The 532,738-nt window shown below is 48.4% G+C and overlaps 2 protein-coding genes and 1 long non-coding RNA gene across 49 annotated transcripts; 2 read left to right on the top strand and 1 right to left on the bottom strand.

Annotated features, from left to right (window-relative positions):
• Positions 1 to 66,080: 66,080 nt before the first annotated feature.
• Positions 66,081 to 257,291, top strand: DAB2IP (DAB2 interacting protein). 41 transcript variants are annotated; one of them, XM_072748733.1, is made up of 17 exons: positions 66,081 to 66,668; positions 155,898 to 156,001; positions 174,909 to 175,051; positions 229,509 to 229,662; positions 231,320 to 231,418; positions 232,310 to 232,864; positions 235,935 to 236,079; positions 236,164 to 236,308; positions 238,709 to 238,945; positions 240,576 to 240,777; positions 242,449 to 242,627; positions 244,617 to 245,505; positions 246,209 to 246,361; positions 248,314 to 248,507; positions 253,211 to 253,298; positions 254,182 to 254,252; positions 255,326 to 257,291. In XM_072748733.1, the coding sequence occupies exons 1-17, from the start codon at positions 66,620 to 66,622 to the stop codon at positions 255,333 to 255,335; spliced, it is 3,417 nt and encodes a 1,138-aa protein (XP_072604834.1). In that variant the 5' UTR covers positions 66,081 to 66,619; the 3' UTR covers positions 255,336 to 257,291. The 41 variants fall into 41 exon arrangements, with proteins under 41 accessions (XP_072604834.1, XP_072604844.1, XP_072604860.1 ...); XM_072748738.1 differs by having other exon boundaries at positions 66,175 to 66,668; positions 244,683 to 245,505; XM_072748753.1 differs by having other exon boundaries at positions 66,373 to 66,668; positions 155,898 to 156,115.
• A 2,392-nt stretch (positions 257,292 to 259,683) lies between these two features.
• Positions 259,684 to 264,238, top strand: LOC140597868 (uncharacterized). Its single transcript, XR_011999860.1, has 2 exons — positions 259,684 to 259,986; positions 263,978 to 264,238. It is a non-coding gene; the product is annotated as an uncharacterized lncRNA (long non-coding RNA).
• Positions 264,239 to 278,549: 14,311 nt separating this feature from the next.
• On the bottom strand, positions 278,550 to 521,293 carry TTLL11 (tubulin tyrosine ligase like 11). Of its 7 annotated transcripts, XM_072748715.1 has the most exons (9): positions 520,705 to 521,291; positions 470,341 to 470,437; positions 462,215 to 462,348; positions 419,171 to 419,746; positions 407,094 to 407,189; positions 406,190 to 406,305; positions 324,110 to 324,361; positions 313,780 to 313,886; positions 278,550 to 284,071 (listed from the first exon to the last, which is right to left on the bottom strand). In XM_072748715.1, exons 1-9 carry the CDS (start codon positions 521,146 to 521,148, stop codon positions 283,779 to 283,781), a joined length of 2,115 nt encoding a protein of 704 aa, XP_072604816.1. In that variant the 5' UTR covers positions 521,149 to 521,291; the 3' UTR covers positions 278,550 to 283,778. The 7 variants fall into 7 exon arrangements, with proteins under 7 accessions (XP_072604816.1, XP_072604819.1, XP_072604818.1 ...); XM_072748718.1 differs by lacking the exon at positions 313,780 to 313,886; XM_072748717.1 differs by lacking the exon at positions 324,110 to 324,361.
• Between the last annotated feature and the right edge of the window lie 11,445 nt (positions 521,294 to 532,738).

Genomic DNA, 532,738 nt, shown 5'->3' with positions numbered 1-532,738 from the left:
TGACCAGGGAATTTGGTAAATTTCTTGGCAATATCAGGGTATGTTAGTAAATATCATGTCTATATTTAGAACAAACGTGGTGGACTCCTAACTATCATAATAACAAACAAGATGTTCTTTTTTTTTTTTTTTAATATTTTTTTTTAATTTTTATTTATTTATGATAGGCACACAGTGTGAGAGAGAGAGAGAGGCAGAGACACAGGCAGAGGGAGAAGCAGGCTCCATGCACCGGGAGCCCGACGTGGGACTCGATCCCGGGTCCCCAGGATCGCGCCCCGGGCCAAAGGCAGGCGCCAAACCGCTGCGCCACCCAGGGATCCCCAAACAAGATGTTCTTATAAATATCCTGAGCCCAAACAAGCTATTACCTTCTCTGCGGTTAATATCTCTTCCATAACATTTCTCTACATCTGTGATTTCTGTAAACCTAGTCAGGTAGTCCATGGCCTTGAGATTCATGTGCCCTCTTGGTTTGAGCAGACTATTTAGTGACATATTTCTCGGTAGTCTGGTGAGTTTCTGGGATTACTTAGTAGCCGTTAAAGGGAAATACTCCCTAACATTTTGGAGCTAAGGAGCCAGGTTTATTTTTTTTTGTTTTTGTTTTTACTCTTGTCTCTGTTTTCTTGGGATGGGTAGGAGCCTGACTTTGGAGCCTTTTCCTTATCTTTCCTTGCCTAGCCCTATCTGCCCTTGACTCTTCCTACATCAATAGCAAGGCCTCCCGCATCCTGTGAGTCTTCTTTGGCATACGAAAATCCTTGTGGAACTTCCTTTATCTCTACTGCTCCCAACCCCAAAGTACAGTACGTAACTGGTTGCTCCTCACAAATCCTAGGTCAGCAGCTCTTTCTGTCCATGGGTCCTGTCCCCCTTGCTTTAATAAAACCACCTTTTTGCACCAAAGATGCAAAAAGATTTCTTTTTTGGCCATCAGCTCTGGACCTCACGAACACAAACATTCCAAAAACTACAACAGGTCTAATGGAGTAAAATGGTGGGAGAATTGAATCCTTGACCCCACGCAGCAGCTCAGGATGAGGAGCTCCATGGCAGCAGCACAATGGGTCTTTTACTAGGTCATAAATTGGGCCATTATTGTCTTTGGTGAACACATCTGTAGTCCCTCATCAGTAGTGAGTACCATTGTAAATATACAATGAGCAATGTACTAAGTGCATTATTTCCTATTTTTCGTGTTGCATTTGAGAATGCATTGTTTAAGTTGCTCGGCCCATAAAACTGGATTATAAATGAGTTCTGTTGTGTTGTTATTATTGTTTTAAGAAAACAATGACAGTAACTCTGACAGTGACACCGGAAACTGTCAGTAATGTAAAAACATTACTGCTATTGTTAAACCCAATGTCAGACGTCTGATGTCAGCAACACATCACCAGTCCCGTTCATTAACTGTTGTTAATTTGGATTTTCCTGATTTCATGGTTGTTTTTGTTTCCTTAGAAGATTTGTGTGGGATTTACGGTTTTATAGACCTGGGAACTTGAGTTCATGCTTAATTTAGGTTTATCCCTATGTCAGTAATGATAAGATAAATATAACTTAAGCCAACTCTGCGGGTCTGGAAGTTTTCTTGATCTGCTTTGAGCGGATCCATGTAGTTCTCACAACTTAAGTTCTAACAATATCTGAGCTGGAAAACACCTTGAAGATTCTTCTCACTGGGCTTGGGGTCAGGGGTTCTAGGTTTAAGTCCTCAGATTAGTCATTCTTCCCTTCTGAGATTCATTTGCCTTATATGCAAAATGGGATAAGATGACTAGTTCAAGGGGGAGGCAGAACCAAAATGAGTAATGGTTGGCGACAAGTATTTGGAACCAGGCATCACATCACAGGAGTGTGAGACTGAATTCGTGGACAGGAAGGGGAGTGTCAGGTAGGCACTTAGCTAGCTCTGACCATTTCCCAAGCTTTGCGCCAAACATTCCACCCATACCTGAGCCCACTTAATCAGCATGCCCTAATCACATCTCCGTTTTCCAGAGAAGAAAGCCAAGGCATAGACAAGTGAAGTAACTTTGTTCACCGTCTCCCTAGGTATTGATGTGAGGAACAAAGGCAGGAGAAATTTTATGAAATTTCTTTACTACTTAGAGCCCCTTGACAAGTATTTAAAACAGGCAGAGTGACATTCCTCTAGGAACCCAGCTGCCTCAATGTCACTACTTTGCTAAGGGCAAAAGGCAATCTTAGCCTGATTCCCAGCATCCTATAAATCTACTTTAACATATAAAAATTCCTTTGGAAACTTCCTTTGTCTTACTCCCCCAAGATATGTGTTGGCAATCATCCCCCAAGTGTATGACCCACCGATATACATCTGAAAGGTCTCATGACTAAGGTTTTATTAGACATTCATAAATGACCTTTGCCCAATAATAGCTAGCCCTCTCAAGGTCCTGGAAACCTTGCTTTCAAAATTCCTTAGAAAATTACACTGTCTCTGACCCCTTCCCAACCTGAAAGTATATACTGGGCCACTCCTAATGACCCCAGTGCAGCTCTTTCTGCCCCTCTGGTCCTGTCTCCCTGCTTTAATAAAACCTTTTTTTTTTTTTTTTTCACCAAAGACATCTCAAGAATTCTTTCTGGGCCATCAGCTTCGAACTCTAACTTCTTTCCTGCATCAGTATGGCCAAGGTACTCCAGAACCCAAAGACCTTCTTCTCTTTACCTCCTCCATTCTTGTAATGAATATTTACTGGAACCCTACTATATGTCAGCCTCTCTTCTTCAAGCGAGGCAAACAAGCAAGTCAGCTTCATAGCCCTAGAGGAGTCTGCAGCCCCAACATTAAACTGAGACCCACCTATTTAATGATTTCAGGACAAATGACCAGGGCTCTGAGGGAGAAAGACAGAGCAGACCCTGAGACTGGAAGAAGGAGGACTTTGCTGGGTGAAAGGCTGGGGAGAGGGCCCCACGCAGTCATGTGCAGAAGTCCTGAAGTGGGAAGATAGGGACTCAAATGTATGCTGGGAAGCTTCACCTCTGTAAAGGTAGCAACTTATGCTCTTCAAACCAACCTCTCCATCCAAAACAAAGCTCGACAGAGTTTTTTGTGGAACTTGACAAGCTACTCTCAAAGTTCATGTGGGAGAGCCAAGGGCCAGATTTAACCAAGACAGTTCTGGCAAAACAGTGGGGGGAGGGAGGTGTCAAGCACTTGCTCAACCAGATATCGAGAGATACCATGAAACTCTGACAATGAGCACTGGTATAGGGATGGATTATTAGGCCAATGGAACAAAATAAGTAGCCTAGAGAGAGACCCAAATGTATGGGAAATCAGTTGTCTGACAGAGATGATATTGCAAATCCATGAAGAAAGAAAAGAAGGTGTTGCTGGACCCAAAAGAAGTGAAAACAAGCGCAGACAAAAATCGGTACAGGAATGTTCACAGCATCACTATGTGTAATAACAAAGAAGTGAAAACAACCCACATATGCAACAATTGGATAGACAAAATGTGGCACATCCACACAATGGAGTATTATTTGTCATAAAAAGAAGTGAAATACTGATTCATGTTGTAAAATGGATGAACTTTGTGAAATGCTAAGTGAAAGAAGCAGGATGCAAAAGGCCACATAGTGGATGGTGCAATTTATATGAAATTTACATGCAATTTATATGAAATACCCAAAATAGGCTCCTGGAGCCAGAAAGTAGGTAAATGGTTGCCATGGGCGGGTATGGGGGCAAAGTGGGAGTGACTGCTCAATGGATATATGGTTTCCTTTTGGGCTGACCAATACACTCCAGAACTAGACAGGATGGTGGCACGATTCTGTAAATGCACTAAATGGCACTAAGCTGTGCACTTAAACATAACCATTTTATTTTTTTTAAGGTTTTATTTATTTTCTCATGAGAGACACAGAAGGAGAGAGGCAGAGACAAGCAGAGGGAGAAGCAGGCTCCATGCAGAGAGCTCAGTGTGGGACTCGATCCTGTAACTCTAAGATCACGCCCTGAGCCAAAGGCAGATGCTTAACCGCTGAGCCACCCAGGCGTCCCTATTTATCTATTTTTAAAGATTTTATTTATTGATTGATGAGAGACACACAGAGAGGCAGAGACATAGGCAGAGGGAGAAGCAGGCTCCCTGTGGGAGCCTGATATAGTACTTGATCCCAGGACCACTTCACAACCACTGAGCCAGGTGTCCCATAACTTAACTTTTTTTTTTTTTTTTAAGATTTTATTTATTTATTCATGAGAGACACAGAGAGAGAGAGGCAGAGACACAGGCAGAGGGAGAAGCAGGCTCCATGCAGGGAGCCCGACGTGGGACTCGATTCCGGGACTCCGGGATCATGTACTGGGCAGAAAACAGGCGCTAAACCGCTGAGCCACCCTGGGATCCCCAACTTAACTATTTTAAATGTGAATTTTATGTTATATGAATTTTACCACAATCAAAAGAAGTGTTCCTGGACAATCGGCCATCCATACAAAAAAATAAAATTAGATTCCTAACACACACACACATGCACACACACACTACATAACAGATGGGTAAACCTTAAGAGAAACCTTAAAACTTTCTCCGGAGGGATGCCTGGATAGCTTAGCGGTTGAGTGCCTGCCTTTGGCTCAGGGCGTAATCCCGGAGCTCTGGGATCACGCCCCAGGATCGAGTCCCACATTGGGCTCCCTGCGTGGAACTTGCTTCTCCCTCTGCCTGCGTCTCTGCCTCTCTCTCTCTCTGTCTCTCATGAATAAATAAATAAAACCTTAAAAAAAAAAAATTCACAGGAAAATATCATTATTTTACTTCAATCATTATTACCTCAAAAAAGGCAAGAATTTTTTAAACACGCAGGCACAGCACTGATCATCAAGAAAAATATGGATAATTGCGCAGCCCCGGTGGGGCTTCAACCCAGGGCATGATCCTGGAGACCCGGGATTGAGTCCCGCGTCAGGCTCCCTGCATGGAGCCTGCTTCTCCCTCTGCCTGTGTCTCTGCCTCTGTGTGTGTGTGTGTGTGTGTGTCATGAATAAATAAATAAAATCTTTAAAAAAAAAAAAAAGAAAAATATGGGTAAATTTGACCACATTAAAATGGAAATCACATGGGAAAGATGCCACAGCAGATGAATAGACAAACCACAGTTTGGGAGACGTTTATAATCTAGATAACTAAGAGACAACTGGTATGCAGAAAGTACAAGGAGCTCCCGCAAGTAAACAGGAAAAGACAAATACTCTTCCATCTTCACACCCAACTCGAGTCCTGCAGGAAATGTCACTGGGTCAGAGTCCCTGTGTGTCCCCTTCACAGCATTCCTCACAAGTGTGTGGAATAACCAACCTGTTGTGAGCAGCATGCCCCATAAGTCAACAGCCACGTGCATCCTTCCACATGGGGTCCCCAGCACCTACCTGGCACACGAGACACTTGGCAGGAAATCTGTTGACTGAATGGAACAAGGTGTGCATATACGGAAGAAGATGTAATGAGATTCTAGATGCTGATCTAGGCTTCACCCTTTCATTCTCCTCCTCTCTTGACAAGGTGCCTCCTTCCTCAGATTCTCTCAGTCAGAAACATGGAAGGGGGGTGACCCCTGGCAGGCAGAGTTTAGAATGTAAATCCAGAAGGTTCTTGGCAAGGGCACCTGCATGGCTCAGTAGGTTAAGCATCTGTCTTTGGCTCATGCCATGATCTCAGGGTCTTGGGATCGAGTCCCGCATTGGGCTTGATCAGTGGGGAGCCTGCTTCTCCCTCTCCCTCTCCCTCTCCCTCTGCCCCCCCCCCCCCCGCCCACGCCTGTACTCGCTTACTCTCTCACTCTCTCTCTCAAATAAATAAAACCTTTAAAAAAAAAAAGGAAGGTACTTGACAGGGAAAATTGCCTTGAGGCCTTGGTGGGGATAAGGGAGATGAAAGCAAAATGTCAGTAAGGGTAGGTTTGGGGGGTCAAGACCAAAGTCCCCAAAGTTTGAGGAGACCTTCCCACAGAAATACTAGACCCAGGAAATGGGAAACTTTCACAGAACCAAAACACAAGGCCCCAGAGCCCCTGGAGACAGTCAGTGCAGCTGTTCAATTTATAGATGAGGAAATGAGATGCAGGTGGGGGAGCGATTGCTTCAAAATCACAAACTGGGAATTTTCAGAGCTGGGTTTTATCGTCAATTCGCTCCTGTGCCCTAGATGAGTAGAGAAAGTCCTAGGTCCAGAAGGAAAGGTGATTAACAGCAGCTCCTGGAAGTGATCATGTGAGTCCAGAGAAGCAGAAGGCAAATATAATTGCTAAATCTTGGAGTAAGTAGAGTGGAGCAGGGAGCATCCAGGAGGAGGTGGCAGGGAGAGTGGCATGTGCACAGGCTCAGAAGACAGGACCAGCAGGTCCCCAAGCAGGATGGCACTACTGGGGGAACAGCACCTGGGGCTCGGAGGTCAAGCTGGAGTCCTAGCAGAGAGGCTTTGGAGGGGAAGCCCGGGGAGTCACTTTGTCCTTTCCATAGAAGGAGGCCTTTGGAGGATCCCCAGGAAGGGAGGGTGGCATGATGGAGCTTATGTTTAAAGGATTACTCCCACGTTCCTTATCACCTCTGAAAAATGAAGTCACAAGGGAAGAAAATAGGGGCACCTGGGTGGCTCAGAGGTTGAGCATCTGCCTTCAACTCAGGCTGTGATCTCGGGTTGTCTCTCCCTTTCTCTCTGTATCTCTCATGAATAAATAAATAATATCTCTAAAAAAAAAGAAAAAACAAGGGAAGGAAATAGAGAAAGAAGTAAGGAAGGAGAAAGTGAGAGCCAGGAAGGAAAGAGGGAAAGAAGGAAGAAAGAGAGGAAGGCAGGCAAGAAGGCAGGCAGGAAGGAAGAAAGGGCAGCCTTTCTGACTTGGAACTAGCATTAGATAATTGCTTTCTTCCAGGTTGACGATAAATAAGATGGAAGTGATGAGGGAGCAGAAGGCTGGCTGAGGACAAAGCACAAGCTAACCCCCCACCCACCTGACCCCTGTGTGGGATCTGTGTGACATTCCCCAGGCACCCATGGCTACCTTAAAACTAAGGGGAGGGAAACACAGTGGTTAATAGATAAAGATCCCGACCCTGCAAGCAGAAGTCTCCTCCAGGTTACCAATTCTTAGTGATAAACAAGGAAAAAGCATTCTTATCAATAGCCTTTCAAAGACCCATAACTCCATCTCCTGGAGCCCTAACTCACCTTCCCTCCTACAGGTGATGTGGAAAACAGAGGCATAAGGAAATGTAAACAAAGTTAAGTTTCTTCCTGAGCTTCAGCCAATGGACAAGGGCTTGTAATAGAAAGAGGAAGCTCCCAACTGTCTTAACGTCAATGCCTTACTAGAAAGAAAAACAACCTTTACCTGACAATAGCCAGGCCTCCCGGGTCCTGAGGCTCTTCTTACAAAGTCCTTTAGGACACTTCCTTTTTTCTTTACATCCCCCAACTCCCAAGGATATATAATCAGCCATCCTTACAAGCCCCCAGGGCAACAGATCTTCCTGCCCATGGATCCTGCCCCCTTGCTTTAATAAAATCACCTTTTTGCACCAAAGACCTCTCAGGAATTCTCTCCTGGCCGCGGGCTCTGGACCTCACCAACATTCCAAAAACGACACCAGGAGGAATTGAAGGCTCCAGGAGACAGAAGGCTCACTTGGCTCCTTAGAGGCCCATCCACCCCTCTGTCCTTTATTGCACCAAGGAGATGCTGCTAAAAAATCACCATTTCCATAGAGGGATATATCCTCTTTTTACCTGGTTCTGTATTTGGAAGTCATTTGTTTTCTTATGATATTAAATCCTGCCTCGGACATATATATCTAATTTTAAAAGGCAGAAACAGAGAGAAAGCCAAGTATTTCAATGCTCTTGGGTTCACTTAAAAAAAAAATGTGGGCCTCTCAGGATCCAACAATTCTACCAGGTGAAATAAAACTTGACTTAGGGACCCAAAACTTCCAAAGCTGCCTGCCATTAGTTTTAAAAGCGTATTTTGCAATCCCTATCAAAATACCATGGACTTTCTTCAGAGTTGGAACAAATAATCTTAAGATTTGTGTGGAATCGGAAAAGACCCCGAAAAACCAGGGGAATATTGAAAAAGAAAACCAGAGCCGGGGGCATCAAATGCCAGATTTCCAGTTGTACTACAAAGCTGTGGTCATCAAGACAATGTGGTACTGGCACAAAAACAGACACATAGATCAATGGAACAGAATAGAGAATCCAGAAGTAGACCCTCAACTCTATGGTCAACTAACAGTCGACAAAGTAGGAAAGACTATCCACTGGAAAAAGGACAGTCTCTTCAATAAATGGTGCTGGGAAAATTGGACATCCACATGCAGAAGAATGAAACTAGACCACTCTCTTGCACCATACACAAAGATAAACTAAAAATGGATGAAAGATCTAAATGTGAGACAAGAGTCCATCAAAATCCTAGAGGAGAACACAGGCAACAGCCTTTTTGAACTTGGCCACAGCAACTTCTTGCAAGATACATCTATGAAGGCAAGAGAAACAAAAGCAAAAATGAAGTATTGGGACTTACTCAAGATAAAAATCTTCTGCATAGCAAAAGAAACAGTCAACACAACTAAAAGACAACCTACAGAATGGGAGAAGATAGAAGATAGCCATATCAGATAAAGGGCTAGTATCCAAGATCTATACAGAACTTAGGAAACTCAACAGCAAAGAGACAAACAATCCAATCATGAAATGGGCAAAAGACGTGAACAGAAATCTCACAGAGGAAGACATAGACATGGCCAACACGCACATGAGAAAATGCTCCGCATCACTTGCCATCAGGGAAATACAAATCCAAACCACAATGAGATCCCACCTCACACCACTGAGAATGGTGAAAATTAACAAGACAGGAAACAACTGTTGGAGAGGCTATAGAGAAAAGGGAAGCCTCCGGCACTGTTGGTGGGAATGTGAACTGGTGCAGCCACTCTGGAAAACTGTGTGGAGGTTCCTCAAAGAGTTAAAAGTAGAGCTACCATATGACCCAGCAATTGCACTGCTGCAGATTTACCCCAAAAATACAGATGCATTGAAACGGCAGGACACCTGCACCCCAATGTTTATAGCAGCAATGACCACAATAGCCAAACTGTGGAAGGAGCCTCGGTGTCCATGGAAAGATGATGGATAAAGAAGATGTGGTCTATGTATACAATGGAATATTCCTCAGCCATTAGAAATGACAAGTACCCACCATTTGCTTCAACGTGGATGGAACTGGAGGGTATTATGCTGAGTGAAGTAAGTCAATCCAAGAAGGACAAACATTATATGGTCTCATTCATTCGGGGAATATAAAATATAGTGAAAAGGATTAAAGGGGAAAAGAGAGAAAATGAGTGGGAAATACCAGAGACGGTGACAGAACGTGAGAGACTCCTAACTCTGGGAAACGAACAGGGGGTAGTGGAAGGGGAGGTGGGTGGGAGGAGTGGGGGGAGGTGCGTGGGAGGGTGACTGGGTAAAGGGCACTGAGGAGGGCACTTGATGGGATGAGCACTGTATGTTGGGATATCGAACTCCAATAAAAAAATATACACACACCCCCCACTGAATTAGGGGATTGAAAAATAAATAAATAAATAAATAAATAAATAAATAAATAAACAAAACCGTGTCTTGCTGAACCTTCAAAACAGGTCCTAGAGATGATCCATTTGAGTGGAGGAGAGGTGTGGGTGGGAAGCTTTCACTGTAAACTCATGCTTTTGGCTGTTGTTCTTTGAGACAATATTATCTATGCTTTAATCTAAGTAAATAAATTTTTAAAAACCACAACTAAAAAAAAAGGCTAATATACTGGATCTTCTCAAGAGTTCGAATGCCGGATGCCTGGGTTGCTCAGAGGTTGAGTGTCTGCCTTAGGCTCAGGTCCTAATCCTAGCGTCCTGGGTTGAATCCCACATCAGGCTCCCCACAGGAAGCCTACATCTCCCTCTGCCTGTGTCTCTGCCTCTCTCTCTGTGTCTCTCATGAATAAATAAAATCTTAAAAAAAAAAAAAAGTTCAAACACTATCTTTGGGTGCTTTAAAAATTAAATTGTAGTTGAACAAGCCTGGGAGGACTCTGGGCTCAAGTTCATTTCCTACATTCTACAAGCTGTGTAACCTTGAGGGAAAAAATAAAAAACATTTCTCAGCCTTTCTGAGTCTCAATTATCTAAAATGGGATACTTATCTCTATCTTCCAGGGATCCGTAAAGGTAAAAAATGAGATAACGTGTTCTTGCAAAAGGACTCTGAATAGAATAAGGCACTAAATAAATGGGTGCTTTTATCAACAATTATATGAAGAAATTTCTTTAATTCTCAGTCACTAAACCCGGCAGGAATGGAGTCTTTCTGCCCAACCTGCTGTTCCTTCTGCCTCTAGCTACCCTGTCCTCACCCAGCAGATCTCAACCCGGGCACAACCAGCTTTGGGGGCCCATACCTCCTGCCACCCTCCTCTACCTCCTGGGCTCCAGGCACACTCTCTGTGCTGTCCCTCAGGTCAAGCACACTGCAAACCTGGGCCTTTGTACCTCCTGTTCCAGAAAACTGGGAGGCTCCTGGAATGCTCCCCCACCCCACCCACCACCCCTTCCAAAGTGACTTCTCTACTTATTGTCAGCATGCACTTCTTCTTCTTCTCCTTCTTCTTTTCTTCTTCTTCTTCTTCTTCTTCTTCTTCTTCTTCTTCTTCTTCTTCTTCTTCTTCTTCTTATTTTATTAAAAACAAGCAAAAAACCTTCTTAAATAAGGAAGTCTATTAAAATCTTCCTCCGCAGGTGCTGGTTTTAAGATCTATGGAGCTGTCAAGAAAACATGTGTTGAGAGCCTGTTTTATGTTTCTGCTTTGTAACCATGTCAGGAGGTCCCTGCTAAGAAGCTCTGTGCCTGGGTCTGTATGTCCCCCATTAGGCAGTGTCACTTCTCTGCCTTCTATCTTATCATCTGTGATGCCCAAGGCTCCCATACCTGGTTTGCTGGAGATCCCACAGGAGAGCTCTGAGCCACCCCATTCCTTGAAGTGGAAGTCACAGCCAGGAGGAAGCCAGAGTAACCAACGGCCATCCCAGTAAAAACAGAAAGTCCCAAATTCTTTTTATTTTTTTTAAGATTTCATTTATTTATTCATGAGAGACACAGAAAGAGAGAGGTACAGACACAGGCAGAAGGAGAAGCAGGCTCCATGCAGAGACCCCAATGGGGGACTCGATCTGAGGACCATGGGATCATGCTCTGAGTCAAAGGCAGATGCGCCCAAATGCCGAGCCACCCACACATCCCAGAAAGTACCAAATTCTAACAAACCTGGTCCCCCTTCTTGGTTTGATTATTACTAACTGGGGTTTCGGGCAAGATGCTGCCCTTTTCAGAAAATCAGTCTCTTTTTTTGTGTAACAAGGAATCCTACCCCTGTAGGATCCAATGAGAGGAGGTGTGTGAGGCACTTGGTAATATATGGGAGCTTTGATTATCAGGACACCGAGGAATGAGCCTCAAGGGGTAGAATGTCAGGAACTGGAAGAGGAACTTGGGGATATATGAGGTGGGGGGATAGGCATTCTTGGGCTATCTCCATTGTCACTGTAGGCAACAACCAACTGGTGGTAGCCAGGGATCTGGTCCGGCATGTCTCTTTTACAGAAGGTGGAAGGACAACTTCTGTTTTTTTTTTTTTTTCACTTTTTTTTTTTTAATTTTATTTATTTATTCATAGAGACAGAGAGAGAGAGGCAGAGACACAGGCAGAGGGAGAAGCAGGCTCCATGCAGGGAGCCCGACGTGGGACTCGATCCAGGGTCTCCAGGATCAGGCCCTGGGCTGCAGGCGGCATTAAACCGCTGTGCCACCAGGGCTGCCCACAACTTCTGTTCTTAATGATGACTGTGGGACCTGCTCTCTCCCCACGCTGTTTACTGCATGTGCTGGGGTCCTGGACAAAACTGATCCACTGCCATGACCACAGATCATTTCTAAAGGATGTCGATGTTTTTGCCCATCATAGAGTCAACTATGACTTTCTTCTCTCTGTGGGCACAGAGTGGGCAAAATTCATTTAAGATACTTACTGTATGTTTACTCTATGCCAGACTCTATTCCTAGGATATAGGTTCACACACCTGTGTGCAGTGGGAGGGCAATCTGCATGTTGGCAACATGTTGACCTTTCTTTTTTTTTTAAGTTTTATTTTATTTATTTATTTATTCGAAAGGGGGGTGCAGAGATACAGGCAGAGGGAGAAGCATGCAGGGAGCCTGACATGGGACTCAATCCCGGGTCTCTGGGATCACACCCTGGGTTGAAGGCAGGCGCTAAATCGCTGAGCCACCCAGGCTCCCTGCATTTTGACCTTTCTGAAGCCTTGGTCCTGTTTGTTTTCTGGACAGCGGAGTGGCTGGCACTACTGGAGCCCCTGCTGGGTGCCCAGCTTCGTGGGTGCCCAGCTTCGTGCTATAAGCTTGGCAAGTATATTCGTGTATGTTTTCTGACTGACTCCACCTCCTCAGTGTGAACAAGTCAGACTTAGCCACACCCCTTTCTTTTTTTAGCTTTTTTTTTTTTAATTTTATTTATTTATGATAGTCACAGAGAGAGAGAGAGAGAGGCAGAGACATAGGCAGAGGGAGAAGCAGGCTCCATGCACCGGGAGCCCGACGTGGGATTCGATCCCGGGTCTCCAGGATCGCGCCCTGGGCCAAAGGCAGGCGCCAAACCGCTGCGCCACCCAGGGATCCCAGCTTTTTTTTTTTTTTTTTTTTTTAAGATACTATTTATTCATGAGGCACACACAGAGAGAGAGGCAGAGACACAGGCAGAGGGAGAAGCAGGCCTCCGCAAGGAGCCCGATTCAGGACTCAAATCATGTCCTGAGCTGAAGGCAGTCAACTGCTGAGCCACCCAGGCATCCCACCACATCTCTTTCCATCTTGGAGAGCCTGAGCTTGCTTGAGTATTTGCTTCAGATCTCTCTCTAGAAGAGATCTTGTTACCATCTTACTGTATGACCTGAGCAAGTCCCTTCCCTGGGGTCCAGGTGCCCCATATTTACAGTGATCCAGAAGAGTGGGAGGACCTCCCCAGGTCCTGCCTGCTCTGGCTTCCTGCCTAGCGGGCATCTATGAGTCAGTGCAATGTCTTCTCTGAGCTTGCCAGGCACTATTACTAGTTGTGGGATCTTTAAAAAAAAAAAAAAAAGATTTTATTTATTTATTCACAAGAGACACACACAGAGAGAGAGGCAGAGACACAGGCAGAGGGAGAAGCAGGCTCCAAGCAGGGAGCCTGATGTGGGACTCGATCCTGGATCTCCAGGAACATGCTCTGGGCCAAAGGCAGGCTCTAAACCGCTGAGCCACCCAGGAATCCCTAGTTGTGGGATCTTAAGCTAGTGACACATCACCTCTGCAGGCCTTAGGTGCCTCATCTGAGAGAATCATAATTTACTAGAGTTTAGAACAGAGCCTGGCACAATATGTGAACTGATAGCCTCATCATTACCCTCACAACCATCATCATCACCATTATCATTACCATCATCATCATCATCATCACCATCATTACCAACATCACCATCACCATCATCATCACCATTATCATCACCGTCATCATCATCACCAGCCCACCACCACTGCCACCATCATCTTCATCATCCGGCCCCATTAGACTATTGGTCAGTGTGCCTGGCGTGGAGACAACTGCCTAGAAAGTATGTACAGAAACGCAGATACAAGCCCTTGCTCAAGCAAGTTTCTGCCTCTTTCCTAGCCTCTATCTTTTTTTCTTAAAGTAAGGGGATTGGGCCTGACAGTTGGAGTGAGGGATGCATCCTGTGGCCACAGACTCGATCCTTTTCTTGTCCCTTGAGCTTTCCAACCAAATTCTCCCAACTTTGAGTTCCAGGACAGATTTTATCAGGTCATCAGGTCTGGGACTCCCCTCAGCTAAAATTAGTTGGGTTGATCTGAACAAAAGAAAAAGGGTTGGAACAATGCAAGGGAAGACAGAAACCCAGGCCCACAAGATTTTCAGGTTTGATTTCTTACAAATGTTAACAGCATTGTGGCCCCCTCCCCTGATAGGAGACCAACCAGAGAAACAGGGTTTGCGGGGGCAGGGAGGAGAGGAGACAGTAGGAAAAAGAGAAAGGATGTGGGAGGGGTTGCAGGGAGAGGTAGCCAAGAGGTAGAAACAACACCCCTCTGTCATATTCAATTACATGAGGAATCAGATTGGGTGTATGGACAATTCTATATCAATAAAGCCAGAAAGAAAACCCAGGTGTGAGCCTGGAGAGCAGTCATATTTGTTTTTGATGCTTGTGATTGTGTATGTATGTGTCTGTGTCTCTGGGACTCTGTGTATGCTTGAGTGTGCATCGATGTGCATACAGATACAATTGAGTATGTCTGTGTCCATGTATCTGCACGCCTAGAGAATGCCTGGCACATATTAGGGCTTGATCAATATTTGATAATTTAATAAATATATATGAGAGAGTATGTGTGTGCCTGAGTGAGTTTGTAGAGTTATGCATATGTGTGGCTACTTGTATAGTCCTGTATTTTCATCTAAATATGTCTGTTTGTGCCTTGTGGTAGGACTGAGGCATGGATGCATGTTGGTGTCTGAACATGTGCTGTCTTCATACAGGTGTGTAAGTACATTTGAAGGGTGAGTGCTTGTTCAGTGCGTGTGGCTACATGGCTGAGTATGAGGGAGTGGAGGCTTGTGTGCATTTGTGAGCTTGTCTGCAAGGGTGGTTCATGAGCACACCTCTTTGGTGTGTGCTGTGTGTGCGTGTGTGCATATGTGTAAGCCTGGACACCTGCAGGTGAGCCTGGCAGTTCTGGGCTTCTTGTGCAGGAAGACTGGTGGTTGATACAACTGGTTAGTTTCCCTTTCACATCTATGGGGGCCCAAAGGGTCCCTGACAGCCTCTCTCCCCACTCAGTTATTTTTGCTTCCTTTGTGGGAACCAGAAAGGACTAATTTGCAAGAACTCAGCTAAAGCTGGTTTCCACACCTCAACACTGAGAGTCTGGAAGAATACCAAAGCTCTAGCCCCAAGGAGGGAGCTCCTCCCACCCCACTGGTCCCTCTCCCATGATGCTCTCACCTCCTCTGCTGGGTGGCAGGACTAGGACCTTTCCCAGGCAGGCGAGCCTCGGTACCGGCAGCAGGAATGAACAGGACAAGAGATCTGGAGGCAGACAAGCGGGGTTCAAGTCCTGGTCCCACCCTTGAGTGAAGTGGAAAGCTTCAGACAAGTAGCTGAAGCTCTCTGAGCCTCCACATCCTCACTGGCAAAATGGGGTGCCTAATACCAAGAGTGACCTCCCTGATTCCAGTTAGGTCTGCACTGAGATGCTGAACATGGAGGAGTCGATGCTCCCGGTGCTGCCCACGTCTCCTTGTCTCCCCCCCGAGCCCTGCTCCGCCGCTGGTGCACTCATCTCTAGCCTCTGTGAACATTGACTCTTCAGGTCACAGCTGCCTCCTTCTTGACTTCAGCCAGATGGATACCGTTTGTCTGGGAGGTCCTGTCGCTCCTCTAGGGTGCCCAGCACCCAAGGACTACTGCCTCCAATGGGCTACAGAAAGTTCTCCCTCTTGTCTCAAGAAGGAACTGACTCTACGATATGATTTGCACTCTAGAGCTCCCGTGGGATCAGATTAAGGTGATCACCAGCCAAGACCAGCAAATTGGTTTCACAAGAAGCCCCTCCAAGGCCCTACTTCTAAGAAACCTTGTAGGAAGACTCATCTTACTTTGTACACATGATGACTCCAGGAGCTGGGGTATGAGTTAGCTATTATCATCCCATTTTAAGATGAAGAGATGGAAGTTAGTGGAGGAAAAGAATGAAATAATAAAGAGCAAAATTTTTATAATTGAGTTGACAACTTGGGCTGTTTCATCCCATTTTTCCCATTCCTCTAGCTTCTTGGGATCAAAGGGATCATGAAAGCTCATCTGAAGCACTCATCCTATGGTTCATTTCCGCCCCCCTCCCCACACAGATATTCTTTCCAGGCAAATATCAAGTTGCATTTGAATGCTCCTCTCTGATGGAGGACTCACTCCCTCCAAAGAAACATCTTCTACTTTTGGACAGTGCAATTGTCCATCTTCTCTTGTTCACTGGGCAAATATTGTTAAGAATCTACCAGGCATGATGCTAAAAACTGAAGATGCAGCAGTGAGTGAAAGCTGGCACAGCAGCCCTTGCCCTTGGGGAGCTTACAGACTGTTAGGAGACATAACCAAGGACAAACAACCACAGAAATAGGAATTGCAACCATGAAAAGTGGTGTGAGAGACAGGAGGCCCTTGAGGGCTTTGTGTGGGGGACATCTTGGCTCCTGTAGGAATGGGAAGACTTTCCTGAGGACATGATCATGAAGCTGGCCTCTAAAGGATGAGTCAAGTCAAAGGTAACAAGGGGCTGAGAGAGGGAAAGGCGTTTAAGAAGGAGGGAACAGCAGCTGCAAAGGCCCGAGGTGGGTAGGAGAGAAGGGTACACATGTGGTGTCAAGCGCAAGCTGATGAGGCAGAAACAGGCAAGGGGAGACCTGGTCGGACACGGCTGGGGGGGCGGGGGAGCGGCGTGGGGCTCACACTCATTGTTCTGAGAGCAGTGGAGGCTGAGGGTTTCAGGCACCTTCCCATCCGATCTTCAGAGTCTCACTTTCTAACTCTTCTTCTAATGAAATGACTCCTCTCCAAATGACTGCAACATCACTTTCCTACTGGGATTCCTCTGCATGCTCCAGTAGAGCCCCCTGCATGCTCTCCATGACTCAGGATGAAAGCATTTAAGGATCTCAGAGAGACACACCTAGAAATATCTGTTGTCACCACAAGCTCCATCAATGACCAGGGGCTCATCCACAGCCTGCAGGTGACCAGGGTGGACAGGGCTCTGGGAAAAGAAAGTTTCCAGGAGTCAGGAGAACCCACCTGAGAAGCCCGGGGGTCTCTTCTGGGGTGCCTTGTCTACCTCTCCACCTTCCTGATACAAACACACACTTATACTTCAGACCTGGGTTTTAATTCACCGGCCATGAATGAGGCCGCCCACCCTGACCCTTGTCTGAGGTTTCTGGTTTCTCTGAGCAGGAGGAAGGGGACAGGGCTGCTGAGGCCATGGGGGAACGAGGCCCTTTGGAAGGCTCTATGGAGCGCTGACCAGAGATTCCCCCAACCTCAGCTCCACCTATCATGAGTTTCTCATACTCCCCACTTCCTTTTTTTTTTTATTTTTTTTTTTATTTTTTTTTTTTTTAGTTTTTATTTATTTATGATAGTCACACACAGAGAGAGAGGCAGAGACACAGGCAGAGGGAGAAGCAGGCTCCATGCACCGGGAGCCCGATGTAGGATTCAATCCCGGGTCTCCAGGATCGCGCCCTGGGCCAAAGGCAGGCGCCAAACCGCTGCGCCACCCAGGGATCCCGATACTCCCCACTTCCTGCCTCCCCTCTGCCCAGGTGTAAAATGCAGATGCTTGAGCCACAGAAAGTGATTCCACCCACATCTGCAAGGGGGCCTGTTGCAACAAGGCAGCAGAATACTGGCCACCTAACACATCCACAACTGAACCCCCCAAACCTGAGTATGTCATGTTAAGTGGCAAAGGGAGCTGAGGCCATGGGAGGAATTAAGGTCGTTGGTCAGCTGACCTGAAAAATAAAATGTGAAATTCTGGATTATCTGGGTGAGCCCAAGACAAGAGTCTTTAACAGTGAAAGATGGAGGCAGAAGAATCCAGGAAGGAGCAGAGGTTGGAGTGGTGTGATGCCAGGACTGTCACTCCCCAGTGGCTTTGAGGACGAAGGCAATTCAAGCAGCCTCTGGAACCAGAAAAAGCCAGGAAACAGATGCTCCCCTAGAGCCTCCAGAAAGGAACACAGCCCTGGTGACACCTTGATTTTAGGCCAAGGAGACTGTATCACAGACCTCTGAGCTCAGAACGAGGAGATAATTAACACACTTGTTTTTATAAGCCACCAAGTGTTTGGTGATTGTCACAGTCTCAGTAGGAAATAAACACATCCCGGGGGGCCTGGCAATGGTGGCACACATAGCAGGACGTGTCAGCCTCCCCAGTCCAACCCAGCCTCGGCTGTAGGAATGTGACTCTCCAGCTCTGGCAGAGGCAGGCTGGGGAAAGAGGCCTCTGGTTTGGGGGAGGTACTGCTCTAGGGGCTCTGATGGACACAGGCACTTCCCACGAACACTCACTTTTTATTATGGCACCGTGTACACCAGTTAACGCCGGGAGGTATGGATCACAGCATTGCCCTGAAAGTTCAAGAGACATAGTGATGAAGAAGTGAGGGACACAGGTTTTGAGGAGCTGACGGGCAGGAGGAGAGACAGATGTATGAACAAGTTGAGAATCAAAAACCATTAAGACCCAGAATAATGAAGTCCCAATGGCAGAACATCTGGTAGTAGCCCTGAAGGCACAAGGGAACCTTCCTGGTTCCGTCATAAACCACATGGCCTGCCTTGAAACAGGACAATCTAGAATCCTGGCCTTACATGACCTGAGCAAGCTGCTTCCCTTCCCGGGGCTTAGATTCCCCACATGGAAGGTGGACTCCTCCCCTTCTGTCCTATTCCTTCTGCCTTGAAACGCGGAAGACAAATGGTGTTGTCCTGATAGTTGCTCATCCATGAACATGTCTAGGCACCCAGTACATGCTCACCTCCAGCTGGAGCTGTCACACGCATATTTCCAATTATTCCTCAAACACCCTGAAGCAGTTTCATGAGCTAAGCTAGACATATTGCACAAATACCATCTGATTCCACTTGCATAAGGAACTCTGAGTAGTCACATTCAAAGAGACGGTAAGGAGCAGAGTGAGCAGCTCCGGTAAGGAGCATCGGGGATGATGGAAGGGGGAAATGGGGAGTTATTTAATGGGTACAGAGTTTTGGTTTGGGATGATAAAAGTGTTCTGGAGATGGATGGCTGTGATGGTTGCACAACAGTGTAAATATACTAATATCACTGAGTGGTACACAAGAATAGTTGTAGTGGTAAATTTTCTGTTATATATATATATATATATATATATAATTTTCTAACCACAGTAAACATTTTTTAAAAACTTTTAACCACAGTAAACATTTTAAAAAAATATTCTAAAGTGTAGATGCTTTGACCCATTTTACAGATGAGAAAAGTGAGGCTCAGACAGATTAATTGGCTTGCCCCACATAGCGGTGGCTAGAGAAAAGCGGACTTGGGATCTGAACCCAGGTCTGACTCTCCAGTGAGGGTCATGTTCTCCCAATAGCTTCATTCCATTCTTTCCAAGTATCCTTTGGGAAAATCTGCTCTGGGGGAGACCCCACAATTCCTGCACAGGAAAGACAGAAAAATAAGGCTGAGGCAGCCTCAGAGGAGCATTTACAAGGAAATGAGGAACATGAGGTTGTGTGCCAGCCAAAAGCGGAGCCTGGGGCCTGGCCACCGTCTCACTCCCTCTCCCACGATTTGACTGCTTCTCTGAGCTTCCCTTGACAATCCTCTCTTTCCATGGCAACGGTGAAAGCAGCTGGCCCAGGAGACCAGGGAACCAGAGGCGCCTTTCTAGGGAGGAGAAGCTGTAGACGCTCTTCTGTGGTTTGCAGAGAGTGCGCAGCGCCTCCTGGCAATCCTGCCACCCAGAGGGAAGGAACAGGAGGGGACTCAAAGGGCCCCCAGAGTTAAAGGGCAAACCTGCAGAAGTTTGAGAACTGGCATCCTCCAGGACCCAGCTCTGGGCTGGGCTGTTCCCCTCCGTCCAAGGGAGAAGCCCCAGAGTCAGAGGGTGGCACAAAGAGAAGCCCTGGGAGATCCCATGGGATGGACACATGCTGCCCCCGCCCCAGAAGAGCCTAGAAAATTGAGGGAGAGATGGTTGGAGAGCAAGCAAAGCAGAAGACAGAGGAATCATGGACTGCCAGGGCTGGTGAGGTAAGAGAGAAAGCCACGTGAGTCCTTATCTATTGTCGCTTAACGAATTATACCAATGCTTCGTGGCTTGAAACAACAAACACTAATTATCTCATAGTTTCTGGGGTCAGAAAGCTGGGCGTGGCTTAGGTGGGGTGCCTCTGGCTCTGGTGTCTCCTAATGTTGGCAGCAACCGGTGCTTTCCACCGAAGCCTCCCCTGGGGGAGGACCCATCTCCCAGGTCACTTAGGCAGGGGTTGGCAGGACTCCATTTCTCAGGAGCTGGGGACTAAGGGTCTTAGCGTCCCCCGCCCTTGTTCCTTGAGGCCTTCCTGAGTCCCTCTGCCTCATGGGCCTCTCCACAGAGCAGGCCATACAAGGCAATTGGTTTCCTGCAGAGTCAGAAGGAAGGGAGTGAGAGATAGCCCCTCACATGGAGGGCACACTCGCTCTGAAACTGAGTGCTCCACCATCCGGGGCCCCACAGGACAGTGTGGCTCCCTTGTCATGGGGCAGGCCCAGGACCACCAGGCAGGGAACTCCCGGGTTCCAGGGTATGGTCCAAGAACAGAACAAGGCAATCTCCAGACCCAGGACTCCTCACTGTGCAGAAAGGGCACGGCTGGAGGAACCAAAGTGTAACTCTGGTCTGATAGGTGCACCACAGGGGCCTCCCATCTTCCAGAAGGCCTCTTACAGCGGCCCTCCCCTGGCCACGGGCCGCACTGCCTGCTTCCCTCCTACCACTGCCAGGGTTTCCAAATTCCAGATTGCCTCCACATTTTTCCACATTTTCCACAGCTTTTCCAGCCAGCCGGATGGCCCCTCCCCCAAGCCTGCCCCCACCCCCCAGCTACTGGTCCTCAACTTCCTGTGTTTGCGTAAGTGACAGAATGGCATTCAAACACCCATGTGACACGGGAATGGTGCAAAGGACAGACAAAAGTGGAAGTTCTGGAACACATTGGCCATATGAGCTTCATTTCTGTGTTTACCGTCGATGGAGGTCCCCAAACAGAAAGGATTCTGGATAGAAAACAATGATATAACCGTGAAATCCCCCCCGCCCAATTTTTTTTTAAATAGATGCATTTTTTGGTATAATTCTGTATATGTCCTTTGGTAGTTTTTTAATTTGTATTGCATATTTTATACAGACAAAAATATACGTCATGTTATGAAGTCATAAGGCAAACACCTGCACTTCAGCCACCTGCACCAGACCCCAGAAGTGTCTGATGCTATCAGAGGCACCTGGGTGCTCCCACAGCCTGCCCCTGGCCTCCCCGCAGCTGTAACCACCACCTAGAGCTGTATTTCCAATACCTTCATTTTTCAAAAATAGTTTTGCCACAATTTTGCTTGTCCCTAAGCAATATATTTTTGGTTGTGCTTGATTTTGAACCTTTAATACACACAGTGTGGTGGTATAGCCCTCTGTGATTTGTTTCTTTCCCTTGATATTTTGTTCCTAAGGTTCATCCACAGTGTTGCTTCCAGATGTGATTCTTCCTAGTCACTGCTTCATCATAGCCTGTTGTGGGAACAGAAATTGGAGATGTACATTGTGGTCTATTCTTCTGGGTTTTTTATTTCTTATTCTTGGAATGTGATTGATAAATTCTCTCTTGGGAAGGCTGTAACTATGTTCTCCCTTGTTTGGTGTGAAACTTATGTTGGTACCCAGAATTTTTTTTAAAGTGTAATTTTATTGGTTCATGAGACTGAGAACCTGGAGTCCAATGGTCCTCAGCATCCTGATCCTTCAGCCATCCCACCTCTGCTAGAATCCTGTGAAGCTAGGTGCTCACTCTCTCCTGAAGGCCGTTGGCTCTAGAAAATTCTTTCTCGGGTTGAAGGAGAACATGCCTCCCTATGGCTTTCTCCCATTGGTCCTGCTTCTCTCCTGCTGCCCTGACGCTGTAGATTGTCTGCACTTTCTGCACCAGGACAACCATGCAGAAGACAGCACTAGTTTTCTCTTAACTCCAGCCCTGCCCACCACCCACACCCCCGCTCTCTCCCCAGGCTCTACCAAATCTCATGCCCTTCACTCACACAAGGCCGGATTCCCAGTTCCCCATGCATCCAGTTGCTACCTGGCACCAGCTCCAATCTTATTTTAGTGTAATCCAGTGTTCTCAGGCCTTGCCAACTCTGGAAATGGATCATGTCCTGCTAAACAGTTAATCTTCAATGCTGTTGAGTTGGAGACCTGCTTATGCAGCAGTCCCAATCCCAAGGAGTGTGATACAATTACTCATGAGTTAGTCCTGGCTGCCACTTCCTGTCAGAGCCATCCATGGTCAGTGCTTTCACAGTTAGAAAGTGAGAGATACTGATGGCATCATTGCTGCTGACTGAGCAGAAGTCATCGTCTGGCACAGTCATCTCTCTGCCTCTCTGAGGCTCCACTGCCATCAAGGTTCAGCCTGTAGCATGACCACTCACACTCGCTTGGAGCACTGCCACTGCTTGTCATGTGACTGCAGAAGAGAAGGCTCGCTCCTCTCTGGGCTGCACACAGTCTAGAGACCCCACAGCAAGGCTGTATTAGCATTCAGGGTGGGGGGGGTGGGGGGCCAGCTCCTGTGGTTCCCATGAGGACTACCAGGGTGAGGGCAGGTTCCAACCACAGCCACTAATCCCTGTATCCCCCTTTCTGACCCTGTGGCTGAGTCAGCTATGCCGCAGTATGCTGCTTCCTTCTGGAAGAAAGGCTTGAGTGCCTTGCCTGCTGCCCCCTGCTCTTCCACACACACATGTTTACATCCGAGCCTTGATTGCGGCCACTGGTCTCTTTCCACGGAGGCTCCCTCGCCCTCTTGTAAATCAGTAGGTACAAAGAGCCCAAGGCAGGATGGAGAGCGTCACCTAACAGAGCACATGTACAAAGGTGTCAGAATCTCAGCTCTGACCAGCTGGGACTCCTGGGACACAGAGACAGTGGTCCCCCTGTCCTAGCTCCTGCTAATCACCAGATGCGCCCACACTTTTGAGCATGTGAAGACAGGAGGAGAAAAGACAGTGCTTGAAACTTCTGCTTGTTTAGTATAAGCCCCTAAGAGTTTTCCATCTCCTCCTGATAAAGAGAGATTGAAAAGTAGTCAATTCGAGAAGTTAGGGCTATATACTTACTCAGCCCTGGGTAGGGGAAGTACAGAAGAAATGTTTTAGAAAGTCATATTCCAGCTGAGGAAATGCAGTGTTTTGCCAGCTCTCTTTTTGTGGTTCTGACCATTTTATTTCCTCTGCCTCAGAGTCCTTCCTTGATGTGAGACACTTCACTCATATGTACCTATGAGCCCCTGGAGGGTGGGATCCATGTTTGACCCTCTGCTATCTCTCCCAGAACCCAGGCAGGGGCTTGGCTCATAATAAATACACAACCATAGGAATCAAGAATGTTGGAGAGGGAAAAAACATCTGGGGTCTGACCATGTCACTTCCCTGCTCAAAACTCTTCAATGGCTCCTCATTAATAGCAGGATAAATTGTAAACCCTTGGCCAGACATTCATGGCTTTAAGGTCTGGGCAGAGGAGGGCCAGCCCACCTCTCTATCTTCATTTCCCATCACACACCCCCACTCACACAGGACTCAGGGCATCAGCTAGAGTTCATTTGGAGAAGCAAGACCACTAGGAGTGATAGAGAATGGGAATGTATTATAAGGAGTGGACTTAATGCAATCATAGGAGCATAAGAGCCACATGAGCAGTTCATACACAGCTGTGGCCTCTGCATCCAGTGCCAGGTCTGAGGCCAGCAGGGCAGGGAGAGTAAGGACAAGCTGGAGCCCAGGAAAACAAACTAGAGCCCTCACTGGTCTCTCATTGTATCCAAGGCTCTAGTTTCCAATATGGAATTGACCTACAGGAGAAGCTGGAGACTTTGTTGACAAAATTAGCCCGGAAGATGAAGAGACCAGAAGATCCAGCAGGAGCTGGAGCAGGTAAAAGCTGCTGCCACATCCTTCCCTCTCTCCCTCCCCCTTCACCACACACACACACACACACACACACACACACACACACCTATACACGAAGAGTCAGCCCATCTACGCCAATATGGATGAGCTGCAAGTGCCTCTGCTAATGGCCTGAGCATAAACACTGTGTTCACTTCCACTTTCCAAACCTCATGCACATTTTCTCTTGTGGCCAACTCTAACCCAGAGGAAATTCCAAAAGACGTTCAGCTGGAACAGCTGAGTTCCAGCTCAGCTAAATTTGACCAGACACATACTTCCCCAGTCTGTTTCCTTTACGTAGAATATTCTTCCCCACTCTCCTCCTGCATAACTCCTACTCACCTATCAAGGCTCCAAACAAATGGCTCTTCATCCCACAGGTGTCTCTCAACAACCCTGGGCAGCCTCAATCAGCCCTCCCTATGCCCCCTGGCCTGTCAGTACCAACCTCCTTTAGAACCTTAACACAACCCTTTCAGAGAGCTGCCCTCACCCATGAGGCTGGATCTAGGTCATCTCTGTGACCCAAGGGACTAGATAATACTAAGCATATCTCAGTCACAGCAGAGACCAGGAGGAGAGATCACCTGCTCGGTGTCACACAGACATTTAAGGCGCAGAGGCAGGATTCAACTGACTCCAGAGGCAAAATTCTTTTTTTTTTTTTTTTTTTAATTTTATTTATTCATGAGAGACACAGAGAAAGAGACAGAGAGGCAGAGACACAGGCAGAGGGAGAAGCAGGCTCCATGCAGGGAACCTGACTTGGGACTCGATCCTGGGCCTCCAGGATCACACCCTGGGTTAAGACAGCGAGCGGTAAATTGCTAACCACCGGGGCTGACCTAGAGGCAAAATTCTTAATTACCAAACAACATTGAGGTAGAAAATATTAAAAGTGCAGTGAGTGCAGGGTTACCGATGGTTTCAGTTTGCCTGGAACCAAGGCAGGTTCCTGCAATCCTCGGTTTTCCATTGAAAACTGGGCAAACAAGGATGAGCTGGTCACCCTATGAGAGACTACTCTGGCTGTTCAAAGGTGGGAGAGGCACTGGGAGCCCAGGGATGGGCCATTCTGAAGCCTTGTATTTGAGCCACCCCCCAAGACCAGAATAAGGAGGGAGCTTTTGAATTAGCTTTGTTATCCAATTCTTCCTCTTTCAGAAACTCAGCCCTCCAGGTTGTTTGGAAAGCAATTTTGAATTGCTTTGCAGTTCCATTGTAGCTCCACTGGTTGCTGTCTGCACAGGGACTTTGGTTGGGGGAGATGTGGGTAAGGGGGAGCAGGAACTACAACTCCTTTCCTGCAAAAGGGGGAGTCTGTGGACAGGGAGTCAAAACAGATTCATGGAGCTGGGCAGGGGTTGGGGGTGCTTCCCAGCCTCCTGCCCTTCCAGATAGGGCTAAAGAAGCATCAGCAGGCTCAATGAAGATGGAATTTCAGCCTCCTAGTCCTCAGCGTGGAAGGAACTGCTCAATCCAACTCTGTTAGTTCAGTCCCAGGAACGGATTTATCCCAGGTCAGAGAGTTATCAGGAGCAGAGCTGGAGCTAAGACTCAGACTTCCAGGCTTCTGCCCCCAAAGTGTGGAGACTACCTGGGCAGGGGACAGTGGCCTGGCACGCTGCTAACTTCAGGCAAGTTGCTTCTCCATCTCTGATGCTCATTTTCTTTATCTGCACCACGGGAAGAGCTTCTAGGTCAAATAAGAAATGCACAGCCTAGAACTATGCAGACCACCTGAGAAACAGCAGTGCCCTTCTCCAGCCACACCCAGGCCACAGCTTAGTGTTCTAGAGCCAAGACTCTATGAATTACCAGCTGTTCAATTAAGCAGGTTTTTCCTTCTCTTTAGTATTTTCTTCTTTGTAAAGTGAAGTAGCAATGCCTACCCCTGGAGTTATTAAGGACATGAACAAAGAAAGTTGTCCCAACAGCTGGCACCTTATAACAGCTGGGAACTATCTTTGTTCAGGGAAAACAACTTGATTAGCTTCTTGGTGAGACTTGCCAGGCTGGGTGTGGTAAGGTGGGCACCTCTTCAGCATGACACATGGGAAGGCTCTATTTGGGGCAGGGAAGCCTTGAAAGGGAGAAGAAGAAATAGAGTGGGAGCTGGAGAAAACACTATGGAGGTTCTTCAAAAATTAAAAACAGAAGTACCATAGGATCCAGTCATTCTACTACTGGGTATTTACCCAAAGAAAACAAAAACACTAATTCGAAAAGACACATATGCCCCTATGTTTATTGTAGCACTATTTACAGTAAGTAGCCAAGATATGGAAGCAGCCCAAGTGTCCATCAACAGACAAATGGATGAAGATGAGGGAGATATAGATATAAAATGGCACACTACTCAGCCATAAAAAAATAATGAAATCTTGCCATTTGCAACAACATGGGTGGATTTAAAGAGTATGATGCTGAGTGAAATAAGTCAGGGAAAGACAAAGACCAAATGATGTCATTCAGATGTGGAATTTAAGAAACAAAACAAGCGACACAAAGGGAAAAGGAGACAAACCAAAAAACAATTAGCTATAGATACCAAACTGGTGATTGACAAAGGGGAGGCGGTGGGGTGTGTGTGTGGATGGGTGACATCAGTGACGGGGATTAAAGAGGGTACCTACTGTGATCAGCATGGCATGATGTATGAAAGTGTTAAAGCTCTGTATTGTATGCCTGAATCTTATATAACCTAATATAACATGTAAATTATACTAGACTTAAAAATAAATTTAAAAAATATTTTATTTATTCACGAGAAACACAGAGAGAGAGGCAGAGACAGAGGCAGTGGGAGAAGCAGGCTCTGTGCAGGAAACCTGATGTGGGACTCGATCCCGGGACTCCAGGATCATGCCCTGAGCCAAAGGCAGATGCTCAACCACTGAACCACCCAGATCTCCCTAAAATTTTTTTAAAAGAAGGGGCAAGGAAAGGGTAGGTGGAAGAGCCCACAAGGCTGGGGGACTGAAGGAGAGCCCTGCACCCCTTCCCCATATTCTAACACCAGCCCATCCTTTCTGCATCCCCGATCATCAGGAACATCTGCCAGTCCCACAAGTGCCTATACAGTGTGTGTGTGTGTGTGTGTGTGTGTGTAAATCAAAGAGTGCTAAGTTTCCTGAGTGAAGGCAATGAGAAACAGAGACCACACATAAGGAAGACAGAGCTAAGGATTTGAGAAAGCTGGGTTTGTCAGAGACCACTGGCTCTACATGGGGATCCATCTGCCACTTCTTGGGCTGACAGCTCCCTGTATTCCCCTAGCCTCCCCCAAAGTTGGGAGTGGCCAAACTATGGAGCTGGAGCCAGTGGAATGTGTGTGCAAGTGATGAGTGCCACTTCTAGGCCTGGCCCAGAAAACCTCCCACACCAGTCCCTCCCTGCCTCTCCTTCCTGCCTGTGGGAGGGCCTTGGGAGTCCTGTGTTGACAATGGCAGCATGGAACCTCCTAGATCTTATCAGCAAAGAAAAAATAAACTTCTATTGTGTTAGGTCATTACATTCTGGGTCTAATTGTTAAAGACATTTAACCTACACAAAACAAGAAACTTGCAGAAGGCTTTAGACTTTCCGGGACTCTGAAATAGGTGTGGACTCTGAAATAGGTATGGAGAGTCAGGGTGGATGGTGTTGGACACATTCCAACTATGGATCTCCAGGATGGGTAATGCCACCTGATAGGTAGATTACCTAAGTTAATCTTAGGTTTTGTATGCATTCCACAAGTGAGAGCAATTCTGATTATGATAATGTTCATTAAACGAGTGTGTCTATACCTAAAATGGATCCATAATTCTTGGGGTTCACTTCTTGGGATTGTTTTGGGGGTTTGGGCTATGGATTTTATCATTAGCATGAGGAGCCAGTACAGAGAGAACTTATTAACCTGAGTTTTGTTTTCTCGATGCTATGGGGAAAGTCTCCTTCACTGAGCAGATATGAGCTGATGCCTGATACAGGGAGCACAGATTGTTTGGCTCAGGAAGGAATGAAAGATGTTCTTACCCCTGGGAGGTCTGATCACCCTCCCACTAAGGAGAGTAGACAGGTTTGGAGCATTTCTAAGATCCTGGCGTCCCTGAAAAGTCCCTTGGCCCCACAAAAGAGAAAGGGACAGAACATGCCCTTCATGTGTCTAGAGGGTGAAATGACTAGCACCCTGCCTCTAGGAAGGCTCCTGAGGGTCCTTTCACTGTCGCTCAGGCCTTGTGTGGTGTGGATACCAAGGCTTAGAGGCGCACTGGTGGCTGAGCTTGGCATGGGGGGATGAAGCTGCACCCTCTCTTTGGAAGGGTCATGGTGGCCTGCTGTGAGTCAGCCAAGGCCTACAGATGCGGAGGACCATCACCCAAGCAGCACCACGTAGCAGTGACCTCCACCACACACTGGCAGCACAGGCAAGACTCCTGGCTGCATATCCAAGAGGGTGATCAGACTTCCTGTCAGTTTGGGGTAAGAGGGGGTGCAGCTAGTTTTAACTGAACTTGAAGAACAGAAATGGAATCGGATTTGCTGCTAGAAGTGGCAGAGTCCCTATTTCTTACCAAAACTTAGCAGAAGAGGGGGCCACTGGTCCCTGGTGACTTCTGGGGGATCAAGGGCAGGTTGGGTCCACTGGCTCAAGCCAAGCCCACTTTCCCTGGCCCAGTCCTGCCGCACACTGAATCTCTCAGCATCTCCTGGCATCTCAGGAACCTTAGAGACCTGACTGTCCCTGAGCAAGCAGGAGCTCAGGGCAGCCCAAACAAGTGTTCTGGGCTCTGGAGCAAGACCACAGAGCCGGCAGCAGAGCCACAGGGGAAGGAAATGAACCCAGTTCCATGAAGGCTCAAATGACTTTTTAAGCAAATGTCTCGAGTTGGGAGGGAGGGGTGTGTGTGAATAGCCATCACCAAGATGACCAAGGCTCAAATGTCCACCAAGCCCACTCTGCCTTTGGATAAGCCCATTTCTCTCCACGATAGAGATGAGGAGCAGCATGAAAAGATGTTGAGGGAGACAACTCAAGTTCTGTACACAGAAGCTGGGGATGGAAAATCGGCACCTCTTGGGGTTCATGGTTCCTGGCCTTCCAGAAGGCACAGCCAGCATTCCCAGGGCACTTGGCTCCCATGCCCCATAAGATTTTCTGTCATTGGAAGAACACAGGCTCTGCAGTCAGGCCAGCCAGGGCTGGAGGCCGAGCTTTTTTGCATACCAGCAGGGCTTGTGCAAATCACTTCGCATCTCTGAGTCTCAGTTCTGTATCTGTAAATTGGGGATTGTGATACTTGCCCAGTAGGGCCATTGTGGGGAATCAGCAGAAAGAGAATATGAAAGGGATCTGTCATAATCATTCTCACTGTAACTTAAAGAATGAGCATTTGCTCTGTGCCAGGCCCTCCCCTTGGATTATCTCATTGAATTCTCTCTAAGACCCTGCTTTACAGATGAGACAGCCAGAGCCCAGAGAGTCAGAGTAATTTTCCTAGATTGCTCAGCTTTATTTATTTATTTATTTATTTATTTATTTATTTATTCATTCATTCATTCATTCATTCATGATAGACATAGAGAGAGAGAGAGGCAGAGACACAGGAGGAGGAAAAAGCAGGCTCCATGCCAGGAGCCTGACATGGGACTCGATCCCGGGACTCCAGGATCGCGCCCTGGGCCAAAGGCAGGCGCCAAACCGCTGAGCCACCCAGGGATCCCCAATTGCTCAGCTTTAAAGTGTCCACGCCTGACCTGAAGCACAGAAAACCTGACCCAGGTGTGCAGGCTCCGACGGGTCTATTCCCAGACTTGGGATATAAAGCCAGTGGGTGTTGGTGCTCAGAGTGAGGCTGAAATCTACAGTGGGAGCAGGAAGAAAGGAAGCACTGTCCCGGGAAAAGTTTTTGGAGGGGGCAGGGTTTGAGCTGAAATTTTCCAAGGACAAGTGGAATCTGAGCAGGAGGAAAGAGGTGGAAGGGAGGCACTGCCAAGCTGCTATAGTTGGAGTGAAGGCAGGGGTGTAGAGACATGGAGCAGATAGGGGAGAACGGGTAGATCTGGTGGGGACGTCACAACTGGAGCCTTCTCCTTAGAGAAAGGAGCAGCCATTTTTCTCAGGGACCCCTCTACAAAACCATTGGACTGCAAGCTTCATGAGGGCAAGGACTAGATCAGTAGCCTCCCCTCTGGGTGTCTGGACCCACCATGGCAGGCACCAGACGAACACCTCCTGAATGAACTGGAAGGGGGAGGGCATGTATCCTCATCCATCTTATTTGGCAGAACTGCACCTAGGTGGTCATACAATCCCCTCTCCCCCCACCAAGCAGGTGCACTGTCATGGCTGGGTGGCGAGAGGGAGGCTAGGGGAGGGACATGGATGGAACTCATCTCCACTGATCAGCAGTGATATCTAGATTCTAACTCCAGGGGACAGAGATCATAGCCATCTCCTCTTCCCCACACCTGTTTGCCAGGATTTTGCTGGTAATATCCTGGTAAACAGGATTGTTCTCCATGGGGCTTTCAAGTCTTGTAAGCAGAGCCCCTGACTGCCCCTTGTTCTAAACTATTTTTCCAAGGATGTTTGTATAATGGATGGCCTTGGAATAAGGACCTTTCTCTGGGTCAAAAGGAAGGTATGCTTCCTGCCCATTATAAAAGTTTTGGTTTCTCTCAGCTCAGGGTTCATCTCTTGTATTACAACCAGATGGACATTTTGATACCATTCTTGAGTAGAATCACCTATTCAAATATAGAACATTGGGGAAGGGCAGCTTGGGTGGCTCAGCGGTTTAGCGCCGCCTTCAGCCCAAGACATGATCCTGGAGACCCGGGATCGAGTTCCCCACATCAGGCTCCCTGCATGGAGCCTGCTTCTCCCTCTGCCTGTGTCTCTGCCTCTCTCCCTCTCTGTGTCTCATGAATAAATAAATAAAATCTTAAAAAAAAAACAAATATAGAACATCTAGGGATGCCTGGGTGGCTCAGTTGGGTGAGTGTCTGCCTTCGGCTCAGGTCATGATCTCGGGGTCCTGGGATCAAGTCTTGCATTGGGATCCCTGGGGGGGAGCCTGTCTCTCCCTCTGCCTGTGTCTCTGCCTCTCTCTCTGTGTCTCTCATGAATAAATAAATAAATAGTCTTTAAAAAATTAAAATATAGGACATCAAGTTAAATTTGGATTTCAAATGAACAATGAATACTTTTTAAAATAAAAGTATGTCCCATGTAATATTTGAGACTTACACACAAAAAGCATTCATTGTCTGAAATTCAACTTTTTTTTTTTTTTTTTGAAATTCAACTTTAAATGGGTGCCCTATGTGTTTATTTTGAAGCTAGGCGACTCTACCCCCATGGGACTTGGGGGAAAGAGGAACTGGTCCAAATATGCAGATGATTGTGCCGTGAGTAATAAAGCCCTTTGTCTCTGACTCAGGAGTCCGATGATTTCTGCCAGCATCCAGATTAGTTAGGAAATAGGGCAAAATGTCATACCCCTTCCCAGTTTGTGATAGGTCTCTCCAGCCTCAGCTTGGAACATGGCGTAGAGTTAGCAGCCCCAAATATCTGTGAAATGAATGGTTGTCAATCCTGGAGGAACTGCTGCCAAGTACACAGAATTCCTCTGGGATTTAGAATGGGCTCCCTGTGGTTGGTACATCAGCTTTACATTTCACTAATGCATTGTTGTTACCATGGTTACTGTAACTACATAGGGCTCTGCAGCTTCCAAAGAGCATTTTCATGCATTATCTTTTCAATTTCCCTATGACTCGCTGAAACATGCACGATTATTCTTCCTTTAGGAACTAGAAAACTGAAGTTAGGGGTCAAGAGGTATATTGCACAAGTTCACAAGCCTAGGAAGTAGCATAGCTGGGATTACTCAGCCGGAGAGCTTGAAGACCTACTATGTGCCTGGCACTAGGTTAACCTCATTACATACTTTATCTAGGCTAGGTCTTGTAGTTTCCTTAGGATGTAGGCACAGTGAACCCCAAAAGGCGTCTTATCACTCACCCAGATTCACATGGTGGGGGAGTAGCAGATTCAGAAGGAGAACCCACTTCTGTTTAGTGCTAAAGCCTGAGCAAAAGTGGTGGGGGGTTGCAGGGGATGGTGAGGGGGCGATGGGTGGCAGAGAACATCGCACCAGGGCTCAGCAACCACACATCCTGAGACTTCAGCAAATCCTCAGTTCATTCCAGCCCCCACAGGCTGGTGGGCTGGGCCATGCCAGGGTCCCAACAGTCTCTGGGATGGAACGTGATTACGCTGAGAGGGACAGGACAGGGACAAAGATGTTTTCTACACATGGTTGGGGAAAGCTGGCTTTTTGGAGGGGAAACACACTCTTTCGTGACAGGGTTTCTCAAAGTATGTTTTCTGAATTATTTAGTTTCCAAAAAAGAGGGAAAGGAAATTCTATAATGAAAATAAGTTTGAGAAACAGTCACAGCTCATTTTTGCCCCTTTGGTCTACAGGATCTTCAGTGTATTAAAGGCTCTGACTGGGCAGCCCGGTGGCTCAGTGGTTTAGCGCTGCCTTCAGTCCAGGGCATGATCCTGGAGACCCGGGATCGAGTCCCACGTCGGGCTCCCTGCGTGGAGTCCGCTTCTCCCTCTGCCTGTGTCTCTGCCTCTCTCTCTCCTCTCTGTGTTTCTCATAAATAAATAAATAAAAGGTTAAAAAAAAAAGTTTATAAAGGCTCTGACAAGTCCTATAGCAGAGGAAGTTCCTAAAGTTTACTTAACCTGGAATTTCCTGAAAATATCTGATTGGGACATTTCTTTTGCATTTTTAAAAATAATTTTTTGGGGGTAATAGCTCTTATTAAGACATTTCAGGAAATGGTGGAATTTCAAGAATTTGGAGGCAGAATGTTGCTTGAAATTCGCCCTCTGCCTTATTTTCAGCAGAACAAAGTCTTAATTTTTGGCTCAGGACTGGACACAATTTCAGGAGACTGGGCTAGTGAGGGCTCCAGGGAAGCAGCATTTTTAGTATTTCATGTATTCTATGAACAGTGCCTCTTGGAATTGTGGGAGGTAGCAGCCCTGGGCAGCATTTCTCATCAAAAAGAGGTGTTCTTATAGAACTTCCTTATCTTTGGGGCTTTTGGTATGGTTCTCATAATGCCAAGTGGGGGACATTTTCTGATTGCCTGCAAACCAGAGCAAATTCCCCCACGCCACATAAAAGGGGAAAGAGCATCATCTTGCCTCTCGAACCAGAATCAGCCACAGGAAACAAAAGAAGCATCATTGCCTGCCTTTTGCATTCAGGGGGCCAGGAAGGTCCTGATGCCTTTATCTGCTCTGCTGGCAGCTCTTCCAGGGCCTGACATCCCCACTGCCAGAGTCACCGTTTTGGCCCATGGATGGTTTCCAGGCTGCAAACCTCCTAGGAACATGTAATTACCCCCACAAAGACAGACCATCTGGGTCACATTGTCCCTGAAAATTCAAGGGCAATATTAAGATATGGCCCAAAGAACTAATACATGGGACGTTAGCAGATGATGAAAGGAAAAACAGTTTTGTGCTTGCATAAATTTGAGCAACTTGGCATCCTGCAGATACTCTGTGGAAAGTCACAGAGTACACAGCAGTGCTGAAGTCCTCAGGGAGAGAAGCTTTGACTAATTTGAGCATAAAACAGCTATTTATATTCAGCAGAGATGGGAAATGCTGGACATAGGAGAGGTGGTCAACAATCCATTAATGGCCAGGTTCACGGAAATGAGCCAGGGGAGCAGGAGAAAGTTGTGCTCAGTGCATAACCATGTGGACTCAGATGTCAGACACATCTGAGTTTTCATCTTGCTCCACAATTAAGAACCACACAGGCTTGGGCAAGCAACTGAACTTCCCAGACTCAATTCTTCATCCACAAAGTAGGAATGATAAAAGACTGCAGGGCAGGTGGTTTTTGTGAGGATGAAATGAAGTAATGCACACAGCAAGCAATTGGTAAATAGTCTTGGTCATTACTCTCTTTGCTGTTGGTTTATTATTGTTTGTGGAAAGGGAATGGAGTGGTAGACAGCAAGAGGTGGGATGAATCCTGAGAGGTATGCTGCCTTGGCCGTGTGTCCTCCAACATCAGAGCTGGAAGAGCCATACCTTGCTCATAAAGTTAAGACAGCTGAAGTTCAGAGAGATGAAGAGATTTTCCCCAGATCACCTCTTGAGTGAGTCTTAAGCCAAGAATTCATTGATTCCTCAGCTATTTATTGAGCACCTACTCTGCTAGGTGGAAGCAATTTGCATAATCTAAGAAATGAATGCAGTGCACACCAGAAATCTCATGCTTGGAATTTCCCTAAAAGAAATGTTTGCTGGGACGCCTGGGTGGCTCAGTGGTTGAGTGTCTGCCTTTGGCTCAGGGCGGAATCCCAGAATCCAGGATTGAGTCCCACATCAGGCTCCCTGTGAAAAGCTGGCTTCTCCCTCTGCCTCTGTCTCTGCCCCTGTGTGTGTGTGTGTGTCTCTCATGAATAAATAAATAAAATCTTAAAAAAAGAAAGAAAATACACATGCATCTACTCATTTGAGCAGCAAAAGAAACACAGTAAGGATAAACCAGCGCTAATGGGATTGGTTATCTGCAGGGTGTAGGTGAGGGCAGGGTGGAAAGAAGGGGGAATAGAAACAAGATGGGAGCAAAAGGACGAGTGGCATTTCTCTGTATCTACTTTTCTGTAGCTCTGCCTCTGAGAGCCATGGTAACATTTCACAATCCCCCAAATTAACTGACTAGATAGAAGCAACCAGGATGTAGGGGGAGCCCCAGATGTACAGACAGTAACAGATGAACATGACAGTAGGACAAATGAATAACATCACCAGACTGAAAGCCACGGGGAGAAAAAGAATCAACTTCAGCAACTTTGGAAAAAAGTTATTTTGACTGAATAGAGACAAAACATTTGGGAAGTGAAAGACAACTGTACACCAGGATTGTATTCCAGTTAGTAAATCTATTTCTCACAGCAGTATGGGTTGGCCATTCTGAAACTGCTTTATGCTCAGACTATAATTGAGCACATAAGGCCATCCACTGCAGGGCCAGGCTTCACGGCGTTGGAGAGAAAGGTCAGAAAACAGATGAGGAGGAAGGTTGGTGTGATGTTGGATTGAAATCAGAGGCAGTGGTGTGTGTGTGTGTTGTGTGTGTGTATAAATATATATATTTGTGTCGTATTAAAGTATCTCCCCACAAGACACTTATTAATCACAATTGATAAGACAATTTTTTATGGAGGAGAAGCACGGCAGATCCCTCCTGAGCCAAGTAAACAAAGTTAATATCACCAGGAATACAGATCATGAACCTTTTTTTTTTTTTTTAAGATTTTATTTATTTATTCATGAGAGATACAGAGAGAGGCAGAGACACAGGCAGAGGGAGAAGCAGGCTCCATGCAGGGAGCCCCACGTGGGACTCCATCCCAGGTCTCCAGGATCACGCCCTGGGCGGAAGGTGGCGCTAACCCGCTGGGCCCCAGGGCTGCCCAGATCATGAACTTTCTGTTATGAGTCACCAAGAAGGGACACAATATCACTCCTGTGGTATTCTTGCCCAAAACACACAATTTAATCATGACAGAACAGCCATAAACACACAGGGAGATATATTCTACTAAATCATTGGCTAAAACTCTGCCAAGGTGTTGAGGTCAAGAAAAAGACTGAGGCATTGCCAGGGAGTGGAGGGGGCTGAGGAGGCATGCCTACATGTCAGTGGAACCCAGGGTCGGATCCCACCACAGAGAGAACATTGATGGGGAAACCGTGGGCGGCTAGCATGTGTGTGAGGTTAATTTCCTAATTTTGGTAACTGGGCTGCGATCGTGCAAGATGTCAACATTAGGGGAAGCTCCAAAGGGAGTGGACTATTTTTTTGGCAACTTCTCTGTAAGTTTACACTTATTTCGAAAGAATGAGGTTTTTTTTTTTTTTTTTTTTTTTTTTTTTTTTTTAAGAATGAGTTTTTAAAAAGATAAAGAAGAAAACAAAAACAAAAACAAAGATGAAGAATTTTTTTTTTAAGATTTTATTTATTCACTCATGAGAGACACAGAGAGAGAGAGAGGCAGAGACATAGGCAGAGGGAGAAGCAGGCTCCATGCAGGGAGCCCGACATGGGACTCCATCCCGGGGCTCCAGGATCACACCCTGGACCGAAGGCGGTGCTAAACCGCTGAGCCACCCCACCCGGGCTGCCCAAAGAATGTTCTTTGCAGCCCTGAGAAACCATAAACAAGAAGAGAACTCACCGGTAAGAGATAGCTACTTATGTGCATCAAGTTCTCCACACCTCAAGAAAGGATCACAAGAAACTAAGAGTGGAAGAAATATTGTTGGGGAGAGAGCCTTGGCTTTCATTCTACTGCTTTCTGTACAGTTTGCATTTTCTAATCTGATTTTTTAAATATAATTTCAACATCTATTGGAGATAGGATGATGGGCAATTTTAAGTTTTTTCTTTATATTTCTTTGTATGTAATACACACATACACACAAATATATAACTTAAGATCTCCTTTTTAGGGGCACCTGGGTGGCTCGGTTAGTTAAGTGTCTGCCTTCTGCTGAGGTCATGATCTCAGGGTCCTGGGATCAAGTCCTGCATTGGGCTCTCCATTCACCGGCAAGTCTGCTTCTCCCTCTCCCTCTTTGATCTCTCTGGCTCTCACTCCTCTCAAATAAATAAAGTACTATTTGGGGAAGATTTTACTTATTTATTCATGAAAGACAGAGAGAGAGAGATAGATAGAGATAGAGATAGAGATAGAGATAGAGATAGAGATGAGAGAGAGAGAGAGAGAGAGAGAGAAAGCAGAGACACAAGAAAAGGGAGAATCAGGCTCTCCATAAGGAGCTTGATGTGGTACTTGATCCCGGATCCTGGGATCTCACCTTGAGCCGAAGGCAGATGTTGAGCTACCCAGATGTCCCTATATAAAGTCATAAAACAAACAACAACAACAACAACAACAACAAAAACCCTTCCCCTCTTTATCTGACTTCTCTGGTTTTAATTGAGCATTTAATATGCTTCCATTATCAATCTTTTCTTAGCATATCGATTATGCTTTAAAAAAAAACTGCTTTGGTGGTTACCCTAGAGTTTGCAATATACAATCACAACGAATCTAAATCAAATTTCAAATAACACAGAGTGGTGAAGTCACCCTACAACACTATAATTCAGAGTCCCGGCTCCTCCTCATCCATAAGCCCCAGGAGACAATATCCCTCTGCTTTAATCATCCCTGGGCCAGGTGGCCGGCAGCTAGAGGTCACCCCTGTGGCCCAAAGCCTCCCTCCTCCCAAATTATTCAAACTAGGCAATCATAAGCTGTTCATTCTGCACCATGGAACCCCCTGAATGAAAGCCATAGGCTAAGCACTGCCCTCCTGACCACCCTGGTGCCCTTCCCAAGGGGCACTGCATGCATATGCTCTGTGCCTCCCACCTCTAGGGCCTGGGAGTGACCTCTCCTGTGTCTCCTCTTGTAGCCACACCTGACTGATTCCATAAAAGATGACAGAACACCTTCTCTGATGTTCTTTCTTCATGCAGATTTGAGTTTCCTGGGGATCCCTGGGTGGCTCAGCGGTTTGGCGCCTGCCTTTGGCTCAGGCCGTGATCCTGGAGACCCGGGATCGAGTCCCACATCCGGCTCCCTGCATGGAGCCTGCTTCTCCCTCTGCCTCTCTCTCTGTGTGTCTTTCATATGAATAAATAAATAAAATCTTAAAAAAAAAAGATTTGAGTTTCCCACTTGTATCATTTCTCTTCTTTCTGAAGAACTTCTGTTACCATTTTTTTTTTAAAAAAAGATCTTATTTATTTATTTAAGAGAGAGAAACTGAACAAGGGAGGAGGGAGAGGGAGAAGCAGACTTCCTGCTGAGCCAGGAGCCTGAGGCAGACCAGATCCCAGGACTCAGGGATCATGACCTGAGCCAAAGACAGACACTTAACTGACTGAGCCACCCAGGTACCCCATTGTCTTTTTAAGATTTTTTTCAAAATTGTATTTATTTGAGAGACAGAGAGAGAGAGTGAGAGTACATGAGCAGGGAGAAGGGCAGAGGGAGAAGTAGAATCCCCTCTGAGCAGGGAGCCTGATGCAGGGCTCTATCCCAGGATGCCAGGATCATGATCGGAGCTGAAGGCAGATGTTCAATGGGCTGAGCCACCCAGGTGCCCAATCAGGCTTTTAGTGCGAGCTCTGTGTTAACCCAGCTCCGGAGTAGGACTGTCGTTCATGTTTGTTGTAGCTGTAGGTGCCAGAGGCTCTGGTTTTTTTTTTCTAGTTCCTTGCTATTTTCTCTCTAGTTGTCTTTGGTATTTCCTAAGAAGTTTAAAGATCTTATTTTTAAGTAATCTCTATGCCCAATGGGGGTCTCGAACCCACAACCCCAAGATCAAGCGTGAGCCAGCCAGGTGCCCTCCCTAATCTTAATCTTTCTTCATTTTTTAAAAAAAGATTTTATGTATTTATTCATGAGAGACACACAGAGAGAGGCAGAGACAGGCAGAGGGAGAAGCAGGCTCCTTGCAGGCTTTCTACATTGTAATCTACTGTTATTATACCTGTTGATATGTTGGTGAGATTTCTGGAAGGCGAAGCCTTCTATAATCTTATGATTAAATCTCAATTGTTTCTTTGTTTTGCTTTGTTTTGTTTTAGCAGGCCTGAGACCCCACAGAGTGACTGGAGTGACTGCGACTTTCAGAGGCATTTCTTGCCACACCCCCTACCCTTGTGAGACCGGAAGGCTGGAAGAGGCTGGAGCTGTCTAATGCCTTTTGCCCAGATCAGATAAGATGCTGCTAAAGCAGTTTTCCTGGGGGCAAGCCTTTGTTACCGAAACCATCTGGGTGGATTTCTCAAAATGGTTTTTCTTTTGCTGCCCCTGGAAGCAGGAGGGGATTTCTCCACGGTCTTCGCAGTCTTCTGTGTGAGCCCCTGTGGGGTCCTGGAGATAAAACCACAAAGGCCTGAAGACTGGGCCCCTTGGAGTTTTTAACTCTACTTAGTCTACATGGAGCATCCAGCCTGTTACTATCCCAAGTGCTCCTGCCAGTTACGGCTCCGGCTTCTCCAGTGGTTTCTGTCCCCAAGGAGGCGAATCTGCGGGTGATTCTCTGTGTTCCCTGTCTCTCCAGTTTTCAGGGTTTGGCCCTGTGATCCCAAATCTCTGATGGATCTGCGATTTGCAGTTTGTTTTTGCTTTTTCTTATTGTGAGGATGGAAGGGATGATTTCTGAGCTCTTTATGTGTTGGAATTGAAACTGGAAGTCTGTGTAGGTGTGTGCATATGTTTTTAAACATTTAGTCAGTGTCATCCTAAACATTTTTGGCTATTGTTATGTACAAGCTGACAGACTCCTGCCCTTTGCATTTGGAGGGGCAGGCAGCGAGAGATTGTCATGAATTTTGGAAAATTCTCAGCCATTATTACCTCTACAATTTCTTCTGCTCCTTTCTCTTTCTCCTCCTTCTTGTTGTTCCCATGACACATATGTTGCACCTTTAAATTGTCCCTCTGTTTTTGATATGTTGTTCCTTTCTTTACTTTTTTTCTTTTTAAATTCATGAGAGACACAGAGAGAAAGGCAGAGACACAGGCAGAGGGAGAAGCAGGCTCCCCTCAGGGATCCGGAGGAGGGACTCCATCCCAGGACCCTGGGATCACGACCCAAGCTGAAGGCAGATGCTCAACCACTGAGCCACTCAGGTGCCCCTGTTCCTTTCTTTCATTCTTGATCTCTCCGCCTTTCAGTCTGGAACATAAATCATGGTGCCAGTAAGTAAAGGATCTAAATGGTGAGGATATCTGGGAAATGCCCCCTGCCCCGGCCCCCCGGCCCTGGGAATGTCTATGAGGGACCCTGACCACTCCGGTTGAGGCTGGGCCACAAACGGGTCCTGCAGCTGTGCAGGGGTGTTCAGCTGGGGTCTGAAGGGTGGCTGGGGCAGAAAGAGGCAGGAGGCGACTGTCTGGAGGAGGCAGCAGGCCCAGCGTTTCCAACTCCACGCCCAGGGCTCAGTCCCCTGTCTAGCTGCCCCTACTCACACATCTTGCCTTCAGCTGGCTCCATCAGGCCTTTTGAGTTCACCTGGGCTGTTGATTTGGGGACGGTTTTGCCAGCGGAGCTGCTTTCTAGAACCTGTGCGGGGGTCTGATGATGCTCCTCCCTTCTTCTCTGAATAAAGCTGTGTGGGGTGGATGGGTTAGTGATTCTGGGAGAAGAACCCTACCAGGAGAGCTCTGGTCTTGGGTCCTGTTACCAGCAGCTTCGAGAAAGGCAAGTGAAGGTCGGAGCTAGCATACTCTTTGTTGTTATATGTCCTGGTTATGTGTTAGGTACTCTTCTTTGACAGCATATCCTGTGAGGTAAGCATTATTGTATCCATTTTACAGACAAGGAAACTAAGGCTCGTTTACCCCATCTCCAGGCAGCTAGAAAGACGCTAGACCTGGGATTCACACTCAAGTGTCCTGATTTCAGGGCTAAGCTCCCTCCTGTCCACCCTTGCAAAGGGCCCAGGCATACCCAGTGTGAGAGAGCCATGGCCTCGGCTGCAAGCATCCATCCCCAGATCTACATAGGCAGATGATGTGGGGGATTTAACGCAGGCCCATTGGAAGTTTGGCTTGGAGCCTCCATTGTCTCAGCATGTTGTAATCTGGCCCTGGGCAGGGAGCTAGGGGTGGAGGCCACTTTTCATGGGAACTCAGGCAAGCAGGGAGTGTGAACCATCAGGCTGGGATCTAGGCCAAGAGAGCGAGAAGAGAGCTGAGGCTTGGCCAAGGTTCTGGGCCTCCAGGGAGCATCCAGCTGGATGAGGGTGGCCAAGCCAGCCAGGCCAGATGCGGGCCGGGAAAGGTTCCTGGCGACTCCTTGTCTGCCGCGGAGGGAGCCAAAGAGCAAACTGAATGATAATCCAGGGTACCAGTAAAGTGCTGCTAACTAGGGAAGCACAGGGGCCTCTGGGCACCCGGGAAAGGAGTCCAATCCATTATCAAGGAGCTCAGAGGCTCGCTGGAGGAGGGGGCCCCAGTGTGCCGAGACCCAAGAGATGAGCACAGGTTGGCCAGGACAAGAAGGGGACGTCGCCCTTCCGGTGGAGGGAACAGCAGGTAAGAGGAGCCTATTGTTCATTTTTAAGCAGTTCACCCTCTCCTCAGAGTCAGATGCGAGATACAGAGTAGCAAGAAGCGAAGTCCTTAGGTGTATGGCAAGGGTCCAGATGGGAAATATTGCTCAGTACACACACACACACACACACACACACGCACACACACACACCGAGTCATTGTTTATTTGAAATTCAAATTTAACTAGACATCCTGCATTTTTATTTGCTAAATCTGGCAACTCCAGCCTTGCAGCAATTTGGATTTAATCCTAGATAGTGGAGAGCCATCAGAGACTTTTCAGGAAAGGAGGACATGATACAATTTGCATTTTAACAGGAGAGGGGCAGCATGGGGACTGACCAGGGCTAGATTGAAGGCAGGGGGGCCAGCCAAGAGAGAGGCGGGCAGGATGAAGAGGGGGTAGGCAGACAGGGATTTATCACAGAGGTCAAGGCAATGGGCCTTGGTGACCAACTGAGTGTGGAAATTGAGAAAATGGGGTGGTCCAGGTTGGCATCCACATTTCAGGGCAACTAGACAGATGGTGGTGACCTTTCCCTGAGCAAGGAGCGAAGGAGGAGGGGCAGGATTGGGAGGAGCCAGGGGCCAAGTCCAGCTTTGGACATGAAGAGACTTCTAGAAGAGTTGTCCAGGAGACCATTGGAGTTGGAGGTCTGGAATTCAGGTGAGGGGCCAGTGCAGGAGGTTAGCATAGAGCATCTTTTGGAGTGAAACCACTGAGACCATAGCAAGGGAGGAGCATGCTCAGGGAAACCCTCCAAGGTGAGAAGAGAGGGAAACGGAGGCTGGAACCCTGGGAAACATAACTGTTCAGAGGACATGGAAGGAAAGGAAGCTGGCAGATTAGACCCAGAGGCCAATGCCAGGGGTTGGAGAAACAGGATGGGGGCTTCAGGACACTGTGTGGCCCTTGACGCTAAGGCAGGAGAGAGTCAGAAGGAGAGCCTAGTTGAGAAGTGTGAGATGCTACCCACACATCCAGTCAAGAGAGAGCAAAAGTAGTTGGGGGATTTGGCTACCAGTGACCTGATGAGGAATGTTTCAGTGGAGTAGTGGGGGCAGAAGCCAGGTGGGGGTGTTCAGGAGACACAGGGAGGCAGAGGCAACTCTTTTCTGGACTTTGGCTGTGAGCCACTTGGATGTGGTGGATTGGTCACCACCATGGATGCCTGGTCCCACTCAGACCCAATTAAACCACAAGTGAAGGAACAAAGCAGGTATAACTCACCCATAATGGCAAAGAATTTGGATGGGAAGCAGCAGCAGAAACAAGATTTCAACAAACTTTCAACATTGGAAGAGGGGAGGCTAATGGAGAAGTGGTGAGTACATTTGTGACTACAGCCTAAAGACCCTGCAAAGGAGATGCTGAAAGTGACCGAGCCAGTTTGTCCAGAAGAATCTGAAAGGCTAGGGTCATGGAGGGACCAGGTGTGGTTGGAAGTCTGGACTCAGAGCTGTTGTTCCCAGGGTTCATAGATGGCTATACACACAGGTATTAGGGCATCTATGTCTCCTTGGAAGAGTTGAGCCACAAAGACTTGCAAATATCAGGCATGGCAGAGAGTAATCCTGCATCCTGAGTGATGGGACTTCTGGGCTTCTTTCCCCTTCCCAGCTCCCAGAATGCCAACAACCAGAAGTATGCCCACTATGCTCTACCCCAGCCAAGAGGTTGAAAGAATTGTCTTTTAAGGAACTAGGTCCCGAAGGATGGACCTCTACTGGTGACAATGACTAGAGGCCAGAAGGCCAGTGGGAAGAGGCTGATATGAGGTCCAGGCCCCAGGGCATGGGGTCCGCAGGGGAGCCTGGAGATATTGGAGATATTTAGGAGGCAAACTGTGTGAGGATGCGGTGGCAGGATGACTGAGAGAGAGAGAGGGGGGGGGGGATTTGTGAGGACTGAGGGGCCATTTCCCAGCACAGAAAACAGCACAGGGGAATAGCCTGAGAAAGAATTCTTCAGCGACAAGGGGTTTGGTTCCAAGTTTGGGGGCAGAGGTGAGAGCAGAGGGTGGAGCTAAGCTGCCCAGAGGGACCCCAAGGAGAACTGAACTTGGTTGAGAAGCCCTACTCCTGGAGACTGGCTGAAAAGGGTGTCCCTCATCCTGGGGAGCGGGAGGTCAGAGCCAGGAGCAGCAAGAGGTGGTGACATGGCAACAGAAACGGAGGACCATGATGCCCTCCCAGGGTCAGCACAGAGGAGGACTGTGCCTCAATCAGGCAGCCTCTCCTGTTGTAAATGACACAAAACCCAGACTGGCTTACACAAAAAATGGCTCACATCTTGTACATGTCCGGCCGCAGCATAAGTGGATTAAGGACAATATCCCCAACGTGGCTGACCCCTAACTCCTTTACCGGAGTTGGGTCCATTTTCCAGCTCTGTGAGGTGACCCCCAGCAGCTCCCGTGACAGCAGCATAGAGTCTGGTGGAAGGGACAGTGCTCTTCCTCCTTATCTCAAACCAGAGTCCTGGGAAAGAGCCCTGTTGGTCCTGATCGGCCTGCCTCTAGGTCATGGGTCCATCCCTGAACTGATCATCATGGCCAGAATCATGAACAGCGCTGATGGGTTTAGCTTACACCATGTATTCTACCCCAAGGATGGGAAATGGAGTTTGCTGCTATGGAGCACATGGGCTGGGGCACCAGGTCCCCCAAAGGCAAATCAAGGAGCCAGAAGAAAGAAAATGCTGAGCAGCAAACGTAACTGATGACTCTACCCATCACTGGGTCCTAATTCTGGGAACCCCTGAATTCTGGGTAACCCCTAGTTCTAGGCACTCAGTACATATGTATGGGATGAGTGAATGGATGGATAGACAGACAGACAGACAGATGGGTGGGTGAAGGCATCTTTCCAGCTCCCAGGGAGGATAAATTATTTCCCTCTCTGTCTCTCTGTATTTACTTACATTAGCTGAGCACAAAATCATCTTTGTCTTGTGCTCTGTAGGATCCCTAGCACCCAGCTCAGGGCCTGGCATAGAGTCAGGGCTCAGAAAACATTTGACTTAAATAAACTCATCTACAGACAGAGCCTCCAGTTTGGCCACTTGCCCTGAGTACGTTTCCCCATCCGCAGGGGGTGCTACCCTGGGCATCCAACAGCCATGGCAACATGTACAATGGCTCCGTGAACATGATGTGTATTGTGGATGTCCCCAGTCCCAGCAGAATCAGCCTCTCACACTGGCCACCAGCTCTGCAGGACAACCCCAGGCCTGGCATGGAAGCAGTTAACTGCCCTCCAAGCCACAGGAATGCTTCAGCTGTATCTCACCCATTCGCTTGCTTGCCAGATCCAGAATCTAATTTTGCAAAGGCTGGGGGACTAATCCATTTAGCAGAAGTCATGGGGAAGGGAAGTGAGGGGTTAGTGATGGCCCCCAGAGATCAAGGTTTGGAATACATTCAACTCTTGGCTAGAAGATGACTGGGTGATAAATCCCAGCCCTACCAAAAGAAGGGCATTGTCATGGCCAGAGCTTAACAGAGATCAAAGAGGCAGAGCTTCCTCAGAAGTGGTGAGCCTTCCATCACTGGAAGCATTCAAGCATAGGGCACACACTTAGAGGGGACATTTACTAAGAGTTAGAAAGAGTACTTTCTTCAATGCCCAATTCATTCTTAGGTTCCCAGTCCAGCCACAGTGACAGGGTATCTTCTGGGTCCTGGTCTCTATCCAGAGGGCAGACACATTTTGGCTCCCTTCATTCTCCCAACAAGCCAGGGAAGGAGTTACCTGTAGCCCCATTTTTCAAATAGGGAAACTGGGGCTCCCCTGGACCAAAGGGCTTGTCCCAGGTCACTCCTCGAAAGGTAGCCACAGTGTTAGGCAGCATTGATTGGGACAGGAGCTCAGGTGCCAGGCTGAGCACCCTACTCACATTCATTCATGGAATCAATACAGTGATTCTTCTCTCTGTTTTACAGATGAGGAAACTGAGGCTGGGGGTGGAGGGTGGGTAGGTATTTGCCCCAGGTCAGAAAGTCCCCAAGCAGCAACATCCAGAAGCCAGCTCCTCTTTGAGCTCTGATGGACCCCGAAGTCCAGGCTTTTAACCGGAGCAGTGGTTGTAAACTTAAGTTTTCAAATTCTATCAGTTCTTTCCCTTGAGGCTCATTGCTGGGGATGCCCGGCTGCCGACAAGGCGCCCCTCCCGCTGGTTTCCTCTTCTGGGAGAAGAAGCAGGAGGACAAGGGGAGGTGGGGCAAGCTGCTGCTGTTCTTACCACCTCTCTCCATCCCCTGAATTTCACCGTGGAAGGGAGGGTCTGTCTCAGGGAGAGAGGGCCTCCCATCACCAAGGGACAAATACGGGGTGGTGGCATGGTCCCGGGGTTGGGCCCCAGACACTGGTCCTCTAAGGAGCAAAGCTACCCATTCCTCCAGGACCTCATGAACACTTCCTGAGGATCTACTGTGTGCCAGACACTGAGCACATCCCATCTATTCCTTCTTTCCATCACTCCTGACATTGACCTGGAAGAGCATCCCAGCCTGCAGGATGCCAATTGATGCTGCTGTTTCTCAGCTGTCTTCTGGCCCAGCCTCTTCCCTCTAACAGCCCCTTTCCAAGGCCACCAGGGTCTACTCAATACCTGGGGTCACTGGGGCCCTGGCACTGGTATGACGTTTGGGAGCATCCTAGTGCCACCTTCTGGCTAGTGCCAGAAGAGCAAGGAGCCCGGCCCAGGAGCAGCCCCTTAGGAGGAAGGCCGGCTTGCTGGATTTGCTTTCTGCCTTGGGGCAGAAAAGATCTCGGGCAATTTCCAAGGATGCATTAATGCACTACCAGAGCAGAAAATCAGGGTGTGGGAAAGAAGAATGAAACACAAGAATGGGAACACGGAGGAGGCAGGGATGAAGTTAAAATACAGACCATAAGGATCTACTGTTCTGGAAATAAGATCACAGGCTCAGAAAATTGGAAGGTGGCTTTCGTCATCTGTTGGAGACAGAGAAATGCGGGAAGCATCCACCAGCCATGGCCAGGTGATAACTCATCTTTGTTCTTATCCCATCCATTTATAGGTTCTTTACACCAGGGTACAGTATACAATTTCATGCACAGAATGAACACACATACACATTCACCACCTCTTTCCAGAAATCCTATTGGGATGCAGAAGGGAGAGAGGCCCTTATAATGTAGGATTTGAAAAGTGATACATTTTGAAAACAAGGAGAGTTACGGTAAACAAAATAAGATATTCACGTGAAAAAGATCCAGACATATATTTGAAAAGGCAGTGTTCTTAAAAAAATTAACAAGGGGAGTATTGTTTTGAAAGAATAAGTGTTAAAGAGATTTCTGTTAGTTGAGTTTTTCCCTCTCAAGCTACATGGCGTGAAGTTCTTTTGCTGTGAGGGATCTGGGTTCCCCCACCGCTATACTCTTGCTGTGGAGGACCACCCCCTGGTTCTAAGCTTCTAGCACGTGGCACAAAGGGAGTCTGTCATAGCCACTCACTCAATCTCAAAGTCCATGCATGGAGACAAACCAATTGCTCAGGAAAAACACAACTTTGGGGCTAAATGGAAATGAGTTTCTCTTGGGCTGGGGTGGGGGGTTCCAGGGTGGGTGGGTGGGGGTCCTAGGGGAAGAAGACAGAGTGAAGATGACTGATGTTCTCTGGGACAGCCTCCCTGTGAGCCACTTCATGGAGCATCATGCCCAATCCAATCTGGGTTTTCATCACAGCTCACTTATTAGCTGAGGGACATGGGAGCCTCTACCTCACGTGTCTGAATCTCAGTGTCCTCCCTTGTGAACCAGGGCCGGTGGCAGGGCCAGGCCCCGGGGAGGTGTGCCAGAGCTCCATGAAATGAGGTGTGAAGAATACTTAGCCCAAGCTGCTGTGGAAACCAGTCTGGTGGTTCCTCACAAAGGTAAAGAGAGTCACCATATGACCCAGAAATTCCACTCAGAGGGATATATCCCAAAGAATTGCAAACAGGGACAGATATCTGGACACCAATGTTCATAGTAGCATTTTTCATAATAGCCAGAAGTTGAGGGGATCCCTGGGTGGTGCAGCGGTTTGGCGCCTGCCTTTGGCCCAGGGCGCGATCCTGGAGACCCGGGATCGAATCCCACGTCGGGCTCCCGGTGCATGGAGCCTGCTTCTCTCTCTGCCTCTCTCTCTCTCTCTCTGTGACTATCATAAAAAAAAAAAAAAAAATAGCCAGAAGTTGGAAATAACCCAGGTGTCCCCCAGTGGATGAATGCATAGTCCAAATGCAGCTTGTCTGTGCAAAGGGATATTATTTAGCCTTAATTAACATGAAATAAAATTTGGATACATGACCACATGAGTGAACCTTAGAACCCTGCTGCTAACCTGACACAAGAGGACAACATTGTGTCCTTAGAATAAGCAAGTTCATTAAGACTGAATGTAGAGCAGAGATTCCTGGGGGCAGAGGGGAGAGAGAGCCGTGGGGAGTTACCATGGAAGGAGTACAGAGTTTTTTTAAAAAATATTTTATTTACTTAAGCACTTTTTTAAAAAAGATTTTATTTATTTATTCACGACACACACACAGGCAGAGGGAGAAGCAGGCTCCACGCAGGGAGCCCCGTGTGGGACTCGATCCCGGGACTCCAGGACCGCGCCCTGGGCCGAGGGCAGGCGCCGACCGCTGAGCCGCGCAGGCGTCCCAGTACAGAGTTCTTGATTGAGATGGTGAGAAGTTCTGGAGATGGGCAGTGGCGACGGCTGTGCAACACTGTGAATATACTCAGTGCCTCTGTATCGTACATTTTTAAATGGTTAAAATGGTAAATCAAAAAACGATCTTTAAGTAAAAAAAATCTGTACTTAGCAAAGAGGCCGGCGCCCATTCACTGTCCGCCCGCCCGTGTCCTCCGCTTCAAGCCTCCTGGGCCGCGTGGGGGCTCCCACTAGGGGGCGCACGCGCCCCTCGCAAAGCCCTCGCGGGGCCAGAGGGAAGGGGGGGCCGCAGCCGCCCCGCAGCGGCCGGGGATGCGCAAGGTGGGTGGGCAGGTGGGGGGGCAGAGGTGAGTCGGTGCGGCCCAAAGTCCCAGCGCTGCCTTGCAGGCCCCTCCTGGTCTGCGACGGGCCGCGGGGTTCCCGACCACGCTTCTCCTCCAGCTAAGGGGCGTGTGAACCCCTGGGAGTCACCCTAAGAGGCGGAGTCTGGATGCGGGTGTCGGGGTGGGGCCTGGGAAGCTGCATGTCTAACAAGCTCGTGGCTGGTGTCCATGCTGCTGGCTCGCGGTCTGTCTCCAAGAGAGCGTCAGCTCTGATGACAGGTTTTGTTTGTCTTGATTCTGAGTGGGCTTCCTGCCCGCGTGGGCCTCGGACTCATGACCCTGAGACGGAGTCCCTTGCTCTACTGTTTTGAGCCCGCCAGGGGCCCTGACAATTTTTTTTTTTAATTTTATATTTAAACATTCTCTACACCCAATGTAGAGATTGTTAAACTGGGGACCCCAAGCTCAAGGGTCGCAGGCTGCACCCCCTGAGCCAGCCAGGCGCCCAGCCATCTGCTTTTTTGAGCTGAGCAGGGAGGATGCACCAGTGTTCCAGACCCTTCCAGAAGTGACTGTTTATGCGCCCGTTCACTCCTTCCTTCACTCATCCAGCGAGTGCTTTCTGGGTCCAGCCCTACAGTTGAGGAACTCATGGACATCAGAACCAGAGTATGACCAGGGCCAGGGGAGAAGGAAACCCAGGGTGGGGGTTGTGGGAGCACCAGAAGGGAGAGGGGGTCAGTGAAGGCCTCCCAAAGGAGGAGATCCCTTCACCTATTCTTTTATTTTATTTTATTTTATTTTATTAAAAAAATATTTTTATTTATTTATGAGGGACAGAGAGACAGAGAGAGAGAGAGAGAGAGGCAGAGACACAGATAGAGGGAGAAGCAGGCTCCATGCAGGGAGCCGGACGTGGGACTTGATCCCAGGTCTCCAGGATCATGCCCTGGGCTGAAGGCGGCGCTAAACTGCTGAGCCACCCAGGCTGCCCTTATTTTTTATTTTTTATTTTTTATTATTCTTATTGGAGTTCAATTTGCCAACATACAGCATAACATCCAGTGCTCATCCCGCCAAGTACCCCCCTCAGTGCCTATCACCCAGTCATCCCAACCCCCCACCCACTTCCCCTTCCACTACCCCTTGTTTGTTTCCCAGAGTTAGGTGTCTCTCATGTTCTGTCACCCTCACTGATATGTTCACTCATTTTCTCTCCTTTCCCCTTTATTCCCCCTCACCTATTCTTAATGAGCGAGCAAGAGAGCACCAGTTAAAGATGAGGCTGGGGGGAGGGAAAGCATCTTCCAGGCAGAGGAATGGCATTGTGCAAAGGCCCAGAGAAGAAAGAGCCCTGCTTACTGAAGTAATGTGTGTAGTGAGGAGCCACACAGATGGACAGAGCAAACATGCAAACACAACAGCCGGCACACACACTGTTGGGGTACAGATGTGTGTAAGAAGCAGCATCCTAAAAAAAATGAGAAGTCTCTTCTTTTTTCTTTTCTTTTTCTTTTTCTTAAGTATGCTGTACATTCAACATGAGGCTTGGACTTAAGACCCCGGGATCAAGAGTTGCATGCTCTACTGTCTGAGCCAGCCAGGCGCCCCAAGATGACAATTCTTATTCAGGGAAACTCCTTGAGCTCCAAGTGGAGTGGGTTGTTGTGGGATGGTTTCCATAGCAACCCTCTACTTTCCTCCCCAAAAGATTCTGCAAGGATGCTTCAAAGGGCTTCTTTGGCTCCATGGCCAAGGCTCCCTCAGCTGGAGAGGGAGTCTACTTCCATCCCTTCCCACCCCCTCCCCACCCTTCTCTGGGTCCTTAGACCCCCACCTCCAGAACCTGACCCCAGGGAGTATGCTGTTCCACACAGGGCCCATACTCACCCCCACCCTTTTCTGCTCCAGCAGAACTGCCTGCTAACCCTCACAACTTTGAGAGGCAGTTCTGGCTACCCCCTTAAAAGGTGATCAAAGCTGAGAGAGAGACAGACATTTACTGAGGTTTGAATTCTTTCCACCTGGGGTGTGGGGTGTGGGGTGTGGGTGCAGTCTACCAAAGGTCAAGGTCTCGGAACACCCCTCTCCTGACTTCCACCCCAAGGCTGGAGCATTCAGTCATCCATCCCATCCACTCATACCTACTGAGCATCTACTATTGTGCTGCTGACCCCAGCCAGGCCCTCCAGATGCAGACCCAGACCCATGAGCTCATCATCTAGTGGGAAGAATGACTTGGAACAAAAAAGTAAATGAGCATCAACACCCTTTGGGTATCACGAGCGTATGGGCTCTCCCCACTTTTGGCTCCACTGAGGAAGATAGAGAAGGATGGGAGATCTGGGGGAGGAGGTCTGAGAACCCAGGCCTGGGAGGGGCCTAAACCCCCATTGCTCTGGAAAAAAATGCTTGTGTCTCCCTTGCTCAGCCTTGGATCACTTGTTCTGGAAGAGCCAGCTGCCGTGCCCAAGCAGCCCTATGGAGAAGTGTGCGTGGTACTAAACCTGAGCCCTCCTGCCAACAGCCTAAACCAACTTGAAGTTTTTACTAACTTTTTATCGGCTTCTTCTATCAATTACTGAAAGAGGGATTGTGGGGTGAGTAAGCCATCTCAGAAACAAATCCTCCAGCCCCAGACTTCAGCCTGGCTGACACTTGATTACAAGTCATGCGAGACCCCAGCTAAGCTGCTTCCAAATTCCTGACCCACAGGAGCAGTGCAATAAGAAGTGGTTTTTGTTGTTTTAAGTCACAATTTTTTTGGAGATTTTGTTATACAACAACAGATAGCTAATATCCGGGTATTGATCAAATACATAAGGGGAAGCAAAGGTATTACAAAATAATGGAAGCCAGATTTCTCACCATTGGAGAAAGGAATTTTGAATATGGAAAGGGAGAAAATTCAAATGACCTTGTGGTGCTGGATAGAAATTAGAGTTCTTGGCTGTCCGTATCTATACAAAGATATTGAACAGATATAGCTGTGAATGAGCAGGGAGCCTGCTTCTCTCTCTCCCTCTGCCCCCCCCCATGCTCTCTCTCTCTCTCAAGTAAATAAATAAAATCTAACAAATAAATAAGATAAACTAATTAAAAATATCATTCTCCATTAAAAAGAATCAAAGTTCTTGGGGGAAATGACTGATTTCAGGGCAGAGAAAATGAGCCTGAAATGTCATATTACACCCAAAAGTAAGCAAGCATACAAAGAATGGGGGGACAAATCAAAAGGAGTGCCCCCTGGCCACATCTGAAAATATCTGAGCATCAAAAAACTGGGCGATGGACGTTAAGGAGGGATGTGATATAACAAGCACTGGGTATTATATAAAACTGATGAATCACTGAACTCTACCTCTGAAACGAATAATACATTATATGTTAATTAATTGAATTTAAATAAAATAGAAAAATATTGACAGTAATAAACCAGTATTGGTCATATTGATACAACCTACTGAGTAAAACCGGAATCCATGAGTCTACACTGAGTCAATAAATAAATGAGCAAATTAAGTTTGATAAAAAGCTGGATATTTATATATTTCAAAGTACCTCCCCACAAAATGCTCATGAATAACAGGTGGGAAAAGAGTAACTTTACAGTGGGGAAGCCTAGTAGATACCATCTTAATCAAGCTATCAGAAATGAGACCAGTGAAAATCCTGAACCACCTGATAGAATGCAATAAAAAGAATGCAGTATCATTTCTTTAATATTCCTGTAGATATCTAAAGTTTTCCCTCATTTTTTATTTGCTTGGGCTATTGATTACTGAAAGAGGGATTGTGGATTTGTCTATTTATCCTTTGAGTTCTCTTGAATTCTGCTATATATATATATATATATATATATATATATATATATAATTTTAAAAAGATTTTATTTATTTATTCATGAAAGACACACAGAGAGAGAGGCGAAGACACAGCCCGATGTGGGATTCGATCCCAGGACTCCAGGATCACGCCCTAAGCCAAAGGGGGACACTCAACCACTGAGCCACCCAGGCATCCCTGCTTTATATATTTTGAGGCTACCTTATTATTTGCATGCAAGTTTAGAATTTTTCTATCTGCCTGATAAATTGGACATATTTTTTCTCACCATGAATAGCTCTTTATCTTCAGCATTGCTTTTTTTTTCTTAACCTTAAACTCTACTTTTGCTGATCTTAATGTAACTATACCAGTTTACTTTGAGTTAAAATTTTATGATTTAACTTTTTCCAACCTTTTCCTCCTTATTTTCGTATCCTTATATTGGGACATGTCTATCTTTTAAGCAGCATATATTGGTTTTTATTCATTTTTTTTTACCCAAAGTGTTCATGCTTATCTTTCAAATGATGTATTTAATCTGCTTACATTTAATATAATGCTGACATATTTGGCTTTATGTCTCCCATCTTCTGTTTGTTTTCTGTTTGTCTCATTTCTTCTCTGTTACTTTTCTCTCCTTCCTTGCTCTCTCTTGCCAACCCGAAAGTACATACCCAGCTAAAAATACCCTTTGAAAATGGAAATGAAGCAGAGGTATTCCAGGCAAATAAAAACTGTAATAATTTGCCACCAGCTCACCCTTATCAAAGGAATTAGGAAAAGATGGTTTTCAGACAGGAGAAAATGGATGCCAGACAGAAACTTGAAGATGCAGGAAGAAATGAAGGCCAATGGAGAGAGAGAAAATATGTGGTTAATCTAAACCAATATTGTCTGCGTGACCAATAATAATATCCTCTTGTGGAGTTTGAAATATATAAAGAGTTAAAATACTTGATGGCACCAGATGACAATAGCATATAAGTCAGAAGGGGGCAAATGGAGTTTTAAGTAGCCTAAGATTCCTGCATTTCCCTGCAAGTGGTAAGAGTACGAATGTATACCAGACTTTAACTGTCATCTCCAGGAGAAGCACTACAAGAATGGGAAACTGGTAAGGTAATAAAAAAAAAAAAATGTATTAGTAAAATAAATATCAAATCAGTCCAGAGGTGAGAAGGGAGAGAAAATAAATGCATATATTTAAGCTTTTATTTATCTGTTTGAGAGAGAGAGAGAGCATGCACAAGTTGGGGGCGGGGAGAGGGGTGGAGGGAGAGGGAGAAGCAGGCTCCCTTGCAAGCAGAGAGCCCAAAGCAGGGCTTGATCCCAGGACCCTGAGATCCTGCCTGAGCTGAAGGCAGAGGCTTAACCAACTGAGCCACCCACGTGTCCCATAAATGTATTTTTTAACTGAAAAATAAAGTAATACATAGAAGAAACTTCAAAGATAATAAAAATCTTCTTAAATTGGGTAGGGGGCATATAGTGTTTACCTGATACACGTACTTTACATATATTAGATAAATATGGGGCAGCCCAGGTGGCTCAGCGGTTCGGCGCCGCCTGCAGCCCCGGGCGCGATCCTAGAGACGCGGGATCGAGTCCCACGTCGGGCTCCCTGCACGGAGCCTGTGTCTCTGCCTCTCTCTGTCTGTCTGTCATGAATAAATAAATAAAAACCTTTAAAAGAAAAGATAAATATCGTTTTTGTCTCTATGCTATAGTCAATAAAAATAAAATCTAAAAACAAAGCAACTGGCGGAACACTAGGCGCAGATCATAGGATCTCATTTGTATACCTATACATAGGGCAAGATAAAGACAAGGGGACAGAAAACAGGTGGGACACACAGAAATCTCTTCATGCATTTCTTCCTGTAGAGGAAAACCTCGAGGCCCACTGGGCAAAGCGCAATCCTTTGGTGTCCGGGGATGCGGCCCGAATGCTGGGGGGACCTGCCAATTGCTGCCTCGTACGGTGCGTGGCGTCGGCACATCTTTCTCAGTAAGCATATGCTACTCGAAAAGTCATAAACAGTCTGCAAACCTGCTTGCACTTTGAAAAAGAAATTTCGAAAGTGCGGTGGGACTAGGACCCGCTGTGCCTCGCGCTCCCTCCCGGGCCGGCCGACGTCCTGTCGTGAGCCAGGCCGGCCACACGGTGGCGCCGCGGGGCACCCCCGTTTCTCCCGCGTCCCGCCAGCAGCCTCAGCAGGCGGCGTCCGCGGAGCATCCCTGAGCATCCCTGCGCCATCCGCCAGCCGCCGGCCGCCCCGCTGCGACCTGGGTGCCCTCCCGCGTGGCGTGTCAGGCCTGGATCCCCAGCGCAGGCTGTTGGGTGACCGTGAGGCCTGCCCCAGGGGCGGACTCGAGGTGCTGTGAGGCGTGCAGGCCACACTGACCCTCCTTACGTCGAGGGAGCTACAGGAGGGTGGAGGGGCCTTGCCTCCGATGAGACGGCCCTGGGTTTCCCGGGGCTGAGGTTGGGTGTTTCTGATCTCTGCTGCTGAATTGTCGCACACGTAAATCTGACCATGTCATTGCCTGCTTAGGACACTGCATACCTCCCCGCTGCCCTCAGGAGAAAGTCTACGCTCCTAAGCCTGACTGCTGAGGTCCTGTACCTCCACCACACCCCCAACCACTGCCACCTGGAGGCACCCCATGCTCCATCACACGGAACCCTTTCATTCCCTCCCACCTGGCATGCTCTCTCATCTCTGAGCCTCCAGCGTGCGTTCCCACTCACTCAAATACTTTTGCACCCTCCAGTTTTTCCTTGTCTGACTGACTCAACATCCTTCAGATCTATAGTTTAAGCGTTGCTTCCTCCTAGAAGCACCTCTGATCCCTGCTGGCCCCCACGCTTATCTCTCTGAATACCACACTGGACTTTAATCATACATTTATTGTTCGCCCCCCCAGTGGAGGATGGGCCTCTTGAGGACAGAAGCCCGGCCACCAGTGTCATCCCTGCTCTTCCGCAGCCAGAACGGCATCTCCTGGGTGGTCCATAAATCAGCGTCCCTTGGATGTTGGAAAGTGTACATGGAGTGGTGGGGCCCCCTTCTTTTTGTGGTGCCTGAGGGACTTGGCAAAGGCACTCTGGGCTGCCGACAGGAGGAGCACGGAGACAGGAGGGAAAAGGCACGGTTACAACAGTTCATTCAGAGGAACCGCTGGCCCCCCCTTGGGCTCCTGCTACCTGGCCAGCCCGATAAGCCACAATGTCTAGAAGCTGCGGGGACCCTGCCCCAGCACAGCATGCAGCAGGTGGCTGGACGCAGGCTGGCCTTACGCTGCGCCAAAGAAAGAGGCAGGCAAGTGGCTCAGCTCCACGTAGCCCTGCCCAGCGTCTTCCCAGTACATATGGTCCCTCCAAGACTCAGAGGTCCAGTCCATGTGTCACATTGACATTGGACATCTCCCCCTGAGCACCCTCAGCACCCTAAACTCTTCAAATTTATCACCTTTCTCCAAACTGCTTCTCCTCCTGACTCCCCACTCCTAACACTGCACCCCTAACACTCACCTATCCCCCAAACTTGGTCTCTGGTTAAGGACCCCACCATCTACTTTGCCAAGCTCTCCAGGGTCCTGTGAGGACAGTACTCCCTCTCCATCTGCCCCTCACCCCTCTTGCATTCCGCATTACAGCCAGACTTTCTGATTTTCAGGTCCCCAAACGAGCTGGCTGCTCTCTCCTCTTGACGCTGTGCTGACCCCTCAGCCTGGACACCCCTTTTCTGCATGGCAAAAGTGTCTGCATCCCTCAGGTTCTGCTTAGACACCCCCTCCTCCAGGAAGCCCTCCCAGGTCAAGTACTCTTCCTTAGGACTCCCATGGTTGCTTGGGCTTTCTCATCTCTGCCTGGATCACACTGTGTTGCCAAAGCCAGTAGTTAGTGTTGTGTCCCCAGCTCACTTGGCTGCTCAGCACCTCCTGACCCAGTTTGCAGAAATCCCTTCTCCCCTTGGCTTCCAGGTCCCTGCTGTCTGGGCCTTCCTCCTCATAGAGGCTGTTCCTTCTTTCAAGCTCTTCCTCATCTCCCTGTGCCCTGATGCAGGCACATCCCAGGACTGGGCTCCCAGCCCTACTCTGTCCTCTCCCGCCACTCCTTTGGTGCTGGCATCCAGGCACAGGACTTGAAATTCCACCTGTACCTGGCGGTCCCCAGGTCTGTCTCCACTCTCTGCCCTGGATGACTGGTGCCCACCTCTAGCTGGGCAAGTACAATCAGGGCCTCAGCTCAAACTCCCTTCCTCTGACCTCCTCCGCTTCTAGCTTCATTCTCCTGGCTCATGAAGCCCTAAACCTTTCTGTCATCCTTTCCTCTCTTTATCACCCCATGTCAGTCCATCAGGAAGGCTCGTGGCTACCTTCCAAGCACACTCAAGTCCCACCCTCTCACCACCTTCACCCAACCACCTAGTCCGGTCTCTCTTGTTGGGTCAAGTTCAGTGGCCTCCTGACCCATCTCCCCATGTCAGTCCTGGCCCCCTTTGGTCTATTTCTAACCCAGCAGCTAGCTGTGAGTCAGGTCACTCCCTACTGCCCAGAGCTTCCACAGATCCCCTCCTCACTCAGAGTAACAGCCAAGCCCTTCCTTTCCAAGGAGACCTGCGGGAGATGACCTGCTTTTCCTCCACCTCAGTGTCATTCCCTGAACATCCCCACCTTTTGGCCTTTGCACTGGCTGTTCCCTCTGCCCATCATATCTGCACAGCTCCCCTCTCTTTGCTGTCATATTTCTGCTCAGAGAGCAGGGCCTGACTCCCAGCGCTTCCTGGGCCCTTCATTCTACCTTACCACCACCCAACATATCATGTGTGTTTACTATGTCTCCACTGGAATGTAAATCTAGGAAGGCGGGGATTTTTTGTCTTGTGTTCCTGGCTATATTCTCAGTATCTGGCATGTGGATACTCCTTCACTAGATGGTGAAGACTGAGTGGGTGGGTAGGTGGAGGAAGGAAGGGATGGATGGATGGATGAGTAGGTGGATGGGTGGGTGGGTGGGTGAAAGGGAATGTGGGTAACTGGGTGGAGGGAGGGATAGATGGATGGGTAGGTGGATGGGCGGGTGGATAAATGGGTGGCTGAGGGCATGAGGGGATGGAGGGATAGATGGATGGGTAGGTGGATGGACAGGTGGATGGGTAGATATGTAGAAAGGTATGTGGGCAGGTGGAAGGATGGATGGATAAGTAGGTGGATGGGTATGTGGGTGGATGGGGGTGATGGATGGATGTGTGGACAGGTAGGTAGAGGGATAGATGAAGGTATTGACAGGCAATTGTTGTCTCTGGCAAGAGGCAAGAGGAGGCAACCCTGTTCATCCAGAACCCAGAGTCATTTAAGAGTCCTTGAGATGCTGAGGTCCCAGATCCTGACTGGCCTTCCGGGACTCCCCAGATCCCAGAGGATTTGCAATGCTTATTCCAAGCAGCAAGGAGAAAGTGCTCCAGAATGCCACACTGATCCAAATTTTAAGTTCTAGCGCCTTTTGACACAGCATATCTGCTCCTGAGAATCTGTCCAACAGAAATGCTAGCACTGGTACATAGAAATAGGTATGTGTGCCGAGAGGGCCGGCAGCACTGCTTGGAATCAATCATATGAGACAGGGACCAGCCTTGTTGTCCCTCAGTGGAAAGCTGCTGGTGAAGGGTAGCACAGCCCACCGCACTGTGTTCAGTGGCCAGTATAAGGGTCAAAGGGGATGCATCCATGTGCTTAGGAGGCAAGATTCAGGGTTGAGTTGCTAAGTGATAAAAGAACAATTATATAGAATGTGCTATGTGTGGTGTGAGTAAACACATACTCTGTGTGTGTGTGTGTGTGTGTGTGTGTGTGTGTGTGTCTGTGTCTGTGTACGTGCCCATGCATCCAGGAAAGAGGTTGGGCTCACATTCACCCACCTCCTAACCATGGTCACCCCTGGACACACACTGTGATTGGAAGGGAAATTTACTTATTAGTCTCTATTCTTAACCAACTTTTCTTTTTTTTTTTTTTTAAAGATTTTATTTATTCACGAGAGACACACAGATAGAGAGAGGCAGAGACACAGGCAGAGGGAGAAGCAGGCTCCATGCAGGGAGCCCGATGTGGGACTCGATCCCGGGTCTCCAGGATCACACCCCATGCCGAAGGCGGTGCTAAACTGCTGAGCCACCGGGGCTGCCCCCAACTTTTCTTTTTAACAACAAGCTTGTATTCCTATGTCATTGGACACACATTTTAAAAGAAATTATCCCACTGTACATTTCAGGACTTGATTTGATGGCAGTTGGGTTGGGTGGGAGGGTGGATAGTTGGGTGACGAGTTCACCCAGAGCAGGATCCGTAACCAAGCACTGACCAAACCAACCTCGAAATCCTTACTCTGGCATTCAAGGCTCACTTCTACCTAACTTTTGAGCACAATCTCCCAGTACTCCCAAACATATAGAGCAGGGGTGTGTGGGGGCCCAGCAAACTATGGCCTGAAGGTCAGATCCAGCCCATCACCTGTTTTTGTGTAGCCTGTGGGCCGAGAATGTTTTTCAGATTTTTAAATGGCTGGGAAGTAATCCCAAGAATGCCATTTCATGACACAAGAAAATTATGTGACACTCAAATTTCAGTGTCGACAAATAAAATTATGTTGCAATACAGTCACACCCCCTTTGTTAAGTGTCCTCTGTGTTTCTGAGCTCCAACAGTAGAGCTGAGAAAATAGAGTGGAGGCTGAATTGCCTGCAGTACCCCAAGTATTTACTGTCTGGTCCTTTACAGGTAAGGTGTGCTGATTCCTGATATCTTCTGTCCCAAGCAAATCAGTTGGCTAGGTGGCCCCACTACTTGGCCTCTGTTCTCAGGTCCTTGCACCCTGTGTGCTCTCTCTCTCTGCCACCTCCCCTTGTCTATGTGCTGGAAAACTAGCTATCCTGAAAGCCGGCTGTTATAAACCCCACTGTGACCAGCGGGGAGAGCTCCCTCTGCTGGTCCCCACTTCTGGCCGAAGTCTGGGTCCACCTGCCACTCCAACCTCCCACCCCTATCCTAGTGGGGATCCTCATGGGCAGGGACTCATTCAATTCTGGGTCTTATGCTCCTGACATGCTCTTTGGCTAAAGTCAGCTGAATTGCGTGGATAGCTATCATTGTTTTTGTCGATAAAGTGCTTCTAGCTTCTTGATTTTTTTCCCCTTGACTCACCATAAAACCTGAAAACTAGCCAGGAAGCATGGGGTGGAAGTGGGGGATGAGGTTCAGGTGGAGGCTCAGGCTCTCTGCAGAGAGCTGAGCTCATGTGTGTGTATGTGTGTGGGGGGGGTTCTGATTATCACAGGGGCTTCTCCCAGGGCAGAATCACTCTGCATGACCATGGTGAGCAAAGCTGGGCTAATGTGGAGCGGCAGCAGGAGGACACAGCATGACTCCATTGAGTCCTTACTTTGGAGTCAGAGGAATTGACTGCCTGACAGGAAGTGAGTTCCCCATCCTGGGAGGTAATCAAACAGAAGTTGGATCAAGAACGTAAGGGAGAGATTTCTGCCCTCTCAGGGGGCTGCACTGAATGAGCCTCCAGCCTGGGACTCTTGGAAGCTAGGGGTTCTCTCAGGGCAATGGCCAGGCACTTTGGTGCCAGCACAGGGCCGAGATCTTGGGGTTTGGGGATAGGACAAAGAGCACTATCCTTGCCGGCTGTTGAAGATCCCCCTCACTTCATGCCAGCCTGTCTCAAGCCTGCTGCCCACACTCAGAACGTGCCAACATCCCCAGGGCTCCCCAGATGGAACACGAGGCAATACCTTGGGATGCAGCAGCCAGGATTGCTCCATGGAGCCCCATTGCTCATGAAGAAATCAATGATTTCACTGAACCATGGGGACCATGACCACCGTCCCCGTCCTCTCAACCCTGGCGATCCATGAACACCCACCATCTGCTAAGCGCTTGCTTCCTTCTGAGAAAGTTCTGAGGTTCTCTCTTTTTAAAGATTTTATTTATTTATGAGAGAGAGAGAGAGAGAGAGAGAGAGAGAGACAGGCAGAGGGAGAAGCAGGCTCCATGCAGAGATCCCGATGTGGGACTTGATCTCAGGACTCCAAGATCACTCCCTGGGCCAAAGGCAGGCGCTAAACCACGGAACCACCCAGGGATCCCCGTTCTGAGGTTCTCTAATAGAATTGGGCCACACATTTGTGCAGCATGAAGAAGCTACAGCACATTTTAGTTGAGAGTCCAGGCCCTGGAGCCTGCTGTGGTCATGGGGGCAAGTTACCAACCTTCCCAACGGGGCCATGGAGGACTTGGATTTCTCACCTGGCCCCAGATCTGGGGCCCTGCTCCTGCCACTTCTTGACCAGGAGGTTGATGAGTATTTCTGGCCCTTGAGTCCTGCTTTCTTTGGGACTGGTCAGGGTTCTCAGAGGGCACATGGGATCTCTTACAAGGGCCCATGCACACACGGAGCTGCTGTCATTAGAAGGAGCCGGGCCCCAACTCGCCCTGTGGCGCCAATGACATGGCTAGCCCATGATGTGCTTCATGCCCCACTGGCTGGCTCACAACTTGTGAAGAGTTGCCAACCCTCAGTTTTGAGGCACTTAAATGAGCCACAAAAGCAGAGCCACCCCTCTCCTTAAACACAGGAGATGGTGAAGGATGGTTGCTCAGAGGGGCCCAGGATGTCAAGTAGAGCCACCAAAGGCTGGTCCTGTCCCATCTCCAAGCCTCCCTGCCATCCACACCAAGACACTCCCTAGGAGGCACCACTGGGTACTACTGTGGGGCAAGTGAGGCCTTCCAATCAGGTCGACATGGGCCTCAAGCCCCACTGCTGCCACTGCTCTGAGACTTGCTGTAGCCTCTCAGTGTTCCCATCTGTGAAGTGGGACTCAGAAAACCTTTGTTGGAAAGTTGGTAAGTGAAATGCATAGAGAATGCCAGGTTCACAGTACCCACACCGCCCCCAGTAGAAGACCCTCTGGTCTCCCGGCTGGGACCCAGCTTTTTAATGGGAAGAGAGGATCAGTTCAACCAGATATGCACTAGACACAGGGAGACACACAGAGGAATCTGGAAGTGAGATGCCCGGGTGCTCAGTGCGAGCTCCCAGATTGTGTGCTTGTAGATCAAGGCAGGAAGCAGTGGGGAAACACAACCATTATAACTGATGCTCAGTTCTTCCACAAATATTCTGTTCCACACTTACTTACTGGGGGTCCGCTGTCCCGGGCACTGCTCTAGGTGCCGGGGGCACAGCATGGAGCTTGCAGGAAGCCAGGGCTAGCAGACACTACACAAATATATAATATAATGTCACATGGTGTGCTGAGTGCCAGAAAGAAAACTCAAATGTCGGGGGGCAGCGGTGGCTAGAGAGTGATGAGAGGGACAGGGCAGAGGGGATGACATCTTAGAGAGGGTGTCAGAGAAGTGACATTTGACCAGAGACCTTACTGTGGAGAGAGTAAGGCTCTTGGGGATCTGGGTCCAAGCCTCTGGAGGAAATGATCAAGCCTCAGCAGGACAGTGGAGGAGACAGCAAGAAAAGCCAGACAGGTGCAAGCTGTACTAGGGGAAGGAGAAAGGGAGGGAGGGATCGAGGAGGAGGGAAGGGAGAGGGAGAGGAGGAGGAGGGAAGAAAGGGGAAGGGGAGAGGAGAGGAGGAGGTTGCACTGCTCCCCCTGTCCCTGTTCTAAGTTCTACCTCAAGTAACTCATTCATTCTCCTGCCAGCCCTCCGGGAACTGTCCTTACCCTACAACGACACACAAGGAAACTGAAGCTCTGAGAAGTGGAATTACTTGCCCATGGTTGTCCAGCTGGTAAACTGAGAGCTGGGATTTGGACCAGGCCGGCTTACCTGTCCTTGCCGGAGAAACCCAGCCAGGATGCTCTGGGTTGGCCTCTAGCCCACTAGAGGGGCTATGTGTTCTGGAGAGGGGCTATGAGGATCAGCTCTGAGACCAGGGAGGAGCAGCACTGTGGGCTCCCCCATGGGCTCCATCTGGGCCTGACAAGCAGGATTTAGCTAGAAAACCAGGACTCAGAGCCGAAAAGGACTTGAAAACTCTCATGGCCCAGAATATTGGCTGTTCTACGTGATAGCATTGCCTGCCCTTGCTCCTTGCATCTGCCTGGCGAACTCTTCTTCATCCCTCCCCTTCCAGTTGGGCTGGCCTCTCTTCTGCAAAGGCTTTCTTGATTCTGCTGACCAGGGGGCTCCTGGGACGTACACTCTTCCAGCCCTCTCATCCCTGGGTTTCGATTCTTCCTTTAAGTCTCTGGCTCCTCGGCTCAATCCAGCCTAGGGTGTGGCAGGGAGGGAGAGAGTGAGGGGTACAGAGAGAGCAGCATCCCCATGCCAGCCTCGCCACCCCAGCAGGAAGGCAGTGAGCTAGCTGACCAAGTGGAGTGCACTGTCGGGCTCCCCTTCCTGCTCCTTGCTGCTGACTTCTCTCCATGGAGAGACCTTGGGGCCAGCTGCCATCAATGACTCCTTAGTTCCTTTCTTTACAAAGAGTGACCAATTTCATCTGGAACCAGAGGACTCCCCTGCCGCTGGAGCAAAGCTGGGCAGTGGGCTGCTGCACTGGGCTGTGTCTGGACCTGTAGCTCCCAGATCTAGACGCGCCACTCCATCCAGCCCCACCCAACTCCACCCCGCAGTCAGGGTCTCCTAGACATCTCCACATGTCTGTGTGGATTTCCCACAACATAGCTTGGGATCCCCATCCTCAAACCCTCTCCTCCCGAGTCTCCCCCAGCTCCATAAACCAAATCTGAAAGCCTTGGAGTCCTCCTGGACAGGTGTCTTGTCCCTCTCTCCACGTCTGATTGTCCAGCAGCACCCAGGGCCCTACAGGCATGTGAATGCTCTGCCTTTGTTCCTGCCACTCCCTGCATCCACTCTGCAGCAGCTTTCATGTCAGTCTCCTGCTTCAGCCTGCAGTGGCTCCCACACTCCCCTGGCCCTCCACGAAGTGGCCTCTGTGCCCTTTCTCTTCTCTCAGACTGTTCCCTGCCTGTCTACCCCACCTCAGCCACACTGATTATTGTTTTGTCCTTCCTGCTCACTGAGCTCACTCCCATCTCAGGACCTTTTCGCCCACTGCTGGTTGCTTTACCCAAACCTGCTGGTCAGGTCACTGTGTCTTCCCTGACCACTGGGCTGCAAGAAGTTCTCTGTCATGCTCTGTCATCTGGCCCTGTCTGACTCTCTGTTGAGCCCTCCTCTCTGATATTGTATGTGTCTCCCCTGAGCTAGAACGTAATTGCCACAAGAGCAGGGACAGGGCCATCCCAGTCCCTAACACAGAGCCAGGCACCAAATCAGCACTTCATAACCATTGGTAGAAGGGGCCAAAGAACCAGATGATGCTAGAATGCCCTTGGTTGCCGCTCCAGGAATGAACAAATGCTGCCGCTTTTCGACCCAGAAAGTTCCTGCCTAGGGCTTTACCCTAGGGAGGTCATAAGACAGATGTGCACAGAGTATGTTCAAGATACTCATCACAGCGTTGTTTCTCATCCTGAATGACTGGCAATAACCTAGGTGTCCATCAATGGGGCAACGGCTCAAAGCAGGTGTGGCACAGCTCCTTGCAGCTCCTAAATAGGAGGAGATAGATCTGTTTTGCATTGTTGTGTCACCAAGGGAAGCTATGGAGACCAGTGCTCAGACATATCTTTTGTAAACGAACCCCTCAGCTCAGGGCTCTGGTTGCACAGAAACATACCTAATTCATAGAAACAGAAGAAATTAATTGGGAAGCTGTGGGAGCCACCAGGCTTATCCAGCTCTGACCTTGACCTGTGAGAAAGCACTGGCAAGGGAAGTAAATGCCTGGCCCTGGCCCACAGCACTGCTTGGGGGCACAGCCAGACCTGGAACCCAGGTTCCCTTCCCACTGAGCCCCACCTCCTGCCTCATCGGTCCTGGGGCATAGCCTAGGGAGGGGTGTGTCTTGAGCCCATCTGAGACTCTCAAGGCAAGTCCCTTCTTTCAAAGCTTCAGCTTTCCAGACTGTACGATGGGCTCATATTCTCCCCCACTGCCTTACCCCTCCCCTAGGCTGGCAGGATGCTAAAAGTTTGGTTAAGAATGAGCATCACCCTTTACTGAGTACCTCAGACATGCCTGGCCTGGCCCTACCCTACAGCTCAGACCATTGTGTGAGGAAGCGCTATGAGGAGCCCCATTCTACCAATGAGACTCCCAAGGGTGCTAGTTCATGCCCCCCCCATTAGTAAGTGACAGAGTCTGCATATAAACCTAGAGGGTCTATTTCAGCAACTCCCCAACTCTATCTAGAAAGTGTCCCTGGAAGCCCCAGAAGCACAAGGGCTCCAGAGAGCGGACAGGACAGCTGTACCTGAGCTCACTGCTTGACTGGTGGTCCCAGGGCCTGACCCTCACTCCTAGATCCCTCCCCACGTGGCAGCCTAGCCCCCACACCCACTAAGTGGGAGAGCCAGCAAGCCTGGTGCCTGTAGCTGCCTGGGTAGGGCCCAGCCTCCCTGTAATTAAGGCAGGGGGAGGGTGGAGGCTGGGATCTCTGGCAGCCAAGGGTGGAGGGAGGGGTGGAGGGTGACCTAAGGCTGGGCTGACCATGTCAGCAGCCATGCACAAGGTGGCTGGGAGGGGCTCAGGTGGGTGTTTATTCCCTGCCACCCCTGGCCGGGGTCTTCCTGCCAGCCGCCCAGCCTGTCCTCCTGCTCCCCCGGCTCCCTTCTCTGCATTTCCCTTTGCCTGGGCCCCAGAACCAAAGTTGGTCACATTAGAAGGTGCAGCTTCTAAAGTCCTCACAGTGGGCTGTGGGGCAGGAAGCTTTCTCCTGCTTTAAGTGCAGAGCACCACAGAGACTGGGAAGGGGCTGCTAGTGGGAACACACAGGCATTCCTCAGAAAGGCCATTCTCTGGGATGCCTTCTGAGGCTGCCTGAAGCCAGCTCCAAGACCGTATTGCCAGGTCCTCCTCACTGAAGCCCCAGCCAGCCCATCTCCCTGACCTTCTCCCAGTGACTTGTCACTCCCACCGCACACTACCTTCCTGCTTCCCAGCCTCTGCTAGTGCCTTTCCCTCTGTCTAGGATGCCCTCATCTTCCCCTGCTCCTCCCATCCAAATCCAGCTCTTCTGCTATCCCGTTCACATGCCTCCCCCAGGTAGCCTTCCCTGATTGGGCCAAAGTGATGCACTTCTCCCACAAGCCTATGGCCTTGGTCTGTACTCTGGGTTAAACGCAGATTGGATGAATCACTGCATCTTTGCCCTCCCCTCTGCCCCACCCCGCCATTCCTGCCCCAACACCAAGGCTGTAACTTCTCTGGGGCCCAGGCCTGCCCTGGAGGCCACCCGCAGCCTTGGACAAGTCATTTGCCCTGTACAAGCTGCACTGTCCTCATTCTGTAAAACAGGATTGCCAGCCTTTTCTGCCAGAGGGAATCCCTGAGCGGTGCATGAGCCCATGCAGATGAACGCTCAGAGCAGGACCCTGAGCGGTGGCGGCCGCTCTCTGAGTGGCGCCTGGGTTGTAGCGGGTCCTGTTGTTATAGGGGCCAGGGAGGCCTTACAAAAGACAGCATGGAACGGGTCACTCCCACAGACCATCCCCAGGGTCGAGCCTGAGAAGCTCTCCATGAGACGTGCCCAGTCTTCTCTTATTTCCCTCCCTGGTTCTGTCTCTGCATTACTTCCCCCTTCAGCCACTATTTCAACCACCTGGGGCTTATCTGGGGGCACTGGACGCCTCATGTACCCTGTCAGCTCAAGGCTCTGTGATCTGGCATACCTTTCCCCCTCGCTCCCTCCTTCACCTGATGCATCCTACTCATCCTTAGGTGCTCCTGTCTCCAGGAAGCCTTCCCTGACCACCTCCCACAGCCGGGGGGACATCTCTGCTCTCTGTTGCTGCGGTGTTTACCCCACACACTGCACGGCAATGACTTGCTTACCTGTGAGCTCCAGGAGGCGAGACGCCGCACCTTGCTCCCCGCTGTAAACCCAGCACCTGGCACGTTGTCTGGCGTGGAGTAGATGCTCAGAAAAAAGTTAATGACTAACTGAATGGATGGATGAGTCAGTTCTGCATCCCCCACACTGCAGGAAATGTCTGTAGAACAGATCTGAGTGGGAGGTTCCAGCAGGGCCCGGGAGAAGCCCCTGGGGTTTGGGTGTTGGGTTGTGAACAGAGCTGACCCCCAGCCCCTCCCACGGGTGGATCAGCCTGCCCCCCTCCCCACAGACTGGGGTCCCCAGAGCGAGCTTCCAGAGGCTAAGCCCCAGCTCAGCCTTACCTCTTAGCTGTTCCATCTGCACAGCCCAGCCAGATCCCCGCAGCCAGCATTGCCGGCAGCCAGGCCAATTGTCCCGGCGTCTTCCTATTTTAGACATCTCTCTGCCTCGGTCCCTTCTAATGTTTCCAGCCCGGCTGCGGGGGGAGGAAAAAGAGGTTACTGCTACTTTAAATGTACTGTATGAAGGCGAGGGCTGGAGAGGGGCCTGCTTGCAGGAATACCCAGTCATCTAGTTGGAAAAGCCGCCAGATGGAATACAAAAGGAGAAACCCAGACGCTCATGGAGACAGCCTTGGTTCATAAATCAGGTGGGGCCAGGGGCTGGGGGCCTGTTCGCCATGGAGCCGGACTCCCTCCTGGACCAAGACGACTCCTACGACTCCTACGGTAAGAGGGCCCTGGCCTCTGCCAAGTGGCAGAGTTGGGGATTCAGCCGCTGGTTGCTCAGCGGACTTTTCTCTGCTTGCTGCAGGAAACTGAGTTGATGGGGGAGGCCGTCAGGCGGCTGGGCACTGTCTGATCTTAGGGCCTATGTGTCGTCATGGGTGCCTAGGCTTAGGGAGCACAGGGGAAGGGTGCCCCTCCACCCCGGTGCAGAGCCGGGGGCAGCCCCTTGGAATCTGGACTTGAGTAGGGTCAGGGGAGGGAGAGGGAGTTTAGGCTGCCTCTGTTTTGCTCTTGGCCAAGAAGGAAAGGAAGGAAGTTCTCAGCCTCCTGCCTGTCTGCCTCCCTCCCGTCCCCAAGCCTGCTGGGTGCTGTGGAGAATTTAATTAGTGAGATCCTGCAGATAAATATAGATGGACCAGGCATCAAGAATGTACCCTGTAATTAAAGCCAGGCTGAAAACACACCCCGCTTTGCAGGGCCCTGGGGGCTACCACCAGGGAGCTGCCCCCACCGCCCCTGCCGCAGCCCCCAGGGTAGCTGGAAACCATGGAGAAGATTTTGGGGGGCAGTTGCCAGGGATAGGAGCTCTCACTGAGAGCCTGGGACAGGACTTGGAGGACTAAGGATGGCCTGGAAGGGGCAGGTTCTGTGGGCTTGGAGCTCCAGGGGCACAGGTAAATGAAGCCCCTACTGCTCAGCCTGGCCAGGGAGCTTCATCTTGGCTGGCACGCCAGTGCATTCTGGCTGTCTCTGGGCAACGTGCACGTGAGAAAAGCAGGAGGCGAGGGTGCCTGAGGGACTGAGGCATGGTGTGAGGGGTCACAGATTTTAGGGTGCAGCAGGGAGAAGGCCAAAAAGGGGGTAGTTGAGCCAAAAAGGGGGTAGTTGAGAGACAGCCTCACTCCAGCTTAGAGCAGACTTTTGGGGGCTCAGGTCCTCCCGGGACCATAGTTTCTGCAAAGAAGGCTGAATTCTCCCTCTGATCCCCACTCCCACCCCCCGAGCCTCCAGCCAGGCCTGGCCTCTGAGACAGGTTCTAGGCCAAATTTCCTTCCTCCTGCAGCAGCTTGGCTCTTTCCAGGGAGAGGGGACCTTTGTCACGTTGGGAGCTGCAATCCTGCAGGGAGTTTGGCAAGGCCCAACCCACAAGCCTGGCACCTTTGGGCAGTTGGGTGGCCAGTGGATGCATGCCATGTGACCCCTACGTGCCCAGCTGTGTGCCAGGGTAGAGGTTCAGAAACAAACAGCTCAAGCTTAAGAAGTAGTTTATGCTTGTTGAATGGAGGGAGGAAAAAGAGAAAGAGGGAGGAAGGCAGGGAGGGAGAGGCCAGGTTGATGAGAGGCCTCTTCCCTGGAAGAGCTCCCAGCCTCAGATGGGAGACAGACAAATGATATGAGGCTGGGGTGAGTGACGAGTTCTCCAGGGAAGGGGCGGCAGACAATCTGAGATGTGGGACGGGCCCGCTTACCCCCTAGAAGCACTCACCTGAAACTTGGCACGGCAATGCCTGGGTGATACTCCGCAGAGGGCACGGACCCTTCTCTGGGAGACCAGCCCATGGCCAGGTGAGGCTCCAGATCCCCCAGGACTGCATCTCCCCGCCTGGAACCCAGGGCCCTGACTTGCTATTTCCTGCTTTGCTAGCAGCCAACCCAGGGCAGGGCAAAGCTTGTACCCAGGGAACTGAGGCCATTCACTGTGGAGTCAGCACCTTGTCTTTGCCTGTGGCTGGTCTTCTGGAAGCTTGTCAGGCAGTATTGTGCCTAGGAGCCAAGAGGAAGAGGCAAAGGGATGGAGGGGGCCTTAGGAAGGGGTCAGGCAGGAATGGAGGCTAGCCCAGGCTCTCCATGTGAATCCCAGCTGCAGCCCAGAGGGGTCTGGCTCCAGCATGCCTGGGAAGTCCAGAGCTGAAGGGGCTCTGGAACCAGGCCAGTGAGGAAAACTATGGACACAGAGTCAATTCCTTTCTGTGTTCATTCATTTCACCAAAGCTACTTTCAGGTCCTGTACTAAGTTTTGGGGTTGGGAAGATAAGTGCAATCTTGTCTCTACCTTCGTGTAGAGGCTAGGCTGGGAGAGAGCAAAGCACTCTGATGGGGGAGGCCAAGGCACCATGGAACCTCTAACCCCACACATGAAGTCCAGGAAGGCTTCCTGGGGGAGATGACTCCTCCACTAAAGAAGTTGATGACTTCACGAAACCCTTTCTTCATCTGTCTTCTGGGATAGGCGACTTTCCTGATTTTTTCCTGCCTATTTCTTAGTCTTTTCTTCAGTTCCTTCTCTTAGATACTTTCTTTTTCCTGCTATCCACATGGTCCCTTGACAAGGTCTGTTGCTTCTGCCTCCCTGCATGACCTGACTCTTTCTCCCTCCTTCCCTCACTCTGTAGGCTCCAGTCCTACGGATCTGAACTTCCTCACACTCACCAAACTAGTTATCAGCCCAGGGCCTTTTCACATGCTGTTTCCTTTGCTTGGAACACTCTTTCTTCCTCTTATTCATCACTAAGCTAACTCATCCTCCTCTTCCTCCAGTTCCCAAACTCAACTGAAAAGTCATCTCCTCAGAGGAGCCTTCCCTGGACCATGATCCTTCGATCCATCAAATGAGATCTCATTCGTAATTTCTCTTTTCCTTTATGGAGCCTGTTCCTATAGCACTGGACATTATTGTGTGTGTGTGTGTGTGTGTGTGTGTGTGTGCTTAAACTCTGCATGTCCCCCAGTTTCTGAGCTCTCAGACAGCTGTTATCCCCAGAGCATAGCTCTCTGCCTAGCGCAGAGTAAGCATCCAGTACATACTTGTTGAATGAGTGAGTGAACAAATACCCGTTGGCCCAGGCAAAGAGGTGAGGAAAGGCATTCCAGGAGATAGGACAGCAGGTGCAAAGGCTGGAGAAACTTCTGATGGTTCTCCAACACTTCCAAGGAGAGTGGTGCTCTAGGTCAGGGTTGACAAGCTGAGCTCCTTGAGGGACTTGGGAAGTTCAGTGGGTACAGGGTTGGGAGAGACACAGCTGGGAGTGGGGCTGTGGGCCCCAAGGGCCTCAAGGCAAGCAAGATTCTCTTCTTCCATCTGAGCTTTGAGTCCATTCACCTGGTGCTTAGGGGCGGAAAGGAGTTTGACCACATCCCAACCACTGACACGAATGTTCTGGAAGCCTGAGCCATATTGAGGGTGTCTTTGCAGACAGGGCTGAGCAGTGCCCTATCGGGTGGTCCTGAAGTGAGAGACCCTTCCAGTAAGGCCAGTGAGGGCTGACACAACTGGGGGAGTGGCAAACACAGGAGCAGGGGTTTCTTTACTCAACAATCAGAAGTAGGAAGGCGAAGAGAAGCAGGCCCTTCATGGATGGGCCTCAGTTTCCCCGTGTATAAATTGGGGCAAGGGTCAGACAAGATCTGACTGACCCCCTCTGGAGAGGGCCCCTCAGCTGCATGAAAAGTCCAGCTCAGAGAAGCACTTCCTTCCCAATTGCCATCAACTGAGGAAGAAAACAGAAGGGAGAGCTGACTGTGGGCTGACCAGGAAGCAAATACCCTGTAGAACATTCTCTCTTCAGATTCTCTCATCGTCTTGCCACGCCCCCACTTTGCAGATGTGGCCTCCCACCCATCATGGCAGTACATCTTGGTGCTCCTCAACAGGGACATGTTTTTGTTGCCTGGTCACTAATCTGACTCCCATTTAAAACCAAGAAATCCTTGAGAGCAAGGGCTGTGTCTAGCGTACTGTACTCACTGTATGAATGAATGAATGAATGAATGAATGAATGAACAAGTGAATGGCACCAGTTGGATCCTGCCCTTGCCTTGCTCCGTGCCCTCAGGCATCATCCTCCCCGTCTCTGGGCTTACTTATTTCCCTAGCCACTATTTATACTCCGCACCCCTGGATGTTCCAGCTCTGACCTTCTAAGGTTCTAAATCAGACTCAGCACTTGGCACCCACTGCCCGCCCTGTGGCCTGAGCCTCATTCTGACTCCCTTTGCCATCAGATGCCAGGACCAGGCCTCTGCTCTTCGCTCAGGCTCCACTTCTTTGTCTGACAAATGGGCAGACTCAGCTGTCCCTGGTTACCTCCCTGGCTATCTCGGGGCTCAGAGGGGTGACAAGGCAGAGTGTCATGAGACCAGACGCCTGTTGGGGGGCCGGTGATTCACAGAGGGAGCTGGGCCTGGGCACACAACCAGGGGTGCTCCGGAAGGGGCTGGTTGCTCTGGAGATCCTGAGGGCAGAACGGGCAGCTCAGAAGCTTCAGTTTCTTCCCGATGACAACCCGCAAGGACATCTGCCCCTGTTGGGGGGCCCCAGTAGGCAGGCAGATGGGGACAACTTTAAAAAAATATTTTATTTGTTCATGAGATACACAGAGAGAGAGAGAGAGAGGCAGAGACACAGGCAGAGGGAGAAGCAGACTCCACGCAGGGAGCCTGACGCTGGACTCGATCCCGAATCTCCAGGATCATGCCCTGGGTTGAAGGCAGGCGCCAAACCGCTGCACAACCCAGGCGTCCCACATAGGGGGTGATTTTATAAATCTCCCAGTGCTGCAGGCACAACGACCAGCCTTATTCATTGAGTCCTTTCCCAAGGGAGATTCCATTCAAGGTCCTGTATGGACTTTGTCTTCAAATCCTCATGACAGATATGGTAGGTTGCTGTTAGCACCATTTTCCAGATGAGGAAACTAAGGCTGAGTTAAGTGATGGCCAAGGTCACACAGGGAGGTGGGTGACTTGAACTCAGCTTGCTCCAGAGCCCAGGAGTTTGATTTTGTGGCACAGTCTGAGAGCCGCGTCACTATGCCAGAGCTGCCACCTGGAGGCCCCTTCACTTGCCCAGGGAAAATCCTGCCTCCTCCTGGGAGGGTCTGTTGGCACCGCTCTAGGGACGAGCCCAATGCAGCAGGAGCCACAACCCAGGGTGATAGTAGCTCAGCTGGGAATGGCAAGCAGAAACAGCTGCAGTGGGACAGGGTCAATGTAAAGAGAAAGCTATTTTGGGCTAGAAGCTGTCAGGGGTCTGATATTACCACTCCCTGGCCCTTCCCATGAGAGGAGGAACTGAAGATGTTTGCCTCAGCTGGTCACAGATAGACAAGAACCATAAAAGAACAGCCGTATGCCTGGCCATGCACCTCACTTTCATCCTCTGGCTTCCCCTTCCCAGCACCCTGTGGGGTTGATGTTAGCATTCTCATGTTAGAGATGGGGAAATAAGTTCAGAAAGGCTGAGTGACTCACCCGAAGTCACACAGCCAGTGAATGGCAGAGCCAAGAGTCATGTAGGTTTGTCCCACCCTAGAGCACATGCTTTTAACCAATGCCCACTAGGGCCTCCTCTGAGGCCGTGTCTGTGTGGGTGGATCATTGGGGAGGGTGCTCAGGCCTGGCCTACCTCTCAGGGACAAGAACCTGGGCTTCTTCCTGGCTCTGCCACTCAAGTAACTCAACAGGAGCTGGGTATAGTCCTGGGCCCTCAGCAAGCTGTAGTTTCCCTGTCTGTGGAATGGAGCTCATGATGCCAGCCTGGCCTACATGGGCTGGGGAAAGAATGCTGAACCCAGATTCCTTCCATCTTGTTCTGGGGCTCTGCCCTGGGCCTGCTGGCCACCCAAGGTACAGGAGAAGCCACACTCCTACCTATGGCCCTTTCACAGGTGAGCCAATGAGACCAGAGAGGCAGAGGAGGGGGACCCCGTTCACTTTGTATGTACCAGCTCTGTGCTGTTTCCACATGGAGTCATTGGCTCCTCACAGAGGGAGGAACAATCCCACCACTTGCACGAGAAATCGAGGCTTAGAGGGGCTCCAAGCCACAAGCTCTGGTGGGCGGGGGGCACTCAAAATTCAAACCCTGGACTCCAAGACTCCTGTGCTTTTGTACACCACTCTGGGCTGTTCCTTGGGGACTTTGGCCTCAAATGCAAAGCCCTTCCCGTGCCCTGGAATGTTTCCGTTCTGCTGGCCAGCCATGCCTGGGGCTCTGACCTTGCCCAGCTGGGCGGGTACATGAGGGATGGAGCCCTCCCCTTCTTGCCCCGCTGCCCCACGGGACTCTGGGAAGAGGCTAAATCAGGAGGAATAGTCAATAAAGAAGAACAATGAGGATGGACAGGAGGGGCTTAAATCATTTATGCGCCCAAGCCTGACCAGGTAGCCACACAAGTAAGCTAGGATGTGGGGCCTGGGGAGGGGGCCACGGAGAACAGCCTCATGTCTAGAGTGGGCCAGGCAGAGCCAGGAGAAAGCTCAGGAGAAAGGAGCTGGTGTCCCCCAGTGAGAGAGGCTCCTGGTGGGAGGAGGGAGGAGCTCCTTCAGGAGTTCCTATTGTTTAGAAAGCGAAGACATGATTCCCTGCCCTCTCCCTCCTGAATTGCACTAGGCATGCATGGACAAGGCCTTGGCTTCTGTTCTGGACTACTTGGCCCTCTGGGTCCTTATCTCCTCATCAGAGGGGTAGCGACAGTAGTAGCCACCTCCCACAGTTCCCACTCTTGAGAGGACCACACCAGTAGTCATTCCTTGTTAGGGTGCCCTGGATGACTACTGCCTCCCGCTGGCCCTCCTGCTGGGAGCTGGTGTGGAGTCTCCTTCTGCTGGATGCAAATGTCCAGCTGACATCACCCCGGGCTTTCTGAAGCCATGCCCTCCACACCCCAGCTAGGGCTCCTCCCAGAACGTCACTTCCAGAAGCCCCAGGAGGCTGAAGCAGGCAGGACATGGCCCCAAGGGAGAGCGTCTTTGTGGGGGCCTCCTGTTCATCCCCCATTACATGATGGTAAGATGAGGGCCCTGAGAGAGAACGAACTGGGAACAACTCAAGGTCCATTCCACCTCCTAAGTAGGTCCTGAGATCTGCCCTAGCTCCGGCCCACAGCCCCACCTCAGGCCAGGCCCACCTTGGACTCCTAGAGGGCTGTCTCACCCCCTCCTGGGTCTCCCCATCTCAGTCCGTGCCCCAAACTCATCCTCTGTGGAAAGCCAAAGGGACCCCCTCAGTGCAGCAGGATAAAGTACAAACTCACTTACACAGCTTCTAGGAAGTCCACCATCTGACCCCAGGATGGGGCCTCTGCCCTTGTCTCCAGCCACACCCCTTTCTTTCTCCCCACCCCACCTCCATGAATTCATCTCTGCCACAGATGTGCTGTCCTTCTTCTCCCCCCTTACCTTTGCCCCCTGCCTGGATCACTCTTGTAACATAGCTCTCCCTACTACTTCTCCCCCAAACTGGTCACTCCTGCTCATCCTGAGATCTCAGCTCAGGTGTCACTTCACTTCAGGAAGCCTTCCCTGACTACCTTGTTGGAGCTCACAGACACCCTGAGCTTCCCGCTATCCTGTTACACAGTGATGGGTACAGTTCATTTGCTTTCCTGCTTGTCTTCACCTCTGGGCCATGAGCTGTTTCATGAGCCAGACTGAAAACTTGGAGGCTGAGAGGGGAAGGGTGAAGAAAGAAGTCAGGATGACTTTGCCTTTGGCCTGTGTGGCAGGAGCGTTTGTGTCCACACTGAGCAGGGGACATGAGTGGAAGAGTAGATTCCGAGTGGGACTGATGTCCTGGGCTTGCTGTGTCTGAAAATCCTGTGGAACCATCTGGGAGTTTTCTGTAGAAAAGTCTATGGTGGTCCTTCCAGATGTAACCTCTGGAGAGGCCCCAGCTCTAGAATGGAGGACAGGAGTGTCTGGGGTCTTCCCCGCTGTGTAAGTGCCACTCCCTGTCCTAGGCTCTTTGCAACCTTACTCACTGGCCAGCCAAGGTCCTGCCACCTCCCCCAGGATGCCAGCCCTGGTCAGCCTAGCTGAAGCTGCCCTGTTTTCTCCTTGATTGTACCTTCTCGGCCATTACCTCATCTAGTCCTAAGGCATTCCACGAGCTATGCCTTTGAAGTCCTCAAGGTAGGGGTCTCATCCCTCTGTCTCTTGTAGCCTCTACAATGTCCTGCACAGGGACCCACACACACACAGAAAAAAAGCCACGTGGCCCAAGAACGCTGCCCCTCCCTGGACAGGGTTGGTTCCCAGCAGCCTCTGCCAGTGGGATTCTAGGGAAAACCAAACAGAAGCCAGGGAGGCTTCGGGTCAGACTGACGCAGGGGAGCTGAGGGGAGAGGCAGGAAGAGGGAGGGGTGCATTTCTGTCCAATCTGGAAGCGTGGGCGGATGGCTGGATCCTTATAACCCCCGGCTGGAGGCACACCAGCCAGTGACCTACATCCCAGTGTGCCTGAGTGTGTGTGCACACACACATGAATGCATGCGGAGGCATGAGCACGTGTGAGTAGGAGAGTGCCCTCGAGGGGGTCTGTCTTCGCTGGCTATGGGGGTCCCACCTGCCTACCCTGAGGTTGCACCGACTCTGCATCAGAACAAGTGGGTGTGTGCTCCAGAAAAGCCAGCTCAGGGTCACACAGTCCCTGAAATGGCAGCTGGGGGTGCCTGTCCCTGGGGTCCCACCCCACTTCTGCCCTAGACTCTCTCTCTCTTGACCCAGATATCCACTAAAGGGCCTCACTTGCCTTTGCTAGTGATGGACTGGGGGGCTGCTGCTAGTATCAGTGCAGTGGAGGGAGGGAACCCCTGCATGAGGCTGAACCAGAAGGTGGCCAGAGAGGTCGGGAGGGTGGGTAGGTGGGTTCTGGCTTCCGGAGCTGATGCTGAAGCAGGGGTGGGGGGGTGGTTTGCATTCAGGGTCCTACTCAGGAGCTGTCTGGGGCCTGGCCCAGGTCTGTCCTTGCTTTCCCTCCAGGTAGCCTCCCAGAGATAGGGGGCAGAGGATAGAGAGGTGAGGCCCCTCTTTGACCCAATCAATGGCTGTGCCGTGCCGGCTCCATGGCCCAGAAGCTGGTGTGCCTGAGAAAGTGTCTGCTTGGAGAGCCTTTAGTCTTTTCTCTGGCCAGCTCTGTGGTGGGCGAGGAGGGGTGGTTGTGCTCTCTCTTCTGGGGCTCTTCCCCCAGCCTGGGCCTCAGGTAGCTTGGAGGGGATGGACGGGGCCCCCCTCAGTCTCTCTCTCTCTTTCTCCATATCTCTCTCTCTCTAGCTGAAGTTGATGTACAATGTTATATTGGTTTCAGGTGTATAACATAGCAATTCAACAATTACACACATTACAAAATGCTCGCCATGAGAAGTGTACCTACCATCTGTCACGGAGCAAAACAATCACGACATTCTTGACTATATTCTCCACATTACACTTTTCGTCCCGTGACTTGTGTATTTAGTAACTGGGAGTCTGCACCTCTGAGGATCCCTCACCTCTTTCACTTCTCCCCTCAGACTCCCTAAAACCACCAGTTTGTTCTCTGTGCTTATGAGTCTGCTTCTGTGCTGTCTCCCCAGAATTCCCAAGACCCCCAAAATACACCTCTGCTCAGCACAGTGCCCCCTTTCCTGTGCCACTTCACCCAAGTCCGGGTGGCTGCCCACCTGTGGGAGGTCAGAGTCTCTGCTGCCAGAGAAGCTGAGCCTAGACAGGGACTGGGAAGCTGAGAGGGGAGGCCAACAAGGCCAGGAGCCAAGAGGGCGGTCACACTCCTGGGCTGGCCCTTCAGTCAGGCCCGCTCAGCCTCTGGTTCCCAGTGCTATGGCTTCAGAGGGCTCCATTCCCTAAAGTCCTTGGCAGCCCAATCAAGCTCAGCTTCTAGGGGGAAGTAGGAGGGCAACTCGTTCTCCTCCTCTTGGCTACAAGGGTAGATGGCTTTGCAGGCGCACCTTGATGGGATAAACCAGGCAGACAGGGAGCAGGGAGAGGGACGGACACTGCACAGCACATGGAACTCTAGGGAGAATTCATTTTACAATGGAGGAAACTGAGGCACAGACATGTTTGGTGATTTTAATTTATATATATATATATATAATATTAATATATTTATTTGTTTATTGGGGTTCAATTTGCCAATATATAGTATAACACCCAGTGGTCATCCTGTCAAGTGCCCCCCTTAGTGCCCGTCACCCAGTCATCCCATCCCTCCATCCACCTCCCCTTCCACTACCCACCTCGTCCCAGTGCAATGCCCCCAAACTGGACTAACTCCTACACATGCATTGGTGGCCTGTGCTGACCACAGCCTCCAGGAGGCATTCCCAGCCTCCAGGAGTCAGTGCCTGGTGACTGCGAGCACATTGCTCCAGGACACATCTGTGGAGTCTGTGTCCTGCGGTGGCACCCCTGCAGCCTATAACAGGAAGCCAAGCATTTTAGAAAGAAGGAGAAAGAGGGAAGGATTAACAAAACTATGTTTTTAGAGAAAGGAGAAGAAGAGAGAGAAAACAAGTTGGCAGCAGTGGGAAGGGGGTAGCTTCTCCTCACGGTGCCCAGTGAGTGTGCTTGGATGAGCTAGACCCGTAGGCCTGTGCAGAGAGGCAGATATCATTTCTCCGTGGGCACGCTCCTGGGCAGCTCATCCCTTCCCAAGGCAGGGCCTTGGGCATAACCTGGCCTTGCTGACATGCCCCTCCTGGATTTGGCTCTTGATTCCCCTAACCAGGCAGGGCAGGTATTCTGGAGAAGGGGGCACCCAGGCAGGCATTTAGCGGCGTACCCTGCACCTCAGGTATCACCAGCTATCAGTGGAGCTCAGATTCCTTGGCCCTATGAACTCTAAGAGTCAGCAGACTCTGTCCAGGCCAGTGGTTTCCCAACTGTTGGAAGAGTCCTAGGGTCCCACAGAGATGCCAAAAGGTTGCCAAATAAGAAAGACTCCCTGCCCTTGGCCTAACCTAGCTCTACCCAGAGCAGCTTGCTTGCATCTAAATATTTTTCATTTGAAACAAGGGTTCTGTAGCTCCATTCACTTAAAAAAGAACCCACCTCCTGGAATAGACAGGAAGGCCAAGGCCTAGAGAGGAGTGGGATGGTGGAGCCACATTCCGCCCTTCCTGTTGGAACACACGGGCCCCCTGCTGAAAGCTGAAATGTGAGCGTATGACTAGGAATCTGAAAGTAGGTTTTATTTGGTGTAATGCTGAGTGACAGCAAAGGACCCTTGGTTTCTGGGGTGCCGGGTGGGGATGTGAAAGAGGAAGAGCTCTAGAGTGGAAATGGAAGAGCAGAGCTGAGTGGCCTATCACTGTGCACTTAGTTTAATTGCATTTGACCCAGCCCGTTTCCAAAGCTGTTCAGAGACACTGCATGGACTTCCTGGCTTCAGCCAAAGCAGCGGTAGGTATAGAATCAGAGTCTCAGGGGTGACGCCTCAGCTTCTCTACTGACTCACTTGACCTTGACCAAATTAACCACCTCTTGAGACTCAGTGTCTTCCTCAATAAAATGGCACCAGAGTTGTGAGGGGTGCACGAGAACCCAGTTAACAATTCCTGGTGGGCTCAGAATTTTTCCTTATTGTATATGAACTTGAGGAAGTTCACAGTCTAAGGTTCAAAACCCAGCGATGCCCCTTACTCACTGTGTGACTTCAGGCAAGTTTCTTAACCTTTCTGCCTCGGCTTTCCCATCTGTAAAATGGGGATAGTAGTTGTACCCCCTCCCTCTCCGTCTCACAGGAAGTAATGTTAATATGCATGAAGTACCCAGAACAGGGCTGTGTAGTGTTTGCTATCAATATTTGTATTCAAATAACAGCAAAGACCAGGTCTTGCAGGGGAGAGAGACCAGAAATGGAATAAAAGAATGAATGCAAGAAAAATTAGGGTTCTCCCAGGGAATGCCTTGCGGTCCTCACCCATTAGTGGTAGCCTCCAATTGTTGCTCTTGGCTGGGACCTCCCTGCCACCCACTCCCTGTGGCTTGACTCTCCCTGCATTTTTCTGCGAACATGTAGAGGTAGGATTCCATTTTGCCCCTAGATGACTTTGGGTGATAAAGAAGTAACTTCAGCCTCTTTGTATTGAATCTTCTCTCCAGAACATGTAACAAAGCTGGAAATTGGAATTTCCTTGGAGCTGATTATTCTGGGAGGCCACCTCCTGGTATTAAAACTAAATTAGATCAAGGTACCTCTGTTATTAGCAAAATAATTCCCTACGATTACAGAATGCAGCCATGAATCCCGACGGCAGATGAACTTCAGGTGACTTACTTGAGACAAATAACTGTGCAGAAATCACAGGCTCATCTAATCACTTCTTTATAGCATTGCAGTCAGGTAATTATGCTAATGGTTATAAGAAATCACCTTTTGTGGTCTGGGATTTGGAGGGCTTGAGACAGAAGTGTGTGTGTGGTGGATATTTTACCAGGTTTACCTCTCTCTGAGCCAGAGAGGCCCCATGCCGTGTTTGGTGCTGAAATGGGCCATTTCTGGGGAGCTGGTTTGGTCTGTTGTCAACTGTTGGAAAATCCTGTTATGCAATCGGAATTGCAATGGCTTCATTATTTATCTCTTTTCAGATCATCTTAATATAGGAAATTAAATTTGTTTAAGTTCCACTGTTGGGGATGGCAATTCCAAGAAGCAAATTAAACTATAAAAGCTCAGGACTTTGAGTCAGTTCCATTCAGCTAATGTGTATTTGTGCTTGTTGGATGTCAGGCACCGATCTAGGCACGAGCCTGGGTGGATGTGCCAAAGTTTGAGAGTGTGTCTGGTCCTTTCTGAACATGGTCTGTCATACTCTCGGCAGCCTGGCAGAGATGATATCATCACCATTTCAGAGACAAGGAAACGGAGGCTCAGAAATGTGAAATAACTTGCCCAAGGTGCTGCTGCTACTAATCAGTGGAGATGATTACTTCTGTCCTCCCAGGGAAATCTGGGAGGCCTCCTAGAGGAGTGGACATGGGGAGGGTAGAGTAGGGAGGCAGAGGTAAAACACTCAGAGGCAGAGATTAAAGGGGGTTTTTAAGGATGAGGAGATGGGGTTGGAAGAGTGGCCGAGGATTGGACACTATAGGACCTCCAATGACAGCTGAAGGTTTGGATAATGGGAGGGATAACATGGAATCTGAGCAGCACCTGGGCTGCAGTCTGGGGGACCCACTAGTGGGCTTCTGGCAGGAACAGGGTCAGAAGGTGACGAAGTAAGTAACAGATGATTGTTTGGGATAAGTGTGTGCCAAATATTGCATAAAATAGACTTATACTAAAAAATTATTCATCATTTATATGAAATTCACATTTCATTGGACATCTTGGATTTCATCTGGCGATCCTAGCCCAGCTGGGTTCTGGGCACCAGCTGTTTCCTCTGCCTGGTATGACTTTCTCTTACGGGCACGCCTCCTGGCAAACTCCCCTCTACCCTTTGAAGTCCTGTACTTCTTACTACTGCTGTGGCAACATTTATCACGCAGTCTGGTCATTAATTTCCTATGTAATTCTAGTATCTATCTAACATCTAATATCGATCCCTCCTCTGAGCAGCCAACCTCACTTCTAGCTGCATGAGAAAAAGAAAAGTGAGGGTCATGACTCACTCTATTTCCTGACCCCATCCCCGCCCCCAATTGCCTCCAATTGCTGCTCTGTCTCAGGATGAGCCTTTCTGCCCCTCCTGAGAGCCTGACTGCTTCCATATCACTCACCTCTTTCACTAGCTTCTGCAAAGTCTCACCCTCTCCTAGGGCTCCTCCTTCCCACCACAGGGACACAGAGCAAGTGCTTCCTGAGCTCCTGTCACAGGTTGGCTTTCCCAGGCAGCTGGCTCAGAGATATGCTAGGGCCCAGGAGGTCGTCAGGGCCTGCTCTGGGGCTCAACATCTGTGGACAGGAAGGGCGGGAAGCCAGACGGGGCAGAAGGAGAAGCTGAACTGCCATGCAGTCACAGTGCTGGCGTCCGCCCATCCTGCGTGGGGTCTGGGGAGGGCTTGGCCCTTCAGACTTGTCCTGAGTTGTGTCAAGTGGCTCAGCCCTGGGGTGATCCATCACTGATGTGGGACACCCTGGGGAAGGTGTCCCTCGGATGCAGTGGTTTACTCCAGCAGAGGCCATCCCCAGAGAGCACTGACAGCTGAGGGCCATTTTGCAGCAGCCTCTGACACCAGGGGGAGTGAGTCCTTCATTCTGGAAGCGGGGATCTGGGCTGCGTGTCACAGCATCCACCACTCCCCCCCCCCCAAACATTACAAACTCCTGGGCATGGCACTCAGGGACCCCGACCCCCAGTCCCTAGCCCAGACTCCTTTTCCTACTGCCTGTCTCACAGCTGCTTGTTTGGAATTCCCGGAGCAGGCTGGGCAGGCGCCTTAACACAGCCATGCTTTTGCCTGGGTCATCCCCTCTTCACCTGGCTAACGTCTCTCTCTGCTCCTTTAAGACATGCTTGGAGGTCATCTCCTTAAACCATTTCCTAGAGCCACCACTGCAGCCCACCAACCCCAGTGAGTCAGGCCCCCCAAAACCATCCAACTCCCTTCATTGTGAGCACTCTGGGAGCTCCTCACCTGTGGGCCCTGGGGTCCATGAACAGGGGGGCACCCTGGGCCCTAGTGGTGGTGTTGACTTCTCTTCCCCTGCATCTGGGAGCCGCTGGATGCTCTGTTTATCTGTGTTCCTGGCTCCAAGCACAGAGCCTGGCCCAGCCCCCGTGCCTGGACACACCGGAGAATTCACAGACGGCAGAGGGGGTGTGAGAGAAACCACAGAGCTGGAACCACAGCGTCCAGGCTGACGACATCAGGCAGGGCTGTGCCCCTTGGAACGGGGCTGCCCTGGGAATCAGAGCCAGTGTCCCCTTCAGCATCACTGACTTTCCTCCATTCACAGAGGCCGACTCCAGCTGCATTCTCAGGCAGTATTTAATTCACAAATGCCCCAGAGCTGGGGTGAGGTTTGCACATCTCTGCAGTTTATCCTCTGTGACCCTCAATGCCCCCCCCACACACTGCAGCAGAGCACCTCCTTGTGCTGTCCTCTTTTTCCATTCATGGCACCCCTGTCCTAGGTGTCTGTGGGCCTGGGTCTTCATCACATGACGCATCTGTTGATGTGGTTTTGAATCTCGCTACCATCATCAGGTGCAATGAAGTCAGAGAACTGTCCTTCTGTGTTAGCAACAAGGAGGCCATGGATGATCTCCCTGAGAAGCGTCAAGATGGCAGGCCTTAAGCCGGGCAGGGTTCCCACCTTAAGTGGCCATTTGCATGGGACAAAGTGCCAACAGCAGCTAATGTCCGTGTCACCGGGATAATGTGACATTGTCCAGTGTGATCTGGATCAGCACATTAGTTCAAACAATCTCATCTGAGCCCATGAAGCACACAGCACTGTTCTTTTCCAGTGACCAGAGAGCCTGGTCGACTTTACGTGTTTGCTCCTACCACATGTGACACTGGTCAATTCATCTTCCAGAGTATGGACCATAAGCAACTTGCCATCCTGTATGTCGCCTTGATGGAAGCTCCTGGCAAGTGGACATATGTGGATTTTGCATATACAGTGCAGATGATGCATTTGGTAAAGCACCTCAGATGTGTCCCTGGGGAGGGTGCCGCAGGCTCCGTTGCCCCTACAGATGGAAGCTGGCAAGGAAAAGACAAGTCCAGATTGAGATCCCTGGGCTATGTACGAGAACAGATTGGAGGGGGCCAGAGCAGCCGTGGAGAGACAGGGAGGAGGGCCTCTGGTTCTGAGATGCCAGGCAGCCCCTCACCCAGGACTAGCACAAAGGACAGGAGGAGGGAGTCTGAGAAGCGCTAACATGGAGTACACTTTTGCCTGCCCCTCCCACCTCCTGGGCCAACTTGCAGTCGCTTGCTGTTGTGCAGAGTTGGAGAACACTCCCTGGCATTTTTTTTTCCCAGCCTCCTTCTATCATGGTAACCCAATTGGGTCTCTTCCACCTTCCCCCACAAATATCTTCCTCTCGGCCAATATTTGCATAATTGCTACCCTTTCCCAAAAATGGGGGCATGCATTTTGTCTCTATTACTTCACTGTATCTTCATACAAGGGTATCTTCATACCCTTGCAATAAGCCCTAGTCACATCCTGGCTGTGCAGACAGAGAAACTGGGGCTCAGAGGGATGTAGCAGTATGCCCTATGCCACACAGCTGGCAAATGGCTCAGCCTAGATGTGAACCCAGGTCTGTCTGACCCCAAAGGTCATATTACCTCCCATGAACATCTGATGAGTCCAGGCAATCTGTATAATGGGATTGGTTTCCTTTTGAGAGTTTGGCATGACCCTTTCTTGTCTCGGAGTATTTGGGTCCTCTCACTCCTCTATTCATTCATCTGACCTTCCTGAGGCCCAGCATTACGTGGCTAGTAAGGCTACAATGGTGGCTCAGACAAGGTTCGTGGGCTGGAGGAGCTCCCGGCCTGCTCAGGGAGGAGACAGATCCATAACCAGGTGCAACAATCCACAAGGTGATAGACCCAGAGAGTGGGATGGGAGGATGCTGTGAGAGCTCTCTGCCTGGGAGAGTGGCTGAGGACCTCCCAGGGGCTTTCCGTGGGCTGAAATGCCAGTGTTGGATAACAGAAGAGGGGGAAAATGAATACTCTAGGGAGACTAAACAGTTTGTGCAAAGGCATGAAGACATGACGGAGGTTGGGGGGCTGGGGAGATTCAGTTGCACAGAGTGGGGGAATCTCAGCTGGCTGGGACCAGGGTATGAAGGATCCCAGGGGTGACTGAGGAGCAGGCTATTCATGTTCTCAAGTTTTACTGAGCACTTCACCATGAGTCACACTTTGTGCTGAGCACTTCGTAGACATGATGGTCATATTATTTAAATAAGGACACTGAAGTTCAGAGCAGGACTGCATTTTATGGGGATTTTATATTTTATACTACCCTGCTTGCTCTGTATCTTTAAAAGAGGTTCTGAAATGTTAAACAAACACCTGGGACCTTGATCCAGGGCAAGAAATAAAACCTTACCAGTATCGATGAAGCCCCTTCCTGGCATCCTTCACCTGTCCCCACCAGAGGCAAACACTTCATTAAATGGTATTATTTATCATTCTTCTGAATTTCTTCAGACTTTTACCAAACATGTGCATTCCTTTATGCCTTCTGCTGAAGGACATGGAAGCTGCTTCAGATTTTTCTTAAAGATTTTATTTATTTATTCATGAGAGAGGCAGAGACATAGGCAGAGGAGGGAGAGGCAGGCTCCTCATGGGGAGCCCAATGTGGGACTTGATCTGGGGACTCCAAGATCATGCCCTGAGCCAAAGGCACAAGCTCAACCGCTGAGCCATCATCCAGGCATCCCTGCTTCAGATTCTTTACAAGGACAAATGCTGTGGCAATGAGTGAGCCCCAGGTTTATCCCAGAAGCCGAGTTCTCTGGGTCACTGGGCTGTGTAATGCATTCTCAACATTTCTAGATACTGTCAGATTCTTCTCCGGAGTGGTGGCACCCATTTTGCCTTCCCCCAGCAGTGTATGAGAGCTCCTCATGTGCTACATCTTCATCAACACCCTGCCCTCCTCTTTGCTTTTTGCTAATCTCACAGGTGTGCAATAGCACTTCACTGGGGTTTTATTTTGTGTTTCCCTGATTAAGAGTGTGGCTGAATGTTTTTTCATGATTTCCCTTCCTCAAATTGCCTGTTCCTAACCAATTTTCTCTTGAAAATTGATTGGTAGGAGATCTTTGTATGTTTTGGATATTGTGTTCCAAGTATCTTCTTTTGATAGAACTTTTATTTTTTAAATTTAAACAATTTTTAAAGTTTTTTAAAAACTTTCTTCATTTGAGAGAGAGAGAGAGAGCACGAGCAAGAGCACAAGCAAGGGAGAGTGGGAGGCAGAGGGAGAGGGAGAGACAGGCTCCCAGCTGAGCAGGGAGAGTGATTTGGGACTTGATCCTACGACTCTGGGATCATGACCTGAGCTGAAGGCAGATGCTTAACTGACTGAGCCACCCAGGCATCTGACAGACAGGAATTTTATACTTTTTAAAAAAGATTATATTTATTCATGAGAGACACACAGAGAGAGAGACACAGGCGGAGAGAGAAGCAGGCTCCCTGCAGTGTTGAGGGAGGCCTCCAATTAGGGACTCTATCCCAGGACCCTGGGATCATGATCAGAGCCAAAGGCAGATGCTCAACCACTGAGCCACTCAGGCGTCCCAATCTTATACTTTTTAAAAAAAGATTTTATTTATTCATTTACTTAGAGTGCATAAGTAGAGGGGAAGAGCAAAGGGAGAAGGAGAGAATTCCAAGCAGACTCAGCGCTGAGTGTGAGCCCATTATGGGGCTTGATCTCAGGACTCTGAGATCAAACCTAAGTGCCCTGAGTTTTATACGTTAATTAAGTGTATCAATCTTTTCCTTAATAGTTTGTGCTTTGGGGATGTTTAAGAAATCTTTCCCTATTACACAAGTTCTTTGTGTTTAAATATTTAACCCTACTAGAAGCAAATTTTTTTTAATTTAAAGATTTATTTATTTATTTATTTATGATAGACATAGACATAGAGAGAGAGAGAGAGAGGCAGAGACACAGGAGGAGGGAGAAGCAGGCTCCATGCCGGGAGCCCGACGTGGGACTCGATCCCAGGACTCCAGGATCGCTAAACCGCTGAGCCACCCAGGGATCCCCTAGAATCAATTTTTTTAATGCAAGGTGTGAGGTAGGGATTCCATCTCATTTTTCCCCAACGTGGACATCCAATAACTCTTAAAAAAAAAAAAGCACTGTTTATAGAAAAGTCCACCCTTGGGGAGACAGAACATGGAAGACCCCTAACTCTGGGAAACAAACTAGGGGTGGTGGAAGGGGAGGTGGGTAGGAGGTGGGGGTGACTGGGTGATGGGCACTGAGGGGGGCACTTGACGGGATGAGCACTGGGTGTTATATTGTATGTTGGCAAATTGAACACCAGTAAGAAATAAATTCATTATTAAAAAAAAGAAAAAAAAGAAAAGTCCACCCTTGGGACGCCTGAGTGGCTCAGTGGTTGAGCATCTGCCTTCGGCTCAGGGCATGATCCAGGACCATGGGATCAAGTCCCACATTGGGCTTTCTGCATGGAGCCTGCTTCTCCTCCATCTGCCTAGGACTCTGCCTCTCTCTGTCTTATGAATAAATAAATAAAATCTTAAAAATAAAGAAAAGAAAAGTCCACCCTTTTCCCAGTGACTTGCAGCACCACTTTTGCCACTTACCAAGTTTCCAGACACGTGTGGTCTCTTTTTGCAGCCTCTGTTCTAGTCTACTGACCTATTCATCTATCCTTGGGCTAGTATCATACAGTGTAGCTGGATCTCTTTAGGCCCTTAGCACCTCTTTCCTTGAATTAGAGGAGCTAGTGGTTTCCTGAGCATCGTCTTCATCTTTGCATTCCTTCATCACTCATGACACAAACATGTCCATCAGGCTTTTTTGTGTGTGTGTGTGAAGGTTTTCTCACATGCTATCTCTTGGGCTTCTCAGATTCCCTTCTGCAGAAAGGAAACTGAGGCAAGGGGTGAGAAGGCTTGCCAAGGTCACACAGTGAGAAGGTGCTGGGTTAGGGGTTCTGCAAGATTTTGAAGCCACCCTGTCCATCCATCCCACATTACCCAGGCTCCGAAGACCTCTACTTGACCCTCTGGCTCATCCGATACAGGATTTTCACTCTTCCTTCTTTCAACAAGTAGCTTCTGAATCATGGGAGGGTGCCAGCTTCTGTCGGTGCTGGGCCCAGATCCCATTTCTGGAGGCCTCTTCTCAGTGCTGGAGACCAGTAGGAAGGGTGGGCATTTTCTGGGAAGCTGGCTGAAGCCTCGGGTCAGCCAGAGGGGAGCAGGTGGAGTTTCAGCGGCAGTTTAAAGAGCCCCATGCTGGGCGTGCACTTGGGGCCCAGGGCTGCCTTCAGAAAGGACGCCGGCTTCCCAGGGATTGGAGGCGTCCTCCCGCCCTCCCGCCTTGAAAGGCAGGAATGCAAAGGATCAGCTTTCAGCAGAGCTGTGGCTGCCTTTCCGGGGAGCTCCGGGTGCAGGCCCTTCCCGAGAGGCCAAATTAACTGGTTCTGTCTGTCCAACTGGGAGAACCGCTCCAGCTAAAAATAGCGCCCTGCCCGGCGTTGGTCGCCTGGAGCCCGGGCCGCGACAGTCCCGGGAGCTCGGGGAGCCCCGGACACCCCACCCCGGGGCCTGGCCGAGTCCCGGCCCCACCCCCGAGGCGGCGGCGGAGGCCGGCGGCGCCGCGCTGTCCCCACAGGTGGCGCGGAGGGTGGGAGGCCAGGGGGCCGGGGCGCGGGCGAGGCCGTCCGGGATGGGAGCCGGAGGGGCGGCCTCCCGCGCGCTCGCCTGGGTGTCCCTGCCCCTGCTGGGGCCTCCGACCGGCGCGCTCTGCAACGACACGCTTTGCTGCCGAGGTAAGGCAGGGCAGGCGGCACCGACTAGGGCCTCGTCCTCGGTCCCCACCCCAGGGCCGCCGCAGGGCTAGGGGCGGGAGTGGGGTGCGGGTGCCGAGCGAGGGAGAACCTGGGGATCGGGCTCAGGGGGTGGAGCCAGGCACGCTCCGCAAACTCACCTTTGGTTTGGAAAAGTCGCAGTCTCCCCTGCACGACTGAGAAGCGTTCGCCTCCCTTTGGCCTCTCAGTCTTCCTTTCTGGAAAATGGGACAATAAAATCGTCAAGCTTTAGTATCTGTGGTGACTTCAAGAGACGTTGGGGAGCCCGCTGCAGCGGCCTGCAAGCGTTCCGGCGCCGTTTGCCCAAAACCAGATGGGGTTCCGGAGGGTTTATGTCGGTGGGAGGGCTGGAGGTGCCCTCCCCGTGACCCGCCCTCACCCTGCCGTCCTGTCGCAGGGCTCTGCACCTAGCATCAGCCCGCATCGGGGATCAGAGGTCCGGCAGGCTCACCGCGAAGTGGAAGGGGCCGGAGGGCGCCCGAAAATGCTTGTCGGGGAGGAAGGTGTAGAGTAGAAGAGGGTGTGCCAGGCAGAGGGGCAGTCGACTCCTCCGACTCATACCCCATAGCCCCCAGGGTAAAGTCGGGCTTTGGTCTTTGACACCCTAGGGGCTGGGGCAGGAGCTCAGTGGCCCTCCGCAGCCTGGCGGGGACAGCGGCGCGCGCGACCCGGCTGGGTCCGGGACGGGGAAGGAGGCACGTGGCGGGGCCCACACCCCGGGCCCCCCTCAGAGCGGCAGTCTGCGGGGCCGAGGTGGTAGTAGTGCGGCCGACTGGCCAAACAGGTGCGCCCCTGCCCTCCCCCCCTCCCCTCCGCTCCCCTCCCCTCCCCTCCCCGCCTCCGCGCAGTCCCGGACCGCGGGCGGAGCTGCGGGTGGCCGGGCCTGCGATTGGCCGGGCGGGGCCTGCCGGTGGCCGGAGGAGCCCCGCAGCCAGAGCCCCGCCGCCCCGGGGAGGCGCGGAGCCGGCGGGAGCGCCCTCTGCCCCGCCCGCCGCCGGCTCGGCCCGCTCCGCCAGGCTGGCGCTGCGCAAACTTTGCTGCGCGCCCGGCACCCGGCGCCCCCGCCACGGCGTGACTCTGGGTGGGCGCGGCTCGGGCCCCCGCGCCTTTGCGATGGCAGTGCCCGGCGGCCCGGCTGGCGCTTAGAGGTAAGAGCCCGGGCCCCCGAGCCGGTCGGAGCGGGTCCCCGGGCTTGCGGGCGTCCCAGAGGGACCTGAGGTTGGAAGGAATCTGAGGGCCTGCCAGGTGTCAGGGTACCAGACTGAGGAGTTTGCTTTACTTGTCTCTTCTACCCTACAGCCCCCCGCGCTTCAGAAGGTCTTTCCGAGGTGCAGTCGTGCATTCGTGCAAACTGCCCACTGTGCCCTGCCTAGATCGTTGGGTCCTTGGGGGAGAACCCGCGGGGTCTCACGAGGGAGGCTCCCCAGCTGGGGCTTGCAGCCCACAGGGATTGGGGTGGGGGTTTTCTCCAGCTTCCCATCCCCACGCTCCCAGTGGTCTTCCCAGATTTAGGACCCTCTTCCGCCCACCCTGGGATTGATAGTTGAACAGCCACTCCTCTCAATCCAGAGCCAGGCACCCTGGGGCACCCAAGTTTGAAATGTTGTTTTGTTCAACTGGTAACCACCCCTCAGTGTTGAGGGGGCGGGGTCACTGAAGAGAGGTCTGGTTTTGGTTTTCTGGGCTGCCCTCACCGGTCAGCTAAGCAGGGTAGGAATAGAGACGGAAGCCATCTAGGTTCCAGTTCCCAGCCTGGCGGGAATGATTGCATTTTCTGATTTCCAAATGCTGCATTCTTTTAAGCTGTCTGACTTGAGTCATAGGGAAACTGAGCCCCCATTCTATTCTGCTATTTAGGGGAGAAATTAATTTTAATTTTAATTTAATTTTAATTGAGAGTAGATGAGTAGGTAGCTTGTCACCTATGAGGATCATCATCTTTAACATTTTTTTCCCCAGTGTCAAAGCCAAACATCTTTCTGTGTTTTCTTGACCTAAGACAGTACAGCCAAGAATGAAAACCAAAGCAAACACCAGCTCTGAGGCCCAGAGAACTTGGGTGTAAACCCCAGCTCTGCCACTCACTAGCTTTGTGTTCTTGGGAAGTGTGTTTAACCTCTCTGAGCTCAGTCTTACCCCAGGAGGATGTAGTGAGGCTTTTGAAGGTAACGCGCCAAAAGCACCTGGCTCATAGGACAACAGTCTTGGGCTCCAGGCTGTATCCTAGAGCTTGGGCCCTCTTGCAGCCTGAGTGACCCAGCCCCACCTCGTGCCTCAGTTTCCCCTTCACTCAAAGGTTGATATGAACCAGCCCCTCTTAACTAGCCCTTTCGAGGAAAGTGCACAGATGCACATATCCTTCAAGGCATACAATTTCAGTGTGTTTGTAGGCCTCAGATTTAAGACAGCCCCATCCATTCCCTTCCTTACCATGAAATGCTCAGAAGACACAAGCCTTTCTGTCTACCACTGGCCTCTCCGCATCCCTTTTGGATTTGTGGAGGTGAAGGTTGTAAATATCAGGACAGTACAAATGACAAATTAACCAGCATTATAACCAGGGAGAGACACTGACCTGGATAACCTAACTCAATATCACCTTCAAAAGTGCTATGCCACCCCTTCTCTTCTTCCTTCCCTGATGTGGCATCTCCAACATCAAATCTTTTTAGCTGGGATCCTCTAGCAACAGCTAACTAGGCACCTGGCTTCGTGATTGGGCAACTCCGGTCTGATACGAAAACTCTTTCTGTTTGGGGTGGAAATCTGTGTTCCTGTTACTTCTACCCACTGGTTCTGGTACAACCCTTCAGGCAGGCATCTCTTACTGGCTCAGTTATGCGCTGTGGTCCCCTGGTACCTGATGTTCTGTTCCTCCCCTTAGGCATTCAGCATACTGAACTGAGTTTGGCAACGGTGGTAGCACCATTTTTTGAGTGTTTATGATGTGCTAGGTCCTGTGCTGAGAGCTTTATACATAGTTCCTTGCATCCTTAAGACATTGGGACCTCAAGGCTGATTCTTTTTTGACCCTCATTTAGGGTTAGAGAGATCGCGAGATTTACCCAAGGTCGTACAGCCCATAAGGACCTGAGCTGCATCTCAAACCTGGCATCTGCCTTTAAAGCCTGTGCTTCTAATTGTCATTTTTGTCCTGTGCTGTCATTTTGTCCTGTCCTGTCATGTGTGCCCATGAGCATGTGCACATGTGTGTTCACCTGGGCTTGTGGTGTGTGGGCTGGCAGTGCCTTCTCACAGCCACCTGGGGAACCTATTAAAATGCAGATTTTTCACCTCCACTCCAGACCTAGGAATCTGCACTTTTAAGAACTCCCCAGGCCATCCTCACACACATCACAGCCTGGGGACTGTGGCTTCAGAAGAGAGTGTGGCATATGGATTCCAAGTGATCTAGGTTTAAGCCTTGGCTCCACTCTCTGCAGGTGGTCAGTTTTCCTTTCTGGTGCTTTCTCCCAGATGTAAAGTGGACAGGATGCTATACCCACTGGTGGGGTGACTGCTGTCCATGGAAGTCTCCTGGGTGGATGTTAGGCAAGATAGGGAGGCCCTTGGCAGACTAAGGCCCCTCTTGCCACGAGTGGATGAGCATGGCAGCCAGCCTATGGCTCCCAGGAGGCCCTGCTCCCCCCATCTCCCTCCCCTAAAGGCCTGTGACCTCTGCTTTCTAGAAGGATTAGTGCATCTTGGATGAGTATGTTGTGCTCAGATTTCTCAGCTGGGGTGGAATGGGCAGGACCACAATCCCCGACCCCTTCCTCCTGCATGGCCCCATGATGACCTCTGTCAGGAGGTGCTGGGGAACCTCTGGCAGGGGGAGAGGGGCGGGTCTGCCACATGTGTAAATGTTGTAAATCCAGCAGAAATCCACCCCTTCCCCTGGAGGGCTGCTCCACTGGCCCCTGGGCAGCTCTGGGGGAGCTGTCTGATTTAGGGCTGGCTGGGCTGCACTGGCTTCTGGGAAGGGTGAAGGTGAAGCAGTCATCTGCACAGACCTCAGCAGTATCCTGGTCCTGACCCCCTACTCTGCTGCACACACCCTTGATTCTGTTTGATCCTGCTGCACGCACAGAATTATTAAACACCCATTTTATGGAAAAGGTCGCTGGAGTCTGGGAAGCTGCAACAACATGTCCAAAGCTCTAATGTCTGTGTGCGTGGGGAATGTGGTAGAGTCAGAACTTGAACTCAGACCCCTTGACAACGAGCACAGGCCTCTTTTGCACTGTATCCCACCTGGTCCCGGCTTCAGTGCCGGAGCCCTCCTGGCAGCTTGAAGATCTGAGCTCCGGCTGGGCTGCCAGTGGTCTGTGTGATCCTGGGCAGGGCTAGTCATCTCTCAAAATTTTAGTTTCCTCGTCTGTGAATGTGGGAGCCGTTCAATTAGCTTGCTGAGGTTCCTTCCAAAGTTAACATTCACAAGTTATACTTCTTTTTCTGCCATTCTGGGGAGGAGGGTTCCCTGATGGGCTTAGGGCACAGGTGAGTTGTTGGGTTGGGTTGGAGGGCAACACTGGCTTGTTGTGAGACCACTCAGCAAGGGTTTGTGGGCTCAGTGTCCAGGGGGCTCAGGGAGCTGAGGGCAGAAGGTGCAGGCAGCAGGAAGGAGCCACAGGCAGGGTCAGGATGCTCATCTCTGGAATTAAAAGGTAATCTGCACTCTGAATACTGCAGGAGGGTGATGATGGCTGGGCTTCTGAGAGGGAGACGAGGGGAGAGTGGGGCTCTGAGACCAGCCCAGCTCCATCTTCGCTAAGCCCTTCACAGCCTTGGCCCAGAGGCCAGGAGGGTGTGTGGCAGTCTTTTGCCTCCCTTGACTCACCACATGTCTCTCCCCTGGGCATCCCCAGCATTCCTTGAGGCCGGCCTTTCCCTGCTGGGGTCTGTGCCAGCGTGGCGATAGGCTCTCCCTGGACCAGAGCAGCCGGGTCCAGTTGCCGGTTCTCCATGCCCAGGATGAGCCCCTGGCAGCCCGGCTTCCTAAAGTGGAGTCTCCTTAGCCAGAGCCTCCACCAGCATCCTGTCCTCAATGTACCTGCCTCCCTCCCTTCCCTTACCCACCAGCAGGATCAAACCCACGCTGCATGCCTGCGACAGCTCTCCTCCCTGCCTGTTCTCCCTTTGCTTTTCAGGCCACCCATTTCCTGGTCTCTCCTGTGACTCCTAAATATCCATCTCGTGCAGCCACTGCTTCATTGCACACATTCTTCTACCCCTCTGGGTCTTGCACAAATGTCACCTCCAATCAGTCTCATCACTCCACTGAGGGTAAGCTGTGCCCCCATGCACTCCTGGCTTGTAGCTCCTATCAACCGCCTCAGTTTTGTACTTTGTCATCAGCTTGCCTGTCTTCCAAGACCGACTCTGAGCTTCTCAAGGGCAGGGCTTGGGCCTTACTCATCCAGTGCCCACAGAACAACTGGGGTCCCACAAGGGCCTTCCTGGGTCTAGTGAATGCTCATGGACCGGCTTGTCACCAAACTTGGTTTCTCTGTCCCTGGCTCAGAGCATTTTGCCGGCCCCCTGCTTGCCAGCTCAGAGAGTCTGGGTCCTCTTAGTGTGCGCTGCACCCAGCTGCCTGCAGCTGAGGGACAGACAGAGAGAGGGCATTTGGTTTGTAGAGAGACTTCCCTGCCTCCTCTGGATTGTTCTTGATCTGCTTTTTTAACAAGTGTCTACTGCATTGTGGCATCAAAGAGAGAAGCCCGGAGGAAGGTCTGGAAAGGGCACATTATTCCCACCCCACCACCCCCAGCCTGCAGGCTGAACTTCAGGTCTTGAAGGAGCATTGTCAAGATTTCCATTGCTTAGAATTCTCCAGAGAGTGTGTAAAATACTTACCGAGGATCTGTAGGGTCACTGGTACGGTACTGGGGGGCTCACAGACGTGGCCCCAGAGGCACCAAGGGGTCACATGACTTTTCTAGGGTTGTATGGTTATTTGCGGTTAGAACTTTCAGGGAAACTGTCCCTGAGGTCACCAAGGGTTGCCCAGCCAGGAGAAAGCTGCCCACATTAAAGGCTCCCCATTGGGAATGAGGCTTTTTTTCTTTGAAACTTGTGTGTTGGGGTCATTTTCTCTCTCTGCTGGTATCATTTGATGATGGCGAGCTTAGGCAGCGGCAAGTGGTCGAGGTGGGACCGGGGAGAATGAGCAACGTCCTCATGAACATGATCAATACCCACACAGATGGACCAGTGATTGGATAGGAGTTCTCTGTCCCAAAATAGGAAGCTTCCATCCTCCTGTAAGTCGCAGTGGCAGATAAGCTTTTAAAGACCCATCTTGGAGGGAGGTCCGAGGGATGCCAGGGGTGCCTTTGGGAGGGGAGAGGAGCTAGATTGGTAATGGTCTGGTTTTAGGTTTGGAGGCTGCCAAGCCCCTTGCTCGTTGGATGCTGGCAGAGGCTTTGAAGTCCTGTGGCCTCCCACAGTGCCTTTCTTACTAAACAGCCTACTCGTGTCTACTTTATTGGTTTCCCAGCCTCCAGCCCTGCTTCTGCCCCTAGACTGAGCCTCCCAGCACAGGTGCCTCAAGGTTGACCTTCTGGGTGATGCTAGTGCCAGTTCCAGCTCCTCAGAGGCACAGGAGGGAATGGATGTGTGTGTGGATAAGTAAATGAATGAATAACCCCCCTCCGCATTGTTGGTGACCCTGTCAGTGGCTGGAGAATATGTGACAAGCGCGTCCACCAGGAAATGGCTGTGTGACAAGGGCATTGAGGATCCTGCCAGACATAATGGAAGCCGGCCCCAGCTGGAGCAGGGCGCTGCCGGCCTTTCCCAGCAGAGGGAAAGCCATCAGGACTGGCTTTGCTTCCTGGAGGAGGCGATTCCCCGAAGACTCTGCCTGCCCCCCTGATAGGGATCTGCAGGGTGTGTGAGGGATTTGTTTTTCAGCCAGGATATGGGGAGTTAAAAATAGACATCCTAATCCCTGGAGTTCGTGTCACACTTAAGGCTGTACAGAGCCCTTTGCCTCCACGATCTTCCTGGCAGGGCTCAGCAGCCATGGACACGGGCAGAGGTCACACCGTGACCTTGTCAGTGGGCACGAGGTGGCAGGGTCCCAGTTCTGTGCTTGAGCCTGTACCCGAAATTTGGTGTTGGAACTTCGGACTGTTTTATATTCTTTAGTCTCCTGAGGAACCTGATTAAAGTCTAAGAGTCAACAGACCACAAGAGGTATGGTCCTACCTGGTCAAAGCAACAGGGACAAATGATGATGATGATTTAATTTAAATGCAATTAATTGGAGCACCTGGGCAGTCAGCCGTTGAGCGTCTGTCTTTTGCTCAGGGCATGATCCCAGATTCCCAGAATCGAGTCCCACGTCGGGCTTCCTACATAGAGCCTGCCTCTCCCTCTGCCTATATCTCTGCCTCTCTCTCTCTGTGTCTCTCATGAACAAATAAATAAAATATTTAAAAAAATAATAAATTCAATTAATTAACCTATTCTGTATTATTAGTTTCAGGGGTAGAGTTTAGGGATTCATCAGTGGCATAGACCACACAGGGCTCACTCCATCCCTTGCCTTCCTTAGTGCCCATCACCCAGTAACCCTTTCCTCCCACCCCCCTGCCCTCCAGCGACCCTTAGTTTGTTTCCCAGAGTTAAGAGTCTCTTATGGTTTACTGAGGGGCAGATTATTAGGCGAAACAGCAAGGGCAGCAGGAAGACCGAGGGCAGATCAAGACCCCACAGGGCAAAGGCTCATGATGGAGATATGGAACTGGAGGGTAGATGAGGCTGGAGCAGGGGTGTAGGGGAAAGAGACACAGTGATAGGAGTGAAGAAGTCTCCTTGGGATACCAAATAGAACACCTTGAATGCCATAATGAGTCTGGACAGGCAGCCGCAGGCAAAGTGGAGCCTTTGAGGCTTCCAGAACTCAGCAGTCACCTGCTTCATCAACAGCACAGTGCAATGCTGTGCCCTCCTGGCTTTGCTGCAGGTGGCATATTATGGTGTGTGGTAGAGCGGATTTCATAGAAGCCCTGGGAAGGCACCATGTCCATCCCCACCTCTCCTGGAACCTTGCACCCTGGAAGAGGGAGGATCTCATTTCTTGCTGCCTCTGGGTTCTGGGAGGGGCCAGCTCCAGAGCAAAGTCTGTATCTGGGTTTTTTGGCTTTTTTCCTAGTTTTAATCTAGGTTCTCCTGATTGTCTGTCTTCACCATGGTGGTAGGAATTAAGTGAGAAGGAGGAGGCAGTGGCTGACGTTCTGGGGGAAAGCTCTCCTCCTCTCCTGGCCTCCTCTCACTGGGATCTTTTACAGGTTGCTCTGGTGCTCCTGGCACTGTGCTTCTCCGCCTGGACAAACCTGCAGACCACGAGTATTGGTTTTCTCTTCCTCCCCACCCCAATCCTCCGTTAGGATTCCCCCTTGCCATACTCCACCACCCTCTCCCCCAATCAGGCCCTGTTTCTCCTGGTGGCCTGTACCATCCACTCCAGCAGCACTGGCTTCTCCTTTCACATACTGTCCTGCCCACTGTCCTCTAACCTGTCCCTTTATTGGTTCTTTACTCCTTCCCCAGCTAGGCCGGCAGCCCCTGGTGGGCAAGAAAGGAGTGAAACCAGAGCTGAGCTGGACAGACCACTGGAAACCTATAATCCACTCATTTTAGGGTTGGGCAGACAGAGGCCTGGGTTTACTTATTAAAACCTCATGGGCGGGGATCCCTGGGTGGCTCAGCAGTTTAGCACATGCCTTTGGTCCAGGGCGCAATCCTAGAGTCCCGGGATCGAGTCCCACGTCAGGCTCCTGGCATGGAGCCTACTTCTCCCTCCTCCTGTGTCTCTGCCTCTCTCTCTCTCTCTCTATGTTTATCAAAAATAAATAAATAAATCTTAAAAAAAAAAAAAAAAACCTCATGGGCAGGGACGCCTGGGTGGCTCAGTGATGGAGCATCTGCCTTTGGCTCAGGGTGTGATCCTGGGGTCCTGGGATTGAGTCCTACATCAGGCTCCACAGGGAGCCTGCTTCTCCCTCTGCCTGTGTCTCTACCTCTCTTTCTGTGTCTCTCATGAATAAATAAGTAAAATCTTAAAAATAAAACAAATCCCCATGGGCAGTTCATGGTAAAGCTGTGAGTGCAACCCAGACCTCCTGCCTGTCCCATCCTGGTCTTTGGCTGTAATACCACCCAACTTTTCAAAGCCACTCTGGTTCTCAGCTCCTAGAGCAGGGATTCCCAGCTCTGTGCAAATCCCAGTTTCGCAGCCTTGGCTCCTTCTGGGGTTGGAGCCAGCAGTGCCAAGCCCAAGGGTTCCCAGAGAGGGCTCTTGGCGTCGGTGTTGGCTTAGTCACAAGGATGAGATCACTGCTCACCTCTGGATGGAGGATGATGCTAAGGTTTAGGAGCTTTTACTCTGAGCTACTTGTCGATTTTGTATGAGAGAGAGAGAGAGAGAGAGTGTGTGTGTGTGTGTGTGTGTAGAAAAACAAACCTTTTGGTTGGGACTTTGTGCTGAGCCCATGAGTTGCAGACATGGAGAGGCCACTGGGCCATGGGAAACCCTGGGCTGGGCCATCTCACATTCCTGTGTGGCTGTGTCGGGAAAGAGCTTGAACCAGGAGCGAGAACCTGGTGTTAGTGTTTGCTCTGCCTCACACTGGCTCTGTGCAAGGTGCAGGACCTGTTTGGGGTGTAATAATAATTCCTGGCAGCCCACACTTTCTGAGTACTACTCTGGGCCAGGCACTGGGCTCAGGACTTCCCAGTATTAGTGAATCTGTTCTCACAGCAGTCCCATGAGGTCCTGCTATCATTTCTGTTTTGCAGATGAGGAAACTGAGGCCCAGAGTGGGGGAAGTGACTTGGTTAAGGTCACCTAGCAGGGAAGGGTCAGACCTAGAGTTTGAATGAAAGTCTTCTCCACCCGCAGCTCGAGGTGTCAGGCGCCTTGCCTCTCTGCCCTCTAGCTCCAGTGAAAGAAATTAGATGTGATTAAGATGGTGAGGAGCAAAAAAGGGGTGAATGAGGGAGGACTCTTTTAGTTTGGCGTCATCCCCCATGTTCTCCCTCTAACACTGGCCTTGAGCAATCAGAGAGAGCAGAGGTGAGCAGGTATGGCTGTATCCAGGCTCTATGAAGGAAGGGTGCACGAGCCATGCTCTCATAGACAGCCTGTCCTGGGCCTGTTTCTTTCCATTCCCTATAGCTCTTGGGTTTTTTGAGGTTGCTATTAATTCCATTCTCCTGGGATCCCTGGGTGGCTCAGCGGTTTAGTGCCTGCCTTTGGCCCAGGGCGTGATCCTGGAGTCCCGGGATCGAATCCCACATCGGACTCCTTGCATGGAGCCTGCTTCTCCCTCTGACTGTGTCTCTGCTTCTCTCCCTCTCTTTGTGTTTCTCATGAATAAATAAATAAAATCTTAAAAAAAAAATTCCATTCTCTCTATCCCCAGAAAGTGCCTTTAAGGCAGGGCAGTTGCTACGGCCATTTCCCTTTGAGTGGAATGACCAACAAGGTGTTGATTGATTCAGATTTGGAACAGGGTTGTTGGCTACTGAGTCCTGGGCTTGGGATGGGAGGTTGGGGTAGAGTCAAGCAGCTTGTTCCCACCCCAGAAAGGCCTGGTCTTGCAGAGAGGCGAAGGGTGAGAAGTGAGCTGGGGCCCATGAAACTGGAGTCCTGGCTGGCTCGCCTCCCAGCTGTGTAACTACTCACTTCTCAGATCCTCAGTATTTCCATCTGTAAATTGGGAATAACAATACCTGTCTCTTAAGGTTGTCATTAGGTTAAAATTAGGCATGGAGCTGAGAGCCCAGTCCAGTGTCTGCACATTGTGAGTGAGTTATTGCTCGCCATTATTTGTGCTGCTATTACTGAGGGCCTTCTCTGTCACCTTCATATTGGTCTTGGGATACTCTGGCCAGTGTTCCTTTCCAGAACTTACTGCCTTTGGTAAAGGCAGTTCAGGGTGTGGAAGACTATATGAGGGATGCCCAGGTAGCTCAGTGGTTGAGCATCTGCCTTCAGCTCAGGTTGTGATCCCAGGATCCTGGGATCGAGTTCCGCATCGGGTTCCCTGCCGGGAGCCTGCTTCTCCCTCTGCCTGTGTCTCTGCCTCTCTCTGTATCTCATGAATAAGTAAATAAAATCTTTTAAAAAAAGAGACTATATGAATTGCTTATTTATTTCTCTTATAAAGATACACAGCGACTTAAATTGCCCTAACAAAAAGGTTTTCGAATATGGGTTTTTAAGTGAGCTGCAGTGGTAAATAGAGATGGGATAATAGAGGAAAAGATTTCTTTGAGGTGGTTGAAGTTTATCTTTTTCATGGCATTCACATTCCACTAGAGCTTGTTTCTGCCGTTGAAACCACTGGGGTAAGTGTTTGTTGGAATAGACCTGTCTGGTGAAGGTGGAGGGGACTCAAACCAGTGTGAGGTTGTGCTTCTCCTTCCGTCTCAAGAGCCTCTGGTGTTCGATCCTAGAGAGAAAGCATGCCCAGTCTTTGGAAAGCCCACAGGCTGGTATGTGGGAAGGGTGAGAAATCAAGGAGACTTCCTGGAGGAAGTGAGGCTGGAGCGGGCCCCAGGAGGGCAGCTGTCTAGGTTTCTGCAAACAGGACTACAAAATCACTTCTCCAAGCCTCCTTCTTCTCTGTGGCAGCCCTCCAGCCAGGTTAGCTGGGAGGCCCTGGGCCAGGCAGTCAAGACACTTGGGGAGGAGGGAACGGGGTGGGTGCGTGGGGGTCCAATCCTGCCTCAGTTTCCTCGTTGAGACCAGATTTTGGGCCTTTGGAGAGGGAGTGGAGGGCTATGGCTAAATATGTGGGTTTGAGGGGCACTTGGGCTCAGGACATCTTGGGCACTTGGGTTGAGCGTCTGCCTTTGGCTCAGGGCGTGATCCCGGGGTCCTGGGATCGAGTCCCACATCGGGCTCCCTGCATGGAGCCTGTTTCTCCCTCTGCCTGTGTCTCTGCCTCTCTCTCTACTCTGTCTCTCAGAATAAATAAATAAAATCCTAAAAAAAAAAAAAAAAAGAAAAGAAAAAGAAAAGATGTAGGTTTGAAATCAGACCTGAGTTTGTCACTTCTACTTTGCTGCCTGTACCTCAGTCTCCTCATCTGTCAAATGAAGGTAATAGTGACACCTGCGTCATTCAGTTGTTTTGAGGCCTAAGTGAGGCTGGTAAAGTGCTTATCACAGAGCTGGCCCGGGGCAAGCGCCTGTCATTATAAACTGCCCACTGTTGTTTTTAGCTCAAGACACACCTCTCCGCCCTCGCCTCTCCCCTCCTGCCATGGTTCCTGTTGTTGACATCCTCACCAACTAGTGCAGGGATTTCAAGTATTTATATCTGTGCTGGAATTTCTCTCTGCATTGTCTAGTTAATTACCTAATTGAATCAAGGCAAACAATTTCGCTTCCCGTCCCGCGCAAGGGCAGGAAGTGGCCTGGTGCCTTCTTTACTGTGATGGAGATGATTATCAAAATATTTGATGACGATGATGCCTCCCTCCGTTAAGAGGTCTGCTCCCCCTCAGGATGGCTCCACAGGCCCCAAAAATCAAGCACCAGCCACGTGTTTGGGAAACATAAATCTTGTTGAGGATGTGGATGGGTTCGGTCACATGTATCTCTGTTGGTGCCAAGTGGTATTCTGGCACCTTCTTGCCCACTGCCAGAAGGATGGTTGGAAAGACTTCCTTTGAATATTTAGAACTAGTGACCTGTGTACATATTTAGGGAGCACTAGCCAATGGGATATAAGTCAGAACCCAAGGCATAGGGACAAGGCTCCCTAGGGCGAGGAATAGTCGGCTGTTCTCCACACCTTGGTGGTGCTGCTGGCACTGGGTTCTACCCTGCCCCTTGCAGCTTTAGGGTGGGGAAACACAGTGGTAAGGGCATGGGTTCTATGAGGTACTGGGGGCTTCAGATCCCTGTCCACCACTCAGTAGCTACATGAACTGGGGTAGCCACTTAACTTGTCCTTGGCTCTAAAGTAATAGATGTCCTAGAACCTGCTTCATAGGAGCATAGTCAGAATTGCACCTCATACTGTGCTGCATGTGGTAGCCACTCATATGAGCAAGCCATTATTTACTGAAGGACTTTAAAAAAGAAAACCCAAGACCCTCCCCACTCCACATTTCCAAACTTTCCTCCTCCTCTCCAGGTAACAGTTAGGGCAAACAGTTGGACCCAGCCTGCCCAGGGCTCTCCCACCCCCAGGGTGCTGTTTGGGCAGTCTCTTCTACAGGGGATGTCCCCTCCCTGTCTTTGCCCTGCCTTTATCCTTTAGGACATATCTCAAGCTCCGCACCTTCCATGAATTTTCTTATAGCTCCCTAACCAGTCCCCTTTAAATGCCTTATTACAGCCTCGTTATGCCTTATGTCTGCAATCACTGCTGGCCCTGGTGTGTTCCATGGAACAGCCATCTGGGGACATACTTAGTAGAAAAAGAGTTTTGGAAAAGGCTGCATACTTTATACCCATTCATACAGGACCAGTCCGCGTTAGCAATTTTGAAGGCCCTGTTAAGTTCTGCAGTGAAGGAAGCAATGGAACTTTGTTTACCCCTGGACTCCCCAAACCTCTAACTATAGGACACTTTTTTCTTCTTGGAATACTTACAGGCAGGGCTTTGTGATATTCTTGGGGCTGTGGTGTTGTAGACGTCTATATTAGAATTCGGTGTGCTATTTGTCCATTTTACAATGAAGGAAACCAAGTAACTGGCCTCAGGAAAACCTGTGCACCCCTCCATCACCTCCTGGATCAGTGGACAGGTCCTTTGTGTGGGCATCTGGGGTTGGGTGGCAAGGAGAGGCTGGTCACGTCAGCCAAGGACCTGCTGTCTAAAAGCTTCTGTCATTGTTGAGGGGATGAGCTGGAATGTGGACTAGAGAGAGATTAACTGCCACATCATATATCCCTGGGCCTGTGTGTAATGGGAGCCCTGGCTCTGTCCATGTCCCTGCTCAAGGAAGGACATGAGAGTCAAATGTCCTCTGAGAACACAGCACTGTTCCCTGGGCCCAGGACCCTGGAACCTGCCCACTCACTTACCATCCCCACCCCGTGGGTTTCTGAGACCCCACGGTTTGGTCTTTGCAGGGGCACAGCCAAGGAAAGCGAGAGAAGGCAGAAGGAAGAGAATCACCTGTTTGTCCATCATAGTCTCCCTTCCTTTCTGGGGGAAAATTCTGTCTTTTCTATTCCTCTTTTATTATCTGAAATTCTCTGGGGAGAATTACCTGACGGTAGGAACTATCTGTCGTCTTATTCTAATTCCTGTCTGCCTAAGTTTCTTCTTGGAGTAATTGATTTTCGTAATTCCAAGCCTCCATTGAAGGCTGTTTGAGGGGAGGATGCTGGTGCAGAGGCAGGAAGATGCCTGAAAAGGCATTTGCAGAGGCACCTGTGGCCAGCGGCAACAGGTGATGCTGGGGGTGATGATGGTGGTGGTGGGGCAGCGCCTGCCGACCTCAACCTCGTGTGTGTTGTATTACTTACCTCTGAATTTGTCCCCTTTCATGGGCTGGGGATGTGTGGGTCGCATGGGGCACACCTGACTGTGGATCCAGGGCAGGCTTATTGTAGGAAAATGAGAGGCAGGAAGGCAGGTGTCAGCTCTAATGGGCCTGGTCATCCTCACCACAGGCAGTTGGGTCCTGGCCATTGGCCTTGACCTGACCCTGACCCTGGCCCTCACCCTCTGGCCTCCTGGAGGGCAAAGGAGGCCGCTGCGACTCCCCGGAGAGCCCTCAGGGAGGGCAGCCACTGTGAATTGGTCTGACCTGTCCCCTGCACAGACAGTGCAGGTGCTGCCCAGGGGAGCGGGAAGTGGGGTGGGGGTGGGGCAGGGGAGGGAGGGCGCCTCGGTGTGGGGAGCCCTGATGAGCCTGGCAGATTTATCTGCTCTGTGGATGGAAGGCGGTGTGATATCCCCTGCAAATGCCCAGAAAAGGCTGGATTTCAGATGAGTGAATGCTCAGGACGTGGGAGAAAACACTGGGACTGGAAAGTTCCTCAGGTCCCTCTCCCCTGGAGCTTGCATGGAGGAGGCAGCCCAGTGCAGGGTGGTGGGTGTGGGGGCTACAGGGGAGTCTCTCTCCTCCTGCTCCACCCTCGTCTCTCCCTCTCCAAGAGAAAAGGACCTCCAGACCTAGAGTAGGCTGCCGTAACCGCCACCCTCCCCTGGGAGACCACGCTGTGACTCCCTTCTCTGGCCCGCAGCCCAGGCGTCATGTGGCATATCCACCTCCATTTTGCTGATGAGAAAACCAAGGCTCAGGGTGATCTGTCCAAGTAGCCACAGAGAGTTCACAGTGGGGCTGGGCCTCACAGCCTTCTCCTGACTCCCAGTCCAGGACCTTGGGGAGCCGTAGTGGGGGGTAGGGGGCACTCATCAGCTCTAAAGCATCAGGTGATTCTTCTGGTTCCATCACACTTCTTAGCTGGAACTTGGGCTGGGACTGGTTACTTGGGTCTGTCCAACCACCTACTAAACTGGGAAGCTCCTGAAGGGCAGGGACTCTTTGTGTCTTGGGATCACCCCCCAGGGCCCAGTGCCAGGCTCCCACAGGGCAGGGGAGGGACAACTGTGCTCTTTCAGCACAGGAAACAAAGCCCCCTTGCCCCCCCACTAGCCCACATTAGAGGCAATTTTATGAGCTCATGTATATAAAGAACCCAAGGAGGCCCAATGAATCCTAACTAAATGAATTAGTTTGGATGTTGTATCTGTCCCCTCCTCTCCTTCCAGCTCTAAGTTTCTCCACTGAAGTGGGAGTAGGAGGAGGGGGATTCCCAAAGAAATTGGGGTGCTGGCCCTGGCGAAGGGGGAGCAAACACAGGCAAAAACAACAAAGACCCATAAATACTATGCATGGGTCATGAGTAGTCAGTAAATTCATTGGACTTTTGTAGAAACTCTTTTTTTTTCTTTAAAGATTCTACTTATGGGCAGCCCTGGTGGCATAGCGCTTTAGTGCCGCCTGCAGCCAGGTGTGATCCTGGAGACCCGGGATCGAGTCCCAACATCAGGCTTCCTGTATGGAGCCTGCTTCTCCCTCTGCCTGTGTCTCTGCCCCTCTCTCTCTCTGTCTCTATGAATAAATAAAATCTTTAAAAAAAATAAAAGATTCTACTTATTTATTCATGAGACACAGAGAAAGGCAGAGACCTAGGCAGAGGGAGAAGCAGGCTCCCAGTGGGGAGCCCAATGCAGGACTCCATCCCAGGACCCTGGGATCACAACCTGAGGCGAAGGCAGATGCTCCACCACTGAGCCACCCAGGTGTCCTGTAAACACTTTTTTTTTCTTTTCAGAGAATGAATTTACATTGGAGATACAATATCCATGTGGTCTGCACATCATCTCCCACAAGGGAAACAAAACAAACCTTGGGCACTGAGAGGATCTGAAGCCAGATGCCACAGTCACGTAGCAATACGTGCCCAAGCTCTGGCAGCGCAGGTGGGGAGGCTGTGTGTGCTGTGTTGGCCAGCCCTAGTCTGATCTGAGTTTTGGTGTTGCAGAAGTGCTTTCAAGGACTGAAAACAATTGGGTTGAACCTAAATAATTTTGAAAGTTTCCTCCAAACTTTAAAATGTCAAATATGGGACGCCTGGGTGGCAGCGATGGAGCCTTCAGCCCAGGGCGTGATCCTGGAATCCCGGGATCGAGTCCCACATCAGGCTCTCTGCACGGAGCCTGCTTCTCCCTCTGCCTGTGTCTCTGCCCCTCTCTATGTCTCATGAATAAATAAATAAAATCTTTAAAAAATAAAATAAAATAAATAAAATAAAATGTCAAATATATGTGCTTTCTGGCCAGATATGATACTCTCCTATATAACTGATGGATATGTTATAATGTGATGGAACCTGATTATGGGGTGATTGTTGGGGCTGTGTGGCTTCTGGCACTCTGAGGCTCCAGGGAGGCCTTCTCATCCCTGGACTGTGACAACAGTGAGCTACATAGCTCTTGCCTGGAGGAGCACATATTTATTGAAGGCCTGCCATGTGCCAGGCACTGTTTCAGTGCAGGTTGACAACTGGTATGATTTCAGAAACTCCCATGAACCAGCTCTGGTGCCTGAAATTCCACCATTAGTGACTGATTCCTTTGGGTGGAGCATGGTACGCTTTAGCTTAGGTGTTAAGTACTCAGGAGATACCGAATGGGGATCTCGTTCATCTCTAAAGCCTTCCTTGGGTTAGAAGTTATGATGTGGAAGTGTGGAAATAGAAGAGTTAAACAGGGGACCAGGATACAACATGGGGTTGGGGGCGGAAGTCAAGGTTTGCGCCTTAGACGTCATTGTGTCTACCCCACCCTGAGTGCTAAACTTAGCAACAGTCAGAAATTTTAGTCATCACATCACTTTTAGCGGCCATTGTTTTCCAAGTTTGGATTCTAAAGGCAGAACGAGAACTAAAGGTCCTTCCCGGCTCTGGCCCCCTGCTGCAGCCTTCCAGATCCTTCCGTTCTGAGGGGCAGCTCCTACTCCAGCCATCTGGGGCCAGCTGCTGGAGGAAGTTGCTAGAGCTACTGTCCCACTCTGCCCAGCTGGAAGGACAGTTGTCTGCTTCTAGCTGGTCACCTTCTGGCCCTCTGAGAACCCCTTCCCCCATGAAACTATCCGACGCTGACTAGTCAGCAAACGCTGCCCCCCTCCCCCCTTACAGTGGTTGAAAGGATGTGCAGGCAGGCTTTGGAGTCCAACTGGGTTCAGGCTGGGGGACTGAGCCACTCTCTGCCAACTTTCTTCTCTTTAAAAGGGGATAACAGTACTAGCTCCAGGGGGGTTGGGAGGTGTCTGTGAGGTCAATGATGCATGTCAGGGCCCAAGTTCAAGGCCTAGCATGGAAGAGGAACTCAATATGTAGGATCTTCAGTCATTATAATCTCACTACTGCTCAGGGCTTTGGCCACCCTTCCTGGGGTCGGTACGGGGTCTCCAGCTGCTTGACTTTGCCTTCCCAGACACTGCGGCCTCCAGGCTCCTCACAGATGCTCCCAGTCCCACCTGCATGTGCTTCTCTTTCTCCCTGCTAGCTCTCACCTGGGAGCCCCGTTCATCCCAGGGGTGTCAGTGACTCCTGTACCTGGATTCTTCCCATTCTCGATTGTAAATCTCCTACCATGATCCTCTTTCCTGAGTTCCAGATGCAGAAGTGATTTTCACCAGATGCTCTAAGGGCACATTGATGATTGTCCAACAGGGAAGTCTTTTTCTTTCTGCTGAAACTACTTCCTCTCACCCTAATCGACCTTGCCCCTCCCCAGCTTCCTTCTTTCTCAGATGAGGTTGCACTCAGGGCCAGGGACTCCCAGGCTGGTGGTTTCCCTCCCTTCCCTCCTTCCTCCTTCGTGCCAGACTCGTGGCTCCCCTTGGCCCTGGCTCCTGCCTCGGTCCCTGCCCCACTGTCCACTGGGGATAACCAGCCTGCAGGCTCCTGTCACATGGCCTGCTTCCCCATCCCTGATCCTCCTCCACTCGGCTTCCAGGGGAGCTTTTTAAACCTTGTTCAGACCACTCTCTCCTCTGCTCAGGGGTCTTGAGGGTCTCTCTATTGTCTCTGAGATCTCTCCATACTTCTGAGGTCGATTTTCAGGGACCTCCAAACTCTCGTAGGAGCCTGCGTGCCCATGCCGCCTTTCTCTGCACCCGGGAGCTTAGCCAGCTGAATACTCCATGGCCTCCTATCTGTCCTGTTGCTATGACTTTGTTCTCAAGGTCTCCCTGCCTGGAATGCTGTCCCTCAGCCTCATGCCTACCTGTCCAGATCCTACCCTTGTCTGATCCGATTCACAAAGCCAGAATGGGGTGCAGGTCCCCCTGCCTCCAACCAGAATAGCATGGCTATGTGTACTTTTTACCTTTCCCTTGACTCCGCGGGAATGTTCCTCCTATAGAATCTATAGCATTTGCAGCTTGACTGATTGGGGCAAATCTCTGGTATCTATCAGAGAAAGGCCTGGCCTGGCTAGGAGGACCACCTCTCCAGAGGCAGTGGGTGCCTATGGAAGTGCAGGACTTGAAGGGGGCCAGGATGGGGACTCCCAGTACCCGATACAGACCTAGTTGTACTTCTTACGATTCAGGATCTGGAAGTTCACGTGGGTTTGTTAGATGCTGAGGGCCCAGGGACTGTGAGCCCTACCCCTGCTTGTGCAAGGGGCCTCTGCCTCCCCATCTCTCTGCTGAGAGGTGACATGTCTACTTCTCAGGGCCAATGCTGCCGGTGGATTGAGCAATGGTGTCGGTGAAAGAAAAACAGAGGTGGACAAAGTAATAATTAACAGATGTCAATTGTTAATAGCTTAAAAATACCACCAGCACTCCACCCTCACCCTGGGGGGGAGGAGACCACACGGTCACTTGGCCTCTTGGAGGGGATTGATTCACAGCCAGCTTGAAACAGGTTTGGGAGAGAGAGAGACAGAGAGACAGAGACAGGTACTGTGGGGTGTGTGGGGCAGCATGGCGGGAATAAGTGCCACTGGCCAGGCTGCTGAGCTCTGACTTACTTTGATTCCTGGGGGATTTCTTGAGGTGAAGACAGTGTCTGCTGAGTTAAAGGGCGAGATCAGAGGGATGCTTGGAGAGCATACAGATCTGTCCTGTCCAGGCTGGCCCGTTTCATGGGGTCCTGGCTGCGGTCCATCCTGCTTGGCTGCAGGCTGCTGTTGCTAGGGCTCACTCCTGTTTGCTCTGCTCTGCTCTTTACTAAGTAGCCAGTAGCCAGTGCATGTGTGCTGTTCAAATTTCCTGGAGGCTGGTTCCTGTTGTTCCCGATTCCCACTGCCCCTAGAGTCACAGCTAACCTGGTCTGGGCCCCTGATCTTGATCCACCTGGTTTCCCTCACCTCCCTGTCCTCATCTCTCTTCACCCACCCAGGCTCTCCTTACTTCTTCTCTTGCCTGTGAGTCCTGTCCTCTTCTGGACTTTGCCTGGGCTGCTCCTCTGGTCTGGACCCCTCTCCTCCTTGGAATGTCCTGATTCAGTTCTCACCTTAAGTATTCCTCCTTTGGGACCATGTGTCTGATAAAGGGAGACCCCTCTCCCCATCAGCCATGACACTTCTTTTTCCTTTTAGAGCATACATCATAGTTTTATAGATATGTGTACGTGGTTGTGTATTTATAGTTTCTTAATGCTGGCTATCATGTCTTCCCAATGGACTGAAAGCCCTTGAGGGCTGAGAGGCTCCCTGTCTGGCTTTTTGCCATTGGTGCTTGACATGGCTTCTGGTTCATAGTAGGACCTTAGCGAGCCTTTGTCAGATACATGCATGAATGAGTACATGAAGGCCTCTGGAGAGGTCCATAGGGTGACCTGCGTCTCGGTTTGCCTAGGACTAAGGGGGTCCCAGGGTATGGGTTTTAGTTTTAAAACCGAAAAGGTTTTAAAACTAGGACAGGGGGTGCCTGGGTGGCTCAGTCAATTAAGCATCTGCCTTCGGCTCAGGTCATGATCTCAGGGACCTGGGATCGAGCCCCACATCAGGATCCCTGCTTGGAGGGGAGTCTGTTTCTCCCTCTCCCTCTGCTTGTGCTGTCTCGATCTCTCTCTCTCTGTCAAAAAAATAAATAAAATCTTTAAAAAAAAGAATAATAATAATAAACAAATAAAACCAGGACAGTGGCAGGGAAACTGGGATGAGCTGACATGCCGCCCTTGACTCAAGTGTCCATCCCTAGAGGACTGGGTTTTTTGAGGTTCAGATACTTTTTGATGTTAGAACCTAGGCTGCTGGAGGGGTTCTTAAGGGCTAATGGGGGTGTGCCCAGGGGTGTGGGCATGGGGATACGGGCCAGGTGGGCTGCGACTCCCCACCTGCTGCTATGCACTGAATTCCAGCCTTGTGCCATCCCTGTTAAGTGAGTGCCCAGCATTCCTGACCCCCAGATGGCAAGTGGGATTAGCTTGACTCGCCCAAGTTCAGCTCCAGATGGCAGAGCCAGGATCCTTGCTCTGACAGAATTGCTAGTCCCCGCATATATTAGTCTGCGAGGGTTGCCATGAAAATTAGCACAGACTGGGTGGCTTAAACAGTAGACATTTATTTATCTATTTATTTATTTATTTATTTATTTATTTTTTATTTTATTTTTTTTATTTATTATTTTTTAAAAGATTTATTTATTTATTCATGTGAGAGAGAGAGAGAGAGAGAGGCAGAGACATAGGCAGAGGAAGAAGCAGGTTCTTCACAGGAGCCGTACGCGGGACTCGATCCCAGATCCCGGGATCATGACCTGAACCAAAGGCAGCCGCCCAACTGCTGAGCCACCCAGGTGTCCCAACAGTAGACATTTATTTTCTCACAGTTCTGGAGTCTGGAAGCCCAAGATCATGGGGGCAGCTGGGCTGGTTCCAATGAGGACTCTGTCCTTGTCTGTCCTTGACTTGGAGAGGGCTACCCTCTCACATCTTCATATGGCTGTCCTCTGGGCACCTGGGACCCTGGTGTCCTTTCAGAGTGTCCAATTTCCAAGGAAGGAAAGGATACCAGTCAGATTAGATGAAAGCCTAATGGCTTTATTTTACCTTTGTCACCTCTTTAATTTTTTTTTTTAAATTTATTTATGATAGTCACACAGAGAGAAAGAGAGAGAGGCAGAAACACAGGCAGAGGGAGAAGCAGGCTCCATGCACCGGGAGCCCGACGTGTCACCTCTTTAAAGACCTTATTTCAAATGCAGTTTCATTTTGAGGTACTGGGAATTGGAATGCCAATCCAAGGTGGATTTTAAGGGAACACATTTCACTCTAGGCCATTTCTGCCCCCAACCAGAGCCGGCACCCAAGGAGGTGATGGTGCCAAGGCAGCAGAGCTTTCCCCAGGCAAGAGGCTTCCTCTTCTCGGGGGCTGGGGCCCCCCTAAAAGTAGGTTTTCTGCTTTTTAGGTTTTATCAGTTTTCAAACGTTTCTCCAAAACGTTTGGCTTTTTCATTTTTCTTCCACATTTGCATATGCTTCCAAAAGCGAAGTCATCTCTCTGTTCTCTCACCTGCCTCGGGTCAAGCCCAGTCAGTTTTGTCTGGACTGCAGTTCCAGGCCTTGGGTTCGCTCCTGGTGCAACCAGACCATAGTGCACCTCTCCCCTCTTCCTCACTGCGTGGCCCTGGCTGGGGGCTTGCTCCGTCATCCCTGAAGCAGCTCCTCCAGGCACAGTCCATGGTTGCCTGCCCCTGTGCCCCGGACTGCCCAGAGCAGGAGCAGGTCTTGCTCCCGGTAGTCCCCAGACCGGGTCAGCATTGGCACAGTGTGGGAATCACAAAGATTCATGGAAAGGAGGCTGGAAGGAACCTGAGCAGCAGGTTGGGGTGCTTGCTAAGAGAGTTGGGATAGACTGTGGACAGCCAAATCCAGGCTGTACCACTGACCAGATGCCTTGTACAAGTCAGGCCACTTTTCTGGGTCTCAGTTTGTTCATCTGTAAAATGGGGAGGTGATAATAACTACCATCTGGGATTGTTGAGAAAACGAAACGATAGGAACTTATTGGAAGCATTTACTATGGTGCCAGGTAAGTACTAAGTGCTCCATAAGTGCTAATTTCTGTTATTTGGGGATGTAGTGGTTTTGGAGAAGAGCATGCATCTGTGAAAGGCCTTCCTGGGCAACTCTGAGGCTAATCATTCCTTCCTTCATCAAGGCCACGGCCAGGGGGCCAAAGGAGAGGGGGCTCCCTTCCTGTGCCACCCAGCCCCTCTGTGATGTGGCTGTGTCCCTTGCCTCCTCTCAGCTAGCTGTCCCTGTTTGTTATGGCGAGGAAGAAAGAATCCCTACAGACTATGGCCCTTTCCTAGGTCCTAGGTCCTCTCTCTCAGAACCATCGGCATTCATACAATTCCCCTGGGAGACAGGTACTATTATTATTCTCTGCCTCCATTCTGCAAGGGAGAAAACAGAGAGGTAAGGCTATTTGCCCAGATCACACAGCCTGCCTCCAGAATGGCTGGTGTCCAAGTCCCAGGTGGTGCTGAGGCTGCGTGTGGGCTCCAGGGATGTTTGGGCCAGTGGGACAGCAGGCTAAAGGAGAGTTTCTTGCCTTTTTTCTTCTTTTTAAATTATGGCTGCTCTGAATTCTGAATTGTTGCTCCCTGAGGCTACCAGAGGTAGGGTGGCTAGACAGATTCTGGATTCTGGCCTATAGCCCTATTGGTTATGAATTGTATGGTGTGTGTTTTTGGATGTGAATTAGTTGCCTACATTTAAGTCTGGAGGAGTTTTTTTGGTTTGTTTTTTGTTTTTAAAGTTTTATTTATTTATGTAATCTCTACACCCAACGTGGGGCTCGAACTCAGAACCCTGAGATCCAGAACCACGTGTTCTTCTGCCTGAGCCATCCAGGTGGCCCTAAGTCAGGAGTTTTACATTAAAATCCAGTAGCTGCTTTTGAAACTGGATCATCTGTCCATCCTGGACCTGCCTTCCAGTAGCACCACCATGGGCTGCCATGTGCCTGCTCCATCTAGGCTGGCCTCGCCTGCTTGGCTCCTTTGCTCCCCTTCCTGGCTTATGCTGGCATTTGCTTTCCTAATTCCTGAGCTTGGGGAGCTACAGGGCCCGGGCTCGCATTGGGGTGTGGGCCCAGGAGCCCCTCTGAGGAGCTCAGTGCTGCTAAGGGTTGGCGGAATCATAATTTAAGGCAAAATGAGTGGCCCCAGAGAGATGTGCAGACAGAGCTTTGGGGCTGTTAGAAATGTTAATGTGTTCAGTAGGGCATCCATGGAATTGGCACATGTTGAATGAGCTCTTGCCCTATGCCAGGCACTGGCCAATGCTGGCGGCTACAGAGAGATATTTAGGACATAGAGTGTCCTCAGAGAGTCTGTGTTTCAGAGGGTGAGGGTACCTGGAATGTGCTGTCAGAGAGGATGGTGTCTGAACAGTGGAGGTGCAGGGACATACCAATCAGACGGGAGGGTGTGAGCGGAGGCTTAGGGCTGGGATATCAGCAGGGCTCCCCAGTGGCATGAGCTGCAGCCCGGTGGCCCCCACTTTCTGCACCTTGCCACTGAGAGTAGGCTTGGACCTAGGACTCACCCAAAAGTGATGAAGGCACAGGGAAGTTCACCAGGAGTGGTGCGGACTTTGGGGGTGCTGCAATTTTTCATTTCCAAAGGTATTTACTCCGTTCTCCTTTCTTTCTCCCTCTCTCTCCTTTTTAATGGATTTTATTTCTGAGAGCAGTTTTAGGTTCCCAGCAAAAGTGAGTGGGAAGTACAGAGCTTTCCCATAGACTCCCCCTTCCCTGCCAAACGCAGCCTCCTCTGCCATCAACATCCTTACGCACCAGGATCTGCATTATAATATATAAAAACAGCACACTCTGTGACTTAACACGAAAGCAGTGTGGAAAGATATAGAATGAAGACTAAGCCTCTCCCCTTTCTTGCCCCCTCCAACACACGCGTACACACACACTCCCCAGAATAAGTACTGTTTTTTTTTTTTTGAAGAATATGCAAAAACCTGTTCTCTTGCATGCTTCTACCAGCCTGCTGTCCAGGGGGTGTCCCACATACCCTCCATCCTTGTATCACAGAGCATCAGTCCACACGTGTCCACCTCACGCTGCAGAACAGTCACGTGGGATCCCATTTCAGAAGGAACTGTGATTCAGCCAGGTCCTCGGTGATGGACATGGATGCTGTTTATGTTGTTTTTTTTCCTGCCACAAACGGGTGCAGAAACATCCCCATACATCTGTTCTCACATGCTTGTGAGAGCTAATCTGAGGGATGGGATGTAGAAGGAAAATATATAAATTTAAAATGGACATTTTGTGGATCTTCACTTTTGATACACTTTGCTGAACTGCCCTCCACAAAGGTTGTGGCGGTTCGGAATCCTGCCTACCGTGTGGGTGAAAGTTGGTTTGCCCATCATCTTCTCGGGCATCAAGAGCTGGGGTAGAGTTTGGGTGTGTTCCTTGGGGTGGGACCCAGGCAGGAGCTGGGGTGGGGGTCTTCGGAGTATTCTCTTCCATGCTCTCACATACACATGTGTATCCATAGCAAATATGTGATGCCGTTGGACCATTTTTAGACGATCATCTATCATTTTGCAACTTGTTTTTCTCGCTGAGATATCTTCGGAAGGTTTTCCTAGTCAGAACACGGACCTCCACCCCCCGTTTCTCTCTGCCACATGAGATTTCTGCAGGCTGTCAGGCTCGAGTGCCCTCTGTCTGGGGTAAGCACATTTCCTAGCAAAGTGCTTGTTGCCGGGAATGGCACTGCTGTTAGAGCTTGGAGCAGAAGTCGTGGTTCTGCCTTGGCTTTGAAAACAGGTCTGGCTCTTCAGTGGATTCTTTGAGAATGACGTGTGGGTCCAGCGCATCGGCTGACTTTGTTTCTCCAGCCCAAGGCTCTCCTCTGCTCAGAGTGGCTACAAAGTTAGCTCCTAGCCCCCCTTCACCGTCCTGGTTGGCAGTCTGCTGGGCCCCATTCCGATGGTCCTAGAGAGCAGCTGCCCCCTGCCTGCCTATGAACCGACCTACCTCTGGTGGAAGGTTGGCATGAGCCATGGCTCACTCATTCATCTGCCAGGATGGTTTTCCTCATTTTTCCTCCTGGAAGAGCCCCTGTTGGGTGTCTGTGTTTGGCTGAGGGTGTGGTGATAGAGGTGACAAAGAAAAAGACTCATTTAGCCCTACCCACAGTCAGTGCTAGTGGCCATCCCTTGGCAGCTTCTGTAAGCCCCGTGAGGCACTGGAAGACTTTCACAGAGAGTGGGTAGTCAGGGAAGCCTTCCTGGAGGAAGTGAGACCAGGACCAGTCAGATTTGGAGACAAGTCTTTGAGGGAGCCCTGAGCAGAGCCGGGAAAGGGAGGGAGGGGCCTTAAAAACCTCCTTTAGAGAGACTCTCTGGACACCTGTGGTTGCAGAGGGGACCACATGGAGGCTGAAAAGCTGCTAATGGGGAGATTTGGAGCCAGTCTGGTCTCAAACCTTGGCTCTGTCAGTTTCTAGCTGTGCTCCTTAGGCTAATCACTTAACCTCTCTGAGCCTCAGTTACCATGTCTATAAATGGGATACTGACAGGGCTGACCTCTTGCCTGGACAGTTGTTGGCACAGACTTGCACGAAGTACTTGGTAGGGGCTACCCTGCAGGTGACTCAATCTCCTGGGAATGGGGTAATGACTAGAGTTGGCAGTGGGGTCTAGGTGAGGCCAGAGACACCTCCCTAGTGGAGTCCATAGGACTTGGTGAGGGACTTCTGCTGGTGAAGGCAACAGAGGTGACAGGTTGACTTCCTTTCCCTCTTGGGTCCCACCCCCACTTGGGGAGCACTAATTGGGGGCCCTGTCTACAAAAAGCAATCTATTCATGGACAGTGGATAGGTCAGGGGTCTCTGGGGGCAAGACCCAGGTTAAAAGGTGGCCCTGGGAGGGGGGTGGTCCCAGAAGGAGGAGATCCCAGCTTGCCGGTGACAGAGGGCAGGGAGGGGTTGACAGTCGGCCCCTAGGCTTGGCGCTACACTCAGAAAATATGGCCAGAGATGATTTCTGAGCAGCCTTTGGGCGCATCCTCACGGTGCCCTTTTTTCCTGGGTAATTAATGGTGCTTTTATCCTTTCTGAGAGGGTGGTGGTGGGTAGCAGCGTGGATGGGTAGGCGCCGGGCAGACAGTGTGAGCCCACTCCAGCCTTCCTTGGAGATTTATCACCTGTCAGCCCTGGTCTTTTGAGACATTAAACAAATTTCCTGGGAGGCAGCCAGGGGCCTTGAGGGCCTGAGCTGGGCTGTCTGGGGCACAGCAGCTCCAAGGGGCCTCTGCGAAGCCTAACGCCCTAAAGGGATTTGGGATAAGCCCTAACAACTAGGCCATGGGTATGGGCCCTGGTTCCTCCATGGTCATACCGAGGCAGGTGGGTGGAGATGGGGCTCTGAGAAGGTCAGGGACATGCCAGGCAGCACACAGCCAGAATCTGGGCTCCAGGACAAACCCTATTGTTTCCCCTCTAAGCCAGGGGTTCTTAACCAGGAACTCCAGGAGTCTCTGGGTGGAATCCAAGAATGTGGACTGGAAAAAAAAAAAACCCACCGTTATTTTCTCTGACCTCTGTTTACAGTTACAAATTATAATTCTTCCAATTGCAAATGTAGGTGATAAATTACAGGGGTATTAGCCCTTTTGCGATTTCATAGAAATCCTAGAAATCAGAGACACATCACGATCACATCATCGTATAGTTTTGTGGGTGTCTTGAGATAACACATTTGTTCATACTTCAAAATAACAGTAGTAGGCAGCCCCGGTGGCTCAGCGGTTTAGTGCCGCCTGCAGCCCGGGGTGTGATCCTGGAGACCCTGGATCGAGTCCCACGTCGGGTTCCCTGCATGGAGCCTGCTTCTCCCTCTGCCTGTGTCTCTGCCTCTCTCTCGCTCTCTCTGAATGAATAAATAAACAAATCTTAAAAAAAAAATTGTTAAAAAAAACAACAAAATAACAGTAGTTATTAGAACTAGATCTTGTTATTTAAAGCATTAATAAAAATCACATGATGTTATAAATGTTTTTATAATAGTTTGATCAGTATATTACAATGTAATTGGTTTCGTTTGTAATCCTTGGTATTTTACTTCATGCATCTAAAAACATTTTTCCAAGAAGGGAGTCTTAGGCCTTTCTCCACAGGGATCCATGGCCCCCCAAAAGGGCTCATGAACTGGGCACTCAGGGCCCTCTGGCCTCCCCTCACTCACAAGGCCAAGGTGTCATGTTGTCAAGTAGACCACATCTGTACCAAGCCAGCCGAATCCCCATGCCCAGCTGTATGCAGACCTCCCGGGAAAGAGCTTCTAGAGGAAGGAGACCCTGCCCCCCAGGAGCTCCTGGGCTTGTTGGGGGTTGGGGCAGGGGAGGAAAGACTTCCCTGCAAGGAGGGAGCAGCCATTTCTGCTGTAGAGTCCTGATCCTGGGATGGCTTCATGCAGAAAATGGCTTTGGATTTGGGCCTTGAGAGTCTTGGAATAAGAGGTACAGGGAAAGCATGTCAGGCAAAGGGAGCAGCGTGAGCAAAGGCATGGCAATGCGGATGGGAAGGCTGGGGCAAAGGTGGTGGATATGGAGGAGGTGGTGGAAGGGAGCACCGAGGGGGAGGAGGGGAGTGGGAGCTAGGCGAAGAAGCTTGAAGGACTCCTGGGTGGCTCAGCAGTTGAGCATCTGCCTTTGGCTCAGGTTGTGATCCCGAGGTAACGGGATCGAGTCCCACATCGGGTTCCCTGCATGGAGCCTGCTTCTCCCTCTGCCTGTGTCTCTGCCTTTCTCTGTGTGTCTCTTGTGAATAAATAAATAAAATCTTAAAAAAAAAAAAGAAAAAGAAAAAGAAAAAAAGAAGCTCGCACCCTGGGCTGTTGGCCAGGAGACCGGCAAGGGTTTTAGCAGCTGAGTGAAGTGATCAGATCTGGACTCTGGGATAGTTGCTCTGGCTGCTGGGTGGAGGAAGGGCTGGAGAGGATGGGGTGGCAGGCTGGGTAGCCATCGATGAGACTGCGAGACAGGGCAGGTTTCTGGTAGGAGACGGGAAGGCCTACACTGAGCCCAAACTGAGGGGCATTGGGGAGGTAGGAGCAAGAGTTGTCCCAGCTGTGGGATTAGGTGGGGTGGGAGGGCCTTGAGACGTCAGGCACTAGAGCCTGACCACCAGCATTGAATCCTGGTCCTGTAGGTTGTCGGCTGCATGGCCTTGGTATGTGGATTACGCTCTGAAAGTTTCACTCCCTCATCCCAGCCCTGGGATGATAACAGCCTCCCTGGCAGGGTGGCGTGGGTATGACAGAGGATGATGTGTTTAAAGCTCAGCACAGTGCCTAGCACGGAGGAAGTGGTAGACATGCCCTAGCCATGACAGTTCTTTTTTTTTTTTTTTTTTAAGGTTTTATTTATTTATTCATGAGAGACACAGAGAGAGGCAGAGACACAGGCAGAGGGAGAAGCAGGCTCCATGCAGGGAATCCGATGCGGGGCTTGATCTCGGGGCCCCCCGGGACCACGACCTGAGCCAAAGGCAGACACTCAACCGCTGAGCCACCCAGGTGCTGCATCCTGACAGTTTTTATCAGCAGTAATAAAACAGATGGTTCTGAGGACCCATTGGATGGGAGGGCCTTCAGGGAGAGAAGCCAGTCACCAATCTCAGATCAGCACCAGCATCGGAGATCAGACCCTCCCTGCTTGGGCCCTGGGCACTGCTGTCTTCCCCCTGTCCTGAGGGCTGTGGCAGGGCTGTCTCCTCCCTGATGTCACCTCCCCAACCTGGCTTTCTCTCAGCAGGGCTTCCTCTGGCCCCTCAAGTATAGCTACCTCCACTCCACAGAAAGAGTCAAGCAAAACCCATGTCTCTTACCAACACCACTGGCCACATCAGACCCAGGCCTTCCCCTCCAGGAATTCCCAGTACTGGGAGGTGTGGAGAATGAGAGGGTGCCCAGAGAGATGACCTTGGGAGCTCTCTTTGATTCCAAGTCCTAAAGCAGGAAGAGGCTAGACCAGCGTCCTGCACGCAGCGTCCAGGAGCCCTCGTGGAGCCGGGGTGCCGGGGACAAGGTGGGCGAGGGGCCAGGGCAGGGTCTTCCAACATGCATTCTCCTGCATTCCCCCTGGGACCCCTGCCAGGCACTGCCACCCCCGGCAAGGAGGCTTCCCTGCCTCCCCAGGGCAAGGGCTTCCACCCTCAGCTGTGCTGAGTGATTGTCTGCTTAGGGCAGTGGGAGCCCACCGATGCTGGAGAATAAATTTGTTGTGTTTTGTAGTGCATGAAGAAGCATATTTGGGGGGTTTAATCTTCTTAATAAATCGTTCTCAGATTGTACACTATTAAACCCCTGGAAAATTCATGAGCACGCTGGGAATAGAGACCTCATTGGGAAGGTTTGACATGAACAACACAATAAACGTAGCTTCTAAATTGGGTCAGGGAAGCCTCCAAGGCCCAGAGAGGACATTCCTGCTAGCTAGCTCTGTCCTCCCCAGGCCTATAAATTAATCATACACACAAAGGGGGCCTTGTCTGCTCTTGTCAGAGCCAGGGGGTGGGGGTGGTGTCTGTGCCCACTGACCCACCCCCACTCCCACCTCAGATGCAAACAGAGCTCCGGGTGAGGCCTTTTAGCTTCTGTGCTTTGTTACTTCTCTGTCTCCAGAGCAAAGTGGGTGTACATTTCAGCAAGAGAGATGTAGGTTAGATAGGGGGAAGAACTTCCTGGCTGACCATGGGGTGGTGTGAAATCCTGGAATGGGCTACTCAGGGAACTCCAGGAGACTCTTTTCTTTAAGGCTTTTAAGACCTGGCAGGCTCTGTCTCCCGTTGGCACTCTGGGGCTACTGTCCTGTGACGGCAGTGACCAGAACAGACATTGCCCCAGGCTCTGGTGTCAGGAGCCAGGCTGGCAAGTGCCTCTTGCTGGGCCATTTTGGGGCATTTATCACCCTCCTGGCCTGAGAGGCCCAACTGATTGGACACGGGGCCGATATCCTCTAGACCTGAACCCCCACCATGGTCTAACCACGTGGCATTTGGAAAAAGGGAAGTCAAGTTAAGTCTCTGTGTGGTTCCCAAGCTTCTGTGAAGCCTCAAGGGGTCCCCTTCCTTTCCTAATGTCCTCTACCTATTAGAATCCTACTCAAAGTCCTGGCCTAGATGCCACCTCTTCTATGAAGCCTTCCTTGATCTCTGCCTGCCCTGCCAGTCAGGATTATGCTTCTTTCCTTATGCTTCCTCTGCCTTGAGCCCTTGTTGGTGGGTCCCCGTCGGAGTTCGTGTTTCCTACCAGACTGTCGGCTCCCTGAGAACAGGGACTGTTTGCACCCTCTTGGGCTCAGACAGTGTCCCTCACAGGACTGTGCTGGTGTTTGCACGGGTTTTCACATGCTGACTCCTGAGAAGTGCCTCTTATTCCCAATGCCAGCTGTGGGAATCCCAGCCTCTCGACCCAGGAGCAGAGTGGGGGACAGAAGGGCAGGCCCAGGACGGAGTCCCTGGCAGGCCGTGGCTGACCCTGTCTTCATTCATTTGGTTCCGACATTTCACAAGTCTTGATTCGTTTTTCTCTGAGCCTGTGTCAAGACTTCTGATTCTGCAGGTCTTTGGAGGGAAGTGAAATGGCCCTCAAGTGTACACAGGAGCTGCCATGGCCCCAGGCATCCCCTTGCACGTGGAAACCAGCCCTGTCCTAGCACAAGCCTGGGCAGGTGCAGCCTCTGTGAGCGTTTTGGAAGGGGTGACGTGTAGGTCTGAGGCTGGGCAGGCAGTGGGGGTGAAGTTCACTGTCAGCAGGAGAGAAAGGAGGGAGGCCCTGGTGTGGGGGAAGGAGAGACCTTTCTTCCTCTGGGAAGAGCACATTGGGGAGGTGTTCCTGGGTAGCCCACCAGACCATAAAGGGAGGGGGATGGGTCTCGGTGGAACAGGAGAAGGCAATGGACAGCCCAGTGGGTGCCTCTGGCCCCAGCCCCAGCCCCAGCCCCAGTCTCCATGGGCTAGGAGGAAGCTATTCCTCCCCCCTGGCCACCCCCACGTGGCCTGGGCTGCTCCCCGCTGACTCGGGCCTCACAGGTATCCTCAGCCAACATCAGGTGCTGGCTGGGCCACGGCTCCCCGCCCCCCCTCCCTCCCCCGTGTATCAGGAGCCATGTGGGTGTGGGTATGGGGGGGGTGTGGGGGTGTGGGTGTGGGTGTGTATCAGGGAAGCTGGTGGCCCCAGACTCCATGTGGAGCTGGTCTGATGCGGGGAGTCGATCCCTCAGGAGGTCAGCAGGTGGAGAAAGAGAGCCACGAGACCTATGGGGTCAAGGAGGCCTTCAGGCTATTCATTGGATGGCGCCTAAAAATAATCCTGGACTCCCCACTGCACTTCAGAATTTTCCAAGCTCTCTCAGACTTGCAAACTCATTTCAGTCTCCAACAGCCCTGGAGGAAGTGAGTGCCCTTCTTACTTGACCACGGGGAAGATAGAGTCCTAGAGCAAATTTGTGGAGAGCCAGCAGCGGCAGTGGCAGCCAGCCAGTGGTAGAACCCCGGCTGGAGCCCCAGGACTCTGTGGCCTCCTATGGACCTGCTTGGACATGGAGCGAGGAGGACATTGGCTCTGCCTGTGGCAAGGAAGGTCGGGTGGCAGATGAACAAATGCAGTGGAGGAGTGGGGAGTTCTGATGGGGTGGGGGTGGCATCAGTGGGGACCTCCTGCGGGCTACCTTGCAGCCAGGCCTTGGGAAAGGCAGGACGCCACAAAGCAGAGTGTGGGGCAGGGAGATTGGACGCCGTCTGAACACAGGGCATTGGTGGGTGAAGATAAGACAGTGGCGGGCACGTTTGGATCCAGCCAGCTCTCGAAGTCTTGACTCCCCAGCCTGAGCCACTCCTGCAGGACCCGGCAGGCACTCTGAGCAGGAGAATCCCATTGGGAGAAGCTGCCTTGGAGGGCCCTGGGGGCAGTCCCAGGCCTAGGGGTCTTGGGGGGACAGGATGTGGCTGCACCAGCCCCTAGCTGCACCCTAGAGGTCCCTTCTCCGTCCTCATTCTCCTGGCCAGACCTCTTGCCCTAACCGGCTTTTATGCTCCTTTTAGCATAAAGAAGAGAGAGACTTGCCTGTTAAGATGGCAAAGTTATTGAGAGGAAAACAATTGGAGGAAGAGTGGTAGTTGCCACGGAAACTATAAAGCAGGAGTAGAAACTTTCAGGTGCTGGAGCAGAGCAGCAGACCGAGTGGCCGGCCGAAGGCCGCAGGTATGTGGAGAGGGGACCCAGCCCAGGCCAGCCTGGAGGGCCCTCCACTTGATGCCCCACGGGGACCTGTGCACCCAGGAGCAGGAGGGCCGCCTGGTTGCTCCCAAGCCTCGGGGTGAGGTGCCTGGTTCCAGAGTGAGCCTGGGTCTTCTGTCCAGACCCCAGCATGGTTCAGAGCTATCCATCAAAGAGCACAGAGCAGCACAGAGGCTCCCTGCAGGTCTTTGCATGATGTCTTATTTCACTGTTCTAACACGCAGAAATGACCCGGACTGGACAGTTTATAAGGCAGCTTCCAGCATGTTGCCTCATGCAAGTGCTGTGATAATCCTGAGCAGGCAGTATTCATATTCTACAGAGTGGAGAGAGGAGGCCCTAAGAGGTTAAGGGGATTTGCCCTTGGTCCTACAGCCGAGCCCTCCCAGGTGGTGGGATTACAACCCCTAAAGTGCTCAACTCTCCCTGCATCCCTGTCACTTTTTTTTGTTTTTTGTTTTGTTTTGAGTGAGTAGCTCTGCCTTGAGCTGTGTGCTCCCCATAGCCTTTAGACCTTTATCATCCTTCACTTTGGTAGTACTTCCTCTGGATCATTGCCATTTGCTTCCTGTGCAAACCTAGGGAAGTGGCTTCCCTCTGAGGCTTGACTTTGCTATCTGTAAAATGGGCTTATAGTATCTTCAGCCTTTAAAGGTAGTCACGAGAGACACTCTAGCCAAGCACTTGGCACAGTGCCTGGCACAGAGGCTACCCTCAGAAATCTCTGCTGGCTGCACCTGAACCTGGCAAGTACCCAGTGGGGTGAGCAGGGTGGCGCAATCTCCTGTATTTCAGAGAAGTTTCTTCCACTGTGAGAGGGTCTGATGAGTTCCTGCCTTTCTCGGGGAATTAGAGAGGTAGGTTAAGATCATGTCTGTGGAGTGTTTGGAAACCATTGAGGCTGGTTGGGGAAAGCGCTAGATTCTGCAGCCCAGCCTTAAAACTGGCCACCAGGGCCCCAGTGGGCACAGGACAACTCAGTCTACGTTGTCTCTGCCAGGAGTCCCTCCAGAGGGAGGGCAGAAGGGGATTTGGGGACCTGCTTAGCTAGTCCTGTGAGGCTCAGACCTGCTGGAGGTTTGGGTTTGCAATGAGCCCTTGGAATCCCACGTGGCCTCATGGGTCTGCTCCTGAGTTCAAGCCAGGCCTTCGATTTCTCTAGGGAGAGGTCAGTAAGCCAAATGTATTATGAACTGGCAGAAAGGCAGCATGCTGCATATGAAAGATAATGGGGGAAATTTATTGGAGGGCCTATGAATTACAGAATGAAAGCATCAAAACCTGTGCGGAAGAGAAATGAGTAAGTCCTGAGCTGTGACTTGTTTGGGCTGGGAGCAGAGGGCATTTGGCCCCATTCTGCCTCTGGTGCTGAGAGGCCCAGAGGTCTGGGGGCCCCTATGCACTTTCATGTGTGTGGTGTTTCCCAAATTCACAACCATGACACCCTCACCCTCTTGATTGGCAGCAGCCATGTGATAGCACCGGGCCCGGCACTGGGTTTCTGATGTGAGCCAGGCAGGCAGGACCTGATCCTTGGGGAGGGCAGCATGCCAGGAGAGGCAAATGTGAGATGGATCACCAAAATATAGATATCACTGCACAACGCAGAGGGTTCCCTCGAGAAAAGGTGCAGGGGGCCAGGAGAAAACGGTGGGAGGACTTTGTGGGAAAGCAGTGAGATTGGGGCGGCAAGGAAGGGTGAGCAGGAGTGGGCCAGGTGCCTCAAGGGAGTCAGGGTGGAGAAAGGAGCTGGAAAGAGTGGCCAAAGGCAAGGCCAGGGTGGCTGGGACATAGGGCTGCTTTGTGAAAAATCAGCCCGAGGAGGATTTGGGAGGATTTGTCAGTGGCCGTGGGTGTTTCCAAAGCTAGAGTCAGTGGTGACCTGGATTTGAGTAATGAGAGCAGTGAGAGGTGGACGGACTCAAGTCTTTGGAGCTAGTGATAGCCTGCTTCGCAGAGAGGCTCAGAGTCTAGGAAGCCTACCTGTGTCCCCTGCGTGGGAACAGTGGGAGCAGAGACATGAAGGAGAGGAGTGGGGGGTGGGGGCTGGACACCAGTGTAGCTGAGGAAGGGGCAGGTGGAGGCCGTGGCGAGAAGTGAGGTCAGGGGCCAGGGCAGCACCCAGTGACCACCCCTGAGGGCTGGGAGTAGAAGAAGCCAAGCACCCTGCCTCATTGCCACAGAACACCCTTTTATAAAATTATAAAATTACCCAATGACTGGAGAGGGAAACCGTTTGTGGCAGTAGTGGGTCACCATTAGGAGCCAGACTACGTGAGGTCGAGTCCTGTGTCTGCAACAATCACCTTTATGTGCCTGTAAAATGGGAGAATAATAGTGTCTGCCTCTTAAGGGCAGTGTACGGACTCACTGATTTAACACTGCTTGACAGAGAGTAAGCTCTGTTTTGGGGTTAGTAACTGGGTCCCATGTGAACTTGGGCACAGTCCCCTCTCTGGGCCTCGGTTTCTCCGGGCTGGTCTCTGCAAACACTTCAGGTGAAGATTTGCTCTAATCTCTGTGGTGCCGGGCAAGAGTCCAGCTCCTGAGAGTGGCCAGAATACAGCGCCAAGCTGGCAGTGTCGCCTCAGAGGGGACTGTGTACCCCCCAGGCCTGTAAAGGGACATGAGGCCTACTGGAGCTGTAAGGGGATATTTTAATCAGCCCAGGACCTGATGATGTCACAGGCCAGGACAGAGAAGGCCAGTCGGGGAGCTGGGGAGGGAGGTGGAAGCCAGGGGCTTCTCTGAGAGATGAGGACTGTGGGCAAACTTTGCTGTTCTCCATTCTTGAGCCTTCGTTTTTCTCATCTGTACTGTAAGACTCGGAATCCCTGCCCGCTTGCCACACACAAGGTGCCGAGAAAGGGACAGGAGACAGGCTGCAGTTTGGAAAAAGCTTGTGACATTGTTGGGGCCTGGAGTCCCAGAACCCACATAGAGCCAGGGGTAGAGAGAGAGAGAGAGAGAGAGAGAAAATGGAGATGGGCCCAGTGTGCCCAGGGTGGACTCACTCACACCCTGGTTAAGAAGGCAGACTCCTCGGGATCCCTGGGTGGCGCAGCAGTTTGGCGCCTGCTTTTGGCCCAGGGTGTGATCCTGGAGTCCCGGGACCGAGTCCCGCGTCGGGCTCCCCGCATGGAGCCTGCTTCTCCCTCCTCCTGTGTCTCTGCGCCTCTCTCTCTCTCTCTATGTCTATCATAAATAAATAAATAAATAAATAAATAAATAAATAAATAAATCTTAAAAAAAAAAAAAAAAAGAGGGCAGACTCCTGGGCTCTTCCCAGGCTGGCTCAAGCAGACTCATCCTGGCGGGCTTGGGCATCTGCATTTTAACTTGCTCTCCACAGGACTGAAGTGTTCTTGGTTCTGCATAATCCCCTTTGCTCCAGTGGGCACAGGGGCCCAGAGAGGGTGGGATGGCCAGTCCCAGTCACTCAGCAGACTGGCACCCTATGCCATTCAACCCTGGGGATCTTGAGAGGGATATAGCCCTCCCTATGGTGTTATTAGGGCCAAGGACTGTGTCCTATGGTTCTACAGCCCAATAGGGAGCAGCACCATGGCCCCTCCTGAGGGCTCCAGGCTGCTCTGTGGGCCCCGGGGCTGGTGGGACCTGGAAGGAACCTTCTGGGTCAGGGGAGATGTGGGCCTCAGTGGGAAGACAGGTCTGTGTGTGCATGAGAGCCCGTGTTAGGGGGCTGGCTGGGAGAGAGGGACAACAGGGGGATGTAAGAAACACAAGGGTAGAGAAAGCAGGTCTAGAAAGTTCTGAAGCCCTCTTGCAGCTTCTGAGGCAGAGGCTACTGGGAAAAAGAGAGGGGCTGTGGGTCAGACAGGCTGCAGAGGGGCCTTTGTAACCCAGGTCCCCCTCTTCCCAGTGTCCTCTGGGCTTTCTAATAAAGGTCAGCCAGAGGTCAGCCCCCACACCCTAACCTAGGCATTTTAGCCAAGAGGGATGTGGAGGTGGGGCTGGAGTTTGAGCTCTCCTACTGGCTCCTCCTGACTGTGGCTGTAATAGCTTCCTCTGCTCCTGGGAACTGAGGGAGGACCTGGGGACATCCAAGTGACCCTGGGCAAGTCCCAAGCCCTCTTAGCCCTGGGTCATGGGTGGGCTGACCACTGGAACCCTGATGGCCTTCCCCAGTTCCTAGTTGTGGGAAGGCCCTGTCACTTGTTGAGTTTCTTTTTCTTTTATTTTTTTTAAATTTTATTTAAGATAGAATAAGCGAGAGAAGCAGGAACAGAGGGAGAGGAAGAAGCAGGACCCCAGGATCATGACCTGAGCTAAAGGCAGATGCTTAACCGACTGAGCCACTAGGCGTCCCACCTGTAGACTTTCTACAAGTGGAGGGGGCAGTTTGGTAGTGAGCTCCCCATCATCAAAGGTATTCCAGATGAGACTGGGTGGATTTTGCTTCCTTTTGGGTCTTTGCCTGTGGTCTTGGACCATCCCCCTTTCTCACACCATCTGTCTATGTTAATCATTAACAGAGGGGCCAGGACCAGTCAAGGGGACTGCTGATTTCTAGGACGCCCCTGAACTTGTTTTCCTTGGCCCCAAACTTTTAGCTACTTCCTGTTTGAACAGGCACAGAAATTCTAGGGCCCCAGCCCTTCCTCCTCCCTTTGGTGGAATTTCCAGACCAAATGCTGTTCCCAGGGTGGGGGCAGGGCCAGTATTGTTTTGCTCTCAAGGGTTGAGGGGTGACAGGGTACAGAAGCTACACTTAACTCTGACCTGTGTGGCCCCGGGATACCAGCTCTGGGCTGGGTGGGGTCCCTGGGATGCCAGCTCTGGCCTAGCCTGACCCGCCTCTAACGCTGGCTGTGCTTCCCACTTATGTTCCAGGCTGGGCTCAGAAGCTCTGAGTGTCAGTGCCCAAGGGCCCACCTGGACCCACCTGTGTCGACTCTTTTTCACAGGAGGGGAGCTAGGGTGGCCTGGGGGCTACAAGTGGGAGGGGACTTGCTCAGAGACATACTGCAGACAAAAGGCTCTTATTCGTCCATCCATTTATTCTGTGCCAGCTCCAGGGTCGTCAGGACTTACGGCCTGGCCTCTGATGGTTCCGGGTTGCGATCTGAAAGGAGACTCTGTAGCGCGCTGTCTGCATGTCACATGGAGGAGAGCCTGGCCCAGAGAGGTGAAGTGACTTGCCTCTCTGATCCTATAGCTGCCCTTCTTGAGGAAAGAATAGGGGCTTTGAGTCCAGCTCCCTCTATTCACCTCATCCACCCAGCCGTAATGGGACACTGGGCTTCTGTGCAATGGAGACATGGCTGTAACAAGACAAATGAGGCCCCTGCCCTTACTACAGTTTAGGGGAAGACAGCGAGTGAACGAGTGAATACACAGATTTAGTTTTAGGAAGCAAGAGATTGAAGAAAATAAAAGAGGGGGATGGGACAAGTTGTGGGGATTGGGGCAGAGACTCTTGAGATAAGGTGGCCACCTTATCTGAGGGTGTGATACTTGAGCCAGGGCCTGAATGACAGAAGGAGCTGGCCATCTGAAGATCTGGCGTTAGTGTGTGAGCCAGCACAACACATGCAAAGGCCCTGGGGTGGGACCACATTTGGCATGCTCAAGGATTGGAAAGATATCCAAGTGAGTCTATGACTGTTTTATCCAGCGGCTTCCCAAGAAAGCTGCTAGAAAACTCCCAGATGTGTGAGGAAAGAAATAGCCCAGAGGGGCAGGTGTCGGTTTATACACAGGGGTTTGAATCCCTATGCTATTTGATCTTGTATAACCTCACAAAGTGTAAGTACCATTAACCCACTCCAGAGGGGAGGAACTGAACACACGGGGAGATGACAGCACTGATCTAGGGTCACATAGCCAGGAGGTGCTGGTTCCTTACCCCAATCCTGTACTCGTTCAGCACCCCACTTACGTGGGAGCTCCCTAGGAGCTGGCTACTGAGCCTGTTCATCTGTCCTCCTCCGTGGGATCTGCAAGGATTGAGCAAGGCCCTTCCCGACCGGAACCCAGGCCAGTGCCAGCCATGAAGTGGTTCACAGATGACCAGGCAGGCCTGCTGGGAAGGGAGGGGGCTTTCTGACCTCACACTGGGACCATATGCCACCCCCTCTGGTTACCCAGTGGGTGTGGAGCTGTCTGGGCCCGTCAACTGGAAGGGGAGGAAGAAGCCCAGAGACCTGGAGCCTCAGCCCCAGGCCTGGGCCTGGAGAAGGAGGGGCAGGGGCCCACCTGGAGCTTGGCAGCATTTCTGGGTCAGGGCAGGGAGAGGAAGCACAGGGAGAGAGCTGCCTCAGGCCCGACCATCTGGGTTGGAGTGCTGGCTGCTAGGGTGGGGGTGAGGAGGGAGGGCTGGGCCTGGCCAGGGCCGGGCCCAGCCCTGGGATTGGAGCCCTGAGCTTCCGGTGGCAGCCGGTCTGCAGTAAAGCCTGGGGGGACCTGTGGGCAGAAGATGGTGGGTGTTCTGGGGGGGGGGGGGGCGACCCAAGGAGTCAAAGGGGAAAGGGGGTCTTGTCCCTTCTGTCCACATCCTGAGGTGGCTGTGCCCCCAGTACTCGTGTGTGGCATCGCATGAGTCATAACCTGTCTTGGCCTCTCTCTTCTGTCTACGGGGAATGACTCTGCTCTACCCTGGCCATGTGGGGCAATCGGACCCCTGATGATTGGGGAATTGATGTCAGATCGGGGCTTGTGATGAATTAGGCTGCGTCCTCGGGGCAAGTGGGCAAGTGGCTGTACTGTGGGGTTTCGGCTTCTCCGCTTCTATCACCTCCTCTGCAGGGTCCTTCTAGCTCCGACATTCCAGGATTTCCTGACAGACTGTTGACATGTACGAAGGAACTACATCTTCCCTGGGCTTCTGGAAGATGGGAGGGAACACCCAAGACGGGGGGAAATTTCTCCATCCTGATGGAATCCTATGGAGGTGGGCTGGTCTCATCTCTATTTAGCATGTGGGAACCTGAGGCCCAGAGACATCAAGAGGCTTCCTCTAAGTCACACAGCACCCAAAGAAACACAGTGACCCTGCTGACTGGCCTTCTGCCCCTGTTAGGGCCCTAGTGTCTCCCAAGGCTCACTCTCAGTCCACTTCAGGTGATTTTAGTTAGAAACTACGCTCCCCAAGGATCTGTGTGTGTGTGTGTGTGTGTTCAAATATCCACACTTGCCCAGTCCCGCAGGTCCACCTATGTTGAGCGGGGCAGAGCCATCTAAACCTGGGATCAGTATGGCCCTGACGGAGCCACTTTCTGTGAAGGATGTCAATAAGTTTATTGATGACTTTCGGGAGGAAGACTGAGGGGGAGTGGAGGTGGCAGACACCTGGCTGGGCCTCAAGTGTGACCTCGCAGGGCTTGTTTGCACCTTCCACCATGTGGGGAGAGCCCCCACGGTAGGATGAGGTCCTGCTCCTGGTCTAACCTTGCTTCTGGATGCACACTAGATGCTGGAAGCCGTCACAGGCCACCTCTCCAGGCCAAGGCCCAGGACCCTAACCACTGGCGCCCTCCATGGCACCCCCACCCACACCCCTGCCCAGGGCTTCAGCCAATCCAAGGTTGAGGATGGCCTGGGAGGCGGATGTGTGCAGGGCTGCCTGGCTGGGGACTTCCCCTGGTCACAGCTGCCTACTCTGGTCCCGACAGGAAATCTGACAGGTCTGAGCCCTCCAGACACCCATTGTGTGGGGCTGGCATGGGTTCCAGTGTTTCCCCGGTCAGGACTCCTAACCCCCCTCACCTTCTCCTGTTCCTTGTCAAAGCTGGCTTTTCTGGAAAGTTCCAGGCTGTTGCCTCTCCTCCATCTCTGCATTAAGTCCTGCTCAAGCTTAAGATCTTTGCTTTTTCCAGCTTGCCTGGGTTCAAATCCTGATTCCTAGTGCAAGCTGCATAACAGGGAACTTACTTACCCTCTCTGTGCCACCACTGTTTTCTATAAAATGAAGGTGATAACTATCGGCCTCTTAAGATTATTGTGAAATTTAATGGGATACTGCGCATCGCGTGCTGAAGATTGGGTCTAGCACACAGTAAATGCTGGTCACCCAGTGGGTCACCCAGCGTATCATTAATAAATCCAAACTTCATCAGACAAATCTTTCCAGGCCAATCTTATAGCCCGCCTCTGTGGAAAGTCTTGGACTTCTGTGATCCCCTCCGGGTGTGAGCATCTATCTATCCTCCCTGGATGGAATCTAATGCTAGATGAATGCTCCTTGCTCTTGTTTTCCTCTTGCACAAAATGACCCCACAGTAAAGGCCATGCCATTCTGCCTTGTGCTCACCTCTGTCCTAATGCTGGAGGAAAAATTGTCCTTGATGGGCAATTTAAGACTTCTCAGGGGTAATTGTGACAATATGCATTTTGGTTTCTCCCTCACTGACTTTAAACCTAACACCCCAGGAGGCTGGGAGACTGTACCAGGCTGGCCCCCTAACCCTGCACTGGTGCCCCTCCTGACCTATCCCCTGGGGCCCGGCCTGTGCTTTACCTGGATTTACGGTCCAGCTCTAAGGCCTCCCACCCTCTCTTCCCAGCAGGGCGTAATTCTTCTGACACCTACATGCAGATGGTTCTCTGCCTAGGGATAGATTCTTTGGGTCCATTTTTCCTTGGTCTTCTCCTGTGTCCTCATGATACAACTCAACTCCTGGGGTGTGATGGGGGTGGGGAGGGTCTCTCAATGGGGCTCAGATTGCTTTAATGGGGTGATGTTTGTGCTGGGTCCTGAGGGATAAGGAGGAGTTCGCCAGATGCAGAAGGAAGAGCTTCATGACAGCCACCTCACCAACAGGGCAACAAGGTGGGAATGAGCAGGGAGCCTCTGGAGAGCAGACAGATAAGGGGCTGGCCTCAGCAGGGTTGCAAGTGATGTGGCTGCTTTAAGATAGAGTTCCCCCCCCCCCCCAGAACTTTCTGAGTTCACTTTTGGAGGCTTTTAAGGGCAGGTGAAAGTGGTGGGGGGTCAGATGTGATTTAGCCATCCTGTCCCCTACCTGCACTTACTAACCATGCAGATTGCCAGGCCCCATCTGGAACAATGGGATCAAGTGTCTTGGGGGAACTCAGAAATATACGTGTTTAATGGCCTGGGTGATCTGGAGACTCAGGGATGTGTGGAAGCAGCAGCCTTGACCCCAACCCAAAGCTGCAGGTTGGGGAGGTGAGAGCTATTCAGGAGTCCCTCTGCAGTCAAGAGAGAAGTGGAAGAACAGACCACCGGACAGACTGCCAGCCATGTGGGGCCACAGCTCACAGATCACAGATCAGAGTAATGGCAGAGGGCTTCCCCTTGTGGGGAACATCACAGGAAATGGTGGTGGGGAGGGTGTTTTCAAGGGCCCTCCTCTAATCTAGGTGGCCTCCAGAAAGAAGGCTGCTCCTGTTTAAAGGGAGGGAGCCGCAGGGGCAGTGAAGAGGGGGTGAGTGGCTTGCTCCACAGCGGGATTGATTCCAGATGCTCTGCCAGGGTGTGCTCCGAGCAGCCTTTGTCTGCCTGCGGCCCTGGGGGTCCTGGGACAGGAGAAGGAGCAGGGAGCTCAGGGCCCCTGTCTTCTAGCTCCTGCCCTGCACCCCCCACGTGCTATACCCCAGCTGGTTCCTCCTCCGGACCCTCCTGAGGCTTGTGGAAATGTTCAGCTTGGGTATCGGGACCGGTTGGCAATGTCCACCCCATCCCAAGGGTGGGAATGCAGATGCTTCTTCGTCTTCAATAACTGACCCTCCCTCCACAAAGTCGGTAGGTTGGGGTCCATGGCTTCTCCTTGTAGGCAGGGAAACCGAGGCACTTGAAAGAACTTGAGAAGCCCAAGCATAAACAGATAGACTATTCCAGACCTTTGGAGCCCAGCTGTATTTAGGATGAGGTTCTGAGCTCCTGGTTACTTCTCCCTCTACATACATACAACCAAATCCGCTAGTTGGGAGTGCCAGGTCCAGACCACTTGTCTCAGCCACTGACACCTTGTTGGCAGGGAATGTCTCATCCCCTCAAGGGAAGGCCAGAAGCTAGCTTATCCGGGCACTCCTGCTTTGGGCAGGAAACTGGGCCTGATGAACTCCAGGCTCTGGTGACAGGACTGTTGCCCCCACCCTGAGCTGGACTTCCAGGGAGCCTTCTACCCACCAACACTGAAGGGCTAGGCAGCAGGGGCCCACCTGAGAGAGGAGGCTGGGCCAGGCAGGCTACCTGCTGAGAAGGCCCACAGCTGGCCTAGGACTGAGGGACTGGGTCCCCCAGCTTACTCCCCCACCCCTCCAATCCTCTTCCCCCCCTTCCCCTCCCCCCATCCCTCTCTGTACTTGCAGGGGAGGCTCCTGGGCAGTGTTTGCTATTGGGAATGTGCTAGAGCAACAGCTTCACCCAAAGGAGGCTAACAGAGTCCTTGCAGGCCTTATGGTTTTCCATCTGCCCCAGAGACTCACCGGGGGGAGAGGGGCCAGTGGGCTTCTTCCGGACAACCCAGGTCTGGTTTGGAGGCGCAATCCTCCTCTTGCCCCTCCCCACTGGCCTGGGGAAGGCGCCTGGCTTCCAGCTGGGATCCAGGCTTCCCCCAGACCTGGGGGCCCTCCCCCTAGCCAGGGAGCCAGGGAGCCGGGGAGGGGGGCCTCTTTGTGAGGTGCAAAACCCGGGCTGGAGTTCTGCCGAGACTGCTCCGCCCCCCCCCCCCAGGGCCCCACCTTCCCAGCTGTTCTAGAAAACTTCCAGATCATCTTGGCACCCAGAGCGGACTCTCCCTCAAGCACACCTGTAAGGCCCCGCCTGTGTTGGGAGCTGCGGGCTGAGACCACTTGCCTCTGCCATTTCCGTGTGACTGAGGCCAATCAGCATTCCTTGTCAGGGCCTCAGTTTCCCCTAATGTACTTGAGAGAATGAAGCTCAATTGTTTGAATAATTTACAAGATAAATGCTGTTCCAGATCACACAGGAGGAGAGGGAGAGAGCCCACCAGGGCCAGGGTGGTCAGGGAAGGCTAGAGGATCTGGGCCCTAGAAGGATGGCCTTTGGCAGGGCAGACCCTTCTGGGAGTAGGCAAAGAGGAGTGACAAGGAGGGGAGGCAAGTGCGGCTGGAGAACGGTTGGGGCGGAAGGGTCAGAGCCTCAAGTGCCAAGGACCTGCCTGGACATGGGAGCCACGGAAAGTTCCGAGCTGGGGAGTGAGTGACTTTTGCAGCAGGAGGCAGTAGAGGGAGTCAGCCAGTGAGTCGCCTCTCTTCTCTCAGCCTCTGTTCCCGTCTCCTCAGGAGGGTCGGAAATCTTTGGGAGGCGCCCAGGATGTGCTGCGCCTGCCCGGCGGGGACCCCCGGGGACCCCCGGGGACCCCCCCCCCCCCCCCCGCCTCCGGCTCCGGGCGCTGCGCGGGCGGACGCCGGGCTGGGGCCTGGCAGAGCGGGTGGGAGGTGTGGGTGCTGGCTCCCGCCTGCTCTCCGTGCGCTGGCGCCACGGGGCGTGTGTCAAACGGGACACATTCGTCCACTTACCGAGGGGCTCGTTTCTGTATTCGGGAGACACGCGCACGCGCACGCGCACGCAGGGGCGCAGGCGGGGCAGGAGCAGCTGCACGCGGGAGGCGGGAGCCGACGACGACGCGGCCTCGGTCGGGTCTCGGGGTCGCGCCCGGGCTGCAGGCGGCGGCTGCCCTCGGTCCTTGCACCCCGCGGGCGTGGGGCCGGGGCGGCCAGGCCGTGTGCGGACCCGCGCTCCCGCTGGCTGAGGGCAGAGGCGCGCCCGTCGGCGGCCCGCGGGCTCCTGCCGCTGCGCACGTCTACACCCGCCGCAAGCGCCCGGCCCGAGGCCGGCGGACGCGGCCCTCCCCGGGACCCGCGGTCCAGGCCGGGATTTCCCCCGCGCCGACGCTCGGGGCCGCCCAGCCCGGCCTCCCACCCCGGCCCGCGGCGGCTCGCGGAGGGCGGCGGGGAGGAGTCGGGGCGACTTGGCGGGCGGCGGCGCCCACGGGCGGGAGCGGGCAGGGACGCCCGCCGGGCGCGCGGGAGCGGCCGATGGGGCCCGTGTGAGCGCCCGGGCCCGGCCCGGTGCCCGGCGGGCGGCAGCATGTCCGCGGGCGGCAGCGCCAGGAAGAGCACCGGGAGGCCCGCCTACTACTACCGGCTGCTGCGGCGGCCCCGGCTGCAGCGACAGAGGAGCCGCTCCCGCAGCCGGACGCGGCCCGCCAGGGGTAGGCACCACCCGGACCCTGGCCCCGACCCGGGCCCGCTCCTGCCGGCGCCGCCGTCGGGGCCCGGGGCGCCCTCCCCGGCGGCCGCCACCGAGCGGGTTTGCTCCGGCTCGCCCCCCGCCCCCGGCTCGCCCCCCCCAGCTTGCCCCCCCCAGCTTGCCCCCTGCCCCCAGCTCGCCCCCCCAGCTCGCCCCCCCGCCCCCAGCTCGCCCCCCGCGCCCCCAGCTTGCCCCCTCCGCCCCCAGCTCGCCCCCCGCGCCCCCAGCTTGCCCCCCCGCCCCCAGCTCGCCCCCCCCAGCTTGCCCCCCCCCGCCCCCAGCTTGCCCCCCCCCCCCCCCCCCCCCCCCCCCCGCCTCCTCCGGTCCCGGGAATTCGAACCCCAGGCTCCCCCTGTGCCTCTGCAGGGAAAGGGGGACTCGCAGCTCGAGGTTCTCTCTCGTCCCTTCTCAGATGCCACCTTCTCCCCCCCTGTTCCTCAGTTTACTGGGCAGCCTGACAAGGACCAATCCTGAGCGGATCTTGGCTTTTCCTCACGTGGCCTTCGGGGCCTCGACCTCCCAGCTTAGGGTGTGTGTGTACGGGGTCCGCCTCCGAGCCCCCACGCACCTTCTCTCCCCAGGGCCTTCACAGACTTCCTAGCCTCTTGGGTGGAGGGACAGGTGGCTGCACTTCAGAGTGCCCGGTCCCAGGAGTCCTTGGCTCCAGAGGAGCTGGGACCTGGGACCCAGAGCCTGGGACCCCTTCAACAGAGAGCGGGTGGGCCCAACCTCCTTTGAAAAGTTTCTGTCTTTCAAGCCGGGAGGCAGGACAGGGAAGAGGGGAAATGGGAGCAGGGTTTTCTTTTTTCCAGTAACAGGATCCTCAGTTGGAAGCCCATGTGATCCAAGACGCTGCCCTCCGGCTGGTGGCCCGGAGGGGGCCAGGACTTCCGAGGTTGGGTGGAATGGAGTTTAGGGAGGGGGTGCCCTGGGAGGAGGAGCCCAGAAGAAGGGGTCCTGGGGGCCAGGGTCCCTGTCGAAGGCTCAGGACCCCTGAAGTGCTCCTGGGTGCTGGATGAGAGGGAGGAGGGCGGTTGGTAGGGCTCAGCGGGATCTGGGCTGAGTTGATTATTTTGGGAAAAGGGGAAGGCTGGTCCTAGTGCTGAGGTCCCTCAGGCACGGCTTGGATCAGATCTGGGCTTGGAATCAGGCAGACCTGGGGTCCGACCCCCACCTGCCCAGGTGCTTGCTGATTGTGTGGTTTGGGCCTTTTGGCATTGCCCTTGAACCTTAGTTTTATTATCAGCTTGAGGGTAAATCAGGCAGTTCAGAATGGGGAAGACTTTTCCCACAATCAGAGCTGAATAACAATGTACAAAGCTTCCTCAGGAAGTAGTGAGTTCCTGAAGTGGTAAGTTCCCCGTGTGTGTGGACGGTTCAAGCTGAGACTGGAAAGTGTGCACAGGTGTGTGCTGAGAGCTCAGCCCTCAAGGGTCTCTTGAGCCCTGTGGCCCACCTCCCCTTGCCACCTTCCTTGAAGTGGCCTCTGGCTATTCCCCCACACTCTGCCCCCCCATCCAGGTTTGGCCTGAAAGGCCGGGGATCTGGGTTCAAGCACTGAGACTTTGGGCAGGCCACTTCTCTTTTCTGAGCTTCAGTTTCTTGAGCTGTCGAGGGGGCTAGCAGGACTCATAGGACTCATGAGGACATGTGTTCATGCTGTGAGAAATGGGTGTTGTACAGATGCCCAGTAATGCTCAGGGCACCCCGAGGCTTCCACCCCTCCCCTGTCCTTGCAGTTGCCCAGCATGACCTCCTTTGCACCTTGATGCCATTCTGCAGGCACCCCTGCTCCATGTCCTGGCCTTGAAGGAGTTCAAAGCCTGCAGGGCGGGGGGGGGGGGGGGGGGGCAGGGGGGGGAGTGGAGACTGAACAGAAGAAATTACATCTGGGGAAATTAGTGAGGGCTTCACAGAGGAAGTGACATTTGGACAAGGCGTCACAAGGTGGGTACGATTTCCCTCAGCTCAGGGAGTGATTGAGTCAGATGTGTGTTAAAGCCCCAGCTCTGCACTAAACTATCCTTTGGCCAATTACCTCTCTTTGGCCTAGTCTGGTAAGCAGGTGTAGGTGACAGCAGGGTCCTTTGAGAATGAGAGCAAGTACACGGGAAGCTAGAAGCCACTTGGATCACAGTTGAGTGTGAGCTGTTGGTGTTTTTATTCTAGAGAGAGGAACAGCTCATGGGAAGACAGGGAGAAGGAAAATGTCTTGGGTGCTGTGGACAGAGTTGATCCTGGGGTGGAGGAAGAGGAGGGTTTGGGAGGGCGATAGTGGGGAGCAGTAGTTGGGCTGGAGAAAGGGCCTGGAGCGATGGGGAGGCATAGATGGGTGAGGGGTGGAGGCTCGGGGCTCCTTGCCCACCTAGAGCAGCTGTGGACCTTCCCTTCCATGGAACCCCAGGTCCCTGCCTCTGCCCCCAGGGCCACCCCTCCTCCTGAGGCCAGCACCCCAACCCAGGTGGTAACTCATGTGGGGGGAGCTGCCCTGTGGCCCTTGAGCCAGTCCTTTCTGACCTCAGGCTGCACAGTCTCACCATCTTCATGAGGGCTTGTCCCCACAGTGGTGACATCAGACCCCAGAAGATGGGGTGATATCCAGTACCCCAGCCCTGATCACCCATACCCATCACTCCACACCTGTTCTGGCCTCTGCCACTAGCAAGGAAGGATAGTGACTGAGAGCTCCCGGGGGGTGTGTATGTTAAGGAACAGAAAGGTGCAGGGAAGAGTTGGCTGCGGGCAGGTTCACACCTGGCCTGGTCTTGGGAAGGATGGTGGTGGCCAGGCTGCCACCTCTGAGCAAGCCCCCTGCCCACTGTCGCCACTGCCACCTACAGTGGTAGTGGCGAGGAGGGGGGTCTCACTCTGGACTTGAGAGCAGGACTTTGTCCTTGGTGGGCCTACAAGTGACTGACAGTGACCATAGCATGTCCCCCCCCCCCCAGCTTTGAGCAAAGTAGGGCACTCAGTAGAGCTCTTCCTTCTCTAGGCCCTGATCTTCCAATCTGAGGAATGGGCAGAGTGAGACCTGCAGGTGATGGTGAGCAGAGGCAGGGTGGAGACAGGAAACTCTAGATGGCAAGGGTCATCTGGCCATTTCACATTGGGCTTTGTGGCTCTAAGTCCACGGGATGGTTAGGTATGGCACATGGATATGAGGGGGTCCTGTTGCCAGTAGAGTGTCACCAGCCAGGGTGCCTTCCTGCCCTACCCCTTCCATCCCAGGTCAAGAAAAGTTTTGTCTGTGTTTGTGACCTATTTGTCCCCCCAGGGCTGCTGGGGGGAGATATGCAAGTTTTCCCCTCACTCCAGATAAAGTCTGGCCCATCTACCAACTAGCAAACATGTCTGGATCACCTGCTATGTGCTGGACTCCAGCCTGGGTGCCCGGGGATGGATGGTGTGTGCTCCCAGCCCTCAGCAAGCCCCCAGATGGCTGAGGAGGCCAGTTTGTTGAGGTTCACTGGGGCACGGAGCCCTTTTGGAGATCAGAGCAGTGGTTAGTAGAAGACAGGCTCTACCCCCAGCTCAGCAACAAGCTGGTTGTGTGACTCCGGGCACCTCCCAGGGCCTCGGTCTCCCCCTTTGCCAAGCTGGGCTAATCCTGCCCTGCTGCCTGATGTGTTGAGAGACCTGGAATGTTCACGTGCATACTTTTCTTCATGTCTTCATCCGAGTTTTTCCAGGGGCTAACCCTAGACTTGGTGGGTACTTTCTCCTGAGATGGCTAATCCCTGCTCCACATCCATGAGTAGTCTCACTGCATGGCCCTGTATGTTGGCTGCTGTGTGTCTCCCCTCTCCCTGGGCCCCGTTCCTTTCAGGGTGTGCTGGGGTCTGTCCGAGGGGCCTCTGGAGGGGTTTCCCAGGAACACCCCAGCACCCTTGGAGCAACACAGCAAGAGAGCCTCACAGAGGTGCCCAGGAATCCTGGGGCTGACCTCCTGAGGTCATGGCCCCCTTCTGTGCCTAGACCATGGCAGCTGAGTGATCTAACCCCTGGGGTCCAGATGGGGACACTGAGGCACAGAAGTACTTTCATTGAACTAGGTGTGGGACCCAGGGCTGCTGGCTTCCAGGAAGATGGTGACAGGGTTGGGGAGGGCGCTGGTTTGACACAGCTGCTTCCCAGTTGGGAGTGATGGCTGGAGAAGGGCCTGTGTGCCACCGTAGGGCGGGGCAGGGGCTGGACCATTCCATATAGATCCTGGCTTCACTGAGATGCCTCTGCGGATGACGGCTGGTTGTGTCTTTTGTCCTTTCACCCCTTATCTTCAAATGTACCCCCAAGGGCCCAAGGCCCAACTCTCTGCCCCCAACTTGGATACAAATGTAAAATTGTACATTTATCCTTTTCTGCCTCATCTCTTCCTCTGTTTCTCCTGAGTCACAATCCCTCTTTTGGGGCTTGATCCCAGCTTCTGCCCTTACATACTCCAGGAGCTGGAGGCTCACTCCCTTACATGGCATGTAATGAAGTTAAAATAAAATGGCTTTTGTTTGTTGAGTGCTTTCTCAGTGCCCAGCAGGGAGCTTAATTTTGTACTTGCCTCATCTCATTTAATGCTCATAACAACCTTGTGAGATGGATACTGGCATTATCCTCATTTTATGGGGGAGGAACCTGCAGTCCAAAGAGTGGGAGCCTCATCCAGCTTCACACAGTTCAGAAAGGTGGAGCCCAGTTCTGCAAAACTCCAGATCCCAAGCTTATAAATGTACCATGTTGCTATTTTGTTGGCAGGCAGATCTTTCTGAGGTCAGGCCTTGGCTTCAATAAGGCTTCCTCCTTCTTTTGCATAGTCAATGACTCCACCAAACGTTCTTGGTCATCATCTCCCCAGATTCTAGCCATAACTTGGGAGGGGGGTAGAGGAATGACTCTGGCATAGTTGGCATCTATGAGGGAGGGGCTCAGTCTTCCTAGTTGGCTCTTCTGCTTGCCTGGGACCACTCAGATGGTCCTTTAGGTCTGGTCTCACCCCCCAACCCCAGTCCTGTATCCTGCTCTCATTTGTGTTCTGCCAACCATGTGCTTTCCCTGAGAAGGTCACAGGGCACTGCCTCTTCACCAAGTCTCTTTGTGCTAAGGGTTCAGGGCCCTGGTATGAGGTGTCTGAAGATGGGCAGACAGCTTGAGGCCAGAAGTCCCAGGTAATCTGCTGGAATGTCAGCCTCTTAGCCTTTGTGTTCCGGGCTCATCCAGATTACCTCTCATAGCAAGGAAGATAGTGCCCGAATGTGTGCCAGGCCCTGCACCAAGAGCTTTGCCTGAGCATGTCATATCTTATTTTGACTCCTCAACCCTCCTAGGAGGTAGGGGTCCTTACTGTCACTTCCCTTTGCCCAGTTAGGAAACTGAGCTTGCACTTGTGAGGTAATGGGCCATGAGAAGCAAGGTTTGAACCTGGGCCCCTTACACTAGAATGGTGCGTCTCCTCTTTCCTGTGGCTGGTGAGATGTGGAGACACTAGAATGCCCTCTTGAGCACAGCAGGTCAGGCCCGAAGCTCTGTCTCTGCCCTGCTGCAGCCTGTGCTCACCGGAACCTGGTGGCATGGGAGGGCCAGAGCCTGTTGCTCAGCGGTGATTGCTGCCGGGCCAGGCCAGAGGGCCTCTTGTACCACCAGCACCAGGGGCTAGCTGTTCCCCTTGACAGCTGGGGAAACCGAGGCCCGCAGAGCCAAGGCCATTTGCTCAGGGTTATGTAGAGAAGTTAATGAGTGAGCCAGGTCCAGAATCTGGACTCCTGTGTTGTATTTTCAAGTGGGTCTTGTTCGTTGCTTTTCTTAAGGGTAGTGCAGATAGGGAAACTGAGGCAGCCAGGGTCTTCAAGCTGGGTCTTCTGGGGGGGAGTGAACAGGGGGTGGGCTCTTGTGTAACTTGACACTAATGTGCTCACATCCCATATGTGTTTTGCTTAGAGATAACATGAAGCCTTTTGACTGTTCTTTTTTTTTTTTTTTTTTTACTGTTCTTAAGAGCAATGGCTGTGTTACTTCCCTTGCACCTTCCTCTTGAGGCCACTTGTTTTAAATGTCAGGAAAGGGAGAGTATTTCCTGCTCAGGAACATTTGGAGCTTGCCTGCGGGGAGCTGAAGTTTTGTTTTCTGTTGAGTGGGAATTTGGGCAGTGAGTGCCCAGCCCCCCAGCATCCCCCAGCACCCTGTAACCCCCACCGTTCTCCTGGCAAGTTTGTGTTTGACAGTTGCTGGGAGGAGGGATTTGAGAATGAGTGGGCGAGATGCCATGCCAAGTGGCAGGGTGGTTATCGCATGGAGTGGCAGGGTTATTTTTAGCCATCCTGATCCAGCAAAGGCATTTCAGCATTTGTTCAATATTTAATTATCCATCTGAAATTGGCCCACGTGGCCTTGAGTTTGGAAGCGGCTCTCTGTGCTGTGATTTCCTCTGACTGAATAAATAAGGAAGCAAGGGGAATCTCATAGCCCTCCAAATAATGATAATGAGAAAAAAAAAAAAAAAAGCCCAGTAGCCTGTGTACTCAGAAAAGACTGACTTGGTTCTGCCAGCCAGACAGACCCACCTGTACGTTAGTGGAGAAGATGAGCTGCCTGAGGATGCCCATCATGCCTTTGCAAAGGCAGCCGTTCTTGGTCTGTGAATCCCAGATTCCGCAGCTGCCTGGGTTTGATTTGGGATGGGCTTTCCCCACTTTACCCGGTTCCTATGTTGACTTTGACAGCTGCTGGGTAACTGATAGGTGGTTTGGAGATTTTGCTTTTATTTTATTTATTTTAAGATTTTATTTATTCATGAGAGACACAAGGGGGGGGTGGTGAGAGAGAGAGAGAGAGAGAGAGAGAGAGAGAGGCAGAGACACAGGCAGAGGGAGAAGCAGGCTCCATGCAGGGATCCCGACACGGGACTCGATCCCTGGTCTCCAGGATCACGCCCTGGGCTGAAGGCGGCGCTAAACCCCTGAGCCCCCCGGGCTGCCCCATTTTTTAGAAGTCTTGTTAGCTTTTATTTCCCTCCTCTCTTCTCCCTGACAGACAAGAGAGCACTTTCAGCATCTGGGCCATGTTTTTTCTTTTTTCTTGGACCTCAGAGGTGATGAGTTGACATGGCTGTGAAATAAAAAAGGCAGGGAGGATGAGGAGGAAAATCTGGGGCTGTGAAGCTCTGTCCCTTCCCCTAAGCTCCTGATGGATGAGGGAGCAGAGGGGAGAAGAAAGAGACGGGCCAGAGGAGCTGGGCAGCCCAGGACGATGCTCCTTCTTGCTGTCCCTCTTGAAGTGGGGGGGTTTGTAGAGGTTGGTTAGAGATAGTCTTAAGAAAAAAAATGGGTTCCTATCCATTTATACTTCCATTCTGGGGACTGAATCTGGCTTAGGAGTATGGCCAGGGCAGGAGTCCTGACTGCATCATATATATATTTACTTACTTATTTATTTATTTGAGAGAGAGAGAGACAGGCAGAGGGAGAAGCAGGCTCCATGCAGGGAGCCTGACATGGGTTTCTATCCCGGGTCTCCAGGATCCCGCCCTGGGCGGAAGGCGGCGCTAAACCGCTAAGCCACCGGGGCTGCCCCCTGACTGCATCATAAATGCTCTGTGATCTCAGACAAGTCAATGTCTCTGGGCTTAGAAGCACTTCTAGCAAATAGGTGTGACACAGCATAGCGTATTATTATAGGCTGGGTGAATTGTCATTACCTGTTCATTCAAAGTCTGAGGGGTCAATTGCACCTCTCTTAGTGCTGATCTAGAAATAAAATGTGATGCCAATGGGGATTGGAACCATCCATATGGATCTTTGGCATCCCTTCCCCCAGAGGCTGCTACAAGTGTCACTTGTACTTGTTCAGAGTAGCAGAGCTTTAGTGAGCCTCCTACTGTTTGCAAACCTTGTGCCAGGGGCTGCCATGGAGGAAGTCCCTACTCTCAGGGAGCTGATCCTGGAGGAAGGTCTCCTGGAATCAGATTAGCAGATGATGTGACTAGAAAGTTGGTAAGGAGCTTGAATGGTGAGCCAAGAGGTTGGCACTCCCACTAGCAAGCCACAGAGAATCAAAGGAAAGATTTTGTAAATGATGGTAATTCTAACAACAACTTCCACTGTGTCAGGGGCTCTACTAAGTCTTTTAAATGCATCATTTTTTAAAATCCTCATTCTCTCAGTTACTCTGATCTGCTTCATTTTGCAGATGGGAAAGCTGAGTCTGTAATTGGTTAAGTACTTGCTCAGCATTACCCAGCTACTGAGTGTCAGAGTGCAGGATGTTTAACCTTCACTTTGCTTACGAGAGCTGTGATTTGGGAATATGATTCTTAGCAGCCAGCAAGCTAGATTGGTATGGTATAGGGAGAGAGTGGGGGAAGAGTGGGTATCAGTGAACAGAGGTGACTGTGTTGGCCATCCAGAAGCAGGAGGCAATGGGTCCGAGCTGGGAGAGGGGGAGGAGAACCAAACCAGTTTGGGGGAGTGGGGGAGGAGGTTTCCCAAAGGACTCAGATGTGATACAGAGTTTGGAGGCCTAGCAAGGATGCCACACATGCTTCCTGGAGAATCTAGAGGAGGCCAACTGGTATGGGGTCCAGGGAAGCAGAGGGCAGGTTGAGGGAAGCTGACAAAGTTGGAGGAAGTGGTACAGGGGATGCCATCCCCATCTGAAGACCAGTGCTAGACAGACTGCTACATTTGCTCCTCGACCGACAGCAAAATAAGAAAAGTAAGACCGGTGTAGTGAGTTGCCCATGGTATCCATTTCAATGTAATCCATCTTCGTTACATTTCTTTATTCTGAAATGATGGTTTTTGGACTCTTTTGGGGGTTAGAACATTCCTTTTATGAGAGGCAAGATGTTGGTAATTGCTTAACATTGTATTTGGCAAGACAAGAAGTCAGAAGTCCTATTGTTACCTGTTCCCATATTATGCTACCGCGTTGTTTTTATTCATGAAAATCTAATTGGTTCCTGAAATTCCAATGCCAGTGCCAGGGAACCTGGCACTCAGGAGAGAGAAACCCAGCAAGAAGGTGGTGGGATAAGGCCTTTGGAAAGACCTAGGCAAGTGGGAGCACTTGGAGTGGGTTGGGAACCAGCAGAGCTGTGGGCATGGCTGACAAGCCTACTCTGGCTCTTGATGCTTCAGATGGTGGTAGGCATGGGGTGGGGGGCTGGGTGGGAGTTGGGTGGTGGAGTGGTTGCAGATCCACACAGTTGGAAGAGTTGGGTGGGAGTAGAGGTCCAAGAGAAGCTTGGGTTTCCCATGAACTGTCTCTGCAGTCACAAATCACTAGTGTCTAGGAACCTGATCCAAGTGCCCTCCAGCAGCAACAGCAGCAGCAGCAGCCTCTGAGTTGTCCTAGGATGGCACTCTAAGCTTCAGAGAACCCAGGCTATGGCCCCCTGCCCCACCCCCACAGACAGTGCTGGGGCTGGGGGCCCGGGAAGCCCCTCCCAGAGACATTAGGGAAGAAGTTTCTGGGTTACTAGTGGTCTCCAGGGAAGACCTTTTTAAAAAAAGGTCTCCTCCTTTAAAAAAAAAAAAAAAAAAAGAATGTTTGCATCAGTGTTTCTCCTCCTCCCCCAACACCCAGGTTTACAAAAGCAATAAATAACCATATTAGAAGAGAAGAAAATAAAAAATCACCTTTAATCCCAGCACCCAGTGATAAAGTTCTGGGAGCAATTGGGGGTTACTTCCAGGTTTTTTCCTGTTCTTGCATTTTCAAAAAATTTTAAAATATTTGAAAGTATATATAAAAAGCATAGGAAACAAAATTGCAGACAGCCCTGCACTCACTTCTAGGATTTAGCAAATGTTAATATCGTCCTATTTGCTTCTCCCCTTTTCTTTTTCTCTTTCCTCCCTAGAAATGAAATGATTCAGGTACAGGATGGGCCAGCAAAGCACAGGTCATAGGCCAAACCCAGCCCACCACCTGTTTCTGCATGACCTGTGACCTAAGAATAGCTCTTACATTTGTCAGTGGTTTAGACAAAAATCAAAAGAAGAATAATGTTTTATAATGTAAAAATTCTATGAAATTCAAATCTCTGCATCCATAAGTAAAGTTTATTGGAACTCAGCCGTGCTTATTCATTTACATATTGTCTGTGGCTGTTTTCATGCTACTTTGGCAGAAGTTGGATAGTCCTGAGAAACCTAAAATATTTGCTTCCTAGCCCTTTATTTTTTTAAAAGATTTTATTTCTTTTTTTTTTTTTTTTTAAGATTTTATTTATTTATTCATGACAGACACGGAAAGAGAGAGGCAGAGACACAGGAAGAGGGAGAAGCAGGCTCCATGCAGGGACTTGATCCCCTGTCTCCAGGATCACACTCCTGGCTGAAGGCGGCGCTAAACCGCTGGGCTGCCCCTCCCTAGCCCTTTAAAGGACAAATTTGCTGACCTGTGGGGCCTGTCCTCTTCCCAGGGATAGCCAGCACCCTGAAGGCAGGGTGTGTCCGGGCCACCTGTGCTTTTATGCTTTCACTGCATATGCAAGTGTTTCAAACGGGTAAGATGGCATTATCTGAGAAAATGGATGGGTATGGGGGAACTGCATAGAGCAGAGATGAGCAACACATGCCTGCACCCTGGGACCACCTTACTGTCCTGAACAGCAGGAGCACAGAATAAATGGCAGCCCTCTGCCAGCCCTGGGATAGGCCCTGCAGCTACAGAGCAGAGGGCTGGAGAGGGAACTGCGGGAATAGAAATGGAGAAGGTGACACTGCAGACCAAGTTCCTAGGAATCCTTAGAAAGCAAAGTAGGAAAGAGACTTGGGGACAGGAGAAGCCTTTAGGCCAGTTCATGAGTCCTTGGAATGAGCAAGAAATCCAGAGTTTTCTGGAAGGCTGGGAATTCTTTGGAAATGAGGTGCATGTTGGGATGAGGAACGGGAAGCATAAATTGTGCAGGCAATTGTTAAGGGGCTTGAGTAGAGGTGCCTAAGGAAGAGCTGGTGACAGTGTCTACAGATGCTGGGAAGTTTGCAGGACTTACCTTGGATGCTCACAAGGCCAGCCAGGGGCAGGGAGCGGACCCCAGCACTGTGCTTTTGGAAAGGCCCCTCCACGGGATCCCAGGATCTAAGTGAGAGGGACACCTCTCCTTGGCCCTTCCCAACACCTTCCGAGTACCCGCAGCCTGACCCCTTCATGTCCCTCTGGAGAGTTGCTGTGCCCCCCGCTGAATGCTCTGGGTGGGTGGTGATGGGTGCCCTGGACGTGCCCCTCTCCCAGCAGACCCACCCCCAGCAACAGTGGGCAACTTCCTCTGACTCTGAGCCACATCCAGAACTTAAAGACAGCTTGAACTCTGATTCTAATTCCATATGAGAGACAACAGACTGTCACAGTTCCATGGTCTCACAACTCGTACCTTTCCCCCACACCAGCATCATGGGAACGAAATGTACTACCACAGGAGGTCTCCCTCAGCTCTTTCTGCCTTGTTGCCTGGGCTGCAGTGGGACTTGGAAATGGAGAGCCAGGCCAAGGGCAGGAAGGAAACTCAGCTTCCTGGTAGACTTGGGACCTTTTGTCCTCTCACTGCTCTCTGCAGAGGCTCCTTTACCACCACGGGACAACCCTGAGGTTCAGAGATGCTGGGGCCCAAATGCTGCCTTCTGCATTCCTAGGCATGTAGTCAGGGTTCTGAACCTGTGTCTTCCTGTTAAAGTTGGGGTTAATGTTTCCTACTTCGGGAAGCTGTCTTAGGATAAAAATGCACAGATATGGCACAGTCGCCATCCCCAGATCTGTTTCTCCACATTTCCTTGTGGTCCATTTTTTAAAAAGATTTTATTTATTTATTCATGAGAGACAGAGAGAGGCAGAGACATAGGTAGACGGAGAAGCAGGCTCCCTGAAGGGAGCCCAATGTGGGACTCCATCTCAGGACCCCGGGATCAGGCCCTGGGCTGAAGGCACTCAACCGCTGAGCCACCCAGCTGCCCTGGTCAATTTTGATTACATACAGGTTGTTCTAGTGCTATTTGTTTAAAAAGACTATCTTTCACACCGTCAATTTACTTTTGCACTTCTTTCCCAAAATCAATTGACCTTATATGTGTGGTACTGTTTCTGCACGCTCTTCTGTTCCATTGGTCTGTGTCCTAATGCTTATACCACGCTGTCTTGATTGCTTTAGCTATATTTTAAGACTATAAAGTATGTCTTGAAACCAAGTAATGTAAGTCTCCCAACCTGTTTCTTCTTACTCTAGATTGTTTGGCTCTTCTAGGTCTTCTGGTTTGCCATCTAAATTTAAAATTGAGGGCAGCCCGGGTGGCTCAGCAGTTTAGCGCCGCCTTCAGCCGGGGGTGTGATCCTGGAAACCGGGGATCGAGTCCTGTGTCTGGCTCCCTGCATGGAGCCTGCTTCTGTCTGTGTGTCTCTCATGAATAAATAAATAAATACATCTTTTTAAAAAGTAAATAAATTTAAAATTGAGCTGGTCAGTGTCTTCAGGAAGCCTCCTAGGATTTTGATTGGGATTGCACTGAATCTATAGATGGGTTTGGGAGAAATGCCATCTTTTTTTTTTTTTTTTTTAAGATTTTATTTATTTATTTGAGAGTGAGGGAGAGAAAGAATGGAGAGAGTGCAAGAACAGGGAGGAAGGAGAAGCAGACTCCCCACTGAGCAGGAATTTCTCTGTGTTGGCTCCATCCCAGGACATCCTAGGAAGCTGGGACCATGACCAGGCCGAAGGCAGACACTTAACCTACTGAGCCACCCGGGTGCCCTGAGAAATACCATCTTAACAACACAGAGTCTTCCCGCTCCTCAGACATAGTATATCTTCATTTATTTAGATTTTTGAGGCACCTGGCTGGCTCAGTGGTTGAGCATCTGCTTTCAGCTCAGGGTGTGATCCCGGGGTCCTGGGATCAAGTCCCTCATCAAGCTCCCTGCAGGGAGATGCTTCTCCCTCTGCCTGTGTCTCTGCCTCTCTCTGTGTCTCTCATAAATAAATAAATAAGATCTTTAAAAAAAAAAAGACAATACAGTTTTCCCACTCCTCAGACATGGTGTACCTCTTCATGTGTTTAAATTTTTAAGAAAGTTTCTCAGTGATATATTTTTAGTTATTAGTCTTGTATGTCTTTTATTAAATGTATTCCTAAGCTCTTTGTTAATTACCTTGAAAGATGGAGATGTTACCCTACTTGTGAGCTAAGAGCCTAGCCTGGTAGTTTCATGGGTGCTGGCAGGAGCTAGGAGACAAAGGACTCTGTGCACAGCAGGTAGCTAGCTTGAGTTTCATGTTTACATGGGTCCCCTTTCCCCCTGAGTTCCTAGGGTGGTCACAGATGGTCTGTTCTAGAACATAAAATGATCGCTCTGTTGTTTTTCCAAATTACAGCTTCATGTCCCTTACAAGATCTGATATACAATCTAGGGGGTCAGCTGTTCTGCAGGCTAAAAATTACACAAAGAACTGAAATTCTGTTTGCTTTAGCATTAAACCATTAAGTTAGAATCTTGGAGATCATTTAGAATTTGAATTCCAAGTTGCTGAGTACTGAATGGTAAGGTGAGTTTTAAAGTTATAGGTTAAAATCAATATATACATTCATAAAGATTTGTGCCCATTTCAATTTGTTGGGAAAAAAATAAAGGCTGTTATGTCATATAGCCATGTTCAAATCTAATAATGCAGTTTTTAAACAAAAGTACAGAACATTATGTCCTGAGATCAAATTTTGGGGGGAAAAAGAAATAGCTTATATTTTCTGAATGAAATGAAAAATAGGATGAATTTAATCATACATCGAAATATTTAGGTTTGGATAATCATGGTTCCCAGTGGACTTCTATCAGTAGAACTTACATACACCGGAGAAGTATTATTGATGTAAATAATATCTATATTGAGGATAAATACACAGAGTGCTGAGTACGGAAAGATGAGATGTTCTCCAGGCACAGATGTGAAAACATCTCTAAGTTATATTGTGAAATAACCAGCAAATGTACCCTATACTCTTGTGGTTTTCAGGTGTATGTGGTTATCACGTATGTCATTCGATAACAAGCGCATGATAACAAGTGCACTGTAGAGAAAGAAAGAGGCTTACATTATATATGGTGATGAATACCACGTTTCTAGGAAGAAGCTTGTCTCCTTTTTTAAAGCAGCTGTACATTTGGAAGGCGGAAGATGAGAGACCTTGAGCATCCCCTGTCCTGAGTCGGCCAGCAATGTGACAGTGCTATCCCTCTATCTTCACTTTATTTATTAGTATTTTATTTTATTTTATTTATTTATTTTTTAAATAATTTTTATTTATTTATGATAGTCACACAGAGAGAGAGAGGGAGAGAGAGAGGCAGAGAAACAGGCTCCATGCACGGGGAGCCCGACGTGGGATTGGATCCCAGGTCTCCAGGATCGTGCCCTGGGCCAAAGGCAGGCGCCAAACTGCTGCGCCACCCAGGGATCCCTATTTATTAGTATTTTAAAGATTTATTTATTTATTCATGAGACACACACACACACACACACACACACACACAGAGAGAAAGAGGCAGAGACACAGGCAGAGGGAGAAGCAGGCTCCATGCAGGGAGCCCGACAAGGGACTCGATCCAGGGTCTCCAGGATCACGCCCAGGCTGAAGGCAGCGCTAAACCACTGAGCCACTGGGGCTGCCCCTCTATCTTCACTTTAATGTAATTAGAGTAGGTTGCGCCTTTATCAGTGGCCGTTTTGGTTTCCTGTTGCTACTGTAACAAATGACTATAAATTCAGTGTCTTAATGCAACATAGATTATTTTACGGTTCTGAGGGCAGGAGTCTGCAGTGTTTCCCTGGGCTTACAATCAAGGTGTCAGCAGGACAGTATTTCTCCAGGAAGCTCTAGGGGAGCTTCAGTCCCCTGGTCTTCTCCAGCTTCTAGAAGCTGCCTGGTGGGTGGGAGTCTTTGACCAGTGCTCAACCCCCCGCCCTCCCTAACCTCTACTTTCTTCACCACAGAACCAGCTCTTTCTTCTCTGACCCTCCTAGCTCCTTATTGAGATTACACTGGGCTTGCCAGGTAATCCAAGGTAAACTCCCCAACTCAGGATCCTTGACTTAATCACATCTGCAAAATCCCTTTTATTATACAGGTGGCATCTTCACAGATTCTAGGGATCAAGATGTGGGCTCTTTGGGACCCATTATTCTGCCTACCACAGTTGGGTAAGGTTTAGTCATCTCTAAGGAGCACCTGTCTTCCTCCCCCCAAAGACAGGTGACCAAAGGCTGAACTGGAAAAAGTTTGTAGTGGCAGCAGGAGACCTACCTACATATCAATGCAATATTTTGGTAAACTCACTCTTTATTTAGCTGTTATTACCAGATAATAACAGTATGGATGTGCTTCATTAACGCACACAAAGATAGAGAGCCATCATAGTTGGACTGCTGCCTCTGGAACGTTCTAGCAATGTGAAGATTCCGTGGCCTGTTGCCATGGTGATTTTACTTTTGGCTCTTCCTGCTGTTTACCTGGCCACTCTCGTGGCGGGGAGAGCATGGAGGGAACCAATCTTTTGGTACTCCAAGATGGGGAGCTATGTTCCCTCACCCACTGGTTTCTTCCTAGGTCTACTTTTTGGACTTTCCTGATCTACTTTCAGTAACTATTTGGTCCTTTGGGCTGCTGTTTCTGATTTACTGGTTTCTTTTTCTGATTTTTTCTCTTCCTTTCCTGTGTGTTCAGGCGGCACAATTCTTACTGAGTCGTCATACCACCTATTTATATTTTAATTTTACTGTTAGTTTTTGAAAGTCTGAATTATTCTTCATTCAGTAAACGGCACAGTTATCTGTTCCCACCCATACATACCTACCTCATCCCCTTCTTCAAAGAGAATCTCTGATGATAATGTTTTGAGAGCTATTTATTATTTTTTTTCTATATGAGTCTGTGCACATACACAAACAGAAGGTAAAACGTCATATTGGTTTAATCACATGGACAACAAATGTTCTTTAGCCTAAAGAGTCTAGAGTAAGCCTTTGCAGTGAGGTTTCTATTTCTGTGCCTCTTACCTCTAGATCACTGGCTACTCTATTAGGTAACACTGGATAGCAATACATTTCTGCAGTTAGTTTCTTGGGATGGAAAAATCTTAGTTATTTACAGATAGATATGATTCCATGTATTTCAAATGGGCTATTTATTAAGTTTTGATTTTGAAATGATCACAGATGTAGAGGCAGTTGCCAAAAGAGTACAGGGATGTTTCCATGTACCCTTCACCTGGATTCCCTGATGGTTGGTTACATCTCATGTGACTATAGCACAGCATCCTCCAGCATCAGTGCCCTCCAGCCAGAAACCCACTGGGAACACACCTCTAGTTAGACAAGTTGGATTTATTTTTTATTATGGCAGCAAGGGAGAACATACACCACCGGGAGCCACAGGACATCTCATTCCAAATATGGTATAAAAAAACCCTGCTATAGGATTTTTGGGATTTGATTGGGTGCTTTTGGGGAAGTCTAAGAAAGTGGGGTTCACTCTAGCTCAGCTGCTGTCAGAAAGTGGGGCAATTTTATGATGGGGTATCTCAAAATTTATCTTTAGGGAGAGGAGGCAAGCATGAAGATAAAGCTGTCATTGTAAGGAAGCAGCAATTAGCCATTTTAGCCAAGGGAGGAGTGTGTTTGGTATTTTGTGAGTGGCCCAGTGACTTGGCTTTTGTCAGTTGCTTAGACAAAATTATGAAATGGCCTTGTTTTGTCTCACTTTATCTTGGTAAACTTGTCTGAGGCTGGTACCGTAGAAGATTGTTTATGTCCAAAAGGAGAATAACATGGCACGGCTATGAATGCCACGTTGACTTCTAGATATCAGGGGCTGCTTTCATCCGCTTTTTTTCTCTCCTTTTCTGCCACCTGGTACCATGTATATGTATAATTCTGGGTCATTTTTTATTTTTTAATTTTTATTTATTTATTTTTTCTCTTTTTTTTTCTGGCTCATTTTTTAAAAAGACTTTATTTTATATATGAGGGGCACATGGGGGAGGAGCAAAAGGAGAAGGACAAGCAGATATGGGGCTCCATCCCACGACCCTGAGATCATGACCTGAGCTGAAACCAAGAGTCGAACACTTATCCAATTGAGCCACCCAGGCGCCCCAATTCCTTGCCATTTTATCACATGTGTACATTCATGTAACCAGCACCACAATCAAGACACAGGACTATTCTGTCACCGTGAAGATCTCTCGTGGTGGCTCTTTATAGCTACACTCACCTGCCCCCCACCATCCTTAACCCTGGCAACCACTAGTCTGTGTTTCATCTCTAGAACTTTGCCCCTTTAAGAATGCCGTATAAATGGAGTCATACTCTGTGTGGCCTTTTGATATTGGCTCCCCCCACTCCCCGAGGCATAATGCCCTTGAGATCCACCCAGGTTGTGGAAATCTATCAATAGTGCTTTTTTTTTTTTTTTTTTATTGTTGTGTAGCATTTCATGGTATGTATATTTGTTTCCTGTTTCTGCTACCACAAATGAAAAATTAGCAGCCTAGGGCCACTCAGCTGGCTCAATCAGAAGAGCATCCGTTGTTAGTTCAAGCCCCACCATGTAGAGTGTAGAGCTTACTTAAAAAGAAAAATAAACTTAAAAAAAATTTAGCAGCTTAAACAACACAGGTCTGATAGTTATGTAGGTTGGAAGTCCGCTGTGGGTTATGGGTCTTGCAGGGCTAAAACTGAGGTATTAGCAGGTTGATTCCTTTAGAAAGACTCTAGGGAAAAATCCATTTCATTGGCTGAATTCAGTTCCATGTGGTTGTGGGACTGAGGTCCCCTTTCCTTTGTTCAGCATGATCTGATCATGCTGGCTGTCAGTGGAAGGGTGTTCCCAGTTTCAAGGTGGAAGTTACCCACATTTCTTGGCTTTGTGATCCCTTCTTCCGTCGTTCCTCTCATGCTTAGCATGTCTCCTGCCTCTTCCATTATTGCACCCTCCTGCTTCCTCTTCTGCATTTAAGGCTATTTCCCCCTTGATAATGCAGGATAAACTCCCATATACTTAATCCTGATTAAAGAGATTATGTCTGCAAAGTCCCCATGTAAGGTAACATGTTCACAGATTCTGGAGATTAGGAAAAAGTGTGGACTTCTTTGGGCGGGGGCCATTATTCAGCTTCATAGACTGAATGGACCACACTTTAACCATTCATTTACCTGTTAAAGGACATTTTGATTGTTTCTGGTTTTTGACTATTACAATTGTTACAAACATTGTACAAAAATGTGTGTAGGTGGATTGCATTCCATTTCCTTTGGCAACATACTTTTTTCACTCCATGTCATTCTTCTGGCTGTACTTCATGTTGATTTTATAGAACTGGGTGCTTTGCAGTGCCATTATGTCCCATGTGAAGAGCCCCTGAAATTGTACCTTCTTCCTTGCTGTATCATATTCCATCAAATGACTGCCCCGGGGTGGGGTTATACATTCCTCTACTGGTGGACATTTAGGTTGCTCCCAACATTTTGCCACTACAAACAGTGCTGCAGGAGACATCTTTGTGTGGATCTCCATGTGCGAGGATGAAGCATTGTTCTAGATTGGGCAGAGAGGGGAGAATTTCTGGTCCTAGAGCATGTGTGTGTGTGTGTCGATTTCTACTAGCTTTTGTCTAATTGTTTTTCAAAGCCTGTCTGCTCCACCAGCAGTGATGAAAAAGTCCCCTATGTCCCTGGCAACATTCAAGATCACTGTTCTTTTTTATTTTTGCCTATCTGAAAGGTATGAAATGGTATCTGGTAGTTTTAATTTGCATTCTCCTGGTCACTGTTGAGGTCCAACACACACATACCCCTCAGTCTCCTGTCATCTTTTCCTATAGTCGTGCTGACTTCTCTTCTCCTGACACTAATATTAGAGGCTGCTGCCTCTACCTGTTTTTAAGCATTAAGATCTGGGCAGTGCAGCCCGACAACTGAAATTTGGTGTCTTGTCTGAAATTACAGGATGTTCCTCAGGCCTCCTTGTTTCCATGGGAACAAGTAACAGTCATCCTTCATGATTAGGTAGTATCCATGGCGACCAAGCCAGAGCATTTGAATGAAACCAATTTTATTTTATTTATTTTTTGCTAATGCATGAAGGTTAAAATGCATTTCTGTGGCTGTGGCTTCCAGGAATGGAAAGATAGGCTGGTGTTCCTGGTAAAATGGAGATTCTTTTTGACCTTGTAGTGGAAAAGGGGTCCAGTATGCACTTGTCCTGTGCCCTAGTTTTGCGCGTTGGGAGCCCTGAGGTCATGTGGAGGTCACAGAGGGAGTCTGAGCTGAGGGGAAACTCCTGGACCAGTCCAAGGTCTAGGGATGCCTGCCACTTTTCTGCTGCACAGTGTTAGGTCACTTGCCCTGTCTGGGATTCTGCAACCAGCTGTGTTGCTTAGACCTTTGGGGGCGCAAGGCCTGAGCTTCCCAGTGTCTGCTTCCCCAGATTAGAAAAAAAAAAAGTACTGCTAAATCAAAAGGCATAGGCATCTATGTTTTTGTCAAGGACTCAGGCTAAATGCCTGCAGGCAGAATTAGGATTAGAGGGGGAGGGTGGTCAGCCTTCCATATTCTTTGCCTTGTAAAATAGAGTTTGTTTGGTTTTTTTTGTCTTTGCTATGGTTTGGTGGCAGAGAATAGAGATAGTAACTGCTCTGACCCCCCTGACTCGCTGGATGGCTGATAAATCATGAGCTCAGAGACGCAAAGGGCCTGGCCTGGAGGTTGAATCCTGTCTCCTGGTGCAAGTCTTGCACTCCTCCCCTTGCCCCAGGCTCCAGGCACTCTCAGGCTTCTCCTAGGTCCTTAGTGTGGATTTGCGGGGTCAGGCAGTTTAAGGGGCTTCGGCAAGTACTCTTACTTCCTAGCTGGTCGAACCTCAGAGGAAGTCCTTTTTTGCCTCAGAGAACTCCGTTTACTCATCTGGAAAACGGAGCTCACCATAGCTGTCCAAGTTGTCAAGTGGGGATTCTGTTTGAATGGGTCCCAGGACTTGCCTTCTCTGTGGGGGTGATGCTGCCCCAAGTGGGTGAAAAAAAATTGGTGCTTGGAAGGGAGGGGGCAAAAATCTCACTCTTTCTCTTATAGAGCCCCATTACATGTACAATATGTAAAGATACCTACTGGATTGCGATATTAAAGTTTTATGGAGGGGTGACTAGGAAAAAGATGTCTAAAAAGACCCCACAGGGGAAATGATAATGAATAGAAGGTAGAGAGAGATGCTGGTTCAGAATACTGTGATCCACGATGTTACTGTGAACTTTGTGTTTCGAGCCTGTGGCAGGCTTGGGAAAGCTGTTTGGGGTGTCAGATGGGGAGAGAGCCTGGCTCGGCCCTTGAGGACCATGAACACGACACAGCTTCCTTCCTGGCCTGCCTTCCCCATCCCTCTGTAAAGGAGTTATTTCCATTCTGCAAGCAGGGGCCGGGTCTTGGGCAGCTGGGATCCTACCTGGTGGGTCAGTCAGGGTCCAGCAGGAAGCAGATGGTACTTACTAGGATGATTCATGGTGTGGGTGGGGGTGGGAAACCATGAAGAGAAGTGCAGGGCCCCAGAGCTAGCAACCACCGGGGGTCCTGCCTGGGATGATCTACCAAGGCTTAGGGAGGGAGGCAGCCAGCCTAGGCAACTCTCTGTCTCCTCATCTCCTGCCAGGGCTCCCCACTGGCCTAACTCCATGGAAACTGGGGGGCCCAGGAGCTTGGTTGGTGGGGGCTACACAGGTCAGCCCCCTGGAGCAGAAGGCAGAGTGGAGAAGAGTGGAGATGGAACTGGGGCCAGTGGCATCTACCTGGAAAGGTACAAAGGTTCCCCTTCAGTTTCCTATGGGGGGCAAGGCCCTGCCCTGGGAAGGCTCAAGAAGTCAAGGAGAAGAATTGGCTGCTCTTGGGCGGAGGGAGAGCAGACTACTGTCATGTCCTGCGCTGCAGCCCCCTTGCTGCATTTCAACTTTCTGATGTGGATGGGGCATGGTCAGGGCTTCTGAGTTGAAGTTTAAGGCTATTTTGGGAGCACCTGAGAGACCTTGGTACAGACCTGTTGGGTTGGGGGCCAATGGACATGTTCCTTTCCTCTGCTCACAGCTTCATCATCTGTCAAATGGGTGGTTGGATCCAGCAACCCCTGAGAACCTCCTGGCTCAGCCCAGAAGGCAAGAGGCTATAGTATTCTGCACCCGTTGTGAGGAATATCAGTCTTGGTCTCAGAAGAGAGGCAGTCTTGCTGGGCTCCTCATGCCCTACCAAGTGCAAGACACCACATATGTCTGTCTGGAGCCAGGATGGCCCACCTGTTCAGGAAAGGGCAGTGGAGTTGTGGTTCTGTGCGTGTGTGTGTGTGTGTGTGTGTGTGTGTGTATTGGGGGAGAGAGGGGAGTTCTGAGGGGCTTCTGGAGGCTGAGCATAGTGCCTCACACATGGTGGGACACAGTGGTTATGGTGGACACTGAGGTGAAGGTGATGGGGGTGGGATGCTGGGGGTGGGGGGAGAGGTGAAGGCAGCTTGGGGAGCACAGGAAGAGATTTCCCAGGGAAACCTCCAGAAAGAGTGGGTGTCTCCTAGAGTGTGACTAGCAGGGATGGGGAAGGAGGAGGGAGGAAGGTTCTCAGGAGGAAGTACCACAAGCAAGACACCGAGGCAGTCCTAGATCGTGGCCACTGGGCTAAGGAGCAGCTGAGTGGAGGAAGCTTTTCTGTAGGAGATGGCCCAGAGATGGCTAGTGCACAGCAGGACCTGGTATCAGCCTCTGCCCTACGTCTGTCTATAAGTGGTCAGCTATGCCCAAACTGGTCCCCCTGGGTGCCCCATGTCCCCAGGCCCAGCATGGCCTTGGTCCCCCTGGGTGCCCCATGTCCCCAGGCCCAGCGTGGCCTGGCCTGCTTGGCCATTGGCTAGGGCTCAGCACTGGAGCCCGTCCTGGGTGGGGGTGGGAGTGGTGGTGGCAGGTTCAACTCTGTCCTTTGACACTTCTAAAGACCACCGTCCCATTTGGCTGCAAGAGGGAATGGACCGGCGGGTGTAGACCTTGCCCCTAGTAGCCCATTCTGCCTTCTGGGAAAGCCTGTTCCTTGTCATCTAGCCTTTGTGGACATATGGACATGTCTCTGGGGGTGCAGGTGGGAGTGTCTGCATAGAGGTGGATATGCATGTGCATTTGCTGGGCATGTGCCCGACCGCCTGTGTGTGCATGTACCAGGGAAATCTCTGCCCTACCCCTTTTCTTCCTTGAGAGCCAACAGGCCTTTCCAGAGCACTGCCCACGTGCCAGGCTCCACACAGGGCACTGGGGACGTGGAGATGCAGCCAGCTTGGGCATGGGCATTAGGAGTTCCACAGTCAAGCCGAGAGGGACACACACACACACACACACACACACACACACACACACTGGGTGCAAAGTGAGAATGTTGGTAGGAGGCTTGGCCTGGCTGTTACTATAAGAGCCAGAAGGGAGCCAACAGCGTGGGTGGGGAGGAGGGGTCACCATGGGTGTCTTCTGGGGCCTACAGGATGGAATGGATGGAGTCCTCTGTGGGGGGGGCCACAGCCAGAGCACTGGAAAAGAGGCAGCCAGTGCCGAGCATAGTGAGCAAACATTCAGGAAAGCAGCCAGATTGCATTGACCTGGGAGGTTTTGAGCAGACAGGCTCACGTCAGGGCCGTAAGTTTTCAATGAGCTGTCACCATTTAAGAATCAGAATGTTACATATTTTGAAAAGCCCTCAGATTTCCAGCTTCTCTTGAACTGTGGGAAGCTGTGGCTGCACTGGGCGCATCCCCTGGCTACCCTGAATAACCAGCTGGCTGCTACCCTTTATCCTGGAAACTGCCAGGCCTTGTACTTCCATCAGGTTTAAGGCCTCTGAACAAGAAGGTCAGAATTGGGTGTGCCTTGGGGGCTCAGTCAGTTAAGCATCTGCCTTCAGCTCAGGTCATGATCTGGAGTCTTGGAATTGAGCCCCGTGTTAGGCTCCCTGCTAAGTGGGGAGTCTGCTTCTCCCTCTCTTCTGCCTGCAGCTCCCCCTGCTTGTGCTCTGTCAAATAAATTTTTTTTAAATCTTAAAAAAAAAAAAAGAAGGTCCAAATTGAAAGCCAGAGATCACAGATTCCTATGTTTGAAGGGACTACTTTTTATACCTCTGGTGACAGGGGGCTCATTATGTCACAAGATACATGACTTGAAGTGCAGGTTTTGGGATCCTGGTTTTTTTTTTTTTTTTTGATTGGGGGTAAATATATAGATTATACAAAATTTGCTATTTTAATCATTTTTAAGTGTTTGATTTAATGGCTTTAAGTATATTTATAGTATTGTGCCACCATCACCACTGTTTTCCCACTCTTTCCCATCATTCCAAACAGAAACTCTTTATCATTAAGCCATACCTCCCCATCCTGCCCACCCTCAGCCCCTTCTTACCACCAGTCTACTTTCTATCTCTATGAATTTGCCAATTCTAGGTGTTTCCTGTGAGTGGACTCCTATAATACTTGTGTCTAGCTTTTGTTGCTCAGCATGTTTTCAAGGTTTGTCCACATTGTATCCGAACTTTTGTTCCTTTTTATGATGGAATAACATTCTTTGTATAGATCTACCACACACTGTATGCACCCATTCATCTGTGGATGGACACGTGGCTTGCTTCCACCTTTTGGCTCTTCTGAATAATGCTGTGATGCACATTTGGGTATAAGTCTGTGTATGTGTCTGTGTCCCTGTTTTCAGTGCTTTGGGGGGATTACCCAGGAGTGGAATTGCTGGGTCATGCAGTAAATCTGTCTTTAACTTTTTAGGGGAACTGCCAAATCTGTTTTCCACAGTGATTACACTATTTTAGGGGGACCAGTCGTCTATTGTCCTGGCCATGATGGGAATGATGGGAGGGCCTGACTGAGTGGCCTTGATTATCCATCCTCACCTTCTCCCTCTTTCTCTGTTGACAGAGTCACCACAGGAAAGGCCGGGCTCCCGGCGCAGTCTGCCCGGCAGCCTGCCAGAGAAGAGCCCTAGCATGGAGCCCTCGGCCACTACGCCGTTCCGGGTCACGGTAACTATCTCTGCGTCACCATCGCCTCCTGGCCTGGGGTGCTGCTCTGCGACCCCGCGGCCCCCTTCCTGGAGTCTCATGGACCGGGAGAGCATCCAGCCTCCCTTGTTCTAGGTATCCAATCGCTCAGCTGCTCCCCTCTCTGTGGCTCAGTCTGGGGGCCACATGGGGGTCCCATCCTGTGAGGGAGGGGGCAGAGAACAGACAGCCCTGCAGCCATGGGGCCTGCAAGCTGGCCGAGAAAGAGTCTAGTGCTGGGCCAGATAAATACATCCTGACATGCTCACACACACTACGCTTCCTTGACTCTTATGATGCACAGCTTTTGTTTTTACATTTTAGGATCTCTGATGTTACAGCTTGTGGTATGTCATGATTTAATTCCTGTGGTTTTTTTTTTTTTTTCTTTCTTGGAGACACACCAAATAATGCTATAGCTTAAAACTGATGATGTCTTAGAATTGACAAAATACTGTCATACTTATCTATTGATTTTAGGGGTCCCACCAGCATACACATTTTTATTACAAACCTAAACAACTTTACAGAGACAGAACACAGTGGCCCTTAACAACTGGCTCTCTGTGCGAGCATGCACAGTTTTGGTTGCTTTTCTTCCCCATTCAGCATGTTACCACATGCTCCTCTGTCCAGTGTTCTATCAGCCACTGGAGCCACAGAGAAGTAGTGGACAGGGAGAAGTAAGTCTCTTTTCCTGGGAGCTCATGGTCTATAGTGGAGATGGATGTTTGATCATTAGCTCATCCATTCATTCATTCAGCAGTTTTTATGGCATGCCAGCGGTGTGCCAGGCCCATTTTTGGAGGATCTGACCAGGAGAGCACCAGGTGGACAAAGCCCCTGAACTTATGGGGTCACATTCTGATGTTCAGGTTATGTGCTGTGAAGAAAAGCAGGCTGCTGCAATAGAGGAAACCAGGAGGGCTTCCTGGAGGTGATGCGGTTGAGAGGTGATATTTACGTTGAGGCCCAATGGATGAGGAGCCAGCCCTACTATGGGGAGCAGGGAAATGAGGGTTTTGGGTGAAAGGAAAGGAGTGGGCACAGGCCTGGCTGTCACCATGCAGTGTGATATTGGGGCTTCAGGTGAGCTAGGGGTGTCTAGTTGTTCCCTGTGTATTGAGAAGGCTGTCCCCCAGAGGCTGACTTTTGCGCTGGCTCTTAAGGGGTCAGTAGAAATTGGGTAGGTGGGGACAGTGAGAGAGGGATCCCTGTTCCAGGTAAGGGAACAGCAGCTGCAACTATGTAGAGGCACACTAGAGATCGATGTGTTTGTGGAAAGTAAAACGCCTGTGGAACTGGAGTTGAGGGATATGGAGGACAAGGTAGGAGGTGAAGCTGGAAGCTGGGCTGAGTCTGGGTCAGGTGCAGCCTCATGTGCTAGGCTAAGGGGCTGTGTCTTTCCCCAGGGCACCTGATTCTCCCATCTGTCTGTATGTCATGAAGATGCTTGCAAAATAGATTCTTAGGCCCCCTCAAGATCTCAGAGCAGTGGGCCTGGGACAGAACCTGAATATCTGGATTTTAACAAGCTCCCCCACGAGGTGGTTGGGAACTTCAGACTCTGAGTTAGGCTTGGGCAGTGAGGAGGAAAGGGAAGCCCCAAAGTCTGTGCTGAGAGTAGATTCGGGGGTTCTTCCCCTGGGTGTGGCAGGGGGCCCCTGGAAGATGGTCTTCAGCCTGCAAGGAGGGCCAGGACACTGACACCTGGGTGACCCTGACCAGTCAGCTGGAGCTGAGACTGAGTCTAGCCTTCCCCAGACCCAGGGAGGGCCACAGCCACTGGGGACCAAGCTTTCAGGGGCCTGAGGGAACAATGACTAAGAATGATGTAGACACCTGCACTGTGTTTCTGGGTGTACATTCATGATCTTTTTTATTTTTTTATTATTATTTTTTAAGATGTTATTTATTTATTCATGATAGAGAGAGAGAGAGAGAGAGAGAGAGAGAGGCAGAGACACAGGCAGAGGGAGAAGCAGGCTCCATGCAGGGAGCCTGACGTGGGACTTGATCCCGGGTCTCCAGGATCACACCCTGGGCCGAAGATGGCGCTAAACCGCTGAGCCACCCGGGCTGCCCTCGTGATCTTTTTTAATTCTCAAGATAGCCTGAAACTTTGATCACCCCATATCACAGATGAGAAAATTGAGGTTCAGAGATGGGAAGTCCCTCAGCCATGCTCTAAATGCCAACAAATAGTGGAGCCAAGATTGAGACCCAGCCTGTCTGGTACCAGAGTGTGCACTCCTGGTCATGAGCCCCCACACCTTCCCAGAGCCTCTCCGTGTGGCTTTTTACCTGTTTCCCTTTCTTTTGCTGCTCTGATCGATGTATCATCACACCCTGACGTTGCTGTCAGTTGCAGCTCTTTAATTGCCAGGTAGGCTTGGCATCTTTCCGGCAGTGGCACCTTCCCTGTGTTCTGGTGCAGAAACCACACATGGGGCAGAGCCAGCCCCAGCCTCCTGAGCCCCCGACCCTCAGGACTCACAGTCCCGCCTGCATGAGCGGGCTCTGCAAACTAGAAAATGTGTTCACTTGTCATGTTACCCATTTCTCACGGCAACCCCCCAGGGGAGGTATGGTGATTATCTCCATTTCACAGATGAGGGAACTGAGGCTGAGGGACGGGAAGTTGTTTGCCTAATGTCACATGGCTCCAGAGTGATGGAGCCCCGCATAGTTGCCAGGACTGTTGGACACTCACTTTTTGTGTCCCTACCTGGGCACCTTGGTCCTTTTCTTTCATTTTTTTTTAAAGATTTCACTTATTTATTAGTTAATAGAGACTCGGAGAGAAAGGCAGAGACACAGGCAGAGGGAGAAGCAGGCTCTCCGGGAGGAGCCCAATGTGGGACTCGACCCCAGGACCCCGGGATCATGCCCTGAGCTGAAGGCAGATGCTCAACCACTGAGCCACCCAGGTGTCCCACCTTGGTCCTTTTCTGTATGCAACAGTTAAGGAAAGGGATGTGAGGTTTTTTTCCTTTTTTCTTTTTTTTAAGATGTATCTATTTTAGAAAAAGAGAGCGCCTGTGCATAGAAGTAGATGGGAGGCGCAGAGGGAGAGGGAGAGAGAGAGAATCTTAAGCAGACTCTACATTGAACATTGGAGCCTGACATGGGGCTCAATCCCATGACCTGAGTTGAAATCAACAGTTGGACGCTGAACTGACTAAGCCACCCAGGCACCCCAAGGGGTGTGAGTTTCTCTATCCTGGGGTAGTGCTCAGAATTTGGAGGTGCTTGCTGGAGAGCTCAGAGGTGGGGAAGTGGGTTCAAATCCTGACTCTTCTGTGACCTGTGAGACCTCGTTAGTCACTCAGCCTCTCTGAGCCTCGTGGCGGTATCAGGAAAGAATGGAATGTTCATCCTTCTTTGAAGGGCTATGGCGCACCTCCATGAGTCCTGGTGCATATGAGCCCAGGTCTGACCCAAGGTAGACACTTAATACAGAAAATCCACCACTGTCCTTGGGATTGTGTTTCCCTTTTTTTGCTTCAGAACGGTGCATATCTAGGGAGGGTCATGATGGAGAGCAGAGGGCAGGATGTTTGGGGGAAGGTGGGAGGGGCGCCTGGCTTGGGTGTTGGGGACACACTTGCACGCAGTCCCTGTGTGGGACCAGAAGCACACCCTGTTCCCCTGCCCCACCTTACATTTGCTCACATGCACTCCCATAAGCCACATCCTCATGCTCTTGGCTGACTGCTGCTCTGTGTAGCCCCCTGAGGGACCTTGGGGAACATAGTTTTGCCTGGGAGAGGTAAGGGAGACAGTACAGGATATATTTGAATAACTGGTGTCTTTGCTGCCATTTGAAACTTGGGTGACAGGATGTCACCACGTCTCACAGAAGTGCCCTTTGCAACCATGTAGTTTAATGGAGGATCAACATGTTGTGTTCTCTAGGACTCATACTGTCAACCTCCTCCATGAACACTAAAGCCTGGGAGGGGCTGGGCTTGTGCCAGGTCACCATCCAGCTGGGAGCACTTTGGAGTCTGGGCTCTTTGTATCCATACACGGCCCTTACCTTTTGTGATTTGGCCTAGGACCACAGTCACCTCACAGGGCATCAGAGGCTCAGTACTGGTCCCACCTCTGTTTTTTGGAGATCATGTGACCCTGGGAGAACTTCTGTTTACCCTTGTCTAAAATGAGCGGAGTGGACTTTGTTGTTGTTGTTTTTTAAAGATTTTATGTATTTATTCATGAGAGATACACAGAGAGGCCGGGACACAGACAGGGGGAGAAGCAGGCTCCCTGTGAGGAGCCTGAGGTGGGACTCGATCCCCAGACCCAGGATCACACCCTGAGCTGAAGGCAGCCGCTCAACCTCTGAACCACCCAGGCGTCCCAGAGGGGAGTGAGCTTTGTAAGGCAACATGTGGTTTGGGCCTATGGTAGGCACTTAAATATTTGGATGCCATACCTAAAAGCATGAGCTGTAAAGTCAGCAGACCCAGGGCTGAGCCTCATATCAACTCGTGCCCATCTCTGGCCTTCAGCTCTCATCCAAAGAGCTGATGAGGCCAAGATTCAAACCCAGATCTGTCTTCTCTGTGTTAGTAAGGAATCTTGGAAGGGAGAGAGGAGCAGAGATGGAAGGTAGGCAGCAAGCTGGGAATGCTGCATCTGCACAGGCTATCAGGCTGGGTCCATACAGAGGCTCTTCCCAAAGCCCAAGACCCTTATCACAGCAGCATGCTGTCCCCTGTCACCTGCCATTCCTGTTGGGGACTCATGGTTTGATTTGGGGGGAAGCAATGGTGACTGTGGGGTTGCCCCACAGACCCCCCAGCCCATCACCTTCCCCAGGCCCAAGCTCCCCTTGTGTAGGCTGGCTCCTTCCCCTCCCCCTCCACTGTCCCCACCCCTCCCATCGACCTTGAGGAGAGCTGGCAGGGCTGGGGTGTGGGAGGTGGCAGAGGCTCTGGGAAACTTGACAGCCAATTGATTCCTCCTCGGGAAGTTGAAAGTGGAGAATCGTGTTTGAAGGTTTAGCTGAAATTAGGTCTCAGGGCTATTTTTTGCAAGATGGAGAAGGAGAAGTGTCAGGGAGGGGAAGGCCCAGGGGGTTGGTGGAAGCTGCAGATAAACTCAATACCACGTTGATTGCAGATTCTAGAAGGGGGTCTTAGTTCTTTTCAATCACCTACTTTTACTGGATGCTCATTTGTGTACACTCTAGCTGGTCCTGAAGCTGTGATGGAGGTGTGGTTGGGTGCTGTAGAAACCCAGAGCAAGGGTTGGCTAGTAGGGTAGGGAAGAGTTCGTAGAGGAGGCATCTTTGGGGCTGAGCTTTGAGGGATATGTAGGAGCTTGTCAGGAACAAAGGGAGAAGAGTATTCCAGTTGGGGGAGACCTAAGTGCATTGGAGCAAGCCAGTGGCCCTGTGGGATTAGAGTGTTGGGTGAGTCGGAGGCATGAAGTGGGAGAAGGCTGGAGAGGAAAGTGGGTGAAGGCTCTGGGCTTTCCCCTGTGGGACCAGAGGGCCACAGGAGATGCCGGGTGAGAGTAGAACCAGCAGATCTCTGTGGGTGTGGATTCAGGGTTTCCCAGCTACTCGCCATTGTCCACTCCTGCAGCTTCTCTGAACCTTCCCCCCACATTTCAGCTGCCTTCCTGTCGTGCGCAGGGTCACGGGCACATGGACATACACATGCAGGCCCCCTCAACACCACCACTGAAGGCTTTTGGAAATGTTTACAAGGCCTCCCCTGTACAGAGGGAGGACTGCAGCTTAGAGAAGGGAGGATCCTCTCCCAAAGCCACACAGCATATCTGGGACAGGGCCCAGATGTGGCTGCCCAGGTCTCTCTGTCCTCTCATTACCCCCTTCCATGCCCCCTACACTCTGCTCCCTTGGGCCCTCTCTTCCCTGTACTTGGGAACTTCTGTCTGCCTCCATTAGGTTTCGTGGGAGGAGAGGCTGAAGGGAAGGGACATTTGTGGCTCTGAAGGTCCTCAGAGGCCTCTGATGGCTCCTAATCTGCCTGTTTGCCTCCGTTTGGGTCCCTTCTCAGTGACAGTGGCCCTGGTTAGGCACTGGAGTGGTGGACGGAAATGCTGGGCAAGGCTCACACATCAGATGAGCCAACTCTGTCACCAGTCTGTGGCAGAAGTAAGGCCCAAGGAGGGGAGGCTTGCCTGGAACACTGGTCAGGGCTTGTTCTGCTTCACCAGGCTGCTCTGTGCCCACCTTGTACATGCATGTGTGGCCCCCCAAGCCAGTGTGGGGATGCCAGCCGTGCAGTTGTGACTGGCTGTGACAGGGCAGTCATGCTGGAGCCTGGATGGGCCACAGGTGAGCGCCTGCTGCCTCTCCTCACAATAGCCTTCTAAGTGGAGCCTTTCAGCTGGAGTGTCCCAGCCTGGTATCTGGCAGGTCGGTGTTCCCTAGAGGAAGAGGTAGGTGGAGAGAGTCTCCCCGCCCATTGCCATTCCTGGAGCCTAATTATTATGAAACTGTTCAAACTTAAAAGGAAAATTACTATCAATTTTGTCTGTGTCCACATTATGCAGAGAGAGGCTCCTTTCCTGCTCAGGAGATGGGAACAGATGACCTGGGCATGGGGCCAGGATACTCTACGGGTCAGGGATGTGGGGGGAACAGCTATTTGGAGCTTGTAGAACCCGAGTCAGGCCTGGGAGGGTGGGCTGTGGTCTTCGGTAGGGTTGGGAGCCTCCCTGCCCTGTTAATAAGTGAGTGGTATCGTTGCCTCTCTTCCCCACTCTGTAAATGGGCACAGGAGCCCCTTGCTCAGTGAGTGGCTGTGAGGGCCCAGTACCTGGCACAAGGGGGGCATTCAGCCCATGTTCATGCCCTGTGTCCCATTCTGGTGGGTGGGGCTCACTCTTCCCAGACACCTTCCTCAGAGCCCCCGGTGGTCAGGGAGACACCTCCCTTCTGTACCCATCATTTGATGCCCCCATGTGACACTGCCTCTGACACAGCTTCTAGGGCTCAGCCCTGGCACCAGGAGGTGGAGGTGGGTCTAGTGATCCCTGAGGGGCCAGAGACAAAGTTCCCAGGTGGTGAGTGCAGATGGGAGGGAGCTGGAGGCAGCTGCACAGAGCCGTCCCACCAGTTGGGGGCAGCAGAGGGCAGCAAGTGGATGCCTGGACAGCTGCCGCTGCTCCCGGAGGAGAGTTGAAGTCCCAGGGTTCAGTGTGCCCTGGGTTGCAGGGACCCAGGGGAGCTTCACTCCTAGCTGCAAAGCTCACCACTGGGTAGAGGAAACCGTTCAGATTGAGGAGTACCTACGGGCAGCGGGGCCTGGCGCTGAGCTGACTGGCCCCGGGCTGGCCAGAGAGCTGGCGGACTAGGAGAGAGGACCCTAGTTAGGGACACCGGAGTGGGGTGAGGCCTGGGGCCAACACAGCCTTCCGGCAGGAGGGGAGGCATAGCCTGAGGGCCACCAGGCAGCATTGCAGCACTGTGGCCACCAGGCTGGCTGGTAGATACTCCAGCATAACTATTTTTTGACAGTTTGCAGAGGTCTTGTTTCATCCTCACCCGTACTTTGAAAGGGAGCAAGGCAGGTCTTCTGGGAGAGTGGGCTGGTGGTCAGAGCCTGGGCTGAAAGTCCTGCTTACATGGGTTCAAATCCCAGCTCTGCCAGCCCCTGTGTGGTGTTGAAGTTTTTGCAGAACCTGGCCCACAGCACCAGCCCAGGCTCTGCCAACCGGTGCTGTCATCCTCTCCATTTTATAGATGAGAACACTGAGGCTCAGAGAGGGAAGGGGCATTGTCCCAGGCCACACAGCCAATTGAGGACAGAGCTGGCTTTGGAACCTGGGCCGTACTATCTCCTGCCTCCTCTGGTCTCCTCTGCCTCCAGCTAGCAAGGCCCCCGAGGGTCAGAAGGTGTCTGAACAGGGCAGACACTCCTGGCATAGAAGAGAGCTGTTCCCCTCATCCCACCCCATCCTGTGGCCCCTGCCCCTGCCATTTCTGGGTGGGGGGCAGGAGACTGGCTTTGGTGGGGGCAGGGCTCAGAAGCCTTCTTTTCCCAAACCCCTCATGGTATGAGAAAGAAGCAATTGCCTCTGTCACATCAAGTGGCATTTGGGTTGGATTATAGACATAATTATATCTGAGTCTTTGGGTAGGAATGATTTCCAAAGCCAGGAAGCCCTCTTTGGAGGTGGCAGTGATGACATCTGTTTCCAATACAAGACCGTGCATCAGGATGAGTTACTTTTCCAGTAGAATGGCTTAAGAATGCCTGAAACAAGCCCTGGTTGTTAGTGCCCTGCCCTGCTCCAGCATCTGAGATGGCTTCTAGGGGGTGGGATGCAGCTCTCCAGCTGGTGCCCACAAGCCTGCCCAAGCCTCAGGGCCTTCCTTCCTACCGGCTCCTCCTCCCCATTTCCCTGCCTTGAGAGCTTCTTCCCTCCTCTGCCCTCCTCTCACTCCAGCATGCATCCTCTCCTCTAGGCTTCTGAGCACAGGCTGTGACTTAACCATCTCCCAGACGGTGACTTTCTCAAGGGCAGCAACTGCTCTGGTTTATCTGAACCCTGGGCATTGAGATGGGGCCTCCTTTGTGGTGGGCACCTGGATGGGCTTGTGCAGGGAAGGGGTGTGAGAGACATGGAGGCAGAGAATGAATTCAATGAGTGAGTGCATGGTGGGGAGGGGTGGGGAGCAGAGATCTTCTGGCTGCTGAGAGCCCCACTTGGTGTCTCTGGGGCCGAGTGGCCACCATCTTGGGAAGGAAGGTCAGGACAAGTCACCCAGACCACCCCAGAGCCCTGGTAAGGAAGGACACCAGCCCTTGCTGTGGAATTGACCTTGACCCCATCCCATGGGTTCCCATAATCCTTCAAGGGCAGGGCTCCCAGGTGAGCCAGGCCTACAGATGGTAAATCACCCAGGAGGAGAAATAGCCTATAAAATCCTTTCCCAAAATGGTGCGTTTTGTATCCTGTAGTGAAAGAGGCTTTAAAAAGCATTGCTCACTCGGGTGAATTTATAGGGCTGCCACCTGCCTTTTGCTTCTCCCTCCCACTAATGTTTGCTTGTCCCTAGGGCTGGGGCACCGTGGGGTCCTGGTGCTCCTTGGTGGCTCTTAGTATAGCACCCCTTCGCTACCTTGATGCTCCAGGGCTACTCCTGGCCAGTTGGGTACTTGGGGAGGTAGAGGCAGAGGGAAAATCTAACTTCCCAGAAGCTCCCCGTGACCCAGCACAGAGCTGGAGTCCATTAACACCTTCCTTCCTGAAAGCTGTGGTCTCCAGAAGATCCCTCCTATTTGGTGTCACCTGAGAATGGGCCATCAGGGAGGGGAAAGACGGCATGTGCACACTACGAAGGATTTAGACCTCAGCTAGACCAATCCCCTCATTGTCCAGATGGGGAAGGTGAGTCACAGAGAGGCTAAGATACTTGATTCAAGCCTCATGGTGTGGTAATGGGATTATGAAGTGTTTAGGTTCTGGCACAGACTATCTGGATTGACCCCAGCTCTGCCACTTTCTAGCTGTGTGGCCCTTTGAAAGTTGCTTGACCTCTCTGAGCCTCCATTCTCTCATCTGCACGTCGGATTGTGAGAATTAAACAAGGTAAGTCCCATAAATCTCTGGTACAGCCCCTGAAGCTTAGACAGGGCTGCATAAGTACATCTGGTTTTACTCTTACTAGCACATTGGAATAGTCCTCATTATTATTAATAACAGAGCTGGGTTTTGGACTCATATTTCTTGACTCTGAACATGGTTTTCTTGCCACTTAGCCAGGCGGCCTCTGCTGAGAGCGTTCGCTCATGTGGAGTGTGCAGAACACAGGGCCTGGGGAATAATCACCGACATCATTGAGTCACCCCAGGAAGGCTGGCCTGGTGCTGGGACCTCTGGCAAGGCTGGAAGGGTGGCAGAGGGAGAAGGTGGAGATCCTGCTGCAGGGGTGAAGCTCCCTGAGGGAGTCAGCTTCCCTGCAACCACACAGTCCTCAGTGCTGGACTCCCCACCCAGGGTCAGAGCTGGCCAAGGGCTTAAAGGGCTGATGGAGTGTTTGTGGCTGTCCAGACCTCTGGGAAGTCTGATTATGCTAAGGCAAGTGTCAGCTAGCCAGAGGATTTATGGGGCAGTGAGTCACTCCCTGGCTGCTCTGGGTTATCACATCCCTTCCTGAGACCTCAGAAATGCGTGTCTGATTTCTGTTTACTGATGCCCCTCGGTCCTGGGCACTGGCACATGTCAGGAGGGCCTCTCTTGTCCTCATTTCCCCCCTCTCATCTGCACGTGCTCACCCTCTTCCTAAGCAGGTGCCCCCTTCCTCCTTCCTTTCAGACTTCCTTAGGGGGGACCCCTTGACCTGGGTGTCTTCTGCACTGTGCATATGCGAGGGGTTGTGCCCCATGTTATCAGCCTGGGCTCAAGTGGTGGTGTGTAACTGGAGGTCAGAGGGGCCTGTGATCTCTCCATGGGCCTCTGAGGCAGCCAGACTTACAGCTTTCCTACCTCTGTACCATTGCCTCTGCTGTGATTCTGCCTGGAATGCTGCTGTGCGGCTTCCCTACCCCTAAATAATCTCAGCAAGACCACTCACTGCCTCACTTTCAAGTTTCTATTATGCTCTCAAATGCTGCCTCCTCCAGCAAGCCCACCCAAATTGACCACAAATGGAGCCCCTTAAAAAACCTCCCAGAGCATATTCTCATCTTTTTCTTTTTTCTTTTATATCATAAACATTTGTTAATTACTTCAGGAAGTATTTAGGAGTACATGCCAGGTGTCCTGCACTGGAACCCAGGCTGCCATGGACCCCACAGTCCTGTGAGGGAGGAAGGCATGAAATAAACACATGTATAATTAGAACTGTGGTAAGTCTGCAGAGTGACCTGGCATCATCTGAGGGCATCTGATAGGCCTATGAGGAGAGACTGTAGGGTGTGCAGGATCCACTTGGGCCAAGGGGGCCTCCATTCCAGGCAATGGAAACAGCCTGTGCCAAGGCCCTATGGCGGGAGGGGATGGCAATTCTGAAAGTCGCACTGAAGACGCCAGGGTTGGAGCCCAGGGGATGGATCATGAGAGGCCTTAGGGGCCTTACCAAGGAGCTAGGCTTTTATCTCCAAACCCTGGGAGCTATGCAAGGGGGGTGAAGCTGGTCAGTGACAGAGAGGCTAAGATACTTGATTCAAGCCTCATGGTGTGGTAATGGGATTATGGAAGTGTTTAGGTTCTGGCACAGACTATCTGGATTGGCCCCAGCTCTGCCACTTTCCAGCTGTGTGGTTATGCATCTGATCTGCTTTTTCAGGGACCCCTCTGGATGCCCTTGGAGAATGGACAGGGTAAAGGGGGCAAGACTGGAGATAGTACAGCAGCAAAGAGGCTCCTGGGAGTGTCTAGGAAGGGTCAGGGCCGCCTGTCCAGCTAGACTTTCCTTGAGGGTAGAAAGTCCCTTCCAGGACTCAGCTCAGGGGCAGGCTCAGGGAATACACCCTGAATGAGCCTTGACCAGCAGCCTTCCCCATCAGACGAGATTTGGGTCCTACAGTTTGCTTTGATAAACTCCTGCCCTGTTTCCTTCTGGCTAATGTCTGGACTGGCCCTTGGTGATCAAAGTCCAAGCAATAAAAACCATTACAATGACCATATTGATGATAGTAGCTAACGTATAGTGAGTGCTGGGAAATGGGCTCAGTTCTCTTACATGCATGATGTCATTGACTTGTGACAACAACCTCGAGGTGGCATCTGTTGTCCTCATTCTACAGAAATTGAAACAGACTCAGACGGTTAGGTCACTGGCCTCAGGCCCATAGCCATTAAGGGTAGAACCTTTTGCTACCATGCCTCTCGGGGGAGGGGGGATGAAAATTATTTGCATCTCACCCGCACCTTCCTAGAGACTGGGGTAACCCTAGGACCTAGGTGGAGCTTTAGGCATGATGATGGCAGAAGGAGAAATGTTTGGGGCAGGGTTCTCTAGCTGCGGATGGGGTGGGGCCCAGAGGAATAGCATGCCACATTGCAAGACTCCAAGAAACCATGTGTTCAGGGAGCTGAGAAGGCCAGTTTTTAGGGTGTGAGAGAAGCAAATAGAATGTCCCTGAGATTCTGGGATAGAGTGAGGTGCTGCACACAGATCAGGGGAACTATATAGTAGCAGCAGCAGCAGCAGCAGCAGCATTTTCTCCCCTTGGTCCTGAGATCTGGGCTTCTAGATCTTTGAACGTGGCTCTTTGGGTAACTTTCCCTTCCTGCTGTGCTTGTGAACTTGAGTATATATGGGGTGGCGTTTGCCCCATGTATCATTCTGTGTGTGCCTGGTGACAGTTGAGTAGGTACTTGTGATCTTCTTTTGTTGTTTGTGTATCTTTATTTGCACAGTTCCTGAGTGCATGTGTGTATTTGTATGTGTGCTGGTCAACGTGCTTATTGGTTTCTGTGTGTGGTGGTGGTGAGACTTGTATGTTTACACCTGCATTTCTTTGTGGGCACACCCCCTCCTTATGTGTCTTTTTATGCATGCATATCCTTCAATTTGTGTGCATTTCTGGCTGTGTGTATTTCACCATGTGAATGGTTTAAATGTGGTTGTTGGGCAAGGGTGACTGATGTTTAACCAATGAGTGACGAATGAGTGTTGAATGGAAGAGTGATCCTTATGTACCAAGGCCCAGTCCCCTGCTGGCTCTCATGGCTCATGACTGGGTTCCTTTTGTGTGGTCTGAGTTGTCTGGCTGCCTTTTCTGGGTAAGTTGGAGTGTGGAGGTCTTACATTCAAAGGATCAAGCAATTGCAGAGGGTTATGTGCGCATAGGGTGGCCTGCGAATGGGTGGCTACCGGGAAGGCACTAACCTGGCTTAAAATGCCAGTCCTCTTTCACCTGTCATGATCTCTGACCTTTCAGAGACTCATTAGTGAGTCATCCCCCAGCTGGGACCCTCTCTGATGATCCACATCTCCCAAGGAAGGAGGCCAGGGAAGCCTGGCAGCTTCCTGAGGGCAAAGCCCCAGCAACAGGGAAGGAGTGCAGGAAGAACAGTGCATCTGAAGGGTTTGGGCAAAGCCAGAGGAGTCGCTGGTAGGTTGGTGCCCGGCCTGGGAGAGCCCAGATGTGGAAGGCAGCTGCTCTAGCTTCGGCTTTTTAGAATCACCAGGCATCAGTGCTGGAATGGAGCTTGGTGATCACCCAGCCCAGCCCTTATAATAAGAAGGGAAGACTGAAGCCTGGAAAGAGGAAATGTGGGGAGCCTGAGAGGTTCTTGAAGAGTGGGGTACTAGTGTTGCAAAGAGCACTGGGTGAGGAGATAGGATTCCTAGGTTCTTCTGTGCTTCTTCCACTGGCTTGCTCAGTGACTTTGGGCAAGTCCCCCTGCACTCTGGGCCTCGTGTGCCTTGTCTGTACCATGTGGGCATTGGCCTGGCTGCCTGATCTGGGCCCTCTCCGCTCTTGCTGTGACTCTGGAAGCAGGACCTCTCCCCTGGAGCCTTAGCCTGCTGAGGTGTCGGAGCTGCCTGTGGGCCAGGGAGCCCAGCAGATCTCCTCTCCTGGGGCTGAGAGAAGTGGAACTATCTAGATGGGGTCTTCCCCTCCCTTTCTTGGGTTTTTAGGTGTGATTTTGGCATTTGTGCAAAGCTGCGCATAGATACTGAGAGACACACCTGTTAAAAGAGTTTCTTTCCTTGAAGGCTTTCTGGATGCAGGCCTTAAAGATGGCTCCTGGGCCAGGGGAGAGTCCACCAGGTTCTTCCTCCATCCTGGGCACAATCTCAGTGGGAGTCAAAGGCAGGTCAGGCCCGCTCATTGGTCGGTATGTTAGAAGGGGAGAAGGTGATGAAGACAGGATGGCAGATGCAGTACCGATCAGATGATAGCATTGAGGGAGGGGACTCACCCTTCACAGAGCACCTGCTGTATGCCAGGCGCAATGCTCAGCACTTCACACTCAGGTTTGGAGATGGCTTAGAGACCAGTGGTGACATGCTGCCTCTGGGTGCCCAAGGAGTTGTGCTGGAATGCAAACCTGTGGTCCCCTAGGTAACTCATGTGTGAGGCATGTGTGAGGCTGGGCCTGGGCAGGACGTCCCCTCCTGGAGCTGCCAGGTCCTCACCTGTGACAGCACTCTGCTCAGGGAGAGGTTACCTCCCTTCTTTCCTCTGGTCTGGCCTGTGGTCCTGGGAGGTTGGGGCTGAGCTGTCAGTTCCCAGTCTGGCCTTCTGTGCATATGTGTGGGCAACATATGTACCGGGCCCTCACCCTGCCCGCCCCAAGGGCTCGAACCCCCAGCTTGGCCACCGATAGCTCTGCCACTCTCAGCGAGTGGCTTAACTTCTCTGAGCCTCTCGTTCCCCACCTGAAAACCTCAAACGTTCTGCATTCTGCAGCATACATTCTCCCTGCATTCCCAATAACAGGCACTGGACCCTCCTGGGCCTCCCTCTTAGGGCCTGGGAGGGGTTAGGCGAGGACCACGGGCAGTGATTCAGCAGAGCAAAAGCGCCATAACTGGTCATCTCTCCTCATTGGCATCACTTGGAATTGACTGACATGGGGGAATGAACAAATCATGGGCTGGAATTCTTTAAGGCCCTTGAGAAAATGTCTCTGAACATCCCAAGGAAGGGGTAAGCAGGGTTAGGGCCAGATGTCAGGATGGTGGCCTCGTGGCTGGAAAGGGGGTGGGGGAGCTGCCGAGAACTGGGTTCCCTCCAGCCAGAGACCCCACAGGACTCTCTGTCTTCCACTCAGGACTGCCCTGCACGTTAGTCAGTGACAGATGGAAGCTCAGGCGACCCTGGGGATCAGCTGGAATAGGCAGCGGGCTGTCACAGAGTGGGTGGAGGGTACACAGCTGTCCCTACTCAGCCCCACAGGCAGTAGCCTTGGGCACAAGCCCCTGAGACCTTAGCTGACCTAAGTGCTGAAAAGCTACCTACAGAGCACAGGGGAACGTGGCTGTGGGCTCTGATAGTAGAGGCCGAACTCCCCATCTGAGGAGGCAGCAGGCTCCATCCTTGCAGAGGGCACTGGCTGCTCCCTGAGTTTTCCGTCCTGCTCTAGTGAATGAAAGCCGAGGCCTCCCCCTGAGCAGCCCTGGCTGCCCGTGGCTCACACACTTTGTACATTGGGAGTCTCTGTGAGGTTGCTTTAGAAAAAAGTGCTTGTTTTAAAAGCGTTTGAAACTACCAACCTGGATGACATTCTGTAGCTCTGGGATCATTCTGCAAGCACGCTCATTCATCCACTAGGCATGACACCAGCCTGTCCTTGCTGTGAGACAACCTTCAGGCTCCTGGGAGGGCCCAGACAGACTCCCGCCCATGGTGGTTATGTACCTTCTCAGGGCAAAAATCGGTGGCTGCACTATAGCCGACGTCAGTAATGATGATAATAAAGCTGGCAACTATTGTGTTTAGTGGCTTAATTTTACTGGTGATATCTTGCCTTATTTGATCCTTCCCACAACTTTATGCAGTATGTATCGTCATTAGCCTATTTTACAGATAACAACACTGAGGCTTGGAGCTGGCCCGTGGCTGGCAATGCAGAGTGGGGGTCGGAGTGGGGCAGGCAAACCAGGGCTCAGATCCAGCTCCACAGCAGTCCTAGAAATTGGGCCTCCAGAACCCTGCTTTACTGAAGGAAGGGACATGATTTGCCCAATGCCTCTCACTAGGGTTGACTTAGGTTTAGAATGAGATTTTCTGACTTGAATTTGGAGCTGCAGCTGCCTCCAGAAATCATGACCCTGGACCTGCGCATGAAGCTCATCTCCCTTTAGCCAGGCCAGGGCTGGGTGGGAAGCCGCCCTTGGCCCTCTACTACATGAAGGAGGTCAGTAAGCAACCTGTGAGGCTGGGCAGAGTAGGTAACTGGATTCTGGGGTCTTCGATTAACCTTGCTATGCGATTTTGGGAAAGTCCCTTTCCCTCTCTGTGTCTCATTCACCCTCATATACAGTCTCTTGGATCTGAGTCTTCCTCCAGCTGTGGCTTTCTGGGATAGTGAACCTTTTGCTAAGCCTGCTACATGCAGAGCCCTGAGTTGGGTCCTCTGGTGCACTGAAGGTCCTCCAGGGTAGGCATGTATGTATGGTGTGATGGAGTCATGTACCCCATTCCCTGAAGAATCACTCTCCCAACAGATCTGAGCCTCCTGTCCTCTAATTAATCTGCACACTGTTCCCCTCATAGTGTTAATGCTGTCTTGGTTACTGTGTCTAGCACATAGTAGGTTCTCGATAAATGGGAATGAATTAATGAATGTTACAGCATCTGAGACCCCAAGGTCATGGTTGCTGTGGTGGGGGATGGTAGGCTTCAAGGAGGAGGCAGCTTGTCAGAGGAGCATTAAGTCTAGCCTGAAGGGGAGGGGTGGGGAAGAGGAAGTGACACTTGTCCCACTCAACCTCCTAGAAGGAAGAATGCCTTTTTAAAGAAAACCTCAGAAATAGGATAAAGCTGTCAGGATAGCTACATAATGACTACATAAATTGTGAAAAATGCCTCGTGGTTCTTTATGCCACAAGAGTGTAAAAATGTGAAATTTTCCTTAGTGTAGAAAATAAAAACCAAGATAAAGTACAAGCCCGTTGGGGAACTTGCTTGACAACACCTGTGAGAGAAGACCCCATCCAAGTGAGCCAGGTGCATCTTCCCTCCCTGGTGTACCAGGCAAGAAGCCAAGGTTGGGATGCCCAGCGCTTTCAGAGAAGTGCAGATTCCTGCCTCCTTGCCGAGTCTCCTGAAGAGCCTACTGAAGAGCCTGCCACCATTTGTGGTTGCTTTCCATTAGGGGTTTCTCTATGGATGATGGTCCCTCCTGTGGCCTCTTAACACCTAAGAAATACTTGCTGAACTACAGCTGATTAGAATAGTTTCGGTGACACTGAGCTCCCCAATGAGAGGCATTTGGACCCCATTGCCTGGGAAGACCTGGATGAGGTGGTGTTTTGGGTAGGCCCTGGAGGATGTGCAGAGTTCTGGCAGGCGACCGCAGGGATAGGTGTCCCACGGATGCGAGAGACCAAGGGAGAAGAAAGGGTAAGGGGGGGGGGGGGCGGGAAGATGGGGAAAAGGGAAAACCTGAAGAGGGTGGGCAGAGGAGGGGGTCCTGTGCAACAAGCTCTGGCATCAGACCAGCCTGGAAACTGTGTTCTTGGGCAAGTCACCTCACCTCTCTCAGCCAGGTTTCTTCATTTGCAGAAAGGGGTCCTGTTTTTCTGACGTTTTCTCATTTGTGTGGGTGACATGAGATGATGTGTTCACCTCATCGTGACTCGGGTGCTGGGGCCATAGATATGGGCAGATCCATCACAGAGCATGGCCTATAGCAAATGTCCACCTCTGGGTCCTTTATTATTATTATTTTATTATTATTATTATATTTTATTTTTAATAAAAATTTATAAAAGATTTATTTATTTATTTATTTATTTATTTATTTATTCATGATAGACATAGGGAGCGAGAGAGAGAGGCAGAGACACAGGAGGAGGGAGAAGCAGGCTCCCCATGGGGAAACTGATGTGGGACTCCATCCCAGGACCCCGGGATCACGACCTGAGCCAAAGGCAGACACTCCACTGCTGAGCCACCCAGGAGTCCCTCTGGGTCCTTTATTGTGTGAGGAATGAAATGTGGTGATGAGATTGTGTACAACAGTCACTTCAGAGTGAGTTACTATCCCATTGGCTTCTGTCCTTATATTATCTGGAATTGAGGCTGGGGGGGGGGGGGTGAGACCCCAGAACCCCTTGCATTCCCTGCCTCAGGGAATTCTACCTCCAGCCTTCTGTAATTGCAAATCCTGGACACCCCGGGCTGTGGCCCCCTGAGCCCCCACATCTCCCCTCAACTACAAAGGGCGCACTGGTTCAACCTGTCGTGTGTTGAACACTGTCTCTTCCATGGGACCAGGAGCTCCTGGGGTTGGGGTGCAATTCAGCTCTGTCCTGCGAGCAATCACAGCCTGGTCAATGGATAAATGAAATGGCCTGGTGGGGCCCTGCCTCAGAGGTTTGCCATACTCCTCCTGGGCACGGACCCCTACCCTCCGAGGGTCACGAATGGGGCCCTGGAGCAGCCTGTTAGGCGAAGGCCCGTCTTCTCTGAGGCGTGGCTGCCAATCCTGAAGCGTGCAGTGGGCGCACTCAGCAAACCTTCCAGCGTCCGCCTCCTGCCGGGGCCGGGTGCTAGGGACCCCCGGGGCGGTTGTCCCTGCTGGGGTGCCTGCCAAGGTTCCGGACGGGGGCCTCGTTCACCCCGAGGGTCAGCACGGTTGGCTGGAAAGGAACGGCACCCGGGCTCGGGCTCGGGCCGGCGGGCAGGGGCTCAGCAGGGTCGGTCCCGGACCGCCGCCCGCCTGCTCTCCGAGCCTCAGCTGTGACCCGGGGCAGCGGACCCCCACCTCGCGGGGGCAGGACCGTGCGGGCGTGGGTTCCTCCGGGCGGCTGGGGGCGCGCCCTCGCCGCGGGGGGAGGGGAGGGGCGCGCCGAGGCCCCCTGCCCCTGGCCCCGCCCCTGGGCCCTGGCCCCGCCCCCACGCCCGGGGGCTCGGGCGGCCTCGGCCGCGGCCGGCGCCGCTCGGCTCGGCGTCGCCATGGCAACAGCGGCTTAGGGGCGGGGCGCCGCGGCGGGCGGGCGGGGCCGGGCGGCGGCGGCGGCGGCGGGCGGCGGGCGGCGGCGGGCGGGGAGGGCCGGGCCGTAGCCGCTCGGTCTGCGCGCGGGCGGCGCGGGCCGCGAGGAGCTGGGGCCGGGGCGGGGGCCGGGGCCGAGCCCGCGCCCGAGCCCGCGCCCGCCGTCGGCCGCGCGGCCGCCCGAGCCAGGGCGGGGGTCCGGGGCGGGGGTCCCGGGCCGCCGCCGCCGCCGCCGCCGCGCTGACCCCGCCCCCTCTCCCCTCTTGTCGCCCGCGCGCAGGGCTTCCTCAGCCGCCGCCTCAAGGGCTCCATCAAGCGCACCAAGAGCCAGCCCAAGCTGGACCGCAACCACAGCTTCCGCCACATCCTGCCGGGGTTCCGGGGCGCCGCCGCCGCCGCCGCCGCCGCCGCGGACAATGAGAGGTGAGCCCGCCCCGCCCCCCCGCCCCGCCCCCCCCGCCGGCCCCGGAGGGCGCGGGGACAAAGGGCAGCCCGGCCGGGCCGCTGGGAGCTGGAGGGCACCGCACGCCGCCCCCGGCCGCTCGTGGGACGGGCCCGGGAAGCGCGGAGCCCGCGGCCCGCCCCGAGGAGTCCTGCCCCGCGCCGCCGTCGCATTGTTTCCCGGGCGCTGCGGCGGCCAGACCCGGGCCCAAGGGGCGCCAGACCCCCGGGACCCACCCGCCCATCCCCCTGCCGCCGAGCCCCCGGGGTCCCGTACAAAAGGCGCTGTCGGCTGCGCTTTTTCCGAGACCCGGCGGCGAGGAAAAGGGTGAACATCTGGCGGGGAGGAGCGGGGCGGGGGCGCCGAGGGGCACATCTGCCCGAGTAGGGCGCGAGCCCGCCGGGGCCGGGGCCGGGGCCGGGGCCGGGGCCGGGGCCGCGGAGGGGGCGGTGCCTGAGGCCGGGGAGGGAGGGCCGCGTGCCCGCCCGCCGGGGCAGCTGCTTCGCTGCCCACCTCTCGGTTCCCAGGGGTGTCTCCTGTTCCTGGGCAAGCCGGGAGCAGGTGTGGACCTTCCAAGGGGACGTGGCTTGTGGGGCGGAGGAGGAGGCGGAGGCGGAGGCGGCGGCCCGGCCCGCTCCCGTTCGCAGCACCGAGCAGGCTGCGGCTCGCAAGGGCAGGCCCTCCTGTCCTGGCCGTCGGAGCGCGGGGCCTGGGCGGACACGGCGCCTGCCGCCCGGTCTCCCTCCTGCAGCCGCACCAGCCACAGCACCTTTCCGCTTGGGCACAGCCACCGAGACGGATTCCGGTGCCAGTCAGAACGAGCCCCCGCTCAGCTAGGGGAGGTGAAAGAACAGACAGGCACCAAGGAGCCTTTTCAGCATTCAGCCCCGACATCTCAGGCCCCTGGCATCTGCCTTCATAGGGCTGTGCCCCTGTGTATGATTGGCAAGTTGGCACTCCCTGTAGGGGAGGCACAGGTAGAATAAAAATGTCTCTCCTCCCCTTGGGTTCCAGCAGGCAGAGGAGTACAAGTTATAGCCCAACTCCTGCCCAAGGTTGAGTGGCTGTTTAACTGACCCCTGGCATCTTCCTGGAGAGCACCCCTCACCCCCACCCCGGGGAGAATTACTAGACCTTTAACTTCCATCAGCCCAGAGCTGCTCTCACCAGTGCCAGTGCATCCCCACCGCTGCCTGCAGCTGGTTTCCTGCCCCAGCTGCCAAGCCCAGCCTGAGGCAGGACCCTCAACCTTTCTTGGATGGGTATGGTGCCCCAGGGGACCAGGCGTGCCCTGGCAAGAGGATGCCGCCAGGCCAGAGCTCAGCGCTGGGTGCAGCCACTGCGTCTTTGAAAAATCTCGCTTCCCATCTTTGTTATTGTCTGGGCGGCAGGCCACCCGGTTTGCTGCCTTCCTCCCTCCGCCTGGCCCCTGCCTCCAGCTTTCTCCCCCAGGAACATGCCCTTCTCTGCGCTTTCCTTGGCGGGAGTCAGAACCCTCTGCACCCGTATGCGGGGTCTTGTGTATGTACCCCCGTTTTATGTGCATGTGTTGGTTGTCCGGGGAGCGGGAGAGACAGCAGGCAGTCCGACCTCTGAGTGTGTCTGCCCTCCTGGGCACAGACAGCATGCATGCCATGTTTACCTCCTTCCAGCGGGAAGCTTGCACCAAGAAGCTGGCAAGTGCTGGCTGGCTCCCCAGCCTCCTGGCTAGAGGTCTGGGCATGGCCCAGATGACCTCGAGCAGGTCTTGCCCACCCAGCTTGGTCTCAGGTCAGGTCAGCCTTGTCACATGCCTAAGGGGCAAGGCGTGGGGGCGGGGGGGGGGTGGGTGGGTTCAGGAATGAAACTACAAGCCCATTTCTAGAAATGGTGTTAACAGTAGCAGTTGGAGCAGAATGTCACTGGCAGTGGTGTGGAATTGTCTTATTAATTTTCTATAAACAAAATCTGGCTTGGTGGCTTCTCTGGCACAGGAAGGGAGCCCAGATTTCTCGCGGACAGGCAGAGACTGAGTTTGAAATCCCCGGCCAGACCCAGCCTTGGAGCTAAAATAGGCTTTGTCAGGACTGGGATCTCCTGCTTTACTGCTCTGCTTAGAAATAATAGATTTATCAGCTGCTTCGGGGATGGATGGGCAGATATTTCTCTTTGGTAGATACTTCTCTGGGGCAGTTCCTGGAGTCGTCCTGTGGGAGTTGACTGACTAAAACCAACTGTGGTGGACACCCCCCTCATCCCCCCCCCCCCAAAAAAAAAAAACTGCTCATGGTCAAGCCTGGGTGAGAGGAGAGGATCTTCCCTCTCTACTCCTATGTGGTGTAAGTCACACTGTTGAAGGCTGGGGGGACACAATGCACAATGGTTTGCCCTTGGCTTGGCTTGGCTTGGCTTGGCTTGGCATTGAGGAGGGGGTTGGATCCTGGTTGCATGGGACCCCCACTGGGCTGCTGAGCCTTCTGACTGGGGAGGGGGTAAGTGCAGCCTCAGTGAGGGGATAAGCATGGGAAGGAGGGTGGGGCTTCTAGGGTATCAGGTGTGAGCCCTGGTCTCCGAGGCTTCCCCCTGTCTGTAAAGAGCACAGGGCACTCTGGGTGGCCACTTGGGTTCAGACTTTGAATAACGTGGTCTGCTTTAGGGCTGCTGAAGTGGCTTTGTTTTACATGCTATCTGCTGTGCTCTGCAAACTGCTGTGTTGTGCAGGCTATTTTTTGCTCTGGAATTCTCTCATCTGGAGGCTGGAAACCAGTTGTTTCTGTCCTGGGATCTTTTGGCTCCCTGGGAAAGGAGTCTGGCCTAGGTGTGGGGCAGCTGAGCCCAACAGGTTGGGGGAGAGGTCTTATGTCTGGTTGTGGGGCTGGCGTCAGGCTAGCCAGGGTTTGGGTGGGCACAGCTGGGCTCTGGAGGGGTCTCAAGGGCCACAGGACAGGTTTGAGCCTTGTACTTATTCTCCTGAAATGGTTTAGGGGACATTTCCAGCTGGTCTCCAAAATCCCTGGCCCCCTCAGATGCTTATTTCTTCTTTGGAGTCTTTGAAAGTAAGCACCACGGACAGGTAATCATGTCTCCTTGATAACAGAAATGAATGCTGCTCATGAGAAGTGTGCTGGCAGAAGCATTTTTGTTTTGCAGGCTGGAAATGTTGCTGCTTCATTTATGAGGCTGTCTTAATGTTGGTAAAAGCCATCTAGGATGTGGTGGTTCTGTCTTCCCAGAAGATAATTTCCAAGTCACTTGTTTATTAATGTTCTGAGTAGCTAGGAGGGTCAGCTGGCAATATTATACTTCTCTGCCACTGTTGCTGGGTGACTCTGGCCCCCCTTAGGTGCTGAGAGTGTGCACCCTCTGGCTCTCAACCTGTCCCCCTACCCTGTGGTTCCTCTCAAGTGACTGTAACCCCCTTCCCATTCTTCCCAGCTGGCCTAGTGCAGAGCTGATCGTGTAAAGGTGGGCAAGCCAGGTGCAGGTGTGCAGGGCTGCTATGTGCAGAGTTAGAGATTGATGATCCCTTCTCAGGAATATGTGTGTTGCATGGAGTTCCCACACCTGAAGGTTAGCTAATGGTGGGATTCCAAGCAGAGTAAGGCTAGGGAGGGAGATACTTGGAAGTGGGGGTGGGGGCCTTCAAGAACCCTCAACTTGCCCTGGGTAGGTTAGAATCTCTTCTGCTCCTTTGGGTGAGGCAGTCCCTGGAGAGGGGAGAGGAGCTTAATGGGAAATAGGGAAAATAGAAGGTGGGATCTGTTTTCCTGCTCTAGTTGTTGACAGTAGGTGCAAGAGAAGCTGGGCTTCAGAGCTTGGCCTTTCTTGCCTCTCTCCCTCCCCTACCATAGACAGGGAGTGTCTGGTCCTTCCCATGGGTGGTGATGTAGAGATGATTGTGCAGGAATTAGTCTCCAGGAATAATGGGAAGTGTGTGATCTTTGGCTTTGAAGCCACGCATTCTTGGCACAAGTCACAAACTTTCTGAGCCTCAGTTTGCACATCTGCAAAATGGGCGTCATGGTGATAATGTCACCGGAAACATTAATGTTCATATATTCAGCATGTGTTTAATAGAAAGTGTCCGGTTCAGTGCTGTTTCCTAGGCAACTAGCCCCAGGTCTTGCACATTTCTTAAATGTTTCTAAAATAGTATTAAATAAATAACACTTGAAAGAGGCTAGACTAGCATGTTGTAGGTTTTCAGTAGTGAGAGTTACTGTCGGTGGGAAAAGTCACTTCATTTTGATATGCCTCCTTTTGCTCATATACAACGTGGGAATCATACCAGGTAATCATGCTGTGTTCTTCTGAGGTTCAAAAGAGAGATGTTGCTGTACCTGGGAAGGTGAAGAGGGTTGTACAGAGAATCATTACTAGGAAATAGCTGGGCAGAGTGACCCTTGTTCCTGTCTATGCCTGGGAGAAGTAAACTTCTCCTGTGTGTATTTTAAAAGTCCATCATTCCATCTATGTTTGGACCATACGTGTTTTTAATCATTTAAATGTTTAGGTTATGTCTAGTATTTTTGTAATTACTATTATTAAAAATTATGCTGGTATTTAAGTTTTTGAATATTTGTCTTTGTTAATGTCTCTGATTGTTTCCATAGAATAAAGTGTTAGAAAAGGAATTACTAGGGCAAAGGATTTTTGATAAAAATGCCCCCCCCCACTGAAAAGCCTCTAGTAATTTACACTCCCCCAATGATTTTTGAGCATGCTCACCTGTTTCCTCACACCCTTAGAAACATTGTCATCATTAAAATGATCTGTCATTCAAATAGAAAAAAGATATTTCTTTGTTGTTTGAATCTCATTGCTGGTTAGGGTTTGAATAGTGTTTTCTGCAGTTTAATGGCCAGTAGTGCTTCTTCTTTTGAATCTTGTCTAATCCTGTTCTTTGCCTTCTGAACATTCTGACAAGCCTCTTGCAGGATTCTTGGTTGCCCTATGTGGCCTCGCTCAGCTCTGAGAGGCCCCAGGTAGGTGGATCTTTGTTAAATGGGCTTCTGCCTTCCAAGAGGTATGGCAGGGAATTCATTAATTACATGCAAGGAAAGCTCACCCAACCCTCTTCTCTCTTCTCCTCCCCTCCCCTCCATAAGGAAATCAGGTTTAATTCTTAATCTGATAATTGTCATAAGGAGGCCCGGCATATACACAGCACTTTGAGAGGTCTTCTGCCCTGCAAGTTAGGTAGGCAGTGAAAGGGCTGTTAGAGTCACAGAAACAGGCATGCAGCCAAAGGCACAGTGGTGGGACCATCACAGAAGCCAGGCCTGGTGATCAGGTTCGACCTGTCTGCAGCATTGTACTTGGAGCCCCACAGACACTTTTAGGGGCAGGACTGATCAAGGCTTCACACATGAGCACAGGATTCTGAGTCTCATCTCCAGAGAGGAGGGGAAAGCCACAGAACAGGACTTGGACATAGGGAAGAACCAATTTATTTTTTGCTTTCTCATTTTTATCGCCCTCTTTTTAGATCTGTGGCTCCCTTGTGTATTTTCTAGAGATCCGAGTTGGGCAATATTTTTTAGGAATGGTGGAAATTAGCTGGTGGGAATGTGATCAGCCCCACATTTTCAAAGGCTAGAGAGGCCTTTCTTTATACAACCATGTAGCCATGTGTACATCTGTGCATGCATGTTTCTGTATGTCTTGCAAGTATGCACCTGCCCTCCTGTAGGTGTGTATTCATTATATGTAAATGTTCTTGTACATGTCTGTGCTTTTGAAATGACTAATCACATATAACGCATTTGGAACAGTGCCTGGCACTTCATACTGGGTTGGACCATATGAAGTGGTTGTTTTTGTAGGTCGAATATACGCATATAGTTCAATCTAATAAGTGCTTGCTAAGTATTGCCTGCTATCATTGTTGTTGTTTTCAGTAGACACACGTCTGCTGTGTGTAAGTTTGCATACATTGGGTCATGCGGTGTGTATAGTGTGTTCTGTGTTTGAGCTCTCACATGTGTACATCTGTGCACAGTTTCTGTCTGGGTGTATGGCCATTGAGCTGGCCAGTTTTGTGACCAAACTGTCCACCTGCTTCGGGAGAACCTCGGGGCTTGACATATACCTGGCCATCAGGATAGCTGCCTTCTTAATCCCCTTGTGCCTTTAGGTGCCAGCAGAGCCCATGCCTGGGATGCCACCGGGCCTGTAGCATTCTCCACAAGTAACCTACCTATTTCCAGGCCCCATGTCGGAGGATATGCAAATCAACTCTTTAATGGAATTCCTTTAACAAAATATTACTTGGACCAGAAAGTTAATTACCAAGCTTTAATTAATGGCTATTTTAGAAGGCCACAGGAGAGAGTTGGAGATCATAGGGGGACCAGAAAGGCAGGAAGGAAAACGTTCAGTGCCCCTGGCTGGCTTGGTGACTCCTTCCCAGGTGACAAGGCACACTTAGCCCTTTCCCTGCTCTGACCTGCCAACCCACTGCCCTGTGGTGATCAGCTGTGGGTGACTGAAAGAGAGCCCCTTGTATGAAGATACTCTGGTCTTCTGGACATCAGTCCGTCCATCTGTGACGAATGGCCTGGGCCTCATTTCCAGCCTGGGGCTGGGAGGCATGCGAGTGGCTGTGGATAGCTGTGGAGGACCATCCCAAGCCCCTGCCCTCTAAAACCTCTGAGCAGCCCAGTGACATGCCCAGGCTTGATCGGTGGGAGGGACAGTCACTGGCCACTCTGCCTTGAAGGGTAACCCCTTCTCTACTTCTTCAGTGCCTTTGGGCTGCTCCCTGAGTCCCTCACCCCCACCCCTTCCAAGAGCCTAAGATCCTGAGGCAGCTTCCTCCTGCAGGGCCAGAGCTCCACCCCGGGCCAGGGCCCTCCTCTCTGTACTCCTCCTCTGCTCTGGAGTCACCTGGGATCCAGGGGAGATGATTGTGATGGAAATGATGTGGGAGTTACCTCTCTCAGCTGGGAGTGCCAGGAAGGGTAGCCTGTGTTACCAGCCCCTCCTGAGATAGAGGGAATCTCAGTTTTGTGTGGGCATGTGTGGGCGGGAGCTTGTGGGTGGACGCAGTGTCTTACACATAGCGCAGTGCACAGTCTCGGCTGCCTGCCATGCCTTGTCTATAGGCCACACCACATGCCACACCTGGGCACGCACACATAAGAACCTTCCCTGGCATTTGGAAGGCAAACCTTGTGGAAGCCATCACTTGTGTGCCAGAGATCCCCTCTGAGCCAGGTGGTGGGGTGAGGACCAGGGAAGGAGGGAAACAGGATCCCCAGCTGCAAGGTCCTTGGCAGCCTGCCTGGGAATACCCTGGGCATTCTTGGGGAAGGGTAGGAAGGGACCCCAAGGCTAAAGGGCAAGCCTGATCTAGGGGCATGCCAAGCATAGGTCCTCCGCTCCTTCCCCCACTTGTACCTCGTCTGGAAGCCTGCATGCTGACTCCGGGGCTTGTCACCTTGAAGACTTCAGTTGGTCATGGCAGCATGGGGTGGGCTGGTTGGAAGCTCTAACAGAGCACTTTCTGCCCCATGCGGAGGAGGTGCTCTGGATTTGCCCAGTGAATAACTGCATGAGCTTCGGTTTTCTAAGAGGGGAGGGCCAGAGGGCAGCCCTAAAGCCCTATTCCTTAAAGTTTCTCCCAGAGGCAGCCAGAGCAGGGCTTTGCCACCTCCAACCTCCTGCCACCCCTTGTACCTTGACTGCCACAGGTCAGGCTAGGGCAGACAGTGCAGGAGTTATAGGAACATGGCTCCTGGGCCTGGCTCTACTGCTAACTCAGTGTGATCAACCTCAGAAAAGCCACTGGAGCTCCTGTCTCTCAAGTGGAGCTAGTAGGGCAGGAATTGGCCCAGATAGAAGGTGGGTTTCACATTTCTCTGCATCAGAGAAGGTGGGGTGAGTTACTCCTTATCAGGATGATTTCCCCCACTTCCCTTTCCTGGTGGGTGGCTCCTTTGGGGAAGCTGAAGAACCTTCTTGGGCCTCTATCCCAGCCAACTCTGGCCACCTCCCAGTTAACCCTGTACCTGTCATCTGCCTGTTGGCCTGACCTTTCTCACACCCTCAGGGCCCTTGTTTGCAGGCCTGGCCTAATTATAAAAGAACACATTGGGCAAAGATGGAGATGCCATCCCAGCAGTACCGGCCCTAATTTGATGCGACATTGTCGTGGGGAGTTTTCGTACTGAGGGCAGTGAATTAGTGCTGCATCTCCCTGTGCCCACTGACTAAGGGGAAGTTAATTTCATGCCCTGTCTTTTTGACATTTGTAATCAAAGCTTTGTATTGCAGCTGCAGACTGTTAGCACATGAAGGATGTACGAGCTTCAATTATTGTTTCTGGCTAGGGAGGAGATTGATTAATAGATTGTTCATAGCTCCACCCCCTACTCCTTACTCCCCTTCCTGTCTTCTTTCTTCTTTCCCAACTTCCCCACATTTCATCAGGAGACTGGGCCCCACTCCTGAGCACGACAGACCAGCCCACCCTGGGGAGGGCCTATATGAAGAAGAATTGCCTGGGACCTCTGATAAAATGCAGATTCTTGAGCCCTAGTCCAGATCTTCCAGAACTAGACTCTGGTGGAGTAATGTTTCACAGAGTTTGAGAACCACTGCCCAGAGCTTGTTTCTTTTGCATGGGGGCAGGAATTGTGCCCCAGCAGTGTGCCAGTGACTTGTCTAGGCACTGTCTGTACTATATTCTTATTGATTCTTCATAGTAAAAGGGGGTTTTTGTTTCCAAATTTCATAGATGTAGAAAATGAAATTCTAGGAGTGGAGCATAACTAGCCCAGAGTTAACTCATTGGGGGAACCTCATGCCCTGGCAATCCATTCCCTGATTGATGCCTGAAATCCCTGCATTATCATGCCATTCCCCCTTCTTTTTAAACTTATGTTTTGAAATGAACCTTCTTGTGCCAGAGGAGTGCCAATAGCTCCCTCTTGTGCTTGCACAGGGCTGCCCTCTGTAAAACGCTCTTTTCACACCTGTACCCCTCGTCTCCCAGGGGTGCTTAGAACAGTTAGGACCCAGGTGACTGTGATCTGCATTTTACAGCTGAGGTGAGTGAGGCTCAAAGAGGTGAAGGGGCAGAGCTGAAGTTGGAACATATCTTCTAACTCCCAGTCCCATCCTCTGCCTACCTGTGCCACCAAGGCCCATTCGTCTTGCCAGCTTTCCAAGTTACAGGTAGGCAAACTGAGATTCATAGAGGTATAGTCACTTACCAGGATCAAGCAAGTGGCAGTCATGCAATTCGATCCCAAGTCCACTGAGTCAAAGCCCATAGGAAAGGAACAGCCAACATTTTAGGGCTGGACCAAGTGCCTTTGGTCCCCACCTAGGAGTGGAGGCCTTTGATGGCAGCCTGGAGGGCCTCTGCTCAGGGATATGATGGCTGTCCATGCAGAGGCCAGGCCTGTTGGAATGGGTGCCTGCTGGAGGTTACGGAAGAAGGATGGAGAGGAAGAGGGGGCAGGGGGAGTCTGGGCCTGTGGGCGTGGAGTTGGAATTTGAACCCAGGACTGCTGTAAAGCCCCATGTCCTGTGCCACCAATAGCTGAGGAGGTCAGTCGTACTTGCACCTGAGGCAGTCACCCAGAGTCCAGTGCAGGGCCCAGTTCCACCCACTGCTTCTCTCTGAGTATCACTTTGCCCATCTCAGTGCCCAGGATTCTAGGATTCTTGGAAGGAAAGCAGCTAGTGCAGGGTGGCGTGTCATCTTTCCCAGGCTTGGCTGTGCTGCCTTAGGGTTCCGAGGCCCCTGGAGGTGTCGTGGACCAGAGCCATGGAAGCCAGGTGAGACGAGGTGCCTTTCCTCTCTGCACCCTTCATAGCAAGCTTCTCTTGGTGCCGTGCTGCCCTGAGTGGCCACTCAGGATGAGCCAGGCTCCTCACCTGGTGCCTTTGCCTGCATTTTCTCGTTTCATTCTTATAGCAGCACTGTGAAGTATAGGTGCTATTACTCCCCTCATTTTATGGAGAAGAAAAGTGAAGCACAGGAAGACTGAGCAGCCTGCCAAGTCCTACAGCTCATAAGTGATAGAACTGGGATTCAAACCCAGACCGTCTGGCTTTATTATATAGAGCCCCACTGTCAATCACCGTCCACATGCTCTCTGTTCACACTCTCCATTTTACAGACTGAGTGCCCAGTCAATAATGGCATCAGTCAGCTACCTGCCATTTATGAAGCATCTTGCCTCATGCCAGGCATTGTGTGGTGTGTATATGTCATCTGTAATCCTCTTGACTATCCTCATTTTATCGTCCCCCCCATTATATGGGTGACAAAACTGGCCACCGAGGGGTAGAATCACTTATCTGAGGGATTACCCTCGCAAGGGATTTAGAATCTAGGTCTCTTTGGACTCAAAGCCTGTGCCCTGTCTAGTGCACCAGCTGACACAATGGGCTCGTCCTGTGGGCACTTCCCTCATAACAGCCTGTGTGCCACATGCTTGTGTTAACCCAGTTTTACAGTGGGAAGCAGCAGTCGCACGGCTAGAATGTCAGATGCTGGATTTGAACCCAAGTAGTCTGGTGCCCAAGTTTGTGCTCCTACGATGGCCCAGTAGTGCGCTTCTTCCTATTTTACAGACCCAGGCTCTGCCATGCGTCAGACAGCACGTGTGCAGCAGAGGTGGGATTTGCACCTAGATCTATCTGGAGATAGAGATAACACTGAGAGAACGGGAGAGCTGCCTGTGAGGGCTACCAGAGGCTGTTATGGGTGCTCAGGTCCCGAGGCGGTGGTGGCACAGAGGTGGGCCTTCCTCCCGGCCTCATTGTGGTGGGGGTCGGGGGGGTCCTCCAGGATGTAAGGGTAGGGCCCACTCTGTGATTGGGCCCTGCATTTGTACTTAATCAGTAATTATATGTGTCTAGATCCCTGGACCCCTCAGGTTCTGGGGTCCCATATTTCTTTTCCTCTTGCCAGAGCTGATGATCTGTGGCTGCATTTAGATCTATTGATTTGTAATGCTGGGTGAATCGGGCAGGTGGAAGAGGTCAGAGGCAGGCTAACTGGCCTTGTGCAGCACCTCTCTCTTCCCTGGGTCAGCATGTGGAGGTGACTTTCATCATTGCCCAGGAGGGTAAAGGGAAAACGAAGTGGTGATGGAGGGCCGGGACTCCCCAGACCAGCCTTTGTTATGGACCTCTGGGGAGATGGGGCTGCTGATCTTGGCTGGGGCAGCACTCCTGACTGACCTGTGAGGCCGCTGGTCTGAGGTGGTGCTGGGCTGGTGCTGGGCGCTGACCCTTAGGGAGGGAGATGGAAGTAGGTGCGAGGCAGTGGCAGGGCAGGTCAGGTATTCTGCCAGGAGCCCCATGCACCTGCCTAGGTAGTCTTCTCCAGTTGCCCTGGGATGTGAAGTCCACACTTTTTATGCTTGTGGTTTGTAAGAGTGGTGAAAACCCACTCTAAGGGATTTCAGGGAAAAAATAAATAAATAAATAAGGGATTTCAGAGTCTGGGGATGATAGAGCTGGCAGGGGACTTAGTGAGCAATCTGGCTAGAGTTTCTCAAACTCCGTTCCAGAGGTTCCTGGAGGTGAGGCTACATATTTTCCTCCACAGGTGTTGTGGGCATCCTCACTCTAGGGGACTCTTTGATCCAGAACATTGAAGGCCCTGAGAGGCCCTAAAGTAAAGAAACCAGTTTCATCTTGATTAAGCCAGGGCTTCCTGTCCCGGCACCCCACTCCAGGAGCATCTGTGGAGCAGCAGTGTTCCGCCAAACATTCTTTAGTAAACACTAATTCGAGATGTTACCTCTCTTTAGGAGCATACTTGTAAGAGGGATCTTTGGAAGTATTCCATGCCTTTAGGACTGCCAGGAGTAAGCTTTGAGTGATGCTAGCCCAGCAAGGGGTATATGGGGGGTATGTTTTCTTGGGAAAAGGCATTCCCAGGTCTTCAAAATCATCCCTCAGAGCAGCTACCAGCTCTTCTATGTGTAGGATGGGTCTGGTTCTGGTCAGTTTCCTGTGGGCTTGGGGCATGACGGATTTATTCCTCCTTTTGCAGTCTGGATGGCTCCCTTCTTGTACCAAGCAGCTTGGGCTCTGGGAGTCCCCATCCCCCTCTGGACTCCTGTAAAAGGCAGCAGCCAGGCAGAGGCTGCCCACTGATTTGCATAATTGCACCGTCCTCTGAATAATTAATAAAGCTCTGTCCTTGCTGGGAGCAAAGACTGCACCATTATGGATGGGTTTGCCATGGATGGGTTTGCCAGAGCTCTTCCAGGGAACCAATGGTTTCTGGACTCCTTGGCTTTTCCTGGCATGGAGTCCCCCCAGAGAGAAGAGAGGGCACTGGGTTATGGGGGGGGGGGGGGGCTGTCCACGTGATGCCTGTAGCATCATAATGGGCGGAGAGGTGATACATCTGCTGCTTTCTTCCAGGACTGAGAAATGGGATCTCAGGCACACAAATTGTTTGAGATTCTTTATTCTCCTGCTTTCTGTGGTCCCACATACACTTCTTTGAAGTATGATTAACCATTGGAGAGACTTTGCTCCATTTTCAGGTAGCCTGGAGGAACCACTGTTGATTCAGAGGGTAAGGCCAGTGGTAGTGAGTTTGCAGGCAAGAGCAGGGGAAGAGGAGGCATTTATGCTCGCTCAAGGCCTGTTTTCTTTTTCAGTCCCTCTAAATTTCTGGGCTTGTTAAGGTCAGGAGTAGCTTGAGAGTGACTTGTATCTGAGGTTTCTAAGTCCCCTTCTTATGTTGTTTCATGGAAGTGAACTTGCTCTCTGCAGATGTGCTCCTGTCTCCCTGCCATGCTAGAAAGGGAGGTTGAGGGCTGGGTCTATTCCTGACATGTACTTAACATTGGGAAGGCTCCTATACTCTCTCCAAGGCAGGGGTGTCCTTGAAAGGCCTTGGTCTCTTCCCTGCCACCTCTAATCATTGTCTGAAGCTTCCTTGGAGTGTTTTTCAAACTGGTTTCCACAGAACACCAAATTCTTGTAGATCTTGATGCGTGTTTGACTCATTAAGAGATGAGGGGATTCCATAGTTCAGACAGGTCAAGGAAACATCCGTGAAACCAAAGCATATAAGTTTCTTTACTTCTTGAGTCCCGGGAGCCTTCAATATGCTAGCATGCATCTGGGTGTCCAAGAGGGTGTATAGGATGCTCTGCTTCCTGTCTGCACGGACTATTTCAGGGCCTGCTTGCACGTCTCCAGTCATGGGGAGATGTCCACACCACTGCTGGGCAGTGCCAACTCTTGGAAACCTATCCCTTTGTTGAGCTTCCCTAGCCCACATTTATGCAGCACTTCATCATTACCGTTTGGCCCTCTACCAACTAGGGTGGTGGCAGGATTATCCCATTTTACAGATAAGGAAACTGAGACTCAGAGGGTAATTATCTCACCCAAAGGTCCATAGGTGGTGGTAGAGTTGACATTTAAACGCATATCTGCAAACTGGACCTTTAGTTTTTTTCCTTGGGCCACAAAGAAACCATTTGTTCCAAATGAAGGTCAGTATGTTGGCTGGCATTGGTCCTTGGGACATTGGGGACCTGTTCCTCCCACAGCTCCCATCCCAGCTTGGTTGGGGTAAGTTTCCAGGAGTAGGAAGTAGGAGGTGACTTGTTGAAGAGTATCTCAGCTGTGGGCCTATTTTTGGAGCCATATGCAGTTATGAGCATAAATGTACTAGGTGTCCCATTCACCAAGCCATTCCTGACTCTCCTTTCCTGCCCTTTTTATGGGGGGGAGGTTTAGAAATGCCCCACGGGTTAGGTAGGCACCAGGTAGGCTGGTGGTAGGGGGGCAGTTAAGTCCAGCTGCCATCTCTTTTTCTAGATGTTTCTGAGAGCTACTGCCCAGGCCTGGTGGATGGCCAGGGCTAGCCTAGGGTGAACCTGTTTACAGCAACTAGGCTTAGAGGTTGCACTGAGGCTGAGGTGTGACTCCAGGATCTAGGCCAACTGTTTTATGTCTCAAGAGTCTTCTTGGGTCACACTGTGACCGAGGGGTGCCATTGCCTCCCAATTGACATGGCCACTTCATTCCTTTAGAGAGCAAGCTACCACAGGGACACCCTGATGAACTGAATTTTGCTCTGCTGACGCAAGGACCTAGGTGTGGATTTGACTTCCACATTTCCTGTGTAATCTCGGCCAAGTCACCTGATCTCTGAACCTTGATCTCTTCATCTTTAAAATGGGCATAACAATGGTGTCTCCCTCATGTTCTGAGGTCATATGGGATCATGTCTGTCACATGATAATTTTATTAGCTCTTGTATGCCCATGGTCACTCTCACATTTGCACACGCCATGCTTTTTTTTTTTTTTAATTATTTATTGGAGAGAGAGAGCATGGGCAGGGGAGGAGCAAAGGGAAAGGGGGTGAGATAGAGAGTAGCAGACTCCCTGCTGAGTGCAGAGCCCGATGTGGGGCTCAATCCCATGACCCTGAGATCAGGACCTGAGCCAAAATCAAGAGTTAGACGCTTAAGTGACTGAGCCACCCAGGCGCCCCTGCACATACCATGCTTTTTGAGCTTCTGTGTAAGACCCTAGCACCCTGCCAGCATATGCAGCCTGGCTTTTCCAGGGTCTACCCCATCCTGTAGCAGGAGACAGCCCAAGACAGACATGAAAAGATGTTTGTGTGGACATTTCTCCCACTTAGAAAATCAATATTCTGTGGCCTCCGTAATTGTTCTGTTGCTGCTAAATGACTCATTATGGAGGGAGAATAGCAAATGCATTGTGAGATTAATGGGAGAAAATAGTTGGCAAATGACTTTGGTTTGCTTCCTAAACTCTGAGAGGGTGTTACTATGAGAAATCTGGAGAGTCATGTGAGGCTGTCTCAGGAAACAGCTATTAGCATTGTGAGGCTCCAGAGGTGGTAGATAGTCTGAGAGGGTCCTTTTAGGGCAGGGTACTGAGTTGAGTATAGTAGGAGTTGGAATCAGGAGTTACGGGGCCGGGGGGGTGTCAAGTCTGGAGCCTGTGGTGGGACAGGAAGCTCCAATGGCCTGGCCCAAAGGTGAGAGGATACTGTTCAGTTACACTACATTCTAGGTGGTGAGCACCACCAGCCCCAACCCCTCCCTGGGTGGAAGAAAGAGGCTGCAATGAAACTGTCCCACAGGTCAAGGTGTCATTATGGTTGAGGCCTGTGTCCTGAGGGTGGGGAGAGTCTAGAACTAGGGGGTTTGATCTGGCTGGGGTGGTGGGCTCTCTACCACCACCACCTCCCCAAGGAAAGGAGGAATGAGCTGAGCTCTCAGGGAAGAGCCTTCTGGATTGAGGGTGGAACTTGTGCAGATCCCAGTGGGTCTGGGAGCAAGGAGCTAAAAGAGGGCTTGTGTGGCCTTAACCCTCCCAGTGATCCTAGGAAGTGGATACTTCCTCACTTTTTAAGTGAGGAAACTAAAACTAAGGCTGAAGATGCTTGAGAGACTCACCAGAGATCGTGTAGCCTTCCATGGCAGAGTCACATTTGAACCCAGGCCTCTGTAACTAATTGTGTACCTGGCCTGGGAGCTGGTCTTGGCACCTGCTGCCCTGCAGGAGTCTCCACAGCCATTGCCAGGACCTCACTCCTGTAGGGTCAGGGGCCACAGAGTGGCTGCCTGAGAATTTCCTGAGCTGGGGACATATCAGATTTCAGAGAGAGGGAGCCCCATCAGCCCCAGAACCAGGACTCTGCCTTTAGGGCACTTTGCTTCCTCTTAATGGCAACACAACGTAGGTAATTCTCTGTTGATCAAAATGCCAGGTCAACTAATGACTCCTTTTTGAAAAAATTCTCTAACGCACTTCTCTCCCTATGAAGTGAGTTGATTTATTCCCTGCCATTAATCCCTGTTGGTCTGTCATCAGGTGGGAGCTACAGGCTAACTCTAGAAGTAGATGGAGGTGTGTGGTCAGTTCAAGGTGTTTGGGGACCTATGCACTCCCCAGCGTTTTAGGAATGGAGAGTAACCAGGTATTCATTTTGAGCCCTGGGATGGGGCCTTCAGAGGTCATCTCATCTTTTCTTGGTCCCTGGAGACAGCTGATGAACTGAATCATGGTATCAAGGAGTTTGGTAAAAAGATTCTAGAGCCCTACCCGAGAGGGTCAGAATCCCAGGTCTAGAATTGGCCCCAGAATCTTTTCTTGACCAGCCCCAGCATGATTCTGAGACCCACTGAAGTGTTGAGATCTCTGTCTAGTAGCTGTGGATTCTCTCCCCTCTCCAGAAGGGTCCAGTGCCTCTGGGGGATGTTGGTGGTAGGGGTTCCAGGTTATCAGACTGCAGGGTAATCTTGAGGCCACATGTACCACTGCCTGCTCCAGCTTGGGGAGCCAGGCCTCACTGCCCCTAAGGACACTTCAAGCAGGTACATGAAGCAGTGTGGGCAATTGAGTCCCAGAAGAGACAGGAACTTGGCTTTGCTACTGCTTTTGGCTGAAAGCCCACTTTCAGCCCAAACGCAGATTAGATTGACTCTCCTCGCCCCTCTCCAAGTATAAGTGACACCCAGCTGCCTGCCCCTCCTCCCCCACCAGCTGAGTGTTTGGTCTGGTTGAAGAGCCCCAGCTGAGGACTCTTTGTCCTGCTCAGATTCCACTTCCAAAAGAATCCTGGTTAGTTCTGCAGATTAACAGCAGGCCATCTCCTGCGGGGTTCCAGGCAGGAGTGTGGCCAGCCCTGAGGGTGCAGAGGGGATCTAGTCCTGTCCCAGCACCCAGTGTGCTGCCGGAGGGAGTTATTAGTGACCCCCCCAGAGTTGGTGCCCGGAGGTCTTTCTCAGGGAGCCAGTCCCTCGCTAAAAAGACTAGGCAGGCCAGACCTACTTACGGTAGTATTTCAGGGTCCCTGTGCCAGCTCTGACTCTGAGTACCAAATCTTGAGTCCCCTCATAATCAGTCCCTGTTTTTCCATGGTGGCAGACTCAGGCTAAACTGAGCCCAGGCAGATGGGAAGCAGAAGTAGCTGGATCAAGCCTGTCCCACACACTTTCTTCCACCCGGGCCATGGATAGATTCCAGAGTCTTACGTCCTTCAGTTTCTGTTCAGCTTGGGTACTCATGTTCTCCTGCTTGTTTTCATGGTGCTCTGTTATTTGCAGGTAGACAATGGACTGTCCCCTGAGTTTGGTTCCCTGGCTCCCACCACAGTCTTTGATCAACCTGGGGAACCCAGGCTGCTCAGCAGCAAGCCTGGTGATTTGTCACCACACATTTCCGATTGGTCATCCCTGCTTCTGTCCCTCCTAAATCAAGGTGGCCACTTAGCTTTGTTGGGTTCCTTCTGTAAATCTCTGTAAGCCTACAATTGTTAGTGGTGGTGGGACTCTCTCCTTTGCCTCCAGCTACTACCAGGAGAGAGTTTCAGTGGAGGCAAGTCTCCTACAGCACCTTGCCCCGTGCACACACATTTTAGCAAACTCTCAGAAAGACAGCCCGCAACTTTATCCTTCTGCCCCTGGAGGAGCACATTGCACCACAGATTCACTGCCAGGTGATGCCATTGTGTTCTTCTGGCCCAGCATGTTCTCATGCCAGCACCGCGGCACGCACCTCCGTATTGGTTTAGGGGCCAGGGTTTTCCATTGAGTGGTGGGATTCAGATCAAAAGAATTCTGGACTCCCAAGTGGCCACATGCGAAGGGCTGGCTTGCTAAATTCTGAATTTTAGGGCAGGTATAGACAGGATGGTGATGCCCTATGCTTTTTTAATCCAGTCACATTCGAAGCCTCTCATTAATACTAGTGGAAACACATTTCTAAACAAGAGGAAACACTGCATTCTTTTCTGTTGCAGTTGTTAACAGGCTTCCTGTACCCACCCCTAGCATGTGGGGGGTCCTAATGAGGGGTCTGTAAACCTGCCTTTGGATAGAGTCACTTAAGTTTTACACACATATTTTCCTGCTGCCAGCCATTTATCTTAATATGTTTCAGTATGGACCACATTCTACTTAGCAGCACGTGGGCACTCATAATTGAGCACCACATTGCCTTTCCAGGCGTGGTCACCCCTCCCTGCCTGGAGTTATTCTGGCTGCTATGTCCGATCCTGCTGGATGGCAGCTACATACTGGCCACGGAGGGAGTTGGGTGGGGGTGGAGGGCGACTCCTTCCTCCTACCATTTTCCTCTTAGCTCCACCCCCACCCCACCCCAGCGCCTCTCCTTGCCCTGCCCCCCTTGTGGGAGCCCTCATGAGCTGCCTGCTGCCGCAGGTCCAGGCCCTCAGAGGACGGGGAGGCACCACCACTTGTCCTGCTGGGTATCCTACAAGAGGAACTTGGGCTGTTGGAACTCCTGGCTCGGGATCCTCATGCCAGGGTCCCCATTTGGGTTGTGTTGTGACAAGGGACTTGTTTCCAACGTGTGAAGTCTGTCCATTCCCTCTGTCTTGATGGCCTTTCATGCTGGTAGCCCCCCTATAGGGGGCCCCTGACATTTCACATTCAGGTTTTGGAAGGCCGGGCACTCGATGGGGAGCCCCTGGCTGGCCAGGCTGGTGGCTCAGAAGAGACTGTGGGTTCTAAATCACTCTGCCTGCGAAGGCAGAATCTCCGGGCTGCCCTGGCAACAGCTCAGCGCCAGCCTGTCGTGTGGCCGCTGACAGCCGTGGCTCCTGACTGGCTGTACTCGCCCGCACCCTCCCCTGCTCCTCACGCTCCCTCACTCCTTAGCAGCGGCTCTCTCTCGGATCTCCTCTGGATCCTTAGGCGGATAGTGCAAGGGAAGTGCAGGGGTGGGGTCCTTGAGCTCTGTGTGTGGGCTTGCACACCCGTGTGCATGGGTGGGATCACCCTCAAGAGGTTTCATCAACAACATTGGCCTTGTTAGGGTGCCATTCAAGAGCCGTCTGCAAGGAAACAAAGCCCGACTTCCGGGTCTTAACAAGTCTCTTGGAAGTCCCCAGACTGTCATCCTCACTACACACCCACTCCCCCAAGCCTCCCTGCCCCGGTCATCCCTGTTTATTCATGTTACTCAGACACACTCTACAGGTGGATGCCTGGGTTCAAATCCCAGCACCCTGCTTGTCAACTCTGACTTCAGGAAACCTGCTTACCTCTGTAAAATGGGGATGAGGGCAATTCCTATCTCACAGGGATGTCAAGAGGAATGAATAAATGAGATTTGTGGCTAAATGCTTAGCAGAGCACCCTGAGATATACACAGTAACACTTGAGATGCGTGAGCCCTGCTGAACACTTGAGTTCCCTGTCTTGGGCTGCTCCCCTCTCTGGATTGCTTCCTCCTCCTCCCCTGCTCTTTCTACTTGGATCTTGCACATCTGTCTAGTCCTGGCTGCTTCTGCCTTTTGTCCCAGCCTCAGGCAGATTTCACTTTGCACTTTCTGTGCCTGCTTTTTGTGCTTTGTTATGACTGGGTCTGCTCTGCAAGTGGGATCTCCTGAGCTGTCCTTGTCCTGCCCTTCTGGGTAGAATAAGGCAGAGTCTAGCTTCTTCACAATCCCCCAGAATCTTGGTGTGAACTTGGAGACCACCCCCTGCCTCCTGCCTCCAATAGAGCATGTGATCAAGCTCATTCATAAGGCCTTAGAATGAGAAGTTAGCAATTCTGTCACAGATGGGGAAGCCGAGGCCAAGAGTGGGTAAGGAACATTCCCAGGGACACAAGGAGCTAGAGGCCCTGCCTGCTTCTCTCCACACTTCTCTGCTTGGGGGGCCTGCTTGGAAGGAATCAGGGAGTACTTCACAGAAGCAATGGGAGTTGAGGTCTGAAAGAGGAGCAGCTCATCAGATAACAAAGGGAGCAAGGGTGGTTAAGCAGCCTTGAGCAGTGCTCAGAGGTTAGAACTTCCCTGTCCTCTTGGGATGTGAGGCTGCTGTGGGAGGTGAGAAAGGGCTGGGAGCTTAGGGAGTGGGAGGTAAGGAGATGTGGGGAGAGAGAGGTGAGCTGGACTGAGCCCCCTGCCCCACCTGTGTGTGTTGGGTTGAATTAGGTGGAGGATGGGCGTGAGGTTGAGAACTTGCTGTGTGCCAGGTTCTTTATCTCTTAGATGCTCACTGTGACCTGAGAGGTGGGGAAACCAAGTGCCCAGGGGTTTGGTGATTTGACTGAGGCTTTGTGGGCTATGGTAAGGGGCACAGCCGGAATGGAGAGCTGAGCCTCGGGACTCTCCAGGCTCTGCCGACCACTGTGTGCTGGGGATGGGGAAGCCCCACCTCTCTAGGGGCAGGACCCCAGAGTCTGTTATTTTAACTACTCCCCAGGCAGATGTGGGAGCCACTAGGAGGGTTTATGTAGAGGGTGTGGCACAAGGTCTGGTCCATGGAGATGCCGTGTCACCATCAATTGCCCTGCATACATATCCAGGTATGTAAACACAGGGGGTACCTTCAGAGAATGGGGTCACAACTACGCAAGCCTGGCTGCTCTCTCTTTGAGCGAGGCCTCTTGGGAAATGAGCTGAGTGCCAGGCAGCCTACAGCTGGGCAGCCCCAACTCTGGTCTCTGTTGCCCGGCAGGAAAGGTAGGGCTCTTATAAGACCTGGGTCCCTCACTCCCTCCTTGGGATCCCCCTGTAGGTCTCACAGTACTCTGATCTTAATTCCTGGCTGTTCTCAGGGTAGGACAGTTGTCTGTGGGCTGTGCTGAGAGGCAGGCCTCCATTCTGGGCCTCTGGCACCTTGCTCTCGGCCCCCTAGCACAGGCGCCCAGAGAATGCTTACACCACGAATAATACATTGAGCGGCTACCGCACGTGAGTGCTCTACCAGGCGCTGGACAAATTGACTTCGGCATGGCACTTCATGATTCACAAAGCTCCTCTGGGTCCTCTTAGGAGGTCGATTGTCTCGGATCAGATATTCATGTCCCCATTTTCCAAATGAGGAAACCAGAGCTCCCAGAGAAGGGGCAAGCAGCTTGAGGTCACATCATCAGCCCATGAGGGACAGAGCCAGGCTGAGCCCATCATCTGAGTGGATGCCCACCCCCTGGACTGTGAGTGCATCCTGGAGGCTGTCAGCTGTCTCTCTGCCACCAAGCCTCAGGGGAGCACTGGTGCTGTGGACCGGAGATGGTATTCCTAGGCCAGCAGGGGAGCTGGGCCCACAGAGGCTCTGTATCCTATGAGCAGGGCCCCTGGGGGCACAATTCCTATCTGGCTTCTTCTCATTGCTCCACCCCAGCAGGAGCAGGGATCCCCTCTGCCACTGCGGAGCAGCTAGCTGTCAGGGACAGTGACTGTGCTTGGGGTAAGTCAGACACAGGAGAACAAAGAGGGCCCCTTCCTGCCAATGTAACTCTGACCTTGGAAACCCAGAAAAAGGGAAGAACTGGCTTCAGGCTTCAAAGAGGGGCAGGTTTCCTGCAGACAGGCATGAGGAAGCCTTGGCTTTGTCAGTTCTTGCTACCGAATTTCTCCTTTTCAGGTTAACAGGAGTCCTGGGGATCAGTGTCCGTGGGCTGGCCTGGAATCCTGCCACTTTTCCAGAAGGCAGGGAGATACCAGGATCACTGCTCTGTTTTGACGGGGTTCTAGAAGACACAACTTACTGACATGGGAATCTGGACACGGCCCCCAAGGCTTACCCTAATGCCCCATTGTGTGTGTGCCTAGGTGTGGGAGGGGGGACGCTAGGAGTGCTTGGGGTCTTTCAGGGAAGTGGGTAGCTAGCAATCAGGAGATCCTGGGTACAGTGAGGCATTGCATCTTTGTTTGTCATTCCACAAATGATAGTGCTTATGTATGCCAGGTATTAAGCATGTGCCTGTAGAAGTGTGTTGTGGGTCCCTCCCCTGCCCTGCTGGCTATGACAGGAACCACTGGCTGAGGCAGCCCACAGATACAGGGGGGGCACTGTTTAACATGGCAGGTGAGTGCCCCCTGAGGGGGATAGCAGCCTCTGTACCGTGTCACCAGGGCTCTGGATTTATAAGAGAAGCCAGAAATCTAGAGTGTTTTGGGTGACATTTTAAGATTTCACATCTTTAAATGTTGGCAATTGATTCAAAATTTAAAAATGTCAAACGCTGTGTGGGCTTAACAAAACATGAATGTTGACCAAATACAGCCCGTACTCTTTAGTTTAGAGACCTTTATCTAAGTGTCGGGTAGAACCCAGGTGGGCAAAGGGTAGTAGGCAAGCCCTGGAGGAGGGGCCGCATGGACAGGGGTGCAGCAGCTGTGTAAATCTGTACCATCTGGGGACCAGAGTGAAGGGGACCAGAGCCGCTTGTGGGAGGCTGCGCATGCCTTGAGAGGATTTATCCTAATTGGTGCGAAATGCTGCCCTGGAAGAGCAGATATGCGGCAGGCTGACCCAGGCTACCCTAAGCCCGCTATGCCAATGTCGCCTGTCCAGCCAGGTGCTTCTGCCCACATTGTCCCAGTGAATGAGAATCTTTGGTTAGGGGAAAGCTCAGGGAGGAAAGGTCAAAGGTATTTAAGAGAAAGCCCCAGGACACAGTGTCCAGATCTTCAGCAAAGGTATAACTGCTCACCTCTGGGGGATTGTCCCATCTGTCTACGTGTCCATGTGTGCACGTAACCTCCCCTGCCCTTTGCATTTGCTCTCCTGGCTGTGAGGCTCCTTCAGGCACAGGAAGTTCTACACCTTCAGAAGGGGGCTCACTTCTCCCTCCCCCTTCCCCCAGGGGTCCTGCATTCTTCAAAGGATTTGAACTGCTCTGGCCAAAGCCTGTCTGGGTGTCTTCCTGTTGAGGCTTGCAGGCAGAACTTTTGTTTCTCCACCCTGCATGCCACTCCCTCCATAATCCATATTTTAATTTCTTTCTAAATGATCACCTGCTGCAAGGTGTCCTTCAGATTGTCCTGGCAATTTGTCTAGCAAATTTTCATTGAGCACCTGCTGTGTGCAGGGCCTCAGGCCAGAGAAGCATAGGTGATTGAACCCTGGGGACTTGATGTGGCCAGAAGGGATGGAGTAGACAGACCTAACCCACAGACAGTGGTGGGGTCCAGTCCCAGGGTCTGTGTGAAGGACAGTGAGGCAGCAGAACGGGGCAGGGTGGTCAGGGAAGAGGTGAGGTGACCCTGTGATCCCCAGATGCCTGTGTCTGAGGCAGGGGGCTCCTGCCTCCACCCACTAGTGCTCTGTCCTGGGGATGGGGGACAACTGGCAGCAGCTGGCCGGGGTGAAGCAGAAGAAACAAAACGTAAGGAGGCGCCTGGTCTTCTCGGCAGAACGGGTGCCAGTGTTTACCAAATTCCTAACCAGATGCCCTCTTATTCACTTAATTTTACTTTTAAGTCTTTTTAGCACAAAGGTAATTAAAAATACAAGCACAGAGTACCAAATTTCAGCCCTATGGGGAGTATAAAGCAAAAAGTGACATTTTTCCTTCTACACCCCTGTCACCATAGATCCCCACCCCACAAAAGCCACTCCTGACTGTTGGCCGGGGCTTTTTCTGCAGACTTTTTGTGGCAAATAATAAAAAAAAAATATTGTCAGTGTCTATGTGCTTGAGAACATTTCAGCTAGCATAATCCTTGGCCTGTAGAGAGGGGAGGAGGAGAAAGCTGACTGTTCTGGCCCAGAACACAGGCTCCCCCCACCACTTTCACACCCCCCAGCCCAACAGCTCTGGGAGGCGGCTTTCACCTCTCACCTCTCCCCAGTGACACCATGGTGGGGGTCCAAACTCAGGCTGTTAAGTTGGGGGGGGCAGCAGGAGACAGGCTGCATGGCTGTCACAGGGCTTCTGCAGACAGAACTCCCCCGGGGACCCTTGGGGTTGAGTCATTTCTGGTTTTGCTCACCTGTGCCCAGTCCTAGGGACAGGAGGCAGTCCCTGCCTGCCCTGGAGGAGCCCCCAGCCAGGGGTGGAAGAGATGTGTGCAATCTTAGTGAGACTCTAACTGGCCCCAGATGGGCCACCAGGCAGAACTGTGGGAGCCTGGCCCTAAGGGACTGTTTGGGGCTGGGGGACAGCTGTGTTTGCCTGGGCTCAGAGAAGCTTCTGGAGTTGGTGGAATCACCTAAGATTCAAAAGAGCTTTTCTAAACCATAGTCCCTTATCTGCTGGGGCTTGAAGTACCCCCCTCTCAACAAGTGAGAGACTGGATAGGAAAGGACTGGAAGATCTATGAGGCGCGAATGCTGTTGCTGTTGTTCTGTGTGGAGTGTCCTGTTTCCCCCCAGGGAGGCCCTGTATGGACTGGGATGCAGAGCGGGCTGGGGGCTGGGCCCCTGGGTGGGGGAAGGGTGGGTCACATGGAGAAGAGCCCTCTGCTTAGGCTGGAGGGCCCAGTCTGGGCCAGGTGCTGGCCCTGCCTGTCTGCTCTGCAGATGGCGAGCAGGGCACTGGGTGCTTGGTCATCTGTGAAGCTGGGTTGCAGAGGTCTGCCTGGTGATGGCCTTTTTGGCTTTGCACTGGTGTCAGGGTGGGGGAGTGTTGATGGTGATGAGGATAGGGACAAGAAGAGTGAAGTGAGGGCTCACTTTGTGCCAGGACCCAGGGCTAGTCTCCACTCCCAAATTTGTTCCCCTTCAGTGCTGCCCCCCTGACCCCCATGTGACCTATCCCTTTAGACTGGACTCCAGGCTCCTTCCTGTGGTCCATGCATGGGCAGCTCCTGCCTGTCTTTTTGTTTACTCCCTCCACCTATCCCTGTCCCCTGCAGCTCAACTGCCCCAGCCCAGGATCTCTGCCTCTGTTGTTTCCTTCTCCTTGGTCGCTCTGCCCCCATGGTTGCTCTGCCCAGGTGTCTGTGACCTGCTCCCTCACTTCATTCAGCCATGTGTCAGGCAGCCGCCTTCTCTCCTTCTGGCCTGGACCCTAGCCTGTGTTTCTTCCTAGTACTTGAGTTCCCCAGATATTATCATGCAGATTCTTGTGTACTTCTCTCACACTAGACTCTAAGCCCCATGGGAGGGCAGGAAGTTGATGTCTTGTTCCCTGATGTGTCCCCAGCCCCTAGAATAGGGCCTGCCACAAGGTTGGTGAATGAACACATCAGTGTATTTCATGTACTCTTACCCCATGAGGTTGGCACATTGCCGTGTGCTTTTACAGACAAGAGGGTGGAGGGTAAGCTCAGAGAGGGGGACCAATGAGTTCATGGTCCCCACTTGAAACATGACAAAGCCAAGATCTGACCAGATGTCTGTGGCCCTGACTCTTAGCTGGCAGAAGCTCCATGTCCCAGGAATCTAGGCAGGCCTGCCCTCCAGGAGAGGGTGAAAATGGGAGTTCTGATAACTGTGGGTGGGATTGTACCCTGAGAAGAGAGGAGGGGTGGGGCACAGGAGGGAGTGAGGAAAACTGGTGGGAGGAGGCTTGGGGGGGGGGCAGGCCAGGCACTCACTGGGGCTCAGTACAGGGAGCCTCTGCAATGTGGTCTCTGAAGAGGGCAGCTCCAGGGCACTGTGGCTCCCAGAGCCTCCTTGTGCTGGCTCTGGTTCCTGGCATGATTTGTTTCCCAGAGGAGCTCAGGCCTGGCCCAGCTTCCCAGGGCTAGAGAGACTCCAGCCTTGCTGTTTGCGTTGTTGTCACGTCTTCTCAATCAGCCTATTTCTGGGAGCAATGACTTCATCTCCTGTGATTCTTGATACAACCATTGTCAGGCATCCATGGAAAGATGGGCCTGGCACCATCCATATTCCCCTGATGAGCCAGGTTATGAGAGGCAGTTGGCGGGCCCCAACCTGACCTGGGTCAGGGGCTTACCTGGTCAGGCCTGCCTCCAGGAGACTGCCCTTCTAATAGTCACCCTCAGATCTGGCCTTGTTGACCTTGGGGAGCCCCGTGCAGCAAATTCCAGCCAGCCAGCACACACGCTGTGTTGGGGGCAGGGGCAGTCATACCCAGTCTCTGCCCTCAAGGACTCTTCCTGGTTGGAGTAGGCAGATCCTGCATTAGAGGGGCTGTGTGGGACAGGTAAGGGAGTGGGGACCCCACTGGAGCTCAGGGAAGGCTCCACAGTGTTGTTTAGGACACGGAGGAAAGTGAAGGCTGGTAGAAGATCTCGTGTGGAGGGTAGGGGAAGGGCTAGCTGGTGGGTCTGTTGTCTGGGTGTCCTGAGGCACCATAGCTGTGTGTTGGGCTGGGCAGTGCCAGGGGATTGCATGGAAGATGGTGGGAAAGCAGGCAAAGTTTGGACTTGACCTGTAGCTGGAAGGATTTTCAGAGGGGATGGGGCTTGGTCAGGAATCTGTGATTTTATTTTAAGATTTTATTTATTTATTTGAGAGAGAGATCACAAGCTGGTGGGGGCGGGGGTTGTAGAGGGAGAAAGAGACTCCCTGCTGAGCAGCGAACCCTATGTGGTGCCTGACTGGATCCTGGAGTCCCAGGAACATAACCTGAGCAGAAGGCAGACCCTTAACTGACTGAGCCACCCAGGCACCCCTGGATCTGTGATTTTCGAAGCAGCTCCCTGGCTGTGTGTGAGGGTGGGTGTGGGAGGCTGTCTGAGAGGAGAGGGAGGGGAAAGCTGGCAGTTGTTTCCCCTTCATCCTCCTGGGTAGGAGTTCTTCTCTCCTGCCCCTCCCCCACACTGCCTGGAACTCCAGTCCCCAGTCCTGGAATGCTGGTGGACTGGGAACTGGAGACGGTGGGATGTTGGGATTTAGGGTGATCCCCTGAAAAATCTTTTGGCTGGACTTGGGCAGATGTGGAAGGCCTCAGAACCGCAGTCCCAGAAAGCACACTTTTACCCTAGGTTTATTTACAGTTTTGCCTGGAGGCAGAGGGGGGGCCTCAAGGACCCCTGGCAGGATGTGGTGCCAGAACACTCATGCCCCCACCAACTCCCCATCTGGGGCTCCCTGGCCACACCTCGGAGCAGAGCCATTAGTAGTGCGCTGACATTGAATCTCCTTCATCCCAATTCCCTGTTCTGTGGCCTTGAGCAGGCTGCTTGCCCTGTCTGAGCTTCAGGGTCCATATCTGTTAATGGGGACAAGGATTGTACCTGCTTCTCCCAGGATATTTGTGAGGACTATTTGCTTTTAAAGGGGGGGAGGCGGGATCCCTGGGTGGCACAGCGGTTTAGTGCCTGCCTTTGGCCTGGAGCGTGATCCTGGAGACCTGGGATCGAATCCCACGTCGGGCTCTCGGTTCATGGAGCCTGCTTCTCCCTCTGCCTATGTCTCTGCCTCTCTCTCTCTCTCTCTCTCTCTCTCTGTGTGTGACTATCATAAATAAATAAAAATTTTTAAAAAATTTTAAAAAAAAGTAAAGGGGGGAGGAGCCTAGCAGAGCATCCACACAGAGGAGGGGCCCAGTTTGCTTTAGCTGTGGCAGAGGTAGCCATGGGGGGAGAGGCAAGGGGGAAGGAAAGCAATTAATCTCATCGTCCAAGGCTTCCTTAGGCTTCCCAGGGCCAGAAGTAAGGAAGAGTGGTGAGAGAGCCTGGTTGAAGGAGCAAAGAAGTCTGGGTCCCAGTCTCCACTGCCACTGACCTCAGACATGTCTGTCCCAGCCTCAGTTTCTGGGGCCAAGGAAGGAGTAAGGAAAGGATGAATGGTGGCTGGAGCCAGCAGGGGGCTGACAGACCCCTTAAGACTTCTCCGCATTTCCCCAGTACTGAAAGCTAAATGCCTGCCCAGGAAGCAGGCATCATCAAGAAATGCTTTGAAAGGAGCCTTTTCCAAGCTGAGGGTGGCCAGGTGCTCCTGCTCCTTGTTATTTCCCACAGAGAATGGTCTGCTCATGCCCTCACTACCCACCTTCCTTTGCTCGCCTTCACTGTTCCAACTGGTCATCACTGTCTTTTTTGGTAAGAAAACTGGCAAACCAGCCAACACTTCCTGAGCATCTTTTGACTGCTTAGGTCTGTGTGGGGCGCAGAAGATACAGGGGTGGTCAAGATACTGACGCAGCTATGAAGGGTCAGTATTAAGAAGATTGTTGAATTGTCTTGTGTTTAAAGGTTGAATGCAAAAGCCCTACAGCTGGGGCAGGAGACCCTAGGCCCTGGGTTCTTCTGCTTTCTGCCTGTGGACCCTCAGCAAATTACAACACCTTTCTGAACCTCAGTATCTTCAGCTCAAAACCCAGGTCAGTTTCGGATGATCCCTCCCAGCTCAAAGGCTCTGGGGTCAATTTTGGACTATTAACTTACTCTGTCCTCTCCAGGTAGAAGCCTATGCTAAAGTGCACTTTGAGCACAAAGCTAGAAGAGCAAACTCCAAAAGTAGTAGACCAATCCAAGTTGAATCCAGTCCTGCAGCTTACCATTTATATGTTTTTGTTTTTTTGGTGTTTTGTTTTTTTTTTAAGATTTTATTTATTTATTTGAGAGTGTGACAGAGCAAGCATGAACAAGGTGGTGGGGGGATGGGCAGAGGGAGAAGCAGACTCCCCTCTGAGCAGGGAGCCTGATGTGGGGCTTGATCCCAGGACCCAGGGATCGTGACCTGAGCCGAAGGCAGATGCTTAACCATCTGAGCCACCCAGGTGCCCCCATTTATATGTTTTTGGACAAAATCCTTCCTTGAATGTCTTTGAGACTTGTTTTTTTCCAGATGTAAATAGGTATTATGGTATACCTGATACCATATGCCCTGGCTTATAGGAACTCACTGACGGGTCATATTAAAGCTGCTGAATACCTCTCCTCCGTAAACACAGCACCTGCTCCTCACCAGGTACACACTGCCTACACCCCCTCTCCTCTTCCTGGCTCTGCATGTTCTTTAACGGAGCTCTTCCCAGCGGAGTGCTGCTTCCCTGGGGAGGCAGTAACTGGCACTCCCCACCCCCACCCCACAGCTGAGGACTGCAGCTGACTGAGGAGCCCTGGGGTGGGCTCCCACAAACAGTTCTCCTCCAGGGAGTGTCCCGGATCAGGTGGTCAGGGGTTCAAATGGCTTAAAACCTTGGCTTGAATATATACTAGTTTGGAATTCTGTCTTGCTTTATGAAGAAAATGTTTGCTAATGAAATTAATAGTGTAAACAAGATTTAGGGAGAGCGGGCAGGCAGAGGAGAGGGGTTATGTAAACACTTCAAAGAACACCCTTTTCCAGCATCTAAGCCATTCTATTTGCATACGTAATGATTGTGCTAATTATAGGTGGCCTCATCTGTTAACAACAAGTTTGCCTGGTTGTGCTACATTATTATAATCACTCAGTCAAAATTTCTGGTGTGCTTTTCACTAAAGATAACAATAGTGATAACACCTATCATGTTTGATTCCTTGCTATGCGCCAGACATCTTACCAGCCATTTGACAATCATCATCTCAGCCCATCTTCCACAATAAGCTTTATGTCCCGAAGATTCCTACCCTCTGTACACAGGATTAGACTGAGGTACAGAGAGGTTAGGTAATTTTCCTGGGATCACACAACCAAGAGCTCAGGGCATGACCCAAGGTCTTGCTAACTCATGCTCTTTCCACCCTGTTTGTGTTCTGTCTGCTTCTCTGGGGAGACTTGACACATGTGCTCACTTTTTCTCTTGAAGCTTTCCCTTTCTTATTGGGTCTTCAAACTCCATTTTTGCTGCAGAGGAAGCTGAGACCCTAACAGGGGATTGAGGGCAGTACAAGAGGTGCAACCGGAGCCCCTAATTTCTGGGATGAAACCAGTCTCAGCTCACTTATCCACCTTCCCACCCCTCTCTGCCCTTCCCTGGGGTCTTGAGCCTGAGAGGATGGTATCTCTTGCCTCTCACTCAAGCGGTACTGGGCTTGGCCTCACAGCCAAAGAAAATTATAAGGCAATAAACAGGTGGGAGGACACCAAGCACATCATAAATTGCTGTACATTTGTTGTCATTAACTTGGATGTTGCCTGCAGGTGGCTTATGGCCACACGTAGCCCACAGGCAGGTTTCATTGGGTCTGAGAAGGTGCAGAGGTATTTCTTAGTGTTTTTTAAGAAATCAGTTACCAAAAAAAAAAAAAAAAAAAAAAAAAACCTAAAAAAAAAAATAAGTTATCAATACTTAAACACCCATAAAAAATTCACCTGAAAAATCTGGATTTCTGGCTTTTCCTAAACAAACAGATATGGCAGCATTGGGCCTAATTTCCTGTAGGGCAAAGAACTGACCACTGCAGTTCATCCCAGACTCCTTTACTCCTGGAAGGCCTTCAGGTTTGCTTAGTGTGCCTTAGCATTTCCCGATGGCCCTGTGCATGTTGGGCTGGGGTGGGGGTGGGGTGGGGGGTGGGTAATGTTCCCATTTCATAGACCATGAGCCTGGGGCCCAAGGGGACTGCTGGATCCTGCCACAAAGTTGATATTGGTGAGGCCAGGACTTAAACTTTATCCTCACTGCCCCCCAAATGTGTCTGAGCCCCACTGGCCACCATGGAAAGAAGGAAACCCTTCACTGACCTAATGAGTCAAAAATAACCAACAGTGAGCCTGAGGAGCTGTTCCTGTCTCCCCCTCTCCCTTTATACCCTCCCTGAGGCTGGAGGGGACGTGGGAAACCTATTCATTTAAACTCAATTATTTTCTCGAAGACAGACGGAACTGAATTGGGTCAACGGCTATATTTGCTGTGCTCAGCTATTTCCCCTGTAACAGCATTGCCCACCGCGTGTGTTGCTGGGCTCCGTGCCGCCAGGCTCACCAATTATAACTCAGTATGAGTGGCCATCCCTTAGCATTCTTGGCTTGGGAAGAGAGGAACACCCTGTGGGTGTTCACCGAAGCTGGCTACAGGAGCAGGGTCTGGAGTATGTGGTCACCACCTCCTGGACCCAGGCTGTAGGTATGGGGCATTTTGTGTCCAGCCCTCATCTGCAGTAGAGGTGCTTCTGACGCTGGAGTTTCTACAGACAAGGAACCTAAGGTCCAGAGACATTAGGTGCTTTTTGGAAAGGCAGGCCTTGGAATGAGATAGAACTGGGATCTTACTAGCTGTGTGACTTGGAGCAGAGAGCTTGACTGCTGGGCACTCCATCTCTTCATCTGTAAATGAGGCACGAGTACTTGACACACCTCTGGGGGCTGTTGTATTGGAAACGTGATGTGCTGTGTGGACAGTTAACCCACACGTCCACACTCATTCCCTTGTGCTGTGTGCAAGGCACGTCCCACGGTAGGGGACCCAGATCTCAGAAAGTAGATGGGTTGGGATGCCCTCCTCTGTGAAACTGTTCCTGATTCCTTGCATCTGAAATGGAGATGTTTCTGTAGTCATTATAGTTCCCCTGTTGGGCTAGGGTCTGCACTGGATACTCTCTCACGTTCTCCTGGGCCTGTAGCTAGGTCTGCTTTTGTCTGGCACTAATGTTTATATGTGTCCTCCATGCACTGGTCTGCCACTTTCCTGAGGGCAGAGATTGTGGGTCTTGTTCACTTACCTGTACGCAGACGTCACACCCTTTGTAGCTGTGCAGTGTTGGACTGGTGGGCCTATTTCCTTGTCTGTAAAATGGGACAGTGATGTCTCCCTGTGACACGTCTCCAGGAAAGAGGCTAGTAATGTCAGCCGCTGGCAGCTCTGTGCATAGACACCTACAGCAGACTCTTGGAAAACATTTGGAAGAAATCACATCAGATGCTTCTGTTCCACCCTGTTGAAGCTAGTAATATCTAAGATTGGGGCCCTGGGGAATCCTGGAGGGGGGCCCAGAGTGCCATCTTGTTGCAGAGTTGCTGTTTCCTTACGTGGAGAAGTGTGGAAAGGGTGTGGTCTGGTGTGGTCTGTGGGTCTCCCCTTGTCTTCATCTTCTGTGCTGCAGGGGCAAGCTCCGGCTGCTCTGGCCTCACAGAGCAGTACCTCCAGCTGCCCAGTGGTGGGGATGAGATGAATGAGGACCTGGCCAGTCACCGCTGACCTCCAGGAAGGGACTCAGGTCACAGGGCCTGGCATTGGGACTCTTCTTTTGGCAGTGTTGGAACCTGGATTCCTCCAATCCGCTCCCATGATGTTGTTGCTGATCCCAGGGGTGTGGGGGTAGGTAAGGGGACAGTTCAAGGAGGTTCGAATTCCTTGACCTTTTAGGGACTTTGTAAAATCGGAGGACATGTCTGTGAAGTGGGGCATTGGGCCCGGTGTAAACATGCTGTGGTGATGGCTATGAGGGCAGGACCCCACTCTTGTGGGATGGGGACAGGACTTGGGACTGGGTAGCAGGAGACCTAGTCAGACACACAGAAGCTAGACTGGTGGGAGCACAGTGAATGAAACTTGGGCCTCTGTGGGCCAGGTTTAGAGATGAGGGAGCCTGACCACCAGCTGACCCTAGCATACTGCACGGTAGGGGTCTAGCAGCCACAGCCTCCTAAACTAGCCATCCCTCCCCCTGGTCCCTTGGTAGCATTCAGTCCCTGGAACACCATACCACATGTTGCCCAGCACCATGACAATCAAGAAAGAAATGCTGACCGTGTCTCATTGCAAGTTTGAGAGTAAATTTACTCTTTTTTCAGAGGAGGCATCACATGGGCGGGAATTTACCCCTCCTCCCCTCCATGCTTTGATGGAAACATTGCATTTTTTTGAGCGAACATGCATCAGCATCACTGTGGGGAAAAGGTTCCAGGATTCTCTGCCAGCTGAAGTCATTACCACAAGGCACTGGTTGGGGGTCTGGCAGATGATGGTGATACAAACAGGCTGGTGATGGGGGAGGAGATGGCCAAGGGGGGGAGCCTGGCTGGCCTGATGGGAGGTCAGAGGGAATGTGAGCTGGGGGGATACCTGAGCAGGTGGAGAGGAAAGAGGCTGTTGTATACATTAACACCCCTCTCTGCCCCCACCCCCCCCAATCACAAGACAGGCAAGAAGGGAGCACTGAGACAGGGACAGAGAACAGAGGCTCTGGAATGGTGAGCACTGGCAGCTTACACCAGAAAGGCTGGCTGGGGCCAGATTGAGGGGCCTGGAATCCCAGCTCCCACCGCTAACAAACTGTGTGACCTTGGGCAGCTTTTTCAATGTTTCTGTGCTTCAGCTTCATTTTAGTAAAATGTAGCTGTGGATACCCACAGCTTATGACTCCCTGGAGGACTAATTGAGATAATATATGTAAAATGCCTAGCACTGGGCCTGGCACGTAGCAGGTGCCAGAACACATTTGTTGTTTGTTGGTGATGATAAAACCACATAAGCATAGATGTGCTCATGTAAATTAACAGCTGGAGTGCATTGAACCCACTATCCAGAGTTGGCCCTCAGTCTAATACCAAGTTTGTTTCTCACCTTCAGCAAAATACAGCAGTTGTCTCTTCAGAAGCTCTTGTCCATGAACAGCCAGTCCCTGGGGCCGACTTTCCTGCAGGGCATCTGTCTCCAGTCCCATGACTACCTCTGTCCTCCAGTGGAGGCGGTTTTGGGCAGGTCAGAAAGGGCCTTTATCCTCTGCACAGTCTCTAGGAAGAAGAGAGTTGTGGGCACAAGAAACGCCCTCCCTCCTGGGTTGTGAGCATATCTGTCCCAAAAGGAATGTTCCTTGACAATCTTGGGGCTGGCTCTTGCACACCAGGAAATGAAAAGTTCCTTGAAGGAAGATGGTTCCAGAGTTCTCCAGAGAGCTTAGCCCAGTTGGTGTGACATCTTTGTATCTGAAAGATGATGCCACATCTGGGCTCTGAGCTTTTGGGAAAAGACTGGCCTGCAGGTTGTACATGTTCATAGCACATTTGAGTCCCAGGACCTGAGGAACCAGAGATGAATAGATCCCAAGGAGGGCCTGATGAGGCAGGGCGGGAATTCAGGAAGGGGAGGGGGGGAGATTTTGTACTTCCTGTGCCTGGGGACACCGGGAAAGGCTTCCCTGAGGTGGAGGCAGTCAAGCTGGGTCTAGAAAGTTGAATGAGAATGGGAAATAGGGGCAGAAGGGGAGGAGATCCTTGGGAGCAAAGATGTGGCCCGGAGGGAGGGCAGGGCAGGCCTACAGTGGAGTGGAAAAGGAGAGCCTGTGGCTGGCTGCTGTGTGCAGGTGGGTAGGCGCAGTGGGTAGGTGGGGCCTGATGCTCTGGGAGGCCTGGGTCCCCGGAGGGGCTGGAACCAGGCAGGAGTGACTGTATCCTGGCAGCCTCTGGGATTCCCCCAGCTATCTCTGACCAGGGCACTGTGTGCTCCTCAGAGATCACACGGTCCTCTGAGCTAAGGCTGGAAGGATATGGAGGAGGTCACTTATTCAGGATTAAGCAGGTGGTATGTATGGGAGCCTGACTTGGGATGTACATGTTCTGACCCCAAATACAGGCCTGTTTCTTATTTTTATTTTATTATTTTTAACTGAACTATTGTTGGTATACAGTATAATAGTGGTTTCAGGTGTACAACAGAGTGATTGGACAGTTACATGCATTAAGAAGCTTGTTTCTTTTTAGCTTCTGACCACCTTCTTGTGGCAGCTATCATACTGAGAAGCCCCTGTCATAGGGCCTACTTTGTTGTAACAAAATACCAGAACTGGGTGGACCATCTAGTGGGGTGGCTTCCTGCCTGAGGGACATCTGGGAATGCCCCCAGGAGAAAGGGGTGTTAGAATTGGAGAGGGAGACGGAGAGGACGGGATGGGTGGCAGGTGCAAATGGTCGCTTGGGGTGAGGTATATCTACTTTCAGATGAAGCTGGGTCAACCTGTACAAATCAAGTGACCAACTTCTCTGGACTTGATTTCTTCATCTGTAAAGTGGTCACAGTATCTGGCCTTGCCTGTTTGTTGCTAGACTAAGCTCAAGTAGGAGATCTGCATGGGGCCTGCACCCTGGTGGAGGTGCTTGGGAAATGTTCCCTGCCCCTCCTTCCTGTAGCCTTGGCTCCTCTGGGAGCCAAAGGGGCTTCTGCCCTAAGGCCTCTCTCTCTGCCTACAGCGTCACCTCTCCCCTGTTTTGAAAATTTCGCTAAGAAGTTGGATAGACTCAGATGGAGTCTTGGGCTAGGTGCCCTCTGGGCTGTGTGGGTGTGGGCAGATGCAGATGTAGGGGGGTAGGGGGTGTGCCCGCAGGCCTTGTTGGCCTGGGGTCAGGATCACTGGTGCCTAAATGGATCGGAGCCCAAGTGAGGGAGCCCAAGTGAGGGAGCCCAAGTGAGGGAGCCCAAGTGAGGACATGGCAGGGGATGGAGTGAGTTAGAGTTCCCAGCTTGAGGGTTGCTGTGGGGCCACAGTCAGATCTCTTCACCAGCCTTTAGGGCCCCAGCCAGAGGGCTGCCTGCCTGCACATAGTAGGTGCCAGTCTGGCACTTAATAGGAGCTCAGCTGTTTCCTGAGGGACTGCAGCAGGCTGAAACAAGGGTGAACTGAACTGGGGCTGGTGATGCCTCCATATAGAAGCCATGGCGTTGGTAGGACCCCAGGCAAGGGCTCTATTCTCCTACCAGTGTCTCCATCCATATTTATGTGGTGGGATTGGATGTCATTATCCCATTGTATCAGAAAGCTGTGCAGCAGCCCACTCAGTGGAGGCTTCTGGGTGCTGGGCCTCAGCTGGATTAACCCTGTAAGAGAAGGAGGCGTTCCCTGTGTGTGGTAGAGACTCAGTCTGTAGCCATCTCAAATGGAATGGAGAAGGGGGGACTCCAGACAAAAATGTGGGGTTGAAGGTGTGCCCTTCCCAGAGGGATCTGCATTTCTAGGAGTGCCGGTGGGTCAGGTCAGGCCAGGTCTGTCTGCCCCTGTAGTCTGCACACACCTGGGCAGCTGACCTTGCTCACCCCAGCGTCTCCTCCCTCCAGGCAGTAAATCCTACCCCTGTCCTGCTGGCCCCCCCCAGGATGTGGGTTCTTTCCTACTGGGGAGGAACCGGGTGGGAGAGGGAACTTGAACCCAGAACTGCTGCCCGGGAGCCCTGCTTCCCCTCGGCTCAGGTCCCTTCTGCACCGGTGACTTGGGTAAGCAGATCCCCGGCTCTGCGGCTTTGCCTGCACCTCCGCCTTTGTTCACACCTTAAAAATGTTTGATTGGAAGTGCGAGGTGGCAGGGCCGTGGGGCAGCTCCGGGAGGCCGCCCCGAGTCGGGGCCGGGCGTGGCCTCCGCGCCAGCCGGGGGGACCGAAAAGCGGTTGCGGCCGCCGGCAGCTGGCCTCGCTCCGCCCCGCCGCGGGCCGGGAAGGGCGGGAAGGCGGGAAGGCCGGGAAGGGCGGCCCCGGTGGGCGGGAAGGCCGGGAAGGGCGGCCCCGGTGGGCGGGGTGAGCGGGATGGGCGGGATGTGGGCCCCGGGGGGCGGGATGGGCGGGATGAGGGCCCCGGGGGGCGGGATGGGCGGGATGGGCGGGATGAGGGCCCCGGGGGGCGGGGTGAGCGGGATGAGGGCCCCGGGGGGCGGCTCCTGGGCCGGCGGCTTCCGGCCTGGGGGGCGGGGCGGGGCGCGGCGGAGAGGACTGGCCCCCCCCGTGCCCCCCCCCCCCCCCCCCCCCCGTCCCAGCTCCGGCCTGGCACAGACCCCCAGGAAGGCCCTAGAACTAGACATTCAGCACGTGTGCCGCCGCGGGCTCTCGCTAGGCATTGGTCTCACAGCCCTGACTTTCTTAGGGTGGGAAAAGGTCGTGGGACGGTGGCCAACAGGATGACTTCGTCTCAGGGCTACAAGGAGAAGGAAGCCAGGCGATAACTTGGAGTTGGGGTGGGAGTTACTCCTTTAGCTGGAGCGGCCAGGGACAGCCTCTCCCAGGTCATTTGATAGACTTGATAGGAGACTGGAATGAGACTAAACCAGCCTTGCCTGGAGCCAGGGCCACCCAGGGAATGGCAAGTGCAAAGGCCCAGAGGCGGGACCTGGAGGGGATATGACCCAGGGCGGAGTCAGTGCTTCATAGGAAGGAGGAGCCTGCAACGGACCTCTCCTGTTGTGGTTCTAACAGCTTCCTGGACCCAGAGCTTGGCCCCAGGTGTGTACCCTGCCCAGGTGCTTTGGGAGGAACACTTGCCTGTGGCAGGAAGCAACTGTTGGTGTTCAGGAGTTTTTCTAGACTTCTCATACCTGGAGGTTGTGCTGTGTGGTTACCTGTGTGGAAGACTGTAATTTTCCACTTATTCCCCAGAGGACCTGGAAATCTCTAGATGTTCTCACCGCTGTATTTTTTCAAGTCGTTTTTGAGATTTCAACTTGGAAGACAGATTCGGCATGTGCTCTGCGGAAAGGGGAAGCCCGTCTGGACATACATCTTAGATGCTGGCCAGAGTCGAGAGGTCCCCTGATCTGACTGGGAGAGGTACCTAGCTGGACACCATTCTCGGGAATGGGCCTCTGTGGCCTCGGACTCCTTGGTGACAACCTTGGCAAGATTCTGGGCTGGGCAAGAGCACCCAGTCTATGGAGACCTGGCCATCTTGGAAAACCAGATCTGGCTCCCAGGCACCTAGTGCCCAGACCAGGGTCATTTGAGAGGCCTGCGCTTCCATTGCCAAGGTCTGTGGGGGGGCTCCGTGGGAGGAAGGGACACAGGAAACTTCCTCCCTGGTGGGTGGGCATGGATCTGGCTGGAGGGTGTGGGGCTATTTCTCCCAGGAGGCCCAAGCCTGGGACAACCCCCTCCCCCACCCGCCACCTCCATCCAGGGCCTCCTTGGTGTACTGAGGTGGTCTGCAACAGTGACTCTTCCTCTTTTGGGCCCACGGGGACTGGACGGGAGATCCCCTCAGAGGCTTGGGAAGAGTGAAGGTGGTGCTAGGGTTGCTGAGCTGACTCCTCCTTTCTGGTAATCAGGTGCTCTTTAGAGGGAGCCTGAAGTCTCCATGGCAGGGTGGAGAGAGACACAAGAAGGCCAAAGCAGGCAAGGCTGTGGGAGGCCTAGAAGGTGATCTAGGCCCAGGGAACTGGCAGGGGTGGCAGGGTGGGCTGTGAGAAGTGGGCCTTGACCCCATGCTGCCAATGAGGAGCGAATGAGGACTCCAGTCTGCTGTTCCCTTAGCCTGGGGCTCCCAGTGCAAGTGAGCAAAAAGGGCAAACCTCTTGGAGGCACATTTAATAATCTTAGCCTATCTCTCTGGTGGTTAGTATTGCAGGAGAGAAGTATTATTCCTAAAACTTTTATTGATCCAGACATTGATAAAAAGTAAAGGGTTTCTAATGGAGTAAGTTTTTTTTTTTTTCTTTTTTCCTACTAGTGCAAAGAATATCAGAGCCCTAAAACGAAAATATGTTTTCCTTCCTCTCCCTAGATTTGGGGCTATGGGTGGGGTTTGGCCTTGTTCAGATTTCATCTTTTCAACAAGCCTTCCCTGGCCAGTAGGCCTGTAGGCATCCCACTGTTTTCCAACAGTTCACCAAAGCTACCACTTGTGCATCTGGTCTGTTCTCAGAAGGGTTGGGACTGGTTGACAGAATCTGGAGACTCTGAGGGCTGTGAGGGGCACATGCCCTAGGAGATAATGAAGACTTGACTCTTGACTTCTTGGGCTTTCTGGGTTTGGTTCTTTTGCTGCCTTGTTCTTCATTTCATAAATACTTCCTGATCTCGAACACCATGCTGGAGCCTCCCTTAGGATGCAGCAATAGAAGACACAGCCATGGCCTTGCAGAACTTACCTTCTGTCAGGGGAGAGATGATCATAAATAAGCGGAAAAACAAAGTAATTTCAGACTAGGTGAAGTTGCCCTACTGAAATGTAAGTCAGGGATGTTTGTCTGCTCTGTTTGGCACCCAGATTCCTAGTGCCTGAAATAGTGCGTGGCTCATAGTTTACACTAAATAAATATTTGCTGGCTGAATGAGCAAAACACTATGAAAGAAACAAGTGTCTCAGGGGAGAGTAATGGGCAGGACCTGTGATAGCCAAGGCCATCCATCCATTAGGAATAACTGAACTGAGCTCCAGACGCTGGCCTTTCCTGGACAGAGGTGGGATGAGAACTCCCACTGAGGGAGCCGCAAGTACAAAGTCCCCCCGAGGCTGGAGAGCAGAGGCTGCAGGTGGGGGGTTGGGTTTGGTGGTTGAGGTCAGAAGGTAGATACCTGCCTACTTCTTAAGGAGGAGTGTGAATTTATTAGGAGTACTGTAGGGAGTACTGGAAGAGTTTCTAGCCCCAGCGTTAAATAATACGATTTGTATTTCTAAATCGGTCCCTCTGGCTCCCTGGTAGGGGTGGGGTGAGGCTGCGGGTTCAGGTGGGCAAGGGAGACTTTAGAGGTGGTAGCCCTAGGATTTGCTGATGGGTTGGGTTCTGAAGGCCAGGGAAAGAAGAGTTCCTGGCTCCCGAGTCTCCACTTTAGACATTTCGGGCTTGAGGTTCTTTCCATGAGGCATCCAAGAGAAGATGTCAGCCCAGCATGTGACTGTGTGAGTCTGGAGCTCAGAGGAGGGGAGGGCTGGGGATAGGAACTTGGAAGGGGCTTGAGCACACTAGAGTAAATGGAAACAAAGGAGCAGGTGAAATCACCAAAGCAAGGTGTTTTTCTGAACGTGAGTGTCCCCCAAGTCAGAGCCTGAGCAGCTCCAACCACTGCCCCTCCACCCCCTAGGAAAAGGAGTGGGAGAGCCTTGGGTGGTGGCAGGTGTGGAGTGGGAACACCAGAGGGTCTGGTGGCCTGAGTTTCAGGAAGGGTGTGGGCTGTCCTCTATCAGTAAGGAGAGGATGGAAACTGGTTGGCTTTGGTCCCATGAAGGCCCTCGGGGACCATGGGAAGAACCACTGGGATCAAGACAGGTGTGTTGGGTGGAAGAGGAGGAGACAGTGGTGTCAGGGAAGGGCAGGAAGAACCAGCCAATCTGGGAAGCAGGGGAAGATCAGGTGGGGGCTCAGACTGTCTTTCTTTGTTGGGTTTACCCGTGTCTTGCCTACTGGTTTCGACCCTGCATACCTGTCTGAATCCTCTATGCAGAATCCTGATGGCTGATGCAGCAGGCTGAAGGGGCTCTCTGCAGAGCTCACTAACTGCCCCATAGTGGCTCACTTATCTAGTTCGTGGGACCACCTGACCCTGTTTTTCCCCATCTACCTACTTCATCTCTTTCTGAGTCCAAAGCCCCTAGAGAAGAGCATTGTGGAGCTAGGTTTACTTGGAGGTTCTTTCGACCTTTCCCAGAGCACAGCTAGACTTCATTTACACTGATAGCTTTGCTCTGGAATGTTCCTTTGTGTGTTTGGCATCCAGAGAATTTTAAGGTCTTTTTCAGGGTATTTTGGTGGCCAGAACCTTGACCTTCCCCAAAGCTTGGTTGGCTGTTTGGGGAATTTAATGTGTTCGCCTTGAGAGGTGGACAGTGTAGAGTTGGGGACAACCAAAGTTCTAATGGTTCTCAGGTGGGTCGTCAGTATCTGTTGAATGAATGACACTCAGATATTTGTGTCTTTGGGCTCCTGAGTGGTTTGCTTAAATGCTTCCTCTGCAGCTGGTTAACCAGTGTTTTCACATCTGTTATCTGCAGGGGATAGAATATTTCCTCATTTTATACCTGAAGAAACTGAGGCTCAGGAAAGTGAAATGTCTTACTCAGAGGTTACAGTTGCCTAATAACACCACCAGAATCACGCACCGGCCTGCAGACCCCTCAGTGAGGCCACCTTTACTGACTAACCCTGTGGGTGAGGAGGTGATGGTGGGGTGTAGGTCTTTTTGGCCTGGATGCTTCTGGGTGAGGGCAAGCATCTGGGAAGAGCTATTGAGTGGTGTTGTGTGGTAGTCACTGAGGGTTCTAATTGGACCCCTCTCCCTCCTTTTTATAGGAGGAATCTGAGGACCTGAGAAAGAAGTGACATGCTCAGGGTCACTACCTAGGAAGCTGGTTTCCCACTTTGTGTCTCCCAACATATCCTGGGGGCAGCCTCCTTCAATTTAGCTAATGTGGCTGCCTGCTCACTCTGAGCCGGGCTTTGTTCTGTAACTCATCAATTCCTCCTAGCAACCCCCATATGAGGTTAAGTACTATTATTACCCATTTTACAGAGAGATGACTTGTCCACGAACATCCAGGTTGCAAGCGACATGGCTCAAATTTGGTCTGTCTTAACCAGCAACCTACCCAGCTTCAAACTTATTTAATTGCCAGGATCCCTAGAATCAGAAACAGAATGGTCCAACCTCAAAGGACCTAGCCCTCACAGAGTTAGGCCCGAGGACAGTGCCTGGCCTTGGCTGTTCTCGTGGAGGATGGCCAGCCAGCCACTCCAGATGCCAGGAAATGGCTTACCTCTCTCTTGGAGGTAAAGGTACCTGTTAGACCAGGTACCAAGGCCCAGGGAGTCAAGTCTCTCCTTTCCTCACCCCTGCTCACTCCTGTTCTAGCAATTAGGGAGGCCCTGCCCATCCTTGGAGCCTAGGGGCCTCTGGAGAGCCTGCAGCACTGCAGCCCTGCCGCCTCCATTTTCGTGGATAGTGGAAGGGCCTCAGCTGGCTTGCGTGAGCCCTGGGTTTGGAAGGACAGCTCTCCTTACCTGTCCCCTCCTCTGGCCATACAAGCCTTTCCAAAAAGGGATGAGGGTCTGGGTGTCAAGTATGCCACTCCTATGGAGCTGCCGACCCGCTTCTTCTCCCTCCTTTACCTCCTTCTGTCTCTTTTTCCTCTATCTCATCCTTACCTAGCATTTGTCTGTCTCTTGCTGTGCTGTGTCCAGACGTGATTTCCAGTGTTTCCATCTGTAAGAAGGGAAAAAGTAGAAGGGACCTCATAGGGTATTGAGGCCCAGACTGGAAGCCCAGTGGTTGGGCACCTGCAACAAGTGAGTCCCCATCTACCCCCTATCTTCCCCCATGAAGGAAGGATGCTAGTGGGTGTGGAACAGGTGGGGCCTGAGGCTCAGGGTTGGGGGAGAAAGTGGGCCTGGGGCAGGGGGAGGGGGAGCAGGTGGGAGCCAGAAACGTGGCTTGGACTGAGCTCCCCAGCTTTACTGTGGCCTCCTCATCGATGAGTTGGGGTTTAGGGATGTGTGTCTGTGGAGGGTTGTGAGGAATCACGGGGCAGTGCTGTGAAGTGCTAAGCACTGTGTCTGGCACATAGTGCCTAAAAATGGTGCTGTGCCTGCTCTTCGTTCTGCAGGCATAGTCCCATTTGGGGGTTTTTGGGGATTCTTCAGGTGAATTTTGGATTTTTAGTGTTATACATTTTGTTTAGATCTTCCTGAGAAGCCTAAGCCCTCCATTCTGATCATGACTTTGGGAAGTTTTTTGAGTTTTGCTATCTTGTTTCCTGTACTGAAAAAGGGATCTGTGCCTTTAAGTCCCCTGCAGCTCCAAGTGGGGCACCGGCCCTTTAAAAGCACATTACAGAGAGTTGGAACTTAGCCTTTGTTTAACTAGCAGTGATTAGTCCCAGCGGACAGGGCTGGAGTAGTATGTCGACCAGAGCGTAGTTGGACTGGCTAGGCCCGGTGGGGAGACGGTGGGCAGACGGATGGCTGGCCTGGCCCCTCAGTCTCTCTGGCCTGGTGATCCTGGTGGCCTGGTGATCCTGGTGACCGCCCTGAGCGATGGTGAGTTTCCTGACGGTTCTGATCTGCCTGAGCAGAGGTTGGAATGTGGGCAACTGCCAGTTCCTGGACCCCTGACCAGCCTCCTGGACCCAAGGAGACTCCTGTGAGATGAGTGGGAGCAGACTGGTAGAGAGGGGTCGTCGCAGGTACTCAGTCTTGGGAGGGACTCCGTTGTTTGCCAGGGATGGTGTCTCTGCAGACATCTACTGCCCTCCCACAATGTGGAAACAGTTAGGTTACCCCGCCAAAAAGCAAAAAACAGAAGTGTTGCTGCTGGTTTTAGTTTTTAGAGCGATAAAATCCAGTGTCCCATGCTCCTTTCCACAGCCAAGCGATGGCCTTATCCTTTGACAACTGGAAAATGTTAGGAATGGCTGAAAAGTTTTCTGGGCTGAGGATCTTGGCCTTTGCTCTGAGTGGCCCAACCCTGGGCTGGGCTGGGTGGGGCTGTGCTGGGATTTGGGGGCCATGTCATTTCCACCCTGGCTCCCCAGCCACTCAGCAGGGCTCTTTTCTGCTCCCTCCTTATGTCTGTTCCCTGATCCGTGGGGCTGGTGGAAGGCCAGGAAGGCTGCTCTGGGCCTGGAGTGCATGCGTTCTACTCCAGCTTACGTATCTGAAACCATTGTTAGGAGCCAGGTCACTGCGATGTGGCAGTCTTTGCTGCCACAAAGTACCTTTGTCTCCAGTAAAGACAGGGATCCGGCTTGTTAACAAACTGTCTGGTGGAGGGGCTGTGGGAACAAATGAGCCAGTGCTATGAAGTGCCAAGCACCATGTCTGGCTTGTTACAGGTCTGTGTGTGCCTCAGTCTCAGCTACCCTCACTACCGTTTCCAGGGGGACTAGTGGTGGATCTGACTCCTACCAACAAGGTGTCCTTTTCACCATTTTCCAGTCAGGGGAAACGATCTACCCTGGGTCATACAGGAGGTGACAAGGGCAGGGCTCAATGTACAGTTCTGGCCACCCAGAATTTCTGTAAGTTCCTTGAAACTTGGTACGTGTGATCACATGAGTTCTGTAGTTTTAGTGAAAGCCTAAGGCTTTGACAAGCAGTGAAGACAGTTTGGAGCTAGAGCCCAAATATTGGGCCTCCAGCCTTGCGCCCTGGTACCTGGGAACTGTGACCTTGGGCGAGCTGCTGGGCCTCTCCATGCCTCCACTTCCCAGTGTATAAGGAGGTGGGGTGTAAGGGTTAAGCCCTGAGGGAGTTGTCAGTTTTGCTGGGACACATGTCATGGAGATGGGGGTCTTTGAGCCAGGATTACTGGATAAAGTGGACTTACCTGCTGGGAGCATTCCAAGCATTGGTGGGCAGCCCAGTTTTGCTGGGGTGGGACACACCTTGGATATGCTGTATTTAAAAGTGTATGGCATTATTGGTTGGAATCCCATGGGCCAGGTGGCAAATAACAGATTGGGCTAGCTTATCCTAGAGTCAGCTGGGAGTGGGGGTCGGGGGGGGAAGCTGGTGAGCTCTTGAAGTCTGGCATGCTGTCTGGCCTCAGGAAACCCCTTGAGGTCTCGAGCTTCAGTTTCCTTAACTCTAGTCAGGTAGCTGGGTTTGCATGAGTGTCAGAAGCCATTTAGTGGATCCATTGCCTGCCTCATATACTTCCCAGGTGTGGGGTGTCATGAGGTGGCACAGTAGAGCCACAGATGGCTCTGATGCATGGTCGTTAGAAGCAGGAGCAGCTCAGCAACTACACCCCACTTTTCTTTGACATCTTGAGTTCCTGCTTTTGTTGGTGGCCTGGGAACCCATGGGTCACTGGCGGCCACCCTCTCCTGCTATTTTGCTGCTGTTGAATGGCTGGCTGTCTCCTGCTAGGTGTAGTCTGGGAAGCAGAGCTCTTCAGTTCCACTGAAATGGCCAGATACCAGGCTTTGGGAGGAATAGGGGGCCAGGGCCCCATAGTCCCCCAGGCTCAGTGTTGGGATATTGGAGGTACTTAGTAGCTATATACTGGGGCACAGGATTAACTCAAACCAGGAATGGGGTGCATAATGAGGTTCACAAGCAGAAGGAACCTCCAGCAGACTCTGGTAGGAGGTAGGGGCAGCCCATCTGCTAGGTGAAGAAGCTGAGTTATAGGAGATGCCAGCTTGAGATCTTTGCTCCTTTGGCCCAGTACCTGTTCTCATCTTTGACTCTTGTGTCCCTAAGACCACAGAGCCCCTCTGTCCCAAATTGTGGCTGGAATTAGCAGGGATGGAGATGAACACTAGGGCTGGAAGCTAGGGTGCCTGTGTTTGCTTCCAGATGTGTCCATCTTCCCTCAAATGGGGGCTTGGGGTGCCCACTTAAAATGGCAGTTTTTTTCTCTCTGTCCTGCTATTGGGAGTGGTTGGTGGAGTGGCTACAGTTCTCTGGGGGCAGATGGCAGAGAGGCTTTCGAAGAGCCCACATAGAGGGAGGGTGGGGCAGGCCCTGCATACCGGGCTGAATAAGAGGCGTCTTGGAAATATCTGTGTGCCTGGGAGGAAACCAGGAGCATCCAGAGAAGTGCTGCTGGCATGGGAAGGGGCAGAGTGTCCCAGCAGAGCCAGAACCAAGGCAGATCATAGGGCTCACTGCATGTCAGAGGTGGTGTCATCTGCATTTTACAGATGAAAAAATGGAGACATATGGGTTAATTAACATGACCGAAGTCCCAGAGCTTTATTTTCATGTGTATTTATTTTGAAGGAAGGAGACCTCTCTACTTTGACCAGTCATCAGCTGGCATGGTGCCAGGAGCTGGGGCTGTGTTGACAAGTGGTTGGTACTTAATTGAGACAGGAAGGTTGGTGCCCAGAGGTGGGGAAGGACAGTCCACACATTGCTTTGTCACCCTCAACAGAAGGCCACATGGCATGGACATCGGTAGTATTAGGAGGGGAGAAAATGCTGCCTCTGCCCTCACCTTCATATTTCTTGGAGGGGCCAGCTGAGCCTAGGAGGGCTTCTTGGAGGTGGAAAGCTGGGCGGAATTAGATAAGCCAGAGCGGGAAGTGGCTTCCTTGGGGGGATGGAAGTCCTTGGTTTTCAGCTCATTTGTTTTTTTATTTCATCATCTTTTCCTCGTTTGGGTCATGAGTCCCTCGGGGCCTGAGGCAGCTGTTAGAGGTATTTATGGTTGCTGCTGGGGGGTGGCGGTGGGGGGGGAGTTGCTGGGGAACCAGTTAGAAACCAGTCTCATACTCGGTGGTGTGATCTGTGGGACCAAGGGGATGGATGGGTAGATTCATATCTGTGAGGAGGAGAGGGGTGCAGACGGTGCTTGCAGCAGGGGAATACCTCAGTCAGGGCCTTGAACCATTCTCAAGAGTTGTCCAAGTGGAGAAGGTGGGAAGGACACTCAGGCAGAGGGCCAGCTAGTGTGCAGTGGGGTGGCGTCTGGGGTCCTGGGGGAACTGTAGTGAACATGAGGCTGGGGTCAGAGCTCGGAGGGCTTTCCTAGGGGAGGCAGGGGGTGCTCGGGGTTTTGAGGGGTCACCCTCCTTAATCTTTCTGAGCACCCTCGCCAGGGTCAGGGTTTGGAGGGATCACCCTCCTTAATCTTTCTGAGCACCCTGGCCAGGGTCTTGGTAATTTCTCCTGGGACAAGGGAAGAGGCCGGAGAGCTGTCCCCACTCAGAAGCAGGAGGGGCACTTGGCCCTCAACTCACTTTCAATTTGCCCAGATCTCATCCTATTCAATGAGTGTTCCTCAGATTCTCTTCTTTTAAAATTCAGGGCACTTCGCTGTTCTACTGAGGTTTATGAATGTTTAAAAACTGCTTTGCGGTCCCCAAAGTAATTTGACAACTCTGACAGCTATTGATTAAAAACCTGAAATTATTCAGGCTGCAGGATGACTTGGGGGATTAGGTGGAAAGTTTTTTGTTTCTTCTCACTCTGCGTGTCCCCTGCCCCCTCCACCCCACAAAAAGAAATAAGAAGTGAGGTAAATGTGTTCCTGAAAACTCCATTAGACTACAGAATCACACTGGAAAGGGTGAGGATAAAGTATGGTCAGGATGCTGGACCAGAACCAGCAGCCCTCACATCCCTGGTCTCAGCCCAATTGTGGCCCACATCACCAACAGGCAGCAACAGGGTTTCACTCTGAAGGCACTGTAGGTGGTGGTGGGAGGCATTAGTGGTATTTAGTATCTGGTCCATTATGTTCCTGGGTTGTTGACATGTTGGGGTTTCCACGGCGCTCTTGGAAGTAGCCCAGCAAGTGAGGAGACCCCTCCTAGAGAGGAGGGAACTTGTTCAGGGCTGCTCTGCACCAAGTCTGTGGGTCCACAGAAAGGGAGGCCCAGGGTCACAGGCAGGCTAAGGGTTGCCCAGTACAGGAGCCGAGGACCCCCGACCAGGTTTCTTGTCTCCCTCCTGGTGAGGGCCTGAGGACTGGCCAGCTGATGGTGATGAGGGTCTGAGGGTCTCAGCTCTCATTTTTGGACTGTGACCTGGCCAAGCCACTCCGTTCTCTCAGCCTGTTTCCTCTGGTGTCTTCAGGCTTCCTTCATCAGACTCTTTGGATTAACTGGGGGATGTAGGGGAAAGGTGGCCTTGTGCGCTGAGGCTCTTCAAACCTATTTGAGTTCCTGCTCCCCCTTTCTACTAGGGTGATGCTGCCTTTTGTGCGGGACTGTTGGGAGAAGGCCGTGCTATGATTGGATCCACTTTGGTAGAAATACCTGTCACACAGCTGGGCACACAGGAGGTGCTTACTAAGTGGCTATTAAGTCCAGGAGGCCACCGTGTTGATCATTAAATCAGCATCTATGGGACACTTCTAGGAGCCAGGCCTTGGGCTGCACTGTAGCCATACCATATGATGAGCCATCCTGTTCTCCTATCTTGGTGTCCAGAGTGTGGACCCTCCTTTGCCAGGTCAGCTCTGCAGTGTGGAGGGTAAGCACATACTCCCAGGGGTAGGGTGAAGACTGGAGACCAGGCATCACCAGCCCAGGGCTCATTCTGTGTGTGAAGATGGAGTCACACTGGTTCCAGTGATTGCTAGAACCTGCTCCCTTGCCTTGGACTGAGAGAACCCTGGGCCAAGAGGGACCGTGCCTTCAGGCCCTGTCATCCCAGGAAGTCTTCCCAGGCAGGGCAGCCAGTCTCCCTGCCTTTTAAGGACAGGCTCTGTCTCCCCTGGGCCATGGGAGCCTCTAGGCAGCTGCATTCTTCTCCACTCCCCTGGGACAGCAGCTGGGCCAGGAGTGAGCCTCGGCCTTCTCAGCACGGGTTCCCAGGCCGACAGGGCAAGGCTGAGCCTGGGGAGAAATGCCTGTGCTGGATGTGCCGGGTGGGGCGCTGCCCTGTTTGTGTCTTGCCACTCAATTCCCAGAACGTTGGCCACCTCGGCCTGTGTTTCAGTTCTGGGCTCTGTCCACTGTGGGCAGAGGTTTCCAGCACAGCTCACTGGACCACCTGGCTGTAACAGGCAGAAGAGAGCTTGACGTGTTCTGACCTGACTCCAGAGTCCACAAGTCCTGCCAACCCTCAGGTGGTCACCTCCTCCATTGAGATCAACCTTGTCCAGGGTTTCTACCCCTTCCAGGCCTAGTTGTGGCCATGGGCATTGGCAGTGGACCACACAAACAGGAGTGGGAATTGGGTCAGGAGATGCTATGCTCAGGAGTCACAGGCTGAGGGGCTAAAGTGGCCCCCTCATGGGGTTTACTATGCCTGCATGCACAGCCTGTTACCCAACCATCCTCCAGGAGGGCAGTCTTCCCCTCTGCAGTGTATCTAAAGGGGCTCCCAGTTCCTGCTTACATACTCCCGCAGATAGGGTGCTCACTACTTTAAAGCCAAACCAGGGATCCCTGGGTGGCGCAGTGGTTTGGCGCCTGCCTTTCGCCCAGGGCGCGATCCTGGAGACCCAGGATCGAATCCCACGTCGGCTCCCAGTGCATGGAACCTGCTTCTTCCTCTGCCTGTGTCTCTGCCTCTCTCTCTCTGTATGACTATCATAAATTAAAAAAAAAAAAAAAAAAAAAAAAAACAAAAAACCAAACCAGTCTGGCCTATTTGGAGACAGCTGTGCCTGAGTAGTGGTTGGTCTCTCCTGGTCCTGGCTCTACCCTCCGGGGGTGTGCAGGACAACTCCCTCTGCCCCTTTGAGACTTGGAAGGAGATTCTGAACCTCATTTTCCAGGCTATGCAACCTCTCAACTCACCCCACCTGTAGCTGGGAACATATTCCCCATGTCAGATAGGACTGCTTAATTATCACAAGTTTTGTTTTGGGGTCTCCTCCCTCCTTGAAATAATGGGGAATTTGCTAAACTTCTGTGTTAGTGACCTTTGAAGAGAAAAAAGGCTGGAGTTGATAAACAGCTCGTGGGTTGGCTAGAAGGCTATCAGATAAGCCTGTGGCCCAGGAGCTGAGACAATGTCCTCTTGTTCCTGCTCCCTGGCCCTCACAATGAGCTGCTGTTGGCGCTTGGCTGTATCTCCGATGGCAGCTCCACCCGTGCCTGTGCCATGCCCACATTTCCTGGGCAGGGGCTGTCCCACCCTCGCCAGCCCCCCTGGGTCTTCCACCTGGACCCAGAATGAGTGGGTCATGGTGAGCAGGTCAGCTGGCCATGGCCTTTGGCTGCTCAGCCACCTATGGGGTGATGGAAAGGTGGTGGAGGCACTGATAGAGCTGGCCTTAGACTCTGCTAAATGGGGTTGAGATCTCACTCCACTGCTCACCACCCCCATGATCTTGGGTAAGCCACCCGGCCTCTCTGGTGCAGTACCTTAGTCCTGGTGGGTTGTCCTGAGGTTCCAGTGAAGAGACAGGTGGGAGAGCAATATGGCATGGGGCTCGGCCATATGGCCTGGGTGTGAGTTCTCATCTGCCCCCGGGAGACCAGGGCAGCATGGTGGTGGGGGCAGCATTTGGGCTGGGCCTCAACTGAAAAGGAAAGGTTTTGCTAGGCAGAGAAGCACGGGGAGGGGCAGTAGGGCTTCAGGAAGCAGCATGGGCAAAGGGCCCCAGAGGGAGGACCAGGGACCAAGTGGGGAGGAGAGTCTAGGTCACTTGTCAGGGTGTGGTGTAAGGGGTGGTAGAAAAGAGGGCATTTCAGTGAGGGTTTCGACACCAGGTTGAGGCACAATGACTTGATTCTCTTTAGGCTGTGAGGGAACAGCAGAGGGGTGGGAGTGACGCCATGTTGGGTAGGAGGCCCATCCAGTAGGATGGTGTTGCTGTGGTCCAGATGGAGAAGGCTGGTGAAGAGGCCCTGGCCAAGAGAGCTCTCCAGAGCAGGGGAGTCCAGTGCAGGTCTCCCTACCCTATGGCCTTGGCACTCCCATCTCTGACCTGGGAACCATGGTACCATCCCCTTCCCAGGAAGTATGAGGATTCCATGCCATGGAGGTGAAAGGCCTGAGCAAATGGCCTCAGTTGGGGAGGAGACACAGGGCTTCTAGTGTCTGGTCTCTTGAGAGTCTAGAGAATCTGCTGTGTCTAGGACTCAGGGATGTCTCAGAGGAATGCAGCAGTGGTGGGAGGTGCAGCCATGGAGGGTACAAGGAGCCTCCTGGCCTTGGGAGACGTGGACGAAGCCCATAACTGGACAAAGCCAAAGCAGGGACATTTCTTAGAGATTTCTGGGTGAGCACTAGAATGCTGCTCTTGGCACCTGACCTTGAGCAGGCAGCTGCCATGATGACCAATGCTTGGGTCACCTTTGTCCCTTTTTCCAGTCACTTGGGTTGAGGGCTCCAGGAGGATTGCCCTCCTCCCAGCTGAGCTCCTCCTTTCCAGAGCTTAGCTGACCTTGGCTGCTGGGATACTGGGGCTTTGGTCTAGGTGCTTGGGGGCCCTGAATTTTGGTTCTGAGCCAGACCCAGCCCTGTCCACTAGGAGCCCCCAGCCAGGGAGGAAGATGGTCTGTGATAGACCTTCCCAGCATAGCCTCATGACTATCAGGTTGCTGGGACTGCTGGCAAGGTTGCTGTCTCCTGGGAATCTGGGAGGGCTTCGTGGAGGAGGGTGTGCTGATGCTGATGCTGGAGGTTGGATAGGATGAGGGGATGGCATGTGCCGGGAGGCCTGCCTGAGGGAGTTGTGACCCCTGGGGAAGAGCAGCCCAGGGTGAGGTGGAGCAGGCAGATGGACCCCAGCCAGCAGGGCTGATACTGGATCCCGTGTATTCCTGACCAAAAACCCCTCTTCTGGACTCCAAGGCCCGAGAAATGCCTCTCTGAAAATCCTCTTGATAGCACTTTGTCAGTAAATGCTCGTTAACTGTTGATTTTTGCTTGAAACAAGATCCTCCTTTTTCAGATAAGGGAGTTCCCCCGCTCCCTGGGGTTGAGGTCTGGAGGAGGGCTAGGAAGAATGTGAGCCCCAGTGCCTGCCCACTTGGAGCAGGTTTGTTTTCTCCTGGTGAAGTGGAAGTGAGCTCCGTATCTGCCTCTTGGGCTTGTGAGGATTCAGCAAAGGGATATCTGTGACATTTCCTGTGGGCCTGGTGCAGGGGTGCCCCCTCTGCCCCGGTGAGGAGGGCCAGATGCATGGAGCCCATAGGCCTAATGGAGATCTGTACTGGCCAGCGTCTCTGAGCCCAGTGTAGTCCTCTGGTGTCCCTGCCAGGGTGCTTGTGAGATGAGCTCGGACCTGGGCTGCAGCAGTGTAGAGGCCCTTTGGTGTGGTGGCTGTGGTCTCCAGGGACCAAGGAGGTCATCGAGGTAAGCCGTCATCAGATGGCTGGGCACTGGAGGGGGCCATGCAGTGGCAGTGTTGGGTTGCCATGGAATGGCAGGAAGGAACGGACCTGATGCAGGCACTGGGGGACACAGAGACCCTGTGTACAGTGGCATCAAGCCCCAGCCACCCACACCACACAAGGCAGCCATGGGCAGGGCTCCCAGATCAATCCCATTACAGCAGGGCCTTGGGCAGATCCTGTAACTGCTGCTCCCTGAGCCCCTTCACTTTCTGTAAAATGGGTAAATGAATAGTCCTGGTAAAAGAGATGTGAAAGTGAGCAGGTGGGTGCCCTGCACTAAATGGAGGCAGGTGCCTATGGGCAGAACACCTTCTGGGAGTGGGAGCAAGGCAGCATCTGGCACCTGGTCACCTTTTACTGTACTTCCTAGGTAGGGAGACTGAGCTTACTCACTGTCCCCTTGGAGCCTGGGCAGTCTGTGGTGACCTCCACCCTCCTTCCCTGTCTTGTTGGGCTTTTTGCCCAGCCTGTAGATGAGCAAAATGCTGGCCTCAGATGCTGTCCTGGGGCATAGGCAGGGCTGGGTGAAGGGCTGATGCGGCGGGTTGGTGTGGAGTATTAGGGGGTCCTGCAGGCCTGGGACAGGGCTGGCTGGCTTCCTGGAGGAGGTGGTTCTCAGGCCATTTGCTGATCCTGCTGGGTTCAGAAAGTGACCAAGTGACCATTTTTCCTTCCCCAGCCTCAGTCATCTTAGGAGCCACCACCAGGGGCACACTTACCTCTGCGGAAGGTTTTGCCCTGGCAGTGTCACAGCAGAGTAGCTCCCCCTGAGCCTCCTGTGTCCCTTTCTCTCCTGCCAGGAGCCGTTTGGGAAGGAGAGGAACAAGTAGTCTCCAAGTTGAGCAGGAAGGACATATGTCTGTGTGTGAATCAGGGAGCCCAGGCTGCCTGGCTTGGTCATCTACTGTGCAGAAACAGCATGGCAGACCTTGGAGTAGCTAATGGCTGGCCCAGGTGCCGCCTGCCCCCCACTCCTTCTCCCAGTGAGTTTAGGTGGATGAGGGTACAGTCTCTGCTCCAGGTCCCTCAGCCTGGAGAAGCCCATGGGAGTTTGAGAGGGCCACAGCTGCCCAGCTGCAGCCAGGTTGCCTTAACTGAGTTTCCCCATAGCTGTCTCTTCAGCTGGGAACTTTCCCAGGGATTCCTGGGCCAGCTGGGGCATGTTTATGGAGCAGGATGGTGAGGAAGGAAGAGGAGGGTTTTGCAGCTGTAGGCTCTAGGCTCTAGGCTGTGGCTGCCTTGGGGTCTGCTGGACCTGCTGGGCTCCCAGGCTGTAAAACCAGAGCCCCCCTGGCTCTCCCTGGGTAATACCAGTCTATTGAACCAGGACTCCCTCTCCTCTCCCCAGCTACCTCATTCAGACGCCCCAGGCAGGAGGCTGGGGCTCCTCCCTTTGTACTTCCTGGGTCCCCACTCTGCCCTCCCAGCATCCTTACCTGACAGGGGTTTCCAGGCTGGCCTAGAAAGCAGTCTGATCCTGGCCTACCAGCTGGGTTTTCAGTCTTGGACAGCAAGTATAAGGGGCTGTGGGTTCTAGCCCTTGCTAGGCAAAGTGACTTTTCCAGCAGCTGGGGCAGGGGATCTCTTGAACTGACATATGAAGCCCCATTCTGGGAGGGAGGCCTGGAGTTTGCCCCATGGTGTGGGCGGCCCAGGGTGGCATATTGGAGCTGAGGGGCCTACAGGCCCAGCCACAGCCTAGGTCAGTGCTGTGATGGGGGCGGAGAATGGGCCGTTGGAACAGGGCCTGGAAAGCTTGTCAAGGGAAGGTGCCTATTAGCACCCAGAACTGAGTGATGTGGTAGGCCATGGTGTGTACTTGTGACAACTGCCTCCTGGAGAGAGGGTGCTAGAGGAGCAGAGGCAGTGTCACTGTATTTGCCAGTGGACTTGACCTCACTAAGTTCTACAGATGGGTTTGGGGGTTCGGCTTGGCTCTAACTTGATCTCAGTCTGCCTCACAGCCTCCCTCTGGTCTGTGCATTCCCCTGGAGCTCTCTAGGAGGCCTGCCTGAATGCATCAGTTAAGCCCGAGTGATCTGAGCCTTACCTATGCTAGCTTCCTGCTGGGCATTGAGGGAACAGTTGTGGGGAGGCTGACTGGATCTCTTCGTCAGGCTATGGGATTCCCAAGGGTTGGGATCCCAGTTTCAGCTGACTCCCATGGAGTGCCTGGCATGGCGCTAACTCTAACTCCATGTTAGAGAAGACACTTGCATGGACATGTAGAGTCTGGGGTGTGGAGGGTGGCCTATCACAGCTTGCAAGGCTGGCTGGGCAGGCCTCTTGGCTCATCTCTGGATTCCTAAGCCCCCATATAGTGAGCCTCAGCTCCCCCTTACCTCCAGTGGTCATGGAAATGTGGGCTAAAGGGTTGTGCCCTGCCAGAACCTCCTGCCTGAGCTGGGGTCTTTGCTGAGACAGGAAGAGAATGATGGCTTGAGCCTTGGGCCATTGGAGGCCGGGAACTGAAAGGCAAGGGTATTGGGGGAAGGAGGTCTAGGTGGGCTAAGCCCAGGGTGGGTCCTATGCCAGTGCCAGGGGTTTGGGCCATGGACATGAGTAGGGGCAGGGCCTGCCCAGCTTCTGTGCCAGAGGAGTCCTCCATGCCTCAGGTCCCAGCTGTGGGAGGGGCATCAGTGGGGCACTACTGGGTGCCACTGGCTCTGGAAAGGACATTCACCTCTCTGAGAAGGACTCTGCCCAGCACTGGTGCAGGTGCCATATGAGGTGTTTTCCGTATGATATGCTGAGGAAACTAGGGCTCAGAGAGGGGGAGGTGACTTGCCCAGGGCCACACAGTAAGTGAGCAGTGGACCTGGGTGGACCCGGGTTGAAAGCCAGGTGTGGGCTCCATTTGAGCACCAGGTGGCCAACTACCTTTGTTCTTTGTGCGTGCATCGGGCCAACTGACCGTGGCTAGGCCCCCAGCCTCCAGCATCTTGAACCCTGTCTGAGTTTAGGCATCTTGGGTACCATGAAAGGACTACTACATCCTTTCCCAATTGAGCCTCAGGTCCTCATCTGTAAGGGGGTAAGGGGGAGCAGCAGAAGTCCCTTTGGCTGTCCTGCCCTGAGCTGGGCTGGTGCATGGAGTGGGATGCTGTATAAGAAAGGGCTCTGTGGACAGTGACATTCTTAACAAGTGGGTGACTACTTGGTCTGGGAGGGAGACTAGGGCCAAGGAGAAGAGGTGGGAAAGGTTTCTTGGTTCCTATGGGTTTCCAAGGCCAGGACCCTTCCCCGAACTCAGTACTGATGTTCAGCTCCTAAGCAGAGGCCTGATTCTCAGCCATTTGCTCCCTTAGAGGCTGAGCCACTTGCTCAGAGTCCCTCAGTGAAAAAGAGGGCCTGGTGGGTCTCTAACTCCAGCACTGGAATGCCCCTTTCTTGGGAGGAGTGATTGTCTCCACCTGGGAGGTCTGGGCAGGCCTCCTGGAGAAGGGGAAGGGGAAGGGAGTGGCAGTCTGGGTCTGACACAAGAACCCCCCATCCTCAGGTCCCATCTGATGCCCAGGCTGAAGGAGTCTCGCTCCCACGAGTCCCTGCTCAGCCCCAGCAGCGCGGTAGAAGCGCTGGACCTCAGCATGGAGGAGGAGGTGGTCATCAAGCCTGTGCACAGCAGCATCCTGGGCCAGGACTACTGCTTCGAGGTGGGTCCCACAGCAGGGGTGGGGTGGGGTACAGGTATCATGTCCTGGCAAGGCCAGGTTGCATCCAGACACTGTTCTGGAGTGCTCTGTGGCCAGGTTCAGCAGGGGCCAGGTTCTTTGGGGGAAAGGCTGGAATCTACTCCTAGCTTTTGGCTCCTAAGAGACCAGGTGGAGATGGGAGATGGGGGGCTTTATTCCTGCTCTGTGGGTTCCTTGCAGACAGGCCAACACTGTCATCCCTGCCTGCCTAGGAGCACAAGGTCCCCATGGGTGAAGACTGAAAGCCTGGATAGAATTGCTTAAGCCCCAGAGCCTGCTCGCTCCTCCTTAGAAACCCCTTATATTCAGTGTGGGGTAGTAGAGAGTACTCCCTTTTTGGGGCCTGACTTCCCTTCTGCATAATGAGAGCCAGAAACTTTCTTGCGCTGTCTGTGACCTGAAGTTTGAGAGCAGAGAGACAGCTATGCAACCTGTGCAGGGCGGTTACCTGCCCAGTCTCTCACTATAGATGGGGAAGCTGAGGCCCAGAGTGGACAAGAAGTTGTTAGCAGCCACACAGCAAGCCTGAGGCCAAACCAGGACCATGGTAGCTAATGTTGCAGGTGTTCCTGGGAGTTCTTAATTGCTTCTCCAATTATTCATATTTTCTTCCCACTTCTGTTTCCGGGGAAGCTTCCTGCCCTCAGCACTCTTGCATGATTAGGGGAGCTCTCTAATAGAGGAATGAGCCTGGTAATGAAAATCAGCTACTCAGGGATAACCTCCAGGCACCCCTGGCCCTGGGGAAGGAATGGAGTGGGGCCTGGCACCTGCCCCACACGCCATGCCCACTGGTGCCGTTTCTGGTTTAAGACTCCTGGTCCAGCCAGGCTCTGACTTTGCCTGGGACCGACTGAAGATGATACTTGTCCGCTTGTCCACAGACGGGGGTGCTGTGGCTTGTGCAAGCCTTTGAATGGTTGGATAAGGAGTCCACTTTCCCCCTATAGAGCCCTTGGCATGATGCTGGGGATGGCAGGAGCAGAGCAGGAGTTGTGTGGGTCAGGCTCCCTCCTTGGAGGAGACCTAAGGATGAGCAACAGTCAGATGGGGGAGGGTAAGGCTTCCAGGCAGGAGGACCCCAGGGCCCAGCACATGTAGGTAACCCAATTCTCATTTCTCCAGTGTGGTACCCCCCTCCCCCCAAAAAATGTTAAGTTTCTGTGCCCATCACTGTTGTCACTGTTATTTGGCAAAAAATAACTATCAGAAGATGTCAGCTGGGGACTGAAGCAGTCCTTGGTGCTTACCCATGGTTGTCTCCTCTGCCTGTGGTTTTACTGTGGAGGGAGGTTTGGGGTAGGCATTGCCCTCTGACCTGGGCAGGGAGCCCCACACCTTCTCTCCTCCCATCTCTGGGAGTGAGATTGGAACAAGAAAGATACCTTCCTGTGGACAGGGGCGCTGAGGCAGGGGGTGGGGAGCTTGGAACGGCCACCGACTGGTGCAGGTCTGCGCTGTCCTACTGTTGGTGATTTGCTTTGGGACCTCAGGTCGCAGGGCAGCACCTGCAGATATAGTCATTGTGAGCCTTGTTCTGCCCCTTCCTATGGCTGCATCACAGACCTGGTGGCTGAGGTCCCTACCTCTCTGACACCGTCCTGCCTGTCCCTTGCAGGTGACAACGTCGTCAGGAAGCAAGTGCTTCTCCTGCCGATCGGCAGCTGAGCGGGATAAGTGGATGGAGAACCTTCGGCGAGCAGTACACCCCAACAAGGTAAGCCTGTGTCCCCAGTCACCGAGACAGGGAGGACCAAGGCTGGACCCACAGCAGATTCAGACTTTGACAAGAGGGACAGAGGTGGGGACCTGTGGTGTGGGCTACGATGGGGGGTGGAGGCTGCCCCCAAGTGGGCCGTGGCACTGGGCTGTGTAGGAGGAGCTCCAGTGGGCCAAGGTGACTCGGGTTGTAGGTCTCCATCCTTGAAGCCGTGCACTGACAAGGCTGGGCCAGAGGTGTGGGGCCATTAAGGACTTGGGTGCTGGTGTGCCCTGCTGCCTGGAGTTCATGTCCCCCCCTGTCCCTGGGGTGATTCCTTATGCATCCAGTTCCAGCTTGGACCCTTGTCTCCTTCAGAGGGGCACCACTGACCTAGGCTGCTGGGCCCACAGGCTTCTGCCATCAGGTTCACAGATCCCCTACTGTAATTGGCTACTTCCATGGCTGCCTCCATGACTGCCTTCAGGGCCCGGGATGAGTCTTGGTCACTGTGACCTCACTAAAGAAGGGGTCTTAACTGTGGTCACCTTCTAAGTGATTGTCTTAACTGTGGTCACCTTCTAAGTGATTTTACAGACCAGCAAACTACAGAGAACTGCTAAATGGCACAGTCACCTGCTACGTGCCAGGCATTGTGCCAACCTCTTTCTTGATCTATTGCTCTGTTTCATTCCTGTTCCATAGAGAAGGGACCTGAGGCTTAGGTTAAGTCACATACTTAGGGTCAGTAAGCTAGTACAAAGCAGAGCGGAGGCCCAGCCCCTTGTCTGCCAGACTCCAGAACTGTTTCTGCCTCATCCCACTGCCGTGTTGGGGTTGGGCCTGTCCTGGGCCTGAGAGTTCTCCCCAGCCCCCACGGTGACCACGGCCCCCCTTGTGCATGTGCAGGACAACAGCCGGCGTGTGGAACACATTCTAAAGCTGTGGGTGATTGAGGCCAAGGACCTGCCGGCCAAGAAGAAGTACCTGTGTGAACTGTGCCTGGACGACGTGCTCTATGCCCGCACCACAGGCAAGCTCAAGACCGACAATGTCTTCTGGGGCGAGCACTTTGAGTTCCACAACCTGCCACCCCTGCGCACCGTCACCGTGCACCTGTACCGGGAGACTGACAAGAAGAAGAAGAAGGAGCGCAACAGCTACCTGGGCCTGGTGAGCCTGCCAGCCGCCTCCGTAGCCGGGCGGCAGTTTGTGGAGAAGTGGTACCCTGTGGTGACACCCAACCCCAAGGGCACCAAGGGTCCCGGACCCATGATCCGCATCAAGGCACGCTACCAGACCATCACCATTCTGCCCATGGAGATGTACAAGGAATTCGCTGAGCACATCACCAACCACTACCTGGGGCTGTGTGCCGCCCTCGAGCCCATCCTCAGTGCCAAGACCAAGGAGGAGATGGCATCGGCCCTAGTGCACATTCTGCAAAGCACGGGCAAGGTGAAGGTGTGTATGTGGGCACAGGTGTTGTGTGGCCCATGCGAAGCCCCCCCACTGCTGGTCCCCAGGTCTGAGTCACAGATTTCAGCTCTCACAGAGACACCCATCACAGCCAGGTGGGCTCCCTAAACTCAAGAGTTGGTGTCACAGAGTGGGGGGCTCTTCGTGTCCCTCCTTTATGGTTGGAGCTGATCATCCACACACACATAGAGCCGATGGATGGGGTTGTGGCTTCTAGTCAAAGAGTGGGTTTGAGGAGCCTCCCTGCTGCACCTGGGGACCAGGATTCACATGACATCCCTGACAGGTGGCCGCCTATCCTAGCCCCCAACCTCACCCCTCCCACGTCAGACACACAGACTCATGGTACACACACTATCCGTGCCATTCAGCAGTCAGCCAGCTGTGGCGACAGCTGTCCCACAGCCCACAGGATGGGAATTGTTCCAGAGCCATCCAGCAGGCCCTCCTGTAGGCTTGGAGGGCCCCACCTCTGTTTCATCTTCCAGGCCACACTTCAGCCCCTCTCACCTGGTTCTGGGGACAAGTAGGCTCCTTCAGGAAGGTTCCCTGCTATGTACCTGCCCAACACGGTGGAGCATGATTCTGTTGGATTCCCTCTCTTACCCTGCCCCCTCCATTGGTGAGGAGCTACCTGAAATGGTTGCAGTGGGGCAGGACTGGACATTGCAGAAGGCCTTGGGTGCTGGCCTGTCATAGGAGGATAAAATATGAATCTCTTATCTGCCTTTAAGAAAAAAAAGGCGGGGGCGGGGGGATGCCTGGGTGGCTCAGCGGTTAAGCATTTACCTTCAGGGTGTGATCAAGGAGTCCCAGGATCAAGTCCCACATCCGGCTCCCTGCATGGAGCCTGCTTCTCTCTCTGCCTATGTCTCTGCCTCTCTCTCTCTCTCTCTCTCTCTCTCTCTCTCTCTCTGTATCTCTCAAGAATAAATAAAATCTTAAAAAAAAAAAAAAAAAAAAGAGCTGAGCCTCTGCCCTTTGGACATGGTGTAGTTTGAGAGCCAAGTGGCCTGTGATGGAGGTGAGGGACAGCCATGTGTCAGGGTCTTGAGCCCTTATAGTCTGGGTCGGGGAGAGACTCAGGTTGGGGGTCTAGGTGCTTAATTCCTGTCAGGGACCCCTGTTCTCTTCCCTCTTTCCAGAAGTCTGTGGCCCCCTTCAGGCCACCGCTACCTATTTGACTCATGGGGTACGTCCAGGAGAGGGACTTCCTCAGCATGGTCTCCATGTGGGGAGACTGCACTATTTCCTCCTCCTGCCATAGCCTTCAGACTTGACTAGGTTGGATGGACTCTGGCTACCCTGTCCCTGATCTCCTGGTCAGAACAGAGGGGATACTGGGAAACTGAGTGAACTGAGGGAGACCCTGGCCCCCAGAGGGAGTGAGGGAGGCCTCTGCTGCTGCTATGTCTATTTTTTCACTACCCAGCCCCCGAGGGCTGCCCTGGAAAGCCAACTACCACCTGCCTTGACCTTTGATCTTAGGGCTCATGGTGCTCGCCATAGATGGAGTTGGAAGCCAGGCTCCAGCTGCCCCAAGTGGGCCTGGGGAATTAATAGGCAGAAGAATAGGAAGTAACTCGTGCTGGGGTGATGTGCATATCAGATCCCCCTCTCTGAACAATTGGGAACTAATGGAGCATTCTTGGTGAGAGGCAGAGTGTCTGATAAGGGCCCTTTAGTCCCAAGGTAAAGGTTGTGTGAGTGCCTTCCTGCACTCTCCTGGGCCGTGGCTGCAGAGTTCCTGTTCTTGGATTCCAAAGGCTTCTCCCTGCCGTTCCCACTCCAGATCTGGCCCAGGGAGCTGTGTGTGGACTAGGTCAGGGAGCTGTGTGTGGACTAGGTCAGGTCACTTCTCTGTTCTGTACCTGTTTCCCGTGTTGGGATTTAGCTCTCAAGAGCTCCTCCTAATCCCAGCCTAGGCCTAGCACCCAACCCAGGAGTTGTGGAAGACCTGTGAACGTGAGCAGGAGCCCAGTGGAGTTACAAGGCCCGATGCAAGACTTGCCTCTGCTGCTGTGTGTCAGAGAAGGGGGCTCTACAGGTTATCTATAGGGCAGGAAGAGGTCCTCAGGCTATGTGTTGTACCCAGAGGCAATGGCCACTTCCCTTTCTCCCTGTGGCTCCTACTGTTCCTCCATTGGCAGGTCTCCTGCACCCAGAACTCAGTTCTATATTTCAAGGGCCACGTAGGATCTCTAAGGACCCAAAGTTGTGCATAGTGGAGTGAGGCATTTCCAGAGCACCAGAAACCCTGGCCCCTGCTGGGTACCTTGCCACCTCAGTCACCTTCCCTTGGGTCTCTGATTCTGTCTTCCTCTCCCTCAAGTCACAGGGCATGGCTGAGGGAATGAGGAGGCAGGGGCTCCAAGGGAGGCAGGTTCACTGAACCACATCTTTGCAGTCAGGAGGGAGGGCGTGGGCTCAGGCTCCTCCCAGGGTCCTCCGGTGATGCTGGTAGGGGACCCATAGACTCGTTAGCTTCACAGCTGCCTTCCAGAAGTCTGGGACCCACAGCAGTGAGGGTCCTTACCACCTTACCACCCAAGCTGAGGACTGTGTTCTCGCCATCTGAGTCCCAGCCCACTGCCTTCCAGGGGGCATCTGGACAGCTTCCCCCTGTGGGGCTGCGCAGAACAAGTCTGTCTCATGTGGGAGACCCCAGCAGAGTAATGGGTGGGTAGATATTGGCAGCTGCTTGTATGATGGAGGGAGGGTGGCCTGTGTCCTCTCCAGTGCTGTTGGCGATGAGAAAGAGGTTCTGCTCTGGTCCCCTGGCCAGGCCTGGTGCCATGGATCTGACCACGGCATGGTTGGGTAATGGCTCCAGGTGGCATGCTCTTGCCCGGGACTGCCTCCCCCATTGTGTCACCATCTCTAGGTGTCTACCCTCCACAGGCTGCTCTTGCTCACCTCCCAGCAGCCCCCAAAGGTGGGCACCAGCAGCATGGCAGCAGAGCAGCCTCAAGAAGTGAACACTTCTGGCTGCAGAGCGGGTCTGGGATCCTAGGGTCCTGCCTATGTCTGCTCTTCTCACCTCCTGCCTTCCCAGGACTTCCTGACGGACCTAATGATGTCAGAGGTAGACCGCTGCGGGGATAACGAGCACCTTATCTTCCGGGAGAACACGCTGGCTACAAAGGCCATTGAAGAGTACCTCAAGCTGGTGGGCCAGAAGTACCTGCAGGATGCGCTAGGTAGGGCAGGTGCAGGCTAGCAGGTGGGCAGAGTGGGGCCAGGGCCACCAGTCCTTACTTCTTCTTCCTGCCCTCCTGACCCAGGTGAGTTCATCAAAGCACTATACGAGTCAGATGAGAACTGTGAAGTTGACCCAAGCAAATGCTCTGCCGCCGACCTCCCTGAGCACCAGGGCAACCTCAAGATGTGCTGCGAGCTGGCCTTCTGCAAGATCATCAACTCCTACTGGTCAGTATGGGCCCCTTCCCCATGCCCTGCCCCTCCTGTGCCAGGGCACCTGGGGGGTGTTGGGCGAGGCCCTTCAGCTCCATCACCCCCAACTTGTAAACTACAGAGGGGAGTTTTTTGTTTTTTGTTTTTTTTTAAGATTTTTATTTATTTATGAGAGAGAGACACAGAGAGAGAGAGGCAGAGACACAGGCAGAGAGAGAAGCAGGCTCCATGCAAGGAGCCCAATGTGGGACTCGATCCCGGGACTCCAGGATCACACCCTGGGCCAAAGGCAGGCACTCAACCTCTGAGCCACTCAGGCGTCCCCAGAGGGGAGGTTTAACAAGGGCACTGCTGACTCAGCTGCAGCCTCACATAGCTTCCACGTGGTGGCTCTGGGATTTTGGAACCCCCCCTCTGCCTGGCCCCCCTGTCCTGGTCCTTTGTGGGCTCTCAGATGTAAAGGAGTATCCTGGAATATATGCAGGACATGGTGTTGAGAATCTGGACAGGGCAGTGTACCTGTCAGTGTCTTAGCAGACCCTGTCTATGTGCCAGGCACTGTGGTAGGTGCCGGAGCTGCAGCACCAGGGAGCAGGGCAGCAGAGCCCCTGTTCAGGTATCCTCCACTGGGGCAGGGGAATGGCTGCAAGCAAGACCTCTCAGCTGTCCACAGGGGTGGCACCCTGCCTCCTCCTCCATATCTTACTCCTTTCTTTGGCAAGGCCTCCCTCACCCCATACTTTTACCTCCACATACTCCCTCCCTTCCTGCTCTAAGGTCTTAAACCTGCCTCCCCTCTGTGGCCCCCTTCACAGTATCAGACATGGTTGTCTCACCCCTCCCAGGCACCTCTTTCACAACCTCTGCCACAGCCCTAATCCCATCAGAGTGGGGCTATGCCTGTGTCCACATCTGTTTCTCACATGTACCTGGAGCACACTGGAGACACATGAATCCACTAGCTCGGGGTTGGACCTAGGAGGGCCCGGGAATGGTTTGCTGCTCCTAAAAGACAGGCAGAGTTAGGCTGCTAGGTGAGTGATAATAGCCTTGGGAAGGGAGTGGAGGGAACAGCCAGAACCAGTAGAGTGACTGTCCTCCTGCCAGCTCCCTCTGCCCCTGGGCCACACAAGGTAATCACCCTAGGGCCAGTTTGGCCCCTTGGGCTGGGCCAGATGACCCCTGGGCCTGGGGGTGGAGGCATAGCCCTGAACTCTTGGGGAATGTACTTCCCACCTTTGGGCTGGGCTGTGCATTCACCCTCTTCCTCCTGTTCCCAGAGCAGACTGGGTGTGGGACACAGAGAAACATATCCGTGGACAATTTTCCATTTCCTCTTTCTGGTATTTGTCAGAGGCCCAGAGGCACCTTTCTGTTCTGGACAGGGTCACCAACAGATGTTGCTCAGCAGCTGCCCCCTGCCTGGTCTTGTGTAAGGTACTTTGAGGGCCTGGGCTGAAGCCCCTTCCCTTTCCCCCATCTCTCCAGCACACTCCTATTAGTTCAGGCACATGCACTGCACAGAGCCCACTGGGCAGGTGGTGAGCTTGTCAGGCAAAAGCCTTTCGAGTTGATCAAGGCTTCCTGTGGCCTTGAGATGGTCCCGTGAACTTGGCAGGGCACACCCTGTTCTCAATGGAAGAGTGAGGGAACTGAAGTTCAGGGGAGGCCAGGCACTTGCTCAGAGTACCCTGAGCTAGTAACAGAGACAGTATAATGTCCGCAGAGTGCTGGGGCCCAGCATGCCCAAGGGCGGGAGGTGTGTCTTTCAGGGTGAAAAGATAGGAAAACCACTTAAAGATTGGTCAGGGGGCCCTGACTGTGGCAGGCTGCAGATGCCCAGCAGAGAGCCCCCAGCTGGGTGCCTGGAACCCTGCCCACCCTCACTGGGCCCCACTGGGGAGCTCACTGCCTCCCATTTCCCTCCCTGCCTAGAAAATAGAGAGCTGTGTTCTCATCTTATCCCCATCTTGATCATTCTGGTGTCCAGGTCCTGGACATTCAAGCAAAAGGAGTGAGTCTCGCAGCCAGTGATGGCATCCAGGGAGCGGTAGTCTGTTCCAGTTGTGTTGTCCTTTCCCTACCTGGGAAGAGCCTCCTGCCTGGTGTTTGAGGCAAAGGGTGAAGCCCTGTGGCAAGCTCGCTGTTGCCATCGGCTCTGGTTGGGACAGAGACCTGGCTCCTGTGTGCTCTAGCCTCTCTGTGCCTGTGCCTATCCCCTGCCAGCCCCCCTTTGTGGAGAGCCCCCAGTCCAGCCTGGAGCTCCAGTGGCTCTGCTCCTTCCACCAGGTGCTCCTTTTGCCCCCACCATGCTGGGTGGCTCCTCCGCGACCTGGCTCACAGGCTGTGTCCAGGCTCTGAATCCTCTGCCCCAAACCCTGGCCCAATGACCGCCTCCCACCTCTGTTCCTGCAGTGTTTTCCCGCGGGAGCTGAAAGAAGTGTTTGCCTCATGGCGACAGGAGTGCAGCAGCCGCGGGCGGCCAGACATCAGCGAGCGGCTCATCAGTGCCTCCCTGTTTCTGCGCTTCCTCTGCCCAGCCATCATGTCGCCCTCGCTCTTCAACCTGCTGCAAGAGTACCCCGATGACCGCACCGCCCGCACCCTCACCCTCATCGCCAAGGTCACCCAGAACCTGGCCAACTTCGCCAAGTGAGTGTTGGGCCCCCCAGTGGGCAGAGTTCTGGCAGCATCTGGAGCCTCTGGGATGGCCATGGGTCATTGTGCCCTAGAGTTGGGCTGCACAGTGGTTCCCACTTCTGTTCCTGTTATCCTCAGTTCTTCCCTTTCCCGTTTTTCAAAATAAAATCTCCACGCCTCATCCTCCCCCTACAAAAAGTACATGGCATTTGGATATGTTTCCTTAATTTTCAAAGGTGAGAGGAGGAGATATTTTTTCCTTCTGCTTTTTTGAATTAGCATTTTATCATAAGGATTATCCCGTGTACTTAAAATTCATAAGCCTCATTTTGCAATGAAAGAGTAATACACCTTCGAGGGAGAATGACCCATATTTCTTTAACCCGTCCCGTGTGATTGAGCTCTCAGGTTGTTTCAGACTGCCCTTGTTTGATGCTGTGAAAGATGTCTTTGCTCATAAAGCACTTCAGTGTTCTCTGCTGTACCTTGGAGTGAGTGGATGGAAACGGAAGGGCTTGTTCACAGTGTAGATGGAGCCCCACAGCAGGCCTCCCTGAGTCATAGCTGACCCCAGCTTCCGGCCCCATACTTCCACATGGAGAGAGATGTGGAATAAGCAGCAGAGCAGTGAGAGAGAGACACGCAGGCCTCTCAGGAGGCCCAGGCTGGTTGGCCTAGGAGATTTACCCCCTGCTGCAGGTCAGGAGGAGGCAAGCAGGAGCAGAGGAGGGGCAGACCCTGGGAGGGCCGGGTGCTGGCAGGATGAGGCACCCTGCTGGCAGGATGGCCTTCCTGGTTCATCACGTGCCAGGCCAGGAGTGGGAGGTGAGACATAAGTGGTCAGCAGGGCCTGGAAGTGCAGGCAGGGGAGTGGGAGCCACTAGCAGGCTTGAGGCAAGAGGGAGGCTAGCCCTCATCTGTTCTGCGTCCTGAAACTGTCAGCCCGCAAGCCTGGGGCATGAGGGTTGGAGGGAGCACAGGGGGAAGCTGAGAGACAGGATGAGAGAGGGTAGCCGTGGTTCCCTCCCACAAAAGAAACTGAGGTGGAAGTGTTGGGGGTCAAGGGGTGGTGATGCAGGAGCAGTGGCCACAAGGTCAGGGGTGACTGGAAGATAGAGTCAGCAGGTCTTAGCAGCTAGAGAGGGAGAAGCTGGACACCACCAGGCTTTTGGCTCAGCTCTGTTGGGGACGGTGGTATCCTCACTTAGGATAGGAAGCCTGGTGGAGGTGGGCATGGGTTTGGGGTGACAGAGCTGATGCCAGACTTGGCCAGGCCAAATACAGGGGAAGTGCCCATGGGTGTACACATCTGAAAGCTCAGCAGAGAGACCTACCTAGCATGCATTGAAAGTCAGGTATGCACTAAGCCATTGAAACTTGGAGGGAAAAAGGAAGGAGATTGACTGGCAGGGAAAGAGGAGGGAGGTCTTATGAGGAAAGGCCCAGAAAAGGGGTCTCTGGGCTTAACCAGCAACGAGGGCCCTGAGTCAGAACAGACTGGTCAGCTCAGAGAGAGAGAGAGTTGTAAGGGAGGCAGCCACAGTGGGCGAAGAAGGGTGGGAGCTAAGGAGGCAAGGTGCCTCAGAGAAGGGGGCTCCTGGATGGGGCCCCAGGGCACTTACCCAGTCTGCCCTCCATCCAGGTTTGGCAGCAAGGAGGAGTACATGTCGTTCATGAACCAGTTCCTAGAGCACGAGTGGACCAACATGCAACGCTTCCTGTTAGAGATCTCCAACCCCGAGACCATCTCCAACACAGCCGGCTTCGAGGGCTACATCGATTTGGGCCGAGAGCTATCTAGTCTGCACTCGCTGCTCTGGGAGGCTGTCAGCCAGCTAGAGCAGGTGCCTGGTCCCATGGGCTGCGGGAGGTCAGGGGCTGGGCTAGAGGATGCCACAGAGGTGGGGGATGTTCCTCCAGACAGACTGTTGGGGTGGGGGGTAAAGTGTTTGCCCACCCAAGTGCTGGAGCCTGAGGTTCCAACCCAGGCCCTGTCAGCATGCACCGAGGGATCTCTGGGGCCCATTTCCTTGGTGGGGAGTGTCCCGTTCACTCGCCAGCTCCTGCTATGGCGGCCCACTGTGCACAATGGGGCTTTAGCTATGCCTCTGCAAACTCCACATCAAGAGGACAGATTTGGGCATGAAGGCATGCTCTCTACCTGTGAGAAATGCGATCATCTTTAGCTGCTCCTCCAAAAACGTCCTCATTCTAGGTTTTAAGGCCACTGAGGTGAAAAATGTAGATTCTGAAGATGCCGCAGATACCAGGCACAAAGGTGACCTTCCTGGAATTGCCCTTGACCATCAGTTGAAAATCTTACTCTGCTGCAGCCACCCAGCATGCGCCCTCCGTGGCATGGGGTTCCACTGTCGCCCCCGTAGCCCCAGCCCACACAGTGAACAGGTTCTTGTCAGCAAGGGCCAGTCCTGCCAGAATCCACCTCTAGAATATGTGGTGCTTCCCAGGCTTTAAGAGACTACCTTACAAAAGTAGTTACTGCTTAAACAAGGTTGGAAGGTGTCCCTGCTCTTGTCCCATTTCCTAGAGGTGACCACTCAGGGCTCTCTGGTGTGCAGCTTTCCTGATATCTCTGTACGTGTGTTAAGTACACACGCAGGCACTGCATTCTTTTCCCTTTTCACTTGTGTTAAAGTGAAAACTCTTGGGGGCACCACAGCGTGCATTTCTCACTCACTCTGTTGTCACCCTCTCACATCAGCACATACTGCACCACTGCTGTGACCTTTCCAATGGCCGCACATAGGCCCCTGCACTGCTGCTGGACACTCGAGTCAGGCCCAGTGTTTCTCTCTTGCTGTCACTTCTGCTTGCGGATATCTGCTGCCCTTTGGCTGTGAGAGGCACTGGAGGGTGATGGCCATGGCAGTGAGGCCAAGGCTCTCTCTTCCTCCACTGCTGCCAGCACCAGCCACTGCCTACTGAGTCCCCGTGCCGACCTCCAGCCTCCACATCTGTAGGAGCAGGCAAAGGGAAGGTGGCAGGTGCCGCCACAGCTGACGGTGGTGCAGCAAGGATTTCAAATCCAGCTGTTTGCCCCTCAAGTCTGTGCTGTGTTGACTGCGTGAGTTTTCACATTCTTTTGGCACAAAGTCATGGAAGCCAGTGCATAAGCAGAGGACCATTCCAGAAACCTCTCAGATAAGGAGGTGTCACTGTGGCAAATTCTGAGGTTCCACCTGGGCTCCTCTCTCTGGGCACAGAGATAGGACAAACACAGGTTGAAGACTTGGGCTAGGTCACCATTTCTTCCTTTGGGCCTTTTGTGCCCCTCCCCCACCAAATAACTGAGAAGCTTGGAGAAAATATGCATTTGCAGATTCCTGTCCTTTTCAGCCACTTTCCATACCTGCTGGATCTTACAGGTTGGGGAGGGCAGGGCCTGCCTTCCCAAGTTGCTCCTTGGCAATTTTGAACCACAGCAGCTGCAGTGCACTTGGCCTCCCCAAGTGGCTGCCCACAGATCACACCTGACTCTTGCTGTGTATTTACAGAGCATTGTATCCAAACTGGGGCCCCTGCCTCGAATCCTGAGGGATGTCCACACAGCATTGAACACCCCAGGCAGTGGGCAGCTCACAGGGACCAACGACTTGGCCTCCACTCCTGGCTCTGGCAGTAGCAGCATCTCGGCTGGGCTGCAGAAGATGGTGATTGAGAACGATCTCTCTGGGTAAGAGCTGCAAGGCATACTGGGGGTTATGGGGTACACATGCAGACAAGGTGCAAGTGTCTGCAGTCTCAGTTGGGGAGGAGGATGTCTACACAGATGTTTATAAAGTAAGCTGGATGAGACTTGAAATGTTGGGCAGGCTGTAGGCAGGGAGCCTCCATTTGGGAAAAATCAGGGAAGGCTTCTTGGAGAAGTAGTACCATAGTTCTGGGTTACTTAAGAAAAGTAACATTTTTATTGGTGGAAAAGGCATTCTACATAGAGGAACTAGCACAAAGCCTTGGGGAGAGATTTGGAGAAATATGCTCTGTTGCAGAGCCATTACTGATCCCAAATATTTCTAGATTACCCAGGTGTGTGATTAAAATACTCTGTGGTCTTTCCTGGGTCTGATCAGAATCTGCAGAAGTGGCACTACAACGTGTGTGTTTTCAGCAGGAGCCCAGGTGACTGCAAGGCTTTGAGGCTGGGAGCTCGAGAAGCTAAGAGAGGTGTTGAGGCCCATCCTATAGTCTGAGCCCTCAGCCCCAAGCCATAGTGCCCTGTAAATAAAGCATGTAGTGGACAAGGAGGCAGAATGGTCTCAAATTTTAATGTCAAAATGAAGATATACCTTTGAAAGACTTGGTGTTTATAGTGAACCATTTATGCCTCACTCATAGACTCCCTCCCAGGGGCCGGCTGGGGCTTGTGAGGCAGCAGCGACAGCAGGCTTCTATGCGGGCGAGGGCATTGAGATCAAGAACCTAGGGTGTGTGGTACATGGGACTGGAGCCCAGGACGCGGCCAGAGATGCAGAGGCCTAGATGCATCTCCCAGCTCCCTCTGAGTCTTGGGGGGCGGGGGGGGGGGGGGCATTCATACCACCTGCCCCATGAAGCAGAGCAGTTGAGGTGAAAGACACACCTTGGTTAAGAGGTAGCCAGGCACGTGGGTTCCCAGCAGACCTGCCCTGGGTGTGCAGGAGGACAGCCAAAGCCCGTGTCTGGTCTGGCTTTCTCTGGTTACTTCTGCTGGTATCCAGTCCCAGGTGCCTACAGCCTGCCCCACCAAAGGCCCATCAGCTGGGTCTTGGTGCTTCCTCTCTGTCCCAGGCTAGGCCATCTCCAGCTCCCCACTGTTGGATCCCTACCAGCTCAGAGCCCTGTTGACCCCCACGCCCCACAACCTTCCCTCCAAAGCCCACCTGACCTACCACATTGTGCTTTCTAAGGAGCCAGCTTCCAGGGAGGGGCCATGGAGAGGCTGGGAGACTGGGGGAGGGTAGGCCTGCCTCTGCAGGTGCAGACCCTCCCTGCCTGAGTCACATCTTGGATCCTTCTCTGATTCCTTGTTTTTACCAGGAATAGCAGCCCCCGCCTGCCAGTCAGACAGAGGTGGCAACAGGAGGCTGGGCTTGAGGGGGCGGGGCTTCACTAGGTCCCCACTCTGGTTGTCAGTCTGCTGAGGAACAAGAGGGAAGAGGCAGCAGGAGCCCCTGTGGCTTTGAAGTCAGGGTCCTTAGTGCAGGACCCTTGGATAGTAGAGAGCCACTGCATTGCGGGTTTGGGTTTAGCTAAGGGGGATTTTCCGGAACACTCCGGGCTTCAGCACCCGGTGTCCCAAGGTGCAGCTGAGGTGGGAGTGAGCACGCCAGGCAGCCTGGCCTGGAACTCGCAGCGACAGCCCCTGGAAGAGAGGTGCTGTACAGCAGCAGCTCTCCGGCCCCTCAGCCCCTGTGGTGGCTTCTGTGGGGGTGGGGGTGGGGAGTGGGGGCACTGCCAGGGCTGTGGTTTGGTACTGCAGCCAGGCCGCTGGTCCCAAGCTTCGCCCACTTCTGCAACCCACGCACCTCCTCTCCCCTGCCCCCTTTCCCCCTCCCCTCACAGCCCTGGCTCAGGCTGCCAGGCCCTGGCAGGTTGGCAGGGCTCTCGGTCTGGACCCGCCTTAGCCGCATTCACAGTTCTTCTCTTCCCCCTTCTTTCCCTGTGTGTGCTTGTCTCCCTGCAGTCTGATAGATTTCACCCGGTTACCGTCTCCAACCCCCGAAAACAAGGACTTGTTTTTTGTCACAAGGTCCTCCGGGGTCCAGCCCTCACCTGCCCGCAGCTCGAGTTACTCAGAAGCCAACGAACCTGATCTTCAGATGGCCAATGGTGGCAAGAGCCTGTCTATGGTGGACCTCCAAGATGCCCGCACACTGGATGGGGAGGCAGGCTCCCCGGCAGGCCCCGATGCCCTCACTACTGATGGGCAGACGCCAGCATCTCAGCTAGCGGCCGGGTGGCCAGCCCGGACAGCCCCAGCAAGCCTGGCGGGGCTGGCGACAGTACGGCGGGCAGGCCAGACACCGACCACGCCGGGCACCTCCGAGGGCGCCCCTGGCCGGCCCCAGCTGTTGGCTCCACTCTCCTTCCAGAACCCTGTGTACCAGATGGCGGCTGGCCTGCCACTTTCGCCCCGTGGCCTTGGCGACTCTGGCTCTGAGGGCCACAGCTCCTTGAGCTCCCACAGCAACAGTGAGGAGTTGACGGCAGCTGCCAAGCTGGGAAGTTTCAGCAGTGCCGCTGAGGAGCTCTCCCGGCGACCCGGAGATCTGGCCCGGCGGCAGATGTCACTGACTGAGAAGGGCGGGCAGCCCACGGTGCCTCGGCAGAACAGTGCTGGCCCCCAGCGAAGGATTGACCAGCCTCCGCCCCCACCCCCACCACCACCTCCTGCGCCCCGTGGCCGGACGCCACCCACTCTGCTCAGCACACTGCAGTACCCACGGCCCTCCAGTGGAACCCTGGCATCGGCCTCGCCTGATTGGGCTGGCCCTGGAGCCCGGCTTCGGCAGCCGTCATCCTCATCCAAGGGTGACAGCCCAGAGCTGAAACCTCGTGTGGTGCACAAGCAGGTCAGTACTGTTTTCTGAGGGCAGGCTGCACTCACAGGCAGACAGGCGGTCATACCCCACCCATGTTGTGCTGCTCCTCCTAGTCATTTCACCTGTACTCAGCTGCCATCCCATGCTGAATGATGCCACACTTGGCCCTATCCCACCACCTTGCCACACACACCACCTCCCCTCTTCCCCGGAGCCTACTGGCCCCTGTGTGAACCCTTTGAACCAGGGACAGTGTGGCTTCGGGGTCTCTCTGCCACTTCCCCAAGGGCAGCTGGGGACAAGAGCAAAGAGGGAGGGGTCCATCTGTCTTGTTCCAGGCCTATTAAGGCCCCACCCAGGGTAGGAGTTGCCCAGACCCTCAGCACCCCTGCCTTCGTGCTCTGAGCTGGCCTCCAGGTCTTTCATGTCACCCTGGGCCTGCACACAGTATATGGGACAGATGTGCTCTGGGTTGAATGCCTGCCTGCCTGGCTGAGCTCACTTGCTCTCATCGGGTTGGCAGAGAGGGGCACTCAGGCCACCTGGGCTCTGGACTCTGCCCAGGCTGCCATCCGGGGGTGGGAGTTCCTGGGTTGGGGACTCTATCAGTAGCTGCCTGGCCAGCTGGAAGTCCCCTACCCTTGCCATGTCTCTGAGCTGCTTGTCCCAGGTGACTCACCTGGTGCCACTGCCCTGCCTCCCTCCAGCCCCTCACAGCTGTGTTTCATTGTAGGGCCCTTCACCCGTGAGCCCCAATGCCCTGGACCGCACGGCTGCTTGGCTCTTGACCATGAACGCGCAGTTGTTAGAAGACGAGGGCCTGGGCCCAGACCCCCCCCACAGGGATAGGCTAAGGAGTAAGGAGGAGCTCAGCCAAGCAGAAAAGGTAAAGCCAGACCCTGGCAGTTTGGGGCAGGGCGGGGCTGCCTGCCTGTGGCCACCGGCAACATTCTCTCCCTTGGAGCCCCAACTGAGGGGTGCTGCTTGTTCCCTGGGTATGGCCAGTCCCCTGTCAACCCCTGTCCCCCATGAAGACAGCAGCCAGTGGACTGGAAGAAAAGAAGCAAGAGGGATTTAGCTTAGTGCTGAGGATTCTTCTACAGGCTGCACATGAGACTCACCTGGTACTAAATCCAGACTCTTGGGACCTGGTCCTCAAACCTCTGGGAGAGGCCCCTTCCCTGAGTGCCCTGGCCACTAAGCTTCTGAGAGTCTGGGGCTTGAGGACTGGGAGTGCTGAAGAGGCACATGGAGACCGTCATGGGGAGCTTCGTGCCTGAGGAGGCAGAGAGGTGTGGGTTCCCAAGACAGCTGGGAGGGCCGCCCCCAACCAGGCCCCCCACTCTGGCTTTGTGCCTGTCCAGAACCTGGCTCTCACCCACTTCCTGTCTCTTACTCCTAGGGGAAAGATGGTTCTAAAATATCCACATTCCACCCCCACGCACATTTCACATTTAGTGGGGCAGTTGGGGGGCTTCTGTCTTCCCAAATTTTCCTGTTGTTATGGCAGCTGCCCTGGATCCATGGCTGGTTCTCATGTCCTCCTACAGGCCAAAGCCCAGGTAGCTGCAGGACCCAGTGCCAGGCCACCTCAGAATGGCAGCCACTCCTTCCACCCAGATGCCCTCACCTCAGCCCTGGAAAGCCTTTAGCAGCCTCTCAGGCAAGGGTGTGGAGGTTGGGGTGGCAGCTCTCCCTCCTCCTGGCCTGGGGCGAGGTTCATGTCCATGCTGCATTCCGCCACCCTCTGCCATTCCCTTAGTCTGCTGCATCCACCTGCTTTCACCATAATTATGTGGAGGGGATGAGGGGACATGGGGCACAATGCTCCAAGGGCCAGAGTTTGGTTGGACAGCAAGGAGGGCCAGCCTTAGCTCAGGCTCCCTGTGTGAGCGGGGGCACTGGGCTCTGCACCTCTTGGAGGCCCAGAGTCCTATTCATGAACCACAAGGACTGCTCGAATGACTGCAGGCGTCAGGCTGCAGCCAGAGTGCCCTCTTTCTTTGCTGTTCCTTGGATGAATGAGCTGCTTCTCTCATCCTCTCTGCTATTAACTCTCACAGGCAAATCCTGTTATCTCAATCTCTCTGGAGACCTGGTACTGCCTCTGTCAGGGAGGATCGTCCCTGTCTCTGGCCAGCTGAGTGAGACTTGGGATGGGCCAGGATCATCTCTCCCAGAGCCAGGCTCTCCTACGGGTCCAGCTTTGCTTTAGGAGCTTAGCTTGGGTCTGGACCTCTCACCTGTCTCTGGACTTGCAGCCTCCTTTGCTGATGTGAATTAGGCCTCCATTGCCTGAGGCACAAGGAGAGGCTCTTCCTGCCTCCTCAAAATCCCCTATTGTCATGGTACACGGCCCCCAACTGCTTAATTCTAGTGTTGATTCTATCTTGCCTTTAACCTTTCTCTCCCTGTCCCTTCCCCAGCTACCACCCTTGCTTTAGGGTCAGATAGAGGCTGGGAGGCTAGGATCTCACCCCACTGGTCAGTCACTCCATGGGACTGGGTCACCTTGTCTTCTGGGTCTCAGTTTCTCCTTCTGTAGAGCCCGTATCTCTCAGGTCGCTGTCAGATCTTAGTATCATCCAGCAGTGTTTTTAACATTTATTATTAAAAAAAAAAATCTATGTCCTAGTTAAGGCCTTACTTCTTGAGACCTGGGTTTGAGTCTTCATTCCCTCATAGCTGTAAGGTCAGGCTACAGAGGTGGGAGGTTGGAAGGGAGAGAGCCCTGGACGGGGACAGGCTTTGGGTCCCACCCTGTGCTCTTGCTCTGGCTCATGAGGCTGTGCTCTCCGTCATGGGTGCTGTGCTTGTGGCACGCCACCCTCCTGGCAGGACCTGGCAGTACTACAGGACAAGTTGCGAATCTCTACCAAGAAGCTGGAGGAGTATGAGACCCTGTTCAAGTGCCAGGAGGAGACGACGCAGAAGCTGGTACTGGAGTACCAGGCACGGCTGGAGGAGGGTGAGGAGCGGCTGCGGCGGCAGCAGGAGGATAAGGACATCCAGATGAAGGGCATCATCAGCAGGTAGGGCAGCCTTTTCCTGCCTGGGCCAGTTCTGGTCGCCCTACACACACAGCAGGCAGACCTGTGTGCTGCCTTCTTCATCGGAGGAAGGGCTGATCAGCCGCAGGGTGAGCCAGGAAGGAGAGTGCCTCAGGCAACCCATACAGTGTGGCACAGGCCTGGAGGGAGTGTGGGGAGTCCCCCCCCCCCCGGTGTAGTGTGTATTGATGGTAGAATGCAAAGTTGGGCCTGGTGGAAGCGAGGTCACCAAGGCCCGCACACATAGGACCTGTGACCCCTGTAAGGAGTCCTGTTTTCTTGGTGAGCACTCTCAGGGAAGGTAGGATTGGAGGTGCCTGGAAACACAGTGAAGACCCAGTTCAGGGCAGGAAAAGTAGGGGTAAATATGTCCATTACATTCAGTGAGTGAAGGAGGAGGAAACATAATAACCCCCAGATTTCTACCAAGAGCATCTGGGTGTCATGGGACCAGTTGCTGAGATGAGGATCTTTAAGAGAGTAGTTTAGGTGTCCCAGCCATGCCAGTTTGGGATATGTTGAGTTTTAAGGTTCCTGTAGGTTATCCAGGAACAATTTCCAGGGGACCATCAGCTTTGACACTGACTCTCCTCTCTGTTGACAGCTTGTTTATATCACATACCGTGTTGATTTCCTCTCATTTTCTCTTCTTCCGCTGTTTCCACCCATGGGTATGTCTGTAGGACATGCATGCATGCATGTCTGTAGGACATGGGAGTACAGTGAAGGTGTAGCATCCCAGCCATCCATGGCATCCCAATCATGAAGCTCACTTCTTTATGACAGTAATACCGGTTAGAAGAGGACAGTGGGATTTGACAGCTTGTTTGTTTGTGTATTATAAGAGTCAGTCCTTTGGACAGATTTAGCAGATGTCCCATAGCTAGGAAGTTTCCCCACCTGGCCTCATGTTTTATCCACTACAGAAACCCTTTCCAGGTTCTTCCTATTTAGGCTGTTTCTCTGCTCCTAATTATTGTTTCACTTACCTGTGGGTTTGTTCATTGTGGTGAAATGGTTAGCATGAGCAGAGAGCCTATAATCAGGATGACTGGAAATCTGTTCACTTGACCGCCAGCTCTGTTCTTGGCTCACTTTGTGTGTGTGGTTCCAAGGATGGAAACACCTCTCAAACTTACCACCACTTCCTCATGTGTCGTCTCTCTGAGGAATGCATATCCTGAACTCAGTGGCTTACTTAACACATTTATTTCTACTAACCTATCCCAATGTTTTTCCTCCCTAATGGAAATGTCAGTTATCAATTTGGTTGATAACATTGTTTGAATCCCTGTATACTAGTTTTTCTGTCTACTTGTTTACTGTTCTATCACTTACTGAGAAAAGTATATTGAAGTTTCTAATCATAATAATGGGTTTGTGTATTTCTCTTTTGTTTTAGCTTTATGTGCAAAAACTCTGTGCATCCACATCTCAGATTGTTATGTGCTGGTGATGAACTAATATCTTTATTGTTATAAAATCACCTTCTTTATCTCTAATAATATTCTTTGCTCTGAAATCTACTTTTTTTGATGTTGATTATAAGTATCCCAACTTAATTTGACTAGTATTAGCCAGGCATATCCTTTCTTATATTTTTAACCTACCTCTGTCTTTCTTTGTAAATGAATTTCTTTTATAGACATCTTATTGCTGGTTCTTGCTTTTTAATATAATCTGGCAGTTTCTGCCTTTTAATTTGAGTGTTTAGACCATTTACATTTAATGTCATTTTCAGTATGTTTAAATCTCTTATCTTGTTATTTTCTGTTCATACCATTTGTTCTGTTCCCTTTTTTCATGCACTCTTTCGGATTGAGCATTTTTTATGATTGCATTTTATCTCTTACTGGCTTATTAGGCTATATCTCTGTTGTCACTTCAGGGCAGGAGTTGGAAACTTCCCATAAAGCGGCAGATAATAAATATTTTAGGCTTTGCAGGCCATATGGCTTCTGTAAATGTTCAACTCTGCTGTTTTAGCAGAACTATATGTGTGGTGTGGCTATTTACAAAAACAGCCAGTGGACCCCATAGGGCCCTCATTGTCAGGCTATAATAGTAGGAATTCTGTCATTATTTTCTGTTCCTTTGTACTTGAACTCTCATTTCTTTGGCTGTTTTAAATATATATATATTTTAAATCACTGATTACCAATAATTTGATTAGGTTGATCCTTGTCATGGTTTTCTTCATGTTTCTTGGGTTTGAGCTCTTAGATTCTGTAGGTATACTGTCCTGCCTGCCCAGTGTCTTTTCTGGGAATCCCATCACACATACATTAGGCTGCTTTATACTGTCCCACATTGCATTGATACTTTGTTTTTTCCTTGTTTTACTTTTTTCCCCCTGTTAAATCTTAGATGGTTTCTGTTCCTGTGTCTACAAGGTTACTAATCATTTCTTCTTCGGTGTCTAATCTATTAATCCTATCCAGTATTTTTTCATTTCATTTCAGATACTATATTTTTCACTTTCAGACTTTCAGCTTGGTTTAAATTCTGTCCATTTCTCTTCTCATCATGCTTATGCCTTATTCTACTTTCTCAAACATGTGGAATATAGTTACAATAATTGTTTCAGTGTCTACCAATACTGTCACCTATGACATTTCTGAGTCTGTTTTTATTGATTAATTTTCTTCTTGGTTATTACTTATATTTTTCTACGTATCTGTATGTTTGGTGATTTTTGGTTGGATGCCAGACATTGTGATTTTTACATAGGTGTGGGATGTTTTGTGTTCTTTTAAATATTTTTTGGGCTTTGTTCTGGGATACAATGAGGTTATTTGGAATTAGCTTGATTCTTTGGAGGCTTACGTTTAAGCTTTTTTGGGGTGGGTCTGGGCAGCCTTTAATCTGGCCTGATCTGGTTTCTGCTGAGTCAGTTTCCTTCTGGGTATTCTACTTTATGTCCCTGTGTTAGTATGTCTTTCTACTCTGCCAGGTAGATGTGTGAACTCTTCCTGAGGTTGTTTTGTTCTGATATGTCAGTGGTTCCTGCCCCTGCTTGGGTGTGTTTTCACAGGCATGCAGACCAGTCCTCAGCCAAAGACTCCAGGGTCACTCTCAGGAGATATGTGGCATTCTCTCTGTATCTTCCTCTTCTTGGGTACCGCTTCCCTGGGTCTGTTCGACTCCATTGACTCTGTGATGTTACTTCCCTTCTTTTGTTTGGCTTGGACACTCCAGGCAGGGGGCAGGGCTCTGCTTATGTGTTCCCTTCTCTTAGGACACACTGCCTGTTGCTCAGTGTCTGGAAACCATTTTTTCATATATTTCATTTGGTTTTGTAGTACGTTTCTTCTTGTCGTTTGATGGCAGGAGGATAAATCTGGTCCCTGTTATCCAACCCACTGGAAGCATAGTCTTTCTCCCCTAGTGTAATTTGCCTTACTGTTTACACTATCCAATGCCGCTCTTCTCTCCATTCCTTCCTCCTTGCCTCTCTCAGGCTTTACCCAATGTCTGATCCTCCTGTGACAAGGACAACAGCCCTTGGCATGGCTCCTCACCCCTTTGTCCTGATCAGTGCTTCCTGACTACTGATCCTGTTGACTTCTCACAAGAGCCCTGTAGGTTCCTGCCCCAGCACCGTTGACCTCCCCATGCTCTTTCTGTGTCAGGGGCTCAATGCCTACCCAGGGCTTAGGGCACTGCTCTGCTGGCATGGAGAAGTTGTACAAGTAGAGATGGGCATGAATCCTTGGGAGCAGGCGAGCTTGTCTGAGGAGAGTGTGGAGAGCAAGAACAATGGGTCTGGGGCTACCCCCTGTGGAGCCCTGACGTGGAGGGGGTGGGTAGTGGTGGTGTGGGCAGGCAGGACAGGTATCTGCAGAGCAGTGACTTGCCAGTTGGGAGGCAAACCCAGAGAGTGTGGGATCCAGAAACTAACAGAAGAGCATCAGAAGGTGGGTGTGAGCCACTGTGATTGACAGGTGTGTGATGAACCAGCGAGATGAAGCCAGGAAGGGTTTCAGGGAAAGAGCAGCTAGTGGCAGATGCACACATGCCTTAGCTCTGAGCTTCTGCAGATGGTGTTCCTCCCATCTTCCCTGCTCATTACTGCACCTTCAGACCTTGCTTGTACCCCACCCCACTCTCCTGGACAGTTACCTACTTCCTATTCTGTGTTCCCATGGCTTCCAGGGCCTCCCATGCAGGGCATGGCCACTGTCTTCCTGTCTCTCTGTTCCTGCTGCCTTGTGAAGCTTTCGAGTGATGCAGATCTATACTTTATTCATCTCACTACGTCAAGTGCTGGGCACATCTTGGCATAGCCTTGATGATGCCAAGTGGGTGGAGAAAGCCCTAGAGCCCTTCAGGGTTTTCATCTTCCCACCGATGCCATGCGCCTTATGACGTTACATCCTCTGTCTTGCTCTGGGAGGTAGTGAAGATCTAACCCCCACTCCCACCCACCGTGGCTCCTGGAAGAACATCAGGAAATGGACAGCTCCAAGGGTTTCTGGGGGATTTGGGAACAGTCTGGAGCATATAAAGTGTAAGGAAAGGGCAGACCCAACTCATGTTCGTGGTTGGAGGCCAGCCCCTAGGTAGGGGCTCTCCTAGCATGTCCCGTCTGTGCAGGTATGACCACTTCTTCCTACAAGGCCCCACCCCACCTCCTTAGCTGCTCTCTCAAGCACTAGCTTGACTGTTCTTGTATCTGGTCACAGGTTGATGTCAGTGGAGGAGGAGCTGAAGAAGGACCATGCTGAGATGCAAGCAGCTGTAGACTCTAAACAGAAGATCATTGATGCCCAGGTGGGTTCTGGCCCTTTGGTCAGCCATAGGTGTTAAGGGCCTGGGGTCAGCAAGGGGGTGACTCTGGCATTGCTACCTCCTCAGTCATACTCCCGCTGTAAAAGCCAAGGAGGAACAGGAGGCCAGGATCTCTGATCTGAAAAGTCAGGCTTGGAGGTCTCCGTGTACCACAGACTCACTAGGACAGGCTATGAAGGGTGGAACAACTCCTTCTCTACTTGGTGGGTGCCACCTTTCACCAACAGTACCAGCCCAAGAGTAGAAGCTTTTGGGAGGGGATTGGGGATGGCTTGGGGTGACAGCAGGCTGGGCAGATGGAGCAGGGAGGTTCTTTCTCAGAGCTATGGCTTCCCAACTGCACTGAGAGAGGAGACGTGTAAGAGGCTCTGGATTCCATCCTCTTTAACTGCACTCTTTCTCTTCCTCTCACTCACCTGGGAGTGGGGCCAGTCCTTGCTCTGGCAGGAAACAGCACAGACCAGCCAGGGCCTGTGACCTCTACATCACCCACACACACATGCATATGCGTGAGGGCACGCACCCCTGGGCTCCGGCCACCCCTGGGGCTCAGGCAGCTGATGGATGACACCACTAGGGCTGTTCTGTTTGGAGAGAAGCAGCGATGTGTGAGAGACCTAGGAAGGCAGGCTCGGGAGGTTTGGGCCACGGCATTGAGGCTGCGTGCTCTGCAGCCTCCTCCCCCACACACCCATGGCCCCTACCCATGGCCTTGGTACCTTGACCCTGCCCCTTGCACACTGTGTACTCCTGGTCCCCCCACACCTCCTCTCAGCACCCCTGGTGGGCACGCACAGCCCCAGGGACACCCTGTCCCGGTCAGCCCCTCCTGTGCCCCCCCAGCTCATGACCTCTTTGCCCCCAGGAGAAGCGCATCGCCTCACTGGACGCTGCCAACGCCCGCCTCATGAGTGCCCTGACGCAGCTGAAAGAGAGGTACAGCATGCAAGCCCGTAACGGCGTCTCCCCCACCAACCCCACCAAATTGCAGATTACTGAGAACGGCGAGTTCCGAAACAGCAGCCATTGTTAACCTGCCCGAGGAGGGAGGACTGGTGGCCCGGGGCAGGCTTCACTCAGGGCCTGGGGAGGAGCGCCCCTGCAGTCACAGCCCCAGCGTGGGGGCGGGAGGCCCAGGCCCCCCCCACTTCCCTCCACCTGCGGTCCAGGAGGTACCACGGAGGGAGCCTCGACAGACTGACACTACGTGGGCCTGCTCCCCTCTCTTCTGGCCCGAGAAGCGAGTTCGGTGCAGGCCAAAGAGACTGCACGTTGGGGGCACAGGGGGCCTGCCAAAATATGTCTCTGTTGGTTATTGAATTTGGTGTGTGTCACCTTTCTTTCTTGATCTGGCTGAGTGCGTGTAGTCCCTACACCCTCCCTAGGGAGGGAGCACCCGCAGAGGTGGAGGATGAAAGAGGTGGGGGCCCAGGCCCCTGCCTTGGGGGACCTGCCTCTCAGTTCCAGGGGCTGATTGGCTGGTTGGCAGGCAGGGAGAGGGTGGGAAGGATGGAGCCATTGGAGTTCCTGTCCCCTGCAGGGCTCCACCCTGAGCACCTGCCACTGCATGCTGCCTGTCCGGGGACCCTCCCTGGCTGTGAGGAACCAAGGATTCACTCCTATACCTGCTCCCAGATTCCTTGCACCCCCCCACCCCTTCCTTATTTGTTTTGCCAAATAGACCCAGTGAGGATCCTGGCTCTTTTTACTGGGCCCTCGTCTCTGTGGGAAGGATCCAGAGCCTCTCTCACTTGCCACCTGGGCCCAGGCTGATACTCCAGGGCTCCCCAAAGCCAAAGATCTGGGTGGAGTTGGCCCAGATGGCACTGTTCCTGGTCCCTGCCCTTCTCCTGGGGCCAGTGCACCAGGGCACGGTGGCCTACAGCGAGTGACCAGTTGGTGCTCCCCCTGAGAGAAAGGCTGATCTTCCTTGATTGATGGTTAAAAGAAAGTCTAATGCCAGCAGGCCCTGAGAAGGTGGATAATTGTGATTTTTTTTCCTTTCACAGTATGCATTAGAAACAAAAGCCCGCTTGCTCGCTTGCTGGAACACAGGGGCCTTTTAAATTGAGCGTGCGCACTGCATGGGAAATAGCGGCCCTGGAGGATGTTAGACTTGCTCCCTCTCCAAGACAGCAGCGGCCTGCACCAGGCCCCGTGTGTGCGGCCGCCTCCTTCTCACCCTTCTCGGGCCCCAGCCGAGGACCCAGGCGCTGCAGACAGGAGAGGGGCACAGCTGGGGCCGGTTTTCCTCAGCTCTAGGCTGTTCTGTGGCTTCTCAGCCCTCCCTGCACCCCCCCTCCCCTTGCAGGATGTAGATGGGCAGGAGCTGGGGTCTGTCTCGGTCCCTTCCTGTTCCCAGACCCAGCCCTGGGTAATCTCCAGCAAGAGCTGGGTGTTTGCCCCACAGCAGAGCCAGGGCTTTGCGAGCCACAGGAGCCACCCCTCTGCCTCAGCCTCAGGAAGCTGAGGAGACCCTTGGAAAGAGCACTGAGCCTTTCCAGCCCCTAGGGCCAGAGGCACGCCTCTGCCAGGGGCCGAGGTCACCACAGAGCCTACCAGGTTGGGACGTGCAGGAAGGGTGGCCCAGACCACACTGCACCCCATCCTGGCCCGTGCCCTGGGAGGGGCTTCTTAGATGCTCAGTTAGTCCAGAGATTTGCTGGTGAGGAGAGGGCAGGCCCCCAAGGATCACAGACCTCAGGAAGGCAGGCCACAAGAGCAGGGTCTGGCCCTAGTGATGTCCTCTGGTTTGGTCTTCTCCCCCCACTGCCCTGCCAGCCCTCCCCTCCTCCCCCCACCCCTCTCCCATCGATGCCTCAATGCCTCGTAGAGCAACCTCGGACTGAGCGCCTCTTAGCAATACGGGGGAGGTTCCCAGGGCCCCAGGGCTCGGACAGCAGGGTGCAGGAGGCCAGCGTGGGTCTGGTGCTGGCGGCCCTTGGCATGGGTTGTGAGCTCTCAGGCCGAGAGCCTTATTTACTTAGTGCAAAAACTGTAAAAGTGTACAGACTCTCCACAGATTTTTATCTGTATTGCAAGTCTGACAATTTTTGTAAATGTTCTTGGTGTTCGACTGTAATGTAACTATCTCACCTAATGGTTGTACATAATCCTTTAGTCCTGGTGCTGCCGAGGGCTGCCCGGGACCGCTGCTCTCCGATGGTGTGTATTTTATTTTTTAATCTAGAGAACAGTAATTGGGCAGAAGGAAGAAGTTTGGGATCTGGGTGTTGGGGTTTTTCCCCACCCATGGCATTCTCTTGCTGGCTTTGCAGCCTGCAGCCTGGGTGGGGTGCTGGGGACACGTGCCCTGATGGGATCAGCAAAAGGGCCCCAGTTCCCCCGCCCCCCAACAGTTGTGTCCCAGTGTTGGGCCGTACTGGGGGAGGGCCAGAGGGAGGGGGAGTGGGAGAAGGCAGCTTTGCTCTGGGAAGATAAGGCCCTGGGTTCCCAGGGCCCCAGGCCCAGAGTCTGCTGGAGACCGCCCTCCTCCTCCCCTGCTAACACAGAGAGGCCTGACTTTTTTGCTCAACTTCTATGTTTAGGGTGAAGGAAACTGCCAAACTTCCTATAAGTGAAAACTTTTTTTCCGACTGCCCAGAAAGGGGGGTAGGGACCAAGGCCAGAGCTCCACATGCCTCCTCCCTTACGGAACGTCCACCCCGGGGTACGCCTTTCTCCCTGCCACCCGCCCATCTGCGGAAGGCAGGCTGTCCAGGGAAACAGCCCCTCTTTTCTACACCTCCAGCCCAAAGCCGCCCCCAGCCCCACACCACCTCCTTGCTCTCCCTTTTGTAAGTATGTGAAAAAGAAAAAAATGCAAACGTTGGAGTCTTGGCTGGAGCTCCTCCTTCCAGCTGTGACTTTCAACTATGTAATAATGTACAGAGAAAGTTGTTGGTGTTCAGTGTGGCTGTGCAATTTCTGTACATTTGCAATTAGAAATATTAAAGATTTATTTAGCTATTTTAAGCCTGACTCGCCTCCATTCAGCTGCGTCTCAGGAGATCTTCCAGGGGTACCTCTTGAGTTGTGGGCTTCTATTTTCCTTTACCAAGGGGCAGAGGCACTGGGTTCCCCCTGGTGGTAGTTGTGGATTGGGGGAGAGCCCTAGAAGCAGCACAATGGTGTCTGCTTACCTGGTGACCTGGGACAGTCTCCTCCAACAGGCTGGGGTGTCTCTGCTTAGGGAGTGGAGCAGGGCATGCTTCAGGGCCCTTCCTGGACTCTGATAAGCTCCAAAGAGAGTTATTTGCTGGTCTCATGCCTCCAGGGGATGGGGTGGCCTCTGCACTTACTGCAGTATCATCATCTCCTGCCAGGCTCTGCTTCAGATGCCTTCCTTTCACTAAAGTCTGACCCCAGGGTAGGGAGAAAGTTGGTGTATGTCACTAGCAGGTCATGGCAGAGCTGGCTAAGCAAACCAAGCTCCTAAGGCCTGCCAGTCCCCAACTCGTGGGGCTCTCACCGGCCAGACCCATTTGCAAAGCCACACTCAGGGCCCCTGGAACAAGCCAGCCCCCAAATTCCTTTGGCTGCACCCACGCCCATGGACCTTGCAACCCTGGGCCCTGCTCAGCAGGAGTTGCCACCCACTAACCCCTAGGGGTCAACACTATACTTACATGTGGCTAAGAGGAGGCATGCCTCAGGCCTCAGTCCAAATCCTCAAGTGACACAGGGGTCCAGATATCACAGGGCAAAGACATGTCTTGTCAGATCACCTGCACAGGTGTCTCTGGCTCCTGCCAGGGACTTGGACCCTGGCTGTCTAGCATTCCCAGGGAGAACCCCCAGGAGTGCTCCCGCTCCCCAAACCCATGCTCAGCCATTAGGACACATGAACCCCGTCCCCTGCCCACACTGCCCACTTCCCTCCCCACTCTCCACCGGCCACCACCGCTCGACACACACGCACACACACACACACCCCGGCCCCAACTTTGCCCTCCACCCACCAGCAGCCTGGGCCCTCACCGCCCCCCTCCCCCAGGCCTCTGACTCTTAACCTCTGATCTCCTGCGAGGACCCCCTCCCTCTGTCAAGTCCTCCCCCACTGTCCTCTTCAACACCCTGACCTTAGACCCTTTCCCTCCCAGCTTCACCCCTGTGGTCTACCCCTTCAGCACCCCCTTTTGACAATATTCTTTGATCATATCACCCTGAGTCTCACCATGACCTGTGCTCTCTGGGTGGCTGAGCGCAGCAGAAGAAAAACACCCCAGTTCACACCAAGCCCCTGTGGGTTCCTGAGTCCCTCCCCTGATCTCCGCTGTGGGTAAGCCAGACCTGTACCTCTTCTCCCATCTCCCACCTGATGCCCTGTCTGCACGGAGGGCCATCCACCTGCCCTGTGGGGAGAAGACTCCTGCATTGACCCTGTGACTCTTCCCTGGCTCACCCCCAGCCTCCACTGCCTGCAGCCACAAGAAAGGAGGTGACCCTCTTCCTTCCTGAGGCAGCCCCAGCCAGGGCCCTATCTTCACCCTTGCTGCCTTAACCACTCCTAAAACTTCAGCTCCACTGCTCTTCCCCACAGCCTCTGAGGTGCTCACCTGCTCCTGGGTTTTCTGGGTTTTCCTCCGTCCTTCAGCCAACCTTCTTTAAAAGTGTGCCGCCAAGGGGACCCCGTCTCCACCTCCTCACTTCCACCCACTGTCACCCGGCTTCACCTCCCACACCACCACCCTGTCACCAAACCCGTGGGCCCCCTTTGAGTTTCCGTACCCCTGTCCTCAGTCTTCAAGATGAGGGAGCACCATCCCTCTGCTAGGGCAGCACCATGCAAACAACATAGGATGTGAGGAATCAGCTATGAAATGAGACAGAAATCATGTTGACAGCATTTTTAACAAATGGACAAAAGCCCTGCATTAAGGAGCATGAAACAGCAAAAGCTGGAAATGCAAAGGAAAAAAAAATCAACAGAAATATGATTACCACCAGTATTAGTTTATTACAGATCAAGGAGCCAATAAGAACCCCGAGGCTTTTAATAATTTATAATGTTTAATAAGCAGAGATACCTTGCTCTTATCCTAGAGAGAGCACCTTCTTTCTGAGTATGCCAGAAACATTACCCAAAGTTAACTAGGTATTGAGATGTGAAATCCTCAGAAAGTTGCCCAAAGACACAGCTGGGGCTGCATTCTGTGCCTTGAAGCAATAAAACTAGGAATCAATAATAAATGTTTAATCAGGACAGAGGGAAAAAAAAAAGCTACTATCAGGAAGTTTAAAAAAACAAATATTGAATCAATAGAACTAGATTTTTGAAAGAAATTGTGTTCTCATTAAACAAAGCGTATTGACCATATGCATTTATCTGTTTAACTGTCCAAATGCTGCCATCCTGATGGAAAAGGACTGGAAAGATGATCACAAGTGAGTGTTGGAGACATCAGTAAACGGGAGAATATGAAAAGCCTTGGCAGATGGAAGCTGAGGAAGGAGACAGAGGAGCTGGAGGTGCACGCACCCAGCAGCCCCACTCGAGAGGCTCTGGTTGGAGTAGGAGGTCCCAGCATGATGGGTGCTGAGCCAGGGCACCAGGTGGGAAAGAGGAGTCAGACCCCAGCCTCCTCCCCAGTTCTGCACAGCCAGGAAATTTCTTTTCTCATCTCCTTGGAAGGAACTGGATGTTTATTCTCTGGAGGAATCAAACCAGGTATGTTCTAGACCTGGGGGCACCAGGCAGAGCACAGGGCTCTGTGAGGTGTAGGATGTGGGCAGGTGGGAGGGGGTCAGGTGAGCCCCTGCTCTCAGGAGCGCTTGCCCCACAGGCACCTGCACTGCTCTCAGAATGCCAGGAGCCCATCCCCCAGGCAGCTGACCTGAACATTCTTTGGAAAACTGGCTTTGGAGAAGAGGCCTCCCAATGCTACCCGGATACAGAGGCCGCATCCCTGTCCCTGCATCCCATAATGACACTATGCACCTTAGGTGCGTGGGAAAGCAAGGATAGATGGGACCACCCCCAGGCCCACCTCAGATAGTCGAGGAAAGCTTCCAGTGAATAAAAGGAACTAATAGGAATTTCTCTGGGCATTTGCTTCAGTCGCAATAAAGCCCCCTATTTGCAAATACAACAGCTCAAGAAAAAAGGAAGAAAAGAAGGGAGGAAGAGTAAGAAAAGAAAGAAAAAAAGCTTCCAACATCAAAGAGAGACTAAGCCAACCAGCCCAAGAACAGTAACATGAACTAGAAAAAAAATAATAACCCCAAACTATAATATCATCCTGGAGCTAAAATAAGAACACGGTGTCATGAAAAAGAAACCAAGACCAAGAAAGAAGTATCAGATTCTTTACAAAAACAAGCTATCCAGAAGTGATGGAATACAAAGTTGAGGTGTTCTTCCAGAAAGTTCAATAAAATATATAAGCAGAGAATGGGATGAAGAGAAGGGGAAAAAAAAAATCTAGAAGCTCCATCCAGCAGGTCCCAACATCCAACTACTGGGAATTCCTCAGGGAGGGAAAAGAGTAAAAAAAGGAAGGATGAAAATGATCAAAGGAATAACACAGCAGGTTTTCCAGAGCAAAGGGAGAGTTTCCCGGTTGAAAGAACATGGCACGACTGACCGAGATGTCCCCTTGCGGGCGTCACACTGTTTCCGATCACGGCAAGCGTGGTGCCCAGCTGCCCTGGCCTTAGCCTGGAGCCCAAAGGAAGGAAGGGGTGGCTGAGTCCACGGGCCTAAATGAGGAGCCCAGGCTGTTCCTGAGCGGTCAGGATTCGGTGGGAGGGCCCAGTAAGAAATGGTGAGGTTTCAGGGAGGCCTGTGAGCACCATCTGGCCACGGTCAAGACTAGCAAATGCCCTGCAGGGCTCTAAAATCACAGCCGTGGGGCTGCATCCTGACCTGCCCCCACATGGAGTGGACGCAGTGACTTCCCGCACAGCTAGCATACCTAAATAGTAGATGGCAAGTCAGATAAAAATGTATACATACTCCCTAGAGATGGAATAGTCCTGGGCCAGGCGTCTTAAACAGTCCTCCAGGGGCACCTGGGTGGCTTGGTCAGTTGGGCATCTGACTTGATTTGGGCTTAGGTCATGATCTCAGGGCTGGTGTGGAGCCCTGCGGTGGGCTGGTGCTGAGCATGGAGCCTGCTGAGAGTCTTGCCCTCACCCTTGCCCACCACGATCCCTCCCCACACGACCCTCTCAAAAAAAAGAAAGAAAGAAAGAAAAAAGAATAAAACTTAAAAAATAAAACAAAAAACCCCAATACTCTAGGGGACACTGGAATGATAAGCTGGCTTCTTTTGCCTTAATTCCAAAGTTGGATGCCTTTCCTGAATATTCCCTGACAATGCAAAGCTCAAAGCCTCAGTTACCCAACAATGTAAGTGACTGAGTGATGGAAGCAGGCCCACCTGGGATGACTCTCAAAGCATCACGCAGGGCCTGTGGTGAACTGAAAAGCACCTACCCCTCTCTACAGGTGTGACTCCCTGTCAACAGGAATCACAGCCACGGATTTACATCCCCACCACTCTTTTCTCACTGATTCCCAAGTTTTTATACCCAGCTTCCTCTCTCTGAGCCCCACATGCACAGGCCACCTAGCCTCTTAGCACCGCCACTTGGCATCAGGTTCGATGTGTCCAAGATGGAGCTCTTGATTTTTCTGTCCTAAATTCTCTACTGTCCTCCCCATTGCTCGTGCCAGGAGCCAGATGTGACTTCTTGATTTTTGTGCATGAAAAAGAGGATGCGTAGATCTAGAATGATGGTCACGATACGCTGTGTGTGAACAGAGGGAAGTAGATCTGCATACCCCCAGTTCTTTCAAAGAAAACAAATTACTTAGTGATATGGATGAGCCATGTAGAAGCAAATGTGCTGCTTACTAATGATGACTTCCTGTGACCAGTGGGGCTTAGCAGGATGGGACAGAGGGATGTACACCTTCTACTGTCTACTCTTATTATTGTTTCGATATTTTGCAACTGGTTTTCTTTTTTCTTTAAGATTTTTATTTATTTATTCATGAAAGACAGAGAGAGGCAGAGACACAGGCAGAGGGAGAAGCAGGCTCCCTACAGGGAGCCCGATGGGGGACTCCATCCAGGGGCCCTAGGATTATGCCCTGAGCCAAAGGCAGACCCTCAACCACTGAGCCACCCAGGCATTGCTGCAACTGGTTTTCATTGCTTGTTTTGATATGGAGCCATTAAAAACAAGTAAAACAAAACAAACAAAAAATTAAAAATAAAAACAAGTAAAACATATCTATGTAATGAAAAGCTATCGCTATACAGCCATTAAATCTGTAGAAGGACAAGTGACAATGAGAGCTGTTAATACTCTATTTGGTGTAAAAGCTGATAACAGGACCATATGTCCAGGAGGAGTTAAGTCTAGTTCTTAAAATCTATTTGCAAAAGCAAATCTGGACTGAGAGGCAGGGGAGTGTAGGTAAGAGCTTGAGCCTGTGTGTGGAGGGACCCTGGATTTCGGTCTTAATGTCTGTGGGTAAGCCACGCAAGCTTAGGGGAATGGGTAAAGTCCTCTCAGCCTTGACGGCCCCAGTGATAAAGTGGGAATGACGGTCTCTGTAACTGTCTGCCGAGATGTTGCTCATCACTCCTGTACTTCCACCACTACTAATACATAAATCAATGTTACCTACTCTCGGAACAATAACAATCATTCTAATAAAATCTTAAGATAGTAATAACTATTATTAAGGACATACACTGAGGTGTTCACATGGACCAAGGGGTGGTGAGATAACGAAAGACTTGTATTTCTCTCTGTCTGTCTCTCTCCCTCTGCTTATCAGTATTTTCTAGATTTTTTTTCTGAATATAGTTTTGTTTTTATAATAAAAACACATTGAAAAAAAAAAAAGACTGGGCAGCCCGGGTGGCTCAGCAGTTTAGTGCCGCCTTCATCCCAGGGCGTGACCCTGGAGACCCCGGATCGAGTCCCACGTTGGGCTCCCTGCATGGAGCCTGCTTCTCCCTCTGCCTGTGCCTCTGCCTCTCTCTCTGTTTCCTCTCTGTGTATTCTCATGAATAAATAATAAAATTTAAAAAAAGATAGGTACTATTAAAAAAAAAAAAAAGACTATCTCAAGCCAATAGCCAACATCACCCTTAAGAGTAGAACCGGAGACCTTCCCAATGAGGTAAGAAGCAAGACCTTCACATGTCAGTGGCAAAATGCAAGAAATTAACTATAACCATTGGGAGAGAGGAGGCAAATGATGGGGCTGTCTTAAAAATTTCACTGTGAATCAGCCAAAAAATGGTTAGAATTCAGTAAAATGTCTACTTATGCAATAAATATACAAAACTGAAACTCTTCTCCAGATACCAGTTGGTGCCTGTTAACAGAGGGGGCCTGTGCCTTTTGGGAGAGGCAGGTGACAGGGGACCTCACACCTGAACAACCCAGCAAGGCTGTCCTTACAGTCTGGGTGGTGACCAGACCCCTGGCAAGGGGAAGAGCCTGTCTCCAGAGCACACCCCCCAGTGCACCAGATCCTGATCCTATTATCTGATGAATGGTACAATTATGACATACTGTTTATTGAGTTTGTATTAAAACATTCATGTATGCAACATAAATGTTTAAAATTCACTGCTATTTTTGTGACTCTCTTTTGGCATTTCTTTGTTTCTATATATCCTTGAAATGTCCAGGAAACAAATTAACTGAGGACGTCTTGCTCTCTGAGAGACCCAGCCAGTCAGAAGCATAAAAAAGCCCTTTCCCGGGGATCCTGGGTGGCTCAGCAGTTTAGCGTCTGCCTTTGACTCAGGGCGTGATCCTGGAGACCCAGGATCAAGTCCCATGTTGGGCTCCCCGCATGGAGCCTGCTTCTCCCTCTGCCTGTGTCTCTGCCTCTCTCTCTGTGTCTGTCATGAATAAATAAATAAAAATCTTAAAAAACAAAACAAAAAGCCCTTTCCTTGAGGATGATGGTCTGACTTTGGCCACGCCCTCCCTGCCAGCCAATAACTCTAGTACAGTGACAATGAGGGGGCCAGGACCCCCACTCACCTGGGGCACAGGATCCCTGGGGGAGGCTGTGTGGGGTCCCTGGAGGCCCATACTTGGTGGTGTTCATACTTTGCTGGCACATGATGTTGGGGCTTCCTGCACCGCAGTCACAAGTTGGGGATTTCCCCCATAATTCTGATTTAGCTCTTTGGAGAATCTCTGGACTGTTTTTCTTTTAAAATAAGTTTCTAGATTTGGGACACCTGGGTGGCTCAGTAGTTGAGCGTCTGCCTTTGACTCAGGTCATGATCCCGGGGTCCTGGGATGGAGTCCCACATCGGGCTCCCCACAGGGAGCCTGCTTCTCCCTCTGCCTGTGTCTCTGCCTCTCTGTCTTTGTGTCTTTCATGAATAAATAAATAAAATCTAAAAAATAAAATAGGGGATCCCCGGGTGGCTCAGCTGTTTAGAGCCTGCCTTTGGCCCAGGGCATGATCCTGGAGCCCTGGGATCGAGCCCCACGTGGGGCTCCCGGCATGGAGCCTGCTTCTCCCTTCTCCTGTGTGTCTGCCTCTCTCTCTCTCTCTCTCTCTTAAATAAATAAATAAATAAATAAATAAATAAATAAATAAATAAATAAAATGTTTCTAGATTTTAACAAATGCTTGTGTTTAAAAGATAAGTTTTTTTTAAAATGATAAAACCATGACTCTCACACAAATATAAAACGAACATATGTTTAGCATTTTTTGACTCGTTAATTGATGAGGAAACCTGTCAGTTGTCACAACCCGTTCAAAAGAGAATTCAGAGAGCCACATTTATATAGGGAATCACAACTGCTGAACAAATTTTACAATTAGATGCAAAACTAGTCTATCTATAGGGCCATAATCAAGTACATTCCACTGGATGCTATTTGGATTTCTGCAAATAGGGAATAAGAATCATTGGGATGCCTGGGTAGCTCAGCAGTTGAGTGCCTGCCTTTGGCTCAGGTTGTGATCGTGGGGTCCTGGGATTGAGTCCCACATCGGGCTCCCCGCAAGGAGCCTACTTCTCCTTCTGCCTAAGTCTCTGCCTCTCTCTCTCTCTGTCTCTCATGAATAAATACATAAAATCTAAAAAAAAAAAAAAAAAAAGAATCCTATGCATTTTAATCAGAGTTTTGTAATGGAGGGAGCTGTAAAGTAGCTGAAGGACAATGAAAAGCAGTTTATGGGTCCAGGAGTTGTGGGAATCTTTGTTCCTTATTTTGAATTCTTTTCAGGAATTTTCCTGAAAAATAACAACAAACAGAAACATACAAAGTTAAAAGGGATTCCCTCTTTCACGAATCCCTTTCTCTATGGAAATCTTTTGTTAACAGCTGATCAAGGATTCTGATGGACTTTACTCCTGAACATACAAACTAATATTTTTAAGACAAAAAAATGCAATCACACGACACATCAATGGACAGTTTGCTTTTTTCACTTGGCAGAAGATTATGGATTGCAATTCATGACAGATGTAATTATTTTTTTAAGTTATCGCTGTCTCCCTGCTGTCCTTCCTTCTTTCTTTTCTTTCTTTCTTTCTTTTTTGCTTTTTAGTGATTATACTTGCACATAGTCTAAAATTTTAAGCCCTGGGATCAAACAAACAAACAAACAAACAAACAAAAAACCTTCCGATTTGGAACAAATTCACACTTAACAGTGAATTTACTAAAATCAACAGTACAAAGAACACCCAGATTCTCCTATTAACGCTGTTACTCCATTTGCCTTATCATTTGGTCTCTCCTCCCCACTACACCCCTGCAATTTTTTTCTGAACTCTGAAGACAAGTGACATACGTCATGGTCCTTTACCTCTCAGTATTTCAGCATGCATTCACTAAGATTAGAGACATTATCTTGCATAATCACAGGATAGTTATCAACCTCCGTCAGTTTCACATTGGTGCAAACTGTAATCTAACATCATATTCCAATCTTCTCCGTTGAAACGGTAATGTACTTTTATAGTGTTTTTCCCTCCAGCACAGCGTCCAGTTTAGGGTCAGAGACTGCATTTAGGTGTCGCATCTCTTTAAACTGTTAATCCAGAATATTTCTATGACTTTTCTCTATCTTGTGGCATTGAATTTTGGGAGACTGCAACCAACAATTGCCCTCCTCTTTCTTTAATAGAAAAATAATATTGCAATTTGTCTGATATTTCCTTGTGACTAGTTTCTGGTTATTCATTCTGGGCCAAAATACTGCAAGGAGCATACCATGTTCTTCTCGGAGTAACACATCTGGAGATACATGATGCCCATCTGTCATTTACTGATGTTAATTTTTATCATCTGATCGAGGTGTGGTCCTATTTCTCCACAGTGTAATTACTGGGGTTGCGATGAATAAGCAGTCCATGGGGAGACATTTTGAGACCGTGCAAATATCCTGCTATTCATCAAGATGTCCCCTTAGATTTAGCAAGCATTAACGATTCTTGATTGATTCAGCCTTTACTAGGATGGTTGTGAAAGATGATTTTCTAATTCTAGTGCCCATTTTATACTGCCAGTTGACTCTTGGAATTTTGCTGCCAACAACAAAGAAACTCCCTTCTCCTCTGTTTATCTATTATCAGTATGGACACATAAAGTCCTATTTTTCAAAAAGATTTTATTTATTTATTCATGAGAGACACAGAGAGAGAGAGAGAGAGAGAGGCAGAGACACAGGCAAAGAGAGAAGCAGGCTCCACGCAGGAAGCCTGACGTGGGACTCGATCCCGGGTCTCCAGGATCACACCCCAGGCTGAAGGTGACGCTAAACCGCTGGGTCACCGGGGCTGTCCAATAAAGTCCTATTTTTAAGGGCTTATAATTAGTTAATTATTTTGGTGTTCAAACAGTCCCAGGTCTGGCCACAGGAGCTTCTTCACACTGGGACCTACTTCCTGGTGACACCCTCAATGTCGATTCTGAACACTTCCTTATTTCTAGCATCATAAGAGGTGCAGGCTCATCTTGTACCTACTATCCTACCCCAGCTATGGATTAGTCATATACCCGAGCAACTCTGAGAATTGCAATCGCAGGCCAAGATCTGAGAGCTACTAGAACGCCTTTTCTTTTTCAACTTTTCAGCAGGCAGAGCCAGGAATCAAACAAACAAATAAATGTGATTGTATGTGTGTATAAATATGTGTGGATGCATACACATATATGTATAGTACAAATATACATCCATACACATAACACGTGCATGCAAACATACATATTCGACTTTCAAGTACCAGAAATTCGCATGTATGCCTCCAATTCTGTGGAATGTGAAGTTTAGCAGGTGTCCCCATGGCTCCTGCATCAGGCAAGCAAGAAGAGGCAGTGGAGGCTGAGCAGAGGCCAACGACACCTGCAGGAGGGAGGTGGAGCCGCTCCTCATCCCACCCCAGTGGGAGGGTGGCACAGGTGCCCCACTGAGTGGAGGGAATGGCTGAGACCGCCAACCTGGATGGCAGATTCTCAGGGAGATTCCCTTGCAGGCAGTCCTCTCCACCAGGCAAGGGCGAGTCCAACATTGCCACTCACGGGGCAGCAAGCCTTCACATGTCAGGTTTGTGCAAGTGCCTCAGCCATCCTAAATGAATGCTCAGATAACCCAAATAATGCTTCATCAATACACAGGGGCATGGCACCAAGGAGTAGGTGCTGCCTGGAAACAAAAAATTGGAGGTAAATGGTATCATTGCCAAGTGCAAAACCCAGACCGCATGTGCTTGAAAGTCAAAGTCATGCTCCATCCCAGAGTATCAGCTTGAAGTGTTATCCAAGAATATAGCAAAGGATAAATAACTGCCAATTTGAAGAATTAAATAATTATCCCAGCAGAAAAACAGGCAAAGATATGAAATGGCAAGTTGCAAAGAAGGAATACAGATGATAATAAATGAGAATACAGGCATCCATGTTAATGATTCAAGAAAAGCAAATGGTGTGATACAGAAATATTTTTTTTTTTTAGCCCAGAAGTGTTTAGGTAATTAACAAAAACAGGGATCAACCCCAGTAGAGAAGAATATATAAGACATATTAAAGAAAATACAGGTTCTGGCATTCTCTCTGCCATGCATGCATCAAATTGTCCATGTGGATTTGTCTTCTCCATTATTAGGCTCCGGAGCCCAAATTTATTCAACTTTGGGTAATTAGCACCTGACAAAGCACTTGACATAGAGTAGGTACAACAAAGGGAAAGTCCTATTTCTTGACCTCAGAGCAACAAAAGTAGGAATTAATAACAAAGGTTTATGGGGATGTAATGTACAGCGTGGGGAATATAGTCAATAATACTGTAATAACTTTGTATGGTGACAGATGGTAACTAGCCTTATCCAGGGGATCATTTCATATTGTATAAAAATAGAGAATCACTATGATGTACACCCGAGACTAATAGGATATTGTATGTCAATTATCCTTCAATAAAAATAAAAAAATCAGAAATCAAAAAAATGTGTGTAAAAGTGTGTATTTGTGAATGAGTGTGTGAGGGATGTGCTGTGTGTCGGTTTGCCCACCTCCCCAGTCTGCCCTCAATACCCCCCTGCATCCTGAAGGGCCTTCAAAAATAGATTATATATTTATAATTTTATAATTATATTCAAAAATAATTATACATTGTAAATGTATCTTACACACTGGGATAGAGTGGGGATCTATGGGCGTGACTCTGTGTGGTTCTTACTATTTTTTTTAAGATTTTATTTATTTCTTGGGGAGAGAGGGCATGAGCCGGGGGTGGGGCAGAGGCAGAGGGAGAAGCAGGCTCTCCACTGAGCAGGGAGCCCATGATAAGGGACTCGATCCCAGGACCCTGGATCATGGTCTGAGCCCAAGGCAGCCGCTCAACCATTGAGCCGCCTAGGCACCCTTCTGTGTGGTCCCGTCCAGCATTGGCTTTCGTGTCAATGTGGGTGTATGCCCCTTTCTAGTGTGTGCAGGGCTGTGGCTGTTGTGTGTAGTGCGTGCGGAAGGCAGAGGCCCAGGCCCGAGGCCCCAGTAGGTGTGGCAGAGGCACATGCACTGCGCTATGGCCAGAGTGTGAGCTCCAGGGGCTGAGCCCCTGGCTGCCCGGGCCCTACATCCTGATGTAGTTGTGGGCAAGGGCAGGAGAACCCAGGGATGGGGCGGGCAAGCAGACAGACACGGGGCAGCGGATAGACGGCAAGACAGGGGACAGCGCCATGCTTTGAGATCAACACTGCCAGTAGCACCGGAGTTGAGTCCCCAGAACCCAGTACCTGCTCCCACACATGTCATACCCTCTTGCTTTTTTTTTTTTTTTTTTTTTAAGATTTTATTTATTTATTCATGAGAGACACAGAGACAGAGACAGAGACACAGGCAGAGGGAGAAGCAGGCTCCATGGTGAGAGCACGACATGGGACTCGATCCCGGGTCTCTAGGATCAGGCCCTGGGCCGAAGGCGGCACTAAACCTCTGAGCCCCCCTGGGCTGCCCTCCTCTTGTTTTCAAACTGTAGACAAGGAGTGAGTTCAAGACCCTCCCAGTCCTGCTTCTCTGGTGGAGGTTTGGAAAACTGGCCCTGGCAAGAGGAGGGGGTTCATTATGGGAAATAAGCAGCACAGTTACATTCTAATAAATCAGCGCGGATTTCAGAGCAGCACGGGGTCTCCGGGGCTCCGCGGGCCGTGGAATTCAATATGATATGCTTCGGCCTGTCAGCTAATGGGCTGCTGCTGGTTGCCACGTGGCCCAACCTTCCCGGGAACATGAAACGATGCTGAAAAGTGGCTCAGATTTATTTATCTGGACAGTGCATGCTCCTGCCTGTGCGTGTGTGGGGAAGTGGCAGTTTCCTGTGAGCAGGGGTAGGGGCTGGGGTTTTTACACTGCCTGGGGGCCTAAGCCTGGGGCCTCCCTCCTGGCCCTGCGGCCGCCCAGTGTGCCCCAGCCCTGGGTCGTCACTAGCTCCCCCAGGGGACACACCACCTCTCACTTTCCCCATGTGTCAAATCCTTCATTAGTTCAGCATTTCCTCGTGGAGCTGTCGTTCATTCATTCATTCCCAGAACATTCCATCTGCCCTGTACTGAGCTGTGTACTACGACTTGCTGCCAACATGATGGCCCAGGCCCTGCCTTCTCAGAGGAAGCTGAGACAGGGATTAAGCAGCTGCCCTGAGTTTTGCCTCCTACAAGCCTTATGAAGTGTGTGCCCTGTGTCTCCAGAGCCGCTGCCAGGTGACAGCCCCATCATGCACCACCTGCACTGCATAGCCCACACTCCTGCATGCTTAATTTTTTAAAGATTTTATTTATTTATTTGAGAGAGAGAGAGAATGAGAGAGAGAGCAGAAGCAGTGGAGAAGAGCGGAGGGAGAGGGAGAAGTAGGCACGCTGAGCAGGGAGGAAAAGGGGATGATGGATCCCTGGACCCTGAGATCATGACTTGAGCCAAAGGTAGATGCTTAACCGACTGAGCCACCCAGGTGCCCCCGAAGCATGCTTATTTTAAAACACAAGCACCTCTGAACACTCTTTGGTGGCAAGGAAGAAATCTTGACCAGGCCACCAGGGGCTGCGGAGCCTGGCCTTCCTTGCCAGCCTCGCCCTGTCTCCTCCTCATCCCTGCTGCCTCACCTGGGGGACCCGCCCGCCGCCACCGAAGCCCTCTCCACTTCAGTCCTTCCTGTCTGACCCTCAGCAGCAGGCTGGCTGCTGTGTCTGGTTTTGCTGATGTGGCCACCGCCTCACCAGGGCTGGGCTTGTGTCAGCGCACAAAAAGTACTCAGCGGCCACTGAGTAGGGGCAGGAAGGAAAGGGAGCAGAGAGACCTGGGCTCTGCCGCCTGAGCAGACCATAGCCAGGCCAGCAGGGGCTCTGTGGGGCTGCCAGAGGCATAGGTCCCACGAGGTGCAGGGCATGGGTTTGGAGGTGGAGAGGGGCTACAGGTGCCAGGCAGAGATCCCGGCCTTGCTCTGCAGAGCCAGGGAAGCCATGGAGGGAAGCATAGCTGGGACAACTCTTATCCACTTCTAATTTTGAAGGCCCTTCAGGATGCAGTGGGGTATTGAGGGCAGACTGGGGAGGTGGGCAGAGCAGTAGGGGCCCTGCAGGTTCCCCAGGCGGTGATGGAGGTAGAGCCGGGGACACATTGGCCATCTGAGGAGGGACTGGCCAGAGAGGACTGGCCCAGATCAGGGCATCAAGCAGATGTTTGGGGTCTGGGGAGAAGGAGCTGCTCTAGCACCTACCTCCTGTGGTCCCTCCAGACCAGGAAGGGTCCCTGGAGCCCCGCTCCCTCCCCTGAGTGTGCCTAGCCAGTGCCCACCGCATCCTCCTAAGATGCCCCTTTGGAGGAATTAGGGGAGGAAGAACCTGCTTCCTGCATGGACCTTAATTTATTATCTGAAAAGAGGGCAGCCCGGTGGCTCAGCGGTTTAGTGCTGCCTTTAGCCCAGGGCCTGATCCTGGAGACCCGGGATCAAGTCCCACGTCAGGCTCCCTGCATGGAGCCTGCTTCTCCCTCTCTCTGCCTCTCTCTGTGTTTCTCATGAATAAATAAATAAAATCTTAAAAAAAAAAATTATCTGAAAAGAGCAATAGACCTACTAAAAGAAAGGCCTTCACTGCAGACTCACAGGGCAGATGATAATTACCTGGGTAGAACCAGTCTGCTGCATTTTTTAAAAATTTGCATTTCGCCAAGTGTTTGGATAAACACTTGGATATCCATAAACACTTAATATATAAATAAAACTTAAACACTTAATATATAAACACTTAAATATAAATAAAAATAAAAATGGATATTTAAGCAAAAGAACAACCTATTGGGTAGATGCATGACTTTATATCAGGCTGAAGGCTGAGGAGTTCTGGGTCTGCGCCCCGCTTCATGCCCACTGAGTCTGGCAGTTAGAGGCTGCCTTCTCTCATTCATTCACTCATGCATTCGTTTCTTCCACTCAGCACACTTCCTCCTCTGTGCCGGGCCCTTGCTGGATGCAAGATTCAGACAAGAATGAGCACAGCCCTGCCCTAAAGAGAGATCCACCGTGACGTAGGTTCAAGGGGTAACAGGATGGCTGGGGGACCCTGGGGCAGGGTGAACCCATGCAAGCAGAGGAGGTGACCATCAATACCTGGAGGAGGAAGCTCCCCAGACCCCCAAGGGAGGAAAGGCATTAGGGGCAGAAGGAAGAGCATGGATGAAACCAGGTAGGAATGGAAGTGCACTGGAAGTACAGGGATGGCAAAAATTTGGTGAGCGCTGAGATCAGGATTATGGGACCCAGAAGTGGGCCCATGGTTCACCTGTAAGGCGCCCTCACGTCCTTCTTGTGTTCTTGCCCCTGGTGCAGTGTACAACCTTCACAGATGCAAACATGGTGGCCCTGTTGGTCAGGGCTGGGGAAAGCTGGACCCCACATGGAGGCCCCCCAAAGCCAGGTGTGGAGCTTGAGCTGGATCCCAGTGGTGGGAAGCTGCCCTCTATCTTGAGGTAGGAGGGTGACACAATCAGATTTCAGAATGGCCACTCTGGCAGACTGTGGAGAATGTGTTGGAGGCAGAGAGACAGTCGGCTGCCGAAAAACGGCCCGTGTAGAACACATCTTTTACAAAAATATGACAAAAGGTTAATTCTTTTCATCTGCAATGAGATGCTACACATCAACAGGAAAAAGAACAGTAGAAAAATGGGCAAAGAACATGAGCAACAATGTTACTCTTTATTTTCCTAGAATGGGATCCCTGGGAGGCTCAGCAGCTTAGCTCCTGTCTTCAGCCCTGGCTGTGATCCCGGAGTCCCGGGTTCGAGTACCGCCTCGGGCTCCTGGCATGGAGCCTGCTTCTCCCTCTGCCTGTCTGTGTCTCTGCCTCTCTCTCTCTCTCTCTCTCTCGAATAAATAAATAAAATCTTAAAAAAAAAAAAACATGTAAAGAAGAGTCTCAACCTCATTTACAATGCGAGAAACAAAAATTAAGTCTAGAATCAGACGATGCCATGCTTTTCGCCCATCAGCAAAGGTCGGCATTTTGATAATATGCTCTGCTGGGGAGGTAAAGGGGTCTGGCTCTCTCGCACACTGTTGGTGGGGCCGGAAATTGGTCCAGCCTCTTAGGAGGGCGCTTCGACAATTTATCGATTGCAATTGGAAAAGCGTGTCTCCTTTGGCCTGGTAGTTCATCCTCTAGGGTAGGGTTGGACACGTACATAAAGACGCACATACAAGAGCCATCCCTTTATATGGTAACAGAAAACTGGAACCAGACTACACGCCTCACCTGCGGACGAGTCAAGCAAACAAAAGTATTATAAGCAATAGTAGTTCATTGTATAAGGGCTGATGATGCCGTTAGGAACCTGAGACCAGCCTACATGTCCATGTCATTAAATAGTGTCCAAGAAATCCTGTCAAGTGGTAAAAGCAGAGTGCAGGTCAGTGTACGAAAGAGAGGAACCGGGGTAGACACATATATTTAAGAATTCTTGTGTACACACAAATTGTCTTTGAAAGAACATAGAAAATCCAGGAATAATAGTTGTCTCTGGGGACAGACTGAAAAACCGAGGGACAGTGGTAGAGGAAAGTTGCTTGTGACTGTATATCTTTGTGCTGTTTTTATTTGGATTAGCCATATCTATGCATTAATGCCATATGTGCATTTATGTGTGTGTATAAATATATATATTACATATAATATGTACATCTCCATTGTGTATTTTTTAACACCAATGACAACAACATGAAGCCCAGATGGGTTGAGTGTCTTCTCATGCTGTAGGGTCTTCATTTTACCTAGTGTCCATGGGGAATGGATTTTCATGATGGTAAATTTTCCAGATACATTACAGGAATCAAAACTCTTTAAGAACCTTTGCTAAAGGAAGCTTATGTAAAATGTGTAATAGTCTTCCATATTTCTTCGGGTAAAGAATGTGGAATGTGGGTGAACGTTTCCTGGCTGGCTCTCTGCCCCCCGCACTGCAGTCCCTTCTCTGCAAAGGCTCTCGTCCTCTGCCAGGTGCCACCTGACATGCAGTGTGTGAGCCACAGAGATGGGACTGTCATTTCCAGACCTAGTGCGAGGAGCCTCTTCCCAGGCTGTGCAGCTGGGGGAGGGGGGGGTTGGGGGGCAGGTGTTCTGGATGTCATGATGCTATGTGCTCACACGCCAGGGCCCGGCTGGCTGGGACATGGGACATTCGGACCTGTAGGAACAAGGGTAGCTCTTCCCTCTGCCTGCCATCCCGCTGTCCCGCCTCAGAGCCTCTGTGCTGACTTCTGTGGCCTTAGGCAAGGCGGGAAGCTTCTCTGGACCTCCGCTGCCTGGGCTGGAAAAGGAAGGTGCTGCCCCCCACTCACTGGCCCGGCTGCAGTGATTCTGGTGCCTGCGACAGGAGCTGGTCCCCGTTTTGCCCCCCACCTCCGTCCCACCGCCTGGCATATTCCATCCAGACTCAGAGGCTCTCGGTTATCCCGACGTGGCCTCCTTGTGTTCCCCTCTGCTGTTGCTTTGCTGCCAAGCCAGGCGATTCCCAAGGACACCCCGTTCTGCACACTCGGCTGGATGGGGGATAGCATCCAAGAAGCACAGGTCAGTGAGGCCTTCCCTCAAGGATTTCATTCCACACAAGGGCTTTTCAGAGAAACATTTGCCACCACAGTGCTGCTCAAGGCCTCTCCAGAACCTCCCACTCCCACACGTTCTAGGACACCTTCCTTGGCAGGACTCCCCACCATGCAAAGGGGGAGCCCCATGAGACAGCAGCACAGAGGAGAACCATCTGGACTGCCAACTCCTTGAGGCCGGGATCCCATACTGGCTTTGGCATTTACAAACTGTGCCACCTCGGGAAAGCCACCTCATCTCAGTTTTGAACCTCGGTTTCTACAACTGTAAAATGGGGGTGATAATAGGAGTGTCCATTTCCTGAACTCATTTCTCAGATTGATGAACTGACACACGGAGTGTGCCCGGCGTGGTCTGGCCATTGTATGTGCGCAGTGAGTGGAGGACGGAGTCTCCAACCACTACCGGCTACAGGAGGAGCCCTGGTGCCATTCAACTCATCGCACTGAGGTGGCTCCGTGCAGGGCCTCTTCTCCTCAGCAGGCCTGTGGGCAGGGGCAGCAGGAGCTGGATTGGCTGGAACACCTGTCTCCAGGCCAGAGGGCCCCAGGGGCTTGGACTGAGCACCTGCTCCAGCCTGGGAAGGGCTGCACTGTCAGACCCTCAGCCGTTCTTGGAGCACTGCCTGGTCCCCAACTCCCCTCAAGGGGAAACCTCCGGGCTGACCTGCTTTGGACTCGGTTTTCAGGTGATGGGAAAGCTACCCAAGGAGCTTGGAGGCAAGCTGTAGCTAAGCGTCAAGAGCTTGGGACTGGGTTCCTTAGGAGGACATGAGATCCTGTACTGTCCGCAGCCCTGGAGTCTAGCAAACCCATGCCCTCCGTGGTGCTGAGCTTCTCAAAGGGACAGTTAGTGAGGGCAAGTGGGGGTACTCTGGACGGCTCTAAGATGCAACGGCTGTTTTCTTGGGGCAGCAATTTTATTTGAAGATTTAGAGGAAGAAAAACAAGTGTGAATTGCAGCAAAAAAGATACTATGTGCTCATTTTTTCTCCTTGGGTGGACGCAAGAACACATCTCAGAGCTGAAGTCAGCTGCCCCTGAACAACCACCCCCGCAATCCTTCTATCTTCCCTCTTCCCAGAGACACTTTGGAAGCCATCTCTGAGAGGAAAGAGCCCAGGCTGGAAGCAGCCTGAACCCTGTGTGCAGGAGAGTCCTCCTGGATCATGTCAGATTTGCACGTGCAGAGAAAGAACCCTCCATTGGGTTCAATCACTGTGATTTGGGGGATTGGTTGTTACTTCAGCCTCACCAAGCCTACCCTGACCCCAATAAGGATAAAATATGGAGCAGAAGGCAGTATTCATAGGACTTTTTAAAAAATTTATTTATTTATTCATAGACTCAGAGAGAGGGGCAGAAGCAGGCTCCATGCAGGGAGCCCAATGTGGGACTCGATCCCAGGTCTCCAGGATCACACCCCAGGCTACAGGCGGCGCCAAACCGCTGCGCCACAGGGGCTGCCCTTTGTAGGACTTTTAGAGCTAAAGCATGAGGCTTCAAATAAGTGACGGCTTGCAGGTGGCCTTCTTGGGCCACACCTGTGGGCCCTTGACCTGCCAAAGTCTGTACTGTTATTTCACCCCAGTACAGCCAGCAATAGACCCAGTGACCCAGTGATGCCACAGTGGCTGGCTCCAGAAATAGTGCAAAGCAGATTTAAACTACCAGTGAGGAGCTACTAAGGTGGAGTGTTTCAAATCACATCTCAAGTGTCTCATGATTAAAGCCAAGTGAGAAATGAGCTCAGCACCGGCCTCCAGGCCCCTCCCCACCCAAACATTCTATGGTGGGTGGGAGAAGCTGGTTGAATCCGGGGGAGCCTAGAACCTCCCTTGCGTCCTGGTGTGAACCAGCCTAGGGACTGAGGACTGCCGCCAGCATGACACACATATGTTCCAGGTGTCCGAGTGGCTGGGGAAGTGGTAGGGTCACAGCTGGTCAGGGTGGACATGCCACTGTGGATGTAACTCAGGACAAGTTATTTCTCCAAGGTCCCCAGCTTTGTCAAGTATGGAAAATTGGAAGAGACGATGATGGCATTTGAAGCTTTTTCCTCACCTATGAGTTCCACCTGTACAACAGGTTACAGCTGAGAAGCACTATGGACTGTAGGTTAAAGCTCCTGACCTAGAGGCCCCCTGGGCTGGCACTAGCTTCTGCTCTTTATTTTTTAAAATACATTTTATTTATTTATTTATTTATTCATGAGAGGCAGAGAGGCAGAGAGAGAAGCAGGCTCCATGCAGGGAGCCTGACTTGGGACCATCCGGGGTCTCCAGGATCATGCCCTGGGCTAAAGGTGGCGCTAAACCGCTGGGCCACCCGGGCTGCCCTAGCTTCCTTCTACTCTTTAGATTCCCTCCCTGAGAAGGCGTCAGCTCACATGGTTAACTTGCTGGGCATTCTGGGCAAGGCGCTTCCTCTCGCTGGGCTTCCCTCGATTTGGCCTGGTTGCAACATAGCAACCGAGGATACAATCTTATAACGAAGTCCATTATGTATCAGAGATAAAACTGGAGCTGCTAGGGTCAGAGCTGGAGGTGGAGACTGAGCCCTTAGGGGCACCAGCAATGCTCCAGGACTCCCAGGGGCTCCGGGGGAGGCAGATGTGTGGAAAGACCCCTGCAGCCCTGGTGTCCCCACTCATTCCCCCAAAGATGTGTCTGGCGCTGCTGGAGAGGGCCAAGGCTATTGTAGCCTCTCAGGCTGCTGGGCGGCCTCCTGAAGGCTCTGCCACAAGGCTGAGCCACTACCTGCGGACCTGGGAGCGCAGGACCAATGGGGCTGGCCTAGAGTAGGAACACAAGGACCGCCTAGTGTCTGAATGTTTCCTAGAATGGCACAGCCGGGGTCCGAAGAACAAAGGAGTTTCCTGGGGTCAGAGCCTGCCTGCGCAGCCCTGTCACTGAGGCGGGGAGCGTGAGGGGCCTGTGAAATGAACACCTCAGTATCACTGAGTGGATTTTCAGGGGGCAAGGATCCCAGTGTAACCTCAGGCTATCTGCTTTTCACCTTCCATGGGCGGTGCAGTCTGGGAAATGTTCAGAGCAGACAGAGGCTGCTCCCAGGGGAGATGGGGTGCCAGGAAGGGGGAGGACCTATGTTCCCAGGGAAAGAGCCGCCAGGTGAGCCAGCAGTACCAGGAGTCACCTTTCCCATGCAGCTAGAAAGGCTCCGTTCTCCAGGGGGGGGTACCCTCCCTCACCCGCCAGGGGAGAGCTCACCATGCATACCTCCTCAGCCCAGAGCTGCAGGCAGTGTGGCTGCTGCATCCATGTGGTTGGAAGGGCACCCCCCTCCCTCTCAGGGCAGTTGTCCCGCCACATGGTCTCTGACAGGCGGCCGAACTCTGGGAGCATGTCACTCTTTCCCTAGGGGAGACTGTCCTTAGCAGACCAGGGGTGGGGGGGTGTTCAAACCCCTCCCTCCATCTCCCCTAGGCTCTCACACTTTCCTTGAGGCAAAGTTTAGCTTCCTAGGCAAACAGGAACCATTAGGAGAGGAACAAATTAAAAGGAACCCTTTTCTCACCAATTGACCCAAAATGAACAAGCATTGTCCACCCCGGCGGATTTGCTGTGAAAACGCATCACGCGGAAGAAATCGTCAATACTTTGCAGCCGTTTTTACAATGAGCCTGTGTTTAGCAACACTCAGCTTTGTTTTATTATTGCATTTTACAAAGTTACCAAGACAACTGAGGCCAAGTAGCAGAACCTTGATTTTATGTGCCATGAAAATTTAATAAAGAATATTCAAAGGCTTTTAAGAGGCAGGAGCCACAGCCTAGCAGCAAAGCCCTGCCCACCAGCAGGAGGATGGCTCAGGCTCGGGCCTCCCCTGGACCTTGAGGAGCCCCTCTGTCAGGGACACCCAGGTGGGTGCAAGTACTCCCGGGCATCTATCTTGTTCTAGCACATCCAGGCTGGTCCTTCTCTCAATAGACATTTGTTATGGTAGATTCTGGGCTCCAAGTCCCCTGACAGGCCTCTTATATTCATGATGACATGATTGCCACTATAGGGGCCTGAAATAGGCCTGAGAGGTGAAGTGGGGTTGGTGCGCGGTCACACCTCGACAGAGCCACAGGCACAGCAGAAGCAGGTCTTCGTTTCCCAATTGTGATGCAAGAGGGTCTGCAGGGGAAATACCCCTGGCTGGCTTCCTCCATCACATCTGTGGCCTTGCTCCTGCAGTCTGGGGGTGCCCCAGGGAAGCCCCGGTGAGCAGCACCCAATGTCCCCATAGCCCCTACGGTCCTGGTAGGAATCTCTGCAAGCACCTTCATGGCAGAGGAAATGTTTCCCAGGAGACCCTTGGTGTTACCCAGACTGCCCGGAACCCTTTCCCTTTGCTCTCTAAATAAGACTCAGAAGGAAATTGCCAGAAATGGGGGAATCATCAGTGATTTTGCCATTTTATACTAAAAAGCCCGATGGCACTGTGTGTCTGTGTGAGTGCATGTGCGTGCATGCATAAGCATTGTGCTGCCTGGTTTTCCTAGTTATAGAAACGTCAAAACTCTTGGTCACTGGAGATGAAGGTAATGCAGTAGGCTGAGTGTCCCACAAAGCTCCTTTGTCCCTGGGAATGGAAGCAAAATTTGGATTTATTTCACAAGGGAGAAAATCATATGCCATCTGGGAAAACCCCTCTCCAATTCATCACACCAAACAGGAGACTGGAAAAAAATGTCAGTCAAGGCGAGGTGGGTTTCAGGTAATTGACCTCGCTGAGAGAGAGAGGAAAACAGGTCCCGGGCCACCGGGAGCACCAGCTCCCTGGCAAGAGGTCTCATCAATTCTGAGCTTTGAGGGAAGGTGCTCAAATGCCGGCCATTTCAAACCCAGCTTTCAATTATAGGGCCAAGGAGTTTAGGACATTAATCAAGAAGTGAAAAAAAAAAAAAAGATAAAAGAAAAAAAGAAGGAAGCTATTTTGGTGTTACACTCTGCCAATCACAAGGCAAAGTCCAGGTGTTAGAGCCACAGCAGAGGCCGTTCTTCAGCGTACCGGTGTCTTCAAGGTAAGGATAAAGGGCAGCTTGAGAGGGAGAGGAGTGGACTGTTTGGCTTCATTTGTCTTGGTGCATTTGAGAAGGAAAGTTATTTGTTCATCCCTCCACACTGTGTGGAAAACCAGAAGCGGTCTGAAGATAGCACGGCACGAACAGCACTTGGACTTGCAAAACACTTCTGTGCGTATTTGTAGCTTGCTGCACAAGAGGGGGTGCAGATGGGGGTGGGGGGCGGTCCAGACCTGAACCCAGGACAGGAGGATGAAGGACGAAGGAAAGACCGCCCAGGGTTAGAGGAGCTACTGTGTGCTCAGGATCCTGGAACAGCTGCGGTGCCCCGGGGAGCCCAGGAGCCAGCTGAGGGCGTGAGGTGTTCAGTGAATCCCCTTGGCAGAGTCACTTTGGCAAGGTTTCAATGTCCAGGATTCTCCAGGGTACTCACAGGCTCGGAGGGGAAAGAGCACTGTAACGCCGCCTCCCCTGGGACCTGCTGAACATGTGTGTGACTGCAGCGAGCACCTGCTGGCCCCTCAGTCATGTCCAGGGGCCCGCATGGGTCCAGCTCCTGCCTCACCTGCCAGAACTTGGAGTTTGGTGGGAGTTTGCCATACAGCAAACTGGAACTTTCCAGATCCTCACAAGGAGATGGGGGGAACAGTTCATTCTGTATGGGGGATTGAAGTGGGATGTATGAGCTGGACCTTGAAGATAAGTGTCTGTTGGATGGAGGGAGGCGATCCAGGCACAGGGACCAGGAAGCACAAGGGTGGGAGAGCTGGGAGCGGGGCCCCGCCCTGGGCCTCTGCCACGGCAGGACCCAGCATGTTCTCAATAATGGACAGTGAGCGCCCTGGGAGTGTGGTGGCAGGGACAGGGTGGAGGCTGCTCCCTGAGGCGTGGAGGCTAGGCAGAGCTTTAGGATGGGAAGGAAGGAAGGGGCTGGATTACGAGCAGCCTTGAATGTTGGGTTAAGGAGCATGAGCTTTATCTGGACAGAGAGGATGGGTTGATCGAATTAGAGGATCATGTGGTCAGCTCTGGAGTTCTCTGAATTCCTCCGGGGCCACTAGGGATGAAGGATGGAGGACGAGTTGAGGAAGATGAGAGGTAGGAGATGATGAAGTCAAAGCTGGGGAGAGTGAACAGGGACCCCCCAGAAGAAACAAGAGGGCACTTGTTTGGGGCTAGAGGCTTCTGTTTCCAGGACACTCTGCCTTCACATGTGGGGAGGGGCCTGTTAGGGCCCGTGAGTGCGGCCAGCTGCCCTGGATCTAATGCACCTTTATAGGGACCAACCATGGGCTCCATGCTGGCCAGGCTGTGAGGACCAAAATCCTGGCTGTGACAGCCGCAAAGCCAATCACATCTCCTAGGAGGATGGAAGGAGGGGAGCAGGAAAGCCAGTGTGGAAGAGGAGGGGGGCTGAGCAGTACCCTACAAGGAGCAAGACAGGCATGGCAGAAAAGGGTGGGGGGCCCAGTGGTGTACCCCATGCTGAGATGAGCTGAGCTTAATCTCCATTCACTGAACCCACCCTGGAGCCCCCTCCCTTTGGGGTCTCTGGCCAGTGGAACAGTGAGGGGTGGTGTGTGTAAGAATCAGCAGGAGCGGGAAGGAGAGGGACCGGGGCAGAGAAGAGGCCAGGGGTGCATCTTGAGCACTGTGGCCCAGAAATGGGATGACACAGGGCAAAGCACAGGAGGCTCAGCCTCTCATGGGGCATATCTGGACCCTGGCTCCCTGGCTCCCTGGCTCCCTGGCTCCAGTTCCTCTCCTCCAGGAGAAAGGAAATGTACCTGCGACCTACCTGCAAATTTCCAAGGGGCTTAACAAGTGGGAGTTCCTCAGGGCATGGGAAGGTGTCCCAGGCCTTACTCTGATAGGGAGGAGCCTCTAACTCTCCCTGCTCAGTGGCACTGAGAGAAAAGGGCCCATATGTCACTCAGTGGCCTCTTGTAAAGCCTCATTCCACACCTCAGTGTGGGGAGCAGGGCTTAGACCCTGTCTGCAGAAGAGGGGCTCCTTCCTGACAGTGACCCTGGGGGGCAGAGCAGAGCCACCTGCCTGCAGATGACAGGGAGGGTGGGGGACAGGGACAGGACACTCCTCAACGTGAGAATTGACATTTTCAAATCACCCCAAACCATGAGGCTCAAATTCAACCTTTGCACAATGTCTTCCCCAGAACATCCAATGTGTTTGAAAACTGCACTCCATTTTAGCAAGTGAATGCTTTCTGAAAACCAAGTCAGAGCTTGGTTGAAAAGACCCTTTGCAGCTCCCAGCTGGTGACAAATGTGAGAGACATGTTTACGGGGGTCTTTCACTGTGAAGCCATTTGCTCAGCACCAACAGAGATTCAGGAATGGCTGGGGGTGGGGTGGGGGTGGGGGTCTTCCAAGTCGGTTTCCCTCAGGGCAGACCATTCAGGAGCATGGACTGTCCCAGCCCCTACCCCCAGGCTGCAGGAGGGTGGGCAGGGCCCTGAGGGACACGGGTAGCCCCAGAGCAGAGGGATGGGAGCTGGAATCACGCCCCTGTCCGTCCTGGGGACATAAAGGAAATGTGGCTCTGGGGCCAACACACAGAACTGGACCAAGCCTGATGCTACCATGCGACCCCCAGCCCTCTGTTTCCCCATCTGAAAATGGGAACAGCATTCTGAGACTGTGAGGTCTCAAGGACCATCAGCTTGATTCTGTGAGGAATCAAGCTGATGACACCTCTAGAATGTTCCTACGCAAGAGGCACTTGCTGTGCCCCACATTCCTCCTGCCCCTCCCAGCCGTCCCCGCTGTCAGTTTGGGAAAACAAAGTCATTGCAGGCAGCTCTTGTCACCAAACAGCTCAGAGTGGGTTCTGCAGTGCTTGGCTTCCCAAAACACCACCTTCGGCTGCCTCCGAGCCTTCCTTCGCCTGGGGACACAGATGGGGACGGGCAAAGGGTCTCGTGGAAGAGAGAGCATGGCCTTTCCTCTTCCTCACACCATGTCTGCCACCTGAGCTTCTGACATCCTCTCCCGCACACAGCGGCCCTCACCAGGGTCTCGCTGTCCTCCCCTCGGAGCCCCTCCTCCCATCCAGCCCCCTCCCCCCTTTGCTTGCTATCAACCTGCTGCCTCGGTGTGGCCTTCTATCCAAGGACAGTCGGGGTGGGGGTGGGCGTTGACAATCAGAAGCCCGGATGTGGGGCTCCTGCTTTGGGGTCAAGGTCAAACAAAATCAAACAAAATGACCTGCGAGGCTCCTTCAGCGCTGAGACTCTGAAAACTGTACTTAGTTACTTCTTGGTTAATTATTTCTTAATTAATAACAAAGCGAACATTGCAGCAACAGTCAAGCTAAAGAAATAAATGAGGCCAGTCTGTTAACAGCACCCATAGAGCACATGACTGGGACATGATTCGTTGTCACAGCTCGGTGGCAGGAAATAGACATGTCTGGATGGTGGCTCTCGGAGGCCGCCACATCCAGGTCTCAGCTTCCTCCGGCCCTTTCCTTGCCGCGGCCCAGGCCAGGATCGCTGGCGCCCTGTGCCCCCAGTGCAACAGTTTTACCCTGGTGGTTGCTTTCTGGGAGCCCAGAATAGAAGATGCCATCTGTCACGTTTGGGGATGTCATATGTCCACCAGGGACTCAAAAATAGTTGGGCCACCAAGATGGAGGCGGTGGGAGTCGTCAGCCTGGGCAAGCACAGCTGAGCAGGACACGGAGACGAGCAGCAGTGCTCTCCAGCAGGAACCCTCTGCAGCCTGCCCTGTCTCCACAGGCAGAAGCCCAGAAGTTTCTCTTCAGCCCCGAAGGGCTTGCTCTTTACTGGCAGCATCAGCGGCTGTCAGGACAGTGCGTGTCTGGGACGGGAGGACTTGTGGGCACTGTTTGTGCAGCATGGGGGGTGGCCCTCCACCTGCTGGGCTGAGGGGGTGGCCCCCTGGGGAGTGCTCCTGCCGGGGGGCCGGACCCCCGCTGTGCTGCTCCTGCCGCACACCAGGCGCCTTTCATCCAGCAGGGACAGGTGGTACTCACAAAGGTCAATCAGTGAGGCCACCTGCTCATGGAGTGGCAGCATCTTGAACTTCCTCTGGGCCAGGTAAAAGAAAGCCTCGACGAAGGCCTGCAAGCACATGCCTGTGGACCAAGAGATGGGCATTAACGGGGTGTGTATGCCAAAGCTGCCCAGTATGCTGCCCTGGGGAGGCCCTACCGCAGCCACCAGGCTTCTTCCTCACCACTGTTTCCATTCTGGAAACTTTAGCTTCTAGGTTAAACCCCAGAGTGCCTACCTTGTGCCAGGCACCCCCTGGGCATTCAATCCCTAATCAGTCCTATGAGGTGGGCTGAGTTAACTGTCTTATAGATGAGGAAACTAAGTCTCAGACAAGTGGAGGTAGCTGGGCAGTCACATGGGTAGAAAGCGGGGGAGCTGGGATTTAAAGCTAGCCCAAGCCCTTATCCCTCTGTACCACCATCAAACGTTTGCATTACAACCCAGTCCCTGGGATCCCTGGGTGACTCAGCGGTTGAGCATCTGCCTTCAGCTCAGGGTGTGATCCCTCCGTCCCAGGAGTCCCAGGATCGAGTCCCACGTCGGGCTCCCTGCATGGAGCCTGCTTCTCCCTCTGCCTGTGTCTCTGCCTCTCTCTGTGCCTCTCGTGAATAAATAAATAAAATCTTAAAAAAAAAAAAATTAAAACTAGCCCCTAACTTTTGTAACAAGGGAAAAGGTTACTTCCTGAGGAGTCTGATGGCAAGGTTTCAGATCTTGATAGAGGGTATTGGTTGCACAGGTGTGTGCTTCTGTCAAAACTCAGCAAATTGTACCTTAAGATTTGTGTATTTTGCTGTATATAAACTTTTCCTCAAGGAGTAAAATAAACCTGACCCCTCTCTCGACCCAAAATGATATTCTAGGAGGTAATAGGAGTCCCCATTATGTCCCTGAAATGTTCTTCCCTTACTTTGCCTCTTCAGTTCCTACTCATCCTTGGGATCTGAGCTCAAAATCACCTGCTCAGTAAAACCTTCCCTGATCCCCAGATTAGAGAGGGGCCCTGCCATAGGCTTCCTGCATTTTCCTTCGTGGCACTTGTTCAGTGTTTGTGTGGTTGGTTCTTCAACAATCTCTATCTTCCCCACTGGGCTGTAAGCTCCAGCTCGCCACTCTTCCCCCAGCGCCAGACACCCAGTGCTCAATGTAGAATGCTGAATACATGAGGGAGGGAATGGATGAACAAGTGAGCTAGTGCTAGGTACTTTACAGACATTGCCACTAATCCTCACAACACATTTTTCAGATCAGTATTCTCATGTCCCACTTTACAGATGAGGAAACTAACATTCAGAGAGGCTGAGTAACTTCCCTAAGGTCACACAGCCAGAAATTAGTGGCCTAGAAATTCAAACTCTGGCTCTCAATTCTTTTAACTAAGTTGTGCTGCATGAAAAGTTCTAGGTCTTCCCCATGTCCTAGTAAAAATGAACCCCATGATTCAAAGTCATGGGACTCCCTGGGCTCCACAGGGAAGGGGACACTCAGACTGGACAGAATGTCACACAGTCCCTTAAAGGAGGCCAGCGTGGCCTCTGCTCACCCGTACCTTCTCAGTGGCCTTGCTTCCCAGCGCAGGTACATTATTTGCCTGCTGCTGTTTGCAGGGAGATGCCTAGCCTGGGTTTTGTGAATCCGGGATGATATATGGACCCTGGGATCTGAGAGCTCTTTTTGTGTTGGGAACTTGAGCTGAGCAAAGATGTTATTTTTTGTCTTCTTTCAAGCTTTTTTTGCCCATCTTTTCTTGACTCTGGATGCTCTGCCAGCCCCCTGCTCTGTTTGGCTCTGAGGAGAGTTGCTGATAAAGGGACTGGTAACCCTGGTGTAAACCGTTTTACTGCAAACAGAGGCATGGTGCAAACAGACACAGGGCAGGGGGGCCTCTGTCTGCATCAAGATGCAGAGATTTCTGGGGCACCTGTGGGGCTCAGTTAGTTAAGCACCCAACTCTTGATGTCAACTCAGGTCATGATCTCAGGGTCATGAGATGGAGCCCCCCACCCCCACCTCCTGGGCTCTGTGCTCAGCAGGGAGTCTGCTTGAGGTTTACTCTCTCCTATTCCTCCCTCACTGCCCCCTCCATGGATGTTCTCTCTCTCTCTCTCTCTCTCAAATAAATAAATCTTTAAGAAAGAGAGAGAGATGGAGAGACAGAGAGATGAATGTTTCCTGACGATGGGCCAGGGCTCTCCTGGAGTGTGTGCATGGATGCATGCATGTGCATGCGTGTGCATTTGTCACAGCCAGTGGGAGGGGCAGATCCAAGCAGGGTGGAAGAAGCCAGGATCCAAAGTCAGAGAAACTCAGTGCAGTCCCAGCCCCCAACTGCAGAAGTGCATGATCTAAATAGCACTACTCGAAGTGTGGTCAGCAGAGGGTGCCAAGTCCAGGAACTGTGTGTCCCTGGTCTCTGACAAGATAAGGAGTCTGGGCCAGAATATAAATCACTCTTCTCATCAATCACATTGTTTAGTTCAGCTGGCAGTACTTTGCAGCAAGTCTTTCTCTGTAAAGGAAACAGCAGGCATTTACATTCTGGCTCAAGCCTCTTGTCCAGGACTCTAAGGAACAGTTCGTGGATTGCAACTTGGAGAAGCTCTGGTCTGCAACCCTTCTCAGCTTCAAAGTGCATGATCCAGTCGAGCTGCAGATTCTGGGCCTGGGCGGTATGTGTGGGCGGAGAGACTCTGCATTCCTAACAAGTTTCCTGGTGGTGCCCATGCGGAAATAGCAAGCGCTGAGCAGCTTCTACTCAACAAAATATTCGTTTCTTTCCCTTAAACTAATAAGGCTGTGATGAAAGCTGTAATGCACAGGAAAAAAAAAAAAATACAAGGATTTTTTTGGGGGGAGAAGGTATTATGGCTAAATCGTCCCAGAAGAAAACTTTCTAAAATGAGAAATGAGATCTCATATGTTATACTTGGTTTTCTTTTTGCTTGTCTACATTTCCTGATTTTCTATAGTAAACATATACTTATTTTATTTTTTATGTGGAATTAAAAAAAAAAAAAGAACGAACAAAAAGCAGAATCTGCTATATAAATACAGAGAATGAACTGATGATTGCAGGGGTCAGGAGGTAGGTGAACAAGGGTGAAAGGGACAAGGGATTCCTGTCATGGAATCAGTCACGTACCCATTTTGAAAACATGCAATGGGAAACCGTTGCATGTTTTCAAAATGGGTACGTGACTGATTCCTAGAGGGTGGGAAGAGGCAATGCAAGGGTGGCCACCTTTAATCAGGAGCCCTTTGCTACTATTTGTATTTGAAATTACCTGCATGTGCTACTTTAAAGAAAACGCAGTGCAAACTTCCTGCATACATGTTCTACTTTGATAAAGTTTATATACATGCAGGGAAAAACAGAAGCGGAAGTGAAGGTCAATGGGCATTACTGACTTGCAGGAGCCAGGCATGCTGTGTCAGGTACTCAGATCCCCATTACAACTCTCATTGTGCAGATGAGAAAACAGAAATAACTTGCCTGCTGGTCACACAATGGTGAGTGGCAGAGCTGGGGTTTGAACCCAGGCAGCTGATTCTGCATCTTATTCCTGGAATAAGGGATGGGCAAAATGGGTAGGGCTCTGATGGGCAGAGATGAGCTGGGAGTGGGGGGCTGGGCAGAGAACAGGGAGGTAAGGAGTGGGAGGTGGGGCATGTGGCCCAGCAATAATCCAGGGTGCCCACAGCAGGACAGGTGGAGTAGGGCCCAGCTGGACTAGACTGAAAAGGGCTGGAAGGCCAGGAGACAAGAGCCAGGAGCCACTGATCTGGGCAAAGGGAGCTGAAAGCCAGTTGTGGAGTTCCAGCCACGGGGATCCTATTTTATTATTGCCACAGAAATTTTGTGGGCTTTGTTTTATTCCTCAGATGAAATCTCATGAGGTGGGTGGTTGCTCAGAACCTGTCTTCACTTACCTTCCTCACCACAAAGGTCTCATCTAGGGGGACTCTTGGCCTCTTCATACCCAGCCAAGCACAATCCTCTGCCCCACCCAGGGGCTCCCCAAGCCTGGTCTGGCATCTTCATTTTACAGAGGAGGGGAACAGTAAATGAGGCCTAGTGACTGGCAGAGGCAGGACCAGACTCTAGGTCTTCTGACCTCAAACTGCACCACCACCACCACCACCACCACCACCACCAAAATAAGAAAGCAAGCCGAGCCCTAGTGAGCGTGTCTGGGAGCATCTGAAGGTCACTGAGGGTTGGGAAGAGGGACACTCTGCACCGCACACCAAGAGTTTGTAGGTCTCTGGTTCCCACAATGGCCACTCTGAGGGGCTGTGTTTGAGTTTGACAAGACATTGCTCTTGCTCCTCGTTTCATCAAGTGGCCCAGGAAATGGTGGCTGAACCCGGGACAGTTTTCTCTCAAGGCGGCGCTAAACCGCTGAGTCACCCGGGCTGCCTAGAAGACGTGTTTTCACTTAGCTGTAATACACAGGCACTAAGCTTTGTACTTACTGTACTTAAAATGATATTGTAAACATTTTCGTATGTTGCTATGCAGTCTTCATAACATTATTATAATAGCTGCATAGTGGGACACCTGGGTAGCTCAGCGGTTGAGCACCTGCCTTCAGCTCAGGGTGTGATCTCGGAGTTCTGGGATCGAGTCCCACATTGGGTTCCCGGCGAGGAGTCTGCTTCTCCCTCTGCCTGTGTCTCTGCCTCTCTCTGTGTCTCTTATGAATAAATAAATCTTTTTTTAAAAAAGTTGCATAGTATTCCACCAAATCTTGCTTTGCATAGCATTTTGCCATACCCACCACCACTGGATGTTAGACCAGTTACGTTTTCTTCACTATTGAGAAGGCTATCAGAAGCACTTGGTATATCACTGTTTTTTATTTCTGACTCATTCATTCTCTTGCAATAACATCCTAGGAATCTGAGGGGTTGTTTTTTTTTTTAATGTTAAGTCTGGTTTTGGTAATTAATATGATGTGGAAAATACTGAAACCATATAGAGTCCTCCAATGGACAAATCACATGAATGGGTAGTTCACATACATTAGCAAGTAAGAGAGGAAACAGCCAGTCCCACTAAAGCCACGGGGCACTATTGCTCACCCATTAACCAAAATGTAAAATAACAATAATAGCGAGTCGGTAGAAATTGCTGTGGACTTTTGAAGAGCAATTTGGCAAAAGTTTGAAGAGCCATTCAAGTATTTTAAAATGTTCCTTCCAAAAGAGAACGAAATGTACACACTGGTATTCATCATGAGCTTACACTCCAGTGTGGCAGGAGAGTGGTACTAGATTTACAGGGTCTTCTTATATCCTTCTTTCCACTTTTCTCTATCTCCCAAATGAGATAATGCATGTTCATTGTTGATATTAGAAAAAATATGTATATATGTTATATAAAAAGTACCTGCAATCCAGCCTCCAAGGTCTGGAGGTCTGTAATGCTCTCCTTGGCTCACCCCAGGTGAAGTTAATTGCCTTATCTCGGGACTTCCCCTTGTTCTGTACTTGTATTGAGACAAATCCATGGGTATGAGGCTGTCTCCCCAGTGGGACTGTGTCCTCCTGGAGGCAGGGACAGTGCCCCAGTCTTCTCTACATCCCTACTGCCCAGTACAGCCTGGAACACGCAGGCTCTGATGAAGATCCGTTTAATCCACTTGAATGGGCTATGAAGTCTTTAGCAATCTTGTGATGCATCTTCCAGCTGAAGACAGCAGGATAAGCCAAGGGGCAAAGGGAATGACAACCTATGAAAACTCTTCTCTTAGACAAGGTGCAGGTGGTCCAGACCAGAGGCTCAAGAGGTTTAGAGAACCCTGAAGAACTTGTGGAAATACCGGCTTCGGGCCCCAGCCCTGGAGTTCCTGATTCCTGAAGTTCTGTGGATTTGCACTTCTATCACGGTCCCAGGTGGTTATGAGGCCACTGGTCCAGGGACCCCACTTTGAGAAATCATCCTTCCTCCTCTTCCTTCTCCCCACTGCCGAGTCCAGTCTGTACCTACTTCATTCTCTCCACAAAAGGACCTGCCCCTGAACTTTTGAGAAGCTTGTCTTTGGGCTAAAAATGTCTGCATTTTAAGACAATCTGATGGAGTTATTTTTAAATTGAATGATGGAGCTGAAAAGCCATGAAATTGTTCTGGCTTTGCATTTAGTCCTCTCTTGGTTTCTGAGAAACCGCGTATCCCGTTTCTCCCAGCTTTATTGCTGACTGCTAAGTGGGCCAGAACTCCATTGCCCTCTGCAAGGCCCTGACCATTTCTAGCTGTACCAAGGAACATGAGACTGGAAAGGTTCAAAGGCCAGGCCACAGAGGGCCCTGGAGACCATGGTCAGAGCCTGGGTTCCGTGCTGAGGAAGATGGGAGGCCACTAAGGAGACATGAAGTGGCTGGATCAGTGCGGCTGCTGTGCTGAGACCAGGAGGAAGGGGTATATGTGACGAGACAGCAAGGAGGTCCCTTAGTAGCTACTGCACTGGTCCAGGTGAGGGCTGCTGGCAGCGTGGACCAGGGTGGGAATGACGGAGGTGGTGAGGATGATAAGATTCTGCCCAGAGTGTGAGGGCAGTAGCAACAGATCTATGATCTGCTGATGGGTTGAATGTGGATGTGAGGACAAGTCAGGAGCCCTCATGAAGGAGGGCCTCTAACACCAGGGGGAGGACTTCTCCTCAAGACCTGTGGTTTTCTTTTTTTTTTTTTTTAAAGACCTGTGGGTTTCAAACGTTTTACTCATAAAATGGCCTGAAGACCTTGCCAGAAATGCAGGTTCCTGTTCCCATCTCCGGGAGGTTCTGTTCGTGGGCCACGAGGTCCTTGAAATTACAATTGTAACATCAGCGTTGGTGATTCCGCACCCATGCGTGAGCAGGAAACTTTGGAATGAAGATTCCATCTTGGCCATCTCCTTAAAAGTTCTCAAGGCGGCAGTGGAGTAAAGAAGTGAAGAGGATGGTCTCTGTGAAGCCTAGTGCTGGGCGAGCCCTGCTGTGGGCAGTCATGAACCATGGGGGATGCCCAGAACAAGCTCCTCCGCTGAAACCCCACTGTTCACCCCTCCTCAGGATCTTTGTCTGCTTGGACTGCCATAGCGAGTATACCATAGCCTAGGGGCTTTAACAACACAGATTTTTCTCATAGTTTTGGAGGCTGAAAGTCCTAGATCCAGCTGCAGGCAGGGTTGAATTCTGGTGAGAGCTCTCTTTCCGGCCTGCAGACGCCTGCCTTCTCTCTTGTCCTCATATGGCATAGAGAGAGCGAGCCAGCCCTCTGGTGTCTCTTCTTATAAGGACACCAGTCTCTTTGGATCATGGCCCTGTCCTTATGACCTCATTTAGGCTCGGTTATTTCCTTAGATGCTCCAACTCCAAATGCAGTCACGTTGGGGATTAGGGTTTTAACAATTCTATAGCATCCTGACTTCTCGGTTCTGCTCACCCAGCCCTCGGAGACACTCTCCTACCAGCACCCAAGTCTTTGAGGTCACCATTGAGGAGAAATAGAAGAAATCTTCCCTCTCTCCCCTGCTCTCCTGCCAGCTACCTGAACGCCACTCCCACCCCAGCTCTAACTTGGAGTTGGAGGCATCTCTTTGGTAACGTTGCTGTGGTGACCTGTGACAGTAAATGCAATGGTAACAAACAACATTAGTTAATAAGTATGGGGCCCTTATATGGGCCAGGCCCTGAACTAAAGGCTTCACATGCATTATTTAACTTAATCTCACAGAAGCCCTACACAGCAGGTGTCAGGATCAGTCCCATCTTACACTCAGGAGACTTGCCAAAGTCACATAGCTGGATGGTAGGAGACCATAGGAACCATTCTTGAAACTTCTTTACTCCATAGCTGCTTCACAAGCCTTTAAAGCGATGGCCAAGTCAGAATGTTTCTTTGGGTTATTGAAAAGAAAGAAACGAAGGAAGGTATAACACCTGCCTGATGGTGAACGAGGTCCCATCCACTCTGCAGGATGTCTGTAAGGAGGTAGAGAGCCACAAGTCCCTGCAAATAGGCTTAGCCCACCTGCCGCCCATCCCTGAAGATAAGCTGTTGAATATTTTTTGAAACTTTTATTTGGTTGATGGATGTTGCTGGAGAAAGCAGCCTTTGAAACATTCCGGATGTTGCCATATGCAAGTCTCTCACCTGAGACTGTCACTTGAACATGGGGATGCAGCCCCTGACAGACCATGGCCTCATTCTATCAGTCAATGGGCGAAGGTGGGCCCACAGACTCCTTGTGGCCTCAGGAGTCCTTCTGGTCCCCACCCCTGGGGAGGGATGCTTGCATACAGGACTTAGTGACATCTCCAATGATCCCATCATCTATTCCGGGGCTCAAGGACCAAAACAGCCTAACACTTGGCCAATTCACAAAGCATATACGTTTTCTCATCTGGTTCTCCAGGTGAGGCTCAGAAGAGGACGCTATTACAAGCATGAGGAGTGCAGACCCACAGAGGCCAGGTGTTTTGTCCAGTTTACAGGTTACAGGACACATTTGCATATTTGGATATAATTAAATCCAAATCATTGTGGACAGCCAGGGGATATTATCCCAGACTGAATAGGAGATATTTTTTTCCTCTTAAAAATACCTGAGCTTTGGGCAGCCTGGGTGGCTCAGTGGTTTAACGCCTGCCTCCAGCCCAGGGCCTGATTCTGGAGACCCAGGATCGAGTCCCACGTCGGGCTCCCTGCATGGAGCCTGCTCCTCCCTCTGCCTGTGCTTCTGCCTTTCTTTCTCTCTCTCTCTGTGTGTCTCTCATGAATTAAAAAAACAAAAACAAAAACAAAAACAAAACAAAACAAAACACCTGAGCTTCCATGCTCAGCAAAGCATTTTAAGGTGTTGGTGTGCTATGACCCACCTAGAAGACATGTTTCTGTCTCATAGTGAAATTCTAAATGTGTAAGTATGCAGGCTTTCTGTTTGGAATCGTTGGTAGGAAATAAAGCTAAATGATCTTGACTAGAATTAGCTTAGTGATTCTTTTCTGTGCAGTGGAATGTTTCCCACAAGGGTTGCCTGTGAAACCTGTACCAACTCCAAGGTGGTTAATCACCAGAACCTTCCTTCCTTTCTTAGGGAGTCTTGCAGCCTGGCTCCACCTGCTGCTCCCAAACACGAGTGTGGTCTCTCTGGGCCAGGGCTGGGGTCTCAAAGGACTCCGTTTCAAGAGATGGAACCAGGGCATTTCCCATGAGACAGTATCAGGCTCATGGGACAGTGATGGCGGGAGGTCACATGCGCTGCTTTGGGTCTAGCTCTGCCATAAACTAGTGGCCTTGTCTTTAGCAAGTGGTTTCACCTCTCCAGGTCTCTGCTTCTGTATCTGCAAAGTGAGGACATTACACCTCTCCCAGGTGGTTTTTATAAGACACTGCCCAGAGAAAGCCCAACATGGTGCTTAATAACAGCTGTTCAGAAGCCCCGGGCTAGCTCCCACTTGGGTTTCTATGCCCTCACCACATATCCTGCAGTGCTATCATGGCATTGGTTTCATTTGCTTCTTTTGTGGCTGACAGCTGATCGCTTGTCTCCACACTGGACTGTCATGAGGCAAAGGTGTCTTCACTTCTATCTTCAGCAACCACAGAGCAGATGCTCCACACTTGTTTGTAGAATAAAGAGCACATGGGCTGGGATGACAGGGAGGAAGAATTGTGCAGGGGTTCAGGAGAGAATAGTTTCTGTCCCTGTTGGGCCTCGAACTAGTCACCTCCCCTCTTTAGGCCTCAGTTTCTCCTTTTGCACACTGGGTGATTTCTTGAGACTCCAGAAGCATGGGGAGGGATGGTAACTTCTGAATGTTTAAAAAATGGTAGTGACTTATCGGGGGCACCCTGCCCACAGGAATTCACACTGTGTGTTCTTCCTGTGTGCTCATGTCATCTCACAGAAATCCCGAAACATCTTGCCACCTGCCCAAGGTCATGCTGTTGGACAGTGCCCATGCTGGGGTTCCTACCACTGCTCTGCACTGTCTCACTCCAAATCAGATGGCAACTTCCAGAAGGCCCATCTTTTTAGAGAAGAAAGAGCCTCTTCACTCCCACCTCTTCCCACACAGTTCGAGAACACACACCCAGTCATTGTATTTACCCATTACAGCGGTGACAAGTCACCATCACCTTTGTCATTGTCTGGATGGAAAAATTAGTAAGTGTCAGGAATGAATCATAAAAAGACCTTGCAAGAAAATCATTATCGCCAGGAGCCTGTGACACCCAAATAACAAACATAACCAAAGTCGAAAGCAGCTCCTTCATCATTTCGTTAGGCATGGGTCACACTGCTGAACAGCACAAAGTGGCCCAAGGTCCCCCTCCAGTCCCATCCAGCATCACCCGGCTCCATCACCACAGACACAAGCTTCTGAGTCACTGGCGGGGAAGATGGGCTACAGGACCTGTCACCACTTCCTGTAACTCCTTGGAGCAATTCCAGACATTTCTCATGGGATTAATGGCTGTAGCAGAACTTTCTGAGGTTCCACACTTATTCCTCAGCAAGTGGTTAAAACCTCTGGCATGGAAAGGATTTCAAAAATAACACAATCCAGGCCCTTACAGGACAATAACACTCAAAATAATAAGAAATACTATGAGTAGGGCTTAGTATGCACCAGGCACTGTGGCGAACTCTTTAGGGGCACCTCTCATTTAATCCTCAAAATAAAATCTGGGTGGTGGATACACTTATAACCCTTGGGCTGTTCATCAGTGTTTAATGACATAGAAAAACTGCTTTTGTCTTGGGCTCTGTTTGTTAGCTGGGTGCCAGAGGCTTTTAGGGTACACAGAGGTACACCCAGAGGTATTTGGGCAGAGTTCCACAGCCCAGAGGTGGGGTGGGGATTCAAACCCAGGCGCTGTGAATCTGCCCTCTCAGCACACTAGCTGCATCAGGCTTGCTCAGAGAGGCAAGGAGAGAGCCACAGGTTACACGGAGGAACGACCGTTTCTAGTATGGTCTGTTTGCCTGGAGGCCCCCCTGAGATCCCGAGCCATGGCTGCCCTCCCTGGCGTTGCTAACAATGGACATCTGGCCCCTACTTGGTCTTCTCCAGGGGCGGGGTGCTCATCACCTCCCCGAGACCCCTTCCTATCATGTGTCTCTGCCTCTGAGCTGAAATGTGCAAAGTCCCCTCCAGTCTCCCCTTTCATAGAGCAAATCTAACTCTTCGTCCCCATGGCAGCCTGGCTCTTGAGGGTTTGTATGCCAGCATTCCGGGTGATTCAAGTCCACAGACACTGGCTGACACTCACCAGGTGGATACAGAGGTGTGTGAGCCTTCCTTTGTTGGAGCAGAGGGGAAAGTGTGTGTGTGTGTGTGTGTGTGTGAGAGAGAGAGAGAGAGAGAGAGAGAGAGAGCATGTATTGGGGAGTGGATAGGGTCAGAATGCAGAGGAAGCAGCAGAAAATTGCAGAAGAGTCAAGAAAGCCCGCAGACGCCTGTGGGAGGAGAGGTAGGTGGTCTGGAATTCAGGCCTGGGCCCCTAGATCAGCCAAATGGCCCACAGAGATGCTGTGTCCACCCCTCAGGGTGAGCTTCCATCCCCGCCCCCCCGACTGGAACTGCTCCTGCCAAAAGCCTGGCCACCTTCCATTCCCCTTCCCACTCCCTCTGCAGCATTGGTCAGTGGGGAAGCCTCCCTCCTTAAAGTGCATTTTCCTACTTTTCCGATGCCCCACTCTCTGGCTTTTCTCTGTATCCTTCTGGCAACTCCTGGTTCAGGGGCTCCAGTGCTCTACTGACTCTTCTCTTGTTCATGGAGCGTGGGGTCCTGCAGGTCTCTCTGCCTGGGCACTGATGAAGACAGGTCTCTCTCTTCCCATCATTCATTCCCTAGGCTTTAAATATCTTCTATGGATTGATGCTCCAATCCCTCACCCCCGGGCCAGACCGCTTTTTTGCCCCCAGGATATCTCATTAGCATCTCAAAGAGCCTGTTACAAATGGAACTCTGGTTTTCCCCCTCCATCCTGCTTTACCTTAAATCATACCCATTTCAATAAATACTATCGCCACCCACCACACTGTTCAAGCCAGAAATTGGAGAGCCATTTTCGAAACTTCTCTCCCACGGCCCCCCTCCCTCTCTACTATCGCCAACCACCCCCCAAGGCTCCTCTGCCCTCCCAGCAACCTCCTTACTGGTTGCCCCGTTTCTGGCACTGCCCCTTCCAACACAGCTTTCAGAGCAACATCCACTTCCTTAACCTGTTAGGAGCCACAGCAAGATCTAGCACCTCCTGCCTGCCTCTGTAGCAACCCCCCTCCCCCCACTACCCATCACCCTCCCCACCCCCCCACCCCCGCCTTCCAGAACCCCCCTCTCTGCTTGTGTGCCACTCCCCTCACTGCCAGCTTTTGTTCCCCAGACCCTCCTGCACACTCTCCTACCTCAGGGCTTTTGTCACTAACCGTTCCCTCTGCTGGAACATTCTTTCCCTCAGTGTTTACACCCTTGGCCCTTAAGACGTCAGTGACAGTGCTCTGACAGGCTCCCTGAAACTTAGTTATCTCATTGAGCTCATCACATGTAAATACAGGCTTATTTCTGTGTTTTTATGTTTCCTCTCTATCTGCCTCTGCTGCCAGACTGTCAGAGGCATGAGACCTGGGTGTCCTAAGGGTCACTGCACATGTGGTCTCTCACATTAGTAGATGGACTGAATGAAATATCTAGACATAATACACGGCACACAGTAGGTGTTGGGGGAATGTCAACTCTCTCCTCTCCCACTAGTCGGCTGATCCACAGCCACAAGCACCCACACAGGCCTGTGTTCAAATTCAGGGTCTATTATGGGCTGACAGGTGAACTTGGATCATTCCTTTCACTTCTGGGAGCCTCAGCTTCTACCCACCCTACCCTATTCTTGTAAAGTTTCAATGAGAAAATACAGATGGAAGGGGCCTGATGTGTGTCGGGCACATGAGGACACCCCAAAATTTGAGCTTCTTTACTTATTGTCTCTTAGTGATCAGAGGGGCCAGGCCCAGCAGTCTGGTGCCCTGGAGGGCAGACTCAGGCTCTCCATCCACTGTAGTTTTGTTTTTGTTTTTAAAAAAGGGCCATCAGTGGGAAGACAGGCCACTCTGTCCCTGCTGAAGGCAGCCCTTTTCCCTGTGCTCCATGCCTGCCCTCCCGCTAACTGGCTGTAATGTCTGGAATTCACAGAACACCAGAGTCTGGAGCCTTCGGGGTGGAGGGTGCCCATTCTCACCAGGAGGATGGAGCCTGGGTCTCAAGGAGAGACCCCTCTGAGGAGATCTGAGGAGCCAGCCTGTCACTGAGAACGGTGATGGGAGGCAGATCAGTGTCAAAAACAAGATCAAGAAGTGGGTTTCAGCTTGACTCACATTAAAAATGTCACTTTAGAGCACAAATGAGAGAGAAGAGAAATGCTCTTTTATGCGGGAGTTTATTTTTATCACTTTGTCAGAGAGAAACTGCAGCCCCGAGGGCACTCGAGCTGCACAGAATTACCCAAAACATTAACATGCAAATTGCCTTCTTTAGAGAAGGTAATTTTATTAGTGCTTGAAATGTTTCTTTCACTGTACTGCTCAAGAGCAGTGCTGTCTGGGGGCCAGTTGGGGCCACCACAAATGGAGGATTGGGGGAGTCCTGAACTAGGTTCTACTACCTCCTATATTCAGGATCACACCTGGGCCATGCTCCAGTTTTACAGCTGGTTACCATAGGTGCACCTAGTGTAGACAGCAAGTGACTTGTTCAAGATCACACAACATCAGTGGCAGGAAGAAGCAGGGCTGAGGTCACGTGTCCTGTGTCTAGGTAACCAGGTGAGCCACAGGGAATCATGAGGGCTGTAGAAGTGGCCACTCTGAGAATAAGGAGCAGTGACGTTCCATCCACCGGTTTGTTCTTTCATTTATTCACTTACTCATCTTTTCGATTAGCTTTCACTGGGCTAAGCCCTGGGCCCTAGCTGTGAGTCATGCATGGGCTCAGGATCCACTGGGGACAGGTGGAGAGGGATACAGACATCCGCAAACACGATGAAGCAAGGTGAAGCCTACTGGCAGGAGCAGAGGCACGAACGGAAACATGTTTTTCTGTCTCAGAGTAGCCCATGCAGCGGCTCCCTGAAGTGTGGGAGGAGAGTGGAGCTGGAATGAGGGGCTGGGGTTGCAGGGGACGGTGAGGAGGCTGGCCAGGCCAATCTCAAAGGCTAAAGGGCTCAGATTCTATCTTCGGGTGGCAAGCAGTCCCCACGGGGCTGGTTAAGGACAGAACTGCATTCCCCTGGGGCTTCAGGAGGAAGAGGCTTTCCCCAGCCCCAGAGTGCCAAAATGACAGAAGGTTCTATGAGGCTGCGCTTACATAAGGCTTCCTCCTCCTTTCACAGACGTGATCAGTGGGGAAGTGTGGGCAGAGACACCCACCTGCCACCAAGAAGAAAGCACTTCAGTCATGTAAGGTCTCACTCAACAGTTCAGGTACACACAGTTTCTCACCCTGTGTGTATTGGCAGCTGCATCATCTGAGCATGATGGGGCATGGGGACCTGCTCCCCCACCCCTGGGCCCAGTAGCTGTCTTTTAGGGAAGCCAAAGGGAAAATGTGGCTATTTCAAGTAAGCAGAGAGCAATAGTGGAGATCCTGAATAAGCATACTTCATCTCAGGCTTTCTTCACCCTGATACTTTCCAGATTTGGGGCCAAAAAATTCTTTGTTGTGGGGGAATCTGTCCTATATATTGCAGAATGTTAAGAAGCATCCTTGACCTCTGCCCACTGGATGCCAATAGCAACTTCCCTTCTTCCCTAGTTGTGACAACCAAAAATGTCTCCCGATATGACCAAATGTCCTCAGGGGCATGAGGGGAGATACAAAACCAACCCCTGCTTTGAGAACCACTGGTCTACCTAGATCTCAGGGTACACTTATGAAGGCTGACACACCTGACCACTAGAAGTCCCAAGTCTCCCAGTAAGATGCAGGGTACACCCCAGGGGCATGATGTCTGCCTCTTCCCTCCCCCATACGGCAAAGGATGGGGTGGAGTGTAGGTTTTATCACATGCTGTGTATTGGCTATCTCAAAATAAATGGGTAATTTAATTCCTAGAAAGATCTAGGAAAAGGAGCAAGGTAGGAAGTAGGAGGAAGGAGGAAGGAGGAAGGAGGTAGGAAGCCGCTGGATGGCAGGTGGTTCTTCCATTAACTTACCAGGTCTTAGGGTCACTTGGATTCAGAGTCTCATGTGTAAAGCAAAGGTGTTGGAATAGGTGATTTCCCAGGCATTTCATATTTTATTTATTTATTTATTATTATTATTTTTAAGATTTTATTTATTTATTCATGAGAGACACAGACACACAGATTGAGAGAGGCAGAGACACAGGCAGAGAGAGAAGCAGGCTCCATGCAGGGAGCCTGACGTGGGGCTTGATTCTAAGACTCCAGGATCATGTCCTGGGCCGAAGGGAGGTGCTCAACCGCTGAGCCCCCCAAGCGTCCCCATTTCAGGTTTTAAACACTAGGATTCTATGGCAGTAAACACACATTGGAGGATGCTACCAGTGAATACTGAAGTTGGCCATGTATGAGAGATGATGGACTCTGGGCTGGATAAGGCTCTATCTTGGCTAACTCGGCCATTTTATTGGCTACAGAGAGACTGGTCAGGTGGATCATGAGATTCTCATTTCACTCTCTTGATTTCACCAAGAATTCCATAGAAAATCTCTGAAAAAAGCCTATATAGTAAATATTTCTGGAATGCTTAGAATTGATAGTTTCTCAAAGACCATTAGAATTGGAAGACAAAGAATTTTGGCTCTGCCACCCCCTAGCTGGGTGACCTGGGCACATTACCTAACCTTTCTGAGCCTCAGATCTCTTCTCTGAAACCTGGAGTAGAAATGTAAACTGTCCAAGTTGACATGAGAAGTGTAAAATGCACATAGAGGACTTCCAGCTTCAGTACTACATGTAAAGAACTTGGAAGTCATCACTTCAGTCCTCACCACAAGAAAAAAGATAATCAGACTAAAAGCCGATGATTTCCCTTACATCCATCAGAGAATTGAGTTCACAGGGCAGAGTGCCACCCTGAAAACTGGACAGACAAGTGAAAACAGAAAATCATAACCAGGGTTAGTTTACCAGCAGCAGTGGCTGCTGGAGCCAGTTACTGGTAAGAATGCTTCATTGGTGATTGAGGATTTGCCAGAGGCTGAGTATGGAGGAGATTGAGAGTTAGAACACTCCTGGAGCCCAGTTTTAAGGGTCCTCCACATTTTTGTGGGTTTTACCTCCAGAATCCCTTGGTTCTCAAGATGGTGACTGGAGAAAAATCCCATGTACCTCAGGCAGGGGTATAGGCATGGAAGTAATCTTTTTGAAACCTGTTCTGAGTGTTCTCCATAACAAAAGACCACCTTCCAGGAAGGCTAGTTTACCAGAAGTTTATCTGAGCTGAGAGGGAAGGGCAATTAAACTCCAGCCTTTTTGGCCTTCCTATATCACATAAAGGCAGGAAAAAAAGGGCTAAGAGACACTTCTGAACGTCACAGTCAGGGGAATCAAGGCCACTAAGAAATTGAGATTTAATCACAAGATTAGCAAATGCTGTCTCTCCTCAGCACCTTAGCACCACATCAAAAGGGCTCCAATGTAACAGAAGTGGATAACAATTGACAGCTCCAAGACAAAGACTGTTGAAGGAGTTTTTAGGAAAGCCCAAGGACAACAGGGGGAGAAAATGAAACCAATGAAACTGAAGCCTCTGGCACCTCCAGCCCTGGCAAATATTAAATAAAGCCCAGCACCTAATCAGGTTAATATAAAACCTCACACTGAAAACCTGATTACCTCAGTTCCTACTGTTTGGTCTACCATGTCTGGCTTTCAACAAGACATGCTAAAAGACAAGAAAAAAATTTTGTCTGTAGAGACAAAGCAAGCATCACAAGTGGACTCAGTTATGATACAATGTTGGAATCATGCAATGGAGAATTAAAAATATTGATGATTAGTATGTTAAGGGCTCTAATGGAGGAAATTGGCAATACTCTATAACAGATGGGCAATGTAAGGAGAGAGATGGGAAGGAACTCTAAGAAAGCATCAAAAGAAATAGTTAGAAATAAAAACACCATAACAGAAGTGAAGAATGTCCCCAATGTACTCATCTGTAGACTAAACATGGCCAAAGAAAGAATCAGTGAGCCTGAAGACATGTCAATCAAAATGTCACAAACTAAAATGCAAAGGGAAAGAATAAAGAAAAGGAGAATGTCCAGGAACAGTGTCTTTGGATGACATAAAAGAAATGGATACGTTACTTGAAACATACAACTTACCAGGACTGAATCATAATGAAATAGAATTTCTGAGTAGACCAAGTATCAGTAAGGGGATTGGATCTGTCATCAGAAACCTCCCAACAACCAAACTCTAGGACCAGATGGCTTCACTGGTGAATTCTACCAAACATGTAAAGAAGAATTCATAGCAATAATTGTTTTAAATGTGAATGGTTTAAATATGTCAATTAAAAGACAGAGATTGTTAGAGTAGATAAAAAACAAAATCCAACTGTATGTTGTTTACAAGAAATCCTCTTTGAACATAAAGACATAGATAAAAAGGGAAGGGATAGATAACAATATATCACTAACCAAAGTAAGTTGGAGTAGGTAAATTAATTCAGACGAAGCAGGCTGCAGAACAAAGAAACTTATCAGGAATAAAGGTGGGCATTATATGATGATTAAGGGGTCAATTCTCCAAGAAGTCAGAATGATCCTTAACATGTATGTAGCTAAAAACAGAGTGTCAAAATATGTGAGGTAAAACAGATAGAATTGCAAGGGAAAATAGACAAATCTGGTATTAAGTTGGAGATTTTAACACCCCTCTCTCAGTAATTGACAGATTCAGCAGGCAGAAAATTGGTAAGGATATAGTTGAATTGAACAGTACCATCAATCAACTGGATCTAATTGACATGTACAAAATACTTCATCTTACGAGAGTAGAATACACATTCTTTTCAGGTCACATGGAACATTCACCGTAATAGACTACTAATTGGTAATTAACAATTACTAATATCAGAAATGAAAGAGGGATGATCACTACTGATCCTATGGACATTAAAAGGATAATAAAAGAGGGGTGCCCAGGTGGCTCAGTCAGTTAAGTGTCCAACTCTTAATTTTGGCTCAGCTTATGATCCCAGGATTGTGAGATTGAGCCCCATGTTGGGCTCTACACTGCACTGTAAAAAGGTGTGGAGCCTGCTTAAATTCTCCTTCTGTCTCTGTCCCTCTTTCTCTCCCTCCCTCTCTCTCAAAAAAAAGAAAAGGATAATAAAGGAATATTATTAATAATTCTCTGCCTACAAATTTGGTAACTTAGATGAAGTGGACCAGTTCCTTGAGAAACACAATTTACCATAATTCACACAAAGAGAAACAGATAATCTAGATAGGATTATCTCTATTAAAGAAATTGAATCAATAATTAATCATCTTTCAAATTCAAAAAAGAAAACCATAGGCTCTGTTGATTTCACTGGTCAATTCTACCAAACATTTAAGAAAGAAATTATACCAATTCTCTTCCATCTCTTCCAGAATATAAAAGCAGAGGGAACACATTCTAACTCATTTTATGGGGCCAGCATTAGTCGAATAACAGATAATGGCATTATTAGAAAGAAAAACCATAGACCAATAGTTCTCAAGAACATGGATGCAAAAATTCTCAACAAAATTTTACCAAATGGAATTTAATAATGTATAAAAATAATTATACACCATTACCAATGGGGTTTATCCCAGGTGTGCAAATCTACTTTAATACCCAATAATTGATATAATCTATTGTATCAATAAGCTAAAGAAGAAAATCATATTATCATATTGATAGATGCAGGAAAACCATTTGACAAAATCAAATACCCATTCATGATTTTTATTTTTTTTTTTAATTATTTATTTATTTATTCAGAGGGACACACAGAGAGAGAGAGAGAGAGAGAGAGAGAGAGGCAGAGACACAGGCAGAGGGAGAAGCAGGCTTCATTCAGGGAGCCCAACGTGGGACTCGATCCAGGATCTCCAGGATCACGCCCTAGGCTGCAGGCGGCGCTAAACGGCTGCGCCACCGGGGCTGCCCCCCATTCATGATTTTTTCTAAAAAAAACCCTCTAAATAGATTATTTTCACTTGATAAAGAATATCTATTAAAAAAAAAAAAAAAAACCCTACAGTTAACATCATACTTAGTGGTGAGAAACTAGATGCTTTCCCCCTAAGCCTGGGAACAAGGCAAGGATGTTCCCTCTCACCACTCCTTTTCAACGTTTTGGTTAATACAGTAAGACAAAAAAAAAAAAAATAAAATAAAATGTATATAAACTCAACACATTACAAATTAAGATACCAGCAAGTTGTTTTGTGGATATCAACCAAGTTAATCTAAAATTAATATGGGGGGGCGGGGCACCTGGGTAGCTCAGTTGGTTAAGCATCCAACTCAATTTTGGATCAGGTCATGATCTCGGGGTCCAGGGACCAAGCCCCATGTTGGGCTCTGCACCCAGTAGACAGTCTGCTTGGGGATTCTCTCCTCCCTCTGTCCCTCCTGAGTTAGGGACAAACAGGGCTTGGCAGGGCTAGGTAGGGGGCCATGGAATCAGGCTCACAGAATCCCAAAAATGCCAAGATACAAGTAAATCAGAGATAAGTAAACCAGAGATAAGACAGCAAGCCAGACCACCCTGCCCTAGGTGTGGGTGGGGAGGGTGTCTTTTTTATGACAGTCATCTGTGACCAAGAAAGAATAATCAGAGCCCAACAAAGCAGTAAGGCATTAAAGATGTTATCACTAGTCTTTACATAATGGTGACATCAATAGATAATGTTAAAAGGATTTAGGTTCCCTGGTTGGCTTCCAATAAAAGACCAACCCTACAAACCCTCAGTGGCAACCCAGTTGGGACCCCTCTCACTTCTGAGGGCTTTGCCTCTGTATTCTCACTTAATAAACTTCTATCCCCTTCTATCTCATTTGTCTGAGAGATGCATTCTTTGACTCTGTGAGACAAGCATCAAGCTCTCCCGTATCACTCACACCCTCTCTAAAATAAATAAAGAGAGATGAGATGAGGGAGGGCACAGAAGGAGAGAGAGTCTCAAAGCCTCTGCACTGAGTATGCAGCCTGATGTGGGGTTTCATCTCATGATCCTGAGATCACAACCTGAGCTGAAACCAAGAGTCAGACACTAGCTGGCTATGCCACCCAGATGACCCAGTAAATAAATCTTGAAAAACATCAAATAAAATTTATATGGGAAGACAAAAGTCCAGAATAGGCAACACAATACTGAAGTTCCAGAAGAACCAAGCCGGAAGACTAGCACTAGCCAAATTCAATACTTACTATAACGCTATATTAATCAAAACAACATAGCACTAGCAAAAGAACATATAATAGATCAATGGAACAGAATAGAGAGTCCAGAAATAGACTCACACAAGTATAATCAACTAATCTTTGATATAGAAGCAATGGCCATTCAGTGGAGAAAAACTAGTCTTTTCAACAAATGGTACTGGAATTAGACATCCATATAAAAAAACACAATCTAGACCAGACTTTATACCTTTCGCAAAAAAAGTAATTTAAAATAAATCATAGACCTAAATGTAAAATGAAAAACTATAAAACTTCTAGAAGATAACATAGGAGAAAATCTAGGGGGCCTTGGATTTGGATATGCATTTTGAGATACAATACCTTTTGGCAAGGTCCATGAAAGTAAAAAAAATGATGTTAGGCTTTAAGAAAATTAAGGACTGACCTATGAAAGACACTGTTATGAAAATGAAAAGATAAGCCATATTCTTGGAGAAAACCCTTACAAAAGACATATTTGATAAAGGACTTGTATCCAAAATACGCAAAGAACTCTTAAAACTCAACAGTAAGGAAAAAGGCAACCCAATAGCCCAATTAAAATACAGGCAAAAGATCTGAACAGACATCTCACCAAAGAAGACACAGATAGCAAACAAACAAATGAAAAGATACTCAAGGGATTCCCAGGTGGCTCAGCGGTTTAGCACCTGCCTTCGGCTCAGGGCATGATCCTGGAGACTTGGGATTGAGTCCCACATCAGGCTCCCTGCATGGAGCCTGCTTCTCCCTCTGCCCGCCCCCGCCCCCGCCTCATGAATAAATAAACAAAATATTAAAAAAAAAAGAAAAGATACTCAACATCATATGTCTTTAAGGAAGTGCAAATGAAAACAGTGAAATAGGGCAGCCCCGGTGGCGCAGCGGTTTAGCGCCGCCTGCAGCCCAGGGCGTGATCATGGAGACCTGGAATCGAGGCCCACGTCAGGCTCCCTGCATGGAGCCTGCTTCTCCCTCTGCCTGTGTCTCTGCCTGTCTCTCTCTGTGTGTCTCTCATGAATGAATAAAAAATAAAAATAATAAAAATAATAAAAACATCTGCTTTAAAAAAAAGAAAAGAAAAAAGAAAACAGTGAAATACCACTATTCTCCTATTACAATGGCTAAATCCAAAACCTGACAATAAAATGCTGATAAAGTCATGGAGAGACAGGAAATCTCATTAATTGCTGGTGGAAACACTGAAAATGTACAGCCACGTTGAAAGATTGGCCGTTTCTTACAAAGCTAAACATGGTCTTACTATATGACTGAGCAATCACATTCCTAGGTATTTGCCCAAAGCATTGAAAACATGTCCACACAAAGCCTGCACACAAATGTTTGTGACAGCCTTATTCATAATTGCCAAAATTTGGAAGCAACCAAGATATTCTTCAATAGGTGAATGGATTGATAATCCAGGTATATCTTTTCAGTGGAGTATTACTCAGAAATATAAAGAGCTGAGAGATCAAGTCACAAAAAGACATGGAAGACCCTTAAATGCATATTGCTAAGCGAAAGAACCCAGTCTGAAAATGCAGCCACAGTACAATTCCAACCATATGACATTCAGGAAAATGCAGTTATGGAGACAGTAAAAAGGTTGCCAGGGGTTCAGGGTGAGGGAGGATGAATAGATAGGGCACTGGGGATTTTTAGGGTAGTGAGACTATTCTGTATGGTCCTATAAAGTTGGGGAAATTACATTGTGCGCTTATCAAAACACATGGAATGCACAACATCAACTTTAATGTAAACTATGGACTTTAATAATGTATTAATATTTATTCACTAACAAATATACAGTGTGTAATACAAGATATAGTGGACAATGTGAGGGAGATATATGGGAATTCTTGGTACTATCTGCTCAATTTTTCTGTAAATTTTTTGTACTATCTGGGCACCGTTGGAGGTGGCCCCTCATCCAGCTAGTCCTCATTTCCTCAACTCTATGTAGCAGAGCAGTGGGGAGGTTCCAGTGTCATATTTGTGACAGTAACATGTATATGAACATTTTTATAGGACTCCCCTGGCAGGAGGAGGGGCAGGTGAGGGATGCCTGGGAGAGGAGTCCCCTAGATGGGTCTGTCATGGCTAAGACCAGGGACCAGACCTTTGTCTTACAACACAGCTCTGCCCAACACTTAGTGATGCCTCAGTCACTGAATCATGGTCTTGGGCCTGGGGACATTTTGGGATTGGCAGGGCCTTTCCATCTCTGTGTGGTTGTGGCTATTGTCACTTCCCAGGCAGCACAAGGCAGAGGCTCAGGACAGGTTCCTGCTCTGCCCCCGGAATTCCTCTCTACCCAAGCCTTGGTTTCCTCCTCTGAGAACGGGGTCATGGGAATAAGACCCAGCTCACCAGCAGTGTGAGCATTCAGTGCACAGATGGACTGGGAGAGTGCTTTGAAATCTGTAAAGCTCACTAACATCAGGAACCTCCACAGTGCTAAAAGCAAACAAAGGGCCCAGTTTGAGGCAGGCATGTACTTCCTCACTAAGCCTTTACAACAACACAAGGTAGATGTCATTAGCTCCATTTTAAAGGAAACTAAGGCCCCTAGAGCTGAAGTGCCCCCTCTAAAGGGCTGCCAGCCAGGAGGTGAGGAGTGTGGGGGATTGACCAGCAGCCCAAGGTGATTCAGCTGTCCCCACCCGCCCCAACAAACTCCATCCTGCTTGGCTGAGCCTGTAAGATCCCCAGGGGTAAGCAGCAGGTACAAGCCAGAGGTGGGGGGAGGCTGCATAAAGTATCATTCCGCTTTTCCCTTTCTGTGTCTTCTGTGGGTGGGGATGGTCAGGCCAGCTCAATGGACAGAGATCCTGTTCCCTTCCTGCTGGAGGTGACAATGGAGGGGATAATGAACAGGTGCCTCTGACACAGGGGCTCCTGGTGGCCCTCACACAGGAAGAAGTAATTCCAGAACACACAGCCCATGAGGTGGCAGGTCCCGAAGTGTCTGTGTGAGGGAGAGGGCAAGCTGGTGTTTCTGTCGGCTCACTTGCTTTTATTAAGGCTAATTCTGAGGCCGACTATTTTGTTAAGTGTGTAGGGCACACATCCAGAGAGGCCCATCTGACTTTGAGATAATTTCAAGGCTGAAGAGTGTCACTTGTGCCAGACACGTTACAAGAGGCACTGCATGAAACCTGCCTAGTAATCGGCGGCCTCCCATATTTCAGAGGGAGGGGGCCCACCATGTATATGTATAAGCGAGGCCTTGCTAAACATTCCAAGTAAAGATACCTTTAAATATTTCAGTACATCGTTAACCAAATACATTTTAGTTGGTGCTCATTCCAGCTGATGAAAGCATGGGAGGCAGCTGATTTGCATAAGTCGACTGAGGAAATTTGGTGAGAGACAGATTCAGACACCCACAGGCGCTGCAGATCATCAGGGTCTGCTCCTAGCTCGTTCGACACATTTGCAGAGCACCTACTATGTGCCAGGTGCAGCGCTCGGCTTAACAGGGGTTAGTCTAGCTTAAGGGGCAGATGCCACACTCACTCCACAGCGTTTACCTGGCTGGTTATGGTTAGTGTTGCTGAGGAGCAGGGCTGGATGCTCTTGAAGCTGATGGGGAGAGGGTCCTTGAGGAGATGGCCTGGTCAGTAGTATGCAAGGGGAAGAGTTTCCAGCAGAGGCAAGGGGCCAGGTGGAGGACCTCCAAGGTGGTGCCTACCCTGGCTACAGAGAGTGAGTAGGGAGCTAGTGAGGGGAGGGGTGGCTGCAGAGGAGAGGTCCAGTCTTCGAGGCTCTCCTTCCCTCAGACGCTCCACGCTGGCACTGGAGTCTTAGACCAGCAGCTATAGGCAGCAGCTGGTGGGCTCTGCATGGAAATGTGGTGCACAGGGAGGGCTGGAAGCCACCACAGCCACTTCTCTAGTGAGCACCCACTAGGGTGAGAGCAGGTATGTGAAGGAATGGCCAGAGCCCTTCTTCAGAGACTACAGCAGGTACAGAGGGAGACTGGCCTGGGCTTCCAGACCCGGAGACCCTGAGAATGGGAGTGCTGCATTTCCCACTACAGGCCTCCAGGCCTCCTTGGGCTCACAGCACTCACCCTGCTTTCCCTCTTCCCAGCCACACCAGTCTTCAGTCTGGGGCAGGAATATGGGGCCAGTGAATGCAGTCTTGGAGGGAAAGGTGAGGTGGGCCTGCACTGCACTGGGCACAGAGGGAAAATGTGTTGGCACCACATATGTGCCATTCCTCTCCCTCTGTCTGGTCCCAGCACCTACAGGGCAACGGGCAGGAGCAGGTGCGGAGAAGCATTTCCTGAGAAGGGAGCACAGCAAGAGCCACGTGTGTGAGGGCAGCAGAGCAGCCCCTTCCTGAGCAGTGCCCATGGCAGACCCCACTCTGAGCACTTCCTGTGCTCCGTCTCACTTCGTCCAGGGCAATGTGTTCATGAGGTGGGCACCATGATTATCTCCACTTTGCAGATGACGAACACGAGGCTCAGAGGGAGTTATGTAACTTGCAGGGGTGACACCGCTAGCAAGTCACGGAGCCTGGATTCGAGGCCAGATTTGTTAGATCCCAGAGCCTGTGGCTTTGGTTATACTGCCAGTCAGTCTAACAGCCCCAGGAAGGGGAGCATGTACGTAGCTCAGTCATTCTTCAGGCAGCAGAAGACGTGTTTCTTATTTTGGTTAAAGAGGCTGCAGGATGTGTCAGACATTGAACGATGCCACTCCTAGATTTCCCTCTGTAAGCAAGGTATGTGTGCGTGTGCTTGAATGAGTGGAGAGGAGGGGTGGGAAACACTCTTCAATCCATGTGTTCTTGCTTTGCAATCATGTTTCCATTGATTACTGGGAGGGGCCCCAGATGTCAGTTGTGTGTGAGATGGATGAGAGGTCCAGGTGCTGGGCTCCAATGTCCCCTTTGCCTGTGAAATGCTTGCCTCTCATAGATGACGCAGTAATACTATCTTTTATTGCCTAATTTTGATGATGTCCTAGTCTCTAGCACAGAGAAATGAAATTCCACTCTGGGAAGAGTTGGGAGCAAAGTCTCAATGATAAGGAGGTGCTTGTGAGTGCAATTTATATGAAGTGACTGCATCTTCACTGACAAATGTGTTTCTTCATTTGATTCTGGGCAACAACAGGGCTCCCTGACCTCAGTTTTTGCTAAGAAGACCCTCATTTAGATTTCTGTTCTGCTAGCAATTCTAGAATTGCAAATTGAAATCTTTATTTATTTATTTATGTATTTTAATGCCTATTACTTTGGCCAGCCAGCAAGTGTGGGATTGCATTTTACTAAATTCCATCAAGCTCCTAAGTAGTCATTGATATTCTAAAGAGGAAGACAAGACTATCTAGGGACTGATGAGCACAGGATCCAGCTGAGGGTTCTGTGGGTGAGAAGAGGTGGGGAATTGTCTGGTGTTGGGGGAAAGCCATGTGCTGGATGTGGGTTATTGTCAAGTCATAGCTTTTGTTTTGGGTGGTGAGTTCGTGGATGCTTATTACATTATTAAAAGTTGTTAATTCAAAAAGCTGCCTAAATAAAAGCAGGTTGTGCATGGATTGGGATGGAAGGCTCTTATGAACCAAGGATTATGATTAATCCAATTCTAATACATTCGAGCTCCAGAAAAAAAATTTTTTTGAAAACAAGTGTATTTAAAAGGATGGTCTGAGATTTAGATTTCATGATGTACATTCTTTTTTAAAAAAAATATTAGTTTTGATTTTTTTCTCACTAATCTTTCTAAACACCATTTTCCTTCTTCCATTGCAATATTGGGGTATGCATGCAACCCCATGCAGGTTGCAAAAAGATTCATTAAGGTCTCAGGCATCAGGAATCTGGTTAGCCCCTTCGGTGGGTGCTGACATCTCATGAGGGCAGAAGGGAGGTCTTGGCTGGCTTCCCGAAAGGGGATCTTTTGAGGGCAGTGGGACATGGCCAGTGCTGGGTGTGGGGTGATGGTCTTAAACAAACAGGCTGGTGTTTTCTGCTGGATGTTAAGGAGAGGGAAAGGAGACCACCTCTACTGTAGGCCATGGCTCTCACACTCCAAACGCCCTATTTGGGGACGCAGGACATTTTTTAATTGCTATTTGCTCATCAAACATTCACTGGATACTGAGTAAGATGCTATTGCATGCTTTGGGCCCTGTGCTAGCCTTCAGGGATACAGAACTCATAGAGAGTGGCTTTCCTGGGTTGCATATCATGCTAAGGGCTTTGTATATGTTCTTTTTCTTAACCTTCTCAGCACCCTTACTTTAATGCCCAGCACCCATGATCTGAACACCCACACACACACACACACACCTGCCACCCCCGAGTCTGTTATTTCCTTTCAGGAGCCATGGAAACAGGAATTAAAGCTATGAGGATGACGTCAGGGGATACAGGAACTCAGACTGGCAGCCAACCTCCCACTCCAGTTCCGTCTTCCCCATAGGCCCTGTGCTCTATGAACTGAACTTTCGCCTCCCTGCGTCACAAGCCCTACCACCTCCCCTGGTCACTCACATGAGCACCGCTGCTTGGGGTGGCCCTGGACTGGGGACAGCATCCTGGGCCAGGAGGCAGGAGGCTTGACTTCAAATATGGGCATGGCTACTCACTGGCTGTGGGATTTTATTTTATTTTTTTTATTATTTATTTACAATAGTCACAGAGAGAGAGAGAGAGAGAGAGAGAGAGAGGCAGAGACACAGGCAGAGGGAGAAGCAGGCTCCACGCACTGGGAGCCCAATGTGGGATTCGATCCCGGGTCTCCAGGATCGTGCCCTGAGCCAAAGGCAGGCGCCGAACCACTGTGCCACCCAGGGATCCCCTGGCTGTGGAATTTTAGACAAGCCACTTGCTCTTGGAACCTCAGGATCCTCATCTATAAAATGGGATACAATGACCTACTTTGAAGGTCTGGTGTGAGAACTGGCAATGAGACAGGCCCATGGGATGGAATCTCAAAGCCAGTCCCAGCTCACAGATGGATTACCGAGGTGTGGCAACAGGCCTGGGAGATCCCTGCCCTGGATCCGCCTGTCAGTAGGTGCTAAAAGGAAGTATCATTCTTATCTCTCTAGTGTGGTCAGCAGAACAGAGAGATCCTGGCAGACCCCAGAAAACCTCACCCGAGCCTGCACTGTGGATAGCCCCTGTGGATTCCGCTTACAGACAGCAATTTAAGAGGCAAACAAAACATGAACAGCTATTCAGAATTAACAATAGGCCAGATGGTGATGCTAGTTTGAAGCAATAAAACATGATAAATAGCTTCCTGCCGCTACTCCTGATCAATTTCAATATTTAATAATTCCACCACCACCCCACCCCCCCTCCCGGTCCCCTCCACAGGATCCTGCGAGGACTCCCTGCATTCAGCTCACAGAGCAAACACTTCCTCACTTTCTGAGGGCGTCAGCAAAAAGTGCGCTGCTCAGCTGTCACGTGAGCGCCTCGGTCCTGGAGATGATAATTAACCTGCCTGATTCTGCAGCCGCTCCATCTCAGTCCCATCCTGGTTGCCAGGGAAGGCCGTGAGGGCCCTGCACCCCGCTCCCTCCCAGATGCGGTACAATTCACCTTGTTGATTCAGTGAGCACTGATATCCCCTGAGTTTTGCTTTTGAATTACAGAAAGGAGGGCTGTGGGGAGCTGGGTGGTTATCCCACTCCAGGACCGGCTAGGAGGATAGAGCACCCTAGAAGGGACACTGTGGCAGCTTGATGTTAGAGTCGTGTCCACCAGGTATCCTTCTGAGCCTTGGCCTCCTTCTCCCTGCAGTGGAGGCGGTGATTCTACCTGCCTCCAGAACTCCAGGCAGGCCCGTGCATATCTAGTGCCCGCAGAGCGCTCATGCATAGGACTGGCTCAAGTGCTGCCAGCTGTAGCATCTTTATTAAAAGGTGGTGATCCCTGTGGCCAGAAAGCTGTGGCCCAGGCCTGACCACGGGTGTGTGTGTTGGGGGGGGGGGGTAGGATGTGACAGGGAGCACTCCACGCTCACACAGACCCACCCCTAGGAGGCTCCCCAGATGGCACCCACTAATAAGATTTGTCTCTTTGTCCTGCCAGCAAGGGCTGCAAGCATTTTCCTTTCCACTGCCACCGATACCTCAGCGCACCCCAGGGAGCAGGTACTGCTGGCCCCATTTACGGAAGAAGAGTAAGTGGAGAAGAGAGGCAGCATGGTTCTTCAAGATGACATGGGTAGAAAGTGGGAGTCATTTGCATTCTGGATCTCCTAGCCTCTGATTTCTCGTGTCCTCTCCACAGAATCACAGGAGGAAGCTGTGCCCTGGGGCACCCTGTCTGGCCTGTGTCATGTCCCTTTTGCAGGGAGGCGGCCCGGGGGAGGGAAGCCCGGGTGCCAGGTCACCCGAGCTACAGTTTACCATCCATGAAATTCAAAAGCTGATACCCAGTGCACTGGTTCACGGGGGCATTTAATGAAGGACTACGCATGAGAGCATGGTGTAATTTTGTGATGAGCTATACAAATGTCAGGTATGGTTATTAAGCCTTTTTGGAAAAACACACTGTGCGAGGAAAGACATCAGAAATGCATTCACCCTAAAGTAGATCCTTCTAACGGAATCCCTTACTGGCGCTCCTGTAATAGAGAAGATCAAGAGCACACTCTTTTGTGTGGCATTCAAGGCCTTGATGGCTCTTGCAACCCTATCTCTGCCCCTTCCCCTTCCCATTCCCCTTCCTGCTCTAGCCACTCTAAGCTTCTTGGTGTTATCTGAGCCTTCCACTTGTGTTCATGTCTTGGCCAGACCGCACCTGCCAGAGGGGTCCATACTGCCCTGTTCACTGGCTTATCCCAGTCATCCTTCTCCAAGAAGTCTTCCTCGACATGAACTCCTCTGGTGGGCTCCCGACAACCTCTCTGTGCCCTGCTCCTTCCTAGCACACAGCACACCATGCCAGCACTGGGCTCTCATCCACCTCCCTGCTCTACAGCGAGTTCCTTGAAGGTGAGAGCCAAGTGCTATTCACTCCCATTTACCCAGGGCCTGGCCCAGCACACGCTAGTACCTATGTGCTGACGGATGAACACATGAACCATTAAGTGGGTGTTTCCAGTACAAATGGAATCAAAGCCTTCAGCAAAGATAAGCGATTCTAATGGTGGAATTAGAATTTGGGTGAGCATAGCCTTGGTAGCTGAATTCAGAAGAGTGCTCCTGGATTCAAATTCCACTCAATCCTTCCAGCAATGTCTAGAGTTGATGGGATAACCTTCTCTTGCCCCAAACTTGACCTTTAACAAGAAGGAACCCAAAGGTATTGCCCACCCATCTGGACTCCCACTAGACATGGTGGAGGCCAGTCATCAGGAACCTACCTGAGTCCCGCTGGTCCAGGGTCATGGAGTTCCACCTCCTTGTGATGTCAATGTAGAGGATGTCCACAGCTGCCATGGACAAGCTGCTGCTGCTGAGCTTGCAGTTCCTGCCAAAGACCGTAGGGGACACATTACTGCTGGACAAAGCACCTCCTCTATCGGTTCACCTCCATGCCTTTGCCCAGGTTGTGTCCTCCCTTCCCACAGCTGGAACTAGAGAAGAGCACAAGGCGGGGGTGTTGAAGGGGAAGGCTGTAAATGTAAGCTAAGATTAGATCATGTGGGTTTCTGTCATCTGGCCAATTCTGAAGGGCTGGGAAGAGCAAGGACTTGAAGACGGCACGTCTTGAGTTGAATCTGGCCCTGGTGAATCCACCTCCCCTTCCTGAGCCTCAGGCTCCTCCTTCATAAAGCAGTCACTGTGTTTCGGCCTGTTCTGACACATGCCAAAGGAGGTCTCTGCCTGCTCTGAGGGGGAGATGGAAATTCTACATTTCAAAAATATGCCTTATGCGTGTCTTCACCTTCACATCCATTAGTCTTGAGGAGGAGAAAGAAAAGCTGGTCCTGGGTGCTGTGCTGTCTTACCAGTGTCTGGCGGCTGACCCATGCTCAGAGGACCCAATGGAAACAGCATGTCACCAGTTCAGGCTAGAGACAACGCTGCCATCCAGAAGTGAGTCTCCACTGGAATGCTCACCAGATGAGGCCCTGCACCCAAACCTACAGACAGGGGCTTGAGCCTCCTGCAGGTCCATCTAATCTGTGCCCTGAAGATTTCACATGGGCCCCTGAACAGCACAGCGAACCTGAGACTCCCCGTGCCGATGAGTGCAGCTGGCCCATGCCCCCTTGCATGCATGGAGGCACACACCACTGTAGGGCCCCTTCGTGTTCATTCCTGACTTTGGGGAGTCACTGGAAATGGCAGCAGTGGGGGTGGGCTAGCCTCAGAGTTTTAGAGGTCCCCTGATTTATTTCCTCCAGTGCAGAGAGGCCAAGATTACCAGGTTTTCAGGACCACATCAGCTCCCTGTCCAAGCCACAGAGGTGCGCTTGCAATCCTCCTACTCCCCTCTTGGTTTTGTTTTTTGGTTTTGGTAGTCTTTTTGGTCTGGAGATGTGGGGAGGCAGTCTGGCACACTGAAAAAAGCGTGATTTAGGCATCAGACCAGCCAGGATTGAAATGCTGGCTTTGCTGCTTTTTCTAGCTGGGTGACTATGAGCATGTACTTAAATCTTCAGTGCCTTTATTTACTGATACCTAAAATGAAGAGAAGAATATCTGCCCACATGGCGGCGGTGAAGATGAGATGAAGCAGTGCCTGCCAAGGACCCAGCCTGTGCCTGGCACCCAGCTGGCCCACAATTGTTGGTTCTCCTCCCCGTTGATCTCTCTCCCCTTTCTCATTTTCTCTTCCAGAGCTAGAACACAGGATCTTCAACGGCTACTTGGGGGCTACTTGATCTTTCAGCAAGTGGCCCTGTCCATTCTGAAGAAATGGAGCTCGCCAGTCAGACTGGGCACAGAGCTTGCGCTCTCTGTCCAGTCTAAAGGTAGCCCTTGGCTTGTTCAGATGCACCATCTTTCTGAACAGGGGCATGCTGGGAATTCCAATACAGGCTGGATTGGCCCTGGGAATCCTGAAGCTAGACCCCCAGGCCAGCTGCCTGTCAATGCTTCTTTCAGCTCTCCAAACATGTCCTCATCCACTGCCCCAGCTGATGCTAAAGTGGTTCTTTGATTTCCCATTTGTCATCAGCCCTTGTCTGAATAGTTCCCTTAGGAACCCGACAGAAGAGGGGTTGATTGGCAAGCAGGATTTGGGCATCCTAGAGCCCCTCTCCAAACCCATGCACACCCCTGACAGTGGTGGCTGGGACTGTGCCTGGCATGGTGCCCAGACGAGACTGGTGTTCTTTATATGCCAGTGCACCTGCTCACTCCCTCCCTCTCTCTTCCTTCCTTTCTTCCCCACCAGTACTTCTCAGACCATCAATTCACATCCTGCTCCCTCTTGGGCTCCTGCTCCGTATTTTAATCACAAGTCACCAGTGGCGGGTTTCAAACACATCAGCCCACAGTTATTGGGTCCCAGTAACAACATGTCAATGGGTGCAGAGCTTTTCATATTGCCGGTCACCACGATGGCTATCTCTATTGGGTTCCATTGGAGACGGTGCTCCAGGTGCTCCCAAAGTGTTCCAAGAACCTGCACTGCTCATTTTAAAAGCTTCATTAGGAAAGGTCACTGCTTTTCCTTAATTATCATTATCAGTGTCCTCTGGACTACCTATTCCCCCACAGGACTGGAGCTCTGCTTGGCTTGCTCTGTGGGTTAATGGAGTATAAAAAGGGAAACCAAACTGACCACTGGTATATAGTTATTTTTTTCTGACAGGTAGAAAATAGAAGTGTCAAACCTTTAGCAGGGGCTGTAATTTACCAAAGAGAATTCTCCATTTATCCCTTTCCCAAGGTAACTCATCCTCCTGAGTGATGCCTGCAAATATAGTTGATTGCTATATCCGATCCCCGGACAGGGAAAGGTGGGGATCCACACTGGCCGCAGGAGAGGGGAAATGCTTTAAAAGAATTCTGATTCTCTAGGTATTTCTTGGGCACCCATCCTTATGCCAGGTACTTTCCTGTCCATTGGCTCTCTGGATCTTTATAACCACCCTATGAGGGAAGTATTCTTAGTCCCATTTCAATGACACGTAAGCTGAGACCCAAGAGAAGGAACATGACTTGCCCAAGATCACACAGCTGGAATTCACATCCAGTCCTCCTCTGGAGGATAGTAGACTAGGGACCTTTGAGGAGAAGTAGGGAGATGACCCAGCCGAGGGCTGCAGGAAGAACCCAGGACTCAAGGCATCATCTCAGGCAGGGACCAGTAAGGCCAGAGCCTCTAGAGAGGCCCTGTTGGGAAGCTTTGGGATATAAGGCTGGGGGAAGACAACCAAGATCACTTAGGGAAAGAGTCTCCTAGGCTTGTCCCCATTGACCCAAACAGGGAATGTCTCCTTGTAGGGAAGGTCAAGACTTTAGAATTAATTTTTCATCTATCCATTCACTCAATACAGAATTTATTTTGTGTCCACTACATGCAGGTGGTATTCTGAGGCCAGTGAGTGATGCAGTACTGAATCTGTCTTGGATACGACTCTTGGAGGGTGGAAGTGATCTTAGAGTCTGGGATAAAAACGTAAAGCCTTGGTAACTTAATCATTTGAACCATTTCCCCTTATGCTTTTGGATGTAGTTCCTTAGATGACTAAGGAGGGAGGGATATATTCTTCAGTGGAAGAGAGGTCCAAGAAATATGGTATGAGAAGCTAGGAAATCCTTAAGAAAGGATGGGCTGGAAAGGTGTATGGCAAAAAAAAAGAGATCTGAGTCCAATGCACAGGAGTTTGAATCTTGCTATGTGACCTTGAACAAGTCACTGAGGCTCTTTCCTTATCTGTACAATGAGGATAAGGCTACTTACCATACAAAGCCATTTTAAGGATTAGCTTAGTACCTGGCATATATGGGGAAGTAGCAAATGACAGCTCCTAGCCTTCCTTCCTCCATGATGTAGAACCACTTATCATCTCCATTTCCTCTCAACAACTACTGACATCTCATGGGAAATTTAGAAACCACTTTTTTCCAGTCTATAAAATCCTATTTATAGAATCTCTTTTTTTGTTCATCCTTTTCTGTGAAAGAAAAGAAGCTTATTTTTCCTGAAGAGTTTTCTATAAGGTGAAAGTTAACAAATGATCGATATTTGTTAATAAAACAACAACAACAACAAAAAAAAACCCAACACTAAATACCTAGGAGGGAAAAAACCCCAACACTCTGGTTTATAATATACATTTTAAAAAATTTTTTATTTATTCATGATAGTCACACAGAGAGAGAGAGAGAGGCAGAGACACAGGCAGAGGGAGAAGCAGGCTCCATGCCGGGAGCCCGATGTGGGACTCGATCCCGGGACTCCAGGATCGCGCCCTGGGCCAAACCGCTGTGCCACCCAGGGATCCTTATAATATACATTTTTATAAGCTATTTTATATCGCAGACATAAGATCTCACAGTATTGCTGGAAAGAGATCATCATAGAATGGGGGATTTTCAAAGGCATGGAAGAGTTAATGACAGAGGGGAAGACAAGGCCCTTTATACTTCTTTTCCAGAACATTCTAACACACCACGTTGCCTCTCAGAGCATAAAACCCCCCACAGCTACCCATTATGAAACATATTAATATCTCCCTATGAGGAATGGGAGTAGAAGGGGGGGAAAAAAGGAAAAAGAGAAAAACCATTCTCTAATTTAAAAGGAGAGCAGGATCAGAAACCATGAAGGGGCTGAGCGCCACGCTCTCCAAGTGGAATGGCCTCACAGGAAGCAGGAAGCAAACGCTCCAGATGCGGAGGAGCTGCCTCTGTTTCCTCAAAATGAAGCTGGTTTTGGCAAACCCTTTAATCTTCAGGCTGTGGAAAGGGAGGATGGACGTGCAAACTAATGTCTGAATCCAAAGGAGGATACATTTGCCCAACGTGTCCTCAGTGACTTACATAGAACACCCCCCAGATTAGTGATCTAGTGGAGAGAAACTAGCAAAAATGTGTTTCCCTCAAAGAAAGCTGTCAAACTGAGGAATCAGATCATTTCTATTCCTCAGAGAAGAAGTCTCCACGCCCCAGGAATTATTATGACATAAAAAAAAGAGCGAGCGAGCGAGCGAGCGAGAGAGAGAGAAAGTGAGAGAGAGAAAAGAGGCGCTTAATTTACAGTAATATGTGCTACTATTATGCGCCTCCTGAGGAAATGACACAAAAAGCTGGTTCGATGAGTTTGGTCTAGACAAGGGAAAGACAATTCATTATTTCTCATTTCTTGGTAGAAAAGAAAAATAGACTGTGGCCAGACTGGCATTAGCATAATTCACTCCTAAAACTGCTGATCTATGCAGCACATCATGAGAGATGGTCACTGAAAATAAATTCGGTTGGATGTTTATTTTGCTCCCTCTATGTCTCTTTCAGGAACCTGGAGAGAAAGAGTAGGGTCGTCCAGGTGAAAGCCAAGTTCAGCCTCTGCCATTTGCGTAGGGAGATCTGAGAGGAGTACACATCTAAGCCAGCAAATATGTCTTTTGTGTAGTGCTCCAGAGAAGGGCACTTGGCTCAATTTAACATATGGCATAAATATTATTAATTCATAATGAGGCAAAATTTAAACCGAAGTGGAAAGGAGAGAGAGAGAGAGAAAGCGAGAGAGAGAGAATGGTTGTTAGCAAAACACTTGCTGTTAAATTTAGCTGGCAAGACTGAACATACTTAGATAAATCTAAGCGCAGAGAATTTCATCTTTTACCATTAAGATGCTGTTGGGATCTCTTGGTATATTTCAAAAGGAAAAATCTATTAACGTTGTGCGACATTTTCTCCACTTCTTCCCACATCCTTAATTACGCAGGATGTTGGCTGGGTGGGTGCAGAGGGAGGGGAGAGGGCCACTGGGGCCGCCTACTCTCCCACCTGAAGACAGTGTCCTTCTGTGTCACGGTTGCCATTGTCACCATCGCTTCCGTGGACAGGGCTGGTGGCAGACTGGGAATAATGTCTACAGGACCTAATGGCCTCGAACCTCAGGGAAATTGGTTTTACATGCAAATGCCCTTAATTATCACAGGAGAAAAAAAAAGGAAAAAGTCATAAAGCCTATAAGATACAGACAGATTTGTAGCAATTCTTTTGACATTACCCAGGTTCAGTCTGAGAGTGTTTTAGGAAGCGCCTTTGCTAGAACCATTCTCAATTCTGTTTTCTTCTCAAGATCATGTATGGACATGGCAGTCCTCTTCATATGTTCCTTGTCTTCACACCAGCGTTCACATACTGGTGGTCTCTATGGGCAGTCATACTTCAATTGAACCCACGTACTGTTTAAAAATTATTTTCTGAATCGCCAACATCGATATAGATGTATTGAGATTTTACATAACAATCGGCATTTCTTGCTTCTCTTGGAAAATTCAAAAGCTCTGGTGATACCCGCCCAGCAGCAGCCTTTCCTTTATTCAGGGCGTGTGTTCTTCAGGCTGCCATAGCCCTGCCCTCCCCATCCTTCCAGATTGCATCCCCTTGCTGGCTTATGCTTCCGGCCTACCCTGGAGGCAAAAAAGATTGTGATTTTTAGGGTACGTTATTTTTTTCAAATCTTCTCCCTCCCCATCTCTTGTGTTTCAGTAAAATTTTATTAGGAGTTAGAAGGGAGCACCTGACAGAGGCCTTTCACATTTCCTCTCTTCTTTCCTCTTCCTGCCTGGAACTTGACCATGATGGCTGGATCCTGAGCAGTCATCTTGTGACTGTAAGGCAACCCTGAAGCTTGAAAAGCACATGCTTAGGATGGATGAACAGGAGACAGAAAGGAAGTGTGGGGTGTGACCACATTGTGGAGTCATTAACCAGTCCTAGAATCCTCATTGCCAAACTTCCTATTATATGAGAGAAAATTAGTCTCACTATTTTTTTTTTTTGAGAAGGAAGTGCAAGAGCTTTATTACAATCATTATTACCCTTGAGGTTAACAACTGATGAACTCATTCAACAAAATATTTTGCATGTGATGATTTAGGGCCCAGGGATGCATGCCAGAAGTAGCTAGAAGGATGTGAAAACCGTACCTTGGGGACCAGCACGGTGCTCCGGGCTGCAAAACTAAAAAGTAGCAAGGATGCGTCTGAACTTCTGTAGTGGAGGGTACGGTGGTGGCACAGGCCTGACCTAGCTCAGGAGGTAGCAGGGCGGCTGCTGGCTCGCTGTGCTCCAGGGCGTGCTGCCCCCCCACCCCCAGGTCTGCCTCTCTGCAAGCCAGTTACACCAACATCTCAGCGTCTACCAGGTGTGATGACAGGGTGCCTTGAGGGTTAGAGCCTGCATCCCAGCAAATCAGTGAGAAGGGAAACTCAACACTGCCTCTGGAATGTGCAGCAGCGCTGCTCTCCCTCGGGGAAAGGCAAGAGGTGGGTCTCAATAGGTCTGCGTCACTTTTGCGGGTTGGCCTGATTAGGACGTCAGCAAGGCTGGCAGTGTGCACAGCGGCGCTGCCCACCTGCCGCGAGTATGACCACGAGTGTGTGGCGTGTCAGGGCCGTACCTGCTCCAGGAGCATCTGGAGCTCTGGAGGACTGCAGCCTCTGAGCACACCAGCCCTTTGGCTTTTCAGAAAAATAAAACACTCTATAGCCGTGAGCCAGGGAGCAGTCTAGGCAGCTCCGCACAGGAACGACGTGCTGAAGGACAATCTGACGGGCCTAGGTGAACGCAGGCCCAGGCAAACCTGCGCTTGGGCAGAAGGAATTCAGTTGGACTGACAGGTGTTTTCTAGCTCAAATGGAATGTGGTGTTTCTACCTTTCTCTGGGGAGACAACGGGGCAGGTTTTCTTTGCATGCATGCAGTGGCTTGCTATAGTGTCCCAGAACCAGTAAAGCTGGTTCCTCCACTAGTTGCTGGTCACTTCTAGAACTCAAAAGCAGCTCTAGAGAGGATTACAAGAAATGCAGGTTTGTCCGGTCTCCCTGGTGGAGGCTCTCTCTCGTTCAGGAGGCAGATGTCCTTCTGGAGGAGCTCCCTGCAGGCAGACTGCCTAGATTTCTAATTTTCCAGGATATAGCTCCTGCGATTAAAGAGCCAATTTAAAGATGGGAGCTTCTCTTTGGCTTTTCCCAGGAGCACCTGGGGCCCCCCTAGGCAGTGACCTCCCCCCACACAAGGGGAGGGGAATTCAGGAATGCTGGTGCCACTTGCACCAAAACCCTTCCCTACCCTGCCTTCCTGAAACCCGCTCTGTAATCAATGCCCTTCTTGCCCTCCTGCTGTTAAGACACGTTGTCCTGTTACTAAAAAGCAGGAAATGGGTGACTTTCCCACCAGCCTTAATCCCGTCCTCCCAAATGTGTGCCCTCTTGTTTTTAAGACCACAGGAGGGCCTTTGATGACTGCTGACACAGAAGTAAGGCTGAACTCTGGAAACTTCACTTGACTCATCAGGCCTTGGCGAGTTCTGCTTAGGGCACTTGCAGGGATACAATGATTCTCAAATGCCACCAACCAGGACTCCCAGGACACAAGGTGGGGGGTCAGATCCTTCTTAGTTTCAGATATGGAAATTTAAGGCAAAGGAAGGGGCACTTGACTTGGTCTTAGATTTCCGAGGGGAGCAGTATCTTGAAGAAAATCTTTGCCTGGGAAATAGAAAAGTTGGGGAAACTGAGGCACTGGTGATGGAGGCGCCGGTCCTCCTTGTTCACTTGCGAGGCTGCTGGATGTGCTGGGTTCTCGGGGAAGGATGCTTGTCAATGGAGGCCTGGGGCTTCTGGCGAGCCACCTGGGTGGCCGCCGGGGGCAAGTCCTTGTCCACGCGGGGATCACTCCGGAGATGAGCACAGTCGGCTGGGGGGCGCTGGGGCTTTCCCATTCCCGGTCCTCCGACCGAATGCGGGTGTTTCTGCACGATGCGCATCCCGCCAGCTTTCACGGCGGGCGGGTGTCTGGCTTTCGTCCCTAGGAAGACATGAGGACACGGCCTCCAGGCCGGGAGGGCGACGGGGCCGCGGGGGGTGGTGACGGCAGCCGCCGCGCAAATCTCACTACGGACAAACCACTTGCAGAGGAGTATCTATTACCACGAATCAAATGCAATTCCTTAATGGGTCGGAAGGTATCAGGTAGTATCCTCGGGGAAATAACAACATGCGTCTGTTGACTTTCTTGAGAATTCCCACTGCTTGATAGAAATAATGGTCACGAGACCCCTCCCCTAAGCTTTGTGCCAGGTGCTTTAGGATGTATTACATTCCAACCTCATAACAACCCTGACAGGCAGGAGAGATTATTCTCATGTTATAGATGAAAGAACCGAGATTTGGAGAAGGTGAGGGGTTTGCCCAAAGCCACACACCTATTAAGTGAGGTGCCTGGCTCTGAAGCTAGACCCAAAGCCTGTGCTCTTTCCACTGGGCTTTCCCTTCTCCCTCCCAAAGTGAACATAAAGCCCTTCTCAAAATCACTGTGCAAGTACTATCTCAGGTTTCCTGAAATGGCAAGGATTCCTGCTGATTCTTCTGTTTACAATCCCATCAGGAACATCAAAGAATCAGAGTTAGAATTCATAAAATTCATTTGGAGAAAAGCATATGACAAAATGTTTCCAATTCAAGGCTTCTAATTATTTGCTTTAGTGAATAAAACTAAGAGGAATGTGACTTTGAGGGGAAAGGTAGAAATATTAAAACCAGTGATGAGCAAAACAACAGCCGCATCGAATAGTTGCCTTGAGGTGTGTGACACACAATCCTGCCGCATACGTGGCTTGCTCCCCATTTTATAGGATCACTGAGACTCAGAGATGGTCACTAACTTGCCCAAGGGTTACACAGCTAGTAAGTCTTGCCTCAGATACATACTCCTGTGTCACCCCAAAGTGCCCCAGAGAACAGAGGCAAGTGAATGAATGATCAAGTGGCATGGCTTATTTTGTAGGCTGCAGCAAAAACACAATTGCTATATCTCATGCTTTATGATTTTTTTATTTGTTTGTTTTAAAGATTTTATTTATTTGAGAAAGAGAACAACAGGAGTAGCAGGCAGAGGGAGATGCAGGTTCCCCACTCAGCAGGGACTCTGATGTGGGACTCGAACCCAGGACCCTGGGATCATGAACTGAGCCAAAGGCAGATGCCCAACTGACTGAGCCATCCAGTTATCCTCATGTTTTATGTTTAAAATTCATGCAAATTTTGTTTTATACTCAATGATTTAACTGTGCTATTTTTATGTTAGTACAAATACATTAAATTATTTATCAGCTGAATTATTTAACTTTTCTCTCCTGAAATGGACACTTGGGAAAGATGCACCTTGTTTCTTTGCTGTGGCTTCGCAAACATTGAGCATGCAGCGACATACCAATGGAAGAACATCACCCCAGCATAAGAGATACAAGGTTTTTCTGAATCCAGGGCAAGTCTTTACACCCGGTTTAAGGCCCTAGTTCAAGGTAGCACAGCATTGCCGTTTGATCACAAGTGGAAGGTTGCGAGTGAATGCTGTCCTATTTGTAACATTCATGAAGTCACTCAACAAGAGCGTACCATGCAGGCCTCGTGCCAGCCACCAGGGCAATCCAACCCCAATCGGGGCACTTACCTAGTGCCACAGGCTCTCCTGGGAGCGGTCAGGGAGGTGGGACCAGCCAGATGTAGGGCTGCACTGCACCCTGCCCGAATCCCACGCCCGAGGGGCAGGTCTCACTGACCTTATAAAAGTCCGAAAGCCTGTTGGTCCCAACTTCATCGACCCCTTGATCCCCAGGAACCGGATGAACAAATTTGCCATCCTGTCCACCAGGCGCAGGTAGTTGAATTGCTTGGCATACTTGGGGAACACCTGCTTGAGGCAGATGGAGGGCAGGTGGGCTTCAGGATTGGGGTTGGTGTCGGAGGTGCCGGCTGGCTCACAGTCAGAAGGACCTTCCTTCCCGGCTAATGGCTTCTTGTGCGGCTGGGACCTGAAGAACACGGGCAGTTAAGGGCACATCCAGCATCTGGAGTCGGTTTTATAGTAGGCAAAGCACCTTCCCTCACATACTCACCTTTCTCTAGATTCCCAGCAATCTCAGGAGGGGTGAGCACTGTCACTGTTTGTATTGTATAGACCAGAAATCTGACCCCAGAGAAGCGACCTCCCCGAGCTCACACAGCTAGTGTGTGGCATGGCCGGGACTTGAACCCAGGACAGAGCCAGGACCGGAAGCTTATGCTTCCTCTGGTTTCCCAATATGGACATCTTCCTTTACCGCACTCATGATTCAAGAGAATACTCTCTTATGGAGCAGCTTAGTTTTGATTTCAAACTCCTACTGGTGGGTAGTAATTGAATAATTAAGAAATATAAAAATCTCATTGAGGGCTGGCAAGAATCCAGAAGCACAGTTCAATGAACAATTTGCAAAGATACATCAGTTATCCAATTCTAGGAATAGGCACAGTTATGTTTTCTGGCTTAACTATTTTCTTATTTGGAACTCACACAAAAAATATGATTATAGTGTTGTGATTCCTGAGACTGGCTATCCTATTCTGATATTCAAGAAAATTCCACAGTTAATAACTCTCACATATCCACCTCTGGCCTGGAATGCTCTCACTTCCAGACCCGCATATGCGGAAGGCACCACCAGTGGCACCTTCAGGATGACCCCCAGCTACCCCAGACGAAAATGCCCATTTCCCTCACCCCAACTGTACATTCCCCATCTCCGTGAATGTCACCTCCATCTGCCAGCTACCCAAGCAGGAAATGTCAGGATAAATGCCAGTCCTCCTCTCTGCCTCTGTCACCAGTTCTAAGTCCTCAGTATTTCTTGAAACCAGCTCTGCTCTCCCCCATTGGGACTTGTTGACTCTCTCCAGAACTAGATCGATGGCCTCCAGTCTTTCCCATCCATAGACCCATAGACACTGGCACCAAGGAAGGTCTTCCTTATTTTTTTCTAATTTTTTAAAAATATTATTATTATTATTGTTATTATTATTGCAAGAGAGGAGGCGGGTGGGAGGGTAGGGGCAGAGGGAGAGAGAGGGAGAGAAAGAATCCCAAGCAGGTTCCACACTCTGTGCTCAGGGCGCAGCCAGGCTCACGGCCCAATCCCACGACCCTGAGAGCATGACCTGAGCTGAAATCAAGAGTTGGATGCCCAATCAGCTGAGCCATCAGGCATCCCACAAGGCACTTCTTCTTCTTCTTCTTCTTTTTTTAATTTATTCACAAGACACACACACACACACACACACACACAGAGAGAGAGAGAGAGAGAGAGAGAGAGAGAGAGGCAGAGACATAGGCAGAGGGAGGAGAAGTAGGCTCCATGCAGAGAGCCAGACGTGGGACTCGATTCTGGGACTCCAGAATCACCCTGAGCCAAAGGCAGATGCTCTTGAGCCATCCAGGAGCCCCATGGGGCATTTCTTCTGAAGCAAACCTAGCTGGGTTGCTCCTTACTACAACTCTTCACTGATTCCCAAGTGCCTACAAGGAAGTTAATATTCTTCACTCTGGCACCAAGGCCCCCTCTGGATTTCTTCTCCATCTTCTTTTCCAATCACTTCCCTAGACACACTATACCCTCAAAGGCCTTGGGCACTCCCTGCCACCCCCTCACTCCACTGCTCAGTGGCCTGTTCTGGACCAGAGATTCAGTGCCCACTGGACACCCAGCTCCCTTCCACAGCTGGAGCCTCTCTGCACTGGCAGCTCATCTCACTTTCATGTCTGCTGTGCTGCCTGCAGCTGGTCTGGGAACTGGTGTAACCTTTTCCCACCCATGCATCCACTCCTGAGACAGAACCCTGAGCACGTCGTACTGGGTCAATAACACTGCCTAACTCCAGAAAAATCAGAACCATGTCACATGGTATTGAGCTCGACATCAGGGCCATTTTCTACTCTTTTCTTGATTAAATGGCCTCATCCCCTGTCCTCCCACTTCCAAGCACATCATTAGTCACCAAGTCAGGCCATCTTGGTATCTTCGTGCCTGCTTTCCTTGGCCTTTGGGGCCTTCCCCTGGCCCTGGCTGCCTGGCACATTTCTGCTCCACTTCCAGAACAAGTCCAGCTGTCTCCTCAATTGTGTTAGTGACTCTCTTTCATGCCCCACTCCTGTTTCTCAGACTTGCTTCTTTGTTCCTCTGGTCAAGCGGCACTGTATTTGTCTATATGCCAAGTCCTCCCTCACATCTCATCCAACTCTATCTCTATAGGATCACTTTTCGCGCTTGGGAAATGTTTCATTGAATCTGAATTTGTTGAATTGGGAAAGTTTGCTTTTAGTGGCAAGACATGTCTCAAAATACCAAGGTTATGATGTTTTGTAAGCTCTTTGAAGTGGGGGAAGAGGTTAGATAGAGAAACAGCAAGCCTTGACAGCCCTGCTGTAATAGTCTTCCCTTCATTCTGGGCTAAGGAGTTAGCCTCTAAGAAAGAGAACCCCCTTGTTTGAGTCAAGTTCTGTAAATTCTGTTCACAGTTCCTTTTAGGTGGGTCTTGGCACGGGTCTCAAAGCAAGGGCAGAACCAGAACAGCCAGAAGGAAATTCCCCTGCTTTTTTTTTTTTTTTTTTTTTTAAGATTTATTTACTTATTTTGGAAGGAGAGAGAGAGAGTGAGCATGCATACTAGTCAGGGAAGGGGCAGAGGGAGAATCCCAAGCAGATTCCCTGCTGAGCATGGAGCCCAGCTACAACCGGGCTCCATCTCACAACTCTGAGATCATGACCTGAGCTGAAATCAGGAGTTGGACCCTCAACCGGCTGAGCCACCCAGGCTCCCAGGAAAACTTCTGGAGTTCAGCCACATGGATGGTTCTGGGGAAACAAAGCCTCCCTCCCACCAAAGAGAGACTGGAGTCCTCAGGAGAAACACCGTTGCCGGAAAAGGTGGGGTGCAATCTCCCTCCAGCTGAGCTGGTTTTATTATCATCTCCTTGAATTCAAGACTGTAAATAAAAGTCAGGTGGTTACTTTTCAGATGAAATGTTTTCACATGAAAGTTATAGAAAGACAGTTAAGGAAAGAGTAGCAGTGTTACTGGAAATTAGCTCTAAAATTACTGGATAAGTGGTAATCACTGACTTTATAGGCACTCATTAAGTTTTTGTTAGAGGGAAGATTTGGAAACGTACAGTTTGAATGTGCTCAGTGCCAACAGAGCGAGCTCTGAAATCTTCCCAGTCAGCTGTCCCACCTTCACTGTCTCATCTGCATTTCGCACAGCCCTGTGAAGTGGCTGTTATTTTTATGCCCCTTTTCCAGGTGAAGAAACTGAGATGCAGCAAGGTTTGCCATGGCTGAGCCAGAATTATAACTCTGTCCTTCCAACCTGTGTTCATCCGTTGCCACTCAAACCCTCGTAAGTGCAGCATGATTCACACAGCTGAGGGTCACCGAATCCAAAGTATTGTTATTTACATTGTGTTTTAAATAGTGTTTTTAGGTTGTAATAGTCATCCATGCTCTTTGTAGACATTTTGAAGAATTTACAGAAGAATCTAAATCATTTGTAGTCCACAGCTCAGGGATAAACTGTGTTTTTTATCTATATTTTGTAAAGTTAGCATCATATTACATACAGTGTAAATCCTTCTTTTTACACTTTACATGACATTACAAGTGTCTTCCCATGGCATTAAATGTTTTCATGAGCATAATTTCTCATTGATGTGTGGTATTTGGTATTAAGCCCGAACCATAATTTAATTAGCCACCCCCTCAGTTGAGTGTCTAAATGGCCTTTCTTTGACTAAATGGAATGTGATAATGGGTCCCTAGGCGATGTGCTCCCACTCAGAAACATATCACAGCTAGTGGCTGCCTTGGAGGTCATTCTGACCATTGATGCCATCTAGTTTTTGGTATGTGGTTTAATGTATGCACCCAAAAATTCACCATTTTAACCACTTTAAAGTGTACAATTCAGTGGCATGTAGTACGTTCACAGTGTTGTGTACCCATCCTTGCTATCTAGTTCCAGAACATTTCCATGACAATGCCATTTCAGAGAAGAAACTTTAATCCCAGGCAGATACGGCCACTAGCACCAGTGGGTCATTTCATTGGCAGAAGGTCCACGGTGGTGGCCTTTGCTTGGTGATGGGGACCCCACCACCTCCAGGGGACCTCTCGAGTTGGGAAGGTTTTCCCAGTAGTGTCAGAAGTTGTCTCCTGCCGTTGTCCTCAGCCTGCACCCCACCCTATACCCAGAGCCATGCAGAATAGGTGTTTTTTATCTTTTAATGTGAGCCCTTCACATTTCTTTCAAGGGCTGCTGTGTTTACTGGCTGACTGCCATTTCCCTTCCTTCCCAAATCCCAATTAATAAGCTCAACATAGAAAGGGCCTTCAAAGCTACAGATGCCATTTTCATGGACTCAAAACGACAAATTCACAAGAAAGTGTTTTACTCAATTGGAAGAAGACAGTAAAGATGTAGCTGATCTAGAAGATGAAATAAAACAATGAGAAATGGTATCTTGCTTGAGCTGATTCCAATAATCACATTGAGATCCAAGTTATCACAAATACTGTAAAATCCTGTTTTCATTTAAAAGCATTTTAATGGAAATGTCAGATTTATGAAATAAAAGTGACTGATAAAAAAAAACATAAATCAAGCTTACTAGTCCTTTAGGATAGCTTTTTATTTTAAATTGAATTTGGTATATCCTTGACTCATTAGAATTCTGGAATGTTTTCCCTATTATCATTTTTCAAATAAAATTGAATTCTTTCTTGTTAAAACTCTTGTGAAAAACCACCTATCTCCATTTTGCCTGGAAAGCTTGCTTTTTATTGGAGACCTACTATGTCAAGCGTTGGGCCAAGCAACTTATATTATCTCAGTGTTTCTCATAACAATTCTATGAGGTAAGTAGAAACTAGTGCCATTTTACAGATTAGAAACCCAAGATCCAGAGAACCTAAATACTTGCCTAACATCACAAATCAGTAGTGGAATCAGAATTTATACTTAGGACTATATTACTACACATTCCATACTTAGCTCACTATACAGTTCTTGTGCTAATCTGATTTTTGTGTGTGTACTAATTTGATTTAAATCAAACCCAACAGAGGCACCTGGGTGGCTCAGGGGTTAAGCGTCTGCCTTTGGCTCAGGGTGTGATCCGGGGGTCCTGGGATCGAGTTCCGTATTGGGCTCCCCACACGGAGCCTGCTTCTCCTTCTGCCTATGTCTCTGCCTCTCTCTCTCAGTGTCTTTCACGGATAAATAAATGAAGTCTTAAAAAAAAATAAATCAAACCAAAGACTTCTTTTTCCTTAGGCATACACTGTAAATATCCCCAGAAATTAACAAAATAGGAAGGTAGATAAAGCAAAGTCAAATTCCAGTTTCAGAGAAAGTGCGTGATTCTCTCAGAGAAATAATTTCCATTTCTAGTTAAGCATGCCTTCAATAATTTATTTGTTCATGAACTATTTCTCAAGCACTTACTTGTCCCAGGGGCCTCAGATACATGGGTGAGGTGGACACAGTTCTTATCACCCAGAGCATGTGACCAAGTTGGGGGACGACAAGACCCATCCGTAAACAGTAAGTGAGTGAGGTGGAAGTGGCCAGGTGAGCCTCCAGAGTAGGCTCTAGAGCATATGGAAGGAGGTCGTTTTGCTGGGTCCTAGGAGCATGTATGAAGGAGAATAGGTGGGAACATGACCAGGAAGCTACTGTAGGGTGTCTAGGTCTTACAGATTCTTGGATGTCAGATGAGGGTTCTTGGATTTCATCGTGTGGGAGATCAGAAGGGGTGGATTTAAGGGAGAGGAGTGGCAAAATCAGAACTGTGGTGAAGGTGAATGAGCCTGCCAACAGTATGTATCCTGATCAGAGGATTGAATGATGTTAGGAAGCCCCTGAAATATTCTAGGTCAATTGTTTTGGAAGCATATGCCCTGAGCATCACCTGAGCAGCACGAGCAGCACCTGAGAACTTGTTAGGAATACAAACTCTTGGCCCCACCCCAGGCCTATGGACTCAGAAACTATGAGTGTGCTGGGCAATCTGGTTAGCAAGCCCTGTGGGTGATTCTGATGCAGGCTAAGGTCTAAGGTGGAAAACGTGGATTTGGCTAGTGCTTGACCATGGGGGATAGAAAGGGAGAGAACACGGTGGACAATCCACTGCTTGGCAGTAGAGCCTGGTGGGCAATGGTGCTACACTGGCAAAAGGAGGTAAGCAGGCTCCTTTCCCCACCACGTGGCCAAGACCTGTCTCCACAGTCCCTTTGGATTTCCAATGCGCATTGTCATTCCTAAAAAACTGTCATTCCTGAAAAAACCATGTACCAGAGAAGTGCCTTAAACTAGCCCAGCAGCTAATTTAAAGAGTTGGAGGATGAAGTCATTAAAAACAAATGAAACTACCCTGTAGCCCAGCTCTGTCACTTGATGAATCTCTACCATCACATGGCCTCACTTGCTTGATGGTGGTGCTATGCTATTTGAAGAGAAGATGATAGAATGAGTGAAGCAAGTGTTTCCAAATTGATGAGGAAAAGGACTCAGGGAAGTTTGTCCAATGCTCTAGTCCCTGTAAGACCCATGCTGGGTCTATTCCTACCTGCCCCCTCCATGCCATGTTCCTTCAGGTGCTCACCTGGCCACTGCTCTCTCCCTTGATCACTTCCTTCCATAGCGCAGTGTGAGAGCAATAGCGACAAACATAGTGGTGGTGATATTGGTGGTACTTACTATGTGCCAGAAACTGTAATTTAAAAAAATTTAACCTTGATGAAATCCTACAGAGTGTGTGTTATTTTTATTCCCATTTTACAGATGAAGAAACCGAGGTACGAAGAGACAGACTAATCCTGGACTGAATAGAAACCCAGGATAAGAAACCCAGTGGGCAAGTGCCAGAGTCTTTGTCTCTAACTGGTGCACAATGGTTCTTCCCTACGTGAGGAGTTACCAGGTGCTGGTGCCTGAGAGTCAGAATACCTGTAACACCTCATTCCAGCCTGGCAATGATCCTGTGATTAACAAACTATACGAGGCTCCATTTTACTAATGAGAAAAAAATTAACGTCAGAGAGGTTAACCTACTTTCCAAAGGTCACTCAGCTAATGGCTGAGGTGAGGCTAAGCCATTAGCTGAGTGACCTTTGGAAAGTAATGGCTAAGGGTGAGGATTTGAACCTGGGGATCTACTTGAGTTTAAAGCCCAGGTGCTTTCCACTCCATAATGCTACAATTCACTGTAGTTATGCACTTTCTCTAAATGCATTTTCACCTCCGACAGTGGAGAGAAGTCTTTTACTTATGGGATGGCGTGGGGTGGGAGAGTGGCTGGGAGGACACTCGGCCTAAGCCTGGCACAAAGCTGTTGCATTGCCTAGGATCAAAACCACAGCCTGCCTATGAAGCATCCAGACGAATCTGCTGGGGGGCGGGGAGAGGGGGGCTTGTAACTGACCTCAGTGTGATGACCTGGGAGCAACCAGCACTGACCTCGATGGGGCTGTTCCCTTTTGATTGTCAAATCAATCGATCAATTCCTATTTTACCATCACAGGCTCACACGAGTCACTGATGCATAGCATTTGTCACAAATATGAATGAACAAGGGCCCCAGCAGCCACAGCAATGGACTAGGCCTCGATCCCTGCCAGGGATGAGCCACCAGGCCGGCGCAGGGTCTGGGGAGACAGGGGGTGGTGCGGCTCAGTGCTGCAGGACCATCTTCCTGCCAAGGCTATGAGTTAACAAAAGGACAAACATGAGGACTCACTCCGGTGCCTCCATTCCCACAGACCCAGAACTCTCGCTATCTCAGAGCTAGAAGGGCCTTCAGGGGTCATGGGGCTCAGCCCTCTCATTTTCCGTATGAAAGAACTGACAGCTCATTTTACAAAGACCTCGCAATATGCTTCTTTTCTAACAGGGCTCTCTCTGCTTGGCGGTTCGCACACAGCCAGAGTCTTGCCGGCGTCCTTGCTCTCTTTGTCTTGGGCAGTTGGAGTAAGGGAAGCACACTGCCATGGAGGCCAGAGAATGGTGCTGCCAGGCAGCTCTTCTCCACAGGGCACCAGCCTGGTGGTCCCCTGGAATCCCAGCTCTGCACTCTTGAGCGGGCTGACCCCAGGTGAGTCCTATAACCTCAAAGTTTCAGCTTCCTCTTACAAAAAAATGGGGAAAATAATGGCACCTAACTTATAGGGCTGATGTAATTACAGAGAAAGTGGACACATCGTACTTGGCACAGCGCCTCAATACCGGTTGGCCACTGTGATTATAATCACCAACATATTTATCTCCTGCATGCCATCATCTCGAAATGCTCACTCTCTAGTCTCCAGGTTCGATGGGAGAGATCATTGTACCCCTCTGGGAACTCTGGAGAGTATGGGGTTTCTTTAACCACTGTCTGACATTCTGTTCTACCCACAACTCACATAACTAGACTGGACTGTCCTCCTTTTCTGATGTCTGGGGAGTCCAGGTGCCCAGCCTGGCAAGGTGCCCAGGGTCAGACTGCACCTGCCTCTTGTCCCACCCTGAATAGATCCCCTATATGAGTCTCCTCTTCTCAGACCTCACTGGGTAACTGCCCCTTATCTGACACCCTGGTTCTCTCTACTGAGGATTATTAATGTCACAAAATAAGGGGCCAAACAATGTCACAAAAGAATTGCTGCTCCCCACATAAAGAAAAACTTAAACCATGGAGTGAGCAGGGGCCCTGGGGGTCCTCTCACCTCATTTTTCTTTTGAAATGCACAGAGAAGTTGAGGCAGACACTTGCTTGAGGTGAGCCATCAAGCAAGAGGTGGTGGCGAGGACAGACCCAATTCTCCTGACTTCCTGTCCAGAGCCTTTAAAAAAAAGAAGAAGAAAAAAAAAAAAACCCAAAACACTAAAGCCAGAGTGGCCAACATTCTGATTGTGAATGAAAAGATTCAGACTCTTGAGGCCACTCTGGTGGTCAGAGAAGAGAAATATTTTTAGCCCAAAGGGCTGCGGAGTTCCCACTTTAACCCCACCAGGTGATTGGCTGCTGTCTTTCCATGGAAGATCAGGCCAGACTTAGGCTTTTCACCAGACCTCAGAGAAGGGTTTTTCCCTACATGCCAGGCCTGCATCGACTGCCCCTGCCCAAGGCGCCTTCCTCGTGAGCAGAGCACTGGGGCCTGCTTTGCCTGCCTCACCTTCCACCCCCCACGTTCCTCCTCTCTCTGTAAACACGCTTTCCCAAATGATCCACGGGAAAAACACTACCCTTCAAATCTACCTTTCCCAAGTAAGCTTTCCACAGCCTTTGGAGCCAGAATCAGCCATTCCTTTCTCAGAAACTTCCGGGACTTTGTGCATGGTCCTCATCACTCTCCTCACAAGATATAGAGACCTTCAATCTCTATCCTGCCCAAAGCTGACCCTGTGATGTGCATTACTTTTCCTCACAGCAGTTATCACTATCATGCCGAAATGGTTGTTGCTGCAACTATCTCTCTGACACCTGGTTCTTTCCCTAGACTCCAAGTCCCGGGAGGGCAGGCATTTCTCTCCCTCCTGTGTGAGTTTTTGTTCTAACACAGGGCCTGGCACAAAGCAGGTGCTCAAAATTATCTTTTTTTTTTCCAAAATTATTAAAAAAAAAGATTTTATTTATTTATTCATAAGAGGCACACAGAGGGAGACAGAGACATAGGCAGAGGGAGAAACAGGCTCCCCATGGGGAGCCCGATACAGGACTTGATCTCAGGACCCCGGGATTGCCACCTGAGTCAAAGGCAGACGCTCAACCACTGAGCCACCCAGGCGTCCCGGTACTCAAAATTATCTGACGGTGGTACAATTGGGCTGTGTTTCATTGACTTCTCACCACAACAATCTAATGATTATTTCCTCGAGTTTACATCCGAGGATACTGACGCTTTGAGAGGTTAAGTCAGCAGCCAAGATGAGAAGGCTGGGCCTGGAGCCTGGTGGCAGCCCCACACTGCCACACCCCTCCACTTCTGGTTGCCAGACCCCACGCATCCTCCTTTCTCTTTGTCCCTCCCTGTGATGGGAAGATCCTGTCTATCTTCGAGAAGAACCAAGATTTCCTGGGGGCAGTGGCAAAGCACTGTCTATGTGACAATTGCAATCAGTGGTTGTATTAGCCTCTGTTTTACCACCTCCAAAAATTAGCAGAAAAGGCCAACTCAAGCTTTCACTGTCTAGTTGTGCTAATGAAGGGATCCTTTTAATTACATACTCAGGGCTTCTCTGCAACACAAAGCACTTTTAGTGTTTAAACACTGTTCGGCACCAAAGTACAGGCCTGTGTGAACAGAGATGATAAGTGGGGGAAACCATGTGGAGAAGGTTATCCTTTGCTTCGATTGTAATTCTTTTTGGCACTCAATTTCTTCCAAATGTAGTTCATTTTCTGTGGTAATCCTAATTCTCTTTTGTATACTAGATGCCTGGTGAACCCTAACCCCAGGATTCAGTAGGCATAGCTCAGGCCAAATATCCTTCCTCCTCAGGATCTGGATGAAATCTGCCCACTTTGTGAATTTCGCATGTCCCTGATTTGTCCTTGAGGGTCCTTCCCACCCAGGGGTGCCATATGGCTGGCTGTCAACCTGCAGTAAGGGTATTGAACACAAGACTATCTTCACTCAGTGTCCCAGGGGCCAAGGCATTTGGATCTTGCTTTCTGAGGCGGTTTTCTTGTGCATCAGTCTGTATGGGATTTTCACTAATGTGAGTGAGGCCTTATGGGGTCGATCCCACAAATCTTTCTCAGGCATGGATGCCCTGACTTTGCATGTGTTTCTGACCAGGGGGTGAGGGGCTAACTCTTGCTGAGCTCTTCCTATGTGCCAGGAACTCTCCCGTACATTAATTACTATGGTTCAGCCACACAAGACCTAAGATTTACATATTAACATATATACTGGAACCTGAATGCCTGGCTTGGAATGCTGGCTTACTAGCTTGGTGACTTTGGAAAAGTCTCTTGACCTGCTCGTGCCTTGCTATCTTTGTCTGGATGATGGGGATAATAATAATTCCACCCAGGTCATAGAATTGTGAAAATGAAATGGGCTAATATAGATACGTCGAGCATTTGGAACCATACCTGGCATGCAGTAAGCACTCAATAAGTGTTAGATTTTGCTTATCCAATAGAGCTAAGCTCAGGTTAAATGAAATCCTCAAGGTCACATGCCTCCCAAATGGTATCATCTGGTAATCTGGCTCTGACTCTCAAGACCTTACTCTTTCTGGGCTTCCACCAAGCTTCAGCAGTGCCAGTGGGGTTCTCTGCTGCCGTTCTGCTAGGACACTGCAATCGGAACCCTGGCCCAGTGGGCCAGAGCCTAGAGCGGGTCACTTGGTGTGCTTGATGCTCTCCTGACCTCCACGTGAGCACGCTTTGTTTGCCTTTCTTCCTCCACTGCTTCACACATTCTGCTCCTCCTGGGGTTACCATGGCCCTCCTAATTGCCACTGACCTTTCTGGTGTCTTTCTTCATAAGATGCCCTCAGGCCCAGCAGTTTCTGCAGGCTCAGCCCCCCACCCCTACCCTGCGTCCCTGGTTGCCTGTGTCCTGCTCCCTAGCACCAACAGCCAGGCCCCAATCCTACACATCCTGCAAATGCCAACACTTCAAATGCCAACCCGCCCACAAGCCTCCCCTCATCCCCCCCACCAGAAACATTCTTCTGGATTTTCCACAGCACCTCATTTATACCTCTCTTGTGGAATCTATCATTTTTTAAACTTATGTTATGGCCATGTAAGTCTGTGGCTTCTGTCCTCCACAGACTGCGAGTTTGCTGAAAATAGAATCCATTTTTATTCCCCTCATAGTACTCCACATTTAATAGATAATGCAAAAAAAAAAAAAAAAGTGTGCTGAGAGATGACTGTGTAAGAAAAGTATTCTTTAAGACAAAGAGAAGAATTTGGTATAATTTTGCCCTTAGGCAAGAAAATGGGCAGGGTGACCTCTAGGTGTCATTTTCAGCTTCAGGTTCTAGAAAGCCATATTTTTTATGGTAATAGGGCAACGATAATAATTTATGGCAATAAGAATAAGGCATCCTAGCTTCACTCCCTCCTAACTGTATGGCCTTGGGGAAGTTGGGGTCTCACTCAGCCTCTGTTCATCTTCTGCAAAACGGTGCTGGACAACAGAATTCCCCTCCCAGAGGTTTGGAGGGATTTGATAAGGAGACAGAACACCAGAGGCTAGCATCCTGGCTGGAGAGTGAGTAAGTGTGAACAAAATGTCAAAAATCAGTGACTTCTGGTCAGCTGAAGCCCACCCAGGAAGATTTAACTGCCTCCTCCAGCTCCCAGCAGTCCTTCCCTCCCAGAACTTTAGTCCTAACAAAATTAGATTTTGTTTTAAAGGTGGCTAATACATTAAGCATATGCATATTAGCAACCAGGTCCAGAGAGAAAGCCTAACTTTTTTCTCTATGCCATTTGAATTCCCCTAACATTGAGTTGTCAAAATCCATTAAAGTATTAATTTCTCTTGTCACTGCACAATTCCCTAAGCAGACATCCAGACAGTGTACAGTGGTGTTTCTCACAAAAGTACTAAATGTTTAGTTATCATGATACATTTTTTAGATGATGCCTCCCAGATGGCCCTAGAGAGACTCTGTAAATTCAAGTACAAGGTTAGGGCAGGGTGGTTGTGGAGATTGCACATCCAGCAGGCCTAGGATGGAGCTTACCAGGACTGCCACTTACTAGCTGAGTAGCCCTGGGAAAGGTACGTAACTTCTCTGTTTCTTCATTTGCAAAATGGTGACAATGATACTAAATACATGGGGGTTTGGTGAGAATGACACAGAATTCCAAATGCAGAGAACCTTGTAGAATGCCCAGCGTATCTCTGGTCCCCAATACAAGAGAGCTGAACGGTCCCAGAGATTTGGAAACATGCCAATGGGGGTGTGGAGGCTGTCACACCCAACTCAGCACCCCTCCCCGAGGGACAGTCACACGGAGCAGTGAGTTTTTTGTGATACAACGTCCTAAACCGTGGCACACTGACACTTTTGTCTTTCACGATAGCCTCTCCAAATGCCGATTCAAATAAATTAATATCCTCACTTGACCAACTCACCTGGCAGAAGTAAAAGGTTTCCGTGTCAACAGGAAAGTGGTGGGCACCCCGCGCCCCAAAAAGAAAACAAGAGAAAGTCTATCATTTAGTTTCCCCGACTAAAAGGCACCAAGTGGAGCTAGTCAGAGCTAGCCTCTTCCTTGGTTGTCATGGCAATGTCACCGACTACGACCTACCCCCCCCCCACAGTAAGGGGGACACACGGGAGGGGGTCCAGCGATGTGGGTGGCACAGCAGAAGTGCTGCAGGAGGTACTTTCACCTGTTTGTCTGAAACATGAAAGCTGCTGGCAACAGTGCACCCCTCGCCCAGGCAAGGGGACATTCCAGTTGTTATCATACAGTTCCTTTGGTGATCATGAATGGATTCAAACCCAGTTCAAACCTGATGAATGAACAATTACTGCTTCCTCAGCCAAAACGCAGAGGTCGGGGAGAGCACCACATGCTTTTCCTGTAGGAGGTAGGGGGCCCTCAGCCTCCAGGGAAATGTGGCTGATGCTGAGACCTGCTGCCTTAGGCTATGGTGGTTCCACCCCAAGTCTATGGAGCAACTTCCCACCCATGATCTAATGCCACCTGAGCAACAGCCTGGGAAGAAAACAGCAGTGTGCCCATTTTACAGGTGAGAACGTTGAGTGCTGCAACCATGAATCAGCAAGTACTGACACTTTCATTTTCTCTTTTTCTTGATTGCCCTCTGCCCCTTGAGAAGCTTAACCTGGGATAGCACTTGAATTTGCCAAACTGTGTCAATTCTTTCCCTTACTCTTAAGCTCAGAGTTGCTTTCAAAAGTCACCTTCGAAGTCCAACACCTGCCAGTCAAATCTGCCCAGGTGTCCCACTTGCATCCACATTGAGCACGATTTGTGTCTCTGGACCCCACAAACCTGCTTCTTGCCATTTCCACCCATATTGTTATTGGCAATCCCATCCTCCCAACTGAGCCAAGCTCAAAACCCTGAAGTCAGCTTTGCCATCTCCCTCGTCCTCACCTAGGTTCCTGGGGACCTGGACACTCTCCATTTTCTACTCAGAGGCTCTGATTCCAATATTCTGGGGAGTCCTAGCAAGTGGAGGAAGCAGGGTGCACAGTGGTTAACCACAGAGGCTGCAGGGTCAGGGCATCTGGGTTCTTGCTGAATTCCATACCCGTGGGCTGACACTGTCATCTGCTCCTCATGGCCATGTGAGGCTATTATTATTCTTAATATGATTCCCATTTTCCATATGAGACATTTTCCTACAAGAACACAAGTGCGGTGACATAATTTCCCCAAGGTTATCAGGATCGACTGAACATAAGAGCCCTTACTCATAACCAACACGCAAAGCTCCTTCCCCCTTAGCTGTAGGTTTTTTAAGAGCAGGGCCCTTTGGCCACATTTGTATGTAATGGCTTCTGAGGGCTGAGGATCTGACTGCAGGTCTGAGCTCAGAGTCAGCCGGCCAGCCTAGGTTCCACCTCTCACTGTGACCTTTTCTCACAGTGTGAACTTGGGGGAACAACCAGAAGAGGTCTGTAGCTGGCTGAATAGTGGCCCTGAGTCCGAATAGTAGTCCTGAGCCCCAGCACCTGGCTGTGTGACGGTATTGGGAAAGGAAACTTTACATATGTAATAGAATTAAGGCTCTGGAGATGAGATTATCTTGGGTTTAGAGTATGCCCTAAACCTAGGAGAACAGGTATCCTCAGGAGACAAAGGCAGGGTGAGATCTGACACAAGACAGGTAGAGAAGAGGCCATGAGAAGAGGAGACAGATTGGAGTGACACTGCCACGAGTCAACCAATGTTTGTGGCCCCCACAGGCTGGAAGGAGCAGGGAGGGGTCTCCCCCAGAGCCTCTGGAGGAATCATGGCCCGGAACTAACGCCGCCTGGCCTCAGACTTCCGGCCTCAGAGTTGGGAAAGAACGTATGTCTGCTGCTTGAGGCCAACGGGGAACTTGTTTCTGCAGCCCCGGGAGACCAGTGCCAGGTCCCTGGCAGTTTCTGAAGCAGCTAACCCCACCAGTTGTAGTAGATAATGCCTCTGAAAACAAGTAGAACAGTGGCAGGTGCACAGGAGGCCTCCAATAAGTGTTAGCTGAGCCAAATCAAAATATCCTGAGTCATTACCTTGGAAAACTTCTCCCCAGGACACACCTGGCTGACTGGGCCTGTCTGGAACACCAAGCTTGTAAGATGTTTAACTTCAGAACCCAAGAGCCAGAAGGAAGAGCCACAGGGAAGATCTCCTCTGAGCCCATGTGTGGAAGATGAATGGGAAGCCAGCAGAGATGTCTGCGTCCTTGTGAGGCTGGTAACTAAGTGCTGGCCTGTCTCCAGCTCTGATGAGCCTGTCATGGTGGGTTTCACAAAATATCTGTTTCGGGAATAAGGCTGTTGTTTCAGGCAAGCTCTAGAGATAATAGTATGTTTTTCCTATATAGTCTTGACATGTTCACTGAAGCTAAGTTTTTCTAAATGTGACCAATTTCTTAAGTGGCAGAAGCCCATGAAACTCTTCAAGAACATAGATGGCATGTAGGTACCCCAAGCCATTTTCTTGGTGGCCATGGGCCTGGAGCAACATTTACTCTGGCTTGTAGGGTGGTGGTGGGGAATAGTTGGGGGTAGTGGATAGTGAGTTCTCAGAAATGGGTCCCTCTAAAGGTTGTCTTAATTCTGCAAGGAAGTCAGGTCCCTCAGCTTCATGCATATGGATGCAACAGTGGTTGAATGATAACCTGCGATTTTTCTTTCCCATGTTAGACTACTTGGGTTGGCTACTGAGTATTTGATGAGGAAACACTATGCCGGCGCACATACCAATGATCCCCAGGACCTGAACGCAGTTTTGCTGGATTTGACTGAATTCTGGCCTAAGAAAGCATGGGTGCAGCATTCCATGTGAAATGAGCAGACCGTGCCTTGGCATGAGATAGACGGAGCACCAGAAGGCAGACCAACAATCAGGAAGGTGCTGGAACACTTTCCCTGTTGTCCCACAGGTGAAGGGGAAACAAGGCCCATTCATGAAGCAAACTCCTCAGGATCCTCCATGCAGGTTCTCCTTTCTCCCCTGGGTAGGAATTTGCTCTGAGAAGAGGGGCTCCCACCCCCTGAACAGGCAGATGGAGGCCAGAATGCACCTGCTCTCACAGGCCACCTCTTCCTGCCCTACCAAGGTGTGCTCCTGGGGAGTCAGGTCCGAACAGCTTAGGGGCACACAGAGAGCCCCAGCCCATGGTGGGAGTCTGGAGTGAGCAGTGCCCAGTTCCCATTAGCTTGTAGTAGCCTTGGACTACAGAACTGACCCCAGGTCTCTGCATTCTAGACTCTGCCCCCCTCCCAGCACTCTCCCTCTGTGGCTGGAGTCCCAGCATGCCACAGGGTCAAGCCCCTCTTGGCTGACCACTAATGCCCCCAAGGCCAAGTTTGTATGGCACAGAAGGCAGTGACTTTGGTCCAGGTTCCCAGAACACCCTATACCCTGCAGACTGCTTCCAGAGAGCATGATGGGACCAAGGAATCAATGCACTTAGAGAGGAAAGAGCTTCCCATCATAGAGACTAGTGGTCCTCATTCTGTTTGTAGACCGGGACTGAGCTCCGGAGATGGAGAGCAATCTGTCCAAGGTTTCCTGGCACTCAGGCTTTATGGGTTAGGAAGAATACACGTCTCCCAGCTCCCTTTGCTGTGATAATATTCTTGCCCCTTTCCTTGGCTAATATCAATCAGCTCTGTGCAGACAGCGCCCTGTCTGACTCACTTCTGACTCTCTGGCAGCAGCTTGGTGCCAGGCCCGAGCAGGAGCTCAGTAACTGTTATTTAGCCTTGGCTGAGTACATCTCCTTTGTAAAACAAAGCAGACCCTGGGATCCTTTTACTGATGCCAACAGAAAGGCGTAATTTCAGGATTCTATCAACACCTCAACTCCCGGAAGGAAGGGGCTATATCTGCCTAAATGATGTGGAAGTGGAGAAGGCTGTTAAATTTCCTTGTCACATCACTGGGTTAATTTCGTCCTGCTGGAACTATGATCTTGTGTCCACACAGGAATGGCTGCTGTTTATTGGAGGCTGTGGTGTCCAGGCCCTGCCCTGGGGACTGTGGACAAAGGTCCTAGTTAGTCTTGCCCTCGTCCCTGCCAGGTAGAAAATATTAGGCCCTCTTTATAATGAAAACTGAGGCTCAGGAAGGTAAGTGGCTTGCCCAAGGTCACACAGCTCACGAGGGCTGGAGCATAGATTCCAATTCGGTCCGTGCTGTTTTACCAAAGTCAGGGCATTCCGACATAAGAGGAGCAATGCTGTAGATAGTATAGTATATAATCTCACCGAGGCAAGCCTGTGAGCTCATCTAATTCTTAGAGCAACCCCACGAAGCATCATCTCCACCTTACAAGGAAGGAAAAAGGTCCAGAGACACCAGGTCACTTACCAAGTGAACTCAGATAGCCTAGAACCCAGGGAAGGGCGAGAGGCAGAGAGAGTTCAGAATTAAAGGCCGGGGTATTACAGGAATCCTGGAGCTAGGCCGGATTTGCTAGCCATATGACTTTGGGTAAATTACCTAAAACAAATTTTTTTTAATTTTTTTTTTTTTTTTTTTTTTTTTTATGATAGTCACAGAGAGAGAGAGAGAGGCAGAGACACAGGCGGAGGGAGAAGCAGGCTCCATGCACCGGGAGCCCGATGTGGGATTCGATCCCGGGTCTCCAGGATCGTGCCCTGGGCCAAAGGCACGGGCCGAACCGCTGCGCCACCCAGGGATCCCTTTTTTTTAATTTTTTTTTTTTTTTATTTATGATAGACCTAAAACAAATTTTTAAAAAGTTTCATGAAATACGAATCAAGTAAAATTTACCATTTTTAAGGGTACAGCTCAGTGCTATTAAGTACCTCCATGGTTGTGCAGCCACTACCCCCATCCACATCTCTGGCCTGTTACACGCTAGCTCCCCACCCCCCACCTCCCCACAGCCCCTGGCAAGCAGCATTCTACTTCCTGCCCTATGAATCTGACCAGTCTAGGAGCCTCATGTAAGTGGAACCATACAGTAGTTGTCCTTTTGCACCCAGCTTCTTTCACCTAGCACAATGTCCTCAAAGTTCATCTATGTTGTAGCAGGTGTCAGAACCTCCTTCCTTTTAAAGGGTGAATAATATTCTGTCGCATGCAAGTACCACATCCCGTCTATCTCTTCTTCTGGGCACAGATGGTCACTTGGGTTGCTGCCACCTGTTGGCTATTGTGAATAGTGCGACTACGAACACCACAGCAGGAGGGCAAAAATACTTTCAAACTCATCAATTTCTGCCCCAAACCTGAGCTTCCAGCTTTGTTCCCTGACTCAGAGAAGAAATTTAATGCCCATGTAGTACCTGAGCCACGAACTGAAGAGGAAGGTAACTCCCAAACCCCACAAATAGCTAATTCCTATTCCTCTGTCACCTTGGCCCACCCATTTCTCTCCATCCTCAGATTCCAAGCCACCACCACCTGTCACTTCACTGGTGGGTCACCTGAATTTCAACAGCCTCATCACCAGTCTCCTTGCTTCCAACTTCCCCTTCCAACGCATCATCCATGTCACAGCAGATGGCAGATCTGACCATGTCACCTCGTGGCTGGAAACCTGTCCCTGGCTTGCTGCCTCCTTCCTTTCACATCCTCTTCTCCAGCAGGCCTCCCCTGGCTGCTCTGCCTACAGCTCTGACACCCACCCCGCCAGCTTCCGAGTGCCTGCCTGGCCCCATTCTTCCCCACAGCCCTACTGCTGTTTATCAAAGTGTAGATTTTACTCATTTACTTTGTTGATGTCCATCTCCCACCCCTCACCCCCCACCTCCAGGAAAGAGTGTCAGTGTCACAAAGGCAGACATTTGTGTGATGGTTCTGTGCACTACTGCCAACTCAGTCCTGGCACACAGCAGGCTCTCGGCCGAATACTGGCCGAGTGTGTGCATGCATGAATGACTGACTCCCCTCTGCCTGCAGGGTCCCTGGCCTGGTCAAGTACTTTTACATGATGGCTGTGTCCCCTGCAGCCTCTGCTCTTCCTCATCCCCATGTAAACCCAGCCAGGCCACAAGGCTCACCAGGTTCTCCCCCTGGGCCTTTGCACATGCTGTTGCTTCTGTATGGAATGTCATTGCTCTACCTCGCCCCACCTTCTGTTGTTGTGGATGAATTCTTCACTATGCTTCATGACACCCTACTTTTACCTCTTTTTCTTTTTCTTTTTTTTTTTTTTACCTCTTTTTTTAAGATTTTTTCACACTGTACCATAATGTCCATTTACTTTGTAGCTGTTTCTAAACTGCCAGCTCCATGAGGGCAGGAAAATTTCATTCACTCTCCGATTCCTGGGGCCATGCACTGAGCATGCTGTTGAGGCACAAAGAATGTGAGGGAAAAAAAAAGTGAGCCAGCCTCCGGCGTCTCAGCTGCCTCTCCTGTGGGGTGATGGCAGAGCTCCTGTAGGGTGCCCAACAGTAGATGTCGGTGTGGTTCATACAGCATCTGCCACTGTACCGGACATGGGTCACCCAACACTGACGCAAGGGGGGCTCACATGCACTGTGAAGGACCTGCTGTTTCCACTGTTCTAGAAGCCACCAGCTGCCATCCTGCAATCATCTGTCACCTATGGGGGCCACACTGATTAAGTGTCAGCCCCCAGAGAGGACTCCTGTCCTCTCCTGTTCTAGCCATCACACGTTGGCAGCTTGCCTGCTGAGCAGAGAAAACCTCTGAGTCCAGTTTCTTCTCAGAACCAACTGTGTTTATCCCCAGCATGTCACGGAATTGAGAATGTCCAGGGATTTCAGGGACCAGTGGTGTTGATCTCTCATTTTATACTTTGGACACGGGTTTCAAGAGGCCAACTGACTTGCTCACAATATAGTCACACAGCTAGTTAGGGACCTCACTTTCTCTTTCCTTATGGCAGAAATTTAATTCTATCTGGTTCAAACTATGGGACCCTATGAAATTTGGTAGGTTAGTCTAAAAGTCTCACTTGGACCAACTTCTGACCAATATCATCACTATGCTATAAGAGAGGAAAGGGGACATGTTTCACTTCCATGACCTGCCAACTAGCAGCATCAGGATGGGTTCAGATGTTGGGAAACTCTTTATTCAGGAACCTTGTCTGCTATTCAAACAGAAGAGATAGATGAGACTCTTGGTGCTCACTCTACCCCCCTAGACAATTGACCCACTGTCAATAAAGCTATGGTGATGTTCCACCCTGGCCACTGCCACTGTCCTTGGACAAACCCCTCCACGGAGTGTACCTCTGCCTGTGTGAAAGTGTGCTCCCATAGGCATTCTGCTGGGGCTGCTCTGGGGGGGAAGCAGAGGGAACACTGGAGAGTCTGAAGCTCGACATCGACAGAAGGATTAGGGAGGCAAGGGAGGGGTGGCCTGGTTGGAAGTGAACCCAGAACTCCCTCTTGTTGAGAGGGAGTCATCAGCTGCCACCAACAGACTAATTCACAACCTCTGGTCCCAGAGGAAATCATTAAGCTTAATTATTATTATTAGGCATAATGACTAATTAGTAAAAATAGTTACAATTTACTGAGTGCCAACTTATGCCTGGTACTTAATGCATATTATTTCTTTTTGCCTATTTTACCCTTCTTTATTTTCTGTTTTCCTAATTATAAAGTCAATATATATTCATGGAAAAAATATTTAAAGATACCAAAGAGCAGAAAAAGGAGAGAACATTCACCCTTTTTTTCACCACCCACCTAACAACCACTGCTAATAGACAGGAGGTTTTTTTCCAGGATTTCTTCTGTCTGTCCTTCTGTTTCTCTATCCTTTTCCATGTGTGTGTATGCATGGGGTAGGTGAGATTTAACCCAGTTATGATCACATCTTCCAAAAAATTACTTCTAACTCCCACAATGATCCTCTGAATTGGGTACGATTGGCTCCACTTTACCGATCAGGCACCTGAGGCTCAGAGAAGGTGAGTAATTTTACCAAAGTCACACAGTCGACAAAGGGCTGGACTGGGACTCACAGCAAGTCTTTCTGTGGTGGAAACCTGTCTTTTCCCTACTCCATTATATTGTTTCCCACACATGAGGGGAGAATTGGGGATAGTTTTAATTCCCTCTCTGCTTCTGTCCCCCCGCCCCCCCCCCCCCCCCAGACAGATGTAGCTACTGGTATAGGAGATGCAGATTCTTCCAGCTATGTCGACTCAACTGGCCAGTACCTGACTATGGAAATCTCTGAAAGCTGAAGTTTTGATGAAGACATTCTGTCTGAAACTGGAAGGAATCTGTGTTTTCTGTGCATATAGATATCTGGAAAGCTGAAATCAGAAAGCACAATGAAGTACTGTTTGCAAGCTGTTTTGCACGAGACAAATACAAGTAACTTCTGCAGAGCGGCTTCAAATGGCTCGGGAGTCCTCCACCGGGGTCTGCAAAGCTGGAAAGTGCCCAGACACCACAAACACCCCCGTGGGGAGGGAGCATCGAGGACTCCAATGATTTGAACCAAGCTGTAGGCAGCAGACCTCTTTAGGTTGGCACCAAGTGTGATAAGCAAGTGACATAAACATGTGGCACTCCCTGTGTGCCAAGCACTGGGCAGAGGGGATGTCAAATGAGTAAGACAGGGCCCTGCCTGTGAGAGCTTACATCTGGTGCAGGGACACACCTATGAAAAAAGAGCTCCACTAGGATGCCATGAGAGTCAGGACATGGCTACAGAAACCCTTTCTGTTCATGAAACCACCAGCTCAGATCCCTACAATGTCTAACATGGGAGGGTTCATGGCCAAGAAGAAAGACTGGAACGAAGGACAGGAACAAACTGATTAAAGCCCTTTCCCAACGTCCTATGTTCACCGACATAAAACAATAAAGGCAGAGGACTAAGTGATATATCTTATCTTCTCTACCTTAAATTTAGGAACAATAAGTTGTCACACTTTGCTCCCTTGATATTTTTAGCATCCTTCTCCCTCCCAGTTTGAACAAGACATCTAGAATATGTTTTGCTTTGCTGCAGATAACATTCACCTTGAGCTTTCATTCTGCGTGTGTGTGGTTGTGTGTGTGCACGTGTGTGTACCCTGCCATCTGAAGGTTCAGTCATCTCTCATCTAATAACCAGGAGTTGTTGAATCTACCCTCTGGATCGAGCCAGAGCCACAGGATGCTGTGAATGCCAAGGGCTTGGAATGTCCCCACCTTGCAATAGGGGCTCTGATCCCGAGGTAATTCCCCCAGCCCCTCTTCCTCCTCCTTGCTAAAGCTGGGGGCCTTGGACCGCCTCCTGGTTCCCAGGAGGAGCCAGCCAATCAGCCCCCCTCACCCAGGGACCCAGGGACCCAGGGACCAGCACCTGCGGCGGGGGGAGCGGGGTGTCAGTTCTGATGCCCCAGGCACTGGGCCTCAGCTCCCCAGCTCACTCACCCTGTCCCTCCCCCTTCCTTCTTCACTGCCTAACTCCTAGACCCTCTTTTTCTAACTATTCCCACCAGGAGTGAGTCACACTTCTCAGATGAAGCAACAGAAATGTCGTGGCTGCACAGCAAGGAATGTGGAAGGAAATCTGCAGATGCCTGAACATCAGCAAGAGGGCCTGGAGGACCAGCAGGGATGACCGTGGGGCCCCGAGGGCTGTGGGAGTTGGAAGCCTCTTCTCTGCACTTCGGGAAGAGGATAGAGGCATCCTAACTGGGTTCAAATCCCCATGCTGCCTCCTAGATGCTGTGAGCCTTTGGACAAGTCACTTAGCTCTTCTGATCTTGTTTTCTCATCCTTACAATGGGGATACTATCTCCCTTGCAAGTTGTTGTGAAGACTGTGATATTTTATATAAATATAAGTATGTATGTATAATATGAGACTGCATATACATATTTTTATAAATTGTTTCAAAACACTCACTTTACACACACACACACACACACACACACACATGCACACACACACACCCTACGTATAAACAAGTGGTTGGCACAATGCAGTCACCAACCTCTCTGGGCTCGCTGTGTCTATGCTGCATAAATCTGTCATGAAGAACAAATGCACTGGTGTAATAGAAAGTATTAGATAGAAGTAAAGTATTTAAAGAAAATACCGAGATGTATTTTTTTCTTCCATGCTTTGAATGGCACAATATTTATCCTGTCATTTCCCAGTTAGAGGCTTGCAGGTTTTTCCAGCAGAGCTCAGGGATACCAAATATAATGTGGGTTAAATATATAGGCTGACTTGGCTTCACACACTAAGTACAAAAATGAAGCATACATGGCTTGGATGCCCACATTTCTGACAGAGCCATCTTTGGAAATAGCATTTTCTCTTGGAAGAAAATACTAGCAACTAAAAATATTTCCATGTTTAATAATGATCACCGAAAGGACATCTACAACTGCTTGTCTTTTTACATTATCACGCATTTAGTATACTGCTCATCTGGAGCGACACCAGCCAGCCCTTTGCAACTGGAGGTCCACAGAGTCCAGCCACTCTGCCGGCTGGCTCAGCCCTGTCCATGCCTTGAGCTGGTCCTGGCCCAGCAGGTGGAAGCTCAATGGTCCTCATCCTGACATTGTTCTTTCTGCTATAAGCCTAGAATCCTCATGCCTAAGAGGAAACTCAGACTCTAGTAGACACTAACCCCATCCTATGGACATGGCTGATTCCCTCCAGTCAGGCTTCTTCCTCAGTGGCTGTTCGGTATTCTAGGAGTTTCCCAGAAGGAGGACACTCCGACCATTATGCCTGCCTGTTCAACTGAGCTCCCTGCCAAGTCCCTGCCTACCTCTTCTGCCTGGGCAGCAGGTGCCATTCTTCATACTCCTTCGTGCTGTCTGGATTCAGCTGTGAATGACCTGAGATCATGGCATCATGATGCCATCAGTGTATGGTTGACAGTGTTGATTGGTACCTGGCCTCCCATGTTCCTCTTGCTATCACAGGCCCACAGCTATGGACTCAGAAGAGTCCAAGTTTGGTTGGTGATGTTCTTTCACTCTGAAAAGCTCTGCTACTGCTCTGTATTATGATGCCCAGGCCCTGGAACCTCAGAGTGTGTTGGCCTATGCTGTACGTTAATGAGAGACACACAGAAAGAGGCAGAGACATAGGCAGAGGGAGAAGCAGGCTCCCCATGGGGAGCCCAATATGGGACTCGATCCCAGGACCCCGGGATCACGACCTGAGCCGAAGGCAGATGCTCAATGAGCCACCCAGGCACCCCTATGCTATACATTCCTACCAAGTGGTCTAGGTTGCGGGGGTTCTAATATCGCTGGCCTTAATGTTATAATATCATATCTCCTTATAAAAGATACAAGAAATTTAGAAATATATAGGTAAGACAATACAATCCTCAAACATAATCTCTCTATTAGAAATGATCACTTTTAATATTTTGGCAAATTCTCTTCCACTCCTCTCCTATGAATAGAATTTGTTCACATAGTTGATTTTTTTTGTAGCCTACTTTTCATTTAATGTTGTGTTATAAGCACATTACCATATCACCAAAATTATTTATAGAAATCTTTAATGATTGAATGAATTGCTCCAGGCTAATGGCTATTTCAATTGTTTCTGATTTTCCACGACTTGGATGTACATATTTAGACAATAAATCTTAACTTAATTTTGGATTATATCTTTGACATAAATTCTCAGAAGTGAAATATCTGAGTCAACAGGTTATTAACATTTTTAAGGCTCTTGTTCTCCCATCTGGCTTTAGTCCATGACCTTGGAAATTGCTAAAGAATGAAATCACAGTCACCAGTTCAAAGCTGTTCTATCTATAATCTTTTGCTTGCCATGAAGTTAATGATTGAGATCACAATAAAATAGGATGAAACATTTTTCTATTAATTTCAACACAAATATGGGTTTAAAAATATTTCACATAGGAGCATGTGAAACTAGAAGGAGATTAAGCAATATTTTCAAGTGACCCAGAGTTGCTTTCCTACTAATAAGAAATAGTCATTGAGATTTGTTTCTCTAATTATTTTTTAGACTCTTCTCAAAGCTATGAATCTGAATCTGAGTCAGCATCCTAAACAGCCAGAATTGGAAACAGCAAACTCTATTTTTTGAGTTTCTTATGTAGAGTGTGAACTTGGGATGAGCTGCTCAAAATTCATTTATGTAATACATTTAAAAAAATCCATCTTCTCTGTGAGCCCTCCCCTGATTTCTCCAGGAAAAATTAATCACCCTTCCTCCTATAGCTCATCACCAGCGCTTCATTTAACACTGACTATGGTCTTCATCATATTAGAGTTATTTGTTCAAGTTGTCCACTGGTTGGGAGCTCCTAGAGGGAACAGCCCAGTGTTGATTCCCTGAGACTTAGCAGAAACATCAACATACAATAGGGATGCAGAAACAGGGTGAGGATTCATTTTCATTTTACCAGTAAGCATGCGGATTGTGCCTTGCTAGGAATCTGGTATATGAGATAGGTCCAAGAGAGAAATGGAAGAAAGTCCACTGCCACCACAGAGGCTCTCCACAGAACAGTGGTCAGAAAAAGAGAAAAAAAAATAGCAGAAAAGAATGTTCATGGTTTCAAAATGAAAAAAAACTTCATTCATTAGTTCACAGATATTTATGGGTTACCTTCCGGGCAGTAGGATTGTGCTAGATGATGGAATCCAGAGAGGAATAAGAAATTCTTTCGCCTTCCCAGGGCTCATGGAGAAAAACAAGGAGAAGTTTCAGTGATTCTACTAAGAGTTTCTCCATGATGAGGGAAAGGACAGGCACAAAACCAGGGTAGGAGACTAGATAGTCCGTTCTTCCATTAATCAAAGACCACCATCTTCAGTTATCTGCAAATCATTCGAGATTCTTTCAAGCAATCACCATGAGTCAGCCCCTGCCACGTCTAGATCATCTGCTCACTCATTTCCATTTGGTAGCAACCTTCAAGGAGCAGTAGGCCCTTTGAAATCTGCTAATTCTCACCACAAATTTCTCTAGGGATTCTTACATATATGCTGGTTTGCACTGAAAAACGTGTTACTTCTAACCAAATGGATATTTAAAAATATGTGATACATAATTAGGGGGAAAATGTCTAAGGCCTAAGGATAAAGATTCTTTAAGAAAAAGCAGGGATTGGTGAAAAGCTTGGGAGGGAGACAGCCAGGATAAAATTCCTGTGCTGCCGGTTATTAATCCTCTGACCTTGACAAAATATTTAAGTTTTCTGGGGCTCAGTATTCTCATCTGTAAAACAGGGATGGTGGTACCTATCTCCTACAGAAGAAAAGAGAACAAGAAGGAACGAAGAAAATGAAGAAGAGCCCTGTCTGTGCAGGTTGGGTGTGTACATCGAGCGCTCAAACTTAAGGCATGTGGACTGCTTCAGGGAAAGGAGAAGAATTCTGGTGGGTAGAAGAATGAGCAAGAGTCCAGGTGTCAGTCCCAGATTCTCCCACACCTGCCACGAGGCCCAGAGAATCCCATTCTCCTGTAACTTCAGTTTTCCCATCTATAAAACAAGAAGGTTGGAAGAGGTGACCTCACTGCGCCTCCCAGTTCTGACATTTTAGTAGATCCTTTGTTTCTCTCTTCTCAAGTGTGTGAGGCAGAGGAACCGTTGCTCAGCTAAGAGTACTGCTCCAGCCATCACGACGACCCACACTCTTACAGACCCTTTTGTCCCCAGGTTAGAAACTGCCTGCCCGTCTCACCACAAAGAATAATTAGCACTTGTGAAAGATCCCCCCACATGCTGGTGTTTCCTGAGCGATGAAATGAGCCATTTCCCATTCCGACAGTGCTGCACTGAATGTTCATAAAATATTGAAGTAACTAATGAAGTCATTTTTCATCTCAATGGTGGTTTTCTCTTCTTATTTCTACATGTGTTCGTCCATCCGGTCACAGATTTCTTCGACCAGGCAAAGCGCCTGTTATGGGGAACAGACATGCAGACACGGTGCTTATCTAGTAGGGCCTGGTCTCCTTGGTATGTAAATATGGCATGTTCTCCCCGGGTTTCCCTGCCCCTCTCTGTGGGTCGGTGTCCAAATTTCCTCTTCTTAAGGACACCCATCATGTAGGATTAGGGTCCACCCCAATGACCTCATTCTAACTCGATTACCTCTATAAAAGACCCTATCTCCAAATAAGGTCGTATTTTGAGTTACTATGGGTTAAGATTTCAAAATATACATTTTGAGGATGACACTATTTGGCTCCAAAAAAGGGAGTCAACTTATTCACTCATTTATTTGTTCGTTCATTCTTCCAACCCTAATCGAGTCCCTACCATGTGCCAGGCATTGTGCTGGGTACTGAAGATCTAAAGGCAGTCCTAGCACAGAGGATTTCAGTTTGGCAGAGGTGTCACCCACACAGATGGGTCACTGAGTGTGGTGTACGTGTGAGGCACCAGGTGGGCACAGGGACAAGGCGTACTCTGCTCCCCTGAGGGTTCATGGCAGCTTCCGAGGCTTCCATGAGGTAGCCAAGAGATGAAAGGCTTGGGTGGAGCCTTCAAAGTGGCAGGTAGAGAGGGAGGAATGCCTGGATACCATGCAGGGGACAGGGCATGTGTAAACAAACAGGAGCTTGGCTGGTAGGGAACAATTCTGGAATTCTAGAAGTGGGGATGGAGCCTAGGGAGTGTGTTGGCAGCGAGAGGGAGAGATTTATGGTAAAGACCGGTGTGGCAATTCCCATGCAAATACCATGTGGTAGAGAAATGTCTCCCCTGGCAGCACCCAGACACCCACAGGCTTCCTTTCTCTGCTAAGAACCAGGAAGACAAGCAAGAAAGCTGCTCTCTTTCAGAGAAGCCCAAAGTAAGATCCTAAAGTTGATGCGCTGAAGTTTTAGTGAGGAGGGCCACTCGGGGCCTCCCTCCACACCTATATACTCTTCCTCTACACACACTTTTCACAACTTGGTCATCTGATTGTCAGACCCTAGTACAGCCAGCTAATTAAAAGGGATGAGACGGGATGCCACAGCCATGCAGTCTGCAGTGTACAGAGCGACTGCCTGAAGACAGAAAAGGAAGATGAAAAACCCTTCAGACCTCTTCAGGGATGCCAATATACCACAGAACAAGTTAAAACCAGTTCACAGAATCATCGTTCACATAAAAGGCCACGTTGACTGAAACATATTGAAGAAGTCAAGATTCCCAGCAAAGTTGAAAGGGTTTCATGTGTAAAGGGTTAAATACAGACATTTAGAAAACAAAGGACTCCAAGTCCAGGTCCATAGCCCAGGTCTGTCAGGGCCAGAAAACTCTGAGCTTTCTGTTGGAAGGGGGTTCAGAAATCACTTAAGCCAAATTCTCTCCATTTAGGCCTAAGAAAATGAAGCTTAGTGTGGGGGAAAGGACTTGCTCACACTCTCACCCAACAAGAGAGGAGCAGGGCTTGAGCTACAAATGGCTTTTCTTGACCCTGCCCCCACCCCCGCCGGTGGGGGCAGTTATGGAAACCCCAGGGTGAATGTGTTGGAGGCAGCTCTATAGAAGTGGGCCTGGCTGGGAGGGTTCCAGATGACAGAGCTGTTGTGGGCCAGTGGAGAAGGAGGACAGGGGCACATCAGGTCCTGGGGTTGGGAGGATGGCCATGGACACTGACAATCCTTCCCGGGGCTCTACACTCCAGTTACCTCACTGGCCCCTCAAGGCAAAACTGTAAGGTGAGCAGAGCAGACATTATTCTCTCAGAGTGCAGACCAGGAAACTGAGGTCCATAAGGGAAAAACTACTGTGTCCCTACGATAGAGTGTGCCAGGTCAGAACTAGACAAGTGGTCTTCTGGGCTATGCTCTGGCAATGGGCCTCCTGGGGAAAACTAATCCACTTGGTCCTTGCACATGACCCTGGGCAAGTCTGATATTCTGACACATCTCTCATGGGGGCACATCGGGTATTATTCAGCCATTACTTGGGCAATGCATGTTACTTCACTGCCAGGAGCCATCGAGGGCTTGATTTCAGATGCTGATCCTCAAAATAGTTGCCTCACATTCTGCCACTGCAGTCGACGTCCTTGATGTCTGCAGCACTTTAGAAACTTTCCAGTTCTTTCACAGTTTCCTTGTCAGCTGAGCATAACAGTTTGGAAAACAGTGGTGCCTCATTACAGCTTCAAACCAAACACCAATTCTAGCTCTGTACAGTGGTGGTTTTCTTCAGAACGCATTTATCACTAAAACAAAGTGCTCTGGGTTTGAGAGAAAGCGATGTTTTGAGCTGTCAAGACAGTTGAAAATGTTTGGGAAAACAATCTTCCTTTTTTTGAGATAATGCTGGCTTTGTAAGTAGGTGCAATTTCAATTTTTTTCCTGTAAATTAACATTTTTTAAGATTGCACGGGAAAGAACCAGGATATCTTTGATAGTCTCAAATATAATTATTGTTTTGACTATGAAGTCAATTTTGCAATACTAAAAAGGCAAATCACCAAATATAACCATGTAGTTTGCATTTCTTCTTAGTTTTAAAGGGCATATGCTGGCTGTTTTGTTAAATAAGAGAGTCTGTAGTAATCATAGAGGGATTTTTTTTTAATGGGTGGATGTACTGGTTTTTCTAATTGGTGCGCAACTGTACATGACCATACACCTATATTTGAATACAGCCTGAGACTTTGTATAGTGCATTCATCCCTGCTATGTCCCTGCTTCTCAGAGTGGGACTGTGAGGGAAGCGAGATAAGGATGGCCAGATGAGGCATCTGAGTGTTGATTCAACAAATATTTATGAGTTTCTACTCTTTGACAAGCCCTGTGCTGGGGACTCAGATCGGAATAACACAGAGTGCTTCTGCTCCCTGGAAGCTCACCTGAGGTCACAGCTGGGGATGGGGCTCCTGACTGCCTGGGCCTCTTCATCCATGGCATTTACCACTCTAGAACCTGCTCCCTCTCAGATCTGCAACCTCATTGAATTCAACAGCAGGGTTTCCTTTTGGAAGAGACAACTTCTGCTCTGGACGTCCTGAACATCTCGGTGGGCTGACTGGTACCATGTGGTGCCCACTAGGCCTTCTATGCCAAGCTGAGGAATCATCTGGAACACTTCAAATCCAGGTCTCCGGAGGATGCATCCAAATGAAGAGACACCCCATTCTTATGACTCTCCTCTCCTCCCTAACAGGACTGCTGTTTACAGTCCTCTGAATACAAAATGTCTCTCCATGCCTCTCCACCTAGGCATAAGCTGTGCCTTCTGCTCAGAAAGCCTTCTCTGCCCATAGACCATGCAAGCCTCTCTCTGTCATCAAAACCCAGCAGCTGTCGTCCTATAGGGCACACCACTCCCTTCTCTGTGTCATCTCCATACCTTGGTCGTGTTCCACTTCGGACTCGTCACCCTATATTGTGATTTTCTTGTATGTCTCAGTCCCTCATCTCCGAACATCTCGAGGGTGGGGGCTGTATCTTATGCTTTTCTGCATCCTCAGCATTTAGTCTAGAGTCTGACACATGGCAGATGTTCTACAATAATTTCCTAAGTGAATAAATAATATTAAGCATTCAGGAGGAGCCCAGAATGTGAGAGGAGTTCTAAGCACTAAGATTATCTCTAACCCTCACAATGATTCTAGGAGGCAGGCATTATTTTCCCCACTTCATGGATTGCAAACCTGAAGCTGGGAGAAATTATGGGACTCACCTAAGATCAGAGTCGGAGAAAAAGAATGAGATCTGAAGCCAGGTTTGTCTGACTTCAGTGCTCTTTCTACTCTGGGGAGGGCCCCCAAGCAGTCTCTCCTTCAAAGTTTGATAAGGGATAGGTGAGCCCTGATGGCTGTCCCCTTCTCTGCTCCCAGACTCCAACACCCCAACAGACAGAGGTCGAGCCAGGAAGGTTCCATCTACAGGTCTCCTGGCTCTTCACCTGTCAACACCCCTCCTTGCGGTTTACCCTAAAAGCACTCTCCTTTCCGCAGCATGGATTGGAATGACAGGACTTGAAGCACCTTGTTCTGAGTAATCTCGACTCAGGGTTTCATTTTTTTAGATCAGTCTGACGGCTTCTGAAAATGGTCACAGACCAGATCTTTCTGAGACTAATTATTTCTTTAAGATGTACAGATCCATCCGTTGGCAAAAAGAAGGCCAGGAGGCAAAGTTAAATTACATAGTACATCACTGTCCTTGGCACATTCATCTCTGCCACTCTGTCAGCGTAAAAATTTACAGCAGATATTATCTTTCTGAAGGGGTTCAAGTCCTAGAAAATACAAGCTAAATTTTAAATAGAATTTTAATTTTAATGAAAGCTTCAGGGAATGCTGTTTGTGTTGCAGATCCTTCATACCTGGTGATTAAGTTAATTTATGCTTAATGGAAAGGATATTTCTAATCCCCAGACAGGCTCAACATCTGTCTAGGACTGTGTTTTTGGAAGCCGTAAGCTGCTTGTGATGGATGTAATCAAGCCAGGATGCTACTGAACTGACACCTGAAGGCTATGTGTAAGGGACATTATGTCTCTGCCCAGTGCTTGTGTTGAAATCAAATCAAAGTTGCATCTCCTTCTGCCAGCCTTTAAAAATCCTGCCTCCACATTCTTACATGTTGTTCCCCAGACAGGCCTGGGTTGCAGAGCTGTGGATCTAGTGTTTGTGCTCAGTTGAAACCAGCAGTTCTTGACCCCCTACGCCTGTGCTCTGTTGGATGCTCTGCATACACAACCTCATGCAACTCTCATGACAACCCTGAAGGCGGAAACTACCCCCACTTTATGTTTGGGGAAAGTAAGTCTCAAAAAGGTGAAGTAGCTCACCCGAGTATGCAGCTTGTAACCAATGTGGTATTTGATCTTAAGATAGTCTGCTCTTGCTCTTTCTTCTAGAGTATAGGGCAGGAGTTGACACACTGTGGCCCTGGGGTCCAAACTAATTTGCCATCTGTAAGCAAAGCTTTATTGGGACACAGCCATGTCTACTGGATTTCATGTAGCAATGGCAGAGCTCAGTAGATGAGACAGGGACAGCATGGAAGAGGAGCCTGAAATATTTCCTATAAGGTACTGTGGAGGGCAAGTTAGCCAACCCCCAGGATAAGGCCTATAACCTTGGAAGGAAATTATCTGAGCACCTACTATCTGCAAGGCCCAAGTTGGGGTGAGCACTTGGAGTCAAAGTGGAAGACATAGTCCATGGCTTCAAGGAACTCAGTCTACAAGCAGGACCTTCAAATAAACTGGTAAGTCTGAGAAGCTATCTCAGTAGCTCTCAACCTACCTAGTAACAGATCCAGAGTCCTGCTCTGCTCTTGGCCTCCCTAGCAGACTACTCAGGCATTCCTGAGAGTTCCCAGTGAAGACCTCAGGAGCACCCATGACCAGTGCCAGAGCCCTCGAGAAGACTTCAACTTCTCCACACAGACTCCCAAGGGCCCTCTCCCATTGGAGTGTCCTCGCTTCTGAGCTGGGCTGTCATGTGAGCACCATCCCATGGCAAGAGGGCTTGTTCTTCATGCTTCCGAAGCTTCCAGCCCTTGAATGGAGCTAGATTCCATGGAGATATGAGGAGAAGACTGGGGGCCAGCAGGGAGCCTGTTCCACCTGTGGCTCCTGGGGTCTGGCTTGTGGCAAGTGTTACAGGAGTCTTCTTGCCCAGATTCATCAGCTTCTACCTCTCACCCTTTTTCTACAGGAGCTTAAAACCAGTGCCAGAGGGCCCAGGAGAGGAACATAGGCCACTTCACCTCTGTTTCCTCCCCACCATGTTGCTCTTCACAACACCAGAATGGCTCTCACAGCTACAGCATAGCCAGATACTGGTGGTGGCGGTGGGAGAGGGACCCTGATCAATGATTCCATACCAGTGATTCCTGGCCATGAGATTAAGAAAGACCACATCCATATAATGGGTAAAATGAGAAAAGGAAACCAAACTGTGCATGTGAACATGTGAGCATGGGTGTCCATTCTTTTATGAAATCATGCTGACAGTATGAAGCTAAACTGTATGAAACTGCAGATGTTAGACTCTTTGGACATATAAACATGTGGATTTCACATGGTTCAAGCTAATCATTGGTACTTGAGGGTTTTTTTTACATCCTTACATAGAAACAAAATGTTGGTGACTTTATGTTATTTCCACAATTTTTTTTTTTTTTTTTTTTTTACATTTTATTGGTTTGTAAAATCTGAAAGTCTGGGAATTACTTACCTTATAGCAGCAGTTAGCTCCAAAACACCCTCATAAGACTTGGCATTGGCTATCAAACTTTAAACATCACTTATTCTTTGACCCAGTGATTTTATTTCTAGAAATCTACCCTGCAGAAATATTTCTAGAAATCTACCCGCGTGCACACTCAGGGGTTCCTGGCAGCCCTGTTTGAAATGTGGAAAAGTGGAAATAACCTAAGTCTCCATCATCTGGGGCCTGGTTATTAAAGGTATGGTAAGGCCCCAAATGGAAGAACACCAGGCTGTAGAAACAATGTCTAGATCTGGACCTACTGATGCAGAAAGCTATACTTGCTATACGGATAAGTAAAAATAGCCAGTTGTAGAACGCCACGTGCATAGTACAGTGCATAGTATGATTCCATTTTTTATAAAGATAACAATAACAAAATGAATTCACCTCTCCTTGGAGGTTTAAATATCATGTAAAAGTGTTTGAAAGGATAAAAGCAAATTGTTTATAGCAGTTATCACTGGAAATTAGGGTTGGGATTGAGGGAAAGAGTGGGAAAGTTTGACATTTCAATGTATATTATTTATAAGTAAGATATATTTCTACTTTGATAATCTTTTTAAATTTTATTTTTAAGAAATCTACACCCAATATGGGGCTCGAACTCACAACCCCGAGATCAAGAGTCGCACTCTACCAACTGAGCCAGTCAGGTGCCCCTACCTCTTTAATTTTTTAAACAAAGTAATAATGATTTTTAAAAAGGCCTGGCTATACAGTGGTTATGCCAAGCAGAATGAGAGAGAATACAGAGAAAAGAAAAAATCATTTTGATTCTGGGGTTGAGAGAAGGATTTCTAAGGAAGTGCTTTCTGAGCTGAGCCTGAAAAGCAGCCAGCAATCAGAATCAAAGAGCAGAGTCCGGCTGAAAGGAATCATGTGGCTAGTGGGGTTAGAGCTTGATTTGTAGTTGGCGACAGTCAGATGGTTGGAGACACTGTTAGGGAATTTGATATCCAGTTATGATTCTTATTACTTTATCCAGACAAACCAAAATTTTTTTACAGGTTGTCTCTTCCTTGGAACAGAGGCAGACTGACTCAGGTTGGGACCTTGTGGCAGACATGACTGATGGTTTATCCAAAGCCCATTTCCTCCCTTCTGTTTTCCTCCTGAACTCCCCTTCTGTTGAGGTCCTATGCCCTTCCTCAGGGCTGGGTACTGCAGGGAGGCCTGCCCCAGCCCAAGGCCTGGTCATGGGAGTGAGGTGTGCTTGGTCTAGACTAATGGTGGATAGCCCATGTCCTCCACAATACTGGTTCTGGTTTGGGACCGTGACCCACTTCTGGCTAATGTGATGTGCAGGGAAGACTAAGGGCTAGAACGAGAGCTTTCTACACTCTTCAAAGGTATGTGAGGAGGGTGGACCCCTTTCCTGCCTCAAGATGTTGTTATTTTGGGGGGCACCTGGGTGGTTCAGTGTTCGAATGTCTGCCTTCTGCTCAGGTCATGATCCTGGGGCCCTGCAATGGAGTCCCACATCAGGCTCCCTTCAAGGAGCCTGCTTCTCCCTCTGCTTATGTTTCTGCCTCTTTCTCTGTTTGTCTCTCATGAATAAATAAATAAAATCTTAAAACAAAAAACAACAACAATAAACCATGCTACTATTTTTGGATGCCATACCTGAAGCTGCTCTGGCCATTCCTGGGCCAGGAGGGGGACAAACCTGAGGACAGAGCCACTGTGCTGAGGATGGAATAACAAAAGGATAGAAAGAACTTGTGATGACTCAGTGATGTCATCGAGCTTTTAGCTCGATATTTTAGCTTTTGATGTCTTTTTATGGGAAATGGTACATTTCCTTATAACTTAAGCCAAATGAAGTTGGGCTTTTCAGGTCCTGTAGCCCAAAGCATTTCAACAAATTCAGCATCATTCTTTCCAGTGACAGGACTCAATCATATATTTATTCAAACAAAGGCTTCCTATTGTGTGCCAGGTGTCAATTTTATTTTACAGTTACCTTTAAAAATCTACTAAATTGCTGGTTACACAGCATTGTGAATATACTTAATGATAGTCAACTTATACTTTAAAATCATTAAAATGGTAAATTTTGTGTTCGGTATGTTTTTCCACAATAAGAGAAAGAAAGAAAGGAAGAAAGAAAGAAAGAAAGAAAGAAAGAAAGAAAGAAAGAAAGAGAAAGAGAGAAAGAAAGAAATCCATGGCACTTGCTGAAGGAACCATGGGTTGGGGCAAGAGCGAGTACAATCTCTAAGTCTCACAGTTTTCCTTGCTCTATACAAAATACATTGCACTTAAAAAATCCACGAGAATTAAGTTCTGCCCACATAATGGAATAATAATGGGGCCATTAAAAAGACAAACATACACTTCTAATTTTGGCTGTGATACAGTGATAGCTAACTCACACTCTAATTGTTTCTAAACAATTAGAAAACTTGACGAATATTTTGAGGGAAGTGTTTTTAAGTATTGGACAACAGGCAGTGCAGCCATGAAAACAGGGAAACTTGAGGTGAGCCTCAGTTTTCCTTCTGGTTACTTTACAGGATCCCCCCAGGCCAGGGATGTGAGAGCAGTAGACTCTGAGCTGTGGAAACAGAGGCTGGTATCCAGAATGCATGGAACAGGCAACTGGAAAGGAGCAAGTTTGTGAATGGGGGTAGGTGGGGGGCACTTCTCACATCCTTGGCCGAGGGTTAAATGTGCAGGGCGAGATTCTGTGAGGTCTACCAGAGTGGCCACCACAGGGCAGAGCATTGACTAGAGGTCACGGAGTGACAGGAAATAGAAGAACAAAGATGGGGAAATTCTAGGCTGTTAGAACATATGCCCCATGAGGGCAGCAACTGTCATCTGTGTTTGTGCCTGATGTATCCCCAGACTCCAGATAATGCACGTAGTACATGTTTAATACTTATTTGTTGAATGAATGAATACATGCATGCATGAATGAATGAAAGCTACCCCTGAGCTGGGTCTAGGGCAGATGACATCAACAACAATATTGGGGTTGTCCAAGGAGCTCAGATGGGGAAGGCACCTGGATTAGGGGCTCCATGGTCAGGCCACTTGGGAGCGGAGGTTATCTCTGACAATTTATAGGATGCAGTCATCTATTCACTCATTTAATTTAATTTCTTCTATTACCCATCTTGTTCTCCAAAAAGGGCAGGTGAAATAATAGCCGAACATTGGAAATAACCTATCAATTATAGAACATAGAAATAAATCTTTGTATATTCACAAAATACAATACTATACAAGGAAAGTCAATGAATTCCAACTACATATAACAACCCAGATGAATGTAAAGTTCAAAAATCAGGATGGTAGCCATGTGTGGTGAGGAGGCAGTGGGTAGGGACTGGAAGGGGGTCTGTGGGAACACTCAGGTTCTGGTAATGTTCCATTTCTTGTCCTGGGTTTGGTTACCCCAGTGTGTTCCCTTTATGATAATTCATTGAGGAGTACACTTACAAATCATGCACTTTTTTCTATGAACGATATATGTCAGTTAAACTCCATTATTTCACAAAAATCAGAAGTTAGACTGAGTCATGGAAAAAATGGTAGCTAGTTTAGTTATAAATTTAAGAGTATCCATTTTTAATAAAATCAATCTCAGACAACTTTAAATAGGGCGATACAACTTATAAATCTGATACTCTACACACATTAAACACAAACTCTCCCTTCCCCAATCCATCCCAACCCCAGCACCTGGCAATAGCCATTCTACTTTGTCTTCATGATTTTGACTAACCCAAGCACCTAATATAAGTGGAATCATACAGGACAGTATTTGTCCTTTTGTGACTGGCTTACTTCACTTAGAATGATGACCTCAAGTTTCATTCATGTGGTAGCATATTGCAGAATTTTCTTCCTTCTTAAGGCTGAATAACATTCCATTACAGAAATATACCACATTTTGGTATTTATTCACCAGTTAACGGTCACTGAGGTTGCTTGGTCTCTTTGAAATACTTTTTAAAAAATGAAATACTTTACATTACTGTTTTTTTTAACTTTTTGAAAGTTTATTTATTTGTTTGTTTATTTATTATTTGAGAGAGAGAGAGCATGTGAGTGGGGAGAGGCAGAGAGGAGTGAGTGGGAGAGGGAGAAAGAATCAGACTCTGGGCTGAGTGTGGAGCCTGGTGGGGAGTGAGACACAGCGCTCAGTCCCTAGACCAGGAGATCATGACCTGAGCCAAAACAAGAGTTGGCTGTTTAACTAACTGAGCCACCTAGGTATCCTAAAATACTGGGTTTTAAAAAAGAAACATAAACATATTCTTGTTTTAAAAAAAAGTATATAAAGTGGTTTACAGAGATAGATGATAGATACATAAAATGTTTTATTTATTTTATTTTTTAAAAGATTTTATCTATTTATTCATGAGAGACACAGAGAGAGAGGCAGAGACATAGGCAGAGGGAGAAGCAGGCTGATGTGAGACTTGATCCCAGGACCTCAGTATCATGACCTGAGCCAAAGGCAGACGCTTAACCACTGAGCCACGCAGGCGTCCCTATAAAATATTTTAAAATGGATCTACACATAAGCAGGGGTAAGAGAAAAGACTGTATAGAATAAAAAGATGAGGTTAAGAATGAACTAAACACAAAAAACCACATGCTTCTAAGGTCTGCGTAGTTGCTGGCAGGGTTGAGGTGGTCACAAATTTGGCTCCAGGCTTCCTGGTAGCCAAAGGAAGGAGAGAAACAGAACAGTTGAAAGATTCACTTTGACAACAAGATGTTACAACACAGAAGCCATATCAGTTGCTCAAGGAGAAGCCCAGCTCTTCCTGGAACCAATGCTGGAGAGAAATTTCTTCTATGGTGGGACAGCTGGTGAGGTAGTGCCTCATGTCCTCAATAACAATCTAACAACGATGCTAATGGTGATGCCCATGCTAACACTTTAATACTGTTTAACTATTTGTCAGGCACAGCTTTAAGTTCTTTGCCTATACAATGTATATTTAAAGTCAATCCTTCTTATAATGTCTCCCACTGCAGGGGGGGGCACCAAAGAAAAGTCAGGAAAGGTAGCTGGAACAATGTATACAAGAGCAAAGCTCTCTGTTATGTGGCTTGATCCAGCCATGAGGACCAGATGGATCCCATATCCTTTCCGTAAACTGTGATGGATGTCACCAGGCAGCAGGTCAATGAGAACCAGATAGGTTATCTTGCAAATTTAGACCCAAGCTATTTTCTTTGGTAGCTGATCAAACCAAAGGTAGGGTTGAAATCTTTTTCTTTTACATCAGTACCTAACAAGACTTGAACCGGCATAGATGGCCACCCCATCTCCATAGGAATGGGCCAAGGAGGGTCTGTGCCAGGGCCAAGATTTCTCTCTGGAAACTCATATGTCAGCACTAATAGAAAGACCAGTAGCAAAGACTGTAGTTCCCCAGGTTTATGCCAACCAATGTGACTGTAGTCATTTCAGTCTCATGAACGATCTGAATGGAAGCAGCCCCATCACAGGAGAGGAACTATTCTCAAAGAGGGAGGAAGATCCTTACCCACTACAGAAGGCCAAGGACCTCCTTGCCTGAACCCCTCTGCCTGGGGAAAGGAAGGAGAGAAAGGGCATCCATTTAATATGAGAACAGCCCAGAAGTCATCCTTATGCTTTGAATTGCTTTGACTTCTGCCAACAAATTTCTAACAATCTTAAAATATTCCCTCATTGTTGTTAACAAAGGGATTTCCAGGAAGGCTAAATTAAGAGAGGCTAATTTGTCTTCAGTTGTTTACTCATCCAAATATCTGCTGACTAACAGAAGAGTGAGGTCCTAGTGGGAGACCCTTGCTGGCGATATGCAAAAAAGAGTTAAAGCAGGTATACAGCTTTCCCTCAGGGGGTTGAGTTTAATTCACTGGTTCCTTCTCTCATTGACTCACCAAACATTCTCGTTTCACACTTTTTTTGTGCCAAGATCTATTTATATCACAAGGGAGGTTGGATCATGTGCTAGGCAGAGACATACCAACTGTCCTAAGGGAGCTGAGATGAACAAGTAACTAATCATCGAGGGGGGTAATCAGAGAGAAGTTCAAGGAGGAGGTGATGCCATAGCAGAACCTCAAAGGATCAGGAAAATTTGTCTTGCCAAAGAGGTTGCCATAGGATTCCTCCAAGTAACAATTTTTTTCTCTCCCCCAGTACCTTTCAATTACCCATGGACTGACTTACACACCCTTTTAGAAGCACAGCTGGTGTGTAAATTAGAACTCAGCAATCCCTCCCCAGGGCTGAGTCCCCTTGGGAGAAATTCTGACACCTGCTGATTTGTTTCTGTGTACTTTTCCAACACCTTGAGAATTCCAGTTTTAGTGATCGCAATTATTGAGACACTCCAATTGTGGGTAGTCTGACAAAGAGGGAGTAGGGGATCCAAAAGAAGGAGTGGGGATCCCTGGGTGGCGCAGTGGTTTGGCGCCTGCCTTTGGCCCAGGGCGCGATCCTGGAAACCCGGGATCGAATCCCACGTCGGGCTCCCGGTGCATGGAGCCTGCTTCTCCCTCTGCCTGTGTCTCTGCCTCTCTCTCTCTCTCTCTCTCTCTCTCTCTGTGACTATCATAAATAAATAAAAAAAAAATTAAAAAAAAAAAAAACAAAAGAAGGAGTGGAAGCCAAGCAGGTGGCCGGGAAGGGGAGAGAGAGAGAGAGAGAGAGAGCGAGAGAGTCAGTCCTGCGGCCAGACAGAGGGAAGTCATCCTCAACTTCAGATGCTCATGGCTATCCCCTAGGTTAGGAGGAAGGAGAGCTGAGAAATGTCTCAGAGGGGCTGCCAAGCGGGTCTGCCCTGTAGACTGCCTCTGAGCCCACAGAGGAACATGGCGAGCCTCAAACAGTCATCACAGACTAAGCCCTTTTCACCTGTTTCGAGGATATTGAAAATAACATCTTTAAGGAGCTTAGCATGCTGCCTGGCAAACAGCACTCTTTACACCTTAGCTGCTACAGCTGCTGGTGTTCACATCCCCCTCCTTGCGGTGGAGGAAATTTTAGTAACTGAGCCAGTGGGACTGGAAACCAGTGGTGTAGGTGTAGGAACCGCTGTGTTATCTGTGCTGAACCATTTCCTGCTAACTCCTAGGAGACAGCCTTTAGACTCACATTTCTGGTGACATCCTTGAGTCCTCCATCAGAATTTTTTTTTGAAGATTTTATTTATTTATTTATTTATTCATGAGAGACACAGAGAGAGGCAGAGACACAGGCAGAGGGAGAAGCAGGCTCCCTATATGGCGCCTGATGCAGGACTTGATCCCAGGATCCCGGGACCATGACCTGAGCCAAAGGCAGACTCTCAACCACTGAGCCACCCAGGTGCCCCTCCATCAGAATTTTATCCTTCTCTGTTTTCATTTTATTTGATACTGTTTTTTAAAATGTGACATAATTATGTTGTGGCGGTGCACTTCTTGTGCTTTCATGTGCATTTATGCTTATTATCTAGGGCCCTGGAGCTGAGTCATCACAAGTGTCAGTGCGGAATTCTTTTTTTTTTTTTTTTTTTTTAAGATTTTATTTATTTATGAGGGGGGGGGTGCAGAGACACATGCAGAGGGAGAAGCAGGCTCCATACAGGGAACCTGATGTGGGATTTGATCCCGGGTCTCCAGGATCACGTCCTGGGCTGAAGGCAAGCACTTAACTGCTGAGCCACCCAGGGATCCCCAGTGCGGAATTCTTAATTCAGAATTTCTCACTAGAGTTCCTGGAAGGGATTCTTGGGGCCCAGAAACTCTCAAGCTTGGAAAGGCTACGATAAACTAGTGACCTCTAGGGAGCAAGCTGACCTGGGGTCAAAGGAGACATAAAGCCCACTGTGACATTCCAGTTCCCCTGGAGTCAGTAGAAAGACCTCGTTTGCTGACCACAAATCTGAGGCTCACTAAGCCTACAATGGATTTGTTTTCTCTCACAGAAGAAGTGAGCCTGATTCTGGAAATCCTCTGGCAGCCTCTTGCTCTGTTGCCATCACCTGTGACGGTGAGAGGGGAAAAGGCCCACCAGGGATTGCCTAGGAGGGGACCATGCCCTGAAATTAGGGTCCAGACAGGTCCCCCATTGCCCTCAACAGGGGGTGTGTGCTTGTCCAGTGGGGACTGTAATTGCCTCTGCCTGGCCACATCCAAATACGTGTTTTCAGGGTTCAGGACAAAGGGTTGATATCGGTACTGAGTGCGTGTTTGTATGTGGGTGTATCAAACCTCAAAATCCCAATGGCCAGGTGGATGAGGGATATGGATAGATAATTTCCAAGTCCCATTAAAATAAAATATAAATAGTAAACATAAACTGTTATATGGAAACATATCGATGCCCATTAACAGCCAAGGACATACACAATTTCAAACCATCTTAGACACCCTAAATTGGCAACTCGTTTTGTAAAGGCAGCCCATAAGGCTTTGCAGGGAATGGGCACCCACAGATATGAATGGCAGCAAAGATGGTCAAAGTTACAACCCTTTGGAAAAGCAAAATGGCCCTTTGCAACAAGATCTTTATAAAGATAAGCATTGCTTTGACTCAGTAATTCCAGAGTGGGGTTTTATTTAGAGAAGAACAAAATTGACCATCACATAAATGTCCCATGATGTGGGTAAATTACAGTACAACTGCGCCCTAGGAGTTTCTCTACACGAAGGACGATCATGAGGACCGCATAGCAATATGAAGGAAAGTTTAGGCTAGAGAGTCACTTAAAAACCAGGAGCACTCAAGGGAAGCATTAACTTTGTTGGTAGACGCTGGGGTCGGAAGTTTTTTGTTTTGTTTTCTTTTTTTTTTTTTTTCAGATTTTTGTTTTTAGCACCCCACACACACACTTTTTTTTTTTTTTTAATGCTTTACTGTTATTTGTTCAAAAACTGCAAATGGCATCATTTGGAAACAGGTGAAATCAACACTTTCAGAGACCAGGCATTGTTCCAGGGCCTTTAAGACAGTATTCCCCTCTCAATACTCCTGACAGCCCTCGATGTCAGGCACCTCATTTTACAGGTGCAGAAATGGGTTCAGTGAAAGTTAGTGGCTTTCCCTGCTCATGGGGCTGGCAGTTACCCAGGGCTCCAGTGTCACACTGCCTCCCTTTAGCTGTCAGATCAGTGATGTTCTGGTTTCATCCTTGAATGAGAGAATTGGCACTTGCAGAAGGAGAGTGTGCGTAGCGATGCCGGTGAGTTGGACCCTACAGCATTTCCATCCTTCCCGGCTCGGGAATGGTGCTCGGGGCAGAAAGAAGCAAGGCCCTGGCTTTTCCCCATTTCCTGGGTTTTCTATGCTGCATCATGTTATTTGCCAGTCTGTTTGTTAGAAGGTGTTGACAAGCCTTTCAGAGGAAAATGAAGAATACCTTGCAAAGCAAGACACAAGGGGAGGAGCAGGTGAGGGTTCTGTGGATGGAGATGAGAAGCTTAAAAATGAAATGGGAGAGGATAGGTAGAGAGAATAGCTTTGGGGGAGAGCCCTGATGAAAAGGCAGGGGTCAAAGTGAAATTGGGCACTTGCAGGAGAGAAAAAACCCAAGAAACCCATTTAGGCCCAAGAAATTTCCTGCAGAAATGCCTGTGGGGATAACAAGCATTTTTTTTTTTTTTAACCTGAGCAAAATCGTCAAGCCCAGCTACTTTTATCAACTAAAATTCGTTCTGGAGATTTCCTCCAGCTCATGAGAGACATTTTAACTCTCCCTGAGACAGTCATTTGTCACAAGAAGCTGGAAGCTCACCAAAATGTCTGTAAGCAAGTCTGAGGGTTCTATATAATAAAACAAATGGCAAGGTATTGATTTTGTTTCTTTTCAACCTGTTTTAATCCAACTATATGGTCTTATTACAAGAATTTTCTCATCATGACAAGGAGAACAGGCTCAGCTGAAGGAGAGAAGCAGGACACGGGCAATTCGCTCTTCATTTCTCCTCAGAAAGGCTCTTTTTATAGATCTCTAATACCTCCACAGCAGAATTTCAGTCCCAATCTTCTACCATGACATTTCTGAAGGAAAGACCAAGGTACTGAGGCATGTGACAAACAGAAGATGTGTGGTTTATTCCCCCTAAGGCTGAAGCTTAGAAAAAACAAAATTAAAAACCTAGAGAAGGTAACGTCATGTTAGTTCAGTTGTTTGTTAGCTCCTCAGAGCCCACAGGCCCAGCCCCAGGCCCCAAGATCCCAGGACATGGGGCAAGGCCTCCCACTGCCTGGCTCATGAACCTTGCCAGCCTTCTGGCTTCACTACCTGCTGCATCCCCTGATGATTCTCCTCACCGTGTTCTGGGCATGCGAGGCCCATTCATGACTCCGGGCCACTGCTCACAGCCTCTTCTCTGCCTGGGATGCTCTCTCTCCTCTTCCTTTTGTATACACCTACTCATTCTTCGGGGTCATGGGCTCCCCCTCAGTGAAGCCCTCTGCTGCTCCCAGGCAGAGTGGGTTGCCTCCTCCCTAGGTTCCCAGAGCCTCCTGTACCAAGACTCTCTGTGTGCTCCCGTGCTGCCTCCTGGCCAGAGTGCATGCCTCCATGGCAGGGACAGGTCTACTGGGTCTCTCTGTGCACAGAGCTTGCTCCAGGGCCCAAAACAATGTCTGCTCAGGGCAGGCGTGTGGTACGCCTGAATGGATGGCAGCTGCCCACTCCCCTCCTACAACCTCACCCTTGGTGAAGAGCACCACCCACTAGGAGAAGGGAGCCTGGCACCAGGGCCTCTAATTTCAGGATGAAAGGCACAGGCCCGCTCTTGAGGAGGTAAAGCCTTCATCTTTCCTTCACATTTTTCTTGTGCCACAGGAGCTCTGAAAAGCCTGTCATATCAATCTCTTCCCGGTTCTGTGTTCCTCTCAAAAAGATACCAGTTTACCTATGTGAAGGCTCCGAGGTTATTTTGTCTCTCGAGGGGTTTTTTAATCTTTAGAGCCATAAGGAGGATCCTGACACATGCTTTGAAGTTCCTCTTCACACACACACCCACCAGGAAGTAGCCATGAGTTTTTAGATGTGAGGTCTCTGCTTCAGAGGGGCCTGGGTCTGGCCCGCTGCCAGGACTGGTCCTGGGCAGGCCCTGCGCGGCCCACAGCCCATTCCCAATGCAAGGTGCCAGGGGCACAGGGCCCTGACCCTCCCAGCTCTCACTGCTGTCCCTGCGCTCTGCACAGGGCCCCTTGGTCTGTGCTGGCCCACACCTTGTTGAGAACCTGAAGACAACTCCTCTCTCCTCTGGTCAGAACCACACAGTCCAGGAAGGGCTTCTTCACATTCACTGAGTCCTCTCATTCTCAGGTGAATGTAGGACGGAAACAACATCCAGCATCTACTGCACGTTGGGTGGGTGCCAAGTGCTGAGCCAAGGATGTCACAGTTAGGGAATCCCCTCCTGCCCCTGCTGCCGCCACGGCCACCCTGTGGCCTCTTATCACCCCGTGGCATAGGCCTGGAATCTGAATGAGTGGCAGAGCAGGGGTCCATGGTCCAATCCTCTGGCAAAAGACTATCTTCTCTTCACAGGTCATCCTCTGGGGTATCATCCCCTTCAGTGGTGTTTTACCCCCTCAAGGCTGAAGCAGGAGCTTTGGTATCTCACAGACTTGGCTTTGGGTCCCACTGGTGTGGCTGTATTTAGGCCCACTACCCCATGTCCCTCAGCCTCAGAAGCCTCAACATCACACGGAGGGAGTAAAAGTACGTCACCCTATAGCACTATTGTGAAAATTAACTGAAGTAGCGCTTATAAAGCCATGTGCACGGTGTCTTACCCAGAGCACGTACTCCGCACGACACTTATGTAGCTAGCCAGCTAGATATTTTTGTTATCATTATGTTTCCTCTAAGCTTTCCATTTCCCCTCTGAATTTGACCTTCATGGTTATTATTTTTTGTTCAACAAATGTCAGCTTCTCCCTGAACCAAGATTCAGCTTTTAGGATCAGTAACTCTTAAAAAAAAAAAAAAAAAAGAAAAAAACCCCCAAAACCAAAAAAAAAAAAAAAAAAAAAAGCATCCAACCACTGATGGTATTCCTACTAAGTGCCAGGTGCTGTCAGGCAAAGAAATGTAGGCATAGGAGGCCCCCAGAAAGTTGAGAGGCAGTGGGTGAAAAGAATATGCAGACTGATAGAGGGAAAAAAATGGTAAATATCACAAGAGCATAGAAAATGGGCATTATTATTATTTATTTATTTAGAAGCTAGAAAGCAGTGAAGACTTCTAGGGACTATTGTCCTGAATAGGGCATTGATGGAAGTCTAGGAGTTTGCTGGTTGGACAAAGGGTCAAAGGATGCTCTGAACAGAAGGAACAAGAGCTGTAGTGCTCAGTCCTTAGTTACCATCTGTTCAGTATTACAGTTGGGATAATTGGGAGGCAGGGGGCGGTAGAAGATGGTGCTGGTAAGGTGGTAAGACCTAGTCATGGAAGATCTTGTATATTCCATGGTATTGTGTTTGAACTTTACCCTAAAGGCTAGTAACCCTCATATTTTGGTATGCTGAAGCAATCACCCCAGGAGCTTATTAAAATGCATGCTTCTAGTCTCAAGCTCAGAGACTGGTATTATTAAAAACGTGGCCAGGTGATTTCCATGGGGGCGCTCCAGGTACCATAATTTTGAAGTATCACAGGAGATGATTGAGAAACACAGAAAGGGGGTGGAGACAGGTATGAGACACATGATCATGTCTGTGATTTGAAAAGATCAAGAATTCTGTTTCAGAATATCGTCTCCAGTACTCCTTACTTGGGAAGGGCTACTACTTCTAGAAAAATGGATGCTATTTTTTTTTGTCATGACAGATTATCTTAAAAACTTTTATTCAATTTTAGGAACACACAAAACATGCATTTACCACACTAATATTAAATGACTCATTACTTCTCACATGGACAAAAAATAATCTTTAGCCTGTTAGAGACAGCCTCTGTGATTTTAAGTAAAAATGCAGTTTTAGACAATTTCAGCTAACAAAATGTAACTTGCAAACATGAAGAGAGCCCCAAAGTTCCCAGAACTGCGAAGTTTCCATAAAATCCATGCATTTCATGTTAGGAGAGCCAGGGGCATATGTAGCTTCTCTTCTGGCCAAGAAGTGTGTATGGAAAATGTACTGGGGAGGGGTGGACAGAACATTCACACCAGATTCCAGCACTACAAAGCAGGGCCACTTACGGGGATGTGAGCTCATCTATTCATTCCTTAAATAGTAATTAGCACTCCCTGTACTGGGTGCTGGGAAAACAATCGAGATCTGTAGGGCAACAACTCATTAGGCCACAATAGAAAAGAAGGCTGCGCACCGGTCAGGAAGCATAAGCAGGTTCTGAGAACCTACCTTCTGCCCCTCTTGAGCCGTGTGTTTGACCTCTGACAGGGCAACATGGGGATTATAGGACGCGTGGGCATGTGAGCCACCACCATCAGGGTCTGGTGTAGTGTGGGCAGCGGGGAGCTAGTTAGAGCTTGGACTCTGGTGTCAGCAGGCCTGGGGTGAATCCTAGCTCTGCCACTCAGGCAGGTGGTCCTCGGGGTTACTACACCTCCCTACACTTTACTTCTGCCCTTCTAAAATGGAGCTGATAACACCACCCACACCTCACAGGGCAGTTGTGCAGATCCGTGTCTAAATGCAGAGGTACTAGCACAGACTCTGGCACACAGCAAGTGCTCATTTAACATTTCTAATAGTCATCAATGCTGTTAGTATTATAATCCCACACCGCCCTTCCTCCTAGTGATTGAATCTGTACTCTGCTTCACACGGGAAGGAAATGGGAGGCACGTGAGCAGGGAAGCACAGCCAGCTGGAATCCCATGTAATTACTCGTTTCACTTTATTCTACCCTTAATTGGGAACATGGCAAGGTTCAAAGACCTAATGATTAGTATTAGCTTTCCCTGTTCGGTAAGGCCAGCTATCTTCCCACCCCACCTGGCTTGGCCATTCACTAGGCAATTGCCTGAGTGGCAGCTGTCGCATTTGTCAAACGCTGAGCGCACTCAGTAACAATCTAATGCACTTGGGGCAGAGAGCACGTGCTAAGGGCACCAGGCCATGCAGCATCCCCAGGACCCCCTGTGGGCACGCAAGCTCTCCCCGACAGAAGGCGGAGCGGGCTCAGTGGCGAAGAGGTTAAAATTAGCTGCTCTATTACTTGATCTTCTTGAAGGGGAGGAATATGCTTTCAAGTCTCATCCTCCCTTTCCATCTCACTCCTGTCTCTCTAGCCCATGGTGTTCCACTGTGGATGGAAGGGAAATGCCCTGGAACCATGAACAACTCGGTGAACTTTGGACGCAGGCCTTGAACCATTACCGAGGATCTTCCTAGGGGATCCTGCTAGTCACACTAGCCATGTCACTTGTCCCCCTGGGCGAGCTGCCTGTTTTCCAGAGAGTTCTAGTGCCCCCACCACAGGCTCAGCAAAGACAGTTTGGTGCCACCCCCAGCTTCTTTTTCACCATCCCCCTTGAGTTCTCAACGATGTCAGCACCCTGAAGGCCTCTCATTACGTCCTTGCTCACAGCACATGTCCTGCACGGTGAGCTTTGGGGGTTGCCAATTTTCTTTGTCTCCATTACAAGCCTATGAGTTCTTGAGACTTGAGCTTTATAAAGTTCTCCTTCTCTGTGGCCATCATGCCCCAGGATGTGGCCATAGGCTTGGTAAAGTGGGGAGGGAGGTGTATAGAAAATATTTAGATACATCTATGTCTCTATGTGTATTATAAATATTGAAATTTCTGTATTACACCTGGTATTTTCAGAGATTTAGATATTTGGTTTCCAAGAGCACTGTACTCTTCTTTGGAAACACAGGCTTCTTTTCTCCTGCATCTGCACCCTCCTCAGTAACGGGCACAGTCGGGGTACGTCCCAGGTTCTCAGGATGCCTTTGGATTACAGAGTCTTAGGGCAGGATGAGCTTTGGTGAGCACCCAGCCCATTCACATCACAAATGGGAAAACTAGATCCTGAGAGGAATAGAGGCTTGCCCAAGATTATTAGCGGCCAGGAGAAGCTTCGCTCCCAAACCCCCTCGCTGGCAGCACAGATAGTCTGTGCTATTACAAAGGCTTTCTTTATAGTTCAAAAAGAAAATCTCCTCAAACCTTTCATAGTAGTATGGCAGGCGGATAGATCTAGATAACCCACTTTTTTTTTTTTGCAAAGAAAAATCGAATAATGAGGCTAATTCCCACTGATCCTGAGGATAGGTGAGGTCTGAGTTTACACTTCAAGGGGTTGGAACTCAGTAAAAAGATAATGTACCATTAAAATGGGAAATTTGGCAGATACAAAAAATAAACACACACTTCAGAAATTTCCAGGTACAAGAGCAGGAAAATCGGCTTCATTAATGACAAAATGCAGGTGCTTTGCTTCCTGAGCTGGGGGGAAAAAAACCCACAGAGTAAATTACACTGGAGTGTGTAAAGAGGTATGTGAGAACCCTCTTAAAAATGTATGAAATCTCAAGGAAAAGATTGATCAACTGGCTCCCTTAGCATTGAAAATGTTGGTTAGTTTTTCCTCTCTCTTGTATCAGACAGGTGGTGATTAATATAACACAACAGACAGCAGAGGAGGTGGTACTTGTAAAATAGGCACAAAGGGGAAATGATAAAGGAAGGACATAACAAGAATTTAAATCTGAAGGTAGAGTGGAGGAAATATATTAACATGGAGCCTCTGCAAGTGAGAGAATCAGAATGGATATGATGGACAGGAGGAAAGAGAATGCTTTCCTGAGCTGTGAGGGCAAGAGAATAGAGGTTAATAAGATAATCTTGGTGAACAAGGAATAGATACATTTTAGGCACAAGCCACTGCATGTGCAAAGGCCCTGAAGCAGCAGGGAGCCAGGCTGGAGGAACTGATGAAGTCACGGAAAGGGACTAGTACTCAGGAAATACTAGGAATGTTAAATGAGGGAAGAGACCTGATCTCTAGATCTAGGTTCCAGATCCATGGTTTCCAAATTTGGCGGATGGGGGAGGCCCCTTGGGAGTCCTTTATACACTTACAATTAATCATTTTGCCATAATAGAAATTAAAACAGACAACTTTTTAACATATTCATTTAAAAATAGCAATCGCAGATTCAGCGTACATTAATGTAAAATAACATCCCTGTGAAAAATGTTTTTTTTTTTAAAACAGCAACCAAAAAATAGAAGAGTAGCACTGTTTTACATTTCTTTTTTCAAATCTCTATAATGTCTGCTTTAATAAATGATAGTTGGGTTCTCATATTTGCTTCTACGTTGTCTGCTGTCATGTGCTTGGGGTTGAAGGATATGAAGGAAATCTGGCATACCCCAAATCTTACCAAGTGGCACTGTTTTATTTACTTTTTTTATTTTTTTAAAGATTTTATTTATTTATTCATGAGAGACACACAGAGAGAGAAGAGAGAGGCAGAGACACAGGCAGAGAGAGGGAGAAGCAGGCTCCATGCAGGGAGCCTGATGTGGGACTTGATCCTGGGTCTGCAGGATCACACCCTGGACTGAAGGTGGCGCTTAAACCACTGAGCCACCGGGGCTGCCCCAAGTGGCAAAGGTTACTCACAATGTGGAAGCTGAAATCTATCAATAAACATTGCATCCTATTGGGAAAATCTATTGGTCTACCTGGCACTTTGAATGGATCATTTACTCATGCAGAATTTTACAACATCATGTACTGGATATCTGGAAAATACTGGTTTATGCAGACTTTCAAAATGTTGTATAAATTTGTTATGCACTTCCAGAAAATGACATTCATTAATATCATCACTGATCTCATCAGAAAAATTTTTAAATATTGCAAAGCCATCAATTTCATGGTGGCAGACACAAGTTTTCTGAAGTTCTAATGTTTGAGTTAAATATTCTAATTTTATCACTGGTGGCAAATGCTGTTGGTTGTCTTCCTTGAAATGAAAAGCTTCCTTCTTCCAGTTTCAAGAAAATGTCTGCCAAATGTCTAAATCTCAATAACTATAGTTTGTCACCAATCATTCTTTCCAGGAAAAAGAACTTTCTGATCATTCCTTGATGAAAGGGGCCAGGGCAGCTTGTAACCCACAGGACTGCAGGAGAGCCTTTCCTCCAATCAAGGACGGTGGATTCCACGGTTGGAAGTGCTTTAAACTTACTTGCCATTCTGCCACGCAGAATATTAAAAATAAGTCTACTCCAGGGCTGAGATTTACTTAAATTAATAATTTGTACTGTTTCATCAAAGATTTTCTGAAGTGAACCTGGTTTCTGTTTGTTTGTTGTTTTGTGTGTTTGTTTTAAACCGCTGTGGTTCAGGGTATTACTATATTCTTTAAAATGGGGTAGAAAACACATAAAAAATTGATTCCAAAAAGTAAACTGCAAAGTTCAGAGTTTGATTCTCAGTAAGAATAACAGCACTGAAGTAACTCAAGTTCTATTTCCTCATATTTACAATCGTCATGCTATCATTGTTTATTTAGGAGTAAAGAATGCAGCGACTGCCAACACGGGTTTGGTGCCCCTGTCTCAAGCACTGCGAAGGAGCCAGTTTTACTCAGCCCTGCTTTTATACCATCAGTGCAAAAGTCAACACAACAGAAAGGCAAATGATGTCTCAGTATTATGATGATGATAATAATCATTTTGAGCCTTCGGAGATCCTGAAAAGATCCTGAAGGACCCCGGGGGTCCGAGGTCCTTACTTTGAGAACCACTGGTCTAAATCATACACAGCCCTGGCAGGCATTTTAAATGATTTTATCTTTAGGAGTCTGCGAGGAAATGAAAAGCCATTAAAGTGTTTTAAGTTAGTGTTTTAAGTCTTAGCCCAGTTAGATTTGAGTTTTGAAAAGATCACTCTGGCTCTTCAAGAATAAAGTGGATGGAGAAAAGGGATGAGTAGAATATATGTTCTGAGATTCTTAGAGCTCTCTGCACCAGATAAGACGGGGACCTGGACCAGGGTGGTATATGCAAGACGCAAAGGATGACAGGATCAAGGCGGTGAGCTCAAGAAAACTCACTGACAGTTCCTGGAAAACTCCATAGTTTCTGGCTCAGGAACCCGGATGAAATGAGAACACCATGCAAAGGAATGCAGCCCATGACCCACAGAGCACAGTACCTGCTCCCAGGTAGAGCTCAGGGAAACCAGCTTCCCGGCCAGACCAGCACCAAGTCTCAAACGGTCTCCGGGTATGCTAACCCCTACTGGCCGCTTCTGAAAAAATGCGGCCTCAGGTAGTAACATGGAATCCAGTCTCTGAGGAACTAGCTGAGACGCAACTCATTACCATCCAAAAGAGCTAACTCTGCATAAGGGTGGCTTGGCCAAGATCCTCCCTGCTTGGGGAACTGCAGATGAGAGAATGGAGGAAGGAAGACACTGGTGGCAGAACAGGAAAGAACTTCTGATGGGGACTTAAGAGTAAGATCTCCATGAAGTAGGACAACCTGGGCAGGTACCGCTTAGCAAGCTGCAAGCTACCACTGCAGGCTGTGACCACCACAGGCTGGCAAGAGAATGTGGATTAAGACCATTAATATCAAGTTGCAGTGGAAAGAGAGGAGGCAGGATTCCACTTCTATTCTGCCCTTTGAGGGCCCTGCTGCTGCAATATCCTAGGGCCAGTGTGTGCTCAGCAGGGGGCTCATTGGTGCTGGGGTCCTCTGGGACCTGGGACCAGGCTGCCCTCACACAGGTCTAATGGGCAGGACATGTTCCTCTTTTCCTTCTCAGAGCAGGAAAAAAAAAAAAACATAGAAAACTTAGAATATATAGAAAAGCTTAAAGAAAAAAATTAAAATGATCTGTAATGTTATAGGTCAGAGATCATCACTCAACCAATAGTTTCTATGCCTATAAACCATATATTTTTAAATGAAGTGATGCTATATGCAAATCATTTTGAAACATTTTACTATTTCATCCTATAGACTTTAAAAACATGTTAGTAACATCTAAATAACATTATTAAGTGATATTTGTAATCATTTCTCTGCTCCCTCCTTTTCAAATATGCTAGGCTGTCTCTCTGGGTCTTTTATATGACTTTAAATTCCTGTAATAACACCTCTGAATATAGGCAAGAATTTGGGTTTAAACCATTTCAGAGTAGGACATTCTTTTCCATCTGCATGATGTCTTATGCTAATCAAAGAAAGCCCTTTTTTGTACACATTAATAAAAACCCAACATTTTAGTAATATTTTACTAAATGTTTCCACAGCTCATAGAGCATCTGTCAAATAATAATAATAATAATGTATCTCATAAAACAATTGTCCTGGAGGATCAAATGGGAAAATGGACACAAATGATAACAGCAACTATCTGTGATTGGCTCTTACTATGTATCAGATACTGCACTCAATATTTTACATCACAGGTATTCAGATGCAGGATGTACTCTGAAGTAGATACTATTTGTATCCCATAGTAGTAGAAGAAGCTAACTGGAGCTTTAAAAAGTTAACCAACTTGCTAACTTGCTAATGGTGACACACTTAATCATTGGAGCCAGAATTTGAATCCAGATTCATCTGACTCCAAATCCTGGGCTCCTATCACTTTGCTGAGCAAGGGGTTTGTAGACAGTAAGCACTAATCATGTGACAAGTATTCATCACATAACCAGTTCTTGGATCCAGAGACAAAACTGGATATAGTAGTTGGTCAATAAATGTCTGGTGACTCAGTGGCCATGTAAGCCAAAGGAAGCAAAGGATAGACTCAGTTTGAAAAGCAGGAAGAAATGTTCCTCCCTGAAGAAAGACAAGGCAGATCACAATATCCTAGCTAAGTAGGTTTAAAATGATAAAAATTTCAAATAAAAGAAACCAAACCCTAAGGGAGGAAAAATGATTTGGAAAGAAAAAATAAATTTAAGAACAGAACCAAAGACAACACCTGGAAAGAAATCCAGTAAAGACAAAAAAAAAAAAACAACAACCCAACCAATATATCACTACCAAGGATCATCTTAGGATTGCAAGGATATTATAAAATAACCTGATAAGAGATGTCTACTCAAACCTACAACTGACATCATACTCAATGGTGACACATTCCTGGGCAGGTCAGGCACCTGGCAGATGCAGGAACAGCTCTGTAAAGCATTTCATCCATCAAAGCTTTACTTTCACTCAGCAAGGAGAGAATGACAGGAGCAGCAGGCAGAGGGAGACAGGGAGGATGGTGGGAATGAAAGGTGAATTAATCTCTTGTGCTACCTGAAAAGGTAATTTGTCCAGAAGGGGAAAAATGCTTTCCCCTCTTCCACCTTCCAGCCTGGCTCATCTTCCCTCATTTCTGGAACCTAACAACCTGGCTCACTCTCAGGTATTCCAGCGGTGGCACAGGCCAAACACCTATCCAGTCTCTCAAAGCATAGTTTACCAGCAAAGGGCTTGAAATAGCCAGGTTAGGGGTTTTTTTTGAGTAGGGTATACCCTGTCTTTTGAAAGTTTGCATTCCTCAACTCCACCTTTCTGAAAGACTTACATTAGTACTTGTTTTTGCTAACCAAAAAAAAAAAAAAAAAAAATCCAAAGCGGGTTTTACAAAAAGAGGAGAAAATTGAGAATGATGCTCTTCCAGCATTACTGTGTTGTGGGCAGTGTGCACCTGGAGCAGTGAGGGTGGCCCCAGCTGGCTCCTTCCCAGAAAGACCCTCAGCATCTCAGCATGAGCCACCTGAGCTCTGAGCGTGTCTGTGAGTGTCATGCTTTATCTCCATGTAGCTTGTGCACCCGTCAGCAGGATGCGTCCTCCGGTATCAGGAAAGCCTGAGACAGGTGATTTTTGGCTCTGGGAATTCTCACATTGTTTTTCCATGTAAATTAATGGAAATTGCTTCTTCACTTTACGACATTTCAGCGTATGAAGCTTTCATAAGAACGCTCCGCTTAAAAACAAAACAAAACAAAACAAAACAAAACAAAACAAAACGCGCCGCTTTTGGACAGGGGTCAGAGGGAGGAACCTGTATGTGTTTGATGGTCATAAATCCTATTTCTAAGGGTACCTGGGTGGCTCAGTTGGTTAAGCATCTGCCTCTGGCTCAGGTCATGATCCCAGGGTCCTGGGGTCGAGCCCCCCGTTGGGCTCCCTGCTCAGCAAGGAAGCAGCAAGCTCCCTGCTTCTCCCTCTCCCTGCCACTTCCCCCTACTTGTGCTTTCTCTCTGTCAAAGAAATAAAATCTTAAACAAAAAATAAATCTTATTTCTAAATTATGTAAAATTGTACTCTCATGGGAACCATGCAGCCTCCTCTGTGGCCCTCCCTCCCTGTTTCCCCACCTCTTCCTTTTTTGGAGTTCTAACCATCTGTGACCTATGGCCTCTTTCTTATCTCGGTTTATCCCCCTCCTTCACTCTCACACCCACCAGCCACCACAGGAGAAGTAAAACACTTCTCCTCACTGTCCCCAGGATCTGTGCCTAGTTTCCATCTCCTTGGTTCTCCCTGGACCACTGTGCCATTCCTTAACTGGCCTGGTGTCAGACTGGCATCCTTCATCCCCTAATGTCACATTCTCTGAAGACTGCCTCCTGACCCACCTGGTGAAGGGTGTCACTCTCAACTATGAGCCCCACCAGACCAACTCTGTTTATCACCCTGAGTCAATGTCACTGTTTCTGATCGCAGACCTTGAGCAGCCTGAGGGCAGGGACCCTGTCTCCCTCCATGCAAGGTACCCTGTGCCACGGCGTGTTTGAGAGCAGCCTCCAAAGATCATTTGCTGATCTCTTCTTTTTCTGCTTCATATAAACTGGAAATATAATTTTAATTATATTACTAACTTCTCAAAACACGGTTCAACTCTAATTAAACAAAGTGGTCTTTATTCACCATCGTCGAACCAAGAAATGTTGGCTAAAGGTGACAGGAAAACAGGAAGTTCCCCAAAACTCCAATTACTGCAGGAGCCAGCTATATTTGGGAGCCAATTAATTTCACAATATTGAAAATTAATGCATTTAAGATTCTGTCATTTACATCCATTTTTCCCCATTAAAAATGTTAGCAGTGCTGAGCCCATCATTATCTTTCTTGCGTGTTCCAAGGAGCTCTCGTTGTAAGAGGAACTTCAGGATTGCTCAATACAGCCAGAGGCTTACTCCTTACCTTTTAAAATCGCACTCAATTTTAAAAAACTCTCAAGTGAAGCCACATCCATCACGAAAGTGAGCCCCGAGTACTAGAACATGTCTTTGGCATCAGCTTCTAAAAGGAACGGAGGTGAAGGCAGCTCTCTTCCTCACCGTTTTCTCATCTTTGGCTGTTGAGCCAACAGCTGGGAAATCAGTAGTGATGGTGGCAGTGATGAGGAGAGCCAGTGTTCAACTGGGCACTGACAAGGTGCCAGGTGCTCTGCTCACTTCTTCTCTATGTCTGCCATGTGATTCCTGCAGCCTGCCACGTGTGCACCACCAATGCCCGCATGTCACATGGAGGACACTGAGGCTCAGTGAGGTCAGGCAGCTTGCCCTGGCCACTGAGCTGGCTGAGGGCAGAGCTGGAGTTTGCACCCAGGTGGTCTGGCTTCACAGCCCATGCTGAAATGTCACTCACCTCACCTTTTTGACAGGCTAGAGCCTAAAAGACCAGGTACCTAAAAGTCAACCTGTCCCAAGCCCGACCTCTTTGCTTCCCTTGAAACCTCTCCTCCTTGCAGCATTCCTGACCTGAGTGAATTGTTTCCCGTGCAGCCTCATTGGCAGTGTGCCTTTGGCTTCTCTACTTACCAGATCCCAGTGACGTGGCCTGCTGAGTGGAGCCAGGAGTGTTCTCTCTGGTGGAGTCCCTTCTCTCCAGCCGCACTGTCAACACCTTAGTTCCAAGTGCTCGTTTCTCATCTGTCAACTGGTCCACCTTGGGGACTGCCCCCACAGGATATTTGTGTGGTCCAGATCAGCATTTCCATCCTCACCAGTGCCACCCAGTCACTGTGGCCAAAATCCCGGGAGTGGCCTTGATTCCTCTGTCCCCTTCCTCCTTTGTGCCAGTAGGAATCCTGTCAACCCTGCCTCCAAACGCACTGGAGCCTTTCTCTTTGTCAAGTTCCAATCTCCCTTTCCAAGCTAATCTCCTGCCAAATTCCCTTGCCCCACTGAGTTCCCAATCTCTTTTTTGCCTGAATAAGTATGTCCTTTCATAAGTGGTCTCCTCTGCTGGTACTTCCCCTTTCTCTATCTGACAAGTTCCTCTCATTCTGCAAAATCCAGGCTAATGTCCCCTTGTTCAAGAAAGTGATCCCATATCCCTTCATTCCTGAACTACAGAATAGAGGGTGGCGCACGGTAAGCCCCTGGCACTGGTGATCCTGAAGGTTGTGGCATGTAACAGTGTGAATGGAGATAGTAATCCCAATCACACAACTGTCACTAGGATGAAATGAGATGATATCTGTAAAGCCCTCTGCATGACCTTGAATCACCCCTTCCAAGGGACAAGTATGAATTAACAAGTCACTTAACTAGTGAAGGAATCTGGCTGTCCGACGAACAATTTGTTCATTTCTGCATAACAATAAGTAGCAGTCAATTTAAGGATTCGCAAAGGTCTCTTGACAAATGGTCTCATGACCATTAAGAGCAGACTATATTACAATTATTTGTGTATCTTTTCCTCCCTTGTCAAAGATAGGGATTGAGCCACCCAGCTTAGCTTCTTAGGTATACAGACCATAACAGACACTAAGAAAGGTTTGTTGAATTAATAAATGAAATAGGATCTATATGGATTGATTCCATGGGTGCAGGGAAGACTCACCACTCTCCCTAAATGCTTACCTCACCTACTGGGTGATGCCCAAATTATTTTACCTGGAGGCAAAAACCTCTTCTTTTACAATGGAAGATAATTTACATTTCAGCAAAATGACAGATTGCTGCATTTCATATCTCTTCGTATTGCTCAAGCAGAGTCAAGGTAGTAAATGTTACACCTACAAATGCCTAGAAGCTGGAGTTTGTATCTATTTGTTGAAATGTCTGTCTTCCAAAGGGAAGAGACCATGTCATTGCTCCCATCGCCAACCTAGCACCCGCTCACCAGCACCATTCCTTGCTTTTCCTACTTTTCCTCTGTGTGCTTAGCCTCTGTCCCTCCGTTGGAATGCATTAATGACATTAGATTAGATTGAAAAGCATTAATGACAACAGACACCATGGGTCAGCATCACAGCTGCATCCCATCCCGTAGAAGAGTGTAGGGCGCACAGGAGGTACTCAGAAAATGTTTGTGGAATAAACGAATGGGTGATTCTTTTTTTGTGTGCGTCAGGTCAAAGAATACAAACCTCTCCTCATATTATAAAAAGGTAAACAGCTAGTGGCACCTGGATGGCTCAATTGGTTAAGTGGCTACTTTTGTCATGATCCTGGGGCCCTGGGATTGAGCACCATCCCCCCCACACTGCCCCCACCATTGGGCTCCCTGCTTGGCAGGGAGTCAGCTTCTCCCTCTCCCCACTCCCTCACACTTGTGCTCCCTCTTTCTCTCTCAAATAAATAAATAAATCTCAAAAAAAAAAAAGGTAAACAGCTAACAGTAAGAGAGAAACCAAGTTACTGTGATGTTTACAAATCCTTAATCAAAAGTGATTCTATACAAGCACCATTTTCCTGGAAAGAGGAAAAAACTATGACCAAATTAACGAAATGATGGATATGGCCTAGGAAGGCTGGTTACACCATGAATAATCACTAAAGACTAAATGCTTGCCCTTGGGGTAATTTCAGAATTTGGAACTTCACTGCTTTAGTTAGGAAATGCTAAATCTGTTCCTTTAAGTGAATTCCATGGAATGACAATAGTCCAGGGGAAATGTTAGTGGTGGTTAATCTATTTCTATTCTATATATCTTAAGCTATATTTAAAAATTATGTTTATTATTTTCCAGACTCTATTTAACAAAATATAAACTCCTATGTCATCAAACATGGCCAATTAAACAGAGGCAAGTAGATAGCAATGAGCAGAGCATAATGAAGAGGTGGTAGCCAAAAAAACAGCCCAGGGCTGAGCTTGACTCCTACCAGCCATGTGACCTTGGGGAGTGACTCAGTTCTCTGAGGCCAGATTTCTTCTTCTGAAAAACCAGTATTTGCAAAGATCCCATGAGAATTCAACAAAACAATAATATTTGCAAAGCATCCAGCACTAGCCCTGGCGCCATAAACAGTAATAGTAACAGCAACAACAACAATCTCAGAAAAATGTGGTATTGACAAAGAACTAAATATGCTTGTTTTCAGGGTTTAAAATATTACTATCAGGGTTTCTTCACTGAATAAACTACTAATTTAGTGGCACAATCTGGAGGCCTGTGGTATAACAAGCAACTAATTAGAAACCAGTGCTCCCTAAACTCTGCCTGACACCTGCTTTTTAAAACACACACAGAGAGGGCAGTCAGGTGCAAGGAAGGTCATTGGCCATGCTCCCTCCAGAAGATACAGCAGAAAACAAACCTCAGATGATCTCTTTTAATCAAATCTTCTCTGAAAAATACTCAGGTTAATAATATGAACAAAGGAGGTCCTCTGAGGTCCCATCAATCTAATCCTCCCTTGCACTAGTCCATTCCTGCCAGTTTGGGCTGGGAACACAGTGAAGGCAATAACTTTAAATAAACAGAACTTGTACAAATGCAAAGGGCAGGAACATAGGGTTGGAGCAGGGATCACTGAAGAATGAACGATTTGATGTGATCTGCTCAATGGGCCAACCAGGAATGATTCTCTTGCCAACTATGGAGCATGCTGCCTCGGTGCCTCCCCTAAAGCGCCCACGGGGTCCTCCCCTCTGCCCGAAGGCAAAGTCTAAAACTCTTTGGCCTGTCATCCCTTTATAATCGGATGGCTGTCAACCCTTCTATTTCATCCCCTCTGCTTCCTACATCACCCTCCCCTCCCCCATACCACACTACTTACCATTTCCCAAAGTCACCCAAAGTTTACTGTTGCCATTTAGGACGGGACTGGAAAGGGAAATTATTTCAAAGGTCAGTGTCTATGTCCTTTAAAGGAAGTAGTGCACAATTAACCACCATGAACAAGTCCTGCCATAGCAATTGATCTCCCTATGAGATTTCTGGAAATCACAAAAAAAAAAAAACATTTCACTTACTGGCTCCCCGAGAGATTCTGGTTTAATTGGTCTGAGGTGGGGCTCAGGCTCAGGTGAAGTTCCCCAGCCAAGCTTGAGAACCTCTGTATCATGTGTTTGTCAGAGCACCTGTCTAGCTTGTTGCCATCATTATGTGTCACCTGGTTGGTCCCTACAGCACTTGACTTTGGGACCCCCGACCTATCCCACCTTACCGTCGCCCTTGGTGTAGTCATTGTCATTCTTAGCCTATATAAAGAAACTCAGGTTAAGTATCCTGTCCCAGATAGCCCAGCTCTCAAGTGGAAAAAATGAGGATTAAAGCCAGGTCTGCCCAGCTCTGGTGGCATCTGACCTCTCCACTCTGCTCCGCTTCCTCCTGCCATGGGGGCTCAAGCTGCCCCTAAATATTCACAAGTCTTTCCAGCTGGTTATTTAAAACCACTGAGAGCTTGAAATCATTTGTAGTATGAATATTTACACCGTGGAAATAGGCAAATAATAACAATTGAGGGGGTTGTTTGCTTGTTTGTTTTGCTTTTGGGGAGCCAGTTTATTGGCATACCTCTTTACTCTGGAGCCCCAAGAAAAGAGAAAAAGAATGTCAAATTAATGTTCCTTTGATTTCAGGAAGCAGGTGGGTAATGCATTTTAGAAGGATTTCAATCCCAAACAGTTAAAAATGAGCTTTTGAGTATGAAGAGATAAGCCCCAAATGTATGGAAAATATCCACTTGTAATTTTTATTAAGATGTCGCGTGGGCACAAATGCATTTTGCATGCTGCTTGCTGGAGACACTTTGACTCAGTCACTTAGCGGCAGTGACAAAGGAAGATGTAAGTGTGCAACACGGTGTCTCGGGGTGCTTGCTCCTGGCCTCACCACCAGGAGCATAACAGAAAATGTTCTCTGAAAGAAGTTGCCTGGCAGCCCCGTCCCTGCCGTAGCTGCTAGATGTGTGCAGTTCCAATACTGTAACACTGGATCGGAGCCTCCTATTAAGGAATAACAGGAGAGACTCACAGCATCTACTCACCCCCATGATCTCCTGGAGCCACCACGAAGCTCAGCCTCAAGTGGTCCCCACTGAACAAAGAACCGGGGCATTTTTCCCTCACAGCCTGGTTCCTCTGCCAGCTGGCTCCATCCTATAAAGCCTAGTTATGCTGGCATGGTGCTTTCAGAGGATTGAAGGGGATCGTAAATTGAAAAGGAATAAAGGAAAGTCCTGTTTATTTAGTGCCCCCTTTTATAAGCCAACACTGACCTAGTCCTTTTCATATCTGGTACTAGAACTGATGTCTATTGAACAACTCTCACTGTCAAGCCCCATCCCCCACCCTGATGTACAGGATTTCATTTAGTCCTCTCAATGACCCTACGAAGTGGCCACAGCTACCCCCATTTTACAGATGAGACAGGGGAGGCTTATATAGCTGCAGGCCAGGCCTTAAGTTAGCTCAGCAGAACACGGCTGTGGCAGAATGCAAACCAGAGCAGTGATTCTGGGCAGCTCTCTGTCCTAAATTGGAGATACTTGTGGCAGGGAGGAAATTATAAATGAAATTATCTTCATTTATCCAATATTTGCCCCAAATCTGTGCACCTCAATATTACAGGGATGGAGAAAATGGTGTTATGTATGTTTCTATAATTAGGTAAATTGTAGTAATTATATAGTAGCAACTGTTCACCCAGTAATATCTACCATGTCTGAGAACTCTAAAAGTCGTCAGGGGATGATGGACATTCTATGCCACTTTCTGGGCACTTTCATTGCCAAGCGATGGACTAAACAAGCATTTGACATTGGCCCTCACAAAAATTATAAGAGATTGGTATTGTCTCAGGCCTTTTTTTTTTTTTTAAGATTTTATTTATTCATTTGAGAGAGAGAGACAGAGGGAGCACAAGCAGGGAGAGGGGCAGGGGAGAGGAGAAGCAGACTCCCCGCTGAGCAGGGAGCCGGATGCGGAAGCTCCATCCCAAGAACCTGAGATCATGGCCTGAGCCCAAGGCAGATGCTTAACCGACTGAGCCACCCAGGCACCCCGGTATTGTCTAAGTTTACAGATATAGAAACCGAGCCTCGAGGAACAACTTGCCCAAAGTCCGAGTTAGGCAGTGGCAGACTCTCAGTGATACTCAGGATCACAAAGTCCACAGCCCTGAAGTCTAGCTGCCAAGCTGGGGGGAGCGGGGGGTGGGGGGTGGGCTGTGGTGATCCTCTGCAGTGAGTTAGAACATTCCTGGTTGGGTAGCATTGCAGGACTACTCAGGGATGAGAGAAGCACTGCTTTCAGAGTTTCCACTGCCTGCATGAAGTTAGTGCAATGCAAGCTGAGAACCTGGATCCCTCCAGAACAGGTGGACCCAAAGGGGAATATGTCTCCCCCAGTCATAAGGCCAAACATTTCTCACCAAGAGTGTAGCTGCCCCCCAAAAAGTGGAATCTTAAAGGAGACAGTGACCCACAAGCCAGCTGGGCCAGCCTGCCATCCATGCTGGCATCACCGTTATGATCCTGGGTCATATACCCTGTTTTTTTAGGCCATCTCATAAGATTGTATTTAGGATTAAATGAGATGAATGAAAGTGCTTAGCTCAATGACTACCATGTCAGGCAGCAGTAATTAACATGTTTAACCCCTCCCTCATTCCTTCACGCAGTACATTTTTAAGTTGGAATCTACTATATGTACGAGGCTCTGGGGATAAGACCCAAAGTCAAGCTTCAGGGCCAGGTTTAGGGGGAAAATCATTGGTTCCTTAACTAACCCAATCCACAAACATTTGCTACTGAGATAATGAAGACATGTTCAGTAGTAATTGCAGTGATGACAAGCAAAAGTAACACTTTGCATGATGTTCCACAGTTCATAAAGTGCTTTTGCACTTGGCATGTGTCCTTTCAAGAAAAGCAGAGTCTTGAGGTAGGGGAAGAAAAAAAAGAAAGAAAAGCAAAGTCTGATGAGTCAAGAGACCTGCCTAGGATCATGCAGCAAGTGCACAAGTTTGGCTCAAGTGTGGCTCTCTGGTACCAAAGCCCGGGATCTCCCTCCTCTACCTTTTGCTTTACCTGGCTCTGTACAGGCCCTTTGGTGACAGAGAGCAGGGTCCCAAGGCAGCCCTGTTCCGCTTTAGAAAACTCTGATTATTAGAAACTTTTTGCTAATATTTTATTCAAAATCTGCCTTCTGGTACATTCTGTTAGTCTCAGCTCTTCCCTCTGGAATCGTACTGAATGAATGTGCTCCTCCCAAGAGGACCTCCCTACATGTGAGAATAGTTACCAATCACCCCAAACCTGCTCGAGCCCAGCTTACACAGCCTGAGTCTTCAGTTCTTCCATCTGACATAATTATCAGCCCTTGCCCAGCCTAATCTCTGTGTTTTCCCATTTGGGCATCCTGTACCATTGTCTTCACCCAAAGGTATTGGAATTGCCTGTTGAAGTGTGATTCCCAGCCTGCTGGGAGCTCCCCCAAAGCCTCTACCAATAATCACACTATGGCTATTCTCACTGAGTGCTCATTGTGTACAAGGTCCTGTTGTAGGCACTTTCCATTTATTACCTCAACCATACAAGGTAGGTACTATTATTTAATTTCCACCCCTAGGCCTGGAAAAAGGTAGGGGTTTATAAATTTCTTTAGAATTGAACGAAACTCCAACGATTCATATCCTCAAAACCTGGTGCTAAGCAGTATGGTTCCTCCACCCTGGTGGAGGAATGAGTCTGACCTAAGGACAAAGTGTGCATCGCAGACCTTCCAGAGAGCCCTGCTTCTCACGGCAATGCTCAAATGCTTCCTGGTCAAGGGAGAAAAGAAAATGTCACTACAAAAATAAAACCAAAGCAAAACAAAACAAAACAAAAATGCAGCTGTGGCTAGATATTAGCAATAATAGTTGCCAAGAAAAGGGGCGCTGCGCTGGTTAACCCCAAAAGCCAGTGACATGGCAGCTGCCAGGAACCTGATGGGCCCTCCTTCCAGGCTTTGAGATGTTGCTAGCTCTTCTCAAATGAGCAGGCTTGCCCAAGTTAGTGGGTATAATAAAGCCTCATGAGATTATGGGAAAGACTAGACAAGAAAGTAGCTGGCCATGGTAACACTCTGCGTGTGATGGTGGTGGTGGTGACCGGGAAAGATGAGAGGAGGCAGAGTGAAGCCACACCTCCCTCCACATTTTTTCCTCCAGTGCCTTTCAAGGGCCGTCTCTGGCAAGTGGAGCTGTCCCTTGGAGCCTGACAGCAGCATTTCAGCCTGTGTCAAAATTCCACTAATGATTTTTTGGCATAAATTAAATGGAGTGAAGACTTTCTAGTGGCTGCTACCGAATTACATGACAGCTTCCGGGAGAATCTACCAAAAAAAAAAAAAAAAGAATCTACAAAAATAGCTGGAATCAGAAGCATGGTCATTCTGGTGCCAGGGGTCTCTCATTAGTTTAATTTCTTCTTTTTCTTCTGGCCCATGGATCTTCTTTGTAAGAGCTGATAGAAAAGATACACATAACAAGCCCCCCCCAGTCTATTTTAATAAGCCTAAACTGGAGGGGAAGAACACTGCTGCATAGCAAGGGGATTCAATACTATGTTAATACCACCACCACCACCCCCAAATAATAATACTTCTTTATATTTGTACAAAACTGTATCACTTACAAAGGACATTTCTACACAGTATCTCTTTTGACTTTCTATTATTTATCGAGCATTTACTATGTGCCCAGCATTCTAATGAATTATCTCACTTGACTTTCACAATGAAGGACTCGCTCTCCTGTTTTACGGGTGAGATTGAGAGGGGTGAAGGCACTCATCTCTGATCACACAGCCTGTAAGTGGAGACTAGGGTTTTGAACTGGGTCTGTCAGACTCCAAAACTTGTCCCTTTTTTTTTTTTTAATAATTTTTTTAAATTTTTATTTATTTATGATAGTCACACAGAGAGAGAGAGAGAGAGAGGCAGAGACACAGGCAGAGGGAGAAGCAGGCTCCATGCACCGGGAGCCCGACGCGGGACTCGGTCCCGGGTCTCCAGGATCGCGCCCTGGGCCAAAGGCAGGCGCCAAACTGCTGCGCCACCCAAGGATCCCCAAAACTTGTCCCTTTAACTCCAGCTTCTCTGCTTCCTGCGAGGTCTGGTTTTTAAGGGGGAGAGGAGACCCTGTTTCCCTATCCAGGATGTTTCTTTCCACCTGACCGGAGGGATTCAGCAGGACATCTCTGCCCTCTCTCTGCCCCACCTCACTCTGGCCCTGAGGAAATCAAGGTCCTTTTTTGATGGGTGAGTTTGGGGAAAGAAACTGGGGGAAGGCCACTCAGCTCTCCCTCCTGTCCTCTTGGGAACAGAGGTTCTGTCACCAGGGCTGGCTCTGGTTACCACCTGTCCTACTCGTGGGATTGGGGAGCCACTGCTCTTGGGACTCTCACTCTGGACTCAACAACAGGAGGCTCGTTTGGCTCTGGACACAGGACACAGTCTCCAACATCATCTTTTCCATAATGACAGTGATATTTTGGCCCTTATACTTTTATTCCTCTGTCTCATTCTTGATCATGTTAGAATTTAGGCAGAAAAGAAGGCTGTGTATTGGGCCCTCTTCAAAGATTCTAACCATTATGATCCCCCTCCTTTTCACAGAGAAAGCTTGGAAAGGGGCAGAGCTCTTTCCTAAAGAGGTAGCTTAAATGTCAGCATGAATGTGATAAATCATCCCAAACATTACTACACTGTATGAATGCAATCCCTTTAATTCAGACTAGAACACAGAATTTAAGGAGGAGAAAAATGAGAGAATGGGGTGATATCACCAAAAACAACTCAAATGTAAAACTAAAAGAAAAAAACAGCTTCAAATGACTACATCATAAATCAAGAAGATGCCATGCCCCTACCAATTCTGAGATCTTAATCTGAGGTTATACATAAAGCAATCTGAATGCCACTAAGAGCCCAGAATACAAAATTAACCAAAGCATTTCTCAACTACTAAAACGGAGCCAAGAAACAGTTTATAGAGACTGCCCATCCCACCCTCTGAAAAAAAAAAATCCAACAACAAACTTTATGTGGGGTATGACCAAACTCAGAAACTAAGCACACATTTCAGGGTAATTTGGAACTCAACCAGAGATCTGCCTACTGCTGGAGTTGTACCAAAATGCCCACCTATATAATAAGCCTGAGACTCGTTACATTATTAGCAGTAACTGAGCAAACAGAATGTTAGAACAAAGAAAGTCCTCAACAATCAAGCCCAAGCCCCTCAGTGAAGAGATAATAAAGTCCAGATGATGGAGCTGGGCAGGGGAGCCACAGAGAATTCCCTTCACATCCAGAGGCTCCAGTATAGACCTGGCCTACAGTATGTGGCAGAGAAGCAGCTCAGTGGCAGAGCCAAGACCAGGGCTTAGGTCTCCCACACTAGCATGCCTTCCTTTTTTTTTTTTTTTTTTTTAATTCATTCCCTTTCTTATGTTGCATTGACCATAGACAATGCTGTCTGTCTGCCTCACTGATATCATGCATTTACACCATCATGCTATCACAGGCCAAATCAACAAGCTTTCAAGACCAGGGGAGAGATTTCCCACAAACAACTGGTAGAATGAATGCTAAGATCCAAACCATGGGAGGCACTGTCCATATCCCCAGTAGCTAAGCACAGAGATGGGCACCATTCCTGGGATCATAAGCACTGGTTCATCTACTTCAAAGTTCCTGGCAATAACCTGGACCAAGAATAAAATGTAAAGTCTCCTGAAGTCCTCCTGATTAAAGCTGCCAGATTATAAAAGCACCAAAATATGGCCTTCTGTATCAGAACTATTTTTAGAAACACAATCCTGTCTCTAAACTAATTAACATTGGTAACCAGGACTAAAGTGTTTCTTCTGAATGCAATGGAGAAGCAAATCATCCTGTTTGGAAGCAAGCTGGGTGGTGAGAGACCGTCAAAAACACATTTAGTACAAGTGCTTACACTCCAGATGATAAACACAACTTCCAATTAAGCTACCCTCAAATATCTGGCACCTAATACCTGGTGGTTTAAAAGCAACAGGGAAAATCTGCAGAGTCTGAGGATTTTTAAAGAATGAAATCTTCTTTTTTCTTATTTCCTTTTTAAAGGCAATAAATCACAGGCACTTAGAAAAATCACAGCATTTTCAGGCTACATCAGGCTCTGGAGATGAACAAACCCCAGCCCAGAGAAGTGTGGGGAGCCACAAAGGTCAGCTCAGGGTGAGGCCCGGGATCCTGATTCCCAGCCCACATCATCTCCTCTATGGTGAGAGCTGATTTTCCACAGGAAGACTGTTCTTTCTTTCTTTTCCTTCCTTTCTTCCTAGATTTTCTTTCTTTATCTATCTATTTATTTTTTTTAATTTTTCTTTATTTATGATAGTCACACAGAGAGAGAGGGAGAGAGGCAGAGACACAGGCAGAGGGAGAACCAGGCTCCATGCACCGGGAACCCGACGTGGGATTCGATCCCGGGTCTCCAGGATCGCGCCCTGGGCCAAAGGCAGGCGCCAAACCGCTGCGCCACCCAGGGATCCCATATCTATCTATTTATTTAAGAGAGAGAGAGAGAGAGAGAGAGAGAGAGAGAGAGAGAATCAAGCAGATGCCATACTGAGCGCAGGACCCAACAAAGGGCTTGATCTCTGGACCCTGAGACCATGACCTGAGCCAAAACCAAGAGTCAGACATTTACTCAACTGAGCCACCCATGTGCCCCAGACTGTTGTCATTTGAGGTCCCCATACCTACGCACAGCAAGGGGGAGAAGTTCCTGAAAATCCACGGAACCCATTTTCATTTTAAGGCACAAATTGAACAAATGTTTTGCATCAGGGATTACCTTAATTAAACTATATGAGCACCGTTGATTTACTTTAATCTTGCTAAACTTCATTAAAATGTCCATTTGCTTATGTAAATTCCTCTTGGTTCACATATCTTAAAAAAATAAAACTCATATAATTTGCACAGTGGAAGGCTGTTTCTGATATACGTCCATCTGTATGGATTATAATGGTAATAATAATAATAATTACCATTTATTGAACTATGTGCTTGGTGCTGTGATAGGCACTTTGTATAATGACAGTAACAAGGATAATTGTCAAATAACTACCACTTATTATACTTATGTCCAGTCATTATGCTACATATTTATGTATTTTTATTCATTTAACTAACAATCACAATAATTCCATTAAAAGCAGTTATTATTATTATTATTCGCACTTTACAGATGAAGAGACCGAGACCTTGAGAAGTTAAGTAACTGCCCCATGTTTCACAGGGGGCAAGAGGGAAAGAAAAGTCAAGATAAACCCAGGCTCACCAGATTCTAGAACCCATTGTTTTGTCACCCATACAAACGACACCTCCATTTATAAAAAAAAGTATTGTTCCAAGTTCCATTTCCAGCAAGGATATTTACAGATCCAAGGACAAAGTAAGTGGGGCTGAGATGATCTGTGCCCTATAAGTCTTTTAGGCTCCTCCATGGTTTGGGACAAAGTAACTCTGCCACCAAATTCCCTGAAGACAAGTAGAGCTCAGGGCCTCGGGATAATCAGACGATGCTGAGCTAGGAAGTGGTTCAGAACTGCGTGAAATTTGGGAGTGAGATACAACTTGTCTGTTGTTGCATTTAAAATATTCACAAGGCAAGGAAGCATTCATTTCCATTTGCAATAATGAAATGGCTAACATCTGCAACCTGCTATATTTACTGATCGTGAACGATGCATTCCTAGGAGGACCTAAGTCTGAATCAGTGGCCCCACGAGCTGTCATGTTACAGCACAAAACCAAACAGATGAGACAGAAATGTTGCTGTTGCCTAGAGAAAAAATTTTCCCCACCACTTGTTCTGCTGTAGAGGATGGCTCAAATTAAGAATGCATCTAGGACTTGGCCTGCAAACCAGCTGGAAGAGGAGGAAGACAGGAAAAAATCTGCAACATTTTCCTCTTGTTGGAAGAACCATTTCAAACAGGGTGGACTGCGCCTAAGAGTTGGATTTTTAGGGGTCCCTGTGTGGCTCAGCAGTTGGGCGTCTGCCTTCAGCTCCGGGCATGGTCCTGGACTCCCAGAATTGAGTTCCACATTGGTCTCCCTCCGTGGAGCCTGCTTCTCCCCTTGCCTGTGTCTCTGCCTCTCCCTCTCTGTATCTCATGAATAAATAAATAAAATCTTTAAAAAAAAAGGGGGGGGTTGGATTTTTACAATCATTTACTATTGACTCATCTTAAAAAGCCTGCACAGAAAGGCAGGGAAGGGAAACATTAATAAAAACATGAATTTATGCAGTGTCTCTGCTTTGCCTTTTCAATTCTGTGGTCATAGGTGACACCCATGAGTAGGGTTGTGTTATTTGGTTGTATTATTGATAAAGTGTCTCCAGTGGCCTCCTTCCCCAGGGGCGTTGTCCATCTCTTTGGATAAGGATGAGTTTACTGACTACCTGAGAGCACAGTGCCAAACCCCAACAGAGGCCGAGGGGCTGCTTCCCAGAGTCCTCAGATAGCCTGGGATGGATGCAAGGCCTAGGGCTGGCAGACAAGTGGTTCTCAAAGAGTTGTGCTGTGCCTAGACCAGCAGCATTGATATAACCTGAGACCCTGTAAGAAATGCAGAACAATCAGAACTCTGGGGGTGGGACTGGGCTATCTGGCCTTCAATAACGTCCTCACCCCACCAGGTGATTCTGACAGGCTGCTAAAGTTTGGGAACCACCCATCTACAGCCTGCACAGCCTTGCCCCTCTGGCCCTTCTCAGTTGTGGGTTCTAAAAGCCTGCATCTGAGGACTCTGCCTCCATCCAGCCCTAGAGCCCTAGCCGGTCTCAGCAGGGAGTGTACGAACAGACTGGAAAATACCAGTAAAAAAAAAAAAAAAAGAAAAAAGAAAATACCACTAGAAGGGGCCTGGGGTGGGCTTGCTGACTCAGACCCAGAGTATGATGCCCAGCTGTGCCATCCCAGTTGCCATGCTGGTGATTTTAACGGCTGCAGTTCTATCTCGAACTCCAGGCTATGTGGCTGAGGCCTGGTCATTGCCATTCTGTTCCCAACCCCAGCTTCTGCCCCATTCCCAGGGGAGGCAGTTGTGCTCTCAGTTCTTCCTCAGTTTGGCTAGATGGCCTGAAATCAGGGGGTTCCTCTGTGGCACCCTGGTGGGATCACCTCCACTACCATGTAAATGAAAATGCTGACCCAGATTATAATTTGGGCTCTTACCCCTCCCCAGCCCCTTGCCCTCTCTCCTCAGTTTCCTGACTTTTCTCCTTCCTCTCTCATCACGCCACTGAGGCCCCAGAAGAGCTCATGGCTAAGCATACCTGAGATAACTAAACATTGCCACTTAAGAATCTTGCAGAAAATACTGCACTTAGACCTGGCAACCAGCCCCTGTCCTGGGCTCTGTACTGGAGAGGGTCCTGCTGCAGCCCAGCTCTGGTAGCCCCCCTTGTGGGGCAAGGAGTCCTCTGGGCCAAGCAGACATGCCCACATGGGGTCTATGCCCTTTGGTACCTGGGACTCTGGTGTCCCCTCCTAAATGGCTGAGTCCATCCTTTCAAGGGCAAATGGTGCTTCTGTTGTGCTCTTTCTAGACCTGAGGGATAGCCAAGTTGACCTGCTCAGGGTGGGGGTTGGTGTGGACAGAGCTTAGGCGTGTGAACTGGAGTCTCTCCCTTCCCCTTGCAATGGTGGATGAAGTCAGGAGTGGGAAGAGAAGAGGGGCTGGCAGGAGGCTCAGACCTCAACCTGTACTCTCTCAGGCCCCACTAATGTCAAGGGCAGGCCTGCATGCAAGCTGGTGACAGCTGAACCAGATAACACATGTCACATATTCAGTCAGAACTCAAGAGATACCATGCAGTGGTTGTACCCAGAGACCTGCTTGGGTCCCTATGTGATCCTCACAGCCAACCATTGTCCCATTGTGCAGAGGACACCGGGACTCAGAGAGGTCAGGTAACTTGCCCAAGATCATGAGACCTGGAACTGAACCCAAGTCTGTTTGACCCTAGAGCTCTTGCTCCTTCCTTGCTTGGGGCCAGTTTGTCTCGGTTTGAATACTTCCAGCTACATAGAACTCACTATTCCTTTGAGTCAACCTTTATCATTTCAGGCCACATAAGGTTGCTTTTTGATTTTGGGTTTTTTTTTTTTTTCTCCCCTCAAGCTTAAATAAATCTCTCTGTAAATCTTCCTCCATGTTTCCTTGTTCTACCCATGGAGCCTGCAGAGAGTTTAGCCCTCTCCCACACAACGACCACAACCTTGCAAGCTAAAAATGGTCATGCCCCTGGGCAAGGGGGGTCCTTTCTTCTCCTCTATCTTTCCTCTGAGCAGGGGGATGTCCAATCTCACTTCTCAATCAGGCCTCTGAGGACAGATTCTGATCGCTATCCCTCACAGAGCCTCGGAGAGGTCCTGGTATGCAGAAATGCACCTGTCTGGAGCCAAGGCTAGCAGATGTGCACACATAAGTAAACGCTCCCATCATTGGCCATTCCCCACCCCCATCCCCACCCCCAACGTGTAGACACCTAAAGCCCAGGCCTGTGTCTCCAGATGCTCACCTGGCTCCTTTCTTGAGTCCTCCTTCACCCTCACCTCTCACATCTGATCCATCCCAAGTCCTATCCCCTCATCTTCCTAAGTCCCCAGTAGCTGCAACATTTCCTTCCATCCCCACCACTGTCATCAAGCCCGCACAACCACTATCTCAAAACTTTCAGCTGCCCCACATCCACCCTCACTTTGCTCCAGTTTGGTTATCCTGCTGCAGACACATCCCATCATGCCACCCTGTTGTTTAACACATTGCTGTGAGGACAAAAACAAAACGCATGGCCTGACCCATTAGATCCTGCAGCATCTGGCCCTGTCTCCTGACTCCCTCCCCACTTACCTTACTATAATCCTTCCGTGCTGGCCTTCTCTATTTAACCTGGAAATCTGTGGTCTAGCACACATATAGGATAGTGTAGAAAACAGATGTGTGCACTTCAAGAGTAATTCCAGTACTTACTGGGCCACCACTTGGATTAAGAACTAGAGCACAGCCGGTGACTCCCCATCCCGACCCAGAAGTAACTGTCTGAAATTCTCACAAATTGTCCTTGCTTTTCTTCATATTTTTTGCACTTAGGATTGCATCTCTGTAAAATAAAGTTTGGCTTGTTTTGAATTGTATTTCACTGGAACCAGATTGTAGATATTCTTTTGTAAACCGCTTCTTTTGCTCAACATCAGTATCTGCACAGAGCTCTAGTTCACACATTTCCATTGGCATAGAGTGTTCCAGTGAGCGAATACCCATGCATTTTTCTGTTAGTGGACAGTTAGATTGTTTCCAGCTTGGAACTTTTATGAGCCACACAGCTGGAGTTCTGGACTTCCTTCTGTGCTTCGAGAGCCCCATGCTCTCCTGCCTTGTGGTCCTCATGGGGACTCATTCTCTCTGCCCAGGGCCCTTCTCACTGCTCCATCCTGCTCACTTTGCTGCTCCTGCTCCTACTGCACCCTGCACCTTGCAGAGGCTCAGGGGCACCCCTGCCCCAGCCTTTAGCACAGGACTACATGTAGACGATCCCTCGACACTTATTCATTCATTCACACACACATGCATTCATGCATGTGCTGGCAGCTTTTCTGGGATGGCCTCTAGTGCTGCGGAGGCATAGACAGTCTGGAGGAATAACACGATCCTTTCCAAGCAAATCAAGACATCCACCCTGGCAAGAAGCGCACACACTGAACAGCTCCATGGGCTGATCCTCCCTGTTGAGGTGAGCACTGCCAAGGGAGGATGAGCGTGGGGGTGGCTCCCACCTCTTTCCACCACCTCACATTAGCCTTTGTGGCAAGGGTTGCCAGAGGCTCCTGTGCTATTTAAAGTGGAGGAAAAAATGGAAATTGAATGAAAAGGAAAGAAAGCAACTGGAGAATATTGTCCACCATTTGGTGTGATAACCAAGGGCTTTCAAAGGATAACTAAAACTGGCTTTAATTTTGATCTTTCATTTCTTTTAATCTAGCAGATAATTAGAGGGAAATCAAATTCATCCTCACAGCCAAAAATTAACCTGTCAGTGCTGGAGCTCCCTTCCCACTTACTTTGCCACCTCTACCTTTGCACTGTTTTTCCCTTAAAAAAATAAAGTCCCCAGGTTACACATATTGTTTGGCTTATTTAAATACACTCAGATTGGACATTTCCTGTAACAAATAGTCTGTTAGGAATAAGTGACATTTTTTTCTCTCTTTCTCCAAATTAAGAAGTTCTCATTGCTTTGCAGCTTTAGAAACATCCTATTGCAAACTCCCTATTACAGATGAGGAAATCAAAGTACAGAAAGGGGAGGAAGTTCTGTAACATTTTCAGCTGTCAGTGGCAGTGCCAGGATTCACCCCAGAGCATCTGACTCCAGGGCACCCACTATCATCCACTGTGTTCTCCTACCTGTGCGTTCAAAATATGAGTGGGTCTCCTTACCTGCTTCCTCAGGTTCTCTTGATTCTAAGACAAAATCCTTCCTCCTCAAAACTTGTTTCTATTTTCTCACCAAATCCAACCCAAGGGAACATAAGCCCAAACTCCCTCAAGAAGGCTACCTTGACCTCTCCAGGCCAGCTAATAGAGCTGAATCATTGGAAACTGCCATTCTTGTAGGTCCAAAAAAAGGTCTAATGTCAACCATTTCATGTGGTTCCACCTAATTCTTGGCTCACCCTACATTCTTCTGTTTCGCAGTCTGGGATATACAGTGACAAACAAATAATTTCCTGTATGGTACTGTTCACTCTCTTGTATCATGTGGAGATCCTGCTGCATGTTGGCATTCTCCGCACACTGGCTCACATTTTATTCATTCTGGATTTGAACATTATTGAAAATGAAGTAGCCACCTAGCTGGCCACAGAGCTTGCTCACCAATCACTCATAAGCACCTACTCCTGTTCAGTACTTAAAGATACAAAGACGAGTCCCTGCCCAAAGGGACTCTTAGGTAATGACATGATAAGACTCTGTGGGCACACATCTCTTTCGTGTGCTAACGAGTTTCACATCCATTCTCTCTCAAGGCAAGAGCTAACCAGACCTGGCTCTGAATCTCGGCCTGCTGCTTCTACGTGGTGAGGCCTCAGGCCCGTCACTTGGCCTCTCCGGCTTCTCTGAGTCTCAGTGTCCTCATCTGTAAGAGAGGAGTGGGACTAGCACCTGGCGCACATTGCCATCGTGAGCCAAAGAGGGAGGACATGGAGACACCACTGCACATGAGTGGTACACACTCCAGAAACAACTCTTCCTTGTCACATAGGCAGAGCAGCCACTATCATTGCCTTATTTTCATTTCTGATGAGGAACCCGGTGCAGAAAATACAGTGACTTTTCCAAGGCCAGGAAGAACCGGTACCAAAACCTAGGTCTCCTGAAGCCAGGCCACACTGCCTCCTTCCAGAAGGCTAACAACTCCTCATTTAAAAGCACAGGAACATTGAAGGCTGACTGAGCAACCCCTGAGGAAATTTCCAAGTGCCTTTGCTACCCCCACTTCTACCTGGAATGACTCTGAAAGGGCCTATGTAGAATTTGGCACCACCACTTCCCTATAGTGGTGCCTGACTGGCCATATTCTTGTCTGGTGTACCATCTGCTCCTTGCTGGGGTGGGACAGTGGGCCTGCCTATGGGCAGAGGGCCTCAGCTCCTGTCTAATGGCCTCTGAAATGACACTCTTGTTCAGCACAGGAAATTCCACCTTTCCCATAAGTCTCAGAAATGGTTCCTGCTCAACAAACTTCACACAAAAGAGGCTTTTTACTGGTTACTTCTGACTTAATGCTTAAACACTTTCAAATGGAAGAGAGTTGTCTGGGTTTTATTTCTTGCCCATAACATAATGCACTTATCATTAGTCATTTCCTGTCTGTTCTTACTTGGAAATGCACACATATTTTTCTAGTTTGCTGACTGCCATCCAAAATGTGAGACGTTTAGAGGTACAGAGGGCATAATGTATCTTGAAGCCACAGCACCCAACCTTGGACAAATTGCTTCAGTTCCCTGTGCCCTCTGATGTGAATAGGACTGTTGGGGTTCTCAACTTCTTGAAAACATGATGAAATTTCTGGTCTTCTCTCCAGGAAAAAATACACACATATACAACATTTTATGTAGTTAATGGGCTCACAGACACTCTTAAAGCCTTCATGTACCACAGACTGAAAACAAGCTTTTGATTTTCTTAGCTTGCCCTTTGAGGCCATCCCCCTCTGGCCTCTGGGTCTTCATCCACTTCCCCAGCAGCACCTCCTTTCCGTGAATCCACTTAATGCACCTGCCTCTCTAGCTGTTTTGTATCCTTTAAGTCCCCCAACAGAGCCCCGTGACTTTGTTTCTTCCAACAAGGACGTCCTTTCATCATTTGTGTGTCTCAAACACTCATTTGAGGATTTACTCATCCTTTAAACCTCAATTCAAATGCCACCTCTTCCTTGTCAGGTTGCTTTTTCTGTTTTATTTTTTTAAACTCTTCTTATCAGCAAATAATCTGTCCTTATACTTTTCTCCTTTGACTATTTGTCTTTACCTTTAGGGCACTTTGCACTCTACCTTACTTGTATGTGTGGGTCTTGCCTTTCCCACTGGCTTGTGAGCTAATTGAGTTGTGTAGGTCTTCTCCCTGGCACCCAGTAAGTGCTCAGTAAATAATCTAAGAGCCAGTAGCTGTGTCTCTAATCCTTGCATGGTGTCAATGACAAACAACAAAAAAATGCAATTATTCATCTCTTTGTGACCCAGACTCCTGATTTACGTGAAATCTTCAAAAGTGCTTGGGGTCAGTGTGCACTGATCTGTAGTGTCTTGTCACAAAGGAATCCTTAGGAATCAGTGAAACCCAGAATTTCAGCAAAATGTCAGCTGCGCAAGCACAGATGGGCCTTTGGTCAGGATGGTTAGATGACTCTTCTGCAAGACTGTTTGCAGAGGAGCACTCTCTGATAAGATGTCTCACATTTTTGAAGGCATGTTTAGTCTAGATGTTTTTCCTAAAACATCTCTCTTCCCTACCATTGAGGGGATTTCAGTAGGATACACTGAGTTTAAGTGGCAGAGGTCTGGGCTTGGAGGACCTCTGATTCATGTGTTTTTGTATTCTTCTGTGGGACAGGACAGAGTTACATTCCTTGGTCTTGGTACAAACCCCAGCTGAGAAAACTGAGCCACTGGGATATTCCTTCATCTTTTTTTCTCTTAGAATGTTCCACCTTTATCCCAGATTCTATGTAGAACCAACCTAATTTGGGGATTCACTTAATTTATTGGCTCTGAATATGGTTCAGGATCTGATCAACATGCTTGGACTCAAGGTGAGAAGTGAAGCCTGAGCTCCCAATGAAGGCTTTAGAGGACAGACCTCTCTGAATCAGGCCAAAAGCTGCCCTGGCAGCCTGGCTCCTCCCCTTATAATCCACCAGGTGTTGTTGCTGTGATAGGAAGTAAATGAAAGTGGGAGAGGGTATTGAGATGTTGCTGTGGGGAAAAGGAGTTTCTGTGCCTTATATAAATCGTGTTCAAATACACACTTTTGAATAAGGGATAGACAGTCTATATCACAGCTCCCAGGCACTGCATGACATCACGATATTGAAAAAAATCACCTCTGGTCCCTCCAAGGCTTCACTTACACTTCTCTGGGGTCCTAAGGGCTATGATTCCTGAGAAAGGAACCTATGTTCAGGAAATGAAGAAAAATACCAGTGAGAAGGCTCCCCAGGGTAAACCGACCTTCCAAAAATTAATCAATTGATGGAACACTTTGTTTTTTAAGTAATCGGGGAATGCAATTTGTTTACTTCTGCTTTGGATAAGAGTTTCAAAAAAGAAAGACTTAGGCTGCCTAAATCCCTTGAGAAAAGGAAAAATCCATTGATTTTCCTGATCCCCCACCCCTTATCTTAAAAGCTTTACTTTGAATAGAAGGAGAAGCGGGAGGTCAATGGAGCAACATGGCAAAGTGAAGTGGACACTGCTGTACAGGTCAGGAACCCAGAATCTGGTTCCCACTCTGCCTTTAACTAGCTTTGTGATCTCTTCACTGAGGTTTTGTCTTGTAGGATTCACACGTGCAGAACCATTATGTACACAACTCAGATGGGCTGCCTCAGAAGCTAGTGACCTACTTGTCACCCTAACAGAACTTCAAAGCCTAATTGGTCAGTTGGTGGGCCTAACAACTGGCATTCATCTAATATTTTCAGATGTTGTGAGGCTCTCTCCTGGGTGTCATTTCATATGATGACCATGACAATCCAGCCAAGGAGATACCTTGATCCCCATTTTAGATACCAGATCAGAGAACAGAGTGCCTTGGCCGATCTCAGTACAATGATAAGAGGTTAAAAACTTCGCCCCAGACCAGGATGATGCCACATCCAGTGCCTCCCCAGGACACATGCTGCTCCATCAGGGATGCTTAGGGGGGAGGTTCTTGAACCAGGGAGCTGACTGGCATGATGGTTTCTAAGATCTCTTTGATTCTAATAGTCTGTGCCTCTCTCAATAAAATGAGGGGATTGAAGTAAACCAGGAATTTATTTTTTTTTAATTTTTATTTATTTATGATAGTCGCACAAAGAGAGAGAGAGAGGCAGAAACACAGGCAGAGGGAGAAGCAGGCTCCATGCACCGGGAGCCTGACGTGGGATTCGATCCCGGGTCTCCAGGATCGCGCCCTGGGCCAAAGGCAGGCGCCAAGCCACTGCGCCACCCAGGGATCCCGTAAACCAGGAATTTAAAATATTTCTTGTAGCGGGAAGGATTCTTTGCTGTCAAATGAAATCTGCTGTGGAACACCAACATGTAAAACAGTTCATTACTTCCACCCAAATGTCCATCAAGTGACAGAGGGATAATAAAATATGGTATATCCATATAATGGAACATTATTTTGCCATAAAAAGGAATAAAGCACTAATACGTGTTACAACACGGGTGAACTTTGAAAACATGCTGTGAAAGGAGCCAGACACAAAAGACTGCATATCGTATGTTTCTACTTATATGAAGTATCTAGAATAGGTAAATCCAGAGGCTGAAAGTAGGTTGGTGGAGGTGGGAATGAGGGGTGGCTGCTTCATAGGTACAGGGTTTCCTTTCGGGGTAACAAAACATTTTGGAACTAGGTAGGGGTAGTGGTGGTTGCATAACATTGTGAATATACTAAATGACATGGAATTTAAATAGCTAATTTTATGTGAGTGTTACCACCATATATGTGTCTATAGATACATAATGTTTCCAGAGTCCCTCCCTATCAGACTTACCCTTCCCATGTCCCTTCAGTGCCTCCAAAGAACCCTAGTATGTAAATCAGAGTCACTAGATATTACAAAATGTTATCATAGTTCAAAAGGGTTCTCATATGACAGCTATTTTATTCCTTCAGGAGCCAAAGATATTTTTTCCCTAATCCAACAAAGAAATATGCCTAGGCTGACATCTTGCTACTTGGAAACAGAACCTTCCATTGGCAACCAGCTCCAATGTCAATTCTAATCCACAGTGACCTAGCAGCTCCAGTTTTAGGATATGTCATTGGTTTTACACTCAAAATTCTACTTTAAGCATACCGGGAAAGATAATGATAGCTAGGCTTCATTTTTTGTTTTCGCATATTCTAGTAGATGATTTTATTTTACTTTTTTAAAGATTTTATTTATGTATTCATGAGAGACAGAGAGAGAGAGAGAGAGAGAGACAGAGACAGAGACACAGGCAGAGGGGGAAGCAGGCTCCATGCAGGGAGCCCAGGTCTCCAGGATCATGCCCTGGGCTGAAGGTGGTACTAAACCGCTGAGCCACCCGGGCTGCCTGATAATTTTATTTTTATTATTATCTTTTATCCATTTAACAGAGACAGAGTAAAAGAGTGAGCATAAGCAGGGGCCTGGCAGGCAGAGGGAGAGGGAGAAGCAGGCAGAGGGAGAGAGAGAAAAGTAAGCGTCCCACTGAGTGGAGAACCCAATGTGGGGCTCGATCACGACCTGAGTGAAAGGCAGACCTTTAACCATAACTAACTGAGCCATCCAGGAGCCCCAATAATTTTTTTGTTGAGTAGTAAACTAAGCATTTAAGTGGCTACTATTTATCAACAGGTTTCAATATTTCATTTAAATGTCACTTCATAGCAAAGGACACTGAGGCTCATGTAGCTCTGCAACGTTTCTGAGGTCAGAACTTGATTCGAGCTCAAGAGAAAGCTTCCAGCTATGCCAAGATGGGTCCCAGGAGTCACAAGTTCCTGTCCCCATGGAAGGCATGAGGACTGCTTTCAGCCCCATCAGGAAACTGACCCCAGCCCATAAGCTCCTGGGGTGTGTAAAAATGCCTCACACATGGACACAAGCCCCCTCCACACCTTCCCAAGGAAGCTTAGAGGCATGAAGAGGTCAGGACATCTATCTACCATTTTTATTCTATCTATTTGGGGAGTGTGAAGACCCACCTCACTGGTCCTGCTGACAATCTGTACTCAAGAAGGAACTACGGAGGGACACTTCAGACCCTCTTTTTCTAAAAAGTTGTAGGGAAAGGCTAGGATAGCATTTTTTTTAAAGGCTTAGGTCAGATCCTATTTAAACACAAGCCAAAAAAATAAAAAATAAAAAAAAAAATAAATAAACACAAGCCACTCTGGTTTCTAAAGCTACCTCCTAACCCAGAAGTCTATGTGACATCATTTTCTGCAGTCAGAAAGACATGGTCTCAGATTTGGACACACATGACTCAGCTCTACCCCACTGGGCATTTTCTGTGGGCATAAGCATAGTGCTTTCTCAAGTTATTCTGAAACATCTCTACACAGAGGAGTTGAAGATAACTTTAGCCTTTTTATCTGCATGATAAAGTTACCAAAATGGTAATAATAATTCTTTATGTATAAATGCACTTTACAGATTACAAAGTACTTTCATGGACAATCATTTCTGGGGGTTTTTTAAAGGTGAAATTTAGGAAAATTTCATATCATATCAATAAATGACATTTGGCTATTAATATGCACCCTTATATTATGAGTAAGAAAAGGGGAAAGTGGAGGGTTTTATATTAGAATCAAGGTTCAGTTCTAGAAGTTTTAACTGTTCCTGGTTATCAATTTAAAAAGCCAGTGCTGGGCAGCCTGGGTGGCTCAGCGGTTTAAGCACCTGCCTTCGGCCCAGGGCGTAATCCTGGAGACCCGGGGTCGGGTCCCATGTCGGGCTTTCTGCGTGGAGCCTGCTTCTCCCTCTGCCTGTGTCTCTGCCTCTGCCTCTCTCTCTCTCTCTCTCTCTCATGAATAAATAAATAAAATCTTAAAAAAATAAAAAAGCCAATGTTCCCTCAGTTAAAACAAGGTTCTGCTACCTATGACTGACAAGTCGTAATGTCTTTCCCATCCTTCCTGTGGTCCTGTGCCCCATCGCTTTTAAATTTTCAATCTACAGCTCACAGAGATGATCCACAATGCCAATTGTAGATAAAGCAAAACACTAAAACAAAAAAAGAAAGGCAATTGTGTTTCGATACCATTTAATGTAAAAAAAGTGATATTCTTATATCTCTTCCTATTCTGGGTGAGGGGCACACAATAGGCTTTGAATTCGTTCCCACCAAAAAAATCAGAATGCTCATGTGTCAAGGTCATCTGTAAAGAGCTGTACTAGTGTGCCATACTGACATGGATAGCCACCAAAACCTCCCCACAATGCCATACAGTCTCTCAAGACCTAATCTCTGTGAAGGAGATCCATAACCCTTAGAGAGTAGATTTGCAAGGAATGAGTTTTATTACAATTAATCTGACTAAACTGCAATCCATCTGCTGCTTTCCTTAGGAGGATGGCTGAAGCAAGCAGTTGTGTGCCCATGTAAGTGGACATACCTGCTACTTGCTGCTGTGGTGTTGGAGCCACACCAAGGATGCAGCAGACCTGACAGGACACCATTTTGAAGCTCTAATCAGTGGAAGCCACACCTGGTGGGACTGACCCTATGAACTGCAGGTGAATGTTCTCAGCCAAGCCTTGCCAACAACGGCAATCTCTGCCTCACGTGGTGAAGAACACTCGGGAGGGGCAGTCAACTGAGCTGGCACCATCTAGCCTGACTCAGAAATTGACAAATATTCTTACAGAATGACATTACCTGCCAGGCAGTGGCACTCAACCTTGGCTGCATGGTAGAATCACCTGGGGAGCCTAAAAAACTTATGTAGGCCAGGCTTCCAGCCCAGGCTAATTAAAATCAGTGTCTCTAGAAGTGAGGGCCCTCACACTGGTATTGATGAAAGCTCTCCAGATGATTCTAAGGTGCAGCCAGGGGATAAGCACCACTGCAGGGTATTCTAACAATATCTCAGCTTGAGGCCAGTTAGTGAGGTGCTGCGGTAGAGGAACCTGCAGAACACCACTTGCTCAGGAATGGGAAGTCAGTGTTCCTTGCAGTCTTGAACCATAGCTGACAAGCGCTTTATTTGTCTTCGAGCGTGTAGGTCAATCTGATTTGTCGGGGGTATAAAGAATGCTATTTGAAATGCCTGTCTTTGATTTTTCTGCCTAAAACAAGCATAACGATATTTACTCAACCCATACTTTGTGAGAGCCAGGAATTTGACAAAAACAAAACAAACAAAATACTCAGATGAAATGCCATTCATTTCAGGATGATTCCATGGAGCGAGGGGCGGGGCACATATGCCTACCAACATCCCAAGGCCTTGGAGTAAGGTGCCCTGGAGTAAGTGGGATGGAAGGGAATTACAACTGCTATAAAGATTATAGAACTTCCAGAATTTCCTTAAATTGGGTCTGTGAGTGTTGAAACACAAAAGCTCATAACACAAGAGTGTAAATGTCACGGAGAAAGCAAAAAGGAAATGATCTTTGTCACATTTAAGCAAACTGTGATGCCCTCTTTGGCTTTGTTTTACTTGCTGTCCTATGCTTGAGCATTTCCGAGAGAAGCACTGTGTGAACAGTGGTGGGCCAGAGGTGATCCTCTCTCCTAGGGAAAGTGGGTTTGTGGAAGAGACTTTCTAGATTCAAAATAATGATTAGCCAAAAAAACATCAGCTGAATCTCAAATGTCAGATTCATATACAAGTCTCCATCTCCTGATTTTAAGTCACTGTGTTTGGAGGCTGATATCCATAAATGAAAATATGGTGGATTAGATTGTTTAATATGTAAATCTCACAATGTTGCCATGTTCTAAGAACCAAATGGCTTAGGACTAGGACATGCGGAGCAGAGTTGATGGAAATAAATGATGTAAAAAATACTTACTGCTTCTCTCTCTTGTTCTTAAGTGGGTCCATGAGTCGTAGTGTGTCTCTGATCACGGCCACCTTCACTTCTTCATCAACAAGGCTGGGGACATTTTCAAACACCCCTGGAGAAAGCTTGAATGGGTAAGGATTCTGTGTTACAGTGGTGGGAGTGACTTGGTACCAAGTACCTATCAGCCCCAGCTCTACCAGTTGTACTGTTGGGTTTTGTTTATATTAATCTATAGAAGACAATTTTTTAAAAGCCCCCCCCCTTTATGGCAATTTCCTATGACAAATCAACAAAAGATATAAAGGGTAAATATATACATAAAGAGCACTATGTTGCACTATGTTTTTCCAATCATCAAAATCCCACATGCTCATTGCAGACAATTTGGAAATATAAGAAGGGGCTAAGAATCCCCTTAAAAGAATCCACATAATCTGCTCCCCCCACCCAATATTAGTATTTGGTGTATTTCCTTCCAATCTTTTTTATGCATTTTTAAGAGGGGGGTGGAGGAAAAAATATAACCGCTGTTAAATGTACTATTTATCTTAGTGATTCAAGTATGTCAACATGGCTAAGTCATATTCATAGAATTTCAATTAGCTCAACTCCTGAGGCTAACTAATTAGTTCATGTCAAAACGGATGGAAAGGCTCAGCTGCTTCTATGTCTACAGACCTTAAAAATTGGAAGAACAGCATTCTGGGAAGCTACCATGGGTCGGACAGGTCTTATATTTATAGACTCTGATCAGAGCTCAACAAAACTGAAATTATTTAGACTCAGGCAGAAGTTTGCTGGGCCTATTTGAGGATGCCTAATTTTGTTTAGTTGACTGAACAACATGAGAGAGAGAGAGGGCACACATGCAGTTGTAGGGCAATATATTCAAGACGTTCAAAGTACTCACTTCTTGCTCATGTTCAATTCTCATGCTGGGATTTGCATTTACTTCAAGTAGGATAGGCTTCAGGTTTTTCATTAGAAGAATGTCAAAGCCTAAAATCTGGACAGGATAAACATAATTCAGGATTACTCCCTCTAGCTACAATTTTTTTTTTCAGGAATCTAGTATGGTAATAGGATCATTAAGGGGACAAGAAATTCAAACCTGCCCCCAACCTGGGTCTTGACCCTGGCTTCTCTTGCCCATGCCCCTCTTCCTCTGGGTGTACTTATCAGGCCAGTGGACAGCAGGAAATTTTAGAGGAACCTGGATAATGGGATGAGTTCTCATAGTGCATTTCAGCATTATCAGTGACCTCTTTCTTTTTTAACAGGTTTTTTATTATGTTAAAGATCAGTAGTGGTCCATCAATTTCTCCCTCTCCATTGCTCTCCTCTATTAAGTTGCTTCTTAGCTAGATCTCTGAAAACCCAAGGCTACCTTTCTTAACCTCAGGTGTACCTCAGTATCACTGTAGGGCCCTAACCACTACACGTCCCCCAACCCACATCTAGGAGTCAGAATCCTTCAGAGTGGAACCCAGGCAAATGAATTTTGAGAAATAACCCTCCCTTCCCCCCACCAGGTGATTCTGATAGACCCTCTTAGCCAAGGAGAAGGGAATGTTTATTAGGCACCAATTACTATACAATGGACTAATTATTCATAATCTCATTTAATACTCATGACACTGTATTTGAAGGAGAGACTCTGCTCTCCATTTTACAAAAGCAGAAATTGAATCTCAGAAAGGCCGATGGATTTCCCCAAAGACTGGCTTCATGATTTGTAGGATCCAGTGCAAGATGAAAACATGGGGCCCCCTGTTCAAAAAATATTTTAAATTTCACAAAGGTGACAACAGAGCATTAAACCAGGCATGGAGTCCTTCTGAGCGTGGACTGCTGTGTCATTGCACTGGCCACACCCCAGGCTAACTCCAACACCATTTGTCCTTGACACCTGCTCTTCCATCCAGCCTGCTGCTTCAGGGGAGGCTTTGTCTTCTGGCCTCTTTCAGTTCCTCACAAGCTCTAAGAGGGGGTAAGCACCCTGTGTCTCATTTCCTCTGCCTGAAACAACCCTTCTCCTACATGACTCCTCCCGATCCTTGAGATCACAATTCTAATTAGACTCACACTCGAACAATGAGGACATCAGATTTTCAGGAGGACTCTCATTAACTCTATAGGAGGTGATAAGGTAGAAAGCTCCTAACAGAATTGATACAGTTCCAAAGTTTCAAAAAAAAGTGGAGAATAAAGGAGAGAAAAAGGAAAAGCTACCAATGTGTCCCCTCCTCTGTGGACTCAAGAAGAAAAGATGAGAGGAAATCCATTTACTTGTCTATATAGAATGTGCATTAGTTAGATGATAATTATGAAACTGTAGCTTCATCCTTATTAATGAAACCAGGGCCTGAATGACCATTTTTGGGAGGTAATTCAAGATGAAGTTATTCTTCAGTGAAGGCCAATGGGGATGAGGAGCTGGAAAAAGTCATCCTGACTCTATTTTTCTTTCCCTGGTCATGAAGAGAAAGGAATGGAAATTCAGTAGAAGATGTTACATGCATTATAAATCTGCTTAATAATAGAGGGCAAGTGGCTGTGAGTGATGAGCCCTTTAAGAGGCTCTGGTGACATCATCCATCTAACTTCAGACCTGGACTGGGGCATGTGGTGGTGATGAGGCTAGAGACAGCAGGGGGCTACGGTGCCTGCGTTTGTCATCCTTAGTCATCAGCTGCTTTTTGCTACATCTCAGAAGCTTGGACTCGTGCTCTCTCAACCTGGATGAACGTTTTTAGCTCAATGCACAGTGATTTCATGAAAATAAAGCTATAGGAAAGCTGGAGAAGGCAAAACCTCAATAGCCATATTGACTTGCACCCACCAATGGTGTGGTATTTTCCAAAACCTACACTTTGGTGTATGTAGCTGACAATGTGGGGTCTTGTACAGAAATGCTTTGGAATCAGAAAGACTTGGCTCCCGTACTACCTCTGCCTCTCACTCTAGGTGTGGTGCTTATGAGCCTCACTGAGCTTCATATACCTCATCTGAAAAATGGGAGTAACAATAGCTGACTTGAAGGGTCAGCTGCTAATGGAAGTATAAAGTACTTAGGATTATTATTTTTTAAATATTTTATTTATTTATTCATAGAGATGCAGAGAGAGAGAGAGGCAGAGATACAGGCAGAGGGAGAAGTAGGCTCCATGCAGGGAGCCCAACGTGGGACTCGATCCCGGGTCTCCAGGATCACACCCTGGACTGAAGGAGACGCTAAACCGTTGAGCCACCGGGACTGCCCAGGATTATGCTCATCATATAGAAGGTGCTCGATATATGCTAGCTCTCTTTGCAGTTTCCTACTGATCCCACCAATGAGAAATGGCATGACTTGGCTTTAGAATCCAGAGGAGCTCATTTCAAATCCTAGTTCTGCCTTTAACTTGTGTAACTACAGGCAAGTTACTCAGCAGCTCTAACCCAGGTTCCTCATCTGTAAAATGGGAATAAGAATAGTACTTACCTTAGTTCATTCATTCAAAAAATATTTATTGAATGCTTTCCTATAACCCAGGAACTATTCTAGCTTCTAGAAATATAGCAGTGGACCAGACAAGTTCCCTATTCTCATGGAGTTTACAATCTAGCAGTGGTGGGGGGAGGGGTGGCAAGGGGGGGGGCAGGACTAAATAAAGATAATGTGATGTAAAATATCTTGCATAGTACCTGAAACATAGTAAACATTTAATAAAGGTCAGCTTTATTTTATTTTTTTTGCAAGTTCAAGGAAATACAATTTGTTTTCTTTTCATGAGTTCAGTGAAATACGTAGCACCAATGGATCTCAACAAACAGAATAATAGTCCTGGGAGGAAGTTAGAGGTCATCTTGTCATAAAACTCTGGCATGTTAGAGCTGGTAAAAAAATCAGGAATTTATTTGGTCCAGTGTTTTTCAAAATGGGTTTTGTTTCTGGGGAAACACTGGGGAGGCCAAATCAAATTAACTTTTACCTATTTCATATACTGGAGTCCCCAGAGAAAAAAGCTTTATGTTTTTTTTTTTTTTAAACTATTCATCTAGTCTAACAGCCACTTTATGCAGATCATAAACCTGCAGCTTAGAGAGGGGGAACCTCTCTCTGGTTTGATGGCAAAGCAGGAATTGTTAAAAGGGGAGAGAGAGAAGGGGCAAGCCTTTCAATCACATGATACTCTGCTCTCATGCAAGTGCTTGAGTCAGCAATTATGTGTTTGTTGCACACCTCCTACTCAAGAGGTACTCTGGGGATGCAAAGTTACTTGTCTTTTAGCCCTTCTAGAAGCTTCCAAAACAGGTTGGGAAGAAAAAGGGCCCTTGGCCATTACTTGTAAACTCATGCCAAGGCTCCGAGCTACATTTCAATGAGAGGAGATTCTCTTTTGAAGAATCAATGAGAGGCCTTGAACTACATATCCATCTACATCCAGAGTAGTCCCAACTGGGAGGTTGGGTCCTTAAATGTAGCATATCCAAACTGACTAGCCTCTAAAATGGTCTCAATGATCTCCACCTCCCGGTAATCATGCCCTTGTGTCATCCCCTCCCCTTGAGTGTGAACCACACCTAGTGACTTGTTTCTGAAAACTGCAAAGGGCAGAAATGATGGGATGTCACTTTCAGTGTTAAATTATAAAAAGACTATGACTTCCATCTTGGAATGCCTTCTCTTACTCTCTTGCTCACACACTCTGAAGGAAGCCAGCTGCTATGTTGTGAACTCCTCTAGAGGTCCAGGTGACAAGGAACTAATGTCCCCAGCCAATAGCCAGGGAGGCCTGAGGCCTGCCCCCAGGCTCCTTCCCCATCTGGCTTTGGGGTAACTATAGTTCTGGCCATCCTGCTGATTGCAGCCTTTTCAGAGACTGAACAAGAGGGAGTCCCCAAGCCTGGATTTCTGATCCACACAAACTGAGAGATAATAAATGATTGTAAGTTTAAACTGCTAAGTTTGGGGGAAATTTGCTACACAGCAATAGATCATTAATACACCACCTTTCTCTAAAATTGACTTTGCCTCCTGTATTCCTTATCTACCCAATTATACAGGTTAAAACTCTCTCCTTTATCTTTTACCATCTAGCTGCTCGCAAACTCCTACTCAATGAAATTCCTGTATGTTCTACCTCCTGAAGAGCTTTCCAGAGCTGGCCCATCCTCACTGCTCCTGGCCTCCATCGATTCTGTACCAGCTTTCACCTGGACTAATTTAATAGCTTCTCCATTTGTTTCTCTGCTCTCCAAATCACCCCTCTAGTTCATCTGGCACAAGGGGCTGCCAGAGTAATTTTTCTAAAATGCAGAGTATTAGCATTCCTCTACCTAAAATCACTGCCTGCAGAATGAAGCTCCAGATCCATGGCATGTCCTACAAATTCCTCTAAAACTTGACATCAATCTCACACTCCAGCTTTATTTCCTCCCCCTCCCCCTGCACATCTTAGGCTGTAATTGTGCTGAACTCTTAATAGTTTGAGGATGCTTTACTGCTCTGTCTTTATACTCTTCTGCCTGGAAGACAACTTTATTGATGAAATATTTATTGAGCACCTACTAAATAACTAGGTATTTTTCTAGGCACTGGAGATAAAAGTGGTGAATGAGACAAATCATGTTTTAAAAACTTACCCTCTTGGGGCTTACATTTTAGTGAATCGAGAGACCACAGTAAGTTAATAATTAAGGCCACAAAGAATGGGACATGGTGGATGGTTGGGGGGGGGGGGGGGGAGGTGGCTTAGAAGGATGACCAGGGAAGGCCTTGTCATCCCATTGTTTTCTTGCTTCCACAGTTTCTGATGAGAATAACTTTTTCATTATTCTTTGTTCCTCTAAACATAATGTATCTTCTCTAACTGCTTTTAATTTTTTTTTTGATCATCATTAGTTTTCCACAGTTTGATTATGATAAGCTGTGGTGTGTGTGTGTGTGTGTGTCCTCCTTGGAGATTCTTAAGCTTTTTGGATTGAAGATTTCTAGTTTTTATCTCAATCCCATCTAGTTTTATTTCCCAAATTTGGAAATTTGGGGCCATTTCTGCATGTATCTTTCTGTATTTTCCTTGTCTTTTCTGTTCAGAGAACATCAATTACACATATGTTAAAATACTTGATATTGTACCATAGATCAGTGAGGTTCTGTTCACTTGTTTTTCCTGTCATTTTCTTTTCTCTCTGTTTCACTTTGGATAGAAGCTATGGCTATGTCTTCAGGTTCACTGATCATTTCTTCTGCAGTGTCTAGTCTGCTAATCCCATTCAGTGAAATTTTCATTTCAGATTTTGTATTTTCTTCTCTGGAAGTTCCATTATGTTCTTTTTAAGAGCTTCCACTCTCCTCTTCATTAAGTTCATATTTTCCCTAAAATTCTGTGCATAGTAATAATAGCTGTTTTAACATCCTTTTCCTACTAGTTTCATCATTTCTGATAATTCTGAGTCTGTAATGATTCCCCCCCCCCCCCCCCCAGCCTTGGTACAGGTTACTTTATCTGTTCTGTGGAATGTCTGGATGCTGGATGCTGGACAAGAATGGATGCTAGACATTGTGAATGTCATAATGCTGTGTCTGGATTTTGATTTCTTTTTAAAAGGGCTAGGGTTTTTTTTGGCAGATAAGTTATTTGCAGATTAATATGACACCTCCGAGGCCTACAGATTAAGCTTCACTATGTTGGGTCTAGCCTAACTTCCATTTCAAGGAAGATTCATTCCTTTAAGGCATAACGTCTCTGGAATCTCCACTGAATGCTCCCGGTGACCACCAAGGACTATCCACACTAGCTACTCAGAGCATGAACATCTCTCCCTGCTCTGTGTGAGCACTGGAAGTTGTTTAGCTTATCAGTTGACCGGTCACTCTTTGCCCAAGTTTATGAACCAACATTCACACAGGAGTGGCCTAGCACCCAGTAATGAATGACACAGGGATCTCCGTGGATTCTGGGGCTCTTTTCCTGCTCACTTCTCTTCTTTTCAGAATTCTGCCCACAGAATTTCAGCCGCCTCAGCTTTCCCAAACTTCAATCTCCATCTTTGCAGCTCATTGAGGTCATGGGGCTTGGTTTAGGTTCCCCTTCCCTGTGTCTGTGTCCTGGAGATTGCTCCCAATAGAAAGCTGTGGCAGCCATAAGACTCAACCTCGGTTCCACTCCCCACTTCTTCAGGGATCACAGTGCTGAGCTGCCTGTTGTCCAAAATCTGAAACCACTTAGTTCATGTGTTTTGTCCAGTACTTTAGTTGTTTTCAGTAGGATGTTTAGTCCAGATTTGTTATTTCATCATGACCAGACTCAAGAGTCTTAGGAGGTGATGCATGAATAGGAACTGAATGAAGAGATAAGTCATTTGAACAGCTAAGGAAGGCATTCGAGGCAGAGGGAACAGCAAGAACCAAGGTCACTTTTGAACAACAGCAAAGAGTGAGCAAGAGGAAGAGTGGTAAGAAATGAGATCAGATAGGAAGACAAGGACCCAATCATATAGCATCTTGTAGGCCATAGTAAGGAGCTAGGATTTTAAGTGCAATGAGAAAGCCATTGGAGAATTTGCACAAGGGAAGTAATTGGATCTGACATGTTTTTAGAATCACTTTGGCTACAATGAGAAAAATAAGCCATTGACAGCAAGGATAGGAAACAAGGCATCAATGAGTGCAAGGTGATGGCTGCCTGAACTGTGATGGTAATAGTGGAGCTGGTTAGGATGTATTTTAGTCTACTTGCAAGAGTTGCTTTGGTAGCTGACCTAGGAAGGAGGGAAAAAGAGGAAAGGATGGCTTGGGTGTTTGCATAACTGATCAAACACTGTGCATTTACTGAAATAGGAAAACAATGGGAGACAAGGTTTGGGAGGGAAATTAAGAGTTTTATCTTGGACATGTTGAGTGTGAAAGGCCCACTAGATACCTGAGTAGAAAATGAAAGGAGGCAGCTGGATATACCACGGGGTTAAGTGAGATAATTTAGGGAGTGATTGTAGACAAGAGAACTTTCCATGCACTGAGTGTTGGGAATCTCTAGCATCAAAGGTTCAGGGGAGGGGCACAGGAGCAGCTGCCAAGCAAGGTGGAAAGCAAAGCAGGCCACTGTGGGGGTGCCTACCCCTTTCTGCTTGGCAAATTCTGCTCCATGCCTGAAGCTCCTGCTAAAACAGCTCCTCCTCTGGGAAGCCCTCCTTGACTAGGTCAGGCCAAGTTAATTACTCCCTTCTCTGTGCTCTCCCAGCATCCTGGAGAGGCCTTCCTCCAGCATTTATGACAAGGAAATGTGATCCCCAGGTGCCAGTCTTCCCCACTAACCTGCGTCCTCTTTGGGACAAGGGCTATGCCTTATCCATGACCACCTGGCCCACAGCTAGTTCGGGGCTTGTCTCAGTGTGTGCCTAGGAAATATTCCAGAGAGGGGAGAAAAGAGCTTATATATATATATCAGAAGTGGTCAAGGAAGGCTTTACAGGGAAGGAGGAATTCAAGCAGCACCTTAGAAGCAGTGGATTCCAAAAAAACAGTGAGACAAGAGAAAGAGCATGCCAGGCCAAGACAGAGAACAAATGGGCTGGGTTGGGAACACAGAACCTATGCCTACGAGACAGGAACTGCTCTGTGTGGCAGGACAGATAAGGAAACTAGGGTGAAGAGAGATTAACTTGCCAGCTCACCAGCTCACCTGGCTGGAAGGAGGAACCGGTATCAGCCCCAACCCGGGGTTGCCTGCGAGTGAAACCGAAGCCCTTGCGTGGCCATAAGGCTGCTTCTTCATCTCCCTCCTATGGGACGTCCAGGGCAGCAGGGGAGCAGGAGATGAAAAAGGCAAAGAAGAGAAGCATCTTAGGCTTCAGGAAAGGTGTCTCCTCCAGACATCCAAGGGAAAGGATCACGAACTAAGGAGGGAATGAGACACAGAGCTAAAGGAAGATAGAGACCAAGCAAAGGAATTGAGAAAGAATGTGGTTGAAAGCCGAGCTGGAAACCTTTCCTCTGCTTGTGTTTTTCTGCCACATGAATCATCTACCCCCACATGGACCTGACTGCTGAAGCCAGGGTCACACTGCTGCCCTTAAGAAGACTGCCTGGAGGATGTGTCACAGGGTGCTGGCTGCGTGGTGGCAGGGGCCGGGCTGCAAAGACAGGGCCGCTGCGTTCCTAGGCAACAGATTACAGCCTGAGCAGAGCCAGCAACTGCTCTGGGCCACCACAATTTCCCAAGTACTTATTGTGGCTATGATTGCAAAGGGGTCACAATCACATGTTGAGGATAAATGTAATGTCACCAGCTAGGGCTCATGTCCTGGAATGCGAGCAACGTGGGCCCGGCCCAGGCTGCAGGCGGAGGGGGCTTCATGACAAAGAAATCATTTTCTGTATGCGCACAGAACCTTATAGTTTGCAAAGCCCTTTCTACTCTTCATCTCATGTGGGATGGACAACAGCCCTGTGAGGAGGCTGAGAAAATGGGCACAGAGAAGTTAAGTGACTTCTATAAGATCACACAGCAACTCAATAGCAGAACTAGACCATCTCCCTAAATCTTTGGGTTTCAAGTTACTTCAGGTACCTGAGACTCCAACTAACAAGTGTTTAACCAAGTAGTAAGAATAAAGAAAGAGAGGACTCCAGGATTGGGGGGAATAGTATTTTCTCAATCACTGTGAATCCAAAATATATGGTAAACCAAATTTCAAACATCTAACATTTCGTACCTTGTCAAAGTTTTTCCACCTATGATACCTCATGCTACTCCTAAGAAGGCAGGTAGGGAAGTGAGTGTGGTGATTCACAGAGCAAGAAACAGAGGCCCAGGGAGGTGAAGAAATTTGCCCAAGGTTACACAGCTGCAAAGAGGAAGGGCTCCTCCTTGGGGTGTTACTTGCAGTCCCCTGCTCATTCCCTGACCCCAGGCCTGGAAGCACTTAGTGTGGTCAAGCAAAGGAAAACAGACATGGGACTGTGGTTTCATTTGCTAGACGTCATCTGTCCAAACCAGTGGCTCCTTCCTTGTCCACTCTCCAGCTCCCCATAGCTTGGGCCCGTTGTTCCCCCACAGTGGCTGCCCCATGCAGCCTTTCCACAGCAAGACAAGCAGCAAAACAACCACCCTGGCCCTGCCCCCTGCACGCTCACTGTGCCAGGCCTCTGTGGCTTGGCTGTGCATGCTGGGCCCACATGATACTCCTAAAATAGCTGTCAGTGTCAAACAGATGTGACCACATGGTCCCCCGGGATGACCCCTGGATGCCTCCACATTGCAACTGTCTCCTTTGTCCTAACCTTTTGATGGCTTTGGATAAGACTTGTTTTCTCCGATCCTATCTCTAAATTCTGCACCACCCACTTACCTTTTCTACCTACCTGATGGCTGAGCTGGAAATTCTAACTGGGACCAAAGCCTGGGGTTCAAATGCCTAAGGACAGATCTCTAAATGATAACCATCCCTTCCTGGAACTGAGCACTGCTTGAATCACCCTCCAAAGGGTCCCACCAGCCTTCCTGGAAATCCTGCTGACCAGTGCCCAGCCCCAGTGGGGAGCCTCTCTTTTTTGGAGCCTGTACCTTGGGACCAGCGTCTTCCTCTGCTATTGAATGAACAGCCCATCCATTAGAGATGCTGCCCCACTGCCTCTTCTCCCCCTTCTTGTCCCATGCTACCTGTTGCTCTCCTGCCATGGTGTTAGGTGGAGGATGAGAAACAACCCAAACAAATTGTGTGTGTTTATGTTGGCATGTAAAGCAGTTGCAAATGAAACTGGTCCCGACAACCCACCTCAGTGTGCAGGGGAAAAGAATGTTGAAGAAAACTATGTACTTTATAGTAGTGTTTTTATAAAGCTCAAAACCAGGCAAAACAAAACAATATACTGGTAGGGATACATTCGTGCACAATAAAAGTATTTTTTTTAAAGCAGGGGAGTGATAAACATAAAATTCCTGATACTATGGGGATACCCTGGGGGTCGGGGTGGGGTGTAGGAAAATGGGATGGGGCATGCGCAGGCGGTCTTGGATACGGAGGTGGCATTTGGGATGACCATTTTGTTGATCTGCTCCATAGCTTACGTACACATGGTGGTTTTATATATATATATATATTCACCTTCCACAAAGTAATTTTAAAGATTACATGGAGAGGGTCCCAGAGGTAATCCTTCTCACCATATGCTCTCCACTCTGATTATCTGGTGGCAGGAACCCAGGTGTCTGAGTGCCTGGACTCCAGCCTCCCCCCCCGCCCCCCTTCACAGCTCTACTTTTCATTCCCACTTCTTTCCCCACCAAGCTCTGGCTCAGGCCACCACACTGTGGCCCCAGCCCCACCACTCCCTTGAAGACTATCCTCACTGATCATGAAGCACAGCAGGAAATTTCAGTTCTGGTCTCATGTGACAGCTCAGTGGCCTTTGCCACCCTGCCTGCTTCTTCTCCAAGCACGTCTGCCCTGGCACCTGGCGGGCTTCCTCTCCTGACATCTCTTCTATGTCCCAAACCCTTTCTTGTCAGCCCCCTTTGCTGGTCCCTCCTCCATCTCCCCCTTACCTAAATGGTGGCATCCCCAGGAATCTTCTGAAGATCCGTCTCCCTGGCAGCCTCACCTGGCTTCGGTCATCATATGAATGCTGATGAGCTCCCAGCCCAGCCCCAGGCTTTGCTCCTGAACCTCAGGCCCAAATGTCAAATTGTCCACTCAGACTTTCTACTTGGATGTCGCATAGGCTCTTCAGGGACATGTGCAATTCCAACTCCTGACCTTCTTCACAAAAGCCTGGTCCCCTTCCTGGGACTTGTATTTATCTGTCTAAGTACCTAAGCCACCTGTTAGTCAGCCTCAGCTCTCCCTTGTCCCTTGCTACCCCTGTCCTGCCACTACATTCAGTCCCACCCAGTCACCAGCCCAGCTTTTCCACCTCCTTAGTGACTCTCAGATCCATCTCTCCACCCACACAGAGATTTTCCTAATCCAAGTGAACACCACCTCTTGTTTGTATGAAAGCAATCAGTTCACTAATCAGGACTACCCCCCTGCTCCCAGCCTTGCCCAATCTGCTCTCCATCCTGCAACTGCTTTGTTCTTTGTTAAGTGCAGATCTGAGCTCACAACTCCCTTGCAAACATCCTCCGGTGGGGGGACCCGTGCCCTCAGCCTTCCATGCACATCTGAGCATGCCATTCCCCTGCAAACATCCTTTAGCAGGGGTGTGTGTTGGGGGGAGCCTGCCCTCAGCATTCCATGATTTGGCCCCTGTCTACTTGACCCACCTCCTTTTCCCTCATCTCCCTCAAAGCTCTGCCTCAAATCCTACCCTCCAATTACACCAAACCTCTTTCAGTTCCTCGAAATGTATGATTCCCCCTTACCCCTAGGGCTGCAAACATGTGCCCCTCAGAACACTGTCTCCTCGGCCCTATCCAGAATCACCCGCTTCATCCCACTGCCACTCCTGCCGCAAAGTCTTCCCAGACCATCTTCAGTCCCACCCAGAAAATGTTAGATGGTCCCACAATGTCACAGTGCCTGGTACACTTCTTATTCTACTCTAGCACTTGTGATACTTTATACTAGGTGCTTTTTAAATCATTTGTCTCCTGTATTAGCAAACTCCATGCCTCAGCCAGAGGAGACCTGACTGTCTACATAGTACCTTGGACAGTGCCTGGCCCCTACTAAGCAGGTGGTACAAAATGGTGGAAGGAAGGATGAATAAATAGGCAAGCACTGTGCTTTACATATGTTATTTCATTTAATTCTTACAAGAATCCTTGAAGGGAGGTACTGTTAGTTTCATTTTACACATGAGAAAGGGGAAGTAACTTGCCTCTGATCACACAGCTAGCAAATAGACAGTTAGACCCAGGTTTAACACCAAAGGTCACACCAGCAACCACCTGCCCACCTCTAGCCACCCCGTCCCCACCCTCATCCCACAGGCAGCCAGAGAGTCCTCTACAGGCCCCGTGATGTTTGGAAACTCAGGCTGAGATTGGCAACGGTTACCTGGAAGCATGTGGGCCCCGGCCTCCCTGCAGGGATGTCCGACTGGTAGAAAACTTTGAGCTCTGGAGTCAGGGCAATGACAGTCTTAATCACCAAGGAGATGATATCAGACCAGACTTTCTTGATGTCAACACCTTTGGAAGACAACCTACAAAGAATGCTAGAAAAAGTCCTTTTGCTGCCCGTGCTAGTGCTGTCCGAATGGACAAAGTTACCACTATGGATGTTCAGTGAATAGTTGGTTAAGTGCATAAAGACGTGGTGTAGATTTTTGGGGCTGGGCTCCTGATATGGCTCTGTACAAAATCTAGAGAGTCCGTCTTTGGCTATATAAATCTCTAAGGGGTCTAAGGACTTGAGTAAGACATACAGACGAATATCAAACTTGAGCTTGTCGATAAGAAGAGGTTTGCAAATGTATTCCTGGACCACCGCTGGCCTGCTCTGAAGGGTCCCTGCCAGGCGAATGTCACTGGGGTCTTTAATGAGGTAGATTCCATCACCCTGACAACCACCGTCGGGTTTCACAATAAAAGTGGGCTTCCAGGAGGGGTCACCATCTTTCACCATTCGAACCTGGTGGGGGAAAAAATAGTTAACATTATATTCATTATATTCATTATATTTTGAACATAATGAACATGAACATGAACATATGAATGTATATAATTAACATTATATTCATTATATTTTCCTCTCTGGACCCCCAAGACAGAGTAGGACTCACCACAACATTTGGTGAGTGAACGACCAAGTGAGCTCTGCCCATGTGAGTCTTCAAGGAAGGAGCATGAGGCAGATAACACTGTACTAGATACGGAGATAGTGGCCTAAGGACTGCCCTTAATTTTGTCCACCAGGAGGGGGACCGAGGGTGCAGTGGATCTATGGTCATAGGAGCTAGGTCCAAATCCCAGGTCTTTGTCAGTTATGAGATTTAACACCAGGCAAGACATTTAACTAATGATGATATGATAATGGTGAGGAGGGAGAAGGGGAGCATATGGGCCAAATGGCAGGAGAGGGGACAGGGAAGCTGGAGGAAATACGGAGGAGGGGGTGGATGTGAAAGAGAGAGCCAGTCTCTCTGCAGCTTGTGATGTGCGAGAGCTCTGGGCTCTCTGTCTTGGGCTCTCTAACTGGAGCCATACCTGGGAGGCCGAGGAGGAGGAGGAAGAGGAGAGGAGGAGGAGGAGGAGGAGGAGGAGGAGGAGGAGGAGGAGGAGGAAGCCTCCACACTGCACTTGCTCCTGGCCCTCCACCTTTGCTGTGGCAGCTCAGCCCAGGACATCTGCGCTCTGCCTTTTACTTATCTCTCTGGTCAGCCTGTATTTCTCAGTGAAGTTTTTGCCAATTCCATGGGCGCTATTGGTTACTCGGGCTTGTAAAAGATCTTTAACAATGGAGAAACACTTAAAACCTTAATAATGGTCCACATCAATTGTTTTCCCCTTGTCAGCAGGATTCGAGAATGGAAGTTCACAAGAGATCAATGCAAGCCTCCCAGGGCCCTCCGCTGAGCCTTCCTGGCAACTGTGACCTTGACCGTTTATGTAGTTATTTAATATGCATCCAAAGCATTTCTACGTTTGGCCCTTCACAGTAAATATAAGCATGCTGGAGAGATGACAGTTATGGATCAGGGAGTGAAAAATGTCAAGATTGCACTGATGGATAATTTTTCCCTCTGGAAAGCTTTTACTATGCTGAAGATACTAACAGTTCAATATGTTATGGGGAGCAGTATTTTCTCCTTTGAATTAAGTGTATATGCCTTAAATAAATTAAACCGCATGGTCAATAGTCTCTGTCATTCATTGCATTACTGAATATTTCTTCTGCTCTTTGCCAGGGTAGGACCATACAAATCATAATTATTAATACTAATAGGATGACTGAAATTTTAGATTTGGAAGGATCCTCGGAGCTCGACGTTACCCGGTCCTCACGTAATTCAAACTAGGAAGCTGAGGCTCAGACAGGTGACACGACCTGCCCGGGGTCCCCTAACTGGCTGGTGGGATGGATCGGATGAGAACTGAGGTCGTCTGATCTTAAGGCAGGTTCTCTATACCCATTTTCCTCTCATAAGATAATATTAAAGGCCTCTTTTTCCTTTTTTTTTTTTTAAAGGCCTCTTTTCTCTGAATACTATAGGGGAGATTCTCTCACTATGGCAGACAGAGCTGGTGTAGTCCACAGACTAAGGAGTCTGGGCCCTGAGCATGGCCTTCTTGGAGCTGTCACCACAGATGCTGAGTTTGCCAGGACTTTCCCCAGTTCCAGAGCTTCTGCCCAGGTTCCTGGCTTGTTATAATATAGGTACAATCTATGGGAAATCCTCAGAGCCCCATGGCCACCAGATCCATCAGTAACCTCTATTTTCAAAAGGGATTTTCCAGAATTCATATTCACCTCTCCTCTGAGGTTTTACTCAAGAGTGACCGTTTCCTCCCAGTTATTAAGGTTAAGAATGAACGCATACTTCTTAGCATGAACTTATGGACCAGGATAAAAATATAGTCTGTGTCACCAAACTCCAGCCCCAGATATTCTGATTTAATGGATCTGGGATGAGACCTGGGCATGTTTATCTTGGAAAAAGCATGAGGGGTGAGTATGATGCTCACTCTGCTTGAGAATCACTGAATTTAGGTGGACAAAATAAAAGTACAATCTGGGACCAACATATCGAATGAAGTTTTATGTACTGATGTTAGCCTGAATGGGAGGAGGACCTGCACGTAGGCTACAGCTGCGGGTCCCTCCAGTTTTACCCAAAGCTGCTGTTGGACATGAAATCCATTATCTTGTAACTGCACGAATGGCTGAAAGGGATGCAGAGGATGTGGTGTGGCCTAATGGCTTGGCACTCGCCTGGCCTATTGAAAATTTTATGTCTTTTACTGCCCTCTAGTGGATATTTGAGAAATGTGACTGGGAAAGACCCCCATTCAAAATTCAGATTCTTCGCAGTAACCCACTCTACTAACCTGGTCTTTTGTTTTGTTTTGTTTTGTATTTGCTTTTTATTTTATTTTTTTAATAACAAATTTATTTTTTATTGGTGTTCAATTTGCCAACATACAGAATAACACCCAGTGCTCAAACATTATATGTTCTCATTCATTTGGGGAATATAAATAATAGTGAAAGGGAATAGAAGGGAAGGGAGAAGAAATGGGTAGGAAATATCAGAAAGGGAGACAGAACATAAAGACTCGTAACTCTGGGAAACGAACTAGAGGTGGTGGAAGGGGAGGAGGGCAGGGGGGTGGGGGTGAATGGGCACTTGACGGGATGAGTACTAACCTGATCTTAAAGAAAAGCTACAAAAAGTTCCCCCTCTAGACTGTCAGGTAAAGTAAGGTCATACTTAGAATGAACTCATCTCTAAAAGGCCAGGGTTGGCCAAGGTCACAGTCACTGTTCAGGCTCTCTGTTTCTTAAATACATTTCAAGTGTTCTCACTCTATATAGTTGGGACTCTGCTAAAATTCTCTCTTAGTAGATATAAAACTTTAAAATTCATGTGCAGCATGAATAAGAAATCCTGTAAATATATACCACAAAAATATCCGTGACTTTTCCAGTCTTCACTGTGCTTGTTTTGTATTTTCCAAACTTTCCATTGAGGGGGAGAGGTGGTGGGGAGAAACGAGTAGCAACGGTAGGCAGCAGCAAGTGTCTCTCAATGCATATAAGGAATGCTTCTTGGTGAACAGGTACTTATACATCCATGTTCATAGCAGCATGACTCAATAGCCAAAAGGTGGGAGCAGCCTGAATGTCCATCAACATACGAGTGGATAAACAAAATGTGCTATACACACACAATAGAAGTTTATTCAGCCACAGAAAGGAAGGAAGTTCTGACACCCGCTACAGTGGATGGACCTTGAGGACTTTATGTGAAGTGAAATAAGCTGTCACACAAAAGGACAAATGCTGAATGGTCGCACTTCTATGAAGCACTTAGAGGTGTCAGAATTCATAGACAACAAGTAGAGTGGTTACCAGAGGCTAAGGGGAGGGAGAAACAGAGAGCTAGTGTTTGAGGGGTGCAGAGTTTCAGTGTGGGGAGATGACCAAAGTTCTGGAGATGGATGGTGGTGATGCTGTACCCACAATGTGAATGTATTTGATGCTGCCGAACAATATACCTAAAAATGGTGAGGATGGTAAGTTAGGCATATTTTACCACAAGTTTTTAAGTTTAAAAAGAATTTTTTAAGATTTTATGTATTTATTTATATGAGTGAGAGAGAGAGAGAGAGAGAGAGAGAGAGAGCATGAGCAGGGGAAGAAGCAGATTCCTCACCTCACTGAGCAGGGAGACCGATACAGGACTTGATCCCAGGACCCCAGAATCATGACCTGAGCCAAAGGCAGAGGTTCAACCGACTGAGCCACCCAGGCACCCTTAAAAATTTTTAATAAAAAAAAGAAACTAAATAGCTTTTGGTGAGTTAAAAATAAAACAGAAGTAAAAAAAAAAAAAACAGAAAATGTGAACTCTAGTCCCAGTTTAGACAGGAAATTTCTGACTGTGTGACCTTGGGAAAGTCATGTAACTTCCAGGGCTTTGTTGTACTCATCTATAAACTAAAGAGGTCACATTAAGGTCCCTGGCTTCTGCCAACTAACAGGGTCTGAACAATGGCTTAGCTTGACATTACCACAGTTGAAGGCTGTGTTACAAACACACAAGTGACATTAATTAGTAGAGAGTTCACACTGCACTCCTGTGATGAGTGCATCGGGAGGATCTACAAGAGCATGAGACCTGGACTGGAGATTTATGATGCACTTGAGAAAGGCGGCTGGGCATCTGGGGGAAGCAAAGCTAAAATATTTTGAGAGAGAAATTCAGCAGTTGGAACACTGAGGCACAAAACATTATTAGCAGTGAGGGGAGACTCAGAAGACAGCTTCTGAGGAAATACTGTGTCTGCAATCCTGGGGGAGGTCAAAGCCAGTTAGAGTGGTCTTCTGTCACTCAGGTGGATTTGCATCCAATATCAGCACCCAAGACCCTGGGTATTGCAGGCACAGGTAAAATGAAGCTTCTGGAAGATGAGCCCACATCACAAAGTGCATGCATGCAGGGACATCCCCTTTCAGCCTGGGCAGACTGAACCTTACCCACAGGGCAAATCCCTAGTCCCAGCGTTCTAGGTGATCTCTGAGTCAGCTGAGGAGGAGGCAGTCTGCAGCTAGGTTACAAAGGGCCAGACAGGAAGGGGCAGAGCGGGAGACAGACAGGTGCCGCCAAGAGTAAGAACCGAGAAGGTATCGCGCTGCAGCAGTGGGGTTTGTGAAAGCGGAAGAAAGCAGGATCTATCTGGGCAACTGCAGACAGTTCCAGTGGCTGGAGAACAGAGAGCGGTGAAGTGGAGAGTGCACAGGAAATCTCACCAGTGAGCTCTGCCGAGGCCAGATAACAAGTTGCACACACACCTACCAGGCACTCATGGGTCAGGCATGGGGCCAAGCACTTTACATGTATCATCTCATTTAATCCTCCACAACCCTATTTTACAGTTAAGGAAATGAAGGCCCAGAGATGTTAATTAACTTGTCAAAAGTCACACAGCCAACGGGACATGAAGCCAAGATTTAAGCACAGACAGTGACATTCCGGAGCCCGTGTCTATAGTAAATAAGGGAAGGATGTGAGAAAGGGGATGGAAGAAGACCATGGCTGGGTAGGAGGTGGGGTCCAAAAAGGAAGGGTCTGAATATCATTATAAGGGAGTTGGGACAATGTTCTGAAGTGACAGGAGTCACTGCAGGGCTTTAGAAGGAAACAACTTGATTACTTTCTTTTTAAAGGTTTACTTGGGCAGCCCAGGTGGCTCAGTGGTTTAGCGCCGCCTTCAGCCCAGGGTGTGATCCTGGTGTCCTGGGATCGAGTCCCACGTTGGGCTCCCTGCATGGAGCCTGCTTCTTCCTCTGCCTGTGTCTCTGCCTCTCTCTGTGTCTCTCATGAATAAATAAATAAATAATCTTAAAAAAATACTGGCTTTACTTATTTGAAAGAAAGAGAGTGAAGAGAGAGGGAGCAAGAGAGCATACGCAGGGGAAGTGAGAAGCAGACTCCCAGCTGAGCAGGGAGCCCGATGCAGGGCTCGATTGCAGGACCCCGGGATCACGACATGAGCCAAAGGCAGATGCTCAACCACTGAGCCACACAGGCATCCCACGATGGGCTATTATTATTATTTATTGTTCTGTCTCTCCCACTTAATTACGTGTTTGTTGAGGATAAAGACCACGCTTTATTTTAGTCACTATTCCCAGTATGCAGCAGAGTGGAGTATCAATAAATATTTTACAAAATACTATTGAGAAGCTTGGTTACTGTGGCATTTATGAACTAGAAGAAGATTATTCAAAATAGATATATTGCTGACAGATTGCCAGGTAAACCAGCTTCTCCTGTAGAAACAAAATTATTTTAACTTGGAAGAAAAGTTTCCTCTAAACGACCATTGGTGGAACACGTATTCTGGCTATGAGTTGCACAGCCACGATCTATCAAATTCTCACGACAATCCTGCAGGGAAAGAGAAGCTCAGAGAGGTGGGGTCTTAGGGCCAAAGTAACACAGCTAATCACTAGTAAAGTTATTTGAAACTGAGTTGATCAGATTCAAAAAGCCTGTGATCTTTCCACGACAATTATTGTCTTTGGGAAAACTCAAAACAGTTAACATGGGGAGACTTTTGTTTAGTAGGCAAAGTAAGGAAGGAGAGAGATGTAGGAATACAAAATTATAGCCACGAGGAGCAGGACTCATCTTGCTTTAGCTGGGGCCAGCTGGTATAAGGAGAGTGATTCCAAATAGCCACAGAGCCCGGTCAGGCCCAGGAAGGAATTCTCTCTCTCTCTCTCTCTCTCTCTTTGTAAAAAACAAAGAAACTGGTGACTTGCTCAAGGCCACATAACAGTGGCAGAGCCAGAACTGAAACACAAAATCTTCAGATTTCTAAGCCAAAGTTCTTTTACTATAATTGATTCAGTCATCTGAAGAGGTCTTTCAGAGGAGAACCTGGAAGTAAGTTCTCTCCTCATTCTGAATAATATTTGTCTGGTTTTATAATACATTTGGATGCTTTTCAGGGCCATAGGCTCATTCAGTCTTCAAGCCTCCGTTCTAGGGAGACAGGGGAGGGGGAGGCTCAGAGCCCGCGGCCGCCCAGCTGGAAGGCATCCTCAGGGCAGCCCCATCTGCCTTGTCTTTCAAAGATGCTCTCAACATCCATGGGAGGTGGACACAGCCCCACAGGCACTTGAGGAAGCTGGTGCTGATGCTCATGAGGAGCCTCTCCATGGCATTCTCCCCAATCCAGGCTGTTGTCAATGCAATTTCGTGGATTCCACTCTTAGTGAGCAGCAACTTCATGTGGGCCGTAATCTATCCATCATTGGTGAACAATCAAGAAGGCCACTCTGGAACACACCCAGAGCTATAAAATTTGCTTAATAGGAGGGAACCAGTCATTTTCGTCTCAGGTCTCTTCTCAACACCGGGAGGACACAAGGATAGCCGGCTCACAAGCCAGGCCAGTCAGCCCTGCCTGCCCCACTCCAGTCTCGCCCCATGTCTCCCAAGTGCCTTGAGCAGGCTCTGACCAGGCTTGCTGGGCCCTGGGGGTCACTGAGCACAGGAGGACCCCACGCTGCAGCTCCCATTTACCACCACCAGGTCCGTGTACCCGAGGTCTGTGAGGAGCAGCAGAGCAGAGGGCTTTGGCATCAGACAGACCTGAGTTCAAATCTCAGCTTGGCTACTCCCATGCCAAGCCCTGGCCAAGCTGCTTAGCCTATGAGTATTCAGGATCCCCACCTGCCAGAGAGGATGAATAGTGCCTACTTCCTAAAGGGAGGCTTTGATACTCTCTTGCATTTTGTATTTAACACAGTACTATTTTTTATAGTATTACATTGGATTTCATTTTACTTTATTTTTTCTTATTCTGCCCTGGTCTCCTAATCATCCTCCAGATTCCACACTGAAGTTCCTCCTTGACCTACTTGGCTAGAATCTGAGCACCTACTCTGTCCTGCAGCACCATCCCCAGGGACTGGGCTTGTCTCCTGGCCCTCAGCTTCTCCCTGCTCCCCTCTGATAGCGGTCTCACACCCACCCCAGCAGAGTTCAGCCCACAGCCTGGTGTGTTCCCTGGCCCCACAGTCTCCTAGCTTTCCTAGCTCCCTTCCCCACAGTCTCCTACTGAGACCCCAGAAAGCATCATAGCTGATCCCATCCGGGACACAACGCCCGAATACTAAGTAAGCTTCCCTTCCTGCTAAACTCATTTTTCAATACGGAGGGGTTCCTGCTAATGGACTGGCTGGCTAATCTTTAGCTCCTCTCCAAATGTATTTGATCATACAATAATCAAAAGCACTTCAGATCGCCAGCCCTAGCTTTTCCTTCTTCCCAACACTGCAGTCCTTGTATCTCTTGCATTCTTACCATACTTTACACATTAAACTTAAAAAAAAAAACAAAACAAAAAAACCTCACGAGAATATCAATGTCATATTTTGCAAAATTCAAACCAGAAGTCCTCCCTCTGATGCTCTTTTGGCTAAAAAAGCACCACCATTTGCCACGCTGATCAGTGCCAGGCATTGGGCTACCCATGTTAATATGAATACATGAGTTCTAACCCTACAGGATGAGTAAGGGCATTTTCATTGTTATACTTTGTAACTAGAGCTTTCCCCCATACTTCCAGTCCTACAAAAAAAAAAAAAAAAAAAAAGGCTGAGTTAACTTAATTGCTAACTGTTTGAAGGCAGGAGAAAACAGCTCCCCCCACCCCAATTCTCTGCCCCCATCTAGCATGGAACTTTGCATGGACTGGGACTCAGCAAACGCTGGTGGGAACCCAGCCTGTGTCTTCCTTTGTTCTATGCTGTTACCCTTTTGTCCGGGATCACAGGTAACAGTACTTCAGTACTAATCCTGGGTGACTTCAACAACTCCCAGGACTTCAATTAAAGTACCCTGAACACAGCTGACTTCCCATTCTCTTATCTCTGGCACACATCTCTCTCTTAGGCTCCAGACCCATATTATTAGACATCCCCATAGGTGTCAAAAATTCAACGTGGACAAAACTAAATCCATTGTCTCTTTCCTCAACATTACAGCTCCTGTGTTCCTGTATCAGTAAATAGTGCCACCATCCGCCCTGGTCCCCCAGAAATCTGGGAGTCACCCTGGCTTCCACCTTCTTACACACCACCCACCCTATCGGATTACAAATTCTGACATTTCTACCTCCTAACATATCTTACTGTCCTTTACTGTTCTCAGTGCTCCTCACCTCCATTGCTGCAACAGCTTCCTTAGTGACTGGAGGAGCTGCAATGAAGCCTCTGTACTGGGTATTTCCCACAGATTATTTTCACTCCTTGGAAGCAACTTGATAGATGTTAAAGGGTTAGCCATACTAGATTGCCATTTTTATAGGTCAAAAACTGCTGTACAGAAATTGGCAATTTCACATGGTTCAACGTAATACTGTTAGAACCCCCTCCATCACAGGTGAGGAAAATGGGACTTCATGGGTCAGGTGTCCCTCCACGGTCAGACAGTTGTACACTAGGGAGCCAGGATCTGAACATGGGTGTGCGTCCAAATTCCCAAAGGCTACACTTTGCTAAATTACATCATCTGTCATGTACCAGATCTGAGAGGAAGGCTCATAGCTTAATATTTTAGGATGTAATCAATAATAATACGTAATAACCATGTACCTATAATTCATCAGCATGTCATTATTTTGCTTCATCCTTATAGCCATGCTATGAGCAATCCACTGATATTGACTTTTCTTTTTTGTTTATTAAAAAGATATATATTTTTGAGCAAAACACCTAAATTCTCTGCCTTCATTTTTTTTCATGGATATAATGGGAATAATGTATCTACCTCACAAGGGATGTCTTGAGGACTGAATGAGTTAATATATGTGAAATTCTTTTAAAAAGTGGTGCTGGAATAAATAAATAAATTGACTAATTAAGAAATTAATTAATTTTAAAAGAGTCGTGCTGGGCACATACTACCTGCTACATAAATGTTTACTATTATTATTTTGAGAGGGGCAGATTTTCAGTTTACTGGCTATCACTTCTTAGTCAAATGTATATTCTATATTTCTATACTTTTTTCAGTGAGATGTAATTGACATATAACATCATATTAGCTTCAGGTGTACAACATACCAATTCAATATATGTATATATTACAAAGTGATAAACACAATAGGTCTAGTTAACACCCAACACCCAGTGTAACACATAGTTACAAAATTTTTAAGAAAAACGAGATGATGAGAACTTTTAAGATTTATTCTCTTAGCAACTTTTTTTTTTTAAAGATTTTATTTATTTATTCATGAGAGACACACAGAGAGAGGCAGAGACACAGGCAGAGGGAGAAGCAGGCTCCATGCAAGGAGCCCGATGTGGGACTCAATCCTGGGTCTCCAGGATCACACCCTGGGCCGAAGGCAGGCGCCAAACCGCTGAGCCACCCAGGGATCCCTCTTAGCAATTTTTAATATATAATACAGTATTATTAACTATAGTAATCATGTTATACACTATATCCCTATGACTTACTTATTTTATTTTTTAAAAAGATTTATTTATTTATTCATGATAGAGAGAGAGACAGGAGGAGGGAGAAGCAGGCTCCATGCCGGGAGCCTGACGTGGGACTCGATCCCGGGACTCCAGAATCGCACCCTGGGCCAAAGGCAGGAGCCAAACCGCTGAGCCACCCAGGGATCCCCACTTACTTATTTTATAACTGAAAGTTTGTACCTTTTGACCCCCCCTTCACCAATTTTGCCCAAAATGCTTTTATCTTTGTTTTGTTTTTCAAATATCCTTCATATGTGTGTGATACCATTTTTTAAATAATGTTACAAATAAGGGATCTGAGGTTCAAAGAAGTCAGATGACCTGTGAATCACAATTATGATGTGGTACATCAAATGTCAGGAGCACAGGAAGAGTAAGGAGTGGGGCGAGGCAGGGAAGTCCAAGATGACTCTGGGACCAGGGCCATGAATCTGGACACTTGCTACGCTGAGGATCAGTGGCATGGCCTGTTGCTGGGTCTGCCTGGTTCAAGGTCATGGGGCCAGCGGGACAGCAGTGCTGTGCTAGTGCTGTGGGGCAAGGGCCCTGATTGCTACCAGAAAAGCACTGGGTATAAATCGACAAACCAAGAGACCAATCCTGAGAACCGGGCCTGGCAGCCCAATGCCCTTCTGGGAACTCTCAGCCATTAGCCTGATCATTTACGCCAGGAGAGTGAGAACAGGATCTCCTGTAAGCCTCCGGATTTCAACTGCTGGTTTAAATTTCAAGGAGCAGGAGGTGTTGACATGTAGGAATTACTTTTACATGCTTTTGATCACCATGAAGCTCTGTGGTGTTCTAAATGAGCGTGCTGGTTGGAAGCCAAGCTGGGCTGAGTTCTACAAGGGAACTCCTACTGTGCCACCAAAGGCCAGCTCTCTAAGCCACTTTTCCTTGAATAAACACTGTTTCCCCCACCTCCCCTTATTTCAATGGTAGCAGGTGGCCACTGGACAAGACCTTTGCCTACTCTCAATGGGCTCACAGGCACTGTAAACCCAGCATCCTCTTCCTGACCTCGGTGGTCATGTGTAAGGAAACTTCCCTGCTTCTTTAATAAATCAGAGAGTGGCACTGGAGGCCACTCCCTGTGTGAGAACAGGCTCCCCTTGACTGTCCCCCCACCCCACCCAACCACCTTCTCTTTGAGGATATCTCTCTAGTCACTGTCTCTATCACAAGGGACTTAGGACAGGAGGGGAGTTTGATCCCAGTTAATGCCCTGAACCAAGCCTGGGCTCCAACTCTTTCCTTACTTCCCCACAGCCCAGATGGCATTGAGTTCTAAAAGACTTATTAATGACTCCAGGAGAGCAGAAAGGAAGTAAACACAGAGAAGAACATGCAACCAGACAGTTCTGTTCATGGAACTGTGGCTTCTCATCTCAGTACCACAGAGCTATGTAGTGTGTCCTTGGATGGCAGAAGGCAGTATTTCCCCGTGCCTGGGAGCACACCTACATCACCTGGAGGCTTGGCTAAGAGTTCCCCTAACACTGACGCTGGGAAGTTCACCCTCTCTAGGGAAGACCTCACCTATGACCCATAAAGACAGGACGGTTATGTGACAACCACAACAGGATAGCATTCGGGATCTCAATTCCATAAACTGGAATTGAATTCCATAAACTGAGAAGCCAAAGAGATATATGTACAAGAAATAGTAGGGTACTTGTTAACCACCACAGTGTCAATATCTTCATCCGTCAAATGGGGATTATAACAAACCTCTCTGGTCCAGAATTTTCCACACATGCATAACCAGAGAACACTTTTTAAATTATAATGTCCTTGGAGAACACCAACAGGAGCTCACATATATTCAGATTAATAACGTGGGCTGATTACAATTTCAATATATAAGAGATGGTGATATGGCAATATTTGTCAATGGTGATATGAGTCAAATGTATTTTAACACTAACCATACAACAATTAATCTGAGAGACAAGTTAATATTTTGCTTTTACCTTAAATTCAGATAGGCATGACTTTCTTGTTGGTGTTTTGCCCACATCATTTTTAAAGTATCCCCTGGTTATCTAACAAAGGGCAGAGTCCGAGAGCAACTGAGATAAATCTGAGATTTTACTCTGATAAATTGTTTTATTCTGACCTGTAAGCCCTTTCCAAATATCCAGAGGTTTCTTCAAAGATGTCACACCAGGGGAATAAAAAGAGCAAGAGGAAGAAATAACCATGCATTGAGCATCACAGTGCTGGGCACTTTGGAGTATTCTTATTAAACACTATTTTGAGTGTTCATCCACCAGCAGTTTTACAGAGGACAAAACAAGGCTCAGAGCGCGATGCAAAGAATAACGCAAGGCCACATGTGCAGCTGTGGACAGTGTCAACGCAAGTGTGGCTGGCTCCAGAACCCAGCCTCTTTCCGCTACACCGATTGGGAAAAGGCAGTAGGGGAATTTCACAGCAGCCCTGTGTCCAGTACTTGCGTAGTAATGGCCTTCCTACTACACTAAAAGCTTCACAAGGACAAGAACTCAGGTTCGTTCATCACAACAATCTCAATGTCAAGTACAATGTCCAAGACTCGAGCTAAGAAAACTCAGAAGACACGGATACAACTTTGAGATTCCTGAAATACTGTCATTGGAGCTACCAAGAACATATATGTTCCATGGGACAATCAGCACCAAACCACATCCAGTGGGGATGGGGAAGAGAAGAGGTGTAAATAGGTGTAAAGAGGTGTAAAGGTCTCAACTCGAGAATTATTTTAAAATTTCAAGCAGTCCTCAGTGGAATGAACTGCCTAGACAAATATTAGATTGAAAAAAAAAAAGAAAAATATTAGATTGTTTCTGAAAATGATCAAGTGCAGGCTGGAGCCTGGGCACCTGTCCAGGTGTGGAGGGGATTCGCCCAGAAGAGAGTAGCCTGGATCTTCTCTAAGGTCCTTTCCAGTCTTTGGTACCTCTTTAGCTCTATGCCTAGTTAGTATCTGACTCACAGCATTACTTGGCCAAGTCTATCTCCTCTCTGGGCCTCAGTATCCTCATCTGTATAGTGGAGGTCTCTGTCGGCTTAATGCTCCCAGGGATCTTTCCATATGCTCTTTGGAGAAAAGGGTCATGGCAAGACTGCCCACAGGATGACACTGTGCTGTGACAGGTCACAACCCTCCTACCCAGTGTGGACACCCTCCCTGCATGCAAACTCAGGCCACCTTAGGCAGTGAGCTGAGGCTGCTTCCCCACTCTGGCAGAGAGATAGATCAGGGTCACTGGCACTCAGAAAGTAAAGTAGGAGTCTGGGAAACCTGTAATGTTAGACATAATTCTGGAAAGTGTTAAAAATTAAACACATTCAAGCAATATAACAGCATTTGTGTTTCGTAAGGAAGAGAAATGAAAATACTCTGCTCCATAGAGATGGATCAGTGGTTCTCGATGCAGCTGGTACTGCCACCTATGGAGGGTTTTGTTTATCACAGTGAATGGAGAACATTACTGGCATTTGGTGGGAAGGGCCTGAATGCCAAACCAACAGCTGTGCCCTGGGCAGTCTGCCATACCTTTGTAAAGTCAAAGACCTTTGTATATAGAACACGGAGCTAGCCTAGAACCCGATTCTCTGTCACAAACAAAAAGAATTGTCTAAATGATTTAAGTTGAGCCTCACGATTTTCCAGGAGTGTAGCAACTATGTAAATAGGGGGGAAAATCATACTTTGCCCTTTCTATTAATTTTATCAAGAGTTGTTCAGTATTTCAGAAGCATCACCTTACTGATGGCATGGTGGCTTATGCTATCTATTTATCGATTATTTACTGAGACGCAGAGAAACATTATAATGTTTAATCAAATTGTCTTACTTTTCTTATATCCAAAGCTATTCGTTACAGGTAGATGCAAGCATTGATCACTTTTTTATGTCTTTCACTGGAACGGTGCCAAGTACTTATTAAAATGTATACATTTTCCCTTTATTTTCTCTTTTAGAGAACATTTTGGGTGTTATTTTGTTTTTAAACTATGTGTGTAGGCTGATTATGTTTCATTTCAGGATAATAAATATGACAAAATATTTTTTATAAAAGGGGACGGAGGGGTGCCTGGATGGCTCAGTTGGTTAAGCATCTGCCTTTGGCTCAGGTCATGATCTCTGGATCCTGAATCAAGTCCCACATCAGCCTTCCGACTCAGTGAGGAGGAGTCTGCTTCTCCCTCTCCCTCTGCCGCTCCCCCTTGCTTATGTGCACGTTCCCTCTCTCTCTGTCTCAAATGAGTAAATAAGATCTTAAAAATAAATAAATAAATAAATAAATAAATAAATAAATAAATAAATAAAAGGGGAGGGCACTGGAATACCTTGTAGCAATGAGCACACTTTGCCCCCACTGAAAGAAACTAGGGATTCTTGAGAGATTTGACTAATACCAACGCTGGGGCAGGAAAAAAAATAAGAAAAGCCTGGAACATCTTGCTGTGACAAGAATAAGAGAGTGCCCACAGAATCACAGGGACTGCTAAAAGGTTACAGGACTCCCTGGCCAAATCTTGGATAATTTAGCATCAAGATAAATAATGATAGTAAAGGATTATAACCAACTGGATACAGTAGGAATCCAAGAGTCCACACTAACATGCATATGCACACTTACACAGATAAATACATGAGAAGACAAAGTTCTTCCATGCAGTAGAAACTCAACTAACACATGCAGAAGGAATGATGGGGTAAGCTAATCACCATGTGGCAACCATCAATAACGGATTCAGACAAGAAACACTAACAGGGGTTAAAACCAGAGGGTGAAAATCTGAGGGGTAATAAGATATTATACAGTATTAAAGCATCTTCCCACAAGGTACTTATTAATTTGGAAAGGGAAAATAGCAATTTTTCAGTGGAAATCTGGCAGACACCACCTTAACCAAATGATTAAAGTCAACATCACCAGTAAGAGGATATGTTGACATCATGTGCTTCCGGATGATACCCCTGAGAAAGACACGGCACTGCTTCTGCTGTTCCTGCCAAAAATGCCTATCCTGAATCTAATAATGAGGAAACCTCAGACAAACCAAAATTGAGAGGCAGTATGCTAAATAACTAGCCTGTACTCATCAAAAATACCAATGTCATGAAACACAAAGAAATACTAGAACATTCTTCCAGATTACCAGAGTCTCAAGGGATGTGACAACTGGATCCAGTTCTTTAGCTATACATAATTGGGATAACTGTCAAAATCCAGACCAATTTGGAATAGGATTGGACAAGAGCATGGGATCAAGGTGAATTTCATGATTTTGTGGTTATGATGGACAATGCTGCTTTATTTAGGAAACACATGCGGAGGTGTTTCTGGGTAAAGGGGCAACATATATGCAACTTACTCTCTAAAAGGAAAGAGGAAAGGAGAGAGGGAGGAAGCAAATGTAAAACATTAACATTTGGGGTTATCTGAGTGAAGGGCATGTAGAAATTCTTTGTATTATTCTTACAGTTTTTCAGTTAAGGGGTGCCTGGGTGGCTCAGTTGTTGAGCATCTGCCTTCAGCTCAGGTCCTGGGACCGAGTCCTGCATCAGCTCCCCGCAGGAAGCCTGCTTCTCCTTCTGCCTATGTGTCTGCCTCTCTGTGTCTCTCATGAATAAATAAATAAAATCTTAAAAAAAATTTTTTTTTCAGTTAAGTCTCAAATTCTGTTGGCAAAAAAAGGAAATGGAAGGGGACCAAAAGGTCCATTAGGTCCAAAAGGATAAAGAAGCACTATTACTAGATCTATTCTAGCCAAACAAATTCTTTTACCCTGATCTCCTAACTTCTAGAAACATGTGGGGTAAGTTTCAGAAGGGGATGGGGGAGGGGGTGTGTGCTGTGGGGAGGCAGGAAAAGTCGAATGAGTTTGTGAAAGAGATGGAAGATCCGATTACCACATCCTGCTCACCCTGAATCTCTCCTCTGCCTTTGTTTCCCTGAAACAACTCCTATAAGATGCAATCATGATGCAAAGACGCTGAACAGTCGTCTCAGAGATGGCTCCGTTTCTCTGGAGATAGGAAAGGAGGCACAGGCAGAGCAATTTTCATGATTTCCTTTTGAAACAGGCACTGAAGTCAAGATTGGGGCCCCTATTTTCTGGGAGAAAGTGAGACACATGTCCTCGAGTGACCAAGGCAGCATTACTAAGAACTTTTGCTGAATGAAGTAAAAGGACAAAAATGGAAAGGTGAACCTTTTACTCACTCTGGGAAGCCGGGCTTTCTTGACCTTTAAAACAGTCTCCCAGAAAAATGTTTACCTCTTCCACTTTTTAAAAATTCACCATTAGAAGGGGGGAAAGCACGTAAAGGCAGTGGCTCTCTAATGATCACATTCATCTCGCAATTCCACATAATAAATCAGTGCCGCAAAGAAGCAAGATTCTAACAGCTGTGATTTAAAACAGTAAATGTATTTGGGGCCAAATTGAAGTTTAGTAAGTCATACAAAAGAACTTCTAGTCTTGCAAATACTTACTACACAGGGCTGTCTGGGTGGCGGGGGGCGGGGGGGAATCTAAGGGGAAAAGAAAAAGTTAAGCCAAGTTGGGATTCCATTCAGTCAAAGAGAAGTCTTTACTTTTTTCCTCTCCTAAATGACCTCTCATCAAATAAATAGTGAAATAACTAGTCTTAAGTTTAGGTTTTCATGAAAAAATTAAAATAAGCCCATTTTCACATTTCCAATAGGCCAGCAACACTCAGAATGCTCTAAGAATTCTTAGCACTGGTTTAAATTTCCATTGAAGACTGCAAAACTTCTCTTAATAGTCATTTGTGTATGGGGTGCCTGGGTGGCTTAGTTGGTTAAGCATCCGCCTTTGGCTCAGATCATGATTTCTGGGATCCTGGGATGGAGCCCTACATAGGGCTCCCTGCTTCTCCCTCTGCCCCTGCCCTGTGCGCACTCTCTATCACTCTCTCTCTCTCTCTCACATGGGCTCTCTTGCTAATAAATAAAATCTTAAAAATTTTTTTAATTCATTTCACACAAATGCCTGAGGGTCCCCCTCTGTGCTGGGCAGTGGGGAGATGGAGATGAATCTGGCCAGATTCTGGCTCCCCAGTGCCCCCAGTCCAGCAGGGACAACAGATAAGTAATATCTACTCATTGAGGGACATAGCGTGATTCTCATTGCAGTCCCGTGGTGCTACGGGTGAGGAAATTGAGGCTCAGAATAATTACATCACTCCCCCAAGGTACACACTTAGAAAGTAATTTTTAAAAAGGGTTTTAACCTTTGGGGTCTATACTGAGCCTGAACAGTTGCCTCATTACCTTTCACCCAGGAATATTGAAAAAAAAAGTACTGTGCTTTGGGGTCCTAGAACCAAAGGAAAGTACAGAATTTGGGCAGCAAGGAGCTGTCTGTGGGTCTGAGTGCAGGGAAGTGGGAGGTGGAGTGGGAGAGTAGGGGATCAGGAAAGGCCTTCCTAGAGTGGGGGGACAAGAGTGGAGGAGTTGGTGCCTCAACTCACCTGGCCCCACCAACTTACCTAGATTTCAATTTTCAAACCATCCTGAAAACCTATGAATTCGACCTGAGATTTAAAGAGACAACAGCTGGAACGCTACAGAGAGAAGGGTTTTTGCTTCTAACAAGGTAGGAAGGTGGAAAAAAAATAAAAAAGAATCGAGCGGCACCGCAAGGAGCCAGGCTAAGGCCTATCCTCTGGGACAGGAAAGCCCAGCCCCAGAGAAGCAGGAACTTTAAAAAATCCACATCAGATTCTTCCCGGACAGAAAGGCGCTTGGCAGGGAAATCGGGCAGAACCGCAGGAGGGGCAGTGGGGCCTCCAGTCTCCTGGAGTCACTAATAGAGGAGGTGAGGAGGTGCACCCGGGGGGAGAGCGCGCAACAGACTGTGGGCCGATCTCGGTAAAGAGCTGGAGCGCGCACTCGGGGGGCCTTGGGGAGAAGCCGGTGGGTCAGGCTGGGGGGTTGGGGGGCGGTCTGCGTCCTGGTTGCCTTCGGGAGCCGCAGCCCCAGGAGCGCGATTCCAGCAGCACAGGACCCGGGTCACAGGGTGCCAGGGGACACACCGGGATCCTGTGTTCCCCTTGGACAGGTGGCAGTGGGGAGGGCCCAGGACAGCGAGGACTCTCCTGCCGCCAGGTGCCCCCAAGCTGTGCAGGTCAGCGCACCCACGCCGCCCGGGAGCATCTAGGCCAGTGAGGACTGGGAGACTGATTCTTCCTTGGTGTTACTGAGGGAGCTGACTCCAGAGGTGGAGAGCTGGCCGCCGCCAGTGGTGTTTTCCTCCTTGTGTCACCTTGTGCCTGGGAGAGTCGGAGCCAACAGGGGACAGAGGCCTCACAGGACAAACAGTTCCTACTAAGCCTGGCACGTTGTGGGGAGTGGGGCATCTCCCCAGGTGCACACACCTGACAATCAGCACAGCAGGCCCCTCCCCCAGAAGACCAGCTGGAAGGACAGGGGAAGAGCAAGTTCTTGACCAAGCAGTGCTGTAAAGCTCCAGGGGAAGTCAGAGGGATTTATAGTATATAGAACCAGAGGGTACCCTCCTATTTTTTCCCTCCTTTTTCCAGTACAACTCATTTTTATATCAGACTGTAATATGACATATTACAGTCTTAGATATATTTTCCACTTAGTTCCCTTCAACATATTTAACTTAATCTTGGAAGATATACAAGATATGCTTTTGTTTTGTTTTGTTTTCTGTTTTTTGTTTTCTCTGCCTCATTTTGTTCTACAATGGCAGAAGTTAATACCTTCTAAAACATAACCAGTATGCACCCAGAACCAAGTGGTATACTGTGCTGGTTCCTTCTGTGAGATTCCTCATTCCTATCCTGCCCACCTCTTTTATCTCATTTATGTTTTGGTTGCCAAGTATTTCTGGGTTATACAAATTTGGGATTGAGCATCTTCTAACATACGGAACTTAATATACTCAGAACCAAGAGTATCACCCTCTAGAACCCCTCAGGTAGACTACATTCTCCTTCCACTACAACTTTGTCACCACCACCATCTCCCAGTCCCCCCACCCTTTTTTTCTTCTTTTTTTTTTCTCTTCTTCTTTGGGATTCTTGGCCTTTTATTTTTTAACTTTGTTTTAAAATTTGTTTTTCACTTTAGTGGTCTTTTGTTTTATTTCATTCTGATCTTTCTTTTCAATTTCGGGTCTCTGACCTCGGCAGAATCATCTATGGTGAAATTTGCTTAGGTCATGGTTGATTTTCTTGACTCAGGCTGCTCATACAGCCACTCTGCACTGAGCAAAATGACTAGAAAGAAGAACTCACCAAAGAAGAAAGAATCAGAAACAGTACTCTAACCACAGAGTTACAGAATTTGGATTACAATTCGATGTCAGAAAGCCAGTGCAGAAGCACAATTATAAAGCTACTGGTGGTGGGATCCCTGGGTGGCGCAGTGGTTTGGCACCTGCCTTTGGCCCAGTGCGCAATCCTGGAGACCCGGGATCGAATCCCACGTCGGGCTCCCAGTGCATGGAGCCTGCTTCTCCCTCTGCCTGTGTCTCTGCCCCATTCTCTCTGTGTGTGTGACTATCATAAATTAAAAAAAAAAAAAAAAAAGCTACTGGTGGCTCTGGAAAAAAGCATAAAGGATTCAAGAGACTTCATGATGCAGAATTTAGATCTAATCAGGCTGAAATTAAAAATCAATTAAATGAGATGCAATCCAGACTGGAGGTCCTAACGATGAGGGTTAATGAGGTGGAAGAAACAGTGAGCGACATAGAAGACAAGTTGATGGCAAGGAAGGAAGCTGAGGAAAAAAGAGAAAAACAATTAAAAGATCAAGAGGAAAGGTTAAGGGAAATAAATGACAGCCTCAGAAGGAAAAATCTACGTTTAATTGGGGTTACAGAGGGTGCCAAAAGGGACAGAGGACCAGAAAGTGTATTTGAACAAATCATAGCTGAGAACTTCCCTAACTTGGGGAGGGAAACAGGCATTCAGATCCAGGAGATAGAGAGATACCCCCCTAAAATCAATAAAAACCATTCAACACCCCGGCATTTAATAGTGAAACCTGCAAATTCCAAAGATAAAGAGAAGATCTTTAAAGCAGCCAGAGACAAGAAATCCCTAACCTTTATGGGGAGAAGTATTAGGTTAACAGCAGACCTCTCCACAGAGACCTGGCAGGCCAGAAAGGGCTGGCAGGATATATTCAGGGTCCCAAATGAGAAGAACATGCAGCCAAGAATACCTTATCCAGCAAGGCTCTCATGAATAGAAGGAGAGATAAAGAGCTTCCAAATAGGCAGAAACTGAAAGAATATGGGACCACCAAACCAGCTCTGCAAGAAATATTAAGGGGGACTCTGTAAAAGAAAGAAGTCTAAAGAAACAATCCACAAAAACAGGGACTGAATAGGTATTATGATGACACTAAATTCATATCTTTCAAAAGTAATTCTGAGCATAAATGGGCTTAATGTACTCATCAAGAGGCGCAGGGTTTCAAACTGGATAAAAAAGGCAAGACCTTTCTATTTGATGTCTACAAGAGACTCTTTTATTTTATTTTATTTTATTTTATTTTATTTATTTATTTTTTACAAGAGACTCATTTTAGACCTAAGGACACCTACAGCCTGAAGATGAAAGATTGAAGAACCATTTACCATTCAAATAGTCCTCAAAAGAAACCTGGGGTAGCAATCCTCATAGATAAATTAAAGTTTATCCCAAATATTGTAGTAAGAGATGAAGATGGACACTATATCATACTGACAGGGTCTATCCAGCAAGAAGACCTAAGAATCATAAATATTTATGCCTCTAATGTGGGAGCTGCCAGGTATATCAATCAATTAATAACTAAAGACATACTTAGATAATAATACACTAATAGTAGGAGACTTCAGCACAGCACGTTCTGCAAATGAAAGAGAACATCACCAAAGAAACAATAGCTTTAAAAGATACACTGGACCAGATGGATTTCACAGATATATACAAAACTTTGCATCCAAACACAACTGAATACACATTCTTCTCAAGTGCACATGGAACTTTCTCCAGAAAGGACCACATACTGGGTCACAAATCAGGTCTCAATTGATACCCAAAGATTGGGATTGCCCCCTGCATATTTTCAGACCACAATGCTTTGAAACTAGAACTCAATCACAAGAAGAAATTTGGAAGAAACTCAAACACGTGGAAGTTAAAGAGCATCGTGCTAAAAGATGAATGGGTCTAATTTCCCAGTTGGGAAATTAGAGAAGAATTAAAAAGATTCATGGAAACTAATGAAAATGAATATACAACCATTCAAAATCTTTGGCATACAGCAAAAGCAGTCCCAAGAGGGAAATACATCACAATACAAGCATCCCTCAAAAAATTGGGAAAAAACTCAAATACACAAGCTAGCCTTGCACCTAAAGGAACTGGGCAAAGAACAGCAAATAAAACCTACACCAAGCAGAAGAAGAGAGTTAATAAATATTTTAGCAGAACTCAATGAAATAGAGACCAGAAGAACTGTGGAACAGATCAACAAAACCAGGAGTTGGTTCTTTGAAAGAATTCATAAGATAGATAAACCATTAGCCAGACTTATTAAACACAAAAGAGGAAAGACTCTAATAAAATCACGAATGGAAAATGAGAGATCACAACCAATACCCAGGAAATACAAACGATTTTTAAAAGTATTATGAGCAGCTATACGCCAATAAATTAGGCAATCTAGAAGAAATGGACACATTTCTGGAAAACCACAAACTACCAAAAATGGAACAGGAAGAAATAGAAAACCTGAACAGGCCAATAACCAGGGAGGAAATTGAAGCAGTCATCACAAACCTCCCAAGGCACAAGAGTCCAGGGCCAGATGGCTTCCCAGGGGAATTCTATCAAACTTTTAAAGAAGAAACCATATGTATTCTACTAAAGCTGTTCGGAAAGATAGAAAGAGATGGAGCACTTCCAAACTCGTTCTATGAGGCCAGCATCACCTTAATTCCAAAACCAGACAAAGACTCCACACCAAAAAGGAGAATTATAAACCAATATCCCTGATGAACACAGATGCAAAAATTCTCAACAAGAGACTAGCCAATAGGATCCAACAATACATTAAGAAGATTATTCACCATGACCAAGTGGGATTTCTCCCTGGGATGCAAAGCTGACTCAACAATCGTAAAACAATCAACATGATAGATCATATCAACAAGAGAAAGAACGAGAACCATATGATCTTCTCAATAGATGCAGAGAAAGCATTTGACAAAATACAGCATCCATTCCTGATCAAAACTCTTCAGAGCGTAGTGATAGAAGGAACATTCCTCAGCATCTTAAAAGCCATCTACGAAAAGCCCACAGCAAATATCATTCTCAGTAGGGAAACACTGAGAGCCTTTTCCCTAAGATCAGGAACATGACAGGGATGTCCACTCTCACCACTGCTATCCAACATAGTACCAGAAGTCCTAGCCTCAGCAATCAGACAACAAAAAGAAAGAAAAGGCATTCAAATTGGCAAAGAATTTTCTGTTCATGTCTTTTGCCCATTTCATGATCGAACTGTTTGTTTCTTTGTTGTTGAGTTTAATAAGTTCTTTATAGATCTTGGATACTAGTCCTTTATCTGATACATCATTTGCAAATATCTTCTCCCATCTGTAGGTTGTCTTTTAGTTTTGTTGACTGTTTTCTTTTGCTGTGCAAAAGCTTCTTATCTTGATGAAGTCTCAATAGTTCATTTTTGCTTTTGTTTCTCTTGCCTTCATGGATGTATCTTGCAAGAAGTTACTGTGGCCAAGTTCATAGACATAGACGTGGCCAACAAGCACATGAGAAAATGCTCTGCATCACTTGCCATCAGGGAAATACAAATCAAAACCAAAATGAGATACCACCTCACACCAGTGAGAATAGGGATAATTAACAAGGCAGGAAACCACAAATGTTGGAGAGGATGTGGAGAAAAGGGAACCCTCCTGCACTGTTGGTGGGAATGTGAACTGGTGCAGCCACTCTGGAAAACTGTGTGGAGGTTCCTCAAAGAGTTAAAAATAGACCTGCCCTACGACCCAGCAATTGCACTGCTGGAGATTTACCCCAAAGATACAGATGCAGTGAAACACCAGGACACCTGCACCCCGATGTTTCTAGCAGCAATGTCCACAATAGCCAAACTGTGGAAGGAGCCTCGGTGTCCATCGAAAGATGAATGGATAAAGAAGATGTGGTCTATGTCTACAATGGAATATTACTCAGCCATTAGAAATGACAAATACCCACCATTTGCTTCAATCTGGATGGAACTGGAGGGTATTATGCTGAGTGAAGTAAGTCAATTGGAGAAGGACAAACATTATGTGGTTTCACTCATATGGGGAATATAAAAAAGAGTGAAGGGGATTAAAGGGGAAAGGAGAAGAAATGAGTGGGAAATATCAGAGAGGGTGACAGAACAGGAGAGACTCCTAACTCTGGGAAACGAACAAGGGGTAGTGGAAGGGGAGGTGGGTGGGGGATGGGGTGACTGGGTGATGAGCACTGAGGGGGGCACTTGATGGGATGAGCACTGGGTGTTACACTATATGTTGGCAAATCGAACTGCAATAAAAAAAAAAAAAAAAAACAAAGAAAAAAGAAAGGCTATATTGAGATTTCCCAGTCTACGTACTAGAAAGAATAAAAGAATGAAAAAAATACCAACTTTCCAACAGTATACTAACATAATGGATTGCCATGAAGAAAAGGGAGTGAGAAAGGACAGAGCATTTGAAATATTGGCCAAAAAATTCCCATATTTTGATGAAAAGCATTAATCCATGCATTTCTGAACCTTAAAGAACACATAGTATAAACCTAAAGTACACCTAAACTCATTCTTGTTCAAACTTTTCAAAGCAAAAAACAAAGAGGAAGCCTCAAAAGCAACAACAAAAAAGATTTATTACAACTAATGTTCAATAAGATTAACAGTTTACTTCTTATTAGAAACCATCAAGGTCAGATGTCAGTGAGGTGACATATTCAAAGTATTGAACAAAAAGAGATGATATCAAACAGGAATTTTATATACTGCAAAAATATTTTTCAATAATAAAGGAGAAATAAAGAAGACATTACCAGATAAACAAAAACTGAGATAAGTACTCCTAGCAAGCTGACACATAAGAAATACTAACAAGAATATGTTAAGCCTTGGGGCAAGTGAATAGCTCAGTAGGTTAAGCAACTGACTCTTGTTTTTGGTTCAGGTCACCATCTCAGGGTCATAAGACGAGCCTCGCAACAGGCTCTGTGCTCGGGAGTTTGCTTGAGATTCTCTTTCTCCCTTTGCCTCTCCCCCCCTGCTCACATTTCCTTTCTCTCTCTCTTAAATAAATAAAAATAAAGGAAAGACCTTCATAGATTTGGTGACATCAACTCTGACCCAGGGACACCTAACAGGAGTTCGTCAAGTGACCAAGCACAGGAAGAGAATCCCTAGCGAAAGAAACAGTCAGGAGATGAAAGAAGGTGCACAGATGTGAATCTTTCTGAATGGGCTTCAGACAGACCCATCAGGAAGGGTGTTTTGGCTCTGCCAATACTAGTGTCAGCCAATCACCCCACAGGACTGCTCAGGAAGGCATGTGCAGGCATGGCTTCAGTTACCCTCCTGGAGGGGTGGGACAGAGGTGAGGAGCCTACCCTAGTGTGGCCTTCACTATCCACACTTCACTAAGCCTGGGCTATGCTGACCTGGCATTAGCAAGAAGATGACCGATTACACATGCCCCTTTGTGTTCCAACTGAAATCCTGGAGCAGAAATCTGTGCAGAATTTTAACTCCAGTGGGGAGTGTTATGGGATGTCCAGGAAAGCCAAATTCACAGAATTGCAAAAGATTAGAGGTGGAAGGGTCCTTGACGATGCTATACAATCTCTTTTTGCAGAGGAAGCTCTGAAGCTTCAGGGAAGGGGAGAAATGACTTGGCCAGGGTTCCATAGCCAGTTCAGAGGTGTGCCAGGGTATGGCGTCAAAAGTACAAGCAATGAGAGCCAAAACCAACAAGTGGGACTACCCCAAACTAAAAAGCTTCTGCACAGGGAAAGAAACAATCCATAAAATGAAGGGGCAAACCATAGATTGGGAGAAAATATTTGCAAACCATATAGCATATATAAGGGGTTAATGTCCAAATTATGTAAGGAACTCGTATAATTCAATAGAAAAAAAAAAAGGAGTTAAAAAAATGGGCAGAGAACCCAAACAGACATTTTTCTGGAGAAGATCTACAAACAGCCAATAAGAACATGAAAAGATGCTCAACATCGCTCATCATCAGGGAAATACAGATCAAAACCACAATGGCACATCACCTCACACCTATTAGTGAGAACACAAACTGGCACAGCCACTTTGGAAGATAGAATAGAGGTGCCTCAAAAAAATAAAAATAGGGATGTCTGGGAGGCTCAGTGGTTGAGCGTCTGCCTTCGGCTCAGGGTGTGATCCCAAGATCCGGGATCAAGTCCCAAATCAGCACCCTGCAAGGAGCCTGCTTCTTCCTCTGCTTTTGTCTCTGCCTCTCGCTCTCTCTGTGTCTCAAATAAATAAATAAATAAATAAATAAATATTAAAAAAAATAGAACTACCAGCAACCCTACTTCTAGGTATATATCCAAAAGAAATGAAATCGCTACCTCTGAAAGATATTTGCACCCCCATTTTTTACAGCATTATTCACAATAATCGACACGTGGAAACAAGCTTGGTGTCCATCAACATATGAATGGATAAAGAAAATGTGGTGCATATATAAAATGGGATGTTATTCAGCTATAAAAAGAAGGAAATACTGCCATTTACATGGATAGAACTGGAGGGCATTATGCTCAATAAAATAAGCCAGAGAAAGATAAATACCATATGATCTCATTTATATGTGGAATCTAAAAAAAGCCTGACACATGGAAACAGAGAGTCAAGTAATGGTTGCCAAGAGCTGGAAGGTGGGAAAATGGGTGATGGCCAAAGGGTACAAACTTCCAATTCCAAGATAAGTAAGTTCTGGGCTCTGATGTGTCGATATGGTGACGATAGCTAACAATACTGTATTGTGTACTTGAAAGTTGCTAAGAAAGTCGATCTTCACGGTTCTCACCACCCGAAAATTATAATTATGTCAAGTGATGGAGGTATTAACTAACCTTATACCTTATGTGGCAATCACTTCATAATTCATGCATATGTCACATCATCACATTGAACACCTTCAACTTCCATGTTACATGGCAATTATATCTCAGTTGCACTGGGGAAAACAAAAAGAGGTGTGGCTGGGACTTGAAGCTAGGCCACCTAACTCCAGTCCAGCCTTTCATTTTGCTGAGGTCCAGGATACATGTAACTTATTTTGTATCACCAGCACCTGGCCCTTCAGAGGCTCAGGTAATAACTGGACTAAACCAAGCCAGAAATCTGAGTGCATTAGCCATGGCAGAATGGAAGCATGAATGAGCCTCTCTGATCCTGAACTTCGAAGTCCTCATCTGTAAATGAGATAACGATGACTCCCCAAATTGAGTGAGGCTAGCAGAGGTTATGCATATACAAAGTACTTGGGAAACTGCAAAGATGCCAGTTGTCACCTGGGCTGCTTAAAAGGACTTCCTAATGAATAGGACCTAAGTATGCTTTCCCAGAGAGGAGCAGCCTCTTAGGTTTCAGATGATATTATTTTTCCAGTAAACAAATTGAACTGTTAAGCAAGGGGCACAAGAGCAGCATGATATATCCAAGCAAGAGTTGAAGTTCTACTTTTGGCAACAAAGAAAACAAAACTTGAAGCCAGATGGGAAAGTGAAACTGTGGGTCCTACAGAGTCTCTGCCAGTGGCTCTGAATCATCTGCCTTCTTCTGACAGCTGGAGTGCTGTAGTTTGTGTCTTCAGTCTTTTACTAGCTATGTACCAGAACCCTGGGCCTCTGGAGATGCCACGCTGCACAAACAGAGGCATTCCAAGCTTGCTGCAGATGTGTAAGAGCTCTGTGTGTGGGTGGTAGTTGGGTGCATCACCAGGGAAAGGCCAGCAGACCAACCACCGTGTCATCAGATGGCATTTTGGTAAGCTCCTCATGGCCCAGGTCTGGCCCAACCCTTGTAAAGTGCCAGGTTCTGTCATGCTGATACCCTCGGCCTCAGAGGAGCTAACTTTTTATGGTTAAACTCACAAGAGACTAAAATTTGTAAAATACAGCATCTGCATATTTATCTGCAAATACACCTGAGTTCCTACACATAGTAGGAACTGGGATAGTGCCAGGGACACAGTGATGAATAAGACCTGTCCAATCACTCACTGCCATTTTGGGGCTTGCAGTAGGAAAAGAAAGATTATTAAACTATGCAGTTGCCACACAGTGAATAGGAAGAAAAGTCAGGAAGAGAGAAAAACAAGGTGCCATTGAGGACTTGCACCTGCCTTGGGGGGCAGAGTAGATTTGTAGGGAAAAGAAAAGAGAACAGGGGTCCAAAAAATTAACCAAATGGGTCAGGTGAAAGAGAGCAGGTGAGGAAGGCACACAGAAGATGAAGACAAGTGCTCTGGGTGAAAGGAAAAGCATGTACAAAATGCAGAAATAAGAGAGGCCGTGGTACCCAAGAAAGTCTAATATGGAAGAATAATCCAGAGGAAGGGGTGGAAGATGGTGCCAGTTGAGGCTGCAGAGTGGGGGCAGGGCTCTATGAGGAGAGAGGAAGCATAGAAACTTCATCCTCTGGGCAAGCCCTCGGGTGACCCGAAGCCAGCCAAGTCAGCATATCATCTCCATGCAGGAAAAGCATGTGAGCAATCAAGTCACAAGAAGGTTACCTGACAAGCATGGAATCAGGACAATGAGTCTATGCTTCACCCTGCAGGTTTTCTTCCTGCCTCAACTCTGACCCACTTAGCATTCCGTTTTCCTAGTTTGAAAACCCAGTGGAGAACATTGTTCTCTGGGGGTTTTGCGAATAATGCGCTTCATTCAGCCTCAAGGAGCTGAATCAATAAAAGCTAAGTGAGGATGGTAACTGAAGAGGAAAATGGAAGAACTCCATGCTTTCTGCTTCCCTCCAAGAAACTGCAAAAGATTATTGAACAGGTTTTTGGCTTTATTCGCTGAAAAATTCTTTTGCTACGAAAGAAAAACTCCTTCACTATAATAAATACTGTTTTGATAACAAAACTGTACTTTTCTCAAATACCCAGATGGAAGACCATATGCAAAATAAACTCCAAGGAATTTTTTTATTGGCCATCTGCTTATGGGGGGGGGGGGGATGTCAGCCTGCATCCTCCTCTCTTCACAAAAATTTCCACTGAGAATCCTATTTGCTTCCTGCTAATGCCACCTGCTGATCATATATGGGTACCAGTTTTGCAGCAGAATATCAAGAGTGATGTGGATCTTTCCCGTTCTTTAATGAAATAAATGTGTTCCTAATTAATGCAACAAATAAAATACCTACAGAGTGTCAGGTTTTAGAATGTACTACAGCTAACCACATGCCCTCCTGTTGTTGCCAGTAGTCACAAAGCAAAGCCCCAACATGCACCTCCAAAAGATCACTTCCAAGGCAATTGCAAGACACTGCTTGCTCTCATAATTAAGTGCACCATTTCTAATAAAGCCTCGTGTTCGGCTTCATCTGTCAAAATGTAAATGCACGTATCTTTTAATACAGCAATTTCACTTTGAGGTATCTGGCGGAAGGTAATGCTGGCACGGGTGTATAAAGATGCTTACATATGAGGCTGTTCCTGACAGCATTATTGGTTGAGCCAAAGAAATATGAGAACTAGCTCTATGCTCATCAAGAAGGGAATGATTTTATTTGTTTGTTTGTTTGTTTGTTTATTGAATAAAAGGGAATGATTTTAATAGTCATGGTGCATCTATATGATAGAGTACTTTGCAGTAGTGACATGGAAAGATGTAGAAAACAAGTAGTGGAGAAAATGGCTGGCTGAAGAAGTGAATGCATAGCATCACCCCATTTCTTTAAAGAAAAAGAGCTGTGGGTGTTACACTGTATATTTGTTCATACAGAGGAAAACGCTAGGATACAGATTAGTGTTCAAATAATCTGATGAGTGAGGATTTTTTTTGCTTTTACTTTATATATCCCTATATTATTTAAATTATTAATACGAATGCATTGTTTTGTGTTAAAACCAAGGATATATGAAAAAATAAGAATGCTACATTTTTAAAATCAGGTTCGCAGCTAATAAAGCATTTCATCCTCAAATATTCCCTGGATGCGCCCAACCACTCTGAAGTTCAAATCATTTCCCCACTTAACAGATGGAGAACTGAGGATGGAGAAGGAGTTTCTGGAGGTACATGAAGAAGTGATAGGTAGGGCTTTCCAGCGAGTGACTAGGGTAGGGTTTCATGGTCTCATTCTGCAAGTGCCAGGCCCTAAGGCAGCAGATTCTAGATGAATACCACTGTAGAGACAAAGAAATTCTCCTTTGTGTTAGGGAACTACCCAGTTCTCAGTACTTTTAGCATGCATCAAGTGGGCTTTGACAGTTCAGAACTTCAAATGTTCAAACAGGAAGAATCTCTGTCGATCACTTCACCCACCTCCTGTTTTACTGAGAGAGTCTCTCTGAATAGCTATGGTCAGAAAGACAACACTTAGACGACAAGCACTAACTCTGCTTTCATCTTCTCCACCAAACCTGCTCCTCCTTCTCTTGGGGTTCTTAGCAAATGGCATCCCCACTAGATTCCTGAAAGCGTCAATTCTGCCTTCTTTCTCAACCCCCTCTCCGATCTATCCCAGAGTCCTGTAGATTCCCCCTTCTAAATATGCCACATGCCTGTCCCTTCTCTGCAAAAGACTCCTGTCTTAATGTCTCAGGACAAGCCTCAGCATCTCTGTCACCTGGCCAAGCATCCTTCCCATAGGTCTCACTCCTCTGCCCTCCCCAATCCCATCTATACGCCTCTAGAGGTAGCCTTGCTAATACTAAAACCTGACCTCTCCACCCCTTACCTAAACCTCTCATGGCTTCCTCCTGTTAACCTGGCATTCAAGGCCCTCCCTGACCTGGCCTCTACTTCTCTAACTTCATCTACTGTCAAACCCTCTTCTTTTAAACTTCAGTAACACCAAACTGCTTATCATTCCAGTACGTCACACTATTTCATATTTGTGCACCTTTGCATAAGCTACTTGTTTTGGCTGGAATGCTCTTCTTTGGTTAGTTTACAAAGCAAGCTCATTATTTCAAAATCGAATCAGGTGTCACTTCTACCAGGAAGCCTTCTCCCAACCTCTACTCCATCTGCCCTCTACCCTGACTAACCCTCTCATCACCAGCAAAATTTTAGTACTTTCTCTGGAATAGTTCTGTACCTTATCCACACATGTATTCAAATATCCTCCCATAGTATAGCACAGAAAGTAAAAGTATTGACTCTGGAGCTAGTCTTCCAAGCTGTGTTACTTTGAAAAAATCAATCTCTCTGTGCCTCCATATTCTCTCCTATGAATATTAGAAGAACCCGATTTGGATTGCTGAAGAATTTTAAATTAGGCAATCCAGGTAAAATATACTCAGTAAGTGTTGCTGTTTAGTATTGTTATAAAATCATTCATTCAGAGGACTTCCACTTCCAGCCAAGATGTACCAACAGAAACTAGATTTGCCATCCCATCTGAAGCAACCATGAAATAGACTGAATGTATTAAGAATGGTTTTGGAGGCACTAGATATCAGGCAGCAAAGGACAATGATTCCTGAGAGACGAGAATCAAATGATGTGAGCCCTGTGACTGCCCCTGGTTTACTGCCTGGAGAAGGATTCCAACCCAGTAGACCCCCTGAGTTGAGGAAATGGAATCATCAGTCAGGGTGACTAAGTTAGCTAGAGTTCTCAGGATGGACTACTAGAGAGGAAACTTCTTCACAAAGAGAAGACTCTGGAGATGCACAGAGGGTCTCCCATTAGTAGTTAGCTGAGTACAAATTGGTGAGCGATTCTGAGGAAACTACTTGAGGCCAAGGCAAAAACCAAGAGGATTACAGGTAGCAATGCCTGGAATAGAATTCCACAGCCTGGAACAGAACCTGTTCTCACCAGCCAGACTAGAAAACACCACAGTTCATGGAGCATCAGGTGAAGTACACATAAAATTCTAGCCTCTGTAGTAAGAAATAATTTGTTTACACTGAACACTGCTCCAGTCCTGCCTGATAAAACTTAAAAAGAAGATCCAAATCTATTTCCATGTAACTTAATTGGGTCCCATTACAAAATTCAAGAATATTTATAGGAATGCAAAAATGGACAACTTCACTGAAGGACAAACTACCAATGTTCCTTCAAGGAGAAATAGAAAACACAAATAGCTTATATCTGTTAAAGTAACTGAAATTTCAGGTAAAAGCTTCCGATAAAGAAACATCAGGTCCATATGACTTCCCAGGTGAGTTTTACCAAACATTTAAAATAATGCCAATTGGGCAGCCCAGATGGCTCAGTGGTTTAGTGCCGCCTTTGGCCCAGGGTGTGATCCTGGAGACCCAGGATTGAGTCCCATGTCAGGCTCCCTGCGTGGAGCCTGCTTCTCCCTCTGCCTGTGTCTCTGCCTATCTCGCTCTCTGTGTCTCTCATGAATAAACAAATAAAATCTTAAAAAAATAAAATAAAATAATGCCAATTCTACACCTCTTTTAGAAAATTTAAGAGTAGAGAATACTTCCAACTCATTCTATGTGACTAGCATTATCCTGATATAGCAAAACCAGGCAAAGACATTGCAAAAAGAAGAAAACCACAGAACAATATCTCTCATGAATATAGATGTAAACATTCTTTTTTTAATAAAGATTTTATTTATTCATGAGAGACACACAGAGATAGGCAGAGACAAAGGCAGAAGGAGAAGTAGTTTCCCTCTGAGGAGCCTGATGTGGGACTCGATCCCAGGACTCTGGGATCACGCCCTGAGCCAAAGGCAGATGCTCAACCGCTGAGCCACTCAGGCATCCAAGATGAAAATATTCTTAACGAAATTTTAGAAAATCAAATTCAACCATATATAAAGAAAATAATATATCATGACCAAGTGCGATTTATTGAAGGAATGCAATGCAAGGTTTATTTGATATTTAAAAATCAATCAATATTATTTGTCATATTAATAAACTAAAAAAGAAAATCCATATGGTCATCTCAATAACCTCAAGAAAAGTATGTAACAAAATCCAACACCCATTTCTTATTAAAAACAAAATCCATGGAAATAAGGAACAGAAGGGAACTCATCAATCTAATAAAGAGCATTTACAAGAAATCTACAACTAGCCCCTATTTAATGATGAAAAACTAAGGGCTTATCCCCTAAGTCAAGAACAAGTCTAGGACAGCTTCTCTCACCACTTCTATTCAACATTGTATGGAGGTTCTGGCTAATACAGTAAGGTAAGAAAAAGAAATAAAGGGCTGACTGGAAAGTAAGAAATCGTAAGGACATGACAATCTATACAGAAAATCCAGTAGAATCTATAAAATAAACTACTGAAACTACTGATTTAGCAAGGTTTCAGGATACAAGATCAATATATAAAAATAAATTGTATTTCTTCATGCAATAAACAAGATATTGAAGTTTAAAAATACAACATTGACAATTTATCAAAATCTGAAATATTTAGGAATAAACTTGACAAAAAATGTGAAAGACCAATTCACTAAAAACTAAAAGACATTGCCTAAAGAAATTAAAGAAGACCTAAATAAAAGGAGCTATATATATCATGTTCATGGGTCAGAAGACTCAGTGTTGTTAAGATGTTGATTCTACCTAAGGTGAAATATAGATTCAATGCAATCCTAATCAAAATCCCAGTAGGCTTTTTTGTAGATTGACAAGCTGATTCTAAAATTCATATGGAAAATCAAAAGACTATGATACTTACACAACTTTGAAAATAATGACAAAGTTGAAGGCCTTGTGTTCCTGATTTCAAGACTTATTACAAAGCTACAGTAACTAAGTGAGATATTCACATAAAAATAGACAAATGTATTCATGGAATAGAATGGAGAATTCAGAAATACACCCATACATACTTGAGCAACTATTTTCTTTTTTTAAAGATTTTATTTATTTATTCATGAGAGAGAGAGAGGCAGAGACACAGGCAGAGGGAGAAACAGGCTCCTTGTGGGGAACCCAACGCGAGACTCGATCCCAGGATGAGTCACCCAGGCATCCCTTGAGCAACTATTTTCAACAGAAATGTAAAGGCAATTTGGGAAAGAAAGATTAGTATGCTCATCAAATGTTTCTGAAACAATTGGATATCAGTGTCCCAAAAAAGTGAACTTCAATCCATACCTCATATCACATTCAAAATTAACTCAGATGAATCATAGATCTAAACTTAAAACTATACAATTTCTAGACAAAAACATAAAACATCTTTGTGAGTTTGGGTTATGTAAAGATTCTTACATATGACACCAAAAGCATGATCCATAAAAGAACAAATTGATAAATTGTACTTCATTGGAATGAAAAATTTGACCTTCAGGATGCCTGGGTGGCTCAGAGGTTGAGCGTCTGCCTTCCGCTCAGGGCGTAAAGCTGGAGTCCCAGGATCAAGTCCCACATCGGGCTCCCTGCATGGAGCCTGCTTCTCCCTCTGCTTCTCTCTGAGTGTCTCTCATGAATAAGTAAATAAAATCTTAAAAAAAAAAAGAGAGAGAGAGAGAGAAGAAAAATTTGGTCTTCAAAAGATATTGTTAAGACAATGAATAGACAGGGTACAGACTGGAAGAAAATATTTATAATTGATACATCTGATAAATACCTATATTCAAAGTACATAAAGAACTCTTGAAACTCAATAATAAAAATACTCAATTTTTAAAAATGGACACAAGATATAAATACATTTATTTCACTAAAGAATGCATTTGGATGGTAAAGCACATGAAAAGATGTTCAACATCATTAACAACTAGGGAAATACAAACTAAATAATAAGAAAAGGCTACACACTTATTAGAATAGCTAAAATTGAAAAGACTGACTGCTACCAAGTATTGGCAAGGATGTGGAGGAACTATAATGCTCATAGATAGTTGAAGGGAATATAAAATGTCACAACCATTTTGGAAAACAATTGATACTTTTTTTTAACAATTGATACTTTCTTAATATCAGATATATACCTACTATATGATCCAGACACTCCATTCTTAAGCATTTACTCAAGAGAAATGAAATCATATGTCCAAAGACTCAGACATGGATAATCATAGTATCTTTATTTATAATAGGCCCAAACTGGAATCAATCTAAATATCCAAGAGCAGCTGAATGTATAAGCAAACTGCTATATATATATATGTTCTGGATATTCCTCAATATTAAAAATACATGAATTACCGATGAATACTATAACATGGATGGGTCTCAAAATAATTACAATGAGTGAAAGAAGACAGAACAAAAAAAAATTTTTTTAAGTACAGATCTGTACTATGAAAAAAATGTGTTTTTAAAAGATTTTATTTATTTATTCATGAGAGTACCAGCCATATTATTCCATTTATATATAATTCTAGAAAGTGCAAACTAGTCTTGATAGAAAGCTGACCCGTGGTTGCCTGGTGATGGGAGATAGAGAGCAGGGAGAGGAAGAAAGGAAGGATTACAAAGGGACATGAGAAAACATTTTGGGGTGATGAATATGTTCATTATCTTGATTGTGGCAATGGTCTCAAGGGTTTCTACGTATATCAAAACATATCAAACTTCGAATGCACTTCTAATATGTGCACTTTATTTTACTTCAATTATATCTTAGTTAAAGCTTTTTTAAAAAAAGTATGAGACAAATAGGCCACCTTCATAGTCTCAGAATATATCCCCACAAAATACTTAATCTACAAAGGAAAAATGGTAACATTTTAGTGGAGAAACCTATCAGAAACCACATTAACTAAGTGATCAAAGTTAACGTCACCAGAAATGACACATCTTGACATTATGTGCCTCCTGATATGCTGCACTGAGAAGGTGCACAGCATCACATTATAGCATTCTTATGAAAAAAAATGTGTAATTTGAATCTAATGATGAGAATATCAGATAAAACTAAATTGAGGGGGCAGCCCAGGTGGCTCAGCAGTTTAGCACCGCCTTTAGCCCAGGGTGTGGTCCTGGAGACCCAGGATCGAGTCCTATGTCAGGCTCCCTGCATGGAGCCTGCTTCTCCCTCTGCCTGTGTTCTGTGCCTCTCTCTCTCTCTCTCTCTCTCTCTCTCTCTCTCTGTGTGTGTGTGTGTGTGTGTGATGAATAAATAAATTAAATTCTAAAAAAACAAAACAAAACAAAACAAAACAAAACAAATTGAGGGACATTGTAAAAAAATAAACTGACCAGTACTCTTCAAAAGAGTCGAGGTCATGAAAAACAAAGATAGACTGAAGAACTGTTACAGCTCAGAGACTAAAGAGGAATGACAACTACGCAATGAGTAAACATGGAGTGGATTCTACACCAGGAAAAGAAAAAAAGACATTAGTAGGACAATAGAGAAATACAAATAAGGTGTGTAGATTATTAAGTAATGTTATATCAATGTTAATTTCCCAGTTTCAGTAATTGTGTAAGATGTTAACATTAGGGGAAGCTAAATGAAGGGATTGTGGGAGCTCTTTCTGTATACTATTTTTGCAATTTTTTTAAGTCAAAAATTATTTCAAAACAGATTAAAAACTGAAGGTAAAATAAAGACATTTTCAAACAAAAGCTGGGAGAACAGCAGATCTGTACTATGAAAAAAATGTGTTTTTAAAAGATTTTATTTATTTATTCATGAGAGACACAAAGAGAAGGCAGAAACATAGGCAAAGGGAAGAGCAGGCTCCCCACAGGGAGCCCTATGTGGGACTCAATCCCGGATCCTGGGATCACGCCCTGAGCCAAAGGCAGACACCCAGCTGCTGAGGCACCCAGGTGTCCCAAAAAAATATGTTTAAAGAAGTGCTTCAAGTTGCAGGAGAATAATTCCCAGATGGAATCCAAGAGCTACTTGAAGGAATGGAGAGTACTGGAAATATAAATATATGTGAGTATATTAGACAAATATACTCATTTCTCAGTCTTTTTTTTTTAAGATAATTGGCTTTTCAATGCAAAAATAATAATACTACATTTTGGGATTTATAACATAGAAGCAAACCACATGATAATATCATAAAGGATGAGGATGGGAACAGAGGTATACTGTTGTGAAGCATATATACTTTACTTGAAATATGTAATCCTTAAAGGTAAATGTGACCTTCAGACCCATTGTAAAGCCTAGATTCTAGGGTTGACAAATACTAAAAACATTTTTTTAAAGATGTTTAAATGTTTAAATGTTAAAAATTTAAAGATTTTTTAGCTAGTAAGCCTAAAGAGGAGATAGAATAAAACACTAAAAATACTTGATTAATCCAAACATATTGGATAAATAGTACACATAGCAAGAGGGTATACTTAAAACCAACAATATTAGTGATTGCATTAAATGTAAGCGTGCCAAGCATACCAATTAAAGGCAGGGATTGTCAAACTGGATAAAAGACTACAACTCAATTACATGCTGTCAACAAGAAGCAATCTTTAAAAATGCAAATAAGTTAAAAGTAAAAGAATGGTAAAAACATATACCTGCAAATACTAAGCTAAAAGAAGCTAGAGGTGCTGTATTAATATCAAAAAGAGTAGATTTCAGGACAAGGCAGATTACCTTCTAATGGAGTCAAATCATCAAGCTAACAACAGCTTCAAAAATACATGAAACAAAACCAGACATAACTAAAAGGAGAAGTAGACAATCCACCATGAGATTTGAGAATTTCAACATACTCTTTCAGTAAATGACTGACCAAGTAGGCAGTAAATTAGTAAGGAATATGTGAACAGTACCAAGTACCAACTTGACCTAATTGACATTTATCAAATGCTACACCAAGAAACAATTCCAGAATACATATTATTTTCAAGTACAACCGAAACATTCATCAAGATAAACAATATATAGGGCGCATCTGGAAAGGGCAGTTGGTTAATGGTCTATCCCTTGGTTTTGGCTCAAATCATGGTTGTGAGATCAGGCTCTGTGCTCAGTGCAGACTTTGCTTGGGATTCTTTCTCCCTCTCCTTCTGCCCCTCTCTCTCATGCTTTCTCTCTCTAGATAAATAAATAAATTTTTAAAAAAGATAAACAATATATGGGTCATAAGACAACTTGCACCAAATTTAAAGGGACTAAGGTAATACTGAATATATTCTCTGATGTCAACAAAATTAAATTAGAAATCAGTAACAAAGGATACTGGGACAATTTCAAAATGATTTATAAACTAAACACCCATTTCTAAATAATCTTGAGTCAAAGAAATCCCAAGGGAAATTAGGCAACATTTTTAGTTAAGTGGTAATGAAAATGTAATATACAAAAATTTCTGAGATATAGCTAAAGCAGTGCTTAGAGGAAAATTTACGGCTTTAATGCTTAAAAATCGGTGTATTTAATTAAGTTCCTCTTTATTTAAGAAGAAGAGAAAAATTAAACCCAAAAGAAGTAGAAATCAATGATATAGAAAATGGACAGACAATAGAGGAAAACAATGAAATAATAAGTTGGTTCTTTGAAAAGATCAACAAAATTAATAAGCCTGTAGCTAGCTTGATATGAAAAGAAAGAGAGAAAGAAAGAAAAACAAAGGAAAAGAAAATGCAAATTACCAACACCAGCAACAAAATGGGTAGATCACTACATATCTCAAAGACATTTAAAAATAAGGAAATACTGTTTTTCAAAACGTTTATCAGTAAATTGGACAACTTAGATAAAATGGATTATTAATTCCTTGAAATAAATGAATTATCTATATGTATTAAAAAATTAATTCATAATTTAAAATGTTCCCAGAAAGAAAGCTCCATGCCCAAATACCTTCAATCATGTATTCTATCAAATATTTAAGAAATAATACCCATCTAGGGCAGACTGGGTGGCTCAGCAGTTTAGCGCCACCTTCAGCTCAGGGCCTGATCCTGGGGCCCCAGGATTGAGTCCCATGTCAGGCTCACTGCATAGAGCCTGCTTCTCCCTCTGCCTGTGTCTCTGCCTCTCTCTCTCTCTCTCTCATGAATAAATAAATAAAATATTTTAAAAAGTTAAAAAAAAAGAAATAATACCCATCTTATACAAAATTTTCAAAACAGTAAAGAAATATTTGCTAACTCATTTAATAAGGATTGCATGATGCAAAGACCAAAGACATCAAACACCAGTGTCTCTAATGAACACCACCACCAAAATCCCTAAGTATCAGCCAATACAATTTAGCAGTATTTAAGAAGGATAATACATCATAACCATTTTAAGATTTAAAACAGGAATGCAAGTTTAGCTTAATATTTAAAATACGAATTGGTGATTCATCATATTACCAAAATAAAGAGAAAAATCATATAATCTTAATAGATGCTGAAAAGCATTTGACAAGATGAAGCACCGATTCATGAAATGAATGAAAAACTTATGCAAACTACAGAAGACACTTTCCTCAACCTGACAAAGGGCATCTATGAACAGCCTATAGCTAACAACACATATAACAGTGACAAGCTGTATGCTTCCCCCCGAAGACTGGGAACAAGGCAAAGATGTGTCCAGTGTAATCACTTCTAATTCATTGTTGTATTAGAAATCCTAGTCCAGCACAGTTTAATAAGAAAAAATAAAACAAATAAAAAGCATATAAGATTAGAAAGGAAGAAACAAAAGTGAATTAATTGTGTATAATTAATATATAGACAATCCTAACAAATCCACAAAAAATGAACTTGTAGAACTGATAAAGGAATTGTGCAAGGTCATATGATACAAGTTCAAAAGTAAAACGTCAGTTGGATGTCTTCATACCAGCAACAAACAATAGGAAAATGAAATTTTAAAAATTCCATTTACAATAGCAAAAAAAACAAAACTTCTTAGGGCTAAAGTTAGCAAAGTATGTGCAAGACCAATACTCTGAAAGCTATAAAACACTGCTAAGATAGATTAAGGACAATATAAATCAATGGAAATAAAAGTTATGGATTAGATGAGTCGACACACTGTCACACTGTAAAGATGTCTGCTATCTTCAAACTGATCTGTAGATTCCCAAACCCAATCAAAGACCCAGTGGACTTCCTTGTAGAAATGGGCAAACTGGTTACAAAACTGATATGGAAATACAATGGCCCTGTAATAACCAAAACAATTATGACGATAAACACAGTGGGAAGACTTGCACTCTGTGATTTCCAGACTCTGACTGGAAAAATGTGGTATTAGCATAAGAATAAACATACAGAAGAATAGAAAACAACTGGCTCCAGAAATGCATAGTCAACTGGTTTTCAATAAAGTTGCTAAGGCAATTAATTCAACGAGGGAAATAACCATTGTTACAACAGAAGGCACTAGAACAACTGAATATCCCTATGGAAGAGAGGAAACTTCAGCACTGATCCATATACACAGAAACTATATTGAAATGAATCCTAAACCTAAATGTAAACTAAAACTAAAACTCCTAGAAAAAAACAAGGTAGAAAATCTTCACCACATTTAATTGGGCAAAGTTGCCTTGGGTATCACACAAAACAAACTAAGGAGAAAGAAGGAAATATAGAAGGAGGAGAATATTCACAATACACATACAAAAGACTTGTACACAGCATATATAAAGAATCTACAACTTAAAAACAAAATGCCCATAGAAATGAGCAAAAATTTGAATGTACATGTAACAAAAGAAGATACTCGAATGGCCAAAAAGCATATGAGAAGATGCTCAACATCTGGTCATCAGGGAGGTATAAATTAAAACCATGAAAAGATACGACTACACATCTCCCAGAATGTCTAACATTCAAAAGGCTAATAATACCAGGGACTGACAATGATGTGGAACACGCAGAACTCTCATACACTGCTGGTGAGGGCGTACAACCACTTTGGAAAACAGTTCGGCAAGTTCTTACAGCTTAAACATAATACATATACTATATGATCCAGAAATTTCACTTGTAGGTATTACCCAAGAGAAACAAAAACATATAACCACAAAATGACTTGCATGTGACCAGTCATGGCAGTTTTTTTCATAAAATCTCCAAACTGGAGATGGCTCAAGTGTCCAACCATTGGTGAATGGATAAGCAAATTATTACAATGGAATGCTACTCACCAATAAAAATACAAATGGCTGATAAATACAACAAACGTGGATGAATCTCAAAAATATAATTCTGAAAGAAAAGCAAAAACTCAAAAAGTGTATTACATATATTGTATATATTAATATACATATGTATGTGTGTGTGTATATATATATATATATATATATATATATATATATGATTCTACTTGTATGAATTCCTTGAACAGGCACAACAAATCTATGAGAATGCAGATTAGTGGTTGCTGGGGATGGGGAAGTTGAGGGGATGGACTACAAGGAGACACAGAGGAACTAGGAGTTGATGGAAAGTTCTTACATACTTGACTTTGAAGGCACAGTTGGTAGGTATCTCATTTAAATCCACAAAATCGATAGATATAGAGTTGTAGAAATTGACAGAAAGATACTCCACACTGGGACAAGGATGTGAGCAGAGCCACAGAAGTGGGAAATTGAGGGGTGAGTATGGGGAGCAGCTGAGAGTTTATTTTCTAAAATTAACTTTATTGAATCATAACTTGCCTGGGATAAAATGCATTCATTTTAGGCTAATAAGGGATGAATTTTAAAATGTATAAACCCATGTGATGACCATCTCATAGAGAGTTTCCTTTTAAAAATTACCACTTCAGGGGGATCCCTGGGTGGCGCTGCGGTTTGGCGCCTGCCTTTGGCCCAGGGCACGATCCTGGAGACCCGGGATCGAATCCCACATCGGGTTCCCAGTGCATGGAGCCTGCTTCTCCCTCCTCTCTCTCTCTGTGACTATCATAAGTAAATAAAAATAAATAAATAAATAAATAAAATAAAATAAAAAAATAAATAAAAATTACCACTTCAAGCTTTTTTGTGCTTAATAAATCATAATTTTATTACAAGTTTCATCATTTAATATTAAAACCAAAACAACACACAGGCAGTAAGACAGATTATAAAAAGCATAGGCCTTGGGACACTTGAGTGGCTCAGTCGGTTAAATGTCTGCCTGCAGCTCAGGTCATGATCCTAGGGTCCTGGGATGGAGCCCCATGTCACGTTCTCTGCTCAGGGGGAAGCCTGCTTCTCCCTCTCTGTCTCCCCTACTCATGTTCTCTCTTTGTCCTTGTCTCTCTCTCTCTCAATAAATAAATAAATAAATAAATAAATAAATAAATAAATAAAATCTTAAGGTAAAAAAAGCACAGGCCTTGAAATCAGGTTTAAATTCCACTTCTCCAGCAAGTCACCTTGCTTATCAAAGTCTGTTTTTACATCCACAAAATGGGATTAATAATACAACAAACTTGACAAGATCGCTATGAGCATTGAAAGAAATAATGTTAAGCTCCTGGCACAATGCTTGAAACACAGCAGCAGCAATAAATGGGATTAGCCTTATCACAATAAGATGGGCATTTGTGCATTTGTACAGTTACCCTCAGATGTATGGTAATGGACCACAGAACCCAGTGGCCAAGGCTTTGAAAGGGCCCTAAATGAGAAACGGCAATCCTGTATTCAGCTTCCCCACTGGTACTGTTTCACAATCAGTGTTGAGAAGGCTTCAAAGTATTTCATGCTCAGTTTGCCTTGATATGGAATGCATGATTTGAAAATTGATTCTGGAATAAATTTAAAGCAGGGCACTTTAAAGGTTCCCACAGGGTATGAGCCCTACTCTCCCTAGCCTTGAAACAGAGTCTGACCTCCCACATTTCACAGCACTGGATGCTGGGGAGACCACACCCTAGATTCACCCAAACCCTCTCAACCTGCTTATGGGCTCAACCACCTGCTGCAGCTCTGTCTCCCTGGCTTTTCAAACACTGACTCCATGACCCCACTCCCGATATCAGCCTCAGGCCAGTCTCCTCAAGTCAAGACCCACTTCGTCAGTTTACCTACTTGTCACCCTACCTACTCACCTGCTACAAGCTCCTTGATTGCTGCTGACACCCATTGTGTACCACTGGACACTCCTCTGACTGGCAGCTTCCTGGGGACCCTCCCTCTCCCTGCAGCTCCCAGCACACAGGACCCAGGACCCAGCTCCCAGGACACGGGTTGCAAGCATAATTCAAGGGTCATGGGGAGGGAGTGCCATCTACCTGAGCAACAAAGAGCTGGAACTCGTCAGGCAGAATCCATGAGCGAGGATAGAAGTTGTACTCCTCAGGAAAGAGATTCTGCATGATTCTCACGGCTCTGCTCAGAGTAATTTTACGCACCATCTCCGTCATGCCTGGGGAGAAGAGAAGCTGTGAGGTTTGAACAGCAGTGGGCCACTAGCTATAAAGCAGCCATGATCGAGGACCTTTAAAACCACCCACCTGACATATTCACTTTTGCAGACAGGATTTAAAAAGGTATAGCAGTTCCGCACAGAGGCGACTCATGGTTTGGAAAGACCTACCAAATTAATGAAAAACTTGAGGTAATAGAGGATAGTTTTTTCTCCTTACAAAAATGAAGCATCAATATAAAGGAATGGGTTTCCACCTAGTTTATTTATTCCATTCTTTGTCAGTCCCCTAGATAATGGATAAAGAGAAGCATTCATACTGTGCACTTAATATCCTCCTTAATTTTGGGCTACCACACATATTTCTGGGACTACTTTCAACTTATATTCTCAAGAATACCACTTAGTGGACTCTGCTTATATTACAAGCTTAATTAAGTTGCTGTGTTTTCATTGTTCACAAGTATTCAAGGTATAAAATAAAAAAAAATACAGCTTTCAGCATAAAATCTGTCTCCTTGAAATAAGGACAGAAAGTAGAAAGGATATCATAGCACAATTTATAGTTTAGGGGGAGAAAATGGAAGCTGTAGACGTTCTTCAGTTTTAAATACTGACGCTAACATTGATCAGATCCCATTACTTTGCCCAGAGGATATTAAAATGTCTCACTTATAAAATATTTTAAAAGAATGGTGGATTTTTTTTTCTTGTAACACCTTTAGGAACTCTGATAGGAAAAGAAACTGAGTGTACACCTTAGCAAATTTTAAGCAAATAGGCAAAAATTATTTTTAAGTTTTATAGCATGCTTGTCTCTAAGGACAAATATCACCACTGAAAGTGGAGACTAGAAACAGCCTTTACCCTGAAAAAGCCAACACAGTTCCGTCACTGACACTAGGAATTGGCTTAGCGAAGTTATTTTTAATAGAAAGCACAAAGTTTCATGCCAGCTTGGATGTCCAAATTATCACCCATTCCAAATGGGCACAATCAGAATGAATGAGATTTCTCTAAATTCCCATGTTCAGGAAACGGAAGGTGAATATTTGAGAACGAAGGTTTTAATAACCAATTTCTTGCTTCCCTCAGCAAATTAAAAAGAGCAATAAATCTGAAGATCGCAGATTCAAGATTTCAATGCCCAGCTTCTTAGTTTTTGTTTAAAAGGATAGAGAGAAGGATTAAATACGAAATATGGGAGCTTGAAAAGCACTAATCAGCTGTGCTCTGGTGTGAACTCTTCAACATTAAAGAAAACTCACTGAGGACATTGTTCTGAGTTTCCCAAGAAACAAGTATGAGCCCAGAAAATTATAGCTGTTTCCCTTTAGTCCCCTCTGAAATTAGAATTTTTGAGTTATAAACACTGGAGGTAAACACCAAGTGCACAAAATAAAAATTTCAACTTTTTTTGAAGCTTTGTCCTTTTCGTTGACAAGACTTTGTTATCGTACTAGACTAAAATCCATTTAACTCGCCATAATGTGCACCGTACACCCAGTAGGGGAAGCCTCCTGACCAGGGTTGTGGCACTTTCTGCCCTTTAATGGCCTTGTGACTGAGGAAGGTCCTCTTTCAGAAGCCCCCAGCGGGTCAGACAGACTCACACAACACAGGCAGAAGTGCTACAAGTATACAAGTGCAGTTTGAATGCCCCAGAAAATTTTTTGTAAACATCAATGTCCAGCGGTGCATGGGTGGCTCAGTTGGTTAAGCGTTGTTTGGGCTCTGGATTTGGGCTCAGGTCACGATCTTGGGATCATAGGATTGAGCCACAAGTTGGGCTCTGCAGTGGGTGTGGAGCCTGCTTCAGATTCTCTCTCTCCCTCTGCCCCTCCCCTGCGCTCTGTCTCCCTCTCAAAACAATCAAACAAACAACAAAAAAACACCAAAATGAGTACATAGTCACTTGAAACCTGCGATGGCTCCTTCTGTAATGTAGATCATAAGTCCCCAGACCAGCTGATAAACCTGCCCCCAGGTCTGCCTCTGTGCCAGTCTCCAGGTAGTTCTCTCCTGAAAGCAGCCAACTCTGGAAGCACCCTACAATCCAGGGGCTGCTCTTCCCAGACAGTTCCAACCCACTGGCTACAAGTGATTCACCCCTCCCCTGTCTAAATGCCTGTCTCCATGGGGCACCAGTATAGACCTCCCTCCATCCACTTACCACCAAAACTTTTGTTCCTCCACCATATCTAAGCTGCCAGAGAAAGCATCTTTGACCCTTCCCTCTACCCCACGTGGAAACTGCTGGCATCTGCGCTCTGGTGATGGCTCAGAGGCAGATGTGAGGAGTGTCCTCTTCTCTCAGTAAGATGCTGACAAAAGTCGCTGGGTTTCTAGCTGGGCCAGAGCACACGTTCTCAGAGCAAATATGTGCCAGGCTCTGCTGGCTCTAGACTCTACCTCCCTTCTCCAAGCAACTGGAGCACCCAACCCCTCCCTGTGACCCTGGTCCTAGGTGCTGGGACACACTCGGATCTGAGGTGGAAGCTATAAGCCTAACTATCAGCTCCCCACTGACACTGGGAACAAGGCAATCTTTGACCTTGACTTTGTACTCCAATTAGCTAAGGAGGGCTTCAGCTGTCTTTGGAGGCTTTCTGATTGCTTTGTCGCTGGATTTTGGTAACCCATCTTTTGCTCCTGGTACCTGAGTGGCTGCCTTAGCAATGCCTTTGCTCTTTTCCTGCCAGTGATCCTCCTCTCTTCCACTGAAGATGACCCAGCAAGCACTGGGTTCTCCTGCTTGTGACCTGAGGCCGGTGCCTGTCCTCCTGCTGCCTACTTACAGGCTCTGTTGAGGCTCACTGCCTACCTGAGTTTCTCAACAAAGTCTGTCTCCAGATGTCCCTGTGGTGGGAAGACACCCTAACTCGGGCTGGAGCTTCCCACACCAGGGACTTGCCTCCTGCCACTACTGGCCTGGATTCTTCTCTCTGCTACACACTGGAGTCTCAAGGCCTGGTAGGTCTCATCTGTGAAGCTACGCAACAGTGTAATAGTCTAATCCTCAGGCTTGCCCATACAGACCTACATAACCCAATTAAAAAAAAAAAAAAAAACAAAATCTGAGCTATGTCACAAGTACTATTCAATCCAAATATCACTGACAATAATTCTTGGCAAAAACACCAACAACAAATACAGCTCCCAACAACAAATCAATACTCCCAGATCCACCCTCTTCTCTCTGTTCCCTGCACCACTGATGAGAATTGACAGTTTGGAACTTTCTTAAAGCAAAGACATATCTAAATCAGATTTTTTTTAAATAGAAAGTCTTAATTCGATGGAATCTTGTCTCACATTTAGATCTCTCATCCATTTTGAGTTTATCTTTGTGTATGGTGCAAGAGAGTGGTCTAGTTTCATTCTTCTGCATGTGGATGTCCAATTTTCCCAGCACCATTTATTGAAGAGACTGTCTTTGTTCCAATGGATAGTCTTTCCTCCTTTATCGAATATTAGTTGACCATAAAGTTCAGGGTCCACTTCTGGATTCCCTATTCTGTTCCATTGATCTATGTGTCTGTTTTTGTGCCAGTACCACACTGTCTTGATGACCACAGCTTTGTAGTACAACCTGAAATTTGGCATTGTGATGCCCCCAGCTATGGTTTTCTTTTTTAAAATTCCCCTGGCTATTCGGGGTCTTTTCTGATTCCACACAAATCTTAAAATAATTTGTTCTAACTCTTTGAAGAAAGTCCATGGTATTTTGATAGGGATAGCATTAAACATGTAAATTGCCCTGGGTAACATTGACATTTTCACAATATTAATTCTGCCAATCCATGAGCATGGAATATTTTTCCATGTCTTTATGTCTTCCTCAATTTCTTTCAGAAATGTTCTATAGTTTTTAGGGTATAGATCCTTTATCTCTTTGGTTAGGTTTATTCCTAGGTATCTTATGCTTTTGGGTGCAATTGTAAATGGGACTGACTCCTTAATTTCTCTTTCTTCAGTCTCATTGTTAGTGTATAGAAATGCCACTGACTTCTGGGCATTGATTTTGTACCCTGCCATGCTGCCAGATTGCTGTATGAGTTCTAGCAATCTTGGGGTGGAGGCTTTTGGGTTTTCTATGTAGAGTATCATGTCATTGGCGAAGAGGGAGAGTTTGACTTCTTCTTTGCCAATTTGAATGTCTTTAATGTCTTTTTGTTGTCTGATTGCTGAGGCGAGGACTTCCAGTACTATGTTGAATAGCAGTGGTGAGAGTGGACATCCTAGAGGAGAACACAGGCAACTCCCTTTTTGAACTCGGCCACAGTAACTTCTTGCAAGATACATCCACGAAGGCAAAAGAAACAAAAGCAAAAATGAACTACTGGGACTTCATCAAGATAAGAAGCTTTTGCACAGCAAAGGATACAGTCAACAAAACTAAAAGACAACCTACAGAATGGGAGAAGATATTTGCAAATGATGTATCAGATAAAGGGCTAGTTTCCAAGATCTATAAAGAACTTATTAAACTCAACACCAAAGAAACAAACAATCCAATCACGAAATGGGCAAAAGACATGAACAGAAATCTCACAGAGGAAGACACAGACATGGCCAACACGCACATGAGAAAATGCTCTGCATCACTTGCCATCAGGGAAATACAAATCAAAACCACAATGAGATACCACCTCACACCAGTGAGAATGGGGAAAATTAACAAGGCAGGAAACCACAAATGTTGGAGAGGATGCGGAGAAAAGGGAACCCTCTTACACTGTTGGTGGGAATGTGAACTGGTGCAGCCACTCTGAAAAACTGTGGGGAGGTTCCTCAAAGAGTTAAAAATAGACCTGCCCTATGACCCAGCAATTGCACTGCTGGGGATTTACCCCAAAGATACAGATGCAATGAAATGCCGGGACACCTGCACCCCGATGTTTCTAGCAGCAATGTCCACAATAGCCAAACTGTGGAAGGAGCCTCGGTGTCCATTGAAAGATGAATGGATAAAGAAGATGTGGTCTATGTATACAATGGAATATTCCTCAGCCATTAGGAACGACAAATACCCACCATTTGCTTCAACGTGGATGGAACTGGAGGGTTTTATGCTGAGTGAAATAAGTCAATCGGAGAAAGACAAACATTATATGTTCTCATTTATTTGGGGAATATAAATAATAGTGAAAGGGAATAGAAGGGAAGGGAGAGAAATGGGTAGGAAATATCAGAAAGGGAGACAGAACATAAAGACTCCTAACTCTGGGAAACGAACTAGGGGTGGTGGAAGGGGAGGAGGGCAGGGGGTGGGGGTGAATGGGTGACGGGCACTGAGGGGGGCACTTGACGGGATGAGCACTGGGTGTTATTCTGTATGTTGGCAAATTGAACAGCAATAAAAAATAAATTTATTATTTAAAAAAAAGAAAGTCTTAATTCATCATGTGAAGACATAATAACATATCTTGGAGGACCTCGCTCATAGAGAAGTGGCTAAAATCAATGTGCTGACACAAACAAAATAAATCGCTTCCATATGCATCTTCAAAAGTTTTCCGTTTATTCAGCAGGTGACACATTTACAGTTGCCTGCCACATCCCGTAGAACTTACTCTACATACAAGATGCACTGTTAGAATAACAGGATGCAGGAGAGACAGAAGATGAGCCTGGACCCAAACTAAAGCCAAAGGACAGATCCTTCTGGAATCACTTCATGGCTAAGAACTGCTGTCTTCCACAGGGAGAGGGCGTAGCCACACCGCCTCTCTGCCTAGAGGTTCGAGAGCCTGCTTTATCATTAGAACTAATTAATTGCTGTTGGTAAAGTGGAAAATTATATGTTCCAGTCACTGGCACGTGGAATAGGGGATAGAGCAAACTTGCTTCTTTAGAAAGAATATTCTTATATCACCTTTAATGAAACTAGTCCTTTGAGGGTATTTCTCTCTAATTTGTGTTCCAAAAGGAGAGCCATAGCTATGACTTCTTTCCTACTCTCAGTCATGTGATGAGGCCCAAGCAAAGAGGGGAAAATGTAAATGAAGCCTCATTTGAGGATTCATGTCTTAGGAACTCTGTTCTCCTTCAAAGAATTGTTCTCTTACAAATCACATTCTCCCAGTGTCCTACTAAATCCTTCGAGTGGCATCAAAAAGCCACCTTTTATGAGCAGCAAGACAGAAAATGATAGCTATCCCTCTTAAACTGTGTGCAAGAATCCTGGTTTCCAGAATCCTTCTCATTCTCTTCCCCTTCTCTAGAGGTGGGTTAATTTTCTAGCTCTGTTCCTTGGGAAATCAATAAAGGTAGAAAGTTAGCTGTGTTACTAGACAACAAAGCATATGGTTAAAATGATCCCTGATCAGCAAATTGCATAAATATCTAGTAGGGTGCTGTAGCTCCAGGCTTTCCTCATGTAGCAATTCTTGTAATTTAGCCTGACCCTGCTGGGGACCCTGGAAACTCTGCTTAGGAGGAGCTCCAGGAGATAAGGCTCTTAAAGTGGTGTTTAAGCCAAGATGGATCCACATCCACCAATGCAGGTCTTGTCTCCTTACACCTGACCTTTCACTTGAGGGGTGAGACTAGGCTCTGGCACCCTTGCAAAGACACCACTAGAGAGAAATGTTTAATGCTGACTGGCTGGCAAGCTGTGTTTCTTGCCCTTTATCTTTTTGAGTGAATTTGAGCCCAAAAAGGCCCATGGTAGTCTGCACACTGAATTAAAACCCCCTGGTGGATATGGTATAAATCGCCACTATATAGTGTATGGCTACTGGGTTTTCTGAGAGTTGTTTTCTTAAAGATACGGCACAGAATGCTAAGGAAAAAGAGGAATTTTTTTTGTTTAAGTAAACTCTACACCCACTGTGGGGCTCAAACTCCTAACCCTGAGATCAAGAGTCACATACTTTCCCAACTGAGCCATCAGGCACCCCAGAAAAAGGGTAAATTGATTCTCCTTTTAAAAATCAGCATAAATGATATCATGCTAGGAGAAAACACCTTGTATTCAGGCAACCACTTTCTGACTGAAGCATGAAAAATTAATATAAAAATATGGTTAAGGTTTGGGAGGAAATACAGAAATATTTACCTTGTCGTTTTGTTAAATGAGGGATGGGATTCAGGGTGATGCTCTTTTAAAGAACTAATTTACTATCGTATTATAATATGGTTGTGCATATTAGGTTAAAATTTCTGAATATAAGAGAGACACTTTGGCTGTGATCACTCCCCACCCCGCACCCCACCCCTAACACCTGCTTAACTAAATGTTCCTTCCTTGCTGAGCACACTCACTCACCCTAACCACCCTCCTCACTCAGCCATTAAAAATAATGAATATCAATCAATAGCAGAAGAGGGTGGCAGAGATTAAAAATAAAATGGAAAGGCATACGGGGAGGCTGGGAACGGAGTGAGAGGGTGTCTTCAAAGTGTTGGCTCTAACACTTTCTCAGCACTTGTCCTCCTTATAGGAGAACATCACTGGGACAAGGTCCCTAGGTAAACAGTAAGCACTGGCACAACCTGTCATTCCCAACACGGAGACTGCTATATTTGGTTTTAAAAATGGCACCTCCAATTATGATACTTAAAGGAAACAGAAGCTTCTAATCCATTTTTGTGGCATATTCCTAGAATTCTAGTACTCCTGTTTCTTGCAAGTAATTTAAGTGAAGTGGTCTATTTTTTTTTCCCCATTTTGAGAACATAGTCTCCTAATTACACCCTTGTATTATAATGCAGAAGGTGAAGGTCATGTTCTTCCACTGGTCAAATTAGTCCAGGAAAGCCTGTCTTTTTATTTTTGAACCTCCAGTATTTAAACCATTGGTGGGTCAAATCCTGATGACCTCTGCATTAGCTTCCCTCCCAAGATAAGGGCACTGTGGCTGTGCAGGCAGCAAGTCCCAAGAGTCCTTGAGTCTGAGCTCAAAATGCTGTCATGTTTTTGTAGAACAGGGCACCCTGATGCTCAGCCTAAAAACATTTTTCGATGCCAACAATAACAGCAGATACCTGGAAACTTGTTCACTTGGCCAGAGAATATGTCATTGTCGTGAAATGAAACTCCATGCCAGTAGATGTCACAAGGCAAGCGTCGGCCAAATGGGAACTAGAAGACAGAGGGAAAAAAAAACTGTGACTATTAACAAAAACTAGAGGAGCAGCACCATCCTGGGTTCTATTACATATATATTCCCAGAGACTTGGTGCATGTCACATGATTTAATCCTTACAATAAGCATGTGAGGTAGATGATATCCTTTCCCATTTTATAGGTGAAGAAATCATTTCAGAAAGGTTATGGAGCTTGCTCAAGATTACAACCAGTGAGGGGTGGAGTTCTCACTCTGTGTGGCAGGCACTATACTCATGGCTTCACACATATTCTTTCATTTCAATTCTCATAATTACCCTAGAAAGAATCATTCCCATTTTACAGGGGAGAAAATTGGGGCTGAGAAAGGTATGTAATATGCCCAAAGTAACACAGAACTGGTAAGGAGAGGAATCAGGATTTGAATCCAAGTCTATTTGAATCCCAAACCATGCTTTTCTTTCTCTGAAAATTGCAACTCTCAAGTCAGTCCCCCCAAAAATGAGCTCACACTCTCTCACTCACGCTCTCTTGTTCTCTCTCCCGCCTCTCTCTCTCTCTCTCTCTCTCTCTAACACACACACACACACACACACACGTCTTCACACACGTCTGTGAAGGCAGAATGTATCCCCCAGTGCCTCCTGGCATTCAATAAAGAGTTTGCGGATGAATAAATGAACAAACCAGGAATGGTCGTCTGATTCAAGGTGAGATGACCAGATTCTCTCTTCCAGGAATTTGGAAATCTAAAATGCCAGGAAACTTCTGCTGGCCTTTGACCTGGAAATGATAAAAAGCCAGAGCCGGGCAGATGTGCTTGGCTGTGAGCACAGAGAGTAAAGGCAGCCCTGCTGCTGAGAGAGAAGGAAGAAGCAGGTTCAGAGAGAAAAGTGAAGGTGAGACCATGTGGCCCTGGTGACAGGCTGAGTGACCTTCGTTCCTAGGGCTTCTAAGTCCTAGGTCCAGACCCTCCTGAGCCTGGCTGTCCCTCCTATCCTTGGATCCTGTAAAACAGCCTTGTATTCTTAGAATATATCCTCTCTTTGCACACATTATAGAATTTCTTTATTAGTAGCCAGAAAATCCCTTGGTGAAACAGAAAGGCCTGCTCTTTCTACTACATCCCCCTGCTTCTTAAAGTTATCAACAAGTTCTACACTTACATAATTCATTTTTTAAATCTGTAACTCTGATGACCCTTGTTAAAGGAAAAAAGTGAGGACGTGTCAGCTCATATTTAGAACTTGCTTGTTAGAAGTCTAGATGAAGAGAGATGCCAACACACCAAGTGCAATCACTTGACTTTCCCATCCTAAGACTACAGCAAATCAGGATTTTTATCTGCTCTAAGTTGAGAGAGCTAAGTTCCAATGGAAGAGCATAGCATTACTAATGAAATGATGGTGACTCGATACTTTCCAACTATTCTAAATTAAAATGAAGGCAAACAGATTCAAGTCCTTTAAATCATTCACATTATTTCAAAGCTCTGCCACCTGAGTCTGCACCCCTTAAAAACAAAATGATTTAAGCCAGCTCCAAGGATGCCATCAAGAAAAAGCTGACCGGGATCAAGCATGAGTTACAAGCAAACTGCTATGAGGAGGTCAAGGACCGCTGCACCTTGGCAGAGAAACCGGGGGGCAGTGCCGTCATCTCTCTGGGGGGCAAGCCTTTGTGAGCCCCCTCCAGCCCGCTGCCTGGAGCATCTGGCAGCCCCAGACCTGCCCATGGGGGTTGCAGGCTGCCTCCTTCCTACCAGACTGGAGGGGCTGGAGGGATCCCAGCAGGGGGAGGGCAATCCCTTCACCCCAGTTGCCAAACAGCCCCCTCATCCCCTGGACCTTCCTCTTCCCTCTATCCCTGATGGTTCTGGCTTTCCCAAACCGCTTTTGATCTTCTGATTCTTCTTGGGTTGAAGCAGACCAAGTTCCCCCCAGGCACCCCAATTTGGGGGGGGGGGGCTGTATTTTTTTAACGACACCCCAGTTCCCCACCCGTTCCTCCCTTTTCCCATGCTGCCAATTTCTAACCGCAATAGTGACTCTGTGCTTGTCTGTTTAGTTCTGTGTATAAATGGAATGTTGTGGAGAAAAAAAAGGGGAGGCTGTGCCAGAGTAAGGCATATGTTACACACTCTATTAGCATGAACAACTTTCATCTATAATTTGTAGCATTTCATTTGTTTCTTTGCATCCAATGGACTGAAGTTATTAATTCAGTAGTCATAAATGCAAGGAGATACAACATATGTTATTTTCTTCCAGCTGCTAAGTGCTAACAGGGAAGGGAAAAATAACTTAACAGGGAAGTTTCTCTAAAAAGCAGACTATCCAAGCAAAGTTTACTAAGGTCCAAGTGGCTGTGCTGCCTTCAATGTGGGACCAACACATACTCCATGTCAGCAGACAACCAATGACTCCTTATCACCTTTATGGTTTACCTTTCAATCCTTGCCAACCTCATGAATCCCCCATCAATACTTCATTCAGCAGTGCCTTTAGCTCATTTGGTTTTGAGAAACTGTGTTGTTTTAAAAATCTATTCATTAAAAAAAAAAAAATCTATTCATTCAATAATTGCTATGTGCCAGACATTGTGCTACGTGCTGAGAACACAGAGAAATCCAATTTTAAATAGGCCCCAGGACTTCAAAATCCCATCTCTTTTTAAGATCTTTTTACATCATACTCAATGGTGAAAGACTGAAAGCTTTCCCTCTAAAATCAGGAATGAGACAGGATGCCCACTTCCACCACTTTTATTTAACATAGTATTGTAAGTTCTAGCCAGAGCAAAAGGTGAGAAAAAGAAATGAAGCATTCAAATTGGAAAGGGAGGGCAGCCCGGGTGGCTCAGCAGTTTAAGCACCACCTTCAGCCCAGGGCCTGATCCTGGGGACCTGGGATCGAGTCCCACGTCAGGCTCCCTACATGGAGCCTGCTTCTCCCTCTGCCTGTGTCTCTGATTCTCTCCCCGCTCCCCCCCTCTCTTTCATGAATAAATTTAAAAAAATTGGAAAGGGAGAAGTAAAATTATCTGTTTGCAGATGACATGATCTTATATATAGAAAACCCTAAAGATTACACACACATATATGCACACAGAAATAATAAATGAATTCAGAAAAGTTGTAGGATACAAAATCAATACACAAAAATCAGTTTTTCTATATACTAACCGTGAATTATCCAAAAAGAAAATTAAGAAAACAATTACATTTGTAAAACCATCAAAAAGAATAAAATATGTAGGAATTAACTTAACCAAGAAGGCAAAAGACTATACACCAAAAACTACAAAATGCTGTTGAAAGAAATTAAAGAAGACACACATAAGTAGAAAGACATCCCATGTTCATGGATTAGAAGACTTTATATTTTTAAGATGTCAATACTACACAAAGTAATGTACAGATTCAATGCAATCTCTACCAAAATCCAAATTACTTTTTTTCCTTACAGAAATATAGAAATCTATCATAAAATTCATATGGAATCTAAAGGGACCCCAAAAAACCAAAGCAATCTTGAGAAGGAAGAATAATGTTGGAGGTATCACACTTCCTGATGCCAAAACTTACAACAAAGCTATCAAAATAGTGCATAAAACAACAATGAAATACAATGAGATACCACTATACAACTATTAGAGTGGTCAAAATCCAAAATACTAACATCAAATGCTGGCAAGGATGTGGAGCAACAGAAACTCTTACTCATTGCTGATGGAAATACAAAAATACTTACTTCAGTATTTTTATTTATTTGAGAGAAAGAGAACACAAGCAGTGGGAGTGGCAGAGGGAGAGGGAGAAGCAGGCTCCCCACTGAGCAGGGAGCCAGATGTGGATCCCAGTACCCTGGGATCATGACCTTAGCTGAAGGCAGACGCTTAACAGACTGAGCCACCCAAGTGCCCCAGTACACCCACTCTGGAAGACACTTTGGCAGTTCCTTTAAAAAGGAAACATACTCTTACCATATGATCCAGCAATTGTGTTCCTTGTATTTACCCAAATGAGTTGAAAACTTTATATCCAGAAAAAAAATCTACACATGAATGTTTATAGCAGTTTTATTAATAATTGCCAAAACTCAGGAGCAACAAGATGTCTTTCAGTAGGTAAATGGATAGATAAACTATGGAGCATCCAGATATTGGAATATTATTCAGTGCTAAAAAGAAATGCGCTATTAAGCCAAGAAAAGACATGGAGGGATCTTAAATGCATATTTCTAAGTGAATGAAGCCCATTTGAAAAGGCTACATACTGTGTGATTCCAACTATATGACATTCTGAAAAGGCAGAACTACAGAGCCAGTAAAAATATCCTTGGTTGCCACGGATAAAGATTGAGGAGGGAGGGACACCTGGGTGGCTCAGTGGTTGATTGCCTTTGGCTCAGGTTGTGATCCCGGGGTCTTGAGATTGAGTCCAGCATCAGGCTCCCTGCAGCGACCCTGGTCTGGGTCTGGATAACCAGCAACTTTTGTGTAGTTAGGGGTGAAGGGCAGTCCTTGTAGGGCTTTCCTTAGGGGAGGTATCTGCAAATGCTGGTTTTATGAACCCATTGTCTAGCCTCCATTCTTCTGGTAATTGCACCCTTGCTTTGTCTCTGCCTCTCTCTCTGGGTCTCTCATGAATACATAAATAAAATATTTAAAAGAAAAAAAAGGAGTGAGGGAGGGACAAATAGGTGAAGCACAGAGGATTTTCAGGGTAGTGATAATACTCTATATAACGGTGAATACATATCATTATTCATTCGTCCAAACCCACTGGAATGTACACTACCAAGAGTAAGCCTTAACATAAATCATGGACTTTGGATGAAAATAATGTGTCAATATATGTTCATTGATTGCAACAAATGTACCATTCTGGCATGGGAGAGGCTATGCATATGTTGGGTCAGTGAGCTTATGTGAAATCTCTGTTCCTTCTGCTCAATTTTGTAATGAACCAAAAAAAGCTCTAAATAAAAAAATAATAAATCAATAAAAGTTAGTATGGTACTGGCATAAAAAAAAAGACTAAGGGGATAGGATACAGAACCCACAAATAAAGCCTGACATACATGGTCAAATTATTTTTGACAAGGATGACAAGTCTATTAGATGGGGAAAGAACATTCTGTTTAACAACTGCTGCTGGGGAAACTGGATATGGAAAAAGAATGAATGGACTCTAACCCTACATCATATGCAGAAATTAACTCAAGATGGGTCAAATACTAATCATAAGAGCTAATACTATAAAGCTGTTAGAAGAAAATATAGGAAATAAGCTTTATGATATTTAATTTGGCAATAATTTCTTGGATATGATACCAAAGCACAGATAGAAAAAATAAATAACTTGAACCTCATTGAAATTTAAAACTTTTTGCATCAAAATACACTTGTCAACAGAATGAAAGGGCAACCAGTGAATAGGAGAAAATATTTGAAAATCCCTTATCTGATAAGGTATTAATATTCAGAATATATTTTAAAACTTTTGCAACTCAAGAACAACAAAAACAATTTAAAAATGGAAAAAGGACTTGAATAGACATTTCTCCAAAGAAGACATACAGATGGCTAATAAGCACATGAAAAGATGCTCAACATCACTAATCATTAGGAAAATGCAAATCAAAACCACAATGAGATACAACTTCACACATAAAAAATAATAAAAAGGAAATAAGTGTTGAAGAGGATGTAGAGAAATTAGAGCCCTCAGGCACTGGGAATGTAAAAAGCTACTATGGAAAATAAAATTGTCACATGATCCAGTAATTCTACTTCTGAGTATTTAACCAAAAGAACTGAAATCAGGGACTTGAGCAGATACTGATATACAAACGTTCAGCATTATTCACAATAGCCAAAGGTGGAAACAGTCCAAGTGTCCATCAAATGTCCATCAAGAGACAAAGAAAATGTGGTATATCCATACACTGTAAAATTACTCAGCCTGAAGAAGGAACGAAATTTTGACACCTGGTACCACATCGATGAAACCCTGAAGACATTATGCCAAGTGAAATAAGACACAGAAAGATAGGGCAGCCTGGGTGGCTCAGGGTTTAGTGCCGCCTTCAGCCCACGGTGTGGTCCTGGAGACTAGGGATCAAGTCCCACATCGGGCTCCCTGCATGGAGCCTGCTTCTCCCTCTGCCTGTGTCTGTGCCTCTCTCTCCCTCTCTGTGTCTCTCATGAATAAATAAATAAAATCTTAAAAAAAAAAGACACAGAAAGACAAATCTTATATGGTTCTATCTCTGTGAGCTTCTAGCTAGAAGAGTCCAAGTAGAACAGTGGTTTCCAGGGGCTGGGAGGAGGGGGAAATAAGGTGTTATTTGTTTAATGGGTACAGAATTTCAGTTTGGAGAGATGGAAAATGTTCTGGAGATGGATGATGTTGACAGTTGCACAAGATGAATGTATTTAATGCTACTGAACTATACATGCAAAAATGGTTTAGATGATACATTTTATGTATATTTCACCACAATAAAATGACAATAAAAAACTGTCTGCTTAATGCCCCCTGAAGGTTAAGGGGCCATCCGTGGCTCTACTCTGAGATCTCTGTAGCCTGGAATGCTACGTGGCTTTTCATGGGGCAGTTGAAAATTGACAATGTTTCTCAGACTCCCCTGCTTCGCATTTTTCTAAGGTCAGCACCTTCTTCCCAGTTACCTAGATTGTAAATATGGGAGCCATCTTTCCTTTTCCCTTCTTCAAACTCTTTTGGAAAAAGGAATGGATTTGGGGTCAGAAGACCTGAGAGTTCTAGACTTGTTTCTGTCACTTACTATCAGATCTTAAGTAACCAAAACCTTTGTGTCCTCCATGGATTTGAGATGAGAAAACATGTCAAGGTGCAATAGGAACCAAACAAGATAATGGAAATGAAAATGCTTTATACATTCCATACAACAATACAAATCTGAGATAATCATTGATTCACTTATTAAGTGCTAAGAACCTATTATGTGGCACTATATGTCTCAGGTGGCAAAGACACATGGGAACATGTCTGCTTTCAGGGAGCATACAGTCCATTGGGGAGAAAGAGTTGACTCAAATAGTCACTGCAATATGTCACTGCAAACCATTGTAAGGGCTGTGAAATGAGGTCCAGAGAGCAATGAGAGAACAGGGAGATCCAATCACATCTGGGAAGTCAGAGAAGGTCACTCTGAGTAGGGTGACCATGTGTTCATTAGCCCAGGACAGTTCCAGTTTACACCTGTTGTCCTGGTGTTGATATTAATAGAGTGCTTTTTTTTTTCCACTTTCAAATGTATCCCAGTTTGAAGAGCAAATTGAATCCTCACCCTATTCCTGAGAAAAGGCTGTTTGAGCTGAGATCGGAAGGAAGAACAGGCAAATGAATAACAAAGAGTATTCTAGGCAGAGAACAATTATATAAAAGCCCAGACGTCTGACTATGGCCCACTGGAAAGCCTGAAGGCAGGTCAAAGTGGCTGGGGCACAGAGGACCAGAGGAAAGGAATGTGAGATGAGGTTGAAGACCTAGACAGAGGCAGACTGTGGAGGGCTGACCCTCAGCCAGAGAGCAGAAACAGTAGGTCATGCAGAGAACAGACTAAGATGGACCAGAGAGAGAAAGCATGAGCCAGAAAAGCCCAGCAAGAGCCAGAAGTGTTTCAAGACATAGAGAAGGGTAACCAGTGTGAATGTGGATGAGATGTCAAGTAGGATGGAAGCTTAACAACTGCCCAGTGGCTACGATGACAGGGAGTGCTTTAGGACAACATCAGCCCACAGTGATCATCTTCCTGGTCTCTTCAACACTTACTGTGCTTTTCATTGTCTGCACTTTTGCATACTTCGTGTGCAACTCTTATCTCCCTCAGAACATTAGGACCAGGAACAATCTGACACATTTGTCTCAGGTCTCCAAGGATGGCTAACCAGGTGTCCAATTGGTCCTAGGCCCACAGGAAAACTAGAAGCCATAATCCTGAGAATCACCCATGACACCTCTCCCTCCCCAGTATCCTACTGGTCAGCAAGTCTTTTGGTTTCTCTCCTCTCTTATTTTTAAATTTCCTCCCATTCCTTAATAATCCCCAGTGTTGCTGCCTTACCCTGAGGCCTCACCTCTTACCAGGATGAGGTCTCCCCTGCGCCAGGGTCTCCTCTTCTAGTCCAGCCAACACACAGAGGGGCATTTCTTTAAAAACACAGCTCTGACCATGTTACTCCTTTGCTTACAACTCTTCAATGCCTTCCCATGAACACAGGATCAAGTCTAAGCTCCAAGCCTGGCCTGAAAGACACTTTCCACACTCCCCTCTGCCAACTGCTTGCCTTGAACTGGGCCAACTATGTATGGTTACTGCCAGCCTACTTGTGATATTTAAGTATATTGCACTTTAATGTTTTGTGCCGTGGGCTTCTACATGTTACTCCTTCTGACTGGGCTCTTCTGACTTGGCTTGACCACCCTCTCCCTCCTTCCATGAAGGTGTCTCATGAACCCTCCCTTCTGTGTGGCCCCTGTCACTCATATCCTCTCAGGACATTCTGCAACATCCTGTCTGTAAAGCTGCCGGCCTCGCCACTTTGTGAACTCTTTAAAGATAAAAAGTTTCATAATCATTTATGTGTCCCTAACACCAAGTCTTCAGCACACTGTAGACTTTGTTTATAACCTTTTTGGGGCCAAGAATCACTTTGGGATTCTTGCCAGAAAACCACACATATGCATGAAATACCCACATGTGATTTGAGGAGATTCAAAGATTCCCTGAAGCCTTTAGTTGTTCACAGACATCACCGTTAGTAACACCTGTAGTATGTTTCATGAATAAGCACGTAAGTAAAAGAACTTATGAATAGCAGCTACTCAAGTACATTATTATTACCATCATCTCTGTCATCATTAGAGCTAATATTTAGGAAATTCTTATTAATAGATCTTTATGCTTAAAACACAGATTATCTCATTTAATCCTCACAATGATCTGAGGAGAAAGGTGCTACAATTAATCCTATTTATAGATGGAGAAACCAAAGCTTTGAGAGATCAGATGACTTTCCCAGAGTCAGGATCAAATCAAGGTCTATCTGCTTCCAAAATCTATGCACTTAACCATTACACACAACTGACACCGAACTTTTGCTATGGTTGTACTTATTAGTCACACATGAACTAGAGTAACTAGCCAACCCTCCCCCCACATGCTACCATCTTTGCCCCAAAGGAAGATTCTCCCTCAGCGTATACACCTGTGTGGACCCAAAGTCCTTGTCCCTCTTACCTAGAAGGACTAAAACAAACTTGCAAAACAGCCAGGCTCCGAAGAGAACCGAAAGCATTAAATGTCCTTTGTGCATACGTGTCCTTAAGGAATTGATGTGCGGGTCCCTCTTCTAATAAATAGCCCAAAGAGCAAGTTCAAATCCCCCAAGGGATTTTACAAAATGAAATTTCACAGTGAATGCTGATGAAAGCACAATTCACATTTCTGTACTTTTGTGAATGATTTTCTTCATAAAACTTCTTCTTGAAAGAAAATCTTTCAAGTGATTGGGCATAAAAGTGGCAAATAAGCCTTGATATGGGCAAGCATATGTGTAATGCATCTACAGGGGGAAATGACCCAAATTACTGCTTTCAAATGAGAGGCCCACAGCACTCTGGGGAAATGCACAGAAGGGGTAGAAGCACAGGTTACTTGAGCTGGGAAGACCCTGGCTCCAGCCTTGACCCACCACACCCCCACCCAGAGACTTTGACATACTGACCTTGCCCCCTCTCTGGCTCACCTACAGTGGAGGAAAATGAGCAATAAAACCTGTCCACCTCGTGGGGCTGTCATATGGACTGAGGTAGCGCCTGGGAAAGCACTTTGTAAAAACAAACTGCTGTTATATAGGATAGCCTATTATTTTTAACATCCAAGGAAATCACCTCGATGAGTAACTTCAATTTAAAAAGATGCCAACCAAATATCAAGCACCATTAGGACTGCTCTCAAGTAAGAACACGGCAGAGTACCTGCACTTGGGAAACCTTCAATGATGCCCTGGGGCAGAGTTAATGGATTTCTTCTCTCCAGTGTCTCCTCTGCACTCTGTTGATGCCTGTTGTACAGTCACTGTCTTGTAGGGTATTTATGCTTACATGACTGCCTCCCCATCACACAGAATCCTTCAGGGTAGAGACACTTCATTTATCTACGCTCTCCCCAGCCTACTCTTCTGTGGTAGGCTATGTCTAAGATAGTCTCCGATTATCCCTGCCTCCTAGAATTCAGACCCTTGTACACAAGAGACCTTTGGACACAGTCCCACGACTGGCACAGGCTTGGTCTATGGAAGCAATAGCTACAGCAGAAGTGATGAGATGTCCCTTCCAATATTAGGATATCTTTTTTATTTTATTTTATGTATATGTATGTATGTATTTGAGAGAGAGAGAGTGAGCGAGAGAGAGAACACAAGCAGGGGCAGAGTAAGAGGGAGAAGCAGACTCCCCTGCTGAGTAGGGAGCCTGATGTGGGACACAATCCTAGGACCCTGGGATCATGACCCAAGCCGAAGGCAGATGCCTAACCGACTGGGCCACCCAGGAGCCCGTAGGATATCTTTATAAAGAGACTGTGGCTTCTATCTTGGGCCCACTGTGCGTGTGTGTATGCATGCACACATCTGTCTGGCTATCTGTCTGGCTGGTTCTCATCTCTGTCTCTCTCTCATCATCATCATCACTCTGGAGAAGCCTAGGGAGTGGGAAAAAAATCAAACCCTCCTGCCAACAGTCGTGTGAGTGAGCTTGGAAGTGGGTCCCTTGACCCCAGCCAAGTCTATAGAGACTGTGGTCTTGTGAGAGACACTGACCCAGAACCCCAGTTAAGACACTCTCAGAATCCTCACCCTCACTAAGTGTATGAATAGTAGACATGTGATGTTCTCAGGTGCTAAGCTTTGGAGAAATCTGTTACACGGTAGTAGATAATAAATATACTACTCCAGATTATAACAGTGCCTTAGAGAATGAAAGCTTCCTAAAAATGAAGGAATTTAAGACCAATATATACTTATAAGAAATTTAATAATTATTATTTATTAAGCTCTTAATTGTGTGCCAGGTATCTTACATTTATGCCTCCATATTCTGTTGCCGATAAGTGGCAAACACAGAATTTGAAGTCATGTTGGTCTGTCTCCAAAGACTGTGCTCTTTTGGCTCCATTAACCTGAATGGATGGGCAGATGGATAAATCTATGAAAAAAAATTAGCACATAAATCTATGCAAAAAAAGAGCTGTGGTTAACACTTCAAGGAAGAGCATAGTGCAGCAAAGTCCAGAGAAGACCAGTTAAGATAGAGAAAGGACTGAGCAATTGCCTTTCAAGGATGGACTAAAAACTTAGCACTCTCTTCTTCAATCAGAAAAGCAAGCTGACAAAGAAAATACGGGTGGAGATCCATCAAATGCTGAAGGGTGTGACTGGATGGAACATGGCTCCATCTGCCAAATCTGATGTTGTCAAAAGAAGGTGATCCCCCTTTTAAGCCTGAGAGAGGGAAGCTAGCTCACTCTTCTCTTGCTCACATCTCAGCGAATGGCATCATTATTCCTTCCCCCCAACTCTCGACATATTCAAGAAGCACCACCTACCAGGGGCCACAGGGAAATTCCAGGCTCCCACCTCCCTGTGGAAAATAGTTTAGTGAGAAAAGGCCTCCCCATGCTGGGGAGGGACTGGTCAGCTTCCTGACCGCTGCATCTCTGGATGGGGCTGGGGGCAAAGCCCACACATGGGGCAACTCCATGCCTGTTTCCTCAGCAGAAACAATAGTGACAATGCGATTTGGGTTATTAGATGATTAACAATGCATTTGAGCCACCTAGCATGGTGCCTGGCACAATGCCAATTATACAGTAGGTGTTCAAAAAATATTGATTTCTTTCTTTTCTTCCATGCTTTCCCATCACCCTTCACCCCATCCCTATTGGCTGATAAAATATTAACCAAAGGAGATTGTGGACAGGGCTGTTTTCTAGGGCCAGCCTAAGGTTAAAGGTGTACAAGGTCTATTCAGAGTATTTGAAGCCATGTAGGTCTTCCTGGGTATGCATTTAATCTCTGGGGAAAGCCTGTACTTGCACACAAAAGTTCCTTGACTTGACTGCCAGAACCTGGTTTCAAATCTCAACTTCTAAGGCTTTTGGTTTTAACAGCTAAAAAAGAGGACTAGCAAAACCTCCATCACAGAGGGTATTGTGAAGATTAAAAACTACTATGTAAGTGAAAGAATGTTTGTGAATAGCCTGGCACATAGAAGGAGCTAAGTTAGTCCAACTATAGAATATTGACCATGAGCATCCTGGATTGTTCTTCACCTAATAAAGTCCCATGGTAAGAGAGGCAGAGAGGAAATGTCCCCAGACACCTTCCCTGGTAGAGAAAGCAGAGGCTGGCTCTGAACAAGTTCACCTCTTCAAAAACAGTAGTGGATCAAACACAGCTCTGGGGATTCAGGAGCCAGTCTAGGCTGGCTGCATTATGTGTGGGAGAGTCCAGCAGGAGCAACTGTTTCCACTCCAGAGAAGGAAAGTTGAACTGAGGAGGGGCCATTTGAGCTGGGTGTGAAATAAGTGATTGCCAGGCAGAGATGAGGAGAAAGAGAAATCGGGTAGAGGGCAGAGTGTGTCCAAGGCAGGGATGCTGGAGAGCATAAGGAGTTCTACGTGTCTAGAGCCCAGAGTATGGAGGGTAGATAAAGCTGGAGTGGTCTCCATGAACCAGACAGATCATGATGGACTCACAGGGCAAGCTGCCGAGCTTGAACTCAATTCTGCAGGTAGAGGAGAGTGAAGGGAAGTGTTCTGCGGGGCTATGACAGATCTGGCTAGAATGGAGAGGGGAGAGGAGGTAGAGTGAGGCCAAAGGCATCCAGACCCATGAGAAACTTGGCCAAGGCTAGGAGAAAGGGGATAGGGTGGAAAGGCAATAGGGCAAGGAGAAAAAAGTGCACTGGGAGCAGGTGCGAGGGAAGGTATAGGAGTGTGAGAGCACATCACCAGTTTCATGGGTATTAACTACTCTGACAGCCAATGCACTTTAAAGAAGCCCCTTCTCTCATGCCCACGGGCTGACAGTCCTCACCTCTTCCAAATCCTTCTTGTTGGAGACTCTGAATAGAGAAGATCCTACAGGGATAACTAGCACTCTGAAGAGGCTTCCAATTTAATAAAGTCGCCATCTGGCTTCAATGGGTTTCCCAGGAAGACAATAATTACTCATCCTCTAATAGAGCCAATAAATATAGCAAAAGGATAAGTAATTAACAACCTTTTGCTGGAAAGTAGCAATTCTTGTGATCTATGAAGTTTCCTTTTCCTTCGTTATTGCAAATATGATACTCTGAGTAAGTGCGCCATTTGTCGTTCACTGAGTTAATCACCAAAGTACGTTGTATTTTTTTTTTAAATTAAATCCATTCATTATAATTGACTCATATGAATTACAGCTGGAAGAGCTGCAGTGAGGCCTGCCGTCCACCTTGCTTCTACTTCGGATCACAATACTTTTAATGAGATCAGAATTGTTACCAAACAAACTAAAGAAAAAAGGTCCATGTTAGCGAGAGGGGAAAAGAACCTTGTCCCTCTCATAATTTCAGTGTCCCATAGCAATCTCCAGTTATTTATTCTAAAACCTAATTTCCCACTCGTAAAGAATCTTTATTAGTAATTATACTAACCATGAGAAAAAGAAAAACTTCACAAACTTCTAAAGTGATTTACCTCTTGGCTTGCAGTGTTAATTAAAATCCCAGTTTATTTAGCAAATTGCTCTGAAAGGATTAGATACCAATTTAGCACGGTGCTCTTTTTCCACTTTCCAACTCATAAGAGTGACACAAACAACAAAATACCCATATGAAATTACTCTTACTCCATTCCATTGTAATTCAGCCTATGGAAAAGAGTTGCAGTATCAATTATCAATTATAAATTAACTCTATTATATTCTGTGAAATTATTGATGGGGTTCAGGGCAGGCTGCCCCAAAATGTGCCACTGTGGCATATTATTTTGAATTAAAGTTACAAAAGAAACAGCGGTACCAGAAGGATGCTTGACTATTGTCTGCCTGAGAGCAGAAAACAAATCTCCTATGTGAAAGATCCCCTTTCTATACCAAGAGGAAAGGAGAAATTCTTATCAGCAGTAAGAGAGAATTTGGGGCCCAGAAGACTATGTAAACAAACCTTGTTATTTCCTCTTTAATTTACTACCTCAAGCTCAAACTTCTTTTTCTTGTCAATTCTTCATAAATTTACTGTTTCCTTGTCAAATAAGTATAAAAGCTATCCTTTTGGTCACTTCTTTGGTCTCCTATCTTTGGGACCCCTGTATGTACGAAATTAATGCAAATTAGTTTTCTTCTGTTAATCTCTCATTTGTTGCAGGGGGTGTCTCAGCCAAGGACCTAGAAAAGTAGCGAGATTTTTTCTTCTCCTCTACACTATAAACAACCATCTCCCTGCTCTCTACTCCCTCACTGTGGATAAATTATATCAATTCACCATTAGTCCTCAAGTTACCTCAAAAACTTCCACATCAAAACTTTAAAGTGTGTTTACCAACTGCAACGGAAACAAGGCAAACCAGATCTCCATTCCAGCAGCACTTTCTTCTCAGCCAGGATTATTAAACAACTTTTCCTGAAGTCACTCCTGACACCTCTTATGGCAGCTCATCCCCAGTTAACCAGATACCCAGACCCTTTCAGGAGGGTCTGCAATGGGAACTCGACCAGAAAGCCAGTCTAAAGGCACTATGGTTTAGCCGGAACATCAATGCATTCACTCAACACTTAAGCATGTCCTGCCTTTGAGCCAGGCGTTATGCTCAGGGAAGGCTGAGAGATTCCACATATGGGTCAAAGTGTCAGTGGAGGGAAACAAAAGCCAGAGAGCTAAAAACAGGAGGATGAATGAGTCTTTACCTTCTAAGAGCTCATAGTGCAACAGCCGAGTCAGACACACAAACAGATCACTAGATGCCTGTAGCCACCATCCTACTGAGCATCTACTATATGCCTGCCTCCCAGCTGAGCTCTTTATCCACATGGTGACGTTTAATCTTCACACAGCTTATGAATAATCGTCATACTCCCATTTCACAGAGGAGGCAACCAAGGCTCAGAGAGAAGGTGACATTTGAGCTGACTCTTGAAAGAGAGACAGTTTGCCAAGACTAGAGAGAGGAAGAAGTCCCATGGGAGGAAGCAAAAGCACATGCAAAGGCCAAACAAGAGCCTGGAGACCCGGTCCTCCTCTCTCCGTGGCCATTAACTCTCTGAGCTGCCTTAGACATGACTGGATCTCTTGGGCATGAAGAGATCCAGTCATGATCTCTTCAGGGCCTGTTTCTCTATTTGCCATATGCAAGGTATTTCCTATTCTGCAAATCTATGAGGGCCTGTTCTTCTTTTCCAACAACTGATTATGATTATGATTTGTGTTGACCCTAAAGCATGCATTGCTATCTTAATAATGAAACCAAAGGACAAAGAAGTGGTTTCCCAGAGGACTTACTAGAGAAAGGATAAGCTCTGCCCCCCTCTGCCAATTCATTTGCTCCTTTGACCCCTGAAACAGCCTGTAACCTCCCAGAGACATCCCACTGCCTTGAAAGCCTCATGCCATCCTACCACATATTGTCAAGAATTAATACTATTGTATCTATAACTTCTATAATAAAAATTGTGACTATAATTTATTGAGTCTATATTATGTGCTGTGTACCTGCACTACCTCAATTCAACTTCACAACAACACTATCAAGTAGGTAGAGGTATTGCTATTCCATTTCACAGATGAAGAAACTGAGGCTCAGAGCAATTAGATGACTTAGTCTTTAGCAGTGTATCCAGTAAGTGGTAGAGCAAGAAACAGAATACAGCCCCATTAAGTCCTCAGTCCCCAGAGAACTAAGCCTAGGAGAAATGAATGAGGTTCCATTACAACCATGGAATTCTGGTGACACACACTATACCAAGGCTGGTGTGTGTGGGAAGGGACAGAGGAGGGCCCAGAGCAAGGGAGTTGCCCCCACCTGGGAACTCTCCAGAGTTCTGAACTGTGTCTGCCCAAGTACTGCCTCCACACACCTACATCTTCTGCTGGGGTGCTTCAGTCTGTTCTAACCTTTGTCTACTGATTTCAGTGCTCACAGGAGCCACTAACAGAATAGGGTGAATGGAAATGAAGTACATCTGGGAGAGAAACAGTTAACTTTTAGAAGTATACCGAGCTTAAGGGGACAACAGGACATCTAATTGGAACTATCCCACAAGAGATTAGAAATACAGGAACGGGAGTAGAGAAAAGTCAAAGCAAGAGGTGAAAATCTGGGAGTCACAGAGGAGAATCAAGAAAGGTGAGCCTGTTTTTGGAGTGCTTACTGAGAAAGAAAAGCAAAGGGCCGGGGTCAGAGGGCCCTAGCAGTCCTAGACAGGACACCAGGAGCAAATAACTCAACTCTCTAACTCTAATATTGTGCTGAAAGGTGTTCAGAGAGAACAGAATTTAGTTGCCTGTAGTGTTGAACCTATGAAAAAATGACCACTCCTCAACCTCCCCCAAAAAAGAACAAGAAATGACAGTACTCAAGGACAAAAATAGAAATTAGCCTGCCATAGGTGACATGATTCAAGCTAACCAACGTCATATTCACTCTTACTTCAAGTAAAATGGCTCCTTATAAATTTGAGAAAGACCCTGAGCCTCTCTTGGGCCTTTCAGACCATAGAACCTAAAGGCTTCCATGACAGGATAATTATAAACAATCTCTCCCCTTCCTGCTAAAAGAAGCATTAGAAAAGCACATTTATTCTCTGGCTCCATCCTCACCTCTACCCTCCTACACACCTTACCCAGGAATAGTTAAACTCTTTTACCAGGTTAGTCTTTTATTCAAGTAAACATGACATGCATCAACTCAGTGTCAAGCACTGGGAATTCAGAGAAGAAGGTGAAGTCCTGTCTTTAGGCTGTGAACTTGTAAATAAATCACTAGTGCAAAGTGGTAAACGCTCTAGCAGATGAGAGTCAAAGGGCTATGGGAGCACAAAGCAGGGTGTGAGTTCATCTGGGAGGAGAGACGTGGTTTGGTAGAAACAAGAAACATGAGCCGGAAATGAAAAGAAAGAGAGAAAGAAAGAAAAGAAAGAAAGAAGAAAAGAGGAAAGAAAGAAAGAAAGAAAGAAAGAAAGAAAGAAAGAAAGAAAGAAAAAGAAAGAAAGATGAGCTGGAATTTGCCAAGCCCAGAAGGCATGAAGCTTGTCTAGGCTGGAGAAGCCCCATGTGCAAAGGCACAGGAGCTTGAGGGAGCATGATAAGAAGTCACTTTGGGGCAGGAAAAGCATCTCAACTATTTCTGTATTCCAGGTGCCTCCCCCAGTGTCTGGGAGAGAATGGCCAGTCACAGATGCTGGAGGAATGAGTGGCATGCTGTTCAGTGTGGAGGGAATAAAGCATGACTATGGGGTCTTGCAACAGAAGGGGAACTGAATGGAACCAAATCTATAAGCCTCAAAACAAATCTTGATGTGAAACTGCTCAGGCATACAACAGACACATGTAGGCTTTGGTCATTCATTTCTCCAGTCCAGGCTCTGATAACAACTCTGTGGGTGAACAAGGCAGCCATGGGAAAGGAAATATACACCCTCAATGTGGGCCAGTTCAAGAGTGATGGTCTAGTTCACAGCTAGAACCCACCTTACTGTTTAGAATTTTGAAAGGAATTATCAGCAAAAACATTCTAAATGTGATGAAGCACAGGTGAGAGTGGATGGGCATCCTTATCAAATTCTGGGGTCTCCTCTTATTTCTTAATGTTGAACTATATTGTCGAGTTCCAAATCTTATTATTCATAGCTCACCACAGCCGACAGGTGTAGCAAAAACCATGGCTTCAATAGCTCCTTGAGATGAAGGTTCTTATTCCTCTACTAAGTATTTAAGCAATACCTTTTAATTTACATCATGGACTCAGAACAAACTGATTGATGGGCTTGCTCAGTTAGCAATGACAGTTGGTCTTTTCCTGATGACCAGATAATTAGACAATTGCATTAAGTGTATGTCACCATGAGCAGCTGACATGGTCAATTAAGGCAAAGCCAGCCCACTCATGACTTTTAGTCAACTTCCACAGAGTACAGGTTTTTAAGCACTCTGGTATAAGTTTAAACACTTCTGTATTTTTATGGTGTTATAAATCTGGTGCTTTTCTGGAGTATCCTGAAGAAATTGGGCCAGCAAAGCCAGCTTTGGGAGAATCTGTATTCTATTCCAAATAATGATTAGTAGAAATACTATAGGATTTAGTTATATTTAGTTATAGGATTAAGAATCAAGGGATCAAGATTCTAGTCCAGATTAATTAATTCATCTACTACAAACATTAATGAGTGCCTGTTATGTGCTAGCTCTGGGCTAAGGGCTGAGATATAACAAGTTGCTGAGTGTTTACCATGGGCCAGGAACAGGACTGGAACAGGACTGGAACTATGACTGGAACTATATGGGCCAGGAACATAAGCGCTTCACGTGTATAAAATCATTCAACATTGCTAACAGTCCTGGGGGTCAGTAACATTATCATCTTTATCTTACAGATGAGGAAATGGATGCACAGAGAAGCAAAGTAATTTCCCTCAGTTGGTTGTTCTGAAGAGAGAGCATGCACCAGCACATGAGAGCAGGTGTGGGAGGAGGGGCAGAAGGAGAGAGAGAGAATCTTAAGCAGGCTCTATACTCAGTGCAGAGTCGGTGCACGGGGCTCGATCTCATGATCTGAGATCATGACCTGAGCCAAAATCAAGAGTCAGATACTTAACCAATTGAGCCACCCAGGTGCCCCAGTTGCCTCCATTTATAACTTTGTGTAAGTGACACAGCCAGGGCACAAACCCAGCCAGTCTGGCTCCAGAGATGCTCCAGCCTTAGAAAAAGTTCTGAGTGTCTTGGAAGGTTATACAGATATGTGCACTTAATGGCTCTATCACCCAAGGAAAAACTTTTTAATTTCTCTGTATTAGTTTTCTACTGCTGCATAAAAAAAAAATGAACAGAAACCTAGTGGCTTCAGACAACACCCATTTATTGGCTCACAGTTATTTAGGTCAAAAGTCCATCATGGTATGGCTCAGTACTCTGCTCAGATTATCGCAAGCCTGAAATGCAGGTGTCCCTAGGGTTGCAACTCCTGTCTGGGCTCAGGGTCATCTTCCAGTTAACTACATGGAAGAATTCATCTCCTTGCAGCTGTAGGACTGAGGTCCTCATTTTCCTTGTAGCTGCCAGCCCAGGATCATACTCAGCAACTCAAGACTCTGCACAGTTCCTTGCCATAGTGAGACAAAAGTGAATGTTTGCTTTCTTCCAGACTAGCTAAAGAGCATGTCTGACTCCTGCAACCCAGACAAAGAAAAATGCTTTGAAAGGACTCACCAGGGGATCCCTGGGTGGCGCAGCGGTTTGGCGCCTGCCTTTGGCCCAGGGCGCGATCCTGGAGACCCGGGATCGAATCCCACGTCGGGCTCCGGGTGCATGGAGCCTGCTTCTCCCTCTGCCTGTGTCTCTGCCTCTCTCTCTATCTCTCTGTGACTATCATAAATAAATAAAAATTAAAAAAAAAAAATTTGAAAGGACTCACCAGATTAGGTCAGGCCCACCTAGGGAAATCTTTCTTTCACCATATAATGTAACATAATCACAGGAGTGATAGCTCAGCATACCCATAGGTCTCATCCTCACTCAAAAGGAAAGAACTCTACATGGGTAAAGGTAACTAGGGGTCATCTTAGAATTCTGCTTACCATACTTTCTGAGTTTTCACATTCCTGATCTGAGACTAGATTAGATGATGATGATAATATCACATATATAGTGATTTACAGTTTAATAAAGACCTTTTTACATATATTGTCTCATTGGAGCATTCCAATCCAGAGATTCAGGTGCTCTGGGAGCAAAGGTTAGCCTCACTGTCAGGAAAAAGAATCTAAGGGATAGTGAAGTTAAAAACCTTTAGCTTGCCACCCTGCCAGAGGGTGGAAGAGCAAAGACTTTAACTCAAGTCTTCTGATTGCAGCACCTGAGCTCCTTCCTACAGTCCAAGCTGCTATATTGATCTGAGAGGACCCGACACATTCTGGTGCCAGTGTCACAAATGAAGTGAAAAGAACACAGACTCTGGAGTCAAACAGATCTGGGTTCAAATCCAAGCTTGTCCCTTATTGGTAATAGGGTCTTGGGCAAGTCACCTCCCTTGTCTGGGCATCCTTATCTTTAAAAAGGGGGGAGTCAGACCACAAGGGCTCTAAGGTCTCAAATCATGAAAAAACTGCTTCAATTACACTATGGAAGTTGTTAGCTCCATGCTTCCACTCTCTCAGTTGAAGGAGAACCCCAGAACCCTTTTCCAAGGTATCCCTGTGGTTTGGGGGAAGGTTTCCATTTTATTAGATTCCTAAGGCTGTCATAACCAATTGTCACAAATTGGGTGGCTTAAAACAACAGAAATTTATTCTCTCACAGTTCTGGAGTTCAGAAATCTGATATCAAGGCATTGACAGGTCTGGTTCCTACTGAGAGATCTGAGAGAGAATCCATTCAATGCCCCCTCTTGCTTCTGGTGGATGCTGGCAAACCCAGGCATTTATTGGCTTGAGAGGCATCACTCCAATCTCAACCACTCCTGCCTCTGTCCTGACATGGCCTTCACCTCTGTGTGTCTCTATGTCTTCTCTTTTCTTGTTTCTTATAAGGACACTTATTGGATTTAGGTCCCAACCTTAACCCAGGATCGTCTCATTCCAAGATCCCTGACTTAATTGCATCTGCAAAGACTATTCCCAAATAAGATCCTCATTCACAGATACTGATTAAGACTTGGACATGTCTTTCAGGAGAGACACAATTCAACCCACATCATAAATTAATTTATGCATCCCACCACTGATCCACTGATGGAACATAGGTGCTTTCCACTCTTTCCTCACTGCAAAGAACACTGCAAAAAATATCATCAGTGTATCTCTTTGTGCATATGGATCAGAATTGTTCTCTAGAAGTGGAGTTGTTTGGGTCACAGAAGACATACACATTTTCAACTCTGCTGGCTACTACTGTATATTTTTGCCAATCAAATCAATGTAAAATGGTAGCTCATCACTGTTTTAATTTGCATAATCATGAGAATACAAGATTGAATTATTTTTTTCAAATGTTTATTGGACATTTGAGTTTCCTCTTTAAATAGGTTTTTTAAAAAAGCTTTAAGTGATTTTCTATCACGTTTATCCAGGAGCTTTTCAAAAGTAGAGATGCTGATTTAGCAGAGATGCGCTGGGACCTAGAAATCTAAAGGCTAAATAAAACCCTTGCCAGGAGGCTGAGGCACTGCCTCAGGGAAAGACCACTGTATGAAAGTAGTAATGGGTTTTATTGGCACTTGGGTGTTATACCCTCAACATGCACTGAAGGGCACTATCTCATACAAAACTTTGAAACTGTATTGAATCTGGGGATGTTGATGAAGCATTGCCAATCACACAGGGGCTCCTTTAAGAAGGCCCTCTGGGGAAATTTCTCCCAGCTTTCAGTGCTAAGAAAAACTGCATTTCTCTTAAACAATATCTTGTATTTTATCTGCCGGCACCATGACTTAACAGCTTGGTGTGTTTCTGGCAACCAGAAAGCCCAGAACCAAATCTGTGTCCCATCATAAAGACTTTGCAAAATCCTTAGATCTCACATATCTAGATACTAGCTTTTCCCTGATTTCATTTTATTGCACCATTTTTATTGTTCCTTTGTCCTGACTTTTTAACCTAAACTTAAAAAAAAAAAACTTATAAAAATCTATGTATTTTCAAAAGCCACTTTACATACTTTGGGGAATAAGAGAGTCATAAATACGTATTAAAATAAGTTTCTATTTTACCTTGTGAGATGTAAGCGATAATATACAATTTATGCTGGGTTAAGGCCCTCCTTTCAAAACTGGCCTATTTTCAAAATTCATCAATGATAATAATTGTTCTAGTGTTGGTATTTAACTAGAAAAACAATATTTCAAAGATGAACTATTCACAACATATCAGTAAAAATGATTAACGCTAGAAAATAGGTCATGTTAATTGGCTAGCTATAGCCATTCAGGTGCAGAAAAGACAGGACTGGGTTTCTATAACACAATACCATTCATTTCCAAGTCACTGTCATTGAGTTTGTAAATGGTGCAAAAGCAACTGCATTTATATGAGGCCTATATTTAGTTTGGTGGCGTTAGAAGTGAAAGTAATTTTCAAAAACTTTCAAAAAGTTTTTTTTTTACAAAGCAGTTTTAACTTCTTAGTTCCTTGGTTCCTGTGTCCCTGAAAACAACAGAAAAGCATGCAAATGCTTTCATTCCTTCAGCAACCTACTCCATGGATAGCCAACCAATTCACCCCAGTTTTCACAGAACAGTCCTGGATTTAAAACTGAAAGAGTAGTAAGGGCCCAGGGCACTGCCTCAGTCCCAGGCAAACTCGGGAGAGCTGGTGGCCCTGGTACTGGGACACCTTCCATTTGCTGGTGTGTCAGAGAAAGGGCCATTAATGGCCAGTCCTGCTCCTATACTTCAGATCTGAAAGGCAGTCACACATCCCCAAGTGGGTCCCAAATGGGAGGGAAATAAAATTCTGAATTTGCTTCATCTACTCATACCAGCCTGGATTTCACAAAAGATTAGAAGAAATCTTCACAAGACAATGTTTGTATTCTCCTATAAAGAATTCCAGGAAAAGAAACTCTGTAAAAGCTACCTTTGAAGCCATCTACCACCCATGATCTTCTAAAAATATTAAGTTCAGTCTACAATGATGTCGTTTTCATTTTCAGCACCAAATTGAATAAAGAAAAGATAAAGATATGCTATCCACAGGCAGTCAGGTCCAGATTATGAGAGGCTTCGAAGTGGGTCACCAGAACAGCCTTAAAGATGGCAGAAGACAGTCTTTGGACCTGGGGGAGAAAAGGTGGGCTGAATTCTAAATAAACCTTTAAGAATATTAGAAACTTTTTAGGGCCATGTTGAGCCTTGAAGTCTATTAATAATCTAGTCCATTCAGCACTAATAATCATAAGTGGGTTCTCCAAAGGAACTGTTAAAAAAAGAAACAACAGGCCCCAAATGGATTTTCAGCCTCTCCAGGAATGTAATCTCTAACCAGTGCATCGGGAATGAACTGATCCTGATAGAGTAATCTGCCTGCCAGACCCCTGCCTTTCTGCCCCCTTCTGCCTATAAAAACCTCTCATTTTGTACAGCTCCTTGGGTCTACTTTCTATCTGTTACACAGAATTATTACCCAATTCAAGAATTGTTGAATAAAGCCAAAAAGATCTTTGAACTAACTCCACATTCTTTTAACTGAAAGGAAGAACTAACATTTATTAGATGCCTACTGTAAGCCTGTGAACAACAGGCTAACAGTCACTATTTTCATTTAATATCTCACACCCCCATGGGTTGATCATGTTCATCCATTTTTACAGGTGAGAGAAACAAAGCTCTGAGGTCATTCATATTGTACTAAGCTAGATGTTGGGCATACAATAATAAACATGAGAGTCATAATAATGAAATAATAAACTACAAACCTTATAGTCATAAATAATAAACCTAAGATACATGGTTCCTGCTTTCAAGGGGCTTAGAGTTTAGTGGGGAATGATAGACACTTAAAAAATTCTTTAAAAAAATAATTTTATGTGACCAGCTTGTGGAGAACCCGGATATGCATCCTGAGAACTGAAGAATAAGAAGACAAAGGAGATGGGAAGAAGGAGAGAAAGGAAAATAATTTCTTGTTTCCAGGCAGAGAAAATGGCAGGAGAGTTCTCAAGATTAGAACGTTCAGTTACATTTCCAAAGTAACATAGTTTATAAGTGGTCACATTTGTTTTTGAATCCTGTGCTTTCTGACTCCAGAATTCTCCAGAATTCATGTTCTCTCTACTGCAATGCAATGTAACCAGCTGTACTTCAAATCTACAGAGGACAGGCCACACAAAAGACCTAGTTCCCAGTGATGATACTTACTCTTTCCCAGGCTAGTCTGATCATAAGAATGGCATAAGTGGGACTTATTAAAAAAAAAAAAAAAACCCCAGGTCTCAGCCCCACTGGGAAATCAAACTTTAACAAATGTCACAGGTGATTTTTATGATCAGACAGGTTTGGGATACACTGAGTTAAGGCTTCGGGAAGCCTAAAACCCCACACGCTAAGAGCTTACTTCACTGCCACCTCCTGGACATTTTTAAGAACCGGGTGGAGCTCCTTGAAGTACTTTATACTTTAGCCTTCCAAGAAGAAAAGGAATGGGGATAAAAAGAAAGAGAACTCTCTAGAGATCAGTCAGCCAGCCAGTCAAATAAAAATTGCTCCCCTTCCCTCTTGCAGCTTTCCTGTGGATTTTTGCCTCTCTCATTCTGGATTAAGTAATATCTTCTCAGTATGGATTATGTGACTCCTATCAAAACAAAACCCATTCGGGTACCAGAAGGCTCAGTAACATGCTACTGATTTGGAGTCACCACTAATTAAGGAGTTGAGTAGAGTAACTGAAGCAGCACAATAATAAGAAACCAGAAATCTTTGCTTTCATCTGGGAAAGGTTACGGATTTAGAATTCAAACACTGAGGTTCAAATCCCAGACCTACCACTTACTAGATGAAACACGGACGAGATAATGAACCTCTCTCAGCCTCATTTCCCCCAACTGCGAAGGGGGTTGTTAATACCCCCTCCCCAGAGTGGTTTCTAAGGAATATGTGAGATAATGGAGGTGGTAGCCGGACACCATCAGGCTCTTAACAAATGTTTGTTAATAAATAATAAAACAAGAGTAAATTTACAGCCTAACAAGAGAACTGTGCTAATATGGAACCAAGAGTTAATAAAGATATATTAAATTGATAAAAAAGAGATTTGCAGGCACGAAGCACTCATCCTAAGGTATGTTCTAAAACAACAGGCCCTTTCCAATATACAGTGGATGGAATTATAATGTGGTTCTCTGGGATATAATGTTTTAAAGCAAAGGGTTGGGAAAAGCTTTAATGTGCTAATTTTTGTTCACAGGTGACAGATTTCCTGGGAGCTGGGAAGAACCCAGTGTAGGTTTCAGAAAAGAGAGCAGACTTCAAGGTGAAGTGACATCAGCTCAGAGGCTGAAGAACTGGGAGAGCAAAGTGTGGGACAGGGGGAGTCATAGTGATGCCATACAGCTTAGAGAGGGCTTTAAGTGACTTTCCTTTACTAAGAGACAGAAAACACCATAGAATAAGTTTGATAGAGGCTGTGGGGAGGACACCAGAGGAGGGCACAGAGCCAGAGTCCAGCGTCACAGAGAGAGCAATCTTGTCTTGGAGCTGAGGGGCAGAAGCCATCCAAACATAGAAACCAGCAGAGTCAGTGGTATAGACTAGACCAGTCACCTGGGAGTGGCTGGATTGATGACATAAGGACTAAGCATGCCAGACACTGAGCTTGGGCCATAACAGACCCTCTTTCTCTACTAAACTCAGAAAGTCCACAAAATTATTGAGAACCACTGCTAACAATCAGATGTTTATGCAACAGGTAAAACTTACTGAACATTCAGGAAAGTTCTACAGAATCCCCTAAAAAAGAACCACAGAGTGGTACAGTCATCAAGACTTGAGTTCAAATCTTGACTCTGCATGACTTTGGGCAAGTTACCTAACTTCTGTGAACCCATCTCTTTCTTTGTCTGGAAATAAGGGATAATAATATTTTTCACCTCAAAGGTTTACAGGATTAAATGAAAAATACCTAACAAAGAAAGTACTGGGCAGTGTTTGCTTCTCTGCCACTAGAAACCAAACAAATAAAAAGGGCTCTGTTTCTATTATAGTCAATCTAACCTCTTTGACGAGCAAGGGATTCAGAAAGTTGGTTGACAGTGTGTTTATGTGGGAAAGTAAACTCTCCAGCTAAAAGCCGATTTGCATTGGTTTATAAATCTGCCAAATATCCCTGCTGGGGAATCTGGAATCTGAGGCATCATGGAAAGAGGAAACAAGGGTCTGTATTAGTAAAGGCTTTGAAAATAAAGAAATGATGTACTTTATCTCTCACTTTCTCATGACAAGCCAAGTCTCTGATTCCTAAACCTTTCTCTCCACAATAGCTACCAGAATGAAAACATTCCCCCATTTAATGAATGCTAGATTTTTTTGCCTTACAGATATTCTCACACTAGCACACAAAACATATATATGAGGGTACGGTGGATGCAGCTGTATAGAGTGGTAACACCCTGTAGACGGTCAAATGTGTGTCTGGGGCACCAGTTAATTAAGTGATGGGACACCCACCCTGTGGAATGTTCTGCAGCCATAAAGAGAAGGATGTGGAAAATCAACTCATGCCCACGTGAAACAATGGCTAAGTTAAATTGTTAAATGAAATAAAAGGTGCAGAATAGGGGCACCTGGGTGGTTCAGTGGTTGAGCATCTGCCTTTGGCTCAGGTCATGATCCCAGACTGCTGGGATCCAGTCCCACATGGGGCTCCCCACAGGGAGCCTTGCTTCTCCCTCTGCCTGTGTCTCTGCCTCTCTCTCTGTGTCTCTAATGAATAAATAAACTCTTAAAAAAAAAAAGTGCAGAATAGGGACGCCTGGATGGCTGAGTGGTTTAGCATCTGCTGTCGGCCAAGGGTGTGACCCCGGAGTCCCAGGATCGAGTCCCACGTTGGGCCTCCTGCTTCTCCCTATGCTTGTGTCTCTGCCTCTCTCCCTCTGTCTCTCATGAATAAATAAATAAATAAATAAATAAATAAATAAATAAATAAATAAATAAACAAATAAACTTAAAAAAAAGTGCAGAATAGAGGGCATCATATAAAAGCATTAGATAAAGAAAAAGAACGATTTATGCATGGATGTTTGTACATACATCTCTCTGGAAATGTACCAAGAAACTGCTCATAGTGGTTGTCTTTGAGGAAGGGAACTAAAGATGGGATGAGAGATATTTTTCAGAGTTCACACTTTTATACTATGTTGATTTTTTTACCCTGTGTGGGTTATTTTTAGTCAATCAATAAAATTGAGATATATGGTAATAATGAAGACACTAAATGACTAAAATGATGATACAGTGTGTTGGGTTATATACCACAGTGGGGGCTTTCTCTACATTCTCTCTCAACCATCCTCTGATGCAAGGGTTATTATCCTCATTATTCAGCTGAAGAAAATGAGGCTCAAAGTTTGGACAAGTTCAGTAATTCCTCCAAGTCCACACAGCTAGCAAGGAGCAAAGCCTGGATTGGAATCCAGTTTTGGCAGACTCCAAATCCTTTTGTATACCGCATCACAGCTGAGACTGCAGGCCATTCACCAAAATGCATTTCATCTTTTTCTGGACACACTAGTCTACATTTCCAGTGTCCCTGGTAAGTGACAAAGCCTTTCAGTGACCAAACTTTATTCAGGCTCCTCTGAATGCTCTTTCCAGCTAGGCCTCCCATCTTTGACCTTCTGTGTCAGTCTCCACATGGCCCAGTCTTAGCAAGAATCCTGCTAAAGTGAGCTTAGCAAGACTACTCCCCCCCCTCCCCATTTCTGATCCCCCTCAGAATCTCATCAAATTCCTCATCCTCCACCTTGGGCTTCTGATCCCCCAAGCCCTTCAGCAAGAATCCTGTCCAACTGGTTTAACCAGCAGCCCCCTTGCCTCTTCTCAGTACTTTTCCATCCCTTTACTCCCAAGACATCCTTGGCTCTAAATCCCCACCTGTCGGGCAGGGCAGCCCGGGTGGCTCAGTGGTTGAGTGCCACCTTTGGCTCAGTGGTTGAGTGCCACCTTTTGTGATCCTGGAGACCCGGATCGAGTCACATGCTGGGCTGCTTCTGCATGGAGCCTGCTTCTCCCTCTGCCTGTATCTCTGCCTCTCTCTGTCTCTCATGAATAAATAAATAAGATCTTTAAAAAATAAAATAAATCCCCACCTGTCCTAGAGGTATAAAAAATGTAGCCCAGGCCTCTTTGCTTCTATTGCAAGAGTTCCTGAATAAAATCTGTTTTTACCACTACTGCTCAGCTCTGGTTTCAGCTGACAGGAGTTAAGTGTGAGTCACAGAGCACCTACTGCGAATCAGGCATTGTCTTAGGGCCTGGCAATACACTGATGACTAAGGGAGTCCCTACCAGTGCAGCGGGGAGACTTCACAAGTATTTGAGCCCTATCTCTTCAGGTCAGGTAGGAGACATTTCAAAATAAAAGGAGGATGGCAAGTTTGCATTTGTTTCCATAGTCTATACAGTCTGGACAGGTAACTGGTCTGGCTGGGGATGGGGAATGGAGCGGAGGAAGGGCAAGGGGAGGGCGTAGTCACTCTCCCAAGTGAAGGTAGACAAGAGCCCCCTGCTGGATGGCCCCAGAGAAAACCCAAGGGTGTAACCTCCAGACAAAAGCATCCTTTCCTGGCAAGAGAGAGGACAGAGAGAGGAGAGCTATGGGGCTGGATTTCCTCCCTCATTAATGAGTCTCTGCCCCTCTGCAGCTGAAGCCAGCTCTGGCACACAAGCTCACATTCTTCCGGGTCACAATCCTTCCCTGGACACCTGCTATAGGCCAGACACTAGAGAAACACACACACACACACACACACACACACACACACACACCATCTCTGTCCTCAAAGTGCTCAGTTTACTGTCGATAAACAAATTATTATCTCCATGAAAAGCAATATATACAGAGAAACCTACCAGGTGCTAAGAGGACATAGAGGAAGAAGCAGCTGCTTCTGCAGGGAAGGGGGCTCATAGCAGAGCTCACACTTGGCTGGATATTGATGTGGGGCTCCAAGTCCAGCCAGCAGGGAGTAGAGGGAACGAAAGCAATTCCAGCCCAAGAGGTCAGTGGGAGCAGGGGTGGCGGCATGGCTGTTAGGGTAGAACGCAGCTGGTATGGGAAAGTGGGGAGGAAGTCTGGCAGGGGTGAGGCAAACTGGCTAGCAGGGGAGATTTTAAGGGCCTTAAATGCTTTGCCAGAATGTGAATAGGGTTTGTTTTTTAAAAAAGATTTTATTTATTCATGAGAGACACCGAGAGAGAGAGAGAAAGAGACAGTCAGAGAGACAAGCAGAGGGAGAAGCAGGTTCCATGCAGGGAGCCCGACATGGGACTCGATCCTGCGTCTCCAGGATCATGCCCTGGGCCGAAGGCAGGCACTAAACCGCTGAGCCACCCGGGCTGCCCCTGAATAGGGTTTTTGAATGTGAGAACACCCACCCCACGGCCTGTCACCCCACCAGAGGGACCTCATCCCCTTGGCTCTTGTGGGTGAAGCCATCTTCCAAAATCCCCTTTAAAATGTGATACCTGAGGAGGAATCACAATTAATTTGCTATCAACCTGCTCATCACTAACCAGCAAAGATCTCAGGATGGAGTCAAAACTGTCTTCAAGGAGAGCCAGACAAGTGTCTCTGAGGGGCAGAGAGGAGCAGATAAGACAGGGGGAAGGGAAAGTAACAAGAGAGGGGGCAAGGCCGCTCCAGCCGCACAGGGCCACAGAGCATAGGGACGTGGCAGCCTCTCCCGGCTGTGCGCAGAGCTAGTAGCCCGGAGCAGGGGGCAAACCGACAAGCCGCTGCCTTTGGGGACTGTAGTCGAAGCCAACACAGGTTGCTGACCTCCATACCATTCAGCCTTTGCACAAAAATAAATCACTGCTTGTCTTGTGGAGAGGAAAGACTGCATGGGGGAGGCAATTCGGTGCAGTGGAAGGAGCGGGCAGCATGAGGTCAGGCCTAGGCTTGGGATTCTGGTTCCACCTCCAAGGGGCTGGTGTCCTGCACACTCCATTTCCTTACCTACCAAGTGCATGGCACCACCTCTGCTTGTCAGCAGCGCCCATGCCAAAGCTTCCAACAGCAGCAGCAGAAGGCTCAGAGTGGACCCTGGATGATGGTTTGTTCCCTTCTTTTCCCCTCAGGAGGGCCATGCATGTGAACAGCCTCTTTGTTCTTTTCTTTCCACATGGTCTGAATTTGATTTAACTCTGTCTTCTTCCTCAATGAGGTTGAAATATATCGTCGGCTACTTAATGGCCCTTCAAGCACTGAGGCCTTTATGAAATAGCAACATGATACCCATGTGATGACAGTGTCAGGGGCCCACAGATCTCTCCCCACGGCTTTGGGGGAGACAGCTTGCAGCTGCCCCACTGGCCGCCATCTCCTTCTGCCTGCAAGGAAACTCAAGGAAGGGGGTACCAATGCCTGGAGGACTCCAGCAGCTGGATGGCTGAGGTCCCTCCCTCGCCAGAAAGGAAGACAGTGGTCCCTCGGGAGAAGAGACACCAGTGAGCCAATTCTCCCCTAGTACCGCACCTACCCCACAACAGGACAGAGGAGAGGAGAGTGCACTCCACTTGGCATTGACAAAGACCTGGGTTTGAGCCCCTTGGCCAGCCCAGCCTCAGTCTGTAAAGTAGAGCAAAGGTATATATATAGCCTGCTTGCCTCAGAGGGTTGCTTGGGCAGCTCCATAAAGTGAGAGTAGTTAACTCTGCTGCTCTTCTGCAAGGAGGCCCTGTGGTCCTACCCTGCTGGTTTCTGCAGGTTGACTGGGTCACAAAGTACGGTCTAGGGCTTACTATATCTCAGCCACTTGCCACACGCCAGAAACTGACCAGGAAGCCACTCACCCTGCCCTCAAGGAGGCGTTCCCTCTTTCCAGTTCACTCCTCCGAGCCCTTCATACAGCTTGCACACCACAGCCAGAGGGTGGTCTCTCTCTCTCTCTCTCACACACACACACACACACACACACACACACACACACACCTGTTTGCAACCTCCCAGGGGTTCCGCAGAGCTCTCATTTGCAGCTGGTACCCATATGTCTTGGCACCTGCACCATCCATTGCTGCCCCTCCCTCTATGGCCCAGCCACAGTAGGATGACATTGGTAGTTCCCCCATGCCCTCTGTGCTCCAGCTTGCCACCCCATTGCTGTGCTTGCTGAGCTGAGCCTGAATACTGGAGCCCTTGCTCAGCTCTCCATTCCTTTCAGACTCAGCTCACAGGCCCCTTCCTTAGGATGCTTCACTGAGCCCTGAACCCGAGCCCTTTACCACTGCTCTTCATCCACAGAGCTGCAATAACCAGAAAGTGAGCTTCCTGTGAGGAGGGACCCACAGGGGGTCATTTCTTTGTTTGCCTAGGGCTCAATGGAGTCCAGGGTGCAAAGTGAGGGCTCAGGAAATGTTTGGGGAGTGAATGAAAAAATCATTTCAGCCAATACCTATGAAGAGCCTGCTCCATAGTGTGCCAGGCATTGTGCAATGAAGCATGATGCTATGATAATAAATGATAATAAACCAGACACATGTGGCCCTTGCACTAGTTCAAATTAAAATCTGGTGGGAAGAAGAAAAAATTAAACAAGCCATAACAGTGAAGCTGATTTGTGCTATGATGGAAGAGACAAGTAGACAGAGGAGGATATAGGCAGGAGAAGAGAAGATCATCACAGTCTCAAAAATAGCAACACCTCACCAATCTGGAACTCAGCTATCCCACTTATCCAGAAAATGGCAGGAACCCAGAAAGAAGGATTAGAGGCTATTTAAGAACCAATATATGTCAAAAAAGACTGAATCTTACTTCCCTGAATGCCTCTGACACATACCGGCCTTTGCCAGTAGGTTGCCCTCCTACCTGCAGGTTGACCTCATTTCCCCTCCGCCTCCACCACTCTTTGTATATACTTCTTTTTTTTTTTTTTTTAAGATTTTATTTACTTATTCATGAGACACACACACACACACAGACAGAGAGACAGAGAGACAGAGAGGCAGAGACACAGGCAGAGGGAGAAGCAGGCTCCATGCAGGGAGCCCAACGCGGGACTCGATCCCAGGTCTCCAGGATCACGCCCTGGGCCGCAGGTGGCTCTAAACCGCTGAGCCACCCAGGCTGCCCTGTACATACTTCTAATAGAACCCTTAGCACCTCACACTGGGCTCATCAGCTATGACTGCTCCCCTGAGACTAGGGCCTCCAGGGCCACCACCTGCCACTTTTTTAGGTCATGCACAAGGGTGCCATGATGCTGGTCATATGCAGGCATCTTTCATATTTTGAACACTTTCCATATATTTATAATTCATCTATTTTTTATTCCATAACAAATGAATTATTCCTAAAAATATTAGTTATTAGATAGTATTTACATACTATCATAGTAAAAGTACTTGTTGATTTATACTGGGAATTCAAAAGTATTCTGGTTCATTAAACAAACATCAGATAATTTTATTTGGGCAAATTTACATTTATGACTAGAATTTTATAGCAAATGGTACTCAAGAATCTTGTTTTAACAAGAAAATATGTATTGTTCCCCTTTGACAAATTGGATTATCAAAAGACTGTTGATCTTTTTTTAAAAAGATTTTATTTATTTATTTGACACAGAGAGAGTACAAGCAGGGGCATCAGCGAGAGGGAGCAGGAGAGGCAGAGGGAGAAGTAGGCTCCCAAGTGAGCAGGGAGCTGGATGCAGGACTCAATCCCAAGACCCTGGGATCATGACTTGAGCCGAAGGCAGATGCTTAACCAACTGAGCCACCAAGGCACCCCAAAAGACTGTTGATCTAATAACATATAAAATAGACTGTGTTTCTAAATCAGATCTGCTTTCATAAATCTGATATATAATTAGTGAGAACTTTTCATTTTTTTGAAAAATTCCTCATTGGTATTAAGGCAGTAGTTAAATCATGTTGCTGTTCTATCAGCTGATGTTTGTTTCTTGTGCCAGAATATTTCTGAATTTTGAGTTTAAATTAACAAGTATTTCATTATAACACCATGTAAATATTATTTAATAACTAATGTATAATTTAATAACTAATATTCATTTATCATCAATAACCTAATTGCCATAACAAATTTGTTGAGTGTAAATAATATATTGACTAATTTAATATTTTTTTCTTTGAGGAAGGGGCACCTTGTTCTCTCATTCATACAAAAGGATGGTATGGCCAGTAGTGGCCCTGGTACAAGGGCAGGGATATGGGGGATCTCTGGGTGGCTCAGCGGTTTAGCGCCTGCCTTTGGCCCAGGGCGTGATCCTAGAGTCCCAGGATCAAGTCCCGCGTCGGGCTCCCAGCGTGGAGCCTACTTCTCCCTCTACCTGTGTCTCTGCCTCTCTCTCTCTATGTCTATCATGAATAAATAAATAAATAAATCTTTAAAAAAAAAAAAAAGGGCAGGGATGATGTCCAATTGTGTCTTTTATTATTTTGTTTTCAGAAAGAGAGAGCAAGGGGCACCTGGGTGGCTCAGTTGCTTTAGGCTCAGGTCACGATCCCAGGGTCCTGAGATCCAGTCGGGCGCCGGGCTCCCTGCTGTGTGGGGAGCCTGCTTCTCCCTCTCCCTCTGCCTGCTGCTCTTCCTGCTTGTGTGCTCTCTCTTTCTCTCTCTCTCTCTCATTCTCTGTCAAATAAATAAATAAAATCTTAAAGAGAGAGAGGGAGAGCGAGAGAGAGAGCATGAGCAGGGGTGGGAGGCAAGGGGCAGAGGGAGAGGAAGAGAATCTTAAGCAGATTCCGTGCCGAGGAAGGAGCCCAAAGAAGGCCTGATCTCACAACCCTGAGATCATGACCTGAGTCAAAATCAAGAGTCTGATGCTCAACTGATTAAGCCATCCAGGAGCCCCCACCACCACCTCTTTTAAAAATAGCCTCCACACTCAATGTGGAGCCCAACACAGGGCTTGAACTTACAACCCTGAGATCATCAAGACCTGAGCTGAGATCATGAGATGAACCCTTAACCGAGTGAGCCACCCAGGTGCCCCTAGTTGTGTCTCTATTGTCAGTGCCTTGAATAGGGCTTGGAGCACAGTGGACATTCAACATATATTTGTTGAATGAATAAAGGAGGAGTTCAAGGCCTCAGGATTTACAATGATATATGTATGCTTTATTTCACTGTGCTTTCTAGAAATACTTTTGCACATTCCAGTGGAATAGTATTGCATAAAGTCTTGAACAGCCCTCCTTAGTGGCCAGCTGAAGCTTATTGAATTGTCCCCCAGCAGGGTCCCATCTCCTCTCCCTTTGTTCCCTAGACACAGAGTACTTTCTCTGTGAAGCCTTAGGAGTAAGAAGGTTTCACAGACCATTAAAGGAACATCTTTGCAACCTGCCTAGAGAGTCGTAAAGTTTAGTTATTTCTGAGAAAGTGGCATAAAATCCAGTAAAATGGCAAGGCTTTGTGCAAGTAGTTTCACATAGATCCTGAGGTTCCTTAAGACAGGAACAAGTGCACAGGCTAAAGAAAGCTATCTTATCATGGAAAGTAAACCCAGCCAAAACCGAAGCCTTTCAGGGGCCTACAAACAGCTGGTTCTCTATTTCTGGCTCGAGCTTTGTAATGCCAGAGACAGGATGAGTTCACTGCCTGGAATCTCTTTATGTTATTTATTTCCTTTTAAAGAAAATAGTCACTTTGAAGGTAGTCCAAAAGCACAGCACTAGGACCATTACTGATTACACAGTTCAATTCAATTAGCATTTGCTAAATGCCTTCTCTGTGCCAGGCATTAAAGAACTCAAAGATGAATAAGACAAGCTCCCTGCTACTGGATATCTTAGTATCCAGTAGGGGAAAAATCAAACCCTCTCAATCAACAGCCTTGCCCATACAGCCCCATCCTGACCCAGGAAGCACCATCTCTCCCGAGGTATATGACAGCATCCTCACTTGCCTCTGCCTCCACTCTATAGAGTTCTGATCCATTCTTCAGAGGGGATATTTTTCAAAAGGCAGATGTAAATCATCTTTTCCCCTGTACACAGGCAACAATCAGGCCCCTGACGGCCTGCTGGTAAGGCAAGCATCAGATCAGAAGCTCCCATATCAAGCCAGGCCCTCTGTGAGGCCACATCCTCAGTGGGCAAGCCAGAAGAAAACCTACCTTGTCTTGTGTGTTGGCTCAGGGAAGGAGAGAAGAGCCCCCCCCCCTTGGAATGCCTAACCAAACACATGCAAGTCTGGAGTCAGAATTTATACTATGCCCATAATCTTAAAAGCCTAACACCAAAAATTTAGTTTTCAGCATTCTAGGTGAGTAGAGCCCTCTGAGCCATGGGCAAAAGATGAAACTCCTCACTTTAAACTCAACTCTCAGAGAATTACCAAAGATTAAAGTTCCAAAGAACATAAGCCTCACTGTCAAGAAAAAAAGGTCTAGAAATATCTCAATCAGAATCCCAGAAAGAGAGATGTAAAACAATGGGTTAGAGACAATATTGAAAGAGAAAACAGATGAGAATTTTCTAGAATTGATAAAAGATACTAAACCTCAGAGACAAGAGTCCCAACAAATCTCAAGCAGAATAAATAGAAAGAAACCCTCACCCAGAAAATCATAATGACACAGAAGACATGAAGATAAGGAGAAGATTTAAAAAGCAGCCAGAAGGAAAAAGACACTTCATCAGCAAAAAGAGAATAGTCAACTGAGAACTGACCTCTCGATAGCAAAAATAGGAGTAAATGGTCGCATATTCTCAAAGTGCTGAGATCACATAACTATCTACTTAGTACTATATGTGCAGCAGCCCAATCTTTCAAGAATAAAGGCAAAAGGAAGGTAATCTTGCACAAACAGAAACTGATTGAGTTTATTACAAAGAGCCCCTCACCAAAGGAACGTCTAAAAGATTACTTCCATGGGATCCCTGGGTGGCGCAGCAGTTTGGCGCCTGCCTTTGGCCCAGGGCGCGATCTTGGAGATCCGGGATCGAATCCCACATCAGGCTCCCGGTGCATGGAGCCTGCTTCTCCCTCTGCCTGTGTCTCTGCCTCTCTCTCTCTCACTGTGTTCCTATCATAAATAAATTAAAAAAATTTAAAAAAAATTTAAAAAAAATAAAAGATTACTTCCAGGAGAAAGAAAATGATCCCAGAAGAAAGGTCTGAGTTGTAAAGTGGAATAATAAACAAGCAAATGGTAAACGAGGGTGAATCTAAAATACATCAAGGCTTTATAGAAACGAATAATAAGGTCTAATTTGTAAAGTTCAAAAAAAGGATAAAGTAAGAGAGAACTAAAATACTGGACAACAAAAGCATGTAAATCAGGAAGGATGCAACCAAAACGAATTATCCTAAGATACTTATGTTGTTAAGAGGAGAGTAAAGATACTAACTTTGGACGTTGTGAAATTATACACATATTAAATTTTTAGGGTAACCACTAGAAGAATAAAAATAGGATGCATAACTTCTAGACTAGTATGAGGGAAATGGGAAAAGGAAAAGTCAATTAAAAATATATGAAATCCATAATCATAAAGGGAAACACTAATATAACTCTTCAATGGTCAGACAAAAATATCAGGGCTATGACATTTGTCTAATGCAGTCACAAGCTAATCTAATATACATATGTAAAATACTGCATTCAATAGCTAGAGAATACACATTCTTTTAAAAAACAAATAGAAATTGACTATGTATTAGGCCATAGATCCAAAAATTGGAAAACAGAAAAAAGCAAGAGAGAAAGCAAGAGAAAGAGAGGAAAGAAAGAAGATCCTTTAATCACAATGCTATTAAGATAGAAATTAATAACAAAAAGAGAAGCAGAAATAATCTCACATGTTTAGAAACCCTTAAAAAAAACCCATAAAGCTGGGGGAGGTGGGTAGAATACAAGGTAACTTGGTGATGAGCACTAAGGAAGGCACTTGATGGTCATCAGCACTTGATGGGATGGGATGGGGTGTTATACTATATGTTGGCAAATAGAATTTTTTTTAAAAAAGTTTTAAAAGAAAAAGGGAGAGTGATGGCTGGAACACAGGAAAAAAAATAAAGAATAAAAATCAAATCAAAACAAAACAAAAAACCACAAAGCTAAATAACTCATGGGCCAAAGAAAAAAAAATCTTCATGAAAATGTAAAATACATAGAACTAAAAGGTGATTTTAAAAAATACTACACAGCAAGACTGTGGGTGCAGCCAAAGCAGTACTTAGAGTCAAGTTTGTAGGTTTTTGTTTTTTTTTTTAAAGTAAACTCTATGTACAACATGGCACTTGAACTCATGCCCCCAAGAATCCCATGCTCTACTGACTGAGTCAGCTAGGTGCCCCAAGCCTGTAGTCCTGAATGTTTTATTAGAAAAGATGACAGGTTAAGCATCCTAATCAATGTCAGATATAGGACAACATGATAAGCCTCAAAAGTAGAAGAAAAGATATCGTAAAGAGCAGAAAGCCATGAAATAGGAAACAAAAATAGAATGGAGATGATCAATAAACCAAAATTTGCTTCTCTGGAAGAATTAATCAAATTGAGATCTGTATAATGTACTATAAGTGACTAAGCAAGGGTACTTAGCCAGCCTGGGGTGGGTGGGAGTGGGGGGGTCAGGAAGACTTATGGAAGAGAGGAGGCATGAGCTGATCCTTGAAGGATGTATAAGAGTAGCCAAAGAAAGGAAGGGAACATTCTAAGGAAAAGCAAAAACATGACTAAGGTAAACGGAAATGGCACAGCATGAAGGGAGGGCAGTGTTAGTAGTGGGTAAAGTTCAAGGCATGGAATATGTGAAGTCTAGAGAAGCTTAAGGCCCAGATATTAATAAAAAAATATTCAACCAAGCCTTTATTGTATACCCAATGTCATGGGCTAAATACATGATTATATTTTTTTATGCTGGCAACAAACAACTCCATGAAGTTTAATTGTATCACGCCCATTCTTTAAGTAAAGAATCTCAATCAGAATCCCAGAAAATGAGATGCAAAACAATGGGTTAGAGACAATATTGAAAGAGAAAACAGATGAGAAGAAACTGAGGTTCGGAGCAAAATTTCCCCACGGTTACATAGTGAGTTATTTCAAATCCATATCTGTGTGGTTCCAAAGTCCATGCTACACTGCATCTCAGGTCACAGAAGCCTTCATATGGACCTTTTATAAGGAGCCTGAACTGTATTCTTGGGGCAAATATTCTAATTTACCCCACAAGAAACAAAAATACAACTTAATCTTACACTGAAAGTTTGGAATGGTGTTACAGCTGCCACTACTCTATGCCACCAGGACAGAGTCCCTTTCATACAGGTGTCCAAAAAGCTGATTGATGTACAGTAAAAAGCAATATTGCAAAGCAGAATGACAAGAGGAAGCACTGGCCTGATGTGTGTTCCTGAAACATGCTTACAGTTACTACCTGGGAGGGTACCTGGGTAGCTCAGTCAGTTAAGCATCTGCCTTCAGCTCAGGTCATAATCCTGGCATGAACCGTGCATTGGGCTCCCTGCTCAGTGGAGAGGGGAGCTTCTCTGCTTCTCTCTCTGCTCCTCCCCCAGCTTGTGCTCTCTCATTCTCTCTCACTCCTTCTCTCAAGTAAGTAAATAAAATCTTGAAGAAAAAAAAAGGCAATTATTACCCAGGAGGCAAGTACTGTTCAATGACGAGAATTAGATAAGCATCTTTTTTTCAACATCTTTATTGAAATACAATTCACATACGACACAATGCTCCCATTTAAAGTATACAGTTCAACAGTTTTTGGCATAGTCATGGAGTTGTGCAACCATCACAACCTATTTTAAGACATTTTCATCACTCCAAAGAGAAATCCTGTACTAGCAGTAATTCCCAACTTCACCACCAAAAGCCTCCCACAGCCCTAGGCAACCACTACTGTACTTTATATAGATTTCTCTATTCTGAACATTCCATATAAATGCAATCACATAATGTGCGGTCTCTGTGATTGGCTCCTTTCGTGTAAGATGTTTCCATTTTTAAAAATTTTTTTTTAATTTTATTTATTTATTTGGGGGAGAGAGAGAGAGAGAACACAAGCAGAAGGCAGGGAGAAGGAGAAGCAGACTCCCTGTAAGCAGGGAGCTTGATCCCAGGATCCTGGGATCGCGACCTGAGCCGAAGGCAGACACTTCACCAACTGAGCCACCCAGATGCCCCCCACGTAAGATGTTTTCAAGGCTCATCCACGTTGTGGCGGGTATCAGTGCATTCCTTCTTAGGCCAAATAATATTGCACTGCATGGATATACCACATTTTGTTTGCCCGTCAGCTCATGGACATTTGGTTGTTTCCATTTTTTGCCTATTGTGAATAATGCTACTATGAACATTAGCATACATGTTTCTTAGTGAACATCTGTGTTCATTTCTCTTGGGTATATACCTAGGAGTAAACTCCTTGGATGTAGTCATTCCATGTTTAACACTTTGAGGACCTGCCAAACCGTTTCTCAAACGGCTGTACCATTTTACATTCCCACCAAGAGTATATAAGGGCTCTAATTACTCCACATCCTCACCAACATTTCTGAATTTGTTTTTTTTTAAACATCCTAGTGGGGATCCCTGGGTGGCGCAGCGGTTTAGCGCCTGCCTTTGGCCCAGGGCACGATCCTGGAGACCCGGGATCGAATCCCACGTCGGGCTCCCGGTGCATGGAGCCTGCTTCTCCCTCTGTCTGTGTCTCTGCCTCTTTCTCTATGTGTGACTATCATAAATAATAATTAAAAAATTAAAAAAAAAAATAAACATCCTAGCGGGTACAAAGTGGTATTTCATCGTGATTTTGATTTTCATTCCCCTATTGGCTAATGATGGCATGTAACATTTTAATACCTTTAATGTGTCCCTTTTTTTTTTCTTACCAGAGATATTCTGACAAAACCTAAGAAATAAAGAAATAACCTATTGAAACTTTCCTCCATTTCATTACCCAACTGTATGTAAAATGCCTAAACCTTAGCTCTGGGGAAGGAGATCCAGGAGCTAGATGTGGGGAGAGGGTCAAGGGTAGAAAATCAAGCATGTCCACTGAGTATGTTATTTGAAAATTTAAAAGTGGCTTTCATTTTGATGTGGCTATAGATGTGATAGCTGCACAAAAACAGCCCTATCAAAATGCCCTGCTTTGAACTAGGAATAATTATCAAAACTAGATTTGGTGAAGATGGGAAAGATTCACTTAGTTTACTCTCTTCTCCAATATTTGTTATTACATCTTTCAAAAGCAAGTACTTCTAGGAACTCTCATATACTGTTGAGTAGAAACTGCTACAATTCTTGAAAGCAAATCAGTGTATCTTTCAGAAGCCTGAAAATATACATGTCCTTTCACCCAAATATTTCATTTCTGCAAAGTTTAAGATAACTTAAAATGTAGGGGAAAAGGACTCCAGAAAATTTTTTCACAGAGGAATCAATCTAAACATTTAATAACATGAAAATAAATAAATAAATTTCACTGAATGAGTTTTATTTATTTATTTATTTATTTATTTATTTATTTATTTATTATTGGAGCTCGATTGGCCACATATAGCGTAACACCCAGTGCTCATTCCGTCACGTGCCCCCCTCAGTGCCCGTCTCCCAGTCACCTCATCCCCCTGCCCACCTCCCCTTCTACTACCCCTTGTTCATTTCCCAGAGTTAGGAGTCTCTCGTGTTCTGTCACCCTCTCTGGTATTTCCCACTCATTTTCTCTCCTTTCCCCTTTAATCCCTTTCACTACTTTTTATATTCCCCAAATGAATGAAACCATATAATGTTTGTTCTTCTCCAACTGACTTGAGATTTCTTTTTAACAATTAAGATGACATTTCCAGGGCAGCCCAGGTGGCTCAGCAGTTTAGCGCCGCCTTCAGCGGAGGGCGTGATCCTGGAGACCGGGGATCAAGTCCCACATCGGGCTCCCTGCATGGAGCCTGCTTCTCCCTCTGCCTGTGTCTCTGCCTCTCTCCCTCTCTCTCTCTCTCTCTCTCTCATGAATAAATAAAATCTTTAATAAAAAAAAAAAACCCACCTAGCTCCATAGAAATGTAAGACCCTAAGGTTCTCCATACAGCCTGTTAATCCATTAGAAGTTTAATGGCACCTGAAGATAGAATTGTGTGTGCTTTCTACCCTTTTGAGCGAACATGTCAGCAATAAGTAAAGACTGCTTTTAGTGACTAGGAAGGAAAAAATTTTCAATTATTATAAGGTAGATTATGCAAGGCAAATGGTTATCTATTAAATGTTTAAATAATCAACAGGGGAAAGGCTTACAATGCATAGGAGACACAAAAGTAATTATCCATAATATAAACCAATAAAAAAAAACATTAACAGAAGCAAAATATAAACAAGAGATAAATGAACAAAGAATATATTGAGGCATTCCACAGATGAAGTAGTAAAAAGGACTGGTAAGCATACAGAAAGCCCAACCTTACTGACAAGCAGAGAGATGTAAATCAAAAGGACACATTTTTACCTTCAGTTGGGCAAAGATTTAGAGCATTAATAGAAGATAGCATCATTGCAAAGGAGGTGAGAAGACAGGCATTCTCAACATTGCTGGTGGCATTTGATAGTAACCACCAAAACACAAAGTGACAACCCTCTGACCCAACAATTCCTAGGAATTTATCCTAAGAAGTATTTGTACAAATAAACAATGTCTGAACAACAATATCCTGTGCCTTTCTTTGTAATTGCAAGGAATAAGTGTGGAAGCAATATCCATCAATAAATTTCATGATGGTATATCCATAAAGTGGACTATTGAATTGTTACTAACATGAAATGAACCTATATTTATTAACAGAGAAAGATATCCAGGCTAAAAAAGCAGTTGACAAACACTGTACATATTGTTTAACTGCAGCATTGAAAAGAACATATGTTTGTATTTATATACTACATGTGTATCTCTTGCATCTCTACATATGATTGATATTATGATATGGTGGTCATTAGCGCTGTTCACTGGATACTCTGATTATCCTCTATTATACCCTCATGGTAGGACCGCACACCCTGAGCTCCGTGAAGTCAGCCATGCCATGTAACACTTTGGTGAAGGAAATGTGAGCACAGTCACTTCTGGGCAGAAGTCTTAAAAGTCAGAGTGCACAATTTGCAGTCCCTTCCCCTCAGTGACTCAATGAAGCAGGTGTTGAGCTGGAAGCATGAGTCTCTGAATAACCAAAATGATGAGAGCTTCCCCATCCCCCCCCCTCCACCAATCTGCATTGAATACCTGAGTATGAGCAAGAAATAAACTTTTGTTATTATTAAGTCATTGATATATTATGGTTGCTTGTTACTACAGCACAATTTAGTTATCCTGATAAATGCAGGAATAGGAGAAGAATCTGGACAGATACATACCAAACATTAACAGTGGTGTTGCCTCTTAAGGAGAAGGGTTAGAAGGGAAGGGGATGGGGTGAGGGAGCAGGGGCCTAGGAGATTATTTTACACACCTGGGAGCTGTATACGTTTTTTATGAGCACATATTATTTTTGGAAATTGAACAAATTTATTTATAAATAGTCTAAGATGTCTAGAAAATTTACCATTGTTGCTTTTTTATATTCCAGTAAAACACAGTTCTGACACAAAGAGAAATAAAATCTCCCTATGAGCATAAAGAACAAAATAGGAAAACTGTCCTTCATAAGAATTCTAGGCAGATGGACAGAAGGGCATTTTGGAAAAGTGACATTCTACTGAATAGGGATGATGGGCACAGGACAAAAACTGCCCTATTCTTCCAGCTCCATGAAGGATGAGGACATTTTATTCAGATGACAGAGAAGCAGATGGGGATAGAGAAAGAGTCGTCAGAACTGCCTGCTAGGACTTACAAAGGCATTTATAAAAATCACTAGATAATGGTCCAAACACATCCAGGGAAACAAACACACATAAAAATGGCAGCCGTTACAACAAGGCACCACTTGATGTGACGTGAGAGAGATATTAGTCCATCTGGGATAGAGAAACATGATTACTGTTCTCACTAGCAAAACAATAATCTTTGCAGAAGAATCTGAGGAACATAGCCTGGCTGCAAGGGAGCAGCAACTGCAAGGAAGGGAGGAGTTCAAAACTAATGAAAGGACAAGTAATGTTATTTGCCTGTTCATGCCACCAAGCTTCTTTTATAAAACTTAATTAAGATGTCACAGAAATTCATTGGAGGGAAAGCCTAACAGGTATTCCTACTGTAAACACAGGCATTTTAAAGATTTTCTGATTTAACCCTCATAACAACCCTGCCAAGTATTCTGTGCTCATTCCTCGAGATGAGAAACCTTCGGCTCAGAGAGGTAAAGCAAGTTGCCCAGGGTCACAGAGCCAATATCCAAACCCATGTCTGGCTATGGTCTTTCCAGAGTCAGTGGGGAGGGCTGTAGGGATGATGGCAGAGAATAGAGAATTCAGCCCAGGAAATCCCTAACTCTTCCACACAGTTAATGGGTATAATCACACACACAACCTCAGCCCTCCCTGTGAACTCAAATATCTAAAATAAGCTCTCCATGGTGATATATTTGATAATTAATACACCGAAGCATGAGGTAGGCACCAGGTTCAAAATGGAGGCTTTAAATTTTTCAATTAAATTCACAAAACCTTAGAAGTATAATTGGTTTAAAAAGTTTAAGTCCGTGCTACTTTAAAATTTTTAAACTTAAGACTACACCACGTTGACATTCATTTAAAATGTAACTGTCCCCACCTGATGGGATGAGCACTGGGTGTTATACTATATGTTGGCAAATTGAATTTAAATTTTTAAAAAAGTGATAGAAAATGTAACTGTCCCTTTTCCACAGAGAGGATGTGTGTTTTTGCTCTCTGCGCTATCCCAAGAGTCCAAATATAGTCTGGCACAGAATAGGTCTCAGTATGTCTGTGAAATGGTTCCGCTGAGCTGACCATAGATGTTCTGGTTAACCAGTAACCTACATACACAGACTAAATTCTATAACAGTTTTTCTTTTCTAGTTTTTAAAAAGTAGATCAAAAAACCAGTGTCTGTACTTGCTCAAAGGAAGAGAAATGGCTAACATTTACTAAATACTGAAAGTATGTCAGGCATTGGGTTAAGGCAATTTAGATACATTCCCTTATTTTATCTCACAAAAATTCTGCAAGGTAGGTGTCACTTACCCGTTGTTACAGGTCAAGAAATTGAGGCTCAGATTATGTATTTAGTACATGATCAGTTCAGTCACACAAGTCATTAGTAGCAAGGATTTTAACTCAACTGTCTGAATCCAGAGTTCATGCTAGCTCCAAGACACAACACTTCCCCTCTAGAGAAAGCACTTAAAGAGTGAGCAATTACTATTATAATATGTCCTTTTCAAACAATAGATTTAAAAGAAAATGAGAATGTATTATTGAATTTTTACATTCAACTTCTGCTGATACAAAATCAGAATCCAGGATGCTACTGAAATTGAGGCTATTTACAGTAGAAGGTATGTTTACATAACATGGGAAACAGCTCTAGCAATTATCAGCCGAAAAAACAAAATTTTAATTTGTACTGGCCTTTGAACTTGAGTATGAGCCCCTGGAACTTGTTGATTTTTTAAAGGCCTGTTTAAGGCGTTCATGTGGATTTGTGAAGCTATCGCACATACCACACCATTCAAACAACAGAGGTAGTGAATTGTAATTTTAATGGTATGACAAGCTCAACTGGCAAAGGAAAAATTCTGGTGGACTAGACATTAAAATAACATGTCTGTTGAAAGGAGAGCATTTGATGGAGTAGGATATAAACCATCCTTACATACAATGCTGCGTGCAAAAAATGGAACATAAGTTGTAATAACTATCATTGAAATGAGAAAGGGAGGCAAGATTAAACCGTCCAACTTTTCACTTTATACTTCATCTTCTTCCAGAAGGAATGATACAGCGATTCATACAGCAGGATCACATTCCAGAGAGGAGCAAGGCAACTCAGCTAGGCAAATGGCACCCAAATTACTTCTCCTCCGTGAGCAGCAACAAGATAGGATTTGGAAGGTGCAGGCACCAAATGCTCCCTCTGCCAGGCAAGATATATATTTCCATGTGCTTTATTTTAAGTCCTATTTGCAATATCGCTCTCCTGGTTCTGAGTGACTCTGCCATTTGAGAGTTATGCATCAAACAAATGCGAGGGTTAACCAGTGGAGAACTATAAAACACCCCAGCAAGTAAGTTTTGGAACAAGAAAGACCACTGTTTGAGCCCTGACTCTCTCTCTCTTGCTGTGCCCACCTCAGTTTCTTCAAGCATTATCTGGGACTAATGATAATCAAGCAACTCCTGGCAGGGTAGATTTTAACAAAGGATTTGTAAGGAAAACAGTGTGTAGGACTGTACACTGATTCTAAGCACAGGCCCTGGATGGCTCTGCCACTTGTTACCTGTGGCTGTGGGCTAGCCCTGTACCAACCTCTCCTTAAGCCTCAATTTCCTCATCTGTAATTTGGAAATGAGAGGAGGATCTACTTTGGGGGTTGCTGTGGGGATTAAATAAAATAATCCATAGTAAATGTCTGATATAATATTTAATGAACATAAACCTCTCAGTGCAACGCCTAGCACATAACAGATATTTAATAAACAGTAACTAATACTACATAAATTTTAAATAGAATCATATAATAAATGTATACATATTCTAAAGAAGGCTGGATAAACTTCAGAAAACAACCCATGTTTCAGAGTCTCTGAAACAAAGAGTTTACACTGTAACAGATCTTGGGACAGGGACTTAAGCAAGCTATTACCAACAAAGGTCCTTCTATTGAATCTCTCCGCACCTACATTCATGTCAGCTAGCTGGTGTCCATGGCACCACCGTGCACATATACACAACCTACGTCTCCAAGGAAGGCAGCTCATAACAAGAGTGGCATCTACTCTCCTTGGTATCTTTTCCCTAAGGTTTCTTTACTAATGGTGTCAAAACTGCAAAAGAATACACAGGGGGCAGGGAAAGAGTCTCACACAATTGGAAGAAGACCATACAATTCCATAAATATTTATTGAGCATCTACTATGAGCCAGGAATCATCTCTCTCTTTCATGTCATAACTTCAGTAGTGACTCCATAAACCTGATTTTGCTATTCTAAAATAAACTTTTGTCATATCTATTAAGTTTACAGAGCCATCATTTACAGAATTTTCCTTTGCAAGGCAAATTCATTATCATGAACATGACTGGATTAGACCTGACCAGAGTGGATATAACTGAAAACCGAATCATCAGGGAGTTGGCGTGGTACACCTGGGGCTGACAGAGTGGGCAAGCAAAGCTGAGTCTATATATGGCAAGATTCTGTAATCATATTCAGGCAGAAGCACAAGTTTCTTGGCATGGCCTCCAACATCCTCCATGATCTGGCTCCTTCTCCATCTCTCCCCACTCTCCCACATGCTCCCTGTCATCCCATTCTGCATGTAAAATCTGTCCCATACTCCCTGCCTTTGTTCCAACTCTGTGAGGAATGGCCTTTACCTATTCAACTCCCAGACTGGCCTGCATGTCTGTCTTTCACACTGGAAGTTGCTGGAGGACAAGGAGTGAATCCCATTCACATCTGTATCTGTAACTCCAACCTGGGGTCTGCAGATAGAGATCCATTAGGAAACAGTCAGAAGAGTCCAGAACTGAAGGCTGGTTTCAAATGGAGCTCTGTTTCAAATGCTAGCTTGGCCATTCATCAGCCGTATGACCCTTGGATAAGTTAACCTCTGCGTGCTTCAATTTACTCTTTCATAAAATGGAGACAGGAGGCATTTTACTGAGTTGTTGGAGAAATCAAATCACTGTAAATACATGAAGCACTCAGAAGAGTACCTGGCACAGGATAGGAGTTATGTAAGAATTCATCATATTTGCTGATATTTCATAAACATTGCTGTTAAATGTATGTGTAATAAAGAAAAGTGAAAAAAAAAAAAAAAAAGAAAGAAAAGTGAAGGAGGGAGACTGTGTCCCGTAGCTGAGCAAACATTGAGTTCACATGCTGGCTACATGCTGTCCTGCTAAATGGATCATGTGGTGTGGCCCCTCACTATGCACTCACAAAGGAACACTGGGTTTTCACCCTGGTTGGTGTCCATGACCTTATTTCTTACCTGGGCTACCCGCCCACCCCTGCCAGAGCCAGCTAGCTGGGTACTCCCAAATCGTGCAGCAACAGCACAGCATGACATACCAGGGACACCGCTCAATCCCTGGTGTCCCAGCCCCCACTGGAGATGTTCCTGCTCCTAGAACATTGTGCTGAGCATTATAAATGATCTTGTCCAATATCTCTCCCTAACAGAAATACTGAGGTCTGGAGAGGTAGTGTCTGCACCTTCTTAGTACCTCCTTCATAAAGGTTACTTTGTCATGCAGTCAAATTTATAGTAGGTACCAAAAATAGCATCATCATAGTTTAAAGCTGGAAGGAACTCAAGGTTTACCTACTCTAGTACTTTTGAAACTCTACCTTTTAGGGTGTCAGGATGAACTGTGAGCTCTGTGGCAAGTATCTCATTCATTCATTTGGTGAATATTTATTGAACACCTATGGTGTAACCCAAGCCAAATACCACTCCTGCCCTCCCAGGAGGACCAGGTCCTCACAGACTCATAGCGAAGAGGAGTGGCATTAAGCACACAATCACACACCTAATAGTAAAGTCCTACGGTTGTGAGTGAATTTGCTTTAAAATATGCCAGAAAGAGTAAAACTCTTACTTACCTGTCAATATGCTTTCTGAGCAAGAAGAAAAAGGCAGAGTTGGGGCAGAGAGGGCAGTTACAGGTAGGGCCTGGAAACTACCCACTCCACTGGGTTCACCAGTGCCAGGGTCTTGTGTAGACTAACATTACTATTATGCGGCTACAGGAGAGCCTGGGAACCACTGAACTAACCCAACCGACCCTATTTGACAGACAGGTAAACGAAGAGGCCTAAAGAGTTTAACTCACTTGACAAACTAGCAGCGTCAATACATGGAAGAAATTTAAAATCTTTTAGTGGCTCACACAGTCTGCCAAAAACAAGTTCACATCCCACAGCATGGCCCCTGGTCTGAACCCTTCTCATTTCTCCAGCCTCCACCTCACTACTATCCTGCTGCCCACTGATATCCAGCCACTCTGAACTATATGCAAAGCCCCAAATAGACCTCTGCTATACCCCTACTATGCTCTCTACCAGATATCCAAAGTTGACTGAAGCCCCTAAATAACTCCCACTCCTTTCCAGCACTCAGAACTCAGCTTACAACTCTGTCCTCCAGGAAGCTCTTCTCGAGATGGCCTTCCTCTTCTCCCATAGCACTTACAGCTTTACTCAGGGACAGGGAAACACTCATCACATAATGTATTCATCCATTCAACAAATATTTATTGAACACTTTCTACATGCCATGCATCTGAGGATACAGCAGCAAATAAAACAAAGCCCCTGCCCTCATGGAACTTACATTCTAATAAGGGAAACAGATAATAAACAAACAATACACAATACAGTATCAAGTAGAGTTTGGTGCTATAAAAAAAAATAAATAAAATAAAGAAGAGCAAGGGTTGGAGGAGGGATCACAAAGAAGGCTTCTCTGAGAAGGTGGCATTTGCTCAGAGATCAAAAGCAACAGAGCAAGCCATGCAAATAACTGGGAAAAGGACATTTTAGGAAGTAGCAACAAAGACCCTATAATCACTGCAATGACTTGTTTTACTTGTGTTTTATTCCTACAGAACTATTAAGGTCCTTGAGGGCAAAGGTTAAGCGTTTTTGATTCCCAGGGTCCAGCATCCATAGCAAACACTCACAGACTGTGAGCATGAACCTGGCATGTATGCCTGCTGGTTTCTGAGACCTTCTGGTTCCACCTCCCAAGATCTAGGCAGCTTCATGTCTGTCTCTCCCACAGGGCTAAGCTGAGCACGGGCCCTCCTTGGGCCAGTCAGCCTCACCTGATTCTGCGGCTTGGTTTCAGTCCCTGGACTCTCTCTTCATTAGGACCGCAGCACTGACGAGTTCTCCCTCATATCACTGGCCCAGATCTGGGACCCTGTCCAGAACTGGGAGCCCTCCCTCCAGGTTTCCTAGGCATGGATGTCCTCCTCTGAATCCCCCAAGGCCCAAGCTTGGGGACCCTGACGCCTGGAGTCAGACTTCCCCAGTGGCTAACCCCTACCTTCCTGGAAGTCTACCCTGCCTGACTCTTGACTTCTCCCCAAACTACATGACTCCTTCCCTTTGGGACATCAACCTTCTGACCTCATCAGCCCTTTCTGGGGCCATCTCTCCATGTGTTGCAACTTCATACGACCATTTCTGGATGTCTGCCACAGCCAAGGCACAGAGCTAAGTGCCTGAGTCTTCATGCTGCCTCTGCTGTAGATTCCCGTTCCCTCAGCAGACCATCTGAGGCTCAGTCTCCAGACCTGGCTGCCCTAAGTCACAATCTCACCACTCCTGGAACCCTGTAAAATAGCCTTAGAAGCTGAAAATAAAGTCAAACGGCTTTGTCCAGTCAGCCGAGGACCCTGTGTGTCACACTGGTGCTTCATCCCAGCCCGCGCCAGGTCTAAGATGGGTTCAGGGATGAACAACCCATTCCCTCATCCACCTTGTCATCCACCGCTTCTTGGCGTGCGCTGTATGCCAAGCCCTAGAATATGAAATACAGCGCCTGCACCGAGGAGGACGGCGCGGCGGTGGTGGTGGTGGTGGTGGTGGTGGTGGTGGTGGTGGTGGGCTAAGAGACGGGGGGCGGTAAGCCTCGTCGCGCTTAGGGCGCCCTTGCACTAGGCCACAATAAGCAGCGAGTCTGCTACCACTAACAAGACTACGCGACCTCACGGAGAGGAAACAGACCTGAGAGGGGAAGCAGCCGGCTCAGCCACGGGCTGGGGGCGGGCGCTGTGAGAGTGCAAGCCGGCCCGCCCCGGGGTGCGGCTGCTCGACCGCCCCTCGGGGAGGGCACGTCAATGAAGGAGTGAGAGACGGCCCCGGGCCGCGAGGGCCGCGGGGGAGCACACACGTGAGCTCAGGCCCTCCACGCAGGCTAGTGCTGCTACCTGGCGGGTGCGCGCCGACGGCCAGGGCCAGGCGAAGGCGTGGCCGGCCCGGCCGGGGCGGGCTGGGAGCCCCTGGGAGGAGCGACTTCGGGGCTCGGCCGGGGGGCGGCGCACTCGGGGCGCGCGGCTCGGGGGGGGGCCGCAGCCCGCGCCGGCAGCTCCCGCCCTCCGAGGTCCGGGCGGCCGGGGGCCCCCTCGCTGTGCGCCGCGCCGGGCCGGGCCTCACCTCTTTCCACCTGAGCTGGCGGATGCTGATCTTCAGGGCGTCCAGGGAGGTCCTGGCCTTGGAGCTGTCCACGGTGACCGGCCGCGGGGAGCAGACCTCGTCCGCCGGGCTCCCCGAGCTCCGCCGGCAGCCGCGGCCCTTGCCCGGGGGCTCCCGGTGCAGGCGGAGGCCCCGCGCCCGAGCGGGCTGCGGCTGGGCCCGGGGCGCCGGGGGTGGCGGCCGCGGGACCCCGGGGGCGTCCCCCTCCTCCGCCACGCGGGGCCGCCCCCGGGCGCGCTCCGCCCGCGGCTCCTCGGGCGCCTCGCGCTCCGGCTCCCCGGCGGCGCCCGCGTCCACGCCCGCGTCCACGCCGACCCGCTCTGCCGGCGCCGCCGCTCGGGCCACGGCCCCCACGTCCGCCTCCCGCCCGGCCGCCGGCTCCCCGCCGGAGCTGCCCCGCCGCATGGCGCTCAGGGCCGCCGCCGCCGCCGCTCCGCCGCCCCGGCCCACGACCAAACCGCCGCCGCTGCCACGCGCTCCCCGCCCGAGCCCGTTGCCATGATCGCTCAGGCCTCGGTTGACAGGGGCGGCCGCCTCCGCGGGACGGGGCCCGGGGAGGGACAATCGCCGCCGGGAGCCGCGGCGACTTCCTAGGCGACGGCGCCCACGTGGCCAGGCCCGTCACAGAGGCGGCGGCGGCCATCTTGGAAGAGGGCGGAAAAAGCCGCGGGCGGCGGGGGAGGGGAGCCCGGGCTCTCCGGGGGCGCAGAACTGGGCGGGGCCGGGGGTGAGCAGGGAGCCCGAGGCTGCCGGCCCCTGTGGGCGTCTGCGCCCTGCGCCGGGGGACTGCGGAGGACAGACACCAAGACCTCCGCAGGGGGCTCACGTCCCGGCCCCGTCAGCGGCCGTGGGGACAAGTCCAGGCTGCACGAGCCCCCGCGAGGCGAGGCGGGGCGGGGCGGGGCGAGGCGCCTGCTGGGAGGGCGGCGGGAGCCGGAGCCCCCTGCGCTGCCCTCGGACGGCCCCGGTGCGCGGACACGCCCTGCGCGGTCGTTCCCGGCCAAGTCGAGGGCATGAGCAACGATTTTCTTTTTTCTTTTCTTTCTTTTTTTTTTGGTGGTAAAAGAGACACAGACTTTACCATTTTGACCTTCTTAGGTGTGCAATTCAACGGAATCACGTGCATTCGCATCCTCGTGTGAAAACCATCCCGGCGTCCGGTCTGGAGCCCTTTTCATCTTCCCAGATGGACACTCCGCACCCCCTGAACCGTGACCCCCATCCGCCCTCCGCCTGCTCCCCGCAACCACCGCTCCACTGTCCCTACGAACTGGACTCCGCCAGGGACCCCATTACGTGCAAGCGGATGGAACGACGTCTGTCCCTGTGCCCAGCTACTTCCACCAGCGAAGTGCCTTCACCATTCATCCTCGTGGTAGCAGACCCCAGGCCACTCCTTGTTAAGGCTGAATGATGTTTCGCTGCATGCATCTACCACATTGCCTCTACCCACTCCTCTGTCGGTGGACATTCGGGTTGCTTCCCCCCGTTGGTTATTGAGAATAGTGCTGCCGTGAGCAAGGGGGCACAAATACCTTTTCAGGTCCCTGGTTTCATTTCTTTTGGGTCGCAATATATATTTTCTAAAGAGTATTTATTCATGAGAGACTCCGAGAGGGAGGCAGAGACACAGGCAGAGGGAGAAGCAGGCTGCATGCAGGGAGCCCGATGCGGGACTCGACCCCGGGACCCTGAGATCACGACCTGAGCCAAAGGCAGACGCTCAACCCCTGAGCCCCCCAGGGGCCAATCCAAGGAGACTCCTTCGGGAGTCACATTTGTTAGTTCAGGGGAATGCATTGGGAAAGTGTAACAGCACCGCACCCCCAGACTGAAGACCGTAACTGCAACGGCACACAGGTGGCCCCTTTTTTTTCACTCGTCTCCCCTGGTCTCTTGTTTCTTTGTTTCGGCCCAAGGATGCCCTGCTTGAATAAACTGCCTTGAAATGTACCAGTCATGAACGCAAGAGGGCCAAGCGTCCTTTTAGCAGCAGAGGGCGCTCCCATCTCTCTCTGGAAGCCACCGTGTTTATTTCAGTGTTTTAAGTGTAGTCATGTGACTGCCGGTACCTGAGTTAATTGGTACAAATAACTTATTTAGAATGCAGGCTCTTGAACCCCAACCCCAGAGATTTTGATGCAGAAAATTTGGGCGGGACTGGGAGTCTGTATGTTAAATTAGTTCCTCTGCTGACTCTAAGGCACCTAGTGTCAAGAACCGCTTATCTAGTCTGTCTCAAGGCCTCTAGAGATCCTTGGAGCTGTCCGTGGTACCAAAGAGAAGCCCCCACCCCACCCCACCCCCATCTCTGCACCAACCTACTCCCCCCACTAAATCCTGTCTCTCCTCTATCCCTGGTCTTATCGAGGGTTACTGCCTTTATTCAGTCATCCCTGCTTGAAAGTTGCAAGGTCTTAACTTATTACTCTCCCTGGCCTCCTAAAACCAGCCCATCTCCAAGTCTTAAGAGGTTTTACACAGGGATGCCTGGTTGGCTCAGTGGTTTAGCACCTGCCTTTGGCCTAGGGTGTGATCCTGGAGTCCTGGGATCGAGTCCCACATCAGGCTCCCTGCATGGAGCCTACTTCTCCCTCTGCCTGTCTCTGCCTCTCCCCTTCTCTCTCTCTCAGTGTCTCTCATGAATAAATAAATAAAATCTTTTTTTAAAAGAGGTTTAAAGAGAGATAGAAATGTCTCTCTCATCTTTTCTCTCTTGTCCATCTTTATTATCATTGTTCCAGTTCAGGCCATCAGCCTGGACCATTGCTCCAGCCCCCTCCTGGGCCGCCCTACATCAGATCTCACTTGGATGTCTCCCTCTTGGATAAGCCTTCCTCGGTGCCAAGCGGAAATAGTTACATTCTCTACCCTTCTACTGACATACATGATAACCCTCGATCATGGTCTGCCTGCACTGTGTAGAAATCATCTTAGCCTCCTCCATAAGTCTGGGAAGGACCATGTCTGATTCATCTCCATATGGCATTTCCAGGGGCTAGAACAAAGAGGTCCTCAGAAAGTAATGTGAATGATAATTTAATAGTTATTTTCCACTTCATTTGCCAAATCTGGAAATGCCATTCCAGATTCATATTCATTTGGCCTTGCGTCTCAAAACTCTGCTTCAGGGCCTTTGCACATGTCCTTCCTGCTGCCTAAAGCACTCTTTCTCTAGAACTCTGTCTACTTTTCCTTCAGCATTTAGTGTAAATGATACATCTATGGAGGTACCTCTGATTTCTCAATCTAAATCAGACCTCCTTAGATGAAATAATGATGCAAGAGAGAAAAACAGGAGGAATCACAAGGCAGTGTACAGTGAAGTGCCAAATAAGACAAGGAGTAAAAAAATTACTTAGGAGTTCAAGGAATAGAGAATTTACTGTGAATTGGAAAGCCAGATAACACTTCCTCTGAGAGACGGAATATAAACTAAGTCTCCAAGATAAACTAAGAATCAGGTAGGTAGAAAGTAGGGGCATGGTCATTCTGGAGGCTGTGGACAGGGCTGCCATGTGCAATCCTGCAGGTGACCCAAGAGGCCTCAGAAGGGCTGAACTCCACCTTGATCTCTGCCCACTAACCCTCAGCCATTGAGACTTTGTCCACCGGCAGGCGGCACCTTTATCAATTGGTTCAAAGGCTCCCAGGGCTTGTGGAGGTCCTATCCTGAGAAAGAGGTGAAGAAAAGGCATAGTGCAAGTAGATTTAAGAAGGGGATAATCACAAGTCCCTTTGGGGAGCAGGGAGCAGACTGCACTGGTTGAAACAAACATCTTAGAGGAAGGGAAATGAGGAAACAAGGCTCATTTGATTTCATTTGCCAGGCCTTTGAACATGTCAGTAAGTTCTGACTCCTCAGGAAGCTTGAAGAGCTTATGGAAAATCCAAACCCAAATGGGGCTCCTCAAAGAGAAGCCTCAGTTACAGCTGCTGAGGAGCAAACAATGGGTTAGAATCAGGGACTCAAACAACTTCTCAAAAATATAAAAATGTGTACAAAAGTAGATCCCTCCCTTAGTTGTCTTCTTTTCCTTCACAGCACTCATCAGAGTGTACAGTGGGAGCCCAGTTCAGTTGTTTCTCTGTCGTGGTCTGTCATGCCAGCCAGAGTCCAAGTGCCAGAAGCAAGGTGTGTGCTGTCCTTGTTGACCACCGTATATCCCAGTGCCGGCCAGAACTGTTTTTTGAATGAACGAACAGAAAAGAAAACTCAGATATTCAACAATAAGGAAATAGTTGCACAAACGGTAGAAGATACTGCCGATGACAGCTTTAGCCGCTTGGAAAATGTTGATGATGTAACAGTAAGCAGACTGGTGCATTGCAATTACAATGCTGAAAAACTGTCCTGCTTAAATGGGGCCTGGAAGAATATAGAGACAAATGAGAACAGCTGTGGTGCTAGAGGCACGAGATCTTGGTTGAATTTGCCTCTCAATTTGGGCAAACTGGGTCAACCTTGGGGGTCTTCATATCCTTAGACCCAGAAATCCATCCAATTTCTAGATACTTCTGCTACAAATCAGAAAGGCAGACTTAAGCTTGCCGTGGTTATGTGTTACCAGGAAACCTCTCTGCTCCAGGCACCGTCCTAAGCATTTTACATATGTCATGTCATGTAATCTTCACAACAGCCCTGGGATATGTCCCATTATTAATCACATTTTACAGATAGAGAAAGAAATTATTATTCAGAGACGTCACTTGCCCAAGTCACACAGCTAATAAAGGGCTCAAACTCAGCATGATGTGACACTAGCACCCAGCTCCAAGCACCCACACTCATCCCCACACCAGGACTTTGTGCACAAAAATACTCAACATATGGAAAAGAAGGGGAAAAAAAGAGAGACAAGCCAAAATACAGACACTTAACTATAGAGAACAAACAGATGGTACCAGAGGGGAGGTAAGGAGGGGTAGGCGGGTGAAGTAGGTAAAAGGGATTCAGAGGATACTTATCATGATGAGCACTGAGAAATGTATGGAACTATTGAATCACTGTATTGTACACCTGGAACTAATATAAGACTCTATGTTAATTATATTGGAATTAAATTTTTTTAAATTTTTAAATAAAAACTGAAAAAATTTAAAAATAAAAGCTAAAAACATACTCAACATGTTATACATAACTGAGCCCATATGTATGTCTATGTATTTATGTATAAATACATGCTAATCCTCAGCTATGTGAAAATTATATTCAGGGAAAAACACTGGAAGCCAATATGTCAATATATTAATAGTGGTTGTTCTGGATGGTAGAATTAGAGTGACTGATTTTCTTCTTTCTTCCTTTCTATATTTTCTTTTTTGTTGTTGTTAAATACACTCCATGCCCAGCATGGAGCCCAAATGCAGGGCTTGAACTCACAACCCTGGGATCAAGAATCGGACGCTTAACCAACCGAGCCACTCAGGTGCCCCTATTCTTTTCTATATTTTACAAATTTTCTGCAATGAAAATTGCATTGCTTTGATTACTGGAAAAATATAATTTTTAAATTTAAAAAATGTCCTTTGATTGTTCTGTCATTTGTACAGCAAGTCCATTTCTGAGGAAAGACACAGGAAGGAACAGTTCAAGAAAGAGGGCTATGAGATCGCAGTTTCCGTCCTGTTAGTATCAAAGAGCACCACCAGGTGGCTCCTGTGGCCCAGTTTTTCCCAGAGGCTGGAGCTGCATGAGGCCTGGGGAAGGTCTGCAGCAAGGAGCATCTGAGCAAAACGTCACAAATTCCTGTCTGGCTCTATTTGCAAGCACACTTTTGCACCTCGTGGCTTTTGCAAGTGTTGCTGTCTCTGCCTGGTGCATCCTCCTCCACACCCCATTGACCCACCATCTGGTCAGTGCGCTGTTTATCCTTACAGCTCAGACCCAAAATCTCCTCCTCCTCTTAGATCAGATGATAGAGCACCCAGGAGCACCAGGGGTCCTGGAATAGCGAGTGATCAATCATGATGAGTGAGCAGAAAACTTCGTGTAGAGTTCTGGGTTAACTGTTTCTGAAATAAGTGGTTTCTTTTTGAATAACAATACTAGCCATTGTTCACAGTGCACCTGTGTATGAGCCAAGACATCAGTCTTCTGCTCTTGAACTAGACCTTCCACCATCAACTCTCTTGGGGCTCTAGTTTGCCAACTGCAGATCTTGGGTTGGGTCTTGTCAGCTTCCATAATCACATGAGCCAATTCTTTATAATCTATTGGTGCTTTTTTTGTGTATCTATACAGTAATATGCATCTAGAAAGTTCTATGGATTTCCACAAACTGAACATATGCATGTAACCAAACAACCAAATCCAGAATCAGAACATCCCCAGCACCCTGGAAGCCCCCCCGCCATATGTCTCTTTCAATCATCTTCCACCCACCCCAGGGTAACCACTTTCCTGACTTCTAATGAAATGGATCAGATTTATCTAAAATATAGTAAATTTTAGCTGACTTCGAGTTTTTAAATAAATTCAAGCCATACATGATCCACTTGGTGCAGAGAGGATCAGTATGGGGAATAAGGGCAAAGTCCACAGGCACTGGGGCTCCGATTCATGGCAGGGCCTAGAAAACTTTGTGTGATGTCTATCAGATGACAGACACCCTTCCCACCCCTGGCCACCTTACCTTCACGCTGTGAGTAGGAGTGGGGAGGCAGGGTTCTGGAGGACCTAAGGAGGTAGGCTGGCAGAGAGGACTAGGGATCTTCCTGCTGCTTAGGCCACAGCAGTCTCCCTTCCCCTGGGCCCCAAACGCTTGACCTGGACTTCATCTCACCAGCCTCACTCTGGGGGTCCCAGAGAACCCCAGCCTTCTCCTCCCTCACCATCACTAAAGATTCATTCTTTTAATGCTTTTCACTCATCCAAGAAAGAAACTGGGGAGAGAGCAAGCAGGGCAGTGAGCCTGGGGTCTCACAACTCGGGTGTCTGCACTGGGGATCCTGACCCTCTGTGGGAGTGTCTCTGGGAACCTTGGGGACCCCGGCCGCCTCTAGTTATCATCCCAAGGTTGGACGGGGCTGATCCCAGCTGTCTCCAGCCTCTTTCCCTTCTAGGCCTCTTCCTCCAGGCATCCCTCTTCCCTGTCTTCAACTGCTAGGGAAACCTCTTTTGAAAAAGGCTGCCCGGTGCCGGTGGGCAGCTGCCCCTGGTGGGCAGACCATCAGCAGGGAGAAGATGGCTCCAGGGAGAAAATGAAGCTGCAGAAGGAGGCCTGACTTGTCTGCCTCAAGAAAGAGAGAGGGAAGGAGGGAGACAGGGAGACAGGAAGGAAACTAACATTTGCTTAGCAGTTCCAATACCAGCACAAATCTTCATGGTAAAGATTATAGGGTTCTATAGAGCAAGCGTCAGCAAACTTCTGTAAAGGGCCATGTGGCATGTAGTCTAGGCTTTGTAGGCTTCCATTGCCGCTCTGCCCTTGTAGTAAGAGAACAGCCCTAGACAATATGTAAATGAGTGGACTAACAGGGCTGGGTGCCAATAGAACATTATTTACAAAAACAGGCAGAAAAGATGATCACCATCATTGGTCATCAGGAAAATGCAATCCAGAATCACAATTAGAGACTATTTCAGACCCACTAGGATAGCTGTAATAAAAAAAAGACAGGTAAGGTTAGTGAGGATGTGCAGAAACTAGAACCCTCATACACATGGTTCAATGTAAGCCAGTGTGGCTGCTTTGGAAAATGATAGGGCAGGTCCTCAAATGGCGATGAACACAGAGGTACCATGTGACCCAGCAATTCCACACCCAGGTGCATCCCCAAGAAAAATGAAAGCATGTGTCCACACAAAAACCTGTAAGAGTGCAAATGGCAGCGCTATCCAGAATAGTCCATCAACCAATACATGGGTAAATACAATGTGGCATCATCCGTTTAATGGGACACTTTGTCAATAAAAAAGAATGAAGAAATACAAAATATATGAAATGTCTCAGAAAATAATGACATTAATCTCCAGGAACTACTGTAAACGGGCTCTATCATAATGAAGGGGTAAAGCAAGAAAGAGAAAGGCATGAGATTCACCAAAATTTGTAGCAAAAAGGAATTAAAGGACAGCCCAGGTGGCTCAGTGGTTTAGCGCTGCCTTTGGCCTAGGGTGTGATCCTGGAGACCTGGGATCAAGTCCCATGTCAGGCTCGCTGCATGGAGCCTGCTTCTCCCCCTGCCTGTGTCTGTGCCTCTCTCTCTCTCTGTCTCTCATGAATAAATAAATAAAATATTTTAAAAGAATCTTTAAAAAAATAAAATAAAAAGGAATTAAGTACTGACCCATGAGCCTTGAAAACATTATTCTAAGTGAGAGAAGCCAAATGTGTGTTTATGTTTCCATTCAGATGTAATGTCCAGAGGAGGCCAATCTCTGAAGAGAAATTGTGGTTTCTGAAGGCTGAGAGGGTTAGAGAGCATGGAGGCTGAGGGGCAAGAGATGCAGGATTTGGGGGGAAATTTTTAGGATGATTAAAATTGATGGTGGTGGGAAATGCACAAATCGGAATAAAACAAACTAGTGAATTATACACTTTAAAAATATGAATTGTATGGTATATGTCACATTGCAATAAAAATGTTAAAATAGTGAGCCATATTCTTCCCACCAGCCATAGTTTGGTGATTTCAGTTATAAAATAGAGTGGTCAGGGTGTCTGGGTGGCTCAGTTGGTTGGGCATCTGCTTTGGCTCAGGTCTTGGTCTCGGGGTCCTGGGATCGAGCCCCTCATGGGGCTCACTGCGGAGTCTGCTTCTCCCTCTCCCTTTGCTCCTCGGCCCCCATCCCCTCTGTCTCAAATGAATAAGAAAATGTTTTTTTAAAAAATAGAGTAGTCAGACTGAGTTGGAATTTTTGCTTTTTTTGTGACCTCAGGCAAGTTTGGTAACTTCTCTGTTCTCTACTGTCCTCAACTGAAAAGTAGGGTGATGATAATAGTACCTATATCAGAGTGTTGTAAACATTGAGTTGAAATATGTAGAATGCCTACACATAAGGTATCTGTTGATGTTGATGATTATCCTGGTCCCCAGTTTAGAAGTGAAGAGACAGAGGCTGAGACAGAGGGAGGCTCTTACCCAGGTCACACAGTAAATAAATGACAGAGCAGGAGCTCAAGGCTCCACATGTCCCGTGCTGAGTCCATGTTCTTTCCATTCTACTATTCCCTCATGCTGTCTCCTACTGATAGTCCAAGCTCACCAGGGGGCCCTGGCCTGGCCCTCCACCCCATGGCCTTCCGTTTGTCCTGTGCCAAGTGGGGACATGAGCCTGGATGCTCCTGAAGAACTTCAAAGAGCTGAATATATGACATCTTACAAATTGGTGAAGAAAATAGAGTGGACATGGCAGGACTTGGGCTCAAGGCTCCATGCACCGTGTATACCTGTGCCACCAGCATTAAGCCCAGAGGCTGGATTTCCCACTTGCCTTGCTGGACTTCTATGCCAGCCCCCACGAGAAGAGGAGATGCATGATACTCTACTTACAGGTGATACATTAACAGCCAGGCTTGGGAAGCAGTAAGCTGTAAGTCATGTAAAGGCAAAACAACACTGTCCTTGAGCTCCCCGAGTGCTCTGTGGAAGCAGAGAATAAATACCTAACTTCAAATGACTTTTCTTAAAAGGTCAAAAGAAATTGAAATTTTTGTCTTTTGGAAAGCTGTCAGGGTTTAAAAGCAATCATCTGGATGCAATCAAGAGAGATGCTTCACCCAGGTCAAGAAGTGGGGGCCGCTAGGGCATCTCAGTGGAGTTGTACTAGGGAAACACCCAACACTACATAAAGTTCACGTGTAACCCAACTTTGAAAGCAGTGTCAAAGAAAGATTAGAGGAGGGAGAGAGGGAGGGAGGGAAGAGAGAGATACAGAGACAGAGAAAAGAAAAGAAAAGAAAAGAAAAGAAAGAAAGAAAGAAAGAAAGAAAGAAAGAAAGAAAGAAAGAAAGAAAGATGAGAAAGATTTCTGATACTCCAATTGGACCACTTGGAAAAGAAATCCTTTTCTTGGTTGGTGTAGTGGTGAACTGAGGGAGGGATGTCCTTCTATTTTCTTCCATTTCCCCTACCCTTCCCCAACCAATTAGCCACTGACACCCACATTGGCTTATTTTAGAAACTACCAAATGGATTTTGAGACAGCTTGAAGGATGTCTTAACCATTTCCCAGACAGGCCAGGTATGAGGACCACACAGGTGACTCTAACAATCCTGTAACCTCTTGAACTCAAGTGCATGCCTCAATCAGGATAGGCTATGTTACGCTGCAGTGACAAATTCCACACACCCCCACCCAGTCTCAGCAGCTTAACAGAATACTCTATTTCTCACTCACATTATGTATACAGGACAGGGCTCTGCACATACATAGTTATCACTCAAGATTGTAAGACTGAGAGACAACACATGCATCTATGACCACCATGGGTGGGAAGAAGGAGACACAGTGAGTTATACATTGGTTTTTAAAGCCTCACACAGAGGTGATGCAAGCCAGCTCTGGAGAGGTAGCACTGATCAGAGCAAGTGTAACTTCAGAGTTAGAGAAGATGCAGTCCTCTGTGATGGAGGAAGAGGGCCAGATATGTTTAGTGAGCTCTCTCTCCACAAGCACGGTGCATCTCAGAGAGGGACCAGGGCAATAGGCCCTAGATCCAGGAACCAAACTGTGAAGGACAGCAGTGTGGCACCCACGGGGAATAGTGGCCTTCAGGGGCTTCTAGGGTTAGGGCAGGAGAAGTGCCTGGCACATGGTAAGAACCCAATAAATACAGCTTTGCCCAGCTACAAAAGAACAATAACGGAAGAAAAAAACTAGGATGTTAAATGTCATTTGGCCCAAGTTCTGGAACCAGAAATTGGAAAAGAGGAAGGGAAACAAAGGGGACAGATGGGCAGGGGGAAATAGGGGAAATGATCCTCCTAACCTGCCCCCCCAAGCAACAAAGCCTGAACACTCAGCAGAATCTTCTGCTATTCTCTGATGGGGTAGAAAGCAGAGCATCACTCTCTGTTCTGCCACCTACAGCGACAGGTGTCCTATGGCAGAGGGCTGTCCTCAAAGACCCGGCCTCCCCGGGTAGGGATAGTGCACGGCACAGAGGTTAGGGCTAGCTGACTCCCCAGACGGTACCACCTGCAGACTTGGTTCATGGAACCGACCTCAACTTTGGCTGTGCCTCAGGTTCAAAGTAAAAGGATCAGAGGCTACTTTGAACTGCCTTTGACAAACTCATTTTGCCTTGACATGACAGGTGGAAAGTATTCTCAGCTGTTCTCAGGGCCATTTCCAAAGAAGGAAACCTAACTATGGCAGGCAGTTACCCTGCTAACCCCAGTGCGCCACACCCCAGCCCCAACCCATGACCAGGTGATTTGCTCCGGTCAATGGAATGTTAGCAAGTATGATACAAGCAAAGGTCTAAGAAGGTCTGCACTAGAACTTGTCCTGCAATGTTCTCTGATGGAAGCCAGTGCCATGCTTATATATAGATGCTTAAGCGGGACTGCAGAATGGTAAGAGTCAAATGGGGAGACCCCTTGGGATGAGAAGCTCCAGCCCCAGCTGAACTCCCAGCTGAGCTCCCAGCTGAATGTGGCCACAGGGTGACCTCAGCTATAGTGGGTGGAGCAGAAGAACTTCCCAGCAGAGCCCAGTCAACCCTCAGAACCAGGAAAACTAATCAGTTGCCACTACTTTAAACAATTCCATTTTAGGGTCATTTATCATGCATCCATAAGTAGCTGAAAGGGTGACCTTCTTTTGGTGAATTAAATGTAGAGGATGCATGCTCAAGTACTGGCAGGTTAATGGATGCCTTTGTGCCTCAGATTTAAGTGACACTGAGAAACTTCTTTCACTCCTGCTTGCCACAGAGATGAGGATGACAAAGCCCCTGGACCTGGGGATGGCTCCTAGCCACTGAGAGGACAGGTGCATCCATAAATGCCAGCAGAGCTTAGGGTGCCATACGAGGGCATGCAA

The sequence above is a fragment of the Vulpes vulpes genome, chromosome 2 (assembly GCF_048418805.1).
Source record: "Vulpes vulpes isolate BD-2025 chromosome 2, VulVul3, whole genome shotgun sequence".
Taxonomy (NCBI): domain Eukaryota; kingdom Metazoa; phylum Chordata; class Mammalia; order Carnivora; family Canidae; genus Vulpes; species Vulpes vulpes.
This window is presented reverse-complemented; position numbering and strand designations above follow the sequence as displayed.

Excerpts from the sequence above, each read along its gene's own strand:
- DAB2IP (XM_072748722.1), top strand. The coding sequence starts at position 131,779 with ATGTCCGCGGGCGGCAGCGCCAGGAAGAGCACCGGGAGGCCCGCCTAC. Across the intron at positions 156,002-174,908 it reads CTACGCCGTTCCGGGTCACG|GGCTTCCTCAGCCGCCGCCT; the intron begins GTAACTATCTCT and ends GCCCGCGCGCAG. Across the intron at positions 231,419-232,309 it reads GAGCAGTACACCCCAACAAG|GACAACAGCCGGCGTGTGGA; the intron begins GTAAGCCTGTGT and ends GTGCATGTGCAG.
- TTLL11 (XM_072748715.1), bottom strand. The coding sequence starts at position 521,148 with ATGCGGCGGGGCAGCTCCGGCGGGGAGCCGGCGGCCGGGCGGGAGGCG. Across the intron at positions 419,747-462,214 it reads TCCAGCTCTTTGTTGCTCAG|GTTCGAATGGTGAAAGATGG; the intron begins GTAGATGGCACT and ends TTCCCCCACCAG. Across the intron at positions 313,887-324,109 it reads GGCTTTCGGACTTTTATAAG|GAACTGCAAGCTCAGCAGCA; the intron begins GTCAGTGAGACC and ends GGTCTTTGGCAG.